The 444,235-nt window shown below is 38.1% G+C and overlaps 6 protein-coding genes across 18 annotated transcripts; 2 read left to right on the top strand and 4 right to left on the bottom strand.

The window, feature by feature from the left end:
- Positions 1-988: 988 nt before the first annotated feature.
- SPICE1 (spindle and centriole associated protein 1) lies at positions 989-73,610 on the bottom strand. Of its 2 annotated transcripts, XM_072613984.1 has the most exons (18): positions 73,473-73,610; positions 65,945-66,043; positions 64,557-64,604; positions 57,602-57,748; positions 40,968-41,070; positions 39,879-39,997; positions 36,597-36,712; positions 33,721-33,860; positions 33,181-33,321; positions 31,303-31,568; positions 29,460-29,591; positions 26,782-26,932; positions 26,051-26,272; positions 22,188-22,669; positions 13,210-13,381; positions 10,736-10,838; positions 3,823-3,910; positions 989-2,276 (listed from the first exon to the last, which is right to left on the bottom strand). In XM_072613984.1, exons 2-18 carry the CDS (start codon positions 66,041-66,043, stop codon positions 2,223-2,225), a joined length of 2,583 nt encoding a protein of 860 aa, XP_072470085.1. In that variant the 5' UTR covers positions 73,473-73,610; the 3' UTR covers positions 989-2,222. The 2 variants fall into 2 exon arrangements, with proteins under 2 accessions (XP_072470085.1, XP_072470086.1); XM_072613985.1 differs by lacking the exon at positions 57,602-57,748 and having other exon boundaries at positions 73,473-73,604.
- A 6,690-nt stretch (positions 73,611-80,300) lies between these two features.
- Positions 80,301-270,307, top strand: SIDT1 (SID1 transmembrane family member 1). 7 transcript variants are annotated; one of them, XM_072613978.1, is made up of 26 exons: positions 80,301-80,428; positions 98,946-99,235; positions 151,245-151,366; positions 151,960-152,130; positions 168,167-168,212; positions 187,394-187,495; positions 188,287-188,370; positions 192,602-192,689; positions 196,306-196,377; positions 196,940-197,033; positions 208,843-208,886; positions 229,630-229,701; positions 231,362-231,510; positions 232,711-232,784; positions 234,819-234,885; positions 236,571-236,644; positions 240,132-240,255; positions 240,449-240,566; positions 243,198-243,334; positions 246,006-246,114; positions 253,321-253,397; positions 255,356-255,402; positions 257,518-257,623; positions 257,739-257,849; positions 268,097-268,210; positions 269,831-270,307. In XM_072613978.1, exons 2-26 carry the CDS (start codon positions 98,999-99,001, stop codon positions 269,891-269,893), a joined length of 2,502 nt encoding a protein of 833 aa, XP_072470079.1. In that variant the 5' UTR covers positions 80,301-80,428; positions 98,946-98,998; the 3' UTR covers positions 269,894-270,307. The 7 variants fall into 7 exon arrangements, 6 of the variants coding, with proteins under 6 accessions (XP_072470079.1, XP_072470077.1, XP_072470078.1 ...); XM_072613976.1 differs by having other exon boundaries at positions 268,751-270,307; XM_072613977.1 differs by having other exon boundaries at positions 253,318-253,397.
- Positions 264,851-270,381, bottom strand: LOC140506629 (uncharacterized). Of its 3 annotated transcripts, none has more exons than XM_072613983.1 (2): positions 270,295-270,381; positions 264,851-266,108 (listed from the first exon to the last, which is right to left on the bottom strand). In XM_072613983.1, exon 2 carries the CDS (start codon positions 265,924-265,926, stop codon positions 264,922-264,924), a length of 1,005 nt encoding a protein of 334 aa, XP_072470084.1. In that variant the 5' UTR covers positions 265,927-266,108; positions 270,295-270,381; the 3' UTR covers positions 264,851-264,921. The 3 variants fall into 3 exon arrangements, with proteins under 3 accessions (XP_072470084.1, XP_072470083.1, XP_072470082.1); XM_072613982.1 differs by lacking the exon at positions 270,295-270,381 and adding an exon at positions 270,127-270,213; XM_072613981.1 differs by lacking the exon at positions 270,295-270,381 and adding an exon at positions 270,014-270,101.
- A 23,879-nt stretch (positions 270,382-294,260) lies between these two features.
- Positions 294,261-335,145, bottom strand: USF3 (upstream transcription factor family member 3). The gene is made up of 7 exons (XM_072613967.1): positions 334,821-335,145; positions 318,001-318,129; positions 316,773-316,837; positions 314,495-314,523; positions 306,632-306,714; positions 304,779-304,875; positions 294,261-301,309 (listed from the first exon to the last, which is right to left on the bottom strand). Exons 2-7 carry the CDS (start codon positions 318,007-318,009, stop codon positions 294,900-294,902), a joined length of 6,693 nt encoding a protein of 2,230 aa, XP_072470068.1. The 5' UTR covers positions 318,010-318,129; positions 334,821-335,145; the 3' UTR covers positions 294,261-294,899.
- Positions 335,146-342,675: 7,530 nt separating this feature from the next.
- Positions 342,676-367,575, bottom strand: NAA50 (N-alpha-acetyltransferase 50, NatE catalytic subunit). 2 transcript variants are annotated; one of them, XM_072613973.1, is made up of 5 exons: positions 367,009-367,575; positions 349,040-349,173; positions 348,566-348,685; positions 347,503-347,569; positions 342,676-345,842 (listed from the first exon to the last, which is right to left on the bottom strand). In XM_072613973.1, exons 1-5 carry the CDS (start codon positions 367,014-367,016, stop codon positions 345,662-345,664), a joined length of 510 nt encoding a protein of 169 aa, XP_072470074.1. In that variant the 5' UTR covers positions 367,017-367,575; the 3' UTR covers positions 342,676-345,661. The 2 variants fall into 2 exon arrangements, with proteins under 2 accessions (XP_072470074.1, XP_072470073.1); XM_072613972.1 differs by having other exon boundaries at positions 349,040-349,176; positions 367,009-367,377.
- Positions 367,576-367,954: 379 nt separating this feature from the next.
- ATP6V1A (ATPase H+ transporting V1 subunit A) lies at positions 367,955-414,635 on the top strand. Of its 3 annotated transcripts, none has more exons than XM_072613970.1 (15): positions 367,955-368,043; positions 391,790-391,884; positions 396,027-396,155; positions 398,114-398,328; positions 398,632-398,769; positions 399,287-399,438; positions 399,994-400,156; positions 401,941-402,049; positions 405,044-405,166; positions 405,262-405,376; positions 406,077-406,140; positions 406,772-406,975; positions 407,603-407,697; positions 409,102-409,273; positions 412,016-414,635. In XM_072613970.1, the coding sequence occupies exons 2-15, from the start codon at positions 391,803-391,805 to the stop codon at positions 412,106-412,108; spliced, it is 1,854 nt and encodes a 617-aa protein (XP_072470071.1). In that variant the 5' UTR covers positions 367,955-368,043; positions 391,790-391,802; the 3' UTR covers positions 412,109-414,635. The 3 variants fall into 3 exon arrangements, with proteins under 3 accessions (XP_072470071.1, XP_072470069.1, XP_072470072.1); XM_072613968.1 differs by lacking the exon at positions 367,955-368,043 and adding an exon at positions 368,171-368,272; XM_072613971.1 differs by lacking the exon at positions 367,955-368,043 and adding an exon at positions 369,160-369,213.
- The last annotated feature ends 29,600 nt before the right edge of the window (positions 414,636-444,235 follow it).

Below are 444,235 nucleotides of genomic sequence, written 5' to 3'. Positions count from 1 at the left end.
TGCATTCCCAGTATCTAAGTGAACTGTCTTACACATAGTAAATGCTTAATGTAGCTATATATATATATATATATATATATATATATATATATATATATATATATATATATATATATATATATATATATGTGTGTGTGTGTGTGTGTGTGTGTATACATACACATACATATATAATTGTATGTAGTAAATACTGAATTCAAATAAACATATCAAAGATAGATGAAAATGTCTTTAAGTTGACTCAGACACTGTGAAGGAATTAAAATATCCTTTCACTCTCAATGTTAATTAAAGACCTGGTGTTAATAAAACGTAAATTTATACTAGCTTAACTTGTATTTAGGATGCAATGATCCTTAAAAAAGTATTCATTTTAAAGTCTGACAACTGAAGAAGGCTGCCTGCCACTTGTTGTAACAATAATAGAAGTCTCTGGTATGGATCAAATACCTACTTACATACAGATAAATCAGAAAATGAAGAGATGAACTACCACTCTTATCTATTGTTTGTTATTAATTATGAGGACTAGTTCAGTGACTATATTGGTAGAGAGAACTCCTGGATGAAGAAACTTCCTCTACCAATGCAGGTTTGCACATTCTCTCCAGCTCATCATCTTAGAGAGTTTCCTAGGACACTGAGAGATTGAGTGATTTGACCAGGGTCACACAGCCAGCAGGCATCAGAGATGAATCTTGAATCCAGATCTTCCTGGCCTGGAGGCTAGCTCTTTATATAGCAGGTCATGTTGTCTCTCATTCTCAGGGATATATGAATTTTACTTTTGTTATTTGTCAGGAGGGAAGTGACATGAACATAGTGGATACTAATGGCTACCATAAAATCCTGGGCTCAGACGAACCAGAAACTAAAATTAGACAATGAACCACTGGAAAACAAAAAGCAGAGTAAGAGAATGAATTCATTGATGAAGATGAGTTGTATCATTCTTCAGAGGTACAAAAAAGGGATGAGACTAAAAAGGTTTATGACTCAGATTGGGATAACATTTATTAAGGTACCAATTACACACAGTTCAATGCCAGTTAAAACAAAAGACTGAATAAGGATGGAAGACAAGCAAATTATACATATGGTTTCATGGAAATATATTCAGTATTTCTTGAGGAAATAATTTCCATTTCTCCCAATGAGAATGAGAAATAAATAAAAGCAACAAGAAAATACAGGCTGAATTAGTCAATCTTTAAGAAAAAAAGCAGGAATATTTTAAAAAGCAAGTTCTCAAGAGAACTCAATGCTTAACCTATCCAGGAACCTGCAAAAGTACTTACCTATACTGAGTTTGCTTAATGTCCCACAATGGCCTCTTTTAAGATAACACAGAGAAGGAATCATTTTAAACCATAATCTCTTTTTCAGCTACCAGATCTAGAATTAACTCATTACAAATGCTCTTAGACACTTAGTAGCTTATTAACACAGGTACTGCTGGAATAGTTAACATAAAAATTTAAGATGCAAATTACTATGATTTCTTTATTTAAAATTTACTGCTCACCATTATAGATAAAAATTTACATTTAAAAAACACATAAGCATATTCTATAATATACACAACTATTCTCACCTATTGAAAAACAGAAACACACTCACACATCCATTTCAAAAAATAACTAAATAAACAAGTGCTCAAAAAAAATGAGAGAAAGCAGTGACTTCCAAAGCAGTAAGTCTGAAACCAAGAAGATGTTAAAAAATTTTTCCATACGTCAGTAATTGTACTCAAACCAGAGAGAAAACTTTTATTACGCAGATTGACCCATAGCAACTCTGTTCTTTAGGAAGAAAATTAAAAGATGTCAAAGATGACATTTATTATGTGACCAAAAACAGGAATTCAACTTGTTGCAGGTACAAATATCAGTTTTTTTAATCGAATGAGAAATTTTAAAAGGCTTGTGATGTCTTCAACTTGGTTCCTCAAAGGAAATGACTGGAATGTGATACTTTAATTCCCCAATTGTCAAGTTTCTATTCAGAAGGGCTGTTTCTTAAATAGGTATTCTTTCAAAAGGTCAACATTCAAAATAAATGCAGAAATACGATAAATGTTTTACTTCTGTCCACCAGAAGAAATGATGCAGTTTTTTGTGTGCTAATTAAAGGAATAACATGGAAAGGCAGAGGGGCTGGGAAATGGAAGTTCGTGAAGAAAATATTTAAAAATAAAAAAGATCTGCAAAACATGACTTCATTTATGTCACATGTGTGGAGAGAGCAAACCAGCCTTCTTCTCTTTGCTTCTCAACCTGTTGAATATAGAGGCAGAGAGAATTTAGATAAATTATCTAAAGAGTCTTACAACATACAGGAAACCACTCAATTTTCAGAGATTAGAATAAGCAAGTTATCATACATCATATCAGACAATCAAATTTTAACTGCAGTTGCTACTGCCCAAAACTTTTATTCTCTACTAAAAAAAGTGATTGTCAAATAAAATATCCTGGAGAAGGAACAGAGAATCCCTTCACTTGGGAATCTTGAGGTTTGTTTTATGTTGGGGTGTAAGCTCAGTTTTCACGTGAACGGTTTCGGGCAGGTAAAAGTGAGGGCTTCTAGACCTCAGAGCTCTCACTAGGCCCCCCAGGAACAGCTGGGGACTGAGGGTGAAACACGAGCTATCTTGTATTTCCACCTCTTCTCAGTGGACACTTGCTGGGGAGAGCATCCCACCCTTGAGATTGGGCCGTGGTCTGAGCACACCTGTTGTTAATTAGCTAAGGGCTGAGAGCACGCAGGGCATTCACATGCAAACTATGTGGCTGGGAGAGCTTAAGTAGGGACAGGAAAGCCTGAGGGCCTTCTTCTTGCTGCAGGGTCCCCTCTGGGGGTCCCTTCCTTCTTCCACTCCTGTTTTCTTGCTGTATGATCCTTGCCCCTTGGGAGGAGGAGGGTTCCTTTCTCCTGGGGAAGAATTCGCCCTGCATATGGATACGTACCTAAGACCCTGAATAAAGCCTAACCCTTGTTTGACTCTGGAAAGTCTCTTCTCTCCATATGTTTACCCAGTTGGCCACCAAAGACCTGGGTAAGGTGAGAAGACTTGGGTAGCCCATCGGCCTCTAGGCCGAACAGTTTTATTTTTGTTTTTAAAGACTGATCTGTGTAACTATATCATGGACACAAACTAACAAGAAGGAAAAGAAGTAACGTTCTCCTACTTCAGGAAATAGGGATAAATTACACAAGTTACCTGCAACACTTCGCTAACACACAGGAAAAACAAAATCCAGTCTTAGTGGTATGAGGCAACTAAGGTGCACTTACACATCTACCTGTTAGATTCTAACATTTATGAAAGTACTTAGTTTCTATATTATTTATTTTTGGATCATACCTATGATTTCACTGGAGGATTTCAGTACTAGGAATTTACCACAGAGGAAACTTTCTCTGCCATTGCAAAATTGGTACCTGCACAGCAATGAGTTGTCTGAGGCATAAAAAGATTAGTTAAATTACTTGACCTGGCATTATATGTCAGAAACAGGATATAAGAAGATTCCTAGTGATTCTTCCTCAGAAAGGATTATCAGAGATAGAAAATCTGATTTGTTGACACTGAAAAGTATCTGGACTTAACAGAAGTTTTTAAATATATTACAAGACATTAAACTTATATGTGTTTCTATAGCAGAATGAGACAGATGAAAAATACTCAGTAACATCCATCCTTTAAGCCAGGGCTTCTTAAACTTTTTCCACTAATCCCTCCCCCGTGGTCACATCCCAACACCATAGCATAAATATGATAGGAACAGCAAAGCATTGCAGTTACTTTTCTTCACGCACCTTTGTCCTCTGACTGAGAGGTGTAAATCTTCCACTGCCTGAAGTGGTATTTAATGGGGAGCAGGAATAACTGGCAGCACCTGAAGATCTAGTCATGAAGAAGAAAAAACGAGAAAGCTGTCATATTCAACACTCAAAATTTGTGTAAAATTATTAAGATATTGGAATGTGGCACAAAGATCACAATGAAACTTTAACTGCAAGAGTTGTAGTTATTTTGGAGGAAACCATTTTCCTTCTAATCTACCGTTTTCTCTTCTAAATCTGTCTTCATTGATTTTTATCCAGGCAAAAACTTTTCCCCTTCTTGGATCTATGATTTCTTCAGCATTTAGGGAGAAATTTCCTTCTACCAAGACACACCACCTCTGAAACCTCAGTCTCAGAGAACTGCCTAAGGCACTAAGAAGTTAACTGATTTGCCCAGAGCCAGACAACCAGGATGTGTCAGAGACTGGACTAGACCAGACTCCAATGTAAGTCAACAAGTATTTATGTGTAGGGCAGGCTACTAAATGCTGGCAATACAAAGAAAGCGGACAGGGGGAACTTCCTGCTTCCAAGAAACTTACAGTGTAATGAAAAAGACAACTTACAAATGTGTGATGAATATATATACAGGATAAATTGGAAATAATATCAGAGGGAAGGCACTAAGGGTGCAAAGGGTAAACAGAACTGACTTGGGAGTTCACATAGCTTTCTATCCATATACCAGGCTTCCTTTCAATTTCATGAAACCAAAGTTGTTTATTTTGTCTCTTCTGATCTTCTTTCCCTTATTTAGTTAACAAATCTTTCCCAAATTATTGCCATGACATACACCTGATATCATCCTCATGTTTTTAACTGTATGAATTGTTATATTAATATCATGCATCCATTTTAAACTTAAAAAGACACGTAGTTTAAGTTGTCAATCTAAACTTAACTTCTAACAAAATGCTTTTCAGCTTTAGGCAGTAATCAAAGGCAGTCCTTTCTCTGGTAATGTATGCTTTTGAGTTCATCAAACTGAAGTATGATTATTTTCAATTGTTGTTTCTTACCTAGTCTATTCCAACTGAGCTATTTTTATTTTTTAACCTATACCAAATACTTTGATTACCACTGCTTTATAATACAGTTTGAAGTCTAGAAGTGTTACGCGCATGAGCTTGGGCTTTTAGAATGTCTTTGGTTTTAAAAATGAATTTTGTTATTATTCTAACTCTAAAAATGTAATTTGATTCTATATATTATATACCTAATCTGTTTCACTGCTCAACCTCTTTTTCTTATCCAGCACCAAATTACTTTTAACAATCACATCTTTGGAGTAGTTTGAGATCTGGTACTTCTAGGCTCCCCTCCCACTTTTTGCAATAATTTTCTGAATATTTTTTACCATTTGTCCCTGCAAATGTCTTTTATTATTATTTCTTTTAGACCTACAAAAGAATCCTTTGGTATTCTCAATGGTGTAGTATGAATAAGAAAATTAATTTAGGTAGTAAGGTATTTCCATGTCTATAACATATTGGCTCACGTTGCTCATGAACAATGGATAGTTCTCTAATAGTTTCGATATCTTTATTTGTGTAAAGACTTTTGTAATTATATTCCTATAGTTCCTGAGTGTGTCTTGATAGGCTGACTCCCAAGTATTTTATGCTTTGACCAATAATTTTAAATGTGATTTCTCTTTCTAGCTTCCTGTAGGATTTTGTTAGTAATATACAGAAATGTTGATGATTTATATCCTAAAACTTTGCTCAAGTTGTTGTTTCGGTTAAGTTTTCTAGTTTCCCTATGATTCTCTAAGTAAACCATTATACTGCTACAGCTAGCATTTCTAGCACTGTATTGAATAGTAATGGTGATAATGGACATCCATGCTTTACTCTTGAAGTTAATAGAAAGGTCTTTAATATATTGCCTTTACAGATAATAGTACTTCTTGGATTTAGATAGATAGTACAGAGAGATTGAGCACAGGGACAGATTAGGTACATAATATATAGAAGCAAATGAGTATAGAACCCTAGAGCAGGACAGTCCCAAAGAGCCTAGCCTTTGACAAGAACTCACTATTCAACAAAAACTACTGGGGGAAGTGGAAAGAAAAAAGGTACAGATCAACATCTCACACAGTTATTCTAAGAGAAATTCCAAATAGCTTGGTTGGTTATTGGTTGCTGTCCTTCATCTTCGAAGATGACCAAAATGACATCATTATTGTAAAGTGAAATTTCAGGTGTCTGGCTTATCAGACCAATACGAGCTCAGAATGCTCTACTACAGGTTGGGCACAGATAGTCCATTTGAATATTTGGGGTGGATATCCCAAACTTGTGCATCCTGCGTTTACTTTGTGCTGTCTCAATTCTGCTTTGCTCAAAGAGCACAGCACCTTTTCTTATGTAAACATGCCATGCTGAGCAGTCCTGTGCCAGTGTTTCCCATGTTGAACAATCAAATCCAAAGTTCTTGAGAGTGTCCTTGTATCGTTTCTTCAGGCCACTCTATGATCACCTGCCTCATGCAAGTTCTCCATAAAATAGTCTTTTTGGCAAGTGTACATTTTGCATTCGAACAAAGAGGCCAGCCCATCAGAGTTCTGTTCTCTGAAGCATAGTCTGAATACCTGGCAGTTCAGCTCGAGCAAGGACTTCAGTGTCTGGTACCTTATCATGTCAGATGATCCTCAGAATCTTCCTAAGACAGTTCAAATGGAAGCGATTCAGTTTCCTGGCATGGCGCTAATAGACTGTCCATGTTTCACAGGCATACAACAATGAAGTCAGCACAATGGCTCTGCAGACCTTCAATTTGGTAGTCAGTCTAATACCTCTTCTCTCCCAAACCTTTCTTCAGAGCCTCCCAAACCCAGAGAGAGACTTTCTCTCTGCCCTTTCCAAATAGGTACATAAAAAGAGTAATATAAACAAATTACAAGAACAAGGGAGAAATTAACTGTCATGTATGGGAAGAGTTCATGACCAAACAGGAATAGTATCACAAATGGTAACAAAATTAAAAAGTTTTTACATAAACAAAACCAATTCAAGCTAAAATTACAGGAGATGCTGGTAAGTGAGAAAAAATCTTAGAACAAGATTCTCTGATAAGTCTCATTTCTAAGACATATAGGGAACTGCTTTAAATTTATAAGATTAAGAGCCATTCCCTAATGGAAAAATGGTCAAAGGATATAAAACTGGCAGTTTTCAGGGGGAAAATTCAAGTTATCAACAAATATATGAAAAAAATGCTCTAAAATCACTAATAATTATGCAAATTAAAGCAACTCTTAGGTACCATTTCAAACTTTTATTGGCTAAGATTTCCAAAAAAGGAAAAGGAGCATGGGAAAACAGGAACATTAATGCACAATTGGTGGAGCTATGAACTGGTTAGGTCATTCCAGAAAACAATCTGAAACTATGCTCCCAAACTGACTTAACTGTGTATGTCCTTTAACCCAGCAATATAACTATTAGGTTTTATCCCAAACATCAAAGAAGAAGGAGAGGGACCCATATATACAAAAATATTAATAGGAACTCTTTTTTTGGTAGCAAAGAATTGGAAACTGAGAAGGCTGGGGAACGGCTGAACAAGCTGATATATGAATATACTACTGTGCTGCAAGAAATGTTTAAGGGGGATAGTTTCAAAAAAACTTGGGAATACTTATATAAACTGATGCAGAGTGAAGTGAGAAAAGCCAGGGGAACAATTTATACATATCAACAATATTTTAAAGACAAACAATTTTGAAAAACTTGAAAACTCTGATCAAAATCATGACCAACCACAACTCCAGAGGGCCCAGGATGAAACATGCTACCTACTACTTGGCAGACAGTTCAGAATGAGGCATATCTTATTTTGACAGGGCCAAAGCAGGGATTTGTTTTGTTTGACTATACATGTTTATAACAGAAGTTTTTCTTGCTTTCTCAATGTTAAAGGGAGCTGAAGGGGAAGAGGTGAGAAAATCAGGATGACCTTCATTTAAAAAAATAATAATTAAAAAAAGGTTTTTTTTAAAGAATGAAAAAGATCACCAATGCTACTATCACCCAAAAAAGAAGTGACTGTGAAAGCATCAACAAGTACCAATAGGAGCTTTCTAATTGTTACAAAATCTTTGATCTATGCATGCAATTAAGTATATCCCAAATGTAAATATAGGAAGGATACAGGCAGCCTCTTGCAGATAACATTTTGTAGCACACTAGAGCTTCACAGTTATATAAGTGACAGCCCAAAGAACATTCTATGTCTACATTTTTTATTACACACACACACACACACACACACACACACACACACACACACACACACACACACACACACACACACACACACACACACCTACCACCACCACCACAACAACAATAAAAACAACAAACAAACCCACCAACATTTGGTTTTGGCAAAGTAAAACACTGCCTTAAAGGCTCTTCTCCAACAAGGTATTTCAAGATCACACAAGATTATTGGACAAAAGCAATTACAGGGGTAACTTTGTTCAAAAACCTTGAATATCATTATCAGTGATGAAGCAAGGGGATATGTTTCCTAAAAGTGTTTCCTAGTATCTGAGAGGCTGTCCTGTATAAAGTTCAAATGAAAAAAAGGATTTCCTATAGAAGTGACTTTAAGGTTTTCCAGATGCTCTTGTTTGCAGAGGACATTGTGATGAATGCATCAAATCCTAAAAGATTTAAAAGCTTTTTCAATTATATCCATAGATATTCAAAAGAGATTGGTTTAGTAATCCATACAAAAGTTCAAGTGCATAGAGAATGCTTATGAATGGGAAATGACATATATAGCTGGATGGGGCAGTCATTAAATTAATTTATTGAGACATATATACATACATCTGAATTGAAAATTAAATAGAAAGATGGAAAGAGGCTAGCTTTTATTTGGAAAGCTGCCCAGCACTCAGAATGACTACAAACTGTCCCCCATCAAAGAAATTCACCTTTAGGAGACACTTACATGTCTGCAGGAGTAGACTGGAAGAATCTCACAGAATGAGAATCTACATGCAGACTATGATCTACACTGGTATACAGAGTCAGCTTATCAATAAACTCACAGGTATACTGAAGTATCAAAATAACATCATCAATCCAATACTTTCTTTCCATTCTGAATCGATTCTTCAGAAAACATGGCAATTACTCAATCTCAGAACACTTAAATATTTTAAAAAAAGATAATTAGAAAAGAACCCCCTTGCCTTTATTTTAGGAATACTTAGTAGTTATAGTTTCAAAATTTCTTTAACATCATGCTCTGCTTTTATGCACATTAAGTTTATATCATTAAGGACTCTTGTTTATATTCAGATTATTATAGAACCTTGCAATAATAAGCATTCATTCAACAAATATTTATTAAACACATTAAAACAACATAGCTGATATCTTGAACTGCAAATGTTGCTAACTGCAAATGAGAATGTAGATAAGTCCTCTGTAATTATAATACTACACAAATGTGAATTGACATAAAAACAATAATTGTATTAAAAAATATCAATAATAAATAGAATTATACCTACAGAGAAACCTAATAATCACTTGGAATGAGTTTCACTTTATACTACTAGGGAGAAACAATAAATTCTGAATTTGAATTTGTCTTCATGACTTCCATTTCACAATACTTTTGTAATATTTTATAATCTTTCTTTCTTTCTTTAGCATTTTACCATTTCAAAAAATTTTCAAACCCATTAGCTATTTCCAAATCCATTCTATGAAGTCCTGACAGATTTGTTAGAAAACTCTGCTTTAAAGGCAAAGACCAATAATAATTCTGTTACTTCTCTACAAAGTCCTGTAACATCAGTTTCATAATAACTAAATTATCATAATTTGTAACACTTTTTATGTTGGATAATTTCCCTCAAAGATTATTTTATGGGGAAAAGATCCATTTAAGGTAGAAAAAGCAAAGCACTTCCAACAGCTCTACTGAATATACCAATCTAAATATGATGGTCTTACAGGTCCTAATATAATTATAAAGTAATGAAACTGATTTCACAAGCCACAATAGTTATTTTACAATCATTTTTCACATAGTCTTGAAGCCTGGAACACTGAATTTTCTTGGGTTTCTTATGACAGTACCTTCCAAACCAACTCAAAACTTTATGGAAATGGAAAACTATCTGTAGGCTTAGAGGAATAAAAACAATATTATCTGAATAAAAACTGCACTGAAACTAGTATCAATAGCAAATTTCTAAAATAAAACAAAAAAGGCCTTCAACAGTTAAAGGCAGAAAATACCAAACAAAATACAAAATTCTTAGTGTCAGGATATATTTTAGAATAATGGCACTATCCTCATATCTGAGATAATTTTATATGCTATAATCAAAGTTTTTAATAATAAAAGTTGAACCAAATGTATTTTAAAATTGTTTTTAAATTGTAGGTAAGTTAAAGATTATTACATAAAGAACTTGGTCAAATTCTGTAAAAAACATACCTTTATGGTTCCTAACTTTAGCAAATTTCCTTCAAACAACATATTTGCATTTAATTTTTGTTTGAAGAGAAAAAGATGATAACATGTCTAGATGAGCCCAGGTTCTTTACAGTGTATAACTGTGTATGGTTACCTCCTTCCAGTCAATAAAGCATTAGTTTCACTTAAACAGTGGGGTGGAGGGAACTGTTCCTTCTTCTGATTCCACTTCTCTCTGGAGTTTCTTGATACTCAAAGTCCTTTCACACTCAATTTTGGTTTGGTCCTGACCTCTTTTCTTCTCTTTATCCAAGTAATCAACCCTCCCACCTAGAACTAAATCAGACTGCAAATACCTTATCATAAAGAGCTGTACAAAGTGCCTCTCGTGTTTGGGGGGTTTAATAAATATTTATTTACAATAACGTACCTTCTTACATTCATCCCACTGGCAGGAGAAACAGTATTGCCTTTTGAGTCCTCCGCACCTTCTGCCCCTGGAATAGACACTTCAATTGTCCTCTTTCCACCTTCTAGAAAATAAAATATTAGTTCCATTAATCTTCTGTTTTAAAAAAAATCATTCAATTTTGTTTTTGTCTTGCTGAAATCTATAGATTAGCAGTCATTTTGCTCAGTTTCTTTTTATTTTTGACAATTATGGCCCACAGATACACCTGAGTTATTAGAAAATGAAATTGTGAAACAAAAATAATGTAGTTTTTGCTGTTAGTAACATAACATCCTGGTAAAGTGAGACCCACACAATCAGAAACTTTCTAGTAACAGATATCCTGATAAAACTTTTAAAAGTAATAAATGGAAAAAAGGGAGTGCCTACAAGAAACCCAAAGAAGTCTTCAATCAAAAGTCACATATACATATCTGAAGTTTTCAGACAAAAAAGAGCTTCAGATGCTTCTTTGAAGAGTTTAACATTTGTTAAGTAAGAAAAAGAGCTTAGGAAGTAAAAGGTAATCAGAATTTTACTCTTCGACTTGGAAGAAATATTGGGTTATCAAAGACTATTCCAGAAAAATGTAAACTTCTCCAGGTGAAAATGCTTCAAGAATGAGCTTAGTAATGTCTGTTGTCCAAACACCAGTATGGCTAAATTTGGAAAGGCTCCTTACCAAGCTGTGAATATAAGCTAATGAGCATTTTATCTGGGTCCCAAAATAGACAAGAGCTGTGACCTGCATCAGTGGATGGAGTGTCCAGATTGATAATGTCCTCTACGCACTAAAATATTTAAATTAGACAACTTTTAAACAGATGTACTGGGACATTTTACTACATACATCAGTTAACTGTACCAGAATAGAAGCTTCCTGAGGATAAGGACAGTAACTTAACTAAACTCTATCTCCCTTGGGATGTGGCACAATGCCCTGCAAACAGTTAGTGCTTAAAAAATCTACCAACTGAACTCTAATTAAAAAGAGATTATGCCACACTAAAGCAAGTTGACTTGCTATTCATAAATGTAATCAAAGTAAGATTCCCTTTATCTCAGCATGTATTTTTTTAATAGGCAACAAGGAATGCTCTGTTACTTAGATGATCTGTCATCCTCTCAAACTCACTATGTCCAAAATTGAGTTCATTTATCATATTCTTCTTCATGCTTGTTCCCTCCAAAAAAAGTACAGTTTCTATCCCCAACTACCAAATTTCTTCAATGAAATCATCATCCTTAAAGTCCTCCAAGAGAAAAACTCTTTCTTTCATATCTGAAATCGAAGACATGTCATTCATAATATTCCCTTTCCTCTATTTGACACTCACTAGCTGGGTGACCTTGGGCAAATCCCAGTTGCCTCATCCTGGGTCATCTCCCGTCATCCTGAGGAATATCAGGTCACTGGATTCAGATGGCTCTGGAGGACAAGTGAGGCTGGTGACCTGCACAGCCGTCCTCCCTCACTCAAAACAAAGTCAAGTGCAAGTCATGTCATCATTTCTCTGATGGCACAGTCTTCTCTGGCAACAAAGGGCGAACACACACTATCTTAATATGAACCCTGATGACCATATCTAGTGTGTGCTGGCCAGCAGTCATATCTCTTTGTCCAATCATCTGTCACGTAACAGATTTTTCTAAAACACCACTTTCTCCATGTTAAATCCTTCTGCTCAAAAATTCATAATTCTTTCCTATTATCTACTGAATCAAATCTATCCTCTTTTCTACCTAGTTTTTAAGATCCTCCATAAACTATTCCCACTCTCCATATCCAAACTCGTTTTTTATCACATATAGAACCTGCCACAGTTTGGCAGGTTCAGTCACTGCTACCTCAGCATCTGTGATGATGCTGTTCTCCCTGTCTAAAATGTTATTGCTTTCCATGACCTATCTACGTCCTTTCCATCCTTCTAGGTACAGTTCAAACTATGCCTTCTACACACACACACACACACACCCTAAAGAATATACAGATCCTAAAAATATATGTATGCACATACATATATTATATAACTTAAGTAAAATTCTTTAAAAGACTTATTAAATTTGTAAAACTGTAAATTATATAAAATTATAAATCCTAAAGTATATGTAACTATGCTTATATTAATGTGTAACATATACATATATGTATATTATGTATTCCATATGTACACTTATATAAATATATATATTCTACATGCCTATTTCTACATCTCCTATGTGTATGGATGTTCACATACACATAAACATACACAGATATATAGTATATATGGGTATATACAATGAACCATTCCTAACTGTAACTTCTACATTTGCAAATGACATCATTTCATTCAATATAATGCACAATGTGACCCTAACGATTCCCCCCCCCCATTAAACTTCAGCCTTATATTCATGTTAATTATTCATCTACTGCTCTTAGTCCTAGCTTTTTAAACCACAATACCCACCAGTCCATGCTGTTAGAGGGGAATCTGATGGAGGGGAAGGATTCAAACAGACAAGTTTTTGCTGTTCTATTAACTGCAGCAGTTTCCCACGAGCCTCCATGCTCTGACGGTTCAGTTCTGCTATTCGTTCCTCCATGCTGTTTGGTGTTTGTGGTTGCACTGCTGGAAAAGTCTTTAAAGAAAAGAAATCAAAAACTCAATTATACAATCTTTCAGCGTTTTATGTACACCAGCTTCTTTCCTCATAAAAACTACTTACTAAATTCATGATCTCTATAAACCTGTAGAACCAAAATAAGAGCAGAATTTCATATGTGCAATTAGAAACGCTTGCCTATAGCTATGGAATTTTACTTCTTCTAGTGATGGCATTGTATAAGCTCTTCTCCCTTTGAATGCATTTTTATGAGACTTGAAATATGTACCAGCAACAAGACCATTCCATTTAGCTTCTCCTTTTATGGAGAATGAGGCTAACAAAGCTTATACTGTTCATCATAGCTTCTCCAGAAAATTTCCTAACCTACAGAGATGTAATGTTAATTAGAGTTAAAGATCTCCCCCATCCATTAATAGGCCTCAGATACCTTTTGTTAATCTCTAATGAGGCACTGGGTCACAAAGGTCATACCCTCCAGCTCTGAAAAGTGTATATATACTCTGAGATAAGGTTTTACTTTGGGACTACTTTTTGGAAGAGGGTTCATGTGCCAGATAAGACTCTGGGTAGCCATTAAGAAGCCCAGATGTTGGTGCTTCTCTCTCTGGTAATTATGTATGTACGTAATGATCAGACAGCTGGATCTGTCTGTTGCTCTGTGATGTATGTATTGTTTATGGTCAGATAGTTGGAAGCCCTGTCTGTTGGTCTTTATTTCTCTGCTTGTATTTTCTGTATACGTGATTAAAGTAGATTGCTGACCCCTCACAAGTTGCTTTCTGGCCCTCCTGTGTGTGCTGGGGTGTGTGTTGCTACAAGAGAACAACTGTCTTGATTTAATAAAAACAGAACTTAGCACCAACCCTTAAAGGGCTGAGGGAGAAGACATTCTCATAGAGAGTTTATTTCAGTAAACAAACGCATTACGTATGAGAGTTCAATAACTCGCCACAAAGTAGTCGCTCCCTAGATGCAATCTCTACCTAGCTAATTTAAACAGTACAGATAGCAAAACTTTCTATATGCCCTAAGTCAGGCTACATTGAGATTCGAAAGCTTAAAAGCAGTCCAGAGACTTCAGGCATTTGCTCACATTGTGTACTATGGGAACAGCTTTCAAGTTAAACTTCAACAGTTTCCTTGAAACTATTTATCAAATTGTTTCAATCTATCCCTCTTTACCAACCTACAATTACTAACATATATCCTAACACACTGCAAGAGGGTAGTAGACACATATAGTGAAAGGAGCAAGGAAGTAGTAGTTGGCAAGGAAGTAACTATACATTCTATACAGGGATGCTCTGGCAATATTTTAACACATATGTATCAGAACCTCTCAATTGTTTCATAAACAGATGTTGCCCCTGGTGAGGAAAGAAGAGAAATACAAATAGAGATCACTAATTCATAGCCTATTTCCATTAACAGAATAGTAAGACTGAAAAAAGTATGAAATTAGGAAGTATTCTTGGTCATGGTAAAAGAACAAATGAAGATTCTCAACTGCAGTGTGACTCTGCAAGTATATAGTAATCACAAAAAGCAATAGCAGCAAATTTAAGCAGGCCCAGGGCAGTGCCAGCGGCAGTGGTGGCTGCTTCTGGAGCTCTCTGCCTATAGATAGTAGGGAAATCAAGCAACTAAACTGGGTCAGAGTCCTGGGTGGCGGTTCTGGGACAAGAAGGAGTGCTAATGTGTGGTGGGGCTGGTGGCAGCTGTGGAGAGAGAATTCTACTTGCAAATCCAGGGTGGAAAAGAGTGCTTGTGGTTGGTCATAGGCCAGAGTGCAGGCTAGGAAAGGAGTAAACAACTCTCCTTTGATCATACCACTTTGGAGAAGCCGAGAATTTACAAGTCTCTGGAGATATCTCTGAGAGCAGCTGCACAAAGCCTCTGAAACTTGAGGCAGTGCACCCTCCACTTAACAAGAAGCTCAGAAGTCAAGTAATTTTCCCTCAAGTAATTGAAGGGAAATGACCAAAAGTGGGAAAAAAAAATAAGACTGTAGAAGGTTACTTTCTTGGTGAAAAGGTATTTTCTCACAATGAGGAAGATCAAAGCATATAACTGGAAGAAGACAGAAAAATCAAGGATTCTATGTCCAAAGCCTCCAACAAAAATATGAAATGGTCTCAGGCCACAGAAGAGCTCAAAAAGGATTTTGAAAATCAAGTAAGAGAAGTAGAGCAAAAATTAGGAAGAGAAATGAGAGCGAACCAATAAAATCATGAAAAATGAGTCAATACCTTGCTACAGGAGACTCAAAAAAATACTGATGAAAACAGCACCTTTAAAAATAGACTAACCCCAAGATGGCGGAGTAGAAAGATGCACATACACATAGCTCAGAACCCACAACCCATAGAACGGCTACAGGGAAGTAACTCACGGCGAATTCTGCACCCAGAGGCCACGGAACATTGGAGCGAGGGAAATTTCTGTTCCGGAGAGACCTGCAAACCTCTCGCGGGGAGTCCTTAGCGCTGCGGACTGGGCGCCAGGACTGGGAGCTGAGTACAGCCCTGCTGCGGTCGCGGCACCAAGAGGAAAAGATCCGAGCAGGCTTCAGGGACGGGATCTCCAGCGGCCACACGGGTCCCTCCCCCCAGAGAGGGACCTGCAAACCTCTCACAAAAGGTCCGTCGCGCTGCAGACGCGGAGCCCAGCTCACACCTGCTGGGGCCGCGGCCGCGGCACCGAGAGAAACAGATCTGAGCAGGCTTCAGGGACGGGATCTCCAGCGGCCGCACAAGTCCCTCCACCCACAGGTGATGGGGGTCGGTGAGAAAGTCTCTTTGGCGGGTCGAGAGGGGAATGGGGTGCCCCCATAACTCAGACCCCCCCCCGGAGGTAGAATCTGCGAGTTGGCTGCAGACAGGGGCTCCCCAAGCGGGCGGGAGCCTGAATCCACTGTGGAAGGTCTGTGCATAAACCCCCTGAGGGAACTGAGCCTGAGAGGTGGCCCTGCCCCGACCTCAGCACCTGAACTTAATCTAACACTGAATAGCAGCCCTGCCCCCGCCAAAAGCCCTAAGGCTGGAAGCAGCATTTGAATCTCAGACCCCAAACGCTGGCTGGGGGGATCAGGAGGCGAGGTGGGTGTGAGGAAAATATTCAGAGGTCAAGTCACTGGATGGGAAAATGCCCAGAAAAGGGAAAAGAAATAAGACTATAGAAGGTTACTTTCTTGGTGAACAGGCATTTCCTCCCTTCCTTTCTGATGAGGAAGAACAATGCTTACCATCAGGCAAAGACACAGAAATCAAGGCTTCTGTGTCCCAGCCCACCCAATGGGCTCAGGCCATGGAAGAGCTCAAAAAGAATTTTGAAAATCAAGTTAGAGAGGTAGAGGAAAAGCTGGGAAGAGAAATGAGAGACATGAAGTCAAAGCATGAACAGCAGATCAGCTCCCTGCTAAAGGAGACCCAAAAAAATGTTGAAGAAAATAACACCTTGAAAACTAGCCTAACTCAATTGGCAAAAGAGGTTCAAAAAGCCAATGAGGAGAAGAATGCTTTCAAAAGCAGAATTAGCCAAATGGAAAAGGAGATTCAAAAGCTCACTGAAGAAAATAGTTCTTTCAAAATTAGAATGGCACAGATGGAGGCTAAGGACTTTATGAGAAAGCAAGAAATCACAGAACAAAGCAAGAAGAATGGAAAAATGGAAGATAATGTGAAATATCTCATTGGAAAAACAACTGATCTGGAAAATAGATCCAGGAGAGACAATTTAAAAATTATGGGACTACCTGAAAGCCATGATCAAAAGAAGAGCCTAGACATCATCTTCCATGAAATTATCAAGGAAAACTGCCCTGAGATTCTAGAACCAGAGGGCAAAATAAATATTCAAGGAATCCACAGAACACCGCATGAAAGAGATCCAAAAAGAGAAAACTCCTAGGAACATTGTGGCCAAATTCCAGAGTTCCCAGGTCAAGGAGAAAATATTGCAAGCAGCTAGAAAGAAACAATTCAAGTATTGTGGAAATACAATCAGGATAACACAAGATCTTGCAGCCTCTACATTAAGGGATCGAAGGGCATGGAATAGGATATTCCAGAAGTCAAAGGAACTAGGACTAAAACCAAGAATCACCTACCCAGCAAAACTGAGTATAATACTTCAGGGGAAAAATTGGTCTTTCAATGAAATAGAGGATTTTCAAGCATTCTTGATGAAAAGACCAGAGCTGAAAAGAAAATTTGACTTTCAAACACAAGAATGAAGAGAACCATGAAAAGGTGAACAGCAAAGAGAAGTCATAAGGGACATACTAAAGTTGAACTGTTTACATTCCTACATGGAAAGACAATATTTGTAACTCTTGAAACACTTCAGTATCTGGGTACTGGGTGGGATTACACACACACACATGCACACACCCACACACACACATAGAGACAGAGTGCACAGAGTGAATTGAAGAGGATGGGATCATATCTTAAAAAAAAAAATGAAATCAAGCAGTGAGAGAGAAATATATTGGGAGGAGAAAGGGAGAAACTGAATGGGGCAAATTATCTCTCATAAAAGAGGCAAGCAAAAGACTCATTAGTGGAGGGATAAAGAGGGGAGGTGAGAGAAAAACATGAAGTCTACTCTCATCACATTCCACTAAAGGAAAGAATAAAATGCACACTCATTTTGGTAGGAAAACCTATCTCACAATACAGGAAAGTGGGGGATAAGGGGACAAGCAGGGTGGGGGAGATGATAGAAGGGAGGGCATGGGAAGAAGAGTGCAATTCGAGGTCGACACTCATGGGATAGGATCAAAAGAGAATAGAAGTAATGGGGGACAGGATAGGATGGAGGGAAATATAGTTAGTCCTATACAACACAACTATTATGGAAGTCATTTGCAAAACTACACAGATTTGGCCTACATTGAATTGCTTGCCTTCCAAAGGGAAGGGGTGGAGAGGGAGGGAGGTAAAGAAGTTGGAACTCAAAGTGTTAGGATCAACTGTCGAGTAATGTTCTTGCCACTAGGAAATAAGAAATACAGGTAAAGGGGTATAGAAAGCTATCTGGCCCTACAGGACAAAAGAGAAAACGGAGACAAGGGCAGAGAGGGATGATAGAAGAGAGAGCAGATTGGTCATAGGGGCAATCAGAACGCTTGGTGTTTGGGGGGGAGGGGATAAAAGGGGAGAAAATTTGTAACCCAAAATTTTGTGAAAATGAATGTTAAAAGTTAAATAAATAAATTTAATTTAAAAAAATATAAAATAAAATAAAATAAATAAAACATAGATAATTTTACATTTTAAAGGTAAGAAACTATGAGGCCTGTAGGGATGCTTATGTATGGGGTAGTGGTCACCTTTTGTATTGAATTTGACACCAGTTCTTTAGAATTCCAGTAGTTCCTACTAGATTGACTTATAGGACACGGTTTTGTTAAGAACTGTTCAATAGTAATCAAATACTTTCATATAAAAATCTGTTTGTACCATGTCTATTACTAATATCCAATGTGTACTAGTCAACACTAATGCCTCACAGCCTTTGGCTAACATTTGTTGGGGTTAACACCACATGACTTGAGACTTTGTCCCAAACATTTCATGAAATAAGGAACCTTTAGAATGAACTTAGCTACAGGTACTCTGCTATCACTGATTAAACAGGAACTCAAGAAATTGTAGAAAATCAGTAAACATAGAAAAGAAAAGAAAAGTAGGACCTTAGAAGAAATGGGAGTACTCATTCCTCCCATGAGCAGCTCCTTCAAATTCATATGATTCTGGGGAGAAGTATAGGTTTCAATAAAGCCTTACTTAATTTCAATTAGAGTGTTTCTCCTGTTTGAATCCTTATGGCTTCACTTTTCTCTCTGCTGCAGGAAGCCAAGTTGCTGATCTGTTGCGATCCTTGTTTGGCATTCATCTCAATTTATTCTGGAATGTCATTGGGATTCTGCCAGCACTCTTGAGATTATGACTCTGGCTACAGACTTGGATTATCATCTCTGTCAGACTGACCCCTGAGTTGGGCTCTCTTCTTTTAAAACTCCCACCTCTTAGATTTATTTCAGTCATAGCTCTCATCTTTTGTTGCAGTAACACTATAGCCAGACTCAGTTTTATGAACTCTTCATAACTGCTTCATTATTTACTCTGAGATCCAAGTATAATTGAAAATGAAGTTGTTAGTTTTCCTTTTAGGTATAGATACTTCATTGATACTACATAGCTGTTTATTACACCCCCCCCCCAAAATAAAAAACCATACAAGTAATTAGACTAGATACCAAGAAGAATGATCACCTTGAATAATTGGGTAATAAGGATAGTTGACAAATTTCTACATTAATATTCAGCAGGTAGAAATTGACCTTTTATCCAATTCTCTGTTAAAAATTACAAAGTCACTATACATATCTGAAGTAATCTGATTTGTCTTCCATAGCATTTCTCAAGGTCCTATAATCAGGGGACAAAGCATATTTTCATTTAAAAGTCTAAGAGTTTTCTTTCCCTGTTTTCTACCAGACTCCAGAAGTTGTTAAAGTTTAAAATTCAAATGCAAAATCTGAAAGGAGACTTAGTCATTATATTTTTGGTTGTCAATTCCATCTTGTATATTCCCTGAACTACATATTTCTTTTGTGTCTTCTGATTCATTTTCACTAGTTTTCTTTTAGAATAGAAATTGTCAGTCTCACATGGGGGAAACTATTCAGCAAATTTACATCTCTTTTTATTCTTTCTCTGAGGTTTGAACCAAGGAACTGCTTAACCATGCTAAGATGCTCATCATTCAAAAAATGAATAAAAAGGCCTGTCTTCAAAAAAAAAAAAAAATAGACTAACCCAAATGGCAAAAGAGGTCCAAAAAGTCAATTAGGAGAAGGATACCTTAAAAAGCAGAATTGGCCAAATATAAAAGGCAGTCCAAAAGTTCACTGAAGAAAATAATCCTTTAAAATTAGAATGGAGCAAATGGAAGCTAATGACTTTATGAAAAATCAAGAAATTATAAAAAAAAAACCAAGACAATGAAAAAAAATAGAAGAAAATGTAAAATATTCCAAGGGAAAAACAACTGACCTGGAAAACAGATCTAGGAGAGATAATTTTAAAATCATTGGTCAACTTGAAAACCATGATAAAAAAACAAATAAGCCTAGAATTTCAAGAAATTATTAAGGAAAACTGCCCTGATATTCTATCTAGAACCAGAGGGTAAAATGGAAATGGAAAGAATTCACCAATCACCTCCTAAAAGACATCCCAAAAGAAAAATTCTTAGGAATATTGTAGCCAAATTCCAGAGGTCCCAAGTCAAGGAGAAAATATTACAAGCAGCTAGAAAGAAACAATTCAAGTATTGTGGAAACACAATCAGGATAACACTGGATTTAGCAGCTTCTACACTAAGGAAACAAAGGGCTTGGAATATGATATTTCAGAGGTCAAAGGAGCTAGAATTAAAAACAAGAATCACCTACCCAGCAAAACTGAGTATAATACTTCAGGGGAAAAATGGAATTTCAATGTAATAGATGACTTCTAAGCATTCTTGTTGAAAAGACCACAGCTGAATATAAAATCTGACTTTCAAATACAATAGTCAAGAGAAACATGAAAAGGTAAACAGAAAAGAGAAGCCATAAGAGACTCATTAAAGTTGAACTGTTTACATTCCTATATAGAAAAATGATATTTGCAAATCATGAGACCTTTCTCAGTATTAGGGAATTAGTAGAGGGAATACATACATGCATGCATATAATTACACATACATACACATATATGTATGTATATGTGTATGCATATATGTGTGTATATTATATGTGTAAGTATATGTATGTGCATATGTGTGTGTATGTGTGTACATACGTATGTATATACAGAGGACACAGAGTGAGCTGAATATGAAGGGAGGATACCTAAAAAATAAAATTAAGTGTTGAGAGGAATGTACTGGGAGAAACAGAAAGGGAGAGGTAGAATGTAATTGTCTCAAATAATACAAACAAGAGCTTTTACAATGGAGAGGAAGAAGTGGGAGGTAGAAGGGTTAATAAATGAGCCTTACGCTTATTGGGTTTGGCATAAGGAGGGAATAACACACATTTAATTGGCGTATGGAAATCTATCTTACCCCACAGGAAGGCAGGGGGAAGGGAATAGGAGAGGGAGGATAACAGAAGGCACGGCAGATTTGGGGAAGAGGTAATCAGAAGCAAACAATATTGTGGGGGGACAGGTCAAGGGAGAGAATGGAATAAATGGACAGAGGGAAATGTGGTTAGTCTTTCACAACATGATTGTTATGGAAGTATTTCATATGGCTACACATGTATGACCTATATGGAATTGCTTGCTTTCTCAATGAGGGTGGGTGGGGAGGGAGGAAGGGAAAGAATGTGGAACTCAAAGCTTTAAAAATGAATGTTGAAAATTGTTTTTGCATGCAACTGGGAAATAAATTGTACAGGCAATGGGGTACAGAAATCTATCTTGTCCTACAGGAAAATAGAGGAGGATTGGGGGGGGGGGGGGGGGCGATGATAGAAAGGAACGCAGATTGGGGAAAGGGGTAGTTGGGATGCACACTGTCCTGGGGTGGGGTGAGGGGAGAGAAGAGATAGGGAGAAAATTTGGAATTCAAAATACTGTGGAAGTGAATGTTAAAAATTGAAAATAAATAAATTTTATGTCTATACACACACACACACACATACATACATACATACCACACACATATGTGTATGTGTGTAGAAAAAAATAAAAAAAATAAAGTAACTAAATAAAACTTGAATTCATCCCTAACTAGGCAATCTGTGATTGGTACTTACTGTTGTCATGTCATTTCCATTTTCCAATTTGGCTGGATCCTGAGGTCCATCCCCTTGTTCTCCTGAGGGTTCTATAAAAGTGTTCAGATGTGCTTTAATAGCAGAATTCTGTAGTGTTAACTCAGCTATTCGTTCCATCAGATCTTTGTTCTGCAGGAAAGGCTCATTTGATCTTAGCTGATGTCCATCTCCAAGTACTGGAGATTCTTCTGAAAAAGTATGGTTCCCCAGGGGCTGAAAATGAGAAGGAGGGCACTGGGCTTCCGGCACACTGGCAAATAAAGGCTGGGTTTTGTTCTCTAAATCTTCATCCATATGAGAAACTCTCCATCTCTGGGTGAAGAGACGGTTTTCCTCATTTGAGTTTGGAATTTCTATGGCGTTAGGTGAGTTCTTCTTTTCCCAATTTTGCTCCTTCTCGGTTATTTCTACACTTGGAAGAATACGTGGGGCAGGACGAGTTTGAACTGTCCTCCTCAATGCTACAGGTAAGAATAAAGAAATGGAGCGATGAAGTTTAATCTACAGCAAATCCATAATATATATCAAGATCATTAGTATCATATGGCAATATCAAAGAAATATCTTATATAAGGATTTAGTTTGCAAATGCTTCATTAATTCTGATAGGGAACATGCCACCTATCATCCTAATGCAGACTGATTATATTCTATCAAATCATTCTGGGATGCAAGATGACAAATTCACATTTAACAAATATTTTGGCTAGAGTATAGGACAACAAAGGCCATATTACTAGTTAAAAGTCTGAGATTTAAAATAATTTCCTATTGTTTTGAAAGAATGATTATTTCTAAAGGACATTTCATTTACTACTTGGATCCCTTCTTCACATTTATATCTTTATTAAACTTTTTATCTAAGGATTTAAAACAATCTTCATGATAAAACTAATTTGGGCTAAGCAGCACTTTGTTCCTCTCTTGTGAACTTATGTTCTAATTATGTATTATAGTTACTTATGTATATGCCACAGCCTCTCCAACTAAACTGTAAGCTTCATGAGGGTTGAAGCAAGTCTTATTTATCTATCTCCTTGGACATGGTCCAGTACTTGGTGTTCTTTGAATTAGTTGAATAATAGGAGGAAGGTTGATATAAATTAGTGAATTCTTTTAAAGAAGTGCAATTTTACAACTTTCAAGGATACAAAATAATTTAAAGTAGACTAACAAAGTATCAACTATAAAGGTCCTTGCTTTAATGAACAGACAAAAATTACCTGAATTAAAACACTATAATAGCAGTTTTAGAAACAACTGAGAATGCTCAGAAAAAACGTTATCTCTCTAAAATACTTTAACATTTTCCCAATATCTGTGAAGAAAAGGTCATCTAAGTGAAAGTAAACTTCAGCCACCAAATAATCACAAATTGCAATTAATTAAGTTTGATGCAAAAGATTTTATTGTATTTTATTTTTATTGAGTCTCTATCCTCATCCTATGTCCTCAGTTTTTAAACTCTCTGAGGAAGGTTTTATACTAGGAAATAAAGTCTTACACTGGACTTAGTATAAGACTTGAAATAATTACTTTATGTAGGAAATATAACAATCAAATTTCATTATCATTTAAAGACTGCATCATCCTATATCTCTTCTCCCTTTCGTAGTCAAAGTGCTAGAAAAACTTATCAATGCTCACCGATGCCATTTCTTCACTCACTTGCCCCTGAAATCTGAAGCTTAATTAAATTAAAATAGAATTTTCTAAGATATACTACATAGCAAGTCAATATTTCTTAACAATTTTTACAATAACAACAAATACCAACCTTTTTAAACAACAGTTTTGAAACATTTTGAAAAAGTGTTAAAGTTAAATGAGAAAATTTTAATTGATCCATGATTTCATAAATGTGGTATTCCCTTCAAAGGTGACAATCACAATCCATCTAAACCTTTTCATCCCATCTTCCTTGTCCATATCCTTCCACAGATTCTACAGAGGATATTATTTGTGCCCTGGAGTTCTTCCTCAAAGTTCTTTAACACTTCCTTTTACATGCTCATCTAAAATCCATAAGACTTGGGTTCTATCCCCCAAAGAATTAAAAACCCTCAAAAGATTAAACAGAAAATTTTTGGTGAAATAAGGGTAATCTCCTTCCTGCCATTATCTCCTTACCTAAACATCTCTTAATTTCACAGTTCCCGGAATCTTTGACACCTTTGGTCACATTTTACCAACAGATGCTGCCATCTAACATACTATTATTTAAGCAAATGTAAAAATTTCTTAACTTTGCCTCTTTGGATTATGTAAGATACATTCATTTCTTTTATTCATTCTGTAGGTTCAAAATTATTAAATAACAGGGAGCAGTCAATAAATACTTTTAAAGTGCCTATTATGTGCCAGGCACTGTGCTAAGCATGGAAAACATAACCATCAAATTTCATTTAGTCTAAAGACTACTATATCTTCTACCTTGTCTCCCTTTCACAGTGAAACTGCTAGAAAAAGCTATCAATGTTCATTATCTTGCCACCTTTTCACTTTTCAAAAGCCTGCAATCTGTATTCCAATCAGACCACTGAACTAGATGAAACTGGCTCTCTCCGACGATACTAATGACTGCTTAACTGTTAACTCCAATGGCCTTTTCTCAATCCTCCTTCTACTTGACATTCCCATCTTCTGGATCCCTCTCTCTTTTAGTTTCCATGACACTGCTCTCGCCTACTTCTTCTCCAACCAGTCTGACCTCTCCCCACTCCAATTTAGGTCCTGACTTGATGATCCTCTATTGGGTCATCGTGGATTTCCTACCCAAGGGATCCCCTTCAGGCTCTATCCTAGGCTCTCTTCTCTCTTTCTCTTGGTGATTTCATTCATTCCCATGAACTCAACTATCAACTTTATGCAGTTGATTCCCAAAAGAGAATTATATGGTAATAATCACTCTCCTGAAATAATCCTCTATTAACTGCCTACTAGATAACATTAATTATGTGTTATGATTGGAATTTTCTAAACATTTCTCAACTAGATCTCATTATCTCCCTCATAAAACTTGTCCCTTCCCCAGTCCTTCTATTTCTGTTGAGAGCACCACCTTCATTTCAATCGACCAGTTTCTAATCTTTGAGTCCTTCTTATCCTTTACCCTTCCTTATCCAGTTTTACTGAAATTAAGTTTTATTGATTCTAACTCCACATCTCTTGAATCTATCCACTTTTATTCCATTACATGCCTACCACTACCTTAGTTGAGCCTCTCACCACTTTCTGATTGGATTGACTGACTCCCTGTTTTCAGTCTCTCTCCTCACCAATCATTCTTCCAAAAAGATACCAAAATTATCCTCCTAAGGCACAAGTATGAGCTTATTGTCTTGTTGAATATGTTACTCATCTGCTCAAAAAAACTCAAATAATTCTCTATTGCTTTAAGTTAAAATACTAACTCTTCAATCTGGTACTGCCTCTATAGTCCAGCTCCAACCTACCTTTCTGGCCTCGTTCATTATTACCATTTTTCACATACTATATAGCCTAGCCAGCCATTCCCAGAACTTGGCACTCTATTTTCACAAAAGATATGGTATATCTAGAATGTACTCTGCCTCTTACAATTCTATTTCCTTCAAGGTTCAGGTGCCACCTCCTATAAGAAGCCTTTCATAATTTCCTCTCAACTCCCCAGTACTCTCTTCATCTCCAAATACTTCATATTTACTATCTATATATATGTATCTGTTCCCACAAGTAGAATGTAAACCCCTTGACGACAGGGACTATTTAATTTTTGTCTTGCTACTCCCACTACTTAGCACAAGGCCTTTAACACAGTCAGAAATGTCTACTGAGTTGAATTAGACAAAAAGGTTTCTTACCTTCCTGCAGCGGAGGGAACTCTGGGTTGTTTTTTTGCCTAGGAGGAGTTAACATAACAGCTGGCTCAAACATATGGGCTGGTAAACTGTTGGCAAGGCCCAAACCATCTGTGGGATTTGGCAACTGAGTCAGTTTAACAGGTAATTCTTCCTGGGGGAATTCAGTCACTTCCCTTCTGAACATCAATGGAACAGAGACGTTATCATTTACAACTGGAGCCTCTGAGGAAAAAGAAAAGAGGCTCTAATAAGTACATAAAAGCCAGGAATCACTTCACTAATGGGCACATTTCACATGAATTTATGCAAATGTCTCCCTGGAATGCCAGGCAGTTACAGTCTCTTGCTATGCCCTGATACAGGATGTCCTTCATCACTCAGCTCCTGACCCTCCCCACACTGAATATCAAGGCTTTGACTTCTAATTCCAGGGCACAGCCCTAGAAAAATAGTGGGAAACAAAAGTGCTTTGAGGGGACTATAGGAAAACCTTGTCTGGCATTTCAGAGAGATCATGTTCATCACTATACTAAGTTGTCCAAGTTCATATGATGGTCATGATGAATAATGAAGTGTGCCTACAAAATAATGAGAAGGATTTTACAAGCTACACATCAAAGTCAATGTCATACTTTGTAGTCACATTCAATGGTAAAAGAAAAAACAGAATTTCCAAAATCCAGTACAATCCAGATATGGTTTCTCATGATTCAACATTAATGCATATATACCTTGACTATTGGCAATGCTTCTTATTGCAATTCCCCTTTCTGAAGCCAGGCTTTCTTCTCTGTTAGATCCTATTACAGGGGCACTTTTAATGGCATGTGTGAGTGAAATTAGCTGCTCATCAGTTGTTACCATGTACTGCTGGAATTTTGCCTATGGAAGACAAAAGAAAAGAAATAACACAACCATATCCTGAGGTCAAAGCATCTGAATTAGAAAAAGGAAAAACAAAATACATATACTAAGAGAACCAATCTAACTCATAATTTAAAGTATTCTAGGAAGTTTAAGATAATTTATTCTAGTCTAATAGGTTAAAAATGACTCCCTGTGATATCAATTCAACAAACATCAAGTGCCTACCAAGCGCAAAGAAAACACTGTGCTGTGCGCTGGGAAAAACAAAGTCCCTGCCCTCAAGATTTTATAATCTACCGTACTGCAATTCAACTCCATAAACTTTTAGGAATTATAAACTACGAATTTATTTTCAATATAAAATATACCAGTTACTATATTTATTTTCTTTATGGTTGATAAACTAGTTGTATAAGTCAGTATGGGCCTGAAGGCCTACATTCTAGATGTAATGAAATCAGAAACTGATCTAATGTATTAGAACGCAAGAATCAATGAGATCCAGGTTCCTCTTTTCCTCCTATCCCCTATACCCTTTCCCCTCCTCCCCCCACCAGCACAGTAACACATCAAAGAAAAAAGAAATGGCAAAAGGACATGCGCGCACACACAGAAAACAAAAATCAATTTAAAATGCAAAAAAACAAAGTACAAATACAATTAGGAGATAGAAAAAGACTATGCAATTTATCCTGAGAAATACTTAGAGACATAACAGGAATTAAAAAAATTAAGCACAAATGATGATAAATAAATAATAACAATAAAATCACAACACTAAATAAATAAGAGCTTGGAAAAAATAAAGCTTTCTAGATCACAGGTGCTAAGCTTCTAGAACTGGCAAGACTTTTAGAAATTCTGAAGCCCAAATCCATTATTTTACATGAGGAAAATGAGTTCCAAAAAGATTAAAATCATATAGAAAAGTTAACACAACGGGGATTCAGACTTAGGCTTTCTGACTCCAAACCACATACTCTTTCCACTACATCACACTGCTTACATATTTGGTGACAGCAAGGAAAAATGCACTCAATGAAATAATTCTGAATAGGTACTTCTCAATCTCACCAGTGCCTCTATCCCTAATGACTGCCTAATTCTACCTTGACACTCCTCCTAACTGTGGTTTCTGTCAATCTCTGAGAGCACCAGGCCTGGAGTTAGAAGACATCTTCCTGAGCCCAAATACAGTCTCAGGCACTTAAAAGATCTGTGACCCTGGGCAAGTCACTTAACCTGGTGTGCCTCCATTTCCTCATCTGTAAAACAAATTGGAGAAGGAAATGATGAACCACTTAAGTATCTTTGCCAAGAAAACCCCAAATGGGGTCACAGAGAGCAAGACACGACTGAACAACAAAATACTCTGATCTTATGATCTTCTAAATCTTTCATCACATCTCTCTAAGTACTCTTTTTTCTGCCAGCTGTACTGGTCTTAATTCTTCCAAGAATCAAAAAATGAACTCATATCCTCCAGGCAAGGTTCCACCAAAAACTCACTTGTAATAATTCTATTGACTATAATTTTTCTTCAAGACTTGATTATACTATCACAAAATTTCAGAGTTCAGCTTCAGAAGCCATTTAATCCAATCAGATCAGAACAAGAAGGCCCATTGCTATATCCCCAACAAGTGGTCAGCCAGTGTCCATTTGAAGACTTTTACTAAGACGGAAAATACTACTATCCTTTGCCTTTATTTTTTAATCTTTTTTTACGCATCAAAGAAAGAGACTGATAATACAATCAGATCATAGATTTAGAGCAAGAAAGGACCATGGAAACCACTTAGTACAAGCTTCTCATTTTAGAGTGAGGAAATTCAGGCCCAAGGAGATCAAGTGATTTGCCCAAGATGACACAAGTATTAACCAACATAACAGAGTAAGTTTTGAACTCACATCCTCTAAGACCTAAGACTTATATAAGTCCTTAGAGTCCTAAGCTAGAGCTCTTTTCATTCTATAAGATTATCTCTTATTTTATATCCAAAAAAATTCCTGAATCATATCTTGAATACAATAAGTATAATATATGAAAGCTAAAATTTGAGAACTACTATCCTACATAATTATCTGTAGGAATTTTAAAACTGTTATTAAGTACCAGCTTACTTAGTACATATGAATACTTGACACAACTTTAAAGCCCATACAGTATGATTACCAAGTGCTTCTTATAGGCTATAATTCATTCCTTTACATTAAACAAGTAGTAGTTAAGATCTACACTACTCTACTGGTATTTAACATGAGTCAACTCATACTGTTTTAAAGATCCATTAGCTCCTTCAGGGGATACACCATGTCTATGCCTCTTTCTACATCCCATATGTAGCACACTACCCAGTACACAGCAAGTGATCAATAAATGTTGTCAATGGTGATGAGATCAAATAATTGATAAGTAATTATGACTAGTTTCAAATACTGAAACTACACCATCAACAACTATACTAGAATCTTTTATTAAATCTTTAAAGCAGGTTTCAAAATAGTCACACATTAAAAGCTTGGAATCTCATTAAAGTACTTGTAAAGCAGTATTTTCATCTCTGAGAAGGAGAATTTCAGCAGTCAGGGCATCAATCAATTCTCGATGATCACCTAAGATCACTTCTAGGCGTTGCCTTGTATCTACCTCCTTACGCAGCTGCATCTCACTCTAAAAAAAAAAGTAACAAATTCCCAAGTTAAAAGAGGGAGGGGAAGAAGTGAGAATTATTCAAAAGAAAGAATCAAGAGAAGCAACACATGCCTTAATACACAGAAACACATGCCGCCAATCAGAATGATATTTCGCATTATAAGATTTCACTGACTAAATTAAGCTACCTTAGCCCTTCTTTAAGAGAATCAAAAAGGACATGATGAAGGTGAAGACTCCTCAGCTAATACATTATAATTTAAAGATACTTTTAAAATTAATTCAAATGAGGCAGAATTTTAGACAACACAAACCATTCCTAAAATAACACAAAGACAGATCTCAATTGTTAATATCATGAGATCTGGTAAGAGAATAACGGTATGTCCAGTACCATACTAATGAAAATTTGGGTACAGATTCAAAAGTGAATGACTATAAATTTAAATTATTAAGCATTTTCAAGACTAAGTACACAAAAAAGAGTCATAAAATTGATCATATCTTTTAACTCAGTGTGATTCTATTGCTAAAACTTAACTCCCATAAATTTTTTAACATAAAAAAGGCCTATAAGTTTGAAAAATTCATAGTTGCTCTATTTGTAAAAGCAAAAAGTTGAAAAAAAGGTTCAACAACTGGAACATGCCTGAATAAATTATGGTATATTGATGTAATACTCTTATACTGTCACAAAATGATAAATATGAAGGCTATAAAGAGGAATGGAAAGACCTATGTGAAGTGATACAAAGGAAAATCAAAGGAACCAAAACCGTATGCAGACTGACTGCAATTCTACAGAAAGGAAAAACAAAAGCAAATATAAAGTCAGAAGATAGAACTTCAGGCTGCCATGAAAGATGACAAAGAATTTTTGTCCTTGCTTGTTAATTTATCAGTTGAACCTTGTTAAATACTTGAGGTTTGATATAAATTTTAACTCCATAAATTCGAGTTTACAACAAAAAATTTAATTATGTGAATAATTCTACACTTCAACAGGAGTATGTTAAATGCAAATGAACTAAAAAAAAAGCAGCATGCAAAGAAAAAGCTTTCCAACTTATTCTATGTATTAATGTTCACAAAAAACAGTTACTGTTAAGGCCATAAAGACCATGCCAAACTACCTCTCGGGGTAAAATAAGGAATTAGCTAATTGCAATAGGCAAGTTACTACCTGAACTTAAAAGAAGATGGAAATATGCATAAAAATGCAAAAGGCACTACGATGCTAAAATTTTTTGTCTTGTAATGTCTAAAATAGTGAAAAGGGACTGAGTTAGCTATAACAGTGAATTTTTTGTATCTTCATCACAATCATTAAAGAACAGCAAACTAATTCAATCTCATTTCATCTGAGTTCTCAGCTGTAAACTAATAGAAGCAATGTATAATAATCCAAAATCACATATGTTAGATATTACTTGTATTTGTTTGGGTTTGGCATGTGTTTTGATCCTACTTATATTTTGTTTAGGCTCAAATTAAAACTAGTATGGATTTCCTTATCATGTTGACTTTCACATAGTACCCAGCGAACATCTATTTGAAACTAAAATTTTACTGCAGATAATATTTAAAGGACAGAACCCTTTTATATTTATTATTAACTTACATAATCAAGTGTTTATTGCACTTAGTTTGGTGCTTCAAACTACTTTTAGGTTTATAACAAAGTGAAGTAGAAATGAAAACAACCACTTAGGCCCGTGTTTTCTCTTACCTCCTTAAGGTAGCGCACCAGCCGACAAAGGGAACTCACTAGGGACAAAGTAAACCCAGTCAGACCTTGATTGTTTTTCCATCCCTTGACTTCTCGCCCTGTCCATCGTTCATATTCTTCCATTTCATGTTCCACTTCATGAATCATGTGTTTCAAGGTATCCAGGCTGGAACCATCAGTACTTGGTAAATCTGAGGTGGTTACATTGTTGAAAGAAACATTTTTCTTCACCTTAGGAGGAACAGGCAAATCTGGTTTCTTCTTCACTGAGAGTGAGAAAGCAGCATCTTTTAATTAAAAACCAGGCAAAGACACATCCAAATGCGCACACACACAGAACTGCTTCAGATTTATAAGAATTTATAAGATTAAGAGCCATTCTCCAATTGATAAATGGTCTAAAGATAAGAACAAGCAATTTTCAAGAAACCCAAGCTATCTACAGCCATAAGAAAAAACTGGTACATATCACTACTAATCAGAGAAACTCAATTAAAGCAATTTTGAGATTCTACCTCATAACTGTCAAATTGGCAAAGATGACAAAAAAGGAAAATAATAATGCTGAATAATAATATTGAATGTTCAATAATGTTGAATGCTGTGGGAAAACAGACATTATGATACATTATTGGTGGATCAGTGAATAGTTACAACCATTCAGGAAAACAATTTGGAATTATACACAAAAGAGTATTAAGTAATATATGTTCTTTGACCCAAATATACCACTGCCTTATACCTTCCCCAAAATCAAAGGAAACTGAAAAAGTGCCACACGCAGAAAATTATTTATAGTCACTTTTTGTGGTGGCAAAAAACTAGAAATTAAAGAGATGCTCAACAATTGAGGAATGGCTGAATAACTTGCGGTACATGAATGTGACAGAATACTACTGTGCTACAAGAAATAAACAAATGATGTCAAAAAAACACAGAATAATAAAACTGATGTAGAATGAAGTATGTAAAACCAGAAGAACAATTTATACTATAACATGCATATTACAAAATAATCATAAAAATGAATACTTTTAAAGATTTTAATAAACTGTTTAAGAATAAAACAAGAAAAATCAAGAGAAAAATGTATATAATACTGTAAAAACAAATAACTTTGAAAATTATAAGAATTATGATCAATACAATGGCCATCCAAGATTCCAGAGGTCCAGTGATTAAATACGTTATCATTCCCCTGACAGAAAGATAATATAGATTTAGGGCACAAAATAAGACGTTTATAGTTCTGAATACAGCCAATGAGACAATGGGTTTTGCCTAACTATGCATATTTGTTACACGAAATTTGTTTTTATTTTTTTTCCTAGTGGAGTGGGGAGCTGGGAGGGAGAAAATTGGTCTACCCAAGATTTTTGTTAGAAACAATTTAAAAATAGAGGGATAGGAAGTACTATGCTTTATACATTTTTTATACATTTTAGAATGTATAATATTTTTATAATTGATTTTATAATGTTTTATACATTTTCAGATGGGTTTACTACAATGACTGTTTTGTTCTGTTATAAGAGACCTCAAAAGGCTTTACCTGGAGTGTGGGTAATCAGCAAATGTTTGCAATCTTAAAACAAAATACATAAATAAAACATAAAAATAAGATAAAATAAAATACTTTTTGATATAGTTTTGCTTTTTATAATTTAGAGTGAGCATACTATGGCACCTACTCTAAATGAAATAGAATCAGTTTTCTACAGAGCTGTTTAGAATAGAAAAAGAAATTCCCTGGAATCATTCAATAAACTTCTATTTTAGTTTGGTATCTGACCACATGCCAGGAAGAAAATTCTATTCACCAAAACAATTCTATAGAGTTAAATGTGTAATCCATCTTTATAAACAAAGAAATCAAACCTCTGGCTAACTGTTGTTTCTGTTTTCTTGAGTTAGGATTCAGTACTTGTCCCACAATGTAATTTGAGTCTACATTCTGTGCAGGTTCCTCAGGTGGCAGCCTTGACTGGATCCTCTTGACTGCTTGAGTAGCATTCAAAGCTGTTGAAAGGAAACAACTTCACCTCATATGAACAAAATACAGTTATTTAAATCAACAAAAATATCAGCATCATATTCAATTAGGCAAATATGGCCAAAAATCAACTGATGCTCCTTTCATAATGCCCCTGTTCTATAAAGAACACTACACAGTAGTCTTCCCCTTCTTTGATGGGTCATGGGATAGTGGAGAGTGACTGACACAGGGTCAGGAGACCTAACCTCCATTCCCAATTCTGAGGCTAATCTGCAGCCTTGGGCAAGCCATTTAACTTCTCTGTTCAGAACTCTGTTTTCTCATACCTCCTCTCATAGTACTGTTGTGAAGAAAATAATGTATAAGGTTTAAAGAACTATGTAAATATGAGCTATTAAGAACAACGTATTGTTAGAACTAACCTCTATGTTCCAGTGATGGAGTAGCAACTGTTGGAGTCGTTGGTGGAATCACTGTTTGTGATGTAGCATTTTTCTGCCGCAAACTTGTACATAACTTAGAAATGAATTCAGAATTTTCTTCATTTAGGCACTGAAGAAGCCTTTAGATCAATTACACATACGTAAATAGTTACTATTTACTATTAGTAAATAGTTACTATAAATATATAAAAAAGTAGCAAAAAAAAATCAAAAAATCTTGACTATTAAAACTGTTCAATTTGATTAAGTCTAGAAGAATTTTTAGAATCATGCAATAGCAACGTTCCAAAACACTATATGGATTATCTACTCCAATTCCCTTACTGTATAAATAAGACACTGAAGCTCAGTAATTGACTGCTTAAAATCAATTAGATAGCTCAAGCAAGGATCAGAACCCAAGTCTCCTGACTTCCAGTCTATTATACCAGATTGTCTCTTGATCCAAATAGAAAATACATTTTTCACTTCCAGTAGAAAAAAATGATTAGGAAGAATGACGTTGACTACTATAGAAAGTGATTTTAAATAATCAACACTACTGATTGATTGATTGATCAACAACCTATTTATTATTCAAAAATCACCATATGAACTTTCTACATAGCAGAATTTAGTACTAGGCATGTATCTATCCTACATCTTGATCCCAAAAATTGCACTATCAGAAAGATTCATTTCTAGGTTTTCTAGCCTTTAAGAAGTTCTTCAGCATTAACTCCAAGAACTATGTTAAAGAAAGCTCAAGTGTTGTCAGGGAGAAAAAAGAAATGTAATTGAAAGAAAAAATACCAAGTCTGAAGCTAACATTGCAGAATTAAAATTGAGTATAAAAATTTCATTACCATATTTCACAGTAAATTCAAATTGGATATATAACTTCAGTATTAAAGATCACAACATAAAAAAAGTGGAAGAGAAACAAATCACACACCTTTCACAACTATGAAAAGATAATTTCTTAACCTAACAGGGATAGAGGCAATTACATGAGATAAAATAGTCAATTTTGATTATTGCAATCAATAAACATTTACTGAATGCCTACTATGTGCCAGGCATTGTGCTAAGAACTGAGGTTTTAAAAAGAGACAAAAAAGTCCCTTCCCTCAAGAAGCTGACAATCTAATGGAGAGGACAACATGAAAGCAAATATCTATAAAGCAAGCTACATACAGGAAAAATAGGAAATACTCAACAGAGGGAAGGCACTGGAATTAAGAGGGGTTAGGAAAGGCTTCCTAAATTAAGTGAGATCTTAGATGGGACCTAAAGGAAGCCAGAAAGGTCAGTAGTCAGAACAGAGGAGGGAAAGTGTTGCAGTCATGAGAGACAGCCAGAGAGAATGACTGGAGGTGAGAGATGGGATGTCTTCTTCATGGAACTGACTTCAGGAAGTCAGTGTCACCGGCTCAGAGAGTTATGTACTAGGGAGTAAGGTGTAAGAAGACTAGAAAGGTAGGAGGGAGATATGAATGTCAGGCAGGATTTTTGTATTTGATCCTGAAAGCAATAGGAAGCCACCAAAGTTTACTGAGTAGGAAGATGACATGGTCAGACTTATGCTTTGGGAAAATCACTGTGACAGCTGAATGGAGGACAGATTACAGTGGGGAAAGACTTGAGGTAGGCAGGCTCTTGCAATAATCCAGACAGGTAATTATAAGGGCCTCCACTAGAGTGGTGGCACTGTCAGAAGAGAGAAGATGGCACATTCAAGAGATGTTGAAAAGGTGAAATTGACAGACCTTGGCTATAGTGTGGGTAAGGGGGTGAGAAATAGTGAAGAATCCAAGATGATTCCCAGGTTGCAAACCTGAGGGCCTGGGAGAATAGTATTCCCCTCTAAGAGGTAACTGGGAAGGTTGGGGGTGGTTGGAGGGGGAGGGGGAATTTAGATAATGAGTTCCATTTTGGACATGTTGAATTTAAGGTATCTACTTGACAACTCTGGTTTTGGAGGTGTTGGCTACTGGTTCTATGACAGGGTTCAATATACTACCCCATGGAAGACACTGAAAATCTAGCCATCTCCCTGTAACGGTAATTTAAAATGAGGAGATCTTTCATATTCATTAATAGGCCTATGTGGCCTAACTGGGTCACATGGAAGCCTGGGTCACATGGAGCCTGTGGTGGGAGGAGTTTGCTGAATGGGTAGAACAAGAAAGATAGAGCAGAGCTGAGAGGAAGTTAGTCTTGAGAGCAGTCAAAGCTAGGAAGGATGCAGGCTCCTGATTAGTGTGAGGGAAAGAGCTTGTTTGTGATTTTGTTTAATGGAGCTGGTTTGTGGGAAACCTAGTCAGGGAAGGCTTGGGGATAGTGTCGTCCTCTGCATTGTTCTTGGGTATAGATTTTTGTTGCTGTGATGGATTTGGCTTTCTGGCATCTGAATAAATGTTTTGATTCTGCCTTCCATGTGGAGAATCTGTGGTATTTTGAGATTCAGAATTGTGCTGAGATATTCCTGGCTGCCATGAGCACTGTGAATACTGCATTGGTGCCACACCTCCCACAGTAATTAGCATGCTGCAATGGTCAAGAAGCAGCTTTCTCACAGCAATTCACCACCCTTCCTCTTACTGTAGTTGTCTAAAGACAGATTCTGCCTGTGGCCTTCTCCTCTGTGTTCCCACCTGTGGATGTCAGTTTAAGCTACAAGCATTCCTTGGGTGAGAAAAACATATGCTTGTAAAACAACAACAAGTATTGCTTTCAGTGTCAGTGGTCAAGTGTGACTCTTTGGTAAAGGCTTCCAATTCCAAAAATATGGTTCTCAGAAAACACATTAAATAAATATATGAGATAGTTTTGAGAAGCAAAGAGTCATAGACACTTCTTTCACATACTCTTACCTGTCTGTTCTCATATTAGACTGAAAGTTCAGAGAGTCATCCAGTTCATTTTCACTTTCTTCTGACTGGCTGTTGACAGTTTCTTCACCTTCTCCTTCTTCTACCTCATTAAGAGCCTACCTCAGAATACATCACAAAAAATTATGCATTTAGATCAATTCTCTCCTTCCTTGGGCTCCAACTACAGAGCTACTAAACCACAGGGGGGAATAAGTCTTGACTTACTGCTCCTTGGATCATAGTGATGACAGAATCACTGATCTTGATCAAGGTCAAACTACAGCCTGCTTGATTTTGTACAGTCTTCATACTAAGAATGTTTTTTACATTTTTAAATACAGTAAATCTTTCTTAAAAATGTAAAAAGCTATTCTTCATCCACAGCAATTCAAGAAACAAGCAGTGTGGGCCATAATTTACTGATCTCTGATCTAGACAGAGATGTAAGGAACTTAAAGATTAGGGAGCTCAATATTCTTATCTTACAGGGAAAGAAACTGAGGCTCAGAGATTTTAAATGAATTGCCCAAGGTCACATAAGTACTAAGTACCAAAATCAGGATTTGAATTCAAGTACTATGAACTCCAGCCTCTGGACTCTTTTCCACTGCTGCTTATGATCTAAAGATTTAGAGCTAGTAGGGATATTAAAAGTTAAATATTCTATGCTTTTGATTTTAAAGAGGAGGAAACTGAGGATCAGATAAGTTAAGTGACTTCCTCAAGGTCACACAGATAATAAATAGAAGACATGGACTTAAACCAACATCCAGGACTTTTTCTACACCATCACTGTTTTCTTTACTGTATATAACACTGCTTACTCTGCAAATGTGAGAACTGGAGTCAACCTGGGCAAAGCTTCCACTGATCACAAGGAAAATAGTAGTTTTTCCCCCCTGGTTTTCATGCAACACTAATTTTCTTTTGGATTAGGAGTAACATTGTCAGCATAAATTCAAAATCACAAAAGCTTCAATTTAATTTGATTCTGTGCAAAAATAAATGCATATATAGCATCACATTTATTCAGCACCATTATGGAACATGTTCCAAGTAAGAAATTTTTTAAATTAAGTAAAATTCAATCCTTTTTAAAAGCTAAAACACTATCTAAACATTTTGATGCAATATTTCCAACATGTATTCAGTACTTTCCTGCCTTAAGGCAATTAATATAATCAAACTTTTATTGAAAAACAAGGGTCATTATTATGAATAACAATTATGCTGAATAGTACCCTCAGAGGTTACCCTAATAGCTCTAGATCTTGGTGCTTTTGTGTTTAAGATGATTTTCTTATGGTCCTCCTAGCTGTCAACTATCACTTTTTGTTAACATCATCTTTCTATTCCTTATTTTTAATGCAATATGTGCTAAAACCACCAAATAATCCAAACTATAAAACCTGTACCTAAAATAGAGGGGGGAAAAAGCTCTGAATGAGATATCAGGGACTTGCCAACAAAATAAAATACATGGTCCTTTGCACCACAGCTTTATGATAACATCTGTGTAGTTTAGAGATGTTTGTCACTTCTGTGTTATAACTCTGAATTCCATATACATGGGGTGTTAATCTGTGCATGTGTAGGTATCTATATATGCTATGCATATTATAGATAATTTTTATTAATTATATATAATCATATTATAGAAATTATATAAATATATGTAATTAATATATGTTATGCCATTTTATATGCTACATATAGCTATACATAACTATATTTAGATATAGCAGATCAACAGAATTCTGTTTTCAAATATATTAACTCAAAATAATTCATGAGTAGACAAACTGCAATATGCTAGTTACTTTTAAAAATTTTTCTAAAAACAGAAAACAGTCAACATCACTTATCAAGATTCTACTGTATGCACAGTTCTGTGCTAGGTGGTATGGAGAGATCCAATTATTTCCTTTGTTTACATTAGGTCCAGTAGTGTACCAAAGTTATAACACTGTCCTTGAGAGGTAGCATGGAGTGGTGCATAGATGGTCCTAGCAAAGGTCCTTAACAAAAGTGTTTCAACAGCTTCAACTACTAAGTTAAACTCCTGTTTACAGTACCACTTGATATAATATCTAAAGAAGAGATGTACTAAAGAGAAAAAAAAACCATACAAATGGTTACAAATTCTAAATTGCTACAGTATGAATTTATTTTCACTCTCTTCTACAAAGGTTTTTTCCTTCCACTTACTTCCAGATTTGCAGCTATATTCTAAAGGGGTGAAGGGTATATACAAGGATTCTTGACTACTAGGTAAAACGCATTACTAGATAGTTTTATAAAATACTACATCGAGTAAAATCTTGATTACACAGAATTGTTAAGGTACATGAAATTGTTAAAGAAGTTTGGTTAATTTCATTTTCTGGTTAAAGAATTCTTGATCTGACCCTTACTGTTAAAAATCTTTCAAAATTATGTTAGTTCATATAATCAAACTAATAAGTAGGATGTTAAATGTGATTTATGATTTGATAACATAATTATATGACATTTTACTTAGAGTTTACAATGTAGTTTAAATATATTATTTTACTTGATCCTCACAATAACCCTGTAAGATAGAAAGGTTAAGTATTACTCTTCCCATCCTTGAGGAAATAGGAGCTGAGATGTTAAGTGAACTTTCCCAAGATCACACAACCAGTCTCTAAGCCAGGGCTCAAAGCAAGGTCTTTTGACTCCACATCCAGCATTCTTTCCACTGTTAGTTCCAGAAGACATCAATCACCATAGGGTCAGCAGAGATTTCAAAGGTTGCGCTGAAAATCTACTACATGCAGGATAGTCCTTAGAAGTTGTCCTTATTTTCCCCCAGAAGACATTTTAAACTATACTTCAAGGTTTTCTTGTAACTTGCCTCTTTCATGAAAATGACTGCTGTAAAAGTTCATGTTAATTTGAGGTTCCAATTAGGTTCCAAATAACTGGATGTAATATTTGTCTACATAGCTTGTAAATTACTCATTTCTCAAAGCCACTATGGTTTAAACATATTAATAATGTACAGGACATGTAACCATAAAAAGATGACACTGATTTGTGTATTCTTTTTGGAATCAGTCATACTACTTTATCCTACTACTTTATCCTAGCAGAGTATATCAAATATTACACACAGAACATACAAGGCAATTGAGTAATCATTACTATGACAACAATCTCACATTTGATGCTATTTTAACTGTTTAAGTTTCAACTGCAAAACTTAAATTTAATTCTAGCATTTAATATATTATTAGAATTATAATAGGATAACATTACCTGAAAGTCAACAGTAGATTCGTTAAGGATTGACTCAGTGAGAGGGTCTCTTTTTGACACAATAGGGCCAGGGGAGGAACCAATCTCAGAGTCAGGAGCTATTGTTACATTGGGATAGCCTACAGAAGACAAAGAAGCAAGTCACAATCATTTGGTTAACTCACAAAGTTGATTTCAATACTGTTGTGTATTACTACAGGATAGCTCTCCATTTATACGTAGTCTTTTATGAAATACTGAGTGCCAAATTAAAATGAACAAGTTTTACATTTTCAGTTAAGATACTTATGTGTCTCCCCACATGGAAGAAGATAATACAATACACTCAAAAGTGGCTCAGTACTTTTTGCGTTTTCATCATCTGGAAGAGATGGGAGAGGACTGGACCTGTGATCTTACTGGGATAGAGTATTCCTAATAAATAAACTTCCTCTACCAACTTAAAGTCTCAGAGTGCCTGGGGCACTGAGATTTTAAGGTGCTTGCCCAGGGCCATAAAGAAATGGGTCTTGGCCGCATGCCTTCCCTACGCCAAGGCCAACTCTCCATACACAGTACTCCACATTGTCCAAGTCATTAAATGTACTTTTAAAGGGAGGATTTTAAGGACTTCTTTATTTTAAAATGAGTTTTATTCTGAAAAGATGTTTTATCTTCTGGATTAAAATGTAATAATTGCTGTTATGTTATAATTTATTATAATAATTAGTTGTAATGAATGTTAAATGGGTCACTTCTTGTTAACCACATAATACCTAATATACAGTTCCTATAAATATCTTGAGATAAGTTTCAGAAGCCTCAATATTAGTCTCCTACTAGCTATGCTACTTGTAGCTAACAAAGAATCTCAGACTTTCACATCTGAAAGGGTCTTCTGAGATCAACTAGTTCAACCCATAAAATTCCTAAAGGGCACAAGCAACTTAAATGACCAAAGGATAACTAATAGAGATGTGCGTACAAATTCATTAGCCAGTTCAATCTGTAGGTTCAGTTGGTAAGGGAAAAGCATTATATCCGATATACAGTACAGTGGTGTTATTGCTAATAAAAGAAAGTCGATTATGCTTAAATTGAACAACTTACCTGTGCGCCTACGAGGAGCATCACCAAACAGATCTTTTGCTACAGCCATCATCTCATCTGATCTTTCCAATGCATCCTGCATCTGGTAGTGATCAGAGAGAATCTAGGGAGAGAGGGAGACAGAGAGAGAGAGACAGACAGACAGACAGACAGAGAGACAGAGAGAGAGAGGGGAGAGAGGGGAAGAGGGAAGGGGAGAGAGGGAAAGAAAGGATGAGATCCAATTACCCATCAAAAACTTCAAAGTCAAAAGAAATAACCACAGAAACACTCAAATAGACTCTCACTTTAACAACCAATTTCCTTATAATGAAACTATTTTCTTGCTTTAACAAGTCACTCCAACATTCCTATGTTAGAAAGGGAAAACAGCTCCTTGGTTCTAATTAGTGCCTTGTCCTTTTGCTGACATCCTTTATCCACTCTTGCCCTTTAAAACGCCCTTCATCTTAAAATGCCTTCATTTTCTCTCCTCTTACCCACCTCCTCCATTTTATAACAGCACACAATATTATATTGGTGTAGTTTAACTCAAGGTTAGAGCATATAATCTTTTCTTCTACCTGTTCCAAGTTTATTATCCCATAGAGACCTGGGGTAAGGTACAGAATCACCCCCATAATTTTCTCTTTGGGTTGACTATCCTAAATATACATCTGGAAAAAAAGGCCTTTATTAACAAGAATGTACAGAGTAAGAATGTAGGGAGCACCAAACCCTCAAGTAGACTCAGGTCCCTCTTAACTTTCTTGATTCTAAGAACCTGAACAGAAATTCCCCCAGTTCTAACTTGTTGTTGCTTGGGCCCCCAACAGTTGTAGGACAACTCTTTGCTCTAGTCCTTTCTTTACCTGTATCTGTCCAACCGCTGCCAGTCCTTAGTACTTATTAATACCAAAGAGACAGAGACCACAGCGCTGGGGCAACAAACAAGAAGCAGGACACCAGGCAGTCAAGATGCACTGAAGAGAAAGGGAACAACATCACACTTGTTCATAGAAGCTGGCTGAGGAACAGGAGGAGGTGAACCAGCGCTCCCATTGATTATATCTTGGAAGTACCCAGCACCTCTTTTCTATTACCATCAGTACCATATTAATACTGACTCAAACTATTCTAATCACTTCCTAACCAATATCTCTACCTTCAACCTCTCTCCTTTCCAAGCCATCCTTTATACTCCTACAAAAGTAAATTTTCTAATGTAAAAATTTAACTACATCACTGCAAACAAAACAAAATAAAACATATTAAAAAAACACAGTAGTTCTAATTTGTCTTCTGATAAAACACAAGTTTCTTGGCTTGGCATTCAAGGCTCTTTACAATCTGCTTCTAACCTGCCTCAACCCTTAGTTCACATTATTCCTCTTTATATATTCTATAATCCTATCAAACCAGACCACTCGCTGTTCCTTATCCTTAATCCTGTCTTCTTCTACCTGAGTGCTTTGCATATATTCTCTCTTATCCCCCAATTTCAGTCTATTAATATCTAATATCATCTCTTTTAAGGGGCAGTTTAGGTGCCATCTCATCCACAGTGCCTTCTATAATTTCTCCAGGAACCATGTCTGTCCTTTAATCTCCCAGAACACTCTGGCTATTTTTAAATTCACTTAGTCTTTTTTCTAACTTTGCTTTATAATCACTTTCTACACTAAATTTCACCACCAACGTCTACACGTAGCATGAAAGTGATCTTATATATTAGCAGAGCCCAAGTTCTAAGTAGAAAGACTCCAAATAGAAGACCAGTCTTAGTGACAGCCTGGTACGTCTGGTATCTTATGACCAGGATGGCCACAGAGAAGGAAATTCAGGGCCATGGCAATTCTCTAAGTGACAGAGGGGTACATGTGTGATCTGTGTCACAAGAGTAAGACAGACAATTAAATCAGAGAACCTTAAAGTACTGAAGTATTATAATTATTTGTGTCCAGGTCTCATCCCCTGTCAGCCCATAAATTCTTTGAGGGCAGAGACTCTGCCATTTTACATATTCCTAGCTCCTAGCAGTGTCTTTCTTACACACAGTACACACCTGACCAACTTGCATTAAACCAACTTGAATGAGAAATCTGGTATGATGGCTCTGTCCATTAAATAGTCAATTTTAAAATGATACAGTTTTAACTTGGAGACAGACACAGTAGATATCTGTATAATATAAAAGTCTCAAGAAGATATTGCTTTTTTTCAAAATGCTATATTGTGAAGGTTACGATACTTAAACACTTTGTTGTCAGCAAAGTACCTGACAGTTATTGCTTAGGCTGTTAGGGCTGTAAAATTAATTTGCTAGTTCAAAAACAATGAACTGTTATTGGATGCTGTGTAAAGTTCTCATCTTTCAGGTAAGTAACCTGTCTAAAGGCTCTCCAAAACTTAGGAATTACTGAAACTACCATATTATTAGTTTATCTTTTCTTGAACATACTAAATTAATAAGTAATGTGCTCCTCTCACTCTTAATGGTTTTTCTCTACTCTAAAACAACCAGACAACCTGACAGCCCTCCTTTGTAAGTATTTATTTACTAAAAAATAAAGTTTCAAAACAGCAACATGACATGATTTTTAAAATCTAATTATATTTAGAATATATCATATTCATATGTGTGTGTATATATATATATATACATATATATATATATATCTTTCACCTTGTACTACTCAACAACATCCCACATTTTGTTAATATTTACACATAAAGGACAACTACTATTTGCCTTATATAAATCATTAACAATAGGCATATATCCCTGCCTTCTGCATACTCTTTATCAAATGGATTTCCACCTTAATAAGAGCTTAGCACTATGCCTGACACATACTAACTGCCAAATAAAAGTTTGATGCCTGAATATAACTAGTTGGGGTAGAAATTCTTACATAACAGAATTATAAATTTTGGAAGACTGACAGAATACCGGCACTGGCTGTGTGACCCTAGGCAAGTAATTCAATCCCTGGAGGTTTTACTTAAGTCAAAGAGTTGAAAGTGGATGATCTAAGATGACTTCCAGTACTGGATTCCCTGATCCTAATATATCAAGCTTTTAAAAATGACAGCTGACTTCTCAGGGGGCAGAGTCAAGATGGCAGAGTAGAAAGACACACAAAGGCAAGCTCTCCCCACATAGCTCATAAAATACCTGTAGAGAGGGACTTTCAACCAATTTTGGAGCAGCAGAAGTGGAGAACAACAGAGTGGAGGAGATTACCGGTTGCGCTGGTCCAAAGCGGAGCCCAGCCCAGCCTTGGCCTCGTGGCGCATGGGCTAGCGAACAGCCCTCGGGGGTGGAAACTCCAGTCATGGAATCCCCACTCCCAGTAGCAGTGGTTCACAGATCCCTCAACCCACAGGCACCAAAGGTCAGTTACAGGGTTTTTTCAGCTGGCCAGGAAGGGAGAAGGGCCTTCCCGTTATGGCCTTAGGCAGCCGCCACTGCATAGGCCACACAGGCAGGCAGCAGCAGTTCCCACAGCAGCCCCTACAGCAGCCGCATCCATTGTTGAAGCGTAAAAACCCCTGGGGGCACTGAGGAGCTGAATATTACCTCCGCCCTGTGTAGAGGCCCTGAGGGAGGTGGTCTTTGTCTCACACTGAATAGCAACCCTGCCCATCCAGCTTATCTGAAAATCAGCCCCCAGTGCTGACATGGTGGAACTGGAGACCAGGTGGCTGTGGAGAGGTAACTGCTAAGATTCTGGGCACAAAAATCTCTTCCTACTCCCAGACCAGTGTACACACTTGATTGTGCCACCTTGGAGGAATTGAGATCTTACAGGTCCCCAGAGAATACCCTACTCTTGACAAAGGACCCAAAAGTTAAGTAACTGGTTGGGAAAATGCCCAAAAAGGGGAAAAAAATAAGACTATAGAAGGTTACTTTCTTGGTGAACAGATATCTTCTCCCATCCTTTCAAATGAGGAAGAACAATGCTTACCATCAGGGAAAGACATAAAAGTCAAGGCTTCTGTAACCCAAACATCCAAAATAAATATTCAATGGGCTCAGGCCATGGAAGAGCTCAAAAAGGATTTTGAAAATCAAGTAAGAGAGGTGGAGGAAAAATTGGGAAGAGAAATGAGAGAGATGCAAGAAAAGCATGAAAAGCAGGTCAACACCTTACTAAAGGAGACCCAAAAAAATGCTGAAGAAAATAACACCTTGAAAAATAGGCTAACCCAACTGGCAAAAGAGGTTCAAAAAGCCAATGAGGAGAAGAATGCTTTAAAAAGCAGAACTGGCCAAATGGAGAAGGAGATTCAAAAGCTCACTGAAGAAAATAGTTCTTTCAAAATTAGAATGGAACAGATGGAGGCTAATGACTTTATGAGAAACCAAGAAATCACAAAACAAAACCAAAAGAATGAAAAAATGGAAGATAATGTGAAATATCTCATTGGAAAAACAACTGACCTGGAAAATAGATTCAGGAGAGACAATTTAAAAATTATGGGACTACCTGAAAGCCAAGATCAAAAAAAGGGCCTAGACATCATCTTTCATGAAATTATCAAGGAAAACTGCCCTGATATTTTAGAACCAGGGGGCAAAATAAATATTGAAAGAATCCACTGATCACCTCCTGAAAGAGATCCAAAAAGAGAAACTCCTAGGAACACTGTTGCCAAATTCTAGAGTTCCCAGGTCAAAGAGAAAATATTGCAAGCGGCTAGAAAGAAATAATTCGAGTATTGTGGAAATACAATCAGGATAACACAAGATCTAGCATCTTCTACATTAAGGGACTGAAGGGCATGGAATATGATATTCCAGAAGTCAAAGGAACTAAGACTAAAACCAAGAATCACCTACCCAGCAAAACTGACTATAATACCTCAGGGGAAAAAATAATCTTTCAATGAAATCGAGGACTTTCAAGCATTCTTGATGAAAAGACCAGAGCTGAAAAGAAAATTTGACTTTCAAACACAAGAATCAAGAGAAGCAAGAAAAGGTAAAGCAAAAAAAGCAAAGGGAAATCATAAGGGACTTACTAAAGTTGAACTATTTACATTCCTATACGGAAAGACAATATTTGTAACTCTTGAAACTTTTTTCAGTATCTAGGTAGTTGGTGGGATTACACACACATACACACACACACACAAACACTCAAACACACACACGCATAGAGAGAGAGACAGAGAACACAGTGAACTGAATAGGATGGGATCATATCTTAAAATAATGAAATTAAGCAGTGAAGGAGAAATATATTAGGAGGAGTAAGGGAGAAATGGAATGGGGCAAATTATCTCTCATAAAAGAGGCAAGTAAAAGACTTTTCAGTGCAGGGAAAAAGGGGGGAGGTGAGAGAAAAACTCAGGTAGGTTAAGTGACCTATCTAAAGTCATGCAGATAGTAAATGTAATAAACCATACCTCACTTTTTCCTGAGATTACTTCATCCTCACCAGTCCTAACTTCTATAGGATCCCCCTCAAAGAGATCTGCTATAGGCTATTTCCTTACCTAGTTCAAGTTTCCTTTTTCAGTACCTCAGCACAGACATTGTAACAGACTTAGAATTTCTATATCTATATTCATTGTGAGGGTATTAGGGCACAAGGAATTAACCTGATCACTTGAAAAGGACTGTAAATCTCAGTACTGTGTTGTGGTCAAGTTGGTTTGGGAGTAAATGCCTTAATATGTTGGGAGAGTCCTATTATGAAAAAGGGTGCTCAGCGTTTTGGGGTGGGGAGAGGAGAGAAATGGGGAGAAAATCTGGAACCCAAAGTTTTGTGGAAATGAATGCTGAAAACTTAAATAAATTAATTTAAAAAAATAAATTGAGGAAATATGCATAAAGAAACAATATAATTCATTTTTTGCATATGATATGATAGCCTACTGAGAGAACCCTACAGAGTCAACTACAAAGTTAACTGAAATAATATCTTAAATAGCAAGATATAAATTTAACCTACACAAATCATTAGCCTTTCTGCATATTACCAACAAAATTCATCAAGAAGAAATAGAGAAGTTCCATTTAAAATGACTGCAGAATGTTTAAAATATTTCAGAGTACTTTCAAAGGAACACATAGGAGATTACAAATAAAACTACAAAGCATGCTTTAGAGAAATAAAGGAGGGATACTAATTACTCATGGTTAGGTTAACATAATAAAATATAATGTGTAGATATAACAAAAATGATATTACCTAAATTAATATATTTATTTAGTGCCAAATCAATAAAATTACCAAATGATAACTTTATAAAAAGAGACAAAATAACAAAAAATTAATCTAGAGAAACAAAAAGTCAAAAAATCTCAAGGGAAATAATGTAAAAAAAGTGAGAAGGAAGAAGGCCTACCAGTAACAGATCTCAAACTGTACTACAAAGCAGTAATCATCAAAACTATTTGGTACTGGTTTAAAAAAAGACTACAGTTCAGCAACGAAACAGATTAGTTACACAACATTCAGAAGCAAATAAATTTTTTAATTCACATACACACACACACACATACACACATACACACACACATACACATTGTGAAAAACCTAGAGACCCCACCTGAGGGGTAAGAACTTATTATCTGTCAAAAGCTACTGGGAAAAGTAGAAACTAGTCTGTCAGAAATTAGGTTTAGAACATTGCATACCACAATAAGCTCCAAATTGGTACATGGCCTGGATATAAAAGGTCACATCATAAACAAATGAGAGAAGCAGGAAAGGAATTAGCTTTTTTCAACTATGGAGGAGGGAACATTTTATGAGCAAACCAGGGATAAAGAGGATCACAAAAGATAAAGTGGCTTTTAATTATATAAAATTGAAAAGCTTTTGCACAAACAAAATCAATGAAGTTAAAATAAAGGAAAAAGTTAACTGGGCAAAAAAAATTTTAAGTAAACTTCTCTGACAGGATTTGACATCAAAGAGAAACAAAGAACTGATTTAAATATATTAAAAGAGTCGTTTCCCAAAATATAAATATATGGTCAAAGGCTATAAAAAATTTTCAAGTTAAAAAATCCAAGCTATCAATAGTCATACGAAAAAAAAAGTTCTAAATCACTAACAAAGTAATAATTAGAGAAATTAAAACTTACAAAACAATTCTGAGGTTTCCCTGCATACCCAACAGTGTGGCAAAAGGAATTTTAAAAAAGGAATAAAAGTTGTTGGAAGGATTGCAGCAAGATAGATACAATAATAAAACATTGTTAGTACATGTGACTTGGCCCAACTATTTTGGAGAGCAATTTGGAAATAAGGCCAAAAAATTACTAAACTAGTCTTACACTTTGCCCCAGCAATGCCACTGCTATGTCTGTGCCCCCAAAAGATTTTTTTTAAATAGGAAAAAGATCAATATGAACAAATACATTTCTAGCAACACTTTTTGTTGTAGAAAAGAAATGGAAACAAAGGAGGTTTACCTACGGGTTAGAAAATGGATGAACAAAATGAATATGAATGCAATGGAATATTATTAAGAAATTATAAACAAATATGAATTTAAAGAAACCTGGGAAGACAGATAGGAACTAATCAAGAGTGAAGTGAGTAGAACCAGGTGAATAATTTGTGCAATAACAACAACACTGCAAAGAAAAACAATTTTGAAATACTTCAGAGTTTTGATTGATGCTGTGAGCAATTAAAGTGACTTCAAGGTACCAATGATGACACAAGATACCCAGCCGCTGACAGAGGGGTAATAGTCTCAAATGAAGAAAGATGTTTGCAATTTTCTGAGATGACCAATGCATGTATTGGTTTTGGGTGAATATAGTTATTGCTTACAAGAATTTTATTTCTTTTTTTTAATAGGAGGTGAGGACTTCAGAGATGGGAAAAGAAGCAATAATGTTGCCCCAAAGGAAAAAAAAGAGGGTCTTTTAAGCATTTTTTTAAATGAAAAAAGAAAACACAAGGAAGTTCAGAAAAAAACAATCAGCTTTGAAAATAATATGCCAAATCTATTATACACGTTAAAAAAAGCCAGATAATACGTAGAGATTATCAACTTTTTTTCCATTTTACTGTGCATTTGGAAAGAGTATTTTTCTTTTGTTGTATAATTGGAGAATTATAGAAATTAAATTTTTTTAAAAATAGCAGAATAGTGACTTATCTCACAATCATTTCTATCTGAACCTCAAAGAAGAATGAGATGATGATAATAACGGTAGTTAATATAGTGATCTAAGGTTTGCAAAGCACTTTACATCTGTTTGCTTTTTTGTTCCTTATAGCAATCCTGCAAAGTAAGTTTGATTATTATCCCTATTTTACAGAGGAAGAAACTAAGGTGAACCGCAATTAAGTAACTTGGCAAAGTGAGGATAAGATTCAAACACAAGACTTGTAGATTTAAGTTCATCATCTTGTTTATGCTACGCTCTTATGCAACAAGTGGCATAAATAATATTATCAAGAACATCTATGGCTATATGAACCAATCATGTTGTGAGATTAAGAAACAAAAGAGGGGCAGCCAGAACAATGGTAACCCAATGAAATTAAAGAAACAAGAAGACAGCTCCAATTGATCAGATCCTCAGTGGTGATTTACTGAAAAACACAAACAAGAATCTCACAGGATAAGAACAGTGAAGATGTCTGTGTTGTGGCCTGCATTGCTAAAAGGTCTATCTGTACCGATGAAAGCATAGATTTTCAAAGTATAAGAAATGGTATTGATACTGATGACCCTGAGTTGCTAGGAAATGATTAAATTATGTTGACTGTCCTTGATTTAAGTACAGCACACATTTTAGAAAATTTTCCATCAAAATAAATGAAGTTTTTGCAGAAAAAATCAGTAACTTGGGAAGTTCATTTATATGAAACATTCTGTTATCCAACAAAATCAGATAAATGAGGTGCTACCAGTTACATTTAAATTTAAGTTTAAGCAAAGCAGTAAGCGAATTTAGCGTGATTAGAAAACTAAAATCATATGAATTACTATATCCCGGAAGATGTTACCACCACCTTCAAATCACTGTTAGCACTATGGGTGTTATGTTCTTATGCTGCTCTGTCTAGAGAGAAAAGATGTAGTCCCACTCTTCTAGGAAAAGGAAGGTTGGCACCTTCACCTTCTCTACCCAGGAAAGCCAATTTTAAAGCATTTCTCAATTTCATCCTTTTCTGTTCTCAAAACAAAATTCCAATTGTTTTTCTCAGTTAATGTCTATGCCAGAGGTTACCCAAAGAATGACAACACCTGCCTTTAGAACTCTTTGGTGGCAAATCACTAACAAAATAAATTCACTTCATATCCAGTAAATTAGCAAAGGTGACAAAAGACAGGAATAGTCAAATGGTAGAGGGAACGCAGAAACACAGGCATAATAATGAATTTCTGGTGTAATAAATTAGTAAATTAGCAGCAAACTACAAATCACATGTATTTGTACCAGTAACATAAACATTTTGTAATGCAACTTAAAATGATGTAAAAAGAAAGACTAAAATATCAGGAGAGATTCCACTGCTAGAAATATATCCCAAGAAGGTCAATGGCAAAAAGGAAGCACTCATATACACCAAAAAATTAACATCAATACTTCAGTGGCAACAAAGAACTGGACATACACTTGATACTCACTGATTGGGGAATGTCTGAATAAACTGTAGATTAACATAATGGAATATTATTGTGCTGCAAGAATGTAATATAATATTACTATGCTATAATGAATATAGAGAAGCCTAGAAATATTTATAATAACATGCTCCCCAAAGTAAAGTAAGAAAAACCAGGAAAACACAACACAACTGGTTGAATGTTTTTGAAAAGCAACAGGGCAAACAATACAATGACAAACAACCTAAACAGAAAGAACAAAAAAACAGAAATGGAATGCTGTGAAGTGAAGAGACCAAACTAGGACCCAAAGACACGAGAAGCCACCTGCCTATTTCTCTGGAGCTCTGCATACAATGTCAGCCTTTTTCTATATGATGCTTAGTTTTATTGAACTTTATTTTCTTCCTCTTTTTAACAATTCTCTGTGATAAAGGACAACTCTCTCAGCGTGGGTAGAAGGAACAATATGATAGGAAGAGTAAGAGACTTCTGTAAAACCAAAGATAGCATTAGATTTTTTAAGTCTTAGTGGCAATATCCCGTTATTCCAGCAGATGGGGATGTTACTACATGAGAGAACTCTCAGTCAACCATATGACTGGTTGAATCTTTTTTTTGGAGAGCAGCAAGGCAAAACATTGCAAAAGTTATAAAATCATCTGGGGTTGATAAAATAGGGAGTGACCACTTAATCGTGCTCTGCCAAAAAAACATGCCTGATACCACAATGAGACACAAAATAAATTGGGGCTGAGGGAACCCACGGAAATATATTTCATATAGCATTTCATTTGTTCTTATGTTAACATAAATAAGAATCTATTACCCATCCCAAAGCATAGTCCATCTAGTTCTTGTCCTGTTTTCATAAAATATTCCAGACTCACTGTTCCGAAGTATGACCAGTAGACCCAGTGTCTTAAAGAAGTGATATGAGAAGCAAAACATTCCTAATGTTTATCTAGCTACTTTAGCCCCATGACTCCTATTTCTCTCTAGAGGGCCAGGGAATCTGAAAGAATATTCTATGGAATATCCTATCACTTCCATTTTTCATCCTCATAACTTTCCTCACCATTAGATGCTTTTCAATGCTGACATCCACTTCTTATGTCCTGAAGAATTATTGCCCTCATTCTGAGAATGCTACAATCTTTAAATCACTTCTCCCATGTCCAAAGCCTCTAAGCCTTCACTCACACAATTCCTTACTGCCCACTGATTTGACTTACTGAAATCCTACTCTCCCCTTTCAAATCCAGAACAAATGCTAGCTCCTCCAAGAAGCCCTTCTTGATTTTCTTCCCATGACCCAAAAAGAAAATATCTTTCAATCCTTAGGGCTTTTTATACTGCATTGTACTTATACTTTTATCCTGCATTTTACATTAAGATTACTGTATAGTTGTTTTATGACTAATGTATCATCTGTGTTGAATCCCTACACTCTCTTGTAAACCCTATGAATTCAATTATTTTAATTAACTTTTATATTTCCTTCAACAGTTGCTACTTAATAAATAATTAAGAAAATGAATAAGTATAGTGAGCTAATGGGAATAGGTAAAGTAGCTGGCTGGGAGTTTCCTCATTCCTCTGGATGAGTAAGAAAACCCACATATCTTGTTCATCCAGATTCTTCTTCCAATTCCCATTTTCACATCCAGACACTATATGAGATACTCGTAGAAACAGAAGGAGCAGCTAGGAGATCATATGGTCACAAGACCATATATCTAGCAGGGGTAGGGAACCTGGGGTCTCGAGGCCACATGTGGCCCTCTAGAACCTCAAGTGCTGCCGTATGACTGGATCCAAACTTCACAGAACAAGTCCCCTTAATAAAAGGATTTGTCCTGTAAAACCCAGACTCAGTTGAAAGGCTGCACCCAAGGACCTAGAAGGCCACGTGTGGTCTCAAGATCACAGGCTTCTCCACCCGACTGCTAGAAAGGGCTGTGAAATCACGGTCTTAGAAGCCAGACCTACTCATTTTATAGAGGAGGGAACAAAAACTCAGGTAGGTTAAGTGACCTATCTAAAGTCATGCAGATAGTAAATGTAATAAACCATACCTCACTTTTTCCTGAGATTACTTCATCCTCACCAGTCCTAACTTCTATAGGATCCCCCTCAAAGAGATCTGCTATAGGCTATTTCCTTACCTAGTTCAAGTTTCCTTTTTCAGTACCTCAGCACAGACATTGTAACAGACTTAGAATTTCTATATCTATATTCATTGTGAGGGTATTAGGGCACAAGAAATTAACCTGATCACTTGAAAAGGACTGTAAATCTCAGTCCTGTGTTGTGGTCAGGTTGGTTTGGGAGTAAATGCCTTAATATGTTGGGAGAGTCCTAATATGAAAAAGGGTTAGAAAATTAAGGAAACAGGGAAAAGAAAGCTGTGCCTTCCGGAACTTACAGGCCTAGAACATACGGAATGGAAAAAAAAAGGAGTGTGGTGCTGTTGGGTTTTGCTTAACTGGTTCCAGACATTATGAAGGAAAGTGGTACATTTTAGAAAGGAATAGATAAAATCTCCATAGGAAAAAGTGCTGAATAAAGTAAAATAGCTCTTCAGCTACAGATTTTTCAAAAGACCCAGGTAAATAGCAGTGAGATTGTCTGGATCTAGGAGTACCTTCTGTGCAGTCTTCAGACAAAATTCTTCTATATGGTGTAGTATGTGCTCAGTTACAAGAAGAAGACTGAGAAGGTAGCCAGCCTACAGAATCAGGCTCCACTGAAGACATCCTGTACATAGCTGCTCCTGTGTAATTCTTGATTAGTAACAGGTTCAAACCACTTTATCACTCTCCACTGCTCTTTGAGTAACCCCAAAATGTCATTCTGCAAAGAATGGGTACTCTGTGATTCAGTCATTTAGCATGACTGGAAGAAAAATGATGAGCCTTGGTTTCAGGAAGTAACTCAGGATTACTGGAAGCACTGTCCAAATTCTTAAAGGACACCTCTCCTCTGGACAGTTCTCCTCGCCCAAGACACTTCTGAGAGACAAAGTTCTCTATCCATTCAAAGTGCCTGTCCAATATACATGTACTGATGAACTGGTTCCATGGGATGTCTATCCAAATGCATACTATGGTCTGAATGACAAGTAGTATCCATTCACTTACATTTTTTCTTGTGTGTATAGTTAGGAAAAACTCTTCTGATTTTTTACAGTTCTCACTGAGGAGGTTTTAAAATGTTCCAGGGCTTGAAGATGATGTAATTAACAAAAGGGAACACTGAAGGACCTGACTACCTAAAAGGAATTCCTCTCCAATTTGAATTCTGCGATGAACATCTTCCATGATGATAGCAAATATACACCTCTATATTTTATGTCTCACTTGAACATTAGCCAGAGGTTGTTGAAGTTTTTCATTGTTTCATCTTTCAAGAAATCTTGCATGATTCAAACTGAATGGGTGACATTACTTTGGAAGAAAATCTTATGCAATAACTTTTTCTACCTAATCAAATACTTTCTCAAGACCAACAAACCGTAAATAGTAGGATCTTTCAGCTAATTCTCTGACCACAGAGATGTGGTCTACTAAATAATACCATTCATGAAAGCTTTTCTAGTCCTTTCTCCTTCATTCATCAAGAACACCCTTATTTAGGTATATTCTGACTTTGCTTTAATCACTTCCCACCATCTTGGGAAAAGACAAAGAAAGTGATGCTAAATGTAAGTTGAGTCAAGATCCTTGGGTCTCAATCACCAGGTGGTTATTAACTCAGATGCTCCTTTAAATCTCCTTTGTTCCATATTTCCCCATACCAATGCTCATAAACAACCCCCTTCTCAATTCTTAATCCTAGTAATTCAGTCGGAGACGGCCAAATCAAAAACCTTTGTCCTCTACTACTATTTCCTCATCCTCACCTTATTTACCCCAGCCCTAACACTCCTGGTTCCCTATTTTATTCAGGCCTTCCAATCCAAAATGCCAAAATCCAAACCTGGTGATCCCCCCCAACTGCTTCTACTCCTATTCATAAACATCAGTATTCCCTATCAAGATCAGTGTTAAGAAGTTACACAAACATGCTGATTTCATTATGAATTTAGGTTATCTAATCTCAGCTGGCAACTCTCCAGGACTGTAAGTTGCAAAGGAGACACTAATCTACATTGATGAAGGGAGTTTCCTCATTGGGAATGCTCTAACCAGTGAAATCATAGGTCTAGTTCAAAAAAATCTCAACTGAGTCCCTACTGCAGCAAAACACTCTTTTTATCCTCCCCTAATTAATTCTCCATCAAGCTCCCTACAGCAACTATTCCAAACTTGTCCTTTTCTCTTCAAGCCTATGCTATGTTACTTCCTTCACACTCTCTCAGTAGAAGACCTATTCTCCTGCTTTACTGACAGCAATAGCCTTCTATTGGTCTTTTGGCCTCAAGTCTCTCCCTCCTTCAATATATCTTCCATTCCCAACCACCAAAGGGATATTCCTAAAATACAGGTATAACCAAGATACAGAGTAGATGGAAGATTTCACTGATGAAAGCACTAGAAGCTGCAGGGACTAGAAAAGACGGAAAAAGATTTAGGCTGAGTCCTGAAGGAAGCCAAAGAAGTTAAAAGGTGAGAAGGGAAGAGTATTCATGGGTAGGAGGCATCCTATGCAAAGGACCAGAGGCAGTGATGGAGAGACTGAGTTTAAAAAGAACAGTCATAGGCCAGTAAGTACATTGTATGTACAAACAAATGTATAAAGTGAAGAAATGTAAAATAAATCTGGAAAGTAGGCTACAACTATACTGTGAAAGGCTTTAACTGACCAGAGTTCTAAGTCTGTCTTTTCTTCTAGAGGCAACACAGAAAGGAACAAAGACACAGCAGAGTGTCATGCAGGAAGGACAGCAAGCAGGCTAGCATGGCTAGATTATAGAATATATGCAGAGAGTTAGGTGTTGGAAACTGTAAAAGTCTAAAGAAAATTACAAAGAAAAATTTATATTTGATCCTAGAGGTAAGGGGAGTCACTGAGGTTCAGTGACCAGTGGGATGACATACCAGGCAAGGGGAATCTGCAATTCAAACTTCACGGAACAAATCCCATTAATATAAGGGATTTGTTCTGTAAAACTTGGCACTCAGTCAAAAGGCCTGCACCCAAGGACCTAGAAGGTCATATGTGGCCTCAAGGCCTCAGGGGCCCCACCTCTGATAGCCTATGCTTAAAAAAAAAAATCACTTTGTCCACTGAGTAAAGGAGGAAATAGAATAGGGAAATTTGAGGCAAGACTATTATGACAATCCACATGAGAGGTGACAAGGGCCTAATCTAAGGTTCTCACTATATGATTAGAGGGAAAGGGACATATATGAGATGTTGTAAAGATAGAAGCCACAAGATCTGGCGGCAGAGCATGCATGTGGGGTGAAAATTAATGATGCTGATGACATCAAAGTTGCAAACCCAGGTGACTGAGAGGAAGGTGGGAGGAGAAAGATGACTAGTTCTATTTTGTATAGAACAAGTTTGAAATGCATGTGGGACATCTGATTTGAGATGTCCAAAAGGAATCTGGTGATGAGGGAGGGACTAGAACTCAGGAGAGCAAGTAGGGCTGAATATATAGATCTAGGAATCATCTGCACAGAGATGGTAACTGAACCTCTGAAAGCTGATGAGATCACCAGAAAGGAGGAAAAAGATGAGGATCTGTTTTTACTAAACTGAAAGAATAAAATGTAACAGAATAAGAACAGGATAAGGATCACTAGGTAACAAATATGTCACCTTTTTATATATCAAGGAAAAAGTCTTAGAAGAGGAACAGGATTACACAGACCTTAGGTTCTTTTGGGCACACACTTGGATTTTCAATGGGAACTATATTAAATGAGGCAACAGATCAGCAGCATATTCTTACTGACTTCTCTGTCTATCTATAGGGAAGTATAATATTAGGGAAAAAATATCTTTTTGGAAAGGAATCTGACCCATAATGGAGGCTAAGCTTAAAGGAACAAAGGGAAGAAAAAAATAAGAGGATACCTATGTGTGTTTGGGGGTGGTATTCAATGTTATACAGGTTCCTAAAAACAGAAACAAAGTTTACTTAGGCTTCAGGTATACACTGCCTCTCCCCTGGTAGGCCTCAAATCAAGCAGTGAATCATGATTTAAGCATCTGGTACAGTTTGAAGTACATAGATGTACTGAATTCTCAGAGATCATGAATACAGAAGCAGGAAAGCTACCATGACACCTGTGACCTTTGACACATCACATGACCTCTTGGAGCCTCAGCTGCTTCACCTGTAAAATGAAGGAATTGTAACATATATTCTTCTAATGTCTTTTCAGTTCTTGAATCAATCATCTTATGAAAATATAAACGTCTGTCAAAAGTCAGACAAAAATCTCCAGTGATAAGATCTACTCACAAATCCAATCCTTATTTTATGTTCAAGGAAATATGTCCTGATGAGATATAAAACTGACACCTAATTTCCACTGAGAAAATGAAAAAAGAATGAAAATAACTTTTAACTCCTCAAAAGACAGATATAACAGACTTTAAGCAGACTTGAAAAGTCACTTGCCTACATACTCTACCTGATGACCTAAATATTAACACTGTAAAAAGCACCCTGAATAAGGGAGGAACAAATTTCCAAACTGCAGAAAGACACTGACAAATGAAGATAAGATACACAACTCTAGTCCTTCTCCGTTTCCCTCATTCCATCCTATGAGTCCATTCCAAAACAATATCCAATCCTTGATGTAAATACCTTACTTCTAGTAAATGGTTAGAGTAGAGGCAAACGGCTTACTAACCAGTTGGGCAAGAATTCAATTTTAACTTGATATAAAACACTATCAGAATTGAGATTATACACAATTTCCTTCTACCACTGATTTGGTAAGCTAAAAGTAAGTATTTACATGTAACAATTACTGAGCAACAAGACTCTGCTAATTCAAAATCAACTGTAAGGAAGCAAAAAAGAAAAAATCACTTGTATAATCCTTTTTCTAATCAGAAATCCTAAACATGAACACGGTTTTAAGCATTACCTCCTTCATGATAGCCAATCTCCTTTTTCCAAGAAGATCAGGAGCATCCTGTTTCTGCTTCTTCCATTTTCTCTTCAAAGCTTTCTCTTGAAGTTCCCAATGGGCAAGTGCTCTATTCTTTGATTTGTGTAGTTCATGACGACGTACCTAATACGGATGAAAAAAATTTCTGTTACAAATGAACATGGGCTCAGCCAGCTAGCTAGTCCATCACAATCCTGCCAGCATCCACATGAAAGCTGTAACAAGTCACTGAATGAGCAGAACAATTAGTGCATCTCCTAGGACTAACAGCATTCTAATCTGCTTACCTGACAACCAGCCACAGTTCTTGTCCCAGCTATCCACTATCACCTTAAGGCCCTGCCAACTCATGTTAGCTCAAGAGTTTTTTTTTTTTCCTCCACTTGCATTTGCAACATCAAACATGTGGCTCCCGGACCATCCATAACTGCTATCCTCCATCACTGCTGACTCAGAATAACTCAAGAAAACATCTCCCAGAAAATGCCCCTTCCCCATCACAGGATCTTCAGCATACAGATCCTGCCTCAGTCCCAAATTTGTCCTGGCCACAGCTGACAGACAGAAGAACTCAAGTCAATCACCCAAAGAGCATGGGGCTGGACTTGGTAAGAACATATTGCTTTATTCCCTTAACCAAACAGGAGGATCTGGTGGTTTCCCTCATGGAGTTGCAAACTAAAATAGACAAGCATCAGGTGAATAATATTACCCTCAATAAAGAAAATTTAATCAGAAAAATTATAAACCCACCAGTGACCTATTAACCTTCTAGCCCCTACTCAACCTTTCCTAGAATAAAGACCCTGGGATTTTCCTCATTGACCATGCCAACATCAAGTTTGTTTTCCCTTGTTTTACTAAGCAAATAAGCTGTTGAGCCATTCCCTAGATGATGGAAAATTGCCTTATGTTGGGAGTCTTCACTGTTCATTTCAAATGTCTGACAACACTGTGGTAACACTCTCCACAGTGATACACCCAAATGGAGTACCCAAAAACCCTAGCAATAAAAGGGGTTGTCACTGATTTTACCAGTACTCCTGCGTCCTATGTCATGCCCCTGAATCAATCCTTTGAGGATCTAGCTGGTTCTATCAATAATGAATAGAGACTATCATAACCCTCCCCTGCAATCCCCTAACAGGTTAAGTCCATTTACTCTATCTATCAACAAACTTCCAGCATTCCACTGTGCTGGAATCCACACAGATAGTAGAAGCTTGACATCTATTGAACACTTTTACATACTAGAATGCCTCTGTTCATACAAGTATAAACTTCAACGTTATTCAGCAAGCTATTCAATCAAAGGTAAGAGAGCCCTGAATGTTAGGAAATATCAAGGATACTCAGCAGAGTCCATATGCAAAAGTGTCTCATTCCTGGCCGAGTTCTCTAAGGGAACCTGGCTGGTTGAGCTGGTTAGCCCTACCAGGTTACCTCTGGTTTCCTGACTTCTAAATACACTTTCGTACTTTTTGGGTTCTGAAATGCCCCAATCACATCCCAGTGTTTTACGAATTCTATTTTGTAAAACCTGTTGACTTACTTGGGAGTGTTAAATTCAGGCAATACTTTGATTTACTATTGGAATACATACACCACATTTAGCTAGTTTACATGGGGTACCTTTCACAATCAACTTTATACAAAACTAGAACTGTTATTTCAATAGAGAAGAAATGGAATTCTTCAGGCACATCAGAAGAAGAAACAAGTGCACAGAAAATGGATGCTATTCTAAGGGAGGGAAGGACAAACAACATGAAGATTCAACAGTAACTCCCTGAAAGGAATTGTAAGATAACTAGCATTGTTTCACTACAGGTTCCTCATTCTGATGCCCCCTTTATCACCTGCCAACCACACAAACCTAGGTAATCATCATGAACTTAGGTAAAAATTGTTCTTGTGGCCATAAGCAGCTGAAATCTCATTCCAAAAACAAGAATTTCATTCCTGAGTCACTCATAGAATCTCTGCACCAAACTTTTGTGGAAAAAGCAAATACATTTAATTAGCAGGAGTCTTCCTGGCCCACAATCCACCCTACTTTAGTCATACACTACTCATAGAACTTATTCTTAGGTAAAAAACAACTGGAGAAAGAACTGTTGGTCAGCCAGCTTTTGAAGTCCAGTGACACTATTTCAAGGGGTCTAAGCAGTCAGTCTTCATGCAAACAGACTTCGGAGCCAGGAATATTTTCAGACCATCCGAAAAGGTGCCATCACTATATCCAGTGAGTTCTGGTCTTCATCCCAATTCTTCATAACTTTAAAGAACTTATTAAGATAAGTTCATAGGAATAGACAGATGAGTCACACGGGAATGTGCAGACGGACACAGGCTACAAACCGATGAACAAAGGCTCTGTTCGGGAAACTGAATTCTAGAAGGCTTAGAGAGAGTCAACCACCACAAGCCTTCCTACAAGTCAAGAATTTCACAGTCACTCAGCCATGAGTGGACATCAAATATTTCACTGTAAACAGCTACAGGAGAACTTGTATACTCAGGATCCAATTTCAAATCTGATTATACTCCCCAGGAGCAAGGGATCCTGCCTGGATGGTCCACAGTTGTAGCAGTCTGTTTAATGGAGTGTTTATAAAACACATACTGGTTTTGTGTGCCAGTCTGAGTACTGAATCTGTTCCATGTGGATATATAGTATCAATGGGAAGGATTGCAGAAGTAGTCTCATGAAGGTGGTAGCAGGACTTTTCTGAAGATGTCATGAGTTTTCTCTCTCAAAAAGAGACGCCTCCAGCTGGATGACAACAGGACTTAACTTATACCCAAAGAAAATTACAGAAATTGATCATTCTGAACTTAATTTTTAGCAAGGATTAAAACAGAATTAAACTAGGCGCAGAAAAACTATGTAAAGTCAGTTTGCAATCCAAAGATTAAAATTTAGAATCCCAGGATCATATATTTAGAGCTCTAAGGGATCTTAGGGATCTTTTAGTCCAACCCCCTCATTTTACAATAAGGAGATTAAAGCTCTAAAAGATTAAGTGACTTGCCCAAGGTCACACAGACACTTGGCAAAACAATCTACAAAAGATCCCCAAAGGTTTTCTTTCCTCTCTTCCCACCTTCCCCCGCCCCCCACCCTTCAGCAAATTCATTAAAGAAATGTCCTCCAATCTTTTGTGCAACTACTGGCTTGTATACAGAGAAGAAACATGGATTTAAACAGAACAATATGCTAGAATAGTTCTATATGCATCCTTACAATGTGAAAGAGGTATTCGTATCTATTTATTTTGCAGGTTGGAGAAAAATATTTACACATAATAAAAAGTAGAAGCAGGTTTTTTTCCATATCTCTTCCTAGTGCTTCTTGTTTCGTGAAGAAAGAGATTTGTGTTTGGGAATTTTTTTCTCTCTCTCTGGTTTGCAAAGTGCAGGAGACACACCCTCCTCTTCTCTTTTTCTGATTCCTGAGCTCAAAAACTATCTTGCTTTTTCTGTCTAACTAGAAACTTCGAAGTTCCTCACACATGACCTCAAGAAAGGTCTTTTTATTGTTCTAACTGCTCTTTCCAGGGATTACTTTCACTACAAGTTGCAACCCCCAGCTCTGTTCCCAATACTGTTTCTTAGTATATGTTTCTTCTCCCTCAACTTTAACCTGTTCATCTCCCTTCTGTCATTTCGGACTTGACTGTGAGGTATGCTATTTACAAAGAGAAGTTGCTAAAGTTAAGTTCCTAATTCACAGTAGTTATAGACCTAATTTTTTTGATGAACGACATGCTTACTTGTCTGGGAACTAAGACTTCCCCAATATTATCAGTGTATGTTTTAATTCCATAGGCTTACTAAATTTACCATTACATTTTGAAATGACCTTTGACAGTATGAATAGTTGGGTACAATCTTCCAAGAAACAATTGTTGCCAAAGCTAAAAGACCCCAAGCTCATTAGGCTTTAAAGGATGGGCAGGAATTTAATGGGCTGGGATGAGGGTGGAAGGATGACCTTCTAAGCCAGGTACGCTAGAGGCTGGTCTCTCTAGATAAAGCTAAGTCGGCATCCAGGCAGATAGCCAACCACATCAGAATGCCACGGAACGCTTCTAAGTAAAAGACCAGATCTGGGTATCTACCCAGAACCTTTGCTCTGGCAGCCACAAAGCTTGGAGTATCATTCTACTGGTTCCTTTGGTATCACATAAACAATAAAGTCCTGCAGTCATTCAGTTCCTCATCCCCCATTTCATTGCAAATCCATCAGTTACTATTATAAAAGACTCACCTAAACCTCAGCTTTTCCCCACAAGTCCTCATCCCTTATCTGCTATCCCGGTGTGAGCGTATAAGTTCTCGAATCAAATCCTTGGTAAAGTCAGCTTTATTGCCTCGCATACTGAAGGCCACAGACCAGAGGACCATCCCTTAAAGTATGCCAGTGACCTTCATGATCTAACTAGCAAAGGGCCCCAGGAAGCTCCCCTAGGAAAAAGGACAGTACACAGGTGTGGGCATAGGTACTCATACATAAAAGGCACATCTAGCCCCTGTAACCATAAACACAGCAATTAGATGAACTTTGTTCTAAGCCACTTACCTGGCAATCAACCACAGTTCCTGTCCTACCTCACCTGTCTTCAGTATCTGCAAACTTGGTTTGGGCTCTTGCTCTACTTGTCCCTGAAATTGATGACAGCCATCTCAGTCCTGCTAATTTACCCACTCACTAACCTTTAACCTGGCTTTGCTCATTTCCACAGAGGGAGTACACCGCAGCCATCTCCTGAACAGCTGGGAAGGCCAGCCTTTTCCCTCGGCAGATGGTTCAGATGTGGCAGGGGCCCAAAGGGGTCTCATTCATCACATGTGCTCTGGGTTGGGCCGCAGCGGGAGGGGTACCTGCATGTACACTCTCACTGTCTCTCACTTGTCCTTCCTCCCTCCCTCCCTTTACCTTTCCTCCTACCTTACTTTATTTAATCTCCATGTCCACCTCTCATGGGTCCTCCAAAGCAACAGCCCCTGAGTGTTGTAGCCCCCTGGCAATGACTCTCACCAGGAAGCAGCTGGGTGACTCAGTGGATAGAGCTGGGCCTAGTCAGAAAGACCTCAGTTCAAATCCAGCCTCAAACACTAGTTGTGTGATTCTGGGCAAGTCACATAAGCTCTGCCTTAATCCACTGGAAAAGTAGATGGCAAACCACTCCAGTGCCTTTGCCAAGAAAACCCCATGGACAGTATGGTTCATAGTCATGAAGAGTAGGGCAACTGAGCAACTAAATAACAAAATGTATCATTGTCAATAAAGGCAAATCCAGCTTCATTCAAACCCCCTGTATTTCCCCTACAGAACTCAACATAGTTATTACTCCTCTCTTTCTTCCCCCAGCCCCTGGGGTTTTATATCACTCACAGGGTTCTGGTCTCAGGCAATTGTGAATATGCAGGAACAAAAAAAATTCCGATGTGGACAATACAGCATTTCAATTAGTTGTCTTCCTGGTTTAGTTCAAATTACCAAACATTTATTAAGCATCTACTATATGCAAAGCAGACTGCTAAATGACAGAAGCACTGTGCTAGACACTCAATGATTCCTTTAGTTTAGAATGAAAAATCACAACAAACTTCTAACAGTCCACTGAATTTTCAAAAACAGGGCAAGCAAAGACCACAGAAGCAGATCTACAGTTGGAAGGAATTCTCCAAGGCTATCTAGTCCAACCTTCTTATTTTCAGCTGCAGGGAGGTTAAGATCACACAGGTAGAAAGGATCAGAGGCAGGATTTGAACCAGGTCCTCTGAACTTCCAATCTGAAAAAAGTAAAAATTTGAGAAGCAAATCTATACTTTGTTTATATAAAAGTATTTATAAGATCTAGTAAATCTTTGCCAATGGTGAACATACCATGTTTTAAACCACTTGACAGCTTTCTTATTACAGGTACTTGATAGAACTATGGTTTCTCATGGAAATGTTGAGAGAGATGCCCAGGCAGACACAGGAATGAGAGCAAACATACAAGGTTTTTGAGTAAATGAATTACAAGAATTCATTGGTTTGGTAGAAAGAAGGAAGGCACAACACTAACCATGAAGAATTACACATGTGAAGAAGATATATGTGCAATCATATAAAGTTTCTTGATTATCTATTATTTCTTGATATGTGAATAAAGAATAAACAATTAGGTGCCATCAAAATTAGAAAAAAAAATAAATGAGCACCTACTGTATGCAGAACACCATGGTAAGCAGAATACAGAGAGGTATGAATGAGACAGCCTCTGCCTTCAAAGACTTTGGAATCCTTCTAGGTAGATAGCGTGTGTGTATGTGTGTGCGCGCATGTGTGCGTGTGTAAATAATAATAAAGGTATATATACGAAGCATTAAATGAGTTCTCTGGACTCTAAGGGTCACTCACACAAGATCAGAGGGAATAATCACTGAAAGCAGTGAGTTACTCAAGTCCCATTACAAAAGTGGAATACTGGAGTTGGACTTGGAAGGAAGAGTTAAGACTTAGAAAGGAAGGGTGCATTTCAGGCAGGAAGAATAACCTGAACCAGAGGCCTTGAGGTAGGAATGCATCTGTGGAATAAACAGACCATATACTTAGTTTAGAGGATCCACATAAGGGATTTCTATGAGAAATAAAGTTGGAAGAATAAGGAGGGGACCAGATTGGGGAGGGCAACATAGAGCTAGATAGAGTAAGATTCTGAATCCAATTTAAATCTGCATCTGATACTTGAGATTCTTGGCTCAAGTCTGGGTATTTAAAATAACTGACTTGTTTTATATAGACATAAGCAAATCTCAAGGAATACATAATGAATAACTAGCAGGCATTATATTATCATTTAGTTTAAAAACCAAAACCCTTCAACCAAACATGTTACATATAAATAATCTAAGCCCCTTTTGGTATTAAACTTACCAAGTCTTCAGGAGTTGCACGATGTACTGTTAAGTCATTCACGGTACTCTGCAAAGTAATTTTTTAAAATCATGAAATATATAAAATTCTAAAGTGCGTCAATAAGTTAGTGTGTTAAGAAACCTCTTTTTGTACTAAGCATTTGCTTTCCCCATTTTAAACACGGACCGTTTTAGTATACCAACCTGTTTAGTAAGCTTAAAACAGAATAAAAATAAGAGTAAAATGGGCTAGTGCTTTATTAAAATCAATTCATTTAAACTAAATCAGTATTTTTCAAATAGTATTTCATAGAACTGTAGGCCTGAGGATGCATCTGTGTAGCTTTCTAGAAAAAGTGATCATTTTAACCTGTTTATTAATCCACTGCAATGGCATGAGACCCTAGGGAAATGTAGTTCTAGAAGACTATACACATTCAGAAGATATTAACATTTACTACCTTAAACAAACAGTAAAGCAACATGGACCTTTCAAACTGAGCTCTGTTGCTTAATATACTATATAACAAATTTCATGAAGTAAAAAGGTGTGAATGACTATTACTCAGAATTAACAGAGGGTATATTTCTATGAGAAAAAAGCTACAAAAAAAGTTGATGTTAAATTAAGAACTTTTTCAAAATTCAGAGAGTAAACTTTTTTTATGCATTAGCTTAAAACTAATGATATCCTATTGTAAAATGTGAATTCTTTCATACAGGTACAAACTATAACAATCATGACAATATTAAAAGATATCCTTCTCAAGCATATACCATAACACTGTTATGCCGTGAAATATTAAAATAAATATATGCAAAAAAATTATATATATTTCACTTCAAAATAGTCACCTTGGGAGGCTATCCATTTATTCCAATAATGCTGTCAATGTTTTGAACATCACTGGAATTCATCTTTTGTATCTGCCTTTACATGAAAACTGGTTTAACTTGTATTCAAAACTCATTCCTAACCAAAAATAAAATTATTATTTTATATCTACCTCATTCACCAGATTTGTTACCAAACAACTTTTGACTGTTTCTAAAATTGAACCTTACCATTAAATTATGTGATACAACCTCAGAAAAAAAAAAAAGCCTTTTAAGAATGTTGTTAGGAATCACAACTTATAGAAATGTAGAAACAGTCCTAAGGCTACTATTTTAAAGGAGACTATGTATATAGTATGTTCTTGGGATTTTTGATTGATTTGTTATTTCAGTTAGATCTATGGTTTCACTGATTTAGGGAACTGCTGGTATAGCAGGTATAGTTTACATTTAACAGCATGCTCTATCCCAATGATACTGACCACTATTCGAGCAATGCAATGAATGCCAAGGCTGTGGAATCACATCTAATCCTCCAAAATAAAGTAAAAACATCCCATCTAGACTTACATCCCATTCTTGTCTCACTGGAGTTTTCTTCTTTTTAGCTTTCAGTACTTTTCGTCCATTTACACGGGGACCAAAGCGGCTCAGTCTCACAAATGACATCTGCAGTGAATAAGATAATGTAAGTCTTAAAAATACAAGATGTGCTAGTGTTTTCAAAATTAAACCAGTTTTTCAATTATATCTGCAGAACAAAGTTTCTTTCAATGAAAATGCATCTGAAGTCTGAAGAAAAATTAAGACACTTTAGAAAATCATAATGGTTGACATTTGGACAAAACTGCTAAAAGAGTTCTTCCCTCAATTTACTCCAAAACAAGGTTCCCTCCACTATACCACACTTCCTCTATATAGACACTTCTTTCTAATATAGTACTGTATAAAGATCAATGGACATGGAATCAGAGACCTGGGTTTAAGTTCCAGTTCCACTTCTTACTCCCTGTGCAATTTAAGCAGATTCTCTGCCTCTCTAAGACTGAGTTTCCTTACTTATAAAATGAGTGGTCTCAATTAGATGAAATAACAAGTGACTTTTTTTAAAAATCTAAGTTTTTTACCCAATCATATTACTAATTTTTTCATAAATAAATCTATTAAGTATAAACTAAAAACAGAATTAGAAGTCAGAAAAGTTGCCATCAAATATGCAAATACACAATGGGGAATAGGGAAAGTGCTATGCACTTGATAAACAATATACAGTAGAAGGCTGGTTTATGAGTAACCTGGTTTACATATGCTTCGCTGGACAAAGAAAAATTTTTCACAAAATTTGTCTTGCAGGATGAACAAAAATTCACAGTACAAACATCATGTTTGGACTTGAAGGCTCAAGAATGGATGATGCTCAACTAGGGCAATGGCTTTTTTTGAACCCATATAAGATTGTATACCCTCTCAGGGAGGAGGAAGTAAGGAGGGAGAGAAAATTTAAAACTTATGAAAGTGATTACTGAAAACTGAAAACAAATTAATTTTTAAAAATGTTGTTAGATTCAGTCAGAAACAAATGTAAAGAAAAAAACAATGAGTATGAATATGAAATATGAATATGAAATAATATGAAATAGGAATATGAAAGTAACTCTAAAAAATGAAAAATAAGTGAAGGCAGTAGCATTAGTCTTATTTTTAGTGAAAGTAGCACAAGAGAGAATACTCCTAACTTGAAATCCCCGATGTTCTCACAGAAGGAGAGTCTCTTTCCAAGCCATAACTCTTCTCCTCCTCCTCCCTCTCGTCTCCCTCACACCAGCCACAACTCTTCTCAATGGTAAGTGCAGGTTAATTTCTTTTATTTTCAGTTTATATTGTGTAATAATCATTGCTATTGTATTTCAGGTGCGTTAGGGACAAAAAACTTACTTAAAATTATAAATAATTATTTTTATATGAATATTTTTGGGGATGTGGTAGGGATCATCTGACTTTATTTCCTATGGGAAAATTCATTTGCAATAGGAACAAATCGCATGACAAACATAATCTCGGAAGGAGTTAGATTCATAAATCGAGGTGCTACTGTACTTAGAGCAGGGATTCTAAACCTGGAATCTACAAATTACTTTGACAATTGTATTTTAATATAAGCCATTTCCTTTGTAATCCTATGTATCTTATTTTATGCATTAAAAAACATTTTTTGAGAAAGGTCTATAGGCTTCTCTAGACTACCAAAAGGGTCCATGATGTTAGAAAAGGCTTCTTGGATGAGGCCATGGGGACCAAAAACGGATAAAGTTTCTGTTTAATCTATCTCACTTCTCCCAAATGACTCCATGTATCTTTGCCTTAAAAACTAAAAGTACTTAAATTTCAGAGCACACAAATGAGGAATAATACCAATACTGGCATCCTATGCCTTACATAATACTTGATGATTATGATGATAAAAACTAGCATTGATCACTCAGATATACCTATCATCCTGACAATAAAGATTCCACACAAAAATCTAAGAATCGAGCTTCATGCTCCCTAAAAATTTATAAAGTTAAAGAACTATAATATATAGATGTAAAATTTAAACCAGGCCCTTGTGTCCCACATTATTATATTTATTGGTTTCTACACTACAAATTCATCCCATACTTGATGCTGGAAAAAAAAAAAGTCCTTAAACACCATTTTCTTTATCTCACCTACCAGATCAAGAACATTATTTCCAACTGTAACACACACACACAGATACACACACATACATATACACACACACCTCTCTCTTGGTGGGTACAGTGGATAAGAGTACCAGCCCGGATTCATTGTCACAACACACAGCTGCACCAAGCATAGTGCCTTGTGCTTAATAAATGCCTGTTTACTGTGGTTGTTGAGTTAGTGACCCACATTTAGTGGAGGGAGTTATAATCCTGAGACTGAACACAACTCACGTGCCCAGATCAAGAAAAAAAATCCCCATTTACTCACTCATTAACAAATATTATTTTTGCTTTTGTTATTGCTAAAAAAATAAAGACCCACAAAGGCAAAGTGATATGCTCAAGGTCACAAAGACAGCAGCAGAATTGGAACTAGAGGCTGGTTTCTCAGGACAAGTATATGGGCAGAAAGTATTCAAGGAGATCACAGAAAATTTGATGTAAGATGCAGCACCTCAGACAATCCTTGAAGAAAGCCACAGGTGTTGAGAGGCAGAGATGAGGAAGAATTGCACTCCAGGTGAAGATGCAGAGGTAAGAGATGGAACTCAAGGTCAAGGAAGTGTCAAAAGCACAGCTGGTTGGAGCACAGAACTCATCACAAAAGTTGTGTCAGATAAGGCTAGAAAGAGAGAAGCCATATTGTGTACCACAAGAAATGTCAGATTAATTTCTATTTGTTCAAGAGGAGATTAACACTGACATTCTATGACACTAAGCAAATCACTTAAACTTTCTAGGCCTCAGTTCCCTCATCTGTAAAATTAGGGACTAGATTAGAGCCAACGTGTCTACATCTATGACACTAATATCCTATGACCTGGGAGTCTTTGAACAGATCTGTGGGCCTTCATCTCCACACAGAATGGAAGAGAGGGGCAAGACCCTCAAAGAATAGGTATCAATTAGGAGGTTACTGCAACTGTAGCTCAGACAAGAGATAAGAGCCTAAATTAAAATAGTGGCAGTAGGTAAAGAAAAACAAAGGGATGTGGGGGAAGTCAGTGTCAAAAACAGGAGGACTGAGAAAAGGTAGTAAGTTCTGAGTAGTTTTAATTTTGGAGAGAGCACTTACTATAGAGTTGGGGGTAGGGAGCAGGGTTGTCACATCGATCCAAGAAACCACATTGCTAGTGGATAAGAATTAAGGAGAAGAAACTGAGGAAGCCTTTAGACAATTTTTTCTAAGTTTGGCTATGAAAATTAAAAAAAAAAATACAGGACAATAGTCTGAAAGGAAAGAAGTTAATTTTCAAGATCTCTTCCAGCTCTGAAAGTCTGAAAGTCTGTTTCTATCCAAATCTACTCTAAAATACATTTCTCAAAAATTTACCAGTTTAAAAAAAAATCCCAATAGTGGTTCTCTAAGGCAAAATGCCTTCCACACTCAGAGAAAGAAATATGGAAGTCATTCGCAAAATGTAGCAGATCATGTTTGTGTATGTGTATGTTTTTGTGTATCATGTTTTGATTTGTTATATGATTTCTTTCATTTATTTTAGTCTGACTACATAGCATGACTATAGTGAAAATGTACTCAATAGGAAAGTATATGTAGAACCTATACAGAATTGTATGCAGTCATGGGGAGGGAGGGGGGGTAGTGGGGGGCAGGTGTGGGGGGGATAAAATCTCAATTGTATGGCAGTGATTGTTAAACATTAAAAAATAATTAAAAAACAAAACAAGAAAAAAAAATTTACCAGTTTAATTCCATTCAACTCTGCTCTTTGCAACCTCAAGCATTCAGTACACACACACACACACACACACACACACACACACACACACACACACTCTCCCTCTCCCTCTCTCTCTCCCTCTCTCTCTTTTCACCTAGGAACCTGAGAAAGCCCTCTAAAAGGGCAAAATGATGGCTACAAATCTCTCCAAATAAACTCTCCATGGATCTAAAGGGTCTTTCCTTTACACAGAATCCTCTTACTTTCTAGTCTAAGCACCTTAAGTCAAAAAAGAAAATACAGTTCAAGGACAACATAAATATTGTTACTGCTATTAAAGTTTCTCACTCTACTACAATAAGTGTAGGCATATTAGTAAGAAAGGGCTCAGACACCAAAACTATTTTTTTAAAAAAACACAAAAATTAAAAGCAGAGCAGTTTTGTGAAATTTAGTTTAGCAGTAAGCAGTCATACAAATTCTCAATAGTGCCAGAGGACATCTCTATAGCCCAACACAGCATAATAACTGATAATAGCAGAGAGGTATACTGGAAGGATCACAAGATCATAGATTCTGAGCTGAAATGGTCACTTACAATCATAGATTTATAGTCAGAAGGGACCTAAAGCACAAGTCTGACTATGTTACACACTCTCTTATTCAATAAATTGCAGGTTTTCTGTCTGGTTCAGGTTCAGATAGAAAAACCTCTATTTGGTTGATGTTCAAAGTCCTTCATTACCTGGGCCCCTGCCTTTCTAGTCTTCTTATACCCTCTCACTCCCTCCTACCCCCATGTGCTCTGGGATCCAATGACACTAACCTCTTTGCTATTCCTCATATATGACACTCATTTTCCACACTTCAGGCATTTTCACTGATTGTCCTTCAAATCTGAATTCTCTCCCCTCCTCCTTTCAGTCTCCCATTAAATTCTAGCTAAACTGGCTTCTTTGGGAAGCCTTTCCCTTTCCCCCTTAATATTAGTGACTTCCCTCAACTGATTATCTCCAAATAACCCTATATATCTTATTTGTACATGGTTGTTTGCTTATTGTCTAACCCAGTAGACTGTGAACTCCTTGAAAGCAAGGACTTTGGGTTTGTCTATATCAAAAGAACTCAGCACAGTGCTAGTGCCACAATTGTTTGTCCTTCAATCTGGAAGAGAATAATGACATGCAAGTGAATTGGACTTAATGGAGGGTGGGCTGTGCAGTCACCAGCCTTACTTTCTCCTCTGGAACTATACTGGTCCAGTGGCCCGATACGGATGAGGAGAACTTGAGATTGCCCTGGATGTAATGGAAGACCTTGGCCATTTCAAGCTAAGGTCCTTAACAGGTCTCAGTTTGACTGAGGCAACAGCCCATTCAGTGAGTAAGGCTTAATTAGAAATGAGGCAAAGAATGGTCTCTTTACCTAATCCAAAAAATAGTAATAATAATAATAATAATAATCGACCTGGGAGGGAAAGACCTGGGAGGGTTTCTGGCCAAAACAGATACCATTGGTATTGGCAGTCATTCTGAGCCAATCAGGGCCCAAACACTGACCAAGTGGGGCTTGGCCTGGAACTTATGGTTGGCCAATCAAAGAAAGCCAGAGTGATTTGGGATAAAAGCAGGCCTTTAAGAGGGAAATAAAAGGTTTCAGAGATTAAAATTTACATTCCCTTTGAGTAGAGCACAGGTAGATAATAAGGGGGTGATATCCTATTTGCCACAACAGGTGATTAACAAATGCTTGTTGACTTAATGATTTCAGAAGCCATCAAAGGTTCTTAACCTGGTGATTATGGACTTTATTAAAAATATATTTTGATAACTAGATTTAGACAGAATTGATTTCCTTCATAATTCCACGGATTTTATGTTTTCTTAAAAAAGTATTGTGAGGAGGGAACCATCACAGGATTCTTTAGACTAACAAAGGGCTCCATGACGCACAAGAAAAGATTAAGAACTGAGCTGGTCCAATTCTCTCACTTTACAGATGTAGAAACTGAGGTCCAGAGAGGTTAAGTAAATTGCCTAGTCACACAGCATATGAAAGCAGAGGTCCTCCGATTCCAAATCCAGCTCTCAAGCCAGTTCCCCGGAGGGCCTGAGTCTGAACTCTGCCCCAGTGCTAATCATTTCAACTGGATGGGCCTCATTTACAAAAATGAAGGTATCCTCCATATAAGATCCCTAGGATCTATCTGAACACCTCTTTTGTTGAGCACATCATTTTGCTCCAAGTCACCCAGAATCTCAAGCAGATGTCATACTCAACTCCTAACTCTCTCAATCTAATTTGTTGCCAAATCCTGCCAATTGCACCTTTATCATGTCTCTCCTTTATACCACCTTCTCTCCTCTGACCATTTTGATCCAGGCCCTCATTACCCCACACCTTGTACTGCAATAGCTTATGGGTTGGTCTCCCAGCCTCAAGTGTTTCCTATCAATTAAGTTGTAGTTCTCAAGCCTAGGACTGACCATGTTCCCCTTCATTAAATAAACTCCAGTGACTCCCTATCCCCTCCAGGATCACATGCTTTCTCCTGTTCAGAGTCCTTCCAGTCTTACATCTTTTGTCACCCTTCATAATCAGCAATCCTATGACGGTGGCCTCACTACTGTTGGCACAAAGGACTCCATCTGGGCATTTTCACTGACTATCCCCTACCCCTGGAATGCTCCCCCTTCATCTCCTGGCCTCCTTCAAGTTCCAACTAAAATCCCACAGTTTACAGGAAATCTTTCCCAGATTGCCTTGGTCCAAGTGCCTTCTCTCTGCTGATTATCTCCAATTCATCCTGCATATACACACATATATAATAGTTATCTGCATGTTGGCTGCCATAATTGGACTGCAATTTAAGCATGTACATCTTTATGTACCTTGTTAGTAGTTATGTATAAATATACACCTAATTAGCACGTCTTCTCCCACAATTACTGTCATACATGTACACATATCTTGCTTGTACAGTTTTCCCCAAGTTGTCTCCCAGGGTTAGACTGTGACACAAACACATATGGACATGTGTGTACAGGTATCTTGCTTGCAGTTATCTGCGTGTCGCATCCCATGATTAGACTGTGAGATACAGGAGTGTGCACGTACATATGTGTGTATATATATGTATATATCTTGCTTGGACAGTTATTTGCACGATGCCTCCCACGATTAGGCAGGAATCCCTTAAGAAAAGGGATCCTTTTTCTCTCTTTGTATCCCCCGCGTGGCACACAGTAGGCGCTTAATCAATGTTGGTTGACGCCACCTAATTCCTGTTTCCCCCCCAGGGGTGAGGAGGTAACGTGCAACAACAAACACTGCAGTCTCCTACCAAACTCTCCAGGGCCGAGAGCCTCGAAAACCTTCAGGCCGGAAAAAAAAAGCGGGTGGTTTCTCCTAGGCCGCACGCCCCTCCCCCAACTCCTAACCCCACTCCCCCTCCCCCACCGGGCGGGGCCGCGCACGCGCGATGGCCCTCCCCACGGGGTGGGGGGGGTCACCCCGCTTTTTTTCAGCTCGACCTCAGGGATCCGGCGGGCTCCCGGACAGGAGGGGAGGAGGGAAGGTGGGAGTAAAAGGGAGAATAAAGGGAAATCGGCGCCCTCGCCCCTCCCCCACCTCTGCCTCCCAAACCCCAGGAAGTCGCTGCTGCAGCAGAGGGATGCCGCCACTTGCCTTGATGTTTCCGCGGCCGTTTGGCTTCCTTAATCAAACCCTGCCACCTCCCCAAAGGCCCGGCCCCGCCGTAGCTTGGTGCGATCCCTCAGCTTCCGGCCGAGTCGCCCGGGTTACCGAGGCCCCGCCCCCATTCCCGGCGCCGCTTCCGCCCAGCGCCCCACCCCTGCGGAGCCGCGGTGAGCGTGCGCATGCGCAGACCTGCCCTCCAGCCCTCCGTGAAGCCCGGCGCTCGTTTTTAGCCGGGGCGTGAGCTAAAACCGAGATGCGGAGAGACTTTTATCCCAGAGTGGAGAACCGGCATGAGAAGGGCATTGGGGGGGAAGAACCCCCAAACCCGGGCGTTTGAAGAAGAGGTTGTTGTGGAATTCCGACCCGCCTCCTCCGCGGGCAGCCCCAAAGCACGTGTCAAGGACGGTCCGCACGCCGCCCCGTGAAAGAAGCAAACACGTGCCCGGCCCCTAGCCAGGGCGAGACCCCGGGAGGGGGCGTCTTCCCTCGCCTTCCCTCGCCTCTGAGAGGGCCCGGGCGTCACCGGCTTTAAAAGCAAACGCGCCCAGTGCCCAGGAACGTTAGGCAGAAATAGTCTGGCGTCGGCGAACGGTGGGTGCTTCTGGTGAAGGCAGTGCCGTGTGCGCCACGGACGCTGCAGCTGCGGTTGTACCGGGAGCTCCCGAGCGCGCACGTGCCCTCCGCCGATGCAGAGCTGCGTCTTCTCTGTGATTTATGGTGTTAAAGAATCACCTAAGGCGGGGATGGGGTCACTAACCCGCATGAGATTGCGAGGAAGGAGCCTAGCTCTTAAATGTGTTCTTGCAAAGGTCCCGAAACCATGACGAAAAGAGTCCCAGACCAAAAAATCATAAAGAAATCCAAAGAGAAGCTACCCTAAGTGCCTTCATTCCGTGGAAGGTGACCCAAGGAAAGGGGACGCACCAAAAAAAAAAAGCAAGGAGTAGAGAGGTGTAGGAGAGAAGCCTGCCAGATAGCTTCAAGGAAAGCTGAAACTTGCAGCACTTTTGTAGTCGGAGACAAGAAAACCAACCAACATGCCCTGATGAAGCTCGTTGAGAGCGCCAACGAAGGGACCTGTTGCCAGCAGAACCCAGGGTGAAATCCCAAGACACTGGCATGTCACAGCACTCTGAAGAAGGCAGTACTTTTAAATCTCTGCATACAGGGAACCTGAAACCTAACAGCACTCTGGGCATAGACACCATAGAAAAGGAAATCAGTAGGGAAGTTTGGGAAATCTAGGTCAAAACCAAACAAGGGTCCATCACCCCGTCCAAGAATGAAGAAGGGAGTAGAGCCTGGTCCTGTTAGAAAAGTCCAAATCAGGAAAAGAGGCCGGAAATATAAATAAATAGAAAATGACATCTAACTCTGTAAAGAGATATTAGGGATGTAGAGATACCCAAGAGATAAACTGAGAAAAAGAAAATAACTCCACAATAATTATAAACAAAATTTCAAAAAAGAAAGTGGCTTATCCTCAGAGGTTACAAAAGTGAGTCAAAGAAATGGTTTGACAAATTATAACTAAAATAGGACCCCTGGAGAAAAGAATTGGAGAATAGCTTAGAACAGAAGATTGTAAGGTAACAAAAGATAAGCCTTACTCAAGTAATAAATTCCCTGATGATTAGAATGAATTAAATAGAAACCAATGACATCATGAGACAGCATGAAATATTATAACAAAATTAAATTAGAACAAGATTTTTAAAAAAGAAGAAGTACAGAAAACAACTGACTTGGAGAACAGGTCAAGGAGAAATAATTTAAGAATCACTGGACTCCTTAAAATCTATGACAGTCCCTTACACACAACCAAAAAAAATCTAGATATCGTATTTCAATATATCAAAAACAAAAAGTTGCCAAATCCACTAGAACTAAAGCTAAAAAAAAAAAAAGGGAAAATATAATCCAATAGTCACCTCCTGAAAGAAAACCCAAAATGAACATTTCCAACTATATTTCCAACATCCAAAGCTTCCAAATTTGAGTGCCAAGAAATCAGAGTCAGGATCACGCAAGATTTATCAGCTACTGCTTTCAAGACGAGGAAGTCAGGAATATAATATTACAAAAAGCAAAAAATATAGCCTTACAATTAAGAATAACTTATCTTGAAAAGTAGGGCATAGTCTGTCAATTGGGAATGACCAAACAGTTTGTTGTACATGATTGTGATGGAATATTATTGTGTTACAAGAAATGATGAACAGGATGCTCTCAGAAAAATCTAGAAAGACTTACATGAACTGATGCTGAGTGAAATCAGCACAACCAGGAGTACACTTTATACAGTAACAGCAACATTATATGATGATCTACTGTGAACAGCTTAGCTTTTTCAGCAATACAGTTATCCAAGAAAGTTCTGAAGGACTTGTGATGAAAAGTGCTGTCCATCTCCACAGAAAGAACTGGTATTCTGGAGTCAGAATGCAAATAGAAGATACTTTTTCTTTATTTTTCTTGAGGTGTTTTTGTCTGTGTTTTCTTTCACAGCATGACTTACATGGAATTGTGTTTTATATGACTGCACGTGTTTAACCCATGTCAAATTGCGTTCTCAGTGAAGGAAGGAAAGAATTTGGAACTAAAAAATTTGAAAAAAGAATGTTAAAATTGTTTCTATATGTAATTAGGAAAAAATAAAATTTTTAATTTTTTAAAAAATAAGGTATAACAGAAGTGGGGGTGAGGTGGGAGAAGTGGATCTTTAACTGAATAAAGGACTTCCAAGCATTCATGCTGAAAAATCCATAGCTGAACAGAAATTTTGAAATTCAAACAAGAGTCCAAAAACAAACCTAGAAATGTAATACTTTTGTGAAGTTCGATATAATGATGAAAAACTTATGTTCAAAGAAGTGTAGAAGGAATAAGTGCCTTTTTAAAATCTTAACGTTTTCATGAATTATAGAGGTTGTTAAATAGGATAAACAGAGGACCTAACATGGTTTCATTATTTTCTAATTTTCTGAGGGGGAAAAAACTGAAAAGAAAAGGAATCCATTAGGGAAGAAATGAGAAAAGGGATGCAATTTTTCATAATTGAGGTGTGCAAGAAAACTATAGAAACAAGAAGAGTGGGCATCGCATGAAAGTCATCTGAGACAGACAAAAGAGGGTTCTACACACAAAAAAATTTGTGTAAAAACTTAATATTAAGTTCAACAAGCAAAAAAGTAAGGACAGAGAGGAGTTTAAGAGGAAGGGAAGAGTTGAGAAGGAAATAGTCACAAGAAAAAAAACTTCAATTTTGGATGGTGGATTGTCGAACAAGGAATTGAAAGGAAAGAAAAGAAGTTAGAATAAGTGACTGAGACTGAGGTAGAGAGAAGAGAGTAAGGGCAAGTGAGTAAAATCTTATCACTTCAATTATGATAAATCACTACAATTTTTTTCTGAATTTATTATTTTTAGCATTCTTTTTTCTTTAAATTTTGAGTTTCAAATTCCATCCTCCCTCTACCTCTTCTTCCATCCACCATATTAGCCATGTTCAAATAAAGCAAGGAAAAATAAAGTGAAAACAATTATATTCCAATTTGCACTCCATTCATCAGTTCTCTCTATGGAGATGGGTAACATTTTTTCACCATGATTCCTTTCAAATTCTCTTACATCATTGTATTGATCAAAGTAGCAAATCGCTACTCTTGATCACACTCCTTTTTCACCACATTCTTCGTAAATATGTGGGCAGGGGGTAAAGAGAGTGAAAAAACTATATAAGAGCACATGATGGAGGGAAATACACAATTAACCACAAATGTGAATGTAGATACCCATAAAATACAAGAGGTTGCAGAATGGATTAGAAAGCAGAATCCAAAAGCATTCTGCTTATAAGAAACACTCAAAACATAAAGATTAACACAGAGTTCAAATGAGGGGATGGAACAGAACTTATAAGCTTCAGTTAAATTTGAAAAAGCAGGAGAAACAATCATGATCTGAGACATGGCAACAGAAAAAAAATAAATCATGGGCAACCAGGTGGTGCAGTGAATAGAGCACCACGCCTGGAGTCAGAAAGACCCATCCTTCTGAGTTCAAACACTTACTAGCTGTGTGACTCTGGACAAGTCACCTAATCCTGTTTACTTTCCTTTTCTCACCTATAAAATGAGCTGGATAAGGAAATGGCAAACTACTTCAATATCTTTACTGAGAAAACCCCAAATAGGATCATAGTGTCAGATATGACTGAACAACAACTGAACAGGATCTGATATGCATTTTCAGACCCAGACATTTCATTACATATTTGTTTTCCTTAATTATACTTTTGTCACAAGGGATGGTTTTGTTGGGAGAGGCTGAGATAGGGAGAGTTATAGTAATTTTTTAGAAAGGAAAGAAATTAGCATCAATAAAAAAAAGAGCTCATGATGGAGTTCAGAGGGGAACACAGACAAGAAGAGCAAGATTGGTATTACGTTGTTAAGTTTTGTATATGTAATGGATTTGTGATTTTATGTACAGTCCCCATTTTCTGCCCTTCTTTATGGAAATACTCCTATTTGTTGATGATTTTCTGAGTAATTAAAAACATTTTAAAAATTTAAGTTGATACATGCACACACATACAGAGAGGTGATAGCACTGTTGTACTCTCCCCTGAATAGAGCACATCTGGAGAAACGTGTGTGCCATATTTTATTAAATATATAAATAAGCTGAGCATTCCAATGAGTTAACAACTAAAATGGTGAAAGGCCTCGAGATTTTGCCATATAAAGATTGGTTGAACTATATATATATATATATATATATATATGTATATATATATATATATGTATATATATATATATACATATATATATATATATATATATATCTTTAAAGTGGAGAAGAAAAGACATTGGGAAAAGGGAAACATGATAGCTGCTTACTATGGACAGGCACTGTGCTAAGTACCAGGAATGCAAACAGGAGCTAAAGAGACAGTGCCTTCCTGTCTTCAAGAAGCTTATTCTCTAACGAGAGATAATAGCACATAAATGAAGTCAAAGGTGGGGGGGGGGGGGGGGGGGGCGTGACAGAAGGGACCCAGAGAAGGGGTATGATGCCAAAGTCTAGAGTACAGATAGCTAGTCTAAGTACCCTCCTTAAATAAAAATCAGAGGAAGAGGCCTCACGAGCAGAGGATACTTCCAAGTTGTGAATTACAGGGCTGCATTTTCCAATTTGAAGGCATGAAAGAGAAGTCCAGAGGGTAGACTGGGGGGAAATGAAATACTATATCCAACTATTTGAAGGTATGTCATTTGGAAGAAGGTTTAGATTTGTGTTGCTTGGCCCTAGAAGACTGTAACAAGAGCAATGAGTACAAAGGGAAGAGAGGCCAGTATACTCTTGATGTAGGGAAAAGCTTTGCAATGATTATAGACCTACAAGAAAATGGAATGGAGGGCCTAGAAAGATATATGGTTTCTCTGATCAGTAGATGTCTTCAAGCAAAAGACTGGATGACCATTTGTTGGGTATGCTGTAGAAGGAACAGTTTAGACTAGATTACTACTGACATTTTTCCCAACTCTTGAAATTATATGACTATAATTTAATTGTCTTAGAGTTGTAGATATTCTTTGTGTATATTTTTCAGTATGTTTGTATGTATGTGTCTATACAAACAGAATGCAGCTTAAGATATAAAGCTTTTCAGCTTCATTTCCTTGTGGGGCTATATAATTTTTACTTCCTGACTATTAGGCAATTTAAAAAAAAGCTAAACCTATTATTTGGTATTTTTTCCATATTAATATGTTTTGTACTGGGTACATTTTTAAAATATTTGTTTGCAAGGACATAGCCCACATAGTTAGACTCTTCAGTTTCTTAAGATCGATGGTCATTTGACCAGCCAAGAACATACCATCAATCTCAAAAGCCATAAATAACTACCTGATGAGAAAAAGGGAAGGTTGATGGAAGTCATCTTCTGAAAAAGAAACTTTGGCTTCAAAAATCCTTGTGCATACTGAATATTTGTGCATCATATACCAATGTTCTGAGCTCTAAAAGACAACAGCTTTAGACAAAATGCTCTAAAAAGCCAGAGTAAGGTTGTTTGATAGCTCCAGTATGCCTAAATGACCCCTATTTCTAATATTGTGTACCAGAAATGTGATGTTATACTAGAAAGAACGCTGAAGTTGATGCTGGTGGTTAGAGTATTGACCTTGGAGTCAGGAAGGCCTGACTTCAAATTCTGCCTCATACGCTTACTAGCTGTGTGACCCTAGGCAAATCATTTACCAGATATTATCCTGGGTTTCTTTCATCTGTAAAATGGAAATAATAATAGCATCTGCCTCACAGGGTTGTGAGGATAAATGTAAAGCTCTGTATAAACCTTCAGGTGCTATATACATGATAGCTATGATAACAATCATTATTACTTCCTATGTGACCTTGAGCAAGTCTCTTCATGTCTCTGGGCCTCAGTTCCCCCTTTTATCACATGAAGGACTTGAGGTAGATGACATCCAAGATCCCTTCCAGCTCTCAGTCAATGAACCTCTGATTCCATTTTCACCTGGGTCAGAATACATAATGCTGTCTATATCTGAGCCGTGTCAGGTACTTTCAGTTTCTGCTGTAAGCCCCATAGTTTATTCTACCTTTTAGTTCCTTCCTGGCCTTGGATTAAATAGGTCCTCTTGGCCAAACCAAAAATTCTCCACACTTCTGAACTACAGTCTTGTTGTTTTCTTGGAACCCCTATAAGATGAGGTGGGGAAGAAACTTGGACCATGTTGGGAACCGTAGTGCACCTCCCCCCCGCCCCCCCTGACCCCCAGCACTACTCTGGACAGAACAGGAAATGGATCGGGGCCCAGGGCTGCCTGAAGTAGCGTCACTTAAGGACTGTGTTGTGTCTGGACGTGGCTTATGTCCTCTGAACTGGCAGTGTAGATGGACAAGCCAAGGTGTGTTTGGATCAAGTGGAGTTGGGATAACTGACCTTGGATGGAAGGGAGAAGGGAGGGCCCAGGCCTGTGGGAGAGGAGTGGAGGAGACCCTATTCCATTAGACCACCCATCCCTGAAGCCTAGTGGATGCAGCCAGGCTGTGGAAATCCCACTCCCTCTCTCCCTACAAGGATTTGAAGGAGAGGGGGCAGGGAAATCTTTACCAGACTAGCTATGGGAGAATGTTAGAGTTGAGGCTGGAATGGTTAGGGGGATGGGAAGTGATCAGGCCCTAAGAAATGGTAGAGGGAGAATAGAAAGGGTCTCAACAAAATGGCAGGTGAAATTAGGGTTTGACACAGAAATCTCTGTGAGGTCAAAGCTGTAATGGAAAGAGCAGTAGATTTACAGTTGGAGGCCCATGTTCAAATCTTGATTCTGCCATGTAACTATCTTTCTGACCTTGACTGACTTACTTAAACTTTCTGGCCTCGAGTGTCCTTATCTGACAAGTGATGAAGACCAAGGGATTTGCATCTCCAGAAATTTGGGGAGGAAGTAGATACTGTCTTTTTAACAAAATAATGCCTGGTAGAGGAATAAAGTACTCAGAATTAGAGAAAACTCTGATTAATTTAAAGTTAACCTGTTATGCAACAAATCTTTTTTTTATTTTAAATAAAAGATGAAGACATGATCAAATATATCTCATAAATCCCTGCCCTCATAAATAGAATATGCTTAACATAATTTAAGGTTTTTCTTAATTATCCAAGATCATCGCTTGTGAGCATGAATTACTTTACTGTGCCATAGATGCAAGTAAAGATATAACTATAAATGGTTTGAGAAATAGGACTGAATGGTACCTAGGAGGTATTCAGAGCTTGAAAAAAATTCTTAATATCAGCTTTCTTTTTCTCATAAAGGATACCTTGCTTTATGATTTCCAGGAAAGTTTTACATGGTTGTTTTTATGCAGAATTGACCATTGATTAATAGACTGAAACAGCCCTCTGTCCCATAGTTTCATCACCTTTTATAACATTTTCCTCACTTATCACAGAATCACGATTTGTACATAGCTTCATGGGGTCATCTAGTCTAAACTTTGACTGAAAAAAAAAAATCCCCTCCACATCATGTTGTTCTCTGGAGTTGAACTAGATGATCTCCAAAGTCCCTTCCAGTTTTAAATCTGTAATTCTACTATCCTTACTCTAATACCTTCCTCCCCACTCCCCTTCCCCCTGGCTCCCGCCTGACTACATAAAGACCTTTTGAAGCAACCCACTTTCCTTCTGGACAGCTTTACTTATTTGGAAGTTTTTCCTTAAATCCAGACTAGACGTGACTGTAATTTCCACCCAGTGCTCCTGGTTCTATTCTATAGGACCAATCAAAACTGATCTAATCTCTCTTCCACATAACAGCAATTAGATGAAGACAGGTATATGTATCACTAAGTCTCTTCACTATCCAAGACATGCTCCCCTAGATACATTTCTGCTTGTCAGTCTCCTTAGAATGCAGTAACTAGAACTGAAGACAATACTCCATATGTTTCACTTCTGGGCAGTAGGAGTATCATCAGTATCCTTTGACTTGCCAGTATTATTCAAAACAGTATCTGCTACTTAGCCTCAACTTCAGCTTATTCTTCTATTTAACTTACAATGAGCTATTTGAATAGGATATTGGGTACACCAATTATCATGTACTACTATATCTTGGGTCACTTTTGAATCAAGAGCTATGCATTCCCTCATCAAAGGAAGACATTTCTGTATCTATACCCTTAGTAGCCTTTCGGACATAGGTAGTAATTTTTGCCTCTGTGTTTCAACCCAGAGCGTATGAGTGTATGTTAAGTATCAATTTTTCATGAAATCTCTTTGGAAAGAATATTTCCATATTCTGGGCACCACCCAAGTCTGAATTATTGAGGTAGTATTAGGCTGAGATGATAAAAAAATATTCAGGATGAAACCTACAATTATTTAGCAAGAGGATATTTTTGATATCTTCAAATCAGTCTGTGGTTCTGAAATGCTGCTTTTTCTATAGGTCCAAATATGTTGGAACCAACTGAAAAAAAAAAAACTTGGCCATCTTTGAACCACTTAGGTAAATGTGTAATGGCTTGGAAAATCTTAAGATAATTGTTCATCACCATAGATTTATAGGTTCCTTAGAATTAGCATATCAGAACAGTCAGCTTGTTGACACCCTTAAATCTAGGGGAAATTGATTCACTGATTGTTACCAGAGCAGAATTTGAAAATCACTGTCAAAATAGTCCCTTTTCATCAATATTTTATGACAGTTTTAGAGTTAGATAGACTATGTTCACAAATCAGTTTGTTGAAAGTGGCACAAAATTGTTCAGTGATGTCAGGGTTTGCTGAATATTTTTTACCATCTGTCTCTAGCTTTCTAATTGTATCTTATTTTGAGGAACTGAAATAATCTTTTGGAAAATGTGGCTATACTTTGCTTGAAAATACTTCAGTCTTTTTATTTAGTACTGAGCCTGACATAAGATCATTCTCTGATCTTTTCATTAAGAAATTTTCATATAAAACAAAATGTGAGTACTGTACTCTGATTTAATCATATGCAAAATACATCAGTGATTAACATCTGAATTTGATTTGGAGTCTACAAAATATCTGACTACTTGTTCTTTCTCACACACAATGGCATATATTGAGAATGACCAGAATTGTATTGTTCCATCAACATTTTCTTACTCTTGCCTTTTTAAAGTCATGTGCAAAAAGTTATTTTCTTTTACAATTACCCTCAACTTTTTCTTCTAAAAAATACTTTGTTTACAATTCTCTCCCGCTCTCTCTTTTAAAAAAAGTTTTATTGATACCTTTTGTTTTCACATCACAGTTACTGCTATATATACCCCTCTCTTCCCTCTCAATTCTCCAAAAGCCTTCCCCCTGAAACAAAGAAAAACAGTTAAGCAAAACAGACAGACACAGCAAATGACTGATAGGCTATGCAGACTCCTACACCCATAGAATCTAAACACCTCTCCAAGGAAGGGAAGTCGTGTTTCCTCTGTTCTTCTGTGGAGTCAAGATTGGTCCCCATGTTCAGTTCCATTCATACAAATCTCCCCGTTTCTCTGAGTTCTTCATTGTAATCATTTCTTATGGTGCAGCATTTAGTCAACAAACATTTATTTAGAATTTATGTTCCAGGCACTATGCTAAGAAATGAAACACAAGAAAGGTGAAAACACCATCTCTGTTATCAAGGAGTTCATGTTCTTTTAAAAAATATTTTCTTTTGTTTTTTATATCTTCATAGTTTCCCTGAGTATTCCTTCCCCTCCCCCTTCCAGAGAGCAAGCCCACATAAAAAAGACAAAAAAAAGAAAAAGAAGAAAAAACTGAATATAATGGACAGCTACAATTTTTTAAAAATTTGGAAATACGTGCAATGTGCAATAGTTGTAGACCTCCACCTCTGCAAAGGGGTAGGTTGAGAGTGTCTTCTCATCTTTTTTTTTCAAACCATGCTTGTTCTTTATAATTTTACAACATTCATTTTTGATTTTGTGTATGTAAAGTTGTTCTTTTCATTCACATTGTTATAATTGTATATGTTGGGTTTTGTACTTCATTGTTCATCAATTTATGTTGTCTTTACCTGCTTTTCTGAATTAATCACATTCATCATTTCTTACAGCATAATAATATTCCATTATATTTGTGTGCCTCAGTTTAGCCATTCCCAAAATCAGCGAACCTTTACATTATTTCCAACTCTTTGCTGTCAAAAAACATACTGCTAATATTTTAGTATATATAGAGACTGTCTTCTTATCAGTGGCCTCCCAGTAATAGAATCTCTGGGTCAATAAATTTGGACATTTCGGTCACTTTATTTGCATAACGCCAAAGTGCTTTCTAAAATAGTTGTACGAACTCATGGGAGCGCATGTTCTAATGGAGGAAAGCACATGCAGATAACTCCATATATCCAAGATATATGGTGTAAATATTTGAAAGGTAATCTCAGTAAGAAAGAAATCAAGAAAGGCTTTCTATAAAAGTTGAGATTTGAAATTTAATGGAACTTTTGAAGGTTGGGTAGGTAGGTTGTTGTCTTTTGTTCTTGAAGAAGACCAAAATGATATCACTACAGAGTCAAGGTATGGTGTGTCTGACTGTGGCTGATCGGATCAGTATGAGCTCAGAATGCTCTACCAGAGGTCAGGCACAAGTAGTGCATATGAACATTTGGGGCAGATTCTCTAAATGTGCACATCTTGTGGTTGTTGTTGTTTATGAGCTACTTCAATTCTACTTTGCTCATAAGAGTACAGCACCTTCTTTGATGAGGGTATTCTGTGCTGCGTGATCCTCTATCAGTATCTCCCTTGTCATGCATCCAGTTCCAAAATTCTTAAGAGAGACATTGAATGCCCTTGTATTACTTTTTCTAAACACCATGGGAGTGGTGGGACTTCAGTGTCCAGTACCTTAAGTACCAAGTGATCTTCAGAATTTTCCAAAGACAATTCAAATGGAAGCAATTCAGTTTCCTAGCATGATGCTAGTAGACAGTCCAGGGTGCACAGGCATAAACAATGAGGCCAGTGTAACAGTTCTGTAGACCTTCAGCTTGTTCTTCTCCCGCACTTTCCTTCAGAGCCTCCCAAACACTGAACAATCTCTAGCAATATATGCATCAGCCTCATTATCAATGTGTACATCCTTAGAAATTATGAAGGGAGTAAAGTGAGGAAGGAGAGCATTCCAGTCATGAGGATAATCAGTGCAAATGCACAATAAAGAGATGGAGAGTCTTAGATGAGGAATATCAAGTAGACTAGTGTAGCTGGATCATAAAAGAACATGAAGGAAAAGAAAAGAAAGAAAAAGAAAAGAGGTTACAATCTGCATTCTGAGTCCATCAGGTCTCTATCAGGAGATGGAAATATATTTCACTGTAGATCTTTTGAAATCGTGGTTGGTCATTGTCTCAATCAGAGTTCTGCTTTCAAAATTAATTATATTTATAATATTGTTTTTATTGATACCATGTATTAACTTCATGACTTTAGGCATTAAAAATATTAATCTTTCTAGGCCTCAGTTTACACCTCTTTAAAATGAGTGACTGAACTAGATGATCTTTAACATTTCTTCCAGCTCTAAAATTATGATTTGTGTACTCTATCTCAGTCTGTTTCCATAGACTAATATATTGTACTGATTGGCATACCTCCAACTTGGCACTACCTGACTACCATAATACTGTTTGAAAACACTGAAATGAGTAGGACTTAGCTTTTCTTTTAACCAAAACCTCCACAAACTGCTTTATTATGTTGCTTGGCATGCCTTCAGCATAGTACTGCATGTTCTTTTCTGTTCCCCATTGTCACTTCTCACTGCTATCAATGACTTTCAATGACTTCATGTCTTACTACTCCCACTATCACCTCTAATCCACTGACATTTCTTCCAAGCACTGTCCCCTTTCCTTTTGCATCCTCTTAATTTTTCCTCATTTTTTTGTTTGTTTCTTGTATTGCCTCTCTCCTTTCTCTGTGTTTCTTCCCATACTTCTAGCAATGGTAGGACTTGACAAGTATAATCACAGTCATTGTGACTGTGACACATCACAATCAATAATAATTATTATTTTTATGTATTTGTATTTTCTTACATGTTATTTGGACAAGAGCCCTTAACATGATAGAATCATGGACAATTTAGGGGATGAGATGGGGAAAGTTTTCTCAACATCTCTTTAGCTCATTTCCACTTTGAGAGAAATCCTAGGAACATCAGCATCTGGCTTAGGTTTCTCATGAAATCTTTAGAGTTAATCTTCCCATCCTAAGAAAATATGAAAATATCAATATGTGACTCATTTTGCTTCATCACAGAAGGATTCTCAGCTCCTAATGAAGTACTCAGGAGAACAGGAGGTTTTATTTAACTGGACAAAAAAAATGCAAAATAGCCTCTTAACTGAGTCCTTAAACCATAAAGGAAAAACTTTCTTCTTTTTGTTGGGTATCAAGTAACCTGGGTTTGATGCAGGGTAAAGGGGAATTCTCTCCTTTCCATAAGACATATTCGCATGACTATCAGCAAAGAAGTAGATCAAGGAACCTCTAGTGCCTGTAATTCCTGCTGTGCCATTCCTTATTGTCTTGGGGAGCCAAACATATGGTGAGTCATCTGGCCTTTCTCCAGATCCTCCAAGCAAGACTGAGTATCTCTGTCTTATTTATGTTCTGAACCCCTTTCTTCCTTTTTATCAGCACTCTGAGTCCTATTCCTCTTAATCTCAATTGAAGTGCTATTTTTCTTACCGTGCACAATTTTTGAGGCTTAGACTCACAAGATCTCATGAGATCATAAATTTAGAGCTAAAATGGACCTTAGAGGCCCCTCACTTTACAGACAAGGAAACTGAGGTCCAGGACTAAAGTGATCTTTCCAAGGTTACACAGACAGTATATGACAGGGATAGGTTTCAGATCCAGATCTCCTATTTGTATATCCTGTGTTCTTTCCACAGTACCATGCTATTTATCCTCCTGATGCTGGCCTTGCAGGGATATGGTTCCCTGTAGAGGCTACTTGAACATGCAGGTCTCTTGCTAGTTCTCTGATCTCTTCTTTCCTAATTCCCTTCTATCCAGAAACAATCCTCTGAGAATTAGTGTGGAGGAGTTTATTTGTATGTTTGCTATACATTACTGCATAGGTAGAATTTCACAAGGTGCTTTCCTCTCAACAACCAAGTGTGACAGATGGAACAAATAAGTAAACTGATACTTAAGGGAAGTTCAGTGACTTCTTCAGTCACATGTTTACTGTGTCCCATACCTAGTAAGTGGTCTTTATTCTAAGTCCAATGCTGCTTTGCCACTGGTGAGAACACTCCTTTTCTTGCAGTTATGCAAACAGACTAATCATATCACCTTTTTGGTAATAATCTTTGCATCTTTAGCAATTCTTTACTATTTTAGACATGGTTTCTGTTTAGAGGCTTTTGGGGTTACATTTGCATTTGTTCCTATTCTGGACTGGTGAGGGGGCTAAGTGACTGATTGCCAAGTAAATAGAATCTTGCTGTATGAAGGAACTATTTTCAGTGTATTAAAGCACCTCATTCTTCATCCATTGGTTTTTTCATACTTAGCATATCCCAAAATCTTCTTTGTAGCAGTTTTCATTTTGTTACCCATTACATAGACTCTTCAACTTCTCATGTAGTACTAAATTTACCCGTATTTTGAGCACAGTTTTGGTTCATATTCTCCCTCATCAACTCCCCCCACCATAAATGAAAAGACAGAGCCCATGCATCACAGAAGAAACCAAACTTCTTATCTCTTAATTGAAATGATATAGTTGCATGTGTGGCCCCATCTCAGTAAACTTTAATGGGGGTAGAAGAGGAGGAGGGAAAAAAGTGTGGGCCCCCTGTCTTGAAGTAGCCTTACCCATAATATTCCTGAAGTGAGTATGCCCACTAAGCTTTGGGTGGCAAGGGAGAAAGAACCAAGAAATTGGTACCCAAGTGATGGAGAATATAGTGGCTGTGAATGGGGAAGTCAAAGATGAAAAGTAGGAATGGCAGGTACAAAAGGAGTTTCTCTTCTTGATTCTGCCCCTAACTATACCCTACTAGTGATAAGCATGGATCAAAAGGAATCAGAGTGCTATACTATAATCCTGATAATGAGAAGAAAGTCAGAATCACAGATCCCAGCCAATAAGAGTGGTGAGCAAGGAAAAATATCTAGAGAAGGAATCAGTGTCATGGGGACCAAGTTCTTCTCATTGACTGGACATTAACCTCATGGGAGGCCATGAATTGAACATCATCAAGGAGCTGCCAGCTCCCAGTAGGAGTGGCTCATGTGGAGGTCTGAGCCTAAACATTTGTTCTTGGGAAGAGGAAGTGAGGAAGGGGGTGAACCCATGGACTAGTTAAAGGCTGCTTAGAGCTAAGAGAAGCCATGATAGTCACTTTGATATATGTAATGTTTTAATATTAACATTAAATATTTATATTATTAATAATAAAATATAATTATATAATATATAAAATATATTTGCATATTTAATATGTAATATAACAACAATATAAATATAATATATAATAATATATGAACTACACTATAATTCATAATATTAAATATTAAATAATTTTAATATATTTAATCTCAATTCTTTTGCCTCTATAGTAATAAAGCTCGATAAGCAGTCCAACTATGACTGTGAGACCAACTCCATTAAACAATGCTAGTGTGACTGAATGTTCTGAAAACACACAGAATAGGGGGAAGAGAATTGAGTTTTTCCTGGTGGGTGGGGACTGAGCAAATGTCTGACTAGTTAAATCCATGGAAACCACACCCTTAGACTAATGGCACTGCCACTCACAAGCAGAGCAAATCTAATCTCTCGTTATAGCACCTAATCTTCATATAGCATGATCTTGGAATTATTTAGCAACATAATTGCCTTGCTCTAGACTCATTCCAGCTTGACTGTGTCCTTCCCTGGAGCAAAAAGAACTGGAAGGGTAAGGTTGCCCTGGATAAGACAGGGAGAAGGTGGCAGTTGTCTCCATATATTTGAAAAAATCATATGTAAGAGAGATTAGATTTGCTCTGCATGGCCTTATGGGGAAGAACTAAGTACAATGTTTAGAAGTTGAAGAGAGACAGATCAGTTCGATGGAAGGAAAAACTTCCTGACAGAATTATCCAAAAATACCTTGAGAGATAGTGCAATTTTTCTCACTGGAGATTCACTTGAAAGTTGGATAGCCAATTGTTAGGGATATGTAAGAGGGGATGCCTAGTAAAGTATGGGATGGAAATATGGGGTGGACTAGATGACCTCTGAGCTCCCTTCCAACTCTGTGCTTCTTTGATTCTGTGGTATACTTTAAACCTAAGCCCCTATTTGTTTTATTTCACTAGTACACTATATTTAAAATCCATGAATTAGGTTCTCCCTCCACAACAATATGTACTTCTGGGTGTTTTGACTTGTATTTGGTGGAAGAAGTAAGCTCCAGCCTAAAAGGAATAATTTTCGTCATGATATAGTAGAAGAGTACTAGACTGAAGTCAAAGGATCCGGCTTCAAATCCCTAGTTTGCTACTTAATAGTCCTATAAACTTGAACAAATCATTCTGTCTTTCTTAAGCTCCAGTTTTCTCATCTGTAAAATGAGGGGGTTAGACTAAATGGGGTTAGACTAGATTATCTCTAAGTTCTCACCTCCAGCCCTAAATCTCTGGTTCCGTGATTGCTGGGACATATTTGCCCTGTACTCATGTGTGACCTTTAACTATATAATCTTAAAATGTTGCTATTAAAGCCATTTTGTCTCTACGTACAGTAGTGATTCTTAAGAGGGAGAGAGGGAAATTTCTTCTGCCACGTTGCTGATACTTTTTTAGATCTGATGAGTATAGTCTTGATAAACATTTTCTATTTTATGTCATAAAAATCAGCATTTACTTATCTATCTTTTTTATTTAAAAATAAAACAAAATGTCCATAATACTGTTTGGAAAGTTTTAGATGTTCTACCCTCTGGTTAACTTTTTGTTAATACTTCATAAAATTTTAGTAAATGCATATTACTATGTATCATATCAACAAGTTATATAGATTCTCATGCGAGTATACACTTTTAGTGTATTTTGTTATAGTGAATGTGTTGCAAGGAATAAATCAATCACTCAGCAAGCATTTATTAAGCTCCCACTATGTACCAGACACTGTGCTAGGCATCGAAGATACAGAGGGAGAAAAAAGAAAAACAGAACCATTGACCTCAAGAGCCTTATATATACATTAACGTAAATACAAGAGATATACAAAGAACATAGAAATACAAAGTAATTTCAGGATGGAGCATAATATATATGAATATGAAGAACTAATTTCAGATTAAGTAATTAAATAGCAAGTGAAAATTAAGTGCTATAAACACATTAGGGCAAAGAGAGAGGTATCATGTAGATGATTTTATCTTCTTCAAGCTACTGGATGTATGTGTGCATTTTATTTTGGAAGATGATTCAAGAGTTTAGATGGATAGTTCTGCCAAGGGTCATTCATATGTGTGAGGAACAGAGAAAGAAGTAGGTAAAGATAATTGCTGTTTAATGTCAGAAAAAACTATGAAGGGCTCCATTTCAGTTCCAGTTCAGTTCTTTTTACCTCTCACAGTTAATTAGCAAAGGAAAAGTACCATAGCAAAGTAATCACAAGCATATAACCAGGTACTTTCAATATAATTGAAAAAGCATTAGTTATATTGGATTACTTGCTGTAGATAATTCAAGTGTTACTATTTTAATCTTATGTTACAGAATAATTTTAAGTGAGACACTTACCTCTCGGTGCCCAAGACAACTCTCTAGGACTACATGTTGCAGAAAATTTGCCAGCTTGCGTTGGCATAGAGTGATTTTCCTCACCAGAAAGTTCGCTATAGCAGGGAACTCACAGGTCCAGTCACTATGCCTATGAATAGCAGGTCTATTAAGAACAAAAGAAGGCACTGGTGTCTTTAAGTATGGGTAAAGCTGGTGATCATTTGTGCAGGATGCAAGTAATCCAAAGTAGGATAGGCAATGTCCTTCCATTAAATTCTCATAATACAGCATTAATTTTCATCCACCTGGGATGGTTCTATTTTGGTCTATCCTGGAAAAGGTTCTATAATCCATTAGACAACTTTTTAAAAAATTATTCTTTGAGTTAGGAAAAATAATCTGCAATATATGTTCAGAAACAATGCGGTACAGAAACAGTCAGAATTTTATTCTCCCATACTAGGTTTATGATTCTGTGCTTTTCACTTTAGGTAACGGAGCTTCAGGTTCTTTGCTGATAAAATTAAAAGGTTAGACTAAATTGATCTCTTAGGTCTCTGCCAACATTAGTAGTTTATGATTTAACTTTACTCTCAGTTATTAAAATCAAAAGCCAGTCTTTTAGAAAGTCATCTCTGTTACTTTGGCATTGTGGTTGCATAATGTGTCTAACACTAAAAAAGCCATTTAATTCTATTCATTTTTTGATAATGGTATAGAAAAAAAGAGTTGATTTACTAACTGATTTTTTAAAATTCACACAGTTCTTTTGGCATCATGTTATCGCTAATACGATTTTATTATGAGTAGTCTGAAAAAGCTGATACAATTTTGAAAATGTAAAATTCAAAGAGATTCTTGTTTTAAAAAACCCAATAGAGTAAAAATGTGAAACTCCACTTATTACAGAAGCCTAATCAAGCTATGTATGGCAAACTTGGAATTAACGTTGACGAAATATCTGACACATATTAGGCTAGGGAAAGGGACTGGATCTGTGATTTCATTGTTATAGGAAACTTCCCCTTCCCCTTCCACTACAGACACCTTCTCTGCAACTTAAAATCCTAGAGTTGCCTACAGCATTAAGCAGCTTGCCTAGGGTCACATAGCCAATATATGTCAGAAGTAGAACTTGAATCCAGATCATTTTGGTTCTTAAGTCAGCTCCCTATTTGTTCTACAGTGCTGCCTTACATAGTGAGCATTTAATAAATGCTTGCCAAATGAAAGTTTATTAAATAATTAAGAAAAAGTCAAAGATTAAAAATTACATTTTGTGCATATATGTATGATTCCTTTAAGTAACATTCATGATAGATATATGTACTTATGTATGTATGTATGTAGAAAACTAATTAATAAGGCTATATTCAAAATCCTCCTACTTTGAAGGCTCAGAGTCCTACTTTAATACCTCAGTGTGGCATAGGAGTACCTCTGAGGCCTTTTTTTTTTTTTTTTTACCATATTCAAAAATGTGTGTTTGATTCCACATTTTGAGTTTATCACCTCTCTGTTTGGAAGTGAGCAGCAGCATCAGTCCTCTGCAATCGTGGTGTTCATTTCATTGATCAGAGTTAATGTCTTTCAGAACTGTTTGGAGATTAAGGATTAAAGATCAGGTCAGGATTGATGGCTGTATAGATTGGAGAACCATTCAATAGGTGAAACCATTTCAGGTTTCAGGTCTTTGAGAGTTTTTATTTTTCTAACTTTTCCTGAGTATTTTATTTTTCCCAGTTTCGTGTAAAAACAATTTTTAACATTCATTTTTAAAACTTTGAGTTTGAAATTCTCTCTCTTCCTCCCTCCCCACTCCTCCTCATTGAGAAGGCAAGCAATTTGATATAGGTTATACATATATAGTTGTTCTGCTAAACATATCCATAATAATTATGTTGTGAAAGAAAACATGGATCCCCCAAAAAAAACCTCAAGAAAAATGAAGAAAGTTAAAAAAAAAAAAAGTATGCTTCAATCTGTATTCAGACATCATCAGTTCTTTCTTTGGATTTGGATAGCATTTTTCTTCATAAGTCCTTCAGAGTTGTCTTGGATGTAGTACTGCTGAGAATAGCTAAGTCACTCACATCTGATCATCTTAGATTATTCCTGTTATTTTGTGCACAGTACATTTCGCTTTGCATCAGCCCATGTAAATCTTTCCAGGTTTTTCTGAGAACATCCTGCTCATCATTTCTTATAGTACAATAGTATTCCGTCATAATCAAATTCTACAACTTATTCAGCCATTCCCAATTAATGGGCTTCCCCTCAACTTCTAATTCTTTACCTCTAGAAAGTACCCCTGAGTTCTTAAATACTATACAGTTTCTACCAGGCTGAACAGTCTTCAAGTTTAGGCCCAGCAGCACATGATTCAGCACCAATCTAACTAAGCATAAAGAAATTTATCACTAGTAGACAGGCTACTTGTTGATGGATTTTTTTGGCCAATGTAACCCATAAAACAAATAAAAATACAAAATGGCCCAAGTCTTAACGCTATTCTCTTTTACTTCTGCAGTAGTGGTAGCAGTGACATGCTAAGAATCACATGGTTTGTAAACTATAAACATTAATTTAGTTGTTGACACTCTAAATGTTAGGCTATTGTCCAATGTCCAATTTGTGAACCTTCTACTGGATTAACTGAATTATATCAATCTTAGTTCTCTTTATCAATAAAACCAGAAGACAGAAGGAAGTTTCAGCTGACTGGAGGAATTATTCATAGATTCCCCTTAGAGCAGGAAATAAAGGAATCAGTGAATATAGTTTTATTTTACCTCTAAAGGTAACAAGAAACAATATTTCATGAGACATTTAATCATCTTGTATTGCAGTGCTAGAGTATGCAAAAAAACCACCAATAAAATAATTGCAGGGTATTTCCAACATCTATTGCAGAAGATGAAAAGATAGAGAAATTCTGTGAAGAACTCAATAATAACCTCCAAATTAAGTTAATAATACTTTGATACTCATTGACTGTAATGGAAAGGCAGAAATAGATGAGAATATTGAAAAAATATACTGGAAAATGTGGATCAGGAGAAATGAATGGTAATGACAAATGATTTGTAGCATACACAGAAGTTTCACACGTAGGCATCATGAATACTTTCTCTGAGCAAAAAATCAGAAGAAGCTAGACAGTGAAAGCACCAAATAACATCACAAAAGCTAAAAATTATATTTTAACAGATAGGAAATGACTCATTACTGACGTGGGAGTTATTCCTGAATCAGCCATCTGTGTATAGTCAGACCACCAACTTCTTAGAGCAAAGCTCAAAATTAATACAAGGCTAGGAGAAAGAATCAGAATAAAAGATATAGCATACAATTAAAACAACTAAAACTTGGCCTGTTTAAGCAAGTCGTTAATACTCCACAATTAGATACCGATGAAAAAGGGACATACTTAATAATCACAGCAATTTCATGGACAACTTTAAACAATGTGAATCAATTGTCATGATGAAGAGAAGAGTTTGAAAAGCACTTTAGAAAGCAAACACGGACTTGCTAGAAAGAAAAATATGGCAACCAAGGTGAACACCAGTTTATAATGTAAATTCATTTATACAATCTTTTAGAAAAGGATGGTGGGTGATTCTGAACAATATTGCCCCATAAACAAAGAAAAGTAATTTTTTGAAGAAATCATGGCAAGAGACCTAAGTAAACAAAATTATACCATGAGCATTTCACAATGAAACTGGAAAACCATAAATGGATGGAAGATGAAAAAGAGCTGCAAAGCTTTTTACACGTCTCTTTTCTCTATCATAGCCCCATATATGCTTATGGAGTAGAAAAAGATGTCATGGAAAAGGGCAAATATAGGAAAAGGATCTGACCAAAATCAAGTGCGCATAGACAGGGTACATGTAGCAACTAGTACATTCATGAGGTCATCAAGACTTCAATTCTCAGGGTACAAAAGATGTGAGAAAAATATCTGAAACGTTATTACTATACCAAAAAGAGGACACCAAGAACAATAAAAAAATACTAATCTCTACACTTAATTTCCCATTTCTATGAAATTGTTATGAGACCAATCTGCAAGGGCATCCTTGATGAGAGCAATGACAATATAGAATTTCACAGGCAATATTCCACAGCATGTCACATTTTTACCATCGTGCAATTGACTGAAAGATGCAGTCAATACAGGATCCTACTTTGCTTATAGAAAACCATTTCACTGGGTACAGAAAAACTCTACTATAAATACTTTCTTCTAACAAGATATTTCCATTCTGTACAAAAAACTATGTAAGATTTCTTGAAAGCTCTAACAGAGATGACCTTGCTTGATGACTATCTAATGATTACTGTCAAACAGGGAATTATATGTTCAACAAAAGTACTTGCTAGAGTCTTGGAGGAATCCAAAATGGAAAGGGATTCCTTATAGAAGGTCCTCCAGATGGTGCTGTTTGCAGATGACATTCTGCTGATTACGTTAAGCAACAGAACACTGAAGAACCCCCTGGATGAGATCCATAACCATTCAAAACAGTTTGTCCAACAAAAATCAAATAATGAAAAATACCTGTTGGTTATGATAATGCAACAGGTTGAACAGCCAAATAAATCAGCATATAAATACCTTGTGTCTGCGGGGAAAACAGATATAGGATATGTCCTCAAAGTGATGTGGGGTCAAAAACCAAACATGGCATGGTCACCTGGTAAAGGGATAACCAATTTTCATGGTATCTTCATGATGCCAAGAGACAATGTAGAAGCCCTTGGCCTGTTGAATGGATGCTCTGTGTTAAATTTATGGGACAATATAGACATTTGGCATATGAAAGACATGCATGGATGGGTTAGGATCTGCATTACTGGAGGAGATAGCAGCATTGTTAAGAGCATGGAACCATTTGAATATTTGAATGATCCTCATGACAAACTGTTTTGACATTTTGAGTATTTTTTCTACTTGATTTCTGCATAAAATTATTGATATTCACTTCCATGTCTCTCACGAAATTCAAAAAGGAAACAAATACGTTTCTGTGCCCTAATAACAAACTTTCCCCCACATTGAGAATATTTACATTTAAAAATCAGAAAATCTAAGTATTATGATCACAGGAATACTCATATTCTGTCTGTATTCTGTATAGATAGAAAGAGAACTTTTTGTGTAGATGAAGCAACTGATTGAATGAATTTGCTTTTTCACCTGTTTTAGTGTGACAATCTTTCATTAGCACATTGTAGCACTTTACATTGCTATATATACTTTCTTGTACAGCATCTCATTGTATCTTTATAGCATCCATTCAAAGTAGGAATGGTGAATAGCATTTCCATTTTATAGATGAAAAACTCATACACAAATAGATTAAGTTATTTATCCAAATAATAGAATGATAGAGCTGGGCATAGAATGCAGCTTTTAAAACTCCCATCCAAACATTTAAATACCTTCTCTGAGCAAGGTACTATTCTAGGCTCTGCTTGTTTGGGGAACCTGTCTGTGAGTTCATTAATGTAGGGAACTCCCAGTGAGATTTTCTGCGTTAAAACAAATTAGCAATTTCTGTTACTTATGAACTTACAAAGTTGCCTGAGAGATTAAATGATTTACCCAGGTTCATTCAACTGGTATGTGGTAGAGGCAGGATTTGAATTTAGTCCATGCAAACTCTGAGGCCAGCTCAGTTTCATAATGAGATGCCTCTTTCTGGGGATACAAAGGCAAAATGTAGAACAATCCCTGTCTCAATGGAACTTGAATTTTAATAGGGAAATGCATCTAAACATTTTTTTTAAATACACGAGAAAAGGAAGTGAGCACTAATGACTAAATGACCTTGAGGGATCAGAAGTCTAGAGTTGGAAGGGCCCTCATAGATCATTTAGTCTTATTCCCTAATTTTTACATATGAGGAAACTGAGGCCCAGGGAAGTTAAGTGACTTGCTCAAGGTCATGCAGGTAGAACATCTTCTATAGGAGATAGCACATGAGCTACACATACTCTTGGAGTGCTTTCCACTATCCCATATTACCTCATATATACTTTTCCACTATCTCTTAATACCTCATATATAGAATTTTATGCAGAATATGAGTATCATTTTCAATTGTAGCTCTTTTCCAATTGTTTCTAACTTGACCAAATTTGATCAGATGCAGAACAAAAGAAGATTTTAAATGTAGTTAAATTTTTTTTCAAATGCAATATCTTAATGAAGTTATTCAAGTGCAGAGTACTTGTTTTGCCCATTGCAAAGTTTCTGAAAAGCAGAATGATCTGATTCAAGCAAACTTTGCTCTGGAATTCAATTTCAAGTTGAATTCAAGTCGAAAAAAGGCAGTCTGGTTGTCCACAAATTTACAAGCACATTACAGATTCCTGAAAATACTTCTAAGTGTGAAGAAATGCCTGGTTTCCTTCAGCATTGTTAGCAAGAATGCTCTCTTATAAGAGCCTGACAGCATAAGCAAAATACCATGTGAAAATATAGCCTTCATTGGCACAACACTAATTTTTGATGTTCAACTGAATACCATAGACTTATTGAAAAATAATGCTTTCACTTTTAAAGACCAAGGAAAATAATCTAAGAATGCAGGCATTTTGAACAAAATTTTGTTCGCTTTTGTTTTGTTTTGAATGATCTTACTGAATCTTCAGCATTGTTCTAGAAAATACACACAACCTGAAGCTATTAGAATAATGTGTCCAGTTTGTATGACGAGATTAGTATTTACTAAGGAGGTTAATGATTTGGGCATTTTTGGAAAGGAATATTATTGTTGTGTTCTTTTCTTTTCTTTTCCATATATGTCTGCCCTTCAAAGCTACCCTCTTTAAATACACAGATACTTTGCAGACTGCCCATTTATATGCCTAAAGGGGCCAAGGTCTCCCTTTGCATCCTGGGTCATCTCCAGTCATCCTGATGAATATCTGGTCACTGGATTCAGATGGCTCTGGAGGAGAAGTGAGGCTGGTGACTTTGCACAACCCTCCCTCACTCAAAACAAAGTCAACTGCAAGTCATGTCATCATTTCTCTGATGGCATGGTCTTCTTCCAAAATAAAGGATGAACACAACAACAACACAGATACATGCTTACAGGACCTCATCCTAGAATTCTTTAGTTTTTAATTACATTGTTCTTCTTTTCTTTACCAGGCAATGATTTCTGTCTTTTAAAAAAAAATGCTGATTCTTATGTCTTTCTCTTAGAGTCTTAGAAAAACATTTGAATAGATAAAGGGAAAGAATTTTTCTTGGTTGAAACATACCTTTGGATAAATACAATTGGTGCCTTGGTCTGTGGTGTCTTATGGAACTAGACTTCAGCTAGTGTTCACAATTGTTCTCTTTATTACATTTATTTTTATGGTCATAAATGTGATGAGATATGACTGCTTTGGTAGGGGAAATAAAAAGTGGAACAGGTGTTTATAAGAAGCCTCTGTTAAAGGAAAAAAGATTTTAGATTAATATTTAAGCTACAAATAGTTTTTAATAGGTTTCAGCTTGGGGGAAAAAAAAGTCAAACATTCTAGTTTGCTTTAGGATCTGAATGAAGCTCACTGTTCCCTCAGTATTAACTGCTTAATATGCCTAGTGCTAATTAGTCCTTCCTTTCCTCTCCCCTTCTTTCTTCCTCCCCTCCCCCCAATTGATTGATCTTAAATGGACTGAATTTCCTGCCTGAGACAATTAGATAGTTTGACGCTCTCAACTTCGGGTGCATTCTCTTGAAGTTCCCAAGAGGTAGATAATCCACTTTGGGGTGAGGGTAGAAGGTTGGAGAGGAGGGAAGCAAGAGCAGAGGCGAAATACTGGCTGAGTAGGTGAAGGATTCTTGTGGACATGAAAGTAGAGGATATGGGTTTCTAATCCAGAAAAAGGAAACATCAGTCGCCCCTGTTCCCTCCCACCTCCTACCCCTCATCCTGCTACCTCCCATCAAGACTAGATCAATATTTTATGAGTCTATCGCTAGCAGATTCCTAGCGCAAACTAGTGGGGGAAGTCAGACAGCGCCCAGGCTGTGCTGAGTGAAACATTAGCCAGCCCCAATAGAGGTGGCTTTTAAAAGGTAATATAGTCTGCCTTTTCCCCCCCTTTTCTTTTTTAAATTCCAGCTACGCGCTAACTCTAAGGCTGCCAGTGAAGGAGACAGCGCTCGGTGCCCACCATGCGGGGCTCTTTAGGGCTCGCCGTGCTCTATGGATTGCCCTGGCTCCTGGCTGCAGTGCCCCAGCTCCCTCTACCATATGGGGGGCAACCAAGGAGCTTCCCCCGGGCTCGGACGAGGAGTGGCCGCTCCCAAGATACTGCCAGGGGAGCCGATTTTGATCGCGTTTACAGCGGGGTGGTGAACCTCAGCACGGAGGAAATCTACTCCTTCAATTACACCAGCAAACCAGGGCAGGTAAGAGGCTTTTCTATTCCAAGTCTCTTGGGAACTTGCAAAATCTGTGAGCTTGGGTAAGAACAGTGCTGCATCTCCATGCAACTCATTTCCACTTTGGGGGGGGGGGGGGGGTGTAGGTGGAGAGGTGAACCAAGAAAAATCCTCAGTCCTTTTCTCCTCTGAACTCTGGATTTCCTGACGTATCAATATTCCACAAATTACCCATCAGTCCAGAGGAGTAACTCTTCTTAACCTCCCTTCTTCTTGGTGCCAGGTCACTGTCATTTCTTCCTGCTTTGCAGTATTCCCACGCTCCAGCTTCTTGTTTTGATCTGTATCTCCTTTTCTGCGTTGGCTTTCCCACTCTGGGCTTCTTCTGGGTAAATCTCAAATGGTACTGTTGGGGTAGCTACAGACAGCACCTCTTTCCCTTGAAGTAATGACATGCTGGGGCGATCATTTCATTTGTGGTTGATGTACTACTTCCCTCAAGCCCTACCGATTTTCATGCCAGGAGGGGAGATCTGCTGTTTTAATATCTGCTCATTTCAAAACTGAAAATCAGTGTAAGGATAGATGGGAATTATAGAACCCATGAAACAGAGTGAGAATAGCCTTGGGTTTGGGGAATCAGACAATCTGTGTTCATTTCCTTACTCTGCCATTTGCTAGCTCTGTGACCTTAGGTAAGTCACTTAAACTCTGAAGCTTTGGTGCTATATATGTAAAATGGGAATAATCAAACTTGCATTACCTATATCTAGAGTGGTTGTGTAATTCCTAACAAGTGGCATCAGTCAAATGCTTTGTGACCTTACAATGATATGTAAATATGTGCCCTTCCATTTTCAAATATTATTTTCATATTGTTATGCTTTGGAAACACCAGCAGATCCAATTTTTAAGAATTGAAACATAGACCAGTTCATATTCTAAGGATTAAGTGGTGATTGATAAATTGGTGAAAACTGTTAATACATTGCTGGCAATAGCTAATGTGCAAGCTTTTTTCATGAGGAGGAATAATCGTACCAGTAGCAAGTTTATTCCTTAACTACAGATATGCTTGTACATTGTAATAAAATGCATTTAGGGTTAGGTTCTCCTCAGAAGAGAAATCCTCTGGAGACAAAAAAAGAAGAATATTCTTTTAGTGTACTCCCTTCCATTGTTCCAAAGAGACAGTGCTGATACCATTTGTATATTTCCTCTCACATGTACTGTGTACAAAAGCTTAGCATTTCCCACTTCTGAGTATTTGTGTTAGAAGACAAGAGCATTACTGCAGAATCATAGTGATGCTCCCTGGCCTAGCTTGGCTCAGCCCTAGTTACATCACACCTCAGGTTTGTGCAGTGAGGATAGAGCCATTTAATCTGGGAAAAGTTGGGAGGAGTGGTTGCAATTCTTATTTCCTAATGTCACGTAATGTCATATTATCTTTCTGATGTGGGGTTACGCAAACTGACTTTACTCCACTTCAGTCATGAGTGATAGTATGATGTTTGGTTGCAGGTTGAATCAAAGGTAGGCTTGAAAAACACCCTTTTCTCTCTTGTGAGTTTTTAGTTCTCTCTCACTTATTGGTAAGGAAGCTCAGATAACCAGGGTAAAACATGCCATTGGAGGATGTGTTGGCACTTTCTTCAAGGTGATTATATTATGGGGACAGATAACTCATAAGAGATTGTGGGCCTTTGTGCAATGTGCTATACAAAGCAAAGAATCATTAGTGCACAAGTGCCTTAAAAAGCAATTTTAAATTAATAAAAATAAAATTTAGTCTGTTCCTAATTTAAAAGATTAGAAAGTTAATCATCTAGATACTATTTGAGTTTTTTGGACAGTACTATTTCATTGAAACAGTGTGATACTGTGGCAAAAGTAGGGTACTTAGAGTCAGAAGACCTGGATACAAGGCCTAGGCTACCTGCAAGGTATGTATCACCAGCAAAAAGTCACTTAACCTCTGTAGGCCTCAGTTTCCTCATCTGTAAGATGGGAGGATTAGACTAGAGCATTTCCTAATGTTCTGTACATAAATATTGTTATTTTTATGTTGATCTATAGCAAAAGTTGTTTCTTTCAGTTGTTTTCCCATACTTCTTTGATATAGAGGAGAAAAGAAAGGAACCTTTCTCCCCCCCATTTGTTTATAGCCATATGAAGAAAGGAAAGTGCCTCTGAGAAATATTTCTCCTTCACTTTTCTCTACTGTATCTTCCACACAAAAACACCAACTTAGAGATATATTCAGCCAAGCTTGTGTAACCCTATTTAGGCAAATTCAACACCAGAAGTTCTTGTGCTGTGCAAAATCTTGAGTAACATAAGCAGTTACAGTGAGTAAAAGAAGAAATTGGGGAAAATAATGATTGGGTTGGGCAAGTTGGAGAATAACAGGGGCTCGTTTTGTGAGATCTACTTTAAAGGAATATAGAGATACAGTAGAGTTGTAAGAATGTTCTGTGCTTCTGGGACAAATTCAAAGGTGATATTGGCAGGCCACCAGAGGATGTCTGTCTGAAAGGAGAACATAAGGCAAGGTTTATTACAAGATGAGAATAACTAGTTTGGGAGGGACTAGTCAGATATTTGTGTTTGATCTGGAGATAGGAAGCATCTACATAAAAATATAACCATCGTGCCATAGAGCTTCTCTCCCTTAAAGGGAGTTACGTGGTTTTAGAGACCCAGTTATTCCACATAGGTTTTTAAGCTTGAGATATTTCATTGGATTTTAAAGCTACAAAGCATGGAGGAGAGAGGAGGGTGAATGATGATTCCTGGGAAAATTCATAGGAAAGAGTGATTAGGGAACATGAGAATTGAAGAGTGTCTTCAATAAGCCCAAAGAGCAGGGGTTCTCCACTGTTTCTCCTTTGGCAGTCTGGAGAAGACCCCTTCTCTTCAGAATAAAGTTTTTAAATGCATAAAATAAAGGAAACAAAAGGTTACTAAAAATAACTAACTTTAGGATTCAATATAAAAGCTTTGCTCTAGCGTCAAGGGATTGCTGGTAACAGGAAGAATGAAATGAGGGCCCGAGAAGCCATGTGAGTAGCACAGAGGGACCAGAAGGAAGATTTTGTAATTTTGTAGAAGAGAAAAAGTTTCACAAATTCCTGAGGGCAAGAGGTTGTGAGTTAGCCTCAGGGAAGAGGGAATGGGAGGAGTATTTAAAGGAGAGAAGGTATGAGGAACATGGAGAGGAGAACTTGAAGGTGGAGAGGTTAACTAGGAAAAACATCGACTTTAGAATCAAGAATCATGGACTTGGATTCAGATCCTACCTCAACTACTTGAGTCCTTGATTTATGTGATCTCGAGTAAAGTCCTTTATCTTTTCCAGGCTTCAATTTCCTCATGATCGCCTTTCCAACAGCAGCAGCAAGAGAAGCAGCATTTTTATACCAAAGCACTTCATGTATTTTACCTGCTCCTCTCTTGGGGATGGATGGGAAAACTGAAGCAGAAAGCAATTGTGACTTGCCTAGGGTCACAGAGCTTGTAAGGGTCTGAGGTAGGATTTGAACTCAGGTCTTCCTGACTCCCAGTCCAGCTCTCTACCAAGTTGGCACTCTAGTGCCAAGTTGCCTGATCTCTAAGTTTCTTTCCAGCTCTATGATTCTGTAATCTTAGAAATGATCTGGTTCATCCCCTCCATCAGGAAACTGAGGCCCAAAGATGAGGAGTGGCTTACTTGAGGTCACACAGTAAGTTCATTGCCTGCCTGGGGAACAGAATGCGCACCTCCTAACTTCCCACTAATGCTCTTACCCTTATGCCACCCGCCTCTGAAAATATTTTTGTTATTTTGTTTATTTATTTGACATATCCACCTTTTGGCAGTGTATAATATTTCACAATAACCTGAAAATAATGGGCATCTTTATTAATACTGTAGCTCAATCTTATCTAAGGTCTACAGTATATATTTAGATATGTTATGCCAATCTCCTATGGTCAAATTTTATACTCTCTATTCAGTCCATAATAATAGTGCTGGAATATATTTGGTCTATACAGTGTTTATATTCCAGTGATAAATTATAGCCATATAAACAACTAATTGTGTTTGCAACCCATATGCCAACTGAGGATCCTTGACCTCTCTGCTCTGTTTCCGGTATTTAATCTTAGAGCTCTCCTCCAATACAAATTGACATGGTTCATATTTGTTTCACCCAGGGGGCTCATTCAGACTGGGAAGGTTTGAATTTGACTTCTTCCAAACTCTCTCCTTGTAATATTCAGTCCTCACTTCTATTCTTGCCTGGACCCAGCAGACAAGCACCAGACTACTAATCTAGTTGAAGATAGGATCAGTTTAACACAAGGAATATAAATAACAGAAAAGGAACTTACATCCAGCCCTTTCAGTAAAGGAGTAGGGCTGTTCCTTTCCTCCCTAACCCAGAGGGTCAGCACTCATAACCCAGCTGAAGTTCTACCAATAGTGTGGATGAAAGTGGGAAACTCCAATAAAGGCAGCACCCCGTACCTTTCCCAGAGGGCCCTGCTTTCTTGTTTGTTCTCTTTCAGCATCTTCATACTGTGCTTAGTACCTTCAGAATGTTTCTTTGCTTAGCTTGTCAAGTCAAGTAAATAAGTATTTATTAAGGACTGATTATGTGTCAGCTATCAAGTGCTAGAGATACAAAGAAGAGTGAAAAGAGTGCTTGTCCTCAAGGAGCTTACAATCTAAGGCGGAAAAGAAAATACAAACAACTACTTACAAATGACTTATTGTTGTTCAGTCTTTTCAGTTGAGTCTGACCCTTTGCGATCCCATTTGAGGCTATCTTGGCAAAGACGCTATTGCAGTTTGCCATTTCCTTCTTCAGCTCATTTTACAGACTACATACTGAGGCAAACAGGGTAAAGTGACTTGTCCAGGGTCACATAGTAAGAATCTGAAGCAAACTACAGATAGGATAAATTAGAGATAATCTCAAGAAGAAGACACTAGCATTATATTACCACTACTGCTACTCCTACTACTACTTGCTAACATTTACATGGTGCTTACAGTGTACCAGGCACTGTGTTAAATGCTTTACAATTGTTATCTCACTTGAGCCTTATAACAACCCATATAGACCAGTGGATTATTATCTCCATTTTACAGATGAAGAAACTGTGGTGAACAGGTGAAATGACTTGCCCGGGGTCACACAGCTAGTAAGTATCCAAGGCCAGATCTGAATTCGTTTTTTCCTGATTAAAGACCCAGGACTCTGTTCACTGCACTACCTTATTATATTATGTGATTATAATTATAACAATAGCTAGCATTCATGCAGTGCTTTAAGGTTTACAAAGTGTTAAGGGAGGACCAGGAAAGGCTTCTTAGTTCCTATGCCAAGATGTTTGAAGCACACCCAAATTCTCCTCCAAACACCTAGAAAACTACTTTAGAACTGGCCTATGAGCAGGGAAGCAGCTGACCTGCAGAGCAGGGAAGGTCTGTCTCACTGGAGTGGGAAGTAAGAGAGGCCTAAGAGTTACAGGGGTCACCAGCCTCACAGCAGGGGGCCTGCAGCCTGGCCCCAAGCTCAGGGCAATCCACCAATGGGCACCTTCCTGAAAACCAGCAGCGCCCCCCCCCCCCCCATCAAGTGAGAGTCTGTGCAGTGCAGCAAAGTCCTACCCCAATGACCCCTACCCCAGCACAAACCACCAGCCAGGTCTTACATCTTTGCTGATCAGAAGTGAAGCCCTACCCCTAGAGCCTGCCAGCAGAGAGATCCTGTTTTCATAGCAACTCAACAGCAAGGCCCACCCCTGGGGCGAGCCAGCAGATAAACACCACATCCAGGGGAGACCACATACAAGTCAGAAGGGAAGACTGCCCTCCAAAGAAAGCAAATAGCTTAGTCCTGAAGCCCAGTGAAGGCCCCAGAGCCCTAGAACAAAAAACTTGTGACAACACAGGACCAGAGCCCAACTCTCATATAAAAATAACCACTCACAAAAAAAAGCAGAAAAAAGTGAGCAAAAACGAAAAAAAGAGAGCTTGACAATAGAAAGTTACTATGGTGACAGGGAAGATCAAGTCATAAACTTGGAAGAAGACAATAGTGTTAAAATGGTTTCATGTGAAGCCTTAAAGAAAAATGTAACTTGGTCTCAGGATCAAAAAGAATTCCTGGAAGAGCTTAAAAAGATTTTAAGAGAAGTAGAAGAAAAATTGGGATAAGAAATGAGTGTAATAAAGAGAATCATAAAAAAAGAATCAACAACATAGGAAAAGATATACAAAAATTTAGCGAGAAAAATAACTTCCTAAAAAATAGAATTGACCAAATGAAAAAGGAAGTACAAAAACTCACTGAAGAAAATAATTCCTTAAAAATTAGAATTGAACAAGTGGAAACTAATGACTCTGTGAGACATCAAGATACAATAAAACAAAATCAAAAAAGTAAAAAAAAAAATGTGAAATTTCTCATTGGAAAAAATAACTGACCTAGAAAATAGATCCAGGAAAGATAATATAAGAATTATTGGACTACCTGAAAGTAATGATTAAAAAAAAGTCTGAACATCTTTCAAGAAATTATCAAAGAGAACTGCCTTATTATATTAGAACCAGGGGAAAAATAAAAATTAAAAGAATCTACCAATTACTGCCTGAAAGAGATCCCCAAATGAAAACTCCTGGCACATCATAGCCAAATTCCAGAGCTCATAGATCAAGAAGAAAGTATTGCAAACAGGCCAAAAGAAATAATTCAAATGTCATGGAGCTATAATGAGAATTATATAGGATTTGGCAGTTTCCACATTAAAGAACCAGAGGGCTTAGAATATGACATACTGGAAGGCAAAGGAGTTAGGATTACAGTCAAGAATCATCTACCTAGCAAAACTTAATATAGTCTTTCGGGGGGGAGGGGGAATGGACATTTAACAAAATAGAGGACTTTTAAGCATTTCTAATTAAAAGACCAGAGTTGAATAAAAATTTAACCACCAAATACAAGACTCAAGGGAAACATAAAAAGGCAAAAAAGAAACAAGAAAGAGAAAACATAAGAAATTCAATAAGGTTAAACTGTTTATAGATCTATATGGTAAGATAATATTTGTAATTCAACAACTCTATGGCTATAAGAACAATTAGAAGGAGCATGTGCCTACAGAGGGTGTAGATATAAGGTGACTCTGATGGTGTGATACCCTAACAAATAAAATAAAGGGTTGAGAAAGAAGATTGCACTGGAAGGAGGTGGGAGATTGAATGGGATAAATTACCCCACATAAAAGAGACATGAAAAACCTTTTATAATGGAGGGGAAGATGGGGCATAAGAGTGGGGGCAAAGCTGAAACCTTACTTTCGTCAAAATTGGCTCAATGAGGGAATAACATACACATTTAGTTAGATGTAGAAGACTATCTTACCATATAAAGAAGTGAAAGGGGAAAGGAATAATAGAAGGGGGAGAGGGGACTGATCAAAAGGAGAGTACATTGGGGAAGGTGGTGATCAGGAGTAAAACACTTGTGAGGTGGGAAAAGTAGGGGGTAAGAGAGAGAGAAGGGATAAACAAGTGAAAAATAGCATGGAGGGAGATACACAGTTATCATGACTATAAACGTGAATAGGAGGGACTCACCCATAAAATGGAAGCAGATAGCAGAATGGATTAAAAACCAGAATCTTATAATATGTTGTTATAAGAAACACATTTGAAGTAGAGAGATACACACAGAGTAAAGGTAAGAGGCTGGAGCAGAGTCTACTATGCTTCAGCTGAAGCAAAGAAAGCAAAAGTAGCAATCATGATCTCAGGCAAATCAAAAGCAATGGGAGGCATAGAATTTGGAACTCAAACTTTAAATAAAAATGTTAATTTTTTAAAAAAAGGAATGGTTTCTTAGAGAAGGTAGAATTTTAGCTTAGACTACAGAAAGCCAGGAGGCAGAGAAGAAGGAAGCGGAAAATTCCAGGAAGAGGGCACTACCAATGAAAATGCCCAAAGTTAGGAGATGGATTATCTTGTTAGAGAAACGCCAGGGAGGCCAGCGTCATTGGATAAAAGAATACATGAAAGGGAGTGAAGTGTAAGAAGGTTAGAAAGGTAAAAAATAGGGCAGGTTATAAAAGGCTTTTAAAGCCAGAGGATTTTATATTGATCTTGGAGGTTAGGGGGCCACTGAAACCAGTTGAGTATGGGGGTAGGGGTAGGAGCAATCTGTGACATGATTAAATCTGCACTTTAGGTTAAGGAGGCAAGAGACTTAAGAAGACAGTGTGGAGATGAAGTGGCTCACCTAGGGGTCAAGATGGGGTAGGGAGGAGAGTGTGGCTGGCACAAAGAACAGAGGGTGGAGGGCTTAGTAGTCATGGTGAGGACAAGAACAGAGATAGGGGTCATAAGGCACAGGGAAAGACAGCATGATGAATGATTACAGTCAGATAAAGGAATTTCATGAATGTGGAAGTAGAGCCCACGTAAGTGATTAGCAAGATCAAGGGAAGGAGTAGGTCACGAGACAGGAGTCAGCTGAGGAACTGGGACATTAGGGGGTTTGAGGCAATACATGTCAAAGTCCCTGGGCATGACAACAGGAGTTGGCGAGGAGAGAAAAGATTGTGAGACAGGTCTTGAATTCATTGAGGAAGAAAAGAAAATGTCCTGGAAGTAGCTAGATAAAGCCTACCAGAATCTTGATTTGGTGATAAGTATGAATTGAATGAACCTCCAAGGAGAAGAGTTTACTGAGTTTTAGTGAGAGGCTGCGAGTGAGAGTGAGGAGCATGTAAGTCCTGTCCTGTACCATGGCTTATGAATTGTTAGATATGAACAAAAGTACAGCTTGAAAGGGCTTGAAAGGGTGGCCAGGCATGGTGTGTCAATTAACAGGAGGGAGTCAGGTCTGAATGAGCACCAGAAGATGAAAGGAGTGAGAAAGAAAAAGGTTTAAGATAGAAACAAGTTTATTACCTATGAAGAAAGTGTTCAGAGGCACAATGGAATAGGGTGGTAGATTCTGAGTAGTGTGGTGGTGGGGTGGGGTGGGGTGGAGGGGGGTGAGAACAAGGGAGCAGGCAGTGTGAGGACAGAGAATGGGAGAGTCCGAATCACTGGGAGAGGAAGCAGATAAGCAGATGAGGCTGGGAACATATTCTGTCAGGTTATCCTATCCTATCCTATCCCATCCCCAGGAGACAGGCAGCTGGTATGGAGGTCTTATAGACTGCAGAGCTGGCAAGTAGTGGAGATTGAATGGTGAGGCTGAGACTTCTCATGCTATGGAAGTTCTAGACTGGCATTCACAGATCATTGAGTTGGAGTCATCCCAGGGCTCAGGCCCCTTGTTACTAAGAGAGTGAGTGGTATGTTCATATTGACCAACTAGTTCAGTCTTCTTAATAATTGCCATGATCCCACAAAACTACTAGTCCATTCTGTCATGTTTCTTTTCCTGCACATGAACTTCAGGCCTATAGCATTATAGGAAAGGATTTTTAAAGAGAACTTGACTCCCTTCATAATGCCCTGAGTCCTTTGTGATTGGTGCATGTCTACTCTACACAGCAAGAGATCAAAGCCCTTTGACCATAAGCTTACTTCTCCTCTCTCACTTATGGCAGGAGCTCTTTACCTATTCTGTGTTGTGGGCCCTTTTGATAGTCTAATAAAGTCCAGAGACTATTCAGACTCTTCAGTTTTGTTTATTTCATAATTGAAGGAAATGCTAAATTGCAGTTAAGGATTAATGAAAATAAGGGAGTAATTTTTCCTATTCTAGTTCATTGAGTCCCTGAAATTTATCCATGGACACTTGGAGAATTGTGGACCCCAGATTAAAAATTCCTGATTTGGAAAATTTTGTTTTCCCTGAATACAGGGAGAAATTTTTTTCTGTCTCTCCCTTTCCCAAATTCAACTTGTGAAGCTGAACTTATCTTTGTTTTAGAAGAGAATCACTCTCCCTTGACTTATTTGGGGGGCTTACTGCCAACTCCAGTATCAGAGGGATATATGGTTGCAGCCCTTATGTGACTGAAAGTTATTACATGTGTCTGGCCATGATCATCCCTGATTTTACTATGTTCTCCCAAGTGACTACCCACCTGGCACAATACTTGCACGCATACCCACAATAAGAATAGGGGTAATGGACAAGAAAAGGACATATCTTTCAAGAGTTTTTCTCTCTGGAATTACATAAATATATTCCTTGATTCACATGTAAGGTAATCAAGCTAATTATCTCATTTGCTCTACACATGCTCTTTGGTTAATATTATCATTTTTTAAGTTATTTGTCCAGGATGGAAAATATATGCTATTAACAGATAGTGATAAATGGAAGAGCAGCTAGGTGGTTCAGTGGATAGAGAACAGGGTCTGGAGTCAAGAAGATTCATCTCCCTGAGTTCAAATTAGGCCTCAGTCACTTACTAGCTGTGTGACTGGGCAAGTCACTTAAGCCTGTTTGCCTCAGTTTCCTCATCTATAAAATGAGCTGGAGAAGAAAATAGCAAACCACTCTAGTGTCTTTGTCAAGAAAACCCCAAATGGGGCTATGAAGAGTCACACATAGCTGACCAACAACTAAATAGAATAACTGTAAGAAAAGAGAACTATTTTGTGGGATTTGTTTTTATTGAAAAATATAGTAATGAAAATGGTAAAATTTAATATTTAAAATGTCATTAGCATCATTACCACCACCTATTTATAAGTGAGTAGCCACAGTGGACCAGATGCAGTGCAGCTGCATTTCACATACAAAGAGCTGTCCTACATTATGAATTTAATTTCCTACTTCCCCATGAGACTTAACTCTCCCTTATTATAATGTATATAATTTGACATAATTGCTGATTCTTTTTGCTTCAAAATAATATATGTCCTAACTGTGAAAATAAGAAAACTCATCTTCTGCTGTCGCTGTCCCATATCCTATGCTAAATCCAAATTTAAACAGAGAATCATCTGGCCAAAAAAAAGGATCCTCATTTCATTTTCACAATGAAATTCCCTCTTTGATTCAGCAAACATCTATGATGTAGCGACACTGGGTGAAGCATTGTGTCAATGCTGTGATTCAGCCAAACTGGTCTTATTGATCCTCATAAACAACAGGTCCCATCCCATCCAACCTGTTGTTCTGCAAAGTTGTCTTCCTACCTACAAAGCATCACTCCTTCCCCACCCTTGCCTGTTAGAATCCTGACTTTCCTTCAAAGCTCAAAGGACACTTCCTACATGAGGCTTTTCTTTGTCCTCCTAAATAACAGCACCTCCACAAAATATTTCCTTGTATTTCTTTTATATTGGTATTGCATGAACTCATATGTGTACATGTTATCTCTCCAATAGAATGTAAGGCCACTGCAGACAGGAGCAGTTTCATTTTTGTCTTAGCACAGCAACGGGCACATTGAATGGTGGCTTAGTAAATGCTTGTTCACTGTGCCTGGAATGAGAAATTCAAAGGTAAAGCAGAGGAGTTTCCAATCTAGTTAGGAGAAGATTAAAGTATAAAAATAACAATAAAACAAAAGAGAACACGGTAAGTTGACCTATCTCTAAATCTTATTATCTTAAATACACAAGAAAAATACAAAGAAAAGAATATTTGAGTTCTGGAGGAGTCAAAGTGCATTTTCAAATAATCTTCACAAACTGCTTTTCTCACAAAGCCCTGTGAGGCAGGAAGTGCAAGTATTATATCCCTATTTTACAGATGAAGAAACTGAGGACCAGAGAATCTGTGCTTTGTCCAATGTCAAACAGCTAGTTAAATGTCAGAGCCAAACTGGAACTTGGGTTCTTTGACTGATCCTAAACTCGCAGTACTCTTACTATTAGATCATATTTTTAACAAAAAGAGACCTAAAAAGATTAGTAGTTCAAATGGATCTTATGGGATACGTAGAATTTTAGCAGGCAGAAATTGAATGTGAGGAGGCAGGGTAGGGTAGCAATATTTCAGGAACAGGGGATGAAATAAAAGGCTCATAGGAGACAAAGGGAAGGATATAATTTCTCACTGAAATACAAGCCCATTTTTGAACATCAATATTTTCTTATGATATTATATAATAATAATTAATAACAGGCAGTTATACAAGTATATATGTAAATTTAAAGTTTGGAGAGAACTTTACATATATTATATTATTTGAGCCTTACAACAGACATTTCCTCTCATGTTGAGTGTATTGCTGCAAATTGGAATACCATAGTTTCTGAAGAATTACAAGTGCAGGTCACCTGAAGGACAATGAAAAGGTGCATTCTGGGTATGAGCAGGCTGTGACATATTGCTAATGAAGTACTTCATGAGAGGTGATATAGTGGAATATCATTAGAAGAAGTGTATCACTAGAAAAGTATCTGAGCCAGTTAACGTAGCAAGAGCAAGGAGCAGTTAATATACAGCCTACTAACTCCAATCCACACCATGAACCGTCAGGAGAGAGAGAAGGTATTCTTCAAGTTAGGTAGATGCGTATGAAAGATTTATTGGAGAACAGGGACAAGAATCACACAGAATGAGAAAGCATGGATGAGTTATGATCTCCATTAATAGAGAGCATATTCCCAGATTTGTCCTAGTATCTAAGTAAGTAATAAATGTAATACTTTTCTCCAAAATATGAGAGTGTGGTTAAGTTTGCATTTCAATTCAATTCAAATGAACATATATTTATTAAACTCCTGCTATGTTCAGTTCATGGCGTTAGATACTGGGAATACATAGCATGGTGCTGAAATGGACAAAAATGAGACAGTCCTTGGTATAAAGAGAAGAGAGGTTCAGTATGGCCACAGATAGACATTAATACAAGGTCACTTGAGGAAGGAGAAAGCCCTGACCAGTAAATGGGAATTTTCATAGAAGAGGTGAGCTGAACCTTGAAGAAAGTCCTCTCTGCTGTGAAGGACATATTCTAAGCACAATGAATGGAGAGAGATGAAATTTGAGTTCACAAAACGATTAGTATTTCAGTTTGGTGAAAACATAGAGTGTATCAGGGGGAATAAAACAAAATGTCTTAAAAGGTAGATTGTTGCCAGAATGTGGAACACTTTAAACATCAAACTGAAGAGCTTGCATGTTATACCTAAGGCATCAGAGGACCACTCGAGTTTTTTGAGCAGAGGAATGCTATGGTTAAAACCATTTATCAGTTCACTCCTCATCATTTGTATTGTTATAAATAGGCATCCTTATTACTGTGCTCCTGGATTATTACAGTAACTTCCTAATGATTATCACTGCCCTTACAAAATCCTCTGTTTGGCATTCAAAGCCCTTCATAACCTAGTCCCTTTTGCTTTCCAGGCTTCTTATACTTTTTCCACACTCTCTGATCCATTGACATTGACCTCCTGACTGTTCCATGAACATAATGCTCCATCTCTTGGCACTTGGTATTTTCACAGACTGTCCCCATGTTTGGAACACTCTCTCTCCTTGTCTCCTCATTTACTGGCTTCCCTTAAGTACCAACTAGAATCTAACCATAGTCCTCCGTGAAACCTTTTTCAGGTTCTCATAATCCTAGTGCCTTCTTTTTAAAAAATCATTTCCTATTCACCTTGTATATAGTTTGTTTGTACATATTTGATTACTGATTGACTCCCCAGTTAGATTGTGAGCTACTAGTGGGTAGGGACTGTCTTTTGTCTTTGTCTTTTGCCTCTTTTAATATCCTCAGAGCTAGGGCAGCCATGCGTTGCAGTGGATAGAGCACCAGTGCAGGAGTCAGGAGGACCTGAGTTCAAATCTCACCTCAGACACTTGACACTCACTAGCTATGTGACCTTGGGCAAGTCACTTAACCCCAATTGCCTCATCCTAGGTCATCTTCAGTCGTCTTGATGAATATCTGGTCACTGGATTCAAATGGCTCTGGAGGAGAAGTGAGGTTAGTGACCTGCACAGCCCTCCCTCACTCAAAACAAAGTCAAGTGCAAGTCATGCCATTATTTCTCTGATGGCATGGTTTTCTTCAGCACCAAAGGACAAACACACACATCTCAGAGCTAAGCACTGTGACTAGCACAAGTGGGGGCTTAATAAATGTTTGAATGACTTGATGCTCCTTCCTGCAACCCATACTTCAGACCTATGTCAGACTAATCCACCTCCTATATGGATTTGGTCATGCCATTCTGCTCAAAACACTTTAGAGCTTATTCAATAACTATCAAGAACCATCAAATGCTATTGCTTTTCAAGGATGACAACTATCTGGTAGCATTCTACCTTTCCAGCCTTACTTTATCCTATTCCCTACTGCTTGCCCCCACCACAAGCTTTTGCTTCTGCCATATTGGACTACTCATTGTCATTTGTTTATGTTCCATGCTGTCCCACCTCCAAGTCTTTGCTTATGAAATTCTCAATAGCTAGAATGACCTCCTCATATCCTCATCTCTCTGCCTCTCTGCACACCACCTGTTGGACTGCAAATCATAATTTATTTTATTTTATTTTCAGTCTTCTTATTTTATTTTTTTCCTATTTTTTTATATTTTTATTTAAAATTTTGAATTCCAAATTCCATCCTTTCCTCCTTCCCTTCTTGCCCCTGTACCTGAGATGGTAAACTATCAGATATAGATTATATGTGTGCAATTAGGTAAAACATTTCCATGTTAGCCATTTTGTACAAAACTTGAATAAAAGAAAAAAAGTGAAAAATAGCATGCTTCAGTCTGTATTCAATCAATATCAATTCTCTCTCCGGAGGTGAATAGTATGCTTCATCATTAGTCCTTTGGGATTGTATTGGATCACAGTATTGCTGAGAACAGTTGTCATTCACAGCTCTTCATCAAACAATAGGGCTATTAGTGTGTATAACATTCTCCTGATTCTGTTCACTTCACTATGCATCAGTTCATATAAGCCTTTCTAGGTTTTTCTGAAATCATCCTGTTTGTTGTTTCTTATAGCATAATAACATTCCGTTACAATCATGTACCACAGCTTGTTTAGCCATTCCTCAATTTCTGGGCATCCCTTTACAAATTATATTTTAAGTCCCAATTCAGATCCTACCTCCTCCTGATGTCTTCCCCTGCTTCACTCATAGGAAGAACCTTATTCTTCTCCACACCTCTTCCAGATGTTGTATATCACTTTGTTTGCTTCTCTTTTATTGTGTTTATGACGTATTATTTTGCATTATAGTTACATATTTTATATTCCCCTATTCTAAGCTTAGTAACCCTGTACCTAACACAGAGCTATACACACACCAGACACTTAACAAATGTTTGCTGAATTGGATTGAACCATTTTAATCATTATTATCCTGGTCACCCTTCCCTGGCTATGTTCCAATTTGTCAATGTCCTTCGTAAATTGTGGCAACAAAAACTAAAATGTTCTAGTTGTGCTTCCATCAGTGCGGAGTCAAAGAGAACTTCCTTGTATTGTATATAATGTAGACAATGCTCTTATTAATGCAGACTAAAAACATTCATATTAAGTCCTCCTTCACCCATACACCTTTGAATTCGATTGGATTAATGTAGTTGAATTGGAGAAATAATTTTTAAAAGGGAATCTTTTTAAATCCTATCAGAAAATTCATTTAAGTGTGGAAAGGATTTTAAAATGTTATACATGGGCATTTTGGAGTCTGTTAACAAAGGCTTGAAATTAAACTTTAGAAAAGAAGAAACCAAAAAGCAGTATGATAGAGTATCACAAGCTGTCCTCTAGCTCCATGTGTTGGTGTGCCTGTAATCTCTCCCTAGTGCCCTGGAGGCTGAGGCCAGAGGAGTTGTCCAAAGGAGTTTTGAGCTGCAGAGGACTAAGGCGCTATCAGGTATTAGCACTATCTAGCACCTATGTGGTGAGACACCCATCTCCCGGAGGAACAAGAGTCACGGGCTACCTAAAGAACTGGACATGTCAGAAAAGTGGGATAATGTTAGTAGTGGGATAGAGTCTGTGGGTAGAAATTGTGGTTCCAATTTGAGTAAGATAAAGAGACCTAAAGGGAACCCACAAAACCCAACTGCCCCCCCCAAAAAAAACCAACTAGGCTCTTTCTGGGAATTGAAAATATCTATATTTAAGTCCCACATCTGAGATATAATGTCTGTGAAATTGTGGACAAGCCATTTAACCTCTAATTGCCCCAGGCAGCTCTCGTAAACTGGGGGAGGGGGGAATGGGCAGGGAGGAAAGAAACAAGCATTTGCCTATTATATGCCCGGCGCTGTGCCAAATTCTTTACAAAGATTATGCCATTTGATCCTCACAACAACCCTGGGAGGTGGGTGTTATTATGATCCCCATTTTAAAGTCAAGGAAACTGAGGCAGATGGAGGTTAAGTGACTTACCAAGGGTCACACAGCTAGTAAATATCTGAGGCCAAATGTGAAATGGCATCTTTCTGACTCTAGGTTTCATCTCTCTTATTCACTATACCACCTAACTGTCTCTAGAGACAATGGCTCTATCGATCAAGTGCTGTTCTCTCTGTTGGTAGAGAATTTGCTCACTAAGAGTTCTCTATCTAGCATGCTTCAATGTAAGCATTATAACAGCATCTGCTCTTGAGATAGGGTAGGACAGTTCCTTTCAATCCTTTTTAGTTCTCATCTTGTACCTTGGTCCATGCACATTAGCCCCGGGGCAACTCATCTGGTAAGATTGACTGTCCATGAGTGGGAATGGTGACCTTTGTTCTACTTTTTTTCCAGCAATGAAGTCACCGTACTCCCTACAGTGATTTAGTGTTCAGTGCCTGGCACATATTAAGCACTTAATAAGTACTTATTGATTGATCATTCAGTGTGATACTGTGCTCAAGAACACAGGGAACCTAGAAATGAGCATGAGTATATTTATAGAGTCAGTCATCTGCTCTTAACTCAGCAGGATCAAAGTATAATCAAAAGCCCTTGAGAGAAAATTCTTCTATCTGACAACTCAACAAACATTTTTGTTTGTTGTTAGTAGCTATGGCCTTGAAGCTAAAGTGAATTGAAAACATGTAAATAATAAAGGACTAGGTGAATGCAGTTAAACTATTGATAAAATTGAAGGTAATACAAAAGCCAGTACTTGGTTCTCATGCTAAGCATCTGTAGACTTATCTTTTTTTATGTTTGGTGAGATGATATTGTTTATACTATTCCACCATCATCTTCCATCATTTTTTATTAATATCTTTTGTTTTTATGTCACTTTCATTTCCCTAAATATTTAAGGTGGTGCAGTGGATAGAGTTCTGGGCCTGGGATCAGGAAGACCTCACTTCAGACTTTCTAGCTTTGTGACTCTGGGCAAGTCACTTAACTACTGTTTGCCTCAATTTCCTCATCTGTAAAATGAGGGTAATAATAGCATCTACCTTGCAGGGTAATCACATCAGTCAAGACTGACATATGTAGCATTCTAAATTCATAGTCTCTCATATCTGCAAAGAAGGGAGGAATTGGCATTTTATCAACTTTTATTTGTGGACAAGTTTGGTCACTACAATTAAACAGTGATCAGTTTCAATTTTTTCATTGTTCTTTCCCTTTATGTTCCCTTTATATTCATTATGTATATTATCTTCCTGGTTCTGCTTACTTCACTTTCTATCAGTTCGTATGTTTTCTCATGCCTTCTTGTAGTTCTCCTATTCATTGTTTGTTACAGTACAATAATATTCCATTGCATTCATATAATATAGTTTGTATAATTGTTGGGCATCTACTTTGTTTTCAAGCTGTTGCTATTTAAGAAGATCTATCAATATTAGTGAGATCTCTGGGTCAAAGGGTGTGGACATTTTAATTGCCTTCTTAACATAATTCTAAATTCCCTTTCAAAATGGTCAAACCAATTCACAGCTACACCGAGAGATTAATAGTGTGCCTTGTCTTTCCACAGCCCCTCCAACAATGACTATTCCTAGCTTTTATTACCTTTGACAATGTGAGATAAAATCTCAAAATTATTTTGATTTGCATTTCTTTTATTATCAGTGATTTGGAGTAATCTTTTTCCATGCTTTCTAATTGCAATTCTTTTGAGAACAGTTCGTTTATATCCTCTAACTACTTACCTATTGGAAGATGACTTTTGGTCTTACATATCTGTTAGTTTTCCATTTGTCTTGGATATTGGACCTTTATCAGAGAGAACTGAGGCAATTTGTTTTGCCCAAAAACTACTTTCCATCTTATCCTAGTTGCATTAATTGTGTTAGTGGAAAAACTTTTGAATTTCATATAATCAAAATTATCTATTTTATCTTTTATGGTCACATCTGCTGTATGTTTGGTTAAGAACTCTCCTCCTCTAGCCATAGTAGTCAATGAAACCTCATGAAGTTTTCTCCTAATTTTTTATGGTGTGACTTTTAATATCCAGATTGTGTATATATTTTGAGTTAATTGTGGTAAATAATGTAATATGTTGGTCTAACCAGTTTTCTCAGCAGTTCTTGTCAATTTTATATTATTTTACAATTGAATTTGTCTATATTGGAGTCGTCCTTGGGAGCCACCTCTTTCTACTTGACAAAGAATTCAAATGTTCTCTGTCTCAATCAATGTCTGGACTCTTTGGTGCTCATCCTTCTGGGGAGTGTTAAACTTGTACAGGACAGGAGATGGGGCTGAACCTATGATTTCATTGGTATGGGGAACTCTGAGGTGAGGAAATTCCCTCTCAGAAAGTATATCAACATCTTCTACAACTGGTTAGTCTAGAGTTTCTTTTTGCACTGAAAGAGAAGGTGATTTACTCATTGTCATATATGTGTCAGAGGTGAGCCTTGATCCCAGGTCTTCTTGGTTCCTTGCAGGCCAGCTCTCTAAACATTGTGCTATTGACCTTTTCACAGAAAATAGTAATAACTAAGGTCAATATCTTCATATTTTTTTAATTTTCCATTTTTTTTTTGGCATTCATGGTTCATTTGAATAGGATATATTGAGGCAATTGCAAATGATAATGTCTTCTAATCACTATTCTTCTATTTTGATATTAATTTTGATGTTTGTGCTAACTAGTTAATGTTCTATACCCTTGTATTGGCTGTCCTTTGTACCTAGAATTTACTCCATCCTCACTTCTGCCTCTTAGAATCACTGGTTTCCTTTAATACCCAATTCAAGCATCACCTCCTATCTACATGAAGCCTTTCCTAATTTTCGCAGCTCCTAGTGTCCACTTACTCCAATTACCTTATGTCTAATTTGTTTGTTTCTAATTATGTGTGGATCTGGAAGAGATCTTTGAAGTCATTCAGCCTAGCCTTCTCTCCTCCTCCCCATTTTACAGATGAGACAACTGAGTCCCAGAGAAGCTAAATAACTTGGTCACCATCACACAGAGTAGATGATAGTGTCGAGAATCTAACCCAGGTCTTCCTCTGACTCCAAATACTGTGTTTTTTCCATGCATCACACTGCCTCACCCTACCCACCATGTAATCTCCCTCATAGAAACAAACTCTTTGAGAAAAGGAACCATTTCAGTTGTCTTTTTATCCCCAGCACACTTTGCAATGCCTGGCACACTAGTAAGTACTTAATAAATACTTGTAAACTGATGGATTGAGTGGTCTGCCTGAGTATCAGCTGCTGATTTTGATAGGAATGCTGTGTCAGTATCTTGTCTGTTAAGAAATAGTCAATTTCATTTTTTATGTCTAAATCTAACCCCTTTTATTCTATATGAAAGTATTTATTATATAACAGATGAGACTTCTTAGTCTGTAAATCTTATTGGGCCATATTTTCCAACTGTTTTTGGCCATCTTCCCTTATGCCCACATTTGAGTGTCAGTGTGATATATTGACTTGGTTTGAAGGATATTATTAAGTTCTGCATAGAAATTCTCTGTCTCTTCATCCTCTATTTCAAATGTTGAAGTGTAAGCTTCAGTTGGCTTCCTCTTTCTTTTGAGTGTTCCTTTAAATTATATAACTTGTTTCCCTTGGTTACACTGTAAAACTTTCTCCACCAACTCCTTTGTTTGCATCTTCAGAGAAAACCTGTGAACCATCCATCCATTTGGCTATAGCCTCCATTTGTCTACTAATTTTGTTTATTGCAAGAATTTCAATATTGAGGTAATCCAGTTCTTCCAATAGTATGTCAAGAAGAGAGCAACTGAGAGTGGGACCCACTGAGACAGTAGCTCCTCCTTCTCAACATTCAGGGGTTTGCTTTGTCATTTCCAGTGCTCTTGAGTCCTTAGCTTTGAACTACCTATTATTACCCCAAAGTACTTTGTGTAGCTCCATATATGTTCTTTGACTGTTGTTAACATACAAATAGACTATTGTATAGAGAACAGAAATGCAGCATAATGAAGTGAAGAAAGTTTCACACTTGGAGCTGAGGTACCTGAGGTAAATTTCTACCCTGTGACCTTGGATAAATCACTGAACTACCTTGTGTCTCATTTTTCTCAATTATAAAATGAAGATAATAATGCACTCTATTACCTACCTCAGAGGGTTGTTGTGAGGAAAGAGATCTGTAAACATTAAAGTGCTTTATAAATGTGAGCTATTATTAGAATAAAGAATAATATATGGCAGTAAATAATCAAAGAATTACAGAATTTCATCATTGTAAGGGACCTTAATGGCTATCTTGTCCAACTTATACTGGAAAGAAAATCCCCAGCACGTTACACTGAAGTGATCATCAATCTTTCTCAAAGGCCTCCAGCGAGAAAGAACCCACTTTCTCTTGAGGGAGTCCACCAAATGCTAGGTTGTGTGTCATCGACCACATATATATTAAAGATTTAAGGAAAGGAGTGAATATTTTGGACTGGAATTACCAGGAAAGTTGGTACTGAAATAAGAAGTTGATTCTAGAGAAGAAGATTAATGAAATGCACAAAGATGGAATCTTCATCAAGAATACCACCCAAATGTTGATCATTGAATTGTGCTATCAATGTAATATGGAGTGATAATGTTACTTTTATTTATAGAACAGTTTATGTCTTTTAGAACATTGTCACAAACAACATCTCATTTTTTCCTCGCAGTAACCTTATGGTTTTTTTAAAATGCCTATTCCATATTGAACTTGTGTTGTAGCTCTTCATATCTTCTTGCTTATATTCTTGTCAAGGTTGCAGCAACAAGTTGGCTTTTTATATTCTAAACTGTCACTGTAATCTCATCTGGTAAACTAGGCTATTTAGGGGAACATGGTGTAATTGTATATAGGAATTTTCATATAGTGTTCCTTCTTTCTCATCTTGATATACGTTTCTCACAGAAAGTAGTTAACAATGTTACCTCTGATTGTAGGATCGCATGAAAAAGATCATGGTGGTTGTGATAGTTCAAGATTTCTTTGCTTATTACTGAAAGACTCCAGGTTTTGTTTTTATTTCCTTGCAATTAGGAGTAACCATTTCATGTTGACATTATCTCATGTTGCCATGAAGCACTCCCAGCAATGCCAGAATGCTCTTCTCTGGCAATATTTAATTCTGAGACCAGCAGAAGTTCCATGTTAACACACCAAGATGGTACGTTAATGATTAAAGCCACTCAAATGCAACAGTTGTTTGAATTGGAGATCTAATAATCTATTTCGTTTGCTTGGTGAGAACAATTTCACACATTTCATAGTTCTGCCAGAAAATATAGCCATAGGAAGTTCTTTTTGTTTAATAACTCTATTTGTAAACTTAGTTTTGTTTATTTCATATTTGTGATTGTGAGAGACAAAAAAAGTCAATTCTAACAGATTTTTATCGACTTCTCTGGTCACTTTATACAGCAAAAACAAAACACTAAGTCCAATACATTTCATACTATTATTCTTTTTTTAAATTGTATAATTGCCTTTTGTTTTTACATTGAAATCAAAGACCAATATATTTTAGTTAAAGTTGAAAACCAGTGAATGTAAAAAAATTTTGTGGTTTATTAGTCTAAGATCCTTTGACTCATTTTTTCTTGAAGCCTTATTGGTTAATGGAAGTACTTTACTTCTCAAGATGATGTAAATAAAATCTTGGTTATCTGATATCATAGACCACGTCATGTTGTGGCAGAAGAACGTTTTCCCAGATAACTTAGAACTCAACTGTTGAAGTGATAGAATGCCCTTGAGGCATAGGCAGCTCTTTGGCCCTCAAAGACTCCAGGATGCTTGCCTTCTGCCTCCTGCTTTGTTGAGTCTCTTCTTATTGATTTCAGAATGTCTGCTGCTGGTCACCCCCTCTTCCCTCCTAGGCTATGCTGCTGTAGCCACAGTACATCTACATTCTGCCATCCTCTTAACTTTTCACTTCTCTACTCGTGTTTGTTGCTTTCTCCGTCTGCTGCCTCTTATGCGAAAAATGGCTGGCCTGACTGGCCAGAGTCCATGCAACTCTTCTTCTGTTGCAACTGTTTCAGACTGACCGAAGAAATTCATGATCCCTTACTTGGAGGCTTTCAGTTCTCTCCTGCTATTCTTGTCACTTGTCACTTTACAGCATTCCACAGCTTTGTCTTCTATACCACAGCTAATAAGTGTCATAAGCCAGATTTGAACTCAGAAAGAGGAGTCTTCCTGATGCCAAGCCCAGAGCTCTGTCCATGGTACCATTTAGCTGCCCTTCCTTGAGGGCAGGCACTGTCTTATGCCTCCTTTTTTTTTTATCCCCGCTGCTTTAGTACAATGCCTAGTATTAATAAATACCTAATTAATGAATAAACTCAACAAGCATTTATTGATTGACTAACTGACCTCAGCAGCAATCTGGTCCAACTCATATACCAGAGGAATGCCCATTATAGCATAACCAAAAAATGGTCACTCTCATTTTACAGATGAGGAAGCTGAAGAACAATGAGGCCAAAGTTATACAGCAAGTTAGTGTCAGAGCCAGGATTCAAATCCAGATCCTTTTCCTCCAATTTCAGTGCTTTTTCCTCCACACCGTTCTCACCTTTTTGTCATCTCCTTCTTAGGACAGGTTGGTAGAATTTTACTTGCTCTACTAACTCAATTAAATTTATTTATTAATGTAGCCTGAGTTATAGTCGATTCTGAATTCATGTGAAATACTGGGTTCATTGTGGGACATATTGCGTGATAACTGTTTCCTTTTTACTTACACCCTCATCCTAGTTCAGCTGGGAACAGCTAAAATCATCTAAGCTCAGTTTGTACTAGGCTAACAGACCAGATAATAAATATGAATTGATAAAATAAAGTATTTAATCAAGGTAGAATTGCAAAGCAAAAAATAGGAAAACACACGTCTAAACACTCATTCCTGAATGAGTACGAACATTCCCAATTCACAGCAGGTTGGGAAAACAGTACTTCTGAAATATAGGCCTCCAAATAAAGTTTGTAGGAAGGCCCACACCTTTTGTTAATTTCTAATGAGCACAGTAATGGCAAAGGAGGAAAACAGAAGGGCTACCCGGGAGGATCAGAATGACACCTCTCCTCATTCTCTTAGAATCATAGAAAATTTCATCTAGAATGGTCCTGTAATTCAATTCAACCAAAGTATATTGTCTACTATGTGTGAAGCATCACACCTGGCAATTCCAGTGCTTTGAAAAAACAGATGAATAAATCAATATTCTCTGTTCTTGAAGAGCTTACAGTCTCCAGGAGAGTTGATATTTACATATATACATGTTATATACATATTACATGTGTATTATATATATATATATATATTCACATATCTATTTCACATTTAAAATGAGTGCATCATTGAACTCTCATTAGCCTAAGAAATTGAAAGAGCAAGAGATCACTGTGGAAATCAGGGAAAGGTTTCATTAAATCAAGATAGATGGAGAGGAATAAAAAGTAGTCATTCCTAGACATGTTCATGGAAGTGAGAAAGGGCAAAACAAGGATGGGAAACAGTAAGTTCACTTTGGCATAAGTACAGAGTGTACAATGAGGGGTACAATGAATTCTGGCTAGAAAGGTAGGTTAGAGAAAGATTGAAGCAGAAGTCATTGAATACCAGGCTAAAGAGTTTGTATTTTATTTGCTAGCTATTGAGGTTTTTGGAGTAGGGGAGGAATACGATCATTAGGGAGCTTATTTTGATAGTCATCTGAAGGATTGGTGGGAGAGAGAAGTTCCCAGACTGGGAGACTAGTTAAGAAGCATTTACAAGAATCCTAGTTAAAAGTAACAAGTGCCTAAACTAGAGTGGGGATGATGGGGACTAAAGGGAGGAGATTGACATGAAATATTTTGGAAAGAGATGACAAAACTGTGTCTAGTGAAACAGATACTGTCCAGTCCAACCTCCCACCCCATACAAGAAACCCTTCTATAGTGTCCTATACTATGTAGTGAGGTTTCCATGTAAGATACTTATACTTATAAAGTAGCCAGTTAAGTTTCTGGACATATATAGATTGTCCTAATTAGTAGGACAGGGAGGTGATCTCTGAAGTTACTTCAAATTCTATGATTCTAATTTCTTTGTTGTACTGAACCAAAATCAGCCTTCTTGTTAACCTTGTTAGATTGAACTAAAAAAATTTAGCTCCATCCAGACAAATGATTTATTTAGCAAGGCATGTAGATGCAAAAACAAACTGGGTTCAAGGCTCTCAGTAGCCAAGGACCCAGGACATTGATTTCTACACAGGTAATATACAATTTGGAGGGAGGAAAAACAGGATGTGGGGATTGAGATACCTGGTTTCTTATTGGTGGGGGGGACTGAGAGACACTGAGATGAGAAGGAGAGGGGTAGTTTTGTGACATTCCGTAAGTCAGATGACAGTTGGGAGAAAGAGTAATCATGTGACTTCTACAAAATCAGGTGACTTATATGAAGTTAAGACTTTACAAAATGGTGGGTAAAGGGCAAAATGGAGTTATTCATGCTACTTTTTAATGTAACAAATCTCCCATTGAGCCTTCTTCTGCCTTCTGGATCTACTAGAATAATATGTCTCTAATTCCCTCAACTGTACTTTATAAACCATAATTTCTAGTTCCTTCTTAAGTCTAATAATTCCCCAGGTAGTCCCATTATAATAATAGCTGATATTTATGTAGTGCCATAAGCCTCATCATGGCTTGGAGGTTATCTGTTGCAGAAGATTGGAAATATAAAAATTCTGTCAAGAGTTTGACAGCCTTCTTCAATCTAAGCCAACACAGACACTGATACTTGGTGATTCCTAAATAAAGATGGACATAGAGGAGAATGTCAAAAAAAAGCCCACTGAAAATTTTGATTTGGGATCAAGAAATAAAAGATGCAAAGCTTTAATAGTCTACAGTTTCATGTGTATATCATGAATGCTTTCTTTAAGAGAGTCATAAGGTACTAGATGTAGAGATCAATTGATCACATCTTTTTAAATGAAATTGACTATATCTTAATAGGAAAATGATGTAATTATTTCTGAATTCATTTACATACTAAAATTCTTGACTACTTAGCAGACATCAAATACAAAAACAAATTAGAAGGAAAAAAGTGGTCTGTAAATACAGTATCTCCAGCCTCTTTAAGTAATTTGTTAGGGCTGAACATGGTAGTGCATACCTACAATCTCTGCTATGAGAGAAGGCTGAGACAGGCAGATTGCTTGAGCTCAGGAAGTCAATCCAATGTCCACAGGAAGATAAACATTAACATGGTGAGCCCCCAGAAATGGGTTGTGAGAAATTAGATAGCCTGGGGAGAGAGTCTTGAAGCAGATCAGAAATAGAGTGGGTCAAAACTATCTATGCCAGTCAGTAGTAGGATCTGACCCATGAGTGGCTGCTGCACTTTGGACATACATTCTCAAAGCAAAAAAAAAAAAAGTTGACTCTGAATAATAGAAAATGAAAAAAGTAACGACACTTACTTTATTATTATTTCTCTGAAAATTTAACTGATACAGAGCAGTCACTACAAGGACAAAAGAGACAATAAACTGATTCACCTAAGCAAGTACTTGTTCTCATTTCCAAGCAAAGAAACACAACAACTAAGGGTAACCCCAATTTACAACAGCTCATTTGAAGAAATTGAAAAAAAAACCCACCATGTTTTTGGAGGAAGAGGATGGAAGAGTATTCCCTCACAAAACAGTGGAAAGCAGTTAAGGGGGAAATGAGCCTGCAGAGAGTCCCCATAAGATGCAGATCACACTGGGTATTCACTCATCGATGTAAATGGAAGAAATTTATGTGTTGATTAACTCTAACAGCATATGAAGACCTGTTGGTGTTTCTTTGGCAAACTGTCCATACTGATGATATTAAATGAACCATCATCATATTGGGAATCCATCATAAAAGTACTTCATGTACGACATGGAAATTCAAAAAATGTGGCTATCCCTAACCAAATATGTCTGGAAAAAATCTGTGCAGGCAATATAATTTTTTAAAGGCATTTGAGTTGATTTTCAAAATATTTTATTTTGGTTTACACCAGTGAAGAGGATAATCATGTCAATGAAATAATAAATTATTCGAAATAACACCTATATAATTCTTTTCAGAGAGGCAGTGTGATAGGATCAGAATGCTCAACTTGAAGTTAGGAAGGCCTGGGTTCAAATCCACCACCTTTAACCCTTACTAAAGCTGTATATAATAGAGATTTGTGGTTTCATGTATAATACCCTTTTTTCAATTCTGTTTTGTATATGAAAGTGTTTATTTTATGTGGTGCTAATTTAAATTTTTTAAATGAAAAATGGGAGAGTTAATCAGAGAGGATGAAAAGGATTGCTTTGAAGCAGTCAGGACCTTGTTGACATCAGATAACACCAAATTACAGTCTATTCAAATAGCAGTGTTGCATGATTTTCTCTAGAGCTATGCCCTGAAGGACTTAACCCTTTAACCTCTAGAATACCACCCTGAGATGGTATTCTTATTGCCTTGACTGATAATGTCTCAAATATTCTACTCTATAAGGTTAGGCCAGCTCCAGCCATACTTCACTTTATTCCCTAGATACTTCTTTGAAAACCACTGTCCTGGGCTTTAACCACTTACACTGTTCCTCCTTCCCTCCCTCCCTTCAGCTGCCTCTATCTACCCCATGTCCCATTTTGGAACCAAAATCAAATTATTCTGATCACTGCTATTGCAAAAGGGTGTGTCAGTTTACTCGCTATGGCTCTTCTCACCATTTAAACCAAACTTATTCCTCTCTGGCTATGTGGTATCTCTCCTTATTAGTGATGCAGAAGAGAAAGCTACCAGAGTAACCATGCTAAAGAGTAGGTAGGAGGGTGATCCAGTAAAGAGATAGGAAAAGTAGGAATCAGCTGATAGGAAAGAGTAGTGCCATAAAAGCTAATCAACATGGAAGGAGAGAGAGCGATTATGTGTTAGATCCTCCTATTAGAACAGAAACTTTTTGATGGCAGAGACTGTCTTTTATATTTGCATTCCCACTTTTATATTTGTGTTCCCACCACAGATCACATAATAAGAGCTAAATAAATACTTTTTTTTCATTTATTCAGCAGTGCAGGAGAAGAGGAGCATGTGACTCAGGGCTAAGGGTTCACAGGACACAAAGAGCAGAAGGATAAAAGGACAAAGATTCCAATGGTGAAAGACAGTATCTGGTTGAACTGGTTAACTAGTTTATCAAGAGTGTAAAGGTGGGAAAGTGAAGCTCATCATGTATTATCAAACATGGGCAGTATGCTGGTCTATTTTTCTTGGCTATACAGCTTTGTTACAAAGGAGGGTTGTGTAGACGCAGAGGTGGAGGTGGGGCTCTTTGGGGAGTAGCAAAGATTGAAGAAAGAAAAAATCTCAAAAAATTTATTGTACATTAATTGGGGAATATCAATAAATCAGCAATTTGGATAAAATATTATTGCATCATGAAAAATGCACACAACACCTTATCTCCTGACAGTGGACAATTTCACTTTCTGTGCCCCCTGCCTGGAATTCTACTCTGCTCACCTCTACCTCCTACATTCCCTGACTTCCCTTAAGTCTCAGCTAAAGTCCCACCAAGCCCATTCCATTCATCTTTTATCTTAATGTTTCCCTTTGGAAACCACTCCCAATTTATTCCATATATGGCTTGCTTGTGTCTAGTGATTTACATATTTTCTCTCCTATTAGACTATGAATTCCTTGAGAGCATGGGACTATTTTTGGTTGTGTGTGGTGGGTTGTTTTGCCCAGCATGTAGTAGTTGCTTAATAAATGCTAACTGAGTAACTAATGCAGAACAAAATAGTCAGAATGATGAAAACAGTAAACACAATCATTGTGATGATATGCATGGAACGAACCACAACAAAAATGGAAGGTTGTGTAATTCTAAAGACTAAGCTTGCCTTTGAAGAAGAGATGAGAAAAGGTAGCACCCTTCCTTCACTGGAGAGCTATGGGACTGTGGATGTAGAATGTTATCCTCCATATATCCATCAGAGTTGATCACGGTTTTGCTTTCTTTTGTTGACATGCTTTCTTCTTTTCATTCTCTTTTTAATTATTTGTTCCAGGGGAATGATTCTTTGAATAATGAGAGGAAGAAGAATATTTTTGAAAATGAAGATGTGCAAAAGCAAAAATATATATATTTATGTGTATGTATATATATACAGCAATAATATTTTTAAAAATTTATAAAAGAAAGTAGAGCAGGAACAGAGAGATTCAGCATTATGAAAAGAGAGAAAGGGAGAGTCTGGATAGAGGTATTGGAGAGGACAAAGAAGAGATACAATCCATCAGAGGCAGAGAGGAGAGACAGGAGATTATGATCAAGGAGGGAAATTTCAGAGTTTAAGATCATAGAAGCAGAGCAGTTTTGAATGATGATAGGTTTAGGTGATGACTCCCCCAATGGGTGGCTGATGAGGAATAGAAACAAAGGTCATAGGAACTAAGACATTTGATGAACTGGTAGGTCAGGATGCTAGAAAGAGCATCAAAATGATTGTTAAAGTCACCAAGGATTAGTGAAGGAACTGGGGTACAGTGGAAGGCTGTCAAGCAGGTATTGAACTCCTTGAAAAACCAGAAAGAATGGGAGCAGTCTGCTAAGTGACGAAGTACTGTAGCTAGATGGGGTGAATTTCAAAGAGATTGCTAAATGATAGCATTAAATAGAGATTCTTAACCTAAATAAGCAGAGGACCATGACTTTTTAAAAATTTCTTTGTAATCCCATGTATTTTATATATTATTATATTATATTAACATATTTTATATTATATATTATTATATATTTAAAAACATTTTGTAAGGGATCCATAGGTTTTACCAGACTTTCCAGATGACACAAACATTTCTTGCACAATAATGGGGAAATGAAAGTAGCAAAGAATATTCCTATTTATCTTCTGGGCCAGAGAGAAGCAGCCAGCATACAAAAAATTAACAAGGGATGATGGGTCTTCTAGAAAAGGCCAGAATTCTGTGAGTGCTGGAAATTGAAAGTCATATAGTAGAAAGAGATCTAGGATGAAGGAGAGTCTATTACTGATAGAGAGGTTATAAAAGGTGCACTGAAAGGGGAGGATAGAATACTTAGGAACTGAACTAGATAGGAAGATTTTGGTAAAAAGGTACCAACAAAGAAGCTATTGCCTTCAAAGTTTCCCTTCCTTCATTGACTGAAAAATAGCAATTAAGGGAACAGCAGGTAGGAATTTGCTAGCCATAGGGCGGAAGTTCCAGTTGACTAAAGTTGATGAAGGGGTGTAGAGAGGCTGTACAAGGTAGCAGTGGGGATCAAGAAGATTGTGAGATGATGGTCGATGGCAGTGATGCTGCTACGGCTTCCAACAAATGGGTCTTCTAATAACCACCACTATAAGAGATGCTGCTTAGGGCAACATGACTTCTCTCCTCAGTGCTACCTCCTCTTTTTAGGTTATGTAATGAAAGAAGGTAAAGAAGGAGAGGAGTTTTGGAAGATATTAATGGCAGCAAATTGGGCTGTACAATAAAAGAGGCCTCTAAAGCCCAGGAGCCCACAGCATAGGGCAGGAATACTTAAGATTAGAGCAGATGATCACCAAAGAGGCTTATAACTCTAAGATTTTATTACATCATTGGGATATTTATAAGCATACTAAAAAGGGTCTATAAATTGTAAAATAGCAGTCCACCCTGGTTACTATCGACATATTTCTGTTCGTTGTAACATTTAAGTGTTGTTTTTTGTTTTTTTAACTGAATGAGATATGTTACTTTGGAAATCAGATAACTATACATGATGACTATCAATTGATTTGATATTTATTAAACATTGTATGCTAGATAATACAACTAAGCCCTAGTTAGTATGAAAAGAAATCACCCAAATTTGTTGAATATATTCATAATCTCACTGTTTAAAGTTACAATATATGAAATATGGTCATTGGTTTCAGCCCCACAGAAATATGCAGTATGATTTCGAAGAATGTGTCCATAGCAGGGGAATTCATTATTCATACTAATTGGGACCGAACTGTAGTAGGCATTCAAAAGATAATCTTTGCATTGAAGAAATTTATTCTATTGGATAATCTATTATCTGTTTATATGTCTGATACCAATATTTTATTGAAATAGTAGAGGTGATATAACATTCCTTTTGTATTTATTAATTTGTTGGAAGATAGATTTAATATGGTTGACTGAGTGTAAGGCTGGGATTCTGAAGTATTTCCCTGATCATCATTCTTTTGGGAGATAGAAAAAAAGTGCAAAGCAGAACCACATCTCTGAAAAGCAGCACTAAAATTAAAAATTGTGTAAAACTGTAATTATGCTTTAGATCTTAGGACTTTGCTAATGAAAAAACAATTCCCAGTTGCAATGTTTCATTTCCTTTAATTCTGTTGTATGATATTATTCGATGCTTATACGCTGTATAGTATATTCTTAAAGCTTTTATCTAACAGTCTTTTTACCCAGACTGTTTATACTGCTAGAGTAAACTATTCAAAATTGAAAAGGTATTTCTATGTATATGTGTATGTGTATATCTATATATATATAATAAAGGGATTCTTTCCTATGTTTGAGATTTCACCTTTCTGGCACAATAAAATCTCATTTCAGAACTGTGTGATTAGATTTACACAGTGATCTCTCAATAAAAAGGTACACAGATGCAGGGAATGTGAGGGGAGGCTTTTATTCCCTCAGTACATAAATTTTGACAAATATACAGTAGTCCTTTTTTGCTCTGATCCAGAGGGAAAATAGATAGGAATACATTTTTGAATGACCATAGAAATAACTGCAGCTACTCTAGGCATTTTAGTAATTGCTTTAAAAAAAAAAAAGGTATATGTTAATGATTGCAACAGCTGAGTTTCCTACAGTTGTTTTCTTTTGTTCTTATTTTTTCAAGACTGGCTCTCCCTGTGTCCCTGGAATGTGAAGAGGTTACCCACAGTTGGGAAGCTTGAGGTTACCCATGGGTTGGGTTCCATTCTGAACAGCATGGATTGACCTGTTTCCATTTCCGACCTGGGCCAGTTTGGCACCCCTTTAGGCAACCTGGTCTCTTCCCCACCTCACCCCACTCCCTACCTTCCTGGCGGCTCACCACATTGTTGCAGAATTTAGTGATTACCCTGAATTGGCTTAGTCCACTGCTGCTCAGCATTCTTGAGCTTCAACTTAGTCAGAATTACCTACACAGCCCACCTCAGCTTGTTGCAGGTGGTCTGTGAGGAAATGCTTTATAATAGTTTAACTGTTCAGGGACTTTTGTTGTTCAGTCATTTCACTCGTCCCCATTTGAGGTTTTGTTGGCAAAGATACTGGAGTGGTTTGCCATTTCCTTCTCCAGTTCATTTTACAGATGAAGAAACAGGGTAAAGTGACTGACCCAGGGTCACATGCTAGTAGGTGTCTAAGGCCAGATGTGACCTCAGGTCTTCCTGACTCCAGGCCTGGCACTGTATCCACCGTACCACCTAGCTGCCCTTATTATTTAGGGAATACCACTCAAAAAGTCACAACTAGTGAAAATATATTAATGACTAGAATTAACTCTCATTGTGAGCCACTGTCATCTTTTCAGAAAAGTTAAATAATAGGAACATTCTTCTCAAGGAAGGGACTGTTAGTTTTACATTATCTTCAGCCCAGCTTTGAGATAGAGTATGCACATTGTCTTTTTTTGGGGCTTATGTGACTAGCTGGAAATAAGCCAGCCTTCACAATGATGCATAGGCCCTTGGAGAATGACTTTATTGCCAGCAGATTTCAAAGACCTGATAAGAGTGTATCCAGGAGTGTGCGTTACTGCTCAGTACTATATTAACCTCATGTAGGGCCATTGACCACATAAACGTGTCCAGAGGAAGGGAGACAATTTATCTCCTGGGTCTTATGATTAGAGTCAGAATTTCTCTGAATCACTTGATTTGAATGGATTTCTCTCTCAGCTGTGTAGAAAGAAGGCTGAGGTAAAAATGGGCTCTCTTTATCTTTTTGTGGATTCATTTTAGTTCCAGTCACTGCCTCTTAATCCCCAAATTTTTTAATTATGTAGACTTTGTTTTCCACAGGCAGCTGGGTGTTTTGGAAAGAATCTTGGGCTTTGAGTCTGTAGTCCAAAGTTCAACTTCTGGGTTTGAATTCTGACTGATTCTATTTGCTAGACGCTAGGCAAGCTGTTACTCCTAGCCTCCATCTTCTCATCTATAAAATGAGGATAACATGAGTTGTATCAACTCGTTTGTCATAAAGAAAGTATTCCATAAAGGGGAAGCTAGATAGCTAAATGGATAGAGTGCTGGACCTGGAGTCAGGATGACCTGAGCTCAAGCTTGCAGCAGTTACTTAACTGTGTGACTCTGGGCAAGTCACCCAACTTCTGTTTGCCTCAATTTCTTCATCTCTAAGATGGAGATGATAGCAGCACCTGTCTCCCAGGGTTGTTGTGAGGTTCAAATGAGGTAATGATTGTAAAGCAATTAGCACAGTGCCTGGCACACAGTAAACACGATATAAATGTTATCTAGAATTATTATAAACCTTAGATTTCTATAAATGTTATGTGGGGTTTTTTTTGGCCAATGATACTTTCAGGGATTAAAGGATTCAACATGTGGCTAATTTGACATTTCTGAGAGTATTTTGCAGTACTAGAATTATATAAATTCATAACTAACTTCATAATATATAATTCTTTGTACTGCTCAGTACTATATTAACCTCATGTAGGGCCATTGACCACATAAACGTGTCCAGAGGAAGGGAGACAATTTATCTCCTGGGTCTTATGATTAGAGTCAGAATTTCTCTGAATCACTTGATTTGAATGGATTTCTCTCTCAGCTGTGTAGAAAGAAGGCTGAGGTAAAAATGGGCATACTTTTTATCCAAGGTCCTAAATTTTTTTTCATCCCATTTTTGCCCTTGATGTCTTTATAGAGTATAAACATAGCAATAGCTTGTATTTTTATAGAGTTTTATAGCTATAAAATACTTCCGCATATATCATTTCATATGATCGTCACACAAACCCTCTGAAATAGGTATTACTAGTATGAGAATATTCATTTTTTTGTTGTTCGGTCATTTTTCAGTTGTGTCCAACTCTACATGACTCCATTTGGAGTTTTCTTGACAAAGATACTAGAGTAGTTTACCATTTTCTTCTCCAGATCATTTTACAGATGGGAAAACTGAGGCAAACAGCATTAAGTGATTACTCAGGGTCACACAGTTAGTAAGTGATTGAAGCTGGATTTGAACTCTGGAAGATGAGTCTTCTTGATTCCAGGTGTGGCACTCTATCTACTGTACCACCAGCTGCCCAGTGTCCTTTTTATAGGTAAGGAAACCAGGGACCAAAAAGTTTAAGTGTTACTCAAAGTCAGATAGTTAATAAGTAGCAGAAGCAGAATTCAAACCCCGATCTAACTCCATGACCATCACTTCTTCTACTCTTCTCCTTTGCCGTCTTGAAAATGCAAAAGGGAGAAAAACTTCCCACACCTATCCTGGATTCTTTCCACAATCCCTTCCCTCCTCAACCCCTAGGTCCACCATTAGAGCTCCCTCTCATTACAGCTTATTCACACTGAGAGCAGTTTAAGGAAGCTAAGAGAATGACTATTTCATGATTGATAAAACTGCTGGTCATTCTAATCATCAGCTTGCTCTCCTCAAACTCCTTTCTCTGGGTGAAATGTGTTCATGAAGACAGATACTGAACTAATGCCAGACACATCCTACCTTGTACTACCATATACAGTACCCTCCCTCCCACCCCCAACACACAAATACATTCTGGGAGATGTAATTAGACTCATACATTTTACCCTTTGGTGAAAATGGGCAGTTAGCAATTATTATACCTGTTTTGCAAATGGTGAAAATAATTTACCTAAGGTCATGAAGTGAAACAATGGTGCTATTTAGTAATGGAAGTGAAGTGTTCTTTCCAGCATCTAGTATTAAAATCTCTAGACCCTGCTACTTCATTATTTTAACAAAAGTAAATTAGATTTCAAATTCTTTCAAATTCCTTTGGCTTATATAACAGAGAAAGAAACATTCCATGCCACTTGGGACTTTTCTCATCTCTTTTCATATTGCCTAGTTTTAAAAAATTAAAATGGGAGCTACCAAGCTTTAGGGTCCCCCATGATTGTTGAGTAAATGAAAGTGCTTAAATAATATTTTCTTTCTCTCTGTCTATTCTCATTCTCTCTCTTCGCTCCCTCCCCATAATTCTTTATTTGTAGTAAACACAGGGAAGAAGATTTCTAATAAAGTAGCTCTTGTTGTCATGACAACAGGAAAAAGCAATAGGAGGGAATATTTCAACTCCTAAGAAATTGGCTTTTTACAAGGTGCTGGGGTCTAGTCATTATACACTGAGACTATGACTACTTTTTTCCCCCTTATTCATGTGGCTTACCTTCATGTCCCAAATCCAATTGCATTTTCCCTGCTGCCTATCAGCCTCTGGAATGGCAAAATGAATTCTGAGCAGACTTTACCATAGTCCAACCTTTGGCAGAAACCTTTAATAAACTTTTATTCAGCAATATCAATGGCATGAAACAGGAAAAAGAGAAAGGACCAGGAAGTAAACAAAAACCAGCCAAGATAGTGCATACGTCTATATAGTTTTAAACTCGAGAGTCTCTTAGGCCCTCATCTCACTCAGAAATTATTTACTCTTATTTTAGGTATTAGTTCTAACAAGCTTGCTTCCCCCCGTAGACCACATTAATTAGAAGGAACACTTAGAACAGGACTGTGAATTTCTTTTTTAAATGTACTTTGATAACTTTCTCTTTGTTTCTCTCCTAGAACCTAAAATGGTGTCTTACACATAATAAGAACTAAATAAATATTTGTTGAATAAAAGAAGTAACAGTAAGTGATAGCCACTCAATATCTTCATGGTCTTAGGAAAATCATTTAACTTTCATGGACCTCAGTTTCCTCATCTGTAAAGTGAGGGAGTTGAACTATCTGATCTCAAATGATGTCTCTTCCATCTCTAGATTTTCCTAATAATGAATGAGAAGAAACAACAACAAAAAAAATTCCAAAGCCCTGAGTAAACTCAAAATCTATTAATTACCTAGAGCTAATTAGTGTAGATATAACTAGCTCAATAGATTTTAGCAGCCTCTGAGGATATATAATATGATAATTAATGTTCATAATGATGACCAAAATTTAAAAAATTATGTTTAATATACTTTAAGATTCAGACAAATATAATACATTTTGTAAAGATTAAATTAAAAATAGATAAATTTTTAAAAATATTTTGACATTTAAAGAATTTAGTGATTCTAAAAAATTTTCTCATGTGGAACTCTTTGTTCCCCAGCAATGCCAAATAAATGAGATGTTATCATGTGTGTGTGTGTGTGCGCACACCTTAGCAGGTCTACCAGTAATATACAAACTCTCACCACTGTTTTCCCATCCTCCTTTTTGCCCCCAACACAGAATGGTAAATATTTCCCCAGTCATTTGAGCTTTACTTTTTTTCTCCTGCATGTCTGATACCACTGAAAGAATTCCAAATTGTGAAGAATCTTCAAAACAGGTCCTTAGGAATCCCAAAATAAAACTTATTAACTTTCATCTATAAACTAACAAAAAGGAACTGCTCACATTAATACAGTTTATAGAAGTTTATAAAGCCCTGCTATACAACTATGAAATCCACAGATGCAGTACCTGTCCCTTGGCCATTTTTTACAAAGCCATGTACAGGTACTGTTAAACACCAAAGTTATAGGGACTATAGTGGATAGAGCCTGGACTCGGAGTCAGGAAGACTTCTCTTCATGAGTTCAAATCTGACCTCAGATACTTACTAGTTGTGTACCCTGAGCAAATAAGTCTACTTCAGTTTCCTCATCTGTAAAATGAGCTGGAGAAGGAAATGACAAATCACTCCAGTATCTTTGGCAAGAAAACCTAAATGGGGTCATGAAGAGTTGGACACAACTGAAGAATGACTGGACAACTTTTAAAAAACTTTTATTTTATTTTTCCAAATTACATGTAGAAACATTTTTTAAATATTAATTTAAAAAATTTTTGAGTTCCAAATTCTCTCCCTTCCTCTGTTCTCTCCTTTCCTCCTTCCCTCTTAGATAAGGCAGGAAATTTAATATAGATTATATACGTGAAGTCATGCAAAACACATTTCTGTACTGAGTCCACTGATTCTTAAATGATCTTTTCTTAACCTATTATACAGGCAAATCATTTTTTGTACCATCTGTCTTGCAGTTTCGCATTTTTTTCCCATCTTTTGATTTTGTTCTCATATTTCTTGCTATCTCATGGAGCCACTGAATTATCTTGAGTTTATTCTAGTTTTAACAATTTCCTTTCATGAACAAGACTTACCATTTCCTTTCTAAGCTATTTATTCTCCTTCCAGTTCTTTCTTCAAGTACATCTTTAGAATCTTTGTGAAGAATCTATTTTTTCCTCTTTACGTCTCTGCTTCATAGAAGTACTTTCTTCTTCACTTTGGGGATGTCTAAATCTACAATAATTTTTAAAATTAGTTGGTGTCTTCTTTGGTTTACTCACTTTTCCAACATTAGAACCTGAAACAGGGCCTTTAAACTAGGGGCAGTGTCTGCCCCCATGATGCATTTTTGAATGAGGTAGTTAGCCCTGCATAGTCTACTCCTGTGTCCTCTGGGTTGCTGCTATGATGATAACCCCTCTTGGGGTTAACCCTATCCCTTAATCTTTGAGATTAAGAGTGCTGAACCTTCAGGGCTTTCTCTGGCATCTCAAGAGAAGGTATAGGGACCTCAGAGCCCTTGGTGGGTCCTGTACTGAGTATTGTCATGCTGATAATGGTTGATTTCACAAGGGCCAACCTAGGACTTCCTGACCACCCTGGGACTTTCTCAGGGAAACTTTAATAATCTTGCTGCCTTTTGACACCAACCCTTGAAGGTTACTAATGTTTCTAGTCCATCTCTAGCGTTGAGTGACTCTGAGGTTATTTGCTGCTGCCTATAATGAATGGCTTTGCTGGCAGCCTCTTTTCCTATTGACTGTGTGTATGTGTGGTGTGTGTGTGTACATGTGTATATGTGTACATGTGTATATGTGTACTTCTGGGCTAGGAAAATTAATTTCTTAGTAGTTTTTTTTTATTAATTATTCATTCTAGTATAAATTTCAGGTAGGGTAAATTTATGGCAACTGGGTGGTCTGCCCCTCTTCAGGCAGCTATATTGACTGGAAAGCCTATACTCTTATTGGAAACCAGAATCTTATTTGAAAGGGATCTTAGAGGCCATGTGATCCAAAACTAGTCTAGTATATGAATACTTTCTACAACATCCCTAACAAGTAGTCACACAATTTTGACCCAGGGAAGCTCATTTTATTTTGGAAACCTCTAGGAAATTTTTCCTTCTGTCAGGCTGAAATCTGTCCCCCTGTACTTTTTCATCTCTTGGTTACTCAGAATTAGAACAAATATCATATCCCCTTCAGGATCAAGAAGTTTGCTTTGTTTACTATTCTTTCCTCCCTATTAACTCACCCTTTTTTCCATAACTTAAGTGTCCTTTCAAAAAATTTGGCATCCAGGATTCAATCTTTCTCCAAAGACAGATTTTAATAAAGCAACTGGAGAAGACCATGAAGGTACTTGATATCTTAGTGGGCTCATGGTACTAGAAGACAAAACTTACTAGACTAGACCAGGTAGTAATTAAATTTTATGAGACTGAACTTTCCTTGAGGGAAGAGATTAAACTATCTTTGTCTTTGTATATTTAGTGCTTAGCATATTGTCTTACTTGTAGTAGGCACTAAATAAACGCTTATTAAATCACATTGACATATCAAAACCAAAATTTATATGGTTCACAATTTTGACCAAAACTCACCATGAAACATGATTACCAGGTTGAAACCATGAGACAAAAGATTCATTTTTAAGAAAGATATTCTGTGATGTAGTTCAGTATTTACATTAAAAACACAAAAATTAGTACATTTTCATATCTAGCCACAATAGTTTCCATTAAACTACCCAGTTTAGATGTGGATTTAATGCCCCTATAACAAAAAGTCTTGCTTTGATTTAATAACAAACAACATTTGGTCTATTTCAACACACTCAAAAATGAAACGATGGTTAGGACATTCATATGAGATAGCCAAATGTTTATTTTAAAAATCCATAATTCACTACTTCCTGTCACCTGTCAGTTGAAATATACAGCTGACCTTTGGAGCAAACTGCAGGATTTTCTTGCCCTTTTCCTTTCTCTAATAAAGAAATATTCAGAACTACTCTGAGTCTTGATAAATTAATGTTAAGGTCAGAATTTTACCATTTCATTTTCTTCTCCATTTTCTTTTTATTCTTTATAGTGTGCTAAATCTGATTCAGGGTGGTTCCGTGGTAGTTTGGATCTGATATTGGAACAAAATGAGAAACACTCATAGGTCATTCAATAGTTAGCAAAAGGAAGTTTATGTAGCTACAGTATGAAAATGATACTGAACAAGGCTACAGCACTCAGCTTTGGTAGATGGGGGCGAAAGGAATGATGGGATGAGAGAGCCTTGCTTCCATATGGAAATACATCTGGTCAGTAGAGCAGAGCGTAGTGGCTTGCTTGGCTCTGGGACATCCAATTCCATGTGGACAGGCCTCTTTATTCTGGGTGAACAGAAAGCTATGTCAATAAGGCCTGGGACCCCAAGAAACTGAATCAGGAACTAAAGAGGCTTGGGTCTTAGACTCCTGGGCCAATCAAGTCTTGGTTAAAACTTCTTTGGCTTTTAGAAAAAGAACTAGCCTAACAAAGCAAGGAAACCCTGGCCAACCACATCCCACTCTTTGGTGGCAAGATCCTATGGATCTCCTAGGGAACTTTCTAACATGTAAATCACTTTAGGATCCTTACAGACACCTTAATCTCAGGAATGTAATGAAACTGGCATAGGCAGGATAATAGTTAAAATAAAAGAAAGAATGAAAAATACAGCAAAAACAAAACAAACAAAAAAATTTAATGACCTCCAGAAAGAGTAACTAAACTTCACCTCCTCACTTTGGAACAGCTGTGTAACAGATCTCAACAGTCGGGACCATGTTACTTATGATGTCAAATCTTTACAATTTACAATGAGCCTTTCCTGATTTAAAGTGGTAGTAGTACGCTTAACAGAAACATGAGGACTACAGCTGAGAGAATAACATCTCTAGTACAGTCACCAATTCTTCATTAAGGGTTCAGGTAATCTGTACAAAGGTCAATAAGAAGTCTTTGCAGTTCGTAGTAGACCTAGTTCTAGAATAACAACGAAAACCAAAAAGAAAAAAAAAACGATGATGAGTCGGACCAGCGCTGGTAATATCACAGCCACAGCAAAGATGATGATACCACTGATACAGTCACTTCTTCTTCATTATGAATCAAGGTCATCTGTAGGCAGAATTTCTCTGTTGTTCCTATTAGCAAAAGGGAGTCTTTGATTGCGCAGTTCTGTCTTCTGCAGGCTACAGACCACTTGGTCAGGCACATGACCAACACCCACGAGTCAGTGTAGATAAAGGTCTTATTCAACTCATCCCTCAAGGGTCTCTCAGATTGGAAGGTCTTGTCAGAACCTTTACTTTCTAGACTCTAAAACAGAGTATCTCTAACTCTCAAATTCATGGCCACTGAAGTCCAATAGTGCATGCATCTCTGCATGGAGCTATCAGTAAAGAGTTCCTCGGGAGCAGATTCTCATAGGTAAGAGCTCACTGGAATCAAAGTATCAAGGTTGGTACTAGAGGCTCTAGTCTAGCTGAGATATACCTATTAAGAGCACCAATGCCCAACTGACCTGAGAGAGAACAATATTGAATGTAGCATTTCCATTTAACAATAGAGGCCAAATGTATCCTCCCCATGTTGCTAAAGGGGCCATCTTTCATTACTCAACTCATAACAGGCAAATCTGGACAAATGGTAACTGCAACAACTCATTACAAGGACACAGTACTCAGCTTGTGTAGGAAGCCTTCTTGCCTACATGTGGAAACACTATCTCTCTCAATTTCCATATGGAACCACATTTAATCACTAGTACAGGTTATGGTGACTGGTGGGGCCTTGGAATATCCACCAAGTCTGAAGGATCCTTTCTCTATATGCCTTGCTGAAGGCCACCAGAAGGCTGAGCCCCCTGAGCCAGTCAAATTCAGGAACACTTTCTTGGCTTTTTGGGAAAAGAACTAATTTAACCTACCTGGCAGAGGCAGGAATAGAGAGTACCTGTGTTTCTCATAGTATTTTTAAAATGCAAGAATTTTGCTCCTCCCCAAACCCAATCCAGTACCTACAAGAGAACCCTTAGTAAATAAATAAACTGAAGGAATGGAGCTCCCAGAGTCGCTAAGATCCAGGGACACACCTCTGCCTTCTTTACCTTGAACATAACAATCCTAGAGTTGAAATGCTTAGGTCTGCTTCTGGGGGAAGGCTACATTGGAAAGGCAATTTATGACAGCATTTGGCTTCTACCCTTGAAGCAGAGCAAAGAGAAAAAAATAATCACTTGGTTTTTTTCTCCTATCGGAACATTATGATTCATTTCTGGTGGAGGCAGGAGGACATCTGTTGTGATTTAAAAAGATGTAACTGTAAAAATTACACAATAACATTTTGATATAGGAAGGAATTTACTAAACCTACATTGGAGTTTGCACTCCATACATTAAGGCATTTGTCATTCATTTTTAGGAATGTATATGATTTATATTAAAGTTGGAAAAACATCAATATTTTTCCTTTAAGCTCTTGGCAACCCTTGATTATTTGTAGAATTGTGAATGTTTAGAAATGACTATTACCCTTTATGGCTTATTCCCCCCATACTTTTGTTTCCTTGCATACAGCATTAGCAATATCACAGCAACACAGTAGTTCTGTGGTTTTAGGAGTTTGTGTTAAAAATAGCAAATGTCCTCAAAATGTAGTTCACATTTTCAAAGCAATTTTAATCATAACTAGAACCCAAGTAGAGCTATTTGGGGAATATGCCCAGCCCTAAGGAAGTCTTTGCTGTTGATTTATTTAAATTAAGTCAATTATCCTAACAAGTTTTAGACTGTTTTATGTCATGAGACAATGTTTGCTTCTCTTTAGAATTAGGTGTCTGAATTTGAGGACAGCCAATGATAAACCTGAGTTATTTGAGTATAATAAATGCATTTCTAAAATAACCTATTTTTATGTGACAAGGGCTTTTTTCCTTTAAAAAATAAAAATGTAAACATAACTACCAATAAAGTAGTCAAATAAGCAAAATTTTAAAAAATTCCTACAGGTCTATAATCTTATTAATTTGGATGTGCCCTCTAATGGAACTTGCAATTCATACCTGACCACCTTATACTTCCCTTGCCCTTGTCTTCCCATAAGTCCATCACTAGAGGTCCAATCAACTCTCTAGGGACCTTCCTGGTTTTCTCTTGAGATTATCAATGGAGCACACAAACTATTGTTGTTTGCCTTACATTTGTCATAACTTTCTTTCGTCTTCTGTCTTTGTTGAGAGAGAGAATATTGATATTGTTACAATTTATTTCTTCCAAGAGTATGTTCACCCATTGGTCATTGGACAAGGATCTTACATTTAGGTTACCAACAACTAAGTTAAAGTTTATAAATAGCCTAAAAACTGTTAGTTAATAATAGAATTATATCTGTTTGCCCCACCTAAGTATTCCTGGTCTAGTGGTACAATTTTAGGGATTCCAAAGGAAATTCACATCTCTGGTCACTCTTCAGGGGCAGGGCATATCCAGACTTATACTGCCTTCTTCACTCCTCATCAAATGCTAGTTACACAAAAGATCATTACAAGTAACAAATACCAAGTAAACGTATTCATCCAAGCAAAACAGCAAATAAAAATTGGAGCAACTATACAGATTAAAAGCAAATCCACAAGGTAAATGAACTCTTCAGATGGAATCAAAGTAAGACCTCAGATCAATCAAGAGAGCAAACTTAATCTCCCACTCTCACCCTCCAAGGAGAAGTTCTCTCTCAAGTTCTCTAAGGAAGCAAGCTGGAAATCAGGGGTGTGTTGAGGAGCCAGCTTCCCCTACAGGTCTGCAGCTGCCAAAGTCTTTTTCTTTTCCTTTCTTGGAGTCTGCATCAAACCAGGTGTAGCTCTTTCACCAGAAGCTCTGACATCAACTCTGCCCCTCATACAGGTTCACTGTTTCTCATCAGCATTATCTCCTTCAGCTAGGAGCCACATGTAAACAGTGGCACATACAATAGTAATGACAATGATAAAAAAGCAAGCTTAGTAGGAAGCCCAGTTAGAGGTTTCAGGAAGAGTGTGTACCACTTCATTGCTTCGCTAAGGGTAATGCATAAATATTTTTTCACAACCTTGCCAACATTGAATTTTGTTGTTTTTAGTTACTTTTGCCAACTTGATAAGTGTAATGACAGCTTATATGTACACAGCACTTTAAGTCTGGTAAAATACCTTCCTCACAACAACTGTGTGAGATAGGTACCGCTAGTGCTATTATGCACATTTTACAAATGAAAAAACTAGGGCCTAGAGAATTCAAACCTAGATCTTACCTGGCTCCTGGGCTAGTACCATGCTCCCTGTCATAGTGGAAGATGGTATCCCAAAGTTTCTCTCATTTGTCTTTCAATGGTTATCAGATAATTAAGTTATTATTAATCATTTGTCACTTCTTTGAGAACTGTTTGTTCATAACTTCCTAGTGTTTATTTACTACTGATTGTTTTATTCTTGTTTCCTAAAGACTCTGAATGTCAAGTTTTTATCAGATATATGTATATTATATATACCACTCTGATTTTCCAGTATATTTTTATTCTAAATATATTGCATTTTGTTGTGAAAAATTGCTTTACTTTTATATAGTCAACCCTGTGAAATTTGTCACCAGTAACTTGTTTCATTTGTTCAACAGATAATGATTTCCCTCTCTGCAACTGAGATAAATATATCACTATTTTTTCTTCCAGTTTTTAATGGCTCATTTTTTAATGCCTAGTTCCTTAATCCATTTAGAATTACTTGTAGCAAATCACATGTGATATGGGTCTGATCATATATTTTGCTATTCTGATATACAGTTTTTATTGGATAACAATTCCCATGCCTAATGTTAGTTTTATCCACTAGTAATTTATTGTGTACCTTTGGTGCTAATTTTTCTGGTTTTTTAAATCTAATATTAGAGAATTTTCATAATCACTGCTTTTATAGTGTCGTGCTGGTACATCTCCTTTTTTCAATTTTAATAGTCTCTCTTGATATCTTTGCCTATTTTTCATGCATATTTTTATTGTATTAGTTAATTCTATGAAATATATCCCTTTTTACTGAAATAACATTAAATCAATATGTTTATTTGGAAAACATTGACATGTTAACATTTTTACCATATTGCCTCAATCTCGCAATCATAATGTCTGTCAAAATTGTCATATGTTTATTTTTATATGTCTTATGAATGAGTACCTTAGTAGGTTAATGCCCAAATATTTGATACATTATCATATTACAGATTCTCTAATTTCTAGTACTTATAGAAAAATTTACAATATTCAAGTTAATTTTTTTTAACTAAATGTCATCTTCTCTAGAAGCTTAAAAGATTTCTTTTTTGTCATTATAATTTTGGAGGTTGGTAATAATTACCTGGGTGAGTTGAATTCTTAGTTCTTCCTTGTTGGGGGTTAGTCAACAGGCTTTTATTAATCACCTACACCATGCTAGGCACTGAGGATACAAAGGTACAAGGCAGTTCCTGCTGTCAAGATGCTCACAGTCAAATGGGGAGATGGTATTCAAACAACAATGTAAAAACAAAATAGAGAGAGTAAATGGGAGATTGTCAAAACAGGGAAGGACTATTAAGCGGAATCAGAAAAGACTTCCTATAGAAGGTGAGACTTTAACTGGGACTTTAATGCATCTAGGTGGCACACCGGATAGAGCGCCACCCCTGGAACCAGGAAGACGCCAGCTCAAATCCAGTCTGAAACACTTACTAGCTGTGTTACCCTGTGCAAGTCACTTAATTGTTTACCTCAGTTTCCTCATTTTTAAAATGACCTGGACAAGGAAATGGCAAACCACTCTAGTATCTTTGCCAAGAGAGCTCAAATAGGGTTATGGACATGGCTGAAAGGATTCACCAACAACAGAGGGGGATGGGGAAGGAGTCAGAGAAGAGGGGAGAGAGAGTTCAGGGCTTGGGGCACAGACAGCAAGTGAAAGTGCCCTGAGTTAGGGGATGGAGTGTCTAGTGGAAGGAAGAGCAAGAAGTAGCTAAATTTGAGAATTATCTGTATAGAGATGATCCTTGAATCCATGGGAGCTGACGAGATTATCAAGTGAAATTGTAATAATAACATATCTATAGCACTTACTATGTAGTACACTGTGCTAAATGCTTTATAGATATCATCTCAATAGATGTAACAACTCGGAGGTTATTTATTATTATTCCCATTTTACATTTGATAAAATTGAGGCAAACAGAAATTAAGTGACTTGCTCAGTGTTGCACAGCTAATAAGTGTCTGAGGCTGCATTTAAAACTCAGGTCTTCCTAACTCCAGGCCCAGGACTCTATTCCTTGTACCACTGGTCAGAAAGAGAACAGAGCTAACAACCGAACCCACTATCAACGAGAAGGACCTAGATAAAAATCCTATAATGTCTGAGAAGCAATTGTCAGACAGGTAGAAGGACAGGAGAGAGCAGTATCTGGAAAACCTAGAAAGAACCCTTGTCAGTGAGACAAAGGTGACTGACAGTGTCAAAGAAGTCAAAAAGAAAGCGGATTGAGAAAAGATTTGGTAATTACAAGGTATCGGTCACTTTGGAGAGAGCAGTTTCAGTTAAATGATGAGATTGGAGGCCAGAGTAGAGTTAAGAAGGGAGTGGGAGGAGAGGAAATGCATCAACTGTAAATCCCCTTCTATGACTTCTCTCTTTGTCAATTATCTCTTCTTTTCAATGCTTCTGGAAGGTTTCTTACATAATTTTCTAAAATATAGTGATTATGTTCTTTGAAATTCTTTGGAAACCTACTAATCCTCAGGTTCCTTCTTAATCTGTCATTTTCCTCTGCCTTATTTTCTAAAATTTTTCTAATTGAATCATTTTTTAAGTTTTTTGTTGCAATTGTTCCTTCCATCCCTAAATATGTCAGTTATGATTTTAAAAGATTCAACTGATGTTTTGATTTGTTTTGCTTATTTCCAAACTTCTGACTTTCTTTATTTCCTCAGAGATTTCTCTTGATATTTTTTTACTGATTTTATTTCATCCTTTAATTCTTTGAGTGTGTCTGTTACTCAGTTTATTGTGTCTTTATGAATTTCATTGTTTCTGATAACACATGCTGATGCTGTTTCAGTACTTTTAGGTGCTTTTTTCCTCTTTTAGTTTTTCAATGGATTAGAGTTTTTTCCTGTATTTTCATTATTTTGGGGATTGTTCATTTTCTTGTAAGGATTTCTAGTAGTTCTGTTTATTTTTGTTATTCCTGCTGCTGTTTTTGATAAGGAGTCATGAAAATGTACCATTATCTCTCACTTCATCATATTTCTGTCTAATAATGTCTTGTTCTCATATGTGAAAGTGACATTTCTAGCCTATCAGTTGCTTTTCCAGTAGTAGTGATGAATTAACACTAACATATCTGTTCTCTTTCATTGACTCTACCCTGTAACAATGGCATGGGACTGCAAAACGACCATCTAAAGCAAATTACCCTCATGATGATTAAGCATGTGATTTTGGCTTCGCTAAAAAAATTCTCTAACCCAACAAGATTAATAAGTTATAGACTTTCTATGGAGTCTGATTACATCTCTGCAGAAGTTGAATGAATTGGGAAATAGCTTAGAAAATTTTATTAGAAGTTATCTAACATAATCATTGGGCCACCTATGAGTGGCACTTCTATCCAAGTTAAATTAAGAACAATTAGCTTACATTTAGAAACTGATTACTGGTCAACACACTGACAATACCTATCCTAGAGCCAGTGCTTTGGAGTTCAACTTTAAACACCTTTGATTTCACAATCTATATTTATTCCCTTTCTCTGTGTATTGCATAGCACAGGATTTAATTTTACAAAATGAAATATAAGATTATTTTAATAATATAAATCCTGTGTTGATATGAATGCCAATTACATAAAGGGTGGGATTGTAACAAGGGTGGTCAAGAGAACTTCTTGGTTTGATGAGATTCCTCCAATTAAAGTAAATAATAATGATTATTAACATTCACATAGCATCTACTATGGGCCAGGCACTTTGCTAAGTGATTTACAAATATTGTCTCATTTTATCCTCACAACAACTTTGGGAAGTAGGTTCTGGTATTATCTCCATTTCACAGTTGAGGAAACTGAGGCAAACAGAGACTAAGTGACAACCTTGAAAGGTAGGTGGTATTATTACCCCCATTTCACAGTTGAGGAAACTGAGGAAAACAGAGACTGAGTGACTTGCCTGAGATCACATAGCTAGTAAGTATCTGAGCCCAAGTTTGAACTTAGGTCTTCTTGACTCCCAGCCTGGTGGTCTATCCACTACACCGCTACCTGGATGAGATTATAAACCCAGGAACTGTGTCAGAAAGTATAGCCTTCCACAGAGCTAAATATCATCCTTAGCATCTAGCTAGAAGGTGCCCCTTCCCACAAAAACTGAAATCCTCTCTCCCTTCTACATAAGAGGTTGGGATTCAGGACCATTGTTCATGAACTATCTTTTCAGGTCATCTGGGAAAGCACAGTTCAGCTTCTCCATTGTGCTCACATGGTAATTCTATTAATACCATGGCTTCTTGGGTCTCTTGAACCAGGAAAATCTACTCTCAAATCTTTGGTCTCTGACCTGTATTCCAAAAGCTTTGGATGAGCACATGGAACTCCCATGAACCCCCTGTTCCACAGTTGCTATTACCAATCCCTGCAGGGAGGAAAATTCTCAAATGCCTGAATGAAAAGTATGTATTAAGTGCTTACTATGTACCAAGCACTGTGCTACACACCACATTAAAGAGAGACAGGCCTTCCTTCAAGAAGCTTACCTTCTGATAAGGAGAGAAAACACATACATAGGGATTGGTGGCCAAGAAAGGTCCTTTGGCCTGGGGAGTTAGAAGAATGGTGAAAGAAGCTCTAAAGTTGATTGGCATGCCCTTTCCAGAAGCAATGGTAGTATTGATTTGATTACAATTCCTAGAAGAAGAAGGGCAAAGGTAGAACAGGTAGGAATAAACCAGATGGATAAGAAGAATATGGCCAGGGTTGCATGGCATGGTGGTCTAGGGCCAGCTTAATGCAGTGCAAAGTTATATTCACTGACTTAAAAATCAGGACAGCAGAGCCCCAGGAGGAGAATTCCAAACTTGACTGGACTTAGTCCCCCATGTACCCTCTGAATACACAGACTTTCCTCCCAGAATGCACGGGCTTATTCAACTACCCGCTTATCTGTATTTTGAAGAGGGAAAAAAATGCACAAGACAACAAGCATTTATTAAGTTCTTACTGTGTAAACATTGGGGATGAAAAGGCAATAACAGTTTCTGTCCTCAAGGAGCTCACTTTCTAATGTAGGAGAAAAAAGTGGGGGGTGGGGAAGGGAGGAGTGTCAATTCATCATTAAAAAAAAATAGAAACTAAACCAATGGAAATGTTTGGAACATTCAAGTGCATACCAAAGGAAATCAGAAGTGAACATAAGAAAATTATAAAGATCAAACATGCCTTGAAAGAAGAGATATAAGAGGACATACCCAGCCCACCACTTCATGGAGGTGACTTGTCCACAGTTGTTGCTCATTGCGCATTCCTGTTTTTCAGATTTTTTCTGTGTATTGATTAATAGTGCTGATTTTTCCATTTCTTTTTCTTTTTTTTCCCAGTCTTGAAAAAATAGTATTTGTCATATAAGATGACTCTCGGGGAAAGGAGGGGATACTGGGAAAAACTATGAGAATGTGAAAATAAAATTAATAAAAACTTTAAAAAATAAACAGAAGAGAGCATAAGGAAGGTCAAAAGGGAACACAGATCAAAAGCAAAAACCCATACTATACTTAATGGAGAAATAACCGTATGTAACATTAATTCACAGTTTCATTTTCTTCATATATTAAGTTTGCTGATGGTTTTGAAGTTCATTATAAAAAGAGAAAACTTTAAAAATTCTAGACCCTAATCATTAGAAATGACTCAAGGGTATCAGTTGCCCTCTTAACAAAGTAGTACTGGGCATATCTCATACTTTTTAGAAGAACAGACAAATTGGCCAGGAAGAACCCCTATGAGTCTCTATCATACATTTTTCAATGGAATTACAATAGATGATGTCTATTCTCTCTACTAAGTGCCTTTTTTTGTATTTAAGATGCTAGAAAATATCCAAAACAGAATCATATTTGAAAGAAGTAGCAAAATCACAGTATGAAATCTTGATCAAGGTCTCAGCAATGACAGTTTTAGTGAGAAAGAGGAAAAAATTTTTTTTATGAAATTAATTGAACTTGCACATTTTTAAAATTCTTGTCATCATTTCATCTCAAACTACAGGGAAAATTTGAGCAAGCAGAATACATGGTTGTATTCAAAATAGAAATTTATGGAAATATTAATGGTCTCAGAAACCAAAGGTGATGGAGACATTAGTTTTATGATTGTTCTAAGGCCATCTTTAATGGTATTAACCAATGAGTAGGGCATAGGCTCAGTGTTGGCATAGAGAGGAAAATTAAATCATATCCTTAATCACATTTTCAAATCTCAACATTCTGGTAATAAAATTAACAGTCATCAGCAAACACAAATATTTCAATATAAAAAGAACAATGGAAAGCTTGTCTGAAGTACAAGGCTGTGTACTCCAATTGTGGCAAATGTGTTGATTTATTTTGCTTGCCTATATATTTTTATTTCAAGGAAGGAAATTCTATGGAAGGTGGGCATGCAGTAAGTTAGTGGACAGTGATAGAAATGCAACAGAGAAAAAAAATTTGAATATTTACTTCTTGCATGGTTTGGATTTTCCTCTTAAAAAGTCTTCCAATAGAAGCCTTTCCATCAGCCCCAAACTTTATTTCAGGATTTTCCTGGATTCTTCGTTATTCTTCCCCCTACATATCCAATCAGTTGCCAAATATTGTCATTTCTACTTTCACAACATTTCTCTCATCTCTTCCTTCTCTTCCTTCACTTGTCTGATCACCACCATTCTCATCTCCTCCTTCACTCACTCAGCTAACATCTTAGTTCAGGCCCTCATCACTTCTTGCCTGGATTATTGCAACAACCTCCTAATTGATTTCTTTGCCTTGTTTTTCTTCATTTCAGTCCATCCTTCGTATTGCCAAAGTAATTTTCCTTAAGGACAAATCAAATCATTTAACTGAAGTGGTTCTCTAATGCCTCTAGGATCAAACATAAACTCCTTTGTTTAACTTTTGAAGCCTTCCATAACTTGGTTTGCTTACATAATCTTTCCAGGCTCATTGGACGTTACTCCCCTTCCTATACAAGGTGATCCAATCAAACTGGACTGCATGGCTTTGCATGGGCCATCCCACCTACCTGGAATGCATACTCTCTTTACCTGTGCCTTATAGAAACCCTTTCTTCTTTTAAGCTCAGGCATCGTCTTTTGCAGGAAGTCATTCCTGATTCCCCCAACTGCTAGTACTTTCCCTTCCAAACCACCTTACATTTAATTACTTTGTGCATATTTGTACATATTAACTTTATATTTATGCTATATACACACACATACATTTGTATGTGTCCTGTTAGCCTCCCCCATTAGAATATAAGTCCCTTGTGAGTAGGAATTGCTTCATTCTTGGTACTTGCATCCCCAGCACCCAGCACAGTGTCTGGCACATAATAAGTAATTAATAAACACCTGACAATTGAGTCCACAGGCTCAGCCTCTGATTTCCGTTGAATTGGGCCTTGGTGTTTGCTCTCACAGGACAATGTCCAGCTTTTCAATTTCCTCAAGTTTCTATAGAGTTAAATGTGTTTGAAGCTTAAAATGCTCTATTTTAAAGGTCATACCTTTGACAATGATTACTCTTGTTCAGTCATTGTAAAAGAACAGATATATTAAATGGGAAAGTATTTACTAACTCACATTCAGAAAGCCCTTTAGGACTTAGAGAGCCTGTTCCCCACAATAGCTCTGTGAGGTAGCACAAGTGTTATCTATCCTTCTATTACAGATTAGAAAATCAAGATATATGAAAGTGAAATGACTTACCCATGGCTGCACAGCTTTTAAGTGTCAGAGGTAGGGTGAAGAAGCAGATTTCTAGAGTTCAGATCCAACATGCTTTCCACTATTTTAGTCACTCAGTCATTGTGTCAGTAAACTTTTATTAAGCACCGATTATGTGCCAAGCACATAGTGCTAAGCTCTGGGGATATTTAAAAAAAAAAAAAAGGCAGTAATGAAACAAAACAAAACAAAACAAAAAAACCACCAAGCCATCCCTTCCTTCCAGGAGCTCAGGGACTAATGGGAGATACAAAAAAGTTACACAATAAATTGGAGATAATCAAAAAGGGAAAGCACTATTGTTGAGGGGGACTGGGGAAGACTTCTTGTAGAAAGTGGATTTTTATCTGGGACTTAAAGAAAGCTACAGAAGTCAAGAGACAAGAGATGAGGAAGGAGACAAACAACTAGTTTTGAAGAGCAGCCAGTGAAAAATGTTTTGTTCAAGGATTCAAGTCACCTCAATTTCTAAGCACTAACTAAGTGGGGGGAGGGATGATTGTATTAGAAAATCAAGTCTAATTTGGGAAAATTCAAACTATTGAACAAATCAAAATTTAGAATTATGCCCACCACTGCCCCTTAGAATTGTCTATTGGAAGCTACTCGCTGAACATATGAATACACATTCCAAAAGATAAAGTTCTTTTTACAAAGAGTATTTCTTTCTTTCTCTTTTTCCATGATCTAGGGGCAAATTGAAAAGTTTCCAAAGACAGGAAACTAGGCAGAGCATATGATAGAGCACTGGCCCTGAAGCCAGGAGAGACTGAGTTCAAATCCAGCCTAAGATACTGACTAGCTGTGTGACCTTTGGCCAGTCACTTAACTCTAATTGCCCCCCACCCCAAAAAAATGTTCCCAAAGTATAGTCAACTCTCTATGTGTACAGTAGATTAGAACAAATGGGGCAAGATCAATATAAATAAGAAAAATTACCATTAAGAATCAAAAGGTTTCTAGCTGCAGTTCAGTTGCAGAAGACAAATTCTCCAGCAATCATAGTTTTATAGCTATAAAGTTTGCTAAGTGTTTTCCTTGCAACTGGCCTATGAAGTGGGTAGTACAGATATCCTTGTATCCATTCAATAGATGAGAAATCTGAGGCTCAATCAACAAGGTTACATGATTTGTCACTTAGTCAAGTAAGTGTCCAAGGTAGACTTAAAGCCAGGGTCTCCAGCCTCTGGGCCTAACCTTCTATAGTGCACTATAGGCTTAGGAGGATCTGCTTTTCAAACTCTTTCTGCCTCATTCCACAGGTGGATGCCGTGCGGGTATATGCGAACAGCTCATCCGAGGACCTAAAGTATCCTGTCCTCTTTGTGGTTCGCCAGCAAAAAGGGGTGCTGTCCTGGCAGGTGCCTCTGCTCTTCCGTGGATTGTAAGTGATTATTCTTCAATAGAGGATAATGGCATTAGGTTTCCTCCACTGACTATTACACCTCAAAATAAGCCTTTGCTTCACTTCAAGGGAAAGTAAGATAGAACCATTGTGTTGTTGCCACTTTATATATGCTAAATACAAATAGGTTGGGTATGCAGGGACCTAGAGAATACTGTATTTCTGTCTGGCCGACTTCAGATTTCCCTTCTGCTGTTTTTTTTCAGACATGCTTAAAGCTATGTGGTTCTCCAGAACTCTGAAAGACACTTTTCTGTTCTGTATCTCAAAGAGGGGTAATGATTCATTCTCTGGTCAGTGTCCCAAGTGCCTGCTGTGTGCTGGGCACCATACAACTTGACTGTTCTGGTGTATTATAGGTATAATCTAGCAAATGGCCAGATCAAGACTTGTATTCACAGAAATCTTTGCCCTCAAGACACTAGTCTCAAAAATACATCTTATGTTTCAGTCAGAAATATAAAACCTAATGAAGAAAAAAATGTATATTGGAAGAAGTAGAAAAGGATAGATATTTTTCTTCTTACTGTTTTATTTCTGCTTCCCCCACCCCCCTGCCATCGGGGCTACAGGTACCAGAGAACCTATAATTACCAGGAAGTGAGCCGAACATTGTGCCCTTCTGATCCCACCAACGAAACGAGACCTTCAGAGCAACTCCTGTTTGTAGACGTAGCATCCATGGCTCCCCGAGGGGCCCAGTACAACTTGCTGGTTACCAAAATCAAGAGCTTCCAGCTTCAGTAAGCAGGATTCATTGTGGTCCTCCTTTCTTTCTCTGCCTGATCAATGTTGTGCATGTGTGTGTGTATGGACTTTTGTTTTAATTTTCATAGAAAAGCTTCAATTTTTTAAAAGTAAATCATCTTCTCATTAACAACCTAAGACCTCACAGCTGGAGAGCCAAGTCCCAGACTCCTGACAACAGAAAGACAGTGGAAACCAAGTAGAACAATGAGGTCAACAAGACTTGGTGCATATAGTTTATCTGTGTCTAAGATACTGATGCTATGCCAAATAAGATTATATGTTTGACATGTTACACAATCTGTTTTTGTTGCTTCCAAAGTTAATTAGATGGGAGTTGGGGTGTAATTACGAAGTATTTACTAGAGGAATCCTAATGATAGTTTATTATAAAACATTTGCATGATTATATGACATTTGTCACCTATAAATTTGGGTTTGCCAGGCAAACCCTACAGAGATTGGTTAATTCCTCCTATGTATTATACCTAGAATTCAAGTAATTGCTACTAGTTGAATGTTGAATGCCTAGTTGAACTAGGCAATTTAAACTAATTGCCTAGGTTTTCCCCAAGCATAGTTAGCTGAGGTTTAAAGCATTTAGCTTAGGATCCAATCATTTATTGCCTCGTATAAAAATTGGGCAGCTGGGTGGTATGGTAAATAGAACACTAGTCCTGGAGTCAGGAAGGTCTGAGTTTAAATCTGGCCTCAGACACTTGCTAGTTATGGGCAAGTCATTTAACCCCTATTTGCTTCAGTTCCTCATCTGTAAAATGAAGACATACTGAAGAAGGAAATGACAAATCACTCTACTGTCTTTGCCAAGAAAGACAAAGTCCATGGTCCCACATAGAGTCAGATATGACTAAATGATTGAACAACATAAAAATTTAATTCTTTGTTAAGAAACCAATAACATTTCCATAGTAAATTTGTCAAGGTAAAAATAGAGAGCAATTTTAAAGGAAATATAAAAAAGTACATGTTTTAGTGCCATGAAAGACAAAACAGCCTGAACCCCACAGGTCAGGAGAAACAGCTGGCTCTCACCAACATCCCACCTGGCAACACTGACTTGCTTCAGCCTACTCTCTTTGCTTCCTTCCGTTTCCAATTCTTCCCTCTTTTGGTCTTGACATTAACTTTGTTCTGGCTCTCTGGCCATGAAATTAACTGGCAAAGCTATGGTTCCTCAGCCCTCTGGAATCTGCTTTTCTAGTCCTCAGGTGTGTGATATGGAGGCCTGGAGTTTATGCAGACCCATTTTCCTTAAAGCTCTCACCTCAGTCATTCTCAGGATGCCTCTCTGAGCCTTTCTTCCTTGGCACCTTGGAGTTTCTCTCTCTTTCAGAACTGAAATGCAAAAGGATGTTTCCCTGTCTGAGTGCTAACACTACATTTCCCAATTTTGAGCTTTAGCTCTGACCATCTTACCTTCCTCTAGATGGTCTCCATGTTTTATCCCCTTTTGAAGCTTTTTGCATGCCCTATTACTTTTATGGATGGTTCCCTGAGGCAAATTTTATTAGTCTAATATGTTTGGCTACTTGGCCCTTGATGGGTAAGTCACTTCTCATGCCTCAGACTCCTGTTCTGAATGCACCGTTGGTGCCTCTGAGCTTTGGTCACCATATCCTCATCATATGGCTTCTCATTCCAGACCAGGTGGCTCTCAAACTCTTAGGAGCAGCTGTGGTATCCTGAAAAGAATCCTGGACTTGGAGTCAATAGTGCAAATCTTTACTCTGCCATTTACTGCCTAAATGACCTTGGACAAGTCACACTCTATGTGGGCCTTGGTTTCTTCACCAATAAAATAATGGAGTTGGATGAGATCATCTCCAAGTCTCTTCCATTTGTAAATCCTGTGCACCTGTGCTGCTAGATCAACTTTCCTATGAGTTCCCCATTATTAGCTGAGCTGACAAATACACCCTAGATTCCAAAGAAAAGGAGGTCTTTTTCACATTTTCAGATTAAAATCTTACACCTTCCAAGTACAAGTCGGAGTGTTTGGGACCCTCCTCCCTGGGTGTGGATCCTGAAGACTAGATGTTGTTACAACATTAAAGATAATAAAACATGCCTGGGCATTCAGGGAAGCCGCATATACTCACTCTGCAGTCACTGGGCAGGGTCATTTCATCATAGGTTAATTAGGTACCTTTTCTCCCCATAGATAATAGCTGTTAAAAATGAATGCTTAAATCTCTCAAGAAAACTTTTACATTCTCCCACTTACACTTGTAAAAATCTAAGAACCCTCAGCCCTGGGTTTGTCCATGGCCTCATGACGAGCCCCTAACATATCTTCACTGGCTAACATTTTATAACCTAGTCTCTTGATGTTAACAGGTGCTCATTTCTAGCTAGCTAGCTGTGATCTTAGAATCCCAGAATTTCCAGGTGGAAAGGACCATCAGGATCATCCAATACATTCTGCAGATGAAGAAGTTGGTCTTCCCCAATTAACATTTTTGCTTCTTCCAGAAATAGAAAATAACACTGTGCAAAACCATACTTTTTTTTTTAATTGGGAGAAGTTTCCTTTGGCATTTATGCCATCCCAGAAACCTCACCAAGGGTCCCTCTGATCCACATGATCCTCTCCTCTGCTGCTTTATAGAGTTTATATTCAACCAAATCTTAGGAATATACATATTATCTCAGAGCTCCCAGTTAGGAAAATGTCTACTATTTAGGAAGAAATTTGGCTTTCTGCTCTTATTATTTTATGTTTATCTCTAATCTCCAGTTTCTTTGTAGTAGAGGTAAAAATCAATTTACTAGAAGCATCAGGGTAAAAAAAAAAAAAATAATTAGAACATTAGAATTACAGACAAGTCCTGAGAGGGCAGGCTGGAGAAGGAACAGATCTTTCAGTAAAACCTCTTTAAGCCCTTGAGGAGGTGGATACAACTGGGTAGTTTCAGTCCAAGTCTTCTCCTGCAAGACTCCTGTGGGAGCTGGGAGCCCTCCTCCACTCCTCCTTTCTGTGCTGCAGCTCAGCCCCACTTCTTCCCTCTCCTTCCTCTTATTGTCCCATGCCTCCAACTCTGCAGCTGGGCTCCTGAAGCTTCTCTTATCACTTTGAGTCTCTTTCTTATAGATTTTGTGTCTCTAAGGACTCCAGGTCATGACTCAAATTCATCTACCTCAACAATAGCATGGTCTCAAATCCTTCTCAAGGGTGAGAGGGAAATGCTTGTCCATCTGAACCTCAAATTCCAAGCTGATAGTCAGTTCTCAAACTACCAAGCATGTCCTAGCTGCATAATTTCCCTAGCCCAACCCTGGCCAGAGACTTCTTAAAAGATTTAACCATTTTTTCCCCTTTCTCTAGAGTGTTGCAAATATATTTGAAGAAAACAGTTTTAGTTATACCTCTTGATATTTTAGCACAGTACACTCATAATATACTTACAGTAGGAGCTCAATAAACATTTGTTGCATGAACTCATACAAAGGAAAAGATAACAGGAGAATGTTCTGTGGTTAAAGTGCAACCTAATCACAAGTGTTTCCCAGGTTCTACATGGGTGAACATTTAGTATCTGTTGATTTTGGAAGAAGGAAAAAAAAGATCTTAGATAAGGGAGCTAAAAGGAAGGAGATGTGATGTTTCTATCTTTGTCTCTCAAGAAAGTTCTTCTACTGGAGGAAGACAGTGGGGAAGAGAAGCCAGGAACTAAGAGAAAAGCTAGCAGGGTTTGGATCCTGCTTCTTGGGCAAGTCTCTCTTTCTGGGATTCAGAAAACTGAGGGGGCCAAGCTAAGATTCCCTCCAGCTCTAGAGACTAGGATTCTGTGCTAAGTCAGCCCCAAAATAGAATTAAGGATAAATTGCCAAGAGAGACTTCTAATCCAGAATGAAGCAGATGAGTCAGAAGAGCCCATTATTATTCTTACTGAAGTCACCCCAAAGAAGGCGAAGCATAGTAATGATAGTTAAGAGACTGGGAAGAAAGTCAGTCATCAAGCATTTATCAAGTACCAGCTACATGCTAGGTGTTGTGCTAGGAGCTGGGGACACAAGGACAAAAATGAAAGACTCCCTTCCCTCAAGGAGCTTATATACAGTCAAGAGAGAGGCTGTGGAATGTAATGGCTAAAGAGCCGCCCTCAGAGCCTTGGTCCCAGTTCTGTCTCGGCCACACGCTGGCTACGTGGTTCTGAGCAAGCCACCTCTCAGTACTTAGGCAGCTTCCTTCCTTTTAACTCATTCATCCAGTAGAAAGACACATAGAAATACCTGAGTGAAGAGGAGAAAAAGGAAGAAAGAGAATAGGGAGGATAGGAGAATTGTGTTGTAAAAGCTGAAAGAAGACATCAAAGGACACTCAGATATTGTCATATATCAACCTTTACCTAAACATCCTCTCCCGACTATAGTGCTGCAGAAGCAACAGCTTGGAAATTTTTCCTACAGTAGCAGTAAAGGCAGAGATATTAAGACAGGTTTCAGTTCATGAAAAAGATGAGCTGGCTTTTCGATAATAGAGACAGAGAGAGAGAGAAACAGACAGAGAGAGAGAGAAGAGAGAAAGAGAGAAAAAAGGAGAAAGAAAAAGAGAGAGAACCATTTCTGAATCAAACTGGTATGTGTGTTCCTTTAGGAATATTACCTGAAATTATCAACTTTAATGTAAACGCTGAGAATATTTTGTAAACAAAGCACTGTTTAAGTGTGAGCTGTCATTGATATTATTCGTTGCATAATTGTACTCCCAAGATAAATAATTTGAGATTTTTGGGTGGCAGAGCAGAAAATACATTTATCCATTTGACAAGTATTTATTAGGTGCCAGCTGGGTAGCAGGCATTATGGTCATCACTGAGGATGCAAGGACAAAACAGTAAAACTGACCCTGCCCTCAAGAGGCTTATTTTTCATTTGCTAGAAACAATATGTATAGACACAAAAATAAATACAAAATAGACATAAAGTAAATAAAAACAATTTGAAGTAGGAGGGTAGTAGCAACTGAGGAGATTGGGGCAAGCCTCGTGTAGGAAGTGGCATTTGAGCTGGGCCTTGAAGCAAGTAGGAAGATGAGGAGAAAGTGTTCCAGCCACAGGGGAATGGCTTGTGTATCAAATGAGGTTTTTAATTCTAGAATCATAGAATTTTAGGGCTGGAATAGAATTTCATCTAGCTGAATCCCTCCATGTCACAGATAAGGAAATTAAATATTACTATAATCAAGAGTACAAGATCTCCCTTCTCCCTCCCTCATACTGTTTTCTGCACTTTGTGCAATCAGAAATCACCCAGATTTGAGGCAGCTTAGATGGGGCAGTGGTTAAACCTTTGGACCTGGAGTCAGGAAGGCCTGTGTTCAAATCTGACCTCCAATACTCACTAGTTGTGTGACCTGGGGAAAGTCATTTAACATTTGTTTTCTTGAGTTTCCTCAGCTGACAAATGGGGATTAGATATATATAGATATAGATATATAGTCAAATGAGATCATTTTTGTGAAGTTTTCAACACAGTGCCTGGTATACAATAGGTGCTATATAAATGCTTATTCACTTGCCCCTTCACTTATATTATTCCTGTGTAGCTATGTGACTTGAATGGAAGGAGAGAGCGAGGAAGACAGAAAGTGTGGCTCACGGAAGTCTGGTTACCCACATGGGTGACTTTTTGTATGTGTGCACACGTGCATGAGCGAAGAAAACTTCATGCATTAGCTGTATTGTCAGCTACAAGAGATCTTAGACATAGCACACATCACAGTTAGTCATGATACTGGGTCTTGAGGTCACAGAAATCACTGAAAGCTACAACCCTGGATAACACCTTCTAGAACTTCTTTCATCTCTCAGACATGACTGGAGCCTTGGTAGTCACAGGCCCCTAAACACATCCTTTGCCACTAGGAAGCAGATGAGACCTCTTTTTGGCAGAGCAGAGCAACTAAAACTACCTGGGTAGCCTTCCTGTGCGTCTGTCCTTCTGTCCTATGTGCCCCTACGAAAAGTCTTATGCATCAGTGAGCTGCTAGGGATCTTAACAGAACATAGCACCCCAAATCCAGGAAGTGCCTACAATGTGTAAGGTCTTGTGGTAAGCTCTGGGGATGCAAATACAGAAGGAAGGAAGGAAGGAAGGAAGGAAGGAAGGAAGGAAGGAAGGAAGGAAGGAAGGAAGGAAGGAAGGAAGGAAGGAAGGAAGGAAGGAAGGAAGGAAGGAATGGAGAAAGGAATGGAGGGAGGAAGCCAGGAAGGAAGGAAGGGAGGGAGGAAGATAGTGTCTACCCTCAAGATGCTTACAATGTAATTGGGAAAGACAAGACATAAAAGAAAAATGAGGCAGAAAAATAAGAACTGAATGTGGGAGCGTAGTGGAGAAGTCACAATTAGAGAAGCCCCCAGGTAATACGGCCAGATGAAGAATGAGGAGAGGCGGCGGAGGTGTCTCCTTAAATGGAGGTGTGGAATTCATGACCCCAACTACCCTCTAGGTAGACTGGCGGGGGTGGGGGTGGGGGGTAGTGTATGGTTCCAAACATAGTACGAAGGGTGATGAGGTTATCCTGATAATCAATGATGATATTATTTCACAACGTTAATGATAGATGTGTCCTTGACAATACCTTCAGAACCCTTTTCCATTTGGGCAGATGTGCCTGTGCCAAATTCTAGGATCCCAGCAGTCAAAAGTTACTGGGCTCTCATTAAGGTCCATAGAATTACTTAAGACATTTACTAATTGGGTGACCCTGGGAAAGTCACTTAACATCTGTTTGCCCCTGTTCCCTCAACTATAAAATGGAAATTATAATAGCACCTACCTTGCAGGGTTATTGTGCTCATCAAGTGAGGTAGTATCTGTAAATGTTGCTAGCATAGTACATGTCCAATTTTTGTTGTTTGATCATTTTTAGTCATGTCTGACTCTTCGTGACCCCATTTAGGGTTTTGCCAGTACCTTGGCAAAGGTACTAGAGTAATTTGTCATTTCCTTCTCCAGCTCATTTTATAGATGAGGAAACCGAGGCAAGTAGGATTAAGTGACTTGCCCAGGGTCACATAGCTAGTGCGTGTCTGAGGTCAGATTTGAACTCAGGAAGATGAGTCTTCCTAACTCCAGGCGCACCTCTCTATCCACTCTGCCACCTACAAAATGGGTACTTAATAAATGCTTATTCTGTCCCCTCCTTAAGATTACACTGCTAGTTAGGAGTAAAGCAGGGCAGTGCTTAGATCTCCTGAGTTACTTATGGAAGACTCACCCTCCTTCTCAGGCTCAGAAATGCCCCTCACAATAGTTAAAAATGATTCTCTGGTTTTAAACTGAGATTGATAGCCTCTATTGAAAAGTCAAAAGGATATAAAGTGCTGGGTCTGGGGTCAAGAAGATCTGAATTCAAATCCAGACACATTTACTTGTTGTGTGACCCAAAGCAAGTCACATAACCTCTTTTTGCCTCAATTTCCCGAACTGTAAAGTAGGAATAATAATAGCACCTCTCTCCTAGGGCTGTTATAATGATGAAATGAGATAATATTTGTATAGTGTTTAGCACAGTGACTGGCACAGAGTAGATGCTTAATAAATGCTTGTTTCCTTCCTTCCTCTAGAAATAATGAAGTTAGTATCTAACTTAGTCTACCAGTGAGTTCGTTGCTTAGAGAAAGATATTTCATAGACTCCTACGTATGTAACTAGAAGATCCCTTCAGGGTCATATGGTCTAATCTCCCCATTTTACGGATGAGAGAATGAAGGACTAGAGAGAGGGGTTTAGTAATTTTCCCAGAGTCAGTCAACAAGCATTCATTAAACAGGAAACATCAAAATATGAAAAATGAATAAATACATGAGAGAGGCATGGGAGCCAGGGGAGAAAAAAGGAGAGAAAGATGTAAAGGCAAAAACATGACCTATGCTCTCAAGGAGCTCACATTCTAATGGGGGATATATCATGAAAAAAAATAGTACATATAATCTCTATACAGTGTAAATGAAAGGTAACATCAGAAGGAAAACGCTAGGAACTAGGGGTGAGTACTGAGGGGGAAAGGGAGCATTGCATGAAGCAGAAAAGGCCTCTTACAGAAGTTAGGATTTGAGTTGAGTCTTGAAAGAAGCCAGGAAAACTGGGAGGGTGAGGGGAAGAGAGAGAATGTTCTAGCCAGGAGGAGACCACAGTAAGAACTCATGGAGTCATGTCATGTGTAAGGAACATCAAAAAGGCTGCTGTTGCTGGGTCATTGAGCAGGGAGAGGGCAATGAAGGATAAGGAGATGGGAAAGGTAGAGAGGGGCAGGTCATGAAGACTTTAAAAACCAAATCAAGTTTTATCCAGGTGATCCTGCAGAGAACCACTGGAGTGTATGGAGTAGGGGGGAAAAGGTGCCATGGTCAGACCTGTACTTTAGGAAAATCTTTTTGACAAGTGAGTGGAGAATGGACAGTCTTGGGGAGAGACTTGAGGCAGGAAAACCAATCAACTTTTGTCACTGCATAGTCCTGGCATAAGGTGATGAGGGCCTGCACCAGGATGGCAGCTGTGTGAATGGAGAAAATGGGATATGTTTCCACAATTGACTTTCTCCATCACAATTTCAATATATCTCAGGTCAGCATAAGAAATTAAATGGGAATTTGGAGGGAGTTCTGGGGAAGCCACAGACAACACAGGGACTATGACCAAATACTTAATCCCAGTTTTACAATAAAGTACTGAAATACCCCAAAAAGAAGAAGAAAAATTCAGACTTCTCTGGAACAAAAGGAGAGCCAAAAAATTTTATGCGAATTCTCTAGATAGCGGGGGCACCAGACTCCTAGCCAACTGTATTGTGTGGGTGTGAGGTGGGGGAGGTCACACAAATAATAAATGGCAGGGCCAGTATTTGAGCTTGGGTCCTCTGACTCAATCCACCATTTTTTGCACTGTACTAAGCTGCCTCTTAATAAGCTAGTAGTAGTTTAATGGATTAGACATCAGAAAAAAAAATCTGGCTTATTGATTATAGATTTAGATAGATAGCCTACCCTTCCTTTGCTCTTCTCCTTCTTCCTTACCTGCTCCCAAACTAACCATAATATGGAACTATGGCAAGATAATCGAACATTTTATATTTCTCTAAATTAAAAAAATTATATGGGTTCTTCATGATATTTTTTCCCCTAACAAGGAACCCTGTTATAAAAGAGATTTTCTATTTCCATTGTAGAGAGAGGTGAAGAACAGGAAATGTTTACATAATGCCATCTGCCAAAATAATCAATTTATAGTTTACATATTATCACAATCTGTATTGGAAGATAGAAATGGGGTGTCTCAAGGAAAACAACGTTTCCTGTATTTATGCATGTCATACTTAGGAAAATAATGGAGAAATGGAACCTCATAATTATATATGTATGTTCAAACAGAGAAATAATTGGAAATCAAAGGCTGTCAAGCAAAGCTTTAGAAAACAAGTTTCTGGCCAAGATAAAACTGCTCCCGGAAATACCAGGGTGGTTCAGGCTTGCCAAGAAAATCAGTTTCTCTATCATTCCTATGGCCTGACAAAGGGGAGTTGAATGCTCTGTTGCCTGGGTAACACCTGATGAAATTACTAACACTGAAAACTATGTTATAAAAGGGCAGTGCTCAAGTGGTTGAGCTGAGTATACTCCCAGGAAAGGGCAATCCTAGAGGTTTTCTGAACCCCAGCCATGTAAACACAGGACCATGATCATTGGATCAGATGTCAAAGTGAACCTTAATGTAGACTTTCTTTTCTTTTCATGACATGGGGCTAAAACTCCCAACTGCAGTTCATGGTAACTGATGAAGGGGATTTTTGACTAGAGAAAATGAATGAGAAAATAATTCCATTAAGCAAGCCAGTTTTAAGAAGTGAAGCAAATGTGACTCAATATAGTACTAATTTAAAAAAAAGTATTACCATCCTGAGAAATAATGCCTGATTTCTTTTCATTCCTAAGTCTACTCCCAAATATAAATATCTTATTATACATATATTCTTCTATTATACTCTTTGGAGATGAATGTTTCATTTAAACATTTTAATTTCTACCAAAATCTGCAAAGTCCTGTGATATGAAGGAGATCATAGATTCCTGAAAGTGGTGTCATCAGAAAAGCCCTATCAGGTTGTACCCATAGGCTGAAAAGGTTTTAGGTTCAGTCTCAGAATCGGAATCACAGAATTTCACAGTTGTAAGAAACCTCACCAGTCTTCTAGTTCAATTCATACCCAAGAGGCATCCCCATTATAACATAAGTAAATAGTGGTTATCCAAGTCTTTGATCAAAGACCTTCAATGAGAGGAAACACTTTCTCTTCTTAAGGCAGCCCATCCCACTTTTAGAAACCTCTAATTATTATAATGTTTCTCCTGATATTAATCTAAACTTCCTCTTTTGACACTTCCATCCATTGTTCCTAGTTTTACCCTCTGAGGCTAAAAAAAGTCCAAGTCTTCTTCCACAAAACAGTCCAGTATTTAAATATTTAAGCACACAGTATTTAAATAAATACTTGAAGATAGCTCTCCTGCCCTGCCTCTTTAAATCTCTTCTCCAGGCTTGTGACTCCCCATTTCCTTCAACCTATCACTCCATATGGCATGGATCCACAGATGTCTTCTATCTTGATTGCCCTCCTCTGGAAATTCTCATCTTATCAATGTCTTTTATGGTTCCCAGAATTGAACATGACACTCCAGATATCATCTGACCAGGGCAGAATACTATAATACTACAGCCAGACTATTTGCTTGAACTATTTGTTGTTGAAGCATTTCAGTAGTATCCAACTCTTCATAATTCCATTTAGGGTTTTCTTAGCAAAGATACTTTGCCATTTCCTTTTCCAACTCATTTTACAGATGAGGAAACAGAAGAAAATAGGGCTAAGTGACTTACCCGGGATTACTTAAGTGTCAGAGTCTGGATTTGAACTCAGGAAAATGAGTCTTCCTGATTCTAAGCCCAGTGCTGTATCCACTGCACCCACCTTGCTCTCTCAGCTAATGCAGCCTAAGAGTAGATTAGCTTTATGGCTCTCATCACATTACTGACTCACAAAATCCTTTTCAACAAACCTCTTTTTAGACATACTTCCTCCCCATCTTGTGCTTGTGAAGTCAGTCTTTTGAACCCACGTGTGAAAATTTATATTTATCCCTATTAAATTTCATCCTATTAGATTTAGCCTACCGTTCTCTCCTCTTCTTCTGAGATCCGTTTGGGTCCTGACTATCATCTAACATGTCAACTTTCCTTGGCTTAAAGCTGATAAGGATGCTGTCTATAGCTTTATTCATTTCATTGATGAAAATGTTGGGCAGAACAGGGCCAATTACAGATCCTGGGGCAATTCTCTAGAGACTTCCCTTCAAATTGACATCAAACCTTTAATGTTTACCTACCCTCTGAGTTTGGCCATTGAACTAGTTCCAAAGTGCAGTAATATCTAATTGTACTACCATCTAGCCCCTATTTCTGCATTCTTCCCAAGAACAGAATGAAATACTTTCTCTGTTGAATACCTTGCTGAAATTCACCTGTCTAGAGCATTTCCTCTGATTTGCCAGTTTAGTAACCATCACAAAAGGAAATAAGGTTAGTCTGGCATGACCTGTTCTTTCTTTTTTTTCCTCTTTCATTATTTCCCTTGACATTGTTGACCTTTTGTTCCTCTAAATGAACCTTGTTATTATTTTGTCTAGTTCTATCACGTTAACTCTTTGGATTCTTTAAGAAGGTCAACATAATACAGTGGCCAGAGAGCTGGTCTCAGGGCAGGAAGATGCAGGCCCAAGTCCTGCATGTGGGTATATGCTGGCTTTGGGACCATGGAGAAGTCATGTACACTCTCAGGACCCCATATAGCTCTCTAACTTGTGAAACAACTGCTGATCTACATCCATAGAGGCAGTTTCCTCCCTGGGAGTTTACTACATAAATAAAATTACAAGTCTATTAAAAAAACTCTTTGGTAATTTGATTGGTAAGATACCATCTCTATAAATTAATTAAGTTGTGGTGCCCCCTCTGGGACTGTGTTCCCAACTCTATGTTCATAGATTGCCAGTTTAGGAGGGTAACTACCTCAGTAGGAGTCAGTAGTAAGAAGTAGTAAGTACTTGGTGGGTCTGCTTTCCCAAAACTAGAGCTCACAAACTCCATCAGTGGACTTTAATAGCCAGCCAGCAGACACAATTAACCCAAAATAAAGCATTTACTGGGACAAGAACAGTAGCTATAAAGCATTCCTTTCATAAATCTGCAGCATGCTCTTCCACAGATCCACACAGGATGAACAGAAGAGTGGGCAGAGATACAGAATATGTTGGTAGTATTAGCACACATCTAGAGAACATATGTAACCAAGGCAGCTCACACCTTTTGGCACTCCAGGTCCCCAATGTCTTTTTTTTAAGTAGTGTTTTCTCCCTTGGGTGTAGAGTCTTCAATAGGCAAGTTGTTTGATGGGGGTCCTTGGGCCAACTCCTCCCCACACCTTGACTCCTGACTACCAGGACTCTCTTGAAACATGACTGACTCTCTTCTCAGCCACCAAGGGTCACTTATTAGAGGTACTTCCCACTTTCACTCTCTCTCCCACTCCCCTTTTGTCATTCATGTCTTCTTTCAGTCTCCTTCCCTCCCAGAAAGGCACATAGATCACATTCTACAAACCTGCCTTCTGCCTTAACTGTCTTGGAAAGATTTCTTTTTAAGGGCTACCAGTGGCAGGCTATCCATCTAATTGTATCTGAGAGAACTAAGTAACCCAGCATGTCCTTAAAGTTCATTTAACTCATGAATACCTTGCATATCTAACACCCATTTGCTATGTAATTCCTGTGATAACATCGAATGGTCAGAAGGAGGCAAAGAACCAGCATTCCTTGATAGAATCTCCTTTTTCCCACACCCCAACTAGACATTTACTGTCTCCAGCAAATTAGCTAGGCTGTTTTGGGCACATTCATCCATATTCCCAGTTGTGGATAGTTCTGTAATGATTTGGGGGAGACTCAAGCATTATTCTTTTGAGTACCTTCCTCAGAACTTCAGCAAAATCCATGAGGCACAGTTCTTGGACAATCTAGAAATTAACAGGATTTCATGGGAGAAAAGACCTGTCCTTGCTGGTAAAACTGGAATTACACACCCCAAATTCACAGGTACACAGTTTAACAAGCCAACATCAGTTTACAAAATTCTCATAGGTTTAACCTGCTTTAGTGTTTGCAAAGGCCAAAGATGGAAAAGAAAAGGAAAAACAAAATCAAGTTTTCCCTTTCTGAAGGAAAGTCTGGTGACAAGATGGCGCCCAACAGGGACAAAGGACCTGGGGTTCAGTAGAAGTTATCCCTTCATTTTCAGGTGAGCAATCAAAGTGTCCAAGGTGGAAATTCTTCTGCATCACTATCACATAGAGAGAATTTCAACTTCAGGTACATGCAAAAAAATTCCAGTGAGTCCCTGAAACCCATAGGGTACCTGAAATTTCCCCAAAGCATTTCTGTAGCACATAGTATAACACAAATGGAGATCCAAACTCATTCTTCAATAGGACAGTTAGCTTGTTTAAAAAGGAATAAAACAAACTCAGGAAGTTACCAAAGAAGTAAAATTCCCAAAGGAGGACTAAGCACTTAGAGGTGGTTGGTTCTCAGAGGTTCTGACCCAAGATCAAACCAAACTTATCTTATGGACCTGCCCTTATGGATAGCCCATCAGGATCTCAGACAAGTCGTCTAAGACTCATGCCAGAATAAAGTAAGCACTGTAGGTCTGCTCAAAAGTTTAAAAAAAAATGTTATACAGCAACTTCTTCCCATATACCTAAATTGAATTCAGTTTTCAGTGTTTAAGGCACTACTAAATTTAAAATTTAGTAATCCTTCTGCTTTTCATATGTTCAAAGTTACATAGAAACTACTCTCACATGGGGTCACATATCCTCCCAGTCACCTGGGCTTGTGTTGTGGGTGTTACCCACACTCTCACCCTGACCATGGCCACGTCTTGTCAATTGTACCTTCACAACATTGTACCTTCTCTTGTATATGCCACCTTTTCTCCTCATTGCTGCCTGGTACACCTCATACCTTCATTATTGAAGTAGCCTTCAGATTTCTTCCCATTCCAGTCCATCCTCCATTCATCTGTCAAATTCATTTTCCGAAAGCACAGGTCTGACCATGTCATCCTTTTCCCCATCTCACCCCACCTCCAATTAGGTAAATCTCAGTGACTTCCTTTTGTCTTTGGGGATTAAAGACAAAATTCTCTGCTTGGCAGTCAAAGCTTCTCATGACTTAGCTCCCTCCCATCACATACTCTATGATCCAGTGTCACTGGTCTCTTTGCTGTTTCTTGAATAAGACACTCCATCTCCTGACATTAGGCATTTCCATTAACTGTCCCCCACTCCTGGGATTCTCTTCCTCCTCATTTTTCTCTCCTACTTCCATGATTACTTTCAAGTCTCAATAAAAATCTCACCTTCTATAAGAAGACTTTCCCATTTCCCTTAATGCTAGAGCCTTGCCTCAGTTATTGATCTCTAATTTATCCTATCTATATATTGTTTGTACATAGTTGTTTGTCTACCCCATTAGACTATGATCTCCTTAAGATCAGGGACTGGTTTTTTTTCTTTTTTTATATCTTCCATGCTTATCACAGTGCCCAGTACGTAGAAGGCACAGAATAAATGCTTTTTGACTTGACTTGGTTGACCATCATGGAGGGAGGATCCCATTACCTAACAATGGAATTGAGAAGTGGTTGTTATTCACCAATTGACCATCTGGACTTGTCTCTAACAAATCTCTAAGGTCATGAATCAGTTTTTTGCTTTGAACTACATTTGCCTACTATGTCCTGGTAACTTCTAGGACAAATTACATTTCCTCAGCCTGGCATTTAAAGCATTTCTTAATTTATGTGCCATCTTATGTTTCCAGATTCATTTCCTCTCGTTACTTTTCATGGAATCTGTATTCTAGCTAAACTGGCCTACTGTTCCCAGGTCTTGATGTACCATCTCCTCTCTCCATGCCTTTCCTCAGATTCTCCCCTCAGCCTTGGAATGCATCCCATCCTCATCCAACCCCATCCCAGAATCCCCCTTCAAAACTCCAGCTCCTATGCGTCCACCTCTAAGAAGCCCCTTCTGCTAACTCCAGTTGAAAGTGCTCTCTCTCCTGAAATTACTTTGCATTCATTTACCTCTGTATTTACTCTTCTATCCCCAGCTCTCCTAGAATGTAAGCTCTGTGAGGAGTTGTTTTTGTTTTGGTATCACTACTAGTGAGCACAATATCTTGCACAAATATCTTTGCACAATATCTTTGCTTAAAAAATATTTATTGGATTGAATTCCACATGCATATGCAGACAAATTGTCCACCATTATCATCTACCTTAGCAAGAGGGATAAACTAACCATTGCTCAAATGGGGGGTGGGGGTGAGCGGAGAATATCAAGATACTACATCTTTATTGCCAAAGGCAAAAGTGATGGGAAGCCTTTGAATAGGGTTGTACGTGTAATGGAGATCACTATTATGATTTACATAGAAACGGGAATAAGTGCTTATTAAATTCCCACTATGTGCCAGGCACTGTACTAAGTGCTTTTCATAATTATCTATGCTACAACCCTACAAGGTTGGTGCTATTATTATCTCCATTTTACAGTTGAGGATACTGAGGCAGGCAGAGGTTCAAATGACCTTCCCACTGCAACTGGATATGAATTCAGGTCTTCCTGATTCCAGGACCAACACGTAACCACTATACTACCTTTATTATTTTATTACGTATTATTCCCTTTAATGGATATAAAAATGTTGCCTCATCTGACCCCTGCCTATATGTTTTGGAGGACTGAAGCAGCTAGGGCAAAAGGACCTATGGATAAACACCAAAAAGTGATGTTTTATGTTTCATCGTTATAGTTTAAATGGCTATAAATTCAGCTCTACTTGCTTATGTTCTTCTCCTTCTCCCTTTGCCTGTTTTTTTGTTTTTCAGGACAAATGTTGCCTTTCGTTTCACTGCCAGCCCCTCTCAACCTCAGGTAAGTCACATTTCTGAGGGATACTTATTATTCACCTACTATTGCAAAATAAGAAAGCCATTTATAACATCAGAGAGAAATCCACATGTGCTTTATTCACTTTCTGGAATTTTGGACAGAAAATTTAACCTTAATTCTGAAACTAATGTAAAGTAGAAGAAATCATATTTATTTGCAGGATGTTACTATTCCATACCCTATCCTGAACCTAGACATATATGGTTTAGATCAGGTTCAGTCTTGGAAGGAGTCTTCCTCTAATTATAGATATTAGACTTCCTTTTCTCATACTCTTTGGCTCATTAAATTCCCTAATCAGGTAACCTGGGGGAAAATTGCTCAAGAGTTAGATAACTTATATGTAAGTCTCCCCAAAACCAAGAATATTTAATATGAAATATTCATCAGATAAGGGAAATATAATTTATTCCTACACATAATAATCTCACTTCTCATGAACAGAGTGATTAAAATGAAAATCAGTAACAACTTAGAACAACTGTTATAATTTTCTGGGAAGCTGATATTTAAACCTCATCAGAATTAGAGCAGTCAGTATTGCTAGTTAGATATTTTCTATTTCACTTCTGTTTGGCATTGTCCTTACAATTCTTGATAAAACAGCCAATCCTCTTGTTAGAGGGCAACCTCTCAGATGTGTAATCTTCCCTTGCCACCAACTAGCTACAACTGATGGGACCAGAGTCTCCTGGCTTTTCAAACTTGCAGGATCACTTCCAAACCTGGATGCATCCATTTTGGGAAACTTATTTGAAAGGCTACCTGGCATCCATTCAAAAGCTCACCTCATTAAGATATGACCTCATGGCTTCTCAGTGGGTTGGGCACGTTGCCCCTTATTCCATATGACTCTTGGAATATAGGTCAAAACAATCCACATACTTGGCAACCAGAAAGGAAGAGATTGTCTAAAATAGTGAAAGCTCAAGTAACTGATATATAAATCCAAAATTTTGTAGCATGATATATTTTAAAACAAATTGGGAAAACAAAGTAGAGAGTGTTTGATATTTATATTTCTCTTTTCTAGTTATTTATCTTCTTTATGGAATTTTTCAAATGGTATTCTGCAAAACCCTTTTGTTCTGCAGATCTCAACATTGCAATATTAATGTTTTTCTTCCAAAATGTCAAATGTGAAATTATATGTATGACTGAAAACACTTACAATATTTATGTGTTCCATCAATATAATTTAATTCCAAAGTGTTCTATGGTCAAATTAAGGAGTGAGATTGATAGGAAACAGAATGGACACATACATCAATTTCAATAATATGTGATCATAGAAGCAGCTTCCTTCCCATTTCTAGATATTCCAAGGAGGCATGTGCCAGTCTGAGTGAAATGGACTAATGCATGTAGGTAAAAATACCTGGCTGATGTGAGTGCAGGGGCAAGGAATAAATAGCCGACCTTTAAAGGAAAAGCCTGACATTTTGATAGCTTCTCTGCCAGCTTCCAGTTTCCTTGTTTATGAAGCAATAGTCTTTCTCTAATTGTAACAATCTTATTACCTCTAGGATCATTAAATTCTAATTTGCATTCTTCTCATCTTGTATTTGACATTTTATAAATCTAATACTTTTTAATAGTGGGTTTATGTGCATCTAGTAGAGTAGGGGGTAGAAGGTGAAGGATTTGCAGGGGAATTAGTTATTTCCACCTGTGTGGTTTCCATCTTAGTGGTGGAGCAGTGTTCCATGTTCCCAACTCCTCACCCAAGTGTGACATTTCTCTTTAAGTAAAACTCTTAGCTCCATCCCTTGGGGGAAGCAAGTTTCTTTAATCTGCACCGGAAGAACATGAAACTAATTGTACCTGAAGCAACTGGACTCAGTAAAACTGAATCTAGCCCTTCCTCCATAAAGCTCAGTTGTACCTGAGTTTCTTTTGGTCTGTCTCTAACAGGTTGCTCTTTTTGTTTGGGAAGAAATAAAATACGAATCAGTAAAATATCTTTTCAATCTATCGTTAAGCCCCTATGCTGGAAATATTCCCAGCACTTATGAAAAATCTACCTCTCTTCCTAGATACCCAGTCACCCATTTGCATCCCTTCCACCAGCGACACACATACATCAGTGCAATAATAACAACATATGGTCTTAAAAGCCACTGTCTTTTGAAGGAAGTGGTAAAACAGAAAGCTAACAGACTTTAATTAACAAGAATTGATAAAGACAGATTTATCTCTCCCTCGAGATAATAGGAGGAAGAAGCAGAGAGGATGAGAGTTTTTTCTGTTTTTACAGCATCATGGGCACAGCGGTTGCTGTCTGGCTTACACTCAACCCAAATGACAAACAAGCAGCATTTTTTTTTCTCTTGGCCCCTTTTAATTTTGTGGTTTAAGCTGCTTAATCACAGAGACTGTGGCAGGGGTGGGAAGCAGGCCTGCTTTTTGTCAGAATGGTGCTGAAACGTCTCTGGTAGAGGAGGTTGTGGCAAGAATGGGTAGCAGCCCCTGCCTCCCCACATCATCACCTTGCCCTGGTGCTAGAGTTTCGTAGTATGATTCCGCCTAAATTCCTCATGCCCCTCCTGAGGAGGCACCTCCCCTTTTTCCATTAGAATGAGAAAGTGGGAGACTTCTCTTTCAGACACATCACAGCCCTTAGGAGCTCTATTAGTTAGACAGGGAGTAATTTAGGTCTGCAGAAGACACCCATCCTTCTATGTCTCTCCATGTATACAAAGTGCTTTATTTACTGATCAATGATAATTTCGCTAGTTTCCTCCTAACAATTGTTTTCAAGATACAAAGAGGTTTTTCAGTTTTAAATATTCAAATAAAACAAAACTAAAAGCATTTTAATTTATTTTATCACAGCATTAACAAAAATGCTTTTGTGTCAGTAGCTTGAACCTAATTGAATATAGTCCTTTTTTTTTGCCATATTGAATTTCTGTAAATTTAGTTATAAGGCAGATGGTGTTTTACCATAGGAACAAAGTCATAATTGGAGGTTGAATTCCTAAGTACCTGATTTCAAGTAAATCACAAATGCATCCTAAAAGTAAAGATATAGCTCTAAATCTCTGCATTGATTGTTTGAGGTACCCTTGGCAAGAAGGGCCTAGGTTATTTCTGAGGGGTCTTCTTGACTTCTTCTCTTGACTTAAATCACTCAAAAACCTGCAGAAAATCTCTTGATTGGATTATGCAATAGGCTATTTGCAAGCACACAGGCTATGATCTAGCTAAAGAAAGTTTTAATTAAAAGAAAATGAAAATCAAAGAGTCATCTATTCTATGGTAAATGAGTTATAGTAGAGATTAATTTCATGAGCAAGGCCCCATGCTGAGTGTGTCTCATGATCACTTAGAGACCCAGCATGAGTCCTAACATTCTAGTGAATTCTATGAATCAACACAGAGTTTACTTCCAATTTCTACAAGTCTTCATGGGCTCCCTTTTGTGGTGGACTTGCTGTTCTCTGCTTTTGGTTGTCACCTGTTGTCTTCGGTATCTAGTGAGCAATTCTCCTGTATGCTCTCTCCAATGTCCTCTACAGTGGCTGCTTATTAACCCTCCCCTCAGATAATAGCTCCTCTAGTCTCCTTTGCATAAATATTATCCTCATTTATCCTTGAATGTTCTCCCAGCATCTCTTCACTGGCCATTTATTCCCCTGGGTACATTTGGTGTTGGGCAGATAGGAGGCACAGTGGATAAAGCACCAGGCCTGGAGTTTGGAGGATCTGAATTACTTAACCCTATTTGCCTCATCTGTAAAATGAGCTGGAAATGGAAATCCACTCCAGTATGTTTGCCAAGAAAACCCCAAATGGGGTCAAAAAGAGTTGAACATGACTGAACAACAAAACATTTGATATTAGACTCCCCTCACTGAGAGTCTCTTTCCTTGTTAGGAACTCCTTGATAGGAGTTAAAAGTCTTCCCTGCAAAGGTCATAGAATAAGTGACCAAACCAAAGACATCCTCCTTACTGAGGATTATTCCCTCCTCATATAGAAATTTCCCTCCTCATGTAGAAATTCACACACTGGAGCTTGCAGCAGTCTTGACATACACAGACTCATTCTAGACCAAAGTCTTTGTGTGATCTCCTCTCTTTAGAGACACACCCAAGTCATTAGAGTCTAACAAAGTTCCCTTTAACATCAAGGCCTGGCATCCTTTTCCTGAAGGACTGCACCCTACTGCTCTGGGGACTAAGTATTCCAAATAATTCCTGGGTGATACTACCATTCAACTCATATCAGGTAAAGCCGCATCAATCAGCAGCAATGGAATCACAAGATATCTCACATGTAAACATCAAAATCATGCTGGATTCTTTGATCCATATGCAAAATTCAAATTTATTTTTACTTTCAGTTCCAAATTCTCCCCCCCCCTCCATCCCCTTCCCTACCCACCGAGGAGGCAAGAATTAAAATATTCATTTTACATATGAAGTCGTGTAAAACATATTTCCTTATTAGACATGTTCTGAAAAAAAGAAAGAAAGAAAGAAAATATGGTTCAGTCTGCACTCCAAGTGTATCAACTCTCTATCAAGAAGTAGATCACATTTTTCATCAGGAACCCTTTGGGGTTGTGCTGGCTCATTGCATGGATCAAAGTTACTAAGTCTTTCACAGCGTACACAGTAATGTACACCGTAACAACAAAATTGTAAAGATAACCAATTGTGAAAGACAGTAAGTCTGATTCTCCTGGTGCTGTTCACCTCACGCTATACCAGATCATGGCCATTAGATTATTAATGTCAAGTGGTTCAGAGACACATACTCTTGCTAGTGTATCTTTGCCACAGTTGTGGAGGATGTCCAACATAGAACACAAAGGAAAGAAAGGGGATGGGGAAACCCTCAGATACTCCTGTTTGCAAGTGATATGCCCATTGCGTAAACACTCAGAACACTGTACAATCTTCTAGATAAGATCCATAATCACTCAAAAAAAAAAAAACCAAACCCAAACCCAAAGTAGTCAGATTTTTAGTTTAATCCTCACAGGAAAACCCAAGTGGATGAAAAGATGACTGTTGTCCAGATTATGATATGCAATTGAATGCATAGTCCAAAAAGCTAGCATCTTGGACACACTGTAGATGGACAATGAGCTTGGCCTAGAATCAAATAGGAGGGAACAAGCAGGCTAGATTGTATTTGGAAACTTAGGTAAGGCTTTCAGTGACTCCAACACTTCTCAAAAGACCATCTTTTTAATTTTAGTGCCCTTCTAGTCAGTAAATATTTATTAAGCACCTACTATGTAACCGAGCACTGTGCTAAATGCTGTGATACCAAGAAAGGAAAATCAGCCCCTGCTTTCAAAGAACTCACACTCTATGAGAGATACCAGGAAAATACATTCAAACAAGATATATACAAGAGGAATACAATCAAGTTAATCAAAAGAGAGAAAGAACTAGCGTAAAGGAGACACCAGGAAAGGCTTCTTGTAGAAAATGGGATTTTTGCGGGAACTTAAAGGAATTCTGGGAAGCCAGGAGGTACAGATAGCTGCAAATCATAAAATAGCACAATTTCTAAAGAATTAAAAGCACAGGTCACCAAAGGGCATTGGAAAGGAACATGGTGAGTGTGAATAGGTAACATGGTGAGTGTGAATAGCCTTTAGATTTACCAAGGAAGAGCTGTGCAGTAAAAGCAGAATATCGTTAGGAAGACATATGCAACTGGAAAAGGAGGTGGGCTGGTTATGTGGTGGGATCTAGGGATAACAAAGGGATGTACCTTTGCCTCCACTGGTGCCCACTTGCTATCAGGGACTTCAGATGAACAACAAATTAGGTCCCAAATTCAAAGAAGAGGTTGTATTTGGGAAATTTATACAGTAGTAGGCCCAGTCTGCTCCCAGTACAAAATCTCATCTTTTCATCACCAATGTTCTCAGATGATTGTGTTTTTTTGGAACACTTCTGTTGTTATTATTATTGTTGATAATAATGATAATGATGATCCTTTTGGTCATGTCTGACTCTTCTTGATGCCTGGGGTCATGAAGGTTTCTTGCAAAGATGCTAGAGTGGTTTGCCATGTAGTAGAACACTACAGTCTCCAAAGAATCAAAGTTGCCTATGGTCCCAGAAGCCATAGAGAGATTCATGATACATGCAAATGGGCTACAGTATTTTTCTAGTAAGATGTTCCACATGCAACAGTTAGCATGAGACACATCATGGACTAAATGCACAACTGGAAAAAGAAAACTAGTCACATGTCAGGAGCCAGTTTCACATTGGTAACTGTGAAATATAAAGAGACCTACACTATAGAAAGACCTTCAAGAGTAAGTTGAGTATATCCTCCATTGAACATACCAAGAGACAGAGATACCAACCATCTAGTTATTTGAATTTCCTGGTTAATTTTGTCACAAAAAAAGTGTGCGTTTACAATACTTTGTATTCATTCAGATCTTCAGTCAGTTGCAGCTAATTGAATAAGACCTTTTGTTATGATATATTAACTTTTATTACTGTTATTGGTAACCAGAAGATATGATGCAGTGGAAAGAACATTAGTTTTAGAATCCAAAGAGCCTAATTCACACCTCACCTTTGACGATTATTGTGTGTGATCCTAAGCAAGTTGCTTAACACCTTTGGTCTTCAGTTTCCTCATATGTAAATGAGGTGGATAGGACTAGCTGGAGCCCTAGACAGCCACAAATGTATGATCCAATGATCTATGAACAACAATATTCTTGATTCATAAAGTATTTTCCTTCCTAAGAAGCCAACATTTTTCATGGCTCTTCATTGAATTACAGGATAGCCTTGTTTGATATGTATTGAATAGTGCTTCAAAATGAAGGAGTAAAGTGAAGTGGATGGGTTTGGAAGCAGAACATCTGTTTAGAGGCACAAACACACTTTCAGAAAATGAATCACATGTGTAAATCCAGAGAGCTTTTTTTAATCCCTCAATGAAAAAAATTAGATTGAGAATTATTGAAGCACGCTGTTTTCATTGCCCTGTTTCCCAAAATCAGGTTACTTAAAAATGTGTTGAATGAAATTTAAAAGTGAAAATATTTTACCTTGTTTCTTAAGTATTTGTTTTATTGAAGTAGCGGGATACTATTTTTTGAGGTGCAAAATTCACTTGTGACAATGACTATATACATAAAATAAGGAGAGCAAATAAAGGTGGTAATCCTATGACAGACTTAAGACAACACAGGACTGTGCAAATGATATTGAATAAACTATAGTAATTAAATAGACACACCTTTTCTCATCTGAGTCATTTCCATATAATTCAAGGGAAATTTCTCAACCAAACATTTGATTATATAGTTGAGAAAAGTTGTCACATTTTACCCTAAATAAATGCTATAATGATATTCAGTTAATCAGTCAGCAGAGTAGTTTAGATTTCAATAAAGTTCCACTGAATAGATTCACATTCTAAATTAGATGAATCACATTCATTATTGAATCTCTTTTCAGATTTTGGAAGTCCTCTGGTAATATTTTAAAGCTACCTTATTCCTTTTTTTATTTTTAAACCTTTTTACTTAAAGATTTGAATTCCAAATTCTATCTTTCCCTCCCTTTCCTTCCCCTCCCTGAGATGGTAAGCAATAGGTTATACATGTGCAATTAGTAAAACATTTCCATATTAGTCATTTTGTAGACTCAAATAAAAGAAAAAAATGGAAGAAAAAGTGAAAAATAGCATGCTTCAGTCTGTATACAAATAGTATCAGTTCTTACTCTAGAGGTAGATAGTGTGCTTTTTCATTAGTCTTTTGGGATTATCTTGGATCATTGTATTGTTGAGAACAGCTAAGTCATTCACAGGTCTTCATCGAACAATTGCTCAACAATATTACAATACTGTGTACAATGTTCTCCTGGTTCTGTTCACGTTACTATGCATCAGTTCATGTGTAAGACTTTCCAGGTTTTTCTGAAATCATCCTGCTTCTCATTTCTTATAGCACAATAATATTCCATTGCAATCATATACCATAGCTTGTTTAGCCAATTCCCAATTGATGAGCATTCCTTCAATTTCCAATTCTTAGCCACAACAAAAAGAGCTGCTATAAATATTTTTGTACAAATAGATCCTTTTTCCTACTGGGGAAATGTCTTTGGAATATGTGGTATTGCTGAATCAAAGGGCATGCACAGTTTTCTATCCCCTTAGGCACAGTTCCAAATTGTTCTCTAAAATGGTTGGATCAGTTCATAACTCCACCAACAATACATTAGTGTACCAGTTTTCCCACATCTCCTCCAACATCCAAACTTTACTTTTTTTGTCATATTAGCCAATCTGATATGGGTGAGGTGGTACCTCAGAGTTGTTTTGATTTGATTTCTCTAATTAAGAGTGATTTTGAGCATTTTTTCATATGACTATAGGTAGCTTTGATTTCATCGTCTGAAAACTGCCTGTTGACTATCCTTTGACTATCAATTGAGGAATGACTTGTATTTTTATAAATTTGACTCATTTCTCTATATATTTGAGAAATGAGGCCTTTATCAGAGATACTTGTTGGAAATTTTCCCCCCAGTTTTCTGTTTTCCTTATCATTTTGGTTACATTGATTTTGTTTATGTAAAAAACTTTCCAATAAAAATTATCTATTCTACATTTTGCAATGCTCTTCTTAGGTCCTAAATTCTTCCCTTGTCTATAAATCTGGCAGATAAACTATTCCATGCTCTCTTAATTTGTTTATGGCATCACCTTTATGTGTAAATTACATACTGTAATGCCAATGCGATACTCACAGAAGCCATTATGGATATGCATGTGTATTTCCAGAGTAAATTCACAAGATATAAACTCTCTTCCTCAAAGAAGAAACCAACACATTTATTCAAACACCCGAAAGCCAAAACCATCATAGTAACAAAGAAATCTTTACATTTAATCAATGCAGGAAGCACAGCTATCCACAAGTCTTCCCTCCATTAGGTCTCTCCACAAACAAGCTCCCTTAGACAAAATCACTCCGTCTCTCACTCACACCAGTGCTCTGCTCTATTCTCTCTCTCTCTCTCAGCTCCACTTCAGTTCTGTTCTTTCTCCTGCACCCTTCCTGCTCCATCCATTCAGCAAGCTCCTTCCACTGTCTGCTCCATGTGATTCAGGCTGTGGGCTAGGCCAAAGCTCAAAGCAAGTCACATGAGCCTATTAAGGTGCAGGGAAGATCTTCAAATTCCCTTACCATTACACATACCCATTTTGACCTTATCTTCGTATACAGAGTGAGATATCGGTCTCTACTTAATTTTTTCCATTCTTCTGTTTTCTAGTTTTTCTAGCAGTTTTGTCAAATAATGGGTTTTTGTTCCAAAAGATTTAGGTTTATCATATCCTAGCTTATTATAATGTAATTTGTACCTAATCTGTTCTACTGATCCACTACTCTATTTCTTAGCCAGTACCAGATTGTTTAGATAATTACTATTTTATAAATGGAGTTTGAGATCTGCTATGACTAGACCATCTACTTTCACATTTTTTTTCATTGATTCCCTTGATATCCTGGAACTTTCGTTTCTTCAAGATTAATTTTGTTATTATTTTTTCTAACTCTATAAAATAATTTTTGATAGTATCATTGGTGTGGCACTGAATAAATAAATTAATTTACATAGAATTGTCATTTTTATTGTATTGGCTTGACCTACCCATGAGTAGCTGATATTTTTCCAGTTGTTTAGAGTAATTGATATTTTTCTAGTTTTTTAGATCTGACTTTATTATGTGAAAAGTGAGTTCAGTTGTGTTCATTTAATTCCTGGGTTTGTCTTGGCAGATATACTCCCATGTATTTTATATTGTCTACAGTTATTTTAAATGGAATTTCTCTTTCTATCTCTTGCTGCTGAACTTGGTTGGTAATATAGAGAAATGCTGATGATCTATGTAGGTTTATTTTGTTTCCTGCAACCTTGCTAAATTTGTTCATAATTTCAGGTAGTTTTATTTGATTCTCTAGGATTTTCTAAGTTTAACATCATATCATCTGCAAAGCGTGATAGTTATTACCTATTCTAATTCCTTTGGTTTCTTTTTCTTTTCTTATTGCTATAACTAACATTTCTAGTGCAATATTAAATAATAGAGGTGATAATGAGCATCCTTGCTTCACCCCTGATTGTATTGGGAAGGCTTCTAGCTTGTCCCCATTACAGATAATGCTTGCTAATGGTTTTAGATAAATGCTATTTATCATTTTAAGATAAGTTCCATTTATGCCTACGCTCTGGGTGTTGTATTTTGTCTAAGGCTTTTTCTCCATCTATTGAGATAATAATATGATTTCTGTTGTTTTTGATGCAGTCAATTATGCTGACAGTTTTCCTAATATTGAACCAGACCTGCATTCTTGGTATAAATCCCACCTGGTCATTATGTATGATCCTAGTGATATATTGCTGTAGTCTTTTTTCTGGTATTTTATTTTTAAAAAATTTTACATCAATATTCATTAGGGTAATTTGTCTATAATTTTCTTTCTCTGTTTTGGCACTTTCTGTTTGGGTAGTGGCACCATCTTTATGTTGTAAAAGGAATTTGGTAGAACTTCTTATTTGCCTATTTTTCCAAATATTTTATATAGTATTAGGATTAATTGTTCTTTGTACATTTGGTAGAATTCTCTTGTGAATTCATCTGGTCCTGGGGTTTTTTCTTAAGAAATTCATTAATGGTTTGTTAGGTTAAGTATTTTATTTTTTCCTCTGTTAATCTGCATAGTTTATATTCTTGTAGATATTCATCCACTTCATTTAGATTGTCAAATTTATTGGCACATAATTGGGTAATATAGCTCCTAACAATTATCTTAATTTCTTCTTCATTGGTTGTAAGTTTACCCCTTTCATTTTTGATTCTAGTAATTTGGTTTTCTTCATTCCTTTTTTAAATCAAATTAACCAATGGTTTATCTATTTTATTGGGGTATGTTTTTCCCCCGTAACAACAGCTTCTAGCTTTATTTATTAGTTCAATGGTTTTCTTACTTTCAGTTTTACTAATCTCTCCTTTGATTTTCAGGATTTCCAATTTGATTTTTAATTGAGGATTTTTATTTTGTTCTTTTTCTAGTTTTCTTTAGTTACATGCCTAATTCTGTGATCTGCTTTTTCTCTACTTTATTGATGTAAGCAATTACAGATATAAATTTTTCCCTAAGTACTGCTTTGGTTGCATTCTAAAAATTTTGACATGTTGTCTTATTCTTGTCATTTTCTTTAATGAATTAATCTACTCTCTCTATGATTTGTTCTTCAACTAACTTGTTTCTTAAGATTAGATTATTTAATTTCCAATTAATTTTTTATCTCTCTTTCCATTGTCCATTATTGAATGTAAATTTTATTCCATTATTATCTTAAAAAGGATGCATTTACTATTTCTACTTTTCTGCATTTGGTTGTGAGGTTTTTATGTCCTAACACACACACAGGTGTAGGTGCCATATACTGCTGAGATAAAGTTTTATTCCTTTCTGTTCTCATTGAGTTTTCTCCAGAATTTCACTCACCTTCTTAACTTTTTTTTTTCTTGTTTATTTTTTGTTTAGATTTTTCTAGTTCTGTGAGAAGAAAGTTGAGGCCCCCCACTAGTAAAGTTTTATTATCTATTTCCTCTTATAACTCATTTGACTTCTTCAAAAATTTAGTTGCAAGGGCAGAGCCAAGATGGTGGAGTAGAAAGATGCACATACTATAGCCCTTCCCCCACAGCCCATAAAATACCTGTAAAAAATGACTCTCAACAAATTCTAGAGCAGTAGAAGCCATAGAACAATAGAGTGAAAGAGATTTCCAATCAAAGGTGACCTGGAAGGCTGACAGGAAAGGTCTATCCCACAGGATGCAGAGTGGAGCCCAACCCTGGCCCCACAGTACTGGGAGGAATAGGACCAGAACAAGCCTCCAGGGCAGAATCCCCAGCAGGAAGGGTCTGAGATCCCTCAACCCATAAGCGCCAAAGAAAGCTTCAAAGTTCAATGAGAGGGCTTTCCCAGCTGGGCAAGAGGGGAGCAGGATCCCTGCCCCAGCACAGGCCCCAGACAACAGTGGCAGCAGCAGCAGCAGCAGCAGGGTGGCAGCAGCAGCAGGGTGGCAGCACTGCATGGCAGTGGCCGAGTCAGGCAGCAGCTTCCATTGTGGGAGCAGCTAAGCTTAAAGTCCCTGGGAGAATTGAGCAGCTGACCTGAATCTCAGCCCTGAGCATGGTCCTGGGGTGAGGAGCAGCACTAAGACCCTTCTCTTGACAAAGGATTCAGAAGTCAAGTAACTGGCTGGGAAAATGCCCAAAAAAAGGAAAAAAAGTAAGACCATAGAAGGTTACTTTCTTGGTGAACAGATATTTCCTTCCATCCTTTTGGATGAGGAAGAACATGGCGTCACAGGAAGTTAAGGCTTCTGCATCCAATACCTCCAAAATGAATATACAATGGGCTCAGGCAATGGAAGAGCTTGAAAAGTGAGTCAACAGCTGGCTAAAGAAGACCCAAAAAAATGCTGAGGAAAATAACACCTTTGAAAATAGGCTAACTCAATTGGAAAAAGAGGTCCAAAAAGCCAATGAGGAGAAGAAGACTTTAAAAAGCACAATCCGCCAAATGGAAAAGGAGGTTCAAAAGCTCACTGAACAAAATAGTTCTTTAAAAGAGAGAATCGAGTTCAGGGAAGCAGATGACTATGAGATAAACCAAGAAGTTAGAACACAAAACCAAAATAATTGAAAAATTAGAAGATAATGTGAAACATCTCATTGGAAAAACAACTGACCTGGAAAATAGATCCAGGAGAGACAATTTAAAAATTATGGGACTACCTGAAAGCCATGATCAAAAAAAGAGCCTAGACATTATCTTCCAAGAAGTTATCAAGGAAAACTACCCTGATATTCTAGAACCAGAGAGCAAAATAAATATTGAAAGAATCCACCAATCACCTCATGAAAGAGACCCGAAAAGAGAAACTCCTAGGAATATTGTGGCCAAATTTCAGAGTTTCCAAGTCAAGGGGCAAATATTGCAGGCAGCTAGAAAGAAACAATTCGAGTATTGTAGAAATACAGTCAGGATAACACAAGATCTGGCAGTTTCTATATTAAGGGATTGAAGGGCTTGGAATAGAATATTCCAGAAGTCAAAGGAACTGGGATTAAAACCAAGAATCACCCACCTAGCAAAATTGAATATAATACTTCAAAGGAAAAAATGGTCAATCAATGATATAGAGGACTTTCAAGCATTCATGACGAAAAGACCAGAACTAGAGATAAAATTTGACTTTCAAACGCAAGAATCAAGAGAAGCATGAAAAGGTAAACAGGAAAGAGAAATCATAAAGGACTTTCTAAAGCTGAACTGTTTACATTCCTACATGGAAAGACAATATTTGTAACTCTTGAGATTTTTCTCAGTATTTGGGTAGGTGGAGGGATTATACACACACACACGCGCACGCGCACACACGCACACACATAGACAAAGAGTACAGACTGAGTTGAATCAGAAAAGATGATATCCATTAAAAAAAATAAAATAAAAATTAAGGGGTGAGGGAGGAAAATACTGGGAGGCAAAAGGGAGAAATGGAATGGGGCAGGCTATCACTCATAAAAGAGATAAGAAAAATCTTGTTCAGTGAGGAGAAAAGGGAGAAGGTGAGAAGGGAAAAGTGAAATACCCTCTTCACATATGGCTTAAGGAGGGAATAACATGCTCACTAAATTTCGTATGAACATCTATCTTACACTACAGGAAATTAGGGGAGAAGGGGAGAAGTGGCATGAGGGGGACGATAGAAAGAAGGGCAAATGGGGGAAGGGAGTAGCTAGAAATAAACACTTTTAGGAAAGGACAAGGTCAAATGAGAGAATAGAATAAAGGGGGGACAGGGTAGGATGGAGGGAAATATAGTTAGTCTTACGCAACATGATTATTATGGAAGTCTTTTGTGAAACAATACATATATAGCCTGTATTGAATTGCTTGCCTTCTCAGTGGAGATGGGTAGGGAGGGAGGAAGGGAGAGAAATTGGAATTCAAAGTATTGGAAATGAAAAAAAAATTTAGCTGCTATAACATTTGGTGCATACATGTTCAATATTAATATGACTTCATTGTCTATGGTACCTTTCAGCAAGATATAGTTTCCTCCTTTATTGCTTTTAATAAGATCTATTTTTGCTTTTACTTTGTCTGAGATCATGATTGCTGCATCTGGTTTCTTTGTTTCAACTGATTCTGCTCTAGCCCCTTACCTTTACCATGTGTGTATGTCTCTGCTTCAAATGTGTTTCTTGTAGACAGCATATTATAAGATTCTGGTTTTTAATCCATTCTGCTATCTGCTCCCATTTTATGGGTGAGTTCATCCTATTTCCCTTTACAGTTATGATAACTAACTGTGTATCTCCATGCTATTTTTTGTTTGTTTTTCTCCCTCTTTCTTGCTCTCCACCCTTCCCCTCCTCACAAGTGTTTTACTTCTGATCACTGTCTTCCCTGATATGCCCTCCATTTTATCTATCTTCTCTCTCCCTTCTGTTATTCCTATCCCTTTTTACTTCCTTATAGGGTAAGATAGATTTCTGTATCCAACTGAGTGTGTGTGTTATTTTGTCTTTGAGACAATTTTGATGAGAATAAGGTTTATTCTTTATTCACCATCCTACCCCCTCTCATCTTCCTCTCCATTATAATAGCTCTTTCATGCCTCTTTTCTGTGAGATAATTTACCCCATTCCATCTCCCTCCACTCTTTCTTCAAGCATAATTTTCTTTCTCACTCCTTTATTTTATTTTTGAGGATATCATCCTATCAAAGTCATCTTATATCTATGCCCTTTGTCTTCTTATACTCTTTCTAATTGCTCTTATAATAGTAAAGTTCTTAAGTTACAGATATTATCTAGCCATATAGAAATAATAACAATTAAATCCTGTTGAATTTATTATGTTTTCTCTTTCTTGTTTCTTTTTTACCTTTTTATGTTTTCCTTGATTCTTGTATTTGGAGGTCAAACTTTGCGCAGCTCTGATCTTTAGTTAGGAAAACTTGAAAGTCTTCTACTTAGTTAAATATCCATTTTTCCCCCTGAAAGATTATATTCAGTTTTGTTGAAGGAATGATTCTTAGTTATTGTCTTAACTCCTTTGCCTTCCTGTAGATCATATTCCAATCCCTCTACTTTTTAATGTGTAAATTGCCAAATCCTATTTAATCCTGATTGTAGTTCCACAATATTTTAATTGTTTCTTTTTGGCTATTTGCAATAATGTTCCTTAATCTGTGAGCTCTGGAATTTGTCCATGATGGTTCATGAGTTTTCATTTTGGGTTCTCTTTCAGGCAGTGATCAGTAGATTCTTCCAATTTCTATTTTAACTTCTGGTTCTTTTTTCTCATCAAGATAACAGTTTATTAATAGAACATGAACTTATTAATAAAGGGGTCTCTAGCCTGCCTCCGTTTGTGCCAAAGACCCAGCATGAAAGATAAAAGAGCCTCTTAAATTTAGCTATATTTTCATTCTGATTAGCTTGACAGTACATCATGAGGACCTCCTCTGGCAAAAGCAAGGCAATCCTGATTGGAAGACATTTTTAAAGATTATTTATTTATTTTTAGCTTTTACCATTCCCTTCCATAAGATTTTGAGTTCAAATTTTCTCCCCATCCCTCCCCACCCCACCCCAAGATGGCATGCACTCTGATACAATTTTATATATATATATATTCATATCAAACATATTTTCACATTAGTTGTGTTGTATAAGAAGAATTAGAATCAGTAGGGAAAACAGCAAGAAAGAAGAAACAAAGAGAGAGAGAGAGAAAGAAAGAAAGAGAGAGAGTAAAAATAGTGTGCTTCATTCTGCATTTAGACTCATAGTTCTTTTTCTGGATGAGGATAGTATTTCGAGCATGTGCCTTTTGCAGCTGTCTTAGATCCTTGCATTGCTGAGAAGAGCTGAGTCTATCAAAGTCAGTCCTCGCACACTGTGGTTGTTACTGTGTAACATATTCTTCTGGTTCAGCTCATTTCACTCAGCATCAGTTCATGTCTTTCCAGGCTTCTCCGAAGTCCTCCTGTTCATCATTTCTTATAGCACAATAGTATTCCATTACATTCATATACCATAGCTTGTTCAACCATTTTCCCAATTAATGGGCATCCCCTCAATTGCCAATTTTTGGCTGCCACAAAAACAGCTGCTACTTTTCTGCTTTTCTTCTACTTTTCTAATTTGCTTTTTAAAATCTTTTTTAAGCTCTTCCAGGAATTCTTTTGGGGACTGAGACCAAATTACATTTTTCTCTGAGGCTTCAGTTATAGCCATTTTGACACTGTTCTCCTCTTCTAAGTTTATGTCTTAATCTTCCCTATCACCATAGTAACTTTCTATAGTTGAGCTCTTTTTTTGTTTTTGCTTATTTTTTTCTGCCTTTTTAATGTATTTTTATGTGAAAGTTGGTCCTGCACTGTCCCAGGTGTTTTATACTGGGACTCAGGATCTTAATGCTGGCTTTCAGTGGACCTCAAGGCATAGTTGATTGCTTTCACTAGAAGATAGGCTTCTCTTCTGGCTTGTACTGGGGGTGGGAGCCTTCTCTTTGGTCTCCCCTGGGTTTGGCTGCTGGTCTGCCCCAGGGGTGGAGCCCTGCTCCTGAGTTGCTATGGAAACAGGGCCTCTTTGCTAACTGGCCCTGGAGGATTAATCTTATTGCCAGTCAGCCTCAGGGGTGGGACCCTGCTGCTAGGCTGCTATGGAAACAGGGTCGCTCTGCCCCAGGGGAGGAGTCTTGCTGTTGGCCAGCCTGGGGATGGGGCTTCACTGCTGGTCAGCAATGGGGTCAAGGCCTGGCTGGTGGCTTGTGATCACTGGGGTGGAATCTTGCTGAGCTGCTCAGACTTCTTACTTGCAGAGGGGGCTGCTGGTTTGCAGGAGGACTGGGTCTTGTTGACAGATTGCCCCAGGCTTGGAGCCTTGCTACAAGGATCAACCCCACACGTAGACCTCACTCCAGTGAGACAGATCTTTCCTGCTAGCCTATTAAGCTGCTTCCCTGTTCTTAGACCAATTGTGAGGTGGTTTTCAAGTTGTTTGGAGGGTAATTTGGAAGGGCTTCCATAGATTCCTTCCTCACTCTGCCATCTTGGCATCAGAAGTCAGGTTATCTCATTTCTGGTCAAAAATTGTACAATTGGTTGTGTGAAGAGATGTTACATCTTACCATGAGTAAGCCACTTCAATTTTCCAAGCCTTAGCTTCCTCATCTGTAGAATGAGGAAATTGGACTAGGTGACCTTTAAAGTCCCTTTCACTTCTAAAACCTAATGTCCTACAAAACAGTTTTTAGAAAAATATCCTTGTTGCAGACCAACCAAGAGAGATTCTTTAGCAAAGTGCTAGTAAAATATGCTAGAGTAGCATTCACATTTGGCACAGGCAAAGGAATTATTAAAGATTCTAGAACAGGCTTACCTGGTTTAATTTGTCACATTGATTATAGGTTTCATTTGTCACACTGATTATAAAATTGTAAGAAGTAAGAAAATAAAGAAGTTTGTTTTTAAAAATGCTTGTTAATTGATTAGAAATGGCCATGTAAAATCTCATCTGTCTACTTGCAAAAAAAAAAAAGAGTAAATGCTAGTTTGGATGAAAAATAATGGAAAATTATTTGAGTTTTAGCCATGGGAGATGGTTATTTGAATTTTCTGCCTGTTGCCATGGGGTAGTCCTTAGCATTCCTGGGGTCTTTCCTATTCAGAGACATAACCAGAACAGGGAAACTGGAGTTTTGTTCCAGGGCACTAAATTTAGAGGGTGCTAATAGCACCTTCAGCAACATTGAAACAACGGATATTACCTCTTGGTTAGCAGGAGCATTAGTTAAAATGGAAGGTTAACAAATCATAGGCTAGTATGAACTTCTCCCAGCACTATTCCCACCACTTCACCTAGTGTCATTGTATCAGTGTTCCAGATCTTTATTTCTTTGCAAGGCCATGTTGCAGCCCCCAAGTTCCCTATCCCTTCCTAATTTAGGATGTATATCATAGCACTTGTCCTGGGCACAAAATTTCTAGTTATGACATCTGATTAGCAATGATAACAAGAAAGGAAAATAATAGATGTTGGAGAGTCTATGGGAAAACAGATACATTGATGCATTGTTGGTGAATGATACAACCATTCTGAGAAGCAATTTGGAATTATACACAAAAAGTAACCAAGAAGTGTATAGTTGGGATTTTTGATCTAACTAAGCCACTGCTAGGTCTATATCCAAATGAGATCATAGAAACAGGAAAAGTTCCTATGCCTACAAAAATATTAACAGAAACAGTGGAAGAAAAAAATTGTAAATTAAAGAGATGTTCATCAACAGAAGAATGGCTGAGGAAACTTTACATGAATGGGATGAGATGCTATTGTGCTATAAGAAATGGGGAAATTGATTATTTCAAAGAGACACTGAATGAATTGTGTGAACTTGTGTAGTAAGTGAAGTAAGCAGAATCAGAACAATTTCTATTATGACATCAATATTATAAAAAAGAAGAAATTTGGAGATTTTTATAAACCAATGAAGAATGAAATGAGCAGAAGCAGTAGAAAAATTTTTACAGTAACAACATCAGAAAGACAACTTTGAAAGCTTTAAAAGCTATTATCAGTACAATGACTATCCATGGTTCCAAAGTACCAATAATGAAACATATTATCCACCTCCTTACAGAGAAGTGATGTGTGTCTGCGTGTGTGTGTATACGCAGCCAATAACAAATATTGTTGTCCTTTGCTATGTATATTTGTTACAAGGAATTTTTCTTTTCTCTTTATCCCCCAGTGGGGTGGGAGATGAGAGGGAGATAAAATACATTTCTGTTAATTTTTTTTTAATAGAGAAGTGAGGATGGGACACTACAGATGAAGAATGTTTCATGCACTTTCAGATGAGGTCACTGTATTATTAGTTAATTATTTTACTTAGCTACAAGATACCTCTCAGAGTGGAGGTAATCTGTAAATGTTTGTAATATGAAAAAAAAACCATTGATACATTTTTTTTAAAGATAGAAATTTAATTATGCTCCTGATTGGGAGAAAATGTGAATATTTATGAATATACCTCTTTCTCTTTTTCTCAGTATTTTCTATACAAGTTTCCTAAAGATGTGGACTCTGTTATCATTAAAGTGGTATCTGAAATGGTCTACCCATGTTCGGTTGTATCAGTTCAGGATATTGTGGTAAGTCTAAGTAGCTTGTTAACTTATTTGGATATTAGTATAGATAGATAAATATGTGTATATGTATGTATATATACATATGTACATGTATATTTGTTATCTACGTATACACAGACATAATATAAACTTACTATATATTTATGGATGTTTTTGTGTATGTGTATGATATATGCTATAAATACTACTTCCAGAACAATCTGAACAGTAGGAAGGGAACCCTTAATGTTTACTATTAAGTGAAAAGAAAAAGGAGAAGAATGGAAAACAAGCCTTCTTGTAATTTATTTCCTTTCCCAATTCTCAAGCACTTAATATAGTAACTTGTATACAATGGACATTTCATGTTTTTGTCATCAGTATTAGGAACATAAAGAGTCTTTGAATTAAAAGGGAGGAAAAAGGAAAGGAGAAACAAAGGGTTATGGGGAAAAGCAAGACCAAATCAGATGGGAACTCTACAAGGAAAAGAAAATGGGTATATTTTTTGCTATTTTTGAAAGTTTCCCCAGGCTGCTTTAAGCAATTAATGGAGTTTACCGTGTCACGCAGTACTGCAGATCATATTTTTCAGTTGTCTGTGATATAAAAAAAAAATTGACGTTAGAGGAGGTTTCACCCATTATATAAGTGGAAAAATCTAAGAGGATTGTTTAATTTTTTTCAAGGGAAAACATATCCAGGTCTACAGTCTGCACTCAGAAATTCTTGTGCTTGCATAATAAGTATAGGTACCAAAACAACTGTGGCAGTGTTTTATGTGGCCTTTTCTTTTTACCCCAAACCTTTCATAGTGCCCAGTGTATGATCTTGACCATAATGTGGAATTTAATGGTGTTTATCAGTCCATGACCAAGAAAGCAGCTATCACCATACAGGTGAGATGTTTTCTCCTTGTAATAGTTTTCCTTTTCCTATGACTATCAGATAAAATGGTTTATAATAAATTATTTGCAATTCTCTGAATGAAAACTATTCTTTATATAATTAATAACCTGATTTCAAGATTAGTTTAAGGCTGATGGTCTCTGAGTGCAGATAGAAGCATATTATTTTCACTTAATTTTTTCATGTTTTTTTTTCTCTTTTGATCTGTTTCTTCTTTCGCAACTGTGACTAATATGTGGCACGTGCATGATTGCACATATATAATCAGATATATCAAATGCTTACCATTTTAGGAAGAGGGGAGGGGAAGGAAGAAGGGAGAAAAATTTGGAACTCAAAATCTTGTAAAAATGAATGCTAAAAATTGTCTTTACATGTAATTGGAAAAATAATAAAATACTGGGTTTTGGGGGCAGTTTTTAAGATTAGTTTAAAGACCAGTGTCTCTAAGCCCTGAGATCAGAGCAGAGAATTGAGGAAAGGGATACTGACTCTGGAAGTCCCTGAGTTAAGTAAAGAATACTAATGCCAGTTCTGCTCCCCTCCTTCCTTGGTATCCTAACAACCTTTCTGTTTAGAGTGGGATGTGACAAAACAAGTCAATAGCAAAAGGTGTGGGAATCTATCTACTAGATAAGGCTTCCGGTTCTTCCAGATTCTTATCTAATAGTTGGGGGATTGCTGCTTTAAAGTGAAATTCACCTCATGAAAACTTTAAGGTAATTTTGCAGCCTTGAGTAAGATAGAGTTAACCTTAGGGTTCAAGTCCTGTCTCTAATTCATTCTGACTTTGTGACCTTACACAAGTCTCTTAACTTCTCAGTGCTCAAGACAATTCCCTACAAGTCTCTATCAAATATAGAGAAGATGCTGATCTGAATAGGGAGAAGGAGTTTCCTCCCCCTGGGAATTCACTGTACAAAAAAAAAAAAAAATCACAGGTTTCTATCCCCCTAAAGGTATTCCAGCACTTTGTCTACAGGCTGGGATTCTAGATACTAGAGCTGGGATTCTTTCATCATCATTTAGCATTTGTTTGAGATCAATAGAGTGCATAGATTTTGCACAAGATATGGCAAAGATGGACTTCCAGTCATAAACAGAATTTAATTAACTTCTTTGCATATGCTTTATCTGAAAAGTGCTAGATGCAAAGAGAAATACTTGAACTGGCTTTGATCTACTGAGAGAAAAGGTGCTATTTCTTGAATAGCAGTGAGAGTAGGGCAAGGTTAGTAATTGAGGGAACAGGCTCTATCACTTCCTTTTCTCCCTCCTTCATTTTCCAAAATATCAGATTTAATACTCAAAACCTCCACTCTTATCTCTTATTGTTTAGTCTTTGCTGAATATCTCCACAATTACATGATGATCCCAAATGGGGTGTGACAGAAATTTTTAAAAATGAAAAACAGTAAAATACTTTTTTTTTTGACAGTATCTATGATACCAAACAATTAAGACACTATGAAGTATACTGATATCCCAGTAGCTTCACTTTAGAAGTACTTAATAGTGACATCCCCTTTGGAAGTATAATGTTCAGTCTTGAGTCCCCTTCTCTAGAGCTAATGAAATATCCATGTTGTGGTATTTTGACTCAGTGGACTAAATGTTAGCCTCAAAACAAAATAGTAAAAATTTCTTAGTTGGAATAGACTTGAAAAAGTAACTTGCCCAAACTTCTATTTTATAGATGAAGAAACTGAGATCCAGAGATGGAATGTCACACAGTAGGTCTCAAACCCACAGCACCTAACTCTTGGTCCAGTGTTGCTTCTACTTTACTACAAGGATAGAGAGTAGAGGATTATCTATGGGTCAGCTAGGTGGCATAGTAGATAGAGCACTGGACTTGGATTCATATCTTCCTAAACTTAAATTTTATCTTAGATACCCACTAGCTGTGTGACCCTGGACAAGCCACTTGACCTTGTTTGCCTCAGTTTCCTCATCTGTAAAATGAACTGGAGAAGGAATTGGCAAACCACTTCAGTATCTTTGCCAAGAAAACCTAAATGGGGTCATGAAGAGTCAGACATGACTGAAAAACAACAACAGAGGGATAATCTGGAAGTATTTGTAATGGAAAAGCAAAACGCATGAATAAAACTTGAAAAATATCTTGTTCTTAGTGATCATTCACTATGTGTTCTTAAGTTATTTAGTTTCAGTTTTTAAATAATAAAAAGCATTTCACAAGGGTCAACTAATAGTCATTAAAGCCTTTCTCTTTTTTTAATTAATTAATTTGTTTTCAGTTTTCAACAATCATTTCCATAAGTTTTTAATTTCTTTCCCCTTTCTTCTCCCTCCCCAAGACTGCATGCAGTCTTATATAGTTTCTACACATGCATTCTTATTAAACACATTTTCACATTAATCATGTCACACAGAAGAATTAAAACAAATGGGAAAAACCATGAGAAAAATCAAAACAAAACATAACAAAAGAGAAAATAATCTGCTTCATTCTGCATTCTTACCCCATAGTTCTTTCTCTGGATGTGGATGGCATTTTGTATCATGAGTTCTTTGGAAATATTTTAAGTCCTTGCATTGCTGTAAAGGGCTAAGTCCATCAGACAGTCCTTGCGCACTGTGGCTGTTACTGTGTATAATGTTCTTCTAGTTCTGCTTAATTCACTCAGTCGCAGTTCACATAAATCTTTCCAGGTTTTTCTGAAGTCCTCCACTCATCATTTCTTATAGCACAGTAGTATTCCATTACATTCAAATACTGCAACTTGTTCAGCCATTGCCCAATTAAGGGCATTCCCTTGATTTCCAGTTCCTGGCCACCACAAAAAAAAAAAAAAAAAAAAAACAAACTGCTATAAATATTTTTGTACACGTGGGACCTTTTCCCATTTTTATGATCTCTTCAGAATACAGCCCTAGAAGTGGTATTGCTGGGTAAAAGGATAAGCACACTTTATAACCCTTTGGGCATAGTTCCAAATTGTTCTCCAGAACAACTGGTTCAGCTCACAGCTCCACCAACAATGAATCAGTGTTACAACTCTCCCACATCTTCCCCAACATGTATCATTTTCTTGTTTTGTCATGTTAGCCAATCTGATAGGTGTGATGTAGTACCTCAGAGTTGTTTTGATTTGCATCTCTCTAATCAATAGTGATTCAGAATATTCATATGACTATAGATAGCTTTAATTTCTTCCTCTGAAAATTGCCTTTTCATATCCTTTGAGCATTTATCAATAGGGGAATGACTTATATTCTTGTAAATTTGATTCAGTTCACTATATATTTTAGAAATGAGGCCTTTATCACAGACCTAGTTGTAAAGATTCTTTCCCAGTTTTCTGCTTCCCTCCTACTCTTGGTTGCATTGTCTTTGTTTGTACAAAAATTTTTCAATTTACTGTAATAAAAGTTATCCATTTTGCATTTCACACTGCTCTCTATCTCGTTTGGTCATAAATTCCTCCATTCTCCATAAATTTGACAAATACACTATTCCTTGCTCCCCTAATTTGTTTATAGTATCAGCCTTCCACTTAGATTGTGTATCCATTTTGACTTTATTCTGTTATACTATGATGTCTATGCCCAGTTTCCACCACACTATTTTCCAGTTTTCCCAACAGTTTTTGTCAAACAGTGAGTTCTTACCCTAGACGCTGGGGTCCTTGGGTTTGTCAAATAGTAGACTGCTATAATCATTGACTACTGTGTCTTGTATATCTAACCTATTCCACTGATCTACCCCTCTGTTTCTTAGTAACAAATGGTTTTGATGATTGCTACTTTATGGTACAATTTAAGATCTGGTATGGCTAGGCCACCTTTCCTAGCATTTTACATTAATTCCTTTGATATTCTGAACTTTTTGTTCTGCCAGATGAATTTTGATACTTTTTCTATTTCTATAAAATAATTTTTGGTAGTTTAATTGGTACATTAAGACCTTTTAAAAACTTTACATTATGCCTGTTGATGCATTAGTTTCTATAATTCCTAATATGGCATCTAGGAACAAGACAGAAGTCATGAGAATATATGTATGCTTTCACCCTCCAAATCATGAAATAGAAACTATATCAAGATTTTGTGTGGTTATGTTGATGAAGGGATTTAGGGTGGGGGTGAGCTTTACTTTCCTTTCTCTTTCTTTATTTCCCCTACCTTCCCCTGCTTCCCCTTTTCTCTCTTTCTCTTTCTTCTCTACCTATCCTAAGGTTGTTATGTCTTGTACAGAAGAAGGATTTTCCAGGAGAGCAGTTCTTTGTGGTGTTCGTGATAAAGCCTGAAGATTATGCTTGTGGAGGATCATTCTTCATCCAAGGTAAGACATGGTGACAGACACTTGGCCTACAAGAGGACCCATGGGGGAAGCAAACTAACCTGTGATGTTTATCTCCAGCTCTCTATAACTGATCTCTCACCAAAAGGAAGAATCAGGAGAGACAATGGCTATTCCCTGGCAAGACAGTCTCAGAGATAAGGCAATGGAATGCAAAGAGAGGAAATAATAGATTGCAAATATATTCCTTTTACAAAAGAGTTTTTTGTGTAACACACCTCTCCAAATCCTTGCACTTGTTTTTAATCAAGGAACAGAACTTTTATATGGTAAATCAAGAGACCAGAATTTTTTTCTTTGACAGATGGTACAAACAGAACACTGAACCTTTATCATTGTACATTTCAGTCTCTCATAGAGAAGGAAAATTCAGTTTTAAATTCTTGTTTCTAAAGATATGCCTTCACAGACAGGAAGAAATCAACAGTGTCTGTCACAGTGTGGTACCTCACCCTGAATGTATGAAATATTGAGCCTGGTAAATAAAAGTGCAGGTCCCAGTAAGTGCCTTGAGAAACTGTTAGGTTGGTGATTGAACACAGATAGTTCTGGGTGACTGATGAGTGGGTATGTGATAATAAGATGCTGAAGGGTATTTACCATGACTTTGATATAGTTGCCTGGGTATTTAAATAAAGATTCTGCTCATGTTATCCAATATACATTTTCATGACCTTATAAAGATAGAAATTTTTACTGACTAGAAAAATCACAAACCAAAGGTAGCTTTCTAAATTCCACTTTGCCAGCAGATCTCATGAAATTTATGTGGCATATTGATCCTTCCACAGTGTTACCAAAAGATAGAACCACTGATTTGGAGATAGAAGGGCTGCTGGTGGTCATTTAGTCCAACCACCATCCCAAGGTCACAAAAGTAGTAAATGATTGAGATAAGATTTAAACCCACTGTCCCCTGACTCCAAACCAACATTCCTTCCAGTGTATCTTGTTTGGTCCTGTTTGCAGGGGGAGGTAGGGTGGATTGAGGTGACTGAAGGAGATTTATAGATATATCAAAAGAGACAGTCAATGGTGAAAGTAATCTGCCCTGAGAAAATAAATTGGGAAAGTAGGTAGAAGCATTGGATTTATAGTCTGAAAGACCTAAGGGTCAAATCCCACCTCGGACACTTACTAGATGGGTGACCTAATCAAATTACTTGACCTCTCTTAGACTCCACTTCGTCATCTATAAAATGGGGATAATAATAACACCTACCTCACAGGATTGTTTATGAGAATCAAATGAGATAACACGTAAAGTACTTAGAAAAACCTAAAAGTGCTATATAAATGCTAATTATTGTTATTTAATGTGTTTAAGGAAAGCCTACATGGCTTCACTGGGGACACCCAATGGCAACCCAAGGGGACAACAGGCAAAGTTTACTAAAGCAGCCCACCAACCCCCTCTCTCATTGAAGCCATCACTGACACCTTTAAAGCTGGACTAGGAGAGATCAGGATACACCCAAGAATGTTGCCTGGGAGTTTTGAGCATGATGACCTTCAGGCTGCAACAATATGAGAGAGTCCATCATGGTCTTTCAGGAGGCTGCTCCCAAGACTTAGCTTTCAATAGGACTCCTTGGTCAGTTCAGAGCCACTCCAGGAATTTTATAAGGAGAAGGAGAGCTTCTGCTCGGTGAGATCTGATTGGTGTCTCACCCCTGAGGTTACAGACAGGGAGACATCAATCAGCTAAGAATGTGGAATTTTTCATTCCAAAATAAAAGATTCTAGAAATGGGAATGTGGGGGGATGATGGTCCCAGAGAAAGAGTGGATCAGAAAGGAGATAATACAAGGTAGGAAGATGAGGTGGGAATAAAACATAGTTTGTTGGAATAAGAAATATTAGAAAAACACACTGAAAAATTAGTGTTCTTCAAGACTATAACAGGCCTATCAATCCTACTTATTGGAAGAAGAGATTGAGGTATACATCAGAAGTTAGTACTGCTAAATTTCAATCTGAGCAAAAAAAAAAATGATGGTTTTAACAGAAAGGTCTAAGATGGACGACTCAAATTCCATGAGGAAAAGTGTCAAATGTTCTTTGGTGCTGAAGTTTAAAGGGAGAATAGCTGGAGTTTTCATTAGGTTCTTAGCAAGGCACCAGGTTCTTAAAAATAAGGTGTCTGTCTCCCTCACACAAACCAACTTGTTGTCAAATCTTTCTGCTACTATCTCCAAAACATGGCTCATATTGAGCCCTCTCTCTGCTCCCAGGGCTACCACCTTTATTCAGGCCCTCACTACCTCTTGTCTGGATTGTTGCACTCGTTGGCCCTCTTGCCTACCAATCTCACCTCATTCAAATCTATCTTCCATGTAACTCCCAAAGTAATTTTCTTAGATTTGACCACGTCATTGCCCAACCTAGCCCACTATGGTGGTTGGTTCCTTGTTCCTTTTATAATCAGATATAAACTCCTTTGTTTAGCTTTTAAGCCTCTTTATAACTCTACCTCAATCTATCTTTACAGCCTTATTGGGTATTACTTGCCTTCTATGTTGTATGATCTACCCCAAGCAGCCTTCTTTTGATTTCTCACACATAATATTCTGTCTCTTATCTTTCTGCCTTTGAAAGCATAAGCTGCCTCATGCCAGGAAGGTACACCTGATGGGGAATGGGCCCTGGAAACCTCACCCTCTTCCCCGAACACACACGTTGAACTTCCCGCATAACCCTCTTCCCAATGCGATCCTTTCAACAGTCCTTGCTTATGGCTTTGACCCTGCCCCAGTCTCCAATTCTGTTACTTATAACCTAGCTCAGCCCTTCATTGTCTGTTACCTCTGGATTACCGGCAGGTCACTTCCCACTCTTAATCCCATCTAGACCCCTTCTGGGTTACCTCCCAGTTACCCCAGTCTATTGGTCACTCCTTGATTACATCCAGATCTTCCCACAGTCTTTCTCTATAAAAAGTCCATTTTGCCTCCTATTAAATTGCTCAGATTTGTTAAGAGTCTGGCCAACAGCTCAGATTCCTTAAGAAGTTGGCTAGCTTATCAATACAAGTGTGACAAATAGCACTGATTCTTAAAAGTCCCACCTGCTTCCATTGGCTTCTATTGGCAAAATGGTAAACCTTGTCTCTGACAAGGTTATGTCTTCTTTCAGAAGGCTTAAGTTGAATTTTTTCAAGGCAGGATCCACACCTTTTGCCCTTGAATTTTGGGGTTTTCCAGCACCCCAGACCATAACACTTCCTCCCCCATGCCTCAAAGAATTTTTCTCTTCCTTTGAGACAAAGCCACCATCTATGGGAAGCCTTTCTTAGCCCCATCAATTTCTAAGGCCCTCTCTCAAACTACCTCCCATTTGATAACTTTGTATTTATTCTGATTTTTCTGGCATTATACACATCCCTGTGATCTCTGACATTAGAATGTAAGGTCTGTTCATTAAATTAAATCTGTATTCCACCCCCAACTCCCCAGCATAGTGCTTGGCACTTAATAAGTCCTTGTTGATTGATAGATTGAGAAATCAAACCAATAGACTATACCTTTGAGCAGCTATTAATGCAAGAAACCAGAAGTCGGAGTTTCTCATCCATTTGTTTGTAATTCTCTCTTTCCAGAAAAGGAAAACCACACCTGGAATCTTCAGCGAACAAAGAACCTTAAAGTGACCATTGTTCCCTCCATTAAAGGTCAGTTCTACCTCTGGGGAATGGCACAGAAATCCTGCCTGAGGGGACACAGTAGCAATTTCAGTTCCACCTTTTCCTTTTCTCAGTCCAGTTCCACTTTTTCTCAGCTGGGATGCCAACTACATGATGGAATTAGAGATAAAAAGAATGGTAGGTTTTTTTAGTTTTGGTTTTGCCATTCATTTTAGTTCAATATGAGATTGATTAAGCACATGCTAATAGCTGAGTGCTAAATTGCATCCTATTGTTTCTTCTAAAGAAAAGGAGCAAGAATTGTGCAATTGTTTATGGTGATTCCAGACCATTTCCTACAGAAAGAGTCCCTGATGAAGACAGTGACCGTTGATTACTATGTCTGTGGATGAGCTCAAGGAACTTTGTGTCTCCCAACAGAAATCACTGTTGGGCTTTTGAACAGAAATAATGGAAGTTAGCAACCAGCTGCTTCCCCATCCCCAGGCATAATGGATAAGTCCTTAAAGTGTTAAAGCTTTCTGATTAGAAAAGTATTTCCCATTCCCCTTTCCCTCCCCACACCTGACTCTATTACTTTTTCCTTCAGAATCTGTTTATGTGAAGGCCATATTACTCAGCTTCCTTATATTCTTCTCCTTCTACTTGGGGTCTCTGCTTGTTGCTTTTGTGCACTATGTCAGGTAAGTACAGAACTTCTGTTAAAGTCACACCTTTGTCCTTTTCTATGCTGAAACGTCTAATGTAGTTCATGGAACTTGAAAATCAATGTATGAATGGCCTGGAAAGAATTCTCTCCGAAGGGAAGGAAGGTCGTCCACCTGGGACCTTGCTCTTTTTCAAGACCTTATTTGTGTCACTGTAAGTCAGAATATAGAAATTCTAAAATTATTCCCAGAATAAAAAATTCACCTAAGTTCCACTCTGATGTGTCCTCATGCATGGAGGTGATCTGGGTTCTCCACAATCATATGGGCAGAACACAAGCACTGATGGGCTCTTCCGTGTTGCAAAGGTTTTAAGTGCAGTCATGCCAAAAGACTGCCTCTGCTCACCAAAAACATAGCCAGTTAAATATGGAAAGGCTCATCACCAGTAGACTAGCTGCTTGGGACTAAATTTTTTGGCCGTGGCAACTGATGAAATTATTAGTCTATGTTTTCTCTTTTGTTTTGTTTTGTTTTTTCTTCTATGCAACATGACTAATATGAAAATGTGTTTAATAGGAATATGTGTGTAGAGCCCATATAAGACTGCATGCTGTCTTGGGGAGGGAGCTCTAAGGGAGGGAGAGAACATTTGGAACTTATAGAAATGATTGTTGAAAACTGAAAACAAATAAATTAATAAATTTAGGGGAAAAAAAGAAATTGTTAGCTTAATTGTTAATATAATGACAGAAATTAATACCAAATGTACTGTGAGCTGCCACTCCCTTAAATGTTCCTTTTAATGTCAGAATTTCAGTAAGGTCCTTGCATTCCTACTCTTAAGATACTTACTCTTGATTGGGTTGAACTGAACCACACCCTAGGTCCCCTTTCCCCAGGGAGATTGCCTTGTGGGGAGCTCAACTCAAGTTGGATCTCAGCTTCTAGTGTCTTTGCCCCCTTCCATTGGGATTCATGGTATGAAAGGCAAAACAGCCACAAAGAAGTGATTTTTCCTTGCCCAGACTGCCAAGGGTCACTGGGGTCTCATGACTAAGCCTTGCTACCTCTTACTGTCTCCTCCTATTCTCCTGCTAAAATATAAAAACATTTTCATGGGCCTCTTTGGTTTGGAAATCCACTGGACATCCCCCAGGGTGGCAAGTTTGCTACCCTATACTCTTTATTAAAGATTCTTTATTCCTTCACTCATGGTTTTGATTTATTTCAGGACTTGATAAAGCAAAGAAAAATACAGAGTGACTCTCAATCTTGTGGGAGTCCCTTTCATTTATGCAGTGACTGTGGCAAAGGCAGTAGAAAGGATGAAAAAACTGTTTTTAGATTGTAAACATTAGCTCAGTTGTTGATACTGTAAATAAAGAATAACCAGAGAGGGAATATACTGCAGAGGAAACTGAATCCCATCATTCTTGACCTTCTTGTGAAACCAGATACAAAAGGAAGTTACTGTGAAATTAGAATATTATTTACACATTCTCCCTGGAGAAGCAAATAAAGAAATTGGCATAGTTGATTTGATCATGTACTCAAAAGCAAGAGCAAACATGGTTTCGTTGAACCGTTGGTCAGTTCAGATCACAGTGCTCACACAAAAAAAGTTATACACACACACACACACTATATATATGTATGTATGTATGTATGTATGTATGTATGTGTATATGTACATGTATATCTGTGTGTGTAGAAGTGACCTTAGTGGCCATTGAGTCTAACCCCATCATTTTACAGATGACGAAACTGAGACTAGATTGGATGAGTCACTTGTTTAAGGTCACACAGCTAGTGTTCAAGGTAGAATCTGAACCGTCTTCCCAATTCCAAGTCTAGTGCCCTAATCACTGCATTTTTTCCAATAAAGCCCGCAGCAAGATCTTCCAAATTAAATTACAATATACTTTAATACTTGTCAGATTCCAAAATAAAATGAAAAAAAACCAACCAAATCTGACAGCTTTAATGTAATGTAAAGGTGGGCATATAGTGGAAGTTAGCAAAAAAAAAAAATGCTGAAAAACGTCTCCCAGAAGTAAGAAATTAGAGAAGCAAAAGATAGGTAGACTTTACAGAAGCTTATTTATAATGAATACTTTCTTCAAGAAGAAAACTAAATGGTGTTAGACATGGCAAGTACCAAATAAAATAAAATTAATTATATTGTAATGGACAGGAAACACCTGGGTACTGCCATGGAGTTGCTTCTGCTTTAGCTCCCAGCTCTGTCTGTATCATTAAAACCACCAACTTGTTAGAGCCAAGGTCAAAATAAATACCAGTCTAGAAGAAAGGAGAGAAATGAAAAGATATAGTATGCAATTGAGGCAACACCAACCAAATAGATAAAAGAGCATTTGTCAACACAGCCTGTTATCATTTCCTAAGGAAGTCCAACTGGCATGCATGGAAGACCCCAATAAGGAGAAAAAAGAGTCTAAGTTACTCCTCATCTCCTTGATCTTGATCAAACTCTCAATCTCCCTGCTGAGAGACATGGCAACAAAGAGCACCATCCATTTCTACCAGGAGTTCTGAATCTTTTTTTTTTAAATCATAGACAACTTTGGCCATCTGGTGAAAGCTGATGACCCCTTTTTAAAGTAATGTTTTCAAATGCATAAAATAAAATGTATAGGGTTACAAAGGAAACCAATTATACTGAAATAATTTATCAAAATATTTTTTAACAAATCCATGAACCACGGGTTAAGAACTTCTGAATTAAATCATAAATTTGCACATAAATTTTAGAGAGAATGATAAAAAGAGAACAAGCAGTAGCAATACACACATACACACATGCAAAAGAATAGTGGATAAAACAAGTTTACATAAAGTATATTTAGAGACCCAATTAAACCAGATTATTTCAAGGTATTTTAAGGATAAAATTACTGAATGTTGAAAAGTGGAAGAGGTCTATAAAGATTTCTACAATAAACCATTTTATCCATCAATGACAGGAGAACTACCACATTTGGATTGTCATTAGTATTTTTCATGTATGATATGTGTATGTAGAATTGTTCCAGCACCAATATAATTTTGAGGGCATTGAGGGGTTGATTCTAAAGACATCTGAAACAGGGGGTGATATCAAACACTTGGAAAAGACCACAAAATTTATTATCACCAGAGGAAAAAAAAAGGTAATGAAGAATATATCAACAACTGTAATTCATATATACCTTTCTCTCATCTATATAAGATTTTTAGAAAATTAATCTGCACATACATCAAGAGCATCTTTAATAACAGAAGAATGGAATGGGCAGGCTTTTGCAAAAAATTTTCTATAGCAGATCACATCTGACAGTCACAGAATTAACCGAAAGGAACAGAAAATATAAGCTCAGTTTTGTGTATTGTTTGTGGCGATTAAACTATTTGATTCAGCAGAAAAGTATTGCAAGGTTCTCCTATAATGATGTCTTCCAAGCACATATCAAAATCACAGAAGATCCTTTGAAAGGTGTGGTTGCTGTGATAATAAGCATAATAATAAACATATAGCATTTGCCAGGCCTAGAGGCCTGAGGGCTACCCGAGTCTTCTTACCTCTATCCCGAGGTCTTCGGTTGGCCAAACCGGATGCTCGTATGAGAGAAAGGACGTTCCAGAGTCGAACAAGGGTTGAGCTTTATTTCAGGGTCTAGTTACAAGTGCAGGGGAATTCTTCCTTAGGAAGGAGCGAAGAATCAAGGAGGCAGAGATCTTACAATAAGAGATTGGAAGTAGAAGTATAAGTGGGGAGAGAGGGGGAGGGGAGAGAAGAGAGAGGAAAAGCGGAGCCTTGTTGTCCTCACCGCTCCGCGCCCCTCTGCCCAAGAGAACTTTCAGGCTTTCCTGATCCTACTTAAACCCTCCAGCAGCATAGTTTGCATCTGAATACCATGCTGTTAGATAACAATAGTGTGCCCAGATCCAGGACAATCTCGAGGGCGGGGAGAGCTCTCTCCCATCACGTTTCTCACGGGAAGAGGCGGAAATACACGAGATAGCCCGGTTCACCTCGATTCCCAGTCGTTTCCTGGGGGGTCTCGTGAGAACTCTAAGATTTAGAAGTTCCCACCTTTACCCGCCCGAGACTGTCCACCTGGAATTGAGCTTCCATCCCCAACAGCATTTACTACATGTCAGGCATTATGCTAACAACTTTACAATTGTTGTCTTTAGTCGATCCTCACAACAACCCTGGGAAGTAGGTGCTATTATTATCCCCATTTTACAGATGATGACACTGAGACAAACAGGACTTAATGATTTGCCCAGAGTCAGAATTTCAAATCAAGTCTTCCTGATTCCCAAACTGGCACTCTATCCACTCTACCCCCTATAGAGAACTCTCATAAAGATAGTGTGTGTTGTGTATATGGGTGCGTGTATATGTACACAGGATCAAATACTCATATATGTGTGTGTATATATGTATATATATACATTACATATATATAAAATGCAGGAGAGAGAGAGAGGAGAGAAAGCACATAGCTTTGTAGTTGAGGTTTTCATTGTTTACTTTTTTTGGAATGAACAAAGTCTGAGCTTCTTTTCCATTCCTTTGGTATCTCCTCCTTCTTAAGATATCTTGTAAACGTATCCCTCCAGCTTGGCTCTCCTCTGATTCTCTGTCTTTGTCTCTGACTCTGTCGCTCTCTAGTTCAATATAAAGATATATGTATGTACACACATATATCTATATGTACACACACATACACACACATTTTCTTCCCTTGGTTCTTCTTAGGGGCATTTCTGTGTTCTCTGTAAGCTTCTCAAGAACTGGGATATTAGGACCCAAGTGTGGTGATTCCATTATTCTTGATGGAGAAGACACTATAATTTTTGCGAATCGTTTTCATTTCTCTTCTATTTGTGGCCTTCTTTCTGTTTCATCTTAGAGTGCTCTTGGTACGACTTTGCTTAGTTGGGAATGTTGCCAGGTTTTCTTTAAATTGGTTCTGCCCTCTACTCTTTTCTCTGCTTTTTGAGAAGAGCCTGCTCATAATCATCCATCATCCTTCTTCATAAGATTTTATGTATGAATTTATATTCCTATTCCTTTTTGCCTTTGGCAGCTATCTTTCCCTGGACAGGAAGTCAAATGTTTGCTAAGATGATTTCTGGGATCTTTTGGTCTCCTTGTAGCAATTAATTTACATTAGTTTAATTTCTCGATGAAATTGAACCAGTATTAATATCATTCTTGTTGTCCATTTCCCATTTTCTATTTTCAGTAGTTTGTTTAAATAATTTATAACTAAATCTTAATTATATACATTACCATTCTTGATTATAAATTTTGATCTTGCACTTAGTAAGTGTTTTAAAAGTGCTTCTTGATTGGGGACTTCTCTTATCTTTCATTTTGTACATACCACTGGTTTAGGCCTCTTCATCTGTCACAATCTCTCTGTCTCCACCTCCTACCCCATGCTTATTGTGAACTGTGTTCACATCCAGATAGATTGGGTCACAAACCTCTACCCACTTCTTTTTCCATATGTATTCTAAAGAGCAGGGGCCTGAAAATGGTCCAGCATGGTGTCTGTATGACATGCCCACAGGGATAATCTTTTTTTAAAAAAACTTGGAAGTGAAAATTACTTGAGAGTGGATTAGATTCTCTTAGTATTAGACCCCAGGGCTTAGGGTATTATTAATATAAATAACCATAACTTGCCACCTCCCCCCCAAAAAAAACCAAACTTGTTTATCCAAGGTGTCTCCTTCTCACTCCCTCCCAGCCTTAGATCTGTACACATACACATACACACACACACATACACACACACAGTTCATTTGCACAGGTTTTTCAGTCATTAAGAATGCTCTGTTGCCTCTTCTTTGAGAAAGGACTGAAATAGACTCTTCTCACTGTGTCCCCTTCATCTAACCCCTCCAATCCTACCTTTGTGTGGATTCCCTGTCCCTAGAACCAAGCTGTTGAGATGTACACCCAGTCTATGAATTCCTGGGTAACTGTTGAGAATCCTGTTGCAGACTTCAGGTTATTCTGTATAAAACACAAAATAAATGTTTTTATTAACAAAAAAAAGTGCTTCTTGGAACTTGATATTGAACAAAAGGAAGCCTATTGTCCTATGTTATTCAGTTAATGGTGAAACTGGTCCTTCAATATGTATATTTTGGACACACTGAGGATGGAAAGGAATCTAGATTAAAACTTAACAGGCTAAGGCTATCAAACTTGTTTGCCTTTGGGAAATTATATACTCCTTTTAATGATCTCAAGCTTCTGACTTAAACAAAATCCCTTCTACTAGAAAATTAGTATTTTTTTCTGGTGATTATGTATAATTGTATAAAGTAATAGAATACCATAGTCTCTGAAGAATTAGAGTTCCAGATCACCCAAAGGACAATGAGAGGGACATTGTGGGTATGAGTTACAATGCATTACCAGTGAAGAATTGTACAAGAAAGATAAATGATTGGAGAAAAAAAAAAAGTAGGACAGTCAAATAACAAGAGGTAGAGATGACTGATGGATAGCCTGTGCTTCTTTGGTATTCATACAATGTGAAGAAGTGAAGAGAAACACCCAAAGGATGATGGGTGGATTCCTGGTAGGAGAATTATCAGAATACATGGAAAAGAGTCCACCCTTGATCAGAAGTTTTGAATGGCTTGTGAATTGTATTATTGGAGGAAGACCCCTCATTGATGAGGTCACAGGTCACATATTCATTTAAATATCTTTTTTTTTTTTAAAAAGTAGAGCATAGAGATTCAAGCAGAAGATGAAAGAAATGTAAATGGAAGCATAAATAGATCATGAGGAACAGTAGTGGCACAAATTATTTCTAACGGTGGACTCATTCTGTTTACCTGAATGTTATAGAACCAATATCCCACTGAAACCTCCATAAACAGCAGGGAGGAAAGAGGGAGGGAAGAATCATTTTTTTAAAAGCCACAGGCATTTTTCTCTTCCCAGAAATTCTGGAAAAGAAGCTAGAATTTCTTGTAACCAATCCCACTATACCTGAAGCTTGAATTTTCAAAGAGAAGACTGGAGTCTGCACTTTGCATAGATACCCTCTCAGAAACTACTGTGAAAGAGCAACAGAGAATTTCATGATAAGCAAATGATACTTCTCCCTCTGAACATGCAAAAAGAAACAGTTCTATGATATGAGCAGTTCTATGACTGATGGACTGGGCTAGTCCACTGTACAACCAAAGTTAATATCTGCCTATGTGATAAGGTTTAAGAGGTATCTTAAGGCCCTCTTGCCTCAAAATATTCCTATTTATTGATCTGATCAGATGTCTTTGAATACCTTCAAAAGAAGTCCCTGGATAAGTGAAACTTTGACAAAAAACGCTTTTCGGATCAGAAGTCAGTAGACGTGGGTTCCAGCCCCAGCTCTGATGCTGCGTGCTCTTGGGCAAACACATTAAATTTTTGGATCCTCAGTTTCCTTCTCTGAAAAATGGGAGTGATCTTCCCTATCCTGCCTGCCCCACAGAGTTGTCTTGAAAATCAAATGAGATAATGGACATGACAGTAATATACGTATATAGGTGAAATTGTTGCTGCCATCATCATCATTCTGATAATGGCCACCGGGAAGAGATAACACATTAGCTCAATATTATATCAGCTATATGAATTAATCAGATCAGCGGAGAAAAGAAGAGACTCCTGAGGGACTAGTGACTTTTAAAGAGATGGAAAGGGAAAGTCTAGATTGGGTTACTACATTTTTTTTTTTTTAGCTTTTATTTAGTATCTTATTTTTCCCCAGTTATATGTAAAAACAATTTTGGGTTGCTACATCTTAGGAACTTGGAGCAAACTCTGCGTGAGGGCACAGTGTGAGAACTATGAATATGTACAGGGAAATGACAAAAGAAGCAAAAAGGGTGCCAAGGATAAGGCTGGCCTGCTTCCCCATCTTGGATGGGCCTCGTCAGGTTCTCAAGAGAAATTCCAGGATCCTGGCTTGAAGAAAGTTCTGGTCTGAAAATTTTCATTTTTAACGGATATGATTTCCATTCATTGGTAACATCCTTACAGAAAGACAAAAACTAATATGACTACTATGTGAAAACCCATTGATTGGTATTGAACCTACTGAGGAGCATTATTTTTTTAACTATGTTGTAGCACCCTGTACTGAGCCATCAAGGTGCCAGATTTTTACTGCAGTTAAATGCACAAGCAGAGATCCTTGCCAAATATAGACAAACTGAAAATAGAAATCTGGAGACATAAGGCCTATTGGCAATCTAAATAGGAAAATAGAATGAGGAAAAAAATGCTAACAGGAGGCATATTCTTGCTTCACTACACCAAATAGAAATAGTGTAAAGTTTTCTCAAGTCAAATTATTCCTGTCGGTCTAATAGCATTTGCTCAGTAGGTCTTTATTTACAACCCATGGTTCTGACATCAGAGTCAAATATACATGGGTATGTGTGTGTGTTGGGGGGGAATTTATAATATCTTTACATTATATAGATTCTTTTCTATATAGACAGGTATAAAGATGTAAAGGCGTACACATATGGATGCATTTACATATATTATGTATACATACATTTTATATCAGCATTCATATGTACCCACATACATCTATCTATCTGTCTGTCTGTCTGTCTATCTATCTATCTATCTATCTATCTATCTAAATGCTCCCTACCCTCAAAGACATTTATAAACCCCTAAACCCTTTGCAATGTGCTAAGGAGCTTTTTCCCGTGCCTTAATCCGGATACCATTTTCTTTTGTGGGCTATGGAATCACAGAACCACAGAGATAGAAAGACTTCAAAGGCTATCATCCAGTTTTATGATCCCATAAACTGGTTGAGTGGTTTTCAAACTTTTTGGTCTCAAGACCACTTTATATTCTTGAAAATAGTTGGGACCCTTCAAAGGGCTTTTGTTTCTATAGGGTTCTATCTATCATGATTTACTGTATTAGCAATGAAAACATCTTCCTTACTATGAAAATAGTTTTGACTTTGTGAACCCCCAAATGGGTCTTAAGCACCCTTATAAGTTCCTGGGCCATAATTTCAGAACTGTTGATCTCATTGAACTAGTCTAACCATGTCTTCTCAAAATGTTCTGTGCCCCTTTTCCTTAAAGATTATGTTGGTATAGTCACACCTGTTAAATTACCCAGAAAGTGTGTTGATAGCTAAGTTGTATCCTTCTTCTATACTTCAGAGTTCCATGATTTTACCATGAGAGTATTCTTTGACTTAGTAGACAGTTTTGGTGAGTTGCTGTGGCCAAAAATTTCATATCCATCATTCAACCTTCCAGTTCCAAACTTCTCTGAAATTAAGTCGATCGACTTTCAGACAACAAGTGGGTGATACTGCCCCCTGAGGAGCATTGGAACAATGGGGATGGGGGTTGTAGCCTTGGGTGCAATTGTACAGTTAATCTGAGACTTCTTTCCTAGTTTGTTAGATTTCCAGCAGGGCATTGAGTAATTTTTTTTAAAGGGGGCAATAGGCCAAATAAGTTTGAAATCCTTCTACAATAGACCCACACTCAGTAACCGGCCCCATGCTTGAAGCTTTTTTTGGTTGGTAGAACCTACAAGAGTTTGTTGTCCTTTTGCTTACCAAGTAAAAAGGGGAAGGGAATAAGCATTTTTATAGCATCTATGTGCCAGGCACTGTGGACCCAAACCTTATGTCATTAGATCCTCATGACAATCTGTGAGGTATGTGTGATTATTATCTTAAATTCTGAGTCAAGGAAACTGAGATATACAGAGATTAAGTGACTTGTCCAGGATCATACAGCTAGTACGTCTCTGAGGTCGAATCTGAACCTAGGTCTTCCTGACTTCAAGCCTAGCTCTCTCTGTCCACTGTGCCTCCCATCTGTCATTATAAACCCAAGATTAACTTCATGACACATTAAAGCATCATAGTAGGACTTAAGTGAAATACTCTTCTTTCCTTTATATAGGGGAAGGAAATAAGCATCCAGGACAACCACTGACTCAGTCAATAACTAATTAGGCGTAGATTTATATTCTCAATAACATGCCAATTATTGAGACACTAAACACATTAAGTAAAGGGGTGGAAAATTAGGAAATTGTACTTCTGTCTTCATCTCAACAACTTGCACCCGTTGCTCCTAATACTTCCCTTGAAGGCCAAGTGAAGCAGATCTCAATCCTCTTTCACACAAAAACCCTTGAAATACTTACAAACAATTACATCCTCCCCTGAATCTTCTCTGCTCCAGATCAAACATCCCTAGTTTCTTCAAACAGTTATTGCATGATTTTGAGGCCTTTTGCCATCTTGCACACCTGTCTCTGAATTTTTTATTTTATCCACTGCCCTTCCAAGCAAAGGTCCCTGCGTTCCAGTATGAGACAGTGAAAAGAGCATCGGATTGGAACGAGAGGATCTGGATTCAACTCCCTGCTTTGCTATTTACCACCTGTATGACCTTGGGCTTGCACTCTGTGCCTCAGTGTCCTTTTCCCCTTTTCTGTAAACTAAGGGGATCTTTCAAGAAGACCCCCAAGGTCCCTTCCTGCTCTAAATCTAAATTATGCTAAGGTGATGAGATCCCCAAGCGGCTTATCCCGAAGCCGATTAAGATATGTGGCCCTGACTATGGCTCATTTTCTTTTTTTAATCTATTTTTTTTCCCTTTTTCTCAGTTGGTCACCCAAGCATTGTGATAATAAATAGATCACATTTGCATAGTGATTTAAATTTTACAGAATGCTTATTAAGACAAGCAGATATTCTAGTTATCACAAAGATTACTGGCAGATAAAACACACCTAAAATCCTTCCAGAAAAGATTTCCATCTGTTAATGTGCTGTAACTGAATAAACACATTAGTGTCAAGGAGCAAACAAGGCATGGGTATTTATAAGTCTCATAGAATTAGTTAATGACATAAAGTGAATTAATTAATTTCTTTTTAATACCTTTAAAGATGGGATAAATACTATGTATTGTTATTACTTCGGAAGCTTATCACAATATTTTGAAGACTGGTAGCATAAACAGAGTGGGCTAGACAGGATCTTTTGGAGCTCAGTAAGGAATACAGTTCTCCTTGGTCACAGGCATGGTCATTGTATACAATTGTACACATCCAGTGAGAAGTTCTTAGAGTCAGAAACACTTGGATTTGAATCCTCCATCTACCATTCACCAGTTGTGTGACCTTGGAACAAGTCACTCAACCTCTTGGACCCTCAGTTTCCTTACTTGTAAAATGAGGATAATAATAACCATAGTTGAGTTCTTGTTCAGTTGTGTCCAACTCTTTGTGACCTCATTTGGGGTTTTCTGGGCAAATATACTGGAAGGGTTTGCCATTTCCTTCTCCAGCTCATTTTACAGATGAAACAAACAGGGTTAAGTGACTTGCCCAAGGTCACACAGCTAGTAAGTATCTAAGGCCAGATTTGAACACAGGAAGATGAGTCTTCCTGACTTCAGGCTTGGCACTCTGTGCACTATAGGACCCGCTAGCTGCCCAGAGGCCACAGTACCTACCTCATAGGTTTGCTGTATGGCTCAAATGAGATAATGGAAGGTACTTTGCAAACTTTAAATCACTATATGTGTCAGTTATTCTTATCATTATTGTTACCAACAAATTTGTCATGAATTTCAGTGTTTCCCAGAACCCTCATGAGAATTAAATAGATATAGATAATACCCTCCTACCGCCAACCTCCTCAACACTGCTGATCCTACCAAACATAGGAAGGAATTCTTGATAATGGTGAAATTCTGTGGTTTTCTTTCTCTGTCCTTAAAAATGTTTGTTTGTATCTCTCTGCAGATTCCGAGGGAAATCCATAGATGGGAGATATTGTCCAAGTGATGGTAAGAAGAAACTTTGATTAAAAGAAGTTTCTGTTGAACTTCGAATGATAGTAAATATTGTATCAGCAACCCCTGCTCAGAGAAAAGGGGAAAAATGATAAATGGCTCATGCTTTCTTCCCTCTCTAGCTTTGACAAGCTTCAGACCTTCCTCTGGGCAATATCCCACAAGGTAGTTACCAAAACTAATAAGAATTATGAAGCCTACCTTGATTAGATTTATATTCTCAATAACATGCCTATTAATGAGACACTAAACACATTAGGTAAAGGGGTGGTATGGTGTAATGGAAAATATGCTGACCCTGGAATTAGAGGATTTGTGTTTAAATTCCACTTGTGATGCTCATGACTTGTGTGACCCTTGGCAAGTCAATAACTTCCCTGGACCTCAGTTTCTTTATTTGTAAGCTGAGGGAGTTGGACTAGATGGCCTCTCAGGTCCTTTCCTGTTCTAGATCTCTGAACTGTGAACTAGTCATGATCTTTTTCTTATAAATGTGGTGTATTTAGAAGAAACCACAGAAATCATGAGTGACTGGGGATCCTACCATGGCCAGAGGAGCAGAATGTACTGTACTTGCCCTTAGCAAGAGCCACACTCAATGGCCAGTGTGTAGTTATGCAGAACTCAGTCTAGGCAAAAGCAAGTTTAATTCTACCTTGCCATTTTCTTGATCTAAAAATAATAAACATAGACTAAAAATATCTAAAGGATTTGACACAGACTGAGAGCACTGTCCTAGAAAACAATTTCAATACTGAGGTGAACACATCTATTTATCACCCTACATGTAAACAGAACACAAAGGTGATCAAAATTAACAACTAGAGAAAATATGGCCCATTTCCCACCACTTGAATTTTACAAGTAAGGTTATAATGGTCTAAAAGACTTACTTGGGTCTTTTAGGAGTAAACTTCTGAAAACTTCTGAAATCTAAACTCATTGCTCCAAGCTGTTGATCCAGGAGGCAGCATCAAGGACAGGCAGGTCCTTCCTTTGGATACCATGAGTGATTTCCTCTACTTACTCCCCCCCAAAATTTTGCCTCCTCATTGTTCAGGTGTTTTATTGATCTTTGATATTATTGATTCCTTGATCTCATTGGTTCTTCTTTCAGTTTCAGATCCTCCTCCCTTTAACAGAGTATGTTTTATGTCCTTCAGAACATAAGATCTTTGAGGGTAGAGAAATTATATGCAGAGCCTGGTACTCACCAAGTAGTGTTGTTTGGTTTGGTTTGGTTTTTTCAAGTGAATGCAAGTCAGATCTAAGCTGAGAGAGGAAATTTATTTTATTTGTCAAGTGTTGTTTTAAATGAAATCAGTAAAATATTGCTTAATAGAATTTTGAGTATAGCTGGATCTTAATACAGTTAGGAACAAGAGTCAAAATTGAATTCCTCTCCAGTGGAGACTGAATACCATTGTAATGTTATAAAAGGTATTCCCATTTAGTTATATTTTACCTGTAGATCCTTTCTTGCCCTGAGATTCTCTTCCTTAGTGTCTAACATGAAAAGTAATTCTCCTTCCCTACCATATATCATCAAAGAAAAGCTTAGAAAATTGGTAAAACTGGTTAACTTAAGACTGATCATTTATAGAATTTATGGCCCGTTGGTCATTTCTGCTCTGCACATTGGCTGAATGGTAGACCTATCCCTCCAAAAAGGAACAAGTCCTTAGAGGGCTTAAAAAGGGAGTAAAGTCTTTGCAATAGAAAGAGACATAGAATCTGAGTTTTGACCATTAAAAGTTGGTGCAATGAAGGCAGGCTCCAAGAAAAGATAGTTTACTCCTAGCCCCCTTGCCCCATTTTTAAGCCATGTAGCCACTGATGAGACTAGACTGAAATATTATCTTAGAGTAATAATCAAAGTACAGCAAATATGACTTGGTTAAACTGAACTGAGACAATGAACTATGGGGCAAGGGTAGTAATTCCAGAGAAAAGAGAAAGCTTTTCCAGAGAAAGCTTTAGGAAAGGGATGAAGGAAATGTCTGATATCTTGAAATAAAATTTGGTGTGTGGGGAGAAGTAAAAGGTGTGGTGGTATAAAGGATCAGGGTAGGACCTCATATTTCAAATAAGTCTAGATCAGAAATGCAATGTAATTTGAGACTGGCAGCTGTGTGGCACAGCGATCAAGCCTGATGTCAGAAAGACCTGAGTTCAAATTTAGCCTCAGACACTAACTATCTGTGTGATCCTGGGCAAGTCACTTAACCCTGTTTGCCTCAGCTTCCTCATCTATAAAATGAGCTTGAGAAGAAAATGGCAGACCACTCCCATATCTCTGCCAAGAAAACCCCAAATGGGGTCACAAAGAGTCAGACATGACTGAAATGAATCAGTAACAACAACTGAGACTAACAAGGCAAACTTGGGTCTGAACCAGAGGTGGTAAAAAAAGGTAAGAAGCAGGTTCAGAGAGGGACTGCAATATTTGTCCAGAATTTTAAATGAAATTAATCTGAATCTGATTAGAGGGGCTTCTTTTTCAAATTTTCAAATTCAGGTCCAACTATATGACCTCTGAGGTACCTCTGAACTCTGAGTAACCTGGTCCAGCTTCCACCATCTCACTCCAGAGAGGAATAAGAAAGGAATGGGACTGTTTATGATCTAACCTTAAGACAGTCAAACAAAACTTACTGAGTTATGATAAGCACCCTGTATTCTATAAGCTCTTTAGTTTCTGGGCATTATCTATTTTCTTCCTCACTCCCCCTTCCCCCACTCCAACCCACTTGACTAATTTAAGTGAAAAATGCATTTTCTCATACTTAAGTCAGGTTGCAGAGGGCTTGGCATACCCCTAAAGAGGAGAGAATCAGGGACTGATAGAGATGGTGAAAGGTGTTCCTTCCTACCTGCATTAACCTCTCATGAATTCCTGTCTTTGAATGACGTACTGTCTATGGCACACCTTCTTTTAGATGGATGCCCCCTTGTGAAGGGACTAGAACCATGGCTATAACACTGGCTCAGTGCAGTAGTTCTTTGATTGGTCCTTTGGAGACTGCTGTACTATTCTTATTTATCTTGGATTTTTTTTTCGTCCTGGACTCATCTTTACTACAGTGAGATGATCTCACTTGTAAGATGAGCAAGGGCTCTAAGAAAAATGGACAGGGTCTCAGAATGACTTTTGTGATGCACAAGTTTGTTCCTCAAGGTAACACTTGTTACCTTAAATTTTTCAGCAGCCCAAGAGTCCCTGTGTCTGAATGAATGAATGAAGCATTTGTTGCATATTTACTATGTGCAAAGCTCTTTACTAAATGCTACAGATTCAAAAAGAAAATTAGAATGGTCTCTGATCTCAAGGAGAGATGGTGAGGAAGACACACCATAAGAAAAAGGGGTTTAGAAACATGACAACTACTATTTCCCAGTATACTTACAAACTCTAAACTGAGGTACCTACTTGGAATTATCCTATGAAATTGTACATCCCTAATAATGTAAAGCATTAAGTCATTATTTTCACATATTCCAATGTGGAATTTCATCAGTGTGGATATTCCTTCCAATAATGCAGATTGCAGCCCACCTATACCTACCCATTCTGGATGACTCTTGTTCAAATCCTCCCATTGTTCCCATAGGAAATCCACCCACGGGGCTTGGGTCTTCCTCTCTTGATATCACAAGGATGCCAGGAGAGCACAAAACTATCTATTAGTTAGCCCTTGCTCTCACCAAGAGACCAGCTCATTTTTTTCCTCACTTATATATTCTTTGCATGAGGATCCTTTATCCCACTGCTCCCTCATAATCCCATGACTGTGATGTCACAGTGAGATTGTGTTCACCCTTGCCCTTTGTGTAGTTCTTAATTTCAGTTCTTTAGAGACATTAATGTTCCCTGACTTATTGCCACGCAACAACCATGAAACAAAGAGATTATTGAATCTTATTCAATATTTCCTGCTTCCGTGTACCAGCCTTCCACCCTCTCTCTCATGCTTGCTTTACTTTGAATCAGTTGTAGTTTTCCTGCACTAAAGTCTTGCTCCTGGAGAGGGACAGTCTTCTTGAGAGTTTAGAAGAGGCATACGCTTCACTTCATTGCCAAAGAGAAAACTCTTTGGCATTCTGTCTCAGTGCTCATAACCTTGGGAACACAAACTTTTCCCCTTTTTTACCCCTACTTCCCAGAGTCTTCACCACAACAGACACATAAAAGAGAAGTTCATCATTACATGGGGAAATTTCAGGGTACTAAGTTGAGTGCCCAGCCCTTAGTCCAATGCCTGACACATAGTAGGCAGTTCATAAATGCTTGTTGATTTGACTTACAAACTACTTGTGGACAGGTAAATTATAGATATGTACTATGCTATTCGATTGAGCTTTGACAGGGCTTAACACAATAACTATATTTTTATAGCTACCACCAATTTCACTTACTATTTCCCCATCCTGATTCTCTCCAGTGTAGGTAGAGCTGTCTCTTTCTATTAGGTCCGTTGAGAACTGAAACTGTTTAGTTTCTGTCTGGTAGGGTTGGAAGGGACCTCAGTGAACATTCCTAATGAGTGCTTTCCAAAGCACTCATAAATCTCCCTGAAATAATTTCTCTTTTTCTCCTTGAATTTTTTTTTTACTGTTTTACAGTATAAATGAAAAGGAACTGTATAAAATAAGGTTGGTATGGTAGGTTAAGAACCAAATTCTGGAAGCCCTGAAATGCCAGGCTAAGAAATATTTATTTTATCCAAGAGCAGTGGGGAACCATTGGAGATTTTTGGGTAAGAAAGTAGTAATACAAGGGAGGGCAGTGGGAGGAGGGAGCAATTAGAAGTCAACACTCTTGGGGAGGGACAGGATCCAAAGAGAGAATAGAAACAATGGGGGGCAGGATAGGATGGAGGGAAATACAGTTAGTCTTACACAACACAACTATTATGGAAGTCATTTGCAAAACTGTGTAGTTTTGGCCTATATTGAATTGCTTGCCTTCCCAAAAGGAATGGGTGGGGAGGGAGGGAGGAAGAGAAGTTGAAACTCAAAAGTTTTAGGAACTACTGTTGAGTGTTGTTCTTGCATACAACTGGGAAATAAGAAATACAGGTAAAGGGGTATAGAAAGTTATCTTGCCCTACAGGACAAAAGAGAAGATGGGGATAAGGGAAGGGAGGGATGTTAGAAGGGAGGGCAGATTGGCGATAGGGGTAATTAGAATGCTTGGCATTTTGGGGTGGGGGGGAGAAATGGGGAGAAAATTTGGAACCCAAAATTTTGTGGAAATGAATGTTGAAAACTTAAATAAATAAATTTTTAAAAAATAGAAAAAAAAAAGTAGTAATACCATAGGAATTAGAGATCCAGGTGGTGTGAATGTACTAATAACAGGACTGTGGAAATACCATTATTTGAATCCCTACTCTCCAGAAGGACATATGGAAATGGAGAGCAGAGATAGGGTGGGTGGTTGTTTTATCTTGAAACACCAGGGAGCTATGATGGGTGGGGGGAGGGGAAGGACTGGGGGTGGGGAGGTGAAGGTATCAGGGAGGGAGCTTAAATGAGAGGTTTGGCCAATAAATTTCTGAAGATCTAGTCTCCAAGAAGCAGGTTGAACTCACACTGAGTGTCAATTATATAGCTTGAGCCCCAGATAATGAGGGTTAAGTTATACCCAGAATATACTCCTTATGTGGAACATACATAGCTTTATCTCAGATCTGTTTTCTGCAGGCCTGGGCTAAGCTTTCAGTGGGAAACCTATGGTGGCAGGTCCAGAAAGAGGCATTTTAATCTGAACCAGAGGACTAGGAAGGAAAATTGTTACCTCCCCTTTGATCTGAGTGGCAGAGGGCAATGAGGGTTCTCCCTAAAGACAGAAGAAAACATGAAGGCTAGCAAGCTGGCAGATGAGTAACAAGTTACTAAAATAATAGTTAATAATAACAGCTAACATCTTTATAGTATTTACTATGTGCCTGGCACTGTGCTAAGCATATTACAGTTATCATCTTGTCATTCAGTCTTCACAGAAATCCTGAGAGGTAGGTGCTATAATGATCCTCCATTTACTGATGAGGAACTGAGGCAAACAGGTTAAATGACTTGCTTAGAGTCACACAGCCAGGGGCCAGTTTGCACTCAGGTCTTTCTCACTACAAGTCCAGGGGCAGCTAGGTGGTACAGTGGATAGAGCACCAGTGCAGGAGTCAGGAGGACCTGAGTTCAAATCTCACCTCGGACACTTGACACTCACTAGCTGTGTGACCTTGGGCAAGTCACTTAACCCCAATTGCCTCATCCTGAGTCATCTCCAGTCATCATCCTGATGAATATCTGGTCACTGGATTCAGATGGCTCTGGAGGAGAAGTGAGGCTGGTGACCTGCACAACCCTCCCTCACTCAAAAACAAAGTCAAGTGCAAGTCATGTCATCATTTCTCTAATGGTGCGGTCTTCTTCAGCAACAAAGGATGAACACACACACTCCAAGCCCAGTGTTCTATCTGCTGTGCTACCTAGCAGTCCCAGAAGAAGTTATGGAACAAAGTCAAGATTAAGAGCAAGTTTTAAAGATTATTTTACTAATCAGGATCTTTGACAAGATTACGATTAGAATCAGTTATGAAGAAATGAAGGAATGAAAAATTAATGCAGAGCTACATATGTACATGTTGGGAGTTTATTCCTTTTTTAAAAAAAGAATTTCCCCCAAAAGTATTAGTTGTTTTTGTTATTTCATGAATGTTTGACTAAATTTAGCTATTATAATAGAGGAATCTATTTTTATATGAACAGAGTTGTGCAATTCGTAGGTAGAAGTACTTGAGTTAAAACCAGCACCTCAGGTCCCAAGAAAGGCCTTTCAGGTGTGGTATTAAAATGGCAAATTACTGCCCTCTGGTGGCACCATGCTAAAATTCTGGTGCAGCTTTTTTTTGGATGCAAACCAACTCCAAGGTTGCAACTGTAAAAATAAAGCCTTTGTGTGACAGCTTCCTAATATCGACCTTGCCTTTCATTTAATTTATGGATACATGCATTTCACGGAGCTATTTGGACTTAGCTTTGCTCCAGTCAAAAGGACAGAGCATTAGCACTCTAAAAATTATATTTGACATGTGTGTATATATATATATATATATATATATATATATATATATATATATATATATATATGATTTTGTATTTCATATTTAGAGCTAGAAACAACCGGTTTAGATTTCTTCCTCATTGTAGAAATATGGAAATTGAGGGCCAGAGAGGGGATATTGCTTGCTCAAAGACACATTGGTAGTAAACATAAGAGATACAATTCCAACCTAGGTCAGTCTTCTGACTTCAAATCCAGTGTTCTTGCTTTTACACCAAGGAAGGAACTGTAATCCAATCCACAAGATGATCTGAACTGGCAGAGCTTGTGTTATGCCTCTCATTCAAAGTCACAAAAATCTCAGAGTTGGAAAGGACCTCAGAGGCCATCTGTTATTCAGTTATGTCCAATGCTTTGTGACCCCATTTGGGATTTTCTTGGCAAAGATATTGGAATGGTTCGCCATTTCCTTCTCCAGCTCATTTTACAAATGAGGAGACTGAGGCAAATAAGGTTAAGTGACTTGCTTGGGGTCACGTAGCTAGTGAGTATTTGAGGCTGGATTTGAACTCAGGTCCTCTTGATTCCAGACCCAGCATTCTATCTACTGAGCCATCTTACTACCCTAGAGGGTATCTAGCCAGCCCATATTTGAATAAGAATTTCTCTTTACAAAGTAAGTCTTTTTGTGGGTCCTAAGTTCTCTAATGAAGGGAAGTGACTACTGACTCAGGCATACCATTTTTTTCTTTATTATAGCTTCAACAGTTTCATTGTTTTTATTAAGAAAACAAAATAAAGCTGGCTTCTTGGCCCTTTCTCTTTTTGTCTCCTCCCAATACAAAATGCTTACATCTCTTAATGGCCAGCATCCTCTTAGACCTGCAATTGAGCTCTTTGTGGCCTTGGTCTTAATTTGGAATATTAGCTTTGCTTGATCTCAGCTTCCAGGTATAGGGACAATCCCCCTAACCACACAGGGAGTATTTACCCCGAATACTAATCTCATACTAAGTCAGTCTGTGAGGCTGCTGCTTGGCACATTTTTTTGTTTGTTTGTTCTTAGGTAATAAGGGTTAAACGACTTGCCCAGGGTCACACGGCTAGTACATGCCTGAGGCTGTATTTGAACTCAGGTCCTCCTAACTAGCCCCTGCTCCACCTAGCTGCCACGTCTTGAAGTAAGTTTTGCGGGGTTTAGGGACCACCATGTCAGTAACAGCATTGTCAGCACAAAGGGAACCTTTCTACTTTGAAAGAATTCTGATAACTAAGATTTGCCTTTACCTCAAGATGAAATCTATTTCCAGGTATTTTCCTTTAAACTCCCTATCAGAACGCTCCCATATGTTTCCTCTAGAGGTCAGGCAAAACAAGGTCAATTCCTCTTCCACAATGCGTTTTTCAGTACCTAAGGAGAGAAATCATATTCCCTTTGTCTTGTTTTCTTCAAGCAAAATACTCCCAATTCCTTCAACTTCTCCCCTCTGTGACATGATGGAGGACTTTTACCGTTCTGGTTGCTCTTCAGCTTACCAATATTACTAGAAAAATGCTATACTCAGAACTGAGCAAATACTCCAGATATGCCTACCACATAAAAAATGCTTGTTGATTTGAACAGGACAGAGTACAGAAGATTATCATGTCTCTTATAGACACCATGCCTCTCTTAATGAAACCCAATGCTACATTACCTTTTTTATTGTTGTTTTATTATTGTTTTATTGTTGTGTGTGTCTGAATTACCTTTTATTGGCTGCCATGTTACACTGTTAATTGATACTGAGTTTGCTGTCCACCAAAAACATCAGATCTTTTTCAAACTACTACCATATAGCCAAGCCCTTCCCTACTTTTAACTTGTAAGGCTGATTTAACATCTCTTCAGTAGAGAGGAAAAAAACGTAAAATGTAAGACCTAGTTCCTTCATAAATCATCTGGATCCAGTCATAATGCCTCAGCCCTACCTTGGGACTTTTCACTCAATATGTGCTTGGGAAACGTTCGTTGAATTTGAAAAATCCCCCTGTGTCCAGAGGTAAGATACAGTGACCTACTGGTCTCCATCTCCCTGGGGCCTGATGTACAGAAGTGGGTAAATGCTGAACAGGAAGAATTTAGACTAGCACCAAGGAAGACCACTCCTGACCTAGAAGAACTGTATAACATATATGGAAACTGAGGAAAGTTGTGCAGCCTCACCAACCACAGTGAAGTCTCATCTGTCTAAAGTGATTTAGTTGTAAGTGCCTACAAACAGGAGGGTGAGGTAGATGGCTTCTGGAGGCCCTTTTCTAGCTGCTTTTTCCATCAGATGTCAGCCAACAAACAGAGGTACAATACTTTTGGTTACTAATTACTCATGGTGAATCAAGGTCAGAAATGAAAGCAACCTTAGAGATGATCCAGTCCATGCCCCTATTTTACATTTGGAGAAACCAAGGCTCAGAACATGTCCATATCTCTTCCAAAAGAACAGTTGTCCCACATAAGCCAGATAGTGTAAAATATAACCAAATCAATCCCATTCTAAGGGATATGTTTCTGGAGCCAAACTTGCTTTTGGAGAGAGCATAACACATTTGCCAGCTATTTGTTGGCTGGCGTTCACCTCAAATATGTCTCTTTGAAGAATTTATAGACTCCCATGGAAACAAAAAAAGAAGACTAATTTAGCTTGCCACTGTCTTTTCAGCTTTATTCTTTTGGGTTTCTTCCCATCTTCCCAACTCTTTCCCCCAATTTATTGTTTAAGTTAGCAATCGGTGAGTTATGAACAAGCCAGAGAAGCTTTACCAGTTTTTCTGGTTAATGTAAAACAAAACAAAAAACAGCTTCCCACAATCAGGAAGAAATGATTTGGCAGAGAGAGAGAGAAGCAGACATACAGACAGTGACAGAGAGAGACAGAGACACAGAGACACTGAGACAGAGACAGAGAGCAAGACAGAGAGAGAGAAACAATATTCCAAATGAATTTCTAATCAGCATCCCTTCCCTACCTGAAGCATTTGAACTAAACATGGATTAATGACTCAATTTTATTGCCAATTCCAAAAAAATTTCCCAGATACTTGGCCTGTAATAGTTGTCAAAGTTACAAGGTGAATTGATGGTAGAACCCAAAAATCCTCCTTTCCTGGTTCAACCAATTCTCTGTTTTCTCCTTAGTTTGGTTCCACAAGACTTAATAGTTTTGCCAAGGCAATGTCAGTAGATGTCTAACAGGTTCTATCATGATGGAAAAGCTTGAAGTATGGTCCCAACAATACCCTATATATCTGCTTTCTATAGTCCAGCCTACCTAAAGTTGGAGAAACTCATTACTGATGGGCTGGTCACCAACTTGACAATCTGTAGAACAAAGAGAACTGCAAAATGATCCTCATTTCTGTGAGTCCCCCTTATGCTTCTGCAGAGATTTTGCTAGGAGGTTGGAAAAGAGGCAGAAGATAGTAAAAGCCAGAGAGTTTTTAAATTCTCTATAGATACTAACTTAATTGTTGGCACCCCAAATGTGAGATCCTTCTGCAATGATCAATAAGTGAGAATTCTATTGGAGGACTTGAATCACACAAATGTTGACATTCTTGCTGTGAATGAAGCCTAAAGACATAAGGCAGTTATATGAAAATGGAAGAAGGCTTACAGTTCTTCTCAGAGAAGCAAATAAAAGAGTTGGCAGATTAGGTTTCAGCATGCCTCCAAAAGCAACAAGAAACATCATTTCATGGGACACTTGGTCACCTTATAACTACAATCTTATACTGAGCATTTGTAAAAAGACTAACTTGCAGGACACTGCAGCATATGTACAAACATTTGTTACAGAGAATGAGGGAGAGAATATGTACAACTAAAACCCTCTAACAAATCAACAAATATATTAATACTCCACAACTTTCATGGAAATGTAGGCATAGAGAAAATATTTGTTAGGAAATACAACTCAAGATTAAGAAATAAAAGAGACTTAAAGATTGCAGACTACACCAAAGCCCCTAGAAATGAGAGGTTCTGAACATGATCAGCACCAAATAACATTACAAAACATGAAACTGACTAAATCTTAATAGAAAGGAAAATATTGGATAGCAAACTGAGTATCACTGCTTAATCTAATCAGCTAATCTGATTCATATAATCAGACCATTGGTTTGTTAGTGAAAAAAAATCAAAATCAATACCAAATTTAAAAAATGAATGAGGAGAGGGTAGAACCACATTTATCCAGACTTTATTATTTGACAAGAACAGTGCTAAACACTGGGAATTCATATAGAAAATCAAGACAGTCCATACTATTAGAATTAGAACTCATGCTCTAACTGAGGGAAGCAATGTGTATAGTGGGTTTCAGCTTCAGGACAGATGATAAGGCTTGGTGGTCATCCCTCTTAGTAGAAGGATTGTAGTTGGTGACTATCAGCTTATACAAGTGTTCTAGAGTACCCACAACATCTCTGTCCACTTCACTCTACTCATCTTTATTCTAGTTTAAGACTTTACCATCTCTTGCCATCCAAACTGGGCTTCGTGCTTTTATTTTCTTCTACCTCCAATCCATCCTCCTTACATGCTTCTTCCATCTCCATCTATCTTCTATGCAGCTGCCAAATAAACGTTTCTCATTAGTCAGTAAGCATTTATTAAGTGGCTGTTGTGTGCCAAGCACTGTGCTAGGTGCTGGAGAGAAAAAAAACCAACAAGGTGACACAATAGCGTTACTCAAGGATCTTACAATTAATCTAGAGAAAATGCACATATATAATATGTATGTGGTATATATACATATATATGTGAAGAGAGACAGAGGGAGAGAGAGAGGTGAAGGAATATGCAAAATAGGTATAAGATAATTTTGAAGGGAAAGCAGTAGCAGCTGAGGGGATCTGGAAAGGCTTCATATAGAAGGTAACACTTGAACTGAGTCTTGAAGGAAACTAGGGATTTTTTTATGAGGAACGAGTATATTCCAAACATGGGAGTCAGCCAGTGCAAAAGCCTGGAGAGAGAAGATGAAGTGTCATGTGTAAGAAATAGTAGGAAAACCAATTTGACTGGATTGTAAGTATGCATTCATTGAAGGGAATAATATGTGATAAGTCTAGAGAGGTAAAGCAGAGTCAGGTTTTGAAGAACTTTATTTTTTATTTAAATTTTTATGGATATGTTTTCTTTTCAAATCACCTTTATTTCTTTTTAAAAATCAAACACAAATTTACAAAAACCTTTTTTCTGTCTCTGTGACTTCTACTCTCTCCAGTGAGGGTGAGGGATAAAAAAGAAGAAAAACAAACTCCTTGCAACATATATTCATTATCAAGAAAAACAGTTTCCCACATTGCCTAAATCCAAAAAATATCTTATTCTACACTGAGTCCATCACCTCTCTGTCAGGATGTGGAGAGTAGGCTTCCTCATCAATTCTTTGGAGTTGTGACTGGTTACTTTATCAATCAGAGTCTGCAAGTCTTCTAAAGCTGTTTTTGTTCACAAAATTAATATATAAATTGCTTTCCTGGTTTTGTTCCCTTCATTCTGCATCAGTTCATATAAGTCTTCCTAGGCTTCTCTGGTGAAACCCACCCCTCTTCATCATTTCCATAATACAATATTATCCTAATACATTCATATGCCACAATTTATTCCATTCCCCAACTGATGGGGAATAGTTTCCACTTCCTTGACACTACAAAAAGATACTGCATGTTGGGGCTGGGGTTTTTGTACATATGAGCCATTTCTCCTTTCCTTTATCACTTTGGGGAATAGGCCTGATATAGCGGTATTTCTAGGTCAAAGGATGTTCACAGTTGAGTAACTTTTAAAGCATAGTTTCAAATTTCTTTCCAGAATGGCTTGACCAATTCATAGCTTCACCAACAGTACATTAATGTCTTTGTTTTCCCATAGAACCTTTGACATTTGTCATTTTCCTTTTTTGCCAGCTTTGGGAATTTGATGACTGTGAATTGCTTTAATTTGCATTCTCTAATCATTAGTGATTTAAAGTATTTTTCATATAGCTTTTGATAGCTTGGATTTCTTTCTTAGAAAAAAAATGCCTTTGACTATTTACCAATTGGTAAATGGCACTTACTATTATAAATAGTAATTAGTTCTTTATATATCTTACAAATATCATTATATGATATATGAATATATATATGAATATCAATGTATCCATATATATCATATAAGCAGAAACAGCAAGATTTGGCACTTGATTGAAAATGAGTAAAATTGAGGTGTTGAAGATGACACCAAGATTATGAATTTGGGTGACCAGAAAAATCACAAAAATGGGAAAGTTTGGAAGAAAAGTTCTGTTTTGGACATGTTGAATTTAAGATGACCACACTGTCCAAGAAGCAATTGATAAAGCTTAGGAAAGAGGCTAAGACTGCATATATTAATCTGGCAGTCATCAGCATAGAGACAATTAAATCCATGTGGTCTGGTGGTAAGGAGACGAGAGAGAGTAGAGAGAAAGAATAGAAGAGAGCCTAGGGTAGACACTGATCTATCCATATCACTACCCTTCCAAAATCCCTATTGTTTCCTGAATAAAATACAAAATCCTCAGTCTATCATCTAAAACTCTCCACAATCTGGTTCACATCTACCTTTATTCATATTGCTAATCATTATGCATTTTCCATTAACTTCCTCCAAACACAGAACTCTACATCTCATTTGCCTAGGTTGTCCCCCATTCCTGGGGGACACTCCTCTCTTACCTCACCCCTGCTTAGAATCTACAACTTCCTTCGAGGCTCAGTTCAGATGCCATCTCCTCTATGAAGAACATACCATTCCCTAGCTGTTATTTTTCTCATCTTTCTCAAATCGCCTGTATTTACTTACTTAGATATATGTTATATGCCTCTTTCCCTCCCTCCCTCCCCAGAAAAAGGTAAGTTTCTTCAGGTCAGGGATTGTTGTAGGTTTGTCGTCATATACCCAGCACTTGGCCCAGTGCATAGCTGAGTTTGAGGGGTCTATGGGAAATGAAGGAAATATATAGCAAGCATTGTGGAACTAGAGCTAAATGTAGAGATTTGAGAGTCATTTGCGTAGAGATGCTTTTTGAACCCAGGGCACCAGATGAGATCACTAAAAGAGAGTGAATATGAAGAGAAGAAAAGTAGCACATCATTACTTGGGCTGGGATATGGGGAGACACCCACACTAAGGAGACTGAGAAGAAATGGTCAGCCAGAGAATGATCAGATGAGATCAATCATAGAAATCAAGGGAGAAGGGTGTGTGGTCACACATATCAAAATCTACAGATAAATAAGGACTGAGAAAAGGCCATTGGATTTGGTATCAAAGCAATCCTTTGCAACCTTAGAGAGAGCAGGTTCAGTTAAGTGGGTCTTCTGAAGGTATATTACAAAAGGCTGAGAAATGAGTCGGTGAGGAGGTAGTAAATATAAGCAACTGTTCATGTCCACTCAGTCTGATCTAGCTTCTCTTCCCATCTTCGTTTCTTTAGTGACATTTCTGCTTTGTTACATAGCCCGCAGTAGAGGCTGACACGTTAAAGTCTAAATGGGATGTTTCCACTGTGTTTTATTGATGAAAGCAGTTTTCATATAAATACATGCTACTGTTCTACTTTTTCATGTTTCTTGTTCCCTCTTTTCTTTCATTTGTAAATGCTTTAGGAATACTTGACTTAGTTGTATCTTAAAACAACATTTCTATAGACTTCATCTTTCCCTTTATTGTGCTTTGCTGTTTTGTGAGGTAATATGATCTTCCCCAGTTATGTTTTGCAAGTGAATTTATATTCTAAACCAGTATTGCTTTTGGCCACTTTGTTTCTCTGGTTGGCAAGGAATAACCAAGTATCCTCTGGAATGTCTCCTAAAGACTTTAAGTACACAGTGAAACTAAGCCTGCCAACTTCTTTATTTATTTTTTCCAGAGAAAATCTATGAACCATCCTTTAGCTTAGCTGAAAATTTTCTAATGTCTTATGGTTTCACTTATAGTGAGAATGCTTAGATTGATATGGTTTAGTGCCTCAGATGACCATTTGTTGGTTTTGGATGGGGTCTTGTACTTTAGGGTATCAACAGTGAAATTAGTGTTAATAGTCTTTAAAAAACCAATATAATTCTAAGTACCCTCAGCTGCCTTTTTTGCAATTCAGTGGCCAATGAGAGTTATACAGGAATGAGGACCATATTGCATTTTTTTGTTTCATGGGTTGCCATAACCAAAGAATTCATTGCCTATGGGGCCAACCTACTAATAACAAGTGTCTCTTTAGTGAGGATACTTAATGAGATAACTTAATGGGTTGTTCCTCAGACATAGTAAATCTCCATAGAACCTCTCACAGCTTTTGCTCCACTGGCCTATCCCTGGAGAATGGAAGATCAATTCCATGCTCTTTGAGGCCTTTCTTGAATTGAATTAGCTGCTTTACTTGTAATCAAGAGCCTTTGGCCTCAATTCACAGAGCAACCTTTAAGTGGAATAATTATTGGAGAGTGGAAATGCAAGTTCCTTTCTAGGAAGCTGCCACTCCTAAATGCTAAGCAACCAGATTCTAAACTTATGGGATAAGTAGCAAGCCAAGGGACCTAAACTACCTATAGAATGTAAGTTTCCATAGAAACTGAATAACACTTCAGATTTGCTGTAACTATCTGTGGCCAAAGTTTGAAAATAGTTATTCTTTTGACCAGCCTCATCTTGTTGGCCATAAAATATGTAAAAGAATTTCTACCATCTAGTAAAATCATATAAATCATTTATAATGATCCTTTAATTATTGAATCCTTGGGAAGTTTCTTTATAATGAAGTTTTCAGTGCTAAAGAAATTCATAAATCCTGCAAAGTAATGCTGGCACAGGGTCATATAGCTCAATAAAAAAGCTCAATAAAAAGTATTCTTTGCTATCTTTTAATAAACCTGTGGGAACCTAATAGAACAGTAACAGAAGATCTTAAGCAATTCAGTGCAAACTGGTTTGGGGGGATTGGGAGGGGGAGGTTGTTGTCATTATTGTTAGCAATGATGCGCTTCAAAGACCAGAGTGTTGAGATGAAAAGTAGTCAGATAAAAAGGAACTATATTTGCTACTTCCTAACTCTTCCCCTCCATCCATCTGTATAGTTTTTGAGGACATGAGCCAAGTCTTGTCATTCTTTTATCCCCAACAGTTCCTAGTAAAGTGTCTTCCACTTGGTCGTCAGTCAATAAATGTTTGCTGAATGAATAGTCATTGGACTGCTGCAGACTTCTGTAAAGTGAGGGGAGTGTTACCTACCAGCTCTAATATTCTGTGATTCCACAATTATACAGAAACTCAGGTAACCAGGACCAATGGACAGAACTTATAATTCTGTTTTTTATAACAAAATAATATTGTTGCAATAAAAAAGTTCCAATAATTAGAACTCATCAAAGTAGAAGGACTACTTCACAAAGTTCACACAGTAATGAGCTCCCCATCACTAGAGGTGTTCAAGAAGTTGAATAACCATCTTTCAAAGGTTTTGTAGAAGAGAATTCCATATTGGTAGGGAGATTTTACTAAATTACTTTAAAAATCTCTTCCAAATCTAAGATTCTGTTAGCATGATCACATTACTCCTTCCTATTTTGAACAAGACTGCAGCAGGAGACTGTGGGAACTCCATCCATACCTTCTTCTTTTGAGATGCACCTAAAGGAAGCGTCTCTCATCCTTTTAAAAGTATGACCATGGAAGTCACTTAACATCTCTCAGACTCAGTTTCCTTAATGTATGTATGAATGCTTACTCTTTCTTTTCAGAGATCATAAAGGGTCATCAGAGCATTCATTTTCTGCTGTTTTTCTGATGCAGTCATATACATCATTTTGCTCAGTCTGCCTTCTGACAGGAAACAACTGACTGGGGCTAGGGGTTCAGACCTTGGTTCTGAAAGGGAATGAGTCTACCTGGATCACACAGGAATTTAAGTCTTGATGAACATGGCCTCTTGATTCTTGTGCTCTAGACAAATAAGTTAACCAGTCATAGAAAAAAAGTACTTAATTCCTTCAAGCCCTAGTGTCTTTCTGAGTCAACCTAATATAATAGAAAAGCTGCTAGATCTGGAATCAGAAGATAGACAAATGTCAGCACTTCCACTTACTGCTTGTGTTCCTTTTGGCGTCTAGTTGGCACAGCCTGAGCCAGTTCGAATAGGGCAACTCAGCTCGTCCTCTGCTCTTCTCTGCTCTCCTCTCCTCAGGGTGTTCTGCCCAAAGGAAGGTAAAATTTGATGGCTGAAAGTTGCCTAGTGAACTTTGTATTTACAGGCTAGATTTCTTTTTTTCAAAGACCAAACCTTAAACCCAATTCACTCTGGATCTCATGGATTGGACAATAGGTCCCTGCCCAAGGACTATTGAATGGTTATTTTGGGGGCTCTCTTGACTCAGAGTGAATGTAAATAGTAACTGTTTCTCTTTTGGTCAACAATCCACAGGGTCATCCCCTTGCAGTTTGATTTTTTTTTTTTATTAAAGGAACCATCCCTTGACTCACTTTTTAAAGAGGCCTGTTCATTGAATGGGCATTTCCTCACTCAAAGTGAGAATCGGAAAAGGGCCAAGGTCTCCCGTTGCATCTGGTCCATCTCCAGTCGTCCTGATCAATATCTAGCCACTGGACCCAGAAGGCTCTGGAGGAGAAAGTGAGACTGGTGACCTTGTACAGCCTCCCCTCACTCAAATCAAAGTCAATTGCAAGTCATATCATCATCTACCTGATGTCATGATCCTCTTTGAACACGAAGGACAAACCACAAGGTGGCACAGTGGATAGAGCTTTGGACTTGGAGTTAGGAGTTAGGAAGTTCTGGATTGTTGAAAGTCATAGTCAATGTCCCTCTGAGTAACCAACTGAGGATAATACAATCAAGCCAGCTGAGTAGAACGTAGAGAAACAAAAGGCTCTGCTGTGAAAAGTGCCTGGGATGCTGGGCAAGCCTGGAAGAATTCCTAAAGAGAAGTCACTTCAGGCAAGTGTTTCTTTGCTCTTTGGATCAGACTAGCTCAATCTTGTCCACCATTCAAAAAAAACAAAAGAACATCAGAAAATGGACAGCAACGTAAGAGACTGACACTTAAAGGAAGCAGCACTGAGTATTTAAAAAGAGCTCTAGTTCCTGAGTCAAAAGGCTTTGGTTCAGATCTTAGTACTGATGCTTACTCCCCCCAAGACCTTTGGGAAAGTCGTTTAATACACTCTGGTCTCAGTTTCTTCAACTATAAAATGAGAATCAGATTAGATAGTGGTGAGTCCTATGGTTTCACTGAGATATGAGCAAACCTGGTAAGGAGCTCTTCCAGCGCATATGGCCTAAGGATATTTGGACCAGAAACCTGAAAAAGGATAGAAACTTTGATATCCAAAGTCAAGTGAGAAAACAAATCTGGGCTGGGTTCAGTCCCATCCTGAGATTCAGTAAGAAAGTTTGGTAAGCAGTTTAAAGCAGGACCAGTTCCTTCAATGATCTCCCCCAAGCTACAATGCTTCCTATTTTAAAGATCCATGATTTCATGGATGTGAAATGTGACTGCTCCTTCCACTGATGTAGACCTCAACCTCTCTATACTTTAATGGATGGCCTTTGTTGGTCTTTGTACCATAAAAATTCATCATCCCCATGGCTGACTTTCTAGTGACGAACCTCTTGGAGTTTAACCGGGCTGTCCTTGGATGATATAAATACAGTTATCACTGGACCTATACATGAAGTCTTGCAGTTTAGTAGGACCTACTTGCAATCTGTGACCATAACCTTTGAGAAACCAAGGTCATCTCTGCACCATGATGATGCATTAGTGGAGGATCTTGATAAAGTCTAAAAATTATTAAAGGCTTTCATGCATCAATTCACAGAAATCTTAGAGGTGGAAAGGACTCAGTGGCATCGAGGTGGCCTGGAAGATAGATAGAGTGTTGGCTCTGGAGTCAGGAAGACCTCAGTTCAAACCTAGCCTCAAACACTTATTAGCTGTTTGACTCTGGAAGTCACCTAACTTCTCTCAGCCTCAGTTTCTTCAATTTTGTATAAATGCTTATTCTTTTCCCTTCATAGATTATTTAGTCTAATACACTTACCTTAAAAATGAAGCTGAAACCCAGAGAGTAAAAGTTTAAGGAATTCCTCTGAGATGTGGGGCAATTGCATGAGTCCTCCTGGATTTTGTAAGGCAGCTGATTTGTAAGTATAAGTGTAGATCATATGCTAATGAGAATTATGGGCACAAATATGAATTACCAGGAAATCTAAGAAGTTGTAATATAACTTTAAATTCACTTAGATACATGCCATCACTAGGGCAGCCTAATACACCAACATTTTGTCCTTGGATACAGAGGGAGTTTAAGAACTACTATATTTTAAATTCCTGGGTTAGAATTAAAGGTGATTTCTGTGAGTTCAAGGAAGCGGTGAAACAGTGAAGACACTGGGCATGGCAAAGAGAGTGACAGCTAGAAAAGCAAGAGGGGCAAGTTTGAAAATTGAAAGATAAGAATGATGTAACAAGAGAAAAGAATAAGGCTAATCATTTGTAAAAAAGAATAATAATAATAATAATTCCCATTATAAATGTATTTCAAGTATGTAATAAATATATTTTGTGTGTGACATTTGTGTGTGATGATAACTACTAAATTGAGAGTTGTCATCCTTTTGGGTTAATGTGGTCATTTTAGTGTTTTGTGCATTATATTCTCTTCTACTTTTTTTTAAATATGGCAAGCCATATATGATATATGGGATACCCTGATTATTAGCCAGAATATTTGATTATTCTATAGACAGATGTCAAACAGAATTCAAAGCATTGTAAACTTCATCAAGAGAAAGGAGCTGACAAATGAAGTACCAAGAATATTAAAATCTACTTAAGCTACGTTGAAGAACTGATATAGATAGAGAGAAAGACAGAGATACGTATGTACATGTATAAAATAGACACAGACGTATTAGTTCTTCTATGTGACTTAGACTATATATGTGTGTGTGTATAAACATATACATATATACATATATGTATATATATATATATATAATCTGTTTGGATTTAGTTTTCCTGAATTTTGTGTCTTTTACAAGAAAATCTATTACCCTATTTGCTTCAGCCTCTCAAAGCTTTTGAAAATAAGCAGAGTGAACAAGTGGATAATTAGAAGCACTCCTGAAAGTAATTGCCCATGGCCAGGTCTCATTGAAGAATAAAGGTTTTTGGAGCAATGTCCTTCATTCCAAAAGGAGGATGGTGTTGTGGAGAGAGCAGTGACCCAGGAGTCAGCAGTCTAGAATTTGGCTCTACCACTCATTAGTGTGACCTTGGGCAAATCACTTCATTGCTTAAAGTCTTAGTTTCCTCCTCTATAAAGCAAGGATAATTATACTTGCACTACCTCTTCATAGGATTGTTGTGAAGACAGCACCACGTAAATGAGTGCTCTCCTTATCTGAAAGTCTTATGATTCGACCCTTTTATTGGCTTCTAGAGGTTTGGAGGGAGGAGAGTAATAGTGGAGTTATGAGTATAACAAACAAAAAAAAAACTAAATTAAAAAGCCTCTGGTTTGACACGCTGAGCTTTTAGCCAACCAGAAATAAACTTCTTGCATCTTTGCTTCCTTTACAGGATCTAGAAATGTAACTGATACTCACCCCATTGCCACCAGTACACCTGAAGGGAGCAGCTATGGGGCGATAGGTATATCATGCTGAGTCTTCTGTTGGAAGTGTTGCCTGGGGCCCCATGGGATGAAGAGGAACTTTCTACCATTGACTAACTGTGTGAACTTGTATTATTGAACAAATGGCTTATCCAGTCTAGGACTCAGTTTCCTCATCTGTAAAACAAAGGGTTGGACTAGACAATCTTTTTGATCCTTTACAGTTCTAAAATTTTATAATTCTACTTCTTGATGTTGTTGTATTCTATGTTGGTAGGATTTCCTTCATCACTTTGTTTTCTACCCTAGTATCCAGTAGGGGCTTTCCCTGATTCAACCTGTGTGCTTAGGTAATGCATGTCTGCTACTAGGTTGTTGATGGACAAATTTGCTTACTCTTACACTTTAGAAGAGTAAGAACATATTAGGAAAGTAGGCTATATATTACTATAGGCATACTAGGCTGTGGCCATTCTTTCTGATTATTTTCATGATTGACCCCAATCACTATGACCAAATCAATCATGTAGGTAATAATCCACATAATGGATTATCATTAATATGGCTGCCGCAGTGATTGTTTCATGGGTACTAAAACAGCTTTTGGGCAGGTAGGTGGCACAGTGGATAGAGTGCAGGCCCTGGGATCAAGAAGACCTTAATGCAGATCCAGCCTCAGTCACTTCTAGCTGTGTGATCCTGGGCAAGTCTCTTAACCTCTGTTTGCCTTAATCCACTGGTGAAGGACGTGGCAAACCACTCTAGTATCATTGCCAAGAAAACCTCAAGGACAGTATGGTCCATGGGGTCATGAAAATTGAGACGCAACTGAACAACAAGCAACAAAACTTCTATGAATATTTCTCATGTTAGAGTTAAAAGAATATGGCTGTTGTCGGGTTGAGTTTATTTTCTGCACAAATTAAACTGCCCCTAACAAAACCTCTGTACTCATGGGAAATGCTCCTTAAAATGTCCATATAGTAAGGGGTGAAGTCCCAAGCTATATTTCCTTGCAACAATTAGAGGCATGTGAGCTCAATACCAGACAGCTTATTTTTGAGGCTGCAGAAACAGGATTTAAAAAATCATTTGAACAGAAGAGGTAGCCAAACCTCAGCAAGCTAAACAAACTCCCATCTGCTACAGGACACATTCATGGGAACAGGAGGTATCTTCTTCCAGAGAATGTTGTTTTTATTATGTAAATGTAGGTGTGGCATGTGTGGCTTTTCCTGTATGCAAATACTCTGTACAGATAGATTTGTGTGTGCTTACACACATACATGATAGAACCACAACTGTGTGCATTAAAAACTTTACACTATTTATGTGAAACGTGTACTAGAAAATGAAAAATATATAACATGAACATGATTTATTTTTCTACCCAAAAGAGTATCTGTTGTTTTAAAAAGATTAATGTAGTAGCTATTTACACTCAGCTCTGGGTCTGGATCATTAAAATGCCTATTAAAATAGGCAGAAGGAAAAAATATTAAGCAAAGGGTCCAGTGAGAAGGAATTTGGGGAAGAGAATGTGTCTTGAGGATATATAATCAGCTTACGAGTTGTACAACATTTATAGAAAGTCAAGTTTGGATCTTTGGAAAGGAGTTAGTTCTGTGATCATGTAATCTGCTTAGTTTGGGGACTTCTGTGAGTTTCCTGCTTCACTATCATTTTCTTTGCTTCCAGATGAGTCAGTCTCCAGTGGTGGGAGGCAGATGTCTTCATCCGATGGTGGGGCCCGATACCAGTCAGACACAGATAGTTCAGTGGAAGAGGAGAGTGATTTTGACACTATGCCAGATATTGAAAGTGACAAAAATGTCATCCGGACCAAGGTATGCCTGCCTGGCCTTGCTCACTTGAAATAAACTTAGAACTTCAGAGTCAATGCAGTTTTTTCTCCACAAAAAGAAATCAAATATCACCTACAGTTTCCAAGATTACTTAGAGAAAAAAGAACTATGGACTTAAGTAAACCCACCTGTTAATCAGCAGTCTTTCTGGAAGTTAGGGGGAGAATGACAATAAAAAGAGCTTCAAGGAAAGAGAATTAAAAAAGAGGACCACAGCCAGTATTCTAAAAGAAAGTATTTATGCCAGTGTGAGTAAAAGGGGTCTGTAGCAATAGAAGGATTACGTGAGCAAAGACTACAGACAACCAGATTATCTAGTACTATCAGGAAAATGTACTTCCAAGGGAAAAAGTCTCTTTTTTTTCATTCGCTCATTCATTTAGTAAACATTTACTTAGCACCTACTGTGTCATGTACTGTGCTAGATTCTATAGGAGATAAAAATAAAATGAACAAGGTATGGCTTTTGCCCTACTGTGATTCTCAAAGAAGGAAAAGTTGATTCTAATGATTTTCAACTTTTTATTTTAGTTCCTTTTTTAGTCTAATGACTTAACAAAGCATCCCAGACCCTTTAATAGATATTTCATTTCAAGCTATCCCCAATCACCAGAGAAAATCCTGCATGTTTTGCTTGTTTCTTTATTTTTTTAATCAAGAAAGTGTTCTTAAATTCATTTTAATTCTTCTATGCAACATAACTAATGTGAAAATGTGTTTAATAAGAATGTATGTGTAGAACCCATATAAGGTTGCATGCCATGTTGGGGAAGGAAGGGGAGAAAATTTAAGACTTATGGAAGTGAAAACTGAAAACAAATACATTTTTTTTCTTTTTTTTGAACAAAAAACAAAACATGAGAAACGGAATGAAAGGGAAAGCTATTATCTGAACCTTTAGCCCCTAGAGAAAAATCACACTGAAATGTATATAGTTCTCCTTTCTCCCTTTTATAGTAGTCATTAGGGGTAATTATATATTTCCTCCCTATTTGAAGAAAAACAATGATCATCTCATGTGAAGTCGCAGTTGTTGCCTATGTGAGGTTTTTCAGTTAAAAGTAAGATGGGAACCTCAATACAGTGGCTTTGTTATCCTCATTTAGCTTGCCTACAGACCTAACCAACTCTGATTAACATACAAAAACTTCCTTGGTGATGACATATTCCCTCTCCACCCAGATGTTCCTCTACCTGTCAGACCTGTCTAGGAAGGACCGAAGAATTGTCAGCAAAAAATATAAGATCTATTTTTGGTAAGTGAAAGGCAGATAAAACCATGGGCAATACAAATTCACAGCTAGGAAAATCACTGTAATTGTCTAAATGGAAGTGTGAGGAAGAGCTTATTGGCTTTTCTTTGAAACAGCCACTTTAGCGTAAGAGAGGGGTCATTCTTTATGAGACAGTAGCAGTGCTTTCAGAAGGTGCTTTCCTGGGAAGAAAATATCTACAGAAATTCAGAGTGAGAATAGCAGGGATAGTAGAAGCCTATCAGTCAAGGTAGTGCACAAACGCCTAACCTCAGAGCCTTCTCCCGGAGCACAGCATACAGCAACAAAAACATACCTTGATGAAATAATTTGTAGTCAACACCATCCCAGTGGTATACTGGAAAAAGTGGTGGGAATCGTGGATCTGAATTCAAATCCCAGTTCAACAGTTTGCTACCTGGGAAAGTAATTTTATTTCTGAGCCTCAGTTTTCATATCTGTAAAATGTCAGGGTAGATGACCTCCGAGGTTCCTCCTAGCTCTAGATTTATGATCCAGCAATCCTGAAATATGGCAGATTGGAGATCTGTCACTCTTAGCTTTTTGCTTTGCTTCCCTAATTTGAAGATAAGGTGGCTGATGCTGCACAAGATTAAAGAGAAGGAATGGTGTCACTATTGGGGGTAAAGGAGACCTGAAGGGAAGTGGGAGGAAAAGAGACTAGGAATAGCGTTCTCCTCCCTCAAAATGAGAAAAAGAACAGAAGGAAGGCTGGAAGGAATCATGAATAAGCAGGACAGTTCGGAAAGTTACATGTTAAATTTATATATATAATAGAGATTCTCAATTTCTTGTAAAATCTACCTCTGTTACATGATACATAAGGAAATGCTCATTTCATTTGCTGCTTAAGTTCAGAATAAAAAGAAAATAAAATGGAAAAATTTTAAAATTGAAAATAGAAATGAGATGTTCAGCTATCAGTCATTGTATCTCCAAGACACAGAGACAGGCTGCCCTATAACTTTCACACATATAATGCCCCTCCTCTGGTTCTCACTGTTCCCCCTAACCTTGATTAGGAACATTCCTCTCCAAGGATGCCCTTAATGTTCATTTTAACCATATTTCCCTCATACAAAAATGTTAAACATGGGGCCATAAGCCCCATATAATGCAATTTGCCCCAGTTGCACATACTCTAAGAATGTCCCTATAATTAGTTTATAACTTCCAAAGAACTCAGAACATTTCTAACATTATCCCTCAAAATAAGGGTGAAATAGGGGGAAAATCAATGTTGTTAACCTCATTTTACAACGATGAGAACATAGGTAGTAGTTTAAGCTTCCCCAGGGTCACAAAGGGAGGCATTATCAAAAATAAGATTCAACCCAAGTACTCTACAACCTGGAGGTTGTTTTCCATATTTCATCATGAAGTTAGTTTAAGTTGGTCTTATAACTGGTATCACTTCTATGAAAGAGTAAGGAATCTGAGAGAAATTGCATATTTAAAAAATTGGAAAATTTTGATAATGAGGACTGGAGCTAAATGAAGTCCTTAGGTAACCCAAAAATCTCCTTTTAACTGATAGCTTAATCACTTTCTTCCTTATACAAGTGTTTCATCAGGGCTGCCATAAGTGACCAATCTGAATTTCTTCTGTACTTTTCCAACCCCTTTTTCAGTGAAAATTTAATGAATAAAACTTTCCAGAACTGGCCAAGGGGAGAGGTGAAGGAGTCCAGGTTAAACCACTGGCTGAACAGTTAGCTTCTAAAATACTTTTTGAGGTTTGGCTGTCAGAGTAGTGTATCTAATAATGACCGAACATCTCACATCTCCTTTATTTTTTAATTTGAAAATTTTCCCATTTTATTTTCTTTTTATTCTGAATTTAACAAGCAGCAAATGAAAAGAGCATTACTTTATATTATGGAACAGAAAAGAGCAGATCTTAAATGAAATTGTGAATCTCTATTATGTTACAAATGTTGCATAGTTCTGGAAACTGCTTTTTTGTCATTATGGAGTTCAGTAACTTCTTACTTCCTATTCCTTCTCTTCTCCCAGGAACATCACGACGATTGCCGTGTTCTATGCTCTTCCTGTGATCCAGCTGGTTATCACCTACCAGACGGTAAGATGTTCCACCCGTGAGCAGAGACTATGCTGACTCTCACTTTGCCACTACATGTAGAGTTGGACAAGTGGATCTGGGCACTTAGCAACAGGAGTGTTCTCTCCAGCAATACAGATCATACGACCCACCTGTGCTCTCTCATCTTGCATGACCATTATCCATGACCTCCCCCATTAGGTGGATACAAATGGTCTAGTTCAATTATACTGGGCTAACATGACAAATTCAAGATATGAGCCCCCCTGAAAACTCTAGTTAGCTTTTTTTTTTTTTAGTTAGAGGAGACTTCAGCAGTCTTCCTTGGAATTTAAATGTACCATATAAGAGATCGTTCTTCATTAATTCAACGTAGAATACAAAAGGGAAAGGCCACTGTCTGGTGATGTAAATGGGCAATATGTAAGTTTGTTAGAAACTCAGAAAATACAACATTCCACTGTGTGCTCAGTAGAAGCATAATGCTTATTTTCTCATTAGAGAAAGTTTTCTCATTTTTTTCTCATTAGATAGTACAGCAGATAAAGCACTAGGCCTGGAGTCAGGAAGATCTGAGTTAAAGTCTAGAGTAAGACACATATGAGCTATGAGATCCTACACAGGTCACTTAACCTCTGTCTGCCTGTTTCTTCAACCATAAAATGGAGATAATAATAGACCTTCCACACAGGATCACTGTGAAGATCAAATGAGGTAATTTTGGTAAAGTGCTCAGTCCTTCCTTCCCTCCTTCCCTTCCTTCCTTTCTTGCCTCGTTCCCTCCCTCTGCCCCTTCTTCCTTCTTTCCTACATTCTTTCCTTTTCTTCCCTTCCTTCCTCTCCCCTTTCCTCCCTCCCCCCTCTCTCCTTCCTTCCTTCCATCCTTCCTCCCCTATTGATTTCGCTACCTATCAAAACAATGTAAACTCCTAGATAAAATCAGGGCCTATTTCACATGGACTGCAGAAGTGGGGGTATCACTTAGCCAAACACTTTGTACAGGTGCTGGTTGCTCACAGAGATGATCACAAACTGAAATAGGTTATTGAATATATGCAGAGTGCAATGGAAAGAGCATTGTATTTGGAGGAAGGAGGCCTGAGTTTGAATCCTGGCTCTTTCCCCTTGCTACTTTTATATCTTTGGGCAAGTCACAAACTCTGTCAGCCTCAGTGGACTCATTCTATAAATGACAAAATTGGACTAGATGACCTCTGAGGCCCATTCCAGATCTAAATCTAGTGATGCTGCATTTACTGACCTAGGGGTTTTTATTTCAGCTCAGAGGATAAAGACAGTTCCCTCTTCCAAAACAGAAGAGAAAAGCAGAACATCCCATATTAGCCTTAAAAGCCTGTTGCCAATCTCAATTTTTATCAGCTATTTTTATTATGAAACAATGACAATAATGGTATATTATAGCAGAAGAAAAACTGCTGCTAGTCATGAATTCCTTCTTAAGAAAGTGGGATAAGAGTGAGAACATATAAATAATATTTCCCTTCAATACGAGACTGCAAAATATAATGAGAAATTTGCCTCTGCCCTATAAAACTGTACAGTATAATGATGTCCCCTGCTGTTCCTGGGAGCTGGCACAGCTGTAAATCATTCACCATCAGTCTTTGTAAGGTATACCAGCCGTGCATGGTTCCAGGCTTGACTGAGCACAATTGAATTTCATTTTCTGTTTCTCCATCTTATAGGTTGTGAATGTGACTGGCAATCAGGACATCTGCTACTACAACTTTCTCTGTGCCCACCCCTTGGGGGTCCTTAGGTAAACATGGTTTCCTCTGGGTTGCCAGTGGCATTTTAGGACACTCCTAATTTAATCTCAGTGACTTATAAGTTTCTTAATACTCAGAAGAAGTGTGGAAAATGGTAGAAATAAGGCAAAGGTGGGTGATGGAGAGGGGTTCCAGTATTGAAATAACTGAATTTAGAAGACAGGATCAGAAAGTTCCTTTCATCTCTAGACATTTTGAAACAGTGTTGGCCTAGGAAATGATAATAATAACCTAAGAATAATGTAATCTTTTAAAAACATTAGATAAATGTGGTACAATGGAAAGAAAGATCATTGGCTCTGGCATCAGAGGACCTGGGTTCTGTTAAAGCTAGCTGTGTGTTTTTGGGCAAGTCATTTAACTTCCCTGGGCCTCCACTTCCTTACTTGTAAAATGAAAGGGCTGGTCTACATATCCCTTTTAGCTCCAGTTCTGTGATCCCATTTAGCTATTGAATGACACTCAGATTTCATTGCATGGCCTGCAAGGCCCTCCAAAATCTGTCCCTAAACTGTCTTCCTGCCTTCAGGGAATAACAATGATTTTAGTTGCTGTGGAGAAGTAGAACAAAAGTTTTATGTTCGATCTCCATTCCACCAAAATCTCCACTCAGCTTCTTCAACACTGGGACCTCCAGGTTCTGCATTGTCAGGGAATACAAGAGATCAAAAGCAGAATCCCTAAGGCTTTCTATCAGCTGTCCTGTTCCACTTGTGTATTAGTTTAGTGGCATATTCCAGCTGGGATTCAAAGCATTCCTTGTGTGATGAGCAAGGAATCTCCCCTGAGAAGGCTTCTTATAGTGAGTCTCTTCTATTTGCAATAAAGTCTGCCCTCCATTCACCTAGTGCAAGTATTATCTTCATTTCTAGCAGGCATTAAAAAAATCTTCTCTTTCCAGGACTGTTTTATGCCTTCTCACCATTTCCTCTTCTGCAGTGTCTATGTGTTGGGGGTGGGAAGAGGTGATGACTAGTAACTGACTTGTAGAAATCCCCCTCAACCTTTATCTCTTTAAGCATGCTGGCATGTCTCATTGTTTCAGATAGTTTACATAATACAGGAAATGCTTTGTCTTCCTTCCCACACATCTCAGTACCTGTCATTTCCCCAAATTAGTCACAACATATAATAAAAGTATTTTTCATATTACTCTCACAATAGTCAGTGTAGGGTAGTGGACAGAATACTAGCCTTGAAGTCAAGGAGAGAAATCTCAGTTCTAACACTTATGGTGCAATAGGTAGAGCACTGGGCCTAGAATCTGGAAGACTCATCTTCATGAGTTCAAATCTAGCTTCAGACACTTACTAGCTCTGTGACACTTGAGCAAGTCATTTAACTGTTTGCCTCAGTTTTCTTAATCTGTACAATGAGTCAAAGAAGGAAATGGCAAACCACTCCAGCATCTTTGCCAAGAAACCTCAAATGGGGTCATAATAACTCTGATAATGACTGAAACAACAAAAACCATAGGTGAGCCATAAACTCTCTGAACCTTGGTTTCTTTCATTTATAAAATGGGAATAAGACCTATAGTACCTGTCCACAGAGAGGCTGCTCCTTTAGACTAAGTTGCAAAGAATCGATTCTATCAGGTCACCTTCCCTGGTAGAGGGAATTTCCTCATCTTGGATTTCCTCATACCAATGAAATTCACAGATCCAGTTCTTAACCCTACCTACCTCCCAGGGTTAGTGTGAGGGACATATTAGATAATGTATGTAATATGGTTTGCAAACCCGTAAAAGTGCCATGTAGTTTTATAATAAATACAATAATAGATAGCAATAATTATTACTGGTCAACAAGAACTCCTCCCCCCAAAAAATGTAGTATCCAGAGCCCCTTAACACATGGATCCACCATTATTCTACCTCAGGTTTAAAGTACTCCATGAGTCAGTATCCACTCACAACCACAGATCACAAGCCCCACCTTTTTGTTTCTTTTATTAGACCAACATGAAGACACATTTGTTACACAGCAAAAGACATTGAATCAAATATCATAGCAATGCAAGTGACAAGAAAGTTCTTGTACATACACAGAGAAACACTGTCTCAAAAGTTATCATACCATCAGTAGGGGATGGAATATGCATGGGAGGAAACATGACCATGAAACACACTTGGCCAAGAAACATACCTGGAAGGGCACATACACAGGGAATACACCCGTCCGTTGCTGCTATGGTTCTCTGCTGAGCATCTTTACTGATCCCAACTCCATTGCCTTCTGCTGCCATCTGCTGAATTGTAGCCATCACTCCCCCACTCCTCCACCTTCCCCAACCTTCCCAGCAAGGAGAGGGCTCAGCCAACCTACCAGTCAACAAAAGCCAACAGAAGCCTTCAGGCTTAGACTCTTTTTTGAAGTTCTTTTCTCTTGCTGCCTCATCTCTTTTCCTAAATTTTCATCTAAGCTGTGGTCTGAAATTCCTTTTAATCCCCTGAGTGCCTCACCTGGATTTTCTTGATGTCACTGGGTGTTCCACTTAGCGCAACTGCAAAGGAGGTAGTAGAACTAGGGAGAGCAGATTCTTTTCAACTTTCACCATACTTTTGGTCACCATGTTAATCAACAAAGAAGCAAGACTGGAAGAGGACCATGGGGAGCCAATGAAACTGGACATTTTTGCTTAACCAAGCAAAATTTCTGTCCTCTTTACACAACTTTAGCTCTGTACTCTGTACTCTGTACTCTAGTAATCTACTCTGTAATCTAGCCAAACTGGTCTAATCTTTGATCTCCTGAGCCTACCTTATGTGTGCCCACACGCATGTGTTTGCTCATAACTCTGCTCATAATATCATCCCTCCTTTTGTCATCTGCTGACTTCCTACCTGTGCTTTAAAGCCCAACTCCATGCCGCCTCCAGCATGAAGCCTTCCATTATCCATCCAGTGGTCACAAATTTCATCCTCCAACTTCACAAAGCATGTTGTTTTGAATCTATTCACTCACTTTTATGTAATAATTGCTGTTATAGTTTGGGTTTTATTCCCCACCAGACTGTAAACTCTATGAAAGCATTAAACTTAGCATCTTCCCCAACACTTAGTATACCACCTTAGGTTAGTTAAAAAAATATATTTTCTGAATAACTGAATGAATAAATATTGTCATGATAGCTATACATTGTGATGAACTGGAAACCATGACTGCCCATGTCAGCTGTGATTGGCTAAATCTTTACGATTTCTATAGGTAAAATGAAGACCATTTTAGTACAGTAGAAGCAGTACTAGACTGGGAGTCAAAAGATCTGGGTTCCAGTTTTGGTTCTACTACTAGATAGTAGTCTTTCTGGCCCTCAGTTTCCTCATCTGTAAAATGAGAGGTTTGTACTTGGTGATGCCTTAAGTTCCCATGAAACCATCAAATTCTAGTCAAAGGCTACAGTAGAAAGGGCTGGAGTCATTCATTCATTCTTTGAATTCTTTGTATTTGTATTAACACTTCCTCTCCTCATAGTGCCTTCAACAACATCCTCAGTAACCTTGGTCATGTACTTCTGGGCTTCCTCTTCCTCCTGATAGTCTTGCGTAGGGACATCCTCCACCGAAGATCATTGGAAGCTAAAGACATCTTTGCAATGGTAAAGGGACAATGTTGGGCTGGTTGGGAGGATCAAAGAATCAATTACAGGGAATGGATAAAGAAAGAACATTATATTTTACAGATCCATTACAGTGTGGGGAAAAATGCCATGAATATATGAGTGTAATATTCTAAAGATGTCTCAGTGATTATGAGTATTTTTCTATTTACCACATTTTATCTTCTTTTAGGAATATGGGATTCCCAAACATTTTGGTCTCTTCTACGCTATGGGGATTGCTCTGATGATGGAAGGAGTACTCAGTGCTTGTTACCATGTCTGCCCTAATTACTCCAACTTCCAATTTGGTAATCAGAATTTGTAACAGCTATATGAAATTTAATTATAGGAAGGCTAGCCTAGGACTATGAAAAAGAGCACTAGAGTCACTTTTTAAAAAAATTAATGTCTTTTTTATGGGCTACCTTTTGCTGGAATAATGAAATGAAGTTAATCTATTTAGTCCATCAGTGCATATGTATACATATATATTTAGATATGTATGTGTGTTTATGTGTATGTATACTGCACATCTGTGTATCTGTTCATATATGCATGTGTGTTTGTAATTGTGTGTACATGCATGTCTGAATATGTATGTATACATATGTAATGGTGGAGTAAATGGATTAACTTCATTTGAAATTCCAGCAACATGTAACCCATTAAAGGACACATACACTCACACACAAACATATGTATACATGTGTGTATACATATACACATACATATATAAACCTTAGACAATCTGGAATTAAGGTAGAGATTGCACTGGTTCACATTTGGGAACTTACTCATTCCTTTGCATGACTGATCCCCAAGCGGCATCTTTGTACCAACACTATTTTCCTAGTAATGCTATATGACTGCACATCCTGGAATATCTTGATCTCAGAAGAATGTAAATTGTTGGTGGACCAAAGGGGGATTAAAAGATGCATAGTGGGCATAAGCAGAATATTACTTATGAAGACTTATGTGTGAGAAGTGGCATAAAAAATATTGTCAAAGGCATGTATGACCTGGAACTGAAGTAGACCCTTCTGTGAGAATGAGGGATAACAGATAGGCAGTCTGAGTGCTATATTGGTCAATCCATGAAATATTAAAAGAGTTACACAAAGAACTCTAACACATCATGGTGCCTAGCGCAGAATAGGTGCTTAATAAATGTTGATTGATCAACTGACATTGAGAATATCTTCTATCAAAAGTCACAAACAAGAATTGCATGGTCTGAATAGCTCTGGAGAGGGCTACAGTCTGCATCCGTGGAAGCCATATCCACAAATGAAATCATGGATCTACCAAGAGATTTAATGCCATCTTTTCCCTAGGAACACATGATAAAGGAACAGCTTTCTCCTTTGTAGCTGATTTTCCTAATCTCTACATGCATCCTCTGAGATAATACTGAACAAATACTAATGGTTCTGCTAATTGACTGTTCTGATTGATTAGCATGAATTAAGTGCTAAGATAGAAGCCAGAGTATGAAACAGGAAGTACTTTGAAAGAGTTACCTCAGTGACTCTAAATTTGAAGAACTGTGTGGTGGAAATAGGATTAATAGTCTTGTTCTGTGGCTATGCTCTGGATGTTATGTGGGTAATAGCTTCATGATGGGATTTAAATAAATGCCAAGAAGACTCCTGAACTCAAAAATATCTCCCTCACAGTAACTGAAATTCATTTCACTTTCATATACTGCCTGAAGTTTAACTATTAGATTCGTTCTTATGGATTAATAAAATCCATTTTAAATGCAAATAGGATTCCAAGCTCTAACAGTCATACAGAAAATGCTCCAAATCACTAATAATTAGAGAAGTGCAAATTAAAAGAACTGCAAGGTTCCACCACACACTCATCAAATTGATGACAAAAAAAAGACATATGACAAATGCTGTTGGGAAATAGGTACATTAATACACTATTGGTAGAGCTATGAATTAGTGCAGCCATTCTGGAAAGCAATTTGGAATGATGCCCCAAAAGTTATTAATCTGCACATACCATTTGATGTGAAGTGACTACTAGGTTTATACCCAAAGAAATCAAAAAAAAGAGAAAAAGGGCCCATGTATACAAAAATATTTATAATACCTCTTTTTGGGGTAGCAAAGAATTGGAAACTTAGAGGATGTCCATCAATTGGGGAATGACTGAGCAAGTTATGGAATATGAATGTTATGGAATAGTATTGTGTTGTGAGAAATAAGAGGTTTCTTTGAAAAGAAACCTGAGAAGATTTGTATGAATTGATATAGAGTGAAGTGAGCAGAACCAGGAGCACAATTTATACAATAACAATAATATTGTAAAGACAAATAACTTTGTAAGACTTGAGAACTCTGATCAACACAATGCCCAATCATGATCCCAGAGAACTCATGATGAAACATGCTGCCCACCATGACAGAGAGATAATGGATTCAGAGTACAGAGTTAAATGCATATATATTTTGAACATGGCCAATACAGGAATTTGTTTTTAATAGATTTTTTTTCTTTCTTAATGATGGGTGCAGAAGGAAGAGGATAAATTTTTGTTGACTGAAAAAAATAAATTTTAATTAAAAATATGTGAAAACATACCTGGAAAGAGACAACATTAAATTATTCAAATTTCATTATGAATTAGTTTAACTGAGATATACCTTCTAAAGGAATTGGGAATTTTTTGTTGGACCAGAGAAAAGAGTGAATTACTGTAGAGAAGGAAGTATCATTTGAAATATAAGGGTCTGTCAGGAGAACAGAAGTGGGATGGGGAAGAAAGAACCTCTGATTAGCCAAAGCATAGCATGAAGATACCAGGTAGTGCCCAAGGGGGTATAAGCGAGGGACAACCCAGAGGTAGGAGAGTTATGAAAAAAGAAGTCAGAAGGTAAGTCTCTGTGTGAATTAATACTGTCTGCCTCACTTTGTTTCCCCAGACACATCTTTCATGTACATGATTGCGGGACTCTGCATGCTGAAGCTCTATCAGACCCGCCACCCTGACATCAATGCCAGTGCCTATTCTGCCTATGCATCTTTTGCTGTGGTCATCTGTCTGACTGTCCTTGGAGTGGTATGTCTGTGTTAATCTCATGTTTGAAAAAGGGGGCTCATGATATTATGATAAGAGTGAAATGGTGACCTATACACAGATTGGGAGAACTGGACCAGGATTCTAATTCCAACTGTAATCACAAGATGTATTCCTTCAGTTGAGTCATTTGTCATTCTGGACTTCAGTTTCCTCATGTGTAAAATAAGAGAGTTGCACTACACAGAACATAGATTTAGGGTTGAAAAGGACCTTAGAGATCATCTTGCCCAGCTATCTCTTTTTACAGATGAAGAAATTTAGGCCCAAAGGAGTTAAATGATTTAACCAAGTTCACACCAGAAGAAGGAAACTTTAACTAAATGGAATGACAGCTCATAGGCACTCCTTGGAGAGGGAAAAAGGAGTTAACAGAGTTAGTTGTGTCATTTGTCCAAAGACAACCAAAAAAAATCATTTCATGGGATAATTAGTCATCTTACATTACAATGCTCATGACTGCAGCTTGCATACTAATATCAGTTGCAGAGGATGAACAGGTAAAGAAATTCTGTAACAACTTGTTAAGACCTTCCAAATTATATCAATGTTCACTTTAATACTTCATATCTTCATTGAAATGGTGAGAATAGATGAGAATGGTATGACACATATTTCAGAAAGCATTGATCAGGAAGACGGAACAAGAAAGGTCAAAGACTTGTTAGAATCCTCACATCTCTGTCATGAATACTTTCTTCAAGAAAAATCAGTAGGTGCTAGTTATGGCAGGCACCAAATAACATAACAAAAAATGAAAATGATTATATTTTAACAGACTGGAAAGACTCACTCATTGTTGGTGTGGCAGTCATCCTTAAATCAGCTGTCTTTATATAGCCAAAACACCGTCTTGTTAGAGAAAATATCAGAATTAGTATAACACGAGAGGAAATAATAATAATGAAAAGATATTACATGCAATTGAAACAATTCCAATCTGACCTATTTAAACAAATAATTGATACCAGAAATGGATAATGGATTGATGTCAATTAAAATGATTTTATACAGAAGTTTAACTGATATAAATCAGTTGCCATAACAACATAAATCAAAACAGTTTAAAAATCAGCTTGGTCTGCAAAGATTTGACTTATTTGCCAAGAAGAGAGATGGTGGCCAAAAGCAACACTGGTTTAGAATACAAACTTGTTTGCAAATCTTATAAAGAAGGATGATGGAAGTTTATTAGCAAGAAAAGTAGTAGAGAGTAAAATCAATTAAAAGAAAGCTTGGCAAGAGATACAAGTAAGCAATATCATATTAAGGACATTTAAGGATGAAAAGAGAAGGAAGACAACAACAAAAAAAGAGAAATGAAAAATGATACAAAGGTTTCATGATAAACTGTTTTCACCATCAAGTAGAACAACTCTAGTTGGATTTTAACATCATATTACAAGTGAAGTAGAAATGGCACTAAAGATAACAATCTGGAGAAAGAAGACAAATTTAAGACAATGTATAAATAGAAGAGATCCATGCTAGAGGTGACACAATTTTGAGGGCATTAAGGGAATAATTCATAAAATATATGAAAGTTGTTGTTGTCAACCACACTATGAAATGATACCAAAGGGGTGGGAAATTTTTCACATTAATACCCACAAAAAAGATAGCCAACGAACATTAACAACTATTGATCTCTGTACCCATTTCCCTAGCTACACAAAATATTAATGAGACTCATCTCCATACCACATCAAGAACATCCTTTTTGGTTTATGATTTTATTTTGAAAAGCTTTGATTTAGAACAATATAAAAATATGTCATCAGGAAGCTCTGTGATAGAAAAAGAATATGATTTGGTCATATTGTAACAGCAAGATATGACAGGTAGACAACTTGAGGTTTACACTAATATCTTCATGATGTTAGAAGAAAGCTTTTAGCGCATTGGAGGAATGCCATGTAACAGACTTATGGGAGCATGTGTACAAGACTCACAAAAGATGGAGAAGTTTAGATGGGGTTTAATTTGCATCATTGTAGGGAATACTGAAATTGATGAAATCAGATATCTCTTCAATTTTGGAGTCATTGTATAGCAGCCCTGATTATACTAACTTTTTTCAGCTCATTTAAACACCAGCCCAATTTTTTCTGAATTCCTCATGTTTGCATTTTCTTATTGTACCACAGTGAGGCAGCTGGGTGGTGCAGTGAATAGAGCACTGGACTTGGAATCAAAAAGACTCATCTTCATGAGTTCAAATCGAGTCTCAGATGCTTACAAGTTGTACGACTCTAGGCAAGTCACTAACTCTGTTTGCCTCTGTTCCTCATCTGTAAAATAAATTTGAGAAGGAAATGACAAACCTCTCCAGAATCTTTGCCAGGAAAACCCCGAAATGAGGTCATAAAGAATCAGATATGGTTGAAATGACTCAACAACAACATGGTACCATTGCATTCAAATATCATATTTTATTTAGCATTTCTTAATTAATAGGAACCTACATTGATTTCAGTTATTTACTATCACAAAAAGTGTCACTAGAAATATTTTATTATATATGGGTCTTGTTTTTCCTTTCTGACCTCTTTGGAGTCTAATAGTGGCACATCTCACTGGGTCAAAGAGTTTTTTATTGGTTTCTTTGGGAAAAAGAAATTCAGATAGAGGTCACCTTCTTTTTCATTTACAGTTGTTTGGAAAAAACGATGTGTGGTTCTGGGTTATCTTCTCTGTGATCCACATCCTGGCATCCCTTGCACTCAGCACACAAATCTACTATATGGGTCGCTTCAAAATAGGTAAGTCACTTCTCTTTTTCCTAAAGAAATTAATGTTTCCATTTACCTGATACCTCACTCATTTATATCAAGTGAAAGTATAATTGAAACTAAGGAACTAACCCTGTGTTGTAATATGATAGCTTATATTCTCTTTAAGACTTTGGACATCAAGATGGCGGGTCTTTTGTCACACGTGAACATTTGTTTATATTTCACAAGTGTATTTGAATTTTATCAGTTTTTCTTTAAACCAGTGTCCTCCCAATCTTTTTGGTGGTATATCCCTTTTAGTGAAAAAATTTTTGAGCATTCCCTCTCAATGTGTATATATATGCACATAAACCCATATGTACATATATGTATTTGCCTAGATGTGTATATTTTACTTATTCATACTCTACATACATTATATACAAATACTACTCTACTAATAATTATGTACATTTGAAGGTCTGGTTCTAAGTTCAGTTTATTTTTATATATGGTTTTGATGGTTGTCATAGTTTAAAAAGGGATCTCATAAGAAGAATAGATCCCAAGAAATCACGATTAATTTTTCAATCCATCCACCAATTATGTACAAGTCTTTATTGAAGCTCAGCTAGGAAATGTCCATTTTTCTAGTTTGTTCTTTCAACTAACAGAATTTTTTTTATATTTTTATCAAGTGGGTTCAAAATCCACTGAAACTCTTCATTTGGAAAAAAGAAGTTTAAGCATTTTAGAAAATGCTGTTTCTTAAGTGTGCTGATGTGAGAGCTTTTATTTGTGGCACACTTACATAATTCTCAGCAACCTAGAGAGAAGATCAAGGATCCAGGAGTCTGGGGTGCTCATTCGTGTCAGAGGCTACAGAGAGGTCAAGAGAAATGAGGAAAAGACCTTCATATTTAGCAATTAAGAAATCACTGGTAACTTTGAAGTGAGCAGTCTCTGTTGAGTGAGGAGGCAAGGAGAAGGAGGAGTACAAGAACCCAAAATAATGGAAGGATAAGTATAGAAGCATAGATAGAAGCATAGAAGTTCAGAGGAGAGGTGAGTTTGGAAAAGAAGGTACTATAATAAGGTCTGAGATATAGACAAAAGCCCACTTATGTCTGTTTATCTTGGGTGGTTCACTTTTTCCCACCAAAAATAAGAAGGCTAGATGAAGTGGGGCACTTCCTATCTGCCTGAAGGCAAATCCTGCCTAACCTATAGATGCCCACTGTAGCCATGAGGTGAAATGAAGGGCAGGTGGGCATGTTGTAAGGATTTTCCCAGCAATATCTGCACACTTGCTTTGGGTACCTAGATGTTGGTTCACACTGAGAGGCCAATGTCAGCGCTGAGAGGAAAGGAGGTTTGGAATTCACACCGCCATGGAGGCTAACTTTAGACAGTAAGGAAGAATTGCACAGTAAAGGATAAACTTGCATTGGAGATAAGCCCCACTTATGGCTTGCACCCTACTCTGGTAATTTATGCCATGGAGTCATGCCATTACCCACTGTAGGTTCACAGCTCTCTCTTTGCAGAACACTGCTTTAAATCCCTGGAAGCCAGGCTTAGGAAACAATATTTGTGTCAGTGAGGTCTGATCCAGATGGAAACCTCTATTCAGCCAAATAAATCAGTTGCTAAACTAGGTAATTTTATCCCTAGCCAGTATGTAGCCTTTAATTTTCATATCCATTGCACCTACAAAACTGTCCCTCAGAGGCTGGTGCTGTCTTTGGAGGTACTTGGTACACAGTCAACCTGTTTGCTGGGGGATAAACCCAGACCCTTTATGCAGGGAGATGATCTATTTCCCAATTCTTACCTCTAAGACATTTTGGTATGTGACAGGCACTTTTATCTCATGTGTATGCCTGTAGAAGGGAATTCCCGCACCCTTTAAAATAGAGTAGGATTGAGCTATTTGTATCAGGAGCACACTCTATTTGGCCAAATATTCATTTTTATTGTCATGGGGTTTTTCCAGATGGATAAAGATAGGAAAAAGTGGAAAAAAGGAAATTCTGAGTGTTTTGTAGCATTGACTTCATCTGAATTCATTCCAAGGCCAAGATGCTGATTGAGTCATAGATGCTCGGGCAAATCTAGCCTTATTTTATGACTTATTTAAATTTACTTTCAGTTCAAATGCTCCTTCCCTTGAAAACCTTTTGGGTAGGTACTCAGAATGCGAAAAAGCAGAGCACAAGAAGAGAGAAAACAATAGGCTGGAAGTTTTTTCAATGGGACGTGAAGATGTGTGCCTTTCCACAGACAGCACTACTCGCATTCTTTATTCACTCCCAATGCATTGCACTGACAATAGACTGCAAGGTCCACTCGTGAGAACACGTGGATTGCGTCATTTGATTTTATATAAGTGGGAGAACAGAAAGATCAGTTTTTATTCAATCCAAGGGAATAATGAACTCTGACTGTTTTGTGTAGTCACATGTGTCAACCTGGACAGGCTCTTACAAACTATTTCTTTCTTCCCTCCACTGCTTGCCCTGATTCAGATGTGTCTGACACAGGTAATGATAAGCTGTTCTCTTTTCTTGGGGTTCTTAGAAAATGTTTGTAATAAAAGTGCCCCTGATTTTTCCCTTAGCGACGTTTTCAAATGCACTTTTTGGGTGGATTTGGTAGGGAAGAGTATCTGCCTGGTGCACTTCAGACAGACAGACAGAGAAAAAGAAAGAGGGAGAGAGAAAGAGAGAGAGAGAAAGGAAGAAAGGAAGGAAGGAAGGAAAGAAGGAAGGAAGGAAGGAAGGAAGGAAGGAAGGAAGGAAGGAAGGAAGGAAGGAAGGAAGGAAGGAAGGAAGGAAGGAAGTGAGAAGAAACAGAGAGACAGACTACAGTTTCTGTTACTAAAAGGACAGTAATGGGCCTGAGGTCTTGAAGGCTGCAGTCTGTACCACTTCTGTGTTGGTTTTTGCTATTCTTGTTTTCATTCCAAAGGTCACTTTTATAGGATCATAGATTTAGAGGTGGAAGAAACCTTGCAAATCATCTAGCCCAACCTTATCATTTTATAGATAAGGAAACAGAAATCTAGAGGGGAAATATCACTTATCCAAATCCAAATCCCAAATGCAGCATTCTTTCCATCTCATCAGTGCTAATCTAACTGGAATTTGACCCAAGTCTGATGCATTTGGCACGCCACTGCTTAAATGGAGCTCTGGATCAGTGCTGAATGCTGAGGTGAGACTGTCTCCTAAATATTGCTGGTCTAGGGATATGATTTTGGTTCAAAACAAAAAGCAGCTAACCTGGACATTCTTAAGGAGTGAGAATTATACCTACCAGCTTGGCTTCTTTCCTCCACCAAATTCAGATCTAGCTAATAAAAAGTAAAGTCATTTATCTAAACAGACAGCAAACAAAAAAAATGGAAAAGTCTTCAGATTAGAATATAACAAAAAATAAAATAAATAGGAGTGAATGAACTTTTTGCTGAGAGCAAGATGAGATCTCCGCTCAAAGCAAGAGATAGGCCCCAGTCTTACCCAGTCTCTCAAGAAGCGAGCTAGAAAGCAGACATGTGAAGACCCTCGCTACCCCTACTGCTGACAGCTCTCAAAGTCTTTGAACCTCTCTCCATATATCTGGGGTCAGTCCCAAAGAGAATCTGTTACCATAAATGTCCTCTCAAAGAAAGAATGTCTCTTTTCCATAAAGCTCTTGCACAGCTCTCCCCACAGACAGACTTCAATCAGCATTCTCTTTACCAAGCCCATCACACCTAAGCTGCAGCATGAAGGCTTGGGTGAAAGCCTGGTACTCTAATGTTTGACATTATAGTCAGCCAATTGTTGGCAGTGTCTACAGCAAGGCCATTCCTGAGTTGTGGGGGAGTGTTTTTTTTTTAAACCCTCCTTGGCAAGCTCAATTTCCAACCCCCTTCCGATCGGAGTCTCCTGTTTTAGCTATTTGGCCCCTGGAGCAGCTCAGGTCTCAACATGATGGCCCTGGTCCATAGAATGCCAATAAAATGGCTGCAAATGAAAAAATAAGGTGATTTCAGTCAGCTGTGGGGAAACAACACCAAGGAACCAAACTTAGCATTTGAATGCAATCTCTGGCCAAAACAGTTTAGTCACCAAATTGCCTAACTTTCTAACAGAACAGTTTTTCTGGACAAATGGTTCTATTCCCATCCTGCCTCGTATTTAATACTTTCTCTAGCTCAGTAAGGGCAGCTACGTGACACAGTAGAGGCAGCGGTGGGCCTGGAGTCAGGAAGATTCATTTTCCTGAGTTCGAATCTGACCACAAACACTTACTGTGTGACCCGGGCAAGTCACTTAACCCTGTTTGTCTCAGTTTTCTCACCTGTAAAATGAACTGGAGAAGAAAATGGCAAACCATTCCAATGTCTTTGCCAAGAAAACCCCAAATGGCATCACGAAGAGTCTGACATGACTGAAAACAAAAACTAGCTCAGTAAAGACTAATAACGCAGAAGGTAAAAATGTATGTCTTCTGAGTTAAAGTTGTTGAAATGCTTGTCATTTAGACCCAACCTTCTTTCCCTTGATTTTTTAAAATTGTTTAAAAAGCTGTAGGAAGCCAATAAGGCTTCTGTGTATAACTTTACTTACATGCCTCCTTGTTTCTACATTTTACTTAAATTCCCTCTGCCTTGTGAGAGTTTTTGGATGTTCTTAATATTATTACTAATGATAGTGAAAATAATAATAACTGGCACTCATATGGCACGTTAGGGTTACAAAGGCATGCTTTTCATACACTACCTCAGTAGGTTATCCTGGGAAAAGTAGTACGTAAAGAGTGATCCCACTTTACAGGCAAGACAACTTCTAATTCAGTCCGATAACCATTATTAAAACGTTGGGGATTGTCAGGTATTGAGGATACAAAGACAAAAATAAAATATTCACCCTCCCTTAAAGAGCTTACATTTGTCTGGGAGAACCTCACATTATTAAATTCAAACTGTAGCCCAGAATTCACTTTTGCAGACTATCTCAAAGGGTCATTATCTTTCTTTGACTCATTTCTCCCACTTGGAGTTACTCCAGAAAAATCTCTCATAGACAGCTTACCGTTTTGTTTGGTTTTTTTTAAGACAATCAGGGTTCAGTGACTTGCCTAGTATCACACAGCTGGTAAGAATCTGAGGACAAGATTTGAACTCAGGTCCTCATGACTCCAGCGCTGGTGTTCTATCCACTATGCCACTGAGGGTACCTTGTATAGCTTACGTTTGGTTGGCTTTCCCAAATGTAAATAGCAAACTCATACAGGCACTCAAGGTGCCTTTATTTCACCCAAGAGAAAATTCAGGGAAAAAAGGCAGGAAGGAAGGAGGGAGGGAGGGAAGGAAGGAAGGAAGGAGGGAGGGAAGGAAGGAAGGAAGGAAGGAAGGAAGGAAGGAAGGAAGGAAGGAAGGAAGGAAGGAAGGAAGGAAGGAAGGAAGGAAGGTGGGAAGGAGGGAGGGAGGGAAGGAAGGAGAAAGAGAGAAACAAAGAAAGACTCAGAGCCCACAAACAGTTGCTGAATGCACATAAGTCACTCACCACATCAGCACCCCAGGAGGTCACCTGCCACAGTCACCAATAACCACCTTACTCTGATTTGCCACACCTTAGGAATGCTCTCAGGACAGCTCTTTGATATTCCAGTGAATCCTTCTTCCCCACAGAGTCCTACACAACCCCATGGGCTAGATACTTCGTGGAAGACAGTGGGGTACGCAAGCAATCCCTTTCTCACTGGACCTGCAGTTTCTGAGTAACCCACGGTCATGGGGGTGGTAGTGAGGTCCAGACCCACTGTTATCCACCACCTCATAGTTTTAGTCTTCCACTGCAAAGGTTACTTAGAGATCCCCTTCCTCCTTTAAGAAACATGCTGCTGTGAAAGTCTTCCTCTGGAAGGCCTGTGCCCAAGCTCTCCAATTCGAGGATACCTGGGAGGTCCCCCACAAGGCTGGGACTCCCTGTCAGAACAAATGGGTACATACAAATTCCCATGTTTCCTTTCAAGTTTTCCCTCTTTTTATCTTTTCCTTCCACATCTGACTTTACCTTTCTTTGCCTTTAATCCTGTTTTCTTTTAACCTCAAGCATGAGGTACAAGGGGAAGAACACTGGAATTGAAGTCAGAGGGCCTGGGTTCAAATTCTAGCCTCTTTTATTCGCTGTGTGTGCTCTCTGGGTCTCAGTTTCTTCCTCCGCAAAATGAAATTAGACAAGATAACCTCATAGGTCTCATCAAGCTCTAAGTCTGTTGTTCAGTCATTTCAATTATGTCTGATTCTTCAGGACCCAATTTGGGATTCTCTTGGCAAAGATTCTGCAGCTGTTTGCCATTTCCTTCTCCAGGTTCTTTTGTAGATGAGGAAGCTGAGGCAAACAGGGTTAAGTGATTTGCCCAGGGTCACACAGCTAGTAATGTCTGAGGCCAGATTTGAACTCATTAAGATGTACTGACTTCAGGCCTGGCACTCTATCCACTGTACCACCTAGCTGCCCATCTTAGTCTATGATCCTATAAAATTTCTATTTTAAACCAAAACCAGTTGACTAGTAAGTTTAGGCTTTTTCTACATGATCTGTAGAATTTCCTACACTTATATAAGTAAACTTTTACCAAGAACAATGTCCACTATAAGAAAGACAGGTTAAAAATATCTCCTCCCCCAACTAGGGGGAAAGGACTTTTTTTAAAATCAGATTGGCATGAGGACGAAGTCAGATTTATGGATTAAGGGAGAAGGTGCCCTATTCCCTCCCAGCAAATAAAAAACCACCAGCTAAAATAAACTAAAAATTATGTGGAGTCAGCATAAAAGAAACATCTATACAAGATCATCTTGTGCCTTGGCTACCTCTGTCTGCAAGTGTTGTCAATAGAGTAAGTTCCTCTCTCTTCTGTTTGTTCTTTAATATTTATATTACATATACACTATAAGATGCCCTGATTTGTCTTGCTGCGGGGGTGGCCTTGGTCTGTGCTGTGCCAGCTCAGTGACTAGATAGTTTATTTTAACCAAACTCTGTCAAATCCTTACTATGGGCATGGTACTGTTCCAGATATTCTATAAGGAAGATGCCATGTTTTCCTCACAAAACATAATCTTAAAAAATCCCTGTGCCTGTGCCTGGTAGAAAGGTTCCCCACCATCACACTTTGCCCCTAGGGGTCATAACTCATTGCCTGAGTCAGTGCTACTTTTGGATGATGACTCTTTACATGTCCTCTTATCATTAGCAGATTTGGGAATTTTCCGCCGGATTGCAATGGTATTCTACACTGACTGTTTCCACCAGTGTAGCCGACCACTGTACATGGTAGGTGCAGTCTTCATGTCCCCTGAACATTGGCCAGCAAGTACAGCCTCAGTCACTGGGAGGGGAGGGAGCAGGGGAGGTCCCTGTAGTCATAAAAGTTTTCTGCTGTTGTACGGGTTGAGAGGACCCAGGGCAGCTGAGGGAAGTCCCGTCCACTGTGGAACTGAGCAAGAGTCACTCCTATTCCTTCCAGGTTTTCTCTCATGCTTTGTTGTTGTTGTTGTTTTAACAAGTCAAGCCTAGGCCACAAGCATTTATTAAGCTCTTCCCATGTGCCAAGGACTATGCTATACCAAGAAAGGCTAAAAGAGGCCCCTCCTTCAAGGAGCTCACTATCTATTGTTGATATCAGTTCAGGATCTGATGGATGTCCCAGGACTCGTGCACAGGATTTTTAGGATCAAACAGAGGACACAAGCAGAGGGAATTGAAGCTGGTGTTTGCTTTTTAAGGGAGGAATAAGGAAAAGAACATTGGAGGGAATCATAGACATTTTGAGATTTGGTTCATTTATGATTTATGCCCTGCCTGCTTCCAGGAAGCATCTGAGGTGACCCACAAAGTTCACAGACCTTCACATTTTGGTGTAAGGAAAATCCCTGGCTTTCGAGCATAACAGAAAAAACTCACATAAAAATGAAAAGCATTTCCTTTAGATGAAGACAGGGGCCCCCAGTGGGGTGTGGGGATGGGTCTTGCTGGAAAGGAAGAGTCACTTCTCCAAGTCAGAAATGGGTGACTGTAAAGATCATCATCTCTTGTATTTGTATCATGCTTTACAGCTTATAGAAGCCTTGGGTCCAAGATGATCCAGTGACCAGTCAGAGTTTAAAGAAATGACCTTCAGTAGAAAGATGAAGGATTACAAATGCTGAATGTTTTGTACACTATCAGCCGTAGTCATTAGGTCCATTGGGTTCACTTCCATTTTTCTGTTTTAAGGGAGGGTTCATTTGGCAGGAGTTGGAGCAGTGATATTTAGAAAGGACTGTGGTATAAAAGCAAAAAGTATCAAGAAAATTTACCTTTTAATAAGTATCCAGAGGGTCATGAGACTCTCACTCACCCTCCCTTCCCCCCACACACAATAAGCTAAACTAGAGGAAGGAAAAATGTCTAAGCAAATTTGCTCAGACCACAAGATGCTGCGAGGACTTGGAGCCAATGTCCAAAATACAAAGGATTGAAAGGGCCTCCATGAAATTACAGTACTGTTGAGTGTATTCTGGAGGATATGGAGCTCTCTAGAGAGGCAGCATGTAATAGTGGATAGAGAATTGGCCTTGGCTCGAGTCCTTCCTTTATTGGCTGGGTGATGATCCACTAAGTCAACTAACCTCTCAGACACCTTTTTGATACTCTATTTCTAAAACACTTACAGAGTGCATGGCACATAGTAGGCACTATATAAATACTTACTCCCTTCTCCAGTTTTCACTGGTAGATGAACCCTTCTCCAGGAGTTCCCTCTGGCAATGAAATCACAGGTTCAGACCAAAGAAACATTATTAAATACTTCAGCTGTATTCTGAGAGCCATTTAATAAGATCCCAGGAAAGTCTTCATGCTATATAATATACTGTTCCATAATAGTGATGACAGCTGGAGACTTTTGTACTATTTTAGATTCCTGTCACCTATCACACAATACCAAGGAAGCTTCTGAGGGCCAGCCCAGCTATCTCCTTGGCCACTTCTTGAGTTTTGTTTCTCGACCCTACATTCATCTTCCTCACATACTCTGAGACCCTGATGTGGATCATCTCTGGTCTGGCAGAGGCTATCAAACTAAATCTTCCCCAGTGTTAGGAATGTTGAGAATCTTGGGAAGAATGTGCTTTCATGTTTAGTGTTTATGACCCAGAGATACTATTTGTACAACTTTATCTTCCCCACTATAAGCAGGTCAGAAAACAGAATGAAAGTGAACTGATATGATGTCCTTTTCCACTCTCCAGGACAGAATGGTGCTGCTCATTGTGGGGAATCTTGTTAACTGGTCCTTGTAAGTAGTCTGAGAGCACCGTGGTTTTCTTATCACTGATTGTGGTGACATTAAGGTTTATGGATAGAACTATTTGGACTCTGACTCTATTAAAGAAACTGAAATTAAGCAGGAAAGGACAGGTCTATGCTGGCTTGGTGGAGGATGAACTGAGTATGCTGGCATGCCCAGCCCATGCTCTTATCGATGCTTACATTCTAGAAACAAAGGGAAAATACTTCAAAGAGCACTGATTTTGCTGATGTAGGTATTTTTTCCACCTCTCATCATTCTATGTTATCATAAATTGCTTTTGCCAAAGAATATATTGCCTAATGGCCAAGCTTTTAGTGATAAGTTGCTGACCTCAGCTGAGGCTAAGTAACTGAACTAATACTGAAAATCTTTACAGCTTGATAGACTGTGTCAACATGCAAATGAAATAACTTTCATGAATGCACAGCCACCTCCATGCTACAGCAAAGCATTACAATAGGACTTTAGTTGGCTTGCCTCTACATCAGTACCTGTTATTGCTTGATTCTTAACATGCTGTCCGATCTCTATGGCAAGTCTTAATAGGTGATAGCCCTATTCAATGTGGCTTTAAAAATCTTTAGCAGCCATATTCTAAAAGGCCATATGATAGGCATATTATTCCATGAATTCTGCTGCTCTCTTTCTATATCTGTGTCTCTCTCTCTGTGTATACATTTCTCTATATCTTTGTGGATCTCATTTTCAATATTTGAAAGGCTCATCTCTGTTTTTCCTTCTTTGCCTCTGTCTTTCCCATTCCATCTATGGTTATCTATGGTCTTTCTCTGTCTCTTCTTTTTGCACTCTTTTCTCTCCTCCTCACTCTGTCTTTTCTTTTGGTTGAGTTCTGTGTTCCTTGTTCTTAATTTAAAATCAAATGAGTAGAAAGGATTTTTTAAAATTCTCTCTGAAAAGAAAAGGAAAAAAGATTCTTAAATTAACTTGCTATTTGTGTTATGAAACTAACTGGATTTATTCCCTATGAAATAAAGGCAGTATGGTGTTGTGAATAGAGAGCTGGTCTTGAAACCAGTATGTGAGTTTAAATCTGAGAACCTGAGCAATCCACTTAACTTGTTGGCAGTCTAGGTAACTTTCCAAGACTACGTATTGTAGAGAAGGTGCTGACCTCCACTGACAGGGCTACCAATAAAATCACACCTTATTCCTAATTCCCTATTCCTAGACTACAGTGACCCATGCAAGGGTATGGGAAAAACCATAATCCAGTCATTGAGAGCTTCTCTGGCAACTTAAAAGGGGTCTTGGAATCAGATGATCTGGATTCAAATTGTGCACTTAAAACCTGTGCAACCTTAAGCAAGTCACTTAACTTCCTTGGATTTCAGTGATCTTAGCTGTAAAATGAGTCTTAAAAGTCTCTAAGGTCCTGTGAACTGGATTCCTATTTAGGAGATATATGTTTTTGGAGGAACCTTTTCATAATACCACCACCTAGAGATTACCTCAGGCACAAAGTTGCTGATCCAGATGGTCCTTATCCCATTGGTTTCTGATGTCTTAGATACCTAAGACATAATTCTCTAAGGATAATTGTCTTCCCTTGACTTCTTTGTATTACTGTCTATTAATCAATCATTTCAAGATAAGGTTACCCACAGTAATTGTTATTAAGAGGGTTTATCTCTGAGAATACACCATTTTCTTGGGAATGGGGGAGAATGTGATTTCTCCAGTGACCTGTTTCTTATTAATATGTACCAATGAAGGGCCATAACCCTACAATCTCTTGCTTCTTCCCATCTTTCCTGCTACTAATATAAATATATCAAAGTTGTGAGAGGGGTGAGCCAGGGAGAAGCCTCAGTCTTCTTCTGACTAGACAAACCAGGTGATTCTTCTCATTGAACCAAAGTAGATGATAATGGTTAGAGATGGGAGACTTATCAAACACTATGGTCAGTACCTGGTAAATACATTGTCAGGGTGGGTACTTCTTCTCGCAGAGGTAATCTTCCCCTGAAAATCATACTGGATGAAGTTGTCATGAACCTTGAAATTGTGTTATCATAAATCTACTTTCCAGGGTCTAAAAATTTTAAGCCAACCTTGTCTTCTCCCCCTTGCATCCTTTAGTGCCCTCTTTGGACTGGTGTATCGACCCAGGGACTTTGCTTCCTATATGCTGGGGATTTTTATCTGTAACCTGCTGCTATACCTGGCCTTTTATATCATCATGAAGGTAAGGGCTTCTGGGGGGGAGGGGGGGAGGTGGGCAGGGTAGGTATCCAGCCTTCCAGGCAGAAGCTAGACTGATACATGCCCCCTAACCCCTTCCCTCACTTCTCTCATCACAGCTCCGCAGCTCTGAGAAGGTCCTCCCCATTCCACTGTTTTGTATCGTTGCCACGGCTGTGGTGTGGGCAGCAGCCCTTTACTTTTTCTTCCAGAATCTTAGCAGCTGGGAGGTAAGAGAACATCTTCCTTTACAAGGAGTCATTCTCTCTCCATCCTTATGATTAGTTCTGTTTAATCCTGGTTTCTGTACTTTGTGTGTAAGCTGCAAAGGGGAAAATTTAGGCTTAATCTTAGGGAAAACTTCCTAACAATTTGAGCTGTCCATAAGCTGAACGGGCTGCTTCAGGACATAGTGAGGCTCCCCTCATTGGAAGCCTTGAAGCAGAGACTGGATAACCACTTGTCAAATGTATTGCAATGGGAATTCCTTTTTAGATATGCATTGGGAGAAATGAATGCTGGTATCCCTTACATCCCTACAGGTCTGTGACTCAAGGGTCTTGTTTTTTTGCCCTTTTTTATATTCTCCTATTTTGTTTTGTGTACTTGTTGCTACATACATTTGTCTCTGAAATTTTCAGGGAGAAAGTTCCTTTTGAACCAGAGCTGTTTCATTCATATAATAACACCTTGCTGCATAGAGTGCTTCATGTGAATCATCAGCTTTTACTCCTCACAATGTTCGTTCAACAGTTATGCAACACCTACTATGCGTAATATATTGCTTGTAGTTTGGGAGAGATACAGAGATCATACCTTACAATATGCGTGTGCATACGTGTGTGTGTGCGCGCATGCATGCTGGGAAAGAAGGAGGATAAGAATGCCACACAAATAGTGACATCCCCAAAATAGGCTACAATAAGTGTGTGAGGGAGGTACAAAACACTGTGAGTCCAGACAAGGGAGAATCACTGTGGGTTGGAAGCCTCTGCAGAAGTAGTTGAGCAGAGCTTGGAAGAATGGGCAGGATTTCCACAAATGGTAATGGGAGGAACTACATTCCAGGCACAGAGAACAGCATGAGCAAAGGCCCAGAGCAAAGAAAGTCCAGGACATGTTTGAGGGAGGGAAAGTAGTCTGAAGCAAAAAAATTGTGAGAAGAAGTGATAGAAAATAAGCCTAGAAAGTTATCTCAAGCCAGACTGTGGCAAAATAAGGACTTCAATCTGTATTATCAGAGTATAGGGACCTACTTAAATATTTTGAGAGTGACATGACCAGAGATGGATTGGAAGAAAGAGAAACTGAAGACAATATTAAAGACCATATTAAACCTACTGAAATAATTCAGGGGAAAGATAGCAAGTGTGGAAATGGTAATGGTAAAGCAATGAGGGATATGACAAAGATTATAGAAGTAGAATAATAACAGTAATTGTAGCTAACGTGTATATGCCACTTTAAGGTTTACAAAGTTCTCTACATAGCCATAGCAATAGATATCACCTCATTTGATCGTCACAACAACCTTATAAAGTAGGCTCTATTATTATGTCCATTTTATAGATGAAGAAATTAAGGATCAAAGAGGTTAATGACTCGCCCAGGATCACATAGCTAGTAATTATGAGGCAGATTTGAACTCTGCTTTTCAGATTCTAAGTCCAGAATTTCATCTAATATACTAGAGGTGTCAAACATGTTGCCCATGTGGCCCATGAGACAGTTCTAAGTATAGCTAAACCCAATGAAAACATAATTGGGATAACCCAACCTCAGAAAAGGAAATAGATCTAATTATAAAGGGACTACCAAAGGGAGGAAAACATCCTGGTCTCAATGGAGTCTGCTAAAAGAGAAATCTATCAAACTTTTAGAAAACAGTGTCATATTTAAAAATTATTCTCCAAAATTGAGAAAGCATCCAACCAGAATCCTTTTATTAGACAAATAAAGTCCTAATACCTAAACCAGGAAAATATGACACAAAAAAAAAGAAAGCTATAGGTCAATATCACTAATGAACATGGACTCAAAATATTTAAACAAAGTCCTACCAAACAGACTACAGAGATTTACCTAAGAAAGATTCATTATGACCAAGTGGAATTTATACCAGAGATTCAAGGATCACTCAATATTAGGAAAACAATCAATCTAATTAATCATATTAAAAGTCAAAACATCAAAAACCATGGGATGCAGAAAAAAAGAACCTTTAACAAAGTACAACACTCTCATGCTAAAAACCCCACAAAGTAGAGGTATAGAGGGATCTTTTCTAATATCTTAAAAAGCATCTATCTAAAAGTAAAAGCAACCATCATTTGCAATGGGGATGTGCAAGAAGCCTTTCCAGTAAATACCAGAGTGAATCAAGAATGCCCACAATCCCCATTTTTATTTGATATATTTCTGGAAATGCTACCAACAGCAATAAAACAAGAGAAAAAAATTAAAGGAATAAAGATAGGTAAAGAGAAGATAAAAATATCTGTTTGCTGATGATATGATGGCTTACTCAGAAAATCCAAGGGAATCAGCAAAAATACTAATTGAGAAAATATTCACAAAGTTGCAGGTTACAAAATAAATCCTCAAAAATCAACGGCATTTTGGGGTGAAGCCAAGATGGTAGAGTTACAACACAGACTTTCTAGAGCACTCCTGCTCAGCCCAGACAAATACCTGTACAAAATGACTCTAAACAAATTCTGAAGCTGCAGAACCCACAGAATGATGGAGTGGAGCAAATCTCCAGTCCAAGACAGACTGGAAGGTTGTGAGGAAGTGTCTCTCATGCCATGCTGGGAACAAGCACAGTCCAGTATGGTCCACAAGTGCACAGAGGGGACATGAGCAGGCCTTGGGGAGACTGAATCTCTCACACATGTGGTGATTTCCAGACTTCATAACCCCAAAACACTGAGGATAAATAGGAAGGTCAGTGGAAAAAACCTGTGGGGCCAACGCAGGAGAGTGGAGTGGTCCAACCCCAGGCCCAGGGTGTCAGAGGGAAGAGGGGGCAGAGGAACCCACAGCAGCCATAGCAGCAGCAGGGGCAGCTGCAGTCACTGTTTCTGGAGCTCTATGCCCATTGATTGTGTGGGGATTGAGCAGCTGATAGTACAACCCCTTACCCCCCTGGAAACAGAGAACTACTTTGACAAAGAGCTCAAAAGTCAAGTAAATGCCTGAGGAAATGAGCAAAAACTGGAAAAAGAATCAGACCATAGAATCTTACTTTGGTGACAAGGAAGACCAAAGCAGGCAAACAGAAGACAACAAAGTCAAAGCCTCCAAGAAAAATATGAATTGGTCTCAGACCCTGGAAGAGCTCAAAAAGGATTTTGAAAATCAAGTAAGAGAAGTAGAGCAAAAATTGGGAAGAGAAAAGAGAGTGATGCAAGAAAAGCATGAAAAATGAGTCAACTACTTGTTAAAGGAGACCCAAAAAAATGCTGAAGAAAATAACACTTTAAAAAATAGACTAGTCCAAATGACAAAAGAGATCCAAAATGCCAATGAGGAGAAGAATGCCCTAAAAAGCAGAACTGGCCAGATGGAAAAGGAGATCCAAAAGCTCACTGAAGAAAATAATTCCTTAAGGATTAGAATGGAGCAGATGGAAGCTAATGACTTTATGAGAAATCAAGAAATTATAAAACAAAACCAAAGGAATGAAAAAATAGCAGACAATGTGAAATACCTTATTGGAAAAACAACTGACCTGGAAAACAGATCCAGGAAAGACAGTTTAAAAATTATGGGATTACCTGAAAGCCATGATTCAAAAAAGAGCCTAGACATCATCTTTTATGAAATTATCAAGGAAAATTGCCCTGATATTCTAGAACCAGAGGGCAAAATAAAATTTAAAGAATCCACCACTCACCTCCTGAAAGAGATCCAAAAAGAAAAACTCCTAGGAATGTTGTAGCCAAATTCCAGAGTTCCAAGGTCAAGGAGAAAACATTGCAAGCAGCCAGAAAGAAACAATTCAAGTATTGTGGAAATCCAGTCAGGATAACACAAGATCTAGCAGCTTCTACATTAGGGATTTAAGGACTTGGAATATGAAAGGAGCTAGGATTAAAACCAAGAATCATCTACCCAGCAAAACTGAGTATAATAAATACTTCAGGGAAAAAAATGGTCATTCAATGAAATAGAGGACTTTCAATCATTCTTGATGAAAAGACCAGAGCTGAATAGAAAATTTGACTTCCAAACACAAGAATCAACAGAAGCATGAAAAGGTAAACAGGAAAGAGAAATCATAAGGGACTTACCAAAGTTGAATTGTTTACATTCCTACATGGAAAGATAATATTTGCAACTCTTGAAACTTTTCTCAGTATTAGGGTAGTTGGAGGGATTATATACATATAGACAGAGGGCACAGGGTGAGTTGAATAGGAAGGGATGATATCTAAGGAAATAAAATTAAGGGGTGAGAGAGGAATATATTGGGAGGAGAAAGGGAGAAATGGAATGGGGCAAATTATCTCTCATAAAAGAGGCAAAAAAAAAAACTTTCTCAAAGGAGGGGAGAGGGAAGAGGTGAGAGAAAAAGTGAAGTTTACTCTCGTCACATTTGACTTAAGGAGGGAATAACATGCACACTCAATTAGGTATGAAAATCTATTTTACACTACAGGAAAGTAAGGGAGAAGGGGATAAGTGGGGTATGGTGGGAATGATAGAAGGGAGGGTAAATGAGAGGAGAGAGTAATTAGAAGTAAACATTTTTCAGGAGGGACAAGGTCAAAAAAGAGAATAGAATAAATGGAGGGTAGGATAGGATGGAGAGAAATATAGTTAGTCTTTCACAACATAACTTTATGGAAGTCTTTTGCTTAACTACACATGTATAACCTAAATCGAATTGCTTACCTTCTCAATGGGGATGGGTGGGGAGGAAGGAAGGGAGAAAAGTTGGAACTCAAAAGTTTTAAAAACGAATGTTAAAAATTGTTTTTATATGCAACTGGGAAATAAGACATACAGATAATGGGGTACAGAAATTTATCTTGCCCTACAAGAAGATAAAGGAGATGGGGATAAGGGAAGGGAGGGGGTATGATAGAAGGAAGGGTAGATTGGGGGAAGGGGTAGTCAGAATGTATGGTTTGTTGGGGTGGGGGGAGGGAAGAGATGGAAAGAAAACTTGGAACTCAAAATGTTGTGGAAATGAATGTTGAAAACTAAAAATAAATAAAATTTTTAAAAAATCAATAGTATTTCTATAATAACAAAACACAAGAAACAATAATAGAAAAGGAAATCCCATCCCTAATAACTACAGAATGCACAAAATATCTGGGGATAGTCCTATCAAAACACATGAAAGACTTGTTTAGATTCAATTACAACGTGTTCCTTAAAGAAATAAAGAACAATGTAAATAGCTGAGGAAGATACAAGGGTTGGGAGGCTGTGATGATAGCAGTAACCACAGCACTACACTAAGTCTGTCCTTGTGTTTGGAAAAGCAAAGGCTGGATCGAGCTGACTGATACCCGCAACCCAGGGCTCCAGGCTTTTTCCAACCCCTTAATGGACTGAACTATGGCTAACCATTTGGATTACATGAAGATTTTGGCACAGGAGCCATCTCCTCATCTTCTCTTTCAAAAATATAAACTACATCCAATACCTGATAAGTCAGGATCCCAGGACTGGGCTCCAGCCAATAAATTGCTCTAAGCAGGGTAAGTCACTGGCCCATGGCCTGTACATTTAAAACAATATGTTCAGTGACCTCAGCAACTTCACGCAAACCATGTCACAGCTGTTGGAGCTTCCCCAGAATCTGACTTGGATTGATTTGTCCTTCAGTGATAAATCTCCAATATTGATTACATGCTGACCACTATCTTCAACCTTAGTTTCCTTTATTTCCAATACCTGAAGGAAGCAAATAAACTGTCCAAACTTTCTAAGCTTTGGCATTTGACCCTCCATGGGAATCCCACAGAGGAAGAGAAGGGATACAGGCCATATGTGCTTTCCATCGTATCCTGAATCACCACCTTCAATGTCAATAACATCACCAAGCAGGATAGGGTCATGGTTGTTGTTCGGAGAAGAACGCTTGTCATGCATAAAATGGTCCAAATCAAACTAGATAGTCCTGTCCGTGCTAGAATCCCAAAGCTCTCAGGACTCTCTGGGATCCTCTTCTCCAACTCTTATTGTTTAGTTTAGCTTAAATTCCTCCACTTCAAAGTATGGGCAGAATAGACACTAACCAGGCTAGTACCACATTGACCAGCCCCAAGCATGCTCAAGTAGGCAAAACCTGGGCTATGCCCTACCCTGCTATCCTGAGGCCTGAATCTTGCCTGACAGACCCCAAGAAACTCCTCAGAGGGTCTCATCTGGTCCTATGTCCACCCCTCCTCATAATTTATATGTGAAGAAGGAATGTCAAAATCTCACTTGGAACTTTTTGCCCTGTTGAATCCTGCTATTGTACCAGGAGGAGCATCTAGTTGATTTTCAGGCCCCAAAAGTAGGAGCCAGGATGGACAGATGTCATTTATGGAGGGTAGCAAACCAAAACAAAATTACAAGATCAAACGTAAAAAAATTTGCTAGAAGAATATTCAGTGCTCACGGCCAGGCCAGGCCAATATAATAAAAAATGACAATACTACCAAAATCTATATTTTTAATGCTATACCAGTCAAATTACCAAGGAGATACATCATAGAACTTGATAAAATAACAACAAATTATATTTGAAAAATACAAGATCTTGAATAGCAAGGTAAATGATGAAAAGATGTAGGGACAAAGTCCTCAAACTATATTATTATAGCAATAGTCATCAAAACCATCTCTTATTAGTTAAAAAAGATATAGACATAGATCAATGGAACAGACTAGGCAAGGGAGAATCAGAAATAATAGAATTCAATAATCTGGTGTTTGATAAAGTAAAAAGTATAAATTACCTAGGAAAAAACTCCTTATTTGATAAAAAAAAAACTGCTGGGAAAACTAGTCTGGGAGAAATTAGGCTTACACTAACATCTTACGCTATACTCCACAAAACATTCTAAATAGATACACAACCTTAATATTCAAGAATCTACTATTTAAAAAGTAGAAGAAAAACATCACATACCTTTCACAGCTATGGGTAGAAAATGGATTCTTTTTTAAATTATTATTTCACATCATTTTTATTCCCCTCCCACCCACCCCACCCCCATCCCCCACTTCCATTTCCAATTGGCTTTTCTTTCACTAGAAATTGAACATTTGAAAGCTGGATGTGTTTGTTAGAATCTAATCAGAAAGCTCTGATGACAACTGGACCTGGTTCTTCCCCTTAGCATCTTGCATTTTCTTTTTGTCCTTATTTTCCTTCTCAGGTACTTTCTGAAATTCTCTAATTTTCTCATTCAGATTCGACATTTTCATGTCTTGGGTGTTAACTCCTAAACTCTCACTTCTCTTTTTCTGAGTAAACATTTCTTCTCTTCTTGTTAAATCCAACCCAGAATCTGATCTCCTTTTCTTACGTCTCTTTTTCTTCCTCTCCGTTTTCAAAACTGAATGAAGTAATGCTTTGAATTCCTTTTCCTTCTCTGTGGCCTTAGGAAATGGTTCCTGTAGCTCCCACTTGTCAAGTTCCTTTTGTGATTTTAATGACTTAAGCTTCTCGGCGAGATCGTCAAGTTCCCTGTTTTCCTCCCGCTTCACTTGGGTATAGACAATTAGCCAGACGGCTGCTCCACCGCTCACAGCAAACAGGAAAGATAAACAACAAAGTGACAGGACTTCTGCGAGAAGAGGGCGGTTATGTAGCACTTCATTCCAGTTGGTTCCTTTCTTCTGCAGAGAACGATCTTTCACATATTTGTTCGGTTCAGCATTTGCCTCTTCCACATCCACGTCAGTCTTTGTACTGTCTTTCCAGTCGGCTCCTTTCTTGAGCAAAATATGGCCTTGAGAATTGTCCCTGTACTCCTTTACCAAGAATGCCTTTCTGAAAATAGGAACTCCATGCTGATTGAATCCTTTCCTAAGTAAAGGATTTTGAAGTGACTTATCCATATGTTCTTTTTCCATATCAGTCTTCCCATGTACATGGCCTGGATTGATGTTGTTAGAAACAAACTGGTGTTTCATTTCAAATAGCTTTTCATCCATATCTAGGATTCTTGTAATGATCTTCTTAGATGGGTCATAGGAATTTACAGGAGCAGAGTAAACGAATGAGATGTGGAGCAGAGATTCAAGGGAAAGAAACAAAAAAACCACCCAAATATACATTGGAAACCGATTCATTGGTTTGACCTTGGGAGATTTCAGTATTGGAGCTCTGGCCAGCCTGTAAGTGCAGAAGGGCCACAAGTGTACAGGCCTTGCTTGCTCCTGCTTCTTCCTCTGCTAGAAAATGAATTCTTAATCAAATGAGATAGAGGCAATGACAAAACTGAAATATTGCTGCACAGACAAAAGTAATGCACCTAGGATAAAAAAGGAAATGATCAAATAGGTAAAAAAAATCTTTGTATCTAATTTCTCTGATAAGGATTTGGTACCCAAGATATATAAATAATAAATATATATGAGACTAATGGCATTAAAAAACTACAACGTATTAACAACCCCATGAAAGAATACTTCAAGTAATAATAAGAGAAATGCAAGGTATAATAACTTTGAGGTTTCACCTTACACCCTTCAAATTGGCAAAAATGAAAAAAAAACCCAGCAATATCAATGTTGAATGGGTTGTAGGATAATAGGCACACTATTGTTGGCAGAACTGTGAAATGGTATTAACATTTTGAAAAGCAATTTGAAATTATGTAAATAAAGTAACAAAAATGTCTGTGTCCTTTGAACCAGAGACTCCATTATTGACCATATATCCCATGGAAGCCAAAAAAGTCTCCATATATTCCAGCTAGACGGCTAGTGAGGTGGCAAAGTGGATAGAGTGCCAGATCTGAAGTCAGGAAGACTCATATTTCTGAGTTCAAATCTGGCCTCAGACACTTACTGGTTGTGTGCCCCTGGGCAAGTCACTTAACCCTGTTTGCCTCAGTTTCCTCATCTGTAAAATAAGCTAGAGAAGGAAATGGCAAACCACTCCAGTATCTTTGCCAAGGAAACCCCAAAGGGGGTCACAGAAAGCTGGACACAACTGAAACAACTGAACAAGTATATTCCAAAATATTTATAGCAGCACTTTTTGTGATAGCTAAGAATTGGGACTAAGGTAGATGCCCATTAATTGGGGAATAGCTAAACAAATTGTGGTACATGTATGTAATGGAATATTACTGCTCTGTAAGAAGTGTTGAATGTGATGAATAAAGAGAAGCATGAAAAGATTTATAAGAACTGATGCAGAGGTAAAATGAGCAAAACTAAGAATGCAATATACACAGTAACTGCAACAATGTAAATGAAAAGAACAACCACATATCTAAAAACCAAAAGTGTAACAAAGATCAAGCAGGACATGGAGAAATATAAGAGGAAATCCCCGACCCACCCCTTTGGGAGGCAAGAGGTCCACAAGTATACACACTGCACATGTTTTCTGTCTTTTTCAACGTATCAATCAGTTGTACTGATTTTCCCCCTCTCTTAAAAATTCTATTTTTTATGTGGAATGCCTTTCTAGGAGAGGGAGAGGGAGGGATACTTGGGATAACTATGATGATGTAAGAAACAGAAGATATCAATAAAAATGTTGTTAATATGCAAAATACAGGGATCCTTCTCTACAAATTAATCCTCCCCTTTCCTATTTCAGTTTGACGTTGAACTGCTTCTCTCCTGTTAAATAATAAGACAGGCATTGTGCAAAGAGCATTATTCACGTGTTCCTACAACTCACACTTTCATTCTTCTCCTCTATCCTACCCCATTTTAGGTAGCTAACAGGCAGATATTACTCCCCCCTTCCCCATTTTATAGATTGGAAAACTAAAGCTTAGTGAGTGGAGATTATGTTCCTGAACTGCACCATCTCATCACATACATGTGCGCCCACACACGCACCACCTCTGCTGAGTCAGGCTCAAATAGGATCTTACCTCTTACTAGGCCCTTCTTGCCCCATTCCAACTCTAGACAGTAGCCTCTCTTTGTCTAACCATATGAAACTCCACCAACACCTTCTCAGCAACTGATTCTAGGTGCTTTTCAAGATCCCTTGGCAGTATTTTTGCCTCTTCTATACATGTCACTTAGACACGTTATAACTATAGAAACTATGTAAAACAGTTAGCTTGTACTTATCTTGTGCATTTAAATCCTATTTTGTCTCAGTTATTTGTGCACGTGTTGCATCTCCAATCCGCCCCTAGAGAGTGATGGTCATAAGGGCTATCTTCTGTACTTTTCCCTGTGCCTAGGAAATCAGCTCCCATATCAGGAGGCATTTAATAAGTAACCAGGTAAATTTACTGGAATGTTGCCCTGGCTTATCTCCCCCCAGGAAACCCCGGCAGAATCCCGAGAGAAGAATCGTGACTGTATCCTACTGGATTTCTTTGATGACCATGATGTCTGGCACTTCCTTTCTGCGACTGCCTTGTTTTTCTCATTCTTGGTGAGTTTTGCAGCTTTTCCCTTCTTACTATCCTGTTCTCTTTCTCTAGCCTACCCTGCCAACATTTCTGTATCTTTTTTTCTTCTGCCTCTCCCCTTTCTCCCTTTCCCTGGGCTTTATCCCTCTTCCCTTTTGGTTTCCCAACAGCAGCAACATGAAATCTTGCTAAGGATCTTCTCTCTCTCTCTCTCTCTCTCTCTCTCTCTCTCTCTCTCTCTCTCTCTCTCTCTCTCTCTGTCTCTCTCTCTCTGTCTCTCTCTCTCTGTCTCTCTCTCTCTGTCTCTCTCTCTCTGTCTCTCTCTCTGTCTCTGTCTCTCTCTGTCTCTGTCTCTGTCTCTGTCTCTCTGTCTCTCTCTCTCTCTGTCTTTCTCTCTCTCTGTTTCTGTCTCTCTCTCTCTCTGTCTCTGTCTCTCTCTCTCTGTCTTTCTCTCTCTCTGTTTCTGTCTCTCTCTGTCTCTGTCTCTCTCTGTCTCTCTCTCTCTGTCTCTCTCTCTCTCTCTCTCTCTCTCTCCAAATGAACTGAGGCACAACTTTACACAGTTTGACCTGACCACCAAAATTGCCAGTTATATCTCGTTGATGCTACATTTCCATTTCCCTTTTCCATCATGGGACCCTCAGGCATAGGAAAGCTAAATGATTGACTAAGTCACACAACACATGTGGACAAAAGTCTAACTAGGCCTTACAGCTAGAGCATTCGTGTTGCTTTCCACACTGGATTTTTTTTTTCTTTTTACTAAGTATTAGGCTATCCTTCCAGTTGATACCCAATCCTCTCTTAGGTTCACAGAATTTAGAGCAGAAAAGGGACCTTGAAGGTCATTTCTCCCAATCATTTTATTCCCACTGCTTTATTTTATTAAACAGTTGGTAGACTCATCATCACAGACAGGGCCTTTTATTTCCTCTCCCAGCTTCAATGTAGAACTTTTTTTCTTCTGGGATCTTCCTAAATTAGTGTCATCTTTTATCTAAGACCTTCTTGACAGTGATACTGATGACTTCCATGTATATTTGCAATGGTCCCCTATTCTAAGCAGACAGCATCACCACCTTTCCAATGTTGTCTTAGCATTATTATTATTATTGTTAATTATTTATAATTATTATATATAATATGTAATATTATATATAATATATATTATTATGGCTCAAGTGACAACAAGTGACAACATCTCTCCATCGAACTTTTATCCATCACTCAGCACGTTGTATCCCTATGTAAACAGAGCCCAGAATCTAATCTGGGAAGCTTAGGCAACACCAGTTTCTATAGAAAGACTAGACTCAAATGGTTGTCTCACTTTCTCTATGGGTATTTTGTTCATATAAACTGGCAACTTTCAATAACATTCAGTTAGATCACCAAAATGGAAGCAAGGATTGTGAGGAGAGGGCATTGGAGGAAAACCATATCTCTTACATAACAGGATCTGACATATTTTGTTCAGTGCCACCCTGTTTTTAGTCCTTCAGACTGTAAGTTGGAGAAGAGGTAATAAATGTGGCTCTCTGTTCTTTCCCTATTTCTTTCTCTCTCTCTCTCTCTCTCTCTCTCTCTCTCTCTCTCTCTCTCTCTCTCTCTCTCTCTCTCTCTCTCTCTCTCTCTCGTTTCAGGTATTGTTAACTCTAGATGATGACTTGGATGTTGTCCGGAGAGACCAGATCCCTGTCTTCTGAGTGAGGGCTGCGTGTGGTGTGAGAGGAAGTCACTCTTGGTGCCACCCCATAGATCATGCAACAACTGCATCAGAGCAGCCACTGCCAGAGATTCCTTCGTCATCTGACAAGAGGACAAACCTGTCTGCTTCCAAATAGTGAGCATGCGAGAAGAAGAGGGGGAACTGGAATGGTCCTGCCCCATGAAAAGGGACATAATGAATCATGGCCAACTCCAAAGGCCAATGACACACCTTGAGTTCTTCTTTCATTTGCTACTCTGCAAGTGAGATGTGAACAAGAATAGATACCATTTACATGGCATTGTCTTGCAAACCCCCCTCCCAGAATTGCTCAGCAGTGACATACTGATGGTGCCCTCTTTTCCTTAGTCTCAGTACCCAGTAAGAGTAAAAACTGACTTCATGTGAGAGATTTTGGCTTCAGTTACTTGTTTCTGTAAGCTCTTCTGCTCCTGGATAAGCCAAAACTTCGGTTTACATCTTCTGGATTCTGGTGGTGATGGTCACCCCTTCAGTGTGCAGTATATAAACTAGGTGGCACATGTCAAAGTCTCCCTTCAGCCAGGGGTGGTATCAAGAGATCCAGCATGGCACCCTCTTTGGAAGGAAAGCTGTATATTTTTATATAGGCTCCTGAGTCCATTAAGAGGACTCAGAATAGAACTTTTGCTGGTTATGACAGAGCCCTTGTTTCCATGACAGTCAACTGGTTCAGAATACTCATGTTCTTAACTATCCTTCTGTATCGCAAGCACGTGTGTCTGCATCTCACTGCTCTTCTGTTGACTCCATATTTTGGTTTAACCTTCCTGGGAATGCTCTGCTCCTTAATCCTCCTACCAGTTCCTGGTGTGACAAGCATCCCCTCAAAGCATATGCCCGGGTGGGAAAACTCCACCTACCAGCATGATCATATTCAGCAACCCAGCATTCCAGTTGGCAAGATCGTCAGCAACTTTAGGATTAAATATAATCTGCCTCACTCTGAGGGGCGCAATCTGAGAAGATGCTAGACTTTGGTGCAAATGCCCCAAAGTAAAAGTGCTTCCTCTGTTCTTCTACCCAAGTAGCTAAATGGTGCATCTAAAACATCTCGGAGAGAGGGAAGCAGGCAAACAAGCAAGAGCCAGGAGACTTGGCAATGCAATCAAATGATCTCCAACACAAGCAGGAGGCCTAGCCCTTAGTTTGTCCCTCCTTCAATAGGCTCAGACCCTCCTACCTTGAGCTGTTTTTAAATGCCCTTTCCTAGCTGCAGAGAACTCTATGGATTTTAATGATCTCTTTTGGTAATACCTGGTAGTCTTTTTCTTTCCCAAAAAAGATGTGGAAAAGCTGGGAATCTGAGGTCCACTATCTTATTGTGTGGCAGGCTTGCATCTGTGAGGCTGGGAGCCTCCATTTTTACCTTGTTCCCTTCTTTAATGGAGTTTGATGTGAGAGGAAAACTGAATTTTGGGTGAAATTTAAGTCGCCAATATTGTTTTTACCAAGCCCCTCAAAGAGATGAATTTTACATTTTTTTAAATTGCTTTTTAGCATCATCCTTATTCTAAAATATTTGCATAGCATTTAAAAAAATACATTTTGGAAGTTTTACTTGGCAAGCCTTTTCTTGCTTTCAAAACATGTGCACATGCACAAAGATGCTTGCAGTGAAATATTTTGTGAAAAATTTCTGAACAGCCAAAATGGATCTAATAGCATTCTGTTTTTCTTCATTCTTAAAGACTCATTTTTATAGTTACAGCCACATGGAGGCTATTAATTGCATACTCATCTTAAACCATAAAACCAAGTCCAAAGCCTGTTTAACTGCACTCTTTAGACTATAATCCACGAATTTTTTAAAAATTTTTTTGTTCATAAGCCCACTAAGGAAAAATAAGACCAAAAAAAATCCATCCAACCAGCACCACCACAGCCTGATCTGAAGAATCTAAAAGATCCATTTCCAATTCTGTTCCTTCCTCAGAAAATAAGTCAGTAGAAGCAGAGGGTAGGAGGTGGCCAGGAGAAATAGTATGATTATTATAACATTGTATGGTTTATCCTTACTCTGAAGTCTACTTTGTGCTGTGAAGTCCCTAATTATTGTGGATTTTGTTCTATGCAGCAGGATTGTAAGCCCAGATCAACCCTACCATGATAAAAATTAATACTGAGACAGGAGTAATCATTGCCCTAGTTTTATACAGTTGTATACAGAAAGATGTGGAAGTCTAAGTTTCTTGGGAGCACCCTGAGGATAAGGCGTAGCACCCAGTTAACTTAAAGCAATCCTTGGTCTGCAGTGACTAAATTAAAAATTATGCATTTGTGGCTGGGAAGCTGAAGTCTAAAATAATCCCTGGTCTATTTCTTTAAAGGAGGAGGAAAGAATAAGTCCAAAAACGAATTCAGTAGATGGGAAAGCCAAAGGAAACTGAGCTGTCAGCAGGACAAAGATAAGTAACCTGAGCAGTGAAGCTGGGTAGGGTCTTAGCCTCCAACAGGGGCAAAATTGGATCTGCCCCTCAAAATGCCCTGTGTGGGCTCTTGACAAACTGCTGCAGATGAGATCCCATCTGTTTGTTAGGAATTGCTAAGAGATTAGCTCCAGTTTTATTTTAACCATAAGAGACACTCAGTGAAAAGGCTTTGCTCATTTAGGGAAGGGACTTCCCAAAGTTCATGAAAATAAACAGAGAGGTCATTCAGGGCAAGGACTATTCAGTCTACTGTAATGTTATAACACATACTGTGCTCTAACATCTATACCATGCCACAGAAAGACATGGGCTGTCTAGAAAGGATATGCATTAATTAGGCACTTGTTATTCAAATATCTATAGGCAGGGAACTAGTATTATTCTCTTCTGGGAGGGAGATTGAATTTTAGAGTGGTAACATTTCTTCACACAAGATTCACAGGAAGTGGCAGAGAGTCCCATGATTCTCACTCCAATGTCATGCCTATCTCAAGGAAGGTGATGCCTGGCAGCTGGAATAGCTGTCCCCTGGGGCATCCCATTAGTTCCAGCTGCTATGTAGCTTGGACAGGGTCTGTCTGATCCCTAATGACCTGGCCACTATTAGCCCAGGTCAGGAAAGGCTTGACCCTGACCTTCCCAACCCCAGCCTCAGAGAAATGCAGCTTTGGAACTTAGAGTTGTCTAAGCAGGAAAACTGTCTGGGGAGTATCACACCTTATTCTTTCTTTCCCTTGGGATGTCTCAAGGAGAAAGCCCAACCCAAGCAACTCTTCCAACTGTACCATAAAGAATACTTCTTGGTGCTGTCTTCTAAAGGAAGGCCCTCAGTGATGGGATCTTAGAATTAGAACTGAAGAGGACAGGGAAGACCAGCTAGCCCAACCTCTCTCCCTTCTCTCATTTTAGAGTTGAGGAAACTGGGGCCTGTAGAGGTGAAATGATTTGCCCAAGATCACCTCGAGTAAGTGACAGAATCAAGATTGGAACCCAAGTCCACCATCTGCCAAGCCAGCACACATTGCCCCTTGTTTCCTCTGGAATGCCTGGATGTTCAGGCTGTTCTAAGATATGGAGAAAGCCCTCAGGGTAAATGGTGATGAAACAGGCTGCAGTCAGAGGAGGCATAACATTTGGGCTCTGGCCCTAATGCCCCTGTTAAAAGCAGCTACAAGATTGCTAAGAAAAAAATGGCTATTCCACTCTGCCTAGAGCAACAACCTGTTGCTGCAGAATAAATCTCCATCATGATGCTGCCTGGGATGTGGTTTGTTGGTTTAATCCCATTTAGGAAATAGTTTGTTTGCAGCTCAATTTATGGTCCCACCAGGGTAGAGGGTAAGTGCTTGGAAAGCCTCAAGATTTAGTGGATAAGCTGGGGAAAGGTCACAGTTCCAAAGCATCGTTCACCATTAAACCCCTATCCCAGACAGAGCTTTACTCTTCGAAGTTAATCATTTTAACAATTCTGAATTTATTAAATTATACAATGCCTCTCTTGCCCTCTCCCCAGGAGTGAAGCATTGCTGTTCTCATTTGTATATAAAAGAATTAGGACTTAGTCACTCTTTTACCTCTAGCAAATCCTGATTTCAGTATTCCAGTTCCTTAAAAAAAAAAAAAAACACAACTCCTTGATTTCATGCAGGTGGCTATGCTCTTCACCAAGTGTTCAGATACTTTTGTGGCTCAATAGATGGCTTAAATGAGTTGCTCTAACAAAAACAACTCTCTCTAAACAAATAAATGAAATCACATGATGGCTAACCTTCTGGAAATGAGCCTCCCTGAATTTAGTTAAGTCAATCTTCACAGAGATGTTGTCAGGCCATAGGACCAAGGAGGAGTTTTTGCTCCCTGCCCCAACCTTCAAAAACCCATGTTACCTCCACCTCACAACAAAGGCATCATCGCTGTCACCATCATAATCACCATCATAGCTAGAATTTATGTAGAGCTTTAAGGTTTGTGAAGCACTTTAGAGATGTTATCCCAACTGTTCCTCACAAGAACTCTGTGAAGTAGGTGGTTATTATCCCCACTGAAGAGATGAGAAAACTGAGGCTGTTGGGAAGCATTTGAGACAGAATTTGAACTCAAGGCTTCCCGACTCCAAGTCTAGCACTCCATGCCACCCAAGTGCCACATTATTCCAGAGAGGTGGAAATCTGCCCTCTTCTTAAAGATATCTAGATTAGGGACCATGAACTTTCTCTGAAACCCATGGTAGGTTTGAGAAGACTTTGGCAGAACATGAGTTCTTGTAGAATTTACCCTTCCTTCTCTTCTTGCCCTCATTAAAGATGGACAATAGTTAATCTCTGTCCTTTAAGCAGAAAAGCTTTTAAATTTTTCAGCCTCTACCAATGTACACCAAAATTCTAATATCAACAAGATGAGGTTCTAGTGCATACACTCTACTCCAGCACCAGCTTGATTACTAACCTATATGTGTCTCACTACTTAATAAGGGTAGGCAGGAAATTCATTTTACTTTGAGTAGAGTTTCTGCTTCTGGTGGTTCTGCTTCTCGAGCCACAGCCTCTGTGCAAACCCACACACATGATTTCATTCCTTTAGGCCTCAGTTTTCTTATCTGTAAAGGCAAGGAGTAAGACCAAGGTACCTTTCCAGCTTTGTAATTCAGAGAAAAGTATGATTCCATGGCCCAGTATTCTATAGGAGAAGTTAGGAACAATGAGGAACTCTTAGAAATGAAATTCTGAAGAGACCAAGACAAACCATTTGATGAGAAAGGGAAAAAAGGGAATTGTCCAGAGCAGTGGTCTCCAAAGTGGAGTAGTGGCTTGACCCCAAAAGATACATGATCAACCAATGGGAGGAGGTGAAGACAGGTCGCATCCTGCTCTAGCCATCACTGCAATAGCATTGCCATGGGGACCTGTTTCCAACACATAACCCATAATATAACCCATTTACCATCATACTCCAACATTCCTTCAATCTCCCATGTCCTCTCCGTGCTGAGAAAGCTATCTTCTAAGTTGGGGATTGACCTCTTGGGGCAGCTACAGCAGCTGAGCAGGTGCCAGTGAGAAAATTCTGCCCCTAGACCATCTCATGACTGCAGTAGACATGCCACACCTCTCAAAACACTGGGTCTTCTCTTGAGGGCAATAGACAGTATGATAAGGTCCTATTTTGGGTGGAATAGAAATCACAAGATGAACAGATGTAGATGGATTTTTATCTGGGACACAGATATCATTTCCCCCAAAACCCATTCATCTTCCAAATTTCTCTGTTACTCACTAGTCCTTGTTCAAAACCTCAGTGTCGTTTTCAGCTTCTCACTTTCTTTCACCCCATGTATCTATTTAGTGGTCAAAACTTGTTAGTTCTACCCCCACAATGGATGGGAGATCACAGAACTGCACATCTCACATCTATACCCTTCCCTCCACTCACATGGCAATGAGTCCAGTTCAGACCCACATCAGTTCTTGCCTGGACCATTGCAATAGCCTCCTAACTGGTCTCTTTGCCTCAAATCTCTTTCCTATTCCAATCCATACTCACACAGCTCTTAAAGTGATTTTCTTAAAGTTTAGGACTAACCAAGTCACTGCTCTATTCATTAAATTCAACTGTCTCCCTATTGACTCTAGGATCAAACATTATTTCATCTTTATCTTATCCTTTTAAAATTTCTATTTTTGTGCAAGTTTTTATAATGTGAAATAATTATTAGTACATTTATATATTTCTATAATCTATCAATAAGTATGGATATATTTGGGGACATGTACCCAAAGTTTCTTTACTGTTAGGGGCATGTGATCAACAAAGTCTGGAGACTGACCATTGCTCTAAAGAGAACAACAGGGACAAAACAGGGAATTTGTCAATCAACTTGAACTTTTAAAAAAATTCCAAGATAGCATTTATCTTTTCCAGTTATGTGTAAAGACAATTTCTAACATTCATTTAAAAAAATTTTTGAGCTCCAAATTTTTCTCCTTCTTCCTTCCCTTTCCCTTCCCTATAATGGCAAGCAATTTAATATAGGTATATATATGCAATCATGTAAAACATACTTCCATATGAGTCATAGCTGTGAAAAAAGAAACATACCAAAAGGAAAAAACACTCAAAAAATAAAGTGAAAACAATATGCTTTGATCTGCATTCAGAGTTCATCAGTTCTTTCTCTGGAGGTGGACAGTATTTCTGTTATGACTCTTATAACTGTCTTAGATCATTGTATAGCTGAGAAGAGCTAAATCATTCATACTTGATCATTGTACAATGTCGCTGTTAATTTTTACAGTGTTCTCCTGGTTCTGCTTATTTCACTTTGCACTAGTTCATGTAAGTCTTTCCAGGTTTTCACGAAGTCCACCTGCTCATCATTTCTTATAGCACAGTTGTATTCCATTACATTCATATGCCACAACTCACAACTTGGACTTCTAAAAATGTGGAGAAAATGAAAGCAAGGACAAGTAATGGGATAAATACCAAAGTGTGGCACAGTGCTGTAAGAGTAGTCCAAGATTGTCAAAGGTCAAAAGGAGTCAAAGCTGGTGAGAGAAGCTAAGAGTGACCAGTATTTATTCACAAAATCACAGTGGGATGGGGTAGGGGAGGGAAGGTGGAATTAGAGTGCTTACAAGGAGGAGGGCAGAAATGTGCCCAATGGGATCAGGTTGTTTTCATTACCTTCCAACTCTTAACACTATGATCCTAATTCCCAAATTCCTAATCCCAATTCCCATTAGGAATTGCTGCCCTGCTGATACACTGCCTTTGCATTTTATTAGAGAGGTTAAAATTAATTTTTCATCTCCTCCACTATAAGAATTCTAATAATGGCAGCTATATTTCCACAATGCCTTGCACATATCATCTCATTTAATGCTTACAACAACTCTGTGAGGTGGTGACACATGATTTTCCCCATCTGATAGGAGAAACTAGGGCTTATACAGGTTAAGGTCACACAGCTGGTAAATGGCAAAGAGGAATTCAGAAGTCAAATCCTCTCAAGCTAAATTCGTGTTGCCTTCCAGATGATTGGCACATCACATTTCAGCCTCTGGAAGGATGTATTTAGGGCATTCTTATAATCATGATCAAGGATGGTTGTTGTCTTTCATTTTCAAAGAGGACCAAAATGACATCACCATTGTAAAGTGAAATTTCAGTGTGTCCAACTGTGGCTGATTAGACCAATACAAGCTCAGAATGCTCTACCACAGGTTGGGCACAGATAGTCCATTTGAATATTTGGGGTGGATATTCCAAATTTGCACATCTTGTGTTTACTTTGTGCTGTCTCAATTCTGCTTTGCTCAAAGAGCACAGTACCTTTTCTTACGTGGGCACACCATACTGAGTGGTCCTGTGCCAGTGTCTCCCATGTTGCACAATCAAATCCAAAGTTCTTGAGAGAGACCTTGAGAGTGTCCTTGTATCGTTTCTTCTGGCCACCCTGTGATCGCCTGCCTCATGCAAGTTCTCCATAACATAGTCTTTTTGGCAAGTGTACATTTTGCATTCGAACAACATGGCCAGCCCATCGGAGTTGCGCTCTCTGAAGCATAGTTTGAATACTTGGCAGTTCAGCTTGAGCAAGGACTTCAGTGTCTGGTACCTCATCCTGTCACGTGATCCTCAGAATCTTCCTAAGACAGTTCAAATGGAAGTGTTTCAGTTTCCTGGCATGGCACTGGTAGACTGTCTATGTTTCACAAGCATATAACAATGAGGTCAGCACAACAGCTCTGTAGACCTTCAATCTGGTAGTCAATCTAATACCTCTTCTCTCCCAAACCTTTCTTCAGAGCCTCCCAAACACTGAGCTAGCTCTGGCAATGTGTGCATCAACCTCATTGTCAATGTGTACATCCTTGGAAAGTACACTACCAAGGTAAGTGAACTTATCCACAGCATTCAAAACTTCTCCATTTGTTGTAACTGATGGTTCCAGGTATGGATGATGTTGTGGTGGCTGATGGAGCACTTGTGTTTTTTTGGTGTCAATTATTAGGCCATAATTAGCACAGGCAGCAGAGAATTGATCCATGCTTTGTGGCATCTCAGCTTCAGAGGCTGCATTGAATGCACAATCATCTGCAAACAGAAAATCATGCACTAACACTCCCTTCACTTTGATCTTGGCTTGTAGCCTTTTCAGTTTGAAGAACCAACCATTAGTATAGTAGTTGACCTTGATGCAATGTTCATCCTCATTGAAAGCATTTGTCAACATGGCTGAAACATCATGCTAAAAAGCATGCGAGTAAGCACACAGCCCTGTTTCACTCCATTCATGACTGGGAAGGCAGGAGAGCTTTGTCCATTATCCAGAACCTGGGCAAACATGCCATCATGAAATTGACATACAATATTGATGAACATAATTTTCTATAAGCCCTCATGACAAACAGTGTCAAAGGCCTTGGTCAGATCTACAAAAGTTGTGTACAGACCTCCATTCTGTTCCTAGCATTTCTCCTGGAGTTGTTGGGCAGCAAACACCATATCGACTGTTCCTCAAGAATAACCTGGGCTTAAATAGTGTGTGTGTGGGGGGGGGGGGGGGGGTGTCTTCAAATAGGTGCAAGAGTCATCAACGTGACACTTTTTCCTCCTCTGTCAGGTCTTTCTTTCCTTCCTTCTCTTTCCTTCCTTCTCTTTCTTTCTCTCTCTCTATTTCTCTTTCTTTTTCTTTCTTTCTTTCTTTTTTCTTCCTTTCTTCTTTCTTTCTTTTCTTTCTTTCTTTCTTTCTTTCTCTCTTTCTCTCTCTTTCTTTCTTTCTTTCTTTTTCTTCCTTCCTTCCTTTCCTTCCTTCCTTCCTTCTTTCCTTCCTTCCTTCCTTCCTTCCTTCTTTCCTTCCTTCCTTCCTTCCTTCCTTTCTTTCTTTCTTCCTTTCTTTCTTTCTCCAGGGTAACAGTGCTACATTCAGTTACTGCCTTTCATCCATATAGGCTGTGGGACTCTGGGCAAGTCACTTCATTCCTCAGTGCCACAGGCAAATCTCCAAGACAGCAGGTTCAATACATTGCAAAAGAGTTGCTTCTCTGCATTGGTAGAAGGAATTTCATTACCTGGTGTGCCTAACACCAAGGAAATACCAGGTACACACACACACACACACACACACACACACACACACACACACACACACACACACACACACACCCTTGATAAAAAAAAATGGTATGGGAAAAGGCAGTCTCTCATAGAGAGGCTTCTACAGCAGTCAATGTCTTTATGGTCATATAACTGACAAAAATACAGAAATTACCAATTCTTGCTATATTGCCTTTTTGATTGTTTTTAAAAAATCCGTCTTTCTAGAACAAAACATAGTCTCAGCCACCCATCTCGTGTCCCATAATTTTGCTCAAGAGAGTGTTGCCATTCAAATTCAAATTGAAAATACATGCTCACCTAAGGTGTTAACCAATGTGATAAAAGATGCCCTACGCAAAGTCCAAATAAAAGAATTGGATTCCTCATTGATGAAGAGGTTTTCCAAATGTAGATGACACCATGTTTAATTGCAACCTTCAGCTGTCTGAACGTAAGATTGGCACAGACTGTGACCTTATCAAAGAGGGGCATCCTATCCCCTCCATCTAGACAATAAGAGCAATATACATGCTAAGCCACTATTCCTAGTCCCTTGAGTCAGGGAAACAAAATTGATAGTGAGAAGGTAAAGGAACCTGTGCTGTCAAAGATGACATAATTGAGAAGTAATAATTCCGGACCAGGTTTGTATTGTTATGAGCAGTGTCTGACTCTATGTGACTCCACGGACGTTGTCCATGAGGTTTTCTTGGTTAAGATACTGGAGTGCTTTGCCATTTCCTTCTCCAGTGTGTCCCCATTTTACAAATGAGGAACTGAGGCAAATAGGGGTTAAGTGACTTGACCAGGGTCACATAGTAAGTATCTCAGGTCAAATTTGAACTCAGATTGTCCTGACTCCAGGTCCAGTGCTCTATCCACTGTACAGTCTAGCTGTCTGGAGCAGGTTCAACTCAAGTCAGTTCTGTGGTTCAGGCTCAGGCTTAGAATGCAGTGAGGCATATTAGGGACCATAAAATACAAAATAAGAAAAACAACAAAAACCTCTCTACTGGTGACAAAGCATATAATTCTTTAGGTTAAAAAGATACAAATTAAGACAAAGTATTTCCCACATGCACAAACACCCATCCTCACCATTCACTACAGTAACTGGTACAGTAACCAAGAAGGCAGTTGCCAGCCACACGCCACCAGTTTGCCAGAGGTCTTTCATGCCTCAGGAAAACAAAGAAACCAAATCAATGTTAACCTCAAGAATGGCTTCTCCATTCCTTGGAAGGAAACCAGCCCAGACCACATAAAAGATACTCTTTTTACTACACCAAAGTACTGCTAAGTATCTTAAATATCTAAGATTTCTTTTTCTTTCTTTCTTTTTTGTCAAGGCAGTCAGGGACTTGCCCACGGTCACACAGCTAATGTCAAGTGTCTGAGGTCAAATTTGAACTCAGGCCCTCCTGACTCCAGGGCACCACCTACCTGCTTTAAAGAAGGATCACAGTTATAGCTGGACTACCTATTACAGAAATTCTAGGAACAAACACATAGGGAAGCAATTGACCTGTGACTCCCTTTCCTCCAGTAGAGGAAACTAATTTTACATGGCAGGGGAAGTTAGCTGCAGCTGGATAGATAGATAAAGATGTAAGAGTCAGCCATGGGTGAAGAAAGCTATAAAAATAGGTAGAATCCATTGGATTCCACTTAGGAGTGTGTCCTCTGTGAAAGGGATAGCTTGGACTCAGAGCAGTGCCCTGTAAAAGGAAAAGAAGGAAACAGAAGTGTGGGGGACTAGGCAATAGTAAGGGGGGGGGAAATGAGAAGAGATAGAAAGAAATGTACTCCATCCTGTAAAGTAATGGAGAGAGAAGAGTCAGAAGAGATTATGGAACCAGGAACCTATTTGTGGTTTATTTACTTAGATTTAAAGTTACAGTGGCTCTGGATGCCTGGAGAATGCCCATTCAAGAAAGAACAGGTATGTTCTTTCCCAGGAAACAAAAGAAAACTAAGCAACCAGAAGAGTTTTCCAGATCAAAAAAGAAGGGCAGAGGACTGGATCTTGAATTGGGGGTCCTCCTAGTGCTTAAACAATACCTGGAACTAATTGGAAGAGAATCTTTGTTCCATTTGGGTCCCTGTGAGCAGAGAACAGTCTTTGCTGAAGAGATGAGAATATAATTTTAACCCATCTTTGAAGAGACATGGAAACAGCCCCCTTCTCCTAGGGTAGTAATTGCTAACTTTTTTTTCTGGGTTGCAACAACTTTTTATAAAGAAAACACTATTTGGAAAACAGAGGTGGGTCAATCAGGTCGAGTGAGGAATAACAGTTGGAGGGCCTGAGTGCTGCACAGTGAACTATTAAAAGACTCACAGGAAGGCCTTCGTTGTATTGTGTGGTTCACCCTCCTTGCCATTCACCACAGCAATGGGGACTGTAAATTAAGAAGGGAGCTGCCAGCCCCACACCACCAATTTGCCATTGGTCTTCTACACTTAAGGAAATTCTCTGTGGGTCCTCTGTGCTGGGTTTATGAGGAGACATGGACCAGATTTGCCCAGCATGATCAGGAATAGATGGGCTGCGCTCTGCATGGAGAGAGTAGCCATACTGAGATCTAGTGAAATACCGAACAAATAATCTGTCCTTGTTGGTCATACTAGACCACTGCACCCACTTCCAATCTCCAGGACACTGATAATCATGATGCCAGAAAAGACCTCAAGGGTCTAAAGCTAAAGCTAGTCAGACATTCTTCTTTTCGGGATGAGGAAGCTGAACCCCAGTCACAAGGTTGCTAAGGGATCCCCTACACCAGCTGGCAAACACAAACTTCATTCAGAGAGTAAACCAAACCTATCTGGGGCCATGTAGAATTATAAAAATTCCTTAAAATGTGCATCCACAATTTTAAAACCATGTGGTCAAAAACCTATCTTTTAGAGATGAGAATAAAGTCCATAGAGATGGAATGAGTTACCAAGGTCATACAGCTTGTCCACGCCAGTGTTGATGTTCTGAAATTAGGCAACCCTTCCACTGCTCTTCTCATAACATAAGGTTCCCTGCTCACTGTTAGTGGAAAGAATGGCACTTTCTAAAAATTAAGAAGAGGTGTGGCTGTTCTATCAATCCAGAGTAACAATGAAGCCTACTGTGTTCAAGGGAAAGTCAACCAATAAGAGCAGTTATCGAAAGCTTTGGCCCCTAAGCGGGAACAGCTGGATTCCAGTGAAAACTGTTCCATCCAACTCAAAGCCCATAAAATCAAAAGCCAAGGCCTTTTACACAGATACCATTATGGCACTTGGCAGTGGCTGAGGACCCAGACTCATTTTTTAAATTAAAACAAGAACAGCATAAAGTGTCAGGTTTCCCCTGAACAGAAAGCAAAGGAAATGGTGGAGGAAGGCAGTGGGCCCTGGTATGTTTTCATTCCCAAATAATATTCCCAGACTTGAAACATTGTCCATGGTCAGAAACATTTAGTTTTTGGATCTGGGGGTTTTGTTGCTTTTTTTTTTTAGTTTTTACTCCAGGCCTCTTTCCAAGCTACCTTTGAGACTCTGGCTGTGCCCGCCAGATGGATAAAATAGGCTAAAGCACTCAAATTACAGACAGTACAGTTATTGTCCTTTCTCACTTATAGCATACAGCCCTACCCTTTCCAACAGGTAGTGACTTCATCCTCAGGCAAATTCAGACAGAACCTGCCTACACTGAAACATTAACTTGAATCCCTTGTTTGGGGGACAATATGGTAATAAATATTTGGAAGTTTGCTTCTCTTTCTGGGAATAAGTTCTCCAGAAAAGTGAAACACAAACAAAACAGCCCATTTTTAAAAACTGACATCCTGTGAAATTTTTCCTTTTACATAATGGAGTTGTTCAAAGGGCTCTTTGGCCTAATACTTCAATTTGTGCAACACTTGGAAAGTGTTCAATCTATATACTAAATGCATGACAATATTCACCAAACGTATTTAGAGGCAGCTAGGTAGTTCAGTGCTGGACGTAGAATTAGTAAGAACCAGCTCAGAGTGTCCTGGCTCAGAGTGTCCTGGCTCAGACCACGGTTTGTTGTTTTTCTTTTTCTTTGTCCTTCATTCTGGAAAAGGATCAATGACATCAGGAGGGTGATGTCTTAAATTGCAGGTGAACAGGATTTAAGTGAGGCAGGGCTGTGCAAAGTCATCAGCCTCACTCTCTCCTCTAGAGTAGCAAGACAGGTCAGGATGACCATGGTCTCAGAAGCAATTGGCGAGCCTTTTTAAGCTAAGGTCCTTCGCAGGTCTCAGTTTGCCTCCCTCAGACACTTACTAGCTGTGTCACCCTGAGCAAGTCATTTGACCAGTATTAGTGTTTCCCCCTCTTTAAAATGGTGATAATAATAGCACCTACTGCATATTGCTGTTGTGGGAATCAAATGAGATCATCCATGTATAGTGCTTTGCAAATCCTAAAACGATATACACATGTTTTAACCTCATCGAAGCAACTGAATTCCAGTTTGACCTTCATTCACTGAAGCAGGACATTCTTCACCACCACAAGTTGCCTGTTAGGGAGCTAATCAGAGCCAGCTTTACTTAAGGTCTTTCTGAACTGCTGATCTGAATCAGATCAAGTAACTTAGGAAAGACACTCACAAACACCCACATACAGCAGACTTGGTTAAAACCTGGGTTTATAAAATATCCTACCATAAATATCTGCAGCTTATTTTCTCTTGATATGATTGATTCCAAGTCACTTTGAAAGATGAGTCCAGTAAAATTAATACATTGCCTAACCTGTCATACCAATGTTCTGTGGCTAAAAGTTATTCAAAATGCAGTGTTGGAGTTTTTCAAAGCTGCTTGAAGCTAATGTTATCTTCACTTTATTAAAAAATATAAGGGCTTTTTCCTGAAAGAGATCCCAAAAGGAAAACTCCTAGGAATATTGTAGCCAAATTCCAGAGCTCCCAGGTCAAGGAGAAAATATTGCAAGCAGCCAGAAAGAAACAATTCAAGTATTGTGGAAACACAATCAGGATAACACAAGATCTAGAAGCTTTTACATTAAAGAGAGTGAAGGGCTTTGAAAATGATATTCCAGAGGTCCAAAGAGGTAGGATTAAAACCAAAAATCACCTATCCAGCAAAACTGATAATAATACTTCAGGAGAAAATTGATCATTCAATGACACAGAGAACTTTCAAGCATTCTTGATGAAAAGATCAGAGCTGAATAGAAAATTTGACTTTCAAACACAAGAATCAAGAGAAGCATGAAAAGGTAAACCAGGAAAGAGAAACCATAAGGGACTTACTAAAGGTTAACTGTTTATATTCCTACATGGAAACATAATATTTGTAATCATGAGGGTGTGGTTGTAACCATGAGACTTTTCTCGGTATTAGGGTAGTTGGAGGGATTTTATATGTGTATATATATAATATATATATATATGTGTGTGTGTATATATATATATGTTGGAAGGATTATATATACAGACAGAGGGCACAGAGTAAGTTGAATATGAAGAGATGATATCTAAAAAACATAAAATTAAGGAGTGAGAAATACATTGGGGGAAGGAAAAAGGGAGAAATAGAATGAAGTAAATTATCTCTCACATATAAGAGGCAAGAAAAAGCTTTTTCTATGGAGAAGAGTGAACCTTACTCTCATCAGATTTGGCTTAAGGAGGGAATAAAATGCACACTCAATTTGGTATGAAAATCTATCTTACACTACAGGAAAGTAGGGGGAAAGAGGCAATGGGGGTGATGATAGAAGGGAGGGTAAATGTGAGGAGAGGGTAATCAGAAGCAAATACTTTTGAGGAGGGACAGGGTCGAAGGAGAGAATAGAAAAAATGGGGGGTGGGATAGGAGGGAGCAAAATATAGCTAGTCTTTCACAACATGACTGTTATGGAAGTGTTTTGCACGACTATACTTGTATAACCTATATCAAATTGCTTGCCTTCTCAGTGAGGATAGGTGGGGAGAGAGGAAGGGAGAACAGTTGGGACTCAAAGTTCTAAAAACAAATGTTAAAAATTGCTCTTACATGTAACTGGAAAAATAAGACATACAGGTAATGGGATATAAAAATCTATCTTGCCCTACAAGAAAATAGAGGAGATGAGGATAAGGGAAGGGAGGGGTGTGGTAGAAGGGAGGGCAGTGTGGGGGAAGGAGTAATCAGAATGCAAGCTGTCTTGGGATGGGTGGAGGGGAGGGATGGAGAGAAAATTTGGAACTCAAAATCTTGTGGAAGTGAATGTTTAAAACTAAAAACAAATTAAGTAATATATATTTTTTTAAATTTAAGGACTTGGGTCAGCTAAGTAGTCCAGTGAATAGAACACTGACCCTGGAGTCAGGAGGACTGGGTTCAAATCCTGCATCAAACACTTGATGCTAGCTGTGTGACCCTGGGTAAGCCACTTAACCCTGAATGCCTCCCAAAAAACAAAACCAAAAATGTATAAAATGGTTTACATGGGTTCAGAGACCCATGATGAAATATGCTAAACACCTGCTGATAGAAAGCTAATGTATTCAAGATGCAGATTGAATTATATACTTTTCAGACATGACCAGTGCAAACATTTGTTTTTCTTTTCCATGCATATGTCTTACAAAGGTCTTGCTTTTGTTTTTCAATGTGGGAAGGGGAGGAAATGGATTTTTCTTTACTTAAAAAATAAAATTAATTTTAAAATATACATGTGTATGTGTGTGTGTGCGTGTGTGTGTGTGTGTATGTACCAAGAGTTTGAACTAGAGACCAAAACCAAGACAAAATTCCCTTGAAACCTTTTCAGCTAAAGTCCCAATCACAGAAGGGATCTTAGCAATTTTATCCATTTTACAAATGAGAAAAGTGTTGCCCAGAAGTAAAAGGACTTGGTCAAGGATACACTGTTAGTCAGTATTAAATCCAGCCCTACAACCCTGGTGTTGTGACTCCCAGGTTAAGTGCTCTCTCCACTACAAAGTGCTATTCCTAGAAAGAAAATCCATGGCATTTTTTAATGTTTCCTTGAATAAGCATTTCACTGCTTACTCTGTGCCAGGCACTGCATTAAGTACTAGGGATAGAAATAAAGGCAAAAATCAAAGAACTCTAATGGGAATGGAGGAGACAACACGCAAACGTACAGACAAGATGTGTAGGGGAGAAACTGAAGGTAACCTTGAAGGAGAAAAGTACTGGCATTGAGAGAGACCTGGAAAGTATTCTTATATTAGGTGGGATTGCAGGAAGCCAGTAGACAGAGGGAAGGAGGGAAGAGCACTCAGGGGAGTGAAACAGGAGAGAGGGGAGTATGGTGTAAGAAGATAGAAAGGTAGGAAAAGGTTGGCCAAATAGGATTTTATATTCAATTCTGGAGGAAAGAGGGAGCCATTGGAGTAGGGAAGGTATACTATCAGACTTGAGTTTTTGGAAGATCACTTTGGCAGCTGAGTGGGGAGAGACTTGGCAGGGAGACCAACCAAAAGATACTACAATAGTCCTAGGCATAAAGTGATGAGGGCTTGTGTAGGGATGGTGACGGCATCAGATGAGAGGAGATAAATATGAGATGTTACAAAGACCTGGCAATTAACTAGACATGGAGAAGGGAGAGAGTGGTAAGAGTGAGGATATGAGGATGAAATCTAGGTTGTAAGCCTGTATGATTGGGAGGAAGGTAGTGTCTACAATAGTAATAAGGGAGTTTGGAAAAAAAGGAGGGTTTTGGAGGAAAGATAATGGGTTCAGTTTAGGCAATGTTGCTTTTGGACATGTGACCAGCAACATGGAGAACTAGACATTTTCTCTGATCCCCTGACCTTACAAACCTCTTCAAAACAGAAATTATGTGCCAAAGATAAAGCAACCTTAGCTGTCTCCATGATTTAAGACACCCAGAATCCAAAATATTTTTTTACAACCCAACAAACCATAAACTGGTCTACGCTGAACTCATTAAGGACCCCTCCCCAATATCCCATGTTAACTGGCATCAAGGTTACACTTAGCCTATCCAAGGATCTGAACCAAGGATCCAATACATGGACTCTCAATAAAACCCAAACCCACACCCTCGTTCCCCTCCCCTCTCATGCTGGGGATATCTCAGTTCTGGGTTTTGGATGTTTGTTCAGGCCTCAAAAGACAGCCAGCACTGCTACAGCTCCAATGGCAGAAGCTTGCTAAGGTGGGGCAGGGGTGGGGGGAACTGAAGGTGGGGCTGGTTGGGGAGAGGTCTGTTGCAAAAGATCTCTGCAGGGGAGCCAGGAACAGAGGTAAAGGGGCAGGACTCCTATCTGGCTTTGAAATAGAGTTCAACACCACCTGTCATCCTACCTTCCTCACAGAGCCCTGGAGACCCCGAATTACAGAAATCAACTCACCGCACCAACGGGGCAACTCTCTGGCCTGCTGGTGCTAGGCCAGAAAATAGGAACAGAGGGAACAGGCCAGGACAGTGTCCCCACTATGTGGGTTGGGGGATGGACAGCAAGGGATTGTTGTGCAGCACTTCACTAAGCCTGAGGCAAAAAGCTTGGCTAGCATCTAGCTAAAGCCAGGCCAGTCTTTCCTCTCCTCACCCCCACTCACCCACCCACCCCACTCCCTGTCTTGGGACAGAGACTTAGGCTGGTGTACTGTAAATTGCCCAGTGTCGAAGGAGACTGAGAAAGTAGATTCATCTCCCAAGGAAATCACCATTAGAGTGGAGGGAATCAGTGAATAACAGGGAAAAATTTAGGGGAGTGGGCTCTAAAATTTACTAAAGATCTCAAGAAGAAAAAACATAAGCACATATAACATAAGCAGATAAATGAATCAACAGGGAAAATATTAACGGTAGTTTGGAAAATGTTGAGTTCAACATGTACAAAAGATATTTGGAGATGCTGGAAATCAGGAGAAAAGGCAGATCTCAGAATTATCTGCATAAAATTGAATACATGGCAGTTGATCTCACCTTGACACTTGGGAAACTTCCCTGTTTTTAAAAAAAACCTAGGCCATCTAAATAATCTATTCTTGTTCGTCCAAATCTTAAGACAAGCAAGATAATTAATATAATTTGTAGCTAGTGAGTGTGTGAAATCTATGACACAGAATTACATTTTTTATGTTACAAGCACATTTTCTAGTATTCTAGAGCCCCTAAGGAAAAGATATTTTAAACTATCTACTGCTGCACCACAGAACACTTTGCTAGGTGTTGGGAGGGGATAAAAAGTTTAGGTAAATCATACACTTTCCCTCACAGAACTCAGAAGGCTAAGAAAACCTAACTATAATAGAAAATGTCATAAGTATGCAATCAACTTTGAGTTATTTTTATAGGATTTTGACTAGAGTAGAAAGAACACTGGTCTAGGGACTGGACCTAGGCCTTAGCTGGTATGACCTTGGGGCAGTCCCTGCATCTTCCTCTGTTGATTTAGGAATAAAATGGGCAGACTAGATGGTCTCTAAGCTTTACAACTGTAAAATTCTATAGCCAGAATGTTACTCTTTAATTTATTGTAGCATGTAACTTTTGCTTTTATGACACAATGCTGGCCTTATCTATGATTTATTTGATGCTGGGCACATGTGGTTTACAACATAGTTTCCAAGAACACAACGTGATAACATGCAGAACCTGCCCATAAGGAAACTTCAAGGGCAGTTTCAGTTTGGGAGACAACTAGTGATCAGAACTGGAGAGGCTTTACAATGCAAAAATGCAAAGTTTATTTTCTTAAATAAAATACTATATTCATATCTATACAAATAATTATTACAACCATTAAAGTATTACATTTAACAATAAAAATCTCAAAACTTTAAACAAGAGCATGGTTTAGAATATTCACACCCTAATGCAATGTGTCTATAAAAAGATGCCAAAATAAACAGGACACAATCTTATTTACAACTGTATGACGCTCCTGATAATATGATACAATTCTGTTCTGGATTCCATTAGAAAAAGGAAACTAGAATTTCCATTAGAATTACAAACCAGGCAATTTACAGTTATAGGACATGTTGCACAGCAGATCCTGCTGGCTTAGTATAGATACAAATAATTACACTATTGAAAGAAATGCATTAATTTCTCTTGGTGACTGCCACATATTAATCTTGTCAGGCAGTATATGTAAAAATCTGTGAAGGTAATTGTTACTTCTACCTCACTGTCCTCCACCCTATTACCAAAGCGAAACATCTTATGTGCGAAAAGTGGAAGCCATGCCATTCTCTTTCACACTAAAACAGCAGCAGCATCTTAAACAACACTGTATGGTCCCATTCTACTTGGAAAGAAATAACTCAACTTCCCCTAAGAGAACTTACTGTAGTAGTCCAGTGCCTTAATGACCCCACATATGAAAAATTACTTTTAAGACTTGAGGAAACACAGGGATCTTCAAAAGTAAAGTAGTGAAAACTTCAAGTTTCTAGGACACAGTCACAAGTGTCCAGTTATACAGAACAAAAGGATCTACAAAATAAAGGCCACCTGTTTTGGAGTATGTGTTAAAACTGTAAGTGGAGATATGCCCTCCAAATTCTCCATTTGTAGGATCACATCTTCTACAATGATGCATTACACATTATACAGAAAACCAAAAATGACATTTCCATATTGTGAAATTCATTTTAAAAAAAAGTTTGATTCGTTGGATAAGATGTATCTGACCACTCCCATCTTCTTTACCCAGGGTCTATGGGCCACGAAAGGAGGAAGGTCGATGTTCATGGGGTTCACTTAAACCTAGAGCCAATAATTTGAAATGCCATCACAAACAAGCTCTCAGTTTAAAGTTTTGCTACCATTAACTGTTTCTGACAAGATCAATATCATAGATGGCTAAGTAAGATAAGGCAACAGTGAGAAATAAGAGCTGGACTTCTTTTGGTGGGGGAAAAGCATTCAATGATATATACTGTAGATATCACTCTGGCTGTTCCTTTGCTTGTTTTGCATGACTGAGTGGGTGATATGTTCCAACAGTAGGTCGAAGGACCAGAGGCACAGTTTCAGTTAAAGTGCAGTACTGTCACAGGGAGATGTATGCAGAATTAGACATTGTACCCTTGGGAAGATCTTCACTTTCTATAAATTTAACTGGATTGCCTCAGGTTGATCTTGGAATCACCCTGCAAATAAACTCCAGTATTCTTTCAGGGTGCACATAAGAAGTTTAGAAGACAGAAAGGAAGGTACCCAAAAAGGAAAGTGGTCATTTTAATTTTGGAACGGGAAAGGGAAAGCAACATTCTGCAAAACAGACATCTTCAGAAGGGGCTGTAACCTTTATTTCAGATGAATCATATGAGATCCATCAGAGATATTAACTTCAGTAATCTCAACTGGCCATTCGATGTCGCTGTTGCCCTCCAGAGGTACGGAGCCCTAAGTGCATTTCAACTGGGTACAAAGATGAGATTTACATGAGTTAAATCAATCAATTCGAAAAGAGATTCCCAACCTTTTGGAGTTGCACTCAGAAGTTCCTTTTGACTTTGTGGCCTTCCTTCTCCACTTTTCCTACCTCTTTCTCTCCTTGCCCAATTCCACCATCTCTAAAACAAATCTAGTGCAAGATGACACTTTAAAAAAAAAAGTTAAATCAATTTCAATTTGGTTTTGAGAATTCCTTGCCAGCCCTTTGAAATAACTGTAGACAAGCTGAGTCAACAATAGCAGGGATTGGGAATCACTGATCTAGAAAAAAAGCACACCACTTTCTATTCAGGACAATAGTCTTTTCCAGGCAAACGAAAGCTTCATTCTGCTGAGAAGGCCTAAGCTGACTGACTGTCTTCAACTTGACATGGAGTGACAGAAGAAAAGAAAAGTATGTGTACCCATGTGTCCGGACAAAAAGGGCAAAGATGGGCAGAAACATTTTTAGAGTTTCTATTTTCATCAATGTTTCAAACTGCACTCAAATGCCATTATATTATCACGTTATTAAAGCTGGGTTCTAGTCTCACCCACTTTATAGAAACAGCTAAGAAGGCATAAGCAAGTAGTTAAAATATTGAAGACAAATAGTAATTCCCTTAAAATGCATAAATGTTTTGTATATTCAAGTAAGGTGACTTAAAGGGTTAATTTTGGTTCCAGTTCAGCATAAGCACTGTTAGATGACTGAGATTTGTTGGCAAAGGAATGTTCTGCCTTTCCCCAACTCCAGCCCTCAATTCTCCTTTCTTCACAGTTCAGGTATGTTAAGTTTTACAAAGCAAATCCATCACTGACTTTTCACTCATTATTTTAAAAAATAGGGACAGGTCATTCATCTGACAAAAAAGAAAAGAGACTCACTGAAGAAGCATAATCATGAAAGACCACCCTCCCTCCACCTCCATTAACTTACTGTGTGACAAAGTCAATGATGGTATGAGACATGAATACTTTCACCTTTGACAATTACATAAAAAATATACACAAACAGAAATATGAACCTTTCACTTCATTAAATGACAGTGCTATATACTTCAGAGACATGAATGTTTCAATGTTACTTTTCCATAACCAATTCTAAACCAATATTGAAGCAAAGACAAAAAATTTTAAATGAATTAAAGGACAATCATTGACTCTCCCTGGATAATTATACTGACTTGGAGTTAGTTAACCATGAATAATCAGGAGATTATAAAAACATCTCCACAACTGGCTTCAATCTCCAACCCTGAATTAGCAAACCAATTGTGAGCTTAATTTTTTTTCCATAAAAATAACCCATTCCTCATGTTTCTTTGCCTGAAAACTTTAGCAGATAATTGGCTAATACCACATCACTCATTATCATAGAATCAATTGCCAAGATTTGTATATCACATATTTTAATACTGCTAGGATAAATCATCATAGGCACTGTTTTCAAATCCAAATAAGAGCATGTACATTGATACATAAGCTAAATATACAATTTACTTTTATATTTGAGGCCTCATTTGGAACATTCCCCTTAGTAATGAGATATATGTAAGCACATAAACATAAGTGTAACAGACCATAACAGGGACAACTCCTCCCCTCCATTCTTAGCCACACCTTCTTTGAAACAGTTGAGGAAATGATGGGCCTTGACCAAATAGGGAGTATCATTTAGAGTCATTCAAAAATCAAAATGTCTACATACCTAAAGGTAAGTATAATGCAATGAATAACTATCTCCAGCTAGGCCAGAGCAGAATAAAGCAGTAAGCTCATTAGAAGGTACTTGGGCAACATTTGGGTTTGGAGAACTTTTCAGAAAAAGGCAGCTTAACTACTTCTTACTTAAGCTCATGTCTATTCTGCTTAGCTTTCAAACTTCTAATGGTCACAAATGGTTCTACAGAAGTGCATATTCATATATGGTCTATATTCCAAAAACCTGCTTACTCTCTAACTGGCAAATGGGTGCTGATAAAAGTTTTGTCTTGTCCTCCCTCCTGTTATGGTTTACTATACTCATCACCTACCCATTGTCCTTTAAATGATTCACACACACCCCACCCCATCCCACCCCTAAATTATGAGGAAAATAGAGGATTGATGGGATGGAAAATAATAGCTTGCATTTATATAAGTTTACAAAAAGCTTCACAAACATTGTCTCATTCAATCTTCACAACAACTACATCCTTCCCCATGCCCAGGAGGTTGCTTTCCTGGGAGGCAAAAGCAATTGAATTTGGCCAGGGCAGCTAAAGAGGCACAAATGACCCTACTGATGAGTCTGTAGAAGAGGTATTAACAGGGGTAAACTGCCCTGACCAAAACTTCAGAGATTCTACCATGGGAGGAAAATTCTGCTGTAGAAGCCGTGGTCCCTTGGGTTCACTCCATTAGCACAGCAGTGACAATAATTAACACAAACCACTCACTATCACCAATTCACTTTGTTGTGGCAGCAAAATATCTGCTGAAAAGGTCAGAGAAATCATGAGTGTACATGGTAATATCCTTGTTAACTAACTATACAAAATTAGGTTTCTGAAATAGACATTTCTTTATCTGATAAACTTTTAAAAAGCTTTCTCTTATGCCTTTAGCAGGTTCCACCTACAAATTTGTGTGGAGGCAGACCTGTCAATGAGCCAGTTTCTGTATAGGCTTGTGTATGTACATGTGTATATATTTTCCTCCCAAATAAGAAGATATAGTCTTTTCAAATGAGGATTAAGCTCCTTAATATCCTCAGCAGGGAAGAAAAATTAGAAAATTCCTGTAAGAGAATTCTGTGTAGTACCACTATCAAGTACATCATCTTTTTAGACAAATCAGCAAGGATAGGGGTAGGCTACGAATCAACAGACTGGTTGGACTTGTGATTTTAATCATATAGGATACTAACATAGGAAGTAACTTCCTACAGTCTTAAGAGAGCTGCCTAGAACACTAAGAGGTTAAGTGACTTGCCAATGGTTACACAGTATATGTCAGAGGTGAGACCTGAATCCAGGTCCTCCTACCTTCAAGGATGGCTCTCTACCTATTATGTAATGTGAAAATATTTCTCTGTTGAGAAATGAAAAACTCAAACTTGTGAAATTCAATATGCTATCATTAATAGGAAGTAATGATGAACAAATACAAAGGATATTAGTTCAAAGAGAATGAGCCTAATTGATCAAGAAGCATTTTCCGGGTATTTATACCTTTAAAGAATAGTCCTACTTTCCAAAAAGGAGGGAGAATAATTAGCAAATTCAAACATGGACTTTTAAAAAATCTGTCTGGGAAAGTTAGCGAGCCTTAGTTTCCTCTCGTGTAAATGAGGGATTTGATTCAGACAATCTATAAGGTTTCTTCTAGCTATAAGTCTATTGCTGAGGCTAATAATGCCTAAGTAAAGGCTTTTGACTTCAGGATTAAATACATTTAAAAAATGTCTATTGAATTTGGCTCCCTGTTTTGAAATGCAATACTTATGAAATTCAAATGAGTTTTAATTTACTGGAGCTTTATAAATCAAGGCAATAACCTTTTTTTAAGCAAACCAATTATTGGAGGGTAGTAGGAGGAAAGAATTAAATAAACACAATTCACATATTTATTCTGCTTTCATTATGGATAGTAACCAGAATCTGGTCACTAACCATAATGTTTTTACTCTCTATGGATTATCTATAAAAATAGGTTTTGACACTGGGCTTCCTCTTACTTACCACCCAATACAAGGCTAGGTCTAATACCAGTTGGTTTGTACCCAAGAAATTCAAAGCACCCTAAATGAAACTTAGGAAATCCACTAGGGGAAAAGTCATAGTGCATTTCAAGATTAAGTGTAATTTCTTTCAGTAAGCCACTTTTCTTTTTTGGATTATCTCTGCTGTTGTTTCCCTACTGTGGATAACAGAAAATGGACTATATACACATGCAAACATGAATATATACATATATATATATACACACACACACATACACAAATATATAATCTCACCCATCACATTTAGTTTCTATCAGTGTTTAGACTGCTGAACTGCAATCATGACCTAGAATATGGCTTATGTTGTGGGCAGGTCTGTTTGAGGTCTGCTTGGAAGAGTCAGACGCTGAGGAATTTGCTAATGTAAGCAAAGGAGACATTGCTGAGCCATCAGGAAGAGCCGTGGCTATCTCTGGAAACAAAGATGTCATGTTAAAATTGGACAAATGAGAGTTGGTCATGTGCATTGGTGGCATCTCAGGAAGAAGAGGAAAACTTGGTTGAGCAAATCCAACAGGCCTGGGAGGAGATAGTATTGTTCCAAAACGGTTATTTAAACCTCCACTGTTTACCTTTTCTGTGCTAGGATTTGGGAACATCTGGTTGGAAAAATAAGGGATTGAAATATCATTGGATAACGTGGGGTGAGCAGGGGAATAAGGTGGATAGAAGGAAGGCAATGTATTCTGGGGATCTACTGGGATGAGTGCTGGGGTCCTGGTGGCACTGGGTTGAGTAACCTGTGGAATGAAAGAAGTATTGGCATTTATTGGTGGATTCATACCACCCTCTGGAATAAATGGGAATCCAAAATTTTGGGACAAAGTGTGTTGGTCTGGGGCTGTACTATCGTTAGACACCTGTGGACTATCAGGCATAAAACGAACAATACTTCCTCTCTTCTCTGTGGAGGACTGCTGCCGTCCAATAATCATACTGCCACTGGTAGACAGAGGGAGGTGGGGAAGACTAGGATCAAAGACATTATTGTGTCTTTGGTTTCCAGAACGATTTCTTTCAGGTTGACGGATTTTGGAACCACCACTGCTGTCCTGGAGGGGATGCCTTGATCGCTGGGTAACTGAAGAATTAGGCTGACGAACTGGAGGAGGTCCTTGATCAGCACTCCCGTGAGATACAGCTGGATGAGGCAGAGTTGGTCGTGCTACCCCATGAATATTAGTAGTAACTGGGGGATTCATGTGGCCTTTGGTTCCATGACTTTCAGTCATTCTCATGGGATTAGACTTCTGTACAGAAACATTAGGGCTTGTGTTTCGACCCTGAATATCTCCTGAAGAAGAAGTGCTTGAAAAAGGGATATTCAAAGTACTGTTCCTGGTGTTAATAGCACCCAAAGACATGTCACAGCTTTCTCTATTCTGAGTCTCACTCTCTCTTCGAATATGGATGCTCTCATGAGCGGGGGGACAGTTATATTCAATTGTAGAAGATGGGCCACACTGTGTATTCCTCTGATGTTCTGAGACTGATCGTTGACTCCCAATGACTTGATCACCAAGGTGAGGGGCAAGCAAACTCTGCATAAAGCTCTGGTGACATGCATTTTCATTTTCTCTTGGGGGAATGGCATTTCCAGCTGGAAGGCTGTGAACTGGTGGATAAGGTAATCTCTTTTGTCGGTCAATAGGTGGACCATTATTTTGACTAATTCGAAAGGCCTGGGACTGCATGCCTCTCAGTGATGATACAGGGTTACCTATTTCATTGTTTCTTGAGGACTGTACTTCAAAATTGCTCTGGGGCTGTTGGCTAGCTCCACTCGGCTTAAATGTCTGACAGTCAGAAAGACGAACATCTGAGGTAACAGCGTGATCTACACGACTCTGCATATTATGAATGGCCAAACCTTTATTTCTTGGAACATCAAGGTAACTCCTCATTTCAAGCTGATCTGAAACTCGAGGACCCTGAATCGATATGCCCATTCTCTGCTCTGAATTAGATGATGTTTTCCCAATGAGTGCTTCTGCTGAATAACTTGAAACTCTATTTCTTTCTGGCCTGTGTGGTGTGCAGGTCATATCTGAAGACCTAGTTACAATACTTGGCTGGGACACCATTTGTTGCTCTAATCCTCTAGGCGGCATGAGTCTTTGCATTGGATTGTGTGCAGTTACATGCTCAGAAGAAACTCCTGAACCTTGCTGTCTACTTCCAACATCCTGTTGCTGATGCATAATATCTTGATTTAGATGGTTTTGGGGATGGTTATGGTGGGTCCGGCTTGTTGAAGGGTTCTCACAGCTTTTTTCTGATTGGGAACCTCCAAAATGCTGTTGCATCTGTTGCTGCATCTGCTGATGGTGGGGGTGAGGTTGCGCACCCTTGGGTCGTGACTGGTCACTTCCATGATGCTTCTGCTGTATGGAAAGTTGAGGGGCTTGAGTTCCCTGGACAAGACTCCTCTTCTTTTGCATTTGGACTTCCTGCTGAATAGTCCGTTGCTGATGTACGCTGTGGGGCTGTGAATGAATGGAGCTGTCTGCATGAGATACATGATGCTGCAGTTGATACAAGTGATGTCTCTCTCTTAATTGTCCTGCTTGCTGTTGCTGCTTTAAGTATGGATGGTTATTATGAAGGTGAGATATGCCTTGAGCAGGAGGTACATGCTGCTGCAAGGGCTGCAGATGCTGACTTCCTGTCTGGCTTTGTTGCTGCTCAGTCATTGAAGGCTGTGAATTACACTGAACTTCAGTTTGTCTCAAAGCAGGTGTGACAAAGCTGTTGCTGGGTGGGAATAACCGAGAAAGGTCATCCACATGCCCTGGGTTGCTAACAGGTACCACTGAGTTTGAAGAGTTAGGAGGGATTTGACCAACCATCATTTGAGTTTGATCAGCAATGCTGTCAGGTGTCCGGCTCATCAGGGACATGCCTTCAAGTCTGAGGGGTGCTGGCTGACAATGTTTTTGCCTTTTGGCTGTAGAAAGTAAAAGATCATCTTGAACAGGACGCTTGGCAGGATCTTTACGACTTTCATGACTTGACTTTAAGTGTGATTCTTGAATTTGTGAATTTGGTATGTTACTAGTCATGGTATTTAGCTGGTCTTGGGAATATTCAGTCATTAGAGATGGTTCAGGAGGTTGACTGGCATAGGAACTAGATGAAACTGATAGATTCACTGTTGCAGGAATAGCTGGTTGCTCTGAGCAGCTCACTAGAGGATGGCTGATGTTGCTCTGATGGATAAGATTATTAACACTTAAACTGGAAATGCTTGATGACTGAGAAGTTGAAACCTGTATAGAGGCATTTGATGTTTCAGTTGATACCGAACAACTTGGTTTTTCAAGAGACCTATCCACATTTGCTTGAACTGGATCCTGAGAGCTAAATTCATTTGCTGTTGCTTCTACCTGTCCTGTGGTATTCTCTTTGGCTGCCTGGGTTTTGAAAGACTGATCTCCCTCTGAAGATAAAGTTTCAGATGGCTTTGGAGCTGTTTCCTGGACATCAGCCTGGACACCAACTCTTCCCTTCTCAATATTCTCTTGATCAAAAATAGCTCTTGCTGCAAGTGCTACTATATCAGTTTGTTCTGCAAAGGTACAGCTGTCACATGTATTAGTTGATGTACTGTTGGTAACATCTTCTCTAGTGGTATCAGGAAGCATGGATGCAACTGAGAAACCACGGCTACTACCGGAGCTAGTTGACATGGGGGAGTCTGTCTGCCTGCTGGCAAGCAAAGAACTATTAATGGCCTCTTGATCGGGGATACAGGAATGATGCTGTGGTAAATTTCCACCTTCACCATTTATCAGTAATAGCTCCTGTTTCTGAGGCAAATCAATACTAGAGTCAATGATTTTAGAGTTCTCTGAAGGAAAATTAGGATGATTCACTTGGGCTGAAAGATGAGTTTTCTGACTCTCTTTTTCTTTAGTAAGGTCAGAAAGCAATGCAGTTAAACCATGTCCCTTTAATAAACCTGTGGCTTGCACTGCAGCTGATGAATCTTGTCTGCATGGCTCAGCAATAATTTCTACCTCTGAAGCACCATTGGTACTTGTAGTGCTTTGAGTTGATGAGGACCCAGGAATCTGAGAAACCAAAATATGTGGATCATTTGGGGAGGGAATCAAAATACCAGATGAAATGCAGGACTTGGAGGAGTCTGACAACTCAGGAGTTGGCTTACTTTGAGATCTCCCTGATTGCAAAGTGGACAAAGTATCTCTGGAATCAGGTGGGGCCAATACAAAATGTTCACTTGTTACGGGTTCTTGGGAGGGTGGTGAATGGGACATCTCTAATGGATTAGACTCCGAGACCACAGGTTCAGAATTTACACTCTCAAAGGAATGAGAATCAGAAACACTGATGCTGTTTACTTGAGATTCATCAGCAGGAGTTAATACCACAGGTAGGCTTTCTAGCAGCCCGTCAGCACATGACTGCTGAGTTGATCCTTCTGTGTTGGCACAATCTGATTTCCCTGAATCCCTAACAGGATTCACTGGACATGATGATTTGTTAGCTACATGCTTTTTGGGGCCTGGCTTCTTATTCACTCTTTTTGATTTCACATTAGAAGGCAAACTAGCTAGAGCTTTCACTGTACAAGTGATTTGATTAGCAGTGTTGGATAGTACTGCTGTATTATCAGTAGTTACAGGTGATGCTGCAGTAGTTGGTAATGAAACACAGTTAACTGGGGTGAGTCTACTATTAGTAGCAGGTGAAGGATTGGTAGGCGGGCTGATAGCCAATTGTACACAGCTTTGCCCAGCCATCTGGGAAATGCTTTGATTGAGGCTGGCCAAAGCACCAAATGTATTCAGGGCAACGTTGGTATTTGGATCTTCGCTGGTGGTGGGTTGAATAATTTGCATAGGGGTTTGATTTGTAGCTCCTGATGAGGACATTATAGGCTGCAAAGCAAATAACTGTCCATTTAAAGAAATAGTTTGAGGCTGCTGCTGGTTCGACATTGTAACAGAAAAAGTTTGTGTAGAATTAGAGGATGATGATAATGAAGGCCTCGGTAATATATGGACGAGGTGTTTTCCTCCAAATGTCTGTGGAGCTGAAACATTTTGCACTGAATTATTAGACACTACTACAGGATTGGCTCCATTAACGGAGACACGAACAGAACCAGGAGGTGGAGCGGAAAGGAGTGGCAAAGGATTCTGATTAGCTGCCTGTATAATCACTATCTGTTGACCAACTGTTTGATTGGGAACTTCTGCTCTCATAACTCCTGGGCATGGTGTGGTATTAGGTGGCTGCAGAATAATAACATTTTGATTAGCTGGACCTGCATTAACAGCTGACCCAACAGGCTGAGCCATCTGAATTACTTGCATTGTTGAATTAAACGGAAGGATATTTGGAGGAGGTTGAGTTTTAATTGGTGGTTGAGCAATTAGTGGCTGCATAGGTAAAGATGGACAAGAAGGCAAAGTCACAACTACTTGCTCAACCTGCTGTCCATCTGTAGGAAATGAGCCATTCAAGCCATTCAAGACACATGTAGTCATGTGTCTATTGTGGTTGGTAGTGGAGGTACCAGTACCTGGCTCATTTAATATTGGGGTCACAATAGTGGATGGCGCCTGGCTTAATGGCTGAACAGTGTTTCCTGCCAATTGCAATGTAGTCCATGTTGTCTGTGTGTTTCCAGATGAGGGGATGCGAGTAAGGCTGCTTATGTTTTTCAAATCAGAAGCATTAACACTTGAAGAAGGCAAAGAGCAAGAAAGAGACCAACCACTGTCTAGATGGCTGGCAGAGACTGTGCTTATAGCAGTTGCAGCCTTGACTGCTAGAGCTACAGAAGGTGCCTCTATGCCACCATTGTTTGTTAACTCTGTGTTCTTACTAATGTTCACTGGAGAGGAATTCATAGGGACCGAAGTTCTCAGAGGTTGGGAGAAAGCTGTATCAGCAACTGGTGCCACAAAGTTGTCCTGACAATCACTTCTAAAATCCTGTAAGCTTAGACAGGATTTGTTTCCATGTTGCACTTGAAAGGAAAGTACAGAAGTGTTGGGGGGAATGCTGGTAGCACAGGACACAGGTCTCTTGAGTAACTTGGGGCTCTCTTGTCCATTTTTGCTTTCAGAACCACTCTGACTACTTGATGACCTTTGTATGTGGGATTCAGACCCAGATGGAATGGTAGTCTGTGAGTTATTAGAACTAAGCACACTTGACTCACTTTCTGAGGTGGAAATTTCAAGAATGTTCTGAGCAGGAATGGTAGCAGGAAGACAAAGAGGAACAGACTGGCTAGCAGCCAAAGAGGAAACGGTTGTCTGATGCCATGGCTTATTTTCAGGGGGATAAACTCCAGAAATGGACACAGGAGTCACCAGATTGCAAGTCCTTTGTACTGGCACAACATTAGCTGTCTGCTTTTGTAAATTATGACCAACATTAAATGTAATTCCCTGAACAGCTGTCCCTTGGTTGTTTCCACCAGGCTGACTTCCATTTGAATAGACAATGATGTTCTTCTGAATCTGATCACTAGGAATAACTACAGAAACTTTTGCATTTTTGAGATTTCCTTTCCAGTGGATGGTAGGGTCATCATACAGGCAAATGTCATTTGCCTTCAGTAATTCAATGTATCGGCCATTTTCCCTTTGGGTTTCTTCCAGCTGTTTTCGCAGTTTTTTAATTTCTTCAGCTACAAAAGTAAAAGAACATTTATAAGAAAAAAATTAGGAATGTCAATTTAAGATAATCTTAGGAATGCAAATCACAATTCGGTGAAATTGCCAATGGGAATTGTTCTAAATTCCTCAATACAGTATTGGGAATCTTAAGTTGTCTTCTAATACAAGCTTGTGTGCTGGATCTGGCAGCAGAGGACTAGGACTCAAACTCAGCCTTTGCCACTTTTTGTTTGACCTTTGAGAAATCATGTAACCTTTAGGAGGCTTTGTTTCTTTACCTATACAATGAGGATGTTGGACAAGATGAGCTTATAAGGTTCCTTCCAGCTCTAAAACTATGCTCCTGTGGACCAAACAATAGTAAGCCATTTACCACTTCAAGAATATGATAATTTCCCTTGGTCTACATCTTTAAAGTTTAATACATGACAAGAAAATAATTTGCCACAATTTAAAATGCAGCTCCATTTGCTCTGCATTCAGATCTTGCCCTAACACTCAATAGTCGTATGATCAGGAACAAGTCACTTGACCTTTCGAGTTTCAGTATCTTCATGTGAAAATGGAAATAATTAATACCTCACTCACATATCTGTCAAGAGGCTAACAGGAGATGATAGTTACAAAGTACTTTGCCAACCTGCGAGTGCTATGTGTCAGCTATTACTTTTATTATCTGCTCCATTAATTTTTTTAACTGCATTTTATTTTTTCCAATTATATGGCAAGACAATTTGAAACATTCATTTTTACAAAATTTTAGTTCTAAACTTTTCTCCCTCCCTTCTCTCCCCTCTTCCTCTAGGTCCTTTCCTCTTTTTTTAATAATCTCTTTGAGATACAGACCTAGTTGTGGTATTGCTGTGCTCTATGGATTTCAATCCTCATTTCTACACAGATGATTCCTGAATCTCAAATGTCTATCTCTCTGTCTCTCTCTCTCTCTGACCCTCATGTTTCTATCCCCACCCCTGATCTCTCTCCTGAAGTGATTATCTATTTTCACACTCATGTAGTCATCCTCAATTCTTGCCCCTCCATCTTTCTCATCTAATCAGTTACCAAGACTTACAGATTCTATTCCCCTCCTATCTCTTGCAGTTGTCTCCATTTCTTTAACAAAGTGATCATCCTAGTTCAGGCCCTCATCATGTCTTGGACTATTTAATAATCTCCTAACTGGCCTCCCTGATTCCAAATTCTCTCCTCTCCAAACAATTTCCATAAACCTACTGTCCAAAGAAGAACATACAAACTCCTTAACGTGGCATTTGAAGTTCTAAGGCTCCAATCTACCTTTTTAGTCTTCTTTTACATAATTTCCCTTCACACAATCTACAATCTAGTCAAACTAGAGTAGGGACTTTCCTGAAAAAGACCCTGCTGCATTTGCATACACTTGGCACTGATTCCCCCACCACCAACTCTGCCTCTCTGAAGCCTTGTCTTTGAGGCTCAGCTGAGGTACCACTTCCTCAGAAGAGTTTTATCTGTTTTCCTCATGAGTTATTTCTCTCTCTCCCTCCTCAACTGATCTGTATTTACTTAATTTCCTAAATGCTAGGGAATTAAACTCCTTGATAACAGGTACCATTTTTTTAATGCCAAAAACACTGCAGTCTCAGAGCCTAGCACAGTACCTTACACATAGCAAGCACTTAGTATCATTTGCTCAGATGAACTATCTGACTGCTAGAGCAGGTAACAGAACTTATTACTGTGTTAAATATCTGTTATAGATCAGTTTGAAAATATTCCTTATCTTTAGCAGCAACCAGCACAAAAGAAGGAAAGATACATAAGACTGCAGAAATGATCACTAACTTCACTGCAATGGGGTCAATATATGGATATTTACAGAAGTTTAGTTGTTTTCTGGCTGACGACACAGGCATACAATAAGATATAATCTTAATCAAAGACTTCTCTTTCCTGCTTCTACCTTTATCTGGGTCAAATACTGTACCAAATTTGATATTCTATCACCTTTGCACTTACAGCAAATGAAATTCCTAGAGAGTATGCTGCATATATACAAAAGGAGGTATCACAGTAAAGGGATAATAGATGGACAACTTAATTGCTGCACTGGTATATGTGAAACAGTAAAAGAAGCAGAAGGAGGTGGTTCAATGTTCCAGTGCATTGGGAAGATGCTATACAGAAGACTTACAAAAAGACATAGACAAACTAAAAATAGAATATCAAACTTGAGAATTGTGTAGCAAAATGCTAGAAAGTAGAAAGCAAGGAACTTAAAAATTAAAAGACCTGGGTTCAAGTTTAAGCTTTACTGCAGACAAATCACTGTACCTCTACCTTTTTGTGCTTCAATCTCCTAATCTGTAAAATGTGCATAATAATATTTACTGCCTTGCTGGGTTGGTGCAAAGAAAACCACTTTGTAAGCTGAAAGGTTTCATGTAAATTCTTCCTATTATGTATGATTGGTTTCCTGGAAGAACCAAAAAAAAATAAAAAATCACTCCATCTGACACTTCCTATTTATCACTTCATAATTAGCCTCCGTTTTAAACTTGGGGCTTGATCTCACATCTCTCTAGAAGAGGTACTAAAACTTGTTTAAAAGTCCAATATCACATTTACCCCACTGGATAAACTCTCCCTTCTCTTCCCATCTAAATTAATAGCTAGCCTAGTGTACTTGTCGCAACAAGAGGCTTTCTTTTTGCTCTCATCAAAGTTACAAATGTAGGTACCATCTAAATTTTTCTGCTGCACTGATCTTCCCATTGCTAGGCAACTTGTTTTAGCTGCCATAAATAAGTTTTCCCTGCAGATAAACTGAAGTTGCTTTGTAACAGTAAAAATCACCTCTACTTCAAAAGCCAGGCAGTATCACTTTTCTTGCAAATACAGTAATTAAATCACTTAATAAGCTCCTTCCACTGACACAAATAGCAACATAACCTTTTTATGTGTTCATAGATGGCCTCCATGAGGCACTGTGGCCAAAAAAAAAAAGGTTGCCTTGTGGGCAACCTTTTCATGATGAACCTCACCACACTTCGCTATGCTGGTCTTCTAACAGTCACACAACCCACTGCCAGGCTCAAGCTTGAAGCCTTTACATAGTGCTGAAGTGGTGTGACCTCTGAAAACTGCTGGTCTCTGCCACACTGTCATGAGGCATCAGCTATTTCTGTCCCAAACAGTAATATGAGGAGATATGAATGGGCATAACCATAATAACTGATCCTGGTTTCAACTTTTCAACTTAAACTAAGCAGAACTCTGTCCTCCAACTTTTTGGTATTGCCAGAGCTGGAAGATACAACCATAAGAAAAAGAAATAAGTATTCCTAGTATCACTACTTAATAAAATTTGCAGAAAAGTAGAGGATATCCGCTACTCATCTGATTATATAAAAATGATGGAACAATGATAGGTGTAAAGTGAAAAAGGGGTGAAAATCATGAGTGAATGTATATATGTTTGAAAGAAATGTATATATTTACCTTGCTCGTGGTTTCCTCCATTGAGTAAGAGCTCATCATTTTGCCTTTTTAATTCTGTTATGTACTTAAAGGCTTGATCCAGGATCATATTCTTGCTCTGCCAGAGAAATCCAAGTTTAAAAAAATTCATTAAATGGTAAGAAATAGTCACAAAATTCTAAAAGCAGGCTAACATTTGTTCTCAACAAGAATATCTGAAAATTTGGTCAATTCATACCTTTAAAATAATGCTATCCTCCAACATATTTCATATTGTTACATCTGTGTAGTCACCACTATAAATTTATTATCTGATGTACTAAAAAAAGTTTCACTGAAGAGTTTTAGTGTCATATCCCAATATTCTCTATGCCTACATTAATTCAGGACAATTGTATTTTAAACCAAAATATTTTGAAGTGTTGAGATATTCTGATAAACATTAATTATGTTTCAATACCTCAATGCCACTACAAAAACCTCTCAATAAGGATAGAGACTACATCATGCTTCATCATTAACACAAGATACAGTACATAGTAGGCAATTCATGGTTACTAAAGACATGACAATGTGGTGGAAAGAGCAGTGAGCAGCATCAGAAGACAGGATCTCTAGTTCTGGATCAGCCTCTTCCAAGCTAAGTAAATTTGAGCAAATCATCTAGCTTCTCTGAGCTCCAATTCCATTATTTAAAAAAAAAAAAAGAGTATATTTGTACTATAGAATCAGTGAAGTTTTGAAGTTTTTTAAAGTTTAAAGTTTTTAGTTTAAAACGATTTAAGCTATTAAGCTGAAAGCTGCACCAAGACTTTTGTGAAACCCTTACTATTTATTTCAAAGTGATTGTGATGATCTAATGAGATAATGTATTAATTGTTACATAAGTGAAAAGTACTTTTCTATGCCCTTGTTTACCCAAAGTTGAATTTTGGATTTTAGGAATACATGTGACACAGTAAGTACTCTTAGGCAAAAGAGGGATTTTTCTTAACTCAAGCTAAGTACATTAAAATGTCAATAATTAGCCCTAGCAGAGAGCTGTATGATCCTAAGCAATATCCTTTTACTATAAGATGGGGACAATCGTGCTTTTTTATTTTACAAAGCTGCTATGCCAATTAGGCACACAAACAATTAACAAAGTTTACTTGCTATCCCCTCTGGTTGAATGCCCACGAGTTTCTACACCACAAATAAGTTTGCAAGAACTGTCTGCATGTAGCAGTAGTGGAGAGTCCAAAACACAGAAAAGGAGTCATCTGGAAGGCATCTACAGCTCTTCTCCATAATGATTCCAGAATTTTGTCCACTCCTGCTTTCAGGTGCCAAAGACTGGATTCCATTTGGAATTTAGAGGATTTGGGGTGGGAGGGGAGAGAGAAGCACGGTCATAGTTCCTCCCTTACACCTGTTCTTGGGGACAACCAAGAGGTGAACACCTAGACCAGGACCTGACAGGACAGAAACCATGAGGGAGCATTCAACAAATTTACTGTGTACTGTGTAGAGAAAAAAAGGGATAAGAGGATATAATGCTTTCCCTCAAACTTATCAGATATTTAGGGAGACAGAACATATGCATGAAACAACTAAAGATAATTGTAAACAATGTGTACAAGTTCAAATTAATACAAGGCAAAGTACTTAGGTAGTGAAGAGGGACACAGTCATGGCAATTAGTAACTCAAGACAAAACTCTGGATGTTTTGTTTCTATAAATGGTAAGAAATAATCAAAACTCTTTGAATATCTGAAGCATTATGATTTCTAGGGGAGGCAGACACATTCTAATGATAAGAAATGGTCCAAAGTGGAAAGGAACAACTGAAGGTTTTCCTAAGCAATGAATGTAAGCATAAGTGGCTGTTTACCTGCTTCAGTGCAGGTGAACATGGGATGAGTTCTCCAATTCGGTTGATCCCAGCATTAATTTTCTTCTTTCGATGCCTCTCCACTGAATAGAAGAAAGGTAATCACAGAACTAATGAAATGTCATATCTATTCCATATTTAGATGTTACCCTCTTTTTCTATCTTGATAAAGAAATTTTGAAGAAACAACTAGTAAGACATGTTTGTACTAGTCAAAGGTTTACAAAGAGCTTTTTCCTCATAATAAGCCTATGAAACAAGTAGTACAAGTATGATTATCCCCATTTTTTTTTTACCCAAAAGGAAACTGGGGCTTTGAGAGGTTACTTAACAGAGTTGCCCAGAGTTGCATAATTAGCGTCAGTCAGGATGCAGACTCAGGTCTCTGAAGTTTAAGTCCAGTGTTCTGACTACTCCACATAGAAGGCATTCTTGGTCAGGCACTAGTTGAGCTAGGGAGCCTCTGAGAGCCCTTTAAACTCTTAAACAGTCTGTGATGTTTTAAGAGCAGTGTTGGACAAACAGAAGTATAGGTACTCTTTTTTTTATAGGATCTTTAAAAAGCTCAAGCACAGCAGGGCATAGTAGAAGACAGAAATAACAGACAAAAATTAAAAAAATAAAAAATGGCTGTGTTGATATTCTATATTCCTTAGTCTATTACTATGTGGCATTTTATTTCAAAATAAAAATTAGTAGACACTTTAACAAATAATGAATCTCAAGAGCCTATAACCAAAGTAAGATATCAAGAACTTGCATAGCTTTACCAAGGGACACAAAGTTTAAACCCTCTTAACTGTTAGCTACCATGCTAACCTGGATAAGAGATATTTAAAAAGCTTTTCAGGGAGGCTAGATAGCTGGTTAGGTGAAGGAATGCTTATTGCACATGGCTTAAAACAATCAAACAATTTCTGCTTCTAGACTTGTCCCTTCTCTGTGAGGTTAGGGCTGCCTGCCCACTCAAAGCCTGCCAGATTCTCATCACTTTCATACAAAATTTTGTGATCTGTTACTTCTGTTACTGAGTTAAGATACCATCATATGACAATACAGCAAAATTGTGCTTTATAAAGTTGAAAGGAAAGAGGAAAATATATAAGAAGCTACAACACTCATTTCCTAAATAACAGAAACCCTGAATTTAACTGTATTAAAACTCAGTGAAGTAACTTCACAAATATCTATCAGATTTTTATGAATACCTTTAATAAAATTCACCTCTTTAGTAATACTGTTTCTAAGAACTTGTTCTGAGAGGAAGGGGCAGAGCGAAGATGGCAGGACAAAGGCAGGGACTTGCTCAAGTTCTCCCCCATACCCTTCCAAATATCTGCAAAAAATGACTTTAAACAAACTGTAGAGCAGCAGAATCCACAAAATGATGAACTGAAACAAATTTCTAGTCCAAGATAACCTGGAAGGTCAACAGAAAAGGTCTGTTGTGCCAAGCTAGGAGAGAAGTGCAGGTCATCCTGGGCCACCAGAACAGATTGGGCCCCCCAGCAAACCTGGAGCAGGGCTCAGGGGACTTAATCACTGGCAGCTATGGTGGTTTCCACACTTCCCAACCCCAAAACACCAAAGACAACTTAGAAGGTCAGTAGGAAAGGTCTGTCAGAACAGAGTGAGGAGCTCAAGTCTGGCCCCACTCCAGAGTGGTGGCAGCAGCGGTGGCAGGCGTTGGTGGTAGTGGCTGCTCAGCCCATAGATGGTGGAGGGATCCAGTGGCTGAACAGAGGTGGACTGAAAGGATCTCTTTGGTGGTGCTGAGGCAGAATTCTCTTGCTTTGCCTGTGCGTGGATCTGGGACGCAGTCCTGGGTGGTAGTCCTGGAGCAAGGAGGAGCGCTGGTGTGGTAGAGCTTGTGGTGGTGGTAGAAAGGGAATCCTCTTCACAGTACCAAGGCAGAAAAGAATGCTTGTGGTCACTCACAGACCAGAGAACAGACCAGGAGAGTCTCTCCTTTGATATACAACCTTGGAAGAACTGAAAATTTACAGGTCCCTAGAAAATCTCTGAAAAGAGCTGCACAAAACACCTGAAACTTAGGATAGTACACCCTCCACACAGGAAGCAGAAACCTACCTTGATGAAGAGCTCAAAAATTAAGTAATTGGCTGGGAAAATGAGCAAACAGACGGAAAAATATCAGACTACAGAATCTTACTTAGGTGACAAGGAAGATCAAAACATACAACCAGAAGACAATAAAGTCAAAGCTCCTACATCCAAAGCCTCCAAGAAAAATATGAATTGGTCACAGGTCATGGAAAAGCTCAAAAAAGATTTTGAAAATCAAGTAAGAAGAGTAGAGGAAAAATTTGGAAGAGAAATGAGAATGATGCCAAAAAATCATGAAAAACAAGTCAACAGCTTGCTAAAAGAGACCCCAAAAATGCTAATGAAAATAACACCTTAAAAATAGACTAACACAAATGGCAGAAGAGGTACAAAAAGCCAATAAAGAAAAGAATGTCTTAAAAAGCAGAACTGATCAAGTGGAAAAGGAGGTCCACTGAAGAAAATATAATTCCTTAAAAATTAGAATAGAGCAAATGGAAGCTAATGATTCTATGAGAAATCAAGAAATTACAAAACAAAACTAAAAGAATGAAAAAATAGAAGACAATGTGAAATATCTCACTGGAAAAAACAATTGACCTGAAAAATAGATCCATGAGAGAATTTTAAAACTTTTGGACTAACTGAACACCATGATTTTAAAAAGAGCGAAGACACCATCTTTCACAAAATTATCAAGGAAAACTGCCCTGATATTCAAGAACCAGAGGGTAAAATAGAAATGGAAAGAATCCACTGATCACCTCCTGAAAGAGATCCCAAAAAGAAAACTCCTAGGAATATTGTAGCCAAATTCCAGAGATCCCAGGTTAAGGAGAAAATATTGCAAAAGCAGCCAGAAAGAAACAATTCAAGTACTATGGAAACACAATCAGGATAACACAAAATCTTGCAGCTTCTGCAATAAGGGATCAGAGGGTTTGGAATGATATTTCAGAGGTCAAAGGAGCAAGCATTAAAACCAAGAATCACTTACCCAACAAAACTGAGTATAATACCTCAGGGGAAAAAAATGAACATTCAATTAAATAAAGGACTTTCAAGCATTCTTGATGAAAAAACCAGAGCTGAACAGACAATTTTACTTCCAGATATAAGACTCAAGAGAAGCATGCAAAGATAAACAGAAAAGAGATATCATAAGAGGCTTATTAAAGTTGAACTGTTTACATTCCTACATGGAAAGATGAAATTTGTAACTCATGAGGCCGTTTTCTGTATTAGGGTTATTGGAGAGAGCGTGTGTGAGTGTGTGTGCATGTGTGTGTGCGTGTGTGTGTGTGTGTATGTGTATGTGTGTATATAGAGGACGAGTTAAATATGAAGGGATGATATCTAAAAAATAAAATTAAGGGGTGAGAGAGGAACGTACTGGAAGAAGGAGAAAGGGAGAGAGAATGGGGTAAATTATCTCATATAAAAGAGACAAGAAAAAGCTTTTACAATAGAGGGGGAAGAGGTGGAAAATGAGAGGGAATAAATAAACCTTACTTTCATAGGATTTGGCTTAAGGAAGGAATAATACACATACTCAATTGGGTATGAAAATCTATCTTATCCTACAGAAAAGTAGGGGGAAGAGGATGAGGGCGGGGAATGACAGAAGGGAGGGCAAATGGAAGGAAACACTTCTGAGGAAGAACAAGGTCAAAGAAGAGAATAAATTGGGGGGGGCGGATAGGAGGAAGGGAAATATAGTTAGTCTTTTACAACATGACTGTTATGGAAGTGTTTTGCATGGCTACACATGTGTAACCTATATCAAATTGCTTGCCTTCTCAATGAGGGTGGGTGAGGTGGGAGTAGGAGAGAGAATGTGGAACTCAAAGTTTTAAAAATGAATGTTAAAAAGTGTTTTTACATGCAACTGGGAGATAAGATATACAGGCAATGGTGCACAGAAATCTATCTTGCCAGGGGCAGCAACGTGACACAGTGACCAGAGCACCAGCCCTACAGTCAGGAGGACCTAAGTTCAAATCCGGCCTCATATACTTGACACTTACTAGCTGTGTGACCTTGGCCAAGTCACTTAGCCTCAATTATCTTGCCTTCCCCACTCCAAAAAAAAAAATCTATCTTGCCCTACAGGAAAAAAGAGAGGAAAGGGATAAGAGAATGGGGGGGAGGGGTCAGTGACAGAAGGGAGGGAAGGTTAGGGGAAAGGATAATCAGAATGCCCCTCTTCGGGTGAGGGGAGGGGAAAGATAGGGAGAGAATTTGGAACTCAAAATCTTGTGAAAGGGAATGCTGGAAACTGAAAATTAATTAACAAAAAGAAGAAAAGGTTCAAAAAAAAGAAAAAAAGCTTGTTCTTTAAAACCAGGGCACAGGTGCTATTGTCATGAATCTAAAGCCTGCTCTCTCTTAGTTCAACATAGAGATGAAATGAGGTGCTCACTAAACACAGCACAGCAAGGATATACAGCCAGATCACTGAGATATGTAACTTCTCTGGATGTGGTCCCCTTGTGTCCAGATAAACACAACTGGTCAGTACATCATCAGGGCAGTTCATGTGGTCTTAGGCAACTACCAAGTCTGAGAGGCCCCTTTTATGCCCCCAAGACAGAAAGCTGCACCAGGGAAGCAGGGACCAATCAAGCTGTACAGGAGGAAGAAGTTGAAAAAGTCAGTGAAGTCTCAGGGACACTGAATCAAGAAAACACTGGTCCTGTCACAACGGATCACCACGCCTATTTTACAGTGGATACTCTTACTGCCTCCTGATCTAAAGCTGAGAACATCATTTATTAGCTGGCTTCTAATTACTTCGCATAATAGGCTGCTGTTAGAGTTAGGCAGCTCCACCAGTAATCCCTCCAACTGCAATAAATTTACAAGGCTGGAAATCAAAGCAATACAGTATAAATGAAGCATTCCTTTGATTTTTCCCAAACTCCTGGCAATGGATACACAAAAGATATTTAGGAAAATGTTTTTGATAAAGGGATAAGGATAAGGATTGGACCTATGACTTCAAGGATACAGGGAATAGTTGAGGAAAACTTCCTCTAATAATGTAGATGGCATCCAGCCCTGACCTCTCTCACCTTCCAGTTTTGCATCTCCAACTGCCTATTGGACATCCTGAACTAGATATCCACTAGACTTCTTAAACTCAATTGCTGAAAACTGAGCTCATTATTTTCCCCCCAAAACCCTCCCTTCTTCCCAACTTCCCTATTACTGTCAAGGACACCACCATTTTCTCAGTCATGTAGACTCACAACCTGGCTTTTACCTTCAGCTCTTCACTCTCACCCCCTCATATCCATCAATGACCAATTTGCAATCTTGTAAATTCTCTCTTTGTAGCACCCCCACCTCTGCTCTAACTGTCACCACACTGACTCATCATCTCAGGCCTATGACTACTGAAATAGTCTACTCCCTGGTCTCTTCACTTCAAGTCTATTTCCATTTCACTCCATCCTCTACTCAGTTGCCAAGTTCATCTGCCAAGTTGATGAAGTACAGTGGACAGAGACCTAGACAGAGGAAGACCTGACTTCAAATCTGACCTCAGACACTTACTAGCTATGTAACGCTACACTAAACCTGTTTGCCTCAGTTTCCTCATCTGTAAAATGGGGATAATAATAGGACCTATCTCTCAGGGATTTAGTGAGGATCAAATGACATAATATTTGTAAATTGCTTAGCACAGTGCCTGGCACATAGTACATGCTATAGTTTCTAGGAACGTCCACACAGATGATGAGGTTGACGCTCACATTTCCACAGCCAGCTCAGTGTCTGAGAAGCTCCAGAACAAAGTGTGGGACAGACAAAGTAGTAAGCTGCCTACCAAAATGAAGGTCTACAGAGCCAGAGTGCTGACATCATTGTTGTATGCCTGTGAAACCTGGAGAGTATACTAGCACCACACCAGAAAATGAACACTTCCATTTGAATTGTCTTAGGAAGATTCTGAAGATCACCTGGAAAAATAAGGAACCGGATACTGAGGTCCTCTCTTGAGCTGAACTGCCAAGCACTCCAACTCTACTGCAGAGAGTGCAACTGAGATGCCACTTAGCCCGAATGCCAAATGTACATTTACCTAAAAAACTATTTAACAAAGAACTTGTAGAAGGCAAGCACTCACACAGAGATCAAAAGAAGTGATGCAAGGACACTCTCAAGGTCCCTCTGGAGAATTTTAGTATCAATTGTGAGACATGGGAGACACTGGCATGTAACCCCCCAGCACAGTGTGCTAATAACACAGAAGGCCCTGTGCTCTACGAGCAAAGCAGAATTGCAGTAGCACAAAGGAAACATAAGATGTGCAAATTTAGAGATATCTTTATACCAAATGTTCAAAAGAACTATTTGTGGCCAATCTGTGGTAGAGCCTTCTGAGCTTGCACTGGACAGATCAACCACAGTCGAACACACTGTATGCTAACTCCAACATCTTGATGTCATGAATGCTCTTTGAGAACAAAGGATGAACAACAACAGGTACTATAGAAATGCATATTCCTTTTCCCTCTTCCTAAAGTACAGATTTGACCCCTTTTTTTTTAATAGATTCCAGTTGTTCCTTAGTATCTCTAGGATCACATATAAAATTCTCTGTTTAGCATTCATATCCTGTATATTTATTGTTTGGATATAGTTGTTTTAATGTTACTTCCCCCATTGCAGGAAGGGACTATCTTTTACCTTTCTCTGTATCACCACTGGCACAGAGGTGTTCAATAAATCCTTGCTGACTTGACTGGAGAACTGCTTGAGACACTGAGATGTTCAGTGACTTGTCTTGAGTCACAGAACCAGGACAGCAGGTCTTAGACCCAAGTTTCCTGGTTTCAAGGGTGGCTTGCTATCTACCACACATTGTCTTTCTTTTGATGAAATGAAGGAAAAAATGAGAAATGTTCATTTCTCTCCCCAGCCCTTAGTTTCAGGCATAGCTTTTAAAAAAATAACAACATATAATTAAGGTTTTAACACTAAAGATATTTTTCTGCCTGGGCAGTAGTAATCTCCTACAGGGCCACTGACATATTTCTCTGCATCAGCAGAGAAATGAATAAGGTTTTCCTGGGCTTTCAATGGAATGATGAGGGGACACTTAGGAAAAGAAAGCTTCTTCTGGCTCTGTACATTGATATAAATAAAGAATTACTTAGCTTGAAGTATTATAAGTATATGCACAAATAACTCCTGTACTTCTTACACTACTGTCTTTCAGAATGGTCAAACTCAACAACATGAAAAATACACTAAAATTACTTAATGTAAATAAAACTCTGAGGGGTTTTTTTTTCCTTTCTGGTAACTGATAAACTCAGAATTCTCCATTCAAGATCTGAAAGAATCCTCATGATACACATTTTGCAATACTCCTCTCCCACCTTATACAAATGTGCCTTTCAATACTTTGGGATTTTCTCAATTGATGTTATTCATCTACGTCATTGGAAATGATGGATTCGGGGGCTTCATTAGCCTATGGGCTTCAGTATTTAAAGTAATAGTGAGTCAGAAGCAGGTTAAGCAAAGTCTTTTTTCTTCCTTGACACTTTGGAGTCCTTTATAATAATTAAATGCTACAAAGGGACTTCATATAATAACTTAATTATAATAAGGGGCTTACTATAGGTGCCTCACAATAATAAAATACAGCAAAATTGCTCTTTTCTATGACTAAATAAATAATTCTTACAGGCTTCAGAGTATAAAAAACTTGACTTCCAAAGCTAATAACTTGATTATGAATGTGAGAAAGCCAAAATAAAAGTTAAATTCTTATATTCTTACCTGCATTGTGTGTCTCCCGGTTTTTCTTTCTGTAACAAAAGGTATAAAATAGGTTGCAAAAAATAATAGGCAAGATATTTAGCAAATCACATAAATAAACATCTGATTTGTCAAATAAGGAAAAATTCAAAATGAAAATCAATTTCCCTAGCAAGTATTGTGGTCTGGAAACTCCCAATTATAGATATTTCAATGTGAATTAGAAGCCATAATGTTGGAGGCAGGGGGAAAGAAGGGAAGAGTCATATTCTTCATTCTCATACCTCAAGAATTCACAGGAAGAGAAAGTTTAATGGAAAGATTAGTAATAAATTCATAATGCCTATTCTGGTGAGCATTAGGCAAGAACGAGTGTATTCATGTGTGTATAAGCATCTAGCCTTTTGGCAGGGGGCTGAGGTAAGAGGGGGAAGAGGAGGGAGAAGAATATGACAAGCACAGGTGATTGGAGCACAACAGCAATGCCCAGTTTATGTGTCACTTATCAAAGATCCTTGGGCCACCCCAACATGAATGTCATAAGCTGCCATTCTAGGTTTGGAGTCAAATAACTTAAGGAATGGATTCCTTCTTTTACTATATACAACATAGCTTGATACTTGATCAAAAAAGAGAAATATGTTAGGAACATCATCTGCATTTTGATTCTAGGCAGAAAAATGGCACAGGAAGCTCAGAACCAAGAAAGGTCTAAGAAAGATATTTTGTTCATATTCTAAGAAGCAAAAACTGGCTGCAATATGATAAAATATCTATATAAACTATTCAAATAAGCACATATTGCCTAAGACCTAAAAAGAAAGCAGAGTCAAACAGAGACTGTTCTGTGCACAAATAAAGATTTAAATGAAAATTAAACATAAGATATAGTACTGTTATACTGATGCTCACTATCATTTGATACAAAGACAAGGATATGAATAAGAATAAAGTGGGTAAAAACGTAACCATCTATCCATTTCTGCTACTCCATTTGTGTTCATAAAAAATTCCCCCCGAAAATTTGATGGTTTTCATGTCATCAAAATGAACAGGTTTCATGTTATAAAAATCAGCATCTACAAATGAGAATTGTAAAATAGCAGCTAATTTACACTTCCCCTAAACTGGACCCTCTTGCTTCTCTCTCTCCCAAGTGTTCTCATCTGATTCTAGGGTTCAATTATCACTCATATGTAGATGACTATCAAATCAACAGATCAACTGCAATCTCCCTCTCAAATACTAGTCCTGCATTACCAACTGTTTTCTGAACATCTTGACCTTGAAATTTCATTGGTCAACCCTGAGTTCTCTCTCTCCTTTACCCCTCCAAATCCAACACTGTCAGTGCTATTGGCTCTACCATCATCATACTTCCCGTCTGCTTTTCTTCACTCACACAGCCATCTCTGTAAGTCAGGCTCTTTGATTCCTTTGCCGGGCCTGCTCCAGTTGCCTGTGTGCTCAAAACCCCTCAGTGGCTCCCTATTTCTTTTAGGATCAAATACAAACTCTTCTGTTTGACATCTCAGGCTCTATTCCAACTTATTTTTTTGCCCTTATTTTACATCATGTCACTTCACAAATGTACATCCCAGTCAAACGGGACTACTCTATGTTCCCTAAATTAGGCCTTCCATTTCTCATTCCTGTGTATTTGCACAAGTTATCTGTCCCCCATGCTGGGAATGTGTTCCCTCCTAATCTCTACATCTCTGAATCCTTATCTTTATTCAAGGTTTAGTTCAGATGCAACCTGCTCTACAAAGTTTTCTCTACCATTTGTAAATGTTACCATTCTCTATTATTTAATGTTATTCTCCATTATTTAATATTTACTTATTTTTGCATACATTATAAACCTTCTAATAAAATTTAAGTTCCCTTGAGTATGAAGACAGTCCTGTTTTTTTTGTCACCAGCACTTAGCATAGAGTTTTACAGAGTAAATTAAATTAATTAAACAAATTAAATTAAAATTTAATTAAACAATGTTTGTCAAAAACCTGTCTCTTTGTAGGGATGGTAGGGATGAGGGAAACTATGGAGACAGAATGTGGTATACACTGCCAGATACAATTACTTTGTCAGTTGGCTTTGCTTAAGTATTTTTCTTTGTTATAAGCAAGAGTTCATCAGCCCAGAGGAGGGAGAAAATAAGGAAAAATAGCTAGTAAAGAAACAAATGACAAGAATAAAAAAGAATTTTAAAAGAAGAATAAAATAAAAGCTTGCTGAAAAGAACAAAATTGCTAGCCTGGCTAGTTGATACACTGTCTCTATATTAGCTCCTTACCGGTGCTGCTTCTTTGTAGGAGTTTCATTTTCTGTCATCTCTGGCATGGTTATAGAGAGGAGGACCTGGAAGGATATGAAATGATACACTGACAATTAAAAACTTTCCAGAACTTCACAACACAGAAAACTGACTTGAATTGGAATAGCAGTGTTTACTGCATGCCTATTCTGGGGAAGGAACTCTGCCAAGGGCTTCAAATACAGTCATAAGGCAATTTCTTTAAGGAGCTTATGGCTCAGTAGGAAAAAGAGGATATAAACAGCAAAATACAAGGTAACATATGCTAAGTGTGAAAAGAAGAGTAAAGGCAACAAGTACTAGAAGAGTTCAGAAGCAGATACTTCAATGGGATAGATCAGCTGAATAAATCTTCATAAAGAGGATGAAGCTGAGCCTTGAAAGACAAGTAGATTTAGACGAGAGAGAGAGACAGAGAGACTGAGTCAGAGTGAGAAAGAGAAAGCATTACATTCCTTGTGACATTTAACTATTCGAATTAAAATGGCAATCTCCTTCCCACCATAGCTTCATAGTTTAAATTTTCTAACAAATTCTTAATAAAAATGAAAAGAAACGTTTTTTATTTTCTCTGTGAAACATTTCAAGTTTTGGATAAGATCTGTGGATAAATGAGGAATAAGGTAAAGATATATTTAAAGCAGGAAAATAGTCCTAAGAGTAAAAAATGACTAAGGTCCACTCCTCCACTTCCAGAATGAAGTATCATTAAGTCCTAGAGGAATTCAGAGAAGGGAGAAATCTCTCCGAGCTTGGACACTTGAAGAAAGCTTGAAGAAGGTGAAACTTGAATTGAGGTGGTGCAGTGGATAGAGCGCTGGACCTGGAGTCAAGAAGACTCATCTTCCTGAGTTCAAATCTGGCCTCAGACACTTACTTGTGATGTGACCCTGGGCACTTAACCCTGTCTGTCTCAATTTATTTACCTGTACAATGAGCTAAGAAGGAAATGGCAAGTCACTCCAATATCTTTGCCAAGAAAACCCCAAATGGGACCATGAATAGTTGGACACAACTGGAAATGACCAAATGACAACAAGGTTAAATCGGTAAATCAGCCCAGGGAGAAGGGTGTGCTCAAGAACCATTTCCAGAAGTTTGTTACAACTCCAGCCAGAAACATGTGAAGATATTAATCACCTAAAAACAGTGTATTGGTAGAAAACCCAAAAATCATAATGCCTGGCATTGAAGGATACTGGATCACCTTTCTCATCCAAAGGCTCACAGAATTTCTTCACTTTGGATTCCTGGTTTCCAACTTCTTACTTCTGTTTCTTATCCATATGTTTCATCTTCTGCCAGGAGATTGTCTATATATTATAATTTCTTCTTACTAACAAAGGAAAAAAAAAGAATATTTACAGTTCCTGGGTCTCTGACTGAAAATTATAGAATAAGGGTCAATATACATGGGCCAAGATGGAATGCTGGCTGCCATGGCCTCCCTCGCCTTACTGCCTGAGAGACGCTAATGCCCTTTGAGTAATACCATCCCTCTTCGGAAACAAGGTCAAAGTTCTCCCCAGCTGCTTATCCTAATAAAGAGATCTTAGGTATCCTCCCATAATATTCTTTCCATAATCCTTTCCTGAAAGGCATTCTATACTGTCCCTTAGATACCTAAGTATTCTCAAGATTTCCTAATCCCACCCACAATTAAAACTATTTTCCTCAGTGAAAATAAATTCAAGTGAAATGGTTAGAAGAAAGAAAAACAAATTACATACGGTCCACAAGGAGGTTTCTTGAAGGCAGGTCCACATCTTTTTTATTTTTGCTTTGAAGAGAGCTAATATACCTAGCACAGTACACACAATGCACAGAATAGGCACTAAATAAATGGCTGTTAAATCATTAAATGAAAGTCTTCCCCAGAAACATCTCCATTTCTAAAAGGTTTTTTTCAAGCTCAAACAATTCTCAAATTGGTGGGATTTCAGTCAGTGTGAAAAGGAGAATTATAGGCAGAATAGGCTAGGAGCCTTCCTAAGACTACCTACTCCCAAATCATACTACACTGGCTAGGGTTAAAGCTGGACTTTCTATCTCACCACCTTACCCCTTATTCCCCAACAACAGTCAGCACATATCCCCTACACTTTGTGAGAACTGGTATCTGTTCACTGATAACATTCCCAGCAAAAGAAGTCAGAATCTTAATATGTCATTTGTGAAAGACTGACAAACTTCAATTAAAGATGTTACAATTATGACAAGAGAAGTCCTAAGTTCTAGGTTCTGTGAAATTGTAAAGTTAGACTAGATGACTGAAGGAGCCTACAGGGAAAGTGGGCATGAATACTCACTAAACACAAAAAACAGACAAAGGCATTGAGCTAAAGGATGAAATCACATTGTAAACCTTAAAGTACTTAAATAAATGTGGCCTACCTATTACATCATTAACCAAACACTCATCTTGAAAACAGGTAAAAATTGCATTTTAACAAGTACTACTTGACCTCAGTTGAGTTCAATGACATAAAGACAAAATGATAATCCATAGAGGTGTACCTTGTTCTACAGAATACTTGGATATTTCAACTGATGTGTGGTCACACTTGCGTAGAAATTTCCTTCAAAATATAGGTCTTAACCTCTCTATCTGAGATCCCACTGAATGAACTGGGAGTCTTCCTCTAGGTCTCTTGACAAAATATGCACATCAAACTTACTATCTTATCTTTGCTATATGACCAGCCAACCTTCTTTTCTGGTCATATATCTTCTTTATGCAACTTTTATGCCATGTTCTGGAGCAATTCTCCATTGGTAATACACTGCTGCCTACTTGGATTCATCATCTATCTCTTAACTACCCTGTTGATGACCCACAGTATAGTATTCAATGGTTCAAAGACATGTAAAAAAAATGCACGTTGATATAATATCACTATGAATATTGATGCAGAAAAAATGGCTCTATGTATTAGAAAGAATCTTATGGTCATTAAAAGTACTATACATTAAAAGCAATTCAATCCATTTTCTAGCTCCTAATCAATTCTCAATATAGTTAACTGTTCATCTACAGCATCTGTTCAAGAGCTAAGTGTTGATGGACCAACTCTATGGGTTACATGTCATAGTCTGGACAACAGGGATTCTTCATCTGATTGTGTTTTTTTTTCCCTGTGAATGTAGCTAAGCCAAACTCTTTTGAGTGCTAATTTGCCACTGGGTACCTTGGTCAAGGAGGTCTATGGACAGATTTCAAGGAGGCCCATGAACTGGGGTGGGAAAAAAGTACATATTTGTTTTCATTAACCTTTGGTTTCCTGTGTAACACTTAAAAACATTATCTAAAGGAGTCCATGAGTTTCACCAGACTGTCAAAAGGTTCCATGACACAAAAAAGGTTAAGAACCCTTGGCCTAGACCTCATTTTATAGAAGAGCAAACCGAAATTCAAAGAAAGTATTTGCCTAAGGTCAAGAAGAGGATGAACTCAGGGGGCGGAGCCAAGATGGCAGAGTAGAAGGACAGACCTGTAGAAGCTCCCCTCTATAGCCCATAAAACACCTGTAAAAAATTACTCTAAACAAATTCTAAAGCAGAAGCTACAAAATGACATACTGAAAGAGATTTCTAGCCCAAGACAGCCTGGAAGGCTGACAGGGAAGGTCTATCGCACTAGGCACGGAGTGGAGTGCAGCCAGGTCTTCACCACTGTGCAGCAGGGACAGGACTGAAACAGGCTTCAGGAGGTGGAATCCCTGGCAGCAGCTACTGCCCAGATTGCTCAATTCACAAATGCCAAAGACAGCTTCAAAGGTCAGTGAGAAAACTCTTTCACCTAAGTGAGAAGAGTTCTGGGTCTGGTCCCACTGGCAGTAGCCACTGCAGCAGAACATCCACTTTTGGAGCCCTCAGCCTAAATCCCTTGGGAATTGAGCAGCTGATCTGGATCTCAGCCCTGAGTAGCTTTCCTGGGTTGAGGAAGAGTGCTGGCATAGTGAAGCCAGAGGCAGTTGTTGAGAGGGAATTGTACTCGCAAATCCTGGGCAGAACAGAGTGATTGTGGTTGCTTGCAGACAAGAGCACAGGCCAGGAGAGAAGTAAACTCCCTTCCCTTGATCGTGCCTTGGAGGAACTGAGAACTTAGAGGTCCCCAGAGAATACCCTCCTCTTGACAAAGGAAAATGCCCAAAAAAGGGGGAAAAAAAATAAGACTATAGAAGGCTACTGTCTTGGTGAACAGTTATTTTCTTCTATCCTTTGGGATGAGGAAGAACAATGCATACCATCAGAGGAAGACATCAAAGTCAAGGCTTCTATATCTGAAACCTCCAAACTAAATATGCAATGGTGTCAGGCCACGGAAGAGCTCAAAAAGGATTTTGAAAATCAAGTTAGAGAGGTGGAGGAAAAACTGGGAAGAGAAATGAGAGAGATGCAAGTAAAGTATGAAAAGCAGGCCAACACCTTGCTAAAGGAGACCCAAAAAAATGCTGAAGAAAATAACACCTTGAAAAATAGGCTAACTCAATTGGCAAAAGAGGTTCAAAAAGCCAATGAGGAGAAGAATGCTTTCAAAAGCAGAATTAGTCAAATGGAAAAGGAGGTTCAAAAGCTCACTGAAGAAAATAGTTCTTTCAAAATTAGAATGGAACAGATGGAGGCTACTGATTTTATGAGAAACCAAGAAATCACAAAACAAAACCAAAAGAATGAGAAAATGGAAGATAATGTGAAATATCTCATTGGAAAAACAACTGACCTGGAAAATAGATCCAGGAAAGACAATTTAAAAATTATGGGTCTACCTGAAAGCCATGATCAAAAAAAGAGCCTAGACATCATCTTTCATGAAATTATCAAGGGAAACTGCCCTGATATTCTAGAACCAGAGGGCAAAATAAATATTGAAAGAATCCACAGATCCCCTCCTGAAAGAGATCCTTAAAGAGAAACTCCTAGGAACATTGTGGCCAAATTCCAGAGTTCCCTGGTCAAGGAGAAAATATTGCAAGCAGCTAGAAAGAAACAATTCAAGTATTGTGGAAATACAATCAGGATAACACAAGATCTAGCAGCTTCTACATTAAGGGATCGAAGGGCGTGGAATATCATATTCCAGAAGTCAAAGGAACTAGGACTAAAATCAAGAATCACCTACCCAGCAAAACTGAGTATAATACTTCAGGGGAAAAATTGGTCTTTCAATGAAATAGAGGACTTTCAAGCATTCTTGATAAAAAGACTAGAGCTGAAAAGAAAATTTGACTTTCAAACACAAGAATGAAGAGAAGCATGAAAAGGTAAACAGCAAAGAGAAGTCATAAGGGACTTACTAAAGTTGAACTGTTTACATTTCTACATGGAAACACAATATTTGTAACTCTTGAAACTTTTCAGTATCTGGGTAGTGGGTGGGATTACACACACACACATGCACACATGCACACACACATAGAGACAGAGTGCACAGAGTGAATTGAAGAGGATGGGATCATATCTTAAAAAAAAATGAAATTAAGCAGTGAGAGAGAAATATATTAGGAGGAAAAAGGGAGAAATGGAATGGGGTAAATTATCTCTCATAAAAGAGGCAAGCAAAAGACTTTTTAGTGGAGGGAAAAAGAGGGGAGGTGAGAGAAAAACATGGAAGTTTACTCTCATCACATTCCACTAAAGGAAGGAATAAAATGCACACTCATTTTGGTATGAAAGCCTATCTTACAATACAGGAAAGTGGGGGATAAGGGGATAAGCAGGGTGGGGGGGATGATGGAAGGGAGAGCATTGGGAGGAGGGAGCAATTTGAGGTCAACACTCATGGGGAGGGACAGGATCAAAAGAGAGAATAGAAGCAATGGGGGGCAGGATAGGATGGAGGAAAATATAGTTAGTCTTATACAACACGACTATTATGGAAGTCATTTGCAAAACTCCACAGATAAGAGCCTATATTGAATTGCTTGCCTTCCAAAGGGAAGGGGTAGGGAGGGAGAGATGAAGAGAAGTTGGAACTCAAAGTTTTAGGAACAACTGTTGAGTACTGTTCTTGCTACTAGGAAATAAGAAATACAGGTAAAGGGGTATAGAAAGTTATTTGGCCCAACAGGACAAAAGAGAAGAAGGGGACAAGGGCAGAGAGGGATGATAAAAGAAGAGGGCAGATTGGTGATAGGGGAAATTAGAATGCTCAGTGTTTTGGGGTGGGGGGAGGAGACAAATGGGGAGAAAATCTGGAACGCAAAATTTTGTGAAAATGAATGTTAAAAGTTAAATAAATAAATTTTTAAAAAAAGAATATATATGAAATTGGTATAAAGTCGATTACAATGTAAATTCAAGGTACTACTCACTGCAAGATCAGGAAAAATCTGACCCAGAACTCTCAAGCATTTTTTAAAATCTCCTTAACGTTTCACACTTAGTCAATTATCAAGGGCTGACACTAATTTCTCTCCAAAATTTTTCAGGTCAGTTCATTTCCAAATTAATTAATTCATAACTTTCCTTGATCAAGTGGGTACTGAAATTATATCATAACTAAACTTAATATTGTGGTCTAAGTCCTATCCAATTGCAAATATGCTGCTGCTTCACAGTTCCAGCTTTCTCACCTCCAATTTATCTTGGATTCAGAAAATCATTTTGCTCAAAACATCATTTTGACCATACCACTGCTTCTCGAAAGCTCTCAAATCTAATTAAAACTCTTAATTCTTGGTTTCAAGCCTCTTTACCACCTGGCTCCCCTTTTCCTTATGCCCTCCAGTTTCTACTACAGTCCAGTACATACTCTGTAAGTCTTACAATTACCACAAATAATTTGCCTGATTTCCCCTTGTAAGATTTTGGTCATTTTTCCCTCATTTAAAATTCCCTCTCTCTTTCATTCTGACAAATCAAATCCCTCTTCTTCTCCAAAACACTGATCAAAAATTCCCTTTCTATGAAACCATAACTCCATTTGCCTTATCACAATCACTTGGGCAACCCCAACACTTCTGTAAAGTTGTACTTGGTTATATGTACACAACCTGAGTAGGATTTCTCACTATAAAGCCATTCTTAGTCTTGGCCAGAATATTATCACAAGTGAATCCATGAAGTCAAAAAAAAAAAAAAAAAAAGGTCCTTTTGTTACACCATTTAGCACGGAGTTGAGCCCTAATACATCTGGAGAAACAAAACTTAACTAAATCTGTAATTCTCTCTGATTCCAAATATGCATTACAATTCTTTCAAATTAGAAAACTACAATTCAAATAACATTGGATTTTGCAAACTATTGCCCTTGGTGAAAGTGTTTTATCTGTGGTAATAACTGCACAGAAGGTCATATATGTATATATATGGAAATATATACAGAACAGGAAATAAAAACTAGACTTGTGTTTTTGATGGGTGTAAGAACCTTTTTAAGATACTAGGAATTTTAGGGGCAGCTAGGTAGAGCAGTGGATTGAGCACCGGGCTTGGAGTCAGGAGGACTTGAGTCCAAACTTGACCTTAGACACCTGATATTTACTAGCTGTGTTACCCTGGGCAAGTCACTTAACCCAGACTGCCTCTCAAAAAAAAAAGACACTACGATTTTGACCTCATCGTATCATGAAATTTATTACTGCTATAGGCTGAATGGGCAGCTAGGTGACACAGCAGAGAGCACCAAGCCTTGATTCAGGAAGACTTAAGTTCAAATCCAGCCTCTGACATTTACTAGCTGTGTGATCCTGAGCAAATTACTTAACTGTCTGCCTCCATTTCCTCATCTGTAAAATGAGGAAATGGCAAACCACTCCAGTATCTTTGCCAAAAAAACCCCAAAAGGGGTCACAAAGAGTCAGACACAACTGAAAACTACTAAAAAAAAAAAACAGGCTGAATATGATATAAGTAGAAGTGAGTTGTAAACCACACATTATAAGCACTCAATTAGGCAGCTAGGTGGCTAGTGGACTGAGTGCTGGACTTGGAGTAAGGAAGACTTATCCTGCCACTTACTAGCTATGTGACCCTGGGAAAATCATGTCACCTAACTCCACTTCAGCATCCTCATCTGTATAATAAGGGAGTTACACTCATTGCCCCCTAAGGTTCTTTGCAACTCTAATGCTAAGATCCTATTAAATATTTGTTCAGCCAATTAATCAACAAATACTTATTAAGCTCCTACTGTGTTCCAGGGGCTACACTAAGCACTGGGTATACAAAGAAAGGCAAAAACAGTCCTTGTCCTCAAAGAAGATAACACATGTTGGGATGAGGGAGAAGAGGAAGAGAAGAGAACATATTTTTTAAAAAAAGCTAAAAAGGGGGTAGGAAGGAAGGGTATCCAACACAGGGCCATGATGAAGACCAGCAGAGGGGAGCAAAAAGAAGAGGTGGCTGCACTGAACCTCTTCCTTAAATGGAGGATCTGAAATGAGTTCTTCGATGCCCACCCTCCATTCCCTCCAATTAGAGGGCCCGGGGATGGTGAGGAGATGTGAGCTCTGGAGTTGATATGCTATTTGCGGGGGTTTTTTTTTTGGTTTTTTGGTGAGGCAATAGAGATTAAGTGACTTGCCCAGGATCACACAGCTAGCAGGTATTAAGTGTCTGAGGCTGGATTTGAACTCAGGTCCTCCTGACTCCAGGGCGGGTACTCTATCTACTGAACCACTGTGCTGCCCCTAGAATTGATATGTTCTCACAGGAAGATGAGTTACTGCAGACAATGATGAAGACCAGGCCCTATTTTAGGTTCTATCAATTACCATTATATTAAATATGGTTAAGGTTAAAGATAAAAAGTCTTAGTACCAGAGTCACTTTTTTAAAAGATGTGTACTGCTATCTTGTTTTTGTATTCTCATTTCCCAACACCTCCCCTTTGCCCCCAAGCAGAGTTATATTTTATAACAAAGAATAAAAGCGAAAAAAGCAGTTCAGCAAAATCAACCAATGCAACAATCAAGTCCACCAGCACATGCAGTGTTCTGCACACTCATGCTCCCCCTCTGTAAAGGAGGGAGGTGCATCCTCAGCGCTCTGCTTCAGGCTCTGGCGGGGCATTCTAATTCCATAGCACTCAGTTTCAATGGCACTGCTGCTATTTTTCGTTAGTATTGCTGCAGTCACCGTGTCAATCCTTTATTAGTTCTGCTTACTCCATTTTGCACCAATTCAAGTCCTTCCATGCCTGTCTGTATTCTTCATACTAATCATTTCTTATATCAGAGTAATATTTCATGACATTCACGTAACACCATCTATTTAGCTATTCCCCAGTCAATGAGCATCTTACTTTGTTTCCAGTTTTTTGCTACTGCACAAAATTCTGTTATGAATGGTATATATGGGATCTTTCTTTCTTTGACTTTCTTAGGATAAATGCTTAATAGTTGGACCAATGGATCAAAAGGTCTAGACATCCTGAGTCACTTTCTTAACGTAATTCCAGATTGCTTTCCAAACAGATGGACAAATTCACGGTTCTCCCCAAAGGACATCATCAATATGCCTGTATTTCTATAACCTTTTCAACACTGACATTTCCATCTTCTATCATCTTAGACATTTTGCTGACCATGAAGTGAAACCTCAGAGTTGTTCTAATTTGCACTCCTCTTCTTAATAGGGATTAGGAACAAACTTTTATATGGCTGTTAATGGCCCATTATTCTTTCTTTTGAGAACTATTTGTTCATATTCTTTGACCATATATACATTGTGCTATGGTTTGGCATGTTTGAAATTTGTGAATAAATAATACAAATGGCTCCAAAGGAGAAAGTGAGGCTGGTGACTTTGCACATCCCCTCCTCACTTAAAATCCAGTTCACTTGCAAGTCACAGCATCACCTTCCTGTTTCATGGTCCTCTTCAAAAAAGAAGGACAGACAACAACAACTAACATGTATATCATTAAAATATATATGTATATCTATGTACATACTGTGATAGATATAGACGTATCAGCTCCCTATAAGAGATATTTAATAAAAAGACATTTGATCCTCAACTGACTAACCACTTCTCTTCTGATCACAGTTGTGTTAATTTTGTTAGTGGAACACTTTTAATTTCAATCATAGATAATTTTAATTCATACACACACAGACGCACATAAACACACACAGAGACACACACATGCACGTGCACACACTTGCAGGAACACCAGCACACAGCAAGGAAACTAGGCGACAGAGTAAATAAAGCGACAGGGCTGGAGTCAGAAAGACTCCTCTTTCTAAGTTCCAATCTGGCCTCAGACACTTACGAGCTGTGCGATTCTGGGCAAGTCACTTAACCCTGCCTCCATTTTCTCATCTATAAAATGGGCTGGAGAAGGAAATGGCAAACCACTCCAGTATTTTTCCTAAGAAAACCCAAATGGGGTTACAAAGAATTGTACACAACTGAAACAACTGAAAAACACACACATGTGTACGTATATATGGGTATACATATATACCCATATACACATACATATATTCTGCTAAAAGTTACAAAAAAAAGTAAAAGGAAATTTCTTTAAAGTTAGTGAATGTGAATTAAGTACTAGTAACTTAATGCTTATTTATTTTGAAAATCAGCAGAACCAAATTCTATTGCAATTATTCATAGTTTTGAATTCTTAGTTTCAACAAAAAGCCTAAAATCCCCAAAATGCATATAACAAGATGGGCAGTAAATGACAAATGTCTTAGGAGGATGGTCTCAGTGTACCCCTGGAATATTCTCTTTGTGATATCTCAACTGTACATCTCCTAAATAGCATGGCTCCACAGGGGGCCTCATTATTAGAAGGTACTTCTAAGAGATGTCTACCTTGATACTCCCCTCTCTGGCAATGTCATCTTTCCCAGACCCATTTAAGACGCTTTTTACCTCAACCCCTCCTATTATTTCATTTACGACATCAGGGTTTTCCTAGCTGTCCTAACAGAATCATTTATCCTTACATTCATCTTAACACATTTCTAACTCTACATTTATCCTCTCATCTTCTCCTTCAGTATTAAAGGAAGAACATACCTTTTGTTCTTTAACAATAAGCCCTCTCCTCTGTAGTGACCTCTGCCTCTTACCACCACCCTCAACTGCTTAGCAGGTTGTCATGCCGTCCCCATCCTTGGATCACCTTCACCATCTTTTTTCTTCTCAGGTTCTCAACTGCTGCTAGAACTATACTGATTTAGCCAACTGTGTAATTAAGTTGTCCAGCTATCAATTGGTAAGGCTGCTTGAGCATTAGCAAGGATTTGTTAATTTGATTACAGTATAGTGAAAAGAACTTGGGTTATAATCTTGGGTCTGCCACTTACTGTCTGTAGCACCACAGAGAAAATGCAAAGTCTCCTATCTCTCATCCGTAAAATGAGAGCATTCGGCTGAATGATCTCTACCTTCCTTTTAAATCCCATGACCCTCTAACTTTAGAAACTTTGTAAAGCAACTGTTGTATAGGCCTAGCAAGCTCCCTAATTTCCCTTCCTCCTCATTCTCAGCACATGATCTTATGTTGATAGAGGTCATATGTCTTCCTGTTCACTTTAACACATCTGATTCCATCTATTTTCTCATTCTTCCCTACAGTCTTAAGAGGAAGAGAATCCTTGCTACTTTCTAACACTGACTCCTCCACCTGTGCCCTTTGTCCCACATTTCTCTCTTCCCTCTCCAATAGCTCTCTTCTGTTTTCAAAACACACAGGTTTCCCCAATGATGGATAAACCAATACTTAACTCTATTACCTTCTTTAGCTATCACCCTTTCTCCCTCACTTTACTATCAGATTTCCCAAAGGCATCCTTTACATATATATGTATATATGTATGTGTGTGTACATATGCTTATATATGTATATATAAAAATATATATACAATATGTGTGTGTGTGTATAGACATAAACATGTATATGGAGAGACAGAGACAGAAAGACAGAGATAGACACAGACACTCTTCTACTCCCTCACCATTTTATTCACTGTAATTTACATTCAGGATATCTACACAATGAAAGCAAATTCCTTAGAGGTTAACAAAGACTTCCTTCTCACAAAATCTGTGACACATTTTTGTCTTACTTTACTACAAAAACTTTTCTAATAACTCACTTTTAAAAAAAAAAATTTCCTTTCATTTCTGTTTCTTCTATATCTAACCACATTATGATCTCCATACATAGACAACATCCCCCTTGGAAGCTGCAGAGTGGAGGAAAAACACACTTGGAGTCAAAGATCCAAGTCTGAACTCTGGTTCCTCTAGCTCTCAGTCTATAATCTAGGTCCTTCTACAAGAACATTAATTTATGACTTCAATGATTACCTTGATAGTATTCCCCTAATGCTGAGCATAGGTACACAGCAGCATCTTAATTAAGTAAATGCTGAAAAAATACTGATGATATCTGATGGTCCCCCATTGCCTTTTCCTTTCATTGTCAATTTCTCTTTATCTTTATGAGATAAAGAACTTCTTTATGAGGTTCTTTCCTCAGGGGCTCCAGGTCTCCCAAGTTTTGGAAGAAAAAAAAAAAGCTACCCAACCCTCACTTGGCATTGCCATACCCTGGATCTCATCCTCCTCTCACAGCTAAACTGCTGGCAAACTGAAAGAGTGACAGCCTTGGAGTCGAAGGACTTTGGTTCAAATCCTGCCTCTGTCATTTGCTAGCTGCATCACCCGGGGCAAGTCACTTACCCTTTCTGAGTCTTAGTTTCTTCATCTGCAAAATGAGAGGACTGAACAACACCACTACCCTAACTGGTAGCGCCCATTTGCTTAATCAATTAAAACAACCAAATTGGTCTTCCAAGCTTCTAGCCTATTACTCCCTGTGCCATTTGTCCTCTACGCAACTGCTAAAATAAACTTCCTAGGGTGCACATCTTCCATCACTCCTGTGCTCAAAAACTTTCCATGATTTTCTTTTGCCTCTAGGATAAAACACAAACTCCATGGCGAGGCATTTCAGTCATCCATAATCTGGCTCTTTGCCTATCTTTCCAGTCTTTCTCCATATCATTCTCTTCTTATGCACTCTGTGGTTCAACTACATTGTACTACTAACTGGTCTCTGAATTTGACTCTCCATGTCTTGCTTCTATACATTTGCATGCGTTGTTCCCCATACCTAGAATGATCTCTTTCAAATCCTTTTTCAGAATCCTTGCCTTCCCTCAAGGCTTAGTTGAGGTGCCACCTCCTCTAAGAAAACCTTCCCTCTCTGCTATATAGCTATTAGTATTCCCTTTCTCCTCAACTTATCTAATATTACATTTGTGCGCACATGGGATCAATGCAGGAATGGTTTCATTTTTATCCTTTTCTTCCTAGAGCATAACATGGCAGTTTTAAAATAGTATTTAAATAATATTTGTTCAACTGAATGATATCCAAATGTATATCTCTAGTTCTGGTCTTATCCAACCTAAGTCTTACACTAGTTTTGTCTTCAAAACATTTCCACTTGGACATGAGACAATTGCTTCAAACTCAACATGTCCCAAACTGAGATTATTCTTCCTTCTAAACCAACCTCACTCTCAATTTTTCCATTTTGGTCAACAACACCATTTTCTGATTTACCTAGGTCAGAGTTCATCTTCAATTTCTCTCTCACCAATTCCTGACAATTTTCCTTTCCAATCTTCCTCAGATTCATCTTTCCAATTCACTTGTATCAACTTATTCGTGTCATGTCTAGATTACTGAAATAGTTTGGTGTCTCTGCTTCTAAAGTCTCTTCTCTGGAAAAAAAAAAGTCCTACGCTCCGTTGCCACAATTTTTCTAAAACACAATTTTCCATCATTTCACTCCTCTTGCTGAAACAAAAAAACAAAACAAAACCAAAAACCTTTTTTTCCCCTCTTACTGCCTGTTGGACCAAACCTGATGATACTCATCCTGGAAAACAAAATGCTATATCAACTGAACCCTCCTTTCCAATCTTACACCCACAATATCCTGCTAAGTATCCTCTTCCTCACTGACAGCAGTACCCTTACAAACCTTTTCTATTCTTGTATTTGTTTATGTTCCCTGATTAGAATGCTCTTTCCACTGCACAGTTTATCCAAATCCTATTAAGAATCATCCCAAATTCCATCTCCTCCACTAAGCCCTCTTTAACAACTCTAACTTATACTGCTCTATTATTTTTCTCAGCACCTATGATACCTTACTACACAATTTGTTCATTATTCCTTACAGATATATAGTGTTCTTTTACCGTTCCATGCATATCTTACTTACCTCCACAATAAGCTTGTAAATGCCTTGGAAGGTCGGGTCTCTCATGTACTTTTTTTCTTATCTATAGCAACTAGCAGTTCTAAGTATGTGCTCCATAAATATTTGCTGAATTGAATTTAAAACATACAATATATAGGCATTAATAGCAGCTACTTATCACAGCCTACCATTATAATTAGAAGATTAGGCCTTCTGAGGCAATGCAATTGCAACCATATGTAAAATTTAATGAGAAAAGGAATAATCATCCAACTGGACAGTTAATAGCTTTCCTCTTAGGAGACATTCCACAAGCTCTTTATTGATTACAAGAGCCAACCTTAGGAACTCTGGATGAAAGATTCAAGGTGCACATATGGAAAGAGTAGGAAAGGACAAGGTAGAATTAAGAGGGTCTGTCATTATCCCACCACTTAATCCTCTATCATGCCACAACTGGAAGTAAAGGACATCATAAGACTATTTCATTGCAGATGCCAGCTAACACTAAACTGTCTTGCTATTCTTAACTCATGCCAGAAGGCAGGAATGTGTTTTCTGAAGTACTCTTTGTACACTTAGCCCAGCAATTGCAAAATTAAGTGCTGAAAACTTTTTTTAAGGGGGATGAACTAATTGTATTATCTGTTAGTTAAGTTATTTAAAATCTATACAGATATCACTGACAAAAAGAGCGTCAACAAAAATTGTGTCCCAAACAAAATTTATTTTTAGTTACCCAAACTCTGAAAGTGATTACTGAGTGTGGAGGATTCTAATTATCCACCTCTCAATTCAAATATGTTTTGCACTTCTATGATCTGCCAAAACCCTGGACTCCACAGATCCCTTTCCTTCTGGAAGAATCAGACTGCCCTGCCACTGGTACATTCCTCACCCTACACCCTAGAAATCTCTCTCTCATGGATTGAAAATCAAATCAACAACATCATCACTATCCTACTCTGTTGTACTTGAGGTGTGAGGCTGGCTTGGGTAAAATTCCCTTCCCTGCCACTATTCCCTATTCCTTGTGGGTCTCATCCCCCTTTACACTGTATGCTTCCATTGTGCTATCTGACAAGAACTTCCCTCTACTTCCTCCCCTCCATATGAGACATATGCCCTCCCTCCCCCTAGGAATTACTATGTACATATTTTGTATTCAATTCTTCATACAGAATATAAACCTGTGAGGGCTGGGCTGAGACTGCTTGTTTGGCTGCTTTTGTTTTGATTCCCAGCATCTAGTATAGTGCTTAGTATTTAGAGGGCATGTGAGACATCTTTTCTGAATGGAACTCAAAACTAAAGAATTAGACAAAGGACTCCAAAGACACCTTAAACACACTAAGCCAAAAGTGTAATTTCAACCAAAAAATCCCAATAATGGCAAATACACTCAAAATAGAACAAAATCTATGTATTTGATAAAACTACTGAACCTGAACAAAATTAGAATTTCGAAAATATATTTGAACCAAACTGATTATTTTAAGTAGTCAAAAAACAAGGGCTGTGTACCATGAGGAAAGCGTGTTCTAAAAGCTATGGAACTAAAAAAATTTATTAGATGTGTTCCTTGCTGTCTCACTATCTAGTCAGAGAATTAAGAAGTATGTACATGAAAAGTTAAATAATAATATTCAGGAAAAAGAATGGCATAGACAAGAGATAGAAATATACTTATGGACTAAAAGTTAAGAAGATTCAACTCTAGCTCCAGTTCTTCCAATAACTAGCTGTGGGACATTGGTAAAACATCTCAGAGCTTGAGTGGTCCTAACCGCAAAATTAGTGGGCTAGTCTATATAAATTTTAAAATCCCTTTCAGCTCTAAAATTCTATGATCTAGATTCAGGGAGAAAATAACTGTGGACTCCAGTGATCTAGGGAAACTTTTCCACAGAGAAGGAAGGATTTTAAAGATGAGCCTTTAAGCAAGGGGAAAAGCTAAAACAAAGAAATGAAGGAAAAAGCATTCCAAAAAAAGGAAATGGTATGAACAAGGTAGGGAGAGCAGTTTAAACAGTAATTTATGAACTAAGTTTGAGCCTCTCTTTATATTCAGTCACTGCTGAAATGGTTACCCACTTATTCTTATGATAGTTTAAAACAGATATTTTTCTGTTGTACTAAAATAGTTTTTTCTCCTTATCCAAACTATACTATCTTTTAATTCAGTGACAGGCTACTGGTCAAGCAACAACCTAATTAAATTTGAAGGGGACCATCAGTAGAAGACTGGCTATCTACCAGGTGATGAATTTATTTATTTTTTTTGGCATCAACTCATGTCACCTCCTAAAGATGTGTGATGGATGTAATCTTTATCAGGGAAGAACCCACACTGATGAAATCACAGATCTTTAGAAATAATGAAATACAGAAAACAATGCTAAGCTCTGGGAACAGAAAAAGGTTGTCAATTCTTTTTACATGACTGGTTCACAGATTGCATAGTGTAAGATTTCAGAATTGCTATTTTCAAGGCATGTCTTTTGACAAGCAACAGAAAATTGCTATTTCAGAACTATGGTGAATACATTTGTCAGTGACTTTCCTATACTGTAAACAAGTATAAGTCAGACATAACATAAAGTCCAGTTTTTTAAATGCTTCCTTTGAACACTGACAAAATTTAATATTCAAGAATGCATGTTCCTTGACTAGAATAAAGTACAATCCACTCCAATAAACATTCAAAGTTGCTCAATAAGTCTATTACTAAGGAGGACTGTGATTTTAAAATGTTTTTGAAGCATTTCACAAAAATAAAGTGATACTAAAATCAAGAGGCTCTTACTTGTGACTTCTCCCATACTACAACTAGTCTTCATATAAAGCATAACCTTTAGCTGAAAAAATTCAACAGGATATTTGGAGATTAGGTCAGATTGCTAAATTTATCGTTTAAAAAATTGCCAGTTTTTCTTCTTAGCTTATGCTATGCAGTTCAATACAAAATTTAAATTTATGAGCTCTCTACCCTGTTTCACCTACTACACTTTCTCGTTCAGACTACATGTTGGCCAAGTTTGCTTGCGTTCTATGTGGCACTTAGGAGGCGGGGATGCTTCAGGACAACATGGTAACTACATAAGGATAAGGAGGCACGAGGAAGAGGTGAAAGGACACCCCCGCATTTGGGAGACCAGAGACCCATTTGAGGAATCGATGGGAATGCACTGGAATTCCATTTTGGAATCTTTGTGTTCTGCTTTCCTTTGTACCCCAGAGTTGAGCACAGTCCTGGCATATGCTGAGCGCTCCATGAATGCCTGCTGACTGACTTACTCAGGAGTTGGGTTTCAGGAGCTATCTAACTCTCTGGAGGAAGGGACCCAGGGAGCGGAGGAGCGAACCCTAAGCGCCAGGCTGGGGGAAAGGGGGGGCTGGAAAGTAGGAAGTCGAGGAAAGACCGCAGAACAGGGCGCCAGAGACGCCCAGGCCGTTCCGAGCCGGTCTCAAAGCAGCCACGGCAGGGGTGGGGGGAACCAGTCCATCGGAAACCTTGGGAAAGAAAGGCAGGCTGGGTGCGGTAGGGCCGAGAGATGGGGGGGGGCGTCAGCAGGGGATGGGGAGGCCGGGATTCAGAAAACGCAGTGGGGCAGGAGGGAAGGAAAAGGCACCCCGGTGCTCCACCCCTCCTCCCCCCAGCCCGGGGTCTCCTCCCCTGCCCCCGCCCCCGCGCCCCGGGGAGGACCACACTTGGCTGGTCCCCTCCGCACTCGGGCACCGCCGGGAGGGAGGCGGGGAGGGGTGGAGCGGGCACCGGAGCCACCCGGCGCTGTCCTGGGGGCGGCGGCAGCTGACAGCGGCGCTTCCCGTGGCACACTCACCGGCCGACAGGGCGCTCCTGGCCGCAGCGGCAGCTGCCCCAGCCCCGGCCATGATCCCCGGCGGACGACTGGGTGAGGGGGTGTGTGTGCGGAGGGGGGGTGTCCGGCTGCCGGAATAGGTCCGTCCGTCTGTCTTTCCCTTCGTGTCGGCCTCCTCCGGGGCTGGGGGAGCGCGGGCCCCGGCCCCTCTCCCCCCGCCCCCAGCCGCCTCTTCTTGCGGCCGCTAAGAGGCCCCAAGGCCGGAGACCCCGGCGGCAGCGCGGCCTCAACTCTCCCAGCCCCCCCCTCCCCTTTCCCCTCCCTCTTCCCCCCTCCCGCGGCAACCGCTCGGCACGCGCAGAGCCTACCATGATAGTCAGACTTCCCGCCCCCGCCAAGCGGCTGGCCAACCCGCCGGCAGGGAGTCTGCTGTGCCAGCCAATAGGAGACCAGAATATCCTAAGGAGGCGGTGGAGGGAAGGCTGAGGAGTCAACGGACCCAGGCTGACCCAATGAGTAAGGCGAAGAGGCGGACACGTTCAAGTTGAGTTGCACTACACAGGAAATATTCTAAAGACACGATGATTGACAGGAAGCGGAGCCAGCGGGCAGACGGGGAAGAGGTGGGACCAAACCTCTTAAAGGGGACGCACAAAGAATGTAGTGTAAGAAACTTCCCAGATTTCCTATTCTTTTTTTTTTTAAAGAGCACCTTATGCATTCCTATAGTAATGCCTTAAATATTGAAAATAAACAAGAAGACCAGGGTGCAGGTAAGAGGGAAGTTATATTTAGGGACGAGGTGGTTGGGAAGTTGGTTAGGACTGAAGGCAGAGGCTGCTTGCTACCCCGAAAGGAAGACTGCTGGGAAAATCTCCGATCTTGACGCTGCTGCTGTGAGCGTCCAGCTGTCGTCTCAGTCACTGTCCTGTGTCGGCACCGCTGCCGAAACTGGGTTTGAGCAATGAGACCCCGCCAAGTTCTGGTGGGTCACGGGTAGCAGAGCTAGCTCATCCGCATCCCGAGCCAGGTAGTAAGCGTTTGGACCAAGGCTGCCCGTGGATCAGGCATGCACAACTTTTCTTTTAATTGGAAAATGTGTACGTAGATGCGTGTGTGTGTCAGAGAAAGAGAGCAGCTCCAACCACCCGCCTGCCTACTCAGTGAGTATAATCAGCGTGAGCACAGGATGCAATTGATTATTGCCTTGCCTGCTGGATCGAATTGGGGAGCGGGGCGTGCCTGTGTATGGTGGCGCAGAATACAGTTGGAAGCCCTGGGTTCAAGTCCCGCCCCTGGCGCTTTTTAGCCGGGTGATCCTGGCCAATTCACTTAATCTTTCTCTGCCGTAGGGGACACTGAACTTTTAAAATTGCAGAAAAGGTGCCGAGCTTGGTAGGTTGAGGGAACTTTTTCACATTACCTTCTCAGGCACTGAGCGACCTTTCAGAGGTGCCAGTCAGTCTACTCTCTTGGCCTGGAAATTCTGTAAATCAATGAAATCACAGGTCCCGGACAACAAACACTTCACTGAGTAAGGACAGGTGGATGGTTGTAGCTTGTAGGTAGAGGAAGTCCATCCTAAGGTCATGGCGTAGGATTGGTTCTTTGTATTTGTAGCTCTACTGCAAGCGCATAGGAGACGTAGAATGGTTTAAGATTTGAACCCGCAGCAGCTACGTGCTAGCTCAGGAGCTGGAGGCAATTCACTAACCTCTCAGCCTTAGTTTACAAATTTCCCGTCTGTAATTGGAGAATCACTGCAATACTTAATATCAAATAAAAATGCACGTACACATTACAAACCTCAACAAGTGCATTACAAATACATGCTCTTCTCCCTGCCTCTACTTGTGAGGCAAGGATGTCTGGATTGCGTACCCAAGATAGCGCCTTGTACATCTCATCTACCTCTACGGGCAATAATATTAGAGACCCCTCCCCCGATCTATCAGGGTTATACCTGAACCCGGAGGGGGCAGTTAGGTTGACTCTCTCCCGAGTCCCAGAGCCTCTAAGCTACAAATGGGTATGCGGAACTCCTTGAGAACAAGGAATACCTTTTTGCATCTGAGTCTCCACTGCCTAACAGAGTTATTGGCACACAGCATATGCTTAATAAATGCATGTTGACTGAATATATATATGTATATATACACATATATGTATTGTGTAATCTCCATGCCATCTCCCCCGTCACCTTTTGCCGTTTTTGCTGTACTCGTCCTCTGAATAGTTTCTCAAGTCTAATCTCACTCCTCCGAACTATGCTTCATATTGCTACGATATTACTAATTCACAGTTCCCTCCTGTTCTCAGGGGGAAAAAAGTCTTTTATACTTTGTTCTAAGGCCCCTTGCACTTTGGCTGAAACTTACCTTTCCAGCTTTCTTTCCCACTTTTCCCACTCTGTTTCGGTCTAACGGGTTTGGTCTCTTCCTAACCACTGCCACCTCCAATACATTTGCAGCAGTAGTAGGTCATTTTCTACAAATTATTCCACATGTAATGACAAGTTAAAAGCTGGAAGACACCTCAAAAATCATTACAGCCAACTGCCTTTTTTTCCCCCCAAACAAATGAGGAACCAGGTCAGTGAATTTATTTGCCACATAGATACGGTTCAAAGCCAGAATTTGAATGGAGCCCTCAGAGGAAAATTCCCTCAACCAATAAAAATCCCAGGTTAAATCTTTTTTTAATTTTTAAAAAAGCTCTTAGAGCTATTATTTAGCACAATACTAAGTATTTAGTAGAGGACAATAGTACTGTGGCTTACTAAAATGCCGATCTTAGAGAAGGAAGGCAAGAATCTGAATCTGGCCTCAGATCCTCCCTGCGTGCTGGTTGGGTCACTTCACCTCTGCTATTGCTCTAATGTATAAATGAGGATTGCTGTAGTGCTGAATCTCAAGGGTTGTTAAAGATCAAATGAGATAAGGGATGGGCAGTGCTTTGTTCAGATATGGTGGAAGGAGCTACAGTATGCCTTTATATATGGTGTTGAGGTTTACAAAATATTTCCTGACAGTCCTGTGTGTCAGTAGTTAGGACCTTTTGTATCTTCATTTTACAGCTACATTCAATGAAGAAATATGGACTGGACCTGTGATTTTAATGGATTAGGGAAATTCCAGGTGAGGAAACTCCCTCTCCCAGTGCAGGCAGATATCAAGTGACTTGCCCAGGCCCAGCCAGGATGCATCAGGTTGGAACTTAAACCTAGGTCTTTCAGGATTCTAGACCAGCTCTATCCACTAATATCAATACTGCCTTTCAGGTTCAAGTTGTTACACTATAGTTTGCCAATTAAAAAAAAAAACTTAAAAAATTTTAGCACATACTGGTAAACTTATTGCACATAACCGACAATAGGGAGGCCAGGTTTTCAAAGTGCCTCAGGATCATCACTGTAGGCACCAATTATGGTTATACTAGTATGGTTCCTAGTACCAAACAATCCAGATTTCTGATTGAAATGTTTTATTGATCCTGTTTTGTCCTTATTTTCTTATTGAAGTAAAACTTTTGTTAAGGGTAGTTGATTTCTATACAGGGCCCCTTTTACTTTATTGCCCTGGAGTGGTTGACCAGTATCTTTGCACTGCTCTGATTTTCAGACTAACATACATCCGATGACTAACACTGCTACAAATTTTTAGGACTATGAAAACAACATTCTCAAGAAATGATGTCCTTCTGGGCTTTAACCAGAGACTACAATTTGCTAAAATCATACCCTGGCATATAACTGTATTAAAGTGTAAAATTATACCCTGGTGTCAAAGAGCCCCCAAGGAGACCCTGGGTCCAATTCTCAGGTAATGCTAGCAGTGAGGCCTCAAGAAAAGTCACAACTTCTCAGAGCCCGATTATCTTTAAAATGAAATTGAGTCAAATTATGTATAAAATCACTTTCACATCTAATGGGTCTTTGATTCCCTTTTATTCTTAACTCTAAGTATCTCTTTCCTACCATCCTCCCCTCAACTTCTCCCTTAGGGCTCCGGATAATCAGTTAACACAGCTATTAGTCCAGGTGTTTCAGTCCCAGCACCAGCCCACTCTGTTCCCCCTTGGAACCCCCAAACAACATACATCATCCTAACAGAGTTAATCATAATGCAGATACGGCAGGTCTCACCTTTGTTATTAAGGGAATTTAATCAAATTAGGCAACCCAACACCTCTGAATTCTATTTCATTATACAAGATATCTAGGATTTGAATAACATTTAATCATACACTTCAACAGAAAAAATGCAACTAATCTAAAGCAAAAATTTTTGAGAAAATGGCAAGTTTATGAGACCTATCAATTTGTAAGTTCTCTACCCTTAGCTGTAAGATCAGTCATGAACAAGCTATGTAGCTTCTGATCCACTTTATTTATGCATTGGTCTAAATCTCTATTTTCTCACAGTGCCAGGGATCTGTACTTAGTATACTGGACACATAGGAAGCACTTAAGCGTTTATTAATTTGACTTCATAGTAATGTGAGGCAAAAATCAGAATGTAATGGAAGTGCTACCAGTTCTTAGAAAGAAATCCATCACTTTGTTACACAGTATTAAAAATTATGGCAACTAGGTGGCACAGTGGATAGAGCACCTGGCCTGGAGTCAACAAAACTGGAGTTTAAATATGACCATCTTTGTGACCCTGGGGACATAACCGTTTGGCAAACTACTCCAGTATCTCTGCCAAGAAAACTCCATATGGGGTCATGAAGAATTGCACAAGACTGAAAAAACAGCAATGTTTTAACATATTCAAATCATCTACTTTAAATACGTAATAGATGTTTATATAATATACTCCATTGTAGCTTCATCACAGGATATCATAATAAATTGCTAGCAAGCAGAATTTAGCTTATTATGAATTAAAATTCTACAAAAATGCGATCTAAGAGATCCTATGGAAATCACTTTGTTCAGCTGTTGTTTAAAATAAACAGGCAATTAACTGGGGATTTGAGAGTGTTTTTTGCTCAAGTTTTATACTTTTGGGATTTGATCTGTATTTATAGTCTCCAAGAGAGAGCAGTTAGTTGCAAGCCTTCATTTGTGCATTTATCTACAAGCAAACCTAAAGGGTCAAAAATGAAGAACTGAAAATTTATGGCCACAGTTTTTAACTGTGCTTTGATTTCCATATGGTATCTTTAGTTTCCTTACATGTCAGAGGTGTTTTGGGAATAAAGAACAATCTCTACCACCTCCCATGTGATATATAATTAAAACATTGAAATTATTTTTCCCCAAGCATTAATGCATTACTAAATTCTGAGATTAAGATGAAGCCTAGTCATAACTCAAGATTAAGCAATTCCAATCCTATGTGTTAGTGTCCCAAAGCTTCCATCAGAAACTGATTTATGGCCATCACCTAATTCTTCAGGTTTTTCAGTTCCAGCAACTTAACTAATTCTGCACTCAAATCATTTCAGAGTGAGGTAAAAATCAGATCAGTCACTCTAGAACTTCAAGGAAACTTTGATTTTTATAGGGTACACATTTCCAGGAGAAAATGCTTTCACATATCTTTTTGTGAACTAGATTTTCCTACCAGATTTTGCTCTTTCATGTAGTTATTCTGACCAGATGCTTTATACTTTGAGGCATGTCATTTTAAAAGGCAGAGACAAAAACACAGGAAAAAACAGCATATAACACATCACACAATCTTATCTTTGCTAAAGAGATTCAAGTACTAAGTTGATGACATTTTAGTCAATTATGTTCTATTCCTCAGTATTCTAATAGCTTCCTCCTGTTCTGCAACATCCATTGTTTTCTACATGGCTATATTGAAATTCCATAGAATCATAAAAATGACATAATTCATCAAGCCTAAACTTGCATAGAAAAAACACTGGACTTCCTGACAATGTGATCCTAAAGCAAGTCACTCAGCTTTGTGAATATGGCAGTTGTGACTAGATTGACCTCAGGTTCCTTCTGGCTCCATTCTGATCACCTCCAAGACCTCCACCACACCCCAATAATTAAAATCTTTCTGCCAGACACAAGTTATATTTAATCACCACAGCTCTCATTATTTTACATGGACTTCCAAAAAATCACTGGTCCAAACAAAGTACAAATTTACCTTTTGGAAAGACAAATGTAATAATATACAGATCCCTTAGGAAATTTAAGAAATGGCAATTGTGAGAGCTGAACCTTAAGTTTTCTTCTGGGTGTGGGAAGACACTAATTGGTATCTTGCATTCTCTTCTTGTGGTACAAAATGAATTTAAGTTCAGATCTTGCCTTGTAAACCTGAAAGTGAAAATTAAATTTAGGCTATTATTCTAACACAATGTATGAAATTAAGTTAGTCAGTCAACAATATGGAATTTAAGTACCTAATCCAAATTCTGTATTGGTGATTAAAAACCAACTTTTTACCTACTTGTTGATCAAAGCAAGAATCTAAATTGGTAAGAGCTTTTTAAGTCTTACCTAAGGGGGAAAAAATTTATTATACAAGTCCTGTGCCAAATTCTTACATTAGCTACTACCTTACGTCTCAGCTCAGCTAGAAGTGCAAACATTCTTCAAAGCAATGGCTCATATTTATAAAGTGCTTTACCATATTTGAAGAGTTAACTGAGAAAAGCCAATACCAATCACTAAACAATAAAATTACCAATCCTCACTATATAATAGGGTGAATTTTTACTGGTTTTTGCAGTTCCCAAACTCCTTGTTATTCCACAAAATTTCTGCAAAATACCTACAATCACCTGGAAAATTTTGTCCATAACTATTATAAAAGACCTAGACTACTTAAAATAAATACTTTCCAAATTAAAAATAGGGATACCAAGTGGATTGATCTGCATCACTGGTGAGCTACTACCTCAGATCAGTCTTTTGCCATTCTTTGCATTCCCAGCACTTAATACTGTGTCTAGGACACAGCAGGCACTTAATAAACTGTAGGAAGAGATCCATTTTTATAAACGTCAGAGACTATATTAAATAAAAAAATGAGGTAGAATTCCAACTAGACTGACTCCAAAACTACCCTGGGGTTATGAGATTCTCTCCCAATAGTAGACAGGAGGGACAGTGCTCTTTTAAATTAAAAATTTGATAAATAATCTTTTAAAGCAGCAAGAAAAATACCTTCGTATTTATTAACTCAATTAGAGGCCCAGCTTTATCAAGTCTGGAGTAAAATTGAAGCTGAGCTCTCTAAGGGTACTTTGTAAAAAAAAAAAAAAAAAAAGATGAATCACAATTGATTATTTTTTGCTTGTCACGTTTAACTGTTTGCATTTCTACATAAAGAAAACACAACACTGATCATTAAGTGCATGGAATTCCTCTAATCTCTCACAACTTGCACATTTATAAACATATTTAAATCCAAAGCATTACTAATTTGAATTCAATAAGATCTGTGGTCCAAATGCAGCCTGAAGACCTACTAGGTAAAAGGCCACCTAAAAATGCCCAAATGCTTAGTCTGAAAGTAACTCTGAAAGGGGAAAGGGGAAATGGAGCCACCAAAAATGTGCTTGATGCAAAATTACTGACAGTACTTGACATGGTGGGTGTTTAATAAATATTTATCTAAACATAAATTCTAGATAATATTCCCATTTTTTAGGTGTACACTCCCCACCCAACTTGAAATTTTATGTATATAAGTACACATATAAATACTGTAATAAATCTGAATTAGTAATTCACAATTAAACCTGGTTCATTTAAAATGAGTAGTAGTTTCTCTAGCTGAAATTTTAAAGGAACGAGAAAATCAGGAAACTGGTTACAAAAACAATGAATGTGCATACCTATGAACTTCAGAATACAGTGGAAGATTTTCAATTTAGTTTATCAGACATCACAGGGCACTACCAGAACAAAACATCTTAAGTTTATTTCAGATGTAACAGCAATGTCATGTTAAAATTGACAGGTTTAATCCTTAACTGCACCAAGTAAACTCAGCCACTTAAGTATTTTTAAAAAGTTATTCCCTCCCCAAAAATGAGGGAGCTTTTCTTTCCCACTGCCCCGCAGCACAGTTTCCTGGTATTTCTGTGTATGGACAACATATTCTTCATTGTTTCAACTGGTGACCAAGGTGCTGGGAAAATCTGAGAATATTCCCCACAGACAACCTCTATCTGGATGAATGTTATTATTTGCATAGATTTTCTTTGCATGCTCTTCCCCCTGGAAACTTTGTTAAGATCCTATATAAATTTTTAACTGTTAAAGCACTAATGGATATTTTCTCTTGTGGGCTTCCAATTAATGGGATTTCCTCCTTTCCTAAAACACCAGAGGTAAGGAAATTTTACTACATACCCAAATAATTGTTCCATAATGGACCCTTTGTCAAGAGCCATTCTTCACTTTCTTTCCTCTCATATTCCCCCTCTTCCTCAGTGGACAAATTTGGTATCAATACCAGTCCCATGACCGTTACTGCCCTTTACTTCCCCTCAAAACTTTCTACTACAGAGCTTTCAGATTAAACCTTTAGGGGGTGGAGGGGTAGGAGAACAGACCACCACAGTGTGTTCCTACAAGAGGTTACCCATATACTGAACTGAGTTTTCTCTTCCCCCTTATATAACATGTACTTATGGTTCACAGTGACATAGCTATTCTTTGATAGTTTTTCAATAACAGGAGTAATAATGTTTTACTATAAATGGTTTTAGAAATGGGAAGTAAAGTGATCTCAGATCAGTCACATACATATTACAATCTATACTGAAATCTGGAAGCTTACATAAAACCTGAAGTTCTGCTATCTGAATATTTTTTTAACTCAAACACCGTTTTCTTAATAACCATAATCTGAATTTCATCTACATATGAAAATTAGGGCATCTTTTATACACAGCTTAGCTTTAAGTTGCTGTAGACAGTGAATTAGGGACTCATTTGTAGATTTCCAGTGTGGTCAATGACTAGAATCACTCCACTCATTAAGGACCTCCCTTTTTGGTAGCACTTAATTATGGCACCCAAGATGATCCTAGATGAAGAAAGTTATGATTTCATACAGTATCTCCTGAAAAGTAAGATGGCTATGAAATGTGTGACAGAGGACCTGTGGAATCTGTCACTGCTTCAAATGTGTAAAAACTTTACATAAAAGGACAAAAATATAATTCGACTGTATCCTTAAAAACAAAGGACAGATAGTTCATACCCTATGTATCTTATCTCCAAGAGTCTAAATAATAACATTTGCATTATTAGGCATCAACATTGGCAACTCAAAATTAAAATATATAAGGGGAAGGATCATGAGAGGGAAGCATGAAATCATGTGCATTTCTAACTTTCATAGACCTATTTCCTATAGCTCTTGGTTAGCACAAAAAGTAATGTATTAGAGTCAACCAGTCAATACCCTCTTTTTACATGCCATAAAATGATATAGCATAAAACCAGTTTAGTGGGCAGAGGCAGTCACAGTGACATTTGCATTATGTAACACCTTCTGGGAAAACAATTTTCAAGAGTAGAAACATGTTTAACACCTCCATTCCCTAATGTCCTGTAACGAAAACAAGGCAGGCACATGGTGTAAGCAAATTTGGGATATTTCCTGGTAGGTTATGGGTAAGCATTGGATCCCTGTGTTATAATTCTCAGAACAATAATTTGCACATATTCTTTGCCCTGCACCTCAAACCCCAGTGGTCACAGGTTTAGAAGTCTGCATCAGCTGAATTTTAAGAAGGGGGAAAAAGCTGACAAATGCACAAATCATCATGCATAAATCCATCTAAACCTCACCTTCAGATATTTTGAATAAAGTGATGAGCAGTCCCTTAAAAGCCCAAGTACCTGCAACCAGGTTAATTTAGAAGGACTGACTTATGTGTGTACACTCAACTGCAAGGCTGGAACTGACCACTGATAAGGATTCCAAAAGCAGACAAGGTGTTTGCAGAAAAGCGGTGGAAAGTATGTCACACCAAACCTTTCAGGTCAATTAAGGGACACAGCACTAGTGGAGATGTAAGGATTTCATTAGCATCTTACCAGCCCACATACACTAAAAATAATTAATGCCACTAGTAACAATCAGCAGCAGGTAAGATAAGCCTGCAAGACAACCAGTCCACTCATCAGCAAAAGCAGAGAAGCTTAACTCAAAAATACTGAGACCAAAGGACATAACACTTTTCATCCCCTTTCAAGGATTAGGGGGAAATATTTGCTTAAAAAAAAAAAAAAAAGATCAAGCTTAGTATTTTTTACAAGGGTTAACAATGCTCCAAACTCCTGAGAAATATCTCAGAAGGGTTGAAAGGTGGAGTGCAAGGCAATGTTTCAGGGGATTAAATATCCCACAGATTTTTTTTAAATCCCAAACACCACAAACACACAAAACTTGTCTGTGAATCAGAGGACAAGATATTGCTATTTTAAGGGGGGGTAGGGGAGGAGAAAAGAGAAATACACAAACAATTTGTAAATATCTGCCCTTCAATGTGAAAGCAGGACATAAAAATCACTCAAAAGTAAATCTGAAATTATGACATCCAATTTTTTAGGACTACCTATCCCCTCCAACTGCGAAACTAAAGAGATAAGACACCTCTTCCACCCTTTACCCACCCCACTTCACAAAAACAAAACAAAACAAAACAAAAAAAAAAAAACCCCAAAAAAACCTCAAACAAAAACCCCAAACATGATTAATTTTACAGTCCTTGGAAGAAGTATTAAAATTTTGGAGGAAAAGGAAGAAGAGAAATAAGGTTAAAGGGGGGGGGGGAAGCTTCTAAAAGGGGGAAGGAAGAGAAATCAAAGGGCCTCTCTTTTATTTGGCGACAAGCAAGTGCAAGAAAGTTCATTCGTAATTTGTTCAGTTGTCGGTCTTTTGCACATCTGCATTCTGGCCAAGAGAAGGAACTTTGAGGTTTTTCTGTAGCACATGAGCATCCGCTGGCTCTATCCTCTTGTAATAGTTTTTCTTCGTCTCAATGATCTCAAAGCCAAATTTCCTGTAGAAGTCAATTGCTGACTCATTGCTGATCTGGACATGCCTAAAGTACAAAAGGATATCATGAAAAGTACTTAAGTACAAATCACATGAACAGTAGTATCTGCTAATACACAGATGTCTATAACTGCCTCAAAGTTAAACAGGTAAAAATGGAATTGGCACTTAACCAGAATCTTAGAAATTATTAAGTATTTACACCTGTATTATACCATTAGTAAGGCTTAAGTTTACTTTGTTTTTATTATAGTGATGGTGAATCACCTTCATAGGCTTGTTGAAATGGGGGTGGGAGGGGAACACAGTAAAAATCTCTATTCTGAAGTTACAAAGGTCAGGGGAATCCTTGAGGAAATTTTGGGTTAAGAAGGGGGCCTAGAATTCAAATCTGACATTGAGTATGCCAGGAATTCCAATCTATAACAGGGTAATTTGACTGGAAAGCATTTTGGAATTATGGTTTTTTTAAAAAGTGCTAATGTGCCAGAGTTCCCACTGCTAGGTATATAATTCAAAGTGGTCAAAACCAGAAGGAAAAAAGATACAATGTACAGCAAAATATCCATAGCAACACCTTTTGTAATACTGACTGGAAACAAAGGAGATATCCACTGACAAAGGAACTGCTAAACAAATTGAGCACAAAACTGCAAAATAGTATTACTGATATGTAAGAAAAGATAATGAAGAATTGAGAGAATTCTGGGGAAACTTCTATGAACTGATACAGAATGACATAAGAAGAACCAGGAAGACTAACACATTTAGTGACAGCAATGTAACTCCAAAGAAAAAACAAAATGTACGTCTCCCTTCTTTGCAGAGGCCTTAGAACTTTACACGCACTATTAGGCTCGGACAATATTTTGATTAGTTTTGCCTAACGGCCTTTTACCCTTTAAAAAAAAAAAATTTTTTTAAACAAGAGATGGTTGATTTAGGGGATGGGAGAGGAATGCATTCTGAAATAAAAGTGATATAAAAAAGCTTAAAAGTAACATTAAAAAAAAAAACTTCACTACAAAGGAAGGGTATTGGGAAGTGATAGCATTTTTTTTCAATTTTTTTTTTAAAAGAGTACAGCCATGGAAAAGGGCAGAACTAGCTGGTTCACAAAGGCTACAACCTCAATGATAGTGAGAACAAGCACACTAGGAGCTGGGTAAAGAAGCAAACTGAGTCCTCAAGCTCTTAAATCTTTATTCTTCTTTTAATAAATTTGTATTTCTTGAGGGAAAAACCCAATTATTTCCTTTCCCTTTCACCTACTGAATATACATTGAATAGTTTCACAATAAAAAAGCTGGAAGTGAGGAAAATATTATTTTACAAATAGGCTATGATAGGTCTCTGGGTGAGTACCAGCTACTCTTGACTTTAATATGTTAACAAGTAGTTCTTGACTTTCTAAAACATTATAACCCTTAAGAACAAAATATCCCTTATCAGCTGAACTCCTCAAATCTTTGATCATTAATACTTCAAAGTCAGTGACAATCTTGAATTAAACATAAAGTATGCCACTCTAGAACAATCTATTAAGAGCTTTTTCATTGTCTCAGTTCCCTCATCTATTAAACAGAAAGAATAAGATAATACATGTAAAAGAACTTTTAAAATATGAAAATCATTACATAAAACATAAAGCTATTATTTCCAACATGGCAGTTCTTTAAACAAGGATATGTAGATAATTTACTTACAGATAGATGTTGTCAAAAGTGCCATCTTTTTCACAGATGTTTAAGACATGATTCAACATTTTAGTTCCTGTAAACAAGTGAAATATATTTTTAAATCTATTTACTGAAACACAATCACAATTTCAACTCTTGTATCCTATACCCCGATGCACATTAAACAGCTTTACTTTGGGAAATTGGAAGTAAGATTAATATTTATCCCAAACAGATTTTGAGACCTCCCAGGTTTGAGTTCCAGTCTTAACTTTCCTCTTAAATGTGTTAACTCTGTCAAAAACTAATCAAATTTTAGCTAACAGTCCACAAACACTGAACAATATTAACCTTAAGAGTTCAAGAGATCAGTAATACTTCTCCAGTTTTTTTTACTATTCAAGTATAAAAATGCTGTCTGATGAAATTGATAAGATAGACTCCTACATTTTCAAAGAAAAATGCCACAGACATTTATTATGTTCCAGGATCTTAGATCTGCATCTATGGGAATTAAGTACCATTAAAAAGCTAGGAGTACAATTTCTTACAGGTCTCCCTCCTAATGGAAAACTATCAGAAAAAGAAAAAAGGAGAAATAACAAAAGCCCAACTAATGTTTGAGATATTATAGCCAATTCTCCAGTAGCAAAATTTCCATTCAGGATTGAATGAAATGTGCAATCAGCTGACCAATTCAGCTACAATTTCAAATGAGATCCTATGAATGGGAATTTTAAGAGCGTAAGACAAAGCATCAAGTCTTAACTAAAGTTATGTTAATACTAATTATCTCTTACTCTGATTTACAAAACAGGCCAGTATTTTTTGAAAATTTGTCCAAAGGGGTAGAAAACTGTCACAAATGACAATTATTGGTACCACTTTAATACCACGCCAAAAGGGCCTGAATTCTATAGGAATAATGAACTTACATTCCTATTTTCCTCCATCAGAATTAAAAGGTTCAACATAATCTTTTTGCAAGTAGTCATGGTAAATAATAAAGGCTCTACTGGAAAAGTATAAAAGGGGTACAAAATGTAGGCAATATGTTCAAGTTTCTTTCAGGAGAATGAAAAACATTTACCTATTCCTAGCCTTCGGTAAGGTGCCAGACATCCTAGTGTCATGATGTAAAGTCTCTTCTGATTCTGTGAATGATCCACCCTACAGCATACTGCACCCACTGCAATATCATTGAAATAAGCTGCATGAAAAGATACAAAGATTTGAGGTTCAACAGACAATGTTAAGCAAATATTATCTGGCCCCCTTCCCGTATTAGTAGTTCTTTAGTTTTCTTTATTAGAACCTATGATGATATCATGTAATGGTAGGGAATTCCTGGGTGGATAAGTGAAATAAATGCCCGTGACTACAGTTGGAAACATCAAAGTGGATTTAAAGACTCTAAGGTTCTCCTTCCCTACTAAACCATACTGACTCTTTGTTACCAAAGTTAATCTTTGTCAAACTAAATTACAATGGATTTTATTTGTAGAAAAGTATACAGTCCTAAAATTTCAAAGTCAAAAATATCAATAAAACATAAGCCACATACCAAGCTTTGCTAGTTCGCCAACCTCCAGCACATCCTTGTAGAACTTGTCATTGTAGCTGACTGGAAAGATGACCTGGTTTAGCCTCTTCAACTGCTTAATGTTGTGTGGTGTCACGTCTCCCAGCTCGATCCGGCTACTGGAACAAACCAAAATGTGCTCAATACCCCCACAAATGACAATTATTGGTACCACTTTAATACCATGCCAAAAGGGCCTGAATTCTACAGGAATAATGAACTTACATTCCTATTTTCCTCCATCAGAATTAAAAGGTTCAACATAATCTTTTTGCAAGTAGTCATGGTAAATAATAAAGGCTCTACTGGAAAAGTATAATTATGTATTGCTATTATAGTAAAACAATTACTATTCAGGGCACAATTAGTTAATGACAGCCTGGTAATATTTTGTATTCAGTGAAACAATTTTTTCCACCTAATTTTAAATCTAAGACAAAACAACAAAATATTAATTTACTTCACAGGACAACCCATCTAAAGGAAGTGAACAAAATAATTAACACAATTGAAAACAAAAGACAGAAGTCAAGGAATAAAGCTGAAACTTTCAGGTACCAGGGGAACACAAAAGTCGGGAAGGAATATTTTAATATTTTATGTATATATGACACAAGTTCTCCTAACAGCATGTAGATCATAACCACCCCCTCTACAATTTAGTAGATAGTCTTTGAGAGTTGCTATGGCCAAAAAAAATTTATTACGTGGCAGCCAACTAGGTGATGGGCCCTAGGGAAAAAGCACTGCTGAAATACTGATTTTTGGTGCTATTCAGTGGTTTGTCATGTCCAACTCCTCATGATCCCTTTTGGGGTTTTCTTGGAAGGTCCTGCAGCGGTTTGCTATTTTCTTCTCCAGGTCATTTTACAACTGAAGAAAAGGAAGCAACTGGGGTTAAGTGACCTACCCAGAGTCACATAGCTAGTAAGTATCTGAGGAGGGATTTGAACTCCAGTCTTTCTGACTCCAGTCCCAGAACTCTTAATTAAAGTCCTTTTCTAGGTTTTAGTCTATGATCATATCTCATACAACAAATAACACAAATTACAAAAACTAGGCTTTAAAAAAAATCTAAATAATTGTATTTTTAAATTTCTCTTAAAATTGTTGAGTTAAACTTTCAAACCTGTTTATTTTTCTCTACTCCTTACTCCCACCACCTTATTCCCAAACAAATTACCTTTTACTTGAACATATTTATAATTTTTGCATACTAAGGATAAGGTTGAAGGGGGAAAAAAAACCACCTTCTTGAAGTAGCAATTCCAAAAGACCAGCGAAAAGTAAGCATTTCAAAGTAACAAATGACATGACATCATACATCATATTCTCATAAGATTATTTCATGTGTTTATTAAAGACCTAAATAAGCCCCAGTATTCAAAGCTAGTTAGTTATATATTAATTTGTTCAACTCATCATCACTGCAGAAACAGATAATAGTTGCACAGAATATGACAGTCATTTTGTATTTTTTTGAGGGTACCACAGCCAAAAAAATAAATCATCAAATGATCAACCAAGTGGTACTGTCTCTACACTAGGATGGATTTCTAAAAGCAGAAAAACTGTTATTAGCACTTTACTCAAAGCTTTTCCAGCACAATAGATTCTTTTGGAGTTTGTGATCCGCTTGGACAAACCGAGGGTCACCAAAGTAGAATGAATTTATTATGTACAGACATATCACAACAAAATGCTGCCTCATACCAGTAACATGAACACACTGCCACAAAGCCCTATTGTACTCATCTTTTCTACCTTCCCCCCATAACTTTCTGGAAGAGGCAAATATGGTCAGAAAATGGTCACCAGGCAAGGAGTAAGTAACTCCCTCTTTTTCTTTCAGAAGAATAAATGTCCCCACCTTGTCTCTCCTCTACTTTAAGTATTTCTTCTGGTGAGTTCCAAATAGGATTTGATTAATAACAGTGCTTTTATTAATCAAATGCCATCTCTTGAAGTAAGCCATTCAATTTCTGAATTGCTCTAATTTATTTATTTATTTCCATTAAATTTCATCCTAAGATCTCAAATCCTGATTTTGTTACCTAATGTTAGTAATCTGGCCTCAGACTTACTGGGCAAGTCACTTAACCTTGTCTGCCTCGATTTCCTAAGGTTATTATAAAATGAGATATTTGTAAACCACTTTGAAAAACTTAAAGTGATGCATAAATGTTAACTATTATTTCTAATTTTCTATCTTATGATAATTTGAAAAATATGTCACATCTATATCTTTATCTGGAATGCATATTCTGTAACAAACTGAAAGTCACCAAAGAAGGATGACTTTGCTATGTATGGGTATGCCATACCATAATGTTGCCTCCACCAATGTTGTACTCATAGACAAAAAAGATCAAACATGACGGGGGGGCAGTGCGGGGCACTCTAAAGGTAATACCTCTCTTCCAAGATGACACTGACCCATTAATGACTATTCTTTCCCTAGTTCACTTTTTGCTATTTAAAAAATTTTCAAAACATACACTTACATACAGCCTTAAGACTCATAATCCTATGAGGTATGTATTTCAAGTATAGGAGGAAACAAATTCAAACAGATTACATGGCTTGCTAATGGTCACAAAGCTAAGCTAATATCTGAACCTAGGTCTCTTCTAACAAAAAACACATTGTTTTTGTGCCTATGACTTTCTTACCGCTATTATGATTCAAAAGAAATATGTGAAAGTCATAGTCCAGTTGTTAGACCATTACATACATAACCAGCCTTTAAGTAAATGAAATATTACAAAGAACAGACTACCTATTCTCCATTTTCAGTTAGGGGGAATGGAAAACAGTTTCTATTAGAGCAAGAATATTTTAGTTTTGGAACTTCTTGACAGGTAGAGTAATTAAAAAATCAGTGAAAGCTGGACAGGAAGTTGAGCAGAAAGGACAAAGCAACCCTGAACATAGGACAATGTTTAACTGCTGTAAAATAGATTCTTGTAGAAAGTAGACAGTATCAAATTTATCATCACTAGAATACCAGAGGCTGTTTAGACATGCCTGTTACACAGAATCTCGTCAGCAAAATTCAACTTCAAATATAGTTCCCTTAGAGTGAGGTCTGATTGAAATAGATACTTCTGTAACTGATCACTTGGCTCAAATTTAAGCCTGTGGGTATTTTAAATATAGCAGAGCACTATCACTATCTTGCAAATATACCTTAGTAAACAGATCATGCTACATTAAAGTCACAAATAGGTAAACAAGTTTGAAAATAATTTTAGGAAAGCATTATCTGGCAATAAGTAACCCTAAAATTTCATTGGCTATGCTTTCTAATTCAGAATTGCTAAGAATCCAGATTAATGCACAAAGCATTATAGATAATACCAGTCAATGTGTCTTTGAAATTACTTTGCACCATCTTATCCTCTGAAGACATCTGTGCAAGCACACAGAAGAAACTCTTTGGAACACTGTCCATCTAGAAATAAAAATACTTAAACTTCTAGATTAGGATTACCAAATTGTGTTTAAATTTACTGTAAGGGGTTAAAAATCCAAGGAGTTAAAAACGTCACTATCCCCAATGACAAGTGAATGAGAAAGATTAGAATGTGTGGGTTGCCTCCCACTGTCCCTCTCCTCTCTTTCTGTTCTGTTGGAATTATGAACAGCAGATATAATCTAGTCAGAAATCTGACCCTCATACTGAAGAGTCCATCGGATCCAGGCCCACCACTTCCCCAAAAGTCATTTATTTAGTATAGCACATTTTAACTGTGATATCTGAATACTTCACAAAGTCCTACTGTGATAGCTCACAGGATAGAGATGACTAAGTTTTCTAAGGCTATTGTAGGTCAAGTGTAAGTTCTGCTGGGTTCTACAACAGAAAGGTTTTCATACAGTCTAAGCAATAGATGATCTTTTCAAGGACCAGCCTAGTTCAGAACAGAAAGGTTTATCGGATCACTAAATAATGAATTCTTTGGTCAAGACAACCCTAGCAACAAACATTAGAGAAATATAAAATGGCCTTTGGTCCTAGGTTAACCCTCATCCAATTCTTCTGAGTTAAAGGGGCAGGGAGTGCTTAAGAAACAGTTTTTAGGCCACTTATAAACAAACATTACCTTAATTACTGGTACTATAAACCTGCAACCTTGACCAGTGACCAAATAAACATTTTATTGGAGGAGCTGAATCAATTGTGTTATTTGTGCTATAAGAAAAAGAAGTTACAGCTAAATTGAAAGTCTGCTGACATTTCATGGAGAAACACAGAAGTCAGTTGGATTAGGTTTTAATGTGCTTTCAAAGGCAAAGTAACAAGATTATTTCATGAGATATTTTGCCACCTCCTATTGAAGTACTAATCGGGATGTTCATTAGTAAAAAGACCACACTACCATGAGAATTATTCTAATTTATGACCAAGCATTTGTTACAGAGATAGAAGAGGTATGGATATTGTAAAAATAATTCATTAAAGCACTCCAAACAAAAATCCACAAATACTTTAAATTTCAGTAACTTAAATGCTGTGAGCATAGGGAGAAACAGCAAAAAATATATAGCTTAGCCAAAAAGAAGACAAAGCCCAAAGGCTTAAAATTTACAAAGAAACCTCATACCTATAATGCATATGGAATAAATATTTGCATTCTTAAGAGTCAGCAGAGGTTCAACAAAATTAGCAACAAATAACATTGTAAAAAAATTAAAAATGACACTACCTCAAGACAAAAGTGACTGGCTTCGGATAAAGCACCTACAGAACAGTTGCCAGGCTACATCTCCCCAGGGGTTGTTTCCCAGGATGATGGCTGAGCTGTAAGCATTGGCATTCCCAAGTCTCAAGTTTAGGATCCTTTGCTGTCTCCATTAGGCTCCGGGAGGAGACAGTAGTCAAGGTGGTTGTGGTGGCCTGAATTGCACTTACTGCCTCAAGGTCCCCTACAGCTTTACTAAGACTGACTTGCCAGTGTCCTGGGCAGCAATCGGCGGGGATGGCTGGCCCCTTCTCCACAGGAGCTGACCCCCAGGGAAGATGACTGTGAAGGTTGGGCTGGAAGCAGGACCAGTGGTCTGAGCGTGCTATCACTCCCAATTCCTATGCCTATCTATAAGGAAAGACAAATAGCACTCAAGAAAATCAGACAGGAAGAACAGTGGGATTAAAACCTCTTATACAAAGAGGTTTGTGCTGGAGAAGACAATTGGGAGGGCAGTGAAGGATTGATTTTCAATATTTCTAAAAGAGCACAAGATAATAGATATTTGGGGGGAAATAATAATGTAACTTCATCAAAACAGAAACATAGTAACTACCAAACAATATAATGCTTCTTTTTCAAATTTTATAGAATACTGTAGACTCCTAAATGAGATCTATAATCTCTTAAAGACAGGAATAAATGTAACAAAGCTAGGAAGACATGGGAAGGTATTCTTGCCTACACAGCAGAAGGACCAAATTTACTATATAAATAACCCAGTGGCTAGACATATCAACAGACCTATATTTCATAGGGAGTGTGGGCAAGAATTATTCCCATATGGAGATACCATACCACTTACCCCATTTTCTAATAAGGTAAAGTAGATTTTATTTTTTATATTATCTCAAACTCCCTAAAAGAATGGTATTTATTTCTTTATGAGATACAACAAGCATTTTCACAAGGAATCATGTATTCATTTCATATATAAGTAACTGCACAGTGCTCCTTCAGCTTTTAAATCCCAGAACATGCTTCAGTATTTTAAAGTGTTCCAACACACTGACAACTAAGGAACGAGATAGGAACTTTTAAATAAGAAAAAGGAGTAGGCCTTTAAAGTGTGCTGTTAATAGTTAAATTAAGACTTTAATTCATTTGCTAACAGTGAGACCTTTTCAATTTGCTCTATTCCTAACTAACACTCTTCCATTTAGTTTCTTTCCTGATAAAAAATTTCTGTATACAGTATTCTGTAACTACATTAGATCAGGAACCAAGAGACTTTGGTTCTAATTAAGCTCCATAAACTATTCTGTGACCTTCTACATGTCATAACTTCTCTTTATGTTTCCTTAATATAATGATATACTGGACGTGGAAAGCTGTATTTAACTCTCTAACATTCTATGGGGTAGGAAAAACTGAGTTATAACAAATGGCAGCAAAGGGGGCAACAATGATAATTTGGTTTTGACTGGAATATAGAAAGTAGCACCCAGGCTAGAAATACGCTAGATTCTGATTCAGGAATTAAGCAGTACATTATACAGAGAAGCAGATGCAGAAAAGAACACAAAACTATGTAAAAAAAAGACTTATAATCTGCAAACTAGATTTTTCCTAAGTACTCAATTTACTTAACTACTTTTTAAATAATAAGAATCCTCAAATTTAAGAATCACTGGAACAGTAAAATATTAAGAGTGCAACCTCTGCTGATGGAACCAACTACTACAGCCTACCTCAATTAGCACTGGAAATTTTAACACTAAAAAAGGAATAAAATTCTGAGGGTATTCCTAAGTATAGGAAAAATAAATTACAATAAAAATGTTTGATGGGTATCCTATTTCAAGAAATATACAATAAAAAGAGCTTCTAAAATATAGCATAAAAGTTAAAATTGATAAAAATTTAACTTACATATGATAATCTTACCCTTTGGCAGCCTATCAGAATTAATCCAATGCAAGAAAGAAGTTTAATTTAGCAGTGGGTAAGAACTGAACTTGACAGGAATTTAAAGAGATCAACAGTTGTGTATCAGAAAATTAAATCCTTTAATTTGTCTGAGTATTGAGAAAAAAAGAATGGGATCTGTCTTGTTAGAAAACCAATTGTCTGTATCTATCACTATTTCTGTCCTGAAGAGCATTCTATCAGCCTCAAGTGACTCAGAAAAACACTATACACAGAGGGTACTGATTAACTCTTTCAATCAAGTATAAAACATGAATGAAGAACCTTAAATACTCAACTTGTAGAGCAAACAAGTACTAATTTGTAATCTCAAGTATTATTGGGATAATAAATTTATTCAAAGTCTTTAGCAGCAATAATTTAAAAGGGCACAAGATGTTGATAATAGTCCATAAAAATTAAATCCTCTAATCCAGTGATACCACTAATAGGAACATATCTCAAAGAGTGCAAAGAAAAAAGGACTTACACCTACAAAAAGTATTTATAGAAGCTCTCTTTTTTGGTAGTAGCAAAGAACTGCAAACTAAGAGGTGCCCATCAATTGGGGAACAGTCAAAAAAATTATGGTATTATGAACATAATGGAATACTACAGTGCTATACTAAATGAAGAGGATCCTTTCAGAGAAAATTGGAAGACCTGCATTAACAGATAGAATGAAATTACCAGAACCAGTATGATTTACTCAGTTACAAGACTGTGAAAACTAACAACTTTGAAAGAATTCAGATGAATGCAATGACCAGTCATAATTCCAAAAAACTAATTTTGACGCAAGTTCTCCAACTCATGACAGAGGGATGATGGACTCAATTTGCAACATTAAGCATATTCTTAACATAGCCAGATGTCCAATGTTTTGCTTGACTGTGAATTTTTAAAATAAAGCTACTTATTGTTTTTTTCCCAAAGGGTAAGGATGAGAAGGGGGAGAAAAGCTTTTTAATATAAAAGAAAATATTTTTCAAGTTTATAAAAATTTTACATACTTTATTGGAACTTCACATGAATGCTGTGAGATAAGGAATCTATCTCTAAGGTCCCTTGCAGCTCTAACTCCGTGATTTGGAGAATAAGACTTAATATAAGTAGATTTCATCACAAAAACAAAATTAAAAATTTATCCTGGATGTTAAGACCAGTAAGACAAATTCCAAGTTATCTTTCCAACTTTCTTCTACCACTGATATTTTTTCACTAATAATCCACTCTCACCCTACAAACGTTTCCCCTTTTGCTCATGTAGTTTCTCCCATCCTTGAACCCCTTTCTCCAAATTTTGCCTATATGAATCCTTTCCAAATAATGCCACTCTCCAGGCCTTATACTACACTTTCAAATAGTCACATTGTCCTAGATATTTGCCCTCAAATTGGCAGGTCTCCTTGCATACACAGCACTCCATGGCACATAATAAGCACAGTATTATCCATATTGTCAGCATGCTAACCTTCATTTTTCAGCTGGAGGAAACCATTCTGACCAGAGTTGAAGGATGCACCTTGAAAGTTAAGGGTGGATAAGCATAAGAAGCCAAAATGACATAATGAAACTTAAGATTATTCACAGGCTAAGGTGACATAGTTACTTTTGCCCATCTCCTTTATTTGGTGGGCAGCTCTGTTATGATGGAAAGGGCACTGAATGATAAAAAAGAAATCAAAATGGGCTAAATGTTTGGCTTTGCTCTAGGACCTTGGTCAAGTCATTTAACCTTGGCCTAAGTTTCACCTGTAACATGAAGATAATATCTGCACTCTGTATCTCAGTGTTGTTACAAGGACCAAAATGCAAATATGTATATAAAGTAATATATAAATGTCATGTTGTTATCAGTATTATTATTGTATGTGGAAACTAAGTCCCAGAGATTAAGTAACTGACCTAAAATCACACAAAAAATTAGAGGCACAGTAAGTACCCTAATAATAGCATATAGGCTGGACTGAAAAGAGCTGGGGAGAAGGAATGGGAATCAAGGATTGAGTCTGAGGTGGAAAGGTCCAGTAGACAAATGGTACCAAACTCAAACAGAAATGGGGGCCACTAAACTGTACACAAGGATCTCTGTGTGCTGCATATTGATTAAGAAAAGAAATTATACATTTACCTATTTCTTTTTCTTATTAATACACTAACATTAAAATCAGATGGGTTCAGGCTACACTTGGAAGGGTTTGGCCAGAATGTTGTTTCCAGCTCATGTCTGCCACTTCTGCAATAGGAAATTTGGAATCTACATCAAGAAGAGGCATAAAGTCTAGAGATGCAAATTATCCGTAGGGATGAAAACTGGTTAAGTCACAGTTTTAGTGCTCACTATGCCGAAGGCCATTAGTTGTGAATCAAACCTTGGGATACACCATGTCAACTGCATCAGGGCTCATTTAAGGAAAAAAGCATACTAGATGGGAGCCTGGGGGAAGGCCCAGAATTAATGCTAGTTTCAAATGAACAGTTTTAAATCAAATCCTTAATTTCTAAAAAGAAAAGGCAATGAAGACAGAAGTGACTAAAGGTAACGCTAGCCAAAATCCAATAATCTTCAGACATGACATGATGAGGGCCCAGAATAGGTATAAGAGGACCCCTAATAAATGTTTGTTGACTTAACTTTGAATTATTAGGAAGACGGGGCAAGTTACAAAGGAAAAGCTGCCAGCTTAAATTTCGAAAGGATATGAAGGGTACCCATTAAGAAAGAGAATAAGGATAAAAACCATCTACACTCATATTTTTCAAAATGGTAAGGACTGTGACATATAGGCAACTTTGTCATAGTTGAAAGACAAACATTTGGAGATTCTGGTTTAAACAAACATTTGGAGATTCTGGTTTTTATATTTCACAGTGATAATTCTTGAAGCCAAATCTGTAATCATTGTAAGTAAAAAGTAAGGCAATGCTGCAGTGAATACAGAGTCAGATAGGTATGGGTTTAAGTCTTGCTTTGGACATATACTGGCAGACTGACTTTGGGCAAGTCACTTAACCTCTCTGTGTCCCAGGCAATCTCTCTAAGATTGTAAATTATCAGAACTGGCAATCTGCATTATAGGAGTTTCCTAAACCAATAAAATCACAGATCTTATTTAAAAAAAAAAAACACCTGAGCTACAACAGAGTTGTCAGCAGCAGTATAATTAGAAAACCACAAATTAACATTATCTGTGCTATATTTTATTTTTATTTTGTTAAACCTTACATTTTAATCTGGTTCCCATGGCAATTGGTGGTTGTGGTGGCCCAACACCGAGTTTGAAATCTTTGGGCTACAAGACTACTGCATATACCCAGTAAAATCTATTACATAATTCAGAAATTAGAGGTTTTGAAGTGCTATAGATTGCCTATTTAGGAAAGAGGATCTGTAAACATCTCAATAGCTCTTAACTCAGGGTTACTGAGGAATGTTATACTTTACAATAAAACATCATTACTATTTGGTAAATGCTGAACCATGTTATTCTTCACTGCAAATACTGATGTATAAATACAGACTCCAAACAAAGATTAAACTCAAAGTACATTCTTTATAAAGAATGTTTTGTTGATATAACATATAGTACATAGTTGCACATACAGTACTACAGAAACTTGGTTTGTTGTAGTCCACCTACTGAACCTGAAAGACATACTAAAACACTGCATGAAAACAACGCAATTTTATTTTGTTTAAATTCCATTACAATCAAGCAAATCTATTTATATTTATTAAGAAAGTATTAAATAATTTTATCCTTAGTTTTTTTACACTGGAAATATACCAAATGGAAGTAATTTTTCTAACAAATTTTTGTTCTAAACTGAACTCAGTGAAAAATTTTTCAATCCTGTAAGAGTTAAGAGCAATAATGGTTTAAGGAATGGCTGTAAAGTTTTAAAATGTCTTATATGTGAGGCTTTTCTTGAATGCACACTGCAGCTGACTACATTCCTGCGTGAGAAAAATCACTCAACACAAACCAGCAAGACTAGACTTAAATTTTAAATTTTTACAGAAAAGGCTTGAGATCCCTTCCCTATTAACAAAGTCTCATACCCTCTATTTACCTGGATAATACTTTCCCAACCTCTTCCTTGCTTTTTTATTCACTGGACAAAGTATTTGTCCTTCCTGATCTGATTTCACATTCCCTGGCTTTTTCTACTTATCTGAGAAAGGATGATAAGCTACAAGTCACTCAAAGATGTTAAGATCCCATTTCCTCATTTGGAGCTTAAATACTGAAATGTTTAAGTTATTATAAAAATATAGTCTTATCTATTTATGATGTTAAATGCTTATCCTAAGTAACAAGAACAATAAATACTCTGACCCAAACTGAATTCATTTTATACTTATTAGGTATATGATATAGAGTGCATTAAAGATACAAAGATGAAATGAGGTAGTCTGGCCTCAAGATGCTTATAATCTAAACACACACTATAAATTAAAACTACAAGTGCATAGGATGATCCAAATAGAATAGTATGGGAAGTCTGAGAAGGCACAGATTAGAAATTAGTGACATCAAAAGCCACCTGGATCCAATGAGATCTCTTGTCCTCTAGACAAGAATCTCTGACTTTGCCTAGATAACCAAACTGAAGTTTTCTAAAAACTATTTGAGATTCAATTGCTTTAATAGGTCTAAGAAAGCAAGTGCTTTCATCTTTCATCTTTTCAAGTGCTCCTGATATTGCAACTCCCCCTGCCATTTAACAACTTCTGTTCTGAGTTCAGTTCTCCACACCACATACGTCGAAAACATAGGTTTGAAACCTACCCATGACATACAAGAAAAAAAGATCTTACCCCCTTGCAGATCAAAACCATTTTTGAGGTTAATTGGTTCTCAAGAGACATATCATAGAAGCAAACATGTCTTACTAATAATGGCTTCAAACCTATCATTAGAGTACCTAGCATAGGAAAAACAAAAGAAAAGTGATTAACTGCAGTCGTGTTTGATAGTCCTATTAACATACCTCAATCACTAGAAGTCTTTAAAGAAGACTCTACCATAGCTCAGTGTAGGTACATGGAATCCAAAAAAAAGTGGTTTAGCATAATTTATATTTTTGTTGATAGTTACAGCTATACTATTTTGTGTTTTCCCTTTTATTTTTTTTTACCTACATTCATATCTTCAACTAAGGGCCATTTTAATGTCAATTTACTTAAACCCATCTCCACTGAGACTGAGGAGCAAATCTGCTTCAATCTGCTTTTTTGGTTTTGGCCAATCCACATTTCTCATCATCATCAAGGAATCATAGACCCTTACTTATATTTATCCATACTATATTCCCTTGCTTAAGATTAATTTCAAGAAAAAATAAAATAGGTAAAGAAAGCCATTTTAACACTAACAAAAACAATGATTTGGGAGTCAGAGGACTTGGACTCAAAATCTGCCTCTGACTTACCTGTGCAGCCTTGGACAAGTCACTTCTGGGCTTCAGTTTCCTCATCTATAATATATATATATGGAGGCTGTGCCAGATCTAGTGCAATATCACTGGAATATCATGTAGCAATAAGACTATAACATTTGTAGGTACTAAAGTAAGACCCAAGTTAGTGACGCTCATGCATCCCTAAGCCCCCTTATAATATTCACCTTTCTTTTCCCATCTCCCTAGATTACCTTGAGTATGATTCAGTCACTTGAACTGGTTTCATATGATTTCAGTAGCGTCATACACCTTATCTCCTAAGAGGCTTTAGATTGCCCTGTCTTCAGGAAGCAGAAATATCAAAATCATGGTGGCAATGGCATGAACCATGTAAAACTATCTTGTTCAGTTCTCCAGCCTGAGCAAAACCTTGGTGTTATCATTTAATAAAGGTAACCTCCCCAATTGTGCCAAAGGAACAGAAGTAATTGAAATACTCTCCCCCTTATTTGTGCAAGGATTTATTATCTCTCCCTCACACTGCCAGCTCCCCAATAATAAATAAAATAAAATAAGTCATTTCCCTACACTAGTCTCATCTATAAAATGAAAGGCCTGTACTATACCATTTCTAAGGTCTTTTCCACCCCAAATTCCTACAATTCAATCCTTAAATTTAGTAGTGACGAAGTCTTTATTTTCAGTATCTTTTCCCCTCACGGACACCCCTAGGGTTAAAAAAAAAAAAAGTTTTTTTAGAAATATCTAAGAAACTACACTTCTCTATATTTACTCTTTAATAAACCAAAAGGACTGTGAGCCTTTGCTCCTCTCCACCAACTATGGACATATCAAAAGTTAAAGTTGAATGAGCCAAGAAAACTAGCTCTCTCTGCACAGTGATGAGCATAAAAGGCTAATTAAACATTTTCTTAGCTTTTGTTAACAGTGTAAAATTTCTTTATCTTTCCAGTTTTCATGAATCTACATGAAAATTATTCTCAGGTTTCTTTTTAACATAATCTGAGTCTCTGCTTTAACTTGCTTTTAACATTTTTTCCCCCATAACAAAGTTTCAGAACTCATGACATTTAACATTATTCTTAGGTTTCAATAAATTCTAATGTGGAATTGAAGAAATGTTATTACCTTGCCCTACCCTTCCTCACTACTCAGCATCTACATCACCTACCTACCCCACTCTCAAAATCAAAATTTCCTTAGAATGACCCAGTAAGGGTCAACAGCCTACTAAAGTAAAATTTTGAGACCATACACTGAGTAGACAAGGAGAAGAAGCTACAATAGCTGTGTATACATTCTATTTATGAACACTAGAAATAGACAGAAAAGGAGTCAAGTCTGTCCAAGGGAAAAATAAATGTAGCTACCAGACTAATACAACTTAGTTAAATGAGTGCTAAATATTGAATTATTCTCTCCATTCAGTAAACAAAGAAGAAAAAGCCATTAGGAATGAAAAAAAACATTGGATATGTCCTTTCTGTTCATCCCTTTCTCCAATATCTATTTCAGAGTGTTTCCTAAGGGGGTAGGAGAAAAATACCTCTTTGGCAAAACACTTTCTTAAACTTCACTGCAGAAACAGGGTTTTGGCATATGGAGATTGCATTTATATCACTACATCTTTAGGAATTACTGTCTGCACTGAATTAAACAGTATAGTAAAGTTTTTCTAGACTCTCTAGGTTGTTTTTAGTTCACTTGGCAAGGGTTAAGAACAGCAATGCGAAGGTGAGGACACGTATGTGCCACGCTGCATTTCTCTATATCTTAATTGGGGTGGGGTTAGAAAACAGCAACTATGTTCCAAGAAGTTTACCATTAAATCTGAAATTTTTTTATTACAATTTACCAGCTCTCAATCTAGCCTTTCTCCCCTTAGCAATTGTTTTATAAAATAGACACTGAAGTACAGGAACATGATTTCTAAGTGATAGAAAGGGGGCATTTATTTCATTTTTCACGTGAGGAACCTGAAAATACATAGTCTAAATTCATAGTCAAGTCCACTTCTCAAGTCTGCCCACAAAGATTAAAGGAGGAAAGAGAGAAACAGTGAAGAGGGCAGAAGAATGCTGAGAGGGTATCTCATTTTCCCACCAAGACCTACTTCTTTAAGTTAACCCTTTTTGCTCTAGTAAAAACAAAGTATGCTCTGCTTGGACAAGTCTCTGATGGCATTAAGGTTGTTTCAGAAGAAATTGTGTTGGAGAATAACATTTCTCCTTATTTCATTCTCAATATAGGCATAAGGCTTAGGCACAAACAAATCTGCAAACCCATTGTGTATACTACAAAAAGATACTCATTTCTCTTATTGTATCCAGAAAAAAAACAAAACATCTTTTTAGCAATAGAATTTTTAAAAAATAAATACTTAACATTGCTTCCCTAGCCATTAGATGGGGTATAGCATGTAAGGTTAGTTTGGGCGTATAACCTCTTTCCAATACATGATATTATTTCAATTCCCTTCCCTAGCATTATGGGTAGTTCTCAAAAACATTACTGAATCCCCATGAACAATACTGGCTCAGGCTGTGCTATGTAGATATTATTTATTTACTACTGCTTCATGAATACAGTAACACTGATACACACTTATGATCAGGTTTTAGAGTCCCAGAAGTGACATAGTAGTCTAGGAAAAATCTAACCTAAAGTAAGAGTCATATGTGAACTATTATTCTGTTGGGTATAGCTGGTTTGGTACAGCAGTTAGAGTGCTGGCCCTGAAGTCAGGAGGCCCTGGGTTCAAATCTGCCCTCAGATACTCCCTAATTGTGTGATCTTGGGCAAGTCACTTAACTCTATTTGCCTCAGTTTCCTCATCTGTAAAATGAGCTGGAGAAGGAAATGGAAAACCAATAGCTAGATGACTCAGTGGATAGAGCACTGGGCGTGGAATCAGAAGACCTTAGTTCAAATCAGACTTCAGACACTCACTGTGTGACCCTGGCTAAGTCACTTTAACCTGTTTGCCTTTATCCACTGGAGAAAGAAATGGTAAACCATGATATCATCTTTACCAAGAAAACCCCTTATGGAGTCACAAAGAGTTGGATGTGAGTGAAATGAATGCACAACAACGACAACAAAACAGCAGGTTTGCAACACAGCTGAGTACCACAAGAGGTATTCTGCATTTTTTCTGAGCCAGGATTGGGTGACAGGTTGCTAAGAAAGGGATTAGGTGAAGAGGAAGAGAAAGGAAGGTATTAGAAAGTATATCTGGTGTATGTATTTATCAGAACTGAGCACAAATCTAACGTGAAAATCTACAGAATCTTGAAACACTGCTTCCACATACTTATTTAATGAGAACTTTCCAGACACTCTTCTGTTAAAGATCTGATAAATCAGATATCTAGAATAAAGTCTTGTTCTTCGTAGACATGAGGTAGCATGGTACAACTGAAAGTGCACTTTCTGACACTGAATTTAGTGTCAAAGGACTTGTGGGACCTTGGGCAAGTCACTTAACTTCCATGTGCCTTAGTCCAAGTTCTGTCTCTTACATTAGGCCTTTCCTGTTAGTGCTCAAATACTTTGCAATTACTTGGGTATATGTAGCTTTCTCTCCAATAGAATGTTAACTCCTTGAGAGAAGGCTGTTTCATTTCTGTCACTGTATAGCCCCATTACCCTAACTTGTACTGAAGGGGTTTAACAAACACTTGTTGAATTGAATTCCATCAATCCACTGGGTAGGTAACATGCTGCTCTCGGACATACAAAGACAAAACCGAAACCTTAAAGTTTATATATGAATGGGAAAGAGAATGGATACATACACATATACAAAAGAGGCACTAGCAGCTGGGAGGAATCAACCAGTAACCAACCAGAGTTGGACTAGGTCAGGGGTTCTTAAGCTGGGATCCACAAGTAAATGGATCAATTTCAGAGGGTCTGTGAACTTTGATGGGTAAAAAAATTATATCTTTGTTTTTACTAACTTCTAACTGAAATGCAGGTTTTCTATCAATTATGTGTACAAACATTCTGAAGGGGACAAAACTGCCAAAGGGGTTGATAACACAAAAAAGTTAAGAAATCCTATTTAATGTCCCTTTCTAGGTATAAAAATCTATGAAATGAAGATTGAAGGATTTGAAGTCAAGAGTTCAAATCCTGGTTCTGCAAGTCACAACCTTCTCTAGGCGTGTTGATTCATCTAAAAGAGTAAGCTGGACTAGAAGGCCTTCAAGATCTGTTCCAGCTCTAAATCTATGATGATAATCAAAACAAGACTGATGACCCATAGTTCCTATGTCACTCAATGTACTACTTAAATGAAACTCAAGTGCCAAAGAATATACATGTTTACTACCTTTCCCACATTTCAGGCTAATTAGTGGTTTCAGATTCTTAAAAAAAACAACTAAAACCCACACACCTTTTAGAAAAAAAGATATTAATAGTCCCATCTCACCGTCATGTCCTTTTGTTAAATTTTAATTAGCACCAATAAATGTGCTGGTAAGTCAACTCTATCAAGGATAGTAGTTGCCTAATTAATCATAACAGGTAAGTTTTAAGATCTGAAAAATGCTTTACATTTTATCTCAGTTGACCTTATGCTGATAATAAAGACAACAGCAGAGGCAGAGATAAAAGGTGTATAACACTCTAGGAAAAATTTCTGACCAAGGACAAAACGTTTTTTAAGTTTGCTATCAAAGTTGATTAGAAATCAACAAATCACCATCATAACAAATTTCAGACTTAAAATTTTTAAAAAGAAGGAAGTGTAGCAAAACTGAAGCTAAATTAAATCACAGAACTTTTTGATAACCCTAGCAGGTCAACTTCAACAATGTTTAAAAGGTTAGTTTCTCATCCTAACTACAAATTTGCCCAACGAGCTTAGTTAGCTTACTAAAAAAAAAAAAAAAAAAAAAGTTAGTGCCTAGTTCTAACCATAGATTTTGAACAGCTTGCCTTTACTATCCAAAATCCATAAGTCCACAATCTTTAAACGAAAAATGAGCACAAATTTTTATTTTACTAAAGTAAATTTTGTGATTTTTATTTCTAAGGAAGGACTTCAACATCTTTTAAAAAGTTTAACCTCTTTCAGAATGAGCCTTAAGATACAAGTTATGTTCTTTTTGTTTTTCTTTTTAAAATAACCACAGTAACACTTTAATCAGGACAAAAGCAGAAAAGAAACACTTTGTCCAACTGCAACTACTGGAGCCGTCCCACGCAGAGGCAGGACAAGGACCGAACTTCGGTGGGAGCCCAGACAAAACCGGGGCCCCCCGCCCCGGCCCGCCTTAGGTAAGTGGTCAGTCAGCCAGAGAAAGGTAAGAGCTCCACCTACTGAAGCGCCCGCTCACTTCCTCAAATACTTGGCACTCCTCCCCCGGCCTCTGGGCTCTCCTCCCCCCGCCCGCCTCTGACACCCGAATCTCCGGTCAGACCACGAGCTCCCTTTCCTGCCCAAGTTCTTTACCGGGTGGGCCATTGCCCACAACTGCCTCTCGCCTGCCCAGGGTCGCGGCACACGCGGGGAGGCAACACCAGCCGGCCGGGGCCCCGACCGAGACCAGGAGAAAGCGACCACGGCTCGCTCGCTACCTCCGCCAGAAAACAGCCGGCGAGCCCTCCTCGCAGGGCGCCCCCGAGGCCCGGCCTCGGCCCAGGCACAGGCCCCGCTTCCCGCCTCGGCCTCTAGTCTCCCCGCGCCCGGGGCTGTTCTGGCCTCCGGAACCAGGCCGCCCTCCCTCCTTCCCCGCCATCGAAGCTGCTTCCCTCGGCCCAGAAGCAGAGCGAGGCACGTTTCGCACTCGCCGCTCTCCTCCTTCTCCTCGCCGCCGTCCTCCCCTGAGGACTGCCCGGGCGCCCCTGCCTCACCCTTTCATCTTCCCCGTCTGCCGTGGCCGTCTTTACCGCCGATCCCGCCGCCGTCGCCGCCGCCGCGCCCCGAGCCCGGGAGCGACCCTACTCCACACACCGGCCTCCGCCTCCTCAGCCGTTGCCACCACCGCCTCCGGGCTGGAGGCCGGGCACGATTCGCTAGGGACAGCCGCGGCCTTCGAGGGCGTCTCAGGCCGCTGCCCTGGGGCTGGGGCTGCCGCCGCTCCTCCACATGTGCACACGGGGCCGCTCGCAGCGCTCCAGCCCGCCTGCCCGCCAGCCAGCCAAGACCCGCCGCCGCGCCGCCGTGACCTTTCACCCCGCCCCCTCCGCGCGCGCCGGCGCGCACGCAGCTTCGCTGCTCCCGCCCCCTCTCGCTGCCTCGCCTTCCTCTCTCCGCCCCAGCCGAGATCTCTTAGGAAACCGTCCACCTCCTAGATTGTACCATCTGCGGTTATCTCTCTTTCCCTTGACCCCTCTGACGCCTTTCACTGGGCTAGCCCGCCGGCCTAGGAGCGGAAGAATCTGGATCTCTCTGCCCCTCCCTCTACCTTTCCTTCTTTCTGCTCCCTCTGAGACTGGATCAATCTAGCCCACCCCTGCTTTTCCCGGGCTTTTGGATTATTCCGCCTCCTTTTAGGTGACCTTCGAACTTTAATATCACTCTGAATGACCTATTTGCCTCTGTTCTTTCATTATAAGATTATAATTAACGCGAAATAATGTGGACCTTTTAAAAAAAGTTAATAAAAACATTACATTCTGATACTTTGCCCACAACCCGAGCTTTTTCAGTCACGTGGCCTGCGCACCCCGAAGGACCGGGGTTATTAAAACCAGAACCAGCGGGATGGAATCCCCATTCCCATTTCCGTTCCTGGAAGAAAAACGTCATTTCCTTGGCAATACCCTTTGACCTCGTTCCCATTGCTCTCACACCCTATAAATGGAGAGAGACTGTTTTCCCTTCCTTAAGACAAGTATCTTTCTGGACTGGCAAAAGCAATAACAGGGGAGCCAAACAGCAAGAAAGTGAGTTTCTAAAAGTATCCCAATTAAAAGAGCAGTTCCCGAGATGCAATGCGCCTTGGGGAGGGGGGGTTGAGAGAAGGGGTGGGGCTTAGGGGGAGTCATTTGACTCGCGAGGCCCCGCCCCCTCTGCCGCTGCTCCTGGAATCGCCGAGGTCCGCAGTGACAGAGCTGAAGGGCTTCCTCTCTCCCCCGCTGCTCGCCCAGTTCTCGGTAGCTCGCGCCGCAGCAGGTGAGCCCCGGGCGGAGGGAGGGCGGACTGGCGGGCGGGCAGACGCGTCGAGCGCGGCCTTGGCCGGGTTGGCCCCGGAGGGAGTTCCGTTCCGCACCGGCGAGGGGCTTCTGTCTCAGCCTCGCAGAAGGTCCTCCTTCCGTGGCCGCCGCAGCCCTGCTCGGGCTGGTCTCGGTATCGGGCGGAGGCGAGTGCGGCTGGCCGTTATGCGCCTTCGTTGGGGACCCGGGAGAGCGGGACTGGCTCTGCCGCCTGCTCCTCCACCCGGCTGCAGCCCTGCGGCGGGGGGAGAGGGAGTGGCGGGGGACGGCTCGGTCCCTGAGGCTGCCCGCGCCCCCGAGCCTGTTCCCAGGGCTTGAGCCCTGTGTCGAAGAGGCGAGGAAGAGAATTTAGGGATTTTCAGGTCATCCCGAGCGACGGGGAACGGCAGAATGGGGAGTCGTTGGAAATGCAAGCCTTTTATTTTCGTGCCTTGAAAACTAGAGCATCATTTATGTGCATTCCCACATACGTCCGCATGTATACGTATATGACATACTTTAAGCACGCAGTTTTAATGTTATATTTAAATAGGTAGTGATGCGTCAGTCCAGATGGCATGGGGAGGAGTTGAAGAACATGGTATTGCAGCATCTCGGTCTGGAGGAGGCCCTTGTTAACCCTTGGGGAAGTGGATTGCAATTGATTTATCTGGAATCAGCTGGGGCGATGATCAGAATAGGAACCAAATATTTGTTAAGCAGTAGTGCAACTTAATTTCAGGTTATATGCCTATGTTGCCTCCTTCCTATCTTGGGCCCTTCTGGTGTGTTGGCGTTTTGGTGGGGTTTTTTTAAGTTCCTAGACATTTTTATAGGTCGTTTTTTTTCCTCCTCCCTCTAGTCCTCCCTGATTTGATCCAGACCTTAGCTGAAAGGAACCAGACTTTTGATGGGTTGAAGGTTTGTTTCGGGCGGAGGGGGGGAGGGGTGGGGGGCGGAGAAGAAAGGGAGGGGAATGCGTTTTTTTGTTTCCGTAATTTGTATATAACCTCAGTCACCTTTCTTTTGGATTTCCTAGCTGTAAAATTTCAGGCGACCTGGTTTGGTTGTCAGGGTGGTATTTTGTAAAGCTACAGAAATTCGAAGCATCTTATTGACAAAACACAAGCCACCGTCCTTTCTGAATGACTAGGAATTTTGTGCTGCTGGTGGTACTGCTGCCTCCTTTGGCGTAATGTTATTCCCCAAACAGTGCTACCTTAACTGTGGGTATGTTTTAGTTTGGAGATAAACTGTGTCCATTATATATAGCAAACTTAAGACAGTACCTTGAATTTCCCCCTCCCTTACCAACATAAGCTGTACTATGGAAATTACTGATTTGATTTTGAAGTTTAGAACATGATAAATTTTCTTATTTAACCGTAACCTAAGAACAGATGTGCAAGAAAATAGGAAAAAACATATATAGAATTTAACTTGGACAGGTACAATTTTATTAAATCAAAAAGAAGAAAAAACTTGCCATGTTGAATAATCAGGTTCCACAAAAGGGTTAAAAGGTCTGATCTGATCCCCCCTGTTATCCACCCCGTCCCCCCTCCCCCAAGTTTTCAACTCCATATTCTCTGGCTGTGTACCTGACACATTGTTAGATTAGATCTATAATCTCCCACATCTTGGGAACTCTCCTGGAGAAGAAACTTCCTACACCTATGTAGGTGGACAACTTTCTGACAATATGCATTTATTTGACTCACTAAGTTAGGGGGATACAAAGAGAGACAAAAGACAGTCAGTTCCTGCCCTTCGGAAGCTTACAATCTAGTGGAGGAGACAGCAAGCAAACAAATATATACAAACAAGTCAAATGCAAGATAAATAGGAAATAATTTACAGAGGGTAGATACTAGAATTAAGAAGCAGAGAAAGGCTTCTTAAAGAAAACGGAATTTTAATTGGGACGTAAAGGAAACCAGGGAGGCAGAGATGAGGGCTAGAATTCCAGGTATTTGGGAAAGCCAGAGAAAATGCATGGGAACTGAGAGATGGAGTGTCTTGTTTGAGGAACAGGTAAAGAGATTATTGGCTTTGGATCAAAGAGGTCGTTCAGAAGGAGGTGTAAAATGTAAGAAGACTGGAATGCTAGGCTATGAGCAGCTTTGAATGCCAAACACAGAGTTTTGTATTTGATCCTTGAGGTGATTGGGAGCCACTGGAGTTTGTTGAGTATGGCAGTGACATGGTCAACCTGGACTTGGCAACTGGAGGATATATTGGATTGGAGAAAAACTTGTGATAGACAAGTCCACCAGCAGGCTCTTATTGAGTTGTCCAGGTCTGAGATGTTAGGAGATGAAATTCTACACTAGATTGATGGTAGAGTCAGGAGAGAAGGGGGGAATATCAAAGAGATACTGCAGAGGTGAAATCAGCAGGCCTTGGCAACAGCATAGAAGTGAGCATGGCAAGAAAGTCAAGGATGACACCTAGGTCATGGGCAACTGGGAGAGTGAATGTGCCTGACATTGATAGGGAAGTGGGGATGGAGGGAGTGTTTAAACATGTTGAGTTTAAGATAGACATTCAGTTCAAGATGTCTGTAAAGCAGTTGGAGATGCTAGACTCAAGTCAGTGGAGAAGGTAGGTCTGGATAAATAGAGATGATAGTTAAATCCGTGGGAGCTGAGATCACTAAGTGAAGCCATTGTGGAGTTTTAGAGTTACCTGTGACTTGACTGTGGCCAGATCTCCAGTTAAGTGTCAGCAACAGAACTTGAACACAAGTGTTCACTCTTAATATCAGTCCTCCTTCCATAATGGCAAATTCCCTTTCAGTTTGATGACATGTTCTGACAAGTAAAATTAGTGCCCTAACTTCTATAACCAAACTTCCCTCAGGTATGAAAAGGACTCTTCTGGTATGTGCCAGAGATAGAACCTACAATTAGAGAGTCTCCCCTGACCTCTAAATAGAGGACAAAAGAAATCCCTCATATCCAGGGAAGTGTTATCATTCATTGCCCAACTGAATCTCCACCAAAAAAACCTCAAGGTTTCTGAAAGGTCTGAAGCAGTGCAGACTGAGTGAGACAAAAGCAGTATGACCAGAAAAGCTATTTCAATCTGACTGATGTCATTAGGATTATATATAATGTTTGTTGTGTTAAATTTAATTAGGATAGAGGAATAAAGGAAAATATTTTAAATCAGCATGATTAACTCACTGCAGTTGAGAACTTCTGAGTTAGAGATCTACCAGCTTCAGCCTCCCACCCAGCAGAGATTGCTGGTGTACTTCACCACAGCCCAGCCATACAACTCTTTTTATAGGCCAATATTTATGTGACCTGAGGGTATCATCCCTGAACCCCTGAGGATATGAATATCTAAACCCCATGATACATATGGCTACATAGGTTTTTGTATTGCTGACCAAAAGATACTTTTCAACTGATTAGTGTTTTACTAGGAGAAGTATTTAGATAGGTGCACACATTCCTACACAAAATCTCTCTTCCAGTGAATTTCTGTGTAACCCAGTTGTGATCCATTTTGGCAGTTTTTTTGTGAGCCAGTTCTATTATGTGTTATTCATTATTATCAATAGGATCATAGATTTAGAGTTTATGGTTGTTTAGTTGATCAGTCAAGTCTGACTCTTCAAGTTGTAGAGTTAGAAGGTATCTTATTTTCTCCCTTCTCAATTTACAGATAAAATAATTGGTGCCTGGAGGGAATTATGACTTGCCCAAGGTCACATACAAGGTGTCTGGGGGACGAGGAGGAATACTTTAATGCACATGAGGTGAACAACCTAGTATTAGAATTAACATTAACAGCTGCCGGAGATTTCATAGGTCAGGTGTAGTTGTGCTGACTATCTTTGGGAGGGGTGGTTTGACTTGATTTTCTAGAAGTGTTGACTTGAATCATCTACCTTTTCTCACCTTGTAATATATAGCTTGCTTTGTAAAACAATTGATTGGCATTAGGGGTGTGGAACTTCTGAACTGGAACCTGAGTTTTTCTTTGTGATAAACTAACTGGAATGGAACCATGCCCTGCACTAAACTAACTGGATACTCCAAGTACTTATAGTTACCATGCTTTTTTCTAATTAGAATTCAAACCACTTTCCATATGGAGTTTCATAAGTCTTCACAATATTTCTGCCAAATTAATTGTATAAGAAAATCCACGTTAGTCATTCCTAACAATCATGGTAATGGTAATCATGATTATGTGATACACTTTTTATATTAGGTACAGAAAGTTTATCGTCACTAATTGAAACAATTGCACATATAATTGGAGGATAAAACACCAAAGACTATATAACAACTATTAACCCACAAATATATCAGCTTGAACCTGAAAATACCGTAAAAATATGCTAACTCAGAGCTATTAAAACTCCTTTCTGGGTGTTTTGCTGTTTTGATATTAACTAAGAGTACTGTCAAATATGGACTTGGCTATTGAGTGAGCTTAGTAGAAACATTTCGAAAATCTATAATACAATCTATGCTACTGTTTGAGATGAGACAGGGAAAATTAATCAAAAATAAAAATTTATACGTATTCAAACAATAATACAAAATTCAGTACAAAATGTCAAATTATCATGCCATTTGTTTGGGGAAAATAGATTGATAACCAGTGGAAAGAACACATGGTTCTTAAAATCAAGAGACCTGAGTTTGAATCCCAGCCATGCTTATGTGTGACCTTAGATGATTCACTTTAACCTCTGTGAGCCTCAACTCCTCATCTGTAAAATGGAGAATACTATATTTGGGGATCAAATAATGTGTAGAAAGCATTTTGCAAACTTTTAAGTGTTGTATTAATATTGGTTATTATTCCTTGGAAGCTTGAGTCACCTGTACTCATGTATGTTTGATGGTTGGCATTTTAGGATTCTCTGAAACTGAAAAATGGGCATGGTCTCCAAGGGAAGTCAGGACCTTCAACTTCCAGTGGTTTATTTTTGCTTTAATCACTGAGTCATGGAAGAATTTTGAATTAAACCACTGGGGAAAGGGAAGTGGGAGAGATACATGTATGCATATGTACATATGCTTGAATTCCCTCCTTTGTTTATATATATATATCTAGCAAAGAAACTAAAGCAAAAAAAAAAAAACCACCAAACCCTGAGAATATCAATGTAAAACAAGTTTTCTGGATAACTTTGAAAAATGCTAGCTGGGCATTTTACAAAAATGGGTCTTTATGGTTTGGAGTCAAAAAAAACACTGTGTTCTAAGCACTCTGTTGGACAGTAAGAAAAAAACAAACTTTAAGTTAAAATTTACTATCTACTTGGAGCGTTTTTAAATGTCATTTTTATCCTCACAACCACCATATGAGTTAGACACATAAGGAAAATTAAATACTTGAACCCAACTAGATTTTTCCATTTCCTGTAAAAGAATTAGTCTATCTGGGTTTTTTATATTTTTTCTTTTGGCTTGGAAAATTTTTGAATTTAGACCAAATGTTAGTTTAAATGAACTGTCACATGTTTGTGTTTCACTGTACTCCTGAGAAAAGTATTAGTAATGTAGTCTATTAAAAGCAATTTTTGGTGTTCTCTTTAGTGTTGGTACTTTTTAAACAAACATTTATTAAGCATCTACTATGGCAGGCAAAAATTAAAGGAATAACCTACTCTTAAGGAGTTTACAATTCTTCTGGGGGAAACAACATGTACACAGATAAGGAAATACACAGTAGTATATAAAATAAGATATTGGAGTGGGGGAATCCTGGCAACTTCGGAACCACCTCACAATATAGACTTTGTGTAAGAATTGGCACCATTGCTGAGCTTTTAAGGAAACAGAGGTTTAAGAGTCAAAGGGAGAAGAGCACACAACTTTCTATAGGGGACAGAGAGAGGGCTAGTTTTGGAGTCAGTAGATCTGGGCAAATTGACCTTATGTGTATGTATATATGACCTCTATGTGTGTTATTTATTTTCTTAAATGTTTCTCAATTCTATTTTGCCCCAGCTGTATACTGGATCCTGTGATGTACCCAAGACTTACACACACGCGCACACAGATATTTAAAACTTTGAAAATTATGTTCAGATGAAGTATTATTAACCTCTGATCTTTTCTGTAAACACATTTTGAAATGATAAATAGCTAGTACTTTTTTGTGTTGAAAATCTTTTTCATCTAGAATATATTTCCTAGCTTGGACTCATCTTTCACTCCTAACTAATAGAAAGTTTTCAAATTACTCCTTAGCCTTAGGAAGATGTCCCTTTTTCATTGTAACCTAACTTTGATGAATAGCATTAAAATAAAATTAATAGACAGGCTCATCTAGACTACTTCATGTTCTTTTCCCAGGTTTTTCTAGAGCTCTTTTTATTTGGATACCTAATTTTGCCTCTCTTGATCTCTGTACTTTGTATTATGCTTTTTATATAAGTCAGAACTCTCCACCACCATCCTCAAAAGAGAGTAAGCTCCTAAAGGTGGGTACTATCCTTTAAAAATCTTCACTATACCCCAGTGCATTTATGTAATAGAAATTTAAACTTTTTTTGACTTGAACTATTCACATTTTAAAATGTTTTGAAGTGGCCGTTTTTATGAAACCATTATGCTTAATGCTACCAGACTAAGCTTCTTAGCATATCCCTTTCATCATTTCATTCCTCTTGGACAGTCTCTAGAATAATAGTTGGCATTTGATTGGTGTTTTAAAGGTGTCAAAATGCTTTTGTGCAATATCTCATTTGATCCTCAAAAACAATATTGTCAGGTTAGTACAAGTATTATACTCATTTTACAGATGACGTAAAAAAGGCACAAGTAGTAAGAGGTAGAAAATCCAGCATTCTTTTAATTGCACCAGGCATTTGGCTTTCAGGATTTTTAGGCTCTGTAATTTGCTCCCAGAAAACTGATCTAGTATTATTTCCTTATATTTTCTAGTATGTAATTTCTTCCCCAATGAGCTGGTCCCTTCATTGGTCCCATGGCCAGGCTGTAGCCCTGAGCTATGGCTCTCGCAGTGTTCTGTGTCTCGGATATCCCTTCCTTCTTTCCCTCTGTCTTTTCCAAATTCTCTACATTCTTCTAACTCCAGTTTCTGCCTCATGTACTCTGGAAGCATTTTGTCTACAGCAGCCTTCTCAACTGCCGCTGTGCTTCAAGAATCAGAAAATGTCCACGTTCAAAGAGAATCTTGAAGATGATCTAATTTAACCTAATTTTTACATGGGAGGAAACTGAGGTACTCAGAGGCAGATCGAGGTCACAGGGTATAGAGAGACACTGTCTTTGCTTCAGAAGGCAAAGGAGGGCAGACCCCTATTTGACTCCTCTTTGAGACCTTCACTAGCTGTGTGACCTCAGAAGTCTCACCAAACTTTGTCAGCTTCATCTCCTTGGATCTGTGAATTCAGGGGTTTATACTCAGTAGCCTCTTAACACTTCTTCTCTCACTAAACTAGCTCTTCCAGCTTGGGCCCCTCAACTTCTTTTATGTCCAATTTTCCCATCTATAAAAAAGAGATAATGATTCTATTGATGAGAATGCAGATTAATTGGGAATATTGGATAATGGTATATTATATTTGAAACCTATTTGTTTTTCAACAAATAATGTAATTACATTAAAAATATTTAATGCAATAACTGCTTATTGAGGGGCAGCTAGGTGTAGGGGAGCTGCCTCTAATACATGGGAGCTCTTAATTTGCCCTGGGCAAGTCATTTCCTTTCTCCATACCAAGCCACCTCCTTCCCTGAGATTCCAAGTTGTAGGGAAGGTGTAGGCCTTCTTTGAGTGAGGGAGTTTCCTCTTTGGATTGGATTCCCTCTCCTAAAGAAATTCCAGTTCCAATCCCTGTCCCTATGGATACATCTCATTGAATTAAAGAGTTCCTCTTCAGAATATCAAATCAATGACTTTTCTTAAGTTTCTGTAACACTAGACAATCATGTTAAGAGCTGCAGAGTTGAGGAGAATAAAGAAGCCTCTCTTCCTTCGTGGAGATTACTGTCTAGTTGAAGAGAATAAGACACATACTGAGAAGATAGCTAATTAGTTCAAATGTGACTTCCCAGTTTTCACTGGCTCGACAGAGTAATATGATTGTTCAGTGCCCTGTAGATACAAAGTGTTATCAGGCAGAAAGATGGCAAAGGATAGAGCCCTAGCTCTAGTTCAAATCTGTCTTCATACACTTATTGGCTGTGTGACCTTGGGTGAGTCATTTAACTGCTGCTTGCCTCAGTTTCCTCAATTGTGAAATGAGAAGAATAATAGCACCTCCCAGGATTGTTGTGAGGATCAGATGAGCTATTTATCAAGCCATTTGCACAGTGCCAGACACATCGTAGGTGCTATATAAATGCAATTATTACTATTATTATGAGACATAGACTAAGTTGCCAAGCTTACAATGAATGGGGAAACAGATAAATAGCAGTGTAATACTACTTTCTGCCTGTGTGATGGTGGCCAAGTAATCCAGTCTCCCTGGGCCTCAGTTACCTTTGCTGGAAAGTGCCAGAGACACTTTCTTAAAGTATCTTTCTTAAAGCAAAGATTCTTAAGCTTTCTTGTGATCCAGGCAGTCTGGAAACCTTTGTAAGAAAAAAAAATTTTTGAGTGAATGAAATACTTGGGATTTATAAAGGAAACTTTTATTGAAGTATAATTATTAACAGCGTTTTAAGTTCATGGACCCCAGGTTAAGAACCCTTGGACTAGATTATCTCCAAGGCCCCTTCCAACTCTTAACTCTATGGTTCTTTGCTGCTTCAAATTGCTAAAAGAATTGCACAGGCAAATAAGTATTAGTTCATTAGACAATAAGAGAGTTCATTCAACAAACTTTTGCTAAGTGACTGTTGTGTGCTATTCCCACTGAAAGCCCCAAGGGAGATTCCAAAGATCTTTATAGTACGAAGAATACGTAGTATTTACGTTGCTGTAAGATTTACAGAGCTCTTTACTGATCTTCATCTCTACCCTAGGAGGTAGGGTACTATTTTTTTCCAGTTTTACTGATGAGGAAACCGAATCCCTGAACAGTTTAAGTTTAAACCCGGGGTCACACATCTGATAAGTGTCTAAGGTATGACTTAAATCAGAGTGTGCCTGATTCCAGATCCAGCATTCTACGTACTGCACCACCCAGCTTGGAGGAGCCAACTGCCACCTTATAACAGCATTTAATTTTAATTGTGAAGTTTTCCTCAGCATTAAGGTGAAATTTTCCCCTTTGCAACTTCCATCCATTACTTGTAGTTCTGCCCAGTATAGACAACCTGACTCAAATCCCTTCTTCTACGTAACATGTCCCCTGCCCTGTTGATTCTAGTCCAAAGTAAACAACCCCAGTTTCTCTATATACTTTCCCTTCACCTATCAGGACTGCTGTCCTCTAGAGGCACTCACTACAGCTCATTATTGTCCTCCTTAAACTGTGTTTCCCAGACATGCGTACAATGCTTCCTATGTAGTCTGAAGGGCAGGATACAAAGGGACCATCACCTCCCTATTCCTTGAAACTATTCCAATGAATACATAAATGGTTGGCCTTTTAGGCTGTGGTATCACACTGCTGACTCAATTTGTGGTCCATTAAAACCTCTCAGATCTTTTTCAGACAGACTGCTGTCTAAGTATTCCCCACCCATCATGTATTTGTGAAATTGTTTTTTAGAGCCAAGTGTAAGACTTTACATTATCCTTGTCAAATTTTATTTTATTAGAATCAGAGTGTTCTGTGCTACCTTTTGGATCCTAAGTTTTGTCTTCCTGGGAGTTAGCTATCCCCATCACTGGGTCCATCTGCAGATTTGTTGACCTTGTGTGTCTCTTTGGGTATGTTAACTAATTATGTTAACTAGTTTAGATATGGGAATATTCTTCTGGAACTTTTCAATGGAAGTAACCTTGAAGCATTGAAGACAAATGAGACAAACCAATCAATTCTGAATCCACCCAATTGTTTTATTATCTAGGCCTTATCTGTCTACCTTTTTCACATGAATAGTATAAAGTATTTTATCTTTTTTGTTTAAATCAAAGTAAACCTCTTTAGCAATCCTCTGATATATTGCAAATTCTGAGGGAATTTAGTGTCTGTGTGTATAGTAGAAAGAGTTTTGAAGTGAATGTTAGGAGTTTAAGTCCGAATTCTGTCACTAATTCACTTATATTACCTTATACAGGTAATGCTCCCTTTCTGGATTTCATTTTCCTCAGGTGAAAAATGAGTTTTCTTTTCTTGTCCCCTTGGCTAATTTATTCTCTGCCAAGCTTTCTCTCTCTCTCTCCCTCTCTCTCTCTCTCAATGATATTTACCATATTTCTAAAATCCAGCCGTGATCTCTTTAACAGACTTCATATCTTCATTTTCTCGCACCCCAAGTTTGGCCTGTCCAGACTTTAAGATGTGAGAACTACCATTCTGTATGGGCCCAGGGAATTTCCAATAGGATGAAATTGGAGGTTCCACAAATACCAATCACAATTTCTGTCAAGAATAATAAATTTATAATCTGTGGGTTTGGTTTTGTTTCTTTGGGACTTGACCTATGGTTTCAGCAGTGTAGGGAATTATTCTGTAACTTGACTCAGAAAATCATTTGCCTGGGGACATGAAGTGACGGATACTTCACCTTGGTCAGTTTCACCTCTATTTTATAAACTTTGGCAAGTATTGTTTCATTTGTTTTATTTGTAACCAGCATCTGTCACATAATAATAAATACATGTTGATTAAGTCTACTACATTTTGTTGAGAGTCTCAGGCTCTCCCAAGCTGCTATATAACGTATGAAACTGGGCACTTGAATGATCTCAGTTTAATTTTTTATGGTTGTTTGGTTATTTCAAGCATGCTAGATTTTTAAAAAAATCGTCCAGATAATTGCATGGATTCTCTGTTTTGTATATGTAAATACAATGTTAGGTCATTAGGATATTAACATTTAAAATGCCAGAAGGATATTAACATTTAAAATGCCAGAAGAAATTAAAACATAAATACCAGATTTTTTTTAAGTTGGTAGAATCATAGAGTTAAATTGGGAAAGGGTCTTAAAGATAATCTAGTCCAAAGATTCTTAACTTGGGGTCCATGAACTTAAAACATTAAGTTTAAGTTTTTAAGTCTGGTAAGCCACTGAGAAATGATTTCTGCCCTTGAGGCATAGAGACTGTTTTACAAGTTTGACCTAGGTCACCTGATTCCTAATCATATGACAGGATTCTTATCAGGAAATGTGTAGATTTGGGTAAGTAGAATTTCTGTGTAGAAAAAAAATCTGTAGAAAGTTAAAATATGATCTGTGCCCAGCCTTTAGTTAAGGGTAAATGTCAGCATTGCTATAAATCAGCTTTTGAGACAATTAATAATCTTAAAAAAAAACAATCATGCCATTTTGGGGAAGGGGAAAAGAGAAAGGGGGAGAAAATTTAGAACTCAAAAGCTTGTGGAACTTAATGTTATAAACTCATAATAATTTTTTTTTTAGAAAGAGAAGGAAAAAATAAACAATGTCAGTATGCACTGTTAGAATTTATTAAAATGTCAAGTTCCTGCAAGTAGGGATTATTTGTTACTTTTTTAAAATGTGTTTCTCCAGCCCTTGATGTGGTTCCTGGCACATAGTAGGAACTATTATACACAGTAGGAACACGGAAATGCTTGTTGAATTCAGTTACTTATGGAGAATAGCCTTTACATGAGCCAGGTAACATAATCCCATAATTTAACACATTGGTTGTTAAATAAATGTTTGTCATAGAAATGAAAGACTTGTTTTGTAAAAACTTTTTTAAACCCAATTTTACCAAGAGGTTAGGTGTAAGGGGATAATATGGTAAAGAATCCAAATTAGGGATCAGTCACTGTAGTTTAGTGAATAAAGCCTAATCCAGATTAACGTGTATTTGGTAAATGTTTAAACAAAATAAGTAAAAATTCAATACAATGTAGATCATGTTCTTTTGCGGTTTTCTAAATCGACATGCCTGGATTTTAACACCATTGTCTTAAACTGTCTGGGACTGGACTGCCTTTAGTTTATTGTCTCAAGCTATGAATCAAAGGCTATACGTGAAATATTCGGGTTCCACAGGAGACAGTTAATAAATTTTTATTACACAAAGATTCTAATAAGGGATTAAGGCCTTATCAATAATTTATGTATAAATATACATGCATATTCTATAGCAAACAATATTGAATCATTTCTATTCCTCAGGGTGAAGGATAGCACTTGCAGTTACAGAATTCTAAAAAGCAAAATTAGAGCCTCAAACACATAAGAAGGGAAGTCATAGAGATCACAGGCACTACAAAATGAAATACATCAAACATTGTCTTAACAGGCCCTATAACAGACTGGACCCTAGGTCTCCTGCCTCAGAGTCCAATTTGAATTTCTCTGTACCCAGTTTTTAATCATTAAGTGCTTCTTGGCAGATCACCTTTCTAATCTAAATTTTCCCCAAAGCACATCCTTCTACTTCTTTACCTCCTAAGAATTTTAAATATCTAGAAAGCTTTTTGAGCTATTTGTTATAAATTGCCATTATTGTTCATTTATTTTCTATACTCATATTCCCCTCAAGTAATTTTTCTGATACACAGCTTTAACTGAAATGTCTATATTTATATTTTAAATCACTAAACACATATACATATAGAGGGAGAAAGAGTATACCCTTAAAACGCTTATATATTCTTCTATACTCAGAATTCTTGTAGTTATTGGAAAAGGAAGTTAAGAGTTTGGAAATTCGCCATTTGAATGACTTGTAGTTTCTGTGTCTAGTCATGAGGTCCTGATGATACATCCTGTTTTTCTTCAACTGCCGCCTTAATACGATCATAGATTTATTGAGAGAAGGGTTTTTGGAAGTCCTCTGGTCTAGAGATGTCAAACTCAAGGTCCACAAAACTCCCAAGTGCTGCCTAAACCAGATTATAATTGAGAAATGTTTAACAAAATAAATGAGAATAAAATATAATACAACCTAGATCATGTTAATTTATGGTTTTCTTAGTTAATATGCAGCATTCAGGGATCCTTTTCTGTTTCAACTTGACATTGTCTTTGTGTCACTTTATTTGTAAGAAAATTGCCTTACATGTTCTGTGTCATCTAGGCAGTGACTAACAGAGCCAGTATTTTAACACAAGTCCTTAAACTCCAAACCCAGTGCTCCTTTCTGTTGTACCCAGATATAGCAGAGTTAAATGATAAGCTAATTTTGAACATTTTTGCCCACATAACTTTTACCAAAAAAATCTTGTTTTTGTCATTGACATTTAATGCCGCAGCTCCTTTTGTTGTGGGAGTCCTACCTCCTCCACAAAATTATAACTGCGTTCACACTGGTAATCTATAAAAACTGATATAAATAATTTGGATTACTACAAGCCTCTGCAAAAACCCTTTTGCAAAAATTTCCTTTGATGTAATTGTGCATTAGTCTCTCTCTATGTGCGTATGTGTGTGTGAAGGTATTTCCTAAAGAGCTGTTTCTCAAAAGGGTTCAGAAGTTGTCCCAAGTCCCCACAGAATTAATCTAGATTCTTCTGGTTTTGCACTATTAAAAAGTTAAAGCATGATTTAAAATGTAAGGTGATATAGGTTCAGCCGTTTTTTACTTCCATTTTTCCAGTTTCCAGTTTTCTACTTCCATTTAGTGTACCATTTTTAGGATTGCCATGTGCTTTCTATACATTACCACATTTGATTCCAGCAGCAGCCCTTGTGAAATGGATTCTACTGGAATTATCCCTGTTTTATAGAACGGAAAACTGGCTGATTCATAGCCAAGTGACTTGCCTATAATATATACAGCTTTTAAATATAATGGATTGGAATTTGAATCCAGGCCTTTCCTGACTCTTACATACAGCATAATTTCTGCTTCCCTATGCTGCTTGACTGTTTGAATGGTCAGAAACCACACATAAATTTTAAAGGGAATCTGAGGGATTTGTTGGTGCCACCCCTTGATAGTAGTTTTACTCAGTCAGTGGGAGAATTCCTTTTGCTTTATTACAGTTTGTTAAATAGTCAATTTGAGGCATTCTCCTTGTTAATGTTATCTTAGGTTTTATAAATGATCCTTACTAACTATACCCTTGCTAATCCCCAACCCTGGATCATTTTTAGCATTTAAAGCCCTTCATAGTCTGCCTCCATCCTGACTTTCTGTGCTTCACTCTCCCTCACAGATTCTAGTCATTCCAGATTGGCCTCCAGGCTTTCATACAGGCTGTCCTGAATGTCCTTGTAGCCTCTGGTTCCCTCTAGCACCGGCTCCTAAAAGAGGCCTTTCCTGATAGCTTCAAATTAGTGCTATCCCCCACACATTTATTTTGTCCGTCTGTATTTTGTATTTATGTCTCTGTGCATGTTGTATTCAGTATCCCACTGCAATAGAATATCAGCTCCTTGTGGGACTAAAGTGGCTTGTTTGTTTTACATTTTATATCTCAAGCACCTAACATTGTGAGTGTCTGACACATACTGTGTACTTAACAAATACTTGTTGAATTTAAAAATCCACAAAACTGTTTTGATTGTTCATCACAGTATAGTGCTGTTTAAATCCCATCTGGGCCCTCTACTTAAGCTAACTGCAGTGGTTAATTGGGTTTTGTGGTTTGTTTGTTTTTCTGTCCCCTTCCTTTCATGCCCCTCCCCCCAAAATGAAGCCTAAATTTGATCCCATGCAACTTCTGAGGCCAAAGGGGAAAAAGTCAAATCCTTCTTCCACCTATTAATAAGAGACACTCTTGACACTAATAAGGTATCAAGGAAAATTTACTACAGCAGAGTCTGGAGGAATTGAACACTTTGGCCAAAGCATACTCCCACCCTCTTTTCAGGAGGAGGGAATGTTAGATACAGACTGTTAATTCTGGACAGATCCTCTCATTAGTAGATGGATTGGCCTCTTCTCCATTAGGTCACCATCTTCTCTACATGCCCATTACATAACCACCCATAGTATGATTCCCCCCTCCCAAACATGTTTTAACATAGGACCCATGATCAGAAAATGGAGGGATAATTTTATGCAGGGTGTCTGCTTATATACATGAGGTTCATTAAGCAAGTGCAGTGAGGGAAAGCCTTCTCTAGGTAACTTTAGGTCATTTTCCTTGGCTAGTTCCAGCTAGTTGTAGATTTGGTTCCTTTATCAAAAAGTTTGTAATTTTCTGAAGGCCATTCTCTTCTTATTGGTTGAGTCCACCTGCCTTCTTATTATCTGCTTTATTCTCAATGACTTCATCAACTAATAATAACTTTTGTGGAAACTTAACTTTTGCAGTCTCTCACGTCAGTTTGGTAGGTAGTAAGTAACAGAAGTCAGATTTGAGCCCCATCTTCCAATGCCAAATCTAGTATTTTTTCCCCAGGATTGTACTTCTTCCCCTTTCATTTGTCATATAGCTGATCTCTTGACTTCATCATTGTCTCTTGTCAGTAACTCATCTTCCTGCAAGATTTCGTCAGTTCTGAAATACATCTGGTCAGTATTTGTAAATATATCCCACCCTCCCCCTGACCTGGGGATCTCCCCCTTCCTCTGATTGGAGACTTCCAGAGAGGTCCTTTCACATCCTATATTTCACCAGGGCTTTCTGAGCAACCATCTCAGCTTTTCCCACCAGGCTGAGAGTCTTCCTGGTCCCCCTCTTCCACCCTCCCCCTCCAGCTTCTTTTTATGTGCGGGAAGCTCTTTGAGGGCAGAGGCTCTTCCTGCCTTTCTTTGTTTCCCCTTCGTTTAGCACAATGCATGGCACATAGTGACACCTAATAGTCTCTTCAAACTCTTAAGGAAAAGGTTCTTTTAAAGTAAAGTTAATTTTAAATATGCCAAATTATTTAAACTACTTTACTGGATTAAGGATTTTGTGGGTGAATAGATGGTCTGTTAGGGACATTTTATGTCAAACTTGTATTATGAGCAATGAAGTTTACAAAGCAGCTTGTATACGATGTCAGTTTTGCTCTTCACTAACGACCTTGTGAAATTGGTTCTGAAAGGAGCTATCTACATTTTAAATATGAGAGAGTAGCCTGAGAGGGTAAATTATGTTCTGGTAAGCAGATCAGTGGTGTCTTTATCCTTTGGTGATTTCAAGTCCGATGTGATCTTTCCGTCATACCATGCCAGTATCCTTTTGACCTACAGCCCATATCATCTGAGAATTTGCCTGTGAGGGAGGATGTATCTAGAAAGGATCTGTTCCACGGATCAAATTGCAGCCCACAAATCTCCCAAACTAGATTAAAATGTCATTTGGAAATGTTTTAACAAAATAAATAGATACAATGTAAAATAGATGTTGTTAATTTCTGGTTTTCTGAGTCATATGTGACCTGTAGGGCCTTTCTATTTAAGTTTGACACCGCTGAGTTAGAACATACATAGTGCTTCCAAATTCTGGAACCGGCATGGCAAAATGGAAATAAAGTGGGCCTCTGGCCCTGTGAATTGTCATTTCAAGTTATGTCGGATTTTGTGAAGGTGAGGCTGATGATTGACTCTTTAGATCACATGATTCTCAGTGTTGTACTGCTGAAATTTCTCTTCAGCTGCAGGCTTTTTAAATCTCTTTACAAATGGGAGAATAACAGTTATTTGTAAGTAGGTGGAATGTAGGTTGATTTGTTGTTGGGTTTTGTTTTTGTAAGACTTGAATTCATTTTTTTTTCTCCTAAGCAAGGTAGGAATCATTTATTTTATGATTACAAGTTTGTTTTTCTATCACTGCAGAGTTATGCGTCACCCTGACTGCGTTTTGCTACGTGTTGGAGCAAAGATTTCAAAGAGGCAACAATTTTTCTTTTAGATTGAAAACTTTTAGTACCTGTACATCAAGTAGAAGTTAGTAAATATCATACATGTATAAGTACCTACTCTGTACCAGGCACTGTGCTAAGTTGAGGAAACTGAGGCAGAGATTAAGTGACATAGCTAATAAGTGTCTGAGGTCACTATAGCTGCTTGTATCTTTCTCTGTTCCCTGCTTGTTGGCAAAAGTACCTGGTATTTATTTTGTTTTTATTTGTTATGTAAATGTTATCTTCCTTTATCCCTCCTCATCCTCAAAAAATTCCTCCTTGAGGACATGGAATGTTGCTTCCTTCCTTCCCCTTTGGCACATAAGCTCTTACTACATACTTGATATTATTGAATAAATTGATTCAGAGTAGATTTGAGTGAGATATTTCAAAATTGTTGCTGTATATAACTTTTGGTTTTCCAGTGTTGTTGACTGCTTTGAAGTCTTGTTATTGGTGCTTTAGCAACACATGAATCCTGAATTTAATTTTGCTATTTTCTTTTGTCATGTCATCTTCTAGCTTATCCAGAACAGCACCAGTGATTGGGGCTTGATTGTTTTTTTAGATCCTGTCTTGTCCGGGAGTGGGTTGAACCTTGAAACTAACAAAACTTCTGCATAGATAAATTTCGGGATTGTTTTGTGAGTTGTCACATCTAAATAAGTTCAGAGAGTTGAACAGCAACCTGAACCGTTCCGAAAAGAAGCAAAGGAGGTTGCTTGAATGGTTGCTTGAATACAATGGTTCCCTTTCCATTCTTCATGATTGAGGGATATATGGGGAATTACCATGAGACTAGCAGTTTATTCTGTGAAGTAAGGCTACAGCTATATATCAAAGCCTAGGAAAGAGGAAAAAGAAATGACTTGTTTCTTTATCATCCCTGTCTCTCTTCTCCACCCCAACTCCCCACCTAATTGGTGGACTACAATATTGGATTTAGAGAAGGAAAAAAGGCTACAAATCAGATGGCTACTAAAAAAGCATTCTAGACAGTAAGCTAACTCACTTCTCCCCTAAGAGAAGATGAAAGCAAATAAATTATTTGGATTACTGATTACTTAATAGTTTTAGTTAATAATTCAAACACTTGAGCCCTAACACTGCCATCAGTTTTGTGAAGGTGCCATGTGTTCCTGAAAAATGTGTTTTCTACGATTCTCACCAAATAGTTCCTCATGTATGTCTTGCTATCATCACTTTAAGACTGGTTCTCTAAAATCAAATGTCATCTTTATCTTCCTAAACCAGTTCTCTCCCTGAGTTGGCCATGCTTCCTTTGGTCTCTTTCCCTGCCCTCCAACTACCAAATCCATCTATACACTACCAGTCAATCAGCACACATTTATTAGAATCACACTATGTGCTAGAGCCACTCTGCTGGGTGTTTAAGGAGGCAAATACAGAAATAAGACAGACTCCTATCCTCAAGGAACTTACATTCTATAGGTAAGTACAGGGTATCAACAGATAAATAGCAAGTGAACACATAGTGACTTGGGACTGGGGAGGAAAGGCCTTTTGAAGGAGGAAGTACTTGAACTGCCCAGTGAAAGGAACAAGGGGTTCCAAGAGCTAGAGATGAAAAAACAGACCATTGGAGGCATGGAGGCAGCCTCTGTGAAGACACAGTTGGGAAATGGAATGGGGGGGGGGGGGGAGCAGATGGAGAGAGAATAAGATGATAATGGTAGGGACAAAGCTAAGCTGTGCATTTGGTGGAAAATGTAAAATTTGGCAATTGTGTGGAAGATGTATTGAAAAAGAGAGACAAGAGGTACAAAAACTAATTAGGAGCTATCAAAATAGTCCAAGCAGAAAAGATAATGAGATCCTGAAATAGGGTGTCTGTGGTATGAGTAGATTGGAAAAGAATGGATGTGAAAGATGTTGAGCTAGAATAAATAATACTTGGGAATTGGTTGAGGGGGGAGGAGAGGGAGAATGAAAAATTGAGGCTGGTTGAATTATTGAACCTAGGTGACTAGAAAAATGGTATTGTCTTGAATAGGGGCAGTTAGGAGAAAGAAGTTCATTTAGGGGAAAAGATAATGAATTTTCTTTTGGAATTTTTAATTTTGAAATGTATATGGGACAGGCAGAGATAGCTAGTTTGTAGTTTGAATTGTGAAAATGAAGACTAGAAGAGATACAAGTGCTGGGGGTATAAGTTTTACTTTATTTGCATCAGGATGGTAGTTAAACCTGAAATCTGATCAGTAAAGAGAAGATGACCTAGAATGGAGCCCAAGGGTACACGCAGTACTTTTGAAATATGAATAAAGAACCTGCAAGGGAGATTTGGATAGGTAGGTAGGTAATAGAAAAGGCTGGGCCTAAAATGAGGAAAACCAGAATTCAGATCTGGTAATCTTGACCTTGGCCAAGTCATTTAACCTCAGCTTTCTCAACTATAAAATAGAGAGGATGATAATAGTAGCATCGATGATAAATAAAAATCTAAGGATTTTTGTGAGGATCAAATAAGACAAAATTTGTAAAGTAATTAGCATAGTGCCTAGCACATAGTAGGTGCCATAAAAATGCTAGCCTCTTGTTATTGTTGTTATTATATGAGCTAGATAGGAGAACTATAGCAGAATTACATCCTGAATACCAAGGGTGGAGGGGTAGTCAATAATGTTGAAAATTACAGAGAGATAATGACCATGAGGACTGAGAAAAAGCCATTAGATTTATTAATAGAGATAACTCCTCAGAGGGAGGATAGGGACAGATGCCACATTGTAAGGGCTTGAAAAGTGAGTAATACGAGAAGGTGGAGGTAGAAAGTTTAAATGGAGGGGGTTTTTTTTGTTTTTTTGTTTTTAGGCTTTTGCTTGATACTGGAATAAGGCTTGAAAGGCTTATAAGATGAAGTGAAAGTTTTTAAAGGTATGGTAAGGAGATGCAGGCATGGAGGTAATCAATTAGAAAAGGAACCAGTGAATGAGTGAAAGAGAAAAAAAAAGAAAGATAGATCACATGCCCAAAGGGGCAAGTTCATCATCAAGATGTTAAAAAATTAGATTGGGGTTACAGTCAGAGGAATTGGTGTTGACAAGAAGACATGGCACTGTGTCCTTTTGAGACCAGAGCAAAGGAGAGAATGAGGTATGAGACATCTCCCAGAGGCATGCTAACAGAAGGGGAGAATGCATGTAATGGAACTAATCTACTGCTGGAATTTGGAAAGGGATAGAACAGTGTGTCAAGAGTTTCAAGGGTTGAAGGACAGTTTAAAGCTGAAATGGCTAGTTGAAAGAGATTTTGAAGGAAGGATAATGAGGCCAAGTCTTAGAGGGACAGAGTGACTACTTGGGGAAGTAAGGACAGAAAGAAGGTTTATCAAGTGAGGCAGGGGACAACTAGAAGGACAGAAGATTATGGCCAGAAGGAATTTTAGAGCTGTGTAGTGTGGGTGTTAATGAGGTTAGATAGTGTGGCCATTCCTGTATAGGGATGAGGTGGAGTGACTCTCAGAAAAAAAGTAATTGATCAAAATGACTTTCAGTGGGAAAAGAGGTGGGGGGGGGGGGGGGGCTGTGCAACTAACACATGGACCTCACTCATCTGACCTGTTCAAAGGAGGGAATAATAGAAAACACACTGTTAGGTGCAGAGATACATTTTACATAAAACAGGGAAACAGCTTAGGAGAAAGAAGGGACAGTGACGGACAAATAGATTAAAGAGGTATTAATCCTAAGCACAGCAAACTCCTAAGTATATTCAAACAGGTTTATAGCTCTTTTTCCAGTGAAAAGAATTGAAAATGGAGAGGATGTCCATCATTTGAGGAATGGGTGAACAAGTTATGGAATATAAATGTGATGAATGATAAAGAGAATGATTTCAAAGAAACCTGGGAAGATTTTCATGAACTGACTCAGAGTGAAGTGAACAGAACCAGGAAAACAGCTTGTACAATGACAACAAACAACTTTGAAAGACTTAAGAATTCTAATACAAGTGACCAACCAGAGGACTCATGATGAATCAACATTTGACCTACCTCTTGATAGAGAGTTGGAGGACTAAGTGAAGAATGAGATATATATAAATACAGATATAGAGAGAAATATGTCTAGATAGATAGGGAAAAAATAATTCCTGTTACAAACATGTATAGTCAAGCAAAACTAATTTCCACATCAATCATAGAAATATTTGTGGAAAATTGTTTCTGCCTGATTATATATGTTTGTAACAAGCATTGGTGTTTCCCCCCACCCCCGCATTTTTTTTTTGGAGGGGGAAGGAAGTAGTAGAAGTAAGTAGATTTTTGCTGATCAGGGGAAAAAATTAATTTTAACTTAAAAAAAAAAAACTTCAGTGGCACCCAGTTGCCTGCAAGATGAAGGCCATATAGGCCCTCTGAAGTTTTCATATCAGCCTACCTCTCCAGACTTCTTATCTGTATACTTCCCTCTAAGTCTTTTACTTCTATTTACTTTGCCCCAAATGTTCCATGCTTTTCTTTGCTGCTGTAGGTTCTGTTCATTCCTTTCTCCTGACCCAAGATGCCTTTCTTCTAGAATCATCAACCTAGCAGTCATACTCTGACTCACAAAAAAATGAAAAAGCATCCTTCATTTCCAGCTCAGTTCAAATCTCTTCCATGAGTTCTCCCCAACAATGCTAAGCTAATCTCTCAACTCTTGTGAAGTTAAAATATTTATTGTCTGTACTGTTCGTCTGGCATTTTGTCATATGTTTCTTTCTTGACCCAGGGAGCAATGTAGAGAGGCAGATTTAGTAAGACCAATGTAAAGAAAATCCTCCAAATAATTAAACCTGTTTTGACAACAGTGAATTTTTCTTCACTGGAGATACTTTTTAGAGACTTGGCAGTGCACAAGTGAATGTTAAACTATGACCTGAGATGCCTTAAAATTGTGAGATTATATGATTGTCCATCACATACACCTGTGTTTCACCCAAAGTAAACTGCTTAACATTTTGCAAGTCTCATTCTTCCTTCTCTGGTCTCTCTGCATTTGCCTATACTAGTCACATAAGTTGTCATGCCTGTAATAGATTCCTCTCAATTGGTTGAAATTTTTCTCTTTCAGAACCTTACTACACTGGTCACACTTTATCCATGAAACTTTTCCTGAGCTCTAAAATCTCTGGTTTTCTAAATCATGATTTTCTCACATGTAAAATGAGGAGGTTTCCCTAGGTCTCTAGCATTATTTCTTGAGGATAGGAACAGTGTGACGTACTTCAGAGTCTGTGACATTGACTATGGTTCTGTACAAATAAGAGGTCAGTAGGGAGACAGTGGTAAAATTTAATGAAGTATTTTTATTTTAGAGGCAGCCATGATGCAGTGAGTAGTCAGGAAGACCTGGTTCAAGTCCCACTTCTGACATATAGACTGGCTCTGTGACCCTGGACAAGTCACTTAATTTCTCAGTGCTGGATGCAACTGATTGCAGAGAAAGTGCTGACTTGCCTTGATAGAGGGAATTTTCCTCACCCAGGAATTTCCTTATATCAGTAAAATCATAAGTATAGCCACTAGCCCTGTGGTATATATTTTAGACAAATTTCAGGTTAGGAGTTTTCATTTAGTACTTTCCCTGGTGACAATGAACTTGTTCACCGAATGCTATGATATCTATTACTAAAGTTACCGTTAACATTAGATATAGTGTTATTTAAGTATATTTGATGACAAAAAGATTCTCATATAAAAACAAAATATTCATAACAATACTTTGAAATAGCAAAAAAATGGCAACAAAGTTAGGTGCTCATTAATTGAGGATTTCCTGAATAATTTTGTCTAGTACAATGCAATATTTTTCATCATGAGAAATATCTGTGAAGAAATTAGAGCAACAAGGGGAGAATTCTATGAAAAGAAAGCAGAACTAAAGCAACCATGGCTATAATGGTATTAATGAAAACAACACTGAAAGACAGTGGAGCTCAGATTAGATTCATTGTAATAAGTAATTATGACCCTAGAGAAGGGGGAATGAAATATACTTTCTTTGTGATAGAGAAGTAGGGAACTCTTGGTGTTGGGAGTTAGAATTGGTATCTGTTTTGCATAGTCTTATTTTTTCTTTGTACAAGGAAGTGTCATAGGTGACGCAGTAGTATCAGAGGTCTAGCTTTTATTTATTTATGCACACATATATGTATGTATTATTTTACATATTTTTCTCATCTGATCCTCACAACAGCCCTGTCAGATAGATGCTGTTGTTATCCCTATTTTACATATGAAGAAACTGAGGCTGAAAGAGATTCAATGAGGTTAGCGTCAGGTAGGATGTGACTCAGAAATTACCATGTTGTAAGCAAAAAAACAAAACCTGCACAAGTGTCAGTAATTAAAAACATTTGTGTCGGGAAATAAGCAGTTTTAACTGTTTTAAGACCCCTACTTTGTCCTTAATTTTAAAGAAAGTAATAACAGAGAAGGGAAATCTGAAATTGATTATAGGAGACATGAGTGTTCTTGTAAAAAATTGGGCCTGGGAACCTGAGTTCAAATCTTCAGTCTGTTCCTTACTTCTCTGGTGGCCCTCGGCAAATGACTTCACTGCTGTGAACCTTAGTTTTCCCATCTGTGAAATGAGGAGTTTAACTGGATGGTGTCTCAGAGTCTTTCAACTCTAAATCCTATTTGTTTGTTTTGTTCTGTATAGGTAAATTAACAAAATGGATTTCTCCAAACTACCCAAAATCCGTGATGAAGAGCATGAAAGTGTGTTTGGCTATGTGTATGGAGTCTCAGGACCTGGTAAGTGCTGCTTCATTTCATTGGTGTTTTTTCTTATATAAATGCATGGACCACTTACAAGTAGATATTTTAGCATCCTTTCTACCTATCCAAGTCCTGTGAGTCTTTCAAGAACCAGCCCATAGCTTTACTTTGTCAGTCTTTCACTGACCACCATAGCTTTCAGTGATCTTTCCTTCCTCTGAACTTTGATAGCAGTAATGATGTATGCTCATGTAACTTTATTGTCCTGAACTGTTCTTTAAATGTCTTAGCTATTTAATTATTTGCTTATTTAAGTCTTGACTTCACAACAAAATTGAAATGTCTTTGAGGACAGAAACCAAGATTTAGAGGTTTTTTTCCTCCAAAAATTTTGCATGTAATAGATACTTAATAAAATTTAGAAGCTTCAAAATTATTCAGCTGTTAAAATGAGAGTCACTTATTACAGCAATTGGAATTAGGACCCTATGAGTTTGAGAAGTTTTGGAATAAAAAAATTTAGGTTTTCTTCTGTCTACTTCATTTTCTCCAAGTGCTGACAAATGCCTCTCACATTAATTGATTATGTGGTAACTCATGTCTGGTGGAGAAGGAGAAAGGAAGAAGCCTGTCCACAAGACTACAAACATTTATTAGGCACTTCTGTGTGTCAGGCACTGTACTAAGTGCTAGGAATACAGATAAGAATAAAGCAATCCTTAGAAGATTTACCTTACAACCAGATAGAAACAGTAAGAGGGTTTTTTTTGTTCATCCACACTGGAATGATTACTTGGTATCTCCTTCCACAGCTGACTTCTCAGCTTTCCATTTTGGATGGGAAAAGTCCCATCTCTGACATGTGGTAGAGATGCTCTGTTCTCTTTGGAGGTTCCAGAGTGGAGACTAGTGGGGAGCAGGGTGTTAGCTACAATATTACCTTACCTTCAGATCCAAGCTAAGTGCTTTAAATATATTATCTCATGTGATCCTTACAACAGGGAGCTAGATGCTATTATTATCCCCATTTTGCAAGTTGAGGAAATTGAAATAAAGTAAAGTGAATTATTTTCTCAAGGTCTCACAGTGTCTGAAGCTGGATTTGAACTCAGGTCTTCCTGACTCCAGGAAAGGCTGTCTACTGTGCCATCTAGTTGCCCCCAATGTTTTAAGGTCACATTATGAGGTTTGGAGGAGGTGAATCATGCTGTTGGTTTATACTGAGTTAGTCAGCCAAAATCCCCTTTCCCATGGTCTCTTTTCCATTCGCCATTGTGAAGTCAGTGTACTGAACTATGGGACTTTGTTTTCCTCAGTAAGTTGACCTTTCTATAGAGTTATATAATCCACTTCTCTCAGTCTTTTCCACAAGGTTATCATTAGAAAACTGTCAAATACCTTGTTGTTGACATGTCTTTATTATGTATTTTACTAGTATATTGTATTTCTTCACCTAAAATAAAAAACCCTCTCTAACAGTTTGTCTTCAACCTTTCTGCTTACTTTTTTGTCATCAGTGTCCCTTGACTGTGGTGTCTCTATCTCAGCCACAGGCAATATATTTATTTGCCAGGCCTGGTTTATTTTAGCTAATTAAAAGGCAGGCTTTAGTTTCCATTTCTAGATTTCCAGATCAGACCACAAAGGGACATAGGTTAATTTTGCTACAGTTTCTTCCAGCTTTCATGCTCAAAAGATATGTTAGTATCTCATCCTGTTTAATTCAACAAACCTAATTTTTAGTCCCTGATACAATTAACCATTCTTTGTGCTAAAGAGAAAAAACTTCCGCTGTCAAAGACCTCTCAGAATAGCTTTAATTAAATGAATTGTCCCTTATAGGAAACAAAAAATTTTAACAGAAATTTAAACAAGGTTTTAAATGGGTTCCATTGTACTTCTTACATGAATTCTTGCTCCAGTGACACCAAGTTCCTCATAGCCGTCCTAATACACACAATACTTGTCCTTGCTCTACTGCCAGACATACTTTCCTTTATATTCTCTGCCTAGCTAAATCCTATGCACCTTCCTCCTCTAAACCTTCTAACCTTACCCTAAAAAGGCTAAATAAATGTCACCAAAGAAACAAAATTTCTAAAAATAATTCGTTAGAACGACATGGGGCAAACTGAAAAGAGATCTGTTAAATTTTTTAAATGACAAATTACAAACAGAAGCAAAAGATGCCATCAACCACAAGATGAAGCAGCTCCGGAAACATAATATCCACTTGTCCTTATAGATGCTTTAGAGAAAGTAAAAGAAGACTTAGTTTAGCCTTTAGATCTCAAGAGATAACGAAATAACTTGAGGGAGATGGAAGCTAATATAACAAGTATTCCATAACTGGAATCAGCAACCCCTTTTCCCTGTGATTGATAGCACTAGCATCTGGGGTGGAGATTAAGAGAAGACAGAGTTTTGTATTTGAGAGGCAACAAAAGTAGGCCAGCATGACCGGATTGTGGAGTGTTCTTTGTCAAGAAGAAATACCTTTGGACTCTAAAAGACAGAGTAAAAGTAACTAGTTTAGGTAGTGGAATGGGACACAGGGAAAGATGAGCACCGACTTCATTGGTCAGAGGACCTAGTCAAACCCCATGTCTGACACTTAGTTACTACTACCATGATCTTTAAAAGACAAGGCATTTACCTTTCCTGGGCCTCAGTTTCCTTTTTTATACAAGGAAGAGGTTGAATCAGATGACCTCAAAGGTTCCTTCCATCCCTAAGTTGTCATTTCTAGCTAGATCCGAAAATAGACGTTATTAAATACAGTACCATATATATCATAAGTAGAGTTTGAGCCGAAGTGGAAAAGTTCGCATCTCTTCCCTTGCCCTTGTTTACTAACCAGGTGAAGCGTTGACTTTGAATGTTTTCATGTTCTTTTATAAGGTTACTTAAAGTTGTTGCATTTGTTTTATGGATTTAAAATTTTTTGTAATCTATTTCCCATGAATAACTTTGCTTTTGTAAAATACTCGTCTCCGACACATTTCAGATATGATCAATATGTTAATTTGTTTTATTTGACAGTATTTATTAGGAGGAGGGGCAGGTTGTAGTGGTGGGGTGAGTTGATGATGATAGAGATGTCATAAAGGACAAATCATATGAAAACGAAGTCTGGAGAGGGAAACAAACAAATGTCATTTTTTTTACTACCTCATTAAATTTAATATGCACTTAAAAAACAAATTACCTAGCAAGTTCGTGTGTTCACATACAGTCCTCTGTTTTCTTATCTTTATATCAAAATTTTTGTCTTTAGTTCATAGTTTTAAAAAGAAGATGCTTCTTGTTCATTCATTTTTGATTTCACACTTGCTGTTTAGACTAATTACCAGCATCTGTGACTATTTTCATAACTGATAATGTTTTACCCTAACAGTTAATTAAAATGCTTATATTAAACCTAGGTTTTACCATAATTCCTCCTTGAACATTCACTATTATGTAGTTTTAACTAAATGTACCAGTAGGCCTAACACTAAACAGGCTTACTTCAGTTTACGTCTGGAAAAATAGGTCTCTTCCTCCTTCTCTTCCCATCTCTCTTCCCCAAAAATCGAAAAGAACCAGCCTATCAATTTGCTTTATTTGGCAGTGTTGTCTTGCTTATGTATCTGAGATAATGAATTTTAATTTTGTCTAGGTGTCCATAGGGGTCTTATGAGGAAGTGCTGTTTAATCAGAAGGACCTATTTCACATTAAATGTTGGTAATAGGATAGTCTAGCATCCTGGAGCTCTGTACAACAGCTTCAGTTTCTGTTTTTATCATATTTTAATTGAAAATTGGCAATCCTTGCATATAATTCATCTCCATTAAGTAGAATATCCTTTTCATCAACCATTGCCAGATGTTTACTATAATAATACTAATTATACTTGTATAATTTGGATAATTCACTTTTTACTTTTCAAAGTATCTACATTATCTACAGGATCTTTTAAACAAATGTATTTGTCCCTTTCCTCATGCCCCTGAAAGTAAGTTTTTATGTTCAGTCATTGTAAATGTTCCTTGATCCACAGTGGCTGCTTTACTTCTTTAAATACAAGGAATAAAATTATGTTATGTGTAGCTTTAGTTTTAACTATAACTATCAAATACTCTTCACATATTTTAATTTTAAATAAAGGTACGTGACAGCTGTTCTCTTATTACAGTGGTCACTGCCTGTAACATGGCTGGTGCAGCTATGTATGAACTGGTAAGAGTGGGCCATAGCGAACTGGTTGGAGAGATTATTCGACTGGAAGGTGAGATGGCCACTATCCAGGTGTATGAAGAAACCTGTATCCTTCTTGTTAATAGAAAAACATTGCTCGTTTCACAATATCAAGAATTTTATACCAAAGGCAGAAGCAGTAGATGTGGTTTTCAGACTTTACAAAACTAGAAACACAGTATGTAAAAATACACACATATATACACATAAATCCCTCCTCTGATGTGTAGCAAAATAGCTTAGGAGAATAGGAGGAAAGGAAAAAACTACTAGAAGTAATGAGTTACTGTTTTCTCCAGAAAGATTTATAAGAAACTGCCTATTTCTTAAAATGAAAAAATTTGGTTTTAAGTTGTATAGTAAATCTAGTTGTAGCATGATGACATTGTTAAGGAAAATAGTCAAACCAAAAGCCATGCAAATGAATGTTAGTAATATATGATAATCATATTTGTTTCTCTTGGAGAATACTTAGGACTTCGTTGTCATTAATTCAGTGACCGAAACACTGCATGACAACTGTAGCTTAAGGGAATATTTACTGTAACCTTTGGGAAGCATAACTTTTATATTTGAATATGTTTGTGATTTTCAAACCAAAAAAAGGAAAGAAATTATTGCTAATTTCTGTTTAGATGACTTCAATTTTTGCATTATTCTTTTATATGGTTAAGTGGAGTTGTACAAAATTTTTTTTTTGTTTAGCTCAGCTTTTTTACAATGCCAAATTGCATATTAAGATATATGTTGGCTTAATTTGAAGAATCTTGTCAAATTCATTTTCATATTTCTCAGTTTCTTTATCTTCTGCAAGGATGTTGGTATATAAAAAATGTTTGCTTATGCCCATCATGAGCACTTTAGGTTAGATTCACCATAAAATGATGTTTCTCTTTGCCTTTAATCATCACTAACTAAAATTTCATCTGGAACATACTCTGTTGCAGAAAGAACAGTGTGGTAATATGGAAGACAATGGAATAAGGAATAGTTTGGAGAGCAGCATTACAGAGGCTGGTAGGAGGCAGTGAAAGTGCGAGGAGAGCACAGTCTTGTGGAAATAGAGGTCATCACAGAGGACAGTACCCCATCAGCATGATATAGTCTGTTCTACAGAGAGTCCTTCAAGACAGTTGTCCCCACACCTTCAAAGAATCACGTAGCAAGTTAGAGGAACCACCTTCATAGAAATCTTGGGGAAGACCATGTCCTCCTAGAGAAGAAGCTTGCTCTCCTTTCCATTTTAGCACCTGTGGGAAAGCTTAATTCATCCTCTTCTACTTTCTGCTATACCTGGGTCACATGAAAATTTAACTCTCAACTTCTTTAAATCTTCGAATTCCATAATGAGATTAGAAGTCTCCATTTTGTCACTACCCACTTATCTACAGCCCTTTGCAAATCCACTTTGCAGAAAACCATTCTCTTAACGTTTACCCAGTGATCCAGTTAACTGCTAAATATGGTGGGCTTGTAAAAAATTTATTAAGAGCCACTGCATTTCTTGCACAGCACTAAGTTTGTAAGAAATTTATTAAAAGCCTGGCAAGTAGTTGATATTTACTACATTTTTAGGAATTTTAGCTCAAAGTACAATAATTCAGAAAATGTAACCTAGGAAATAATTATGAAACTAAGAGTTGTGAAATCTATGAATTTTATCATTTATGATTTTTAGTTTCTGAATTTTTTTACCCCTTACCTCCATTTTCTGTGATTTTCATCTCTTTCCTCATATAAATCACTTTCCAGTTCTTAATATTCACAAGTGGAACTTTTCATTTGTGACTTCTGAATTTATTGGTAAGAACTAGACTTGACTTTACTAAAGTCAATATTAATATTAATTTTAATGACTTTAATACTAAACTTTAAAGTATGTAGCCATCATTCATAGTTTTGTTTCTGCTGTAATATGGCACTTACACAATTCATAATATTTATATACATAATGTATTGTAACTGTAGTGCTTTATTTCCCTTAAAACTTTTATATCAGTTTTTTCCTTAGCTTATCATTTCCAGCTGGTGTATCTGTTGGTGATCCAGTACTCCGGACTGGCAAACCCCTCTCTGTGGAACTAGGTCCTGGCATAATGGGAGCCATTTTTGATGGTATTCAGAGGCCTTTGTCAGACATCAGCCATCAAACTCAAAGCATTTACATTCCTAGAGGAGTAAATGTATCTGCTCTTAGCAGAGATATCAAATGGGATTTTACACCTTCTAAAAATCTTCGGGTACGTTGTGCCTCAGTGACCAAGATTTCTAATGTTTCTGCAAAGATCATAGATTTAGAGCTAGAAGGGGAAAGAGGTTGGAATGAAGGAAGCAACACTAAGGAGATTCTATGTGATTATAGTATAATCCCAAATAAACTACAAAGTATATTTCTCATATTCCTGTGTTTTCGATGGCAACCATATGCAGTGAAAGGGTAGCAGTGGTGTACTCACAAATTAGACAAGACCCCAGGATTGTGCCAACGGAGGTGAACTGATTGGCATTTGTTTTAAAATTAATAAAACAACTGTGTTTTCTAGGTTGGCAGTCATATCACTGGTGGCGATATTTATGCAATAGTAAATGAGAACTCCCTCATCAAACATAAAATTATGCTGCCCCCCCGCAACCGAGGTACAGTGACATACATTGCTCCACCTGGCAACTATGATGCTTCAGTAAGTATCTTTCAGACATTTGGGACAACATAGTTGTTATCCCCACATCATATTTGACTTTTCCATTCCCTAAGTAACACTTAACTTCAAGTGGCGCTCACTTTAAGTAAAACTTAACTTCAGGAAGAATTCCTTGTCATTTTTGTTTCAATTGGTATTTTTTTAGCAGGGCTTGTCTTAGAATAAGGATTACAAAGTATATTCTTACTTGACTTAATTCATTTTCATGTGCATTTTTCCCTCTTAAATTCTGCCTGCTTGAAGTTCTGCTCCTATAAGAATCCAGAAGACCTTGCTTTCCTCTCATCTGTTTATATAAGTAATTGTACAATGACTTGAGTATATAACAGGAAGGAAATTTTTTGAAAAATTATAGTTTAATGTTGTTCAAATTGATTATGGTTCTCTTGTTGAGGTATATCAGATCCTTAGAGTAAGTATTATAATTTATCATTTTGTTACAGTTAAAATAAGAAACATTCAATTTGATAGCAAATTTTCTTGCCTTTTTATATAGGATGTTGTCTTGGAGCTTGAATTTGAAGGAGTAAAAGAGAAGTTCACCATGATCCAAGTGTGGCCTGTCCGTCAAGTTCGTCCTGTCACTGAGAAGTTGCCTGCCAATCACCCTCTGTTAACTGGCCAGAGAGTACTTGATGCCCTTTTTCCGTAAGCATACTCTGTGTTGTCTAGTGCTGGTGTCCTGGTTGGGGCTGTTTGTACTAATCTTGCCATGGTCATCCATGTGCCATTGCTAACAAGAGCAGACCCTTGGATAAAAGTTTTAAGTTTTCTAAATACTGTGTATGTATTTTCATGTGATCCTCACATGAACCTAGGGAAGTAGATGATGATGATGATGCCATCCATTTTATAGGTTAGGAAACTGAGACTGAGAAAGGTAAAAATCTTTTGTCCATGGTATTCCAGCTAGTAAGGTCATAAATGGGATTCAAACCCAAGTCCCATCTCCACGTAGTGTAACTTTTAATATCATGCCCTGTATTCAAATAAATTATTCTTTCCCAGATTCATTTTTAAAGTTCCTCCAAACTATCAAACAAAAGTAGTTTCTTCTGTAAATACCTTTTTAAAAAAGGGGGGTGGGAAGAAAAGACTTTCTTCATTGTCTAGGTATTTTTACTTTCTTAGAAATAGAAGTGCTATATGGTTTTCTTGCTTCACTAGGAAGTGAATAATACAGAAACCATTTTCTTTGTCCAGATGTGTACAAGGAGGAACTACTGCTATTCCTGGTGCTTTTGGCTGTGGAAAAACTGTGATATCACAGTCTTTATCAAAGTATTCCAATAGTGATGTGATCATCTATGTAGGTTGTGGAGAAAGAGGAAATGAAATGTCTGAAGTACTCAGAGACTTCCCAGAGGTTAGTATCCATAATGCTTGGGAGAAACCTCACTGACTAATGTTTGTTGCCTTTTAATGGTGCAGTGTAACAGCTGGGACCCCAAAGACTATGAAAGACCTCTCAGCTTTCATCAAAATGAAGAATTTCCACTTAGGAAACAAGCTCAAGGGAAAGATTGTTTTTTTCAAATTATTACAGCAAAGAAAACACTGAAGTTTGATGATTTTCAGTTCTTAGGAAAAAGATAAAGGAAGACAACTACAAATTTTTTACTTTTGAATTTGATATGGAGTGTTGTTTAAAATGTGAAGCTTAGGAGATTTATTTTCAAGTAAGTAATCCATTTTTTTTAATTGAGGGAAGGCAGTTGCATTTTTCACGGCAGTGGTGTGAGGAGCCTCTTAATATAACCATACTGTGACTGGGTGAGTATAGGATCTTTATAAGGGTGAATATTACCAATTCAGTTGAGTTAATATTTATTAAGTACATACTATATGCCAGGCACTGTGCTAAGTGCTGGGGATAAAAAAAAAAATAAGAAAAAAAAACAGTCCCTGTGGATGAAGAGTTTACAGCAGAGTGGAAGAGACAGAACACAAAAGGAAACTGAGAAAGGGCAGGGGGAGGAGGATTTTTAGTGGCATCAAACCAAGCAGAGATGCTGATGGAAAATGGAGAGTTTACCTTGAAAGTTCTGAGCCCTCTATAAAGGAAGTCTTTGGGAGGAGTTTATTGAAACTGAAGGAGAGGTAACTGAAAGAGATAAGGTGTTAAGTCTCTAAAAGTCATGATGAGATTTCAGATGATTTCAGAGATCTCCTGGAAGAGACATAATAAATAAATGCCTTCCAAAAACTGGGCACAATGAGAGATCATGCTGAAATAGTGCACTGTTGCTCTAAAGTTTGTAAACATTGTTTAGAAGCTGTGCATTGGATGGTCTGTTCTGAATTTCATTGGGTAGTATGATTATATAAATCTAAGGAAGCAAAAATACCCCCCAAAAAAGTTATCTCTGTTTAAACAGAAGAGTGTTTAGGAGCTATCAAATGTTCATTATTTTATTAGTAAGATGATATTGTCAGTGTCCATTTTGTCAGACCATATTAGAAACAAAGGCTGTTCCTAGCTTTCCGGGGCTAAAGTATCTTGTACTAAGTCCATGGCAGTCCTGGCCTTATACCCAGCACCATTCTTGACACTCCAGTGTGCTACTCAGTCATATCCTACAAGGTCGATAAATTAATGCTGCTATTACTGGACAACTTGAAAAATACATTAGCTTCCTGGTAACAGGAATACAGCTGGTAGTACAGCATGTAGTGCGCCCACCCCACCCCTGCATAGTATTTAATAGATGATACTCTGTTGTGAAAATCACAGGATCTAGTTTAGATCAGAAAAGAAACTTAGAAATCATGCAGTCTGGCCTCCTACTTTTATAGAAGAGAAAACTGGGCCCTAGAGAGAGAAAGTGACTTGCGCAAGGTCACCCCGGTAGTAGCAGAGTGAAAAGCAAGGTCCAGAGCTATAAAGGGGCATTAACATTAGCGATTACAGGTTCTGGTCTAGCCCTCTCATTTTACAAAGGGGGAAATTAGGGCCCAGAAAGTTGTAAGTGACTTTGCTCTAAGTTCACCTTCACTGGAAAGCTGAGATTTAAACCCAGGTCTTCAGAATGAATTAATGATGAATGAATGATATTTATGTATGAAATTTTCTAAGATAAAACCTTTTTTTCAATGGGTGACTCAATCTGAAGAAATTAGAAGAATTCTAAAAAGATTCTTTCTTTGTAGCTAACAATGGAAGTTGATGGGAAGGTGGAGTCTATAATGAAGAGAACAGCATTGGTGGCTAACACCTCCAACATGCCTGTGGCTGCTAGAGAAGCTTCTATTTACACTGGTGAGAGCAATAACACATTCTTCATTTGTTCTCAGAAGATTTAGTGCTAGGTCTTAACCTTCTTTTTGACTTTTCTTTCATCCCTCTACATTTAAACTCTATTAGCATGATTTTTTAAAAAGTTATAAAGTTGAGCCTTTCCTATTTTCCCCTGTGCCTGGTTCTGCTTGCTAACATTTTTGGCTTATAGGTATACATATGTAACACAAAATGTGGGTGACATATCAAAAACCAAACGTAATAGTTCTCAACATGTTGATAATTACCTTTTGCTTTGAGTGTTAATCATTTAAACAAGATTTCTTAAGGATTTTACTTAAGGCAAGTTTTTTGACAGTGTACTTGGTAGCCAAAAGGCATATTTTGTTATTCTAAAAAGCTATCAAAATATCAAAATAAATATTAATATGGTGGACATTTAGAGGAAATATAAATAACAAAATAAATAACTTTTTTATCTTTTTGAATCTTACGTTGAAACCTTCCCCAAAATATTTGTGTTAGTTATTTTTTCGAAAACATCTAATTTGGCATACATACTGTTGGACAGAATTTGATACATTTTAAATGTTTATAGCTGAAAACTTTTGGTACATGTTTAAATAGCATTGCATTTTTACTTTTATATAATCTTTGATATTCAGCCATTGATTGACTTCAGATTTTTTCAGACTGATGTTTTGGGAAAAAATTGTATCAACCCTTGTCAACTGTGGTAGATATTTTCATTCCTGTCTAGTTTTAGATACTGAAATAATTTCTGAGAAATAAGTAATTCATAATTTTATCACATTCCCTTATTTAATTTAGAAGTGAAACAAAAATAAAATTTGTTGCATGAGCTTTGGTTACCTTATCTTAAAAAATCTTAGGAACTTAACTGCCTTATATACATATACTTATATACAAAAATTCTAAGAAATTAACTTTCTTAAAATCTTATACCATGTCATAGTAGGAAATATGAACACATAGCCTACTGACTCTGTGTGTGTGTGTGTGTGTGTTTGTGTTTGTGTGTTTGTCCTTCATTGCCAAAAAGACCATGCCATCGGAGAAATGATGACATGACTTGCACTTGACTTTTGTTTTGAGTGAGGGAGGGCTGTGCAGATTTTATATAGAAACCTTGTTTAGCGCATAATGTTGAACATCTTGAGCAGTCTTGCCCTAAATTCCTCAGAGGGCCCTTGATCATTTAGCATGCTGCCAGGAAGTGGCATTACCAAATTATTTTCCAAAATATACTTTTCCTTGTTACTAGATACCTACACTTTACCATGTCAATTTTTTAAGTCAACCATTTGAGAGCATGCAAAAAGGATGTGTTGGGGTTTTTTTTAAGCTGAATCAGCTATAGGGTATAATGGAAAGATTGACTAAGTTCAAGATCAGATGAGTTTGGTTTGATTTCTGATTCTGACACTAGCTTTGTGATATTGGCCAGTTCACTGTAACTCAGTTTCCTCTTCTGTGGAATGGGAATAGCAATAATAATATTTAACCATTTTGCAGGTTTTTAAAGAGGAAATTACTTTACCAGCTCCAAAAGCTTGCTATAAATGTGAACTATTAATGTTTAGAATTATCCTTCAGTTTCAACATAGAAATTCTTGAAGTCTTTAATATTTTTAATGTTTATGAGTAAATATAAAGTACAAGAATTAAAACTGAATGCTACTGAGCAAGATTTCAGTTGTTGTATAGTACAACCTATATAAATACGTAAGTTAGGACCAAGCAGTCTAGGCTTTCAAAAATGTGGTTATCAAATACAACCTCCCACTCAGTGCAAATTTTAGTATGTAAACTGACATGTTGAGATCTTTCCCATGGAAAGGTCTCCCAGATGATCTCTGAAAAAGTAACAGATCATTTCATATAAACTGTGCCAGATACTGCTGGCAGGAAGGAAGAAAAGATTTCTATAGCATCTGCTATGGTACTGGGCACTAGGTGTTGTGCAGATATTATCTCATTTGATCCTCATACCAACCCAGAGAGGTAGGTTCTATTATATTCCCTATATTGCGGGTTGGGAAAACTGAAGCAGACAGAGGTTAAGACAGAGGTTGCGAACCTGACTCTGAAAATCACTAGATGTATGACCCCAGGTGAGTCATTTAACTGGAGGACTCACACATGTATCAAGTGGGGATCCTCTCTTCTCTGCTTAGGATCAGACTGGTTCTGAAAGTACAATGAGATGATATCTGTGAAAGTCCTCCATCAGTCTTAAAGTGTTATACAGATACAAGATGATTTTTTTTTTATGATCCCTGTTTCATAGATGGGAAAACTAAAGAAATCAGAAAAAGTTAATTTGTCCATGATCATTGAGATAATATGTGACAAAGCCAGTATCTTCTGACTCTTAGCTCACTGTTCTTTCCATTAGTTTATAATTGATCTAAGCATTTGAGTGTTTAGATATGTCCAGAAGAGCAACTATTACATGGTAGAATTACCTTGATGAATGAGCCCATGTGATATTTAACAGTTAATATGTTTCTCGTCAGGAGGAAGAAAAAGTTGATCAGTAGACAAAATCTTTTGAGCTATGTGGTACAGGGAACAGAGCATTTGGCCTAAAGTCAGGAAGACCTCCATTCAAGTCTGGCCCAAGACACTTACTAGCTGTATGACCTTGGGCAAGTCACTTAACCTCTTTCTACCTCAGTTTCCTCAACTGGAAACGAGGGTAATAATAGTACCTTCCTCACAGGTTGTTGCGATGATCAAATGAGATAGTATTTGTTAGCAACCATGGTACCTGACAATCATAGATGGTTAATAAATGCTTGTTTCCTTCCTTCCTACCTAAATAAAAATCATCTCAGGCTCTCATTGAGTTACGATATAGAGTGGGAAGGATTTGCCATGTTCTTAAACTGTATTTGTTCCTATAAAATTTTTATACACTTCGGAGTAAAAGGACTTTGGTGACATTTCATTAGCCTTATAACTTTTTCCCCCTTCACCCCCCAAATCCAGGAATTACTCTGTCTGAATATTTCCGTGACATGGGCTATAATGTCAGTATGATGGCTGACTCTACCTCTCGATGGGCTGAAGCTCTTAGAGAAATCTCAGGTCGCTTAGCTGAAATGCCTGCTGGTGAGTCATCATATTACTTTTTAATCTAATCCAAGCACTTTGTCGTATGTGTTTAAATTTTTTAAAAGACTGACCCACTTTCCTGATTTTTGCAGACAGTGGTTATCCTGCATATCTTGGTGCCCGTTTGGCCTCTTTTTATGAGCGAGCTGGCCGAGTAAAATGTCTTGGAAACCCAGAAAGGGAAGGAAGTGTCAGCATTGTAGGAGCGTAAGTGTACAAAATCAGTTTTTCACATAGTTAAAACATAGTAGGTGACCTATAATGTTTTCCTTAGGGGAAAAATCATGGAATGTGATTGTCATCCTTTCAGATGATATTTTGGATTCACCAACCTTTGTCTTATATAATTTTTTTCTCTTAAAAAAAATACATGCATACATATATGTACATGTATCTCAGCAAAAATGTGTCAAATAAGGCATGCAATTATATGTAAAGCCAGTTTATCAGTTGCCAAACGGCAACAAACGTATATATACAAATGTATAGCCTTATCAAAATAATTACCATGAAATCTTAATCTTTTATCAGATTTTCTAACATTTACTGTTATATGGTCGTACTCTATGTTGTTTTCATTCTGTTATTCCACTTGTCTTTCTGTATGTCTTTATTAGCTTTCACATTTTCATTTTTATGGTGCAATAATATTCCTCTGTAGTGACACAGGACAGTTTATCCAATCCCCCATTATTGGACCTATAGCTTGTTTCTAGTTTTTCCAGAAAATAAAGCTGTTATGAATATTTTGATATATATCTTTTTTATTCCTTTTAATAACATTCTTATTCTAGAATCCTAGTTGTCACTTCTCACCATGTTTCCGTGTTCCTTTCTGTTAAGTGTGTGAATCCTTCCTCATGGGTCTTTGTAATAACTTGTTTTTCTCTTTGGTTTTTCTGCTTAGTGTTTCTCCCCCTGGTGGTGACTTCTCTGATCCTGTCACATCTGCCACTCTTGGTATTGTTCAGGTATGTTCTTCTTTAATAGAATCAACATTGGAACATTTTCTTTGTACTATTATCTTTAAGAGTATTATTCAAATTCAGTTATGAAGCATGAACATTAGTGAATTTATTCTAAATACTTGTCAGAAGCATTCCTTACATTTAGCATCACTACTATTCAGCATTAAATCTGGATACATGAGCGATGTGTGGTGTAGTAGATAGAGAGCCTTTCTATATTTGAACCAATGTAAGGCCTATTTTTTCCCTTGTTTCATGAGTCTATTATGAAGGGTAGGCAAAATTTAGGGAAATTACTGTTCTCATATAAAATATTTGATATGAAATTTGTATCTGCTATCCAAAAGCCTTTGTAGTTGTAGTTTATGAATATATGTAAAATGTTTACAAATATTCATCCTTGAAGAATTGATTGCTCTTATCAGATGGGCCTTTATTATACCTACATATGACTGGACTGTGTTAAATGTTTTTAGACAGGCAAGCAATGATGTTTTACAAATGTGACCATGTTGTGCTACTTGCAATTTGTGGTGGAACCATTAACATATGAAGGAACTGAATATATATGAATAAGTTGATTTTGACATCTTTTTTTAAAAATGGTCTAAGCATTGTTTGTTCTTTTGGACAGGTGTTCTGGGGCTTAGATAAGAAACTAGCTCAGCGTAAGCACTTCCCTTCCGTAAACTGGCTGATCAGCTACAGCAAGTACATGCGTGCCTTGGATGAGTACTATGACAAGCATTTTACAGAGTTTGTGCCTCTGAGGACCAAGGCTAAGGAGATCCTGCAAGAAGAAGAGGATCTGGCAGAGATTGTCCAGCTCGTGGGGAAGGTGCGTTATTAGCACCTACATTTAGAAAGTGCTGAGATTTTGGTAGTGATTCTAGGATAGGTGGGACTTCATATGTGTGATCTCATTCATCATTCACCTGCTACAGATTTCCACATTCCAGTTCCCTTATTAATTCTGCACATAATTATTGACTGTTTCCCACTCTTTACGGGGAGATGACTAGATGTGAACCAAATATAAACAGTATTTCATTCTGTTCTTTACAGTCTAATAATATCATACTGCTTGTGGGGAAGGAGTGGTGAAAGGGAGAGGGACTGGCAATAAGATTGCCGAAAGGAAGTCATTGAATCCTTCAGCCGGCTGATGTGCCAGCTTTTTGTCTTGGTTGGAGACTGCTTTTTCAGATAAACCAAAATTTGGAACTCTTATTTGGATGCCTCTAAGATAGAACAAAAATTTCAGGTTCAAACTGTGTTTACTTAGTAAATATGCCAAGATGAGAGAAGCATATAGCAGTACTAAAGGGTCTTTTGAATCCAATCTTAAAGCATTTATTGAGTGCCTAAGTATATATTGTCTATTAACACCTGTGAAGTTTTGGCTAAAATTATTTGCAGTTACCTGTCCTACAATTTAATATGTTGTGGACCTTGTGTTTTATAGGCTTCCTTAGCAGAAACAGATAAAATTACCCTGGAAGTAGCAAAACTTATCAAAGATGACTTCCTGCAGCAAAATGGATATACTCCTTATGACAGGTAAGCCATGATGATTTCTATTCTTTTGTTGTTGTTTTAGTACAGTAAGAGCCTTTCTGTTCACCAGTTAATGAGTGACCAGTGGTAGAGTAGATTATCACAGAAAGAGTTAAAAAAATACCTTCCTGCTGTTTTAGCTAATATTTTTCTATTGCCCATTTATCCAGGTATGACCCTTGGGACCCTAACTGCTCAGGGAATAATCTCTGAGGAGACATTTCACTGACTCAGAGATAATTTTGGAATCATTTATTGTCCAAAGACTTTTCCTCACCATAAGCTTACCACCTCTCTACCTTATTACAATTAGAGATCTTTATTTTCACCTGCTCCAGTTGTGGCTGTCCTTTTTTGTGGCTCCTCACTTCCCCAAATGTCCTGTTTCTCGTTTTTCTTTACCAGAACTATGTTGGGAGCTCCAAACCCCTTCCTCTTTGTACATAAACCCATGAACACACTCACCCATGCACACACCCAGTCTCACACTCCCACCTCTAATTTTCATCTCTCATTATCTCCGCTGCAGCTTTGGCTTACCATGACCTTTTTTCCTTTCTAAGAGTTAAAAGTCCCTAAATTTGTCTTCCCTGATTCTCTAATTACAACCAAGTAAAAAACTAAAGATAACACCTAATAGCATAGCCTTAGAAAAGTTGCCGGGCAAGGAAGTTGTTTTATATATAAGTTTCCAGAGCAAAAATATTAAAATTCAACATATCACAGTGTGCATAAATATGTGACCCATAGATGTCAGAATAGGTATATGATATGAATAATTCATGCTAATCAGTATGATATAGTCCCATAGATGTGGCCTTCTTATCCTGTGTATTTTTGGTTACCATCATTCCATAAAATTTCCATCAGCCATATATATATGTATTGCATTTTACAATAATGAAAGATTCCTTTTTGAAGCAGCTAGCCTGTACTAGCCTATAGGAAACTTGTATTATTTTTTAAAGCCTAGGTTGCTTGTTTGTTAATTAAGCCTTGTCCAGCTATCTCAGGGGAGTCCTTACCATTCATTTATTATCATTTGAGTTATTTCTTAAACTGCAGAGCACCAGAACAAGCCCCCAGAGAGTAATTAAATATTAGCAACAATATTCCATCTCTCCTTCTGTTTGATATCTACAACTATGTTTCTGCCATATTATGTGGAAGACAAAGGAAATTGATTCATATGAGTTTTTTGCGATGAAAAAGCATTGCTCAAAATTCCCTCCTTTTTTCCTAATTCATCTCATCTTCTAACATCTTAATGTTTAAGAATGTACAATGTTTCTTAAATGATGGAAACTAACTTTCTGATACCTTTCCGATTAAGTTTCATAATGAACTACTTTAAGCTCAACATCTTGGGATTTAAATTTCTTAATCAGGTTATTCCATTTGCCCTAGGTTCTGCCCATTTTACAAGACTGTAGGCATGCTCTCCAACATGATTGCTTTTTATGATATGGCACGCAGAGCTATTGAAACAACTGCCCAGAGTGATAATAAAATCACATGGGCCATTATCCGAGAACAGATGGGGGATATTCTCTATAAACTTTCCTCCATGAAATTCAAGGTGAGTTTTGCCAGTATTCTTTACTAGGGAATTTCTTTTTTTGTTTTGAGTCCTAAATACTGTGTCTAAGACATGAAATTGCCCAGGTTCTAGAAACTAGACCAGGCCTAAAAATTATGTAGGAGTTTGAAATTGCAATTATCAGAATTAAAATATGTTTGTACAAATTTAATAATGTGCTTTCCTTTTTGCCTTAGTTACTAGGAAACTAAGAATAGATTTGAGAGGCAAGAAAAAGAGTAGGTTGAAGAAGACGGGTTCAAATCCTATATCCACTACATATTTATAACCTGTGTGGCCACAGGCAAGTCACTTATTCTCTCTGTGCCCCAGGCAACTCTCTTGAAGTACATCTAAATTACTGATCTACCTCTGTAGTGAAGAGTTCCACACCCAGATCTCCCTGCACTGATGAAATCACGTCTAAATTAAAAAAAAAAAAAAAAACAGTAGCATTAACTTAAGTTTCATCCCAAACTAACTTTAAGCCCAACATTTTGGGATTTACATTTCTTAATCATGTTATTCCATTTGCCATAGGTTCTACCTATTCTGCAATACTGCAGCATTGTATGCTTTCCATATATGACCCTATTACATAGTCTCTACTCTGTTTTACACTATTATAATTGCTAAATTAAAGGCATTATCTTTTATTATGTAAGATTCCCCTAAGTCTTAAATAAATAAATGAAAGAAATACATGTAAATTACTAACAAGATTTTACATATAAAATTCTTTTAAAATTGTTTGCTCAATTCATTGATTTTATGTACTTCATCTCCATAATTATTTCTAATAAGAGTAACTCACATTTACATATAGCACTTCAAAGTTTATTAAGTGTTTTCTTTACAACAACCTAATGGTGTAGGTTGGTATAAGTATTAGCTCCATTATGAAGATAAGGTGACTGAGACTCTGACAGGTGATCTGTCCATGGTCTCAGAGCTAATAGCTATCTAGTCTTCTCCTCTTGCACCAAATTTTCTCACCTTGCACACAAATGTATGTGTGTCGTATATTAGCCAACAGACATTTGTTTTAGTGCTGTGCACGCGCTATACTAAGTGTTTGGGATACAAAGACAAAAATGAACAGCCCCTGCCCTTAAAGACCTTACATTTTAACAGCAGAGATGATACGTGCATACATAAATTTATGTCAGACAGAAAGGACAGGTAGCCTTGGATACAGAGACCCTGGCAGCTGAGGGGAGACTCAGAAAGCCCTCCTGTAGAAGATTGCATTCAAGTTAATTCTCAAGGGGAAGCCAGAGATCTCAAGAGATGGATGAGGAAGGATAGTATTCCAGGCATAGGAAAAAGGCAGTGCAAATGTATGGAGACTGGATATGGGGCCTTATGGCTAAGTGGTAAGAAGCTTTAACTGCCAAACAGAGGGCATGGATTTGATCTTAGAGGTACTATAGAGCCACTAGAGTCTCCTGATTAGGGAGATTTGATATGGTCAGAACTAGTATTTAGGAAAATCAGGTTGGTGGCCGTTTAAAGGGTGATTTGAACTGGAGAGAGGCACAAGGCAAGGAAATCAATTAGGAATTTGCTCCAGTAATTTAGATAAGGACCCCAGTATAGCTGTATTTATTTATTTATAAATGATAGAAGAATTAAAATAAAGATGAATTCATATTTTATCCTGGAGTTTTTTTGAGTCCAAGATGGTCTCATAATCAGACCTGCACTTTTAGGTTGATCAGTTGCTACTTATGTGCAGGAAAGACTGGAGTGAAGAGACATGGGTCAAGGAAACCAGTGAGAAGACTTTTATAGGTGATACTATTAGGGCCTGAATGAGGTTTTTGATTGTGTGAAGGGAGTGATGCCAGAGCTGCTTTGGAGATAGAATCTATTAGACTTGGCACTTCCCTGGATATGTGCAGAGAGAAGCTAAGTATAACATGAAGGTTGTGAGTTTGGGTGATTGGAAGGATCATGGCACTCTTAATAGATATAGGGAAGTTTAGAAGAAGGGTGGGTTTCAGGGAGAAGATTGTCATGAGATCTGTAAAGAAGAGCACAATCCATCCGTACTTGTTCATCCTGGGTAACTCAACTCCATTCTACCCAAGACAAAAAGAGTGTGCTGGGGGGAGCAGAGAATGGTGATTGGATGGGTTTCTTTGAAGGAATGAAGAGTCTAGTCATTCAGCAGGGCAATGGACAGAGATAGTTATGTAAAGGGAGGTACTATGAAATAAATCTGGAAAGAAGAGTGTGGGAGCCTTGAATGCCAAGCTAAGGAATTTAAATTTTACTATATGATAGTAAACTTTTTTTTATTTTAAATAATCCTTTTTTAGCTCCTATTGTATAGTTCTAGATAAAGTCTTTTTTGGAAAGCATCTGTTTTACAGCCTCAGTGGTGAATTATACTTCTTTGAATTCATTATTGCTTTTTTGATGGATAGACGTTGACACCCAGTGTTCCCTGCACCTGTAGTTAATGATACTTTGCAGTAGTGTTGAGAGTAAGACATCATAATTGCATGTATATAGTCAGACAAAAATAAGGTGTTTTTCTTTAGTTCTCTTTAGTTAGAACACATTTCCTTTTATGTATGTCTCATAATTGGTCAAGGAAGGCACTTGCAGATGATAATTATATGACTTGCTGACTTAATTCAAAGTTTTATTAAATACTTATAACTTTAAAAAAGTACTAAGAAAGAGAGTCTTCTAAGGTTGCTTAAATTCATATTTAAATTCCCTTGTTTTTAGGATCCATTAAAAGATGGTGAAGCCAAGATCAAGGCTGACTATGCTCAACTTCATGAAGATATGCAGAATGCATTCCGAAGCCTGGAAGACTAGAACTGTATTTCTTCTCTCCTTATCTCCCTTGACCAGCACATGTGTTCTTATCTCTTTAAATTCCACATCTCTTCCCCTTTTCTTCCTCATTGTGTATTATTGAGACCAGTACATTTGTGTGTGTGTGTGTGTGTGTGTGTGTGTGTATGTATGTGTGTGTGTAATCATTTGTTTACCTGTTCATATTTGGTAGGTCTTACATAAAACAAACATTCCTTGGTTTCAGTGTTTGATGGGCTGGCCTCCCTGATTCTTTGTCTGAAGTGTCGAATATAATCACCGGGACTATCTCTGGTACAAAGTGGGAATGGCTACACTAATATTAACTTAGATAGAGGATGATTTGATGACTTTCCTCCTTTCTCCTAATTTTTCCTTTTCCCCAAGTTACAGACAGGAGTAATACAGGTACTTTTTTTTAAAAGTAGGTGTTTTGGCATGAAAGGCCTTGCCCCCCCCCCCCCCCCTGTATCTTTTGACAAAGTCAGTACATGGAATGACTAATTGTTCTCTGTGGTGAGGATGTTTGCAGCTTAGCATTTTGCTAGTTGCCTACTATGCAGAAAATTAGTGGTTTCTTTTTTTTTAGTAATGAGATTGATTAATACTGTTCCAATTATGGGTTGCTTCTACTAATAAAAATCAGGAATATTTGAAGAAAATTGTGGAGAATTACACTGTTTCTCCAATTGTGCCTGAAGTATGGTGAGTGCATTGAAAGGCAGTTATGGAGCTCAGCGAAATATTTGAATCAGTACCAAAAAAGGGAAGGGGAGCCAGGTTGCCAGCTTAACATTAACATCATACTTTGCAAGCATGCTGTGTTTCTATAGGCAAATTACCACAAAAATTGTTGTACTACACTGATGTTGAATTTATTTTAAAAGTATGCTTCAAATGATCATCAGAGACATGTGCCACCCTTGCTCCCTTTCTTTCCTTAACAACCATTTTAGAGACCTAAGCTCTTCCAAGTTTTGTAGAGTATGTATGAGTAATAAGATGCAGGGAGAATGGTGTCTCAGTGGCTGTTTGGTACCATTAAGGAAAAGTTTGACTGTAAAAATGCTACTCCAGCCCTGAGAATCACGTTTTTGGAATGATTACCTGTCCACCACATTGTGTGTATGTTTATAAAAAAAAACAAAAAAAAGGTATCTGTTTGCCTGTTTGTGAAAAATAACCTGTTCAAGGGCATTTTCCTTTGCATGACTGGTGATGCTGACTCTGGTTTTTCCCATTACTGGCACAAGAGATTCCCCAGATTGTCTGTTTGTAGCCATAGCAACATAACTTCAAAGGTTCCCCTTCATTCTGTACGGCTGATGGGAATCGTAGATTCTTGTGTTTGTTATTCATCTCTAAGGGTGTTGGTGACAATGGCCCTTACATTCCACTCTACAGAGAAACCAAGAATCATCTGAAAAAGAAGGTGGTTTCGTCCTGTCTCTTAACTGCAGATTGTAAAATGTGCTCGTTGTGGGGTACATAAGGAAGGGAAACTACAGCACAACCCTGAGAGCAGCAGTGTCCTCCTAACGGTCACTTGCCAAAAGTTCTGGCATGAATGCTTCAGAGTTAATAAATCTTTAGAAGGAAAGGGGGAGAGTTCTTTGAAGGGAGCACTTGTAGCTATCTCAAATAGTTGTACGTAACTTTATTTATTTCATGCCATGATAGATTGTGTGATTTTTAGACAGTATCTCTTTGTTGGCCTATTAAGGGTAGGTGCAATCATTCGAAGTTGTGCTTGGAGTTTTGTTTATCCATTACAGATTGCATGTTCTTGTGATGGCCTACTGCTCAAGAAAGGTGTTCTTCCCATGAAACTTTTTTGAAACCTTTTCAACATACTGCCAGATAAGAGAAAGTATGCATTGGATTATTGTTGACCCGTGGACCTCATGGTCCTGCTTAATCAGTTTGCTTTACAATGTGGTCTCCTACCCATTGGCCCTAAGACCAACAGAAATTAAAAAAAGATTTTCCACACATCAAAAATTCTTCCTTATTCTACTATAAACCAACAGGCAAACTGAGATTGTGCCAGTAATCAGTGGTCTGATGAAGAAGTGACCAAGATTTTACTGTTACCTGAATTTCCAGTGCATGCATCTCCTTTTAAGAATGTTGATGTATGAGTATGAGAAGTTGTCATGGAAACCATGATCCTTCATCTCTGGTGCCCTTTTACCACTGTACCATGTCGTAGAATTTCAGATTAGGGGGACTGATCTTATTTCTTTAATAGGGGTGTGGTATACTTAAAACAATCTTTTAAGAAAAAGATGATGCAGTTCTATATTTATTGTGCTGTACCTGGCCCAGATGGAGCCAGTTCAACCAGTTTAATTTGTATTTTTTCCAGTGTTAAATCTCATGTTGTGCCCATTAAAATATTTCCTCCCCACCTCAGGAATGAGGCAAAAAGATTGCCTGTTTTCTCCTTGAGATTTCACTACCTTTTATGTTCTAAGTTGTGTATAATTGTTCATCTATGAGAGAATAAAAAGTGGATTTAAAGTAATCCTGGGTTTTCCTGTTTTTGTGGCCAAATCTACTAAAATAACATACAAAATGTTTAAGTTTGTAATCAATTTCTAATGATTTACTTTTTGGAATTAACTTACAGGTGAGCTCCTTTCCATCTTTTGTTGTAAGGAAATGAGAACGCAACTTGCTGCCTGTGACGTTTGGACAACGATCCATAGAGTCTCAAAATAATCTCTCTCCCCCCAAAAACAAAAAGAAATTGTTCCTTTTAGTTTTGAAGAACAGCGCCTAGCCCCAGGGGTTGGGAACCTGCAGCCTCTAGGCCACAAGGGGCCTTCTAGGGCCTTGGGTACAACTTTTTGACTGAGTCCAAGTTTTACAGAACTGATCTTTTTATTAAGGGGATGTGTTCCGTGAGGTTTGGATTCAGTCAAAGGGCTGCACTTGAGGACATAGAGGGCCACATGTGTCCTCAAGGCTTCAGGTTCCCCACCCCTGACTCCTGGAGCCTTCCAAGTCTTAGCATTTGCTCTTCTCAGGATTCTGCCTTCATGGGAAAATCTAAACAATTTCTAAAACTGCACTTAAATTCACAAGGAGGTCTATGAGACAAGTAAAAAGTAAAGCCTTATAAATTAGATTACTTAGAAATAATTTAGCTTACTTATAACTAATAAGGAAGCATAGGAAATTACATGGATGTTTATTTAAGCAGTTATTTTGTTAATATCTTTCTAATTACCAAACACTTCTCAGGAGAGCCCAAATTTCTCTAGAGAGTAAACATTAAATAAAAATAACTCACAAGAAGGAGTAGTAGGTATCTATAAAAGGCCCTGAACTTGGTCTCTTAGTGCTTTGAAAATGACTTTAAAGATATTAGGTAATTAATATATTGCCATGGAAGAGAATACCTCAAAAGCAAATTGTTCCCCAAAATAGTGATGAAATAGGTTAGAACATGAAGTGCTTCTGTGACTAAAAAATACAACATTATTTCTTCAGCAATTCCTAAGGAACTTGTAAACTTGCTAAATAACTGAAAAGCCAATTTTGACAATTGAAATATCAAATCAGAAGAGCCTACAGTGATTCTCAGGAAAAGAGAAACCTTTAACAAAGCAGGAGATACAAAGAAGTGAGCTATTGTGGGATTTAAACTACTTGTAAGTGAAGTGACACCTGTAGAATTCCTAGAGCTAGGAGAGATCTTACAGATCTACATGTACCCCAGCATCCTCATTTTACAAACTGTACATACAGAGGCCCTAAAATGTTTAGTTACTTGTCTAAGGCTCCAAAGTTAGAACTAGAAAGTAGATCTATATAAATTTAGGCTGCCAGCTGGCAGTGTGGACAGAGTGCTGAACCTGGAGTCAGGAAGATCAGTTCAAATATAGCCTCTGATGCTTTCTAGCTTAGTGACTGTGGGGAAAGTCACTTGATTGCCATCTGCCTCAGTTTCCTCATCTTTAAATGGTGATATCATCTACCTCGCAGAGTTATGAAGAGAAAATGAAATCTTCATAAGTCACTTTGCAAGCAGTACTATTCTTGAATTTTTTTGTATTTATCTAGTATTTAATTTTCCCCAGTTACGGGTAAAAACAATTTTTAACATTTGTTTTTAAAACTTTTGAGTTCTGAATTCCCTCCCTTCCTCCTCCACCCCCCTCATTGAGAAAGCAAGCAATTCCATATAGGTTACGTAAGTGTAGTCATACAAAACATCCACAATAGTCATGCTGTAAAAGAAAACTGACGAAAAATGTCAAGAAAAACGAAGTGAAAAAAAGAACAACAAAAATTGCTTCAACCTGTATTCAAAGACTATCAGTTCTTTCTCTGGGGATGGATGGCATTTTTCATCATAAATTTTTCAGAGTTGTCATGGATCCTTGTATTGCTAAAAATAGCTAAATCATCAGCTAAAAATAGCTGATCATCTTACAATATTGCTCTTTACTTTGTACCCAGTACAAAGTTCACTTAGCATCAACCCATGTAAGTCTAGGTTTTTCTGAGAGCATCCTGCTCATTGTTTCTCCCTAGAACAGTAGTATTCCATCATAATTACATACCACAACTTATTCAGCCATTCCCCAATTGATGGGCATTCCCTCAATTTCTAATTCTTTACCCCAGAAAAGAGGCTGCTGTAAATATTTTTGTACATATAGGTCCTTTTCCTTTTTGTTTTTTATTCCTTTTAGGATACAGACCTAGTAGAGGTATTTCTAGGTCAAAGAGTATGCATGGTTTTATAGCCCTTTGGACATAGTTTCAAATTGCTCTGTAGAATGGTTTAATCAGTTCACAACTCTGACAACAGTACGTTAATGTCCCATTTTCCCCACATTCCCTCCAACATTTGTCATTTACCTTTTCTGTCTATTATCAAATCTAATATGTATGAGGTAGTACCTCAGAATTGTTTTACCTTGCATTTCCCCAATCAATAGTTCGAATATTTTTTCATATGATTATAGATAGCTTTACTTCATCTAAAAACTAATTGTGTCTTTTGATCACTTATCAATTAGGGGAATGGATCTTATTACAAATTTGATGCAGTTCTCTATGTTAGAAAAATGAGGCCTTTATCGGAAAAATGCTTCAAATTTTTTTCAGTTACTATTGCTAGCTGTTATTTCCTTCCATCCTATTCCCTCTACCCCTGTTTATTTTCTCTCTCTCCTTTCACCCTGTCCCTCCTTGGAAGTGTTTTGTTTCTTAAGATAGATTTTTATACCCCATTGCTTGTGTATCTTATTTCCCAGTTACATGTAAAAATTTTTAACATTCATTTTTAAAACTTTTGAGTTCCCAATGCTTTAATTTTTAAACTTCTTAATTCAAAGTCCAATAGTTCTTCCATTTTTTTCTCTTCCCTTAGCTTTTTTTTAAAAATTAGAAATCAAGAAAAATCTTATCTGATAAATAAAGGGATGTAAACAGGCAATTTGCAAAGGAAATCCACCCTATGAATATCTGGGGGAAAAAATACTCCAAGTCATTAATTGTAGGTTCTGCCTTATATCCATCAGATGGAACACAATGACAAAAAAAGAAAATGACAGTTTTGGGAGGGGCTGTGAGAAAATGGGTGTACAAGTTTGGTGGAACTATGAATTGGTCCAGCAATTCTGGGCAACAGTTTGGAACTATGTCAAAAAACAATCACTAAGCAAATCCTTTGACCCAGGTATCCCACTGCTAGGTCTATATCCCAAAAAGCACTATGAAGAGGAAGAGTTTCCATATGTGCAAAATAATTTATATCTGCTCTTTTTGTAGTAGCAAAGAACTAGAAATTAAGTGCGTGTCCATCAATTGAGGAATGGCGTAATAAATTATAGCATATGAATGCAGTGGAATACTTTTGTAATTACTGTAAGAATTGACAAAAAGGTTTCAGAGAAGCTGGAAGTGACTTGTGGAATGAACTGCTGCAGAGGATGGTAAGAATTTCTACAACAGTTGCAACAACATTGTAAAACAATACCTGAATCACTTTTGAACGCTGATCAAAGTAATGATCAACCATGATTCCAGAGGACTGATGATGAGGTATGCTGCCCACTTCCTGAAATAGAGGTGAGTGCCCTCAAGATGCTTGAGATATGTATTTGTGGACATTGATAATGCAGGAATTTCTTTCAACTGATCATGCATTTTAGTTGTTTTTCCTTGGGGAAGGGGAGATGGGACAGAAAAAAATGTTCATTTAAAAAAATTCAACTAAAAAAGTAAGATAAAGAAATTTTGAAAAGAAGAACTAAAGCTGATTTTCTTATCCTCGCTAGGTAAGAAAGTCCAGAGTGTCAGAGAAATCATTCCCTCTGAAAAAGGTGAGAGTTAAGTGAAAAACTGCCAAGAATTTGAGATCAAGAGAAGAGCAGGGTTATCTGTAGATTGCTTTTCTGTACAGACATACCCTAGTCTCATAAATTTAAAAGATAGGCAATTTAATCTCTGTCCAGTGACAGGTTGCATTCTCACTGTGACTTAGAGTATTTTCTTCAAGAGCTGGTATGGCTGAAAATTTAACCACTTTAAGCCAACCTATTAATGAGCCTCTCCAAACTTGTCCATGAAATGACATACAGTTCATCACTGGATCCATACTCAAAGCCTTTCTAACTTAGTAGTGCCTGCCAGTGAGAAGCCAGGGTCCCCTTGATGCCATGATAAAGCATTGGAGTAGGTCATTAGTGGAGGTCCAAATGAAAAATGGTGATATAGAGAAGGAACACCTCACTGGAAATCAAGACAACCTAGGCTTAACATCCTCCCTCAAACTAGGTCACTGATCCTGTGGTTTTACCTCTGTGGGACTCAGTTTCCTCTGTGAGAGAGAGTTAAACTGATCACAGAGTTATCTTCCAACTCTAACACTGAATGACATAAAACCTCTTGGAAAAGATACCTATATGTAAGCACAGGATTTCTGTAATTTTAAAAATGATCTTATTCTGGTTTTTTGTTGTGAGTTTTCTTTTTTTTCAAAGAATGTGATAATTCCTATAGTTTGGGACCTGCCCTGCCATCCAGTTATTGGGATAGCTAGCAGCAGCACCAAAAACCAAAAGATGGATTCAAATTGAAGGCCCAATTGTACCTATCAGTCTGTGCATCAAACCCAGAATAGACATTTTAGACAGCCCCATTGCTAGAGCCAGACTGACCTACATAGATGTCTCAATCCAGAATCTGGCTCTTTAAGAGTTCACAGGTGGCTGTCAGTTTTAAGTTACATATGCAATAAAAATATCACTCTTCAGACAGTGTGATGATATACTTAAAGAATCCTAGAGAATCAACTAAAAAACTAGTTAAAATAACTAACTTTAGCAAAGTTGCAGGATATAAAATAAACCCATGTAAATCATCAGTACTCCTACATATTATAAGGTTCAGCTGGAAGAGATAGAATTGGAAATTGTATAATATGATAAAATAGGAGTCTGCCTGCCAAGACAAACCCAGGAACTATACAAACACAATTATAAAATACTTTTCAAGCAAATAAAGACAGATCTACACAATTAGAGAAATATTAATTGTTCATGAGTAGAACTCAAAATCTTAAAAAATTAAATGTTGCAAACCAAAAATTAATCAATTTTTAAAAATTAAATTAAAAATAAAATTTTAAAAGACCAAAAAAGAGAGAATTCAGCAGGCATCATATCCAAATGCCAGCCCTGAGTGAAACAAGGCTGGCAAGCGAAGGTCAGCTTACCAAAGGCAGAGCTGGATATGTTTGTTTTTTTTTAATTTAATTAAATTATTTTGTTTTCAGTGTTTGCCAATCACTTCCATATATCTTAGATTTTTTTTTCCCTTCCCTTCTCTTCCTCCCTCCCTTCCCACTCCCTCCCTGAGATGGCGTTCTACACATAGATTCCTATTAAATACATGTTACATAGAAGAATTAAAATGAATGGGAGAAGCCATAAAATAAAACACAATACGAAAGAAGTGGTCTGCTTCTATCTATGATCCAATTCCATAATTCTTTCTCTGGATGTGGAAGGCATTTTGCCTCAAGAGTCCACTGGAAATGTTTTAAGTCGTATTGCAATGAAGTACTAAGTCTACCAGAAAAATTCCTTGCACACTGTGGTTGTTGCTGTGTACAAAGTTCTCCTGGTTCTGCTCCTTTCACTCAACATCAGTTCATTTAAGTCTTTCCAGGCCTCTCTGAAGTCTTTCTGTTCATCCTTTCTCATAGCACAATAGTATTCCATTATATTCATATACCATAACTTGTTCAGCCATTCCCCAATTGATGGGCATCCTCTTGATTTCCAGTTTTTGGACACCACAAAGAGAGCTGCTATAAATATTTTTGTACATGTGGAACCCTTTCCCATTTCTGTGATTTCTTTGTGATAGAGTCCCAGAAGCGATATTGCTGGGTCAAAGGGTATGCACATTTTTGTAGCCCTTTGGACATAGTTCTAAATTGCTCTCCAGAATGGTTGGATCAGCTCACAGCTCCACCAACTCTCCCACATCTTTTCCAACATTTATTATCTTCCTGTTTTGTCACGTTAGCCAATCTGATAGGTGTGATGTGGTACCTCAGAATTGTTTTGATTTGCATCTCTAATCAATAGTGATTTAGAGCATTTTTTAAATATAATTTTAGATAGCTTTAATTTCTTCCTCTGAAAACTCCCTGTTCATATCCTTTGACCATTTATAAATTGGGGGAATGACTTGTATTCTTGTACATTTGACTCAGTTCTCTATATATTTTAGAAATGAGGCCTTTATCACAGACACTGGTTGCAAAAATTCTTTTCCAGTTTTCTGCAAACCTCCTAATCTTGGTTGGATTGGGTTTGTTTGTGCAAAAACTTTTCAATTTAATGTAATCAAAATTATCCACTTTGCACTTCATAATGTTCTCTATCTCTTGTTTGGTCATAAATTTCTCCATTCTCCATAAATCTGACAAATACACTATTCCTTGCTCCTCTATTTTGTTTATAGTATCAATGTTTATACCTAGATCATGTATCCATTTGGACTTTATTCTAATGTATGGTGTCAGGCATTGGTCTATGCCCAGTTTCCGCCACACTGTTATCCAGTTTTCTCAGCAAGTTTTGTCAAACAGTGAGTTCTTATCCCAGAAACTGGAGTCCTTGATTTTATCAAAAAGAAAATTGTTATATTCATTGATTTCTGTGTCTTAAGTACCTAACCTATTCCATTGGTCTACCCCTCTGTTTCTTAGCCAGTACCAAATGTGGATACATGTTTTTCTGAAGTGGCCACAGTGAAGGGGAGCACCATGAAGCTGATATAGGTTTCATAATTCAAAACTAATCTAATCGTATATGACCTATATCGAATTGCTTGCTTTCCCAATGAGGGTTGGTGGGAGGGAGGACAGGAGAGAATGTGGAACTTCAAAGCTTGAAAAATGAATGTTAAAAATTGTTTTTGCATGCAGCCGGGAAATAAGTTGTACAGGCAATGAGGTATAGAAATCTATCTTGCCCTACAGGAAAATAGAAAGGAGAGAGATGAGAGAAGGGGGAGGGGGGCGATAGAAGGGAGGGAAGATCGGCAAAAGGAGTAATTGTGTTTGCATGCTGTTCTTGAGTGGGGGGAGGGGAGAGATGGGGAGAAAATTTGGAATTCAAAATCTTCTGGAAGTGAATGTTGAAAACTAAAAATAAATTATGTTACAACAAAAAACCAATATAATCAACAAGATTGTATGTATGCCCACCTAAAGGAGTGAACAACAGGCTCATGAAAATGTGTTTACCACTTGCTGGAAAGTGCCATGGCCCTATCATCAGTACATATGCTCCCACCATGATGAACACCGATGAGGTCAAAGAAAAATTTTATAAAGATCTGGAGACCCTCATCATCAATGTGCTGAAAGAGAACAAGCTTATAATTCTGGGTGACTTTAATGTCAGAGTAGGCAGACTACCAGAAATGGCAGGGAGTCCTTAGGAGGAATGGAGTTGGAAACAGCAACAGCAATGGTCACTTATTACCAAAGATTTGTGCATCTCATGACCTTCTCATTACCAATGCTGTCTTCTGCTTATCTAACCACAATCTAACCATGGATGCACCCTCACAGCAAATATTGGCATTTAATTGACTATGTTATGGCAAGAAAAGACAGGTAGGATGTGAAAGTGACAAAGGCAATGTGTGGTGCAAAGTGCTGAACTGAACATAGACATTCTCTCCAAGATAAATATTCATATTCAACAAAAGCAGCAACCCCAAGGAAAGCTGGCTACCAGAAGACATCATGTCAACAGATTAGAGCACCCTGAGTGGGAAGAGTTTGTTGCTCACTTGGAAGGAAAAATAAGCCAACACACAGTTGGCAACAGTGGAGCAGTAAAGGAGTGGGCAGCTTTCAGAGATTTGAGGTATGGTGCTGCATTTGCTCATCTATGTCAGAACAATTGCAGATATCAAGATTGGTTTAACAAAAACGATGGGAAAATTCAGAAGCTGCTAAATGATAAATAAGAACTCCACAGAGTTTACCAGTAGGGTGGTTCATCATCTAAGAAGGTAGCATTTAACTCCATCAAATGTAAAATACAAACAAAGCTTAGAGAAATGCAGAGTTCAGCAAAAGGGCCGGTGAAATTCAGTTTTACACTGATAGTAACAATCCAAAGCACTTTTGTGATGACTTACAAGCTATTTATGGGCCAAACATGTATGATGCATCTCAGCTACTCAGTGCTAAATGAGCCACATTGATTAATGATAAGGACATGATCCTGGAGAGATGGGCTGAACACCTCCATAGTGTTCTTAACAGACCATCATCAATCAATGCTGAAGCCATTGACCATAATACCTCAGGTTGAAGTCAATTCCTCTCTAGCCAAGTTTCTAACTGAAGAAGATGTTTTAAATGCCATTAGGCTCCTCTCATGTGGCAAAGCATCTGGAGCTGAGTCTAATCCCAGCTGAGATTTGCAACCAGGAGGTTCACTACTCATACAAAAGCTGGCTGAAATTTTCTGGGTTATATGGAAAGAGGAGGTTATCCCCCAGGAGTTCAAAGACGCCTCCATTGTCTGTCTCTATAAAGGTAAAGGAAATAAGTTGTCCTGTGACAATTACAGAGGGGTTTCTCTTAGTCATTGCTGGCAAGATTTTTGTCAGAGTCCTCTCAAATAGGCTGATCTTTCACCTGGAAAATGGTCATCTACACAAGAGCCAATATGGCTTCAGAAAGGGCCGAGGAAAGGTTGATATGGTGTTTGCTATCTGACAACTTCAAGAGAAATTCCAGAAGCAGAAGAAAGGTCTGTATACAACGTTTATTGATCTGAACAAGGCCTTTGATTCTGTCAGTCATGACAGCTTGTGGAAAATTATGTCAAAGTTTGGTTGACCAGAGTTCATCATATTGTATGTCTATTGCATGACTGCTTGCTTGCCCAGCATCTGGATAATGGACAACCCTCCAGTCACCAATGAGGTGAAGCACAGCTGTGTGCTTGCTTTTATGCTTTTTAGCATGATATTTTCAGAAATATGGGACACCTTCAATGAGTATAAATGGCATCAAGTTCAACTACTGCACTGAGGGCAAATTATTGAACTTGAAACTGCTACAAGCCAACACTAAAATGGAGGGAGGGTTGGGTGCATGATTCTTTGTTTGCAGATGATTGTGCACTCAATGCAGCCTCTGAAGCTGAAATTCAACAGAGTATGGATAGATTCTCTGCTGCTCGTGTTAATTTTGGCCTAACAATTAACACCAACAAAACACAGGTTTCCATCAGACAGCACTACATTATTCATATATGGAACCATCAGTTATAGCAAATGGAAAAATTGTGAATACTGTGGATAAGTTCACTTACTTTGGCAGTACACTTTCCAGGGATGTACAAGCTAAACTGCCAAGCATTCAAACTTTACAGAGAACTTACACAAGGCCAGCACTCACGTGGTGGTCAAAAAAAAGCAATACAAGGACACTCCCAAGGTTTCTCTGAAGAACTTTAGGATCAACTGTGTAACATGGGAGATGCTGGCAAAGGACCTCCCAGCATGACTTGCCCAAATCAAAGAAGGCACTGTGAAGGAGAATTGCAACAGCTCAAAAGAAATGAGAGATGCCTAAATTTAGAGACATTTCCACTCCAAATGTTCATTTGGTCTATTCGTGCCCAAACTGTGACAGAGTGTGTCAAGCTCATATTGGTTTGATTGGTCTAATCACAGTAGGACACTCTGTACCTTCACTCCAACATAGTGATGTCATTTTGGTCTTCTTCAAGAATGAAGGACAACAACCATTATTTCTTGGTATCTTATAACATCATTAACTTCCCATTGCACAATTCTAATTTTTAAGGAGTTATTTTCTTCCTTAAGTTTTTAGATTTCTTATTCCAGTTGGTTGACTTTCTTTTCATAATTTTCTTGGATTGCTCTTTTTCTCCCCCAAAATTTGTCCTCAATCTTTCTATTTGATTTTTAAAGTTCTTTTTAAGCTCATCTAAGAACTTTTTTTGGGTTTGTGACCATCTGACATTTTTCTTCTGAGTATGAACCCAGATTTTCTCTATCCCCATAGCAGCAATCTATGGTCAGATTCTTTCTCCTTTGCTACTCATCATTATTTTTTTAGTGACATTACTATAGTCAAGTTCTAATGCCAAAGGTTGTGTGTGTGTGTGTGTGTGTGTGTGAGTAAGAAAGAGAGAGAGAGAGAGAGAGAGAGAGAGAGAGAGAGAGAAATACCTCAGGCCTCAAAATTTTTGTGCTGTTATTCTAAATACTGTCTGGGAGCCAACCTCAGGCATTCCTCACTGCCCCTGAGCCATAGCTAGGGTCCCTAGTCAGGCTGTCACTGCAAATGATCTTCCTTCCTTCCACCCCTTCCATGGGTGCAAATTTCAGCTTACCCCTCTGCCTTGAAATCTAAACCAGGACTCAGCTCTGCTGCAAGTGTCTACAACTAGCACCATCCACACCCCTCTGCTACTGCATTCACCAGGCCTGAGCCCACCGTCTGACCCTGACACTGTCAGTGAAGTGAAAGTTCCTGCAGCAGTGCATACTGCAGGACCCAGTTGCCCTGTTTGTTGTTTCAGCTGAATCAACCTGAAGGTATTTCAACTGGGCCAACCTGGAGGTTGTGTTTTTCCTAAGGTTCTCTCAACTTATCTTAGGAGTTCAATTACTAAACTCTGACTTTTTAAATTATTTCTGACATCCTAGGTTCACTTTGAGGTAATATTTTTGTCTTGTTTGTGGGGGAAGTTTGGTCAGCCTGGCATTTTCTGTCCTACTCTGCCATCCTCTCATTGATGATTTTTACTTAAGTCTGTTTCAAATCATGCATTTATTTATTTATTTTGCACTGTGGTCTTTGTAAAGAATTTTGCATCTTCGATAGCTAAATTGACTTTTTATATCCTTGTCACATATGAAAATTGAGCTTTTTAAAAATAAGCAATGACCTAGATTGGAATAAAGGTTTCACTGAGCCATAAAACCATGAAATACCATATCCCAGATTGTTAATTATTTTCTTTGATGTGACTCATACTGACTAGTTGCTTAAAATCTCATTTGTACTGGCCTGTACCAGCTTTGAATGTGAGAAATGTTAACAATCTGATATGTGAGACTAAAGACAGTGATAAGCAATGGAAAAATAGGAAAACAGATTCAAGGCAGATAGTTGAGAGAAAAATCAGAAAAAAGGTACAATGGAAATATCAAAAAGCAGCAAAACTAACAGAAATCCTCAAAAAGAATATTTTTTAAATCACTAAGAAGAGTGAAAAAAAGGCCAACATAATTTCTAAAAACATTATGGCTTAGAAGAAGCTGACATAAAAACTTATTTAATACTTTAAGGTTTTGTTTTCATGATGATTCAATCACAACCCCTCTATAACTTAATAAAACATTTGGGAGTTACTGTTCCCAAAAAATCTATACCAATATTTCACATGATTTCCCTTAACATATTCAATGGTACAACCAAAATCAATTACTCATTATTTGCGCCCTTTCTACCCTGGCTCCCACAGTGTCCTATGAATCGATTATTCTTTCCCCCAAGATTCCCCTGAGCCCACACATCCTTCAAGGACCAGGTTAGGTGCTCCCTTCTCCATGAACCCTCCAAAGAATTTACTCTTTTGTGTTCCCCCTTCACTCAGTTCCTCTCTTACACATATTTTACATGTATCCTTTCAGAGGACAGGTATTGTCTTATTTACATTTGTAAATAAGGTATACTTTTATTGCATACAACTCAACTCATGAAACATTTTAAATTGCCTACTGTGAGTGTCTATTATGAGTAAAGCACTCACAATACAAAAACAAAAGCTGTTTCTATTTTTACATTTACAGAGATAAAAGACCTGTGTGATCATTTCAGCAGGGAAAGAGAACAGTAACAAATGGAAACATAGAAAATTTCCTGGTAGAGACAGTGTCTGAACTGAGCCTGAGAAGAGATAGGGCAGAAGGGAGGGAATAGCAGGCAGAGGGCAGGGAAATAGAGAACAGATCTTAGGTTCCAAAGGAAGGATGAGAGGGCTGTCCTAATGCCTTTCCTTTGTCTGTGTCTACCGCTTTCTCGGATATCACCAGTTAATAAGCTATATGATCTTCTCTTTGGGGCTTTTTGTTACACATCAAATAAAAGGGCACATTGTATTTGCTGTTGTTCAGTGTATCTGACTCTATGTGACCCCGTGGACAAAGTAATGGCAAAGATACTGGCACATTTTGTCATTTCCTTACTCCAATGCGTCCCTATTGTATAGATGAGGAACTGAGGCAAATAGCAGGTAAGTGACTTGCCCAGGATCACACAGCAAGTAAATGTCTGAATCCAGATTTTACATTGATTAGTCAAATTCCTCTGTGAAACTCAGCAGTGGATTCTGCTATAGCCACGCCACGCCCCCCAAATGTTAGAGCCTTCTTCTCCATGACCTGTCAAGCACAACACTGTCATAATACCTAAACAGTTAGATAAAACAATACACAATGTCTTTTATATCTATAGTAGATACTCCATAAATGTTTCTTGAACTTGTTGAATTTTGTCCCATCAGCCTCAGCTCACCTTGTTCAAAAATAAATTTTGTCCTCAATCTTATTAAAAATCTTAAGTCAGCATTAAATTGAATAAATATGAGTATGACTGGAACTTAGTGTGGCATGTTTGTCCTTTGTTGCCAAAGAAGACCATGCCATCAGAGAAATGATGACATGACTTGCACTCGACTTTTTTTTGAGTGAGGGAGGGCTGTGCAGGTCACCAGCCTCACTTCTCCTCCAGAGCCATCTGAATCCAGTGACCAGATATTCATCAGGATGACTGGAGATGACCCAGGAGGAGGCAGTTGGGGTTAAGTGACTTGCCCAAGGTCACACAGCTAGTGAGTGTCAAGTGTCTGAGGTGAGATTTGAGCTCACATCCTCCTGACTCGTGCTCTGTGCACTGCACCACCTAACTGCCCTCTCCTTCTTAGAAAAATATCTGCCACTTTGCAACATATCAATAGTGCACAGCAGAACTCCTTTTGAGTCCAATCCTAGGTCAATTAGTCTCTAGTTCAAGCAACTGGAAATTAGATTGTCTTTTTAAAGATGTCCCTAGTTATTTTTTCACAACTGCAGCCTATCTAAGAGGCTTTTCCTAATCATGTGGCTAGCAGAATGTAGAAATAGAGGAGTGGAAATGACTAAAATCATATTTACAATATTTATATCAATCAGTATGATATGCATAATGTTTACACTAACCATTTAGACTTATTGGATCTTGCCTACTTTCCAGGGGACACTGACTTGGAAGCTGAGGTTGCAGCTGAAATGATCAATGACATCCCCTGACATGCTTAACCATCCCTGCCCCCTGCACTTGTAACTGCCAAGTGAATCAAATCAGGTGCCTCACTGCTACTCCTGGCCACACTAACCCTGATTCTGAGCCCCTCTGAATAGCCACAAGGCTCGACAACCCTCGTGACTTAGAGACTGTTCACATAAGATCAAGAATGTGTTGTGGTCCAGCTGTTTGTGGTTTTCACTCTTAAAAACCTTACCGCTGCCATGAGTGAGTGTGCACCCCTTCTTAGAAAAGAGGACTTTGCTTGCAAGATATTTCTCTCACCTTGAAATTAAACTTCTATTTGATTCCTGGCTCTTCTGTCTCTAGTCTGCTCTACTCCAGCCACCCACAGGTTAGAGGCTGGTTTGGTCTGGTTGACAAGATGATAACCAGTTAAACAACATCTACACATACTTAAGTCTACAAGGCACTTTCATTACACATTGTCACAAATCTCTCAATGAAACAAATTGTTGTTGTTCAGTCAATTAGTCATGTCTGACTCAGCATGACACCATTTGGGGTTTTCTTGACAAAGATACTGGAGTGGTTTGCCATTTCCTTTTCCAGCTTATTTTACAGATAAGGAAACTGAGGCAAATGATGACTTGCCCAGGGTCACACAGCCAGTGAATGTCTGAGGCTAGATTTGAGCTCATGTATTCCTGATTTCAGACCCAGTGCTCTATCCACTGCACCACCTACTTGCCCAGATATATGGCTTCCAAATATACTTAATTGGTTTATCTAGCAACGATAGACATCAGTACTTTTACTAGCCAACCTTCATTTTAAATTTTAGGGTGGTACTGATGAGAGTTGGAAAGATAGAGGAACCCCAAGACTGGAGTTCCCTGTGTGGGCCATCTGGAAAAGAATTCGCTGATTCAAGGATTCTTGAAGTCAAGGTGGTAAACATTTATTACACTTTCCAGTAGGCAAGAGTTATTAGGGAACCTGCAACCTTGGAGGGGTACAGGTAAAGTTCATATAGGATATTCTATAGTATAACATGTGCCAAATATGCTAACCAGGTGATTCAGGGGCGGGATTAGGGAGTGGCTAGTTCTTAAAGGAACATGCACTTTTGGTATCTACTGAGCAGATATTTTACCCAGAGTTCACTGGGAAACAGCCCAACATGGGCTGCATGGAGGTATGGTTTTAGGCCTGAAAGATCACTAAGTCAACTAACCATCAGAGCTAATACTCAGGATGCTTCCATCAAAGTTTTGTTAGACAAGATAAACACAAGGGAGTGTACATATATCTAAGTCTAGGATACAGTGAGTAGTAAATGTTGTTATGACCCAGTGCACAGTCAGTTCAGCCAGTACACAGCTGGTTCAGACTTACAAATTCTACAGGTACAACTAGCTACTGTATCAGGAAGAGAGAGAACGATTTTGCTGGGACAGGCTGTCCTTGTGCTGAAGAGAAACTGCCTGAGAGAGTGTTTTGAGGCCAGGGAGAAAAGTGATTTTAGAATTGGGGTTTAAGCACAGGCACCTAAGCACCCCATCAATGCTATGGTCCTCTGGTTGTCTGAGAAAGTTAGGTCTAGAACTTTCAGGTTTGGAGAGCAGAGAAAAGGTCCTGCAGATCTGTTCTGGAACTGAATTGGCTCCTGAACTGTTCTGGCTTCTGTTTCTTTCCACCACTGGTTTTCAGTTATCTTTACGGCCTAATTCTTAAAAGACCAGATTGGAATACATTCAAAATTCTAGGGAAGATGAAATTGAGAAGGGTTCTTGGAACTAAATACACCTAGGATTTTTCTAAACTTTAAAAATTACCATGTGATTGCTATTCAGAGTCCTATTATGATCTTAACCACTGTTAAGGGCTGTTAAAGGGTCCCCTGCAATTGTCTTTTTGAGTTGCCAGAAACACTGGACCCAGAGCTTGCAGGAGGTCTTGAATGTGTCAGGGATGAAATTTCCCCTCAGCTTGATGGGATGAAGGGACCTGGACCCCAAAAAGCAAAGGCCATGTCTCCAGAAGCACGGCTAATCTCAGTAAGCCCAGGTGAGAAAATTCTCTCCTTGTTAGAGGCACATACAGAGTCAATCCTGTAATTCTTCAGATAAAGGCACAGGGTGCCTGCCCAAGGACCATGCTGTAGCAAACCTTCTATCTTGTACCTTCCACAAAGCTATCTCAGTTAACTCCCAAAGTTTTCCCATACATTCCAGCAGCCCAGCCCCTGGACTACTTGCATGTACTGACCACTCCTTAACCACCCCACACCCCCAACAATTAGCCCATCACCTAATTAGCATACTTGGCTTTCCTTTCCCTATCTCTTTTCCATATGAGCATTAGCATTGCCCCCATTAAATTGTAAGTTCCATAAGGAACTTCACCCACTTTCTTGGTGTCACAATAAACTTTACCACTTGACTGAAAGAGGATTTGAGTTCATGAATTCATTCCAGGTGATGCTGCCCTATACATTTTGGGGGTCTCAGAACCCCTAAACCATATCAAACTGACATAATTTGTTGTTGCACCCCAACTTGAATCCCTGTGTGTCCTTGGGAGGCAAGACTGGTGTCAGTCAGTACATGCAGGTTAGGAAATACTTGTGCAGCTGGAGTCCTTCTCAGATAAGCAAACACTATCTTCATCGTCTAGCAGTTTTCAAGGGAAAAGAATTCTGCTTTTGTCATCACCTTGCTCCTCCCTGTGGGGAAGGAGCTTGTCTTTTTTTCCCACTTTTGCTGCTCAGTTACTCCTCCCATGTCAGGTTCCTTCCTGGTATCCCCTCCTCTCTTTGTCCTTATCCTATTATAAAAATGTAAAGGTCTGTAAGGACTAGGAACTCACTGGGTTCCACGTACATATTAATTTCTCTTGTAATAAACCTGTTTTCACATAAGTCTCATGACTATATGATTGCCTACTGGCATGACAAAGAGGCAGTCATTCAGTGAAATCTCCAAATTGGTTCATCATCATGAAATCTTCCTCAAACTTATATTTAATTTCTTCTACTTCCTACTCCTATCACTATCAAAACTTGAAATAACTTTAGGAAAAAAAGTTTTACATTGTAGCATATTTTCTAAAATATTTTAAATTTGATAATAATTCTCTATCAAATCCATTATCACTAATAGGTAACCTCTCAAAAACAGAATAGTTAGGGGGAAGGAGAAGTGCCTAAGTAATGACAGTGATAAAAGATGAAGGAAGAAAGAAAAAATGTCAATGAAACAGCAAACACACACACACACACACACACACACACGAGAGCAGAAGGAAGGAACACAGAGGAGCAGGCAGTATTGGTCATGTTAGTTGTGGAGTCCAGGAAGTCAGGGTCACATTTCATTTCAAATTTTTATTCACTCTCTTGGATTTTTGTTTTAAAGCAAACCAATATGTCATCCACAAACAAATATTTTAATTTCTTATCAATATTTATTCTTTTAAACTTTTCTTAGTCCTGAAAAGCACTTATTGATATAGTTGTGCAGTTTTAATTTTTATCATTAAAGTAACCTTTATAAACTATGGGGGTCCTTATCCCAACTCTCACTCTGGAAAATTAGGTCCCCAAAGTATAACTGACTGTATTTCCCCTCAGTGTTCTAGGTGTGCCCTTGAGGGGCTATGGTATTCTTCTGATATTAATACCCTCATTCAGTTGTGTTCTCCTCAATATCAACTGCCAATAATTACTGTCCCAATATCATTTGTCAGTGCCAGTTTTGTTCAGTTGTTTTTCAGCTTTGTTTAACTCTTTATCACCCAATTTGGGGTTTTCTTGGCAAAGATACTAGAATGGTTTTCTTTTTCCTTCTCCTTCTCATTTTACAGATGAGGAAACTGAGGCAAACTGGGTTAAATGATTTGCCCAGGGTCAGCTAATAAGTGTTTGAGACCAAATTTGAACTGAGGTCTTTCTGCCTCCAGACCTGTCACTCTGTCCATTGCACTAGGTGACCAATGAATGTCTCCTAAATGTCACTAATATTTGGGCAGTAACTATCAATTAAGCCAATTTATTTTTCTTCATTATCAATTATCTATCTAACAACAATTAACTTTCATAAGTAGATATTTATTGAAAAGGTATAACAAGAATCAAAACTGTCTTCTCAAATAAGAGTGGGCTCAAACGTAGAGTGATAATTACAAAGCTTTCCCCCTATCAAATTTATTTTTGAAAGTGGCATAGCCCAGCCTATGGAGGGAGTGTCTCCTTTACTTGCAGGGTGTGGTATCTCGGGTTGAGCCAAAGTTGGGCTGAGTCAACCAGATTGTTTGTCAAATGCCATAATATAAAAGTTTCCATCTTAAACAACTGTTGGAGCAATAAAAAAAAATCACTTTTTGGATCTACAGAGAAGGGAAGAGTACCTAATCAAGAGATAGTGACGATGGCATAAGATAAGGTGGAAAATTTTTTGATATTATAAAATTTAAAACAAAACTAATGTAAAAATTATAAGGGAAATGTGTAACTAGAAAAAAAAATCTTTGCAACACAATACACTGATAAAAGTCTCATATCCAAGATATATATAAGGAACTGACTCAGATTTGTAAGACTAAGACCAATTCCCTAATAAGTACGTCAAAAGATGTGAATAGTCAGTTTGCAAAGGAAGAAATGTAAGCTATTAATAATAAATCACCATTAATTACATAAATGTAAATTAAAGCACTCACACCTAGCGGATTGGCAAAGGTGGCAAAAAAGGAAAATGACAAATATTAGAGGTGTCATGAGAAAACACACACTAGTGTACTGGTACTGGAGGTGTGAATTGATAGAGTCACCCTGGAAATTAATTTGGATCTATGCCCAGAAAGTTACTAAACTGAGTATGCCATTTGACTCAGTAATGTCACTTCTTAGGCCTATAGCTCAAGGAAATAAAAGGAAGTGGAAAAGGAGCTATATATATATAAAAATATTTATAGGAACTCTTTTCATGGTAGCTCAAAATTGAAAACTAAGGAGGTTTTCCTTAGTTTTCTTCCTCCTGTTGGGGAATGGTTAAACAAATTGTGGAATGTGAATGTAATATGATATTATTGTGCCATAAGAAATGATCAAACAGTTTATGAGGAAACTAGGAAGAAACTAATGTAGTGTGAAGTAAGTAGAACTAAGAGAGTAATTTCATGAAATGACAGAGCGCTTTATTATAATTTAGTGTCTGCAATGGACTTATTTGCATGTGTTAGGTAATTCATTTGAGTCTCACAAGCATCCTATAAGGTCAGTGCTATTATTACCCTCATTTTACAGGTGAGGAAACTGAGGCACACAGAGGTTAAATGACATATTCAGGGTCACAGAGATAGAAGGAGCATCTGAGGCAGGATGCCAAATCGTCTTCCTAACTGAAGTCTTGCACTCTATCCACTGCACCACCTAGCTGCCTTTACATATTATGTGATAATATTATAGAGAAAAAAATATTTTGAAAGACTTTTGATCTCTGATCAATGCAATAATAAATCACAAGTTCAAAAGAATGAAGATAAAACATGTCACTCACCTCCTGGCAGAGAGATGGTGGACTGAAAAAACAGAAAGAGAAGTGCATTTTTGGACATTGAAATGTGGAGATTTATTTTGCTGGACTATGCAGCTCTGTATAGAGGGATTTATTTTTCAGATTTGTTTTTTTTATTTGCTCAATGGGATATTTGCAAGGGGAAAGGGGTGCAGGTTAATTTTAAAAGTGCTTGTTAGTTAAAAAAAGTAAAATAATAAACTTTGTATAAAAGCAGGTTGCTCCTCATTGCTATTGCTGGTGCATCAGGCTTAGATGCTGATAAGCTATAGTATATCGGCTCCAGTTCATGGACTTCTGTGGCTCTTCCAACTTTTGAGAGTGTCTCTAACACTCCTTCACCTTTGAGCAGGAAAGAGCAGTTATAACAGGGCCAGACAGCACCGCAGGACCATGTGTTCTTGTGCCTGTCTGAGGAGTGTAAGCTGCTAATCCTGGCTTTCTCCCCCTACTAGGAGGCTTAGAGAAACCTCAGTTTGGCTTGTGGAGGGCCTTTTATATGCACGCTCAGTTCTGGCTCGGCATCCAATGAAAAGACTTTTCTTCACCCAGTAAGTAGATAGGTAACAGTCACAGAATACCTTCTTGTGTTCTGAAGTGAAGAGATGGGCCTCTGTCTCTCTCTCTGTCTCGGTCTCTGCCTCTCTCAAGTTTTCACAAGCTTCCTAAGTATCCTCATAGATTGCCAGCAAGCAGAGCCTATTTCATATGCTTCCGGGCCACAGCTGATCTATCCACCATTACATTATTATAATTGGTTATACCTTGTTATTGCCTTTGCCTTTGTCACTCACATCCTGTCTGTCTCTTCTCCCTACAATCACATAGTCTATTAGATGCCAATGTTTGCTGTGAGGGTGCATCCATGAAGTTTCATTGCATTTAGGTAAATGGAAAACAGTGTTGGTGATGAGAATGTCATGCGATGCACAAGTCTTCAGTAGTAAATGACCATTGCTCTTGCCATTTCCAACTCCATTCCTCCCTAGGATTCCCTGCCAAGTCTGATAATCTGAGCCTACTCTAGAATTAAAATCACAAAGAATTATAAGCTTGTTCTCTTTTGGCACGTTGATAATAAGGGTCTCTAGGTTTTTAAAAAATTTTTCTTTGACCTCATCAGGGTTTGTCATGATGGGACCACAGGCACTGATGATGGTAGCATGGTGTTTTCCTGCAAGTGGAAATTGCATTGTCATGAGCCTGTCATTCACTCCTTTTGGCAGGCATACTAACTTGCTGACTAGATTAGTTTTGATTGCAAAACCCACACCAGTTTCACGGAACTCTTCCTTACTGTGCCCACTCCAGAAAAAATGTATATCTAGATCCAACTTCAGCAAGCTGGCCTTCATTTGCCAACTTTGTGTCACTCAGGGCTGCTATTTAGACGCAATAAGTGTTGAGTTCTCTTGCAACAAGAGCAATTTGTCCTTCAGGTCTACTGGATTTTGTATTGTCTATAAGCATGCGCACGTTTCATGTGCTGATGGTAAGTGGAATCATTTTTGCAGATGCTTTAGTACATGTTGTATCCTTTTTTGTGTTTCGAATGCATAGTGGGATTCCCCACCTGCCGCTGTAGTCAGTCCAGGGTTGGGTAAGTAGATAATGTTTAAGGCACCTTTTCTGGCTCCCTTCCTCACACCAGGAGGTGAGCAGTGGGATCCTTAAAAGGCTGATCAGGCACAGGGGGCTGCCAGTCCCACTGCTGCTTCCAGTAAGAAAGGATCCTATGACTTGGGCCACCTGTGTTGCAGGGTTGTGATGACAGCTCCCAGTGTATCTGCACCTGCTGCTTCATCACTTGCCTGTTGCCACAAGACTTTAAGGCATAATAGTAAAATGATTTGGGTGATATCTTTTGATTCATGCATAAATTGGATTTAAGTGAGGCAGAGCTGCATGAAGTTGTCAGACTCACTCTCTCCTCCTCAGTCATCATAGTACAGTGGCAAGACAGAGTCAAGATGGCTGGTGATGGTTCAGGATGTAATGTGTGGTTGCAGAGTACTGGACTGATCATAGACTTATCCTTTCCAAATTAAATATTCACATTCATCAAAATTGCTGCCCCCAAGGCAAAATGACTACCAGAAGAATTAATGTCAACAAATTAGAGCTCTTCTCTGAGCATGAACAGTTTCTTGCTAACTTGGAGAGAAAGTTGAGCCAACACAACAGTTGTAAACAGTAGAGTAGAAAAGGAGTGGGCAGCTTTCAGAAATTTGGTGTACAGTACTGCATTTGTTCATCTGGGTCAGAACACTCGCAAACACCAAGACTGGTTTGATGCAAATGATAGGGAAATTCAGAAGCTGCTAAGTGAAAAACAAGAACTCCACAGGATTTACCAGCAGGATAGTTCATCCACTGCTAAAAAGACAGCATTTAATTCCATCAAAAGCAAAGTACAAGCAAACCTTAGAGAGATGCAGGCTTCCTAGCTCAGTAAGAAGACAGATGAAATTCAGTTTTATGCTGATAGTAACAATCCAAAGCAGTTTTATGATTCCCTGAAAGCTATTTATGGACCAAAAACCTATGGTGCATCACAACTATTCAGTGCGGATGGAACCACATTGATTAGTGATAAGGATATGATCCTAGAAAGATGGGCTAAACACTTCCCTAGTGTAATCAACAAACCATCATCAGTCAATGCTAAGGCCATTGACCGTTTACCTCAGGTTGAAGTCAATCCCTCCTTAGTTGAACTTCCAACTGAAGAAGAGGTTTTGAGGGCCATTAGGCTCCTTTCATGTGGCAAAGCACCTGGTGATAATTCTATTTCAGCTGTGATTTACAAAGTAGGGGGACCATTGCTCATACAAAAGCTGACTGAAATTTTCCAGGTGATATGGCAAGAAAAGGTTATCCCCAGGAGTTCTATAAAGGTAAAGGAAATAGATTGTCCTGAGACAAATACGGGGGTGGGTGGGTCTCTCTCTTAGTCATTGCTGGCAAGATTCTTGCTAGAATCCTCCTTAATAGGCTGATCCTTCACCTAGAGGATGGTCATCTACTTGAGAAACAGTGTGACTTCAGAAAGGGCCAAGGAACAGTCAATATGGTGTTTGCTGTCCAACAACTCCAGGAGAAATGCCAGAAGCAGAACAGAGGTCTGTACACAATGTTTGTAGATCTGACCAAGGCCTTTGACACTGTCAGTCATGTGGGTTTATGGAAAATTATGTCAAAATTTGGTTGCCCAGAGAAGTTAATCAGTATTGTATGTCAATTTCATGATGGCATGTTTGCCCAGGTTCTGGGTAGTGGACAATGCTCTCATGCCTTCCCAGTCACCAGTGGAGTGAAACAGGGCTATGTGCTTGCTCCCATGCTTTTTAGCAAGATGTTTTCAGCCATGTTGTCAAATGCTTTCAATGAGGATGAACAAGGCTTCAAGGTCAGCTACCATACTGATGGTAAGTTTTTCAATTTGAAAAGGTCACAAGTCAAGACCAAAGCGGAGGGAGTTTGGTGCATGATTTTCTGTTTGCAGATGGCACACTCAATGCAGCCTCTGAATCTGAGATGCAACAAAATATGGATCAATTCTCTGCTACCTGTGCTAATTTTGGCCTAATAATTAATACCAAGAAAGCACAAGTGCTCCATCAGCCACCACCACACCATCCAGGAGTGGAACCATCAGTTACAACAAATGGAGAAGTTTTGAATGCTGTGGATAAGTTCACTTACCTTGGTAGTGTACTTTCCAGGGATGTACGCATTGACAATGAGGTTAATGCACACATTTCCAGAGCTAGCTCAGTGTTTGGGAGTCTCCAAAGAAAAGTTTAGGAGAGAAGAGGTATTAGACTGACTACTAAACTGAAGGTCTACAAAGCCATTGTGCTGACCTTATTGTTATAAGCCTGTGAAACATGGACAGTCTACCAGTGCCATGCCAGGAAACTGAATCACTTCCATTTGAACTGTCTTAGGAAGATTCTGAGGATCACTTGGCAGGATAAGGTACCAGACACTGAAGTCTTTGCTCAAACTGAACTGCCAAGCACTCAAACTATGCTTCAGAGAGCAAAACTCCAATGGGCTGGCCAATGCAAAATGCATGCTTGCCAAAAAGACTATTTTATGGAGAACTCACATGGGGGAGGTGATCACATGGTGGTCAGAAGAAGTGATCCAAGGACCCTCTCAAGGTCTCTCTCAAGAACCTCGGATTTGACTGTGCAACATAGGAGACACTGGCATAGGACCTCTCAGCATGGTGGGCCCATATCTGAAAGGGTGTTGTGCTCTATGAGCAAAGCAGAATTGAGACAGCACAAAGTAAAAGTAGGATGTGCAAATTTGGATTATCCACCCCAAATATTTACACGGACTATCTATGCCTAATCTATGGTAGAGCATTCCGAGGTTGTATTGGTCTGATCAGCCACAGTTGGACACACTGTTCATTACTTTGTAGACCTTTTTTTAACAAAATAACTCTTGATTTGGTGTATAAATTCAATTATATTTTGTCTTTCAACCTATTATTTTTCTATTTTGAATTTTTTAATCTATTCTTTGGTAATTATTTTGAGAATATTAATTTATTTTCTAGCTCCTTAAACTACAAACATATACATTTGGAGAAAAATTTATATTTAAAAATTTATTTGATATTAATTAATCAACAAGTATTTATAAAATACCTCCTATGAACCAGACATTGTACTATGTACTGAAGATGCAAAACCAAAAATGAAACATCCCTTGCCCTCAAGGAGCTTATGCTTTTATCAGGAGAGAAAACTGTGGAAAAACGTTATTGCTTTTGAACCTAGCCCTGCGTAGTTGAAAAACCAGACCTATTACTTAGAGACCAGATTTGTTTAATGCTTAACCAGGGACCTAGGTTATGCTGCCCAGAAACCCAGTTAGATCTAAAGATTGTTGCAAAGAATGTAAGGAGTTTTCTTATACATCTCAAGCAACCCAAGTGTCTTACCTGGAAACTCCCTTAGTGCTAGCATCTACTGTTTCCTTGTTCCTTTGTTTGAATCCTATGTAAAATGTGTAATTTACAGACACTGAGGGAAGTGGGACACCCCTTTTTCAGCTTCCTCCTCTGCTGGACTGTTGGGGGTGTAAGCTCAGTTCCATGTGGACAGTCTCGGGCAGGTAAAAGTGAGGACTTCTAAACCTTAGAGTTCTCATGAGGCCCCCCAAGGAACAGCTGGGAATTGAGGTGTGAGACCTGGGCTATCTCATGCATTTCCACCTCTTCCCCGTGGGAAACTTGCTGGGGAGGTGGGAAACTTGCTGGGGAGAGCATCCCGCCCTCGAGATTAATCCATGGTCTGACCACACCTATTGTTGTCTAGCTAAAGGCTGAGAACAGGCACGGTATTCAGGTGCAAACTAAGCAGTGGGAGAGCTTAAGTAGGGTCAGGAAAGCCTGAAGGCGCTCTTAGCGCTGAGGGGCCCTTAGAGGACAGAAGGCCCCTCTCCCCTCTTCCCTCTCCCCTCTCCCACTCCCATTTCCATTCTCTTACTGTAAGATCTTTGCCTCCTTGGGAGGAGGACTCCTCTCTCCTGAGGAAGAATTTCCCCTGCACATGTAACCAAGACCCTGAATAAAGCCTAACCCTTGTTCGACTCTGGAAAGTCTCTTCTCTCACACGTTTATCCGGTTTGGCCAGCCGAAGACCTTCAACAGGTAAGGAAAGACTTGGGTAGCCCTTAGGCCTCTAGGCCTGACACTGGACTACTTAATAAATGTCATTCTAAATTATGCCCATTGTGGATTTTGTTCTCAGATAATAATTGGTGCTAGAAGTGGAGTCTCTGAGGGCTGATCCTAGAGGTGGACATTGACCTAGATGGGATTGCTCCCCAAACTGAGAACTGGGTAAGTACCTATAATGTTATAATGTTAATAGAATAGGAAGATCTTTCCCGCCCATTAATAGGTCAAACACATGGAACCTGTGATTACATATAGCCTGTGATCACATATAGCCTGGGTCACATGGAGCTCAGATTGGGAGGAACTTGCCCAAGAGGAGGGGAGAAAGAGAGAGAGAGAGAGACAGAGAGAGAGAGAGAGAGAGAGCAGGAGTAGACAGTGAAAGCAGACAGAGCAGAGAGAAAGAAACAAGTTGTGCATGGGCAGAGGGAGGAACTTGTCCAGAGGAACTTGTTTTTGTGGTGAGACCTGACAGAAAGAAGGTTTAAGATGTAGGCACTCCCTGGATTAGTGAGTACCCTGTTAAATTTTACCTCCTAGTATTCTAATGATGTCCCAAATAAATATTTTGGTTTTGCCTTTGAGGAAGAGAGTGTATTATATTTTGCAAATTTACCCTGGAAATACACATGCATATCCATAGCAGCTGTTATAGGTATCACATTGGTGTTACAGTACCCCAGTGGTCCAGGTGGAACACAGTTGAACTGTCTCTTGCCCAGACTTGGCCTTAAGACTGAGGACTCTTCATGTCCTGGGTAATTACTCAGGGAAGGTTAGATCTAGTATAACCACCCTTATGGGCAAATGAGTAGTTAGTTCTCTTGGACCTGTTAATTGGGCCAGTTCTCCATCAGATCTTTCTTTTTCTCTCCTTTTCCTCTTCCTGTACTTCTTCTACCTTCTCATGACTATTAGAAAATAAACCAAATACTGGGTCTGTGACTATACTGTTGGCAGCAAACACAAAGGTCATTAGTTGAACCACATGATCTGTAGGGAAGAAATCCCTTATCTGTTAAGTTGATTAAGCAACCCTGATGAACAGGTGACTTAACATTAATTAGTCCTATACTCATTCACTTAGGATGACCTTAGATTAATGAAGGAAACTCATACCTATATTAGGCAAATGAACTGTTTTCCAGAGTTGAGCCATTCAAATGGCCTAATGCTCACACCCCAACAGAAAGGAACCTCTCTTTTTTCCCTCTCTACTACTCTCCCTATGAGTTTCTCAGGAAAATCTTTCTCCTGTGTTGTGTCTAGTGTTATTTGTAGATCTGCTTGGAAGATTTCTAAGAGGAAAATACAGCCAGCCATAAAAGCTGCTTTTAAAAAAAAATGCAGCCAGAGAGTTTAGAAAACTGGGAAAGATTAATGAAGTTTCATATTTAAATAGCTTTCCAAGCTTTCTGTAATATGATGCTAAACTCTCTGGCCTAGTAAGCAGGGATTTATTCCCACTTCAGACTTTCAGTCGGAGATAAAGTTTTAGGAAGAGAAAAAAAGAAAAGAAAAAACTTGTAAGATGCTTTCTGTCATTTTAGCCCTGGCTGGGTTGGGATTACAGAGATAAAGTCAGACAAGCAAGAAAAGAAAAGTTTTTTCCTGGTTTGTAAAACTTTATGCCATTATAAACTAGTTAGAGGCTAAATTTGTAACTGCAATGTATTATCTTTGCTGTAAATTTCCAAATCATGGTTTGAAGATTTTTGTAAATGCTGAAATATTTTAAGAAGGAGAATGTGAGACTCCCACCATAAATCTTAGGAATGGATCTAACTGAAAGCACTGGGCTCTATAATTTGAGGTGCTGACAGCCAATGGTCCTTTAGAAAATTGAGGTTTTGAATGACACCATTGAAAGTCAGATTTGATTTGATTTTGTCCTAAAACTAAATTATAATGTAGTTCCACTTAAAGTGAGACAATTGTGATGTTTGACACTTTATAGGTAGATCAGACCTTAATGGAAAATATACTTGCTATTTGGCATTAAGGTGATATGCATGAAACTTAATAAATAAGGATTTAAAGTATAATTACTTTATACTAGTTTTTTAATGTAATTAGTATAGAGTGCCAAATTGTTAGTTAAATGAAGTGGTTTACTATAAGATGATCCACACTTGCATTCAACTAAATTAATATTACTTAATGGGCAGCTAGGTAGGATAGAGAGCCAGGCCTGGAGTCAGGAAGACTAATTTTTATGAGTTCAAATCTGGCCTCAGGCACTTACTAACCGTTCGACCCCAGGCAAGTCATTAACTCTGTTTTCCTCTGTTTCCTCTTCTGTATGTGCTGGAGAAGGAAATGGCAAATCACTTCAGTTTTTTTGCCAAGAAAACCTTGAATGAGGTCACAGAGTCAGACACAATTGAACAACAACAAATAACTGGAAAAAAATTCTATGCGATGTTTTTAAAATTCATAATATTGTTTATGTTTTTGTCAGGTTTCTAACTTTTCTTTTATTGTGATTTTTGGGAAATGATTGTATAAGAAATGCTATTAATTCAGAGAGTAATACAATTGTATCATTGGAAAATTAACTCCTTTTGGATAGAGACTATTGTTATTATGATTTAAGAAAGAAGCCACTGTCAAGTATTGAATTGTGTATATTTTGCTTAAAATGAATAATGATTACTTAGATCTTGGGAAAGTATCACATACTTTGTGAATATATGAGTTCTTTGGAGACTTGCCAGATTTTTATTCCTCTGAATCTGCCAGCTTTTGCAAGGTTATAAAACCTTACTAGCTCTTTGAGAGAAATTTCTGAAAGAATGTTATGAAGTTCTAATAAGAACCAGGAGCTCTCACAACTGAAGTAAAGCAACTTACGAGTTTATTTTATAAAGAGTAAATTTTATCTGATAGATTGTTTGGCTATTACTTATTGTGTGGAATGGCTCAGGTCCCTACATAAATCAATTACTCAGAGGCCTCTCAAAGTGATGACAGAAAAGAGATTTATTCGATTCTCGAGAATGTGGACAATCCTACAGCAGTTCACCTGGAGTAGGAAAGCAGAAGACAAAGAAAAGGCAGTGATTTACATAGACTCTATCGCAAGTCCCTCCCCCCCCACTGACCATTATTCTCATTAGCTGAGAATATGATCTTACATTCTAGACACGAAATCTAACCAATCCCTTTTGAAATGAAGACATCGAAGAATTAGGTAAACTTTATCCAGTCATTGAGACCCTAATATACTACACAGTTTTATATCCTTATATGGAATTATTCTGTTCTAAAAATATAGCAACCTTGAGTCTCTCAGTCTTACCTCACCCCTGGGAGAAGAACTACAATCTGAGAAGTCTTCACTAAACCTATCTCACTCATTATGAAAAATAAAAGAGCACCTGGAATAATATATGTTGAAGTCACATCTCTGAACCAACTGAGTACTGACAGATCCCAGTTTTAAAGATTTTATTTTGGCCTTACATGTTAATATACAGTCCCCTTAGATATGGATATCTGTCAGCCTCAAGACTTACGGTAGCCAGTGTCTTTCTGGTGAACTGTACTATCATGTATTGTGAACTATCATGTATTCACTATACGTATGAAGTCATAGAATGTGATTATTTTCTAAATTTCTAATCACTGATGTCTGCTTCAGGATGAATTTAAACAAGAAAGTATATATCAGGCTTGTATGTATTTATTATTAACTTATTGTAGGGCACTTAGGTGGTGGAGTAGATAAAGCATGGGCCTGGACTCAGTCTGGCCTTAGACATTTACTGGCTGTGAGGCCCCAGGCAAGTTACTTAACCCTGTTTACCTCAATTTCCTCATCTTTAAAATGAGTTGGAGAAGGAAATGGTAAACCACTCCTGTAACTTTGCCAAGAAAACCCCAAATGGAGCCATGAAGAGTTGAAAATGACTGAACAACAACAACTGCAGCAACATGAACCAAAACTTAAGTTGTAATTATTGATCTGAGGAAAAATCTTTCTGGGCTATAATTTGATATCGTTCTGAGTTTTGAATTTCTAAGGGAAAATGTTTCAAAATATCAAACAGCTACATGGGATAGCTAAGACTCAAGATGAAATAAATTGATTAAAGGTAGTTTAATCTGTAACCTGATTTAGTTTACTTGCAGGGTCTGTTTAGGTACGTTTCCTTAGAAGATGAATAAGATTATGACTCTGTTTAACTAAATGTGTTCAGCTTTAATGACATCGAACTAAGTATGGGAGATGAGCAGGGAAGGAGATGCCTCCATTGACTCAGATTATTTTAAACCTTAACCTAGCTATCTGTTCTTGTAATTGTGCTTCTGCCAATATAACCAAGTTGGTCTGTAAGCCCAAAAAAGGGAGAAATTGTGGGAAAACTTTATTCCATTGTTAGAACCTAACATGGCTGAGAAACCAGATCTGCTACTTAGGGACCAGAGGTAGGTAATGCTGACCAGATCTGAAGGTTGATTGAAGGAATGTAAGGAGTTTTCTCCTGTTACATCTCATGTAATCCACCCAGTTTATCTAGAAACTGCCTTCATGATGATCAATCATCTATTGTTTCCTTGTTGCTTTGAATCCTATATAACGTGTAACTTACTGATATTCAGGGAGAGTAGGTCATGCCCTTTTTGGTTCTTCTCTCTGCTGGACAACTTAGTAAACTTCTTTCTAAATTAATTTCAGTTCTATATTTTGTTCTCATTTATTTTCGTAAACATGGCTATATAAGTATCCACAGAATAAATACAAAATAAACATAAGCTAATTAAGAAGGGAGGGTATTAGTAGTTGAGGTGATCAGGAAAAATTTCATGTAGAGGATAATGCTTGAGTATTTGTAAGTTCTAGAGTCTTAAAGTTAAATACTGGATTCTGAGAGGAAGATCTAAGGCAGGGAAAGCTTTTGAAGCAAAGTCAAAAAGATGAGATGGCGTATTGTGTGTGAGGAAAAAGAAAAAAGCCCACTTTAGATTATAGAGAATAGGAAGGAAGGTAATGT

This window comes from Notamacropus eugenii, chromosome 5 (assembly GCF_028372415.1).
Source record: "Notamacropus eugenii isolate mMacEug1 chromosome 5, mMacEug1.pri_v2, whole genome shotgun sequence".
Taxonomy (NCBI): Eukaryota; Metazoa; Chordata; class Mammalia; order Diprotodontia; family Macropodidae; genus Notamacropus; species Notamacropus eugenii.
This window is presented reverse-complemented; position numbering and strand designations above follow the sequence as displayed.

What these genes read in the sequence shown, in the direction of transcription:
- SPICE1 (XM_072613984.1), bottom strand. Translation starts at nt 66,043, where the DNA reads ATGTCATTTGTGAGACTGAGCCGCTTTGGTCCCCGTGTAAATGGACGA. An exon ending in AAGCATTGCCAATAGTCAAG is followed by an intron (nt 26,273 to 26,781) that starts GTATATATGCAT and finishes CTTTTTCCTCAG; the next exon opens with AGGCTCCAGTTGTAAATGAT. An exon ending in GTTCCCTCCGCTGCAGGAAG is followed by an intron (nt 22,670 to 26,050) that starts GTAAGAAACCTT and finishes TCTTACCTGTAG; the next exon opens with CATTGAGGAGGACAGTTCAA.
- SIDT1 (XM_072613974.1), top strand. Translation starts at nt 98,999, where the DNA reads ATGCGGGGCTCTTTAGGGCTCGCCGTGCTCTATGGATTGCCCTGGCTC. An exon ending in CTAAAGACATCTTTGCAATG is followed by an intron (nt 240,256 to 240,448) that starts GTAAAGGGACAA and finishes ATCTTCTTTTAG; the next exon opens with GAATATGGGATTCCCAAACA. An exon ending in GTCTGACTGTCCTTGGAGTG is followed by an intron (nt 243,335 to 246,005) that starts GTATGTCTGTGT and finishes TTTCATTTACAG; the next exon opens with TTGTTTGGAAAAAACGATGT.
- LOC140506629 (XM_072613983.1), bottom strand. Translation starts at nt 265,926, where the DNA reads ATGAATCGGTTTCCAATGTATATTTGGGTGGTTTTTTTGTTTCTTTCC.
- USF3 (XM_072613967.1), bottom strand. An exon ending in GTTCACCTGCACTGAAGCAG is followed by an intron (nt 304,876 to 306,631) that starts GTAAACAGCCAC and finishes TTTCTCTGGCAG; the next exon opens with AGCAAGAATATGATCCTGGA. An exon ending in TGGAGGAAACCACGAGCAAG is followed by an intron (nt 301,310 to 304,778) that starts GTAAATATATAC and finishes TTACTTTTGTAG; the next exon opens with CTGAAGAAATTAAAAAACTG.
- NAA50 (XM_072613972.1), bottom strand. An exon ending in TGGCGAACTAGCAAAGCTTG is followed by an intron (nt 348,686 to 349,039) that starts GTATGTGGCTTA and finishes CTTTTCATGCAG; the next exon opens with CTTATTTCAATGATATTGCA. An exon ending in ACTTTTGACAACATCTATCT is followed by an intron (nt 345,843 to 347,502) that starts GTAAGTAAATTA and finishes TTTGTACTTTAG; the next exon opens with GCATGTCCAGATCAGCAATG.
- ATP6V1A (XM_072613970.1), top strand. Translation starts at nt 391,803, where the DNA reads ATGGATTTCTCCAAACTACCCAAAATCCGTGATGAAGAGCATGAAAGT. An exon ending in CCAGGTGTATGAAGAAACCT is followed by an intron (nt 396,156 to 398,113) that starts GTATCCTTCTTG and finishes TATCATTTCCAG; the next exon opens with CTGGTGTATCTGTTGGTGAT. An exon ending in GTACTTGATGCCCTTTTTCC is followed by an intron (nt 399,439 to 399,993) that starts GTAAGCATACTC and finishes TTCTTTGTCCAG; the next exon opens with ATGTGTACAAGGAGGAACTA.